At 56.3% G+C, this 505130-nt stretch overlaps 41 protein-coding genes and 7 long non-coding RNA genes across 111 annotated transcripts; 23 read left to right on the forward strand and 25 right to left on the reverse strand.

Moving 5' to 3' along the window:
• Window positions 1–212: 212 nt before the first annotated feature.
• Window positions 213–37910, forward strand: GRIN2D (glutamate ionotropic receptor NMDA type subunit 2D). Its single transcript, XM_053209909.1, has 13 exons — window positions 213–352; window positions 3553–4043; window positions 7910–8529; window positions 11855–11969; window positions 12335–12546; window positions 12803–12971; window positions 13450–13603; window positions 15979–16104; window positions 16308–16537; window positions 17887–18047; window positions 33802–33989; window positions 34193–34425; window positions 34617–37910. The coding sequence occupies exons 2-13, from the start codon at window positions 3579–3581 to the stop codon at window positions 35952–35954; spliced, it is 4011 nt and encodes a 1336-aa protein (XP_053065884.1). The 5' UTR covers window positions 213–352; window positions 3553–3578; the 3' UTR covers window positions 35955–37910.
• Window positions 37911–38064: 154 nt separating this feature from the next.
• Window positions 38065–44167, forward strand: GRWD1 (glutamate rich WD repeat containing 1). The gene is made up of 7 exons (XM_027037965.2): window positions 38065–38295; window positions 38505–38622; window positions 38776–38938; window positions 40913–41126; window positions 41270–41412; window positions 41878–42075; window positions 43194–44167. The coding sequence occupies exons 1-7, from the start codon at window positions 38109–38111 to the stop codon at window positions 43509–43511; spliced, it is 1341 nt and encodes a 446-aa protein (XP_026893766.1). The 5' UTR covers window positions 38065–38108; the 3' UTR covers window positions 43512–44167.
• Window positions 43740–52986, forward strand: KCNJ14 (potassium inwardly rectifying channel subfamily J member 14). Of its 2 annotated transcripts, none has more exons than XM_053209910.1 (3): window positions 43740–43872; window positions 49208–49961; window positions 51401–52986. In XM_053209910.1, the coding sequence occupies exons 2-3, from the start codon at window positions 49260–49262 to the stop codon at window positions 51995–51997; spliced, it is 1299 nt and encodes a 432-aa protein (XP_053065885.1). In that variant the 5' UTR covers window positions 43740–43872; window positions 49208–49259; the 3' UTR covers window positions 51998–52986. The 2 variants fall into 2 exon arrangements, with proteins under 2 accessions (XP_053065885.1, XP_026893767.1); XM_027037966.2 differs by lacking the exon at window positions 43740–43872 and adding an exon at window positions 44313–44771.
• Window positions 52987–55532: 2546 nt separating this feature from the next.
• CYTH2 (cytohesin 2) lies at window positions 55533–63217 on the forward strand. Of its 2 annotated transcripts, none has more exons than XM_027037967.2 (12): window positions 55533–55755; window positions 56572–56719; window positions 56809–56875; window positions 57333–57451; window positions 58412–58492; window positions 58983–59095; window positions 59189–59337; window positions 59816–59927; window positions 62105–62181; window positions 62497–62568; window positions 62692–62846; window positions 62942–63217. In XM_027037967.2, the coding sequence occupies exons 1-12, from the start codon at window positions 55737–55739 to the stop codon at window positions 63027–63029; spliced, it is 1200 nt and encodes a 399-aa protein (XP_026893768.1). In that variant the 5' UTR covers window positions 55533–55736; the 3' UTR covers window positions 63030–63217. The 2 variants fall into 2 exon arrangements, with proteins under 2 accessions (XP_026893768.1, XP_026893770.1); XM_027037969.2 differs by lacking the exon at window positions 55533–55755 and adding an exon at window positions 56099–56293 and having other exon boundaries at window positions 59816–59928; window positions 62103–62181.
• Window positions 63218–67706: 4489 nt separating this feature from the next.
• On the reverse strand, window positions 67707–86414 carry LMTK3 (lemur tyrosine kinase 3). Its single transcript, XM_027037970.2, has 15 exons — window positions 85080–86414; window positions 84021–84154; window positions 83615–83765; window positions 83017–83093; window positions 82427–82545; window positions 80034–80121; window positions 79544–79692; window positions 79000–79084; window positions 78792–78913; window positions 78486–78635; window positions 75424–77933; window positions 72373–72791; window positions 70964–71099; window positions 70420–70557; window positions 67707–67872 (listed from the first exon to the last, which is right to left on the reverse strand). The coding sequence occupies exons 1-15, from the start codon at window positions 86278–86280 to the stop codon at window positions 67856–67858; spliced, it is 5496 nt and encodes a 1831-aa protein (XP_026893771.2). The 5' UTR covers window positions 86281–86414; the 3' UTR covers window positions 67707–67855.
• A 27552-nt stretch (window positions 86415–113966) lies between these two features.
• SULT2B1 (sulfotransferase family 2B member 1) lies at window positions 113967–145559 on the forward strand. 2 transcript variants are annotated; one of them, XM_053211284.1, is made up of 7 exons: window positions 113967–114209; window positions 133060–133199; window positions 137675–137883; window positions 139517–139643; window positions 140145–140239; window positions 143428–143608; window positions 145352–145559. In XM_053211284.1, the coding sequence occupies exons 1-7, from the start codon at window positions 114142–114144 to the stop codon at window positions 145531–145533; spliced, it is 1002 nt and encodes a 333-aa protein (XP_053067259.1). In that variant the 5' UTR covers window positions 113967–114141; the 3' UTR covers window positions 145534–145559. The 2 variants fall into 2 exon arrangements, with proteins under 2 accessions (XP_053067259.1, XP_053067260.1); XM_053211285.1 differs by lacking the exon at window positions 113967–114209 and adding an exon at window positions 116697–116815.
• FAM83E (family with sequence similarity 83 member E) lies at window positions 137644–154132 on the reverse strand. Of its 2 annotated transcripts, XM_053211283.1 has the most exons (7): window positions 153521–154132; window positions 152174–152341; window positions 151704–151828; window positions 148004–148448; window positions 140315–140409; window positions 139264–139366; window positions 137644–138945 (listed from the first exon to the last, which is right to left on the reverse strand). In XM_053211283.1, exons 1-6 carry the CDS (start codon window positions 153992–153994, stop codon window positions 139267–139269), a joined length of 1407 nt encoding a protein of 468 aa, XP_053067258.1. In that variant the 5' UTR covers window positions 153995–154132; the 3' UTR covers window positions 137644–138945; window positions 139264–139266. The 2 variants fall into 2 exon arrangements, with proteins under 2 accessions (XP_053067258.1, XP_026893772.2); XM_027037971.2 differs by lacking the exons at window positions 137644–138945; window positions 139264–139366; window positions 140315–140409 and adding an exon at window positions 145746–146585.
• On the forward strand, window positions 149571–150158 carry SPACA4 (sperm acrosome associated 4). The gene has a single exon (XM_015087190.3). The coding sequence runs from the start codon at window positions 149671–149673 to the stop codon at window positions 150049–150051; it is 381 nt and encodes a 126-aa protein (XP_014942676.1). The 5' UTR covers window positions 149571–149670; the 3' UTR covers window positions 150052–150158.
• Window positions 154133–155848: 1716 nt separating the features above from the next.
• On the reverse strand, window positions 155849–159988 carry RPL18 (ribosomal protein L18). The gene is made up of 7 exons (XM_015087149.3): window positions 159921–159988; window positions 158437–158523; window positions 157991–158098; window positions 157422–157520; window positions 156566–156689; window positions 156413–156482; window positions 155849–155964 (listed from the first exon to the last, which is right to left on the reverse strand). The coding sequence occupies exons 1-7, from the start codon at window positions 159921–159923 to the stop codon at window positions 155889–155891; spliced, it is 567 nt and encodes a 188-aa protein (XP_014942635.1). The 5' UTR covers window positions 159924–159988; the 3' UTR covers window positions 155849–155888.
• A 136-nt stretch (window positions 159989–160124) lies between these two features.
• SPHK2 (sphingosine kinase 2) lies at window positions 160125–168772 on the forward strand. 7 transcript variants are annotated; one of them, XM_027037975.2, is made up of 7 exons: window positions 160125–160335; window positions 161228–161474; window positions 164637–165114; window positions 166018–166167; window positions 166300–166394; window positions 166481–166596; window positions 167054–168772. In XM_027037975.2, exons 2-7 carry the CDS (start codon window positions 161436–161438, stop codon window positions 168156–168158), a joined length of 1983 nt encoding a protein of 660 aa, XP_026893776.1. In that variant the 5' UTR covers window positions 160125–160335; window positions 161228–161435; the 3' UTR covers window positions 168159–168772. The 7 variants fall into 7 exon arrangements, with proteins under 7 accessions (XP_026893776.1, XP_026893775.1, XP_026893777.1 ...); XM_027037974.1 differs by lacking the exon at window positions 160125–160335 and adding an exon at window positions 160342–160662; XM_027037976.1 differs by lacking the exon at window positions 160125–160335 and adding an exon at window positions 160342–160627.
• Window positions 168773–168950: 178 nt separating this feature from the next.
• DBP (D-box binding PAR bZIP transcription factor) lies at window positions 168951–175142 on the reverse strand. 2 transcript variants are annotated; one of them, XM_027037983.2, is made up of 4 exons: window positions 174137–175142; window positions 172798–173208; window positions 170968–171179; window positions 168951–169447 (listed from the first exon to the last, which is right to left on the reverse strand). In XM_027037983.2, the coding sequence occupies exons 1-4, from the start codon at window positions 174273–174275 to the stop codon at window positions 169232–169234; spliced, it is 978 nt and encodes a 325-aa protein (XP_026893784.1). In that variant the 5' UTR covers window positions 174276–175142; the 3' UTR covers window positions 168951–169231. The 2 variants fall into 2 exon arrangements, with proteins under 2 accessions (XP_026893784.1, XP_053067261.1); XM_053211286.1 differs by lacking the exon at window positions 174137–175142 and adding an exon at window positions 173654–174061.
• Window positions 175143–175291: 149 nt separating this feature from the next.
• Window positions 175292–180382, reverse strand: CA11 (carbonic anhydrase 11). The gene is made up of 9 exons (XM_015087148.3): window positions 179996–180382; window positions 179837–179911; window positions 178968–179110; window positions 177433–177618; window positions 177119–177214; window positions 176902–176974; window positions 176644–176798; window positions 176230–176395; window positions 175292–175414 (listed from the first exon to the last, which is right to left on the reverse strand). The coding sequence occupies exons 1-9, from the start codon at window positions 180060–180062 to the stop codon at window positions 175389–175391; spliced, it is 987 nt and encodes a 328-aa protein (XP_014942634.2). The 5' UTR covers window positions 180063–180382; the 3' UTR covers window positions 175292–175388.
• Window positions 180383–181162: 780 nt separating this feature from the next.
• Window positions 181163–183295, forward strand: LOC128313324 (uncharacterized). Its single transcript, XR_008293887.1, has 2 exons — window positions 181163–181822; window positions 182226–183295. It is a non-coding gene; the product is annotated as an uncharacterized LOC128313324 (long non-coding RNA).
• Window positions 183296–188769: 5474 nt separating this feature from the next.
• NTN5 (netrin 5) lies at window positions 188770–198712 on the reverse strand. Of its 2 annotated transcripts, none has more exons than XM_053211076.1 (8): window positions 197414–198626; window positions 195216–195302; window positions 194652–195026; window positions 191732–191920; window positions 191439–191588; window positions 191046–191099; window positions 190744–190824; window positions 188770–189499 (listed from the first exon to the last, which is right to left on the reverse strand). In XM_053211076.1, exons 2-8 carry the CDS (start codon window positions 195280–195282, stop codon window positions 189135–189137), a joined length of 1281 nt encoding a protein of 426 aa, XP_053067051.1. In that variant the 5' UTR covers window positions 195283–195302; window positions 197414–198626; the 3' UTR covers window positions 188770–189134. The 2 variants fall into 2 exon arrangements, with proteins under 2 accessions (XP_053067051.1, XP_053067050.1); XM_053211075.1 differs by adding an exon at window positions 198634–198712 and having other exon boundaries at window positions 188772–189499; window positions 194652–195302; window positions 197414–198010.
• Window positions 197654–217659, forward strand: LOC106988654 (galactoside alpha-(1,2)-fucosyltransferase 2-like). Of its 4 annotated transcripts, XM_053211090.1 has the most exons (7): window positions 198725–198826; window positions 201476–201568; window positions 201697–202939; window positions 213138–213298; window positions 213838–215016; window positions 215964–216177; window positions 216899–217659. In XM_053211090.1, the coding sequence occupies exon 3, from the start codon at window positions 201870–201872 to the stop codon at window positions 202719–202721; it is 852 nt and encodes a 283-aa protein (XP_053067065.1). In that variant the 5' UTR covers window positions 198725–198826; window positions 201476–201568; window positions 201697–201869; the 3' UTR covers window positions 202722–202939; window positions 213138–213298; window positions 213838–215016; window positions 215964–216177; window positions 216899–217659. The 4 variants fall into 4 exon arrangements, with proteins under 4 accessions (XP_053067064.1, XP_053067066.1, XP_053067065.1 ...); XM_053211089.1 differs by lacking the exons at window positions 198725–198826; window positions 201476–201568 and adding an exon at window positions 197654–197755; XM_053211091.1 differs by lacking the exon at window positions 201476–201568 and having other exon boundaries at window positions 198688–198826.
• LOC113593452 (galactoside alpha-(1,2)-fucosyltransferase 2) lies at window positions 214201–224389 on the forward strand. Of its 2 annotated transcripts, none has more exons than XM_053211085.1 (2): window positions 214201–214332; window positions 221653–224389. In XM_053211085.1, the coding sequence occupies exon 2, from the start codon at window positions 221746–221748 to the stop codon at window positions 222589–222591; it is 846 nt and encodes a 281-aa protein (XP_053067060.1). In that variant the 5' UTR covers window positions 214201–214332; window positions 221653–221745; the 3' UTR covers window positions 222592–224389. The 2 variants fall into 2 exon arrangements, with proteins under 2 accessions (XP_053067060.1, XP_053067059.1); XM_053211084.1 differs by lacking the exon at window positions 214201–214332 and adding an exon at window positions 216055–216177 and having other exon boundaries at window positions 221564–224389.
• MAMSTR (MEF2 activating motif and SAP domain containing transcriptional regulator) lies at window positions 223802–237570 on the reverse strand. 8 transcript variants are annotated; one of them, XM_027037992.2, is made up of 10 exons: window positions 236774–237570; window positions 236153–236236; window positions 234722–234760; window positions 233967–234133; window positions 233594–233778; window positions 233136–233238; window positions 232736–232930; window positions 232289–232456; window positions 232156–232210; window positions 231175–231727 (listed from the first exon to the last, which is right to left on the reverse strand). In XM_027037992.2, the coding sequence occupies exons 2-10, from the start codon at window positions 236208–236210 to the stop codon at window positions 231444–231446; spliced, it is 1254 nt and encodes a 417-aa protein (XP_026893793.2). In that variant the 5' UTR covers window positions 236211–236236; window positions 236774–237570; the 3' UTR covers window positions 231175–231443. The 8 variants fall into 8 exon arrangements, with proteins under 8 accessions (XP_026893791.2, XP_026893792.2, XP_026893793.2 ...); XM_027037989.2 differs by having other exon boundaries at window positions 233967–234391; XM_027037990.2 differs by lacking the exons at window positions 231175–231727; window positions 236774–237570 and adding an exon at window positions 223802–223929 and having other exon boundaries at window positions 233967–234391; window positions 236153–236744.
• A 147-nt stretch (window positions 237571–237717) lies between these two features.
• On the reverse strand, window positions 237718–250805 carry RASIP1 (Ras interacting protein 1). 2 transcript variants are annotated; one of them, XM_027037988.2, is made up of 12 exons: window positions 250680–250805; window positions 250334–250474; window positions 248989–249674; window positions 247159–247514; window positions 243884–244537; window positions 242615–242652; window positions 242242–242393; window positions 242020–242123; window positions 240247–240490; window positions 239868–240040; window positions 238706–238853; window positions 237718–238134 (listed from the first exon to the last, which is right to left on the reverse strand). In XM_027037988.2, the coding sequence occupies exons 2-12, from the start codon at window positions 250468–250470 to the stop codon at window positions 237935–237937; spliced, it is 2892 nt and encodes a 963-aa protein (XP_026893789.1). In that variant the 5' UTR covers window positions 250471–250474; window positions 250680–250805; the 3' UTR covers window positions 237718–237934. The 2 variants fall into 2 exon arrangements, with proteins under 2 accessions (XP_026893789.1, XP_026893788.1); XM_027037987.2 differs by having other exon boundaries at window positions 242020–242135.
• A 758-nt stretch (window positions 250806–251563) lies between these two features.
• LOC128313174 (izumo sperm-egg fusion protein 1-like) lies at window positions 251564–254678 on the reverse strand. Its single transcript, XM_053210100.1, has 7 exons — window positions 254035–254678; window positions 253509–253583; window positions 253041–253127; window positions 252749–252769; window positions 252316–252396; window positions 252031–252131; window positions 251564–251779 (listed from the first exon to the last, which is right to left on the reverse strand). Exons 1-7 carry the CDS (start codon window positions 254267–254269, stop codon window positions 251564–251566), a joined length of 816 nt encoding a protein of 271 aa, XP_053066075.1. The 5' UTR covers window positions 254270–254678.
• A 733-nt stretch (window positions 254679–255411) lies between these two features.
• LOC128313300 (izumo sperm-egg fusion protein 1-like) lies at window positions 255412–258937 on the reverse strand. Its single transcript, XM_053211077.1, has 9 exons — window positions 258703–258937; window positions 258253–258327; window positions 257831–257914; window positions 257551–257577; window positions 257117–257197; window positions 256832–256932; window positions 256426–256579; window positions 255874–256141; window positions 255412–255649 (listed from the first exon to the last, which is right to left on the reverse strand). The coding sequence occupies exons 1-9, from the start codon at window positions 258935–258937 to the stop codon at window positions 255457–255459; spliced, it is 1218 nt and encodes a 405-aa protein (XP_053067052.1). The 3' UTR covers window positions 255412–255456.
• On the forward strand, window positions 257667–272123 carry LOC113597926 (uncharacterized). The gene is made up of 5 exons (XR_008293809.1): window positions 257667–257982; window positions 258876–261133; window positions 264758–265065; window positions 269259–269311; window positions 271416–272123. It is a non-coding gene; the product is annotated as an uncharacterized LOC113597926 (long non-coding RNA).
• LOC106988693 (izumo sperm-egg fusion protein 1-like) lies at window positions 260095–264078 on the reverse strand. Its single transcript, XM_053211078.1, has 9 exons — window positions 263455–264078; window positions 262923–262997; window positions 262468–262554; window positions 262193–262213; window positions 261763–261843; window positions 261487–261587; window positions 261073–261226; window positions 260508–260766; window positions 260095–260277 (listed from the first exon to the last, which is right to left on the reverse strand). The coding sequence occupies exons 1-9, from the start codon at window positions 263687–263689 to the stop codon at window positions 260115–260117; spliced, it is 1176 nt and encodes a 391-aa protein (XP_053067053.1). The 5' UTR covers window positions 263690–264078; the 3' UTR covers window positions 260095–260114.
• Window positions 272124–274948: 2825 nt separating the features above from the next.
• LOC106988696 (izumo sperm-egg fusion protein 1-like) lies at window positions 274949–278425 on the reverse strand. Of its 3 annotated transcripts, none has more exons than XM_053211083.1 (9): window positions 278191–278425; window positions 277733–277807; window positions 277306–277392; window positions 277025–277045; window positions 276593–276673; window positions 276307–276407; window positions 275902–276055; window positions 275365–275599; window positions 274949–275146 (listed from the first exon to the last, which is right to left on the reverse strand). In XM_053211083.1, the coding sequence occupies exons 1-9, from the start codon at window positions 278423–278425 to the stop codon at window positions 275068–275070; spliced, it is 1068 nt and encodes a 355-aa protein (XP_053067058.1). In that variant the 3' UTR covers window positions 274949–275067. The 3 variants fall into 3 exon arrangements, with proteins under 3 accessions (XP_053067058.1, XP_053067056.1, XP_053067057.1); XM_053211081.1 differs by having other exon boundaries at window positions 275365–275626; XM_053211082.1 differs by lacking the exon at window positions 277025–277045 and having other exon boundaries at window positions 275365–275626.
• Window positions 275739–277013, forward strand: LOC128313304 (uncharacterized). The gene is made up of 2 exons (XR_008293811.1): window positions 275739–275962; window positions 276483–277013. It is a non-coding gene; the product is annotated as an uncharacterized LOC128313304 (long non-coding RNA).
• Window positions 278426–278503: 78 nt separating the features above from the next.
• On the forward strand, window positions 278504–281680 carry LOC128313303 (uncharacterized). The gene is made up of 2 exons (XR_008293810.1): window positions 278504–279262; window positions 279468–281680. It is a non-coding gene; the product is annotated as an uncharacterized LOC128313303 (long non-coding RNA).
• LOC106988697 (izumo sperm-egg fusion protein 1-like) lies at window positions 279597–283760 on the reverse strand. Of its 2 annotated transcripts, none has more exons than XR_008293806.1 (9): window positions 282822–283760; window positions 282376–282450; window positions 281910–281996; window positions 281635–281655; window positions 281202–281282; window positions 280912–281012; window positions 280507–280660; window positions 279976–280212; window positions 279597–279813 (listed from the first exon to the last, which is right to left on the reverse strand). XR_008293806.1 is itself a non-coding variant. In XM_053211079.1 (9 exons), the coding sequence occupies exons 1-9, from the start codon at window positions 283054–283056 to the stop codon at window positions 279618–279620; spliced, it is 1125 nt and encodes a 374-aa protein (XP_053067054.1). In that variant the 5' UTR covers window positions 283057–283760; the 3' UTR covers window positions 279597–279617. The 2 variants fall into 2 exon arrangements, 1 of the variants encoding a protein (XP_053067054.1); XM_053211079.1 differs by having other exon boundaries at window positions 280038–280212.
• Window positions 283761–283763: 3 nt separating this feature from the next.
• LOC128313302 (uncharacterized) lies at window positions 283764–284230 on the forward strand. The gene is made up of 2 exons (XR_008293808.1): window positions 283764–283890; window positions 284122–284230. It is a non-coding gene; the product is annotated as an uncharacterized LOC128313302 (long non-coding RNA).
• On the reverse strand, window positions 284196–287936 carry LOC106988694 (izumo sperm-oocyte fusion 1). Of its 3 annotated transcripts, none has more exons than XM_053211086.1 (9): window positions 287285–287933; window positions 286824–286898; window positions 286401–286487; window positions 286155–286175; window positions 285721–285801; window positions 285434–285534; window positions 285020–285173; window positions 284564–284738; window positions 284196–284349 (listed from the first exon to the last, which is right to left on the reverse strand). In XM_053211086.1, exons 1-9 carry the CDS (start codon window positions 287517–287519, stop codon window positions 284217–284219), a joined length of 1062 nt encoding a protein of 353 aa, XP_053067061.1. In that variant the 5' UTR covers window positions 287520–287933; the 3' UTR covers window positions 284196–284216. The 3 variants fall into 3 exon arrangements, with proteins under 3 accessions (XP_053067061.1, XP_053067063.1, XP_053067062.1); XM_053211088.1 differs by having other exon boundaries at window positions 284617–284738; window positions 287285–287927; XM_053211087.1 differs by lacking the exon at window positions 286155–286175 and having other exon boundaries at window positions 287285–287936.
• Window positions 287937–288100: 164 nt separating this feature from the next.
• FUT1 (fucosyltransferase 1 (H blood group)) lies at window positions 288101–292819 on the reverse strand. Its single transcript, XM_027038005.2, has 2 exons — window positions 292543–292819; window positions 288101–291975 (listed from the first exon to the last, which is right to left on the reverse strand). The coding sequence occupies exons 1-2, from the start codon at window positions 292676–292678 to the stop codon at window positions 290894–290896; spliced, it is 1218 nt and encodes a 405-aa protein (XP_026893806.1). The 5' UTR covers window positions 292679–292819; the 3' UTR covers window positions 288101–290893.
• A 1675-nt stretch (window positions 292820–294494) lies between these two features.
• On the forward strand, window positions 294495–296206 carry FGF21 (fibroblast growth factor 21). Its single transcript, XM_015087189.3, has 3 exons — window positions 294495–294928; window positions 295087–295190; window positions 295799–296206. Exons 1-3 carry the CDS (start codon window positions 294691–294693, stop codon window positions 296087–296089), a joined length of 633 nt encoding a protein of 210 aa, XP_014942675.2. The 5' UTR covers window positions 294495–294690; the 3' UTR covers window positions 296090–296206.
• A 14194-nt stretch (window positions 296207–310400) lies between these two features.
• Window positions 310401–320014, reverse strand: BCAT2 (branched chain amino acid transaminase 2). Of its 2 annotated transcripts, none has more exons than XM_027038020.2 (11): window positions 319874–320014; window positions 316020–316094; window positions 315450–315653; window positions 314153–314263; window positions 313957–314076; window positions 313646–313809; window positions 312468–312610; window positions 312232–312317; window positions 311874–312014; window positions 311721–311795; window positions 310401–310845 (listed from the first exon to the last, which is right to left on the reverse strand). In XM_027038020.2, exons 1-11 carry the CDS (start codon window positions 319895–319897, stop codon window positions 310807–310809), a joined length of 1182 nt encoding a protein of 393 aa, XP_026893821.1. In that variant the 5' UTR covers window positions 319898–320014; the 3' UTR covers window positions 310401–310806. The 2 variants fall into 2 exon arrangements, with proteins under 2 accessions (XP_026893821.1, XP_026893819.1); XM_027038018.2 differs by having other exon boundaries at window positions 314153–314266.
• LOC113593453 (uncharacterized) lies at window positions 315649–329059 on the forward strand. Of its 7 annotated transcripts, none has more exons than XR_008293900.1 (5): window positions 315649–316504; window positions 317399–317521; window positions 319689–320414; window positions 320737–323075; window positions 327748–329059. It is a non-coding gene; the product is annotated as an uncharacterized LOC113593453 (long non-coding RNA). The 7 variants fall into 7 exon arrangements; XR_008293901.1 differs by lacking the exon at window positions 327748–329059 and adding an exon at window positions 325307–326737; XR_008293899.1 differs by lacking the exon at window positions 327748–329059 and adding an exon at window positions 323552–323873.
• HSD17B14 (hydroxysteroid 17-beta dehydrogenase 14) lies at window positions 321930–341226 on the reverse strand. 2 transcript variants are annotated; one of them, XM_015087146.3, is made up of 9 exons: window positions 340814–341216; window positions 340274–340312; window positions 336116–336198; window positions 335324–335390; window positions 332410–332501; window positions 322871–322975; window positions 322565–322632; window positions 322373–322469; window positions 321930–322272 (listed from the first exon to the last, which is right to left on the reverse strand). In XM_015087146.3, exons 1-9 carry the CDS (start codon window positions 340899–340901, stop codon window positions 322099–322101), a joined length of 813 nt encoding a protein of 270 aa, XP_014942632.2. In that variant the 5' UTR covers window positions 340902–341216; the 3' UTR covers window positions 321930–322098. The 2 variants fall into 2 exon arrangements, with proteins under 2 accessions (XP_014942632.2, XP_026893823.1); XM_027038022.2 differs by lacking the exon at window positions 340274–340312 and having other exon boundaries at window positions 340814–341226.
• A 15-nt stretch (window positions 341227–341241) lies between these two features.
• PLEKHA4 (pleckstrin homology domain containing A4) lies at window positions 341242–366069 on the reverse strand. 8 transcript variants are annotated; one of them, XM_053211357.1, is made up of 21 exons: window positions 365791–366069; window positions 365485–365671; window positions 363645–363734; window positions 362446–362553; window positions 359965–360037; window positions 359746–359846; window positions 359483–359592; window positions 358678–358893; window positions 357957–358248; window positions 357262–357333; window positions 355700–355747; window positions 355469–355549; window positions 355163–355312; window positions 353789–353887; window positions 351183–351323; window positions 350432–350531; window positions 350283–350359; window positions 343499–343660; window positions 342540–342598; window positions 342053–342165; window positions 341242–341706 (listed from the first exon to the last, which is right to left on the reverse strand). In XM_053211357.1, the coding sequence occupies exons 3-21, from the start codon at window positions 363726–363728 to the stop codon at window positions 341438–341440; spliced, it is 2355 nt and encodes a 784-aa protein (XP_053067332.1). In that variant the 5' UTR covers window positions 363729–363734; window positions 365485–365671; window positions 365791–366069; the 3' UTR covers window positions 341242–341437. The 8 variants fall into 8 exon arrangements, with proteins under 8 accessions (XP_053067332.1, XP_026893808.1, XP_026893807.1 ...); XM_027038007.2 differs by lacking the exons at window positions 365485–365671; window positions 365791–366069 and adding an exon at window positions 364184–364726 and having other exon boundaries at window positions 363645–363828; XM_027038006.2 differs by lacking the exons at window positions 365485–365671; window positions 365791–366069 and adding an exon at window positions 364184–364725.
• A 168-nt stretch (window positions 366070–366237) lies between these two features.
• On the forward strand, window positions 366238–369737 carry PPP1R15A (protein phosphatase 1 regulatory subunit 15A). 3 transcript variants are annotated; one of them, XM_053211359.1, is made up of 4 exons: window positions 366238–366464; window positions 367212–368400; window positions 368533–368871; window positions 369305–369737. In XM_053211359.1, the coding sequence occupies exons 2-4, from the start codon at window positions 367216–367218 to the stop codon at window positions 369650–369652; spliced, it is 1872 nt and encodes a 623-aa protein (XP_053067334.1). In that variant the 5' UTR covers window positions 366238–366464; window positions 367212–367215; the 3' UTR covers window positions 369653–369737. The 3 variants fall into 3 exon arrangements, with proteins under 3 accessions (XP_053067334.1, XP_014942669.1, XP_014942667.1); XM_015087183.3 differs by having other exon boundaries at window positions 367207–368871; XM_015087181.3 differs by having other exon boundaries at window positions 367212–368871.
• Window positions 369738–371884: 2147 nt separating this feature from the next.
• TULP2 (TUB like protein 2) lies at window positions 371885–379688 on the reverse strand. 7 transcript variants are annotated; one of them, XM_053210030.1, is made up of 13 exons: window positions 379487–379688; window positions 378694–378726; window positions 378245–378296; window positions 377754–377880; window positions 377000–377137; window positions 376636–376752; window positions 375465–375676; window positions 374555–374863; window positions 373761–373873; window positions 372926–373040; window positions 372743–372841; window positions 372331–372502; window positions 371885–372044 (listed from the first exon to the last, which is right to left on the reverse strand). In XM_053210030.1, the coding sequence occupies exons 2-13, from the start codon at window positions 378723–378725 to the stop codon at window positions 371911–371913; spliced, it is 1620 nt and encodes a 539-aa protein (XP_053066005.1). In that variant the 5' UTR covers window position 378726; window positions 379487–379688; the 3' UTR covers window positions 371885–371910. The 7 variants fall into 7 exon arrangements, with proteins under 7 accessions (XP_053066005.1, XP_053066006.1, XP_053066004.1 ...); XM_053210031.1 differs by lacking the exon at window positions 379487–379688 and adding an exon at window positions 379007–379378 and having other exon boundaries at window positions 375465–375604; XM_053210029.1 differs by lacking the exon at window positions 379487–379688 and adding an exon at window positions 379007–379378.
• Window positions 379689–379759: 71 nt separating this feature from the next.
• NUCB1 (nucleobindin 1) lies at window positions 379760–397978 on the forward strand. 4 transcript variants are annotated; one of them, XM_015087175.3, is made up of 13 exons: window positions 379760–379913; window positions 380320–380483; window positions 382809–382916; window positions 385095–385227; window positions 388720–388823; window positions 392123–392308; window positions 392584–392674; window positions 395289–395347; window positions 395608–395700; window positions 395786–395878; window positions 396218–396388; window positions 396851–396947; window positions 397052–397978. In XM_015087175.3, exons 2-13 carry the CDS (start codon window positions 380331–380333, stop codon window positions 397162–397164), a joined length of 1401 nt encoding a protein of 466 aa, XP_014942661.2. In that variant the 5' UTR covers window positions 379760–379913; window positions 380320–380330; the 3' UTR covers window positions 397165–397978. The 4 variants fall into 4 exon arrangements, with proteins under 4 accessions (XP_014942661.2, XP_014942663.2, XP_014942662.2 ...); XM_015087177.3 differs by having other exon boundaries at window positions 380320–380453; XM_015087176.3 differs by having other exon boundaries at window positions 379794–379902.
• Window positions 397979–405285: 7307 nt separating this feature from the next.
• Window positions 405286–413336, forward strand: DHDH (dihydrodiol dehydrogenase). Its single transcript, XM_015087171.3, has 7 exons — window positions 405286–405442; window positions 405837–405948; window positions 406485–406648; window positions 408744–408996; window positions 411831–411955; window positions 412784–412937; window positions 413187–413336. Exons 1-7 carry the CDS (start codon window positions 405353–405355, stop codon window positions 413294–413296), a joined length of 1008 nt encoding a protein of 335 aa, XP_014942657.3. The 5' UTR covers window positions 405286–405352; the 3' UTR covers window positions 413297–413336.
• Window positions 405345–406399, reverse strand: LOC128313308 (uncharacterized). Its single transcript, XR_008293829.1, has 2 exons — window positions 405746–406399; window positions 405345–405501 (listed from the first exon to the last, which is right to left on the reverse strand). It is a non-coding gene; the product is annotated as an uncharacterized LOC128313308 (long non-coding RNA).
• Window positions 413337–415204: 1868 nt separating the features above from the next.
• On the forward strand, window positions 415205–420449 carry BAX (BCL2 associated X, apoptosis regulator). Of its 2 annotated transcripts, XM_027038032.2 has the most exons (6): window positions 415205–416907; window positions 417485–417536; window positions 417627–417773; window positions 418174–418309; window positions 419785–419889; window positions 420337–420449. In XM_027038032.2, the coding sequence occupies exons 1-6, from the start codon at window positions 416874–416876 to the stop codon at window positions 420439–420441; spliced, it is 579 nt and encodes a 192-aa protein (XP_026893833.1). In that variant the 5' UTR covers window positions 415205–416873; the 3' UTR covers window positions 420442–420449. The 2 variants fall into 2 exon arrangements, with proteins under 2 accessions (XP_026893833.1, XP_026893834.1); XM_027038033.2 differs by lacking the exon at window positions 417485–417536 and having other exon boundaries at window positions 416777–416907.
• Window positions 420450–423222: 2773 nt separating this feature from the next.
• FTL (ferritin light chain) lies at window positions 423223–424697 on the forward strand. Its single transcript, XM_015087174.3, has 4 exons — window positions 423223–423545; window positions 423716–423862; window positions 424134–424259; window positions 424376–424697. The coding sequence occupies exons 1-4, from the start codon at window positions 423444–423446 to the stop codon at window positions 424526–424528; spliced, it is 528 nt and encodes a 175-aa protein (XP_014942660.1). The 5' UTR covers window positions 423223–423443; the 3' UTR covers window positions 424529–424697.
• GYS1 (glycogen synthase 1) lies at window positions 423232–442143 on the reverse strand. The gene is made up of 16 exons (XM_015087178.3): window positions 441820–442143; window positions 440141–440322; window positions 437910–438101; window positions 436827–437012; window positions 436429–436573; window positions 435257–435374; window positions 434817–434937; window positions 434425–434531; window positions 433054–433113; window positions 432887–432965; window positions 430444–430557; window positions 430056–430182; window positions 428141–428236; window positions 427811–427974; window positions 427314–427394; window positions 423232–427157 (listed from the first exon to the last, which is right to left on the reverse strand). The coding sequence occupies exons 1-16, from the start codon at window positions 441935–441937 to the stop codon at window positions 426834–426836; spliced, it is 2214 nt and encodes a 737-aa protein (XP_014942664.2). The 5' UTR covers window positions 441938–442143; the 3' UTR covers window positions 423232–426833.
• A 226-nt stretch (window positions 442144–442369) lies between these two features.
• On the forward strand, window positions 442370–458463 carry RUVBL2 (RuvB like AAA ATPase 2). Of its 2 annotated transcripts, none has more exons than XR_008293827.1 (15): window positions 442370–442741; window positions 446503–446557; window positions 448573–448628; window positions 449146–449287; window positions 450515–450644; window positions 450804–450870; window positions 453978–454084; window positions 454173–454266; window positions 454638–454761; window positions 454989–455083; window positions 455175–455293; window positions 457073–457192; window positions 457574–457716; window positions 458113–458227; window positions 458336–458463. XR_008293827.1 is itself a non-coding variant. In XM_053211145.1 (15 exons), the coding sequence occupies exons 1-15, from the start codon at window positions 442730–442732 to the stop codon at window positions 458359–458361; spliced, it is 1392 nt and encodes a 463-aa protein (XP_053067120.1). In that variant the 5' UTR covers window positions 442370–442729; the 3' UTR covers window positions 458362–458463. The 2 variants fall into 2 exon arrangements, 1 of the variants encoding a protein (XP_053067120.1); XM_053211145.1 differs by having other exon boundaries at window positions 457574–457703.
• A 40-nt stretch (window positions 458464–458503) lies between these two features.
• LHB (luteinizing hormone subunit beta) lies at window positions 458504–459790 on the reverse strand. The gene is made up of 3 exons (XM_053210101.1): window positions 459736–459790; window positions 459166–459413; window positions 458504–458860 (listed from the first exon to the last, which is right to left on the reverse strand). The coding sequence occupies exons 1-3, from the start codon at window positions 459788–459790 to the stop codon at window positions 458618–458620; spliced, it is 546 nt and encodes a 181-aa protein (XP_053066076.1). The 3' UTR covers window positions 458504–458617.
• Window positions 459276–463650, reverse strand: LOC113593455 (uncharacterized). Of its 2 annotated transcripts, XR_008293828.1 has the most exons (6): window positions 463139–463650; window positions 462656–462856; window positions 462379–462540; window positions 461533–461660; window positions 460236–461024; window positions 459276–459980 (listed from the first exon to the last, which is right to left on the reverse strand). XR_008293828.1 is itself a non-coding variant. In XM_027038034.2 (5 exons), the coding sequence occupies exons 1-5, from the start codon at window positions 463292–463294 to the stop codon at window positions 460661–460663; spliced, it is 1011 nt and encodes a 336-aa protein (XP_026893835.1). In that variant the 5' UTR covers window positions 463295–463650; the 3' UTR covers window positions 459276–460660. The 2 variants fall into 2 exon arrangements, 1 of the variants encoding a protein (XP_026893835.1); XM_027038034.2 differs by having other exon boundaries at window positions 459276–461024.
• A 402-nt stretch (window positions 463651–464052) lies between these two features.
• On the reverse strand, window positions 464053–468001 carry NTF4 (neurotrophin 4). 2 transcript variants are annotated; one of them, XM_027038036.2, is made up of 3 exons: window positions 467689–468001; window positions 466551–466674; window positions 464053–465906 (listed from the first exon to the last, which is right to left on the reverse strand). In XM_027038036.2, the coding sequence occupies exon 3, from the start codon at window positions 465892–465894 to the stop codon at window positions 465262–465264; it is 633 nt and encodes a 210-aa protein (XP_026893837.1). In that variant the 5' UTR covers window positions 465895–465906; window positions 466551–466674; window positions 467689–468001; the 3' UTR covers window positions 464053–465261. The 2 variants fall into 2 exon arrangements, with proteins under 2 accessions (XP_026893837.1, XP_026893836.1); XM_027038035.2 differs by lacking the exon at window positions 467689–468001 and adding an exon at window positions 467472–467621.
• A 4045-nt stretch (window positions 468002–472046) lies between these two features.
• On the reverse strand, window positions 472047–474670 carry KCNA7 (potassium voltage-gated channel subfamily A member 7). The gene is made up of 2 exons (XM_027038037.2): window positions 473863–474670; window positions 472047–472899 (listed from the first exon to the last, which is right to left on the reverse strand). The coding sequence occupies exons 1-2, from the start codon at window positions 474415–474417 to the stop codon at window positions 472084–472086; spliced, it is 1371 nt and encodes a 456-aa protein (XP_026893838.1). The 5' UTR covers window positions 474418–474670; the 3' UTR covers window positions 472047–472083.
• An 8786-nt stretch (window positions 474671–483456) lies between these two features.
• Window positions 483457–500064, forward strand: SNRNP70 (small nuclear ribonucleoprotein U1 subunit 70). Of its 5 annotated transcripts, none has more exons than XM_027038046.2 (10): window positions 483457–483674; window positions 484374–484596; window positions 486409–486471; window positions 486585–486639; window positions 491151–491215; window positions 491384–491446; window positions 492082–492163; window positions 495426–495527; window positions 499055–499142; window positions 499225–500064. In XM_027038046.2, exons 2-10 carry the CDS (start codon window positions 484450–484452, stop codon window positions 499874–499876), a joined length of 1317 nt encoding a protein of 438 aa, XP_026893847.2. In that variant the 5' UTR covers window positions 483457–483674; window positions 484374–484449; the 3' UTR covers window positions 499877–500064. The 5 variants fall into 5 exon arrangements, with proteins under 5 accessions (XP_026893847.2, XP_026893852.2, XP_026893851.2 ...); XM_027038051.2 differs by having other exon boundaries at window positions 484440–484596; window positions 486563–486639; XM_027038050.2 differs by having other exon boundaries at window positions 484440–484596; window positions 499252–500064.
• The last annotated feature ends 5066 nt before the right edge of the window (window positions 500065–505130 follow it).

Here is a 505130-nt window from a genome sequence, read left to right on the forward strand (position 1 = left end):
GGGTCGGGGCGGCGAGAGGACACCCCGACAGCCTCCGCAATGTCCGGGGCCCAACTTCCAGCGCAACATGTGTAGCGGCGCCCTCGCCTAGTTGGGGTGGCCGCAACCTTGGGGGACAGACAGGGCAGGACGGGCCCGAAGACGAGGAGAGAGAGCCAGCCAGAGCCAGGGACAGGCAGGAGGTCCCCACCACCGCCACCGCCACCGCCACCGCCGCCGCCGCCGCCGCCGCCGCCCCAGGGCCTGGGCCCCCAGCGGCTCCCTGAGCCCTCCGGGGAATCTTCGGGTCGCTGGACTCTGGGTTCCGGTCCTGCCCCCCGCAATACCCCCCACAGAACAGGGTCATGAAAAGGTAAGGCCGGGGTAGGGGATGCAGGGGTGGGGGGGTGGGGGTGGGAACGCGGACCCCCAGAGCTAGGACCGGGAAAGTTGGCCAGGGGCCTCAGGGAAGGAGGGGGACTGAATGGTGAGCAGAGGTCTTTGCCCCTCCCTCCCCAGCTCCCTTGTCTCCTGGGATCTCTCCTCCGCCCCCTCTCTGAGCCCCTTTCTCCTGGGTGCCTACACCTCAGACCTAATCCCCCATTTCTCGGACACTTTGCACCCTCTCCCCAGCCCCGCATACCTGACGCCCCGAATCCCTCTGCCTCCCATCTCTCCATCCCTCTTCCCTCTGTATCCCCCTGCCCGCATTGGTCTCCCCCCCTCCTCGCCGGCCCGTCCCTCTCCCTCTCTCCTCTCGCTCTTCCCTCCCTTCTTAGAGCTATGAGTCTGCTATTAATACCCCCGCCAAGGACCTTGAGGGCATCCAGGCCCCGAGCCCCCCGAGCCCCAGGCTGCCACCCCTTCCTCAAGGTTCTGGAATACCCTTCTAGCCTGTTCTGGGCACCAGGATTAGGGTGGGGAAGGAATGGTGTTGGAGGTGGGGGGGGGGGAACGGGATGCCGTCTGCAGCACGACGCGAGGTGGGGGGGCGGGCTGTTGATCGAAGTGGCCTCTCCTCTCTCCTGTGATGGATTTGGGGGGGAGTGATGGAGACAGGGACACCCCAGGAATCTCTGGCACCCTCCTCTTCCTCAGCTGGGGGACAGCCTGAGGTCCTGAGTGGGGTGACAGGAGGCTGGAGCTGGCTGGGGTTCAGTGGGGGGAGCTCCCAGGATGTTGGGACTGACGGGGCTTGAGACAAAAAGCGGGTCCTTAAGGGAGGAGAGGGCCAGGGGCCTGGACTCCTGGTTTCTGGACATAGAGGAGGCTGGGCACCCAGTCTGGGGGGCAGGAGGGGGCCAGGACTCCTGGGTCCTGGCAGAGGGCAAAACTGAGCACCTGGGCTCCAGAGCCAAGAGTCTTGAGTCTCTACGGGAGAAGTTAGAGCTTCTGTGTCTGAGGGAAGAGGGGGCTGGGGGCTCAGTCTCCTGAGTCTCTGACAGGGCAAGGCGGGGGGGGGGGGGAGAAGTCTGGCTCTTTGGCCCCATGGGAATGGACCTGGGGACTGAGCTTCAGGAGGTGGACCTTGGGGGCCTGGGCAATGTGATCCCTGCAGGCATAGGTCCTGGACAGGGCCTCCAGAGGCCCCCCAGCTGCTGGGGGTGCCACGTCTCAGACCCTGGAGGTGTGGGCGCCTGCCCTCCCCGAGGGCGGACTGGGCATCCAGCTTCCTGAAGGGTCGGGCTGGAGCCGTCCTCCTGGACCCCCGCAGGGAGCAGGACCCTGAGGTCCCCTAGGACCCAGGCCAAGCAGGGGAGGGTCTGAGGCAGAGGAGAGTCGGAGGGATGAGAAGCCACGGGGAAAAGAGGAAAGAGCGAGTGTTAACCCCGCGGGGGCCAGGCCACAGCTGTGGGTTATTTTGGGGTGGGGGGGGCTATTCTGAGCGCTGATTGAGCCAGCTGCTTGGGGAAGGGCAGAGGAGAGGAGGGGCCGGGGGGAGCCAGGATTTCGGGGGGCCAGGCATACTCGGAGTCCCCACCCCCATCCCTGGGGTGACAGTGGCCCAGGATCGCTGGGGAGGCAGGTGGAGGGGGGCAGAGCAAGGCCTCCAGGCAGGGGAAGGGGTGTGGGCCTCTCCCCCACCCTGGCTATCTGTGGGGTAGAGGAGGCCTGCGCTACCATGGCAACCGGATAGGAGCCTGATTGACAGCCAAGAGAGAACTCTTCCCTGTCTGGACCCCCTCACCCCTTCAGGAAGCCCCTAGTGCAGACTGTAATCTCTCTCCAGGAACCAGGAGCCCAGGCCCCCAGTGCCCTCCTCCTTCAGACCCAGGAGCCAGGAGTCTGGGCTCCCAGCCCGACCACCCCAGGCAGCTAGCATTCAACAGGGGACACAGGAAGAGATGCTGTATTTCCTCTAATTTACTAAATTGCTCTGGGCTGGGAGCCAGGGACCCCCGCCACCCTCCCCCCCACCCCAGCTCTCCACAGCTGTGCCCCCCAACCCCCCAAGCCAGCCTGGACTGGGACTCTCTCTCTAGCTCTCATTGAGAACAGTGCGGGGTTGGGGGGGAGGGAGATAGGACAGGAGTAACGGGGCAAAAACAGGTTGGGGGTTGTGGTCGAGGTGGGGGGTAAGGCCCTGGGGGCGTTTTCTCCCCTTGGGATGCCCCACTCATTTCTTTTTGTCTCTTCTTTCTCTCCCCCCACACACCTGACCCCTTTTCCCTTTCTTTTTTTTTTTTCCCCCTCACTTTTTCTTCCTTTCATTTTTGATCCCTCCTGCCACCCGCCTTCCTGGCCTTGCTTTCATGTCTGTGCCGGGCACCTCCCTGGTGGGGGTCTTGACCTTTCCCTTGGCTCGCTATTTCTGTCTTCCTATGTTTTCTGTCTGCTCTGCCTGCCTCCTCCCTCAATCCCTGTGCTGCCTGTTTCTCTCTCGCGTGTCCGGGTCTCTTGGTGGCCGTGGGGTCTGTCTTCCGCCCTCTGTCCAACTTTCTCCCCTCTCCTATTTCTCCCGGCCTCCCTGTCACTCCCCCCCCCCCCCACTTCTGTCGCTCTGGCTTATCTCTGCCACCTTCCTCTCCCCGTCTCTGTCACTCTGCGCCTCTCTACCCCCCCCCCCCGTCTCTGTTTCTCCTTTCCCTCTCCCTCCTTGTTCCCGTCCATGCCTCCCTCCAACCATCTCTCTGTGGCCGTTTTCCTCCCACTCCCTATCTCCCTGGGTCTCTCTCTCTGCTCCCATTCTGACCCCATCGCTGTGGGTTTGTTGCCCATCCGTCCTGCATCATTGTCCACCCCATTCTTGCCTCGTCTCTTGTCCCTCCCTCTGCACCTGCTCTGTCCCCGTTACCCACCTCTACTTTCCCTGGCTCTGTGGCCGTCCCTGTGCCTCGCTCTCTCCGTCTCTGGCTCTCCCCGTGCCCGTGCCTCCCTCCGCCTCTACTACCCCGACCTTTCCCTCTCCTCCCTCTCCCTGCGTCTCCCCTCCCCTGTATCTCCCCTTCTCCGTGTCTCTCTGCATCTTGTCCCCCCCGTCTCGGTCTCCCCATCTCTGTGTCTCCCCCTCCTGTGTGTCTCTCTCCGCTCCCGGGGTCTCCCCGGCTCTGCGCGCCCCCTCTCCCGTGTCAGAGGCCGCCCGGAGGGGCCCGCAGGCGATGCGCGGCGCCGGTGGCCCCCGCGGCCCTCGGGGCCCCGCTAAGATGCTGCTGCTGCTGGCGCTGGCCTGCGCCAGCCCGTTCCCGGAGGAGGCGCCGGGACCGGGCGGGGCCGGCGGGCCCGGCGGGGGCCCCGGCGGGGCGCGGCCGCTCAACGTGGCGCTCGTGTTCTCGGGGCCCGCGTACGCGACCGAGGCGGCGCGCCTGGGCCCGGCCGTGGCGGCGGCCGTGCGCAGCCCGGGCCTGGACGTGCGACCGGTGGCGCTGGTGCTCAACGGCTCGGACCCGCGCAGCCTCGTGCTGCAGCTCTGCGACCTGCTGTCGGGGCTGCGCGTGCACGGCGTCGTGTTCGAGGACGACTCGCGCGCGCCCGCCGTCGCGCCCATCCTCGACTTCCTGTCGGCGCAGACCTCGCTGCCCATCGTGGCCGTGCACGGCGGCGCCGCGCTCGTGCTCACGCCCAAGGTGCGCGCGACCCGCGGGGGGGCGGGGCCGGCCGCAGGGGGCGGGGCCCAGCCTGAGGGTCCGCATCTGGGCCGCAGTGGGGCCGGCGGGTGGAGTCAGATCTAGGTAAGGGGCGGGGTTGGCACGGAGGGGCGTGGTCTATACAGAAGGCGCGGGCCCCGCGGGGGGACTGACCTAGGAGCAGGGTCTGAGAGAGGCCCTGCGTGGCGTGGACGGTCAGAGTATGGGGAGGGCTGAGGGTCTGCGGGAGAAGCGAGTCGGGGGGGGAGTGGCACCCGGGGAAGAGGCGGGGCGGGGCGGGGCGGGCCAGCGAGGGCCGGGGACTGGTTACAAACAGGGACCCGCCCGGGATGTAAGTTCTGAGGGCGGGGTGGGATCTGGGATGGGCAAGGGGAGAGTCGGTTGGAAAGGAATGGGGTTCAGGAAGGGGTGAGGTCTCGTGAGGAGGCGGGGGCCAGGAAGGCAGGGAGAGGGCCAGGAAAGAGGGTACTGAGGTCAGGGACGGGCAGGGGCTTGGCCTGGAGGGCATGGGCTCCAGAGGTCGCGGTAGAAGGACGGAGCCATCCGGTGAAAGGAGGGGCAGGAGAAGGGGAGGAGTCGTTAGTGAGAGGTGGGCCGGGGAAGGTAGTCAGGGGAGGGGCAGAGCTAGCCGGTGAGGAGCCAGGCCAGGAAGGTGGCAGGGCCTACGCTGTGGTCTAAAGGGGCGGGGCCTAGACAAGGAGACAGTCGCGGAATGGGGGTTGGGCAGGGGCATGCCCCAGTGGTAAAGTGTGGAAAGAGAGAATCCGGAGGGTGGGCCTGCGAGGATGAAGGGCCACCAGAGAGGCAGGCCCAGCCGAAATGAAAGATCAAACCCAGGACCCTGCAGGGGAGAGGGGGCGGCGGCTGGAGCTGGCTGCGGCCCCGCAAAGAGGCCTGCACCCCGAGGGCACAGGGGGGCCAGCTGGAGCGGACTTCTGGTAGGAAAGGACAGAACTGGACCAAGTCTGGTGTGCGGACTGACAAGGAGAAGGGATCCGCTAAGAGGAGGAGCCTGAGAAGGGGCGGGGCCTGTTCAGGGGTGGAGCCAGCGGAACAGAGGTGGCATGTGCTGTGGATGGGGCCATCTGAGTGGGCGGAGCCTAAGTCCCCAGCAGGTCCCTGCTGAGAGGGCCGGTGGCCTTGTGACTAGGTCAGAATTACATCCTGGGATTCGTAGCTCTCTCCTGACCAGAGCATTGTAGGAAGGGCCTCTGTCCAACTTTCTTCTCTGAGACAGGAGTTGCCCAGAGATCTGCAGGCAGATCCCCTTCGAGGTGATTTCTTATTACGGCGTGGCTGCCACCTTTGTCCCCTACCGAGGGATGTGGTTCCTCCTGCCTCCATTGCCCCTGATAAGTGTGGGCCTCTCTGTTTACGGCCACCCGGGACCTGGGACCCTGCTCAGCGCCCTCTCGTTGCCTTCCGGGAAATGTAGTCCCTTCCGTATCTCTGGATAGAAGAAGGCGTGGTCCTCGCAGGGCCATCATGCCTCCACTGAATGCCGGGACCGTGATCCCCTCAGCACATCTCCACTTGCCAAGGATGAGGCCCTCTCGGGATTCTCGTTGCACGCTGGGGGGCCTCATCCCCTCAGGACAACCGCCCAAGTCTCCTACCCATATAACCACAGGCACACGCCTGGGAAGAAAGTCCGCTTCTTGTCACTGAGGGCTGATTCTGTGCCAGGGCTGTTTTAGCTTCTGGGGAAGACAGTTATGAAAGGAAAAAAAAAAAAAGATACGCCCCCTGCTGTCTTATGTAGTTTGCATTCTAATGGGGAGACAGAAAGCAAATAGCAGATGCCAAAATCTGTCCTGGAGGAAAGGTAATGACTGAGGATGGGGCTCCATTCAGTAGATGGCAATCAGGGGAGGCCTCCCTGAGGAGGTGATAACCGAGCTGGACCTGACGAATGAGGAGCGGTACATCCAGCGTGAAGGAGCTGGGGGAAAGTGTGCCTGAGAGAGAGAGAGAGAGAGAGAGAGAGAGAGAGAGAGAGAGAGAAGCCAGCTACGGGCCAAGCCCTCCAAGCTGGAAGGAACTTGATGTGTTTGAGGAAGAACAAAGAGGTGGGGGGTGGCGGGGAGGTGGGGGGTCAGAGAGGCAACAAGGGCCTGTTCGTGCAGGGCCTGTGGACCACAGTGAGGACTTTGGCTTTGACTAGAAGGTAGAATTATTGGAAGGTGTTCAACCCAGAAGGGATTTGATCCAACTGGTATTTTGACAAGATTGACTCTGTCTGGCTGCTGGATGGAGAATGGACTGGAAGATTGGGGGAAAAAAAAAAGTGTTAGCAGAGAGGGGTCAGGAAGCTGTTATAGTTGTCTAAGCCAGAACGTGGCCAACGAGGGTTGTGATAAGGCGGCAGACCAGAACATCTGTGGAAGAACAGATGACTGGGGTTATGTTTTGAACGGAGAGCCGAGAAGACTGGAACATGGCCTGGATCAGGCAGGAGAGAAAGAGAAGGAAAGGAGAATTTAGCTTTGGGACCTGAGCCTCTGGGTGAATAAGGATAGGAAGAGAGGGAACGAGTTTGAGGCCAGGGGGAAAGATCAAGAATTCTGGTGTTGACATGCTAATTTTGAGATGCCTCTGGGAAATCCAAGAGGAGAGGTTGAGAAGAAAGGGGGCTAGGTCCGTCTGAAGTCCACGAGAGAGGTGGTAACTGTATAGGAGCCAGCAACGTTCCGTCCCGGGTGGTAGAACTTTCTGCGGTGATGAAGATGGTCTGTATCTGCCCGGTCCAGTCTGTCGGCCACTAGCCCTGTGTGCTATTGAGAGCTTGACGTGTGGTTAGTGCAGCCAAGGCGCTAAATGTTACTTAACTTCAATTAATTTAAATGGGCAGCAGCTACCATATTGGACAGCACGGGAGGCAGTTTTTTGGTTCTTTTTTTTTTTTTTTCCAGTGTTTAGTTTTGAGAGCGCGCGCCCGCGCGCGCGCCAGAATCCAAAGCAGTCTCCAGGCTCTGAGCCTGAGGCGGGGCCTGAACTCACGAACTGTAAGATCATGACCTGAGCCAAACAACCGCCTGAGCCACCCAGGCGCCCTGTGGAGACAGTATTTAAATGCGCGGGTCTGGATGAGATCGCCAGGGAGGGAGGACGGAGAAAAAAGAGGAGACAAGGGCACTACTGCATTTAGAATACTGAGGAACTGTCCAACAAAGAAAAAAGTCATGGAGGTAGCAGGCAAAAATCAGAGAAGGCCAAATCCACCCAGCAAAGCTGCTTCCCGCTGGGAGTGCCGGTACCTTCGGCACCCTCGTTGCATGCTGGGAGATGTAGTCCCTCTCGGTGGAGGCTGGGGACTGTAGTTCCCTCCCTGGATGCTGGGCGTGTCCTAGGGTGATGTGAGCTGCTGTAACAGATAAGACCCCACGTCTCGGTGGCTCAGCCCCATAGAAGGCTGTTTCTCACGCGTATAAAACTCAAACAGGTGTTCCTGACCGCAGGGGGCTCTCCTCCAAGGGGGGTCTCAGGGACTCAGGCTCCTCCCTCTTGCGGCTCTGTAATCCCCTAGGACCTCAGAGCTCTCTGCTGGGGCCTCTGCCCCAGTGCTCAGGCAGGGAGGAGAGTCAGGTGTACTGGGAGGCGAGAGAGCTTTGACGGATAGGCCTAGAACTCAGTCGCGAGGCGACACCTACCCCAGGCCTAGCTCTGTGCTTCAGCAAGACAGGCAGAGGGGTCTGGTGAAGAGCTAGGCCACCGGGGTGCCCTTGTCAGCTGCCGGGAGATGAGATCCCTCTTGACCCCTGGGAACCGAAGGCCCCCTCAGGGACTGCTGGGAGCTGTGGCCTCCGCACGTCACGGGGCCTGACAGCCCCCTCCTCCCCGCGCAGGAGAAGGGCTCCACCTTCCTGCAGCTGGGCTCGTCCACAGAGCAGCAGCTGCAGGTAATTTTCGAGGTGCTGGAGGAGTACGACTGGACGTCCTTCGCAGCGGTGACCACGCGCGCCCCCGGCCACCGGGCCTTCCTGTCCTACATCGAGGTGCTGACGGATGGCAGCATGGTGGGCTGGGAGCACCGCGGGGCCCTGACGCTCGACCCCGGAGCAGGCGAGGCCGTGCTGGGTGCCCAGCTCCGCAGCGTCAGCGCCCAGATCCGCCTGCTCTTCTGCGCCCGCGAAGAGGCCGAGCCGGTGTTCCGGGCCGCGGAGGAGGCGGGCCTCACCGGGCCTGGCTACGTGTGGTTCATGGTGGGGCCCCAGCTGGCTGGAGGCGGCGGCTCGGGCGCCCCGGGCGAGCCCCCTCTGCTGCCAGGAGGCGCCCCACTGCCCGCCGGGCTGTTTGCAGTGCGCTCGGCCGGCTGGCAGGACGACCTGGCCCGGCGTGTGGCGGCCGGCGTGGCGGTGGTGGCCAGAGGCGCCCAGGCTCTGCTGCGTGACTACGGCTTCCTGCCCGAGCTCGGCCACGACTGCCGTGCCCAGAACCGCACCCACCGCGGGGAGAGTCTACACAGGTGAGCGGGGGTTGCCTTAGGAGGGCTGTGGGAAGCCTCTAGAGCCGGACTACCCGCTCGCCGGCCGAGCAGCCTCCGACGGGTCGCGGCCCCCCTCAGAGCCCTGGTGTTCTTTCTGTAAAGTGGACACGGTGGGGTCTCCTTCCTGGGCTTACACTAGGTAACTTGGAAAAGAAACACCCAAGACACAGTGAGTGTGTTATTACAACAGTTCGCGATTTTCAGACGATTGTTTGTTTGTTTCACAGTGTAATGTCTCTGAAATCAATATATGCCTGACGATTGGCGGCTTCTCGCGGTTTAATTGGCAGTGCGTTTTTCTTTCCGTGTGGTACATAGAAATAATGATACATCTTAAGGATTTATTTATTTTGGGGAGAGAGCGCGCGAGCGGGGAAGGGGCAGAGAGGAGGGGTGGGGACAGAAGAGCTGAAGCAGGCTCTGCACGGAGAGCAGCCAGCCCCAGGCGGGGGCTCGAACTCACGAACCGTGGCAATCGTGTGGCGACCGGCCTGGGCCGGAGTTGGACGCTCAACCGACTGAGCCACTCAGGCGCCCCGAGTTACATCTTCTACTTGCGGGCACCTCAGATGTGGTGGAATGCATCCAGAGTATAAGCTGGATTTCAGTAACAAAATGACCCCAACAATTCAGTGCCCCAAACGAGGTACAAGTTGTTCTGTCGATCCGGAAATGAGGGGCACCTGGCTGGTTCAGGCGGTAAAGAGTGCGACTCTCCATCTCTGGGTTGTAGGTTCGAGCCCCACGTGGGGAGTGGAGATCACTTAAAAAGAAAATCTTAAAGGGGCGCCTGGGTGGCGGTTAGGAGTCCGATTTCGGCTCAGGTCATGATGTCACGGTCCGTGGGTTCAAGCCCCCGCATCTGGCTCTGTGCTAACAGCTCAGAGCCTGGAGCCTGCTTCGGATTCTGTGTCTCCCTCTCCCTCTGCCCCTCCCCCGCTCAGACTCTGTGTGTGTGTGTGTGTGTGTGTGTGTGTGTGTGTGTGTGTGTTGTGTGTGTCAAAAATAAATAAACGTTTGAAGAAATTTAGTAAAATAAAATCTTAAAAAAAAAAAAAAAAATCCAGACAGGAGTGTTCCAGGCTATCGCAGGCTCTGTTGTCCCAGGTGATCATTCAGGGACCCAGGACCCTCCCCCCCTGTTGCTCTGCCCCCCTTCTTTGCGGGGTCCAAGCTGCGTCCTTGGCGTGTCTGAATTCTAGTTCCTGAGAAGGAGGAAAGAGAGGAAGTGGGGAGCGAGCGATTTCCTTTTTGGGGCAAGTGCTACAGCAGGGACAAGGCATCCTTTCCGTTGGCGAGAATGACGTCATGCGCCCGGGGCTGCCTGGTTGGTTGGCGACAGTGGCGTCCATGCAGATTGGTGAGACGGCAGTTCTGATTGGCTGGCGCCTGCGCCGTGCCAACTGTTAGAGTTCGAAGGTCCCTCCTGCGCGTGGCGGGGCGCTGGCCGCCGGGAGGCCTGGAAAGCGTGGACTCTGGCTGGACAGGCCAGAGGAGGACAGGGTTTGGTGGGAAACAGCATCTCCACCGCAGGAAGTGTCGGCAATGACGAGTCTGGTGACAGAACAGTGGAAGGAGAGCCCTCTGATCCTGAAGCGAGGGCGAGGGGAGCTTAGGAAGAGGGGGTGGGTGGAGCCTAGGAAGAGGGGGTAGGTGGGGCTTAGGAAGAGGGGGTGGGTGGGGCTTAGGAAGAGGGGTGGGTGGGGCTTAGGAAGGGGTGGGCGGAACTTAGGAAGAGGGTGGGTGGGGCTTAGGAAGAGGGGTGGATGGAGAAGAAAACCTAGGGGGAGTGACGTGAAGTTGGTGACTTGGGGAACAGGAGCCAGGGACGAGGAGGTGAGGAGAGCATCCCTCGTTCATAAATACTTACTGAGCGCCCGCTGGGAACGAGGGCTCGTGCTGGGCTCTGGGAACACAAGAGATGAATAAGCCATGGACTTCTCTTCAAAGAACACAGGGTCCTGGAGGGGTGGCAGACAGGGACGGGATAATGACAACACGGTGTGCGGCTTGCAATCCTGGGGGTGGCGCGGGCATTGTGGGAGCGCCAGCAGGAGTTACTGTCTGGGCCAAGACATTTCGGGTTGCAGGGAGCAGAGACTCCTTCAACTTTCCTGAGGGAAGAGGGGGTTTATTGGCAAGATAAACACGCACAGCACCCAGACGCCAGGAATTGAGGCCAATCTCTTTCTGATTGTGTCCCTCTTACTCTCTCGGTCCCTGCCTCTCCCTCCCACCGCCCCCCCCCCCGCCCCTTCCCGACTTGCCACGCTCCGGTTCTCTTCTTCCCACTGCTCACGCAGAATCTCCGCTCTCTGCTAACCCTCATCGGTTCATCCCATCCTGTCTACCACCCATCCCCCCGCCCCCAGTCTCGCAGCCAACGTCTTCCCAAAGAAAGAATTCCATTGGCCCCAATCAGCCTTCCAAACGAGGCTGCACAGTCACGGGTCTGCGTATGGAGTCAGGGAGGTTTCCAAGACGAGGAGCTCTCTGAGCTGAGACCTGACAGTTGAATTGCTCAACTCACTCATTCATTGAAAAGCCCTTTACTGCGTAGTCTCCTGTGTGCCAAGCACTGCCTTAGACACAAGAGTACATAGTATTATTAGAATAAGGTCCCCGCTCTCATAGAGCTTACCAGCTCATAGCAGAGGCAAAAACAGCGAACAGACAAGACAAGGAAGAAAACATACCAGCAGGTGATGGAACAGGTAGAACGTGATGAGAAATGCCCAGGATTCCAAGAGCGGCTCGGAGTTCACCAGAAAATAGTATTCCAGGCAGAAAGATCAGCATCGTACAAAGGCCCAGAAGGGAGAAAACTCAGGCAGGTGGCTGGACCCACAATAGCTCAGGGGGGGATGAAGGCGGGAGAATTAGGGGTTGGGGGTGATGAGGCTGGGGAGGTAGAGGGGGGCCAGGCCATAAGGGCCTTGAATGCCAGGTTGAGAGGCTGGACTCTGTTCTGGAGCACCGGGGAGCCATGGGGGGCTCAGGGCGGAAAGAATTTGAGGGTAGGAAGGGTTCAGAGATGCGGCTGCACAGGCAGGTGGGGCCAAAGCACACAGGGTCTCTAAGAGGACCTCAAACTCAGGTGGAGGGTCTGGGACCTTGTTCATGGGGCACTGGGCAGTGAGCAGAGAGTACCGAACAAAGAAAAAGAAGACTTGGGTGTTCGGGATCTGGGGGGAGAGACTCCAGCCAGGGGCTGAGGCTTGTCCATAGAAGGGATTTTTCTCTGCCTTCACCCGCCTAGGGCCAGTCCAGGTACCCACATGTCCCCTCCCTTCCTCCTGGGCAGGTACTTCATGAATATTACCTGGGACAACCGGGATTACTCCTTCAATGAGGATGGCTTCTTGGTGAACCCCTCTCTGGTTGTCATCTCCCTCACCAGAGATAGGACGTGGGAGGTGGTGAGTCCCAGCCCCAACCTCAGGCATGGGAGAGGGTCCGGACTCCTGGGCACTGAGGGAGAGGGCGTGGGGACCCAGACGCCTGGGTCCTGGCAGAGAGAAGGGCTGAGGTCCTGGACTCTGGCCTCTGAGGGAGGGAGGAGCCTGGACTTTTAGGTCCTGGCAGGGGGTGGGGGGGGGTGGGGGGTGGGGGTGGGGAGTGGGAGCCTAGACCTGTGGGTTCTCATGGGGCCCAGACTCCTGCATCTAAGGGAGAAGGAGCTGGGAGCCCGCGCTCTGAGGAAGGAGGGCCGTGATGGGCAGAACATTCTGGAAAGTACCCTCCACCCCCGGAAGGAAGCCTGAATCCCCTTCTCTTGGCCAAGGTGGGCAGCTGGGAGCAGCAGACTCTCCGCCTCAAGTACCCGCTGTGGTCCCGCTACGGCCGCTTCCTGCAGCCTGTGGATGACACACAGCACCTCACCGTGGCCACGCTGGAGGAGAGGCCCTTTGTCATTGTGGAGCCCGCCGACCCCATTAGTGGCACTTGCATCCGAGACTCCGTGCCCTGCCGGAGCCAGCTCAACCGCACCCACAGGTGACAGCCCGATCTCCAGGAGTTCCAGTTTCAAACTCCCTTGAAGTCCGGCAGCCCTGGACCCAGCCCCCTCCTCCCTTGGCACTCAGCCCAGTCACCTTGGACCAGTCACGGAACTCCTCCGAGCCTCAGTTTCCCCAGAAAGCGCTAGCCATAGTTTTAGCTGCTGCTTGGCTCTCCCTCCATACCCTCACCCCATGGGGGAGTCTGAAGTGGGGGGTCCCCAGCATCCCCAAGCCTGCTCGCTCCCCTGCAGCCCTCCCCCGGACGCCCCCCGCCCGGAAAAGCGGTGCTGCAAGGGCTTCTGCATCGACATCCTGAAGCGGCTGGCGCAGACCATCGGCTTCAGCTACGACCTCTACCTGGTCACCAACGGCAAGCACGGAAAGAAGATCGACGGCGTCTGGAACGGCATGATCGGCGAGGTGAGGCGGGATGCGGTCCGGGGAGGAGCCGGGCTGGGGCGGGGCCAAGGCGCCAGAGCGCTGGGGCCGGAGGGGCGTGGCCCGAAGGAGGGAAGCCGGGCTCGGAAGGGGCGGGGCCGGCCCCCCGAAGACCCGCCTCGGCCGCGGGGCGGGGCCACGGGGACGGACTCGAGACGGCGAAAGGGGCGGGGCTAGGAGGGCGGCACCCTGAAAGAAGGGGGCGGGGCCGAGGGGGTGCCGCCCAAATCCGGAGAGCGGGTTCTCGGAGCCTCACGGGGCCTGGGGCTACCTCCTCCCACTCCAGTTCCCCGCCTCTCCCCTCCGCCTTTCGTGCCCCACTCTGCGTCCCTCTCATTCACTCTCCTAACCCTCTCTGTCCCCCTGTCTCTGGTCTCCTGGGGCCGGGCTTGCCCACCATCCTCCTGTATGTGCTTGAGCCAGCCGGGTTCCTTCACCCCCTTCCTCGCCCTCACCCCAGGTGTTCTACCAGCGCGCCGACATGGCCATCGGCTCCCTCACCATCAACGAGGAGCGCTCCGAGATCGTGGACTTCTCTGTCCCCTTCGTGGAGACGGGCATCAGTGTGATGGTGGCACGCAGCAATGGCACCGTGTCCCCCTCGGCCTTCCTCGGTGAGCCCGGGGCCCTGGGACGGCAACACTGGGGCAGCTGCGTGCCCGGGTCCCATCCTGGTGTTGCCTGTCCCCGCGGTGTGACTGGCCAAGTTGGCATGGCTTCTGAGCTTCGGTTTCCCAGTCTGTAAAACGGGAGAAGCCATCTTACCACGAGGCCCAGGACCCTGGAGCTTCAGGAACCTTCTCGGGCACATTCTCTTCAAGGCCCTGCGCCTTGCATTCTTGGAGTCATAATTCTGTATGGTTTTTATCTTAAAGACACCCCTCCAAATTGTATAAGCTTCAGGCCCCACAAGCCCCAAGTCTTCCCCTGTATATGAGATGAGGAAAAGAGATTAGCTTGGTAATGGCACATAGTAAGCGCTCGATTCACTTATCGGTGTTCACCGAGTACCTATCATGTGCCGGGCTCCGGGGCTGCACGCAAATCCCTGTCCTCTAAGAGCTCTTGGCCTCGTGGGGAAGACAGACAATAATCTCTTAAATGGATCCATGGGACGAAATCACTGCAGGTGATGATGAAGAGGATGAGAAACTAAGCCAGGGGAAGAGTTGGAGAGGTACAGGGTCGGTGCCATCAGGGGAGGGCAGGAGGGCCCCTTTAGGGAGGTGACTCGGTCCTGTGGAGATCTGGCTGGAGGGCGGTTCCAGGCAGGGGGAGCAGCGGGCAAAGACCCCAAAGGTGGGAACGCGTGTGGAGTGTTTGGGAAACGGAGCGAAGCCTGTGTGGCTGGAGGTGGCCGTGAGAGGGTGGGAGGCGAGGACCGAGAGGGAACAGAGTGGATGATGCAGGGGCCTTGGTGGCTCTGGTGGGAGAGTGGGGTTTCACTCTTGCTGCGACGGCCAAGGTTTTAACTATAGGTGATGGGGGAGGGGGGCATATGATCAGATCTAGGCTTATAAAACATCCCACTGGAGGCCCTGTGGAGGCCGGAGGCCCCCGGGAAGGCAGAGGTCCGTGCAGAGCGGTGGTGGGTGTGGGATAAGAAGATGACAGTGAGGGTGAGACAAGGAAGGAACCAGTCCTGGGATGCGATTGGGAAGCTGACACCCAGCGGGTTGGTGGCCTTGAGGCGCACCGGGTCGGGATCTCACTGACCGAACTGGGAGACAACAGCAAGAAAAGTGCACATCAGGCCAAGGGCAGCAGGGCACGTCCGTTCTCTCGCTCTCTGAAGTCTGGGCAAAGCTCCTGGGAGCAGAAAGGCCGGGAGACAGCACAGCTCTTCCTTTGTGTTTCGTTTCTGTGTATTTCCCCCCGACAACATCTCCGTGGCCTTCTCTTTGCACCAAGGTCCCTGCGGGTACACCCTGAGAGGCACATGGGGCCCCTGCTTCAGCAGGGAAGTGACAAGGTCGTACTTGTGCGCCACCACGTTGCCCAGCGGAGGCAACAAGCGCGTTCCCGGATGCCGCAGTGACAGTCCGGGTGGTGACCCTGCTGTGACAGGGGCAGTGCCGGCCGCTTGCGCTTGGCCCAGGGAGGTCAGATCACCTGGTAGGAATCTCGGGGAAGTGGCGATTTGGGTTTATTGTCAGTGAAACCTCCCGGAGGCGGTGTGAGGAGGAGACACACGGATGCGAGTTTGTCTGGTAGGTAGGTCAGGGTGGTGCCCCTGTCAGGGGAGACAAGGCGGAGAGGGCGAGGCTCATTCTGGAACTGTGAGTTCTGGCTGGTTAAAGCAGTGGGTTCTTGAGAGAGTGATCATGCCGGAAAGGAGCGTGGAAGCGAGGCTGAGGGGCGGTGACTTTGTCACGGAGGCACTGGGGAGCCACAGAGGGCTATGGGCAGGGGGGAGGCCAGGTCACCTCTGGGTGCAGAAGGATCCTCTAGGGCTGCAGGGGCCGGGGAGGGGGGTGGTGGCTGGAGAGGGCAGACAGGGGAGATGGTCCAGGGGAGAGAATGAGGTCTGAGCTTGTTGGCTGAGAGAGTGGAGAGGGGGGCCGAGTTGGGGGGCAGAAGTCGGGGGGACAGGCTGTGGCTGGTGAGGGGGAGGGGGGAAGGGTGTGCAGCTGGCAAATGGCGGGGGTTGGACTGGATGGATGGCGGGGCTCCCAGGATGGGGGGCCTGGGCATTGGCCTCGGTGTGAAACCTGGTGGGTGGCCAGGTGGAGACTCGAGGCTCAGGAAACAGTTTAGGAGACCGTTTATATTTGGTGGCAGAAACTGCAGAAGAGGTTGAGGTGGCGGTCTTTGAGAGACACTGTCTCCCAGGGGTCTGGATGGGCACTGAGACGGTCCCTGAGATGAAGAGCCTGGGCAGGGGACAGAGCAGGACAGGGTCAGATCTCTGATGCACCATGTTCTCACGTCTGTGGTCCCCCAGTCCTTGGCTTGGCCAAGTCATGACCCCACACCCCCTTGCCCCCAGAGCCCTACAGCCCTGCCGTGTGGGTGATGATGTTCGTCATGTGCCTCACTGTGGTCGCGGTGACCGTTTTCATCTTCGAGTACCTCAGTCCCGTCGGCTACAACCGCAGCCTGGCCACGGGCAAGCGTGAGTCCCCTTCCTCCATCACCTCCGAGCACCCGGACCGCAGATGGAACTACATTTCCCAGCAGCCCCTGGGGGGGGGGGTAGAGTGGTGGCCTCTGGAGGTGCCAAGAGGCCTTGGGGGCCGCTGGGAATTGTAGTTCCTTCTGCTCCCTCATGGAGTAGAAGGGATTTGGGGTCCATGGTCCCTTCCTGGCCCCTTGCAGGCCCTGGAGGCTCAACCTTCACCATTGGGAAATCCATCTGGCTGCTCTGGGCCCTGGTGTTTAATAACTCGGTGCCCGTGGAGAACCCCCGGGGGACCACCAGCAAAATCATGGTGCTGGTGTGGGCCTTCTTCGCCGTCATCTTCCTCGCCAGCTACACAGCCAACCTGGCCGCCTTCATGATCCAGGAGGAGTATGTGGACACCGTGTCTGGGCTCAGTGACCGAAAGGTGTGTGGCGGGGGAAGGGGGAGGGAGGGGGCGGGGAGGGGGAGCTGGCTGGGATGGGAGGTCAGGTCAGAGTTTGGCCGCCGGGAGGTCAGGGAGGATTCCTGGGAGTCTTTTCCCGGAGAGAGTTCCAAACTGGTAGAATAGAACCTTCTGGAAGAGAAAGGTTGTGTTTCTATTTAAACGTTCCCAGGAGGAGAGAGTGTCCCTAAACGTCCTGGGGTGGGGGTGGGGGGCAGCAATGCCAAATGGGCTATTCTAGACCAGTGCTTCCCTCAAACCGTGAGGAAGGGCTAATCTGTGACCTTTTCCCGGTGCAGATCGGTGTTTTTGTAAGACACCATAGAAACGAATTGTGAGAAAAGAAACATAAAATGGAAAAACCAAGACGTGCCGCATTCAAACCCCAAGTTTTACTCAGTTTCAACAGACGTAACATCATTCTGGCCAATCGCTCTAGGGGCACGGCACCTGGCGGGCTCAGTCGGCAGAACGCGCGACTCTTGATCTCGGGGTCGTGAGTTTGAGCCCCACGTTGGGTGTAGAGTTTCCTCCAAAAATACATACATAAATAAACTCCCCTCCAAAAAATTGCTTTAAGTGCTCCCTCCCTCGAGGTCTGTACTTCACCTCATCACCGATCACGGTTTGTTTGGGGACTGGTGATATACAGAGCACGCTTGGAGACCAGAGTGGTTAGCTGACCTATTAGAACCTATCGTGACCCATTAGAAGGCTGAGAAATCAGTTCAGTGAATTGCAACAGCTTTTTTTTTTTTTTTCCGTACACGTAATATGTTTGCATCTTTGCTTTGGTCGTATACGCACTTGACGTTGGGCCAACACACACCTGTGTGGCTACGTCTGTTGTTAAAAGAGTGAACTGTTTCCGAACGGATGGGTACATAGCAACCGCCTCTAGCCCTCCCCCCCGCCCCCCCCCCCCCCCGTGCCAAGCGCCTGCCCCTGGGACCTCCCATGATCCAGCAAGTTAAGGGTTAATGCCTGGCACGTCAGGGGCCTCTGGGACCCTTCTGGAACTCTGGAGCCAGCGTCTCTTCTGATCGGACTATGATCCGGCCATGCTGGCTGTTAGAGATTCCCATAGTATTCCTGATCATGTGGACGTATACATGCGTGGACACATATGCACGCATATCTGTGGCTAGCTGCGGATGTGTCTGCTGGGTTGGAGTCGAAAAGGGTCGTGGTGAGCGCGCTTGAGAAACGCTTCTGGACCGGGGCGCCTGCCAGATGGCCCGCGTCCCCCAGAACAGAGCATCTGGGTCAAGGATGTCCTTGACCCAGATGGCCCCAGGGGGGCGCCCTAATAACTTCCCATTCTGCCCCAGTTCCAGCGGCCCCAGGAGCAGTACCCGCCCCTGAAGTTTGGGACGGTGCCCAACGGGTCCACGGAGAAGAACATTCGCAGCAACTACCCGGACATGCATAGCTACATGGTGCGCTACAACCAGCCCCGCGTAGAGGAAGCGCTCACTCAGCTCAAGGCAGGGTCAGCGCAGACTCGGGCTGGGGGGCGGGGGGCCGCCGGGGGCCCTGAGGATGCTCCGAGATAGCGAGGGGCCGGGGGGTCGTTCATCAGCCTCAGAGGTCAGCCAGGGGTGGGCCAGCTTGGAGGGCAGAGGTCGTGGACGGCGGGCGCGAGCTCCCCCTTCCAGAAGTAGCGTCCCTGTGGTGTTTTCAGAGATCTAGTAGCTACAGATTCTGGGGCCAGACTGCCAGGCTTGAAATCCTGGCTCTGGCTCTTCCCGGCTGTGTGACCTCGGGCAAGTTACTCGACCTCTCTGAGCCTCGGTTTCCTCCTCTGTAAAATGGGGATAACAGGAGAACGCGCCCATCAAGTTGTTATAAGAATGATTATGGTTCTCATTATCGGTTAGTATAATATATTATTTACTAGTACTGCTGGGCACACTGTGGGTGTTTGCTGTTATTATTATTATTATTTTCAGTATGATCATTAGACCCGAACTCGCCAGAATCCGTACTTGGATTAGTGTTTCTTTTCTTTTCTTTTTTTTTTTTTAATTTTTTTTTCAACGTTTATTTATTTTTGGGACAGAGAGAGACAGAGCATGAACGGGGGAGGGGCAGAGAGAGAGGGAGACACAGAATCGGAAACAGGCTCCAGGCTCTGAGCCATCAGCCCAGAGCCTGACGCGGGGCTCGAACTCACGGACCGTGAGATCGTGACCTGGCTGAAGTCGGACGCTTAACCAACTGCGCCACCCAGGCGCCCCTTTTATTTTTAATATATATATATTTTTTTAACTTCAGCCTCCCAAATCACAGGGATAAAGTTAAGTTCAGCCTCCAAAGTACAGACCAAGGTTATAACAAAGCTGGGCACAGTAACTGTCCTCCCTGTTCCTCCTCGATTGCACTATTCAAAGTGCATATATTTCCTAAGCCCCTAGTCTATGCCAGGCTAGTGAAGAAACAGACCATAATCCCGGCTTTGGGGGAGCTTAGAGTCCAGAGATGGGAAATGAACCAGAAACACACAAATGGAGAAATCAGTATGATTGCTCCAGAAAGTGCGGGTGAGTTAGGGCGCGTCTGAATTGGGACATATTCACCAAGGTGTTCAGGGTGGTCCTCTCGGAGGAGGTGACTGGAGCAGAGCCCCAGAGGACGTGAGGGTTAGCCGGGTGGACTTACGGAGGCAGAGGCTTGAAGGCAGAGGAAACAGGTTGTGCAAAGGGCCTGAGACAGGAGTGGTCTTGTGGCTGTAGGGCAGAGAGCTGACCGAGGGGAAGATGAGAGTGAGACACGGGTGTGGGACCTGAGGCTGAGGTCAGGGCTGGGTTTTCTTCGAAGGGCAGTGAGAAGCCACGAAGAGGGGGGAATTTAGGCAGGGAAGGGTGTGATCTGATTTCTGTTTGCAAATGCCCCTTCTGGCTGCCCTGTGGCCAATGGATGGTCGGGCATCAGCGGGACCAGGGTGGAAGCTATCGCGTCCTCTGGGTCACCGTCCCCAAGGCCCACCCTCTGCTCACCCCTCAAGTAGCCACTCCTAACTGAATCGTTTTTTACCGCTCTGTCTCGATTGAAATTTTTGAAAAGAAAGCTAACCGATCCGGTTGAAGGAAAATGTTGGGTACGCATCGCAAAGCGGCGGGGTGGGGGATGGGACTCTCAGAACCTGTTGCAGACAGGAAACCGAGGCTTTGTGAGAACGTGCAAGTCATTCGTTGCTTTTGAAATGTTTTAAGGAGCACCACCTCTGTGCCAGGCACAGTTCCTGCACTGGATAACAATAGACAACACAAGAGGTAAGTTGCATGAATCCTTAGGAGTAAACAGACAGAGGTGTCTTTTTCTCTCTCAGTAAGAAGTCCAAGGCGGGCATGACAGCTCAAAGATACCATCAATGATCCCAGCCCTTTCCACGTATTCGTTCCGCCATCCTTCCAGCCTTGACCTTCTTGCTCACTGTGATTGCCTCCTGGTCACAAGATGGCTGCTGCCGCGCTGCAGCCTTGGTTCCAGGCAAGAAGGCGGAGGAAGCGCGAAATTGTGGGGGACTTCCTCCTGGCAAGGCCTTGCCTTTTTAGTGGGGGGAGAGTATGCCTTTCTGGGGGAACTTCTGGCTGTTTCGCGGGCGTGTGCCAGATGGTCACTGCTAGCTGCAGAGGAGGCTGGGAAACTGAGTGCGTTAGCCTTCGGGCCGCCGTTGTAGACGATGGCAGAGGGAGAGGTCGCAAAGGGAGACTGTGCCAGCCAAGCCGTCCGCCGGAGTCCTGCCCTTGTGCAGTTTGTGTTTTGCCACCGAGAAGCCTCTCCCGTGTATCTTTTCCTTCTCAGGGGCTGTCCTTCCGCCGTCTGTCTTGACCCCTGGGGGGGGCGGGTCACACCGTCTCTCGTCTCCACCTCTGCCTGTGTCCGCTCGGGGCTTCCTTCCCCTGCAGACCTCTCACTTCTGATACCAAGAACGGGAGTACCTTCTCATGAGTCACCTCTTCTTTCTTTCCCTTCCTGTCTCTTCACTGCTGTTCTCTCTGCCCCACGCCCCACCCCTGCAGAGATCTGCCCCCCCCTTCTCCTTCACCTCCCCCTTGAAGCACCACGAACTCGAGGTGTGTTGGGTAACAGGCTTTTCTTTTTAAATCGAGACTTTGGGGGCGCCTGGGTGGCTCCGTCGGTTAAGCGTCCGCCTGTGGGTTTCTGCTCAGGTCATAATCTCCCGGTTCGTGGGTTCGAGCCCCATGTCGGGTTCTGTGTTGGCAGCATGGAGCCTGCTTGGGATTCTCTCTCTCTCTCTCTCTCTCTCTCTCTCTGTCCCTCCTCCACTCGGACTTTATCTCTCTCAAAATAAATAAGTAAACTTAAAAAAAAGTACAAACAGAGAGGCTAAACAAGTTCAAGGTCAGAATTCCGCCCTGGAGAGAACCTGACTCCTTGTCCCCCCACATGAATCTGTTTCCTTGCCTTCGACAAGCATCCTGCATCCCTTGGCTCCTGGCCCTGCGTCCCTGAAACTGCTCACGTTGTCATCTCTTCTCTGACAGACCCTCCTCCCTCCCTCTTGAAAGGTCCTCGTGATTACAGTAGGTCCGCCCAGATAATCCAGGATAATCTCCCCATCCCGAGATGCTTCATTTAATCACATCTGCCATATTCGCGGGTTCCAAATATTAGGGTGTGGGTATCTTGGGGGGGCATTATTCTTTCTACCCCCAGTTCTCAGAGCATAATCTCTCTCCAACCGGAAGTGTGGATTCTGCGTGGGCACAACTCCTTGGCCCCAGGGACCCCTCTGGCAATAGGGGGTGGGGCGGGGAGAGTCCTCAAAAGCTGGGGGCCCAGAACAGCACTCCCTTGCCTGAGGTCTGAGGGGTGTGTTGAGTTTGGAGAATCATGGGCAGAGGTGTTGGGACACAGAATAGCACAGGAAAAAAAAAAAGAAAAGTTTTTTAATTTTTTTTTAATGTTTATTTATTTTTGAGACAGAGACAGAGGGTGCGTAGGCGAGAGGCATAGAGAGGGAGACACAGAATCTGAAACAGGCTCCAGGCTCTGAGCTATCAGCACAGAGCCCCACGCGGGGCTCGAATTCACGGACCGTGAACTCACAAACGGTGACATCATGGCCTGAGCCCAAGTCGGGCGCTTAACCAACTGAGCCACCCAGGCGCCCCTAGGGGTGTTCAACAGCCCTGATCGTACAATCAGACGGCCCTGGCTTGGAATGGGAGCTACCCCTTACTTGCCATGGGCCCTGGGCCAGGCAATTCAGCTTCTGAGCCCTAATTTTTGCCTTCATAATATGGAGTCAACAATCCCCCCGGGGACCAAGGGGGGAACCAAGATTCCTGTCCGCCTTCTCGGTTTTGTCCTCTCAGGGGCCACTGGCTCTCATCTCAGGCTCTCTGCACAGATCTTGGCTTCGGCTGTGCCCACGGACGCTGTATGGCCCCCAGTTTCCCTGCAGGTGTTCAGCTCCAGGGTCCGGCGGGAGCCCTGGCGCGGCCTCGGTTCAATTTCACAGCTCCGCTAGTGAGAATCCCGCCGGTCCAGCGAGGAGTCGGGTGCCCTTGGCCTGGCCAACCAGCAGCGGCCAGGGTGGGACCTGGTCACGTGGTTCCTGGGCCGCCACGCCCCTGCGCCGCACAGGTTCTCAAAGATGAACCTCTGGGAACCTGCTGGCAAACAAAATCTGGTGCTCATTTCCAGAACACCGGCCTCCTGCTTTTCCAGGGGGTTTCCTGGTGGACCCCTCAGCACCCTTCCCAGGGCTCCCCCATCTGGAGGAGAGCCCCTGTCTCTGTGCCCAGCACGACCGCCTGTCGCCTTCACATTCCCCAGCTTCTTGAACAAAATTTCCCTTCCCCCCAACTGTCTTTTAACCTCTCCTTAACGGTATTCTTTGCCTGACACTTGCTTGTTGTTAAAACTAAGGTAAAGGGGTACCTGGGTGGCTCAGTCAGTTCAGGTCACAATCCCGTGGTTTGTGAGTTCCAGCCCCACTAAAGGCTCTCTGCTGTCAGCCTGGAGCCGGCTTCGGATCTTCTGTCTCCCTCTCTCTGTGCCCCTCTCCCGCTTGCGTGCACCTGCGCGCGCGCGCGCTCTCTCTCTCTCTCTCTCTCTCTCTCTCTCCCAAAAATAAATAAGCAAAAGAGTGACACCTGACTAGTGACTGCCATTCTGGACAGTGTAGATCCAGAAGTCTTTCGACCTCTTTTTTTTTTTTAAGTTTGTTTGTTTGTTTATTTATTTATTTAGTAATCTCTGCATCCAAGGTGGGGCTTGAACTCACGACCCCGAGATCAAGAGCCGCGCCCTCTTTGGAGTGAGGCAGCCAGGCGCCTGTTTTTACCTCTTTTGTTGTTCCATTTCCTTCCCTTCCTTTCCCTCCTTCGTCTCCTCCTCGGCGTCTTCTGTATTTTATTTTACTTTTATTTTTATTTTTGAGAGAGACAGAGCGTCAGCGGGGGAGGGGCAGAGAGAAAAAAAACACAGAATCCGACGCAGGCTCCAGGCTCCCAGCTGTCGGCGCAGAGCCCACGTGGGGCTCGAACTCACGAACCGTGAGATCGTGACCTGAGCCAACGGAGCCCCTCAGGGGGCCCCTCCTTTGCTGCCCTCTTGCTCCTCCTTCTCTGGAACTTGTTCCCGCTTCCTCCTCTCTTTTGCTCGCTCCACCCCCGGAGGTCATACAGGGTCTCCCCGCCCCTTAGGATCGCTGGAACGTTGGCTCCAAATTCCCTTCCCAAGAATCCTGCAAATTCCGGTGCTTCTCAGGGTCACTCTGGCTTCCAGCTCCTCTTCGCCGGATTTAACTCGCTTTCTGGAACATCTCGCCGGCCCGAGCGTATCTTCCCAGCTCCACAACCTATCGACCCAAATCGGAACCCACTCCTCCCCCGAGTCCCCAGAAAAGCCCCCACCCCCCCACCCCGTGCTGGCCTCTCAGATCCGAATGTCTAGGGCTGGGTCCCCGCTCTCCTCCGGAATTCGAGGCGCGCTGCCGCCCGCTGCTAGGAAGTGTTTCCTGGCCGCGTTAAAAGACGTAAAAAGAAACGGGTGAAATTAATTTTAACAGTGCGTCTTACTTAACCAGGTATAGTCAAAATATTGCAACGTGCGATCAGTATGGAAATGGTTGTGACCTTTTACATAATCCCCCCGCCCCGCACCCCCGCAAGAAGCCTAGGTGCGTTTCACACTCAGCGCATCTCAGATCAGACGCGCGGCGTTGAAGGGCCCAGAATAGCCACGCGGCGCGTAGCTACCGTATTGGGCCGCCGGGCCTACATCACGTAAATGCAGATTTTCCTAGTGAACCTTAGGAACAAGCTCTGGGCCCCACCCGGAGCCCCCTGGGACTTTCTCCCTTCCTTACTCACCCCCAGGGTATCCGACCCAGCCAGCCAGCTGACTCATCACGCCCTCTCCCCTCTCCTAACCATTCGTCCTCAGCCCCTCCCTCTAGGGAGACCCTGGGGGATTCGAGATCCTCTCCCTCTGTTCTGCACCGCGGGGCGGTCTCCCTGGGCTCTGCCCACCCACCCCTACTTCCGGGGAGCTTGAGGCCCCATTCCTTGGGAGTCAGAGGCATTGCCTTCCTCTTGGACTTACCCAGGTATGCCTCTTGTTGTCGGTCTCTTTCCTCGGGGAGCAAGAATGCAGTGACTCAGGGGGACCCCGTGTCCAGAGAATCCACTCGGTTCCTGAGTTTTGGAGAGCAGCCCCATCTCAAAAAAAGGACCCCAAATCTATCCCACCCCTGACTTCGGACCAGGATAGACACCTGTTTTGTTTTGTTTTGTTCACCCAAATGTCAGCCACAACCCCCGCCCCCCAACAACCCCCTCCATTGCTTGAGGCTCCAACCTGTGTCTTTTTATAATTCATCTCTGTGTTGTCGGGGCTGTTGTTGTTGAGCTGTAACATGCACAAGCTAAGCGTGAAGCTCAAGGATTTGTCTGTGTCCCACATGCAAATGCGGAAGGGCGGGCGACCACACCCAGATTAGGGTATGGCAAATTTCCAGTCCCTCTCTGGTCACCCTAGATTGTCACTGTAAATTAGCATTGCCTGGTTTGGGATATCCCATAAGCAGAAGCGCACGGGGCGTATGTGGTAGCTTTTGTGTCTGGCCTGTTTTGCCCGAGCTCTGTTCTGCTGGGGAACGTTTGGATTATTTCCAGTATTCGGCCATTAGGAAGGTTCTATGAACATTCTTTTTTTTTTTCTTTCTTAAATTTATTTATTTATTTTGAGAGAGAGAGAGAGAGAGAGAGAGAGTGTGTGTGTGTGTGTGTGTGTGTGTGTGTGCAGGAGGGGCAGAGAGAGAGGGGAGAGAATCCCAAGCAGGCTTCGCACTGTCAGCGCAGAGCCCAGGCGAGGCTCTAACTCAGAAACTGTGAGGTCATGACCTGTGCTGAAACCACTTAACTCACCGCCCCCCCCCCCCAGGCACCCCCTCTACTGGGAACATCCCTGTGGAAGTCTTTGGGGGGATATACACATGCATTTTTCTTGGGTCAACACGCATGGGCGCAAACGACAGGGTCATAGGGAGGTGTATGCTTAGCATTTAAAAGATACTTCCCTGGGGCGCCGGGGTGGCTCAGCCGGTGGAGCGTCCGGCTTCGGCTCAGGTCACGATCTCACGGTTCATGAGTTCGAACCCCGCGTCGGGCTCTGTGCTGACAGCTCGGAGCCTGCTTTGGCTTCTCTCTCTTTCTGCCCCTCCCCTGCTTGTGCTCTGTCTCTCTCTCTCTCTCTCTCTCTCTCTCTCAGAAATAATAAATGAATAAACTTTATAAATGAAGGAAGGAAGGAAGGAAGGATGGATGCTTCTAGACATCTGCCAAAGTGGTTGGGTCAACTTCCACACCGGCAGCGCATTCCTCTGGTCCCGTATCCTTGCCAAGGCCTGGATCCTTCCCATCTCGTTTTCATTTACTTTAGTGTTTGTTCTACATCAAGTTCTGCTCTAACTCATGTAATTAGGTCATTCTCAGCTTTCTGGGGCTCCCGTTAAGTCTGTGGCCTCACAGTTCTGGAGGCTCCCGGTGCTCCGGGTTCCTTCTCAGGGCCAGGGAAGGAACTCCCCATGGCTCGTAGCTGGGCATCTTCCCGCCGTGTCTTCACGTCGTCTTCCATTTCCCCGTCTCAGTGTCCAAATTCCCCCCTTTTTGTGGGGACACCCGTCTTGTTGGATCAGGGCCCGCCTTATTTTATCTTGATCACCTCTGTAAAGACCCTACCTCCAACTAAGGCAGGACTTCCATGTACAACTGTTGGGAAAGGTGACTCAATGCATAAGACTTCATTTTTTTTTAATGTTTACTATTTATTTATTTTCAAGTTTATTTATTTTGAGAGAGAGAGAGAGAGAGCATAAGTGGGGCAGAGAGACAGGGAGAGAGACTCTCAAGCCGGCTCCGTACTGTCGGAGCGGAGCCCAATGTGGGGCTCCAACTCATGAACCGTGAGATCATGACCAGAGCTGAAATCAAGGGCCGGAAGCTTAACTGACTGAACCACCTGGGCGCCCCTATTTATTTATTTGTGTTTTTTTTTTTAAAGAGAGAGAGAGAGGGACAAAGCGTCCAAAGCAGGCTTGCACTGACAGCTGCGAGCCCGATGCAGGGCTCGAACTCATGAACCATGAGCTCATGACCCGAACCAAAGATGGACGCTCAACCGATTGACCCACTCAGACGCCCCTCAACCCATGATATTTTAGAGGTGAAGATTATCATTCCCATCTTATAGATGAGGAAACTGAGGCGTAGCAAGGTCCCACAGCTGCTGGTGGCAGCGTTCGGATTTGAACCCTGGCCATTGGATTCTGAGCCCAGCCCCTCCACCACTAGACTACCTTGCCTCAGGGGGGCAGCAAAAATCCCAGAATCACCCTCTTTGTGCCCCTCCCCAGAAGCCTCTTGGACTCACAAAGAATATCTTGCGTTTCTCACTGTCACCTCTCGCTCTGACTTCCTGTTTCGGCAGAATTCTTTTTCTCCCCAGTATTCCTTTCTACTCTTTTCCCCCCTTAGTTCTATTTTTATCAGAGTTAGACATCCACATAGTTTGCAAAGCCAAATACAAGATCTCTCTGGTTTTTTAGCGAAAGCCAACAGTGTCCCATCTGCCTACCCTTCCCGTCTCGCCCGCCCCAGAGCAATCTGCATTTACCTCATTTATTGTATCATTTTGCTGTTTGTGTCCCTGTCTCGAAATACCGTGTTTGTATGGCTACCTCTTGATTTTTCAATTTCGGGTATTTTCCATTCACTTCTTACTATGGGAGACACATACTCATACTCTTATTCAAATTACTCCAGCCTCCCACACTGTGATTCTGGCTAGATGAAAATGCAGTGTTTATATGTTATGACTGTGTAAATGTTCCCACAGCTGCCAGAAGTAGTAAACCATGATTACTTTCCTCTCCTACACAATTCTTTGTTTTTCCTGGAGTTAATCATTGTCTTTCTTTTTTTTTTCCCCACTTGCTTAGTGGCTGAGTTTTCTTTGTTAATTCAAAATGCTCTTAACTATGTGAATCTCTTCTTCACATGCTCATTTGCATCAGGTACTCCGTTAATTTCACCACACTGACGAAGCTTCCCTCGTGGCCTCTGACCTGCTCCGGCATGCTGCATAGCTACTATCCCCATCCTTTCACCGGTCCCCTGGTTTGGATTCTGTCACATCCTAAACCTCACCCTTCCTGGATTTTTCTCTCTTGTTCTTTTGAGCTTCCTGACAAAAGGCACATGGCGCACACGCGTGCGTGCGTGTGTGTGTAAAATTTTAGAGACACTGCATGTCGAAAACATCTTTAGTCTTGGTAGGCCTTCTGGCTGGGTATAAAATTCTGGGCTGGAGGTCATTTTCTCTCTAATTTTTTTTAATATTTATTTTTGAGGAAGAGAGAGTGAGCGAGCTAACGAGGCAGGGGAAGAAAGCAAGAGGGAGAGAATATCCAAAGCAGGCTCTGCACGGACAGCAGACAGCCCAACGCAGGGCTCGAACTCACAAACCTCGAGATCATGACCTGAGCCGAAGTCAGACACTTAGCCGGCTGAGCCACCCAGGCGCCCTTCCTCTAGAATTTTGAAGGCGTCGCTCTGTTGTCTGCTAATTACCAGCGTTACTGGTAAAAAATCCAAAATCCTTCTGATCCGTAAGCCTGTGTGTCACCTGTTTTTCTTCTCAGTGTGTTGACATTTCTCAGTGAAGCGTCTTCGTTCATTTTCATCGCTGGACCTCTCAAGGGTGTCCTCCTGTCATTTATTCTGGGAAACTTCCTTGATTTCTTTCAGTTGTGATTTCCCCCTTCCCTCCATTTCTCTCTGGAACTCTTATTAATTTGATATCGGGCTTCCTGAACTGTCTCTTCCTTTCATTCTCTTATTTTTTCAGCTCTTTATCTTTCCGCTCTACTTCCCGAGAGCTCTTCCTAACCTTATCCTCCACTCTTTATTCAGCTTTTCACTTCTGTGAGTATATGTTCAATTTCCAAGAACTCTTTTTTTTTAACTTTACTTATGTCTCTTCATCATCTCTAGACCCCATGTGGGGCTTGAACTAACGACCTTGAGATCAAGAGTCACATGCTCCTCCAACCGAGCCAGCCAGGTGCCCCCCACCTAAGAACTCTTTTTTTTTAATCTCTGAATTTTTATACTACTTTCTCAATTTCATAGTATTACTTACAGTGTCCTATTTTATAATACGCATGGTTCGAAGTTACAGTATCTTGTCTTTTTCACATTTTCTCCTCTATGCATAATCTGTTTGCTCCAAGTCTCCCCCTTGCCGCCCCTTCCCATTTGTTGGGTTCCTTTCTATCTTTCTTCCTGAGGCTTTACTGATATCTAGTAATCCCTAGAAGTCTGGTCATACGTGTGTTTTTGTTTTGTTTTGTTTTTGTCTGTTCACATTTTGGAGGGAAGTCCAAAACTCTGGAAGCGGAGGGCTTGTGATTACACGAGTGGGGTTTTTGGCTATGAACGTCACTGTAGGTGATCTGCCTGGACCATTTTTGTTGGGGAATTCCCAATGTCAGTATTTTTTTTTTCTTAGAGTGGTCGTATATATGTATGCACGTGTATATGTATCATATACATGCAGAGAAACAAGGAAGACAAATACTGAATTATCATCTCCCTTAAAAAATAACCCCCTTGGGGCGCCTGGGTGGCTCAGTCGGTTGAGCGTCCGACTTTGGCTCAGGTCATGATCTCGCAGCTCGTGAGTTCGAGCCCCGCGTCGGGCTCTGTGCTGACAGCTCAGAGCCTGGAGCCTGTTTCGGATTCGTCTCCCTCTCTCTCTGTCCCAACCCACTCGCATTCTGTCTCTGTCTCTCTCAGAGATAAATAAACACTAAAAAAAAATTAAAAAAAAATAACCCCTAATGATATGAAAGTTAAAAGACATTCATCCATTCATCCAGTAAGGATTTTATTTATTTATTTATTTATTTATTTATTTATTTATTTACGTTTATTTATTTTTATTTTGAGAGAGGGAGACAGCAGGGGAGGGACAGAGAGAGAATCCCAAGCAGGCTCCACGCTTCCAGGACATGGGGCTCGATCTCGTGAACCCTGAGACCATGACCTGAGCTAAAAATCAAAGTCGGATGCCTCACCGATGGAGCCACCCAGGTGTCCCTCCAATAAGTATCTATTACGTGCTTTCATCATGCTCTCTTGGACCTTCCACTCTAGTCTGGGAGACAGACACATACGTGTTCCTAGAGCATCGGTCTCCAATAGCTCTCTCTGCGACGGTAGACATGTTCTACGGGGCACCTGGGGGCTCAGCAGTTGAGCATCCAACTCTTGATTTCGGCTGAGGTCGTGATCTCATAGTTCGTGAGAGCGAGCCCTGCGTGGGACTCTTCGCTGACAGCAAGGGGCCTGCTTGGGATTCTCTCTCCCTCTGTCTCCGCCCCTCCCCCCCAAAAATAAATAAATAAATAAATAAATAAATAAATAAATAGGGGCGCCTGGGTGTCTTGTCAGTTGCGCATCCGACTTCCGCTCAGGTCATGATCTCGAGGTTCATGAGTTCGGGCCCCGTGTCGGGCTCTGTGTCTCTCTCTCTCAAAAATAAACAAATATGAAATTTTTTTTTAAATAAATAGAGAGAGAGAGAGAGAGGGAAATGTTCTCGACTTTTGCAGTCCAGTGTGGTAGCCACCAATTTGCGATCGTTTGAAATGTGGTTGGTGTAACTAAGGAACTGAATTTTTCTTTTTCTTTTTCTTTCTTTCTTTATTTTAACGTTTATTTATTTTTGAGAGAGAGAGAGAGAGAGAGAGACAGAGCTTGAGTGGGGGAGGGGCAGAGAGAGAGGGAGACACAGAATCTGAAACGGGCTCCAGGCTCTGAGCTGTCAGCACAGAGCCTGACGCGGGGTTCGAACCCACAGACCGTGAGATCGTGACCTGAGCCGAAGTCGGACACTCAACCGACTAAGCTACCGGGTGCCCCGGAAACGAATTTTTAAACCTTAATTCCAATTTAAATTCAAATAGCCCTACCTGGCTAGCAGGTACCACCATGGACAGCACTAGAAAATTCCATCCCTACAGAGAGGTACAAGGGAATTGGCGGCCTCACATGGTTTTGGCTGGCTCACAAACGTGGGCTCACCCTACCACAGAGGGCACAGGGGCTCACAAGAAGAGAAAGGAAATGCACCCCTTAAAAAGAAATATAACAGGGGCACCAGGGTGGCTCGGTCATTTGGGCGTCCGACTCTTGATCTTGGCTCAAGTCATGATCTCAGGGTTCATGGGTTCGAGCCCCACCTGGCACAGAGCCTGCTTGGGATTCTCTCCCTCCCTCTCTCTGCCCCTCCCCCCTGTAAATAAATACATAAACTTAAAAAAATAAATAAAACAAGAAACACAGCTTCTCCTCCCAGCCAGTTCTGGAAGCCCATTCTGTGAAGGATGTTCAATTCCTCACCCGCATGGTGGGGGAGGGGAGGGCGAGCAAAAAAGGAAACCTCATATCCCCTTTCCCTACAGTAAGCATTATTTTTCATTCCCCTCCTATCAATTAAACTATGTGTCTATGCACACATATACATTATTAACTACCAGCCTGAATTCATTCATTCAGCCACTCTGTTAAGCACCTGTTGTATGCCGGGTGCTGTTCCAGACCCTGTGGCTACAGCAGTGAACCAGACGAACAAGATCTGTTCCTTCACGGAATTTCAAGCCCAGTGGGAAGAGGGCGAACCATAAACTTAATAACCAAGAACATATTATAGTTACAAGGGGATACGTGCTATGGACAAAAATACTGCCGGGGGCGTGAGTTTCGGAGACCTAGGGAGGAGGCTACGGGTTGCAGTATTTAAGAAGGTGCTCAGACAGGTGTCGTTTGAGCCAACGCTTGAAGGAAGTGAGGGGTGGAGCCAGGCGGCTATCTGGGAGAAGACTGTTCCAGCAGAGGGAACAGCCAGTGCAAAGATCCTGAGGCAGGAGTGTGCTGGAGTGGTCCAGGAACTTCCTGTTTGCTGCCATAGGTTCTTGTAATGCGAGGAGACCCCCGTTACTGAGTGAAGTGAGGAGACAGCGGAGGCTAGTGAGCTGAGAAGGCATGGAAGCTGTGACTCAAATGTTAAGATCCCTCTGGCGATGAGGGGCAGGAATAAACAGGAAAGCAAAGAGATGCAGGGCTCCCCAATGCCCTCTCTCAAAAATGAATACACATTAAAATAAAATTAAAAAAAGACTGAGCGGGGCACCTGGGTGGCTCAGTTGGTTGCGCGTCCGACTTCAGCTCAGGTCATGATCTCGCGGCTCATGAGTTAAGAGCCCTGCGTCGGGCTCTGTGCTGATGGCTCAGAGCCTAGAGCCTGCTGTGGATTCTGTGTCTCCCTCTCTTTCTGCTCCTCCCCCCCCCCACTTGTGCTCTGTCTGTCTCTCAAAATAAATAAGCATTTAAAAAGAAACTTTATTTTTTTTTAAATGACCGAGCAAAGGGGGCCCCTGGGTGGCTCAGTCAGTTAAGTGGCCGACTTCAGCTCAGGTCATGATCTTGCGTTTTGTGAGTTCAAGCCCTGAGTGGGGCTCCGCACTGATGTGTGGAGACTGCTTGGGATTCTCTCTCTCTCTCTGCCCCTCCCCTGCTCTCTCTATAAATAAACAAACAAACAAACAAACAAACTTAAAAAAAAAGACTAAGCAAAGGATTAAAAGTGAAGGCTCTTAGATCCTCTCTTCCTGAAAGCCTCTCACACCTCCCTGCCATTGGAAGCCTTGGTTTTTGACTCTGTCCACAATGCCCCCCAGGTCTCTCCCCCACCTCCTCCCCCACCTCCCCCTTCCTCCCCGCAAGGACCCCTGGAGACCTTCCTTACATTTTACCCTAGTCCTCAAGCCCCTCCCTCCATCCCCCCTCTTCAGCCTGACTCTGGAAACCTACAGTTCTTTCTACTTAGACAGGGAGGCGATTCACCTTTCGCCCCCAAGGGCATTTTCCTAAACAAAGAGAAACCTACAGGGAAATTACAGTTTGCCTACAAGGCAGTTGTGATATATATATATATATATCACAACATATATATATAAATATAAAGTTTCCAGATGTCAGCTGGGATCTCCCTGCCTGTTAGAATCCATATAAAACCCCATTTTCCAATCGTGGGATCTTGACTGCCCTCCCCCAGATTTCTGCTCGTCTCCAGAGCTTCAAATTCTTTGCCCCCCCCCTCCCCCAAGTGTTTGCTTTGGCTGGAATCTGTTGGGGGGGGGGGCGGGAGGGGATCTGCTGTCCGTCTCTCCACTTGGGGTCTGTGGACCAATTCTGCCCTTTTCTTTCATTTCTCTGCACATACAGAGGCAGGTACACAAGGCATTGATGTGCTCATGTGTGAGGATGTAGAGAGGGCTTTACCGGAGATTTGACTCAGTTGGTTAAGCATCAGACTCTTGGTTTCGGTTCAGGTCATGATCTTGTGGTTCAGGGGTCCAAGCCCCCGCGACGGGCTCCGTGCTGACAGCACGGAGCCTGCTTGGGATTCTCTCTCTTTCCCTTTCTCTCTGCTCCTCCCACGCTCGCTCGCTCTCTCTCTCAAAGTAAATCAACATTTCAAACATTTATTTTAAATAATAAATTAATATGGAAGGGCACCCGGGTGGCTCAGTCGGCTGAGCGTCAAGGCTCTTCATTTCAGTTCAGGTCGTGATCCCAGGGTCGTGGGATCGAGCCCCGAGGCCAGCTCAGCACGGAGCACAGAGCCTGCTTAAGATTCTCTCTCTCTCCCTCTGGCCCTCTCCCCCGCGTGCACTCTCTCTCTCTAAAATAAATTTAAAAAAATTAACATGGAGTTATGCTCTATATGGGCCTCTATGACTCTTTTCTTTCTTTTCTTTTCTTCTTCACGGATATGCCCTGGACATCTTCATGTCAGATCATAGGCCTAGATCTTGTTTCATCGAATAGTGACACAGCGTGGACTTCTTTATCCACTCATCCATGCGATCCACAAATATTTACAGCCCCTGTGGGTGTGCCAGGAACTGTGCTGAGTCACAGCTTGGAATGTGTCCCAGCTGGGGCTCGCAGTCTCCGAGGAGAGGCTGGGGTTCATCGGATAATCACAGAAGTACGCGGAGGGCTGCAGTTGCGAAGGAGGGGACGCGGGGCGCGTGCGCCATCGTGTATTCATCCGTGAGGGGGAATTCTCTCTCCCTGCTTGTCTTGTCTCAAGGTTTAGAAACTGGGGGCCTAGCGGGAGGAGGCACGCCAAGTAAGTAAGGTGCGCGTCTGGGCCTGCGGTTCCCATCTGAGTAATGGAGATAAGTTTCCACCTCGCAGGAGCGCTAAGAGCCTTGAACGTGTTATTACCGCCGATGGCACGGCGCCCGGCACGATACAAGCGATCGTTAGCGTTATTATGATTGGCAGGAGTCCCCTGTCTCAGCCTCAGCCCTCTGTAGAATGGAGGAGTATCCAGAACCTTCTCTGGAGGGCTGCGGTGAAGGCTGAACATAACGTTCTCCAGCACTTTCTTTGCACCAAGCCATCAACTTACCTTTGCGGCAACCGTGGAAGGGAGGTATTGATGTTGTCCCCACTTTGCAGCTCCAAACGGAGGCACCGAGAGGTGCGGTGGCTTGCTCTGGAGTTCACCACCAGTCAGGATGTGGGGCAGTTGGAGGCTGTTAGGGGTGAGAGGGGGTTCCGGGAGGGCCGTGAGAGCATCTGGGTGGGACTGACCCTGCCTTTCATGCCCCCTGCCCACCCCCTCCCCAGGAAGCTGGACGCCTTCATCTATGATGCGGCTGTGCTCAACTACATGGCCCGCAAGGATGAAGGCTGCAAGCTGGTCACCATCGGCTCGGGCAAGGTCTTTGCCACGACGGGCTACGGCATCGCCCTGCATAAGGGCTCCCGCTGGAAGCGCCCGATCGACCTGGCTCTGTTGCAGTTCCTGGGGGACGGTGCGGCTGCACACAGGGATGCCTCGGGGGTGGGGCGTGGGGATGGGGGTGGGGGTAGGGGTGGGGCGCAGGAGGGGATGAGGATCAGGACACCAGGGTCTAAGGGAGGAGAGGGCCGGGCGCCTAGACTCCTGTATCAGAGAAGAGGGTCCGAGGAGGGTGCCCCTGGAAGTTGACCTATGCCCCCTGCCCCCTTTCTCCAGATGAGATCGAGATGCTGGAGCGGCTGTGGCTCTCCGGGATCTGCCACAACGACAAAATCGAGGTGATGAGCAGTAAGCTGGACATCGACAACATGGCGGGGGTCTTCTACATGCTCCTGGTGGCCATGGGCCTCTCCCTGCTGGTCTTCGCCTGGGAGCACCTGGTGTACTGGCGCCTGCGGCATTGCCTGGGGCCCACCCACCGCATGGACTTCCTGCTGGCCTTCTCCAGGGTACGCGGGCACAGAGGCAGGCCGGGCTGCGGGGAGGCAGGCAGGGATGCCTCGCAGTGGGAGACACCTGGGTCGAGGTCCCGGCCGGGCGGGAGGGCTGGAGGGGAGGCGGGCGGTCCCGGGCATCTCCCCGCCGTCCCCCGCCCCCGCCCCCCACTCGCTGACCCTGCTTCTCTCACGGCCCCCCGCAGGGCATGTACAGCTGCTGCAGCGCGGAGGCCGCCCCGCCGCCGCCGGCCAAGCCCCCGCCGCCGCCGCAGCCGCTGCCCAGCCCCGCGTACCCGGCGGCGCGGCCCGCGCCCGGCCCGGCGCCTTTCGTGCCCCGCGAGCGCGCGGCGGTGGACCGCTGGCGCCGCGCCAAAGGTGCCGGGCCTCCGGGGGGCGCGGGCCTGGCCGACGGCTTCCACCGCTACTACGGCCCCATCGAGCCGCAGGGCCTGGGCGTGGGCGAGGCGCGCGCGGCGCCCCGGGGCGCGGCGGGGCGCCCGCTGTCCCCGCCGGCCGCGCAGCCCCCGCAGAAGCCGCCGCCCTCCTACTTCGCCATCGTGCGCGACAAGGAGCCGGCCGAGCCCCCCTCCGGCACCTTCCCCGGCTTCCCGTCGCCGCCCGCGCCCCCCGCCTCCGCCGCCGCCGCCGCCGCCGTCGGGCCGCCGCTGTGCCGCCTGGCCTACGAGGACGAGAGCCCGCCGGCGCCCGCGCGCTGGCCGCGCTCCGACCCCGAGAGCCAGCCCCTGCTGGGGCCCGGCGCGGGCGGCGCGGGGGGCGCGGGGGGCGCGGGCGGCGGGGCCCAGGCCGCGCCACCCCCGTGCCGCGCCGCGCCGCCCCCCTGCCCCTACCTGGACCTCGAGCCGTCGCCGTCGGACTCGGAGGACTCGGAGAGCCTGGGCGGCGCGTCGCTGGGCGGCCTGGAGCCCTGGTGGTTCGCCGACTTCCCCTACCCGTACGCCGAGCGCCTCGGGCCGCCGCCCGGCCGCTACTGGTCGGTCGACAAGCTCGGGGGCTGGCGCGCCGGCAGCTGGGACTACCTGCCCCCGCGCAGCGGTCCAGCCGCCTGGCACTGCCGTCACTGCGCCAGCCTGGAGCTGCTGCCGCCGCCGCGCCATCTGAGCTGCTCGCACGACGGCCTGGACGGCGGCTGGTGGGCGCCGCCGCCCCCGCCCTGGGCCGCCGGACCCCCGCCCCGGCGCCGGGCCCGCTGCGGGTGTCCGCGGCCGCACCCACACCGCCCGCGGGCCTCGCACCGCGCGCCCGCCGCCGCCCCGCACCACCACCGGCACCGGCGCGCCGCGGGGGGCTGGGACCTCCCGCCGCCAGCGCCCACCTCGCGCTCGCTCGAGGACCTCAGCTCGTGTCCCCGCGCCGCGCCCGCGCGCAGGCTCACCGGGCCCTCCCGCCACGCGCGCCGCTGCCCGCACGCCGCGCACTGGGGGCCGCCGCTGCCCGCCGCGCCCCACCGGAGACACCGGGGCGGGGACCTGGGTACCCGCAGGGGTTCGGCGCACTTCTCCAGCCTCGAGTCCGAGGTATGACGCGGCCCAGGGGGGCCCCGGCGCCCCCTCGGTCAGCGCAGGCCACGGCCCGAGGGGGCACGCGCAACAGACAGGACCCGCGTGGGTTGGGAAGGAAAAGTTGGACCTGGCCGGACCCCGCCTGGAGCAGCGTCCTGCGCCCCGTCGCTTTGGGGGCACCAAGAGCCGGAAGGGATTTGGCCCCTCCCTCCCCCAAATCTCACCCAGCCTGAAAGGGAGGGGGTGGGGGTCTCGGAGCCCACTGGAGGTTTGTTTTTGTTTTGTTTTGTTCTTAAACCCGACAAGGGCTTTTTAACGTCACCAGATGGGGCGGGAGGTGGGGGAGGGGGTGGGGACACGCCGCGCCCGCGCCCCACCCCCACGCCCGGGGCCGTGGCCCCCACATCACTGTGCAGCTCCCCGGCCCCGGCCACGCCTCCGGGGAAGCCCGTTTTTAACCTTTCATCCATTGGGACTCAAAACTGTGAGACGCGTTCGCCAAACTGTGACCCCAGACCTTGGCCCCGCCACACAGAAACCCCTGACCCCAGACTGTGACTTCCGACCCCTAAAAACGGTCATCCGACCCCAGACTGTGACCCCTGACCCCAAACTGTGACCCGAATCCCCGACTGTGTCCCGACCAGACTGTGACCCTTGACGTCATACCGTGACACACCCTCCTCCTTTCCCCACCCTAGGTCGCTTTTCCCAATTTTGACCTCAGACACTCCCAACGGAAGCCCCGCCTCCCCCTGTCCTAGCGTTGATCCCAACAAACATCGGGCCAAACCCTCCCACCCTGTCGCACCTCACTACCAGCCCCACGTGCCACCAACCACATCCTCTCCAACTCCAGCCCTTATCTGTGACCCTCCCAACGAAAACCCAGCAGACACCCCCTCCCCTCCCCCCCCCCCCCCCCCCAAGCCTCCTTTTCCTAGATCTCCAGCCGGGTCTGGAGCTGGGTTGTGGAGGAGACGGTCTGGGAATCCACACCCACCACCAACCTCCCCTCCCACTCTCCTGTTACACATTGCAGTGTTTGGAATAAACCATGTTTTTATGCCTCCTCAGTCCAAGTGTGAGCTCCGTGTTTGTCTCAGCCCCCCTCAAACTTCCCTGGAGGAAACAGAAACCGAGAAAAGTCCCACAGAGGAAGAGAGGGCGGAAAGAAAATTGTATTCAGAACACAGACCCTGGAAGGAGATGGGAGACAAAGACCCAGAAAGGGGCTGTGAGAATAGATCCTAAGAAGAAGACTGAGATGGTGCGAGGGAGGACAGAGACTCAGAGAGAAGGCGGGACAGAGAACTCCAGAAAGATCCAGGATCAAAACACTTTAGGATTAAGTCTAGGGTGCCATTCCTATGGCCACAGACAAGGCCTCTTGCTTGATTCTTAATATCCTGTTCTTGCAAGCGAGGAGTCTAGTATATCCCAGCCAATCCACCTATCTCGAATGCCGTGAATCTCACCAATGAGAATCTATTTCTAACATTTCATTGCCGATGAGGGATAAAGAGAGCCAAAGCGCTTGTAACGGCGGTCTCCAGAGGGCTGACTTTCTGATTAAGTGCTCGCTGACCATAGCTGCAATGTGAACGCCTGGTTAGGCAATTGACTGCCCCAAGAGGGTAGATTCAACCGACTGACTTACACATAATATCATCCTGTCTACACTAAAGCAGTTTGAAGTGAATTAAAGCCATCATAACAAAGAGGGGAGAGGAACCCGGCTTTATGGGTCCTCAGGGAGCAAAAGCCCAGTCTTCTTGCCAGTGAGAACTCTTATTTGCATACATGAATAATATAGCGGAAAGGAAGCAATGGGAGTCCAAGGTGGAAGATGGAGTCGGGGCTCAGGACTCCTCCAGTAGATGGAGAAAACTGGCTTCGTACAGAACTACAACTCCCAGGAGGCCTTGCCGCCGCTCCGCAGAAAAGCGCCGCAAAGTCACGCGAAGGGTGTACTTTCTCCGAATCCGCAAGCCTCGGTCGCTAGGCTAGGACTCCTTTGCCTTAGTTCTCCTTCACCCTCTCCCCGCCGCCCTCTCTAATTGGTGAGCTCGGAGGTTTCCAAGGCAACCGTGCAGCCGAGCGGCTCTCAGAAGAAGGAAACCGCAACCCGGAAGTGACGTCCTCCCTGCGCGCCGGCGGTGAGAGGCTTCGAAGATGGCGGCGCGCAAGGGGAGGCGGCGCACGTGTGGGACCGGGGAACCCATGGAGGCCGAGTCCAGCGACGCAAGGACCGAAGGCCCGGCCCAGGTCTACTTGCCCGGGCGGGGACCGCCGCTCCGCGAAGGAGAGGAGCTGGTCATGGACGAGGAGGCTTACGTGCTGTACCACCGAGCGCAGACTGGTAGGGCCGGGCACCGGGACTCCTGGGTCCTGAGGAGGAAGGGGACTGGAATCCTGACTCCCGAGCGGGTCTGGTCCGGAGTCTTTAACTTACGAGGCACTCTGAGAGAGAAGACTGGGCTCTAAGACGGATGAAAACTTCACACGCGAGGGGGGGGTGCTGAGATCTCTGTCCCGTTCTAATTTTGCGACCTCTCTTTTTATCCCGAGGCGCCCCTTGTCTTAGCTTCGACATAGTCCGGGATCATCTGGGAGACAGCCGGACAGAGCTTCCTCTTACACTTTACCTGTGCGCTGGGACCCAGGCGGAGAGCGCCCAGAGCAACAGGTGAGTGAAATCTGAGGTGTTCCTAGGACCAGGAGTCTGAACCCCCAGCTCCCTCTTCCCCAGGACCTAGAAATCGAGGTTTCCGGCTTGTCTCCCCCTTCTCTCTGAGTATCCTGGCATCCCGTGCCTCACTCACCCCACGCTTTCCCCCAGACTGATGATGCTTCGGATGCATAATCTGCATGGGACAAAACCCCCGCCATCGGAGGGCAGCGATGAGGAGGAGGAGGAGGAAGATGAAGAGGAGGAAGAGGAGCGGAAGCCTCAGCTGGAGCTGGCTATGGTGCCCCACTATGGCGGCATCAACCGAGTCCGGGTAGATACAGACCCAGGAGCCTGCTCTACATTGTCTGACCTCCAACCCCAACCCCCTTGTCCATGCCTTCCAGCTTTTAGGAAAGTATCTGGCACGTACCTCTATATGCATTGGCTCATGTATGTCTTAGCTGCCGTCGTTATTGTCGCTATGTGCTAGAAGCAACACAGGGCGAGTTTTTATGTTCTTTCCTCTTCTGTAAAATGGCGAAGGTTACAAAGCTGGCCTGATGGAGTTGACGTGAGGGTAAAATGGAACAGCGTACGGTTATTTCAGGTGCCCAGAGACAGCACCTGGGTGTAGTGTGACACATGTTTTGTGTTATTGCTCAGGAAACGTCCTGGGCTGTGGGGCCGCTTTCGTGCTGCTGAGTTCTGGCACCTTGCGATCGCGCTGCTGTGTGAATTACACGAGACGATATGAACGGCACTCAGGGCAGTGCTTGGCCCACAGCCCTTGCTGTGGGTCCCCATTATATCATCACCACGTTTTAGGCATTGTTCTATGCCCTGGGGATTTCACGGAGCGAAAGTTCTCTGGCTTCATGAAACGTAATGCTAGCGGGGGAAGGGAACGAGAAGAAACTAAGTAAATGTGCAGTGCGTCCTCATAGAGAAGAGGAAAAGCAAGGTAAGGGAATTAGGACGTTTCTAGAGTGGGTTTGCTGTTTTAAATAGGGCGGTCAGGGTCAGGGAAGTATTTGTGATAAGGTGCCATTTGAATAGAGACTCACAGGAAGTGAGGGAGTGAACCAAAGATCTCTGTCGGGAAAGGGTTTGTAGGCAGAGGAAACAGGTGCAAAGGCCCTGGGGCAAACGTGGCACGTTTGAGGAATTGCGAGGGAAATCGGGGAGACCAGTGCAACCGCCGGAGCGAATAGACGAGAGGGAGAGTGACAGCATGTAGGGGGTTGACACAGAGGAGGTGATGGGTTGTGGAGGGCTTGTAGGCCTTACCTGTTAGGGTAAGGACTTGGCTTCACTTGGGGAGAAATTGGGAGCCACGGGAGGGTTTAGAGCGGAGGACAGTTGGGATCTGACTTGTGTTTTAAAGAGGTCCCCCTGAGTTCTGTGTGGAGAATAGACCGCACGGAGGCAAGGGCAGAAGTGTAGTCCCACGGGGAGGCCATCACGCAGGGGGAAGGATGACAGGAGTGGCCAGGAGTGACGACAGTAGAGGTAGTGAGAAGGGCTTGGAAGTGATGTGGGTTTTGAGTGTAGCTAGCACGGGGTGGCCGTGAGGACAAGTCAGTGAGTCCTACGGTTCGGGGCCTGAGATGGGGAACCCCGGGGAGGGGGAGCTTGTAGACGGCGATTAGGAGCTTGGCTTTGGCCGTGTGAAGTTTGAACAGTCGCTGTCGATAGGAGTCTGGAGTCCAGAGAGGTCAGGGCTTGGGGCTGCTGGAAACCTTGAGGCTGGACGGGATCTCCTAGCGAGCAGACAGAGGCAAAGAGACCCAAGGACTGAGGCCTGGGACCCACCGACATTTGGCAAGTTACAAAGACTGGTAGTCTGGGGCGCCCCGGGTGGCTCAGTCGGTAGAGCATCCCGACTCTTGATTTCGGCTCAGGTCATGATCCCAGGGTCGTGGGATTCTCTCCCTCCCTCTGCCCCTCTCCCCTGCTTACGCTCTTTCTCTCTCTCAAAAAACAAAAACAAAACAAAAAAACCGGGGTACCCTGAACACCCTTTCAGGGGTTGCTGGGGCCTCTGGAAGGAGTTCGCGGCCTCACCATCACTGCTGCCCACTGTGGGCACTTGTCCCAGGTACCAGGCCGGTCCTGCAGGCTGTCGTTTTCTTCCCTGCAAAGGTTTCTGGGAGCCAGGCTCCCAGCTGTGGGAGGACGGGGGTCCTGAGGACCTGCAGGTCCGTTTCTCAGGGATGCCAGGAGCTGTGGCCACCACCACCCTGAGCCTCCCGTCCCTCCTGCCTCCCTTTCCCTTCTCCTCCCCCCCCCCCCCCGCCCCCCACAGGTGTCCTGGCTGGGCGACGAGCCGGTGGCCGCTGTGTGGTCAGAGAAGGGCCAGGCGGAGGTGTTTGCACTGCGGCGGCTGCTGCAGGTGGTACATGACCCACAGGCCCTGGCGACCTTCCTCCGGGACGAGCAGGCCCGGGTGAAGCCCATCTTTGCCTTCGCTGGCCACATGGGAGAGGGCTTTGCGCTGGACTGGTCCCCCCGTGTGTCTGGTGGGTGTCCCTGGGGTGCAGGGAATCGGCCCTGGGTGGGGCAGGGGTGGGAGGGCGGGGGGTCTGTAGGAAGGGGTGGGTGCTGAGACTGTCGGGAGAAGAGGGGGCGCGGGGCCAGCCGGTTTCCGGACTCCTGTCTCCAGGGCGCCTGCTGACTGGTGACTGTCAGAAGAACATCCACCTCTGGACGCCTGTGGACGGCGGCTCCTGGCACGTGGACCAGCGGCCATTCGTGGGCCACACGCGCTCTGTGGAGGACCTTCAGTGGTCCCCGACTGAGGACACGGTGAGGGCGGGCTGGGGGTCTGACTCCTGGGTCTTGTAAGAGGTGGGGACTGGGGCTAGATCCTAATGGGGCGGGGGCAGAACACAGAAAAAGAGGGCAGGGGCGCCTGGGAGGGGCTCAGTCGGCTGAGCGTCTGGCTTCGGCTCAGGTCCTGATCTCACGGTTCGTGGGTTCGAGCCCCGTTGTTGGGCTTGCTGCTGTCAGCGCCGAGCCTGCTTCGGATCCTTTGTCTCCCCACCCCCCCCCTCCCCCCGTGCCCCTACCCTGCTCGCTCACTCACACGCGCGTGCGCTCTGTCTCTCTCTCTGTCTCTCTGTCTCTCTCTCCCTCTCCGTCTCTCCGTCTCTCCCTCTCTCTCAAAAACAAACTTCTAAAAATAAAATAAGGGTAGCCCACCACGCGTCCCCTGGTCTCCAGAGTGGGGTGGCAGGCACACCAGGGTCACTCAGACCCCGCCCTCTCCAGGTGTTCGCCTCCTGCTCAGCTGACGCCTCCATTCGCATCTGGGACATCCGGGCCGCCCCCGGCAAGGCCTGCATGCTCACCACCGCCACCGCCCACGACGGGGACGTCAACGTCATCAGCTGGAGCCGCCGGGAGCCCTTCCTGCTTAGCGGCGGGGACGACGGGGCCCTCAAGATCTGGGACCTGCGGCAGTTCAAGGTATCTCCCCAGCTGGACGTCTGGGGCTGGAGGAGCCCCTGCTCCCGGCAGCCGCTGGGATTTGCAGGCTTCTTCCCTCGGACGGTTGTCTGCACCAGAGCCGGGAAGGCCTGTCGAGGTGGGGTGCAGATGAGGAAACAGGCCCGGGGGGGGGGGGGCGGGGGAAGGCTGTGGCTGGCGTGGGGTCGCTCGTTCCGCCGGCTGGAGAGGTGACGGGGGACAGAAGGGGCCGGGTGGCCGCAGAGGCCGCGATTCCCATCTACCTGCCTGGGGCGCAGCGCGGTGGGCCATGTGGCTCGGGACTTCAGAGCCGCGAGGAGTTGTAGACTCGTTGTTAATGGGTTCTGTGGAATCCACTGAGAATGGGAGCCCAGATCGATCGTTACGGGGGAGGAAACTGAGGTACAGAAAGGACGGGAGCGGATAGGACATTACCACCCAGCCGAGGATTGGCTTCGTAGAGCTGAGAGGGGTTGTGGGCAGGAGAAACTGTCTCCGGCTTCCCTGTGGACGGAGCCGGCACTTGGCGTGGCGCTGTGCCTGCCCGGGACCACCAGGACGGAGTCTTTGTTCCCCTCCTGTAGAGCCAGCCCTGAGGAAGCTTCTAGAAGTGGGCTCCGGCCCCCAAGGAAAGTGCGTGGCCAAGTTGATTGGCCACTGGGACTTCGGAACCACTTCTCTGATTTAGAATTCCCTTTGCTTTAGCATACCACACAAGTGCTGTTTTTCTTTTCATCGGCTGCCTCCGGAGCCTGGGAGCCATGCTTCCTCCTCCTTTAAGGCCTTTGTAGAATCATCAGGGGGCGCGCTTTGAGAACCCTCCTCTTGTATAGGAAGGGAAACTGAGGCATGCCCAGGGAGGACCGAGGCCGGGGATCTTGTGAGCCGGAGCTCGGAGGGGGTTCTTGGCAGGGGAAACCACAGCTCCCGGCAGCCCCTGAGACACTACGTCTTTATTACCGGTTCTGCTTTGCTCTCTGTCCCTTTTGGGGAATCTGGGAGTCCAGGGGAGGAGCCCGGGTGCACCCCTCCAGCGGGAGAGCGGTGAGGGCTCGGCCTGGGTCGCCCTGGGAGTCAGGCCGAGGTGCTCAGAGCCCCCGACTCCCTTCTTCCCGTAGTCTGGCTCCCCAGTGGCCACCTTCAAGCAGCACGTGGCCCCCGTGACCTCTGTCGAGTGGCACCCCCAGGACAGCGGGGTCTTTGCAGCCTCGGGCGCGGACAACCAGATCACGCAGTGGGACCTGGCCGTGGAACGGGACCCCGAGGCCGGCAACGCGGAGACGGACCCCGCGCTGGCGGACCTTCCCCAGCAGCTCCTGTTCGTGCACCAGGGCGAGACCGACCTGAAGGAGCTGCACTGGCACCCACAGTGCCCCGGGGTCCTGGTCAGCACCGCCCTGTCGGGCTTCACCGTCTTCCGCACCATCAGCGTCTGAGGAGGCCTGCCGTGCCTTCGCCTGGGGACTGGGGTCGAAGTTGGTTCCGCTGGAAGGGACGCGTTCGGATCGGTGCACCAGCCCTCCTTGGAGAGAAGGACCCAGTTGGGCCCGTTGGCTGCCATGATGGATTCCGTTTGACTCGCTGTTCTTGGAGAGGACTCGCTTTGGTCCCGTGACCCCTCTTGCCAAAGGCTGTGCTTTGACCCGTGACTCTCAAAATAACCACTTGGTTTGCTCCGGTGACCCTTGGGGCAAAAGACTCGGTTTTGACTGGTGACCCCTCCCACCGGAAGACTTGGTTTCGCCCTGTGACCCCCTCCGTCCCCCACCTGTCGGAGGACTCTGGCCTGTTGCCCAGGTGAGCCTGGTGTGGCCTCGTGTTGCTCTGGACGCTGTAAGCCGCGGACCCGGTCTCGGCCGCGGGTCTCCCCCGGGGGAGCTCGCGCACTTTACGATGGGTGGGCCACATCTGAGGGGTGGGTTCCTCTAGCAGAATCCGGTCTGGCTCTTTGTTTTCCTGCCATCAGGGTTCGGCCAGGACGTCCCAGCAGGGGACTGTGTGGGTCCTCCCTCCCTCCTGCATCCAAGGCGGGCGCTATGCAGGAAGGAAGGTCAGGGGCTCCTGAGGCAATAAAGGACCAGAATGAGACTCATCCTGCTGGCTCCTCCCTACGAAGAAGCTGGAGGAGGAGGCGGGAATCTGTCACCCAGCTGTCCGGAGGCCACCACGCTGGGAGAGGCCACTGGGAATCCCCGCTTCAGGTCTCTTAGCCCATCGGGTGCCGTTCGGACCTGCCTGCCCCCAGTCTGATTCCGTGTGGAACTTGGTCCGGGTCTCTGGGGGGCTCCCTCCCCTGCGTCCCCCAACTTCTTAAGGCTTCATCTCCAGGAGCCCCCCTTCATCTCTGTCCTGCCCCCGCTGGTCCCTCATCTGTGTCCCCATCTCCCCATGTCTCCCTGCCCCCTCCCCCTTCTGTGTCTGCCACCGCGTCTCCTCTCCAGCCTGCTTGGGCTGCGGCCCAGGCGCCCTGCCTGGCCGTCCTCCCTGGCTCCCCCTCTGCGGCTCTGAGCTGGCCCCACCCCCTGCCCCCCCTCGGCCGGGCCTCTGATCCGCCTGTAGACACAGAGGTCGGGCGCCCGGCACAAGGCCCCTGGGGCCCAGGACACACCGCTGCCCCTCAGCACCCACAGAGGCCTCCCCGCGGCCCCGGCAGAGGATCCCCCGGCGGAGGGCATGGGGGTGGGCTGCCCCACCAGGTACGTGCCTCGGTGCAGAGGCCCCGGGCTGAGACCATCCCGCCTCCCCACCCCTCCTCGCCCGGGCCCTTCCGCCCCACGTTCCCCGTCCTCACTGTTCCCCCGGGAAGGTCCTGCCTCACCCTCGGTGACCGATTCCAGCCCCGGAACGACCTCTTCCCCGCCACCCCACTCCCAGTCGGCGCCTCGCCTCCGTCTCTGACCCCATCTCCGCTTTCTGCCTTCTCCCCCTCACCCCCACCCTCTCTTGCCCTGTCCCTGTCCGCGAGCCTGGCTCCCCAGCTCCCCGTTTGCTGAGACCTCTTCCCTGCCCAGCTGCTCCTGGTCTGCCTGTCCCTCCCACCGTGTCTCTGTCCCCTCTCTCTAGGTCTCTGGCCGCCTGCTCCCCAGGTCTCTGTGCACTCCCCCACCACCACCCTGTCTCTGTCCCCTTCCCTCTGGGTGTCTGTCCCTCCCTCTCTGGGTCCCTGTACCCCCTGTGGGGCCTGTCTTCCCCTCTTTCTGGGCTCCGTCTCAGCACCCCTCCTTGTCCACTCTGAGCCTCTGCCTTGGTTCGCTCTCTGTCCCCACACACCCCGCCCCGCCCCGTCAATCTCTGCCCTCCAGCCTGCTGTCCAGACCCTGTTGGGGTGGAGGGGGTGGAGGGGGACCACCCAGGGTCTTGGGCAGAGTGTGAAAATGCTTCTCTTTTGAGGGGGGAGGGAGGTTGGGGTGGAGGGGGCGGAGCTCGTTGGCCCCAGATTAAACAGTGACTTTGACACCAAATTAACACACCTTAAGCCCTGCGTCTCCTTTATATGGAAACGTTAAGCTGCTCTGGCAGGTCAGGGGGAGGATGGGGGGAGGGGACTACAGGCTCTGGATCCTTTCCCTCCTGTCCTGCCTCTGCGGGGTGGGGGGTGGGCGGGGGGGTGGGACGTTGAGCCTTGTGTCCCATCCACCCTCTGAGCTGGGCCACGTTGGGTGCAGACAGGGCCCTCTGCAGGTGAAGGCCCCCGTCGACTTTGTCAACCAGGCACGGTCACCCCTGCCGCACGGGGCTGAGGGTGGGATTTAGGAGGCAGAGTCCCGGCTCGGAAAGGCTCCGGACCCAAACGGGCACCCCTCCTTCGGCACCGCGTGGGTCTGGCCAGGTCCCCGGGCCTAGTCCCCAAACCTGTGAAGCGGGGCAATGATTTGGACTTACCAGCTTCCAGAAGAGTCCAGGTGAGGTGAGCGGCGGGGTCAGGTGGAGTCCAGTGGGCGGGCTGCAGACATCCCCTGCTCTCCTGCAAGGCCAAGGACATAGTAAGTGCTCGGGCAATAAGCGTGCCCTTGCTGAGGTTGTCCGTGGTTCGTCGCTCAGGGTTTGGCAGCTGAGAAACCTGGATGGGAGTCCGGGGTTTCCACTCCCCAGCTGAGGGACCCGAGACAAAGGAGGGACCTCAGTGCCTCTGTTTGCTTCACTGTGAAAAGCAAAGCCTCCCATGCCCCAGGGTTGTGGTCACAGGTGGGTGGCTGGGTATGAGAGGACCCAGTCTGGGGTCCACCTTCCCTCCCCTGACTTCGGTGGCCCCTGATGGAACCAGTGCCTAGTAGGGACTTCTGGGCTGGAGAGGGCCACAAATGCAAACGTCAGAGCCTGGCTTCAAACCTGGCCCCTTGAGCGGCTAGCCTCAGTTTCCCCTCTTCAGAAGGATGACCTCCAACTCCCAGGGTTGTCGAGAGCGAGAAAGAGTCAGGGTTGGGCTACATCATGGATGCCTGACGCAGCCAGGCCCAGTCCGCTCTATCCGACCTCCGCAGAATGGGTATGATAACCACTGGACATGGCAGAGCCGTCCAGGTGGTCATGGACAGCAGGTGCAGAGCTTAGTGAGGTGTGGGAGGGTGGTGTCGAACTTAACATTGACCTTCCGAGAAGCCCATGAGGCTATCGGAGCCTGGCCCAGGGGGCACACAGTACATAGGTGCTTGGTAAATACTGCCGGTACCGATACCAAAGTGTTTAGCCCCCAGCCCAGACGGGTTCTAGAAGTCCCTCCTCCGCAGCTGCTGGGGGTGGGGTGACGAGGCCTCCAGGTCCCTGTCCCGCTCCTTCCCTCCTCTCTCCTTCACCCTACTGAGCCCCTGAGATTCCACTTCCCAGATGAGGGAGCGGAGGCTGGGGAAAGTATGCGACCTGCCCCCCAGTTCTGGAGTCAGTAAGTAGCTGAGCCGGGATTCAGCCTAGAACCGCCTGACTCGGGAGCCCAGGGTTTTTCCACAGATGAGGCTCCTGAAAGGAAGCCAGTGGTCCCAGGGCACACAGTGGGTCGGCAACTGAACCAGGATTGGGCCCTTGGTCTATGATGACTAGAAGGCCCTTCCTGACCTGGAAAAAGTCCAACTTCCCCCATGTCACAGTTGAGGAAACTGCTCAGAAGGACTTGCCCAAGATCTGAGGGTCAGGGCTGAGCGTGGGTTTGTTTTTTGGTTTTGTTTTGTTTTGTTTTGTTTGCAACAGCTTCATTGAAATGCAATCCAGATACGGGGCGCCCGGCCGGCTCAGGTGGTAGGGCGCGTGACTCTTAATCTCGAGGTCGTGAGTTCAAGCCCCACGTTGGGTGGAGAGATTACTCAAAAATAAGATTCGAGAAATAAAAATAGAATTCAGATAAAAACACAGTGCACACGTTCAATGTATAACTCAGTGTTTCTTTAGTGTTTTCATGGAGTTGTGCCACCATCACCACAGTCAAATGGAGGACAGCTTCAGCACCCCAACAGGAAAACCCGTGGCCTCTGGCCGTCATGCCCCAATCCCATCCCCATCGCTCCAGCCCTAGTTATCACTAGTCTGCAAGGTACAGATTTGTCCATCGAGACATATAAATGAAAGTATGCGACACGTGGTCTCCTGCACCCGGCTGGTTTCACTTAGCATGATGTTTTCGAGGTTCATCCGTGCCCCAGTGTGTCCGTGCTTCGGGTTTTGTTTTGTTTTTAATGTTTATTTATTTTTGAGAGACAGAGAGAGACAGAGCATGAGCGGGGGAGGGGCAGAGAGCAAGGGAGACACAGAACCCGAGGCAGGTTCCAGGCTCTGCATTGTCAGCACAGAGTCCGACGTGGGGCTCGACCCCGTGAACCGCGAGATCATGACCTGAGTCCGTGTGGGACGCTCAACTGACCCAGCCACCCAGGCACGACTGTTGAACCATTTAGGGGACCGCCAGGCTGTTTTTCACAGGAGTGACTCCATTTTCCATTCACCAGAAGGTAGGAGGGGGCCCACTTCACGTCCTTGCCAGTATCTGTCATGTTCCCAAGAAGGTGGCGACAGTGTCTCATTGCGGTTTTGGTTTGCATTTCCCTGAAGGCTAATGACCTTGAGCACTTTTTTTTGTGCTTTTTGTGCTTATCTTATTGGCTCTTTGTAGATCTTTCTTAGACAAATGTCCACTCAGATACTTTGCCTATTTTTAAATCGCGTTATCTTTTTACGATTGAATTGTAACGGGTCTTTGTATATTTCAAATACAAATTTCTTAAATACAGGATTTGCAATTATTTTCTCCCCATGGCGGTTTGTCTTTCCACTGTCCCAATAGTGTCCTTTGAAGCACAAAAGTTTTAAATTCTTTTTTTTTAAGTTTGTTTGTTTTTGTTTTTGTTTTTTTTTTAATTTTTGAGACAGAGACAGAGCATGAGCAAGGGAGGTTCAGAGAGAGGGGGAGACAGAATCCGAAGTAGGCTCCAGGCTCCAAGCTGTCAGCACAGAGCCCGACACGGGGCTCGAACCCACAGACCACGAGATCATGACCTGAGCCAAAACCAAGAGTGGGACGCTCAACCAACTGAGCCACCCAGGTGCCCCTTAATTTTGATGGAACTTCCGTTCATCCACCGTTTTTCCTTTCGCTGCCTCAGCTTTCTGAGCGTGGTTTGGAACCATCGGTGACCTCGGAGCCGGGGGCTCATCTCTCCCTGCGGACTCCACGTTGAGAAGCGGCTACCACTTTGTGGACTCTGGATTTGCTAACGCTCAAATCCTGGTTCACTCCGCTGTGGCCGTGGGCAAGTTAAACGTTCTGTGCCTCAGTTTCCTCATCTATAAAATGGGGACGGTAACGTCCACACTGGCCTAAGCCTCAAGTATGTCGATTCGTGTCAAGCGCTCACCACGGGGTCCGGTGAGCACTGTCCAGGCGTCTGCGCCAATCATCCGGGCGCTTGCTCGAACGCCGTCACGCCTGCGGTTCTGTTGCCGTGGTCGCCCCACAAGCATCTCCTATTAATATTGTCGTTGATGCTGTCCCGTTCTGGCTTTCCAGGTGAATGATGTGCCCCCCCTCCCCCCCCCCCCCCCCCCCCATCTGTCAGATGAGGCCGCCGAGGCGCAGGGAGCACGCCCGGCCGATGAGCCCACCCATTCCTGGCGCCCCTGACCTTGCCTCCCGTGTCTCTCTCCACAGGTTCGGGGCGCCCGCCCCCTACTAGGCCAAGTGGAGGGGGTGTCCCCGCCCAATGGGCCTGGCCAGGGCCCTGCGCCGCCTTAGCGGCGCCCTGGAGCCAGGAGAGGGCCGGGCCGGCGACGAGGAGGAGGCCGGGCCGGGGCTGTGCCGCAACGGGTGGGTGGCGTCGCCGGCAGGGCGGCGCCGCGGGCGCTTCGTCAAGAAGGACGGGCACTGCAACGTGCGCTTCGTGAACCTGGGCGGCCAGGGCGCGCGCTACCTGAGCGACCTGTTCACCACGTGCGTGGACGTGCGCTGGCGCTGGATGTGCCTGCTCTTCTCCTGCTCCTTCCTCGCCTCCTGGCTGCTCTTCGGCCTGGCCTTCTGGCTCATCGCCTCGCTGCACGGCGACCTGGCCGCGCCGCCGCCGCCCGCGCCCTGCTTCTCGCACGTGGCCAGCTTCCTGGCCGCCTTCCTCTTCGCGCTGGAGACGCAGACGTCCATCGGCTACGGCGTGCGCAGCGTCACCGAGGAGTGCCCGGCCGCCGTGGCCGCCGTCGTGCTGCAGTGCATCGCCGGCTGCGTGCTCGACGCCTTCGTCGTGGGCGCCGTCATGGCCAAGATGGCCAAGCCCAAGAAGCGCAACGAGACGCTCGTGTTCAGCGAGAACGCCGTCGTGGCGCTGCGCGACCGCCGCCTCTGCCTCATGTGGCGCGTCGGCAACCTGCGCCGCAGCCACCTGGTCGAGGCCCACGTGCGGGCCCAGCTGCTGCAGGTGGGAGGCCAAGGCCGGGGGCGCGGGGGCGGGGCCCTGCGCGGGGCTGGGTGGGGGGGGTGGGAGACGTAGGCTCGAGGGCGGGGCGTACGTCGGGCCCGGAGGGCGCGTGGACTACAATTCCCAGCAGTCTCACGGGCGGGGACCCTGCTTCCCCCTCTTTGTGGACTGAGGCTCCTTCCCGGACCGGTTGTAGGCGATGTAAACCCCAGAGGGAGGTCGGTGACCAGTTCTAACTGGCGACCTGGACTGGAAACAGATCTTGAGACGCGAAGAGCTCACCGTGGGTTGAGGATGGGCCCCCAGTGGGGTTGTGGGGTGTCTAGACCTGAGAGAGCCACACCTGGGCCGTAAAGGCTCTCAACTACAATTCCCAGAAGCGTCTGTGGGCAGGGGAGGTGCCCAGAAAGGACGGTCTGAGCAGGTGATGGCGTTTTGTGGGTGGCGTCAACCGTGGTTCAGGTTAACAATAACTAGTCGACACAGTGGTACCGAGAGTAGCCTCTGTTGAGACCACGCCCCCGTGGGATTGTGGCAGGTGTAGGCCCAAGGGACTGCAGAGCCACGGAACACAATACTCCGTGGTCTCTGGGCCTGGGGTCCTGCAGCATTTGTGAGAGGTTTCATTCCGTATCTCAGTGGCTCAGTCTGGCCCCCAGCCTCCTGCTCAGAGGAGTAAAGGGCTGGAAAACACCTCATCACCAAATCAACAACTACAACCCCCCTTGGCCCCTGGGGTAGCGGCCCCCTCTGGTGCCCTGAAGAAGGCGTCTTACTGTTTCTACAAGTGTGGTCAGACTGCCCAAATTCTAGGGCAGTAGTTGTCCTTGCCCGAGTAAAGACACTTAAGAAGCCTGGGGTAAGGTTGGTCTTCGGTCAGAGGGAGGACAGAATGCCGGTGGGAACTACAACTCCCAGCAGCCTCTGGGGGCTCCTTCTCCATTGTTTGAGACTACGATTCAGGATTAGGAGGGATACTCTCTCTCCCCGAAGTCTGTGGGGTGCTGACATGGGAGGTTGGGTATGGAACCAGTCAGGGTAGGTGGGGTGAAACTACCAATACCTGGTTTGGGGACTGCATTGCCCCTCCACACACACACACACACACACACACACACACACACACACTGGTATGGAGAGGCTTGTAGTTGGGTTGCGGGGACAGATAGGCCCAGATTGCTCGGGGGCTGGTCCTGTGGCTCTATGCCAATATCATTCTGTCCCTCTGTCCCCTCTCTTTTTCTCTCTCGGGTTTCCATCCCCAAACCCCTTGAGTCTCTCTCCGTCTCTCTTTATTCTCTGGGTCCATGTTCCCCCCTCCCCCCCACCCCTGCCTGTTTCTCCTCCCCTTCCTCCGTTCCTTTAATCTCGCCATCTCTGTCTCCACTCATCCCTGCGCTCCCCGCCATCTGTCTTTGGCCCCTCTCTTCTCGCTGCAGCCTCGAGTGACCCCGGAGGGTGAGTACATTCCCCTGGATCACCAGGATGTGGACGTGGGCTTTGATGGCGGCACTGATCGAATCTTCCTCGTGTCTCCCATCACCATCGTGCACGAGATCGACTCCGCCAGTCCCCTGTATGAACTAGGACGTGCCGAGCTGGCCCGGGCTGACTTTGAGCTGGTGGTCATTCTTGAGGGCATGGTTGAGGCCACGGCCATGACCACACAGTGTCGCTCCTCCTACCTCCCTGGTGAGCTGCTCTGGGGCCATCGTTTTGAGCCGGTCCTCTTCCAGCGTGGCTCCCAGTACGAGGTCGATTACCGCCATTTCCACCGCACTTACGAGGTCCCAGGGACACCAGTCTGCAGCGCCAAGGAGTTGGATGAACAGGCAGAGCGGGCTTCACACAGCCCCAAGTCCAGCTTCCCCGGCTCTCTGGCTGCATTTTGTTACGAGAATGAACTTGCACTGAGCTGCTGCCAGGAGGAAGAGGAGGAGGAGGAGGCCAAGGAGGAGGACGGAGCGGAGGCAGAAGATGGCATTGCCAGCCCCCAAGTACTCACACCGACCCTGGCACTGACCCTGCCCCCGTGATGCCAGCTGGTGTCTCCCGATTTGTACCCCCTTCCCGGAAATAGCAAGGTGGAGAGAGCAAGGGTCCTCTCCTGGGATGGGGGCAGGTGTTTCCCAAGACCGACAGGCCTGCTGGGTAAATTATTAGCTGGTGAAGGTCTCCCATGCCTAGTGGGCCCACCCCAGACATACTGGATCTTAATTCCTCTGCGTTCCATGCTCCCTCTCAAGACCCCTTTATCAGCCTGATTCCCGAGTCTCCCCAGAGCTGAGGGATCCAGAATTCTGGACCACCTAAGTGGCAAAGACCGGTGGTTCTAGATTCCTCTACATGGCTGGGTTTGGTTGGTGAGCAGGGTCAGGAATCAGTGGTATATACCTCCTCCAGGGACAGCAACAGATGAAGAGTTTGTAGGTCTGGATTGACTTAAGATTCAAGGGACTGTTGCTTCTAGACTCAGTTAACCAAGCAGCAAATCACTTTTTCCTAGACCACGTTAAGGAGGGAGAGTTACGGAATGCCCCAAGAATTCAAGACCGTCTTGATTAGCCAATGACAGAAAGTTGACTGCAAGTCAAGAGAAGACCTTGTGGTTCCAGAAGGCCCAAGAGTTAAGATTCTGTGAATCTAGATTGACTGCAGAGGCAAGCGCTGGTGGTTCTAGACTAGGTTTGACCTAGAATGCTGAGGAAACTCAAGAGTTATGTTTCTAGAAGGCACAAAACAACAGAGTGTCTGTCGGTCTGGAAGGGCTAATGTGACAGACTGGGAGTCCTTGATATTAGATAACTCCAGACCCCCTGCTGTAGAACATCAAACCAAGGAGATAATCAATGCTTCTTAATGATCCACAGGTTTGTTGTTTTTTTTTTTTTAAGTGCCATTCTAGAATGTCCAAAGGAATCAGGATTCTGTGTCTCTAGGTTGATCACAGAGTCAAGGAAGGAGCGGCGATTCTGGATGTCTGAGATTTGTTGGTTCCAGTTTGCCCAATGCAGTCGAGAATCTTGATGATTCTTTGTGGTTCTGTTAATGCCAAAGGGAATCAAAGCTCTGGGGAGCCAGAGTTGTCCATTATTAAAACCTGGAAAGTTCTAGTCAGCTCCTAGAACTTGGCCATTCTAGGAAGTGGACTCGGGATTTGATAGACAGCATTTCTGGGCTGACCGAGAAAGGGAGGACCCAGACGAGACCCTGTGGATAACAGGGCTGCTTGTTGGGCAGAGAGGAGAGGCCCAAGGCTGATGAGTCTACAGTGCTCTGGAATCGTGCACCTAGTGATGTGTGTCTATTTCTTAAAGACGTTATAAATATGTGTATTATATATATAATATAAATACAGATATCTATCTATATTTTCCCATGGTTCCTACAAGAGGGTTAGAAATTGAGCTTAAGCTAATTGGAATAGAGTCCTTTACAAGGATCCAGGAAGCTTTGCTCTAAATCCCAACTCTGCCACCATGTACCGTGTGACTTTGGGCAAATCACTCCCCGCTCCCCGCCTCAGTTTCCCCATCTGTAAAAATGGGGCATTGGAACTTGAAATTCTCAAAGGACCTTTCCACCGGATGATTCCTCACTTCACTGAAGGGGACGGCTAGGGGTGGGGGTGAGCGTCCTGTAGATTTCCCAGCTCCCCTTGCTGCTGGAACGCATGGCCTTCCAGGGGCGACTGGGAGGGGAGATGCTCTTGGAGGTCAGCTCTGAACTTGGATGTGTAAATGACAGGGCAGGCTGTGGCTGAGGGCCAGAATCTCCTCCTTCTGGTCCAGCTCGGGGCTGGGGAAGGAGAAGGTCGCTCTGAATGCCAAGAGAAAGTGTGTGTTTCGGGGGAGAATTGTACCCCAGATTAAATCACTGGGAGCCCTGGCGGCGTGTCTGTGAGTGTGCTTCTGGGGTGTGGTTCCTCGCTCCTGTCCTCCACCCCCCACCATACTGCTATCTACCTAAGTGCCCAGCAGGCTGCGAGCCAGCTGCAGAAGGATCCAGCGCCAGGGAGGAGGACACCTTCCTGCCCGTGTCCCAGGACTGAGGGCAGGCACTGCCATTGCCCATTAGCTTGCCCAAGTGCTGCACCAACCCAGGTCCCCGCTTCTGGCTTCCCCACCTCCCTTTATCCTTCAAAATCCCCACTTAAAAACCGGATGGGATTAATTAGCTAGCTGTTCTCCCAGTGCAGGGTGTCTGGGGGCAGGGACGGGGGGTAATGGGAACACAGGCACGGAGAAGGGTGTTAAATTGAGGGTGAAGGGACAGGAGGAGGGTTCTGTTTGGAAGGAAAGAGAACGGGGCTCGGCCGGCACAGCCTGGGTTTCCACTGGGTAGGACAAGGTGTGGGCCGCTCATAAAGGTCAGTGAGGGGATTAAGAGGCTCCGTGTCTAATCTGTCAGCTTAACCAGGTCCTGGCCCTGAATCTATCCCCACCTGCCTAGCCCAGGGACGGCGAATGAGGACAAGGCCCAGACACCACCTCAGCCGCAGTTAGGGATCCGCCCGTGACAGGGATGCCCAGACTATTCCATCCCGGCCAGCTGCCTGCCCTTGCTTTTTCTACAAGGAATGGAAATGAGAGGCTGAGAGGCTGGAGGGGGAGGGGGGAGGGCATCGTGTGTGTGTGTGTGTGTGTGTGTGTGTGTGTGTCTGTGTGTGTGTGTAGGGGGGGGACACTCCGAGAGGAGGGAGGAGTTTAAGAAGAGGTGGGGCCTGAAGTGAGGGGAGTCAGAGCGGGGAAGGAACCAGAGAAATGGGAGGATGTTGAGGAAAAGGGGTTGTTTGGGGCGGGGGGGGGGGGGGGGGAGAGGACGCTAAAATAAGGGGAGGAGTTTGAGGGCGAGAGGGAGGAGCCCGAGAGGCAGAAGGCGCCAGGAAGGCGGAGCCTTCACTATACTTGGCCTTCCCCTGTTGTCCCATTCTCCGTGACAGATACGCGATAGCGTTTTCGTTTGGAAGAAAGAATAAGTCTTTTGTTTCAGCACTCCGGGACTCTCAAGAGACTTAAATGGACGGGAAGGTCCTGAGAAGGGTGAAGGGTGTCCGATCTGGAGATCGGAGCGGCCAGTACCAGGAGACCGGGGGCCAAAAGATGGGCCCAAGCTGCTCCCAGTTGCCTGGCAACCGCTGCGGTCAAAAACCTGCTAAGCCAGCCAAGGAGGTGTGGCTCACGGGAACAGCCGACAGTTGTGGCCCCGCCCCCTAGCAACGAGACTAACACTGTGCCGCTCCCCAGCAACCTATTACTAGAGGCCGGCCTCCGTTGGACTAGCATCCTAGCGCCCGGAGCCCTGGCGCAGGCGCAGTTCTCTGTGCTGGCCCATAGTCCCACCTCCATGCAACTCCTTTCCGAGCCTTCTCATTGGCGGGCACACCAGCCAAGTGCCTTCTTTTGTTTCGGAGGCGGCACCCGGCTCCCTGCCCGCACTCCGATTGGTCCCACAGACCGTCTACCTCCGGCCGGACCGTGCTACGTCGTCTCCTTTTGTGCCTATTGGCCCTGGAGGACGGTCCTTCGGGGTCGGGGGCGGGGCAGACGAGAGGGCCCGCCGTGGATTGGGCGGTGTCAAAACGAGGGGCGGTCTCTATTGGCGGGGCGGTTGGGAGGCGAAGGGAGAGTCTTTTCAGCGCTGAGGACTGGCGCTGAGGAGGCGGCGGTGGCTCCCGGGGCGTTTGAGCGGGCTCACCCGAGCCCGCGGGCCAACGCGGATCCAGGCCCGACCGGCGGGACCGCCCCGGACTCCCCCCGGGCCTTCCTAGCCGCCATGGAGGACGGTGTCTATGGTAGGTCGGGGAGGGGCGGGGCCGGCCGGGAGCGGATGGAGCCTTTCGACCCGAACGTTCCGCAGCGAAAATCCCTCCCGGCGCGCGCTGCGCGGAGCCGTTCGGCCCCGTCGTCGCCTCGTTCTTGCGGGGCGCGGGACGGGCTTCCGGCGGGCCCCGAGAGCAGGGCGTTCCAGGCCATTGTTTGGGCCGAGCCTGTTTCCGGTGGCGGCGGGAGGGGGCGGGATGGAGCGGCGGAGGCGAGGCCGGGGTGGAACCATTCCTGCTGGAAGGGCCGGGCGAGCCCAGTGCCTGCTGGGAGCCGGGAGGGGGGCTTCTGGGGCGGTTGGGTGGGGAGAAATCTTGGGGGCTGCAGAGATCCCGCTAAGGCGGGGGCGGGAGCCTTCGATGCCCCGCCCCCCTGCCGCAACTCTTACAAGCTGTCAACAGCTCTCCCTGCCATAGTTACTTTTCATGGACCCAGGAGTCCGGACACCCAAGCTCCCAGTTACCTCGCCAAGAATGGAGGCAGAAAACCAAGGCCTCACCCCCCTTCCAAGTAATGGGCCCAGCAATTCGGGCTCCCAGCCCCCTTCTCCCTCAGACTCAGGAGTGCTGACCCCTACCTAGCTTCCTCCTCCCCGAGGACTTGAAAGTCTAGATCCCCCTGTCTAGACCTCCAGCCCCTTCTTCCAGCAGACAGAGGAGGCCCTACCCTCATCCTCGTCCTCTCCAACCTGGGAATCCTGCCGGCCCCAGCCCTGTCCTCCCCCAGATTGTAGGAACCCAGGCTCCCAGTCCCAGAACTGACCGCCAATCCCTGACTCTGACCCGTAGAGCCCCCAGACCTGACTCCGGAGGAGCGGATGGAGCTGGAGAACATCCGGCGGCGGAAGCAGGAGCTGCTGGTGGAGATCCAGCGCCTTCGGGAGGAGCTCAGTGAAGCCATGAGCGAGGTGGAGGGTCTGGAGGCCAATGAGGGCAGGTGAGGGCTGGGGTGGGGAACTTGGGGGTCACGAGGCCCGGCCAGGAATGCCCAGGCTTTGACCTTCCATCCCCTGCTCTCTTCTGCAGTAAGACTTTGCAACGGAACCGGAAGATGGCAATGGGCAGGAAGAAGTTCAACATGGATCCCAAGAAGGTGCTTGGGCCACAGGGCTGGGATCAGCCAGGCAGACACCCGGGCCGAAGGTTCTGGCACCTTCAGGTTCCAGAAGCGCCATAGTTAAAGGTCTGCCTGAGGCGGACAGACGTGGTCCTGATCCCCGGAATTCAGATCTGGGCCGTCCGTTTGTTCTCCGAACACTAACCAGGCGTTTGCCGCCTCCTGACCTTCGCGCGTGCTGTGCCCTCTGCCTGGGAGGCTCAAGGGGAAGCAGACCCTGCTCTTGGTGCTTGATTCACCAGGCAAAGGCGGAGGGAACAGTAGGCGCAGAGGCTCGGCTGAGGCGGGGGTATTTGAGGACCTGCGCCAAGCCTGAAAACGAAAGCTGGCCTGGTTCTGTGGAGGGCAGAGGTGGGGGTGGATGCCGGGGAGGGGGTGGGGAGTGGCTCTCCGCCGGCCCCCTGTGCTGAGACCACCCGCCCCCACCCACCAGGGGATCCAGTTTTTGGTGGAGAACGAACTTCTGCAGAATACACCCGAGGAGATCGCCCGCTTCCTGTACAAGGGCGAGGGCCTGAACAAGACAGCCATCGGGGACTACCTGGGGGAGAGGTGAGACCCCGCGGGGCTCCCATGGTCCCCCACGCCCAGCTCCTGCCCTTTCACCGCCCACTTCCTCTCCCAAGGAAGGGCCCTGATAGACCAGCCTTCTCCCTGCGCCGGGACAGAACGGACTGACACAGGGGTCTGTGGAAGCCTGGGGACCACCTGGGGGAACCTGGGGAGGGGCATGGGAATCTTCTGAATGTCTGGAATGTTGGGGACCGTGAAAAACATCTGTGGGTATCGTGGGCACGTGTAGACAGCTGGCTTGTGTGGGACCCTACAGGGACAGCCAGGGGGCATTGGGGTCATCTGTGAATATCTAGGGAGCACAGGGACCCCTGGGCATCTGGGGCATGAGGATCATCTGCGATGTTTGGGGTACCTAGGGATTTGTGGACACCTGGGGCACGTAGAGACCACCTGAACGTCTGAGGTGCATAGGGCCATCTGCGTGTCTGGTTGTCTGAGGATTGTGTGGACACCTGGGGGGGTGTGGGGCCATCTGGAGGTGTCTGGGGACCATCTGTGGGCATCTGGGGTGCATGGAGATTGTTTCACGGACATCTGGGGGGTGTGGGGACCATCCGGACATCTGGGGGACGTGGTAGCCCTCTGGGGATGTCTAGGGACCCTCTGTGGACGTCTGAGGTGCATGGGGACCATCTGTGGACGCCTGGGAGATGTGGGGACCATTTCTGGACGTCTCCAGAAGCTGGGGGATCACCTAGGTGGAGCACACTTTTGCCGTGTCTCTCTTAACTGTGCAAAGGTTCGGCTAATCCAGGGATGATCTTGCAACAGATGGTCCTCCCAAGGGCATGTTCTGAGTATTCCTGCCCTGGTGTCAGGCCTGTGATGGGGCCAGGCTAAAACTGTCACCCGCTCCAGAGGCAGCCATGGCGCAGACGAGGTGGCTCAGACTCCCCAGTCCCCTTCCTGTGCGTGACTGTGTCCCTGTCCTCCCAGGGAAGAGCTGAACCTGGCAGTGCTCCATGCCTTCGTGGATCTGCACGAGTTTACTGACCTCAACCTGGTGCAGGCCCTCAGGTGAGAGGGATGGGGTCGGAAGGGCAGGAGCGTACCTGTCAGGGCTTTCTTTACACACGACGAGCCCTGCTCAAAACGAAGACAGAAACAAAAATTGAAGCGATGGTCTCCCATAACACCGAAGTCCACAGTAGGGCCTCCTTCAGGCATAGCTGTATCCAGGGACTCCTATGCGGCCAGAAGGCCAACCTTCTCTGTCTTTTGGTTGTGCTTCCCCTGTGTTGGCATTGCTGTCTGTAGGCCCTCCTCTCACAGGGCAGCAGAAGCCTCTGGTGACCCCAAGCTTTGCGGAAAGGAAGGGTTTCTTCCATGTGAATCCACCAGAAGCCCCAGGCCAATCAATGCTCATGGGCCAGCTTGGATCCATACCTGAGACAGCTGCTGAGGCCGCAGGGCTGTTTTTGGCTGGTTCCTAACACGGACTGAGAGCAGGGCGGGGGGTTCTGCCAGTTCCCCGCCAGCATCCACACCCGGCTCCTCTCCAACCCAGGCAGTTTCTCTGGAGCTTTCGCCTCCCCGGGGAGGCCCAGAAGATTGACCGGATGATGGAAGCGTTTGCCCAGCGATACTGCCTGTGCAACCCTGGGGTCTTCCAGTCCACAGGTTGGGGCCCAGACTCCCGGGGCCTGGGAAGGAGGGGCCGGCGGGGAGGGTGGGGGCACCTACCCGTGTCGTCACCACCTGACTGTGGTGCAGACACATGCTACGTGCTGTCCTTCGCCGTGATCATGCTGAACACCAGCCTCCACAACCCCAACGTCCGGGACAAGCCAGGCCTGGAGCGCTTTGTGGCCATGAACCGGGGCATCAACGAGGGTGGGGACCTGCCTGAGGAGCTGCTCAGGGTCAGGCCCCCTCTACCCCCCCTCCCTGCAGCCCCTCTTTGCTGTCCCTTTCCCCACCACTGACCCCCCCCTCCCCCCTCGCCCCCACGGGTCCCCTGGTGCCTGAGCCGTCCAGCGGGATCACGTCAACCTGTCCGTTTCCTTTCTCTTCGTCTCTCCCTGGCTCCCTTGGTCTTTGTCTCTCTGGTTCTCTGCTGCCTCTCTCTGGCCCTCCGGCTCATTCGGGGTCTCTGTGTCTCTCGAGAACTTTGCGGGCCTTTGCAGCAGCTCAGGGTCTTTTCCCCCTCTCCAACTTCCTTTGCTCCCGGACCCCCCCCCCACCCATCTGACCCACCCGTTCCTTCTTCCCTGAGCCGCTCCGCCTGTGGTCCCCGTTTCCTCCCTAGCTGTCGGAGCCCCCCCCCCCCCCCCATGGCCAGGCAGCCCCGGGAGGGGCTCCGGGGCCTAGAGTTGCCGACTGCCCCCGTTCGCCCCTCAGAACCTCTACGACAGCATCCGAAACGAGCCCTTCAAGATTCCTGAGGATGATGGGAATGACCTGACCCACACCTTCTTCAACCCGGATCGGGAGGGCTGGCTCCTTAAGCTGGGTACGTCCCCTACTGACCCCGCTTGGCCGTCTCTGCAGGGAGAAGTTAGGGGGCCCCTGGCTCTGGACTTGACCTCCCTGTGGACCTGCTGTGTGATCTTAGGCAAACGATTTGACCTCTCTGAGCCTCAGTTTCCACATCTGAAAAATGGGGCTGAAAATAAGATTAGGCCTGTGTGCTGGGCCCAAGCACAGGGACTGGCAGAGAGGAGGGGGCCCAGAAATACTTAGGGGGCTGGGTAGGGGTTAGGGAGCACCGAATAAAATGCTGGGCTCTGTGCTCATGAACGAAAGAGTCCCCGGCTGGGACGGAACGGGCGGGGTGGGGCCAGTCCACCTGGAAACACACACACACACAGCGCCAGCAGACTCAGGGTAAGTTAGGGGTCAGCCGGGTGCCCCTCGCGTCGGGTTATCTGAGGATTGGAGTGGTTTCTCCGCCATGGCTTCACGGGAGCTTCCCCTGGGGGCTTTTAAAACCCCGCCAGCCAAGCCACAGCCTCATGAAGCCAGGATTTCCGGGGCAGGATGGGCTGTCAGTCACGTTAAAAGCTCCCCCGGGTGCTGTCAGTGCAGAGTCAAGGTTGCGAGCCGCTGGCTGGGAGCCCCGGCTGGTAACGATGGGCGCCGCGGGAGCGCTAGCTGTGGCTTTTTAGTGGCGAGACGGTGAATGGCCGCTCCAGCAGGGATAGTGGAGAAGCTGGGGCCTCTGGAGGGCCCAGCATAGGGTGGGGGTGGGGGGCACAGGAGGGCTTTCCTCCCGCTCCCCCAACCGTGGAATTGTGCTCCTAAGCCAAGACCTCGCTTCTTCAACAGCAAGCAGGTCCCTGACTGGGTGCCCAGGTGTCCTGGTCCACATAAAAAGGGCAGACCAGTCTCTCCCGCCACCAGTGGGTAGATGGATTCCGGAGTCAGCTCCAGGGGAGGCCGATGGGGTGGGGGGAGGTTAGACTCCTCAGAGGCCACCTGGTGCCCCTGGCCTTGAGAGGCCAGGAGAGAGGCAAGCCGGAGGTTCCCCAGCGACTAGCCCCCCTCCAGCCCCACCGCGGCAGCGGGGAAGCTTCCCGTTTCCCGGATGAGGACACTGAGGCTCAGCCACCATCCGACAGCCACAGGGCAGGAGTGGCCTCGGCCCCAGATCTCCTACCTGAGTGCACTTTTTCCCTTTGTGGCAGTTAGAGAGAGGCCTCTCTTCCCTCAGAAGCTAAAGCGTGTGCAGCAAAGGGGGCCTGTGGTAGTTTGTGTTCACCAAGATGCCCGATGAGAGCCATGACTGCTGTTCCTAACCCTTTGGGGACGACAAGGCACTCGGAGACAGGTCTCCGTGAAGCCGGAAGGCGTGGGCCCAAGTGGGTCTGCGGACTGCAGTCCAGAGAGGGCAGGAGGTTGTCCTAAGGTCACACAGCCAGTTGGTCCTACAGCTCACCTGAGCGCCCCCACCCGCCTCAGGCCAAGGACTGGGGGTTTTGTCTTCTCCCTTTCGCGGGGGATGACCTGCTCGGGGAGGGCCCTCCTGGCCCGGGACCTGTCTGGGGGGGAGGGGTGGGCTGGAGCCAGGCCCGATGCCAGGAGGTGCTCGCTCACGGTGGGGCTCAGGATCTTTGGCCCCCCTGGGAGGGAGCGGGTCATGTCGATGTAACTGGTTTTCTTCCCTCTCTTTCCCCCCTTCCTCCCTCCCTCCCTCCATCTCTGCGTGTTTCTCTCTGCTGTTCCTGTCTCCTACTCCCCATGCTCTCCTTCCCTCGCTCCCCCCATTTCTGTCGCCTGCGGCTTTTGGGGGCACCCCATTCTTCTGCCTTCCCTCCTCTTCGCCTGGTCCTGCCTGCTTTCTCGCTGTCTGCCCCAGGAGGTAGGTACGCAGCCCGTCCTTGCTCCCCACAGACATGACATCGGGGAGGGGGCCGCCCCGGCCTCGGGGCCCCGAAGCAGGGGACTGGGGACTTGGATTCCTGGGCCCTGGGCCGACAGACAGGCTTAGAAAGTGTGGCGCCCCACGCCGGGGGCGGGCGGGGGTCCTGGGGGCCCTAACCGCCCGTCCCTGCTCGCCTCTCTTCCCACGCAACGCTTTGCGCCAGGCCCCGCCTTCCCTGCGCTCGCTCCGCCTCAGTCCCCGCCCTGCCCTCCCAGAGGCCCCGCCCCCCGCTGAGCCCAGGCCCCCTCCCACCCCTTCCCTTTCAGGGGGCCGGGTGAAGACGTGGAAGCGGCGCTGGTTTATCCTCACAGACAACTGCCTCTACTATTTTGAGTACACTACGGTGAGGGCAGAGCCGGGCTCCGCTCCGGGGTCCTAGGAGGAGCGGCTGGGGGGGTCTGGACTCACGGGGCTGAAGGAGGAAGGGGTGGGGGGTCTGATCTCCTGAGTCTGGGTGCGGGGTGGGGCTGGGGGCCTGGATTCTTGGGTCTGAGGGAGGAGGGGGCTGGGGGGCGGGACTCCCGGTCTGAGGGGGGAGGGGCTCTATCAGCGCCCTAGGGCCGCCGTTAACAAAGTGCCACTAATGAAACTCGGTTCTGGAGGAGGGGCTGGGGCGAGGATTGGGGGTGTGAGTCCCCCCCCCGACCTGTGCCTTCAGGACAAGGAGCCCCGAGGTATCATCCCCCTGGAGAATCTGAGCATCCGCGAAGTGGATGACCCCCGGAAACCGGTAAGGTCGATCGGCCCCGCACCCCTTCCGGGCGTGGCGGGTGGGACGAGGGGGGGTGGGGGGGCTCCTCTGGGCCTGGGGCCGGCTCCTACCTGCCCTTCGTCCGCTCTCGGGTCCCCGCAGAACTGCTTCGAGCTCTACATCCCCAACAACAAGGGGCAGCTCATCAAAGCCTGCAAAACGGAGGCCGACGGCCGAGTGGTGGAGGGCAACCACGTGGTGTACCGGATCTCGGCCCCGACACAGGAGGAGAAGGAGGAGTGGATCAAGTCCATCCAGTGAGTCCGGGCTCCGGGGTCCCCGGGCAGGGAGGGCCGGGGCCGGGACCCCTCGGCCCTCACCCCAGGACCCCCTCCCCCCACGCCGTCCGCAGGGCCGCTGTGAGCGTGGACCCCTTCTACGAGATGCTGGCGGCGAGGAAGAAGCGGATTTCTGTCAAGAAGAAGCCAGAGCAGCCCTGACCCCCCGCCCCCTCCCCCACTATTTATTACGGAGCTGCCCCGCCCGGGTGGCCGGACCCCTGGGCCCCGGGGCCGCGGATCCTGGTTCTCCAATCCTGGTTCTCCGTTTGGAAAATGCACCACCTCTAGCTCCACTCTCGTTCTTTGTAATTAACACACCGTTGGTAATCTTATTAATTATTTAACCACTCGCGGCCTCGGACCCCTCATTTCTCGGAGGGGTTAACAGCCGGGGTGCTGGGGGTCGCCCACGGGTGACCGGGGCCAGGAGCCCTCCCCCCCACCCCGCGTGAGTGAGGCGGGGATACTAACGGAGGGTGGGAGGCCCCATCAGTCCCTTCCGGTTTCACTCCAAGCCTGTGGGGCTGGAGTAAGGCAGAAGTTTAACTGGTGGCAGTTAGTGCTGAGTTAGGATTGCATGGCATTTATAATTTTTTTAACGTTTTATTTATTTTTTCCGAGAGAGTGCATGCAAGCCGGGGAGGGGCAGAGAGAGGGGGACAGAGGATCCGAGAAGCGGGCTCTCATGGATAGCAGAGAGCCCAATGTGGGAGTCGAACTCATGAACCAGGAGATCGTGACCTGAGGTGAAGCCGGAAGCTCAGCTGACCGGGCCATCCGGGAGCCCCAGAACTGTACTGCATTTGGCACACGGGCCAGTGGAGGCTCTAGGGGGGGGCAAGGCCTGGCGTTCATTCATTCTGGACATTACTGGACAACCGGGAGCCAGGCAGGTGCTGGTCCTTACCTTTGCTGTCGCCAGGCTTGTGGTCCTGGAAGGGCGGCATATAGTATCTGCTGGGGCCCGGAGCTGGGCCAGTGCTTCCGGAAGGAACCCTAGAGACCTGGCCGACCTATGGGGCCCACCTACACCGGGAGCACGTGGGACGGATGAGTCCAGAAAAGAGAAGGAGGAAGACCTTGCTGATGGGCTGTCCCTGGGGCTCAGCAAGAGGCCTGGGTGAGAGTGGCGGTTGGGCTGGGGGACCCTGGGACCGAGAGGGCAAGACTGTGGCCCCACCGAGCCAGGTTCTCAGCCACTGGAGAAGCACCTGCTGGAGGACATTTTGCACCAAGCCAGGATAGTGCAGGGAATCTGCATTTTATCTCCTTCCCTGGGACTCCCAACAGCCCCTCAAGTGCAAGGTCTGTCGGCCTTGAGGGGTGGGGTGTCCCCAAAGAACAAAGGCATATAGATCCCGAGTGAGGGAGGGGGTGAGTTGGCAGGTTGGGACACTCTCCTACGCCCAGATGTGCAGTTGAGACTGATGAGCCAGAAACTACAACTTGGGCAGGCCCCAGGACCAGGTCGGGTGAGGGAAGTCTGGCCCCCAGGGGTGTCCAAGTTGCAGTTCGTCCCTCTGGTATGCCGTGTCCTTGAAGCGTCAAACCCCTAGCAGCGCTCCAGGTGACATGGGAAACACCCCGAGTCTTAGGACTTGGGCCTGGCTCTGCCCTTGGCCACAGGCATTCACCTGCTCGGAGCCCCACCCCCATAGCAGTATAACCGCTCGGCCACCCCCCCCCCCCCCCCCAGGATGGGACTTCTTTCCTTCTTACGAGACCCTCGGACTACAATTCCCAGCAAGCTGTGCGGCGGGGCCGCCCCCCCCAGCGGGAGAGCCAGTCTCGAGGTCTCCTGGGAGTTGTAGTTTCCCAAGGCTCCAATGTGGGGTTTACTTTAGCCTCGTCGCTACCCTTGTACAAGTTGGGTAAAGAGGTCCCGGCCGCTTCAGCCCCCAGGAACTGATGGGAAATGGGGTTCCCAGGTGAGGAAACGGGATTCCCAATTCCTCCCGAAGGCTCCAGGGAAATGGGAGTCAGCAGCCCAAGGAGAAGAGAAATGAGGTCTTGGGGTGAATGGAGGGTGCCACCACGACCTCCTCCAGGCAATGAACCCATAGGTACTGTCTACTAGTCGGGAAAGTAGTTGACTCGGAGGAGAGGCCCTGAAAGGGCTTTACAGGCAGAGGGAACGGCAGGAGCAGGAGCAGGAAAAGGCACGGTGTGTCGGGAGTCACCGACAGCAGGTGTCCCTGTATGACGTGACTGAGGGGGGGAGTGAATAAGAGACGCATTCAGAGGGGACCCAGGCTTGATCATTTGGTGCCCAGTCAGCCACGGTAGGGACTCTGGGTGTATTTTTAGCTAATGGAAGCCACTCGAGGGTATGAAGCAGGCAAGCCATGTGTTTGGCTTGAGGCTGGCTGCTGCAAGAGAATAATTTGGAGATAAGTAGGGGCAGCGGTGGGGAGGTAAGTTAGGAAGCTGTGCGGTTCCCCTGGGGCAAGGGGGTGTGGCTGCGGAGGCGGAGAGTTGGGAACAGGAGCCCGCAGGATTTACTGAGGGATTCTGGGTTGAGCCACGGGCGAACCCCAATGCCGTTTCCTGAGATGGTCGGAGAGGGAGTTGTGGGGGTGGGGGCTGGGGATCCGGGGTTCTGGTTTGGCCAACTTAAGCTGGAATCACCCGTGGACCATCCAAACCAGACCCATCAGCTCAAAATCGTCCGCTTTTGCCCCAAGGCCATCTCCTCCCCAAAGACAGAATTCTGGTTTCCGGCTCCCACCTCTCCCCAGACCCCAAGTTCCCAACCCCCTCGTTACAGGCTGAATTCTATTCCCCCTTGGAATCAGGATGTTGAAGTCCTAACCCCGCAGTAACGCAGAATGTGGTCTTACTTGAACATGGGGTCATTGTAGATGCAATCAGTTAGGATTAGGTCATTAACGCGGGCACGAATCCAGTATGACGAGTGTCCTTACGCAAAGAGAAATTTTGGAACTACACACCGGGGAGCACCAGAGATTGCCAGGAGAGCACCGGAAGCTAGGGGAGTCATTAACGGATTGTCCCTCACAGCCTCAGAAGGAACTGATCCTGAGGACCCCCGCGGAGCCCTTAATCTTGGATTCTAGCCTCCAGAACAGAGAGTGTCTGTGGTTTCAGCCACCCGATTTGTGGCACTTGGTTACAGCAGCCCTAGTGAGCTAATACGGCCCTCCTCCCTCAGACCCGGGAGTCCGGGCCCCCAGCCCCTCCTCCCTCAGACCCAGGAGTCCTGCCCCCAGCCCCTCCTCCCTCAGACCCTGAAGTCCTGACCCCCAGGCCCCTCCTCCCTCAGACCCAGGAATCAGGCCCCCAGCCCCTCCTCCTTAAGACCCAGGGGTCCTGCCCCCAGCCCCTCCTCCCTCAGACCCAGGAGTCCGGAGCCCCAGCCCCTCCTCCCTCAGACCCAGGAGTCCTGAGCCCCAGCCCCTCCTCCCTCAGACCCAGGAGTCCTGCCCCCAGCCCCTCCTCCCTCAGACCCAGGAGTCCTCACCCCCCAGCCCCTCCTCCCTCAGATCCTGGAGTCCTGCCCCCACGACCCTGTGAATCTTGGTGCCATCAGCCCTCGCCCTGGGCAGATGTGTCCTAAGATCAGTTTGAACATCAACGCGTCAACCCGCAGAGCCCCTGGGAAGAGGTTGGAACCCAGCCCCCTCCCCCCTCCCTTTCTCCATCCCCCAGACCTACAAGTGACCCTAACGCCTTCATCACCTTAACTCCTAGGCCAGGAGCCCACAGCCTCCCAGCTGGACCCCCACCCCTGGGCCCTTCCCTCGGGTCTCAAGTGAGTCCCTCAAATATGCCAATGGCTGCAGTAGGGAGGCGACGGGGGACAGGTTGAAGCCAGGAGATTAGAGACGCAAAGGCAGACCCTGGGGGGGGGGGGGTAGGGGGGCGGGGGGAAGGCAGAATCAGTCCAAGAGCCCAGGAGAAACGGAGGAAAAGGAATCGGGGTAAACACAAAGGCAGAGGAAGACATAATAGAGACAGGCAGGCGATGGGGAGGCACAGAGGAGGAGAAAACAGTACAGCCGGAGAAACTCCAACAGAATTAGGAAGAAGGGCCCAGGTGGAGAGACGGGAACGTCTCATGGGAGGTGGGCGGCCACACGGAGACACAGGTAAACTGAGGCAAGGCCACGGTGGGCAGGGAGGTAGTGCCTGGCCTCGGAGGCTTCTGAGATGTGCGGCCAGGGACCGTGTGGGTGCCGGCAGGTCGTTCCGGAGCACCCCCTCTCCAGCACCACCCCCCCCTCCCCCAGCCACCTTGTGTCAACGCGTCTCGTGTCACGCGGAGGTTGCCGCCCAGGTCAGTGCGGCCAGCACCAGGCAGAGCCGGGGTCCAGAGAAGCAAAGCCGCAGCCTCAGCACCGCAGGGCGCTTCCGCCTTCCTGGGCCTCGACATTCCAGTCTGTGAAGGGGGCGGGCGGAAGGCGCCTTCTCCCGGGCCCTCCCCCGCGCGCCCTGCCCCGAAAGACACACAGGCCCGCCGTTCCTCCAAAAAGTTGTTTTTGTCTTTTTTAAATAATGTGAAAATGCCACGCGAAGGTTTGAACCAGAGGCCCCTCCAGGGGCCGGGCTGGGGGGGGAGGGGGAGGGGAGACGCGAGATGGGGTGGGGGGTCCAGGTCCCCGAAGCCTGCAGCCCCTCTCTGGGGCCAGGAGTGGGTGAGGAGGGGCCTCCGCTGTGCCGAGGGGCTCCAGGCCCGAAAGAGTTCAGTTCAGGTCCAAGAAAGGCGGCTCTCCAGGGAGGGGCGAGGGGCTGCCTGCCTCATTTGGCACCGAGGGGGTCGGGGGGCTCGGGGGAGCCGTCCGGGGGGCTAGGGGGTGGGGGGCCGGGGCCTCCCGTTTGGCACATGGTGGGGGAGGGGGAGGGCCCAGCCTCAGGAGCCTCCCCGGAGGCGGCGTCTGCGGCGGTGGCAGTGGCTCCGTCGTCCACAGAGGATTCTACCCTCAGCCCCTCTTCCGGGGGTGCGGGGGGGTGGGGTCTTCGGGGAGTCAGTTCTCCACGGGGCCTGAGGACGGAGGGAGTGGAGACCAAAAGCGAATTATCGGGCAGACGGGCCCAAGGCTTCTGTCTCTCTCTGAGTGGAAAAGCAAGATCCGCACTGGGTCCCATTTCTGTCCTTACGCTGGCCTCCTGGCTCCTCGGCTCCAAGTACAATCCTACCCCAGGGCCTTTGCATGGCTGCCCCCCCCCCCAATGCCCTTTCCTTATCCCTTCCCACGTAAGGCAGACCCCCTCCTCTGAGGCCCTTCTGGGTCAAGCAGTCACCCCCCTGGTGACCCCACCCCTCCCCCCAGTCATTCTATCTGGATCCCAGTCATCCTCTGCTAGCTTCCTGTCCGTCTGTTTGCCTCCCTAGAACGTAAGCTCTCCAGACAGCCCCAGGGCCCAGCACAGGGCCTGACGCAAAGCGCCTTCCCACCTAACTGTTGCATGGCCCCTCCTGTCCCCGCAGAAGCCCCCCACCCATTCCACAGATCCGGCAAACCAAGGTGGGGGGGGGTAGTGGCTCTCACCCAGGGCCACGCAGGGTGCGCCCTCGCTCTCCACCCCGCAGTTCTTACCTGAGTGACCCGAGGGTCAAGCTATGGCCCTCACTCCTGTCCCTGAGCCTCGGTTTCCCCTCTCTTTAAAAGGGGAGCATGACCCTCGTGTCCTTTTCGAAGGAGCGGAGAGACACTGGGGCAGGTGGCATCACTCAGGGCACGCCAGTTAAGTGGGCAGAGCCACGTGGAGCACAGGGGGGTGGGGAGGGGGGTCTGCGGGCGAGGTGGGGGCGGAAAGGGGGCCAGGCCTGGACCCCACACCATGGCCTTGGGAAACAGGTTCCGCAGCTTGCCTGCCAGGCCCACCGCAGTGAAGGGACTTAGGGTTTCACACGACTGGGCCCTCCCTCCCCTCTCCCGGTGATTAAAGGTGAAGTCATCTTGGCATCCTGGCCCTGCTGGCCTCAGCCCTGACTCACCACTTGGCAGTGTCCCCATGTCTGGAACCCACCCCGCCCTGTCCCCATGAAGACTTCTGGGAGGAAGTGACATTTGAGGTGGCACCTGGAGTCTGCCCTCAGCCCCGTCCTTCCCGCCCCAAACCCTGTCTGTTCTCTCCTCTCCCGCCTGGACGCTCGCCCTGGCCTCCTGTCTAGCCTCCCAGCCTCCAGTCGCCGCCATGTGGCCCTGGGGGGGGGGGGGGTCAGTGTCTCTGGGTTGGGTAGGGCGGAGTGGGGCTCATGTATCTTGCTCAGCATGGAATCAGTGCCCCCGCCCCCACCCCGTGCCCAGCGCGGCACCTATGCTCAGCAAATGCTCCGTGAACTTCGACTCCATTAAGCGCAGGGAGAGACCCCTGCTGCTTGACCAGGCTGTGCTGTGTGTGTGTGTGTGTGTGTGTGCGCGCGCGCGTAGGGTTAAACCATTGAATCCCCTCGAGAACCCTAAGAGTTAGAGCCTGTGATCGTCCTCATTCTGCAGATGAGAAAACTGAGGCACAGAGAAGGAGAGTGACTGCCTCTAGGTTATACAGCCGAGGAGTAGCAGGGCCAACAGCTGGACTCAGGCACGATCTAGGGGAGCAGGACTGTCACCCTCTCTGAAAGGGGAAGGTTGCACCTTCTACCTTCTCGCTCTCTCCTCTGGGAACACCTGCACCTGCCCAGAGCGGTGTGAGCTCGGCATCCAGGGCTATTCTCAGGAGCGGCAGCAGGGGGCAGCAGAGAGCCGGAGTCTGATCTCTCCAGATCCAGTTCGGACGGGAGAGACATTGCTGTGCCCTCCTCTGTAAAATAGGCCTTAGCTTGGGGACCGTCAGAAACTAAGGGTGTGGTGGCCCTCTCCCAAGATGAGGGTGAGGATTAGCTCTTTGGCGTATGTGAAATACAGGAAAGGAACACTGACTCAGGGGTGTTTGGCTGGCTCAGTCGGTGGAACATAACTATGACTCTTGATCTCGGGGGTCGTGAGGTCGAGCCCCACGCTGGGTGAAGAGGTGACTTAAATAAATAAATTTTAAAATATAAAATAAATTTAAAAAAAAAGGAAACTGACTCAGGGCAGGTAGCAGGGTTTGGATCCTGGCTCCGCATTCTTCTGTGCCTCAGTTTTCTTGTTTGTAAAATGGGGGTGAGACTAGAATCTACCCCATGTTCTCTCCGCTCCGGTTCAACTAAGCAGCTCTGAAGCACACTGGTTTCCTCTCTCTCCTTGTCTGCTTCTGATCAACCCACGTCCCCAAACGGATGTGGGATCAAGATCTGACAGCTGCCAGGCAAGAGACGGGGCAAAGAGGAGCAAGTCTGTGAAGGGATCCTTACAGAAGGGGAAACTGAGGCTCAGGGAAGGGGCGCGACTACCCCAGCCCATCTGATGACCACTGCCTGGTCTGAGCTGGTACCAGAGTTGGGTGGGGTCTCAGGACCGAATAGCCAGGGTCGACTGCGAGGGGAGGAGAGAGACTGAGGGCAAAGAGGGAAATTCAGACATGGGGACGAGAAAGTGGGTAAACAGATGGGGAGAGAGGCCAGCAGAGGGAGGAGCAGGCCAGAGGGTCTGAAGCACTGTACCTGCGGGCCGGGCGTCGGGGGCCCGGGCGGGGGGCCCCGGGGTCTCCAGCGCAGGCGAGACGGAGAAGCGGGAGAAGCACAGGGGGGGGCCTGGCGGGGGGAGGAGGGGGAAATCCTCCGCCCATTCGAAACTGCCTCCTAGCAGCGGGGTGGGGGGGGGGGTTAGGGAGAAGAGGAGAGGATGCGGTCAGACCCTCGGGCGCTTTTGGAGCCCCTCAACTTCAGCTCCAGTCCTCCAACCCAGCCGGTCCTCAGGCACCTGCCTCCAGCAGTGCGTCCCTGCGGCCCAGACTCAGCTCGGCCCCGCCCCAGCTCTGCCCCACCTCCAGGACCCGCCCCAGCTCGGCCCCGCCTCCAGGCCCCGCCCCAGCTCGGCCCCCTTCCAGGCCCGCCCCAGCTCTGCCCCGCCTCCAGGCCCCGCCCCAGCTCGGCCCCCTTCCAGGCCCGCCCCAGCTCTGCCCCGCCTCCAGGCCCCGCCCCAGCTCTGCCCCCTTCCAGGCCCCGCCCCTGCTCCGCCCACTCCAGGTCCCACGCAGCCCCTCACCAAAGCCGCTGTCGTTGCTGGGAAACCCATCTCCGGGGGTGGCGGGGTGGGGAGGCGTCGGGGGCGCTGGGGGCGTTGACGGGTCCGTGTCCCCCTCGGGGGGGCCCTGGACGCTCAGCTCGTTGGTTGGCGTCTCCTGTGGAGGTAGATTAGGGGAGGCGAGAGGGGGCGAACCGTCGCATCCCACCCACTGCATTCCCAAGGAGCAACAAAGCCTGCTAACATCTCTGGGGCTTCAGGTGTCCCAATTTACAGTCGCACCCACCCTCTTTGGAGGTGGCTGGAGCCCCTACTCTGCCTTCAAAGCCTTAGGTCAGCCTTAAACTCCCCCCCTCCCCCCCGGCCGCAGGCTCCTCCCCCGCCCACAGCTAAGCACCCCACCACGGGTATTCTCTCCTTAACGCAATGATTCCCTGGGAGCCCCCTAAACCAATATTGCCTCCATAAATGCTGCCTCGTCTCCATGACCCCTAACTACTTCCGACATCTCGGCCACAGGCGTCCAAGTTCGGGACCTTGCTCCGAACCCCTACCGTATCCTGCACACCCCGACCCTCCCTCGAGCCTCTAAGTCTCGCCCCCTGAAGTGGCCCCGCTCCAGCCCTCCGAGCCCCACCCTTCTCTTCTGAGGCCCAGGCCCACGCTCCTGACTCTCATCTCAGGACCGCAGCCCGGTGTGCCCCGCTCCAGGCTCACCCAGACCCATCCAGACCCATTTAGGCCCCAGTCCATAAGCGCCATCCCGCTCTTTTTTCTTTTCTCCAATATCCTCCCAGCCTTACAATTTTCAGGCCACCAATCTAAGCCCCGCCCCGGTTCTCTAGCCCCGTCCGTCTCTGAACCCACCCCTCCTGCGCTTAGTATCTCAACACTGCAAGCCGCCTCTCCTCAGCCCTACCTGCAGCCTCGCCACGGCCCGCCCCTCGTGGGTAAGATCCGCTTCATCCTGAGCCGGCCCCTTTGCCTCGACCACTAGCGCGCGCGGGTGGACCACCCCAGACCCAAACTTCACTTGGCTCCGCCCCCGTCGTCCAGACCACGCCCCAATCCTCTCCGGGCCTTCTCCCTACAGCTTCTCCGGACCCTGCCCTGACTACCAGGCACCTCGCCCGCCTTCCTCCTAGATCCCTTCTCACTCTCCAACCCACCCCCCCCAACCCCGGCCCTCCCGCGCTCTCCCCCATCACAGGCCTCCCCGCCCCCCTCATTCCAGGCCTCAACCCCGCCCTGGGCTGGGCCCATCCTCCGGGCTCCGCCCCATTCCCAGGCCCCGCCTCCACACCCAAGGCCTTACCCCGTCCTCCGAGTCCAGCCCCGTTCCCCCGGCCACTCTTCCCCAGCCCCGCCCTCACCCCGATGGCCCCGCCCCGGCCCCACCCCCAGGCCCTGCCCTTCCCGGGGCCGCGCACCTGGTCGAAGAGGTAGACGGTCACGTCCCCGTGGAAGGAGACCATCTTGCGCTTCCTCTCCAGTTCGCTGTCCTCGGGCTCGTCGGCCCCGCGCGGAGACTTGAGCAGCCCCCGCAACGGGCGGGCCGCGTCCGCGTCGGCGCTGCTCACCACGACGGGCACCGGGGCTGCCCGCGCCCTCCCGGGGCCCCGCGGCCCCGCCGCCGCGCCCGCCGCCGCCGCCGCCTCCTCGTCCTCCTCCTCGTCCTCGTCCTCGTCCTCCCCGTCCTCCTCCGCCGGCCCCGGCGCCCCCGCCCCGCCGGCCTCCCCGCCAGCCGCCCCGGCGTCCGCGCCCTCCCACGGGGGTCGCCGCGGGCCCGGACCCGGGAACGGCGTGAGCGTGAGCGGCGGCAGCGCCAGAGAGAGCCGCGAGAGCTTGGCTGCGAGGGGAGAGACCCGGTGAGCCGCTGCTCCCGGGGAAACTGAGGCATGCCCTCCTGCCTAGCTGTGTATCCTCAGGCAATCTCGGGCCACGCTAGGAGCCTCGGTTTCCCCTCTTGTGAACCGAAAGGCTGCGGCTCTGGGGCCTTTCTCCACGCCCTCCTCCAGGGGTTAACCCTCTCCTTGACTCCCCAGTCAGTGTTCACATCACACAGCCCCAACTTCGCTGCGCCTCCCACCAGGCCCAAGTGCCCTGGCCCTGTTGCCCTCTCCGGGCTCCTCCGTCCACACCTCATTCTGACTCGGCCTCCATCCCGCCCCTTGGGCCACCCCTCCCCCCACCCCATTCCTCCCACCTCTGAGCCTTTGCATAGGCTGTTCCTTCTGCCCGGCACTTCCTTTTCTAATTCAAGTCCCATTCCTCCTCCAGCTCAGGCTGGGCTTTCAAGCCTTCAGAGCTCTCCCAGGAGGTCAGGCAAGGCTGTCCGCTCCGCACCCCATAGCACCAAGCACCGCTCCTTCCAAGCAGATTATCTCAGCATGTGACTATTTCTGCGGTGTTGTGATTCGTGTGCGCCTTGCCATAGAACAGAGACTTGAGCTGGGCTCATTCTGGCTGCATCCCCAAGCATCTAGAGGTACTCAGCCAATATCTGTGGGATCAATGAATGAATGTTCCCTGCTACGTGATGTTGACCAAGGTACTTTCCCTCTCTGGCCCTCAAGTACCAGACCAAAAAACTGGGGTGTCTAACCATCTCCATCCAGGTTTTTGCTCTGCCCTAAGACTCCCTCATCTCAGCCTGCTGGAAGGCAAGGACTTTTCAGGTCCCGGGTCACTTGCTGTGTGACAAGCAGCAAGCAGATTCACCTCTCTGGGCCTCTGCCTCCGCACTGGTAAATGAGCAGGGGCCACCCGTTCGTCCATTAGTGCAGAAGTAAATGATGTGACGGGCCCCGTGCGGGCAGCGGCGGGGATGAGAGGAGGGTCAGGGCAGAGCAGGGAGAAAGGCTGGACGTGAATCGGGTCACTCTCCACCCTCCGTGCCCTCCATTCGGCTTCACTGGCCTTTTGCTGTTCCCCGAGCATGCCAAGTCAGTGCCCATCTCAGTGCCCTCCACCCGAAGCACCCTTCCCCCAGATGTCCACCCAGCTTACTTCCTTCACATCTGCTCAAAAGTCACCTCCTTGAGGCCTTCCTTGACCATCCATCTCAGGGCGATGGGGTTGGGGGCTGTGAGGGAGCTCTCAAGGAGCTCTCAGGAAGGACAGGGTGATAGCCTTTGGAAATCAGGAAGGCTTCCCAGGGAAGGGGAAATTTGAGTGGGGTCTTGAAGGATGAGTAGGAGTTCGTGCAGTTTAAAAAAAAAAAAAAGGCAAGCTATTCCCAGCATCTTCCCACCCAGCAACACCGTCCCCCACCGATCTTCTGAGGCGTCTTAGGTGCCCAGCTCCTGACATTTTCATGCTGCCTGGGGGTGGGGGGGGGGTCTTTCCTGCCACAGCTGGTTGCAAATTGCCCACAACAATCTCAAGGAAGTCGTGTCATTCTAATACCGCGGGCTTCGAGGAAGGCAAAGTTCCGTGCCCAGCTCCTTCCCTGACCTTTCCCTCCCGATAAACAGGAAGCAGCCTCCTCTGGTAAACAGATGATAACCTTATCCCCAAGTGTGGCCGTGAGATTGCCACAGGGTCCCATCATGTATAACCTGCACAGCGCTATTTAAGGAAATCAGTCCTGCGGGTGATCCCGGTGGAACCACAGTCCCTTTGTTCACATCTAAACAGGGGCGGTTTATCTTTCTCTTAAATCAGTCCCCCTCGGTGACCAAGCATTTTCTGCGTTCCTACCCCAACTCCGTTTCCAGAAAAGGCACGTCTATTGCTTTTAGGGCACCCGTAGCATGGTGGGGTGGGGGAGACAGGGCAGGGTGTGAAGCTCCCCGGGTCCCAGCTTTGGGCAGCTCAGGGCCCGGCACCCGGGATAGATGCCTCCCCTTGGTGGAAAGTTTAAACCAGGGAATCACACGCTGGCAACCCAGCGCGAGGATGGGCTTCGCTGGAATTGGTTTCGGCCATTACAACACCCGGGGCTCTGGTTTAAAAGGGAAAAGGGGCAGATTTGGCCACACCAGGTGGGCGTTCCCGAGGGGGAGCTGAGAAGGGGCCGCCTTTCGACCCGCCCCCCGGCTCCCACCCCATCTCTCCCGGACGACTCCTTCCACTCCCCCCCCCCCCATCCTGCCTGGCCCCCGTGGGCATCTGAGCTTGAGACCCCGGGGTCTAAGTGAATCGCAATAATAAAGCAGAGGAACTTAGGACTGGCGCTGAGCTAACGTCTTCAGAAGTCCTAACAGTTAAGCCTCCTGGCCCTATCAGGTGGACGCTATCCTCGTCACGCACTTTTGCAGGGAAACTGAGGCACAGAGAAGGAAGGTGGTTTGTCCAAGGCCACGGGGCTAGAGAGGGACTGGAGCCCGGGCGGCGTGGCTCCAAGGTCTCCTCCCATTACTGCCAGCCTGACCTGTCTGCCACCCAGGAGCCTGAGGGTCTCAGCCCCATTGTACATCTTGGAAGGAGCCGGGCCTCGGCCCCCAACCTCGCTCCCCTGCTCCCAGCAGCCTCCTCACCTTTGATCTGCTCGCTGTTCCCCTGAGGAGGTCCCAAGTCCAAGAACAGTCGTGGCATCTCGGGGCCCTTCCTCTCGGGTTTGGGGGGGTCCCCGTCTGTGCTGGGTGCTGTGTCTCCGCCGGCCCTGCTGTCTGGGACCCCGGGCTCTCCCTCGGAGGCCACCTCCGGCCTGGCTCTCTGGGGCGCTGGCTCCGGCCTCCTCGGCTGTGCTTCCGGCGGTGGCGGTGGTGGCCTCGTGCTGTCTACCCATCCGGCCTTTGCGTCCGCGCCGCTTCCGAGGCCGCCGCCGGGGGCCGTCCCCATGCCCACTGGGGCTCGGCCCCCACTCCCGAGGTCCAGCCTCCCAACCCCGGGGGCTCTCGGTGCCCCCCCAGTCTCGGGGGCTCTCCTCTCGGTCCCGGGTTCCAGCACCCCGCTCCTGGGGGCTGGGCCAGTGGGGCCAGGGGCTGTCGCCCCGCCGTTCCGGGACAAGGCCACCGCGCCGGGCTCGGGGGCTCTCTCCAGCGAGGTCTCTGGGGCTGACACCCCACTCTCGGGCCCCTTCTCCCAGGGCCCTGGGGCTCTCCGAGGCCCAGTCTCCGGCAGCCTCTCCGTGTTCCTGGGCAGTCTCGGGCCCCCATTCTCTGACACCTTCTCCTCGATCTTTGGGGGTGTCAGGCCCCCATTCGCCAGCGCTTTCTCTTCTCTCTCGGGGGACCTCAGCTCCCCATTCGCCAGCACTTTCTCCTCCCTCCTTGGTGGTGTCACCTCCCCATCCTCCAGCACCTTCTCCAGCGCTTTCTCTTCTCTCTCGGGGGTCCCTGGGGCCCCGTTCTCTGCCACCTTCTCCTCGATGCCTGGGGCTCTCTGTCCCCCGTTCTCCGACACTGTCACCCCGTTCACGGGGAGGCTCGGGTCCTCGGTCGGGCTTGGGGCTTTCTTCCCGCTGCCCAGGACTGTGGGGTCCCTGCTCGGGCCCGGGGCTTTCTCTCTGTTCCCGGGACCTCTCCCCACCTTCCTGGGTCCCGTCTCGCGGGGGTTTGCCCCCTTCTCCCCCAGGAGGTTCCTTGTCACGTCCTCCCGCAGGGACATCAGCAGCTGCTCGGTGCTCACTTGAACTACGAAGGTCGGCTTCTCCCGGGTCCCCGGCAGCGGGAGGGGACCCGGGTCTGGGGGTGGCCGGGGCGCTCCCGGGTCGGGGGGCTCGGGGGGAGCCCGCGGTCGAGGGACCCCTTCCTCCTCGGCTGCCCCCCCGCCTGGGAAGGCTCCCTCGGGGGAAAAAGGGGTCTCGGTCTCGTAGCCGCTGTCCCCCGGCTTGGGGCCCGGAGACGACAGGCCTGAGCCGGGACTGGCCACGGCCGAGGGAGGGTCGGGGGACACGGCCGGGTCCGCGGGGGCCCGGGGAGGTGGCGGCGGGGGGGGGGGAGCGGGAGGTGGCCCCCGCCCGGGGTACTGGGGCGCCGCCGCCCCCATGAGGGGGTCCAGAAACTCGGGGGGGGCCGAGGCGGGGGGGGCCAGGGGCAAGTCGGCTAGGGAGCCCCGCTCTGCCCGCAGGGACGAGTCGTCCTCTGGGGGATGGGGGCAGCCAAGAGCGGGGTGGCCCCCCCAGCCCGCAACGGCATCCCCCCGCTCCAGAGGCAGGCAGGAGCAGGCCCCCTCCCGGCTGCACAGGGGACAGGGTAGGGGACCCCGGCGGCTGGGGCCACCCCCAAGGCTGCTGCTGTCCTCCCCCGGGGAGCTGCCCTCCTCCTCCTCCTCCTCCTCTTCTGCCCACGGGGCGGTACCCCGCTCCCCCAGCACCTCGGCAGGGTCTCCCGCCAGGGTCTCCCCGGCGCCTCGGCCCTCGGGGTCCCAGCCACTCAGGAGGAAGCTGCCTGATGCTGAGGACTGGGCCGGGAAGGGCCGAGCTGCAGGGAAGAGGGGGGAGGCCCAGGTCTCGGACACCAGCTGGGGGACCTCGGAAGGGGCCTGGGAGGCCTGGGGGGCAGGCACTCCTGGGTCCAGGGGGTCCCAGTCATTGGGGAAGAGGGGCTCTGGGGGGGAGCCGTGCTCCTCCAGGCGAATGTAGTATTCGCTGCTCACAGAGGGGCTGCGGGCGCTGATGACGGGCAGCACGCTGGGCGTGGACAGCGCCTCATAGAAAGGGTTGGAGGGGTTGGCATGGGGCGCTGGGGGCGCGGACGCCGGCTGCCAGGGCGGCGCCCCCCCTCCCCGGCCGGCCCCCCGCCGCGCCTTCTCCCACAGGCACTCAAGGTTGAGGCCACGGCTGCTCTCAGTTACCGTGAGCACGTCGTCGGGGTCGGCCCCAGGGAAGCCATCCAGAAGGGGGAACGGTGAGGAGAGGGTCCCCGGGCGGGGCGCGCTGTGCTGCGGGGGCCAGGGCCAAGGGAAGGGACCGTCTCGGGGTGGGGGTGGGGGGGGCGGGGGCCGTGGGGGGCGCTCAGAGAGCAGGTAAGTGAGCTGCAGTTGGAGGTCAGAGGCCGAAGGGCGCTGGGCAGGTGGCCGCCAGCAGGACTGAAGGATGTCGTACCTGGGGGAGAGGGAAGGAGGCACAGGGGAGTGGGGAGGAGTCCCGGCGAGAGGGTGGAGGGCTCCCGGTGGGCGGGGGGGGGGGGGGGCGCAGGGAGAGACTGGAGAAGAGGATTGAGATCTAGAGAGAGGGGGACAGAGACCCGGTGTGTGTGTGTGTGTGTGTGCGCGTGTGTGTGATAGAGATGGGGGTGCGACCAGGGGGGACAGAGAACCAGAAGAGGAGACAGCAGGGGATGTGAGAAAGTGATAGGCGGCCTTCCTGTTTGGGCCGTGGGTCCTGGAATCGGAGCCAAGCAAACAGGAGTGGAGAAACTAGGCTTCAAGCACCAGCTCAGCCCCTGCCCGCCTCAGTTTCACCCCCTCCAAGAAGCAGATGCCGGCAAAAGGTGTGGGGGTGTCCCCGCTCCTCGGGTGGGGGTGTATGTAGCGAGTCACGAGTGAGACCGCGGGCGGTGTGCACGGAGGTGAGGGGCTCCGGGACATCGGGGGCGGGGAGGGGGCGGGGGGGGGGGATGGGGGTCATGGGCCCGGGGTCAGGCCCTGCCCTCACCAGTAGTCCCCATAGGGCAGCTTGAGCCTGGGCCGGGCCAGCTTGACGTGCTGCTGGCGGACCACGAAGGCGAGGACCTCCTCGTCTGACAGGTGACGGTAGGGCTGGGCCCCAAACTCGAAGAGTTCCCACAGGGTCACCCCCAGGGACCTGCGGGGAGCCGAGGGCAGAGGGAGGTCAGAGCCCTGCCCAGCCCCGCCTGGCGGGGGGTTGGGGGGTTCCACAGCCCTAGCGCCCCCCCCTCCCCCCGTGACCCTACCACCCTCCTTGCCGCCCTCGGCTCCGCGCGGCCCGGGGCCCCCTCACCAGATGTTGCTCTCGCGGCTCTGGTCCACCACCATGAAGGTCCCGTGCAGCTCCCCAAGGAGCTCAGGCGCCGCCCAGCGCAGCGGGATCCACAGGCGCTCGGGGGTCAGGTAGTAGTCCTCCTGGGGGGGGCGGGCCGGAGCGGGGTCAGGCGTGGGGGAGGGGGGCGCGCCCCCCGCCCCCCGCCCCGATGGACGGCAGCCCGCACCTTGTAGTTGCTGTGGGCTAGCCCGTAGTCTCCGATGCGCACGGTGAGGTCGGAGGTCAGTAGGCAGTTGCGCAGGGCCAGGTCGCTGGGGGCGGGGCCGGGACGGGAGGTGAGAAGGGGAGAGCGCCTGGGCCAGACCGTCCGCCTCGCCCACACTCCGCCCCCTTTCCAGGCTCCGCCCCCTGCCGCTTTTCCTCCCACCTCTTCGCCTGATTCCGCCTCCTCCCCAGGCCCCCTCCCCTCCTGACTCCTCCTTCTCCTCTAGGACTCCTCCCCCTCTCCTCTATGACTCCTCCCCTCCCGATACCGCCCCCTCTCCTCCTCTCACCCCTCCCCTCCATGGCTCCTCCCCCTGGCCTCTATGGTCCCGCCCCTCTCCTGACTCCTCCCCTCCGTAGCTCCTCCCCTCCCGACCCCACCACGCTTTCTCAGGTCGTTGAGCCCCTTCGCCGTGGCCCTCCCTCCCACCCCCGTAGCCTCCCCTCCTTCCCCTAAGTAGTACCCCTGCACACTCTTCCCCCCGGCTCCCCTCCCCGGCAGCCACCTGTGCACGTAGTTGTGGGAGTGGAGATGTGCCAGCCCGCGGGCGATCTCCAGGCCCATCCTCTGCAGTGTCCGCAGGTCCCGTGGGGGCAGCTCAGGGGACAGGCCCTCAGGGGGCCGCTGGGCCCGGAGGTAACGCTTCAGGTCCCCCTGGGAGGAAGGGGTGGGTGGAGTCAGTACCACCACCACCACCCCCTTCCAGGACCCCCACACATCCAGCCGATTCGAGGCGAGGAGGGGGGCGACCTCTGCACTCAGTGGGCGGCCCCTCTGAGCCTCAGTTTCTCCCGCTACTTAAGAGGGCCTAGCCACAGAACCCAGCTCGCATGCTAGTTGGCCGCAGGCCGTCTGAGGGAGTGCTCGTCTACAGTAAGCCTTCAAGCCATGTTATTGGGAAAGATTCCTAGGACCCTAGGCTGGCTCGCAGCCCCCAGCGCCTCCAGAACCCCCCCCCCCCGCCTCCCCTCTGCCCACCCTCCGCAGACCCTCACCAGTTGACAGAACTCCATGATCAGCAGAAAGGGCAGTGTTTCCACACAGACGCCCAGGCACTGGAGGACGTTGGGGTGCTGCAGGCTCCTGGGGCCAGGGCGGGGAGGGGGCAGGGTCAGGAAATAGCCCCTTCCCGCCCACCGCCGACCTCTGTCCCACCCCAGCCTCCCCTGAACCAACACGTTGCTTCGACCTCTTTGGTCTCGGCTGCTTCACCTCGGGTCTCCGGCCACACACCCACACTCACACCCCCCTCCGCACGCACCCTCCTTCCCCAGGGGCCCATCTCAGGGCTGCCCCACTATCCCCCCCAGTTCCCAGGCCAGACCCCCAGGTGCCTCCTGGCCCTCCTTCCTCTTCACCTTACCCTCCCCCCCCACCCCCAGCCCCTTCCCCCAGCCCCTTCTCTGGTTTTTGCAGCGGGCTCGTCCCTCTGCCCGGAACATGCTTCCCCCAAGGCTTGCGGGACTGAGTCCTCCTAGACTGACTAGATCACCCCCTTTCCCGTGACCATCCATAGCCCCCCTCTCTTGTCACGCGCTGCCTTCTTTCCTGGTGGCACTTGTCAGCCTCTGACATTTTCTTCTGAAAATTTCTTTCTTCCTTTGTTAATTGCCTCTCTCCTCCACTAGGGGGTGCGCTCCACTAGGACAAGACACTTGGGGGCTTTTTGTTCACGTGGCCGTGTCCCCAGTGCCTAGACAGGGGCTGCGTAACAAGGTGCGCAGTGAAGGGTTTGACCCCGCTACTCGGCCGGGGCGGGGGCCGGGGGGGGGGGGGGGGGTGGTCCGCAGGGAGAGTAAAACATTCCGGGCTTGCAGCCCAGGGCCTGGCTCCGGGTAGGTGTGTGCTGGGTTATCTTCCCACGGGGGTCTGGCGGGGAATCGGGAGACAAACGTGTTCATAGAGGGCCCGTGCCGGGGACTTGAAAAACGGCTGGAGGCCTGAATGCGAGGTTCAGGATGGCAGATGTTGACGGACGCGCAGACCTGCTAATCCGGGACAAGGCGGGCCACTTCTGCGATCAAATCCACCCCCCACCCTCACCCCCGGAACCCTGCGGGGCAGGATAATTTTTCCCATCTAATCCAAGAGGAAATGGAGGCCCAGAGAGGGAAGCGACTCGCACAGGGTCCCACAGCTAGTAACGGTGGCTGAGCTGGGATTTGATCTCAGGACTCTGGCTCCCTCCGCCAACGTCTACAAAGGGCCGATGGACCCCGGAGCTGTCCCGTGTTGCCCTGCCCTCGCCAACTGAACCCTCCGTGAAGGCGGGAAGGTTCTAGATCCGAGCTGCCCAACAGGGGAGCCCCTGGCCACGTGCGGCTACGGAGCCCTTGGAGATGTGTGGTGAGTGTAGCTGAGGAAATGAGTTTTTAACTTGATTTCATTTTATTTAAGATAAATGTAAACAGCCATATGTGGCTAGTGGTTGCCAGCATGGGTCTGGGGAGAGGCAGCCACACAAGCAAGCAAACGGAAGAAACCAATGACAAACTAGGATACGTGTTATGAAGGAAACGCATGAATCAACGTGAGGGAGCATGGGGGGGGGGGGGGGGCTCCTGATGTGGGAGTGTGTGTGTGTGTGTGTGTGTGTGTGTGTGTGTGTGGGAAGGTCTTTCTGACCAGAGACCTGAGGACGGGAAAAGAGCCCACCATCTGGGGCTGCGGGTGGGTGAGCCAGGAATGATATTTTAGACAGAGGGAACAGCAAAAACAAAGGTCCTCAGGCAGGAAAGAGACTGATCTGGGAAAGGATCAGTAAGAGGTCGGGGCGGCTGGGGCAAGGGGGGCCAGGGGCTGGAAGGGGACAGGGGCAGGCCTTGCAAGGCCTGTGGGCTGGACAGAGGAGTGGGACTTTGTCCTGCAGGCAATAGGGAGCCATGAGAGGTTTAGAACATGAAGGTGATAAAGTCCAGTGTCTGAATCTCTCAGGGTACACCCCGCTTTTACAACTGTCTGATGAAGGGCCTCTGTATACATATCCTTTCCATGACAGGGCAACTGCTACCTCGCAAAGCATTTATATAGCAAATGTTTATCTAGTTCTTTTCTAGAAGCCCTTAGAGTGGAGGGGAGACCAAGCAAGGGCGGGTCAGACAGGGTCCTGCCTTTCCAGACCTAACCATACAGCAGGGGTGAGGGGTGGCGCAACAGAGCTCCTCAAGGCCCCCCTGAGAATGTGTGGGCTTCCTGGACTCACTTTCTGGATGAAGATACTGAGGCTCAGAGAGGGCGATCCTGTCCGCCAAGTCGCACAGCCAGGAAGAAGTACCTCCGGGATTCAAGCCAGGTTTGACCCCGAGCCATACTCCGCCCACTCCCAAACGCTACCAGACCCATATCTGTGGGCCTCCCGGGCCCACGTCCCCAGAAAAGCCCCCAATACCTGTATGGCTGTGCTTCCGAGATGAACTTGCGCTGCTCCAGGGGCCCCGCGCTGGCTCGGAGCTCCTTCACCACCACCTGGGCTGGGGTGTAGTCGGAGAAAATCTCTCCCAGGATCACCTGGTCAAGGGGGACCCGGGGGTCAGTGCCTGCAGCTTCCCCAGCCCCGTCCCCAGGGCCGCCTCCAGCCCAGTGCCTGGCTCCAAGTGTCCCCCCGCCCCCACCTCCGTTCCAGCCTCTCCCTTCAGATCCCACCACCCGTGTCCCCCATCAGACGCAGGGTGAGAGACTCACGGGCCCAGAGTCCGATGGATGAAGGGACGGATGGAAAGATGGACAGACGGACGCGTGGAGAACCAGGTGGCGAGGCAGAGTGGTCAATGGAGTGAGGAGGGAGGCGCTGACTGACAGATGTGGGGGCGATGGGGTAGGTGGGAGCAGGTGAGAGGCGGACAGAGGTGAGGGCACTGGGTGGGCTGAGGGGCAGGGGACAGATGACAAGTGGTGGGAGCAGGGGGGATGGACACAGAACAGGAGCACAGCCCTGAATTGTACGGACCCCCCCGGCCTCCCACCCCCAGCCCCACTCACCTTCCCAAACCAGCCACTCCCAATCTCTTGTAAGTAGCTGAGGTGTTGGCGGCTAAGGCCCAGGGGGGTGGTCATGTCTGGGGGGCGGGGTGCAAAAAGGGGAGCCCCCCCTTAGTCTCTCTCCCCTCCTAAGTGCCACTGACACCCCTCCCCCAACTCAGTGTGGACCGAGGTCAAAGCAGATACCAATCTCTTTTCATTGGCTGCCCCAACATTCCTTGTTGGGAGCTCAGCCTCCTCATTGGCTGCCCACGAGCTCCCAGCATCCAATCAATCCTTCCCCTTGGCCTTTCAAGATCCTATGACGTGGCTTCAGCCTGCCGTTGGCTGCCTTTGAGACTGAGATCTAGGCTGACCTCACCAGCGATGGCCCCACAAGAATCCCCACATCCGGCTTGGGGTTAATCGATGGCTTCCACCAAGATGATCTCTGACTCCCTGGAGGCTGCTTCCAAGATCCTGCGGCTCCCACCTCTGCCTTTCCCCTTGGCTGCCTGGGACCTCAGCTCCCTGGCCCCTAAGGGGAGACCCTCAGGGCTTTCCACCCTGTCCCCTGGGACCACGGGACCCTAGTCAAGGTGTGGAGAGCGGAGCGTACCTGAGTGTGAAGGCTGCGGCGCAGGCATCGGCAGGGAGACCTCAGCCAGCGGGAGAATGTAGACATCAGGCAGCGACTGTGAGGAGGAGGTCTCCTCCGCCGGGGGAGTGTACTCCCCGGAGCAGTCCTCCCCTTCAGGGTTCTCAAACTCCTGGGGCCGGGAGAGGTGAGGGGTGGGGAGAACACGGGGCTGAGACACGCCATCATCCTTCTGGTCAGGATGCCTTCCCATCTTTCTTGGAGCTGTCCCCCGATTTTCTTCCCAAGGCTCCGGTTCTTGCCGTAACTCCAGGCCAGAAGGTGCTCCCAGACTTACTGCCCCTCTCCCCCACCAACGACTGGGCCTGGGGGGACAAGGCGTCGCTGGGGTCTTCCTGCCCACGTGAATCCCCCGCATGCACCTCACCTTGAAGCCGACATCACCCCGTTTGCAACACAGACAGGTGAGGAGGAGGAAGATGAAGGCCAGCAAGCCGGAGCAGGAAATGAGGACCACGGCGTAGGGAGGAGCCAGAGGGGCCCGGCCCAGGGCGAATCCATCTGTGGGCATCAGGGCTGGGCTGGGGTCCCGGCTTCAAGCCCCAAGCTCCCAGCCTCCATGCCCCCCCCCCCCTCCAGCCTGGCCGGCATTGACTACAACTCCCATAATGCTCCGCAACCAGGGGCTCCTTGGCAGAGGAGCCGGATGGCCCAGGGCATTGTGGGAGTTGTAGTTTGAGGCCTTCTCAGGTGGTTGGGTTGGGGGTGGGGTCCCTCCTCTAGCCCCAAGCTGGGACCCCCCCCCCCGCCCCGCCGCCCCAATCACCTCACCGCAGGCTTGGATGGATTCCAGTGAGGACTGAGGGAAAGACGTCTAACAGTGGAGTCTGGAGCGCTCAGAATTTAAAATACGCTCCAGTCTCGTTACCCCCCTATTTGGGCAAGAAGACGAGCCCCCAACTGCAGGCTGGGAGAAGATTCTTGTCCCACGCTGGAACCCCCTAGTTCCGGGCGTTGAGGCCTGTCTCTTCCAGGCACTCGCGGAGCGCACACATGTCCTCTGCCCCCAGCCCAAGCCCCTGAGAAGGGAACCCCGCCAGCCCCGGGTCTCCCCCAAAGCTAGAGCCAGCCTCCTATGCCGTGTCCCCCTTAGAAATGCCTCCCCGCTGCCCCCAATTCTCCCCAGCGGCCCCGTCCTCCCCGGCTCCCGGCACACACCTGCACACACACATGCGTGTGCACACACACATGTTGCCCAAACGGACCCCCTCCCCACCCAGCCCCCAGCCTTCCTCCCACAGGCCCTGCTGACGGACGCACCGTCCCCGCGGCTCCCCAGGCCCCGGCTCGGCTGCGGGGAGACGCGCAGGCAGGTGACGGAGCCGGAGCGCCGCGGACAGACCCCCCCCCCCCCACCCCGCCGGGCAGGCCGGGGTGGGGGTGGGGGTGGGGGCCGCCGGACAGCCGGATGGCCAGACAGACTCACCGGGGTGGGCCGGGGACGCCAGGCAGCCGGAGGCGGAGACGGCCGCGAGGAGGATGAGGGCGCCGGGGGCAGGCATCTTGTCGAGGATGGAAGGGAGGTGGAGGTGGTGGCGGCTGGGGAGGAGGGGGGGGCGGGCCCTCAGCCCCCAGCCATGGGGACCCGCGCGACCCTGGCCTCCCCCCGGCCCAGGAGAGGGGCAGGAGACGCAGGACAGGGGGAGGGAGGGGCTGCTTACTGGCTCAGGTACCCCCCTCCCCCTCTTTGAAGGGACAGACAGATGAAGGGATGGAGAGGCGGACAGAGGAGAGGAGCTGGGGAGCCGGGGTTGCTGGGGTGGGGGGGGGGGGAGAGGGTAGGATGGGGGGGGGAAAAGAATGAGGGCCCCGCCCCCGAGGGCAGCCAGGATTGGGGGAGCAGAGAGCCTGTCAGAGGAAGGGTGGGAGGAGGGAGGTTGGAGGGAGGATGGAGCGTCGTCATGGCAACTGGCTCCCCAGTTGCATTGGCTGCCAGAAGGGAGGGGAGGAGGAGGGACAGACAGGGACCAGCAGACCCTTGCGGGGGGCGCAGGGCCCACAGTGCCTAGCCGGGACACCGCCGGGACCGCCACCAGCACGGACACGTGTGCTCCACGCCAAGATGCAGCTGTCAGGCAGGTACACGCAGCCCACACATGCCTGCCACTCGTCGCAGAGACCCTCCTAGACAAGCACATCCCATACAAAGGTGGACAGCCATCGGCAGACGGGGACACGTACACGTCACACACAAAGACGCAGGGACGACGGGCTGCACGGGGAAGGCACAGGCAGGCCGGCCCCCGGCACAGATGCGCCCTGCCACACGGGAACAGCAGGGCATCGCCAAGACCCGCACGCGCCACCAAGTACGCCACAGACAAAGATCCACGCGGACGCCACGGTGACATGCCGAGGCACACGGCCACAACACACAGACGTCCCACAAACGGGCAACAAAGAACACCCGTAGACACCGGCGTCACGCACACAGACACACAGCCACGCACATCTCTCACGCGCGCACACACACACACACAGACATCACTCTCCCAGAGACCCGTGGACACACAGATGCCGCACGCTAACATGGATGCACGTATCACACGCGCGAATACGCACAGACACGCAGCAGGTGCGCGGAGGGACCTGTGTGTCCCAGGCACAAAAACGCACACCACACACATCCTCACAGCTACACGAAAGGGACACACGGCTCTCACACAGACCCATGTGGCACACACCCCGAAACACGCCGACAGTCGCAACTCGGACACGGCTGGAGACACAACACATCCAAAGCATCACACAGGTATACAAAGCCACGCAAGTCCGGTCCATCATTCGCTGACGCCTCCGGGCGCGTATCATAGCCCAACGTGCTCAGTCACACACACTTTCTGCATAAACGCACGGACACACAACGTGGGCACACATCAAACACAGGGTCGCCTCCCTGAACACGCGGACTCATCACACATATACACACTGTATTTCACACAAGGTTACAAGGACACCTTACCCCGTCCTGTCCACACAGCACACACATAAACACACACACAGATGCATAACGCGTACCAAGATGCAGACATGTGCTTACATATACACAGACGCGCACCTCACAGATACCCACGTCTCCTGTGAGGTTACGCAGCCATCACGTAACCAGAGACACTTGCCTCGCACCAAGGACACATAATCAGAGTTTTGTTTTATTTATTTATTCGTCTGAGGGTTTACGCTGCGCCAGGCACTGTTCTCGGCGCTTTACACGTATGACGTTTTCATCCTCAACGCCAGCCCTCTGAGACGGGTGCTTTTATCGTCCCCATCGTACAGATGCGGAAACTGAGGCCAAGCGAGGTGCGGTCCCCTAGCCCCAAGGCGCCCAGCCGGGAAGTGGCCGAGTTGGGTACTGGAACTCGGTCCGCAGCCAAAACAGACAAGGACGCACACATCGCGTGCCAGGCCAAGGCGTCGTCGGGGGGCTCACACCCCCTCGAGCTGCAGACACCCCGGAAGCACGGACTCCCACCCCGCGCGCGGACGTCCCCGCCGTCAGGGAGCACCTGCGACGCGTCCCTCCCGCGTGAGGCCGGACGGGAGCTGCGCAGCCCAGACGCAGCCTCGCAGCGCACCGCGGAGGCGACCCAGACACCCCCTCCCCTGCGCGCTCGCCCCGTCCCCGCCGCCCCCCCTCCCAGCGGGGACCCAAGACCCCCCCCAGGGGAGCAGCAGGGACTGGCGGCTCACGAACCCCGCCGCGCACAGCCCTCCCCATCAGGGGTCCGGGATTGGGGGGGTGGGGAGTGGGGGGAGAGAGGCTGCCTCTCGGGGGGCCGGGGGCGGGGGTTGTCTCCCTGGGGAAACTGAGGCACGTTCATCGCGCGAGGAGGCGTGGGGGTTAGAGGGCCCCGGAACCACGGCTGGACGGTGAACTAATCATTACGCGGGGAGAGAGAACGACACGGGGCGCTGGGGGGGAGGGGGGTGGGGGAAGCTCTAAAAAGAGGCAATTAACTGCCCCGGTGGCTGAAGGGCACAGAACCTGGCGAGAGCAGAGGCTTATGGGAAGCGTAGTCCCAGCCCCGAGGCTTGTGGGAAGTGTAGTTCCGGTTTCATCCAGAAGGGCGGCTCGGGTTAATCGCCTCCCGGAGAGAAAGCCGTAGCGGGAGCCGGCGGTCCGCTGCCTGGGTCTTTGGGAACGACGAGGACAGGGTTCTTGAGTCCCAGGGAGCGGCACAGACGGGGCTGCCGTCCCAACCCTGTCCCTGGCTCGATATGTGTTGTTTTGTTCACCCAGCAAACATTTATTAAATGCCTACTGGGTACAGAGCCAGGCCCTACGCCAGAATTCGGGCTTGCAAGCAAGGAGCAAGTCAAACCCGTTCCCAGCCCTGCAGAGGGGGCTTGGCACAGGGGCTTCCGGAAGTTCCGCTAGAGTTTTCCAAGCTGTGAGCTGTGAGCTTTGGGGGTGGGGTGGGGGGGTGACCTCCAGAGGTCTGTGGGAACATAAAACAGAATAAGCTAGAACATAGCAGAGTGTCTGATCGCTGGGGGTTGGGGGGCGGGGGGGAACATCCATGCACGGAACTTCTATTTCTGACGGATCCCTCACCTGAAGCCCTGGGGCCAGGTGATCCTGGATTTGGAAATTTTTAGATTTTAATAAGGCCGTGGGAATCCACACACTGTCCCTCCTGAACGGTCCCGTTGTGGTCTGGGGTAGTCTGGCTGCCGTCCCTTTTTCCGTGGTGAAATCTACGGACGGTGCCATTACCAGGGAGAAGTAACTTAAGATTGTGTGTCTGTTTAGGCCGAATTCTGCCTCCAAACTGAAGATCCAAGTTTCTGCTTTGGGAGGTTTATTGATGTCAAAACCATGGACCAGCAGGCCAACGGGTCTCAAAGTGTGCTTCGGGGTCCCCGAGACCCTGTCAGGGGACCGGAGAGTTCAAAATTCTTTCCTTCCTTCCTTCCTTTCTTTTTTTAAGTTTATTTTTTTAGGTAAGCTCTACACCCAACGTGGGGCTGGAACCCATAACCCCGAGACCAAGAGGCGCGTGCTCTACCGGCTGAGCCAGCCGGCTGTCCCCCAAATTATTTTCACACTGACCCTGACACATCGCCTGCCTTTCTCGCTCAATCCTTCATGAGTGTGCGCTAGAGTTTTCCGGAAGCCACACCGTGTGCAATATCGTGACTAAACGCAAGGGACGAGTCTTCTGTTGAGCCAGACATTACAGATGTCTGCAGAATGGTCAAAACAGTGCCGCTCTTCTCACTCATGCTTTTGTTTGTGTGGAAAAGTTACTATTTTTATTAACATGGGTTTAGGTGGTAACTGCAAAGGGTTGATTATTGTTATTGTTCTTTAAAAGAATTTTTTTAATGTTCATTTATTTTTGAGAGAGAGACAGAGCATGGGGGGGGGGGCGGGGGGGAGGCAGAGAGAGAGAGAGAGAGAGAAAGGGAGACACAGAATCCGAAGGAGGCTCCAGGCTCTGAGCCGTCAGCACAGAGCCGGAAGTAGGACTTGAACTCATGAACCGCGAGATCATGACCTGAGCTGAAGTTGGATGTTTAGCTGACCGAACCACCCAGGCGCCTCTGTTATTGTTATTTTAAAATGCAATAATACTCCATTTAAATCACTTACCGGCTTTAATTTCTTTCTTTTTTTTTTAAGTTTGTTTATTTTTGAGAGAGAGAGAGAGATCAAACCGGGGCAAAGGCAGAGAGAGAGGGAGACAGAGAATCCTAAGCAAGCTCCGTGCTGACAGCAGAAAGCCCAGTGCAGGGCTCGAACTCACAAACCCTGAGATCGTGATCTGAGCCCAAGTCCACGCTCAACCGACTCCCCTATTGGCTTCAACTTCTAATATGGTAAATATTGATAGATATAGCCTGCTTCGGCTTCTCTCTCTCTTCCTCTCTCTCTCTCTCTGCCCCTCCCCCCCTTCCAAATACATAATGAAACATTCAAAGAAATAAACCTTTGAGCTAGATACTCCCTGAGAGAAAGTCACATGAAACTGAGGCCCCGTGGGAGTCAGCCAGAGAAAAGGTAGAGGGAACGGTGTGTTTGGGCAGAGGGAACCGTACATGCTGAGAGGAAGGTAGGAGGGGGGTTGTTGAGGGGGGTGAGGTGGGAACAGATAGTTTGTTCTCCTCCTGGGCCAGGCACTGATGCCCGCCCATCCTCGTGGAAACCCACCCTGGGTGGCGGTGGCCACGGGGCGAGCGGTCACTCAGATGGCCTAGCAAGTCCAAACGGTGCTGAATGCGTTGAGGGTGAGGATGACGGGGTGCGATCCAGGCTGGGAAGGAGTCAGGGGAGGCTTTTCTAGGAAGGTGACAGTGAAGTCCGGGCCGGAGAGGGAAAAGAGGTAGGAAGAGAGCAGGGCCAAGAGGGAATAGCACGGAGGGTGGCTGTGAGGCTGGAGAGTCCTCGGGGCATGGAGAAGTGAAAGGCGGCTGGGCCTGAGTGGGTAGGGAAGTGGGGACGGGAGTCATGTCAGAGGAGTGTGCACGGCGAGGAGTCTGGGTTTATCCTCAGCCAGCGAGGAGTTATGGAAGAGGTCTGAGAGAAGGAGGGACGGGATCTGACCTGGGAGGGGAGGAGGGGAGGGCTTGCGGGCTCCCCCTGCCGGTGGCGCGGGGGAAAGACAGGGTGGAAACCGGGAACCCCGGGGGGGGGGGGGGGGGGGGGAACCGGGGGACGTCAAGGGGCAGGTGCTTCGCGCGCTACCGGCGCTGGGAGTGCAGAGGGGCAAGGGGCTTGAGGACAACCACTAGCGTCCGCGACGATGCGGAGACATCGGGGCCCTCACCCCCCACCCCCCCGCCCGGCTGGGGGGAACCGTGCAGCCGCCTCCGAGGACCCTCTGACGGTTCCTCCGGAGTGAAAACAGAACCCCTTCCCGGTCCGGTCGTCCCGCTGCTAGGTAATGACCCCTGAGGACTGGCACCTGTCCACCCAAACACCTGTTCCCGAACGTTCCCAGCAGCATTATCCAGAACAGCCCAAATGTGGGAGCCACCCAAATGTCCGCCAGCCCGCGGAGGACGGGGGGGGGGGGGGGGGGGGGGGGAACAAAGTGTGACAGATCCAGACAATGGAGGATTATTCGGCCACACAAAGGGGAGTGGATTAGCGACGGGCGCTGACAACACGAATGAACATTGAAAACACGGTGCTGAGGGCAAGGGGCCAGACCCAAAGGGCCGCATATTGTGGGCCTCCCTTTACAGGAAAGGTCCTGAAGAGGCCAATCAGAGAGAAAGTAAGTGAGTGGTTGCCTTGGGATGGGCTGGGGGGGCGGGGTTGGGGGGGGAGAGATCAGGGATTTCTCACGGGGGGGGGGGGGTGATGCAAATGCGCTCAGATGGGTTCTGGTGGTGTTTACACAGCTCGGTGAATTACTCACAAAACACTGACTTGTACGATTCAAGTGGGCCAATTGTGTGGCGTCTGAGTTCTGTCTCAGTAGCGCCTTTGAACGGTGTTTGGGTCGGGGAGCGCCTGGGTGGCTCGGTGGGGTGAGCGCCCCACTCTTGATTTCGGCTCGGGTCGTGGTCCCCGGGGTCGCGAGGTCGAGCCCGTGGGGCCTGCTTGAGATTTTCTCTTTCCCTCCGCCCCTCCCCTGCTTGTGCCCTCTTTCTCTCTCTCTCTCTCTCTCTCTCTCTAGATACAAATAAAGAAACATTTAACATTGTCTGGGCAGGCAACTGTACCGATGTTGGTGATGGCTTGGGCACGGGGGCTGAGGGAGAGGGAAGCGTCTAGAATGCTCACGGCGGGCGGGGAGCGGGGTGGGGGGGCGTCGAACAGCTGGACAGACCGGTGGGTCTTCCGCCGACATCATTTGTGCAAAGCTGTTCACACGTTTCTTGGTTAATGGGAACTGCTCGACAGACGTCCATTTTTATTGCTGGGATTCTGGTGATCCTGCTGAAACTGGAATCAGATCCCGTCCCTCCTCTGCTCAGAACTCTTCCGTGACTCCCACTCACTCAGGGTCAAAGTGGCCCTCAACGCCCTGAAGGCTGTCCCAGCCCCCTCCATTCCCTCTGAACCTCCGCTCCTACTCTCTCTGCCTCCCCTACTCATGTGCTCTGGCCATACAAACTTCCAGGTTCCTTCCATGTCCTAAGCTCGGTCCTACCACAGGGCCTTTGCACTTGCCGCCCTCGCTTCCTCCGTCTCCACTTGTCTCCTCCCTCATCGCCTTTCGGTTTACGCTCCAATGTCACCTCCTCAGCGAAGCCCTCCCTGATTGCCTTATGACTAACTGCATTCCCCCCCCCCCCACGGAATCCCTCCGTTCTCTCCATCACCATGTGACACACTAGATCTTTCCCTTCTTTACTTCGGTTAGTGTCTTCTCTCCCCGTAGAGCCCCCACGAGGGCAGGGATCTGTCTCTCCTGTTCCCTGCTCTTTTCCCAGTGCCTGCCAGAGTTTCTGGCCCAGTACATATCTGCTGAAGGAAGAAAAGAATTCAAGGTCATTTCCTGTTGATGCGTTTGCTGCTGGATTAAGGCCACGGCCCCTCCCCAGTCACCTCACTCGGTGCTGAGCCAGAGTCTTAAAGAGAAGCTTCAGGAGAGGTTGGCATGGGAGCTCAGCTGTAACAGAAGCAGGGGTGAGGCTGAGGGTGGGGGTGGGGAGTGCAGAAGGGAGGGCATGCCAGGCCAGGGGGAGGGGGCACACAAAGGCCCGGGGGCGTGAGACAGCTTGGGACCTTCGTTCGGGAGACATCGACCCGTCCCACCCACTGCCTCCCCGTGTCGGTGGCTTGCACCCAAAGCCTCATAGTCCTTGTCAGGTCCTGTGTTTTCTCACACCCCCACACCTGATCTGTCAGCTGGCTCTGCTTTCAAAAGATTCCCAGAGGGGCGCCTGGGTGGCTCGGTCGGTTGGGCGGCCGACTTCGGCTCAGGTCATGACCTCGCGGTCCGTGAGTTCGAGCCCCGCGTCGGGCTCTGTGCTGACAGCTCGGAGCCTGGAACCTGCTCCGGATTCTGTGTCTCCTTCTCTCTGCCCCCTCCCTTGCTCATGCTCTCTCTCTCTCTCTTTCTCAAAGAATAAATAAACATAAAAAAAAAAAATTCCCAGAGCCTGACCACCTCTCATGGTCTCTGCCCCCACCAGCAACGGTTCGCTCGGACTATTACAGTAGCCTTCCCTCCCTCCTGCCCCCCCCCCCACACACACAAACACGCAGTCTCTTCTTGCCACGGCAGCCAGGAAAGCCTGCCAACGCCCAAGCTCACATCCCCCTCTGTTCCCAGTTCTTCTGTGGCTCCCATCCCACTCAGAGTAAAAGCCCTTTGGCTCCTTCCCATGGCCCACAAGGCCCTAAATGGCCTGCCTTTAAATATTTCTCTGCCCTCATCTCTGGCCCTCTTCCCCTCCCTCACCCACCTCCGGCCACACAGGTGTCATTCTTATTCCTTGAATCACACAGTGTAAGTAGGAGACTGCCCCAGGGCCCTTGCACGGGCTCTTTTCCTCTAGGGAATGCCCTTTCCCTAAATCTCCACCTGGCTGATCTCCTTGCTCCAATCAGGCCTCCGCCCACATGTGCCCTTCCCAGGCCTCCAAAGCTGCAGACCCAATTCTCGCCTTCCCCCGGCCCTTAGCCCATTTCTTCACTGTGTTTAGCCCTGCCTGACTTTAGGCGGCCCATTAGGGCAGGCTCTTGGCTTATCTTGTTTCCGGCTCTCTCCCTGGTGCCTGTGCACAGCGGGCACTCAGGAATCGTGTGGGTAGTGACTGCAGGGGTGAGGCTGGGGTGACAGGGGAGAAGGGCCCAAGGAGGGCCAGGGGTAAGTTTCCCAGCAAGTCTTCTCTGCTGAGCCAAGGAGCTGAGCATCTATGGGATGGGGAGGGGCCCTTGACCGGGGTGACCAGGGTCGGGGCATACAGCCTGCTCCTCCGTTTTAGCCTTGGAAGGCCGGGGGCACCTGGGTGGCTCAGTCAGTTAAGCATCCGACTATGGCTCAGGTCATGATCTCACGGTTCGTGGGTCGAAGTCGGTTAACTTAACCTACTGAGCCACCCAGGTGCCCCACGATCAAAGTCCTAAGTCCACAAGACCGTATTGTTTTGAAATTGTATGGATTTACCTTTTGAATTTATTTATTTATTTTGAGAGAGAGCGAGCACAGGGGAGGGGCGCAGAGAGAGAGAGAGAGAGAGAGAGGGAGAGCGAGAATCCCAAGCAGGCTCCGCACTGTCAGCGCGGAGCCTGACGCGGGGCTTGAACTAAGGAACCCTGAGATCACGACCTGAGTCGAAACAAAGAGTCGAACGCTTCCCCAGCTAAGCCCCCCAGGCGCCCCACAATACCGCAGTGTCGACTGTAGGCACTATGTTGTACAACAGATCTCTGGAGCCTTTACGGGAAGAAAGTATTCGTACATCAAATGGGACAGTGTGACAGGCGCCTTGGTTAGGAATTGTGTAGCTGCTGTTAGTCCAGAAGTAGCAGCGGCTTAAGTAAGATGGGTGCTTCTTTCTCACTCGTATTAAAGAAGTCTGGAAAGCAGCCGTCTGGAGGTGACACGGGGGAGTCCACAGAGCCACCAGGACCAGCTTCTTCCAACTTTCTGCACCAACCTTATGGATGAGGCTGCCATCGTCAAGGTTGCTTCGTGGTCCAAGATGGCTGCTGCAGCACCAACCTTCACGCCCATATTCCAGGCAGGAGGAAGGAGGTGGTGGTGTTGGGAGAGAGCAGGGCAAAAGGGAACATGCCAGCTGCCCGTGTCCTTCTTAAGGACTTTGCACAGAAGTTCCACCCTGCAGCTTTCGCTTATATCTCATTGACCACCGGTTGCAAGGGAGGCTGGGGAAGGCTGTCTTTTTAAGTGGGCATATTTCTGTCTCCGATAAAATTGGAGTTCTATGACTAAGGAAGGAGAGAATTGACGTTGGTAACAATATGAAGTCTCTGTATCTTAAGGGAGGCCAATCACGAGAGATCTTTTTAATTTTTTTACTGTTAATTTATTTTTGAGAGAGAGAGAGAGACCAAGTGCAAGCAGGGGAGGGACAGAGAGAGGGAGACACAGAATCTGAAGCAGGCCCCAGGCTCCGAGCTGTCAGTCAGCTCAATAAATATTTGTTGAACAAAGGAACAACCTTCTCTAGAGCTGATGTTTATAAGATCATGCCTCAACCACCCTCCTAGAAGTTGTCGGCCCGAACTCACCTAACTCTGGCTCAGGGGTTCTTAGCGTGGGGTCCGGGGACCCGTGACAGGCTTGTAGATCAAATTCACGGAGCCTCTGACCTTGGGTAAGAAAAAAGAATCACGTCCTTCTTGGCAGGGACCTCCCACTGAAATCTGGCATTTTGCCCGATTTGGGCGGTAGATCGTATTTCCCAAAGATGACCTCCCCAGCACCTCCCATTTCACATGCTTTTCCCCACGGGGAGATGAAAGCTGTGTCCTACCCCCTTGAACCTGGGTGACGACCGCAGACAATAGGGCTGGAAGGAAGCGATGTCATGTGAGTGCTGAGACTCCATGAAGGACGCCGTGTGCTTCCGCCTTGCTCTCTGGGGACGGACTCGCTTAGAATTCAGCCTCCATGCCGGGAGGAAGCCCAAGAATCCATGAGGAAGGCCCGGCACGGAGAGGACGTGAGGACCCCCAACCTCCACCCCCAGCTGAGTTGGCCAGCCAACAGCCAGCACCAACTTGCCGGCCAAGTGAGGGAGCCGTCTTCAAAGAGGGGATCCCCCCCACCCCCCACCCCCACCCCCACCCCCACCCCCAGTTCCCAGAGGACTTGCCCCAGGGTTCAAGGCTGAGCTGTCTCCACCGATGGAGCCCCACCCAAATTGCAGATTCAGGAGCAAACTCAGTGACGGCTATCGTCTCGAGCCACTGAGTTTTGCAGTGTTTTGTTACGGGGCAGATAACTCGTACAATTACGGATGTAGGGGACGGGTCACAGCAGCACTGGCGATCACCTGTGACTTTGTTGATTCGGGAATCCGTTCTTCCAGCGAGGAGAAATCACAGATGTTTCCAAATCACATCCCAGCTGCCACCGATATTTGAAACGCTGTTTACCCTCTTCACCACTTTGAAATTTAGAGTTGCTGCTGGTTCTCCTACCTCACCTGTTAGTGGAGACCGCATCTTTTAAATAGTTTGATAACCGTCTTATTGGTTGGTTTCTTTTACAATCCTGCGCATTTAGGGGCGCCTGGGTGGCTTAGTCGGTTGACTGTCCGACTTCGGCTCCAGTCATGATCTCCCGGCTTGCGCGCTCGAGCCCCACGTCGGGCTCTGTGCTGATGGCTCAGAGACTAGAGCCTGATTCTGGGTCTCCCTCTTTCTCTGCTCCTCCCCCACTGTCTCTCTCTCTGTGTCTCAAAAATAAAAACTAAAATAATAATAATTATAACAACAATAATAATAAATAGTTGAGTGGGGGTTGATGACGCTTAGGTGGGCTTGTTAAGTGCCCTAGACCTGCCACCAGTCACTTCCTTATCATTGGGGGCGTCCTTGGAGGTTGTCTGTTGCAATCTGGGACTCCTATCACAAGGGTTTCAAATAGCTGAATGTTGGGGCGCTGGGGGAGGGGGGGCTCAGTCGGTTGAGTGTCCGACTTCGGCTCAGGTCATGATGTCGCGGTTCGTGAGTTCGAGCCCCGTGTGGGGCTCTGTGCTGACGGTGCGGGGCCTGCCTGGGATTCTCTCTCTCCCTCCCTCCCTCCCTCCCAGCCCCTCCCCGACTTGCGCTTTCCTCTCTCTCAAAATAAATAAGTCAAACTAAACTAAACTAACTAAATGTCAGGGGCACCTGGCTGGCTCAGCCGGCGATCTTGGGGCCGTGAGTTCAAGCCCCACGCTGAGTGTGGAGCCGGCTTTAAAACAATTAAAATGACTGTCTGTGACACTCGACCTAGCTTTCAAAGCTGCTGCTGAAATGTTCCCCGCTGGCTGATGGCACATCTCTGACAGCCTCTGGAGGACCACATTGTTCTGTTCCCAGCGATCTTGGTGCCATTTATACATCCATCCAGGGGTCCCCAGGTCACCTTCTGGCTCTGTGCTCGTGCTCGCGCATCCGCTCAAGACAGAGCCTACAGTCTGAATGCAGGACTCGGAAGGTGAGGGTTTATTGTACATTCAGCATAAAGGAAGAAAGAAGTGTGAGTATCGATGATGTTTCACTGGTCTGATGAAGCATCTGACTTCGGCTCAGGTCCTGATCTCGCGGTCCGTGAGTTCGAGCCCCGCGTCGGGCTCTGTGCTAACAGCTCAGAGCCTGGAGCCTGTTTCAGATTCTGTGTCTCCCTCTCTCTCTGACCCTCCCCTGCTCATGCTCTGTCTCTCTCTCTCTCTCTCAAAAATAAATAAACATTAAAAAAATTAAAAAAAAATTTTTTTTAAATATATGCTTCCGTAGAGGGTTTTCACCTAAGCGTTGCACACGGTGCCGTATGAGTTGTTCCCTAACGTCTCGTCCCATTGTCAGTTTACACGCCTCCAAGGGCTGTCGCTAGAACCGGTTTGCAACTTGAGCCACAGGCAGGGCCCCCCCCCCCCCCCCGTTCGTTCGCAAAGTCTGGGCTCATTTAATTCTTTTCTTCCCGGTGGCCCCCGGGTGTGGCCAATTCCCTTGCCATGATAACAACACGGCGATGGGCATCCTTGCCAGTCCTGCCTTGGGTTCACGTTCATGGGCTTCTCTAGGGAGATCCGGGGAGGCAGAAATTCCGAAGGAAGAGGGCTGGTGTCCACCTGTCCTCCGTAGACCCTGCCACGTGGGTCCTCCATGAGGCGGGCGCTGTCTTCCTCCTTCGTCACTGACAGGTGTTCCATTTTGAGCCCGTGTTTTCATGAAAATCGAAAAAACACAGCTTGCACCCCGTTTTCCGGAAACCCCGTCGAGACACCTCTGGTCCGATGGGGGAAAAAAAATGCCTGTATCCCCCTCTGGTGAGTCCCCAGTGTGTTAAGGGTGACCTGGCCTGGTGTCCAGATTCTCACCTCCCCCCGACCCACCCCTGCTCCAGTCTGAGGAAGGGGATACAGGTCACAGATGCCCTGTTCCCCCCATCCTGCCAGTGACTTTACACAGGAAGAGGCTGTGAGCCCCTTGACCCCAGTGCAGATGACAGGGTCCCTGATGCCAGAGGCTGGGAGCATCACAATTAACCTTGGCTCCCGGGGGGGGGGGGGGGGGGGGGGCGGTGGTTCCCCATTTCTCTTTCAACCCTGAAATAGACCGTGTTAGTTTCCTACAGCTGCTACAACAAAGCACCACAGACCCCCGTGACTGAAAACGCACACTTATCCCAGGCACCTGGGTGGCCGAGCACCTGACTCTTGGTTTGGGCTCAGGGCACCATCTCTCAGTCCTTCAGTTCGAGCCCCGAGCGGGGCTCTGTGCTGAAAGCGCGGAGCCCGCCTGGGAATCTCAATCTCACTCTCGCTCTGGCTCAAAATAAATAAGTGAACACGAAACACGCACAAGCTCTGTTTTCTGGAGGCCGGGAGTCAGAAACGAGTGTTACGGGGTTAAATCAAGGCAGGCCGGTTCCTCCTGGAGACCCCAGGGAAGGGTCTACGTCTTTGTCCACGTCACTCCAGTCTCTGCCTCCCTCTTCACTACGCCACGTCCTCCTCTGTGTGTGTCAGATCGCCCTGTGCCTCCCTCTCACAGGGACCCTTGTGATCGTGTTGGGCCCACCCCTCTGGAGAATCCAGGATAATCGCCCCATCTCAAGATCCTTAATTTAATGACACCCACGAAGTCCCTTTTGCAATGCGAGCCACCACACGTACAGGCGAACTAATCGTCGAAACGTTTTCCTGTGTCTCGTGACTGGTTGACATTTTGGGGTGCCTTACAGACCAGGGGAGACTGTCCCCCATCCGAGCTAGCTGATCCTTAAAGACAACAATGTGCCTACTAGCCCGCCTTTGGGATGCGAACCAACCAATCCCGAGCCCGTAGCCCCCCAGACACCCCTATTATCCACCCCTCATACCGAACCACTGTTGCCCATGCCCCAAATCACCCGGGACCGTACCAGGGGGCTGGAGACCATCCCTGGACCCCAAAGCCCACCGGAGTTATAGGAACCAGCCCATCCTAAACAGGCCTGCCTGCAAAAACCCCCAGTAGAGAGATTGTGGTTCAGGCTTCCTGCTGCACCTGCTTCCGTCCCTTGACCAAACCTGGTGTCTCTCCACGGGTTTGCCTGGAATCCTGTACTGAAGGGTCACAGCTGTACATCCCCCGTCCCTGGGCACTGCCACCTCCCCCCCATTATATGTTTGTGTGTGTGTGTTTGAGAGAGAGAGAGAGAGAGAGAGAGAGAGAGAGCGCACAAGCAGGGGAAGGGCAGAGAGAGTCAGGGGGAAGAAGGATCCAAAGCAGCCTCTGTGCTGACAGAGAGCCCGATTCGGGGCTTGAACTCATGAACCACAGGATCGTGACCTGAGCCGAAGCCAGACGCTCAACTGACTGAGCCACCCAGACGCCCCACTCCTTCTAGAACTTTCTATAAATGGAATCACACAGTGTGTGCTCTTTGGCACCTGGCTTCTCCCAGTCAACGTGATTTATGAAATCCTGCATTATTGTAGCCTGAGTGCTGAGGTGTCTTAAAGCAAACCCCAGACGATGACGTCTCACCCCTCAATACTTCCATGTGTGACCCTAAAACACAAAGACAGCCCCACCCCCGCCCCCGGGGTACCCACAAGGCAGGATAGTAGTTCCTTAACATTGAGTTCCTGCTTCATATTCAAGTGTCCCCACTGGTCTTTCAAGCTGGTTTGTTTGAACCAGGACCCCAGGGGTGCCTGGCTTTCTTCATTTCGGTGTAGTGAGTTCCAGCCTCATGTTGGGAGTAGAGAATTTTTTTTTTAATGCTTATTTATTTATCTTTGGGGAGGGGAAGGGGCAGAGAGAGACGAAGACACAGAATCCAAAGCTGGCTCTGAGCTGTCAGCACAGAGTCCAATGTGGGGTTCAAAGCCACAAACTGTGATGTCATGTCCTGGGCAGAAATCAAGAGTCAACCCTTAACTGACTGAGCCACCCAGGCGCCTAGAGGTTTCTCTAAAAAAAAAGAGAGAGAGAGAGAGAGAGAGGTGCGCCTGGGTGGCTCAGTGGGTTAAGCGTCATACTTTGGCTCAGGTCATGATTTCACGGTTCATGGGGTCCAGCCCCACGTCGGGCTCTGTGCTGACAGCTCGGAGCCTGGAGCCTGCTTTGGATTCTGTGTCTCCCTCGCTCTCTACCCCTCCCCCACTTAAGCTCTGTCTCTGTCTTTCTCTCTCAAAAATAAATAAACATTAAAAGGAAGAAAGAAAGAAAAGAAAGAAAGAAAGAAAGAAAGAAAGAAAGAAAGAAGAAAGAAAGAGGAAAGAAAATAAATAAATGAACCAGGCGCTTAGCAAAGGTCACGTGTTATGTCTGGTTGCTCGATCTTTTCAGATTCTTCTCCCTTGGGAAGTCCCGCTGTGAGACTGAGCCATAAGAAATACGCATTTGCTCTTTGGCCCGTTTCCTGACATAAGAGCTTCTAAAGCCCATGGGATTTCCCGAGTGATGGAGGCCAGAGGAGACAACCCTGGGATCAGAAGATTGGAACTTTCAATCTCTGGGAAGAGAAACCACCTTAATTACCAGTGGCCAATGCTTTAACCAATCATGCCTCCACAGAACCCTGAGCACAGCCGGTCGAGAAGCTTCTGGGTTGATGCATGCATCCACACCCCGGGAGAGCGTGGCACATCCCAACCTCACAGCCCAGAAGCTCCCACACTCCGGACCCTCTGGACATTGCCCTGTGCTCCTCTTCGTCTGTATCCTTTATAAAATCCTTTACAATAAACTGATAAACCTAAGAAAAATGTTTCCCTGAGTTCTGTGAGCTGCCATAGCAAATTGCCCAACCTGAGGAGGAGGTCGAGGGAACCCGCTCTTTATACCTGGTGGGGCAGAAGTGCGGGTGACAGCCCGGGACCTGGGACTGGCATCTGAAGTGGGGGCCAGTCTTGTGGGACTGAGCCCTTAACCCGTGGGGTCCGCGGTGACTCTGGGTAGTGTCAGAATCGAATTGGAGTGTTGGACACCCAGCTGGTGTCCAGAGAGATGGAGAATTGGTTGGTGCAGGGGGTGGGGGAGGGGGGACGCCCAACACCTTTGGTGTCAGAGTGTTATGGGTGGAGAAACAGTTTTCCCTTCCTCCCATTTCTTACATGTTTATTTATATATTTTGAGAGAGAGCACGCCCGAGCGAGTGGGGGAGGGGCAGAGAGAGAGGGAGAGAGAGAATCCCGAGGTGTCAGCAGGGAGCCTGATCCCGCAGACCATGAGATCATGACCTGAGCAGAAATCAAGCGTCGGATATTTTAACCTACTGAGCCAGCCAGGCGTCCTCACCCCCATTTTAATATAAAGTATTTCAAACATGCAGAAAAATCAAAGGGATACTCACCCCACACCCCCCCTTCGATTCAGTATAGAATGTTTCACTCTGTTTGCTTTATGACCTATCTCTCCGTCCAGTTTTTAAGCCGAGATGCAACTGACATGTAATTTACATTACATTGTGTAAGTTTCAGGCGGACCCACGTGTTGATTTGCTACATTTTTATGTTGCAACGTGATTTCCACCATTGCGTTAGCTAATAGCTTTATCGCGTCACATTATTATCATTTCTTTTTCGCGCGCGCGCGCGTGTGTGTGTGTGTGTGTGTGTGTGTGTGTGTGATGGGAACAGTAAAGATCTAGTCTCTTAGCAACTTTGAAGTTGGTAAGACAGTAGAGTCGTCTTTCATCACTGTGCCGGGCGCACTCCACTTCCAGGACTTTTCTGTTGGCTGCAAGTTTGTGTGTTGGTCTTTTTTGTGCAAGTCAGGTTGATTCAGGCACCAGGTACCTGCAACCACACAATCCCGGACGATAAAAAAGTACATGGCTCAGCTTCTAAAGTACACAGTTCAATGAGTTGGTTTTCATTTATTGATTTACAGCTTTACTGAGGTATAATTAGCGTGCAATAAACTGTGCACACTGGAAAGCGTGCAACTTGGTCAGTTGTTTTTTTTTTTTTCTAAAGAGGCAGAGCCTCTTCTTTTTTTTTAATTTTTTTTTTAACGTTTATTTATTTTTGAGACAGAGAGAGACAGAGCATGAACGGGGGAGGGGCAGAGAGAGAGGGAGACACAGAATCGGAAACAGGCTCCAGGCTCTGAGCTGTCAGCACAGAGCCCGACATGGGGCTCGAACTCACGGACCGCGAGATCATGACCTGAGCCGAAGTCAGCCGCTCAACCGACTGAGCCACCCAGACGCCCCGCAACTTGGTCAGTTTTAACATCACATCCACCCCTGTGAAGCCATGGCCACACTCGAGACAGCGAACACATCTGTCACCCCGAGAAGTATCCTCTGCCCTTTTGTAATTCCTTCTTCCTACCCAATCTGTGTCCCCAGGCGCCCACCCACCTGCTTTCTGTCACCAGAGATCAGTCTGCATTTTCTAGACTTTTATATAAACGGAATCATACGGAATATTCTTTTTTTTTTTTTTTTTTTTTGGTCTGGCTTCTTTTGCTCAGCAGGATTATTTTGAGATTTGTCCACATTATTTCACGTATAAGTAGTTTGTTCAGTATGGAGGCATATTCTGTGGTCTGGATGGGCCAGTCGGTCTGACCCATGCACCTGTTGATGGACGTTTATGTTGTTTCCAGTGTTTGGTTATAACAAACACAATTGCCGTGCACATTTGGGTCCAAGTCTTGGTGTGGACACGTGCTTTCACTTTTCTTGGGTAAATACTGGCACTGTTGGGTCATAGAAGTGTATGTTTGCCTAGGTAAGACACCAACAAACTGTTTTCCTTTCTTTTTTAAAATCTTCTTAAGGTTTATTGATTTTTGAGAGAGAGATAGAGACAGAACGCAAGTGGGGGAGGAGCAGAGAGAGGGAGACACAGAATCCGAAGCAGGCTCCAGGCTCCGAGCTGTCAGCACAGAGCCCGACGCGGGGCTCGAACTCACAGACCGCGAGATCATGACCTGAGCCAAAGTTGGACACTTAACTAGGACACCCAGGCGCCCTGACAATCTGTTTTTCGATGTTGCTGGACCACTTTGTACCCCCTCGACGGTACAAGAGAGCTCTGATTGCCTCAGATCCTTGCCAGCATTGGTCTTTTAAATTGTAGCTATTCTAGTGGGTATGCGATCTTCTGACATCAATTCCAATTTCAATTCGGACACTATCTACCTGGACACAGTCAGAACCCTCGGGTTAAGGGCTCAGTCCTGCAAGGCCGACTGCCCCTCCCCCAACTTCAGACACTAACGGTCCAGGTCAACGTCACCTACATTTCTGACTCGCTGATCGGAGGTTCCAATGACTCCTCCTTGCGCTGGATTATTTTGGTAGAGCAGCTCACGGAACCCACAGAAGCATTTTACTCACTACGTCGCCGGTTTTTTATAAAAGGGTATAATTCAGTAACAGCAGATGGAAAAGACGCGTAGGGCCGGGCTTGGGGAAAGGGTGCGGGCCTTTCCATGATCTCTCCAAGCCAGATCCTCTCCCCAGTCTCCGTGTGTTCACCAACTTTGGGGGTTTTACGGACGCTTCATTACGTACGAATGATTGATGAACTCCTTGGTGACCCTTGGCCACTGATCCTACCTCCAGCCCCCCTCTCTCTCTCTCTTCCCCAGAGGTGAGGGGGTGGGACGAAAGTTCCTCCCATGAATCTCCCCGGCAACCATGCCCCATCCTTAGGCCCTTTCCAGAAGTCACTTCATTAGCATATGCTCAAGTGTGGTCGAAAGCCGCTTATGATGAGTATTGAAACGCCTTCATTTGGGTATTGCTTAGGGAATCCCAAGGCTTTTGGGAGCTGTGCCAGGAACAGGGACCAAATACAAATGTCTTTTTTTTTTTTTTTTAAGTTTTTAATTTTTTTTTTAATTTTTTAACGTTTATTTATTTTTGAGACAGAGAGAGACAGAGCATGAACGGGGGAGGGGCAGAGAGAGAGGGAGACACAGAATCTGAAACAGGCTCCAGGCTCTGAGCTGTCAGCACAGAGCCCGACGCGGGGCTCGAACTCACGGACTGCGAGATCATGACCTGAGCCGAAGTCGGACGCTCAACCAACTGAGCCACCCAGGTGCCCCTTAATTTTTTTTTTTTTTTTTTTAGGAATCTCTACACCCAACGTGGGGCTCGGACTCACAACTCTGAGATCAAGAGTCGCACGCCCCACCGACTGAGCCAGCGAGGCGCCCCATGAATATTTCTTATTATAAATCCCACGCTAGAGGATGGCTGGCTCAGTCAGGGGAGCGTGTGGCTCTTGATTTCAGCTCAGGTCATGATCCCAGGGTTGTGGGATCGAGCCCCAAGTCAGGGAGCGTGGAGCCTGCTGAAAATTCTCTCTCTCTCTCTCTCTCTGTCTGCCCCCCCTCCTTAAATGAATGAATCAATAGATCACAATATCACAACATGCATCTGATCTTTTGATTCATTTAAAAGTGAGTTGCAGAAATCAGTACATTTCACCCCAACCCTTCAACAAGCATAGGCTTCCCTCGAGTTCGGGGCTGGTCCACAGTTGCATCTTTTTTTTCAAACGGGGTGAAGTTTACATAGTGTGAAATGCAAAAACCTTAATTTAGAGAGTTTTGTGAAATGCATAAGCTACGTGGCCCTTCTCTTTTGCTGTTCCCCGAGCTGAAGAGCCCGAGAGCCTGGTGTATTGTCCCAAATGGGACGGACCACCTTCTGGATACATTTCTTTCTTTCTTTCTCTAATTTTTTTTAATGTTTATCTTTATTTTTGAGAGAGAGACAGAGACAGAGCGTGAGCGGGGGAGAGGCAGAGAGAGAGGGAGACGCAGAATCCGAAGCAGGTTCCAGGCTCGGAGCTGTCGGCACGGAGCCCGACGCGGGGCTCGAACCCACGAACCGCGAGATCATGACCTGAGCCAAAGTCGGATGCTTAACCGACGGAGCCCCCCAAGGCGCCCCCCTGGATCCGCCCCCTTCTCTGAAGATTCCCTTAGCTTGAACTACCCTCCCACCTCCGTGTCTCCCCTAAACTGGAAGGGGTGTCTCTAGTAGGGCTTCTCACCCAGGCCCTGCCGACATCTGGGATCACACAACGGTCGTGGGGCCATCTTGTACACTGTGGGACGTTGAGGCACATCTCAACCTCCACCCACTGCTCCCAGTAGCATCTCCCGCAGCTTCTGACCCCCTTGATCTAGGGACTGGATTTTCTTTTTTTTTTTTAGGTGAGAGAGAGAGAGAGAGAGAGAGAGGGAGACTCCCAAGCAGGCTCCTTGCTCAACATCGAGCCCAACGCAGGGCTCGATCCCACGACCCTGGTATCATGACCTGAGCCCAAATCAAGAGTCGGACGCTCAATTGACTGAGCCACCCAGGTGCCCTGGGACTGGCTTTTAACAGCCTTCCAGGGGATTCTGATGGACAGCTGGGGTGACAACTTGTGACCCCAAGGTACTGTTGACTCAGCTTTCATTGTGGGCCAGGAAGCGTGCAAAACTTTTTTCCTTGAGGGACACCCGCCAGTATAGTGGGTAGAGCCCACAACTCTTGATCTCGGGGTCGTGAGTTCGAGCCCCACATTGGGGACAGAGATTACTTTAAAAAAAATAGTAATTTTTTAAAAATTAGAAAACAGGGGCACCCGGGTGGCTCAGTCAGTTAAACAGCATCTGACTTCGGCTCAGGTCGTGATCTCAAGGTTCCTGGGTTCGAGCCCCGCGTCGGGCTCTGGGCTGACCACTCGGAGCCTGGAGCCTGCTTCGGATTCTGTGTCTCCCTCTCTCTCTGCCCCTCCCCCGCTTGCACTCTCTCTCAAAAATATAAATAAACATTAAAAATTTTTTAATAAAAAGAAAATAAAATAAGATAAAAATTAAAAAACAACTTTTTTCCCTCAAGCCAAGCTGATGTCAGGTTCAGACCCATGCTGGACAAGCAGCATTAGCTCTCTGTGCCCCAGTTGCCTTATCTGTAAAATGGGGATAATGGGAGTGCAGGCCTTATAAGGTCATCATGAGGATAGATCTCCTGGCACCGAGCTGGGCACTGAGTAAGGGCCACGTCAGTCTTTGACAAATACAACAAAACTATGAGTGTGTTTCTTGGTATGACTAACAGTGTCCCTGGTTGTGTCTTTGCATTGTGCAAGGCATGTCCCTGAGCCACGAGAGAGCCGGCCACGTCAGGGGAGGCAGCGTGCGGGGTCAGTGCCAGGTCACAGAGGAAAGCCGGGATGGCACCCAGCTCCCACCGGCCTGCTCCTGCCTCTGAGCTTCCGTTCTTGCTGAGCCTTCTGCCTTTCCTTCCTTCAGCCCCTTCAAGGGCTCGTTCAGATGCCACCGCCTAGGTTTAAAATTGCAATTCCAAAAAAAAAAAAAAATTGCAATTCAAGGGGTGCCTGGGTGGCTCTGTCGGTTGAGCGTCCGACCCTTGGTTTCCGCTCGGGTCGTGATCTCCCAGTTTCGTGAGTTCGAGCCCCGCATTGGGCTCTGTGCTGACGGCGTGGAGCCTGCTTGGGACTCTCTCTCTCTCCCCCTCTCTCTCTGCCCCTCCCCGACTTGTGCTGTCTCTGTCTCTCTCAAAAGAAGTAAATAAACTTAAAAAAAAAAAAGAAGAGGGGTGCCCGAGTGGCTCAGTCAGTTAAGCGTCCGACTTCGGCTCAGGTCATGATCTTGTGGTTCCTGAGTTCCAGTCCCGTGTTTGCAATTCAACTCAAGGCCCATTCCCGATCTCCCAGTGCTTCACCCTGCCCGTTTTCCTCCGAGGCACTGTCTTCACATGTTTATCTGGAAAGCTCCCTGCAGGGCAACCACATACCATGATGAAGGCAATTTGACGATATACACATACTTAAAAAAAATTCATTTGAGAAAGGGGTGTTGTCTTTTTCCAGTTGCCAACGAAGGCACTGTGTACATCACCAGCTCCCTCCCTCAAACCCTCTGCTCCAACCACACTGGCTTCTCCATGTTCCTTCCTCGCCCGCCCCAGGCATGCTCCCTACCACAGGGCCTTTGCACTGCTTGTTCTCTCTGCGGTGCTCTCCCTGAGCTATCCACCCAGCTCCCTCCCTCACCCCCTTCAGGCTTCTGCAAAATATCACCTCCTCTGAGAGGCTGGTCCGGACCCCCCACCTACAACAGTCCCTAGTTCATGTTCCAGCCTCTTCGCCTGCCTTGTTTTTTTCCTAGTGCTTGTCCCTCCTTTCCATTTATGTAATGTTTAGCTGTTTGCTATCCTCTTTCTCCTTCTATAGTTTCATATTTTTAATGTTTTTTATTTATTTTTGAGAGAGAGAAAGAGAGAGAGAGCAGGGGAGGGGCAGAGAGAGAGGGGGACAGAGGACACTGCGCTGACAGCAGCGAGCCTGATGTGAGACTGGAACTCACGAACCCACAAGATCGTGACCTGAGCCGAAATCAGGAGTCAGACGCTCAACCGACTGAGCCACCCAGGCGCCCGCACAGCGGTTTCCTACTGCTGCTGTAGCAAATGACCCCAGATTTCGTGGTTTAAAACGACACAAGTTTCTTATCTTGCAGTTCTGGTGATCCAAAGACCAAAGCGGTTCTTACTAAGCTAAAATCAAAGTGTCTACAGGGTGGAGGCTCCAGAGGCTAATCCGCCGCAGAGGCTGCACTCCTCGGCTCTCGGCTCCAAAGTCCGCAGCGGCCACCATCCCGAAATCTCTCTCTGACTCTGACCCTCCAGGCTCCCCCTTTCACTTTAAAACACTCAGGATCATCCCCCCATCTCAAGACCCTTCGCTCGATCCTTTGGCCGCGTGAGGTCACATGTCTGTCTGTGCCAGGACCAGGGTGCAGGGTCATTATTGGGCGGGCCCACCGCTGCGGCCTCCCCAGCGCCTGGAACAGCGCTTGGCACTGAACAGGCGCTCCGTAGGAGCTGCCGAATGAATGAATGGAACACAGGACCGGGAGGGGCAAGAGAGGTGTTTGGTGGGGCAGGTTTGGGGGGACTGAGGGCCAAAGAGGAAGTGTCATCCAGAGAAGGAAGGGGGGGCACCGCCCCTTGCCCCAGGCGGGCGGGTGATGGAAGGAGCCAGGAAGAACAGGACGAGTCTGGCAGGCTGATGATGCAGCAGTGGGGGCATCCTGTTCTCCTCGTGGAGCCCAGCCTCCCATCCACCTACTCACTGCCCTCACCCTCGGGCTGGGCTCAGGTCTTCCTGAGCCACTGCAGGGAAAGGAGGGGGGGGGGGCACAGGGATGCCCGACTGGCACAGCTGGTTTGGCTGGTCCTGGCATCTTGGCAGGGCAGAGTCCTGGGAACAGGTGAGGATGTGGCTGGGAGCACCTGGGAGGACGGAAAGACGTGGGTCCCTGGGGACCCCACACTCCCACATCCATCCAGAAGGCTCGCGGGACCCTGTGTGTCCCAGCCCCAGGGCCCAGGCACCTAACCTCCCCATGCCAACCTTCTCCCAGACCCAGAGGCGGGGGACCTTAGAGCCTCCTCCCTCGGTCCAGGCTCCCAAGCGCCTCCTCCCTCAGACCCAGGAGTCCAGGCCCCAGTCCCCTCCTCCCTCAGACTCAGGAGTCCAGGCTCCCAAGCCGTGACCTGTCACCATTGCCACCACCGGACTTGACCTCTCGGGATCCCTCCTCTCTCTACACCTGTGCCCCTTCCCACCTCCCCCCCCACCCCCCTTCTTTTGTGATGGGGCCGCTGGTAAGGACCCAGCTTCTCAGCCCCCCCCCCCCCAGCTCCTGGGTCTCTGGCTCGCCCCAGGACGCCGAGTTAGGGTCCCCAGCCGTGCCCTCCCCCGGGGGAGATGAGGTGTGGCCGCCCCCACCCCGCCCCGGCGCAGCCCCAGGAGCAGGTGGGCGGGGCGCCTGGGTGGCTGTGCGGGGTGGGGGCGGGGCCTGCAGTATCGGCCCCGGGGCGGGCTCCTCCATGGGGCAATCGGGGTGGGGAGCACCCAGGGAGGTTTCTGCAACGCCGCACACCCCGAGATGGACCCACTGATTAGCGGGGAAAGCTTGGGGGCGGGGCACGGGCTGCCTTGGAGATGTCAGCTGCCCTCCTAGCGCACCCCGTATGATGTCTTGTTTCCTTCCCAGAGGGGCCCTCCGTAGCCCTGGGGACCAGGGCATCCCTCGCCCATGGCCCATCCCTTCCCCAAGTCCAGCTGTCCCAGTTTCGTCTCTGTCTAGGTCACAGGAGTCCCGGCCGCCCCCCCACCTCCTCCCTCAGAAGGAAGAATCGGGGCCCCCAGCCCCTCGTCCCTCAGACCCAGGAGTGTGGGCCCCTAGCCCCTTGCACTGTCCCCCTCCCCACCTCATTCCGATTCTTTATTCGTGACTCCCCAGATTTGGGAGCCCTGCCCCCAGCCTCCACCTTCTCTGGGGAACCCAGCCTCTGAGCAGCCTGGTCTCCAGCTCTCCCAGAATTCCTGGCAATTACTGGCTTTTAATGGAAAGGTCAGGCTCTGGAGGTGACAATGGCCCCGATTCTGTGGCAACCTGACCTCGTGACCCAGTGACCTCCCTTTGCCCAGGTCTGAGCTCCAAGAGCAAAATGGCACAGCCTGGGGTTTTGTGGGGCCCTGGTGGGGGCTTGGGGAAGCCCCAAGGAATCGATATGGGGGGCCCAGAACAGGGGGGCACCTTTGAGACCTTCCCTGATGCCTGAAGCTGGAGACCCCCCCACCCCCCGATGGCCAGTGGCACACACAGGTGACCCGTTCATCTCCCTGGGGGCTTGTCGGGGCAGAGGGCACGTCCTGACCAACCAGCCCGGCCCACCCTCCCTGCTATCCTTTTTTTTTTTTTTTAAAGTTTATTTTTCTTTATTTTGAGAGAGAGAGAGGGAGAGAGAGAATCCCAATCAGGCTCCACCCTGTCAGCGCATATCCCGATCCCCACTGGGGCTCGAACTCCCGAATCCCTGAGATCAGTGACCTGAGCCGAAATCAAGAGTGGGATGCTTGACCGACTGAGCCGCCCAGGCACCCCCTCCCTGCCACCCTTGAGCCCCGGGGACAAGTATCAGCTCCCACTCCAGGGCCCAGACACGCCCCCCCTTATCCTCAGATGCTCCCTCTTTGGATGAAGAACATAGTTTCCCTGTCGTCGTCGTCGTCCCTCCAGCATCTAAGCCTTTGCCCCACCAGGCCCTCCACCTGGTAGTTCACGGGGAGCCGCTCCCCTGCTGTGACATCCTCGTCCCTGGGGAGCCATCCCTGACCTCCCAGAGGGGCCCACGTCTGCGAGCAGCATACCCACCAGGCTGAATTTGCCCCAGGCCAGCCGGACTCGTATGCTAGCCACACCCGTCATTTTAAACCTTCCCGTGGCCACATTCTTCTAAAAAGTGAAGAGAGGGGCACCTGGTGGCTCTGTCTGTTAAGCAGCTGACTCTTGGACTTCAGCTCCGGTCATGATCTCACCGTAGGTGAGTTCGAGCTCTGTGCTGACAGCGCAGAGCCTGCTTAGGATTTTCTCTCTCTCTCTTTCTCTGCCCCTCCCCAGCTCGTTCTCTCTAGCTCTCTCTCCAAATAAATAAATAAAATTTATTTTACAAAAGAACAGAAAAATAAAAAGCGAAGAGAAATCAACGAGATTCATTTTAGGGATAAATGTTATTGAATCCAACGTATCTAAAATACCATCACTTCAACGTGTAATCAATATAAAAATTACTTATGAGATCTTTTACAAATTTTGTCTCAATTCCGATGCTCCGTGCCCAAGGCTGAAATTGAAATGTCATCTTACCAAAGCATGAATGTTGCATTTAAGAGGAAAGTAGTTTACGTTGTTTCTGTTTTTCAGGTTACTGTGTAAGTTGATTAAAATTAAATACAACTGGAAAGGTTCACTTCCTCAGTCACACAAGCCACATTTCTAGGGCTCAATAGCCACGTGTGGACGGTGGTTCTCGTGTTGGATGGTGCAGCTCTAAGCCGTGTTTATTTACCTTTCTTGTTTGTGGATGCAAGGCCAAATCCTGCAGAGGAGGACCCCCCCCCCCCCCAGATATTAGTTGGAAGGATGGATGGTTGGATGGCTTGGGGATGATAGATGAATGGATGGAGGGATGATGGATGGATGAATGGATGGAGGGATGATGGATGGATGAATGGATGGAGGGATGATGGATGGATGGTTGGGGGTAGATAGATGAATGGATAGAGGGATGATGGATGGATGGTTGGGGATGGATAGATGAATGGATGGAGGGATGATGGACTGGTGGTTGGGGCATGGATAGATGAATGATTGGAAGGATGACAGATGGATGGTTGGGGAAGGGATAGATGAATGGATGGAGGGATGATGGATAGATGAATGGATGGAGGGATGATGGATGGATGAATGGATAGAGGGATGATGGATGGATGGTTGGCGGTGGATAGATGAATGGATGGAGGGATGATGGATGGATGAGTGGATGGAGGGATGATGGATAGATGAATGGATAGAGGGATGATGGATAGATGAATGGATGGAGGGATGATGGATGGATGAATGGATAGAGGGATGATGGATGGATGAATGGATGGAGGGATGATGGATGGATGGTTGGGGGTAGATAGATGAATGGATGGAGGGATGATGGATGGATGAATGGATGGAAGGATGATGGATGGATGGTTGGGGGTGGATAGATGAATGGATGGAGGGATGATGGATGGATGAATGGATGGAGGGATGATGGATGGATGAATGGATGGAGGGATGATGGATGGATGGTTGGGGTTGGATAGATGAATGGATGGAGGGATGATGGATAGATGAATGGATGGAGGGATGATGGATGGATGGTTGGGGTTGGATAGATGAATGGATGGAGGGATGATGGACTGGTGGTTGGGGCATGGATAGATGAATGATTGGAAGGATGACAGATGGATGGTTGGGGAAGGGATAGATGAATGAATCAAAGGATAGACGGATAATCCTTGCTTCTCCTAGGAAGACCAGCTGACACTGGATTTTCCACTTTTTTCTTCCCACCCTGACCTCCAAGACTCTTTCCTGTCGCTCACATCTCTAGGCACCCCCAGATCCATGCTGATGGGGTCCGTGATCCCGATTACTGTCCCTCCCCTCCTGTCACTGGGTAAATGTTATTCTGGCTTCTGGTTCCCCTTGCTCCCTCCTCAGGAGTCTGGGCCCCTCGCCCTCTACAACCAGGCCTTGCATTTCCCACCCCCTGTTCTGAAGAGATTCAGCCGACTTTTCCAGGCACCTCCCGTGGGATACAAGAGGGGACAAACATAGAAACTTCATGGGGTTGACAGTCTGATGAGGAGACAGACAGTAAGACCAAGAAGTAAAACATTTAGACATCAGAAGATGACGAGGACCGTAGAAAAAAGCAACACGGGGGGCGCCTGGGGGGCTCAGTCCGTTAGGCGTCCGACTTCGGCTCAGGTCCTGATCTCGCGGTTGGTGAGTTCGAGCCCCGCGTCAGGCTCTGTGCCGACAGCTCGGAGCCTGCAGCCTGTTTCGGATCCTGTGTCTCCCTCTCTCTCCGCCCCTCCCCTGCTTGTGCACTATCTCTCTCCCCCAAAAATAAACATTTAAAAAGATATAAAAACAAAAACAAAAATAAGTCAGCGACAGGACGGTGGGGCTGGACGCTGACACGCCTGCGGGAGGGAACAGCAAAGCCTGGGGTGACCGGGACCCATGTGGACATCCCCAGATGGAAACCCAGGAGGAGGCACGATTCCGGGGAGCCCCTGAGCCCCCGCCCCACGCTGCGGATGGTGTGTGTCTTAAGCCCGGGAGGGGCCCAGAGGGGATGGTAGGGGCCCCTGAGAGACACATCCTTCTGGGCCCAGGGCTTCCAGAAGCTCAGAGAAGAAAGTCCGAGGGGCTAAAGGCACTCGCTCGGGCCTACACGTGGCTCACGGGCGACGGTTCGTGACCCCCACTTTTCAGACGGGGACCCTGAGGCTCAGGAGGGCACGTGACTGGATCAAGGTCACGCACTGAGCGAGGGCTGGCCATCTGCCGGCCCTCTGGCTGTGGGGGAGCAGAGAGGAGGGAGGCTCCCAGGTGGAGGGAAGCCGGGGGCTCTCGGGGGGGGGGGGGGGGGAGACAGGGCAGAAAGCCAGAGGGCCAAGAGAAAGGGACAGGAGAATGCGGAGCAGAAAATGCCAGGCCTTGGCCCGGAGCAGGGTGGGGACAGCCCAGAGCACCTCAGCCCCGGAGGCACAGAGCCCAGAGCCCCTGGGAGCCTTGTCTACATCACACAGCTCTCAGAATTCACGTGCTGGGATCCCTGGAGCCCAGGGAAGCTCCTGGCTGAGGGCAGGGAGGGCAGGGGAGGGGAGGGCAGGGGAGGGGCCCAACACTGCAGCCTGGGGTGGCTGGAGGGGCCCAGAAGGCCAGTGGACAGACTCGCCTGGCCCGCCCGCCTGGCCTGCCGGAGAGTAAGATATCAGGGGTCGGAGATCATGTAGGCAGCGCACCTTGTGATCTCGGGCTGGCTGCCTGCCCTCTCTGAGCCTCCACTCGCTCATCTGAAGACGGGGCCACGGGCAGGGGGCGCGGGGCGGGGGGGGGCGCGGGTGTCGCCAAGGCTGTGGAGGACGGGAGGAACCGCAGACTCCGGGGGCAGACCGATGGGGTTCGGGTTTGCTTCCGGCCGCCCCATCACGGCCGTGGCACTTTCCCTCTCAGCCTCAGTTTCCCCATCCGGAAAGCGGGTACCGGTCGAGTGTCCGACTCACCCCCAGGAACAGAGGAGTCATGCTCCGGAGGTGGGGAGGGCTGTGTGCTGACCTCTGCCTGGAGGGCCGGGCCGAGGAGCCCAGGGCCCATCCTCCGGCCTCCAAGCTCCCCCCCTGGGGACCCGGGACCGGGGACAAGGGCTCTGGCTCTGGGACCCAGCTGCATCCCGGGCCCCGCCCACCCTTGCCCTCTCCCACCTTCCCCAAACAGAGCAGGTGGTTCCTCACAGCGTCCCAGCCCTTAGAACAGCGCCTGCCTCCCGCCCTGGGCGCTCAGTAAAGATTTCTTGAATGAATGCAAGTGTGGATGAATGAATGAACTCTCTGCGATGGGACTGGCCTTTTTGTCACCGCAGCGAACCGAGGCTCCAGAGAGGTATGCCCAGAACCACCAGCCCGGGAGGTTCCCTTGTGGCGCTGGACTTACGCCTCGGACTCTGCCCCCCGCCCCTCCCCCGCCCCCAGGCCCGCCACGCCACGGGCGACATTCCTCAGATGTGCCCATCACCCTCCTCCCCTCCCCACCCTCGGAGAAGGGCGGCTCTCTCCCAGCCTCTCCCCGCTGTCGGAGGCGTGGGTAGCAGCTTGGAGAACCGGCTGGGTGCTGCCCCTCCCCTTGGGCGCGGAGGTAGGCACCTGGCGGACGCCCCGGGTGGCAGGCGTCACCGCTGCACATACCCGGTCCCCGCGCGCCGCCGGCTCCCTGCGCGTCCTCCCCTCCCCGCCCTCACCCGCAGCCTGCCATGGACGGGCCCGCGGAGCCCCGGATCCCGGCCCTGTGGGACGGCCCTGAGGACATCTCGGACATCAGGTGAGGCCCAGAGCCCCGCGCGAGCCAGGAGATCCCCCCTCCACCCCGCCGCCTGGAGGAGGTGGCCTGGGGGGAGAGCCACAGGTCCGTTTCTGCCCCGGTGGCTGCCAGGCTCCTGCTGCCTCCCGCCTGGCCTGGCGGGACCCAGCTGGCCCTTCCACCCTGGGATGCAGGTCCCTTCTGGAAGGGAGTGGGGCACGGGCTGTGCCGAGTTGGCAGCTGGGACCTGTGAGGTGGCCCTGACCGCTGTGGGGCCTCAGTTTGTCTCTCTTTCCAAGGCGTCTTCCTGATGCGGGGCTGGGTGAGGGCAGGGATTTGGCTCAGAGCAAACGGTCAGGACACAGGAGGGTCTGTTGTCGCCTTTTCCTCCCGGACACCCCAAGGGACCCTCAGATGGGGGTGCTGCCCCTCACAGGGGCTCAGGATGTGGTCACTGCTCTGTTTGGGGGAGGTGGGAGACGGCAGGGGTGGGCGGGGTCTGGAATGCAGCTGGGTCCCAGAGCCAGAGCCCTTGTCCCCGGGTCCCCGGGTCCCCAGGGGGGGAGCTTGGAGGCCGGAGGATGGGCCCTGGGCTCCTCGGCCCGGCCCTCCAGGCAGAGGTCAGCACACAGCCCTCCCCACCTCCGGAGCATGACTCCTCTGTTCCTGGGGGTGAGTCGGACACTCGACCGGTACCCGCTTTCCGGATGGGGAAACTGAGGCTGAGAGGGAAAGTGCCACGGCCGTGATGGGGCGGCCGGAAGCAAACCCGAACCCCATCGGTCTGCCCCCGGAGTCTGCGGTTCCTCCCGTCCTCCACAGCCTTGGCGACACCCGCGCCCCCCCCCGCCCCGCGCCCCCTGCCCGTGGCCCCGTCTTCAGATGAGCGAGTGGAGGCTCAGAGAGGGCAGGCAGCCAGCCCGAGATCACAAGGTGCGCTGCCTACATGATCTCCGACCCCTGATATCTTACTCTCCGGCAGGCCAGGCGGGCGGGCCAGGCGAGTCTGTCCACTGGCCTTCTGGGCCCCTCCAGCCACCCCAGGCTGCAGTGTTGGGCCCCTCCCCTGCCCTCCCCTCCCCTGCCCTCCCTGCCCTCAGCCAGGAGCTTCCCTGGGCTCCAGGGATCCCAGCACGTGAATTCTGAGAGCTGTGTGATGTAGACAAGGCTCCCAGGGGCTCTGGGCTCTGTGCCTCTGGGGCTGAGGTGCTCTGGGCTGTCCCCACCCTGCTCCGGGCCAAGGCCTGGCATTTTCTGCTCCGCATTCTCCTGTCCCTTTCTCTTGGCCCTCTGGCTTTCTGCCCTGTCTCCCCCCCCCGGAGAGCCCCCGGCTTCCCTCCACCTGGGAGCCTCCCTCCTCTCTGCTCCCCCACAGCCAGAGGGCCGGCAGATGGCCAGCCCTCGCTCAGTGCGTGACCTTGATCCAGTCACGTGCCCTCCTGAGCCTCAGGGTCCCCATCTGAAAAGTGGGGGTCACGAACCGTCGCCCGTGAGCCACGTGTAGGCCCGAGCGAGTGCCTTTAGCCCCTCGGACTTTCTTCTCTGAGCTTCTGGAAGCCCTGGGCCCAGAAGGATGTGTCTCTCAGGGGCCCCTACCATCCCCTCTGGGCCCCTCCCGGGCTTAAGACACACACCATCCGCAGCGTGGGGCGGGGGCTCAGGGGCTCCCCGGAATCGTGCCTCCTCCTGGGTTTCCATCTGGGGATGTCCACATGGGTCCCGGTCACCCCAGGCTTTGCTGTTCCCTCCCCGAGGCGTGTCAGCCCCACCGTCCTGTCCCTGGACTCTCCACCCACACCCTCCTTCTGCCTGTCCCCCCCACACCTCCTCTCCCACCACCCCCAGCCTCACCCCAGCCTCCCTGTCTCCGGTCCTTCCCAGAGCTGCCCCTCCCCTCCCCCCAGTCCCAAGGTTTTCTGGGCCCTGGTGGTCAGGCCTCCTGCCTGTACCCCAGGACTTCACATTGCCTGGCCACATGCCTCACCTTCTCTGCCCCAGTGCCTTTGCATGTTCATTTCCTCTGAGGATTCCCGGGGAAGTCTTTTCTCATCTCCAAATCCACCCGTAGCCATCCCCAGCTCCAGTTCCCTCTGTGGCTCCCTAGCACCCATGCTGATGGTGTCTAAAACGTTTAAGACACAGATTTCTCTGTCCCAGAGAAATCCTACTCCGGAGCAGAAATACTTACTAGAGATCAAGACGGAGCTGGCTGTAAAATGGGGGAGTAGGGCCGGAGTCTCGCCGTTCGCCCTGCTTCTTCCGTGGGAGCTCCTCTCCGCATAGTCCCCACCTTCCTCAGTGCCTGAGCCCCACCTGGTTGCCTCCACACCCACTCTCTTGGGGCCTGGACCTCCCACCTTCAGGCCTTTGCATGTTTCCAAACATTCCTTTGCCCGGGGACGACCTCTCTCCCGCAAAGTCTTTCTCCCCCAATTTCGGATCCTTGGTCCCTGACCACACTTCCAGCTTCAAAGGCATCCCACGCAGCAAACCGTGGACAGTTCGCGGGTAGGGACAGAGCTGGGCCACCCCGGGGCCCCAGCAGGTCTCTGAGAAGGATGTCAAGGAATGAATGGAGGAAAGATGAGGCAAGCCCCGAGCAAGGATGAGGCAGGACCAGAAGGCAGGTGAGCAGGGGAGAGGAGGGGCAGACAGCAGGCAAGTCTGGATCACAGGGGAGCAAAGGGCAGCGGGACATTCCCATGGGGACTCTTGTTACGCAACCGCCACACGAGTGGCATGTCCAGCGAAAGGAACGAATCACAGGACGCCAGCTGCAGCGTGATTCCATTTTTTTTTTTACCAACCCCCCCAAACCCAAAAAGCCGATATCTCGCTGTCGGAGTACAGGCACTCAGGACAAAAGTCTCTTTAAAAAAGCGAGCCACGGGGGACGGCGGGGGCGGGGCGCAGTCCGTTGAGCAGCCGCATCCGACCTCGGCTCAGGTCATGATCTCGCGGGTTCGTGGGTTCGAGCCCCGCGTCGGGCTCTGGGCTGAGGGCTGGGAGTCTGGCCGGCTTCGGATTCCGTGTCTCTCTCTCTCTCTCTCTCTCTCTCTCTCTCTCTCTGCCCCTCCCCCCACCCCCGAATAAAATAAACATTTAAAAGAACTAAAACCAAGAAACCAAAAGCAATGGACAAGGATTTCATTGGGATAGCGGTTGAGAAGCCCAGAGACACCCGCAAGGCCACGCTGCTCAGAATGTTCTCGTTCACGGGGTTTGTTAGAAATCAAGCCTTATAAATTGTGTGGGCGTCCCGTGTACCCAAAGGGGGTCCTGAGGGCAAAGTAAGAATTTGCCAAGGGAAATGTTAAAAGCGGGAGGCAGGCAGGACGCGTGGGCAGTTTGTGTTCAGCGTACGGTCCGTGGCGCCCAAGGCGACACAGGCCCAGGGGACGTTCGTCCCTTTTCACCCTTGCTTATGCACTCACCGCACCGGGTGCCTGCCACACATTCAGCCACTTCGCCTTCACAACAAGTGAGATTAACCCGCGCAGCTCTTATCATCCCGTTTATGGTTGAGACACCGGAGGCCCAGAGAGGTTGAGCGAGCTGCCCGAGGTCACACAGCTGCCAAGTAGGGTGTAGCCAGGATTTGAACCGAGCCTGCCCGACTCGCAGGCCCTGGCTGGGATGAGCAAGACGAGGAAGGGGAAGCGGGCCCCAGCCCAGACCGGAGGCTTAGTAGGCCGCCTCCTGTGCTCCGCCACATTTCCGGGCCAGCCCCTCCTGGAGGGAGTCAAGGCCAGGGGAAGCCAAGCAGGCATTTGGACCTGTGGTTACCATCCCTCCCTCCCTCTGATCTTGGAGAGCCTCGTGCAAGGCCCTTTCTGATCTCTGCCTCTTCATGGCTGAGGTCCCCAGGCCAGGTTTTACAATCCCGCCCTCTCCTTCCCTGGGGAGGGCTGAGCCACCCCAAAGCTTTTATGGCTAGAGCCCTGCCGGTCCCCAGAGCTGCTTGGCCCAAGGAGAAGGGGCCCGCTAATAAAAAGGTCCCGAGCAATAAACAAATAATAAGACATTGGGCCTTGTCGCCTGGGTGGAATCTGGGCCCCGGATTTGGGCAGAGAGGGGAGGGGACTCCGGGCCACCTCGAGCAAAGAAGGTGCCTTGGGAGACGCTCACAGCCACCCCCCTCCCCAGACTCCCACGTGCTCTTTAGGGGCCGGAAAATGGGAGCATCCGAGGACCCACTTGGAAAGAACTGAGCAGCCCGGTTTGTGCAAGGTGGGAGGGAGAGCGGTGCCCGGCGGGCCCTTGGTAGCACTGAATGCCGAGGCAAGGAGGGAGATGCTGGTGTTGCCGGTGAGGCCTGAACCAGAGGACTTTGCTACAGCGGACAAGGATGTGCCACATGGCTCGCTGGCTGGGACCCGTGGGGCAGACGGGGGCACTTGGAGCTGCGCGTCTGCGAAGTGGGTGCAGAGGGGGTGATGCCTGGGGATGGGTCAGACCCGGGCGCTCTCTGCTGAGTCAGGGTTTCTGCGGTTTTCTCTCCTCCTTCTCCAAATCCCGTGACCCCTCCTGAGCCAGGAACTCAGCTGCCAGGAAGGGTGGGGTCTGGGTGAAGAACGGTAATAATTACAGCCTTCCAGAGCATTCCCCATGCGCCAGGCCGGTTGAGGGCTTTGTGTGGGTCCGCTCCCTCCAACCTCACAACAGCCCTGTGAGGCGGCGGATGTGAGGATTCCCATTTTACAGGTGGGCAAACTGAGGCCCAGAGAGGACTCGTACATCTGAGCTTTGCTCCCAGGGCCTTCCCCCCAAGCCCCCTAGAGGGGACCTCAGAGGGAAAGAAGAGGCTGTCACCCACACGGGACCAATGAGTCTGTGGTCTGTCCACCCTCCAGACCAACGCTGTCCCACAGATGCACAGCGTGAACCCCCAGGTAAACATTTTCTAGTAGCCACGTTTAAAAAAAAAAAAAGTGGCAAAAGGCACCGGCAAAACTAGTTTCAATTTTGTATTTTATTTAACCCGCTATATCTGAGATGTTACCATTTCAACATGTAACCGATAGAACAAACTATGGATGAAATATTTTCCATTCTTCTTTTCATACTAAGTCTCTGAGGCTGAGCGGGTTTTTTTTCTCCAAGGAGATGCCAAACTCCCATCAGAAAGACTTGATGGGCATGTAGGTCTCGCCCCGTGGGGCCCCCCCGGGTGGCTCAGTCGGTTAAGTTGCCGACTTCGGCTCAGGTCATGATCTCGCGGTCTGTGAGTTCGAGCCCCGCGTCGGGCTCTGTGCCGACGGCTCGGAGCCTGGAGCCTGCTTCGGATTCTGTGTCTCCCTCTCTCTCTGCCCCTCTCTTACTCACGTTCTGCCTCTCTCTGTCTCTCTCAAAAAAAAAAAAAAACACATTTAAAAAATTAAATAAACAATTGAATAAAAAATAAACAAATTTAATAAACATTAAAAACAAAAATAGACCTCACCCCATTACAGCTACGAAAAGTCAATTCCCAGGCCCAAGTTGTTCCAAACCTGCCTAGAAAGTTTTCTCACAACCGAGTAAAGTGTCAGGGTTGCGGTTGAAATCAATACTAATCAAATAGAACCAAAAGGGCCCCTGTTATCACGGCCGCATTTCAAGGGCTCAGTAGCCACATGCAGACAAGCAGAGGTCATACTGGCCGGCACGGGGCGAGCTGTTTCCATCATCACAGAAAGTTCCGTTGGATGTATGTTGCAAGGGAGAGAGACAAAGGAGAGAGAGAAAAGTCAAAAAGAGCCTCTGGCTAAAGGCACAGCACACACAGACATCCGAGGTGTGCTGGAGCATAGAGTATATAGGGAACAATTAGAACTCGATGGTGGGTACGGAACAACACCGGTCGTGCTGGTGTGGGGACCTAGGAGAGGTGGGGGCCGGTGGGGGCGCCATGAGTCTGCTGGCCCTTGAGGGACGAAGCCGGGGATACAGTACAAAGAGCTCTGAGAATTTGAAGGGAGTGATTCATTTCTTTAGCTAGATTTTTCTTTATAATTATTGTGAAAGTAATATATCAAAGTGATATATCTCACGTGTTTTTAAAAAACTATTTAAAAGTTGATATAAAAGTTTTTAAGTTTATTTCGTTTGAGAGAGAGAGAAAATACCTGGTTGTTTGCCCCAAGAAATGCGAACGTAGGCAAGGACATTGCAACAGCTTTAGGCAGAACAGCCTGATCTAGAAACAGCCGTGAACAGGGGGATGGATGGATAATCACGCGGGGATTGATTCATGCAGAATTCTACTCGGCTGCAAAAAAGGAAAAAATTCGAATATACACGCAGACACCAGAGAATGTTGAGGACGTTATGCTCAGCAAAGAAGGCAGGTGCCAGAGTGCATTCCATAAGATGAATGTTCTAGAACAGCCAAGACCAGACAGCTCAATTTATGAGGTAAATGCAGGACAGAGGTCACCACTCAGGCAAGGGCGGGGACAGATTAGGAAGAGACAGGAGGAAACTTTCTGGGGCCGTGGACTCTTGCATATCTTGATGGGAGTTCGGACTGTGTGAGGATGTGCGCTTGTCAAAATTCCCTTAAGATTAAGACATTTCTGGGGTGCCTGGGGGGGGGCGCTCAGTGGGTTGAGCGGTCGACTTCGGGTCAGGCCATGGTCTCGCGGTTCACGAGTTCCAGACCTGCGTCGGGCTCTGTGCTGATGGCTCGGAGGCTGGAGCCTGCTTGGATGCAGCGTCTCCCTCTTCTGCCCCTTCCCCAGTCATGTTCTGTCTCTCTCTGTCTCTCAAAAATGAATGAACGTTAAAAAAAAAAAAAAAAAAAAAAAAAGAGGGGCGCCTGGGTGGCTCGGTCGGTTGAGCGTCCGACTTCGGCTCAGGTCACGGTCTCACCGTTCGTGAGTTCGAGCCCCCCGTCGTGGGGCTCTGTGCTGACGGCTCAGAGCCTGCAGGAAATCAGTATTTTTTGGAAGGAGAGGGGGGGGGGGAGAGGAAGAGGGGAAAGAGAGAAGAAATCTGAGGAGCTCTGAGCGCTCACCCTGTGCCTATGTTTGCCTGTGCTTCTAAAATTTTTTTTTTAACGTTTTATTTATTTTTGAGACAGGGAGAGATAGAGCATGAACAGGGGAGGGGCAGAGAGAGAGGGAGACACAGAATCGGAAACAGGCTCCAGGCTCTGAGCTGTCAGCACAGAGCCCGACGCGGGGCTCGAACACACGAAGCCGTGACAGCGTGACCTGAGCTGAAACCAAGAGACTGAGCCACCCAGGTGGCCCCTCCCCACCTCCTCCACTTAGATTTTCTAAAGAGAAAGACAAATACGCCTGTGCCTCATTAAGCAAGTCTGGGGGACTTAAATGTCCCCCCCCCAAGCCCCGCCCACGTGAGGTGCTTAACCCAGTAGAAATTCAAGGAGGGTCATCCTCCAGCCCCAAGTGCTTTGGGCCATGTGGTCACATGTTTCGGGTCAGGTGCTTCCACCGGTGGTTTCCAAGTCCCCTGAGATGTCTCTGGTCCCACCAGCCAAGGGCAGGGGTGGGGGGGTGGCGAGCACACAGCAGCCACTGCCACTATGATTTAATTCAGAATTCAAGATGTACGGAAGCCAGGACGTGGAAAATTCTAGTCTCACAACTACCCCAGACCCAAACCACTATCTGTCCTTATTTGTGATGCATTTCGAAGGAAGAGGCACACATCAGAACGTTTCATTGGAACCGGTCCCATATGTGCTCGCGGGATTTTCTTTTATTTTTTTTTTATTGGGAGGGGGAGGGGCAGAGAAAGAGAGAGAGACTCTTCTCAGCCTAAAGCCCCAACACAGGGTTGGATCCCATGACCCCAGGGATCCTGACCTGAGCCGAAATCAAGAGTCCCGGATGCTTAACCAGCTGAGCCACCCAGCCGCCCTAATGGGATTTTATGTACTTATTTATTTTAAATCCTTTTTAAAGTTTTTTAATGTTCATTTATTTTTGAGAGAGGAGAGACAGAGCATGAGGGGGGGAGGGGTGGAAAGAGGGGGAGACACAGAATCGGAAGCGGGCTCCAGGCTCCGAGCTGTCAGCACAGAGCCCGATGCAGGACCCGAACCCATGTACCTGAAGATCATGACCTGAGCCGAAGTCGGATGTTTAACTGACTGAGCCACCCAGGCGCCCCAGTGTTTATTTCTGAGAGACAGAGACAGAGTGCAAGCAGGGGAGGGGCAGGGAGAGGGGGAGACACGGAATCGGAAGCAGGCTCCGGGCTCCGAGTTGTCCACACAGAGCCAGACACGGACGCGGCGCTCGAACTCACGAACCACGAGATCATGACCTGAGCCAAAGTCGGACGCTTAACCCACTGAGCCACCCAGGCACCCCAGTGGGATTTTCTTTTCATACTCGATGTTTTACATCACTGATTCTTGGAGGTGGGACACGGGAGAAGGGGAATTTCCGCTCCCTCCTCCTCCCCCTCCTAGTGGGGCCTGACTGATTTTAAGAAGTCCATAGCAGAAGAAATTAGTTACTAAGTATGAAAAAGACTGTGAAAGAAGCAAACAGGATGCTGAGCCGAATAACAATATAACAATGCGCGGGGGGGGGGGGGGGGGGGGGGGGGGGTTGTCTCCTGCTTTAGAGGGGGTGGTCTGCATAATTAAAATGTTGCCAAGTGATCTCCCAAAGAGGTGACTCTATAATCCCCCCCCCCCGCCCCCCAAACCCAAGAGCGGGCAAGTGAAAAGCGCCTGGTTTCTCTCTGGACTGCGGCCAAGGCGTGAGTCATTGCACTGAGAAGGAGGTGCCCAGAGGAGATGGGGAGGCTTGCCCAGATGGGCTCCAAGCTTCTGGAATTTCAGGAGGTGAGGAAAAGGCGCTCCCGCCACAGAGAAGGACCCAGGCAAAGGCATGGGGCTGGGCTGGAGACCGCACGGTGTGCCCTGGGAATGGGGCACGGTGAACCCAGCTCGGGCTCGGGGAGTCTGGCAGGGCTCCCCCAGAGAAAGGCAGGTTGGTCACAGGCCCCCGCCATGAGTCAGCAGGCTGGCTGTTAAAAGCATCCTGCGGCCCGATTGCATTCCTCAAGGGTGGGGTCGCTCGCAGGAAGGGGGCGGTGCCCCTGCAGCCCCCCAAATCCCAGCAGCCCCCTCTCTCTCCTCCGCTTTGCACAAACCGTTCCCCGCCCTCCTGCTCCCCCCCCCCCATACTGCTTCCCAGGCCTCTCTCTGGTCCCTTCAGAGGACCTTCCCTTGACTCCCTTGATCTTAAATCGCCACCTTGGAGGAGGGGGGTGCTGGGTGGCTCGGTCCGTCAAGCATCCGGCTCAGGTCAAGATCTCAGGGGTGAGTTCGAGCCTTGCTTCGGGCTCCCTGCTGACAGGGCAAGCCCGCTTGGGTTTCTCTCTCTCTGTCTCTCTCTCTTCTCTCTCCGCCCCTCCTCCCCTCTCAAAAATAAATAAATACACTTAAAATATATCTATACATAATCGCAGCCTTTTCCCTCACACTCCCTAACCCCCGCCTACCCCACCTGCCCCCATCACCGTCCGATACACCACATTTAAAACGTTCGGGGTTCATTTTTGTCCACTCAAACACACGCCACAATAGGGCTTTTTGTTTGTTTGTTTGTTTGTCCACCTACTCTGTGCCCCAGCCTCTGGCATACCGTAGGTGCTCAATAAATCCTCGCGGGCTGAATGGAGCAATTTGACCCCGTCTCGGGCAAGAAGGCCTAAAGCTTCCGGGGATATGGAGAGCTGTCTTTGGACATCAGACTGGAAGGCCCCTGGAAAAGAGGTCCCTGGTCCCCGCCCCCCCCCCCCCCCCCCCCGCCGCTGCTCATTCTTCAAATGAGACCAGAGAGGCACAGCTTCTGTGTACATTCCTGCATAGCCAAGAAGGACACTGGCCAAAGGGATGCTTTGCTACAAGACTGGATAGTGGACTTTAAGCATTTATATTAAAGAGGCTCGTTAGAGAAAAACATACAGGGGCACCTGGATGACTCAGTCCCTGGAGCGTGGGGCTCCTGATCTCGGGGTTGGGAGTTCAAGCCCCACATCCGGCGTAGAGAGTACTAAAAAAAAGAAAAGATGGGGTGCCTGGGTGGTTCCATCAGTTAAGCCTCCACCTTCGGCTCAGGTCATGATCTCACGGTTTGTGAGTTCGAGCCCCGCGTCAGGCTCTGTGCTGATGGCTCAGAGCCTGGAGCCTGCTTCGGATTCTGTGTCTCCCTCTCTCTGCCCCTGCTCCTCTCTCGCTCTGTCTCTGTCTCTCAAAAAATAAGTAAACATTAAGGAAAGAAAAGAAGATCATACAGTAAAGTCGATTGGTGGGGGGGGAGGGGCGTGTTTGGGTTTACGAATTTTAGCGCCTGTATAGATTTGTGTAACCGTCACCAGCCTCAGGATACAGAACGGGTCCCATCCCCCCTCGACTCCTACCCCCACGCCCACATCGCGTCTCTGTACAGCTTTGCCTTCTAGAAAACGTCCCGTTGGTTTCCCGTTGGTTTCCCGTTGTTGGTTGCGACAATTAACCACACGCCCCTGTGGCTGCGAGCGGGTCAGAAGTCTGGATTCGGTGCCACTGCGCGGAGATCCCCGTGTCGGCAGGAGCGCGTCCCTCCTGGAGGCTCTTGGGAGAGAATTCTCCTTCTGTGCCAGCCCCGACAGGCTTCCTGTGGTCTTTGGCTCTGGACTCCTTTTTCTGCCTCCAAATGCAGCCACTCGCATCTTCCAAGCTCTCTCCTCGTTCCCTTCGGCTTCCGTGATCCTGGCTTCTCTCTCAGCCCCCCTGCCTCCCTTTTAGAAGGACCCTTGTGATTACATTTAGGGTCCCCTCCCCGGCCCCCAACAATCTCCCCATCTTGAAACCCTTCCCGTAACCACAGCTGTCAGATCCCACTTTCCCTGCAAATGTAACACACTCATATAGGCTCTGGGGACTGGGATGCGGACGTCTTCGGGGGCCACTGTCACATAGATGGAATTCTACAGGCTGGGGGCCGAGTCTGGCTTCTTTCACTCGGCGCGGTGCCTTCGAGACGCATCCATGGGTGGTCGTTCTCCGTGGCTGGTTCTCGTCTTTGCCAAGTAGCGCCGCACAGTGTGGATGTCCCCGTTTGCCTGCGCACCTGCTGAAGGCCGTCTGGGGTGTTCCCACTTTGGGGCGATTGCGAACAGTGTTGCTATAAACGTGTGAGTGCGGATATTGGAGTGAACGTACGACTTCGTTGCTCTTGGGTGAAAACGCAGGAGAGGCAGAGAAGCCGTTTTAAAATGTGGGGGGTTTATTTATTTATTTATTTATTAAAAAAAATTTTTTTTTAACGTTTATTTTTGAGGCAGAGAGAGAGCATGAACAGGGGAGGGTCAGAGAGAGAGGGAGACACAGAATCCGAAGCAGGCTCCAGGCTCTGAGCTGTCAGCCCAGAGCCCAACGCGGGACTCGAACTCACGGACCGTGAGATCGTGACCTGAGGCGAAGTCAGAAGCTCAACCGACTGAGCCACCCAGGCGCCCCTATTTATTTATTTTTGAGAGAGACAGAGACAGTGTGAGCAGGGAAGGGCCAGAGACAGAAGGAGAGAGAGAGAGAGAGAGAGAGAGAATCCCAAGCAGGCTCCACACTGTTAGCACAGAGCCTGAAGTGGGGCTCGAACTCACAAAACCACAAACTCATGACCTGAGCTGAAACTTGAGAATCAGACACTTACCCGACAGAGCCCCCCCCCGCCCCCACCAGGCGCCCCGAGAGAGAATCTGCTTTAAAATCTGCTTACATAGGGGTGCCTGGGTGGCGCAATCGGTTAAGCGTCCGACTTCAGCCAGGTCACGATCTCGCGGTCCGTGAGTTCGAGCCCGGCGTCGGGCTCTGGGCTGATGGCTCAGAGCCTGGAGCCTGTTTCCGATTCTGTGTCTCCCTCTCTGTCTGCCCCTCCCCCGTTCATGCTCTGTCTCTCTCTCTGTCCCAAAAATAAATAAACGTTGAAAAAAAAATAATAAAATAAAATCTGCTTACATTAAGAGAGTTCAGGGAGGGGCCCCTGGGGGGACTCCATCAATTAAGAGTCCGACTTTGGCTCAGGTCATTATCTCAAGGTTTATGGGTTCGAGCCCTGTGTCAGGCTCTGTGCAGACAGCAAAGAGCCTGCCTGGGATTCTCTCTCTCTGCCCCTCCCCTGTTCGTGCTTTCTCTCTCTCTCAAAATAAATAATTAAACGAAAAAAGATGTATAGTTCAGTGAGATATTTTAACATACAGTATATAATGCAATACAGTATGATAATAATATTCCCCAAGGAGTTTAATACTCCCGTGACCAAGGGGAGGCAGGTGAAGACATACTCGGAGAGGTTATGTGAGGTCAAACCCATGTCTCCTTGACTACCCCCCCATCCCGAACCCCCCACAGCCCCTGCCCAGAAAAAGCACACCTGGAAAGAATCGAGTTCGGGGGCTACCTCATGGCCCTTGGTGGTAAGGGGCCACACCCGCTTGGGTACAAATCCCCGCTCTGCCCTCCGTAGCTGTGTGACATCAGCCCAGTGACTTTGCGTCTCTGTGCCTCCATTCCACATCTGTAACACGGCGATAGAAATACCACCCACCTCCTAGCTTTGTGGAGGGAATAAATGAATTCAGGCGCATCGTGTCGTGGGGATCGCTGTGCCAAGGGGGCGCTCTCAGCATTATTTAAAAAAAATTTTTTTTAAAGGTTTATTCATTTTTCAGAGACAGAGAGACAGAGTGTGAGCAGGGGAGGGCTAGAGAGAGAGGGAGACACCGAATCGGAAACAGGCTCCAGGCTCCGAGCTGTCAGCACAGAGCCCGTCTCGGGGCCTGAACTCACGGACTGCGAGATCATGACCCCAGCCAAAGTCGGCTGCCCAACCGACTGAGCCTCCCCGGGGCGCCCCAGCCTTATTTTTATTTCTTCAAGGAATGTTGACTGAAGGGCTTCCCTGTGTATTCGGGTGCTTGGGATACACTGGGAATCGAGACAGAGGGAAACAAAAGAAAACAAACGCCTAAAATCCCTGGTCTCACGGAGCTTACTCCCCAGAAGGAAGGCAATCAACAATGAAAGAAACATGTAAACCTCGAGGGAGGGAGGGAGGGAGCCTCTCAAGGGCTCCAGAAAAGGACGCAGGGGGAGGGGAAGGGGGAGGCTCAGCTATAAACAGGGAGGTGGCCGAGGCCTCAGGGACGAAGTGCAGGGGTGATCTTGGAGCACAGGCAGGAGGTGAGGGTGCTAGTCACCCAATGGAAGACAGATCAGTCAGTGCAAGGGCTGTGGGGCAGGCCTGGGCCTGAAGGGCCAGGAGGGTTTCTGACAAGGGAGAGTCAACAGCCTAGTTTGTAACCAATTCTAAGAACCAACGGGGGGGGGGGGGGGGGGGGGGGGTGGCGCTGGAAGCAGCGAGATCAGCACGGAGGTGACCCGGTGACCCTGGCTTTTAATCCTTCCTCCTTGTCCAGAAGCCCAGAGAGGTTATTCAAGGTCACAGAGCTAGCTGGTAGCCGAGCCTGAGTTCAAATCCAAGGTTACCCAACCTCAGCCTGTCTGCCTTCCCCACCTGCGCTGCCCCTGGAGATGGTGACGAGGCACCCCACCCCCGGGGGATCTGAGCTGGGGACCGATGTGCTCATGGCACGGGTCGTGTGCCAGGCACCGGGGATAAAATACTGAATGTGACGGACGCACTGTGGCCTCGCGGCAGAGGGAAGGGGCGAAGGTGCCTTGACAGGTACGGTACCGAGACCACCTAGGAAGGCGGCTGTGTGGCCCTAGGGAAACGCGTTAACCTTTCTGGACCTCCGTTCCTTCTGGCACGAGGTGATGTTCTCAATACCCGCTTCATGGGATTCTAGAAGTCTGATAGTGTGTGTGTCCTCGGCTGAGAGTTTCTTCATGAGTGGGGCCCCCCGGGTGGCTCAGTCGGTTGAGCCTCCGACTTCGGCTCAGGTCAGGATCTCGCGGTGTGTGGGTTCGAGCCCCGCATCGGGCTCTGTGCTGACCGCTCCGGAGCCTGGAGCCCGCTTCGGATTCTGTGTGTGTCTCTCTCTCTCTCTCTGCCCCTCACCTGCTCACACTCTGTCTCTCAATAATAAATAAAAAATAAATAAATGTTAAAAAAAAATTAAAAAATTAAAGAATTTCTTTATGAGTGCCCCCCACCCCACCCCCCCCGCCTCCTCCCCTGCTGGAGGCAGAGGGAAGTCAGAGGTCTGAGGAGGGCAGAGAAATGGGCACACCCAGGCTATGCAGGGCGTTGAGTTCCGGGCTGAGGGGCTACGGCCAGGTGCGGGATGGGCAGGCGGGAGGGACTGGAGGCCACGAGACTGGGGAGGCTGGGTTGAGGGCCCGGGGGGGCGAGGAGGAGAACAGAGCTGGATGGGGGCAGTGGGGACAGAGAAGGAGGGCCAGCGCCTGGCACACGGTGGGGTGGAAGGCCTCAGGGCCGATGCCTTGGGCCATTAGACTCTCGTGTCCGGGGGGGGGGGGGGGGGGTGTCTCCCGAGCAGGGCAGGCCAGGCATCTTCTGGGAGGCTCAGTGGGTCCTTGGCCAGCTGCCTGTCGTGTTGGCCGTGGAGCCCACTGTCTGTTTCTCCTGCAGGCCTCTGACCCAGCTCAATAGTTACCCCCATGCCTCTGCTCCCATCGAGCGACTGCTGTGGGCCTGGTGTGGGGCACGTGGTGTGGGGACACGGCGGGCTCGTCACCCAGCGAGTGGAAAGGTCACCCCGGGGCCAGGTTTGATTTACAAGGTTGGAAGAGAAGGCACACGGCCCCTGTTCTAGGACACCCAGTGAGGTCCGGCCACGCGGGAATCGGGTGGGGGCTCCGTGGCCTCTACACTCTAGCGCAGACGAGGACAGGGGACCAAAGTCTTGGCTGGAGGACTGGCAGATCCAAAGGACCGGAAGGGGGAATGATGCTCAGCGCGCTGGGGAGATTTGGCTGGAGGGTGGGGTGCGTGGGGAAGGGGGGATTGGAACAGAAAAACCTCTGCAGGGCTGAGGTTCAAATCCCAGCCCTGCCCGGAACTTGCTTTACGGTCTCCGCCAAACCACTTCCCCTTCCTAATCTTCCTTTTCTTATCTGTAGCCGTCATAACACGGAGGGACATCCCAACCCTACCCCGTTCATGCCTCAGTTATTTATCGGATACTGATTCATTTATTGAGCGGTTGCTTGTTCTGGGCTCAGAGGGCACGGTCGTGAGGTTTGGAAAGAGGCCTGCAAAGAGAGCAGACTTTGGGCATCTCTAAAGGCCCGACAGGGGATTTTTGAAGGGCTGGGTACCGAGAACCACTGAGGCAGGGAAAAGGTCATAACAAAAGCTCTTTGGGAACCCCCACATTCATTCAGTTAGTCAAATACTGGCTCAGCACCAACCATGTTCCCCCAGGGCCTCCTGGGGTGGGGCGATGACCCTCGATTTGCAGGTTGTAAACGCTGGGAGAGGGGGGAGGTCTGGGGGAGGGGGACACCCTCATATTTATTCATGTATGCAGTCACAGACTGTTTCAGGGACTCCTGACAGGCACAGGATCCGTTTTCCTGTCGCGTAAACTGGGGAGGAAATTTCTCCAAGTTGCTGTCAGACCAAAGACTGAAATAGCACTGCCCACTAAAGGGAGCTCGTTTCCGGAGTGGTTATCAGAAGCCAAGCGCTTAACCTAGATTATCCCTTTGAATCCTCAGGTGCGATTAAAACCATGGGGTAGAGATTACTATTATCCTCATTTGACAGATGAGGCAACCGAGGCTCAGGCGGTGAAATCCGCCGCCCAAGGCTCGGAGAGAGCCAAGGCCCAGGCACTTGGCCCCCAGTCGGCCTGATGGTAACTGACCACCTCGGAGCGCCCACGCATTGGGCGCATCTGCCTAGCAACCAGTGACATCACCAAGCCCACACCCACACTCAACCTTTGGGGGGGAAATGACATCATCACTGAGCAGTAAAGTGACTAAAAGGTGCTGAGGGCTTACTGTGTGCCCCTCCTCTGGACACACACAATGCCCAGCGTTAGCTCTATTACCGTGTCTGGCCACGATAATTGTAGGAGGGCCCGGCTGACTCGGCTGATGGAGGACTCCGGGTCTCAGGGTTGTGAGTTTGAGCCCCGTGTTGGGTGTAGAGATTACTACTTAAAAAATAAAATCTCTTTTTTTTAATTTTTAAAAAATCTGTATTTATTTTTGAGAGAGAGAGACAGCGTGTGAGCAGGGGAGGAGCAGAGAGAGAGGGAGACACAGAATCCGAAACAGGCTCCGGGCTCCGAGCCGTCAGCACGGAGCCCGACGCGGGGCTCGAACCCACGAACTGTGAGATCATGACCTGAGCCGAAGTCGGACGCTCAAGCGACCGAGCCACCCAGGCACCCCGAAAATCTTAAGAAAGCCCCCAAACAGGAATTCTCGCCCAGATTTATTGAATGCAGGGCTCCATTTTAATATTTTTGTGTCTATTGATGCATTATATTTTCCCACTGTCCTTATTTTTTAACAAAATTAGCAGGGGTTCTCTCTCTCTCTGCCGCTCCCCTGCTTGCTCCCCCCCCCAAAATAAACAAACATTTGAAAAGAAACATCAGTGGTTTTAAGGTGAATAGATAAATAAATGGTTAAAAAATAAAATGAAGACAGGTGTTTTAATGGGAAAGGTTCCCCCCCCCCCCGCCCCCGTCCCCTTTACTGCTTTGTTTATTCATTCACTGAATACTCTGTTAAAGTAAAACACGGATCTTTGGTCAACAACTCAAGGAATTTGCAAGGTAGGCATACCGCCACCAGACCCCCTTCTGCCCCCACCCTGTCAGCCCCTCCTCCCAAGGATAACTGCCACCTGCCTTCTAGCACCTTCTACCTTACTGTCTTGTACTTGAACTTCCCATAATTGAAATCATGGGGTCTGGACGCTCGTGGCTCATCTTTGGCTCAGCCCCTTGTGTTTCCGAGTTTTCGTCCATGTGGACCCCACCCCTCTTTATATAACAAGAATATCTATGTAACAGCCTCTTTACTATCCCGAAATGCAACCCACAGGCAGTGTAACCTACTTACACACATACTCCCCCCCCCCCATTTCAATGTATTGTCCTCCGTGTATTATAGCGGGACACCAACGCAAAGTAGCACGGTGTCCCGGCTCAGAACTCAGATCGAGTTCTGCGGGGGGAGGGAAGCTTACACCGCTTGGAAGGGGGTCCTCCTTAAGGCGAGGAACCAATGTGTGCGACTCCAAGCCTAGGTGGGGGGGAGGGATGTTGATTTAGGGGGAGGGAGCAAGTGACAGCAACTTGTCTCATTTTGAAAGCTGACAGACCCTCCTAACGTTCCAGAAAAATGACACAGAGTACCTTTCTGGCTTCATCCCCTTTGAACCTGTGTCTCCTCCTCCCGCACATACTTTCACGCCAGATGCCCTAGGACAGGTGAGGCGGTGATGCGACTTCTGGGAATTCTTCTGGGAATTCCTGCAGCCAGCCGGCCTGCACTAATGCGACCACGCTCCCTGACTGCGGACCTGATAAATACCCCCAGGGAAACTCGGTAAAAAGTATCCCCACCTCTGGGTTTTTTTTAATGGTTATTTATTTTTGAGAGAGAGAGAGAGCCCGTGGGCACCCAAGTGGGGCAGGGGCAGAGTCAGAGGGAGACAGAGGGTCTGAAGTAGGGGAGGGGCAGGGGAGGGGGCGGACAGAGGATCCAAAGCTGGCTCTGTGCCAGGTCCCCCAAATGCCCACCCCCTCTCCCATGCCAGGGGCAGGGGACCCCCCGGGGGGAAGCTACGGTGGAAAGACACAGTGGGGTACGTGGATTGCTTTTAAAACAGCTCACCCGGGAAAATGTTACTTCCGGGTATGGCCCTGTGGTCACTTGGTGGGGCTTTTTCGGAAAGGCAGCTCAAGTGAGGGGCTGAAGCTTAACACTGTTTCAGTTGCAGGGGTGGGGGGGGGTGCCTGGCTGGCTCACTCGGTAGGGGTGCCACGCTTGAGCCTGAGGGTTGTAAATTCAAGCCCCGCCTTGGGGTGTAGAGATTACTTAAAAATAAAATCCTGAGAAAGAAAATAAATCAATAAAAGCATGTGTTAATTTCTTCAAAAAAAATTAAAAAAAATAAAATCCTGGGAGCACCTGGGTGGCTCAGGCTGTTGGGCACCGGACTCTTGATTTCGGCTCAGGTTGCGATGTCCCGTTTCATGAGTTCAAGCCGCGCGTTGAGCTCTGGGCTGGCAGTGGGGATCCTGCTTGGGACTCTCTCTCTCTCTCTCTCTCTGTCCCTCCCGCACTTGCGCCCGTTCTTTCTCTCTCTCAAAATGAGTAAATAAACCTAAAAAAATGAAAAGGGCATCTCAGCCTCATGGTGACCCCTGGATGGGGTTTCATAAGTGGGCTTTGCCAGCCCTGTGGCCTTGCACAAAAGAGTGGGCACGACACATAATTTCTGTGGCTTCGATTTCCTCGTTGGTAACATGGCGGGGGGGAGGGGGTGACTTCGCCTCTCCCTCGAGGGTTGGGCCAAAGAATCGATATAAGGAAAGCACTTAGCCCCAGTTTGCAGATGTGAAGTGTTCCATGTTCCACCGGCTGTGTGGCTTTGGGAAAGTCACCCAACCTCTCTGTGCCTCGCTCTCTTCATTCCTTAAAGGCGGATGCTAATCACTGTCACCGCATAGGATTGTTGTGGGGTTCTGGTAAACCATTCCCAGTTGGCAGATGAAGAAATGAGGTTCAGGGAAAGTTTGTCGCCAGGATTCTCTAGCTAGCGGGGTACCCCTCCCCCATCTCCCTGCTCACCGTCCCTCCTGCCCTGACATTTCTCTGCCGCCGCCCCCCCCCCACGCCCCCGGGGGTGACCTCAGTCCTCCTCTCCTCCCCGGTCCTCACGGTGTCTCCCCCATATTCCTACAGCCAGAAGTTGTCAGGCGAATACTTCAGGTACAAGGGGATCCCCTTCCCCGTGGGCATCTACTCACCGGAGAGCATCCGCATGGTCGAGAACGCTGATGTGCAGGACAACGACATCTTCATCATCACCTACCCCAAGTCAGGTACCTGCTGGGAGGGGTTGCTGGGGGTGGGGGTGGGGAGGTGGCCATAGAGGCTGAGAAGGGAGCACCCAGGGGAAGGAGGCAGAGGAAAGAGTGGGGGGAAGGCCTGAATCTGCTCAGAACCTGGAGCTTGGGCGTTTGCACTCGCGGACCCTTCCGCTAGGTGTCGCTCTTCCTCCCCCCCACAACCAAGTGGGCTCATCGTCCTCGGGGAAGCCTTCCCCGGGGCCTCCGGGGCTGCAGCACCTGTCCCCACCCTGTCCCGCTCTATCCCCTAAACTCGCCTCTACTCTTCTCAGCCCTTGTCGCCACCGGCCACTTGGCTGTGTTTTTGGTTGTTGATTTAGCCTCCCGTCTCCCCCCACCCCCCACTAGAACAGCTCTTGGAGGACAGACAGCTTAGTGTGCCTGGGTCGCGGGTGTATTCTTGGAGCCTAAGTCGGTGCCTGGCACCCATTCAGTAAATATTTGCGGAAGGAAGTGGGGGCGGAGGGAGGGACGATCTTCATTTTCTCCCTCCCTCCCCGAAACGCTGCTTATTCTCTGCCATGGGTGCAGACGCGGCTGTGAACTGGGGCGACATTTGTCAGTTTCTCCGGCGAGACAGGCTTTATGTAAACCCGCGCTCACTCCTTTGACTATATAATTAGGGTTGGGGGGGGTAACCTCGAGGAAAGGTGCAGAGAGCGTTGAATGTAGGTAACAAGAGACCGTCTGGGGGATGAGCGCAGGCTTTGAGGGGGAGAAGATGTTCGTGCGGAGATCTGGAAGCCGCAGAGGCGTTTGAGTGGGAAAGGGTGTCCTAGACGACGGAGGAATGGCACACGCCAAGGCCCCGGGGGTCGGGGGAGGCTTGAGGGAATCGAAGGAACAAGAGGGGATCAATGAGGCTATGGTGCAGGGGGCAGTGAAAGAGGCTGGGAATTGGGGGGGGGGGGGCGCCCGGAGGATGAAACATCCCTACTTCATGTCTTTGTCAGAATGTGTTTGAAAATTTTCAAAATATGGCTCTCCGATAGAGTTCTGTGAGGGGTCCTTTTTGAGATATTCACGTACCATGTGGTTTATCCATTTTAAAGTGTACGGTTCAGGGCACGTGGGTGACTCTGTTAAGCATCTGATTTCGGCTCAGGTTATGATCTCACGGGTCGCGAGTTCGAGCACCGCACCGGGCTCTCTGCTGTCAGCCCAGAGCCCGCTTCAGATCCTCTCCCCTCTCCCTCTTCCCCTCCCTGCTTGTGTTCTCTCTCTCTCTCTCTCTCTCTCTCTCAAACAAATAAACATTAGGGGGCGCCTGGGTGGCTCAGTCGGTTAAGCGGCCGACTTCAGCTCAGGTCATGATCTCTCGGTCCGGTCCGTGAGTTTGCGCCCCGCGTCAGGCTCTGTGCTGACAGCTCAGAGCCTGGAGCCTGTTTCGGATTCTGTGTCTCCCTTTCTCTGACCCTCCCCTGTTCATGCTCTGTCTCTCCCTGTCTCAAAAATAAATAAAACGTTTAAAAAATTAAAAAAATTTTTTATTAATAAAATAAACAGATAAAATAAGCATTAAAAAATCTTTACAAAATAAAGTGTACAATTCTATGGCAGTAATGTATTCACGGATTTGTGCAACACGTCACCACAATCCATTTTAGAACGTTTAGAACAAGATACGCATCAGCCATCACTCCTCAAACCCCACCTCCCCGACCCCAAACCTTAGGCAACTCTGACTCTATGGATTTGCCTTCACGTCTGGCTTCTTTCATTTAGCATGTTTTGGGGGCTCATCCATGTGGTAGCGCGGGTCAGGGCTTTGTTCCTGTTTATGGCCAAGTACGGTGCATACTATTTTTCCTTTCTTTTTTAACGTTTATTTATTTTTGAGACAGAGAGAGACAGAGCATGAACGGGGGAGGGTCAGAGAGAGAGGGAGACACACAGAATCTGAAGCAGGCTCCAGGCTCTGAGCGGTCAGCACAGAGCCCGACGCGGGGCTTGAACTCACGGACCGTGAGATCGTGACCCAAGCCGAAGTCGGACGCTTAACCGACCGAGCCACTCAGGCGCCCCATTTTTTTTTCATTTTTTTAATGTTTAGTGACTTTTGAGAGACAGAGAGACAGAGCACGAGTGGGGGAGGGGCAGAGAGAGAGAGGAAGACGCAGAATCTGAATCAGGCTCCAGGCTCCGAGCCGTCGGCACAGAGCCCAACGCGGGGCTCGAACTCTCGGACCGTGAGATCATGACCTGAGCCGAAGTCGGACCCTTAGCCAACTGAGCCTCCCAGGCGCCCCCTGGGCCTACCGCTTTTTTGTTTATTCATTGGTCAGTTGATCAACACTTGGGTTGTCTGCGCTCTTTGACGGTCAGGAGTAATGCTTCTAGGAACATGGCCATTCATTTCCATTTCCCTCAGAGTTCTGAGTTTTGAGAGACACATACGGTCATACAACCCCCATCGCAACCAAAATACAGAACCGCTCCCTCACCCCCAAAATCCCTTCGCACCCGTTCGTGGTCTGCTCCTCCCTCACCGCCAGCCCCCGGCAACCATGGCGGCTTACGCCCCCCCCCTCCCCCGAGTTTTGCCTTTTCCAGAATGTCACACAGATGGGCTCATACTGTGTGCATCTTTGGAGACCGATTTCTTTCACTCAGCATATTCTACTTTCGATTCATCCAAACTCTTGGATTTTTTTTTTCTTTTTTTTTTACTGCCGAGAAGTATTCCATTCTATGGATGGACTGTGGTATATCCATTCATCTCTTGAAGGACATTGGGGTTGTTCCCAGATTGGGGTAGGTATGAATGAATACACCTGCTAGGAAGCTTTGTGTACAATTCCACGCATGCAGATGTGTTTTCATTTATCTTGGGTAAATCCTTAGAAATGAGACTGTTGAGGGGCACCTGCGTGGCTTAGTTGGTTAAGTGACCGACTGCGGCTCAGGTCACGATCTCTTGGTTCACGAGTGAGCCCCACGTGGGGCTCTGTGCTGACCGCTGGGAGCCTGGAGCCTGCTTCGGATTCTGTGTCTCCCTCTCTCTCTGACCCTCCCCCGTTCATGCTCTGTCTGTCTCTGTCTCAAAAACAAATAAACATTAAAAAAAAAATTTTTTTTAAACAAGTGAGGGAGGATTAAACTACCAAGAGGTGAAGAGAGCCCCAGGGGACACAGGAAGAGCCCATACAGGGATCAGCCAGTCCCCTTGGGCTGAAGCAGAGCCCCCAAGGAAATCTGCCGGGGGGGGGGGGCGGTGGCGGAGGGAGAAAGGGTCACTGGGGGTCCGCGGCACTGCTGGCCGCTGTCCGGTCACGAGAGCAGTAGGGGAAGGGCCCGGGAGAACCTGGAAGGGAACCCCGTCCTCCTGCGGGGTTCCTCCAGCGCCCTCTACTGGCCGCTGCCGGAGAACCGTTCACAGGGTCTGGCCCCAATATCCCAAAACAGGGCAACCAAGAATGAATTTGGAGGCGAGAGGCAACCCATTAAGAACCCGGGCGGGGTTATTGTTAGAATCCAGGGAACTAGAGGGGCGCCTGGCTGGCTCAGTCGGCGGAGCGTGTGATTCTTTGACCTGGGGTTCGTGGGTTCGAGCCCCACGTTGGTCACGGAGATTACTTAAAAAAAAACAAAAAAACCCCACAGAGAATCCAGGGCAATATGATACTAATGACAGGTGATTGTCAATATTATTATTATTTTTTTCTATTTCTCATCTGACCTGCCTATATCCTCGTGCAATCCGGACGTGCGAACTGGGCCATTTGATGAGATCCCTTCCTGCTACGTGACACACGGGTGTCCCCACAGAGATCAAGGGGCTCCTCCCGAGAAGGGGCAGTGAAGAGAGCTGAGATTTTAAGTCCAGATGCCTGGATTTAATTCCAGCTCCCTCTGTGTTTGGACACGATGCTTCTGTCCTCATCCGCGAGCCGCGGAATCTCAGACACGAAGGCCTGCTAGAAGCTTCTGTGTCATTTATTCAAACTCCAGTTGGTGGAGGGATGGAGGGAAGTTGGGGGAAATCCAGGCTGCCTCAGGCACTCTGGCTCCTTCCATCTCATGGCCTGCCATCCCCGGGAGCCCCAGTTTCCACTGGGTCCCCGCATCCAGCCAGCAGAGAGGGAAGAAGAGAGAGTGGCGGGGGGAGGGGGGGACACGTAGGAGGTGTTTATGGGCCAGCCCTGGAAATGGCTGCCACCTGCACTTCCTTGGCCAGAACTCGGTCACACGGCCCCACATGTAGCTGCCGGAGAGGCCGGAGAAGTGGGGTCCCCTCATCTCCCTGGTGGGGAAAGGAAATGGGGTCGGGTGGACAGCCAGCCGGTCTCTGTCACTTCCTCGCCTCGCCGCCAGCTGTGAGGCTCTGGGCCGTCAACCTCCGTAGCGAATGGCGCTGTAAAGCCCAACACGACTCTGTCTGTTTCCCCGCTCCTCTCCCCTGCACCCGTCCCCGCCCTTTGATTGATTGGCCCAATTTCTCCTGACAGGGACCAACTGGATGATTGAGATCCTCAGCTTAATCCTAAAGGACGGGGACCCATCCTGGGTCCTCTCGGTGCCCATCTGGAAGCGGGCGCCCTGGTGTGAGACCATCCTGGGTGCCTTCAGCCTCTCGGACCAGCCCAGACCCCGCCTCATGAGTTCTCACCTCCCCATCCAGCTCTTTGCCAAAGCCTTCTTCACCTCCAAGGCCAAGGTGCAGGAGGAGGGAGGCGTGTGGGGGTGGGGGAGCGCATAACCAAGGGGTGAATTCAGCACGGTATTTACGGAGCACCTACTATGTGCCTGATCTGGAACGGCAGTAAATAAACGCGCAGCAATGCCTGCCTCGCAAGCCCACGTTCTAAAGGGTGGCAGGCCGAGAGACTAGAGAAGAAAAATCTCCTCGTGGGCAAAGGTGATGACTTCACGAACAGCCCGCAGGGGTGGGCGAGGAGGGCAGAGGGCGCAGGTGGGAGGCAACGGTGGGCCCCACGGAGTGGGAAGGGGTGGCCCGCGCGGAGGTGAAGAGAAGAGGCTGAGCTGGGGTTGTATGTTGAAGGTGGAACCAGCAGTAGGATTTGTTGGCAGATGGGGCGTGGGTGTGAACCAGATGAGTCAAGGGTGACTCTAGGGCGTTTGGTTTAAGCAACCGGGAAGATGATGCTGATGTCAACTGACTTGGGGAGGCCGGGAGAGAGGCTCGGGGGAAGGCGGGAGCTCTGTCGGGGCCCGTGGACGTCCAGGTGGAGGGTTGCCAGTGGGCAGTGAGGCAACCGAATCAGGATTCGATAGGACACGCGTCTCTGGAATTGGCTGGTCGACACAGAGGTGGACGGGGCCATTAAAGGCAGGAGACTGGTCGCATCACCAAGGAAGCGAGTGTAGACAGAGGAGGCCCCCCGGGACCCCCCCACCCCAGCCCGGTCAGGCTCACGGCTTTGCTGCGAGGAGACCCAGATCTCGGCCAAGCTGCTGCACCCACGGCCGCAGAGAATCCCAGCAAAAGGACCGAGGCTAAAGTCAGTGGCGGAAGGAGGCGTGTGGGTCAGCGTCCAGGTGTCTGTCCCAGAGCAGAGCTGCCTGACCCTCCCGGCAGCGACATGGGATGACACGCGAGCCTTGGCATCCGGGGTGTTTGTCGGGGCGGACCGCCCGGGTGGCTGACCGTGGTCGGGAAGGAGACGGTGGCCAGGAAAGGAGCCATCTGGTGGGGCTGATGCAGGCTTGGTTGTGGAATAGGAAGCTGGTAATCAGCTAGGAGCCAGGGAGTCGGAGCCTTGAACGCCAGGCCCAGAGGCGAAGAGGGTCAGTCAGTGCCTCTCACCTTGATCAACCCCATCCTGAGCCCCCCATGCCTTCCTCCTCCTGTTTTATGTATTTAGAGAGGGGTAGGGAGGGGCAGAAAGAGAGGGACAGAGAGAGTCCCAAGCAGGCTCCATGCTGAGAGCACAGAGCCCAATGTGGGGTTCCATCTTGCCAACTGAGAGATCATGACCTGAGCCGAAATCAAGAGCCGGACGCCCAACCGACTGAGCCACCCGGCGCCCCCCCCCCCCCGCCCCCGTCCTCCGGTCTTAATTCCCTTGAAGCCAACCTGTCACCCCGCCTGGTCCGGGAACAGTCCCCGTGTCCTGCTGGAATGTGGCTGCAGGGAGGTCTCCCCATCCTCTGGGATGAGATGAACTTGATCTAAGCCACTGTTGGCGGGAAAGTCCCCTGAGAAGTCTACCCTGAGGCCTTCCTGCTGCAGGCCCAGAAACAGAGAAGGCTTGGGGGCATGCAGTCTTTGGGGTGGGGTCCTGCCTGTGTGCGACACCTTCTCCCCTCTCCCCAACACCCATACGCAGGCGATCTACATGGGCCGGAACCCCCGGGACGTGGTGGTCTCGCTGTATCATTACTCCAAGATCGCCGGGCAGTTGAAGGACCCCGGCACACCTGACCAGTTCCTGCAGAACTTTCTCAAAGGCGAAGGTGAGGACTGGGGCAGAGTGGGGGTCCGGAAGGGGTGCCCCTCTTGGGCCCAGACAGGAAGGGGGCAGGGGAGGGGGTAAGAAGGAGAGAGAGAGGCAGCGATACAGGGCGTGATTGACAGTGAAGGCGACAGGTGTGTAAGAGACCGAGCGACGATGCCAGACACAGCAATGGGGAGAAAGAAGCGGAGAGAGACTGAGAGGCCCAGAGTGAGCAGGAGACAGAAGGAAACGGAGACAGACAGACAGACACACAGATACAGAGAAGGGAAGAAACAAACAGAGACAGAAATGCAGAAAAGGGGCAGAAACAGAGAGAGATGGGGAGACAAAGGTTCTCTCTCCGGGGGCCAGATGTGGGGGGGGGGGCTTGGGGGAGGCATCCAGCCCCGAGGCACCATGCCCGGGGCCACGTGGGGGGCTAGTCAGGCCCCCACCCCGGTCCCCCAGCGGGGGTGGCCCTGCTGCCCGGCCCTCATCCGCCTGCCCCTCCGCCCCGCAGTGCAGTTTGGCTCCTGGTTCGACCACATTAAGGGCTGGATTCGGATGAAGGGCAAAGAGAACTTCCTGTTCATCACCTACGAGGAACTGCAGCAGGTGATCGCGCGCCCCCACCCCCACCCGGCGCCTCCCTCCCCCTCCCCGCCTCCCGCCCCCTTCCCTTCCCCCAACACACCAGGTACTGGGGGCACAGCGGTGAACAGAGCAGAGTCCTGATCCAGGGAGCAGGAGAGGGGCCATGGGCAAACAAAGAAAACAGATGGCAGCTGGAGAGCAAAGAGAAAAGGCAAGGCGGAAAGGAAGATAAGGAATGTGTGGGGGCACAATTTTAAATAGGGTGGTTGGGGAGGCCTCCGGGAGAAGATAACACTTAAGCAAAGATCTGAAGGTCAAGGACGACCCAGGGGGATAGCTGGTTGGGGGGGGGGGTCTCAGGCAGAGGGAACCCGCCAGTGCAAAGGCCCTGAGGTGACAGCACACGCTTGATGTGTTTCCAAGGGGAGCAAAGAAGGATGTGGCCAGAGCCGCCTGAGTGGGGGTAGGGGTGGGGGTGGGAGACAACAGCAAGGACCTTGGCTTTTCTCTGAGGAGGTGGGAGCCAGGGGTGGGCCCTGAGCAGGCGAGGCAGTAGGAAAAGCACGGAACCCGGAACCGTGGCGCATGGGGAGTGAGCTCCAGGGATGGCTGTGGCCTGGAAGGCAGAAGGGAGCCGCAGAAGGAAACAGCCTTTGGAGTCAGACGGGGATCCTGTCTGGACCCCACCAGACGTCCCCGGAGCAGGCACCTGGGAGAGAGATGCCTTCCGGCTGGGGCAATCACGGAGAGTTCCCTGGAAGAAATGCCGTGCCAGATTGCCCACTGCCTTGCCCCGCTGCGAGGAGGATGCCGGGCTTCTGGGGGCACAGCCCCCAGCGAACACGCCCAGCCATTCCAGGTCCTTAACAAAGATGTTTCCAGAAGCTGGGCACCCGAGAGGGTCCCCTTACATGCCCCTTCCCCAAGCTCCGCAGACATGTTTCCTTCTTGTATGTACACGTCGTGGATTTTATTTTATTTGGCGGGGGGGGGGGGGGTGGAGAGAGGGGGAGACACAGAATGGGAAGCGGGCTCCAGGCTCCGAGCTGTCAACACAGAGCCCGACGCGGGGCTCGAACTCCCGAACCGTCAGACGGGAGTCGGACGCTTAACCGACTGGGCCACCCAGGCGCTCCTCATGTATTATTATTATTTTTTTTTTGGATGCTTTCTGCCGGTACTTTTTGGAGGGGGAAGCACCTGAATGTTTGTGTCCGACAAAGCAGTTAACGTCCCCCCAAATCTCTCAGAGCCTCAGACGTCCCATCCTTAAAATGGGCGGGAAAATGCCAGCTCGTGAGGTTGCCGCAGGGAGCCCCCGGCATAGCACGACCATCTGACAAGGTACCCCAAAGTGTTAATATAGTGCGCAAAGTAAAAGCGACTAGGTCCCGAGGCAGGACCTGTGGGATCGGCAATAACGAGAATACCACGCACCAAACACCTCACTTAATCCTCAGCGTGTGGACAGGCGAGTCACAGATTAGCTAGAACCACCTACAGCTGCCCATATTGGACCCGTTTGGATCTGCAAAAAATATAATTGTATAGGGTGCACCCCAATATTGTTAGTACCCCCGTTTTATGGAGGAGGAAGCTGGGGGACAGTTGACAACCTGCCTGAGTCTTTTGCCCACCCCGGTAAACGTCTTTTGATGGAAAGATCCAGACAAGATGTTTGGCCTTAACCGCCACCCCCCCATCCCCTCCCCCACCCCCCGCTTTGTTTTATTTTGTTTTGTTTTGTTTTGTTTCATCGAGCTTTTTTCTCCAAAGCCAAAAACTGGGCCATGCAGCCTGGCAGAGCTTCTGGGCTGCCCCTGGCGTGTGAGGAACCGCACACATGTTAGAATTTCTGGGACACGCCGGTGGTTCAAGAAGATAAAGGGATGTAGGGTTGCGAAACCAGGAATGGCCTGGAAAACCGGAGCCGTGGGGCTGGCGGCGCTGACGAGAAGGCTAACTGTCCTGGGCACTAAGTATCAGGGAAGGCGGCGAGACAGAGGAGGGAAGCGTGGGCTTCGGGCACGGAAGTCTGAGTTCCTCCCTAGCTGTGTGACCCTGGACGAGTGTCTTCCCCTCTCTGGGCCTCCATTTACTGACCGGGGTAATGACACCTGTCTGCAAGGCTATTGGCGGGCTTGGCACAGATATACGAGAGAGAGAGTGAGAGAGAGAGAGAGAGAGAGAGGGTGAGGGGCAGAGAGAGAGAGAGGGAGACAGAAGTCCCGAAGTGCGCTCTGTGCTGACAGCACAGATGTGGGGCTCAAACCCGTGGATGGTGAGATCGTGACCTGAGCCGACGTCGGGCGCTCAACGGACTGAGCCCCCCAGGCGCCCCTCAATCCACGTGGCCTGAACGATCGATCGTTGCCAGGAGGAGGGTGATGTTTGAGCTGTATCTGGGTGGGGAAGTTTGCCTGGTGGAGGAGGGTGCCAGGGGGCATTCTCGGCCACCCCCCCACCCCCACCCCCCCCCCCCCCCCGCCAAGGCTGCAGGGAGGAAAATGCAGGGAATGGTTAAGTTCTGGAATTAGAGGCCAGGCCAGGCCAGACCACTTCTGTCCTTGAAAGCCAGGCCTGGGGGCCGGGACTCCTGTCCCAGGGCACTGGGGAGCCACAGGGGGGCCGGGAGCAGCTTTGGGTGTGGGCGCCTGGAGGCAGGGACGCCAGGGAGGAGGCCGAGTCGCGGGTCCACGGGGAGAGGACAAGCCAGGCCCAGTGCAAGGGCGCCGAAAACAGAGGAGGGGATGAGCAGAGGGAGACTGACAGGGGTGTGGGGGGAGGGGGAGTAAGAGAGGGGAGGCCGGGCTGGGAATCTGGTCCTGTGACCCAGTGAGTGAGGCTGCTCTTCCGGGATGGGCACCTGGGGGGGGAGGTGCAGATCTGGAGCACAGACAGGCTGACCCCCACTTCTAACCTGAGTGAGGGGTGATTGTGCACCAGCTGCCCAACTGACCTCTGCCCCGGCTCTGCCCCTTCCCTCCCACCGCGGAACCCTCCGAAACCCCCAGCCTGTGAAAACTCTCGGAAGCCATCGCCCCATCCCTCGGCTTGGTGGTGGGGAAACTGAGGCAAAGCAGCAGAGCCACCCAGACGGCTCTGGGTCGGGGACTCGGACATCCAGATCCTGGGTCTGGTGCTCCTTCCTTGCCTGGGGTCCCCTCCCTCCACCCGGCCTCCCTGACCCCCCTCCCCGGCCCCCGCAGGACCTCCACAGCTCCCTGCAGAACATATGTCAGTTTTTGGGCCGGCCGCTGGCCAAGGAGGCGCTGGACTCCGTCGTGGCACACTCGGCTTTCGGCGCCATGAAGGCCAACGCCATGTCCAACTTCACTCTGCTGCCCCCCAGCCTGCTGGACCAACGCCACGGCGCCTTCCTCCGGAAAGGTGCGGGGGTTCTGGGGTTCCAAGGCTCACCCGGCCACCGCCTGGCTGTGCACCTTGGGGCGGTCATGTCACCTCTCTGGGCCTCGGTTTTCCCAGCTGAAACGTGGGGTCGCTCCGAGCAGCACTGCCTTCCCAAGGTCACGAGGGACCATCCCCCGCCCCCCCAGGGCTTAGCACAGGGCCCGGCATCCAGAGAGCTCCAAACGGCGACAAAATGGCCCTGTCCAAGGCCACAGCCAGGACTGAACCGTCCTGAGGCTATATAGAGTCTTAGTGAATCTTTCTTAGTGTTAAGGTTCAGCCCAGAAACATTCTAGCGCTCGGATTACGGGAAGGGGGGGAGGGAGTGTCTTCGTTCCTATTCCTGCTACAAGACCACAAACTGAGCGGCTTAACACAACCCACGTTTATTCCCTTACAGCTCTGGTCAGAAGTCCCAAATCAGTGTCCCTGGGTTAAAAATCAAAAGTGTCAGGGGGACGGGTCCTTCTGGAGGCTCCAGGGGGGAGAATCTGTTCCCTGCCTTTTCCGTTTCCAGCCCCACACCGACTGCTGGGCTCCTCGCCCCTCACCGGTCTTCGGATCAGAAGGGTGGCAGTCTTCCAATCCCAGACTCTAAGCCTCCCGCCTCTTTTGCTTTTTCTTTTTCTCCCTGTGTTTGTTTTGAGAGAGACCAAGAGGGAGCAAGCGGGGGAGGGGCAGAGAGAGAGAGAGAGAGAGAGAATCCCAAGCAGGCTCCGCACCGTCCATGGGGGGGGGGGGGGGGACTCGAACTCACAAACCATGAGATCGTGCCCTGAGCCCAGAGCAAGAGCCGGACACTCAACCTGAGGGAGCCACCCTCCTCCTCCCCCTGGGCGCCCCTCCCCCTCTTCTTATAGGGACCCTTGTGGGTCTGCCTGGATAAACCTCCATCCTTAACCAATGACACCTGCAAAGCCCCTCTTGTAAGGTCACATATTCATAGGTTCCAAAGACCAAGACGTGGACATGGGGGGGGGGGGGATTATTCAGCCTATCACAGGGAGCCCCACCCCCACCCCTCACTAGGGGGCGTCATGTAATTCAAAATACTGCCATCCAACTGACATTGGCCCCAGGTGAGAAGCACGAGGCCGGCCCGGAGGGCCCCCCCCCCCCACCGGCGCCCGCCTGGGCCCGTGGAAGGGGCAGAGGCCACGCCCCTCGCCTGCTGGGTCGCCCCGAGGGTTAAGGAGGGAAACCGAGGAGGCCAGGGCCACCCTTCCGCGCGTTCCCTGGCACGGGCGTGTGGGTACTGCCCCAATGGCAGAGCCATCACGGAGGGAGCGTGGGTGTTGCGGGAGCCCCGGAGTGAGGATGCTTTTTCCAGCCAGAGAGGTTAGGGACAGGGAGCCAGGAAATGCTGGAGCGGGAGGGGGAGGTTCTGGGCAGAGCGATTTAAGGGGTCAGGGGGTAAAGCTGGAGGAGGAAGGCAACAGGTCTACTGAAAGGAGAGGCGGGGTGGGGGGGGGGAGCCAAGGGAAGGAGGGGGCACAACGGGTGCCCAGGGGTCTGGCCAGGTGACTGGAGGCCAGCGTGAGAGGCAGCCATCAGTAGGAGGTAAAAGGGCAAAAACGTGGAGATGAAAAGGGAGCGGGGAGGTGCTCCTGGCCAAGGCCCGGAGGTGGGCAAGAGGGTGCTGGGATGTGGGGCGCGGGGGATGACCCCGCCGGGCCTCACCTCGCCGCCCCTCCCCTCTCGCCGCCCCTCCCTCCCCTCCAGGGGTGTGCGGCGACTGGAAGAACCACTTTACGGTGGCACAGAGCGAAGCCTTCGACCGCGTCTACCGGGAGCAGATGCGGGGGCTGCCCACCTTCCCCTGGGACGACCCCGAGGACGCCAGCCCGGACCCCGATCCCAGCCCCACCCCAGCCCAGGCCTCCGAGCACCCCCCGGACCTGTGACCTTGAGAATAAACGCATCGCTCCTGCCCCGACTCTCGATGCGCTCTGGAGGCGGCGCGCCGGTGGACGGCCGGCAGGGGGCGCGCGAGGGGAGGAGGCCGCCGAGGTGGGGGGACCCCCACGCCGGGCGCCTGGCTCCCCCAGGGAGTCTGAGGGAGGAGGGGCCCAGGACTGGATTCCTGGGTCTGCGGCTAGGCTGTGAAAATGCAAGATTCTGGCATAAAGCAGCTTTATTGTGAGCAGAGGTAAAGGGAGCCCCAACAACTCGCCCCTTGGCACCCAGAAAACAGTCCCAGGGCCCTGACCGGTCCCCCAGCAGGGGTCCCCACCAATTTCCTGTCCCTCATTATTAAGCCCCACTCCCTGGACTGGATTCTCTCCTCTCCTCTGCTAAGCTCAGTTTACCCACAGCTCCGGAGCCTGATAGATTCAGAAGGCTCCCCACCCTGTCCCAGGGACGCCCCACCTTCGCCCCCACGCGACGCCGGCTCGGGGGCCACTCGGCCAGTCCCGTCCTCAGACAAGTTCCTGCCTGGCCGCAATTGGATATGCCCTGTCCCGGGATGCCAGCGGGTCGACACTTTCTGCCCATTTTCTGAACTGCGACACTGGCATCTAGACTGAGCACTGGGCTTGCCCGAGTTCTAGAACAAAGAGGGAAACATCCCTGCCGCTTCCCGGACACCGAGGCCAGAAGCCTTGTCCAAGGCACCACACGGACGGGGGACGGGGGGCTGGGAGGTGACCGTCGACAGGCCCGTCCCGGGTGGCTTTGGCTCCCGTCAGGGTCGCCCCCTGAGTCCTGCCTGGGCAGCCCAGTCTGGCTGCTGGGTGCCTCGGGGCTCCTGCAGTTTGGAGGTGGCATCCTCACCAAACCTCCTTCTCGTCGGGGACAGATGGCGGCGGGCAGGGAGGACGGGGAGGGGGCCGCCTGAGGGCTGGGACCGGCCCAGAGGACGGGGTTCTGTCTCACCCCAGGGGGCCCCTCCCATGCCGCGCTGCCTCATCAGGGCCTTCGCGGGGGTGTCCTTGGAACACCAGGATTTCTTGAGCTGTGGAGGGAAAGACAGGGAGGTGAGAGAAGGTGCTGGGGGCCGAGTCCAGGCAAGGGGAGGCGTGTGTGTGCAGGGAGGCCTCGGGGGGGGGGGGTGGGCCCGGGAGCTGTGATCCCCCCCTGCAACTCTAGACTTGAGGAGAAACAGGAAGCTGCCAGCAGCTGCCTGGGGGGAGTAAATATTTGCCGAGGGAGGTGATGCTGGGTGAGGGTGGCTCAGGACCGGGTGGAGGCGAGGACCTTGCCCCTGCTGTGCCCATCCCCACCTCTCCCCTGGACCGGAAACGAGGGAGGGAGGGGATTCCTGGGACATTTCTCCCTCCCCCTCCGAAAAGGTCCCCACTGGTTCCCACTTCGCGGATGGGAAAACCGAGCCTGACGGGGGCGCACAGCTCGCGGAGAAACTGTGCCCCAGTTCTGCCGGCATCCATGGCCCCCTCCCCATCCCGGCTCTGCTCTCACCCTCTCGACAGCCCCCTTTACAGCTGGGGGCACTGAGGCTCCCCACCCAGGATCCCAGAGAGTTAGTGTAGGCTGTGTTGGAACCCCGGTGTCTAAGCAGCTGGGGAGGGGGGCGCCAAGACCCCCTCAGAGCTCCCCAAATCCCCTCCCCAGCACCCCCATGACGCTTGAATCTGAGAAGCCAGGGGCAGAGCATTTAAAAGCTTCACCCGGGAGGCAACCAGGGCCGAGTTCCAATCTCTCCCTGGTGCCTCGGTTTCCTCACCTGCGAAATGGGCGGGTGCAGAGTTGTAATAACATTCCCCCACCCCACCCCCCCCCGCCAGAGGGTTGTGGCAGAGGTCCCACCTAGCCACCCCTGGGAAAGCGCCCGGCGTGTGGCAAGGTGCCCCCAAAAGATGGTTGCTTGGAACTCTGGGCAAGTTACTTGACCTCTCTGGGCCTCAGCTTACCCCTCTGTAACAATGAACGTGAGAAGACTAGTAGCTCACTGACCTGGGGTGAGGTGAGGCCACGAACTCAGTAAAAATAAATTCCACTTCGCGGATTTACCGGAATGATGATTGTTCTAGTTCATCTGCCCCTCACTGACTCCCTCCCGCCGAACTGAGCATGGGGACCACTGCTGGGCCCATTTGCTAGACGAGAACATGGAGGTTCAGGCAAATTTCTGCCCCCCCCCCCCGCCCCCGGCTCTCACAATTGGCGTGTCGTGCCCGGATTTGCACCCAGGGTGGCTCCCGGGGTCTGTGCTCCGGGCCGCCCAGCGCTCACCCCTGCCTGGCACGCAGTAGGGCCACACCCCTCTGAGGTGGGTGTTACTACAGCTCTGGACCCGCCCATTTCACAGATGAGAAAACTGAGGCGCCAGGGAGAGACTGGAACTCGGCCCTGGTTGCCTCCATCCTTTTCCAGCTATCCCTGTTCTCTCTCAGGCCACCCGCCAGGTCTCACCTCGTTGTCACCGTCGCTGGAGCCGGACAGCTGGGACAGGCGGCTCAGGTCCCACAGGGAGTGGCTGGGCCGGGCGGGGGGGCTGCTGGGGGTCCGCGCGCGCTGGACACTCCTCAGGATGTCGCTCAGCGCCGGCCCTGGGGCGGCCGGGGTCTCCTGCCTGTCCCCGTCAAAGACTCGGCAGGCAGCCAAGCGTTGGGCCAGCGGGCCATCGGGCGGTGGCGGTGACACGGGGGCCACAGAGCGGCGGCGGGCCACACGGTGGGGGTTGTGGGCCAGCTGCAGCCCCCCCACGATGCTGACGAAGGGGCCCGAGGTGGGCGCGGACGGGAGTGGCCAGGAGGCCGCATACAGTGTCCGGAACTCTCGGCTGAAGGCGGCAGCAATCTCGCCGGTCAACAGGGTCACCAGGCCTCGGTGCAGGCGGGAGTCGCTCCACGTGAAGCTGGGGGGCACGCAGGGAGGGGTCAGGCTCTCCGTGCAGCCCCACGGGCCCCGCCCGGACTCCATTACCAGTCCCCACCTGGTCCCAGGGCAGGCTGTGTGACCTCAGGCAAATCCTGCAACCTCTCTGGCCTCGACATCCCCCTCTGTAGAATGGGAACGACTCACGTACCTACCCAGAGGGCTGACGTGACCGCTACGTGAGTTAAGACACTTAACTTTATCTTAAGGGACTCTGCCCCCTCCCCAACCAAGGCTGCATCAGTGCCTCGGTTTCCCCATCCGGAAAGAGATGGGATGTGTTTTCGGACTCCACAAGTCCTGTCGTCGGGCTCGGCTGCTTCCCATATAACGACTGCCATTTGTCAAGCACTTGTGTGGCCGCTCCGTGCCTCTGTCTGCTTGTCTGTCATACGGAGCTCGAATGTAGGGAGACTGGAACGAGGGAACAGGGGGTTGAGCCCCGGGCACGGTGGCCAGCTCTAAAAGCCTGCTGGCTGTGGTCAGCGGTGTCCCCATCGCCCCTGTTGTCACGATGGTGGCGTTTAAAGCATCTGGCTAAGGCCTTGGCGCATAGCAGGTGCTCAGTAAATGCCCTCTTTGGAATCACACGAACCTGGGCTGCAATCCTGGCCCAGGGGACCTTGGACACGTCGCTTTCCCTTCCTTGGTTTGCCCATCTGGAAAATGGGCTCACTGCGGGCTGTGTCTCGTGCGCCTCAGCGGGCACAGCACCCAGTGCCCAGAGAGCGACGACTCAGCCCCCAGGATGGCGAGCGTGGGTCCGATCGTCCTTACCTTGGCAGGGTGGCAGTGTCCTCCCTCGCTCCCTGGCAGGTCAGGGGGCCGTCCTGCCCTCAGATTGTGACACCCCTCCCCCCACCTGTGACCTCACCCCTGGAGCAGCCAGTGGGAACCCTGAGGGGTCTGTGAGGTCACCCCATTCCGCTGCACAGAGACGCCCGTCGGATCGCGCCTGCTGGCTTGTCTCCGTCCCGGGGATCTTCTGAGACCCAAGCGCTCGAGAGCCGTGGTCACGACGGAGCTCCTGAGACGGACACGGAGCGTTGGGAACCGAGGACACTCCAAGTGCTGACCCCGGGAGGCCAGCCCAGGGGCGAAAGTCGTGGGGTGGGGGAGACTCGGGATCCTCATTCAGCGGTTCTGGGAGGCCCAGGAAGCCCACGGCCTGGCTTGGGCACCATCACCCCCGCCAGGCCACCATGGTCCCCGGCTGGCTGCTGCTTCTGGCGATGGCTCTGCCCCCGGGTGCCATGGGCGCCAAGGACTGTGTGTTCTGTGAGCTGACCGACTCCACGCAGTGCCCCGGGACCCACATGCGCTGTGGCGAAGACGAGGACTGTTTCACGGGTCAGGGGGTGGCCCCGGGGCTCGGCCTCATCATCAACAAAGGCTGCGTGCAGTCCACTTCCTGCGGCCACGAGGAGCCCGTCACCTACATGGGCGTCACCTACACCCTCACCACCACCTGCTGCTCCGGCCACATGTGTAACAGGGCCCCCGGTCCCGAAAGCGGCCAGCTGGAAGGGGTCACCGCCGCCGGCCTGGCGCTGGGCCTGCTGCTGTTCCCACATTTGCTGTGACCAACCTGAAGGGCAGGGCCTGGGACTGGTCTCCCGGCCTCACTGCTCCCCGAGCCTCCTGCCTCCACCCCTCCCCCTCATTAAATGCCCAGAGGCCCTGGACAACCTCTCGTGGCCCTGGCCTCATCTGTTCTAGGGCCGTCCACCCGGACCCGGGGGCTCGGCAAAGCGTCCTCAGACCTGATTTGGTGGCGGGGAGCCACGCTCGGTGGGTTTGACTTGTCCCCCTACTGTATTTCATTGGTTCTAAGACGCATCTCTTTTCGCGTTTTGATCAGGATGCTGCTTTTCATCGGTGGCACCTTAGAGTCGATGAAATAGGGTTAAAAACAAAACAAAACAAAACGAAACCAAGAAACCCCGAATAACGACAATAATAAATGACAGCTGATGTTTACGGAAGGCGGCTGATGTGACGTGCCAAGGCACTGTGATCTCGTTGAATCTCCCCAGGCCAAGCTGGGAAGGTAGATTCTTTCCGAAAGGTCCCAGTCTCCACAGTGGCGGGTCCCAGAATGGGTTCCTCGGACGGGCAGCATGGGTAATCAGCGGGAGGAGCTTGCCAGGAATGCTGCTTCTCAGGTCCCATCCCAGGCCGGCTGAATGGGGGCAGGGCCCCGAGATCCACGTTTTGATTCCGCCGCAGGCAGGCCCCAGATTGAAAACCGCTAGCCTAGGCCAATGGTCACCGACCGCGCATGTCTGCCCGTCCCCCCCCCCCCCCAGGGGGCACCCGGCAATGTCCGGAGACACTTTGGCTTGTCATAGTAGGGCAGAGTGGGTGCTATGGTCGTCTACTGGGGAGACACCAGAGATTCAGTTCAGCCTCCTCCAGGGCCCAAGAAAGTCCCCACGACACAGAATCATCCAGCTGTCCCACACGTGAGCACCGTCTCTGTCGAGAAGAAACCCTGCTCCACGGGCCCTAACCACATCATCCCGCTGTGCAGCGGGGGAAACGCAAGCACAGAGAGGTGAAGTCCGTTGCCCAAAGTCACACAGCGAGTAGCTGGTGGAGCTACAGTTTGAACCCAGGCCCTCTGACCCGAGAGTCCCTGCACCCCGCACCCTCCCCGAACTGTGACCTTCGGAGGTAGGTGCTGTGATTATTCACACCTTCCCGATGGGGAAACTGAGGTTCAGAGCAGGGGAGGCACAGAGCTCAGTGTCACCGAGCTAAGAGGTCGAGGAGCCAGGATCCAGGGTCGGGTCAGATCCCAAAGACAGGAGAGAGGAGGGTCACGGACCAGTCCGAGGGCCAGGCCCTTTGCACACCGGCTGTTTTCTTTTTTTTTTTTTTTTTAAATAGATGCTTAGAGAGGCGGAGTCAACTCACTCAGGGCGGAGCTAGGACCCCAAGCCAGGTCCTCCTGGTTTGGAAACCCACACACAAACTGTGGCCCCGCTTTCCAGTTGAGGAGACCCAGGGTTAAAGAGAGGACCCTCCCCCACTAAACCTGCCCCCTGGGGAGGCCTAGCTCCACCCCCAGCTGGTTCTGCCCACCCCCCCTCCTCTACCAGCAAGGGTGTTTCGACCCATTTCACAGACCAGGAAAGCGAGGCTAAGCTGGTCAAAGGGACGCCAGCTGCTCTCTGAGCACACTGGGAGATGGGGACAGGACACCGGGTGGCATCACGAGGGGCAGCCGTACCTGTAGGATCCGGAGATGACCCTCTCGCCGTCCAGCAGCACAAATTTCTCACGCACGTTGCCACTCACCTGCCGTCGCCAGCGGCTCTGGAAACTGCAGCCTCGCACGACCCGGATATCCAGGTTCTGGAACGGAGGGGGCACACCCCTGCTCAGGCCCACCTCGCACGCCTCCGCTCAGCGCACAGGGCCTGGGAGTCCCCTGCTTAGGACTCTGTCCCAGCTTCCCCAGAGTCACCAATATCCGGCCTTGGGGGGGTGGGTCTCTTGGAGGTACCCCTAACTCAGGGGGACTGTGTGGGAAAGCCCGCCCCTGATTCCCCCAATGCCTCGGGCATCAGGTCTCAGCAGATCTTCTCAGCTGGCATCTGCCTCGATGAGCTAGGACCCTGTGGAAGGATCTGCCCCCGCTGCCCCAGCGCCAGGAGGATGGCGACTTGGTCGCCCCCCCACCCCCCACCGGGCTCCTACCTCAGTGGCCCAGGGGTTCACCCCCAGCTGCCGGGCCAGCGTCAGGAAGGCAGGCAGCTGCTGGCGGTCCAGGAGCAGGTAGACAGGCACCCAGCGGCGTGTGGCGGCGTCTAACAGGTCCGAGAGCAGGTCTGGGTCAGTGAAGATGTCCATGACCACGGCCACTAGCTGGGGGGAGGGGTGGGGAAAAGGGCTGTGGATGGAGCCTGGAGCTCTGTGGACATTTGGGAGTGGGGGGGTGGGGCCCTGGGGGTGAGGTGCTCTGGGGGTGGGAGTTGAAGGGCCTGGCTTCCGTGGGATGTTCAGAGGACTGCGGGAGAGACCCCCCCCCCCCCCGCCCAGACCCACACTCCTGCTCATACAGTGCCTAGACGTGGATGAGGAAAAGCCTGGCTTTCCTGGAAAACTGTCATCCTAATCACAGCTGCAGTGGTGAATGATGTCCCCTGAGCTGTGACACACTGCATGGTGGCCCCCCCCCCCCCCGCGCTCCAGGGCTCAGTGGGCTGGATGCCCGGGCAGGGCACCTGTGGCCAACTGCACAGCTGGGTCCTTGGGGGTGCCCTGGATACCCAGAGCTCCCCTGGGGACTGGGGTGCTGAGCACCTGGAAATACGTAGCAATGATGACTCCTGATCACCGGCCAGGACTCCTTGGTCCAAATCCCTGCTCGGCCACTCACCGGTGAAGACACTTAACCTCCCGTGCCTCAGTTTCCCCATCTCCTCACTTGGTTAAAATGCGTCCCAACCTCACAGGACCCTCCTGAGGGTCATTAAATGTTAACCCGCGCAAAGCACTTAAATGTGGGAGCCGGCAGGCACAAAGACCAGGCTAGGGGCGCCTGGGTGGTTGAGCCTGTGACGTGGGCTCAGGTCATGACGTCACGGCTCGTGAGTTCGGGCCCCGAATTGGGCTCACTGCTGTCCGCACAGAGCCTGCTTTGGGTCCTCTGTCTCTCTCTCTTTCTCGCTCTCTGCCCCTCCCCTGCTCACTCTCTCTCTCTCTTAAAAATAAAATATATATTAAAAAAAAAAAAAAAGAGTAGGCTACCTAGGGGGGGCTGCAGGGGGGAATCTGGGGTGGAGGAGGTGACTGAGCCAGGGGGTTATAGTTAAGTCCCAAGGGTCGTGGATGCCTAGGGGTACCCAGGAGAGAGGGTGAGGAGGAGGTCTGAGGGATAGGGACACCTGAGTCATCGGGGCGGAGCCATGTGGACCCACAAGTCCCAGGAGGGCATGGCCAAGATGCCATGGGCCCTAGGGGACGTGCACTCCCAGGGGCGGGAGCTGGCGTGTGAGGACGCGCGGGCCTGGGGAGTGGACACCGGGCCCCCCGAACCCCCACCTTGCGGGCGGCCTGGATTTCCTGGCGCACCAGCTCCTTGAGGGGCGGGTGGCCCTCGTCGGGTGGCTGGGTGAACAGCTGCGCCCGGGTGATTCCCTTCCAGGCCGGGTCCTCCGGCCAGCCCAGCCGCAGCGTGGGCACCAGCTCCTCCGACCGTCCAGGCCAGTAGGTCAGGCTGCCCGAGTCCCCATCGGTGGCGGCGGCTCCCTCTGCCGCCCTGTCGGGCCGCTGCTTGGACGCTGTCCAGTCTTCGGCCGCCGCCGCCAGACTCCGCAGCTCTTCCCCGCTCAGGAAGGGCCGCAGCCCCTCTCGCTGCACGCAGGCCTCGAACGCCGCCGCGCCCTTGCTCAGCAGGGCCTCGAGCGCCAGCCGCTGGCCCTCGGAATACAGGAAGCCGGGGCTGGCCTCGGTCAAGGGCGGCCCCCCGGCCTCCGACTCCGCTCCTTCCAGCGCTGCCAGCTGGGAGGCTGACATGGGGCTGTTGGGGCGGGACGGCCGTGAGGCTGGGAGGTGGAGGGTTTGGCCGTCTCTGGGGCACTGACCATCTGGGGGTCTCCTGCCAGGCAGGTTCTACGCGGCCACGGGACCCCTCAACTCCTCCTCTATGCTCCGCCCCGCAACAACTTCCGGCCTGCTGGCCACGCGATGCCCCAAATGACCGGTCTGCTGGCTCAGTCTTGGTCAGGCTGATGGCCCACCTGTCCTGGCCAGAGAGCCGGCCGACTGCCCCACCATCTCCAGGCGACAGGCCGCCTGCCTGTCTCCTATCACCCAAATGTCCCCAACTAAAGGCAGAGCGGGCTGCCTACGTGCCCCTGACCAATAGCGCGTCGAACTGACGCTCTCCTTTGGATTATCTGGCAGGCATCGATTGCTTCCAACAATGTCCGTATCTGACCACCCGGCCGTGTCCCGCAGAATCTGCTTTTCCTGACAACTCGCGGCTGACTCAGCGGCTCTCACGGCCAGATCATTCCACGCACCTCCCCTTTGGACCTGCTCGCTCAGCTTGAGAAGAATGGGCTCCAGCCCGAAGTCTGGGCATCCCCCTTACCCAGCCAGGGAACGAGACCGGTCTCCGTGGACTGGGGACCCTGCTCCTGGGGTTTCACACCCACTCGGGCTGCCACAGTGGAGCCGCTCACCAGGAGGTTTCATCACCATGGAATCGGCCCATCTGGATGGAGGGCCTGACCAACCACCGTTCCTTGGATTGGCTGCCCCTGCCAGCCTGTCTCCCAGCCGGAGTGCTCTCGGGCTGCCCTCTGATCTCTGCTGATCCCTGGCCGAGCTGCCCTGCCGGGGTTTCTACCCAAATCCTGCTATCTCCTGCTAGCTAACCACTTATTCCTGGCCAAGGACCACTCTGTCTCCTGTCCTGTCTCCCTCTCATGCTGTTCCTTTGAGGCTCCTGACCCAACCTTTGGGCTGTGGACCCCTGATCCCTGCAAACCAGCGGCCCCTCCTTCCAATCACGGCACCCAGGCGGCTTCCCTCCTCCAGACCACAGCGACCAGGCCTACAAAGATAAAGAGGAATAAAACCAGGACTCCCTCTCGCCCATCCAGAGCTCCCCCCATGTGTCCGGACCCCCATCCCCTTTCCCTCCTTGCCTTGCCTTTTCGGAGGTCAGAACAGGGGTCTGGAGACCTCCTGCCTCTATTTCTGCCGTCCTTCCGGCTGTCTCGCCTCATTCATCAGGTTTTAGCCTGGGATCCGGGGAACCCAGCCCCTTGTGTAAACACAGAGGAGGGCCCGATGCAGGTCCCTGCGGAAGGCCGAGCGCTGGTACGGGAAGTCCCCAGCCCAGGGAACACACTCACCAGGTCACTGGCCCAGGGCCCAGGGGCCCGCCAGACCCCAGGGGCCCGCCAGACCCCAGCTGACTCAAGCTTCGGTTAAAGGGGAGCAACTCACCTGTTCCCACGTACCCCTCCCCCACCGCGATCCCGCCCCCTCAGCACTTCCGGGTCCACACCCTGCCCACCAGGCCGAGCCTGGGAGCTCAGGTTTAGAGGGGCGGGTGCGGTTAATCCGGGGGAGGGAACAGGTGCGGAAACATGTCACCCGGCTCACTGAGGGGGCGGGACTTTGGCCGTGGGGGGCCCTCAAGGATCCAACGGTGCAAGATCCAGACAAGCACGCACCGAAGCCTCCAGAGGGCGCCTGCGGGTAGAGCTAGACTCCGCCCCCGAGGGAAGGGCTCCTCCGCCATTGGTGTCCATGGAGAGGGGCGCGCATCCTACTCCCAGACTCCAATCCGATCCGATCCCCTCCCGTGTCCCGCCCCCTGTCCCTCATCCCTGGAATAACACACAAGAGAACGTCAACAGTCCAAATCTTTTTAATAACAAGGCAGGGTCTGGGGTTAGTTTTTGTAGCCTCGGCTGGCCCTGCGGCCTCTGGCGCGCTCGAACTTCCGGCCCTTGGATCGCACGTAGGGTCTGTGGGAGGGAGAAGAGGGTGAGACCGTGCCCACACAGGAGTGGCCAGCCCCAATGGGACACGGACAGCTACAGAGCAGCACCGGACACGGGATGGGGTGGGGGGGGGTGAGGGGGAAGGCCGGGAGTGCAGTTAGCATCAGGCACTCAGGAAGGATTCATCTGAGCTGCCCCAAGGGCAGGGTAAGAGGCAGGCTCCGTGAGGGAGGTGCAGACTCGGGCCCTCCATTTATATGCTGGCTCTGCAGGGCCTCAACAGGAGCAGCTTTAAGCCAAGTCTTGAGGAAGAAGCAGGAAGACCAGGTTGGGGGGGGGGGGTTCTACGGAGGCCTGACGCTGGGTTGATGTGAGAAACAGAAGGGGCTGGAAGCGGGGCAAGGCCCCCAGACCCACCAGGCGGGGTCCAGGGAAAAAGTCAGGGCCGGATGCAAAGGCTGGGTATACTCACTTGGTGTGGCTGTGTGGGGTCCCTGGGGCCTTGCCGAAATGCCTGTACACCTCTCGGCCCTTGCGCGGACCTGGGGAAGGGGAAGGGAAGGACTGGATCAGGCAGGGACCCGGCTCCCAGAAGTAGCCACGGGAGCCACTAAACCCCACTCACCAGAGAGCAAGACGGTGCCACAGCCCTTGGGGGAGTCCAGGGCCAGCTGGTCGAAGGTGAGGATCTTGCCTCCAGCTTTGAGGATGCGGCTCCGGGCACGGCTGCTCACACGCAGTGCGCACACCTGAGGGACACACAGGACAGGAGTGGTCAGACCCCTGGCACGGCCACCCACGGCCGCTGGGACTTCCTCTCCACGGCCCTGGCCCAGCAGTCACCCCACTGCTTGCGGCGCCTGCTAATACCATTAGAGTGAGCTTCCTGAGTTGACAACAGCTATTCTTACCATTTTAAAAAACATTTATTTATATTGAGAGAGAATGTTCACGTGCAGGGGAGGAGCAGAGAGAGAGAGAGAGAATATCCCAGGCAGGCTCCACCCTGCCAGCACACAGCTCAATGCGGAGCTTGATCCCATAAACCGTTAGATCACGACCTGAGCCGAAATCAAGAGTTGGGACACTTGACCTACTCAGCCACCCAGGCGCCTCTGAGGCCAATTCGTTTCTAAAATTGCCTTTAACAATGCAACACCCTCAAGTTACTACAGATAAGGAAACGGGGGTAAAAAAAGACCCCAGACGTTGTCCACAGGCCACCAACTGCCAGAGAAATCTAGATCGGAAGCCAGGCTACATGGCTTGAGAACCAGCACTGCCAACAGGGACCCAGAAGGGATGTGCCCAGGGACACCCACCATCGAGAACGCCAAGACCATCCCCCTTCAATCCTAAAAGCTGCTCAAACGGGTAGGTGTGACGCCTGCCTCACACAGAGCAGACCCGAGGCAGGTCATCCAGTCCCCGGAGTCTGCTCTCGCCCCCCCACCATGCCCGGCAGCGCCCTCCTCACCCACCTTCAGTTTGGGCACCTCCTGGACCCGCACGTCATCGGTTATCGTCCCGACAACCACGGCGGTTTTGTTTTCCCGGCCAGGCAGCTTCATCTTCCGGATCTTTGGAGGAGGAGAAATGCACGTCAAGGAAGTTCCTTCTGGTGTCTAAACCCCATCCCACTGCTCCAGGCGCCCCCAAGGGCACAAGAGACACGTGTGCCCTGACGGGGCTAAACCCACCCGCGCCCCACCTCCCAACTAGCTCCCCGCTGGTCTAGCCTGGGAAAAGCACCAGACACGATGCGCAAGCAGACCGTCCAACAGATCGCTCCTGACACTTAAGGACTGCGTCACGGGACCTGAAACCACACGAACCCACTATAACTGCCCCTGCTTTACAAGAAAACAAGGCCGAACCACTCAAGTACCCACCGCTGTTCAGCCTCAAGGGTCAGAGCTCTGTGCCCACTGCTGGGTGAAGTAAACCAGCCGATGGCCAGGCTCCAGGCCTGCCCACCCCCCCCCCCGCCGCCCGCCCACCCAGAGCCCAGCTCTAAGACAGGATGCAGTCGCTCAAGTCAGCCGCTCACCATCCGGGAAAGGGACAGAGGTGGCCGGTTGGTGCGACTCATGAACAACCTCTTTAACACAACTTGGTTAAAGGTAGAGTTGGTCCGTCTGGCCAGAAACCGGTACAGCTGGAGGAAAGAGAAAAGGAAGGATGAGAACCGAGGGCAGCCCACACCCCTCCCTCCCAACCTTCCAGCAAAAGGCAAAAGAAATGATGTTTGGGCTAGCAAGGTTTTTATGGCTTTCCCCCATCCCACTGGGCCCCAAGGAGACCCTCCAAGCCCCCTCCCCAACCCCCAGATATAGACAGCCTAGACACTGAGAACACTGAACCTTCTGGAACCCCGGGCAAAACCAGTTACGAGCTTGCCAAGCAGACCCCTGGAGGAGCCTGGGGACCAATACTAGAATGTTCTAGAAGTCACAATTCTGGGGTGGTGCTAAGGGTCTCAGGCCTCAAACTCACCTTGACCAACAGTCTCAGGTAGATGTCCTGGCTCTTGGGTTCCTTGCGCCGAACCTTTCGGTCCTTGTTGTGGCGGATGTCGACTCCCTGCAGAGTTAATAAAGCAGAGATTACGGACCCAACTCTGATCTGGCAGATTATTCGCCCGCAAAAATGAGTTGATTACTCATCTCCGAGGAAGAGCAAGGACCCCAGTCTCTGAAGAGACAACAAATCCCCGGTCCACCCCTAGGTGACATGCGGAGAGTCACTTACAATCTTCTGGGCCTCAAATGACCCCTATGAAAAGCTTTCACACAGCAGTCACCCCAACTCAAAAAAAGATTTTTTTTTTTAATTCTTTAAAATCTATTTTTTGACGACAGAAGCCAAGGGCAGACTCTACCTAACAATGTAGCGGAGAATCTTTATTTAGAACTCACTCAACGCACAACCAATACAAGAACCTTTCCCGCACTTACCTCCCCAAACCCCACAACCTTAGGAGGGAGTTTCCCCACTTTTACGGAGAAAACCAAAGAAGCCACCGTTTCCACTACACCGTACCCCAACTTCTGCCCCGAGATTTTTTTTTTTTTAACGTTTATTTATTTTTGAGACAGAGACAGAGCATGAACGGGGGAGGAGCAGAGAGAGAGGGAGACACAGAATCGGAACCAGGCTCCAGGCTCTGGGCCATCAGCCCAGAGCCCGACGCGCGGCTGGAACTCACGGACCGTGAGATCGTGACCTGAGCTGAAGTCGGACGCTTAACCGACTGAGCCACCCAGGCGCCCCGATTTTTTTTTTTTTAATAGACCAAGTTAGGAATTGCAAAGAACTACTTGGTTATCCGTAGCTCCCTTTCCTCCAACATTTAAGGTATGCAATCATCTATGATGCGTTCTTCGGACAAACTCTTCCAAACTCACATCGGTCACACGGGATTACTGTGTCCCCAACAAACAGACCGACAAATGGGGGTACGGAAAGGGAAGGCAAGATCACGGGGCGGACAAGGAGCTGAGACTTCAGCGGTTTGCCTGGCCACGAAACCCAGGCATTGGACGGTCAGAGACACCCCCCCCCCCCAAACCTCCCGCCCCAGAACCCAACGTGCCAGGCCAGGAGGGATGACAGGTCCAGGTAGAGGCAGCAGAGACAAGAGATTAAGAACGGACGTGGGACCAGCGCCTGGGTCGGAACCCTGGCTCTGCCACTTCCTGGCAGGGTGATCTCGGTCACGTCACTTAACCTCCTTGTGTTTCAATACGGCCATCTACTTAATTGTACGTATAATAACAAAAGGGCAAGGGAGGGGACCGGAGGCTGAGATGACCGACCTATCCCTGGTCTCCGAGCCTCCCCAGTAGTTCCCCCACCGCGGCGGTCGCCCCCTCCGAGCTCCCCTGGCATCCCTGCTCCCCTCCGGCATTCCCCCAGCCCCAGTCCGAGACGGATGGCGGCGGATAGTCGGGGCCCCCAGCTCTCCAAAGCACGCTCACCATGATGGCGCCTCCTGCTCAGCCAAGTCCGGAAAGAGAGAACAGCGCCGGGGTGGGCGGGGAAAGCCTTCAGCGAGTGGCGCCTACGTGACGTCACACGGGCACGACGCGGCGCGGCACTCGAGCCGAGCCCCTTCACGGCGAATCGCCTCACCGGCCGTAGGGGCGATTCCGGAATAAGTGGATGAACCACCAACGGGGAACGAGCGCTACGTCGAGGAGGAGGGGCCAAGCCCGGCGGGGGCCTCTCTGGCCCCACCAGTCCCTGTTCTCGATAGTTTTCCGGAAGAAAGGGATCTGGGAGCGAGAGCGATGTGGCGCAGAGCTGGGAGAACGCGCCGCGCGGTGACGCTCTGGCCCGACGCCGACGGCCTCTCTGTGGCTCCGGGAGGACCCGGCGGGCCGAGTACTGGAGGTGAGGAGGCGGAGCTGGCGGGGCTTGTCGGAACCTCGGGAAACTTCTGACCCCACGCTTCAGGCATTCCCTTATCTGGCTCACCTCTCTTATCTCGTGCCGCGCTTGTTTGGCGCGGCCTTAGCTCGGGAAGTCCTACCTGAGATCTAACCCGAGATCCGCTTGCTGCAGCCCAGTCTAGAGCATCCCGCATTTCCCATTTTTAGATGCCGTTTCTCCCCCTCCTCTTTCTCTGACCCCCTCCTCAGCCTCTGCCATCTGGGGGCTGCTTTTCCCAGCCGGAGAGATTCAGGTGACCCAGCGGGATCAGTGCGAGGGCTTTGCACGGTACTGGAATGCGGAGGGGGCGCACAGAAGCCCCGGGCCTGGGGGGGGGGGGTAGGGTGGAGAGGGAATCGCTGAAAGGCTCCAGAAAGAGAGGGGGAGGAGAGACTTTGAAGGAGAGGAAAAGACTCAGAGGGGAGGAGGATTGGAGACCCAGAGGGGGAGTGGACAGAGACCGAGGGTGAGGGAAATGGAGACCTAGAAAGAGAAGGGAGATGGAGATTGAGGGAGAAGCAGAGACACAGAAAAGAAGGTGAGATGGGGTCGTGTCAGCTGTAGCCAAATTCAAATCCCGGCTCTGCGAATTACTAACAGTGTGACCTTGGGCAAGTCACTTAACCTCTCTGCGCCTTACTTTGCTTGTCTACAAAAAGGGGATAATAGGCTTGGCACATATTTTCCAGAATTACATAAGTTAGTAAAAAAAACGCTTCGTACCATGCTTTACACATGAGCACTCAATACAAATTAGCTTCCATTCCTATTATCAGCCCTTATTGTGTAAGACCGGACAGACTGGCTGGGGCAGTGACAAAGCTGACCTGTCCCCTCTTTTCTCCTTCCTCAGGGAAGCCCTGCCTGTTGGGCCTCCAGCACATCCAGCCTGGCCTCCGGTCGACCTGCCCTTGATCCTCCTACTTATTCACCTGTCCTCCACGGGGCCAGAGGCCAGGCCCGCACTGTCAGGCCTGACTCCTTGCCCATACCACCCTCCCATGGCCTCCTGCCCGGGACCAGGGTCTTGCTGATGTGGTAACAAAGCAGAGGGCCAGCAGATGAATGGACACCTTGAAACAGAGGAGCAGGGGGATCAGGTAAGGAAGGGTCCACGTGAACGTGAAGATCACCATACCATGGGACACAATTTTCTTCGTGTCGCTGTGCCCTTGAGTTTGTGACTTGGTCTCTGTTGTTGAGTCCCAGCCTCTTTGTCTGGTGTGCCTGCCTTTCTCCCCAACTAAGATGTGTGTTTCCCTGTCTCTCCATCTTTCTGTCCCCTGTCGCTCTCTGGATCATTCTTTGGCGTATATTCTCTGGTGCTGTTGCTACTCTGGGTTTAAACACAAGGAACATTGTTTGACAGTAAATGAACTTCCTCCATTCATCACTTTTAGCAAGTTCTGTCCCTGTCTCCTTCTGCAGGTGTCTTTCTGTGATTCTGTTTTTTTGGTCTCTTGATACTATTCTTGTCTTTCTCTCCATTGCACAATTTCTTTGCTTCTCTATGTCTCTGTCAACATTTTTGCTTTCTTTTTTTTAAATTTATTTTTATGTTTTATTTTATATTTGAGAGAGACAGAGACAGCGAGCAGGGGAGATGCAGAGAGATAGAGACAGAATCTGAAGCAGGCTCCAGGCTCTGAGCTGTCAGCACAGAGCCCCACGCAGGGCTCGAACTCATGAGCAGTGAGATCATGACCTGAGCTGAAGCCAGATGCTTCACCCACTGAGCCACCCAGGCGCCCCAGCATTTTTGCTCTCTGACTTGTGGATTTCGGTTCCTCTGGGCCTCTGGGCCTCCAACATCGTCTTCCTCCCTCATCCCTGACCTAGAGGTCTCTCTCAGATACTGGTTCTCCCCATCTCTCTCTCTGTTTCTTTGTCTTGCCATGTTACTGGGTCATTCAGTGGGCAGATGTCCATGTCAGGCTGCCTCCATCCTGGTTTGGATCGAAGGTAAATAGATGAATTAATGAGCCTCTTCTCCCTGGCTTTCATTCCAGAACTATCTGTCTCCATCTCTGTGTCCATCATTCTCTGGGTCTTCTTTCGGCCTTAGCCTTGCATGTTCTCAATTCTATTGTCTTTGTCTCTTTGTATATATCTCTGTTTTTCTTAGTGCTTGTCTTTCTGTAACTATCTGAAAAACAGAGGGCACTCTAAGTCTCTTACTGCCTCTGACTCTGCTTTTCTGGGTCTCTTTTACTAACTTCCGTTGCATATCTCTGGGTCTTTGTTACCTGTGTTAGGGTCAGTCTCTAATCCGCAGGCGGAGATCTTCCTCACATCCCTTTTCTTTTGTAAACTCAATGGACAGGACAGGCCTACCACTTGCCCTCCACAAAGATGGCGTCCGCGGCGCTGTCAATGGAGTCGTGACGCCCCCTCTGCTGCGCGTGTGCCCTCACCTACTATGGCAGCTGATCTCGCGGAGCGCGATGCCCCGCCCAGTTCTCGAGCTGTCCCTCGGCTAGTCCCTGCGCCAGGCTCGCGAGCCGGCTGGCCCCGCCTCCCGCACGCTTTCACTGGTGCGGCTCAGGCCGGCCGCGCGGCCATTGGCTGAGACGATGCACACCCTCCCCCCACCCCTGGGTCTGATGGGGGCGGTTGGTGCTGACTTGAGGGGCCGCCCGGAGGAGGACTCGGCGTGTGAGGAGGGTGCGGGGGTAGGATCAGGGACCCGAGTCTGGGGGACCGCGGGACCAAGAGGAACGGAGACGCAGGCCGGGACTGGGATACCAGGGGTGTGGGATGGAGACGGAGGACCAGAACCGGGATTGAGGGATCCAGGAATGGAAACCCAGGTCTGGGACTGGGTTCTGGAAATGGGGTGGGAATACAGGACCTGGACCGGAGGAACCGGAGACAGGAATTCAGGCTTATGGATTGGGGGAATTTATGGGTGGAGACCCATGCCCAGGTCTGGGGGACCAGGAGGCAGGGGCTGGAGAGAATGGAGACCGGGCCTGAGACTTGAGGACCTGGGGACAGAGGCTCAGGCCCAGGACTGGGGGAGATCTCGGACTCTCTACTTAAGCCTGATTTGAGCTAACGGATAGGGGAGGGATCAGTTCAAGTTAGGGGTGGAGCCTGAGGGAGCTGCCCAGGGCAGGGGGCAGAGGTGACTCCTGAGGGTGAGTCCATAGATGGGGGTGCATCTGGGGCAGCTCTGGGCCCAGGAAGGAGAGGGCAGGACCGGCAGGTGGCTCGGTGGGTGGGGCGGTGGGGGACAAAGGTGAGCTGGAAGGAGGCAGAAGCTGGGCAGAGGGCAGGGGGAAGGTCTCTGGGGAGGGGACCTCAGGCCCGGCTCCTACCCCCTCCCTGGAGAGCAGGCGGCCAGACGCCCAGGTCAGTGCTCGGGGTCCAGCTTTTGGCCCCTGCCCCTTGCAGGTGCCTGCATGTGGCTTCTCTAACTCCCTAACTCTCTGACTCCTTAGCTCCTCCGTGTCACACTCCTTTCTTGATCTCTCCAGCTGTCTACATCCCCCCGCCCCTCCTATCTGCCCTGTCCTTTGTCTTTCTGATCCTCAGAGGACCTCCTGGAGCCCCTAAACTCGGACTCTCCTAAGTATCTTTCATCATCTGAGCTGTCTGCTCCTTGAAGCTGGTGGTCTCCTTCTCTCAGAGTTTGGCTCCTAGAACTTCTCCCTCTCTTTGGGTCCCAGTGTCTCTCCCTTGTTACTTTCTCCATCTGGAGATGACCGTGTGAGTGTGTGTGAGTGTGTGCGCGCGTGTGTGCTTTGTGTGTGTGCGTGGTGTTCTCTATCTTTGCATGTCTGTTTCTTTATATCTCCACCATCATGATCTCTCTCCTCTGCCTTATTTTTCTCCAAAGCCCTTGTTAATCCACCATACTATGTATTTTACCTCTTCGTCTCGTTTTTCGGTCTTCTGATAAGACTATAAACTCCACAAAGGCAGGGATTTTTGTCTGTTCTGTTCCCTGCTGTGTTCGCTGGGCCTGGCACTGTGACTAGAACATAGAGGGCACTGAATAATTATTTGGGGGATAAGTGAATGAGTGTTTGCATGCCTGGCTGTCCACCCTCCAGGATGCTAGCCTTCCTGTACAACTGACTTCTGTCCTGTGTCCTCCAGGTCTCCCCCCACCCTTGTCTGAGCCTGTCTGTTTCTGATGCTCCCATCTCGTCTGTCACCGCCCCCCTTGTCGCCTTGTCCACAGGCCCCGCCCCTGCTTTTCTCTATCAGCCATAGGGGTCTTGGACTCTGACTCCTGCCCTCCTCCCTCCCCACAGAGGCCAGACCAGGAGCTGACCTGGAGCTGGGGCCACAGGCCTAGAAGCGCCCTGGACAGGGCCAAGGCCATGGCCCCCCCACCGCCGCCACCATTGGCCGCCAGCACCCCGCTCCTGCATGGCGAGTTTGGCTCCTTCCCGGCCCGCAGCTCCCGCTTCGCCCTCACTCTCACACCACAGGCCCTACACATACAGCGGCTGCGCCCAAAGCCTGAAGCCCGGCCCCGGGGCGGCCTGGTCCCGCTGGCCGAGGTGTCTGGCTGCTGCACCCTGCGGAGCCGCAGCCCCTCGGACGCAGCGGCGGCCTACTTCTGCATCTACACCTATCCGCAGGGCCGGCGCGGGGGCCGGCGCAGAGCCGCCCGCACCTTTCGGGTCGACGGGGCGGCCACCTACGCGGAGAACCGTGCTGAGGCCCAGCGCTGGGCCACTGCCCTCATGTGTCTGCTCCGTGGACTGCCGCTGCCTGGGGACGGGGGTGAGGCACTACACAGCCGCTCTGTCCCTAGGGCCACCTCGGTGTCTCTGTGGGTCTCCCTCCGTGGGCATCTCTGTCTCTACTGTGTGTCTGTCTGTGCTGTGTCTCTCTCGGTGTGTATCGAACGAGTGATAGACAGGGACGGGCCCCAGAAGGAAGAAAACCACAGGCAGAGAAAACATGATTGGTGTCTGCTGCTCCCGTAGGTGGTTGTCTGTGTCCCCTCCCCCCTTCCATGGGCCCTGACCACAGATGAGTCAGAGGTTCCCAGGCTGGCGCGAGCAGCAGACTGAGACGTGATTAGTCACCACCCAGGGACAGGCACTCACAGAGGTCCCCTAGGGCAGCCCAGGAGCCCAGAGGTGGCATCTAATCTGGCCTTTGGGCGTGGGGGGTGGCCAGAGACTTTTGGGCAGAGTGCCCCACTCCCCCCAGGCTTCTCAGTTGGCACAGGAAGGTAAAAGTTCAAGGGTCCCCAGCTGGTGAGTCTGCCTTGGTCTTCCAGGATCCTGCTGGCTGGCTGGGGGCCCTGGGGGATGGGAACGGGGAGGGGGCCTTGCACGGTGGAATAACCTGATCCTGGATTCCAGGTGCTTGACGAAGAGGAAAGTGAAAACCACAGCTCCCCTTCCTCCTCCCACACATGGGTCCAAAGGGCACTGGGATTAGACACCCAAGTCCTGCCTTTGGGGGACGGGGGGTGCGGAGGGTGCACACCTGAGCCTCAGCAGCCGAAGCCTCGGAGGCAAAAAAAAAAAAAACAAAACCACCCACCTTTGACTTCCCAGCAGGCTCCTGTGCCAGCCCTCCACCAGTTCCCCTGGGGCTGTTTGCAGTTTACTGCTGCTGCGGTGAGGGGCCTGGGTCTGGGGCCCACGTAGACGCCTTCCCCTCTCTTTGCAGAAATAACCCCCGAGCTTCTGCCAAAGCCACCCCGATTGCTCCTATTGGTCAATCCCCTGGGGGGGCGGGGCCTGGCCTGGCAGTGGTGTAAGACCCACGTGCTGCCCATGATCTCGGAAGCTGGGCTGTCCTTCAACCTCATCCAGACAGGTAAGGGCTGTGTCAGGATGGAGGTAGGGGCTGGGGTGGGGGGGAGGCTAGGACTCCTGAGTCTTGAGGCCTGGGGCGTGGTGGGGGGACGGAGCCGAACAGCCTGGCTCACCTCCGACTTCCCCACGCTAGAACGACAGAACCACGCCCGGGAGCTGGTTCAGGGGCTGAGGCTGAGTGAGTGGGACGGCATCGTCACGGTCTCCGGAGACGGGCTGCTGTTTGAGGTAGGGCGGGGGCATCCTGCTTGAGCCCTGGGACGCGGGGTTGGCCTGGCCCCGGGACCCAGGTGTCTTGGTCTCCCGCCCTCCAGGTGCTGAACGGATTCCTGGACCGCCCTGACTGGGAAGAGGCTGTGAAGACGCCCGTGGGCATCCTCCCCTGTGGCTCAGGCAATGCCTTGGCCGGAGCTGTGAACCAGCATGGGGGGTAGGTGGGGTCCTGCGTCGTAGGTGAGCCTGATACCGTGAGGGGGAGGGATGAGTCCTCCTGCGGCCTGGCACTTAATGTCCCCAAGTCCCCTTTGCCCGCCAGCCCGCTGCCAATCAGTCTGACTGGGGTGCTCCCCATACACCCCCCACCCCCCCGACATTTTTGCCTGGTTGTTCCCAGCTGTGTCCCTAGTGCCCAGAAGTGTACCTGGCACACAGATGGCACTCGGGGAACGCTCATGGAATGAACTGACAGGGAGCCTGGCTCAGTAAGAAGAGTCCATCCCGAGGGGGCCCGATTGCTGCAGGCGGGCCAGGCCACCACCGGCCCCCCCTCCGCCCCCCCCCCGCTTCCCACCCCTTCTGTGCCTTTCTCCTGCTACCCTGTGCTCTGTGCCTCTCACCCAAGCCCGTCGACTCTTTCCCACTGTGTCCATCCGTCTCTGGCTGTGAAGGTTTGAACCTGCCCTGGGTGTGGACCTGCTGCTCAATTGCTCGCTGCTACTCTGCCGGGGCGGCAGCCGCCCGCTGGACCTGATGTCTGTGACGCTGGCCTCCGGCTCCCGCTGCTTGTCCTTCCTGTCTGTGGCCTGGGGCTTCGTGTCAGACGTGGATATCCAGAGCGAGCGCTTCAGGGCCCTGGGCAGTGCCCGCTTCACACTGGGCACAGTGCTGGGCCTCGCCACACTGCACACCTACCGAGGACGCCTCTCCTACCTCCCTGCCACCGTGGAGCCCACCTCACCCACCCCTGCCCGTGGCCTGCCCCGTGCCAAGTCAGAGCTGACCCTGGCCCCGGCCCCAGCCCCGGCCCCGCCTGTGGCACACTCACCCCTGCATCGTTCAGTGTCTGACCTGCCCCTGCCCCTGCCCCTGCCCAGGCCCGCCCTGACCTCCCCTGGCTCGCCTGAACCCCTGCCCATCCTGTCCCTCAATGGCGGGGGCCCAGAGTTGGCCGGGGACTGGGGTGGGGCTGGGGATGCCCCCCTGTCCCCAGACCCACCACTGCCCTCACCGCCTAGCTCCCCTAAGGCAGCTTTACTGTCACCCATCACCGAGGGGGTCCCAGAAACGTTAGCATCCTCTGGGCTTCCCCCTCCCACCCCCGGCTCTCCGGGAGCCGTCTCTACCAGGGGCCCGCATGACCACCTGCTCCCTCCTCTGGGCACCCCACTCCCCCCAGGCTGGGTGACGCTGGAAGGGGACTTTGTGCTCATGCTGGCCATCTCACCTAGCCACCTGGGGGCAGACCTGGTGGCAGCTCCCCACGCGCGCTTTGACGACGGCCTGGTGCACCTGTGCTGGGTGCGTGGTGGCATCTCCCGGGCTACGCTGCTACGCCTTTTTCTGGCCATGGAGCGAGGTAGCCACTTCAGCCTGGGCTGTCCGCAGCTGGGCTACGCCGCGGCCCGTGCCTTCCGCCTCGAGCCTCTCACGCCTCGGGGCGTGCTCACTGTGGACGGAGAGCAGGTGGAGTACGGGCCACTGCAGGCGCAGATGCATCCGGGCCTCGGCACGCTGCTCACTGGGCCTCCCGGCTGCCCGCGTCGGGAGCCTTGAACCCAACGAAGCTTGCGGCCCGCCGGGGGCGGGGCCAACATTCCAAGGAGGCGGAGCCTGACCTAAGGGCGTGGCCTAGCTGCTAGAGTTAGGGCGAGGGTCCCACACGCAGGGGCCCCAGCCCCGTCTCAGGATTGCGCCCGCCCCCAGGGGACCAGAGGTAAAGTTGGAGTGTGGCCCGAATTCCGGAGGCTCATGATGGTCACAAACGGGCTGGCCCCGAGGGTGGTGCCTGACCGATGAGGGCGGGGCTCAGCCCAAACCCTCGCTGCCGGCTCGTAGGACTCCAGGTCGACTGAGGGCGGGGACTGTCTAACGTCTTGTCCAATGACGGGACCTGGCATGTGCGGGCTGGGGAAGGCCTTAGTTCATTAGCCAGTCAGGCCCCGGGTCTCGCCCCATCCATTCCGGTGCCTCCACTTAACTGGCCAATCAGCCCACGAGGGGCAGGTTCCCCGGGGCCGACGCTCGGATTTGCACTAATGTTCCTCCTCACCCCCTTGCCGGTGGGGGGCGGGGAAACGACCGTCTCCTGTCTTCTGTGCGTCCCGACCCCAATCTTCAGAGCAATTGAAAAGGTCTATGCAATAAAGGCAGTCGTTGCATTCCTCTCAGACCGTCGTCCCTGCTGCACCACGCAACCCGTGGGAGGGATCCAACCCTAGGTGCTTCCGGTAGCTGCTGCCTTTTGTGGCTCCAAGCCCAGACCTGCCCACATACCGCGGCCAGCGTGACCCGATGGCCTTGAACTGGGGCCAGGGAGCTGCCTCCTCCCCCCACAACAGCTGGCTCTGGGGTTCTCAAGATTTATTCAGGGTGTTTTAACGGAGGCGGTGGGAAGATGGGGTCCCCGAAGTGGCAGGGGCAACACAGAGGACCCTCCCCGCCCCCGCGAGGGAGGGGGGAGGCTCGCTTTTTCTTAAAAATATAAATGTATTTATCTGCATCATCACGTCCCTGGGGCACCCAGCTGGCCGGCCTGTGGGCCACAGGGCGGGGAGGGAAAAGGGCGTCGGGGCGCAAGTCTGAGCGAGGCGGGGAAGAGCTCCGCCGGGCAAGGGTGGGGGACGGCCTCACAGGGCTCCGTGCTGGGCCTGGTAGCGCGACAGCACGGCGCGGTAGTGGGACAGCTCCTGGCGCACAGCCACCACTTCCTGCCGCAGCAGGGCGTTCTCCTTCTCCAGGAAGGCCGCCCGGACCGATATCTGGTTCTCCTTGAGCCGCCGGGCATCTCGGGACCGCTTGGCTGCCTCGTTATTCTTGTACCGCCGGCTCCAATACTTCTCGTCCTGGGGGTGGGGTTTGAGAAGGCACTGAGGGCCAGGGGTAGCAGCTTTCCTTGTGCCTTCAAGGACGGAGGGCCTCTAAGAGACCCTCTGGGGGGTTTCTTGCCCAGCAGTGGGGCTTAAAGGTTACCAGGTCTCTCCTAGGATGGGTACCCAGGGATCTGGTTGCTAAGGAGAGCAAGCCCCTAGCAACAGCTAAGGTGTGAGATCCTTCCACCCACACTCAAAGCAATTTGGTTTCATGTTTCCACTGTGCAGAGCAGACCCCACTGCTCCTCACCCAACAAAGGGCCTCCAGTTAGCCCCTGGTTGCTAAGGATGCTCGTTCCCTAGCAACGGGATGGGACCTTCAGGGTCGGAGGGCTTCTCCCCATAAAAAGCACTGCTTTATGCATCACCTGCCCAGATGCTGGTTGCTAAGGAAAGCCTAGGCTCCCTAGTGATGGGGTTCTGTGTCCCATAAATCTTTCCAGAGCTGGGGGCCTTTGGACCTGGTTGCCAAGGCAACCTCCTTGTTGTTTCCCCAGCAAACAAAGGTAATGTCTAAGTGGTCCCAATGACTGTAGCCAGTCTCTGACCTACTGGCCTTGAATAGAGGCCAGAGAGCTGCCTTCTTCCCAACGGGTCCTGGTTGTCAGAAGGGCTGTACTTTAGCAAAAGGGCCTATCCTGAGGCCTCCCCACACCATTACACTTAGGCTTCTCTGGTCCTAGAATTTGGTTGAGGAGGACCACTCCTTAGTAACAAGGGCCACCCAGAGCTCCAAAAGATGACCTCACATCCCCGTTTCCTTAAAGCCTCGTCCCTGCTCACTAGGGTAAATCCGGTCCAGGCCCCGTGACAAGAGAAACCGCCGGTCCAGGCTGGGTTTACAGGCCAATCCTCAGTGCTTCGAGCAGTCGCGTCTTACACAAGGGTGAGGTGAAGTCTGGTGAGCAGCCAGGACACCTCTTAACTAGGGGAGGCCCCAGAATTGGCCAAAGGGAGAAGACTGGAAAGAAGCGGTCGCTGCCCCAAATCAGAAGGCAGCTCTGGCTGCTGATGGGAACTTGAGGTCTCTCACCAGGGAGCAGTCCAGGCCCAGAAAACAAGGCCCAGACGGGCTGTCAAAGTCTGCATCCTAGGCGGACGCAAGCACCCTGAACGATGCCCCAAATCAGAGACCAAAGGACCAGCCCCAGCAGGGCTAGCGGCTCAGAAGAAACAGACTGATACCCTGCTGCTAAGGAATGCTGTCCTTAGTAACTGGGCCTGGTCCAAGCCCCAAGCCTGTACAACTGGGCCCAGCAAGGCTGATTGAGACTGCATCCCATAATGACACCATCTTCGCAAATCTCAAGCCCAAACCTCAGCCCCGTCACACCCCACGGCTTCGCACGACTGACTGATCCTTGGCTGTAGGTTAAGGGAACCTTGAGAGCTAACCCCAATGAGAAGCCCAGGCCTGACTGGGAGGAAAGGACCATCCCTGGCCGGAGGGCCTGTAAAGGCCATGCCTACATCCTACATCTAGCAGTGCTCACCTTCTGCTCCTCTGGCACCTGGATCTTCCGAGCCTTCTTCATGATGGGCTGGGGCTTAAGTTCCTCCTCTGAGAAGCGATGTCTCCGAGGGTCAAAGGTCTCGTGGCCAGGAATGCTCGACAGGGCTAAATCTGCTGGGTCGGGTTCAAATGTCATCAGCACCTCCACGGTGTCTGGGTCCACAGGGCTGGGTGTGTCCCGAGAGGTCAGGCCTTGGGGAAACAGAATGTGCCACCTGAGTGTGTATATATTTGGTACTCGCAGAGGCTACCCCCTGCTCAGGTATCTTTTCCACCCCGAGGAAGGCCCTTACGAGGCCTACCATAAAGCCTGCCAGAGATCAACCTCTCTAATATAAACTACGAAGGGTCCCTAAGCTACCTTGTAGCTTAGAAATCATGGAACCGACTCCACTTTCACAAACACAGAAATGAGCCCAATTATAACTGACTTACCCTAAATAACACGAGTCTGGTCTATTGCTTCTAACACCTCTGGCCCTCGGATTGGCAGCGTCAGCTTCCTTCCCATAGTCTAGCCCGAATCCTGCTTATTGAATCCCTGACCAAAGCCTAGCCCCCCCCCCCCCCCGGGGGGCTGCTCAAGAAAAAGAAATCCAATGCACTGAAAAGGCTTCAGGTAAGCTTCTTAAGAGCTGCTGGCTTCGAAGGGTTAGGGATGAAAAGCGGAAATGACAGGTTTTTGGAGGTCGGTTCAAGAGAGGGGACAGGGGCGGCCTGTGCCTTTAAGAGCGACCAAGCCGGGGCCAGCTGAGGACACAGGTTCAGGGCCAGTCACGTGCGGGCGCCTGCTTTCCCGCCCCGCCCCCCCTGCAGCCACGGGCGCCCTCTAGTTCCCCGGGCCCCGCCCCCTCCGCGTGACCGCGCGTGCGCGAAGTCAAGACTATGGAGGAGCGAGGAGAGGACTCACGTGGCGCAGGAATGTGCGGCTGGGAAGGGGAGGGCCCTGGTTCCGCCCGGAGGTCTGGCCAGGGGCAGGTGTGTCCGGGAATCCCCAACCTGCAGACCGCCCCTGGACCCCCCAGTGCCCGAGAGAGCACACTTTTCCTTCGGCTCTTTGCGGTTTCTTAGCTCGAACCTCTCAACCTCCAAAGATCCAGGCATTCCTACACTCTGGGGAACACACTGAGAAACGGCCCCCTCGACCTCCTTCTCCCTCGCCACTGGGATACACGCTAGGATTCTGGGATCCTCGGCCCCTCCTCTCCCAGGACATAGGAGACTCGGTCCAAGCCTCAATGTAAGATCTAGAATGAAGATCCCCGACCTTCTCCCCTCTAGAGGATCCGGGGTGCTAGCCCTTCTCCACTGGCGGACTCAGGAACCAGGGCAGACAGTCCCTTACGTCATGGTGGAACAGAAGTCTGTGCCCAGACCTTGCTTTCTCCCTTGTAGAGGACCTACGAGTTATGGTCCTTCCACACTCCACCGATTCTGGGCCCGGATTCTGGAGTGCAGTTCACTCCCCAGTAAATAATGCCGGTGTTCTGGGATCCCAGTCCCGGCTCCTCGAGTATCCGCACCCTCGGTCCCCACGTCCCACCGAAAAATCCACACTATCTCCCTACTGGACATACTTCCTGGAATTTGGGGTCCCAAGTCCCTTATCTCCAATGGATCCAGGAGACCCAGTGCCCTGATGCATTAAGGGACACAGAATCCGGACTTCTCTCCAAACATCTCTCGCCTAGAAGGACCCAGAATTTGGGCGCACAACCCCAGCCCCACCATCGCATCCCCGGGTCGCAGCCCCGCCCCCGAAGTCCAAGCCCCGCCCAGCCGGGGCCCTGTCCCGCCCCCGCCGTCGCACCTGCGCGGTGGCCGCCCGCGGCCCCGAGGGCAGCCCGGGTGGGGGCGTGCCCCGGCGAGGAACGAGGGGAAGCTGAGCCGCAGGAGCCGGGCCCCGGGGAGGGTGCGGGCGTGCGCACGGGCGAGGGCGCCGGTGATGGGCCGCCGGGGGGCGGCGGACTGGGCGGGAGCCCGTGCTCCAGCAAGAAGGCGTCCAGGTCCACGTACTCCACGTCGCCGAACGGCAGCGTCCGCTCCCACAGCAGCGGCGCCAACAGACCCGGGCCAGGCGCGGCCCCCGGGCGCCCCCGCGGGGATCCGCCGCCCACCACCGCCCCAGCTGGGGCATCCGCCGGGCCCGCCGTCTCCAGGCCCGGCCCGGGGACCGTGGATGCCGGCGGAGCCGCCTTGCGCTCCTTTTCCTTCAGGAGACCTGCGGGCGGGGAAAAAGACCGGGTGGGGTGGGAAGGAAGAGACGGAGGAGAGACCCCGACACAGAAAGACAGGAAGAATGGGGGGATTGAGACCCACACGGCGGAGATCCAGAGAAAGAGGGGGTAGACGGGGGAGAGGGAGAGATCAGAGAGGGAAGGCAAGGACCCAAAGAGAGAAAGCAACAGAGACTCAAGAGAGCGAAGGAGACCCAGAGAGAGAAGGCACAGACGGGGGCGGCAGAGACAGAGAGGCAGGCAGAGACCGAGAGAGGGAGAGAGACTCAGAAAGAGGGGGGAGGATAGAGACCCAGAGAGGGGTAAGATAGAGACCAGGGAAGGTACAGAGCCACGGAAGGAGGACCGAAGTTCAAAAAGAGGCAGGTGGAGGGTTGGGCAGGTGAGAGAAAAAAAAAATGACGGCTCTGTAATTTCTCTGTAACCTACCCCCCTGCTCACTGTAGCCGCTTCTCCCCACCCCCACACTCTGCAAGGGGCAGGAAGGGGCTCTATTCCTGGGGCACATTCCTCATCCCCAGACTCCATGTGACCCCAGGAGGCCCCGCCCAAGCCCGTGTCAATACCGTGTGAGCATCCGACACACCCCCTCCCTCTTTTCCTGGACCCCAGGGGTCCGGACTCTCATAACCCAGAGGAAGCGGGGGGGCTGGGGCCTAGACTCTTGGGTCCTCCGGGAAGAGGACACGGGGACTCCTGGGTCCTCCTGGTGGATGGGCCTTAAGCAGGTACTTTTGGATCCTAGGTGCCGAGGGATCTAGGGTCCTAAACACCCTAGTAACTGAGTAGATGAAGGTTGAGAATGGACTCTCGGCACGATAGGAGGTAGTCCCCCCCCCCCCCCCGCCCCAGCATTTGAATCCCTAAGGGAGTTGGGTGTCTGAGTTGGAATAGGCGGGGGCTAGAACTCACAGCTGGATGGCTCTTTGGGCTTGCTGGTCCCCTGCAGAAGGCTCCGCAGCCCAAGCAGCGCTCCCCCGCCAGGGGGGGCCCCGGCTGGGCCGCCCAGCAGCAGTGGGGCCGGGGTCCTGTCGCTCACGGGCCGCGCCATCACCGGGCACCTGCCCGTAAGCTCACGGGCTCATGGAGAGGCGAAGAGCTGGCCTGCCAGTCAGCGGCACACTCCTGTGGTTCGGGCGAGTGCCTGCCCAGGAGCGGGCGAGCGTAGCCTGCAAGCCTCCAGTATCCAGAACACTGCAAATCCTAGGAGTGACGGGGATTCGCAGTCCTCAGTGCAGAAACGTGCAACTCAAAGAGGGTCCCAGGAGACCATGCAGTCCGGGTGAGGGGGTGGTCAAATCAGGCAACCGGCTCTTTGCAACCCGGAGTTCAGGGGGACACAAGGCGCTCCAGCAAGGTGGGCGAGCTAGGCTCTTGCAAAATCTGCAGCTCTCTCAGCGGAAGGCGCTTTGCAATCTGCACCAAGAGGTGTGCGCGGAGGGGCGGGGGAGGGGGCAAGAGGAGGCGGCCGCCTTGAGGCGTGGCCAACGCAAACTTCTTTCGCGGAAAAAAAAAAAAAAGCCAAACCAAAACACCCGACGCCACAGCGCACACCCCTCCTCTCGGCCCCCGCCTGCCTCTCGGGCCAAGCACCCCAGCCGCGTGCCTCCCTCCGGCTGAACGCACGGGCCAATCGCGTCTTGACCCCTCGAGACGTGCGGCCAATGGGACCCCAGCATCCGCCAAGGCCCGGGAGGGCGCGTGAGGGGCTAAGTGCGTGAAGTTGCTGCGCCTTTAGGTGGGAGGCGGGACCCTGACCTACATTTGCCCAATGGGAGACGGCACTGGGGGCGGGACCGTGACCCAGTTCGGGCCAATGAGGCAGGCGGGAGGGGGAAGCACATGGCTCTGCGCGTGCTGCCCGACGGGGAGGGTGAGTTGGGGGGAATGAAAGAGGCGCCACTTAAAGGAGCCGCTAATCTAAATGACAGTTTGGGGAAACAGGAAGCCAAAAAACCGAGTGGTGCGGTTTAGGAAGAGGGAGATTGGTTTCTAGAAGAAGGCTGCTGTTCTCCAATACCCAAATGTTTCCCCGCCGCGCCTAGAATCAGACCACTAAGAAACAGGAAGTATTCTGTCCCTTTAATAGCTTTGTTTTGGGGGTGACTCCCCTCCCCGAGTGGGGAGACTTGGAAAGGACAGGCGCAATCCTCGATGGGGAGTCTCAGCGACCATGGGGGGCACCATCCACTGTAAGACAGACGACACCGGTGGGGGAGAGTTAGTTTAGGGCACCACAGGCTGGACCCTGCAGAGGGGCGGGGGCTGGGCCGCGTAGGGCTCTAACCACAGGGAGGCTGCGAAGGGGGAACCCGGAATGTACCAGGTCGACAAGCTGGAGAAAACGGTCAGATTCTGGACCGGCACTGGGTTGAACCAGCAGGAGGCAGCAGGAGGGTGGAATAGGGATGTCCAGTTTCAGCATCAGACTCAACTATGTGAAGGTATTCATGGGCGGGGGTGGGGGGGGGTGGGTCTGGGCCAAACCATGTGGAGAAGCCGGAGAGGTGGCCTTTAGATCGCAGGGCTGAGCCACAGGGAGGCAGCAGAAAGGGAAGGGGAGTGTACCATGTTGATTTCCAGGAAGGGGGTGTGTGTCAGATTATGGAACACGATGCGATTGTACCACGTGGAAACAGGGAAGGGATCCGGGCTGTACCATTGTGGAAAGTCATAGCAATAGGAACCACGGCCCAGTAGTTAATCGTACCACAGGGAAGCCAGGTGGCTCGGGTTCGGGTTATATACAAGTTGCAGGTTGCAAGCGGTGAAGAGGAAAAGACAAATCACGGACCAGCAACGGTCTGTGGCGTGGAGGTGGACTGTACCATGTTGACACACACGTAGAAGGGAGAAAGCGAGCGCGAGCTCAGTAGGCTGGACCAAACAGAAACGGCAGAGGGGTGGGTAGGACTGTATCACATTGGGACAACAAGGGGGGGGGGAAACACATAGGCGGGTTAGACCAAGACGTGCGGGGGAGGGGGGTGCACACTGGACCATACCATGCAGGCGGTAGTTGGGGCCTCGGCAGCGCCTCTCGGGGTGCCGGGGGTCCCTGTTGCCCCTCAAGGCCCTGTGGGCCAAGGGCTGCAGGGGCCGGCCGTTACCGCTGAGGCTCTGGAAGATCTGGGACGGAGGATTCTGGCTCAGGAGTCTTAGGGAGTGCATCTGCCGTGGGAGGGGATGGGAAACAGAGTGAATAAGGAACGGTCCGGGTGAATGGTCTCAGGGGAAGCTCCGCCCCTCGAGCGGGTGGGCGGGGCTTTGCTCAGCCCCAGCCCACCCCCAAAGGTTGTCTGACCCTCCCAACAGTCGGACAAGGAAGAAGGGAGGAGAGTAGGTGAGGCCAAGGGAGGATGTCCAGGCCAGGGAATGGGTTAGCCAGGCCAAAGGGGCTGCAGTGCACAGTGGGTCACCTGGAGGGAGGTAATATTGAGGGCCCGGTCGATGAGGATCCAGGTGACAGTCTCTGAGCAGGGCGGGGTGCTGAGAGAGCCCTGATAGGTGATGAAGCCAAAGGATTCGGGGAACAGGAGCTCCAGGCTCAGGTCTTGAAGAAAGTAGGCATCATCTGCGGGAATACCGGGCGAGAGTGAAGAGGAGTGCCCTTCTTGAGCTCCCGTCCTGTGCACACCCTGCTCCCCCAGTCCCCCACCAATGCACCAGGGACTTACTCTTGTAGGAGATGCGGGTGATGGTGTCACGGTTAAGGAGGCGGCTGAGGAAGGGGTTTGAGCTGCCGGCCACCTGTGTGGGGGTACGAGGTGAGGAAGTAGGAATCCAGAAGCCCGAGCCCCCAGTCCCTTCCTTCCCCAGAACGCGGGAGCCTGGGCCTCCCAGACTCCTTCTGGCTCAGACCCCACCTTCCCTCAGACTCTTGCCTGGGCTCACATTGACAAAGAGGCTGAGAATGGCCAGGCCATTGGGGCCTCGGGAGGCGGCGCTCAGGTTCCCATAGAGTTCTTGGTTGAAGTGGATGAGCTGCACCTGGGAGGGAAGCACAGAGTGGGGGTCCCCCAGCAGAAGGGGAGGAGAGAACGGGTACAGCTCTGGGCCCTTGGGGTCTCAAGTCAGGTTAAAGCTTAGTGCTCGGGGGGCTGTTCTATGAAAGAGGATGGGGTGAGGCCTCAAAAGAAAGGTAAGGTGGGGGAGCAATTGGGTCAACTTGGGGCGAAGGTCAAGGGTCAGAGGTCAGTGGCCACCACCTCCGCAGAGAACCCCTGGTGGTTGATCTGGTGTTCAGAGCCGGCTCCATCGCGCGCTCCAAACAGCAATCGCAGTTCACTGAGTCGATGGCTATAGAGGAGGGGCCCCCCAGACACGTTGACCACGGGCCGGGGTGCAGGCAGGAAGGAGACATGGCGGCCGGTGTTGTAGAGGGTTCCCCGGAGCTGCAGGAGAGGTGGAATGAGGTGGAAGCCGTCACAGGGACGAAGAGAGATGTTCTCGCTCCCGCATTCCACGCCTACGTTTCCTGCTTCCGACAGTCACTTAGTCATTCAGCATAGTTTCGACACCAGTGACTTCGCAGGCTCTGTTCTGGTCCGTGGCAGGTGCTCACGATCGCTGGATTTATTTCACTAACAAATATTTATTGAGCTGCTACTATGTGCCATGGATGCCAGGAGGAGAGCATAACAAGTAGAGAAAAACCCTGGGCCTCATGGAACTTGCATGCTAAGGGAGCAGACACAATAAATAAGGAATCACATAAGTAACTGCTTAATGCATTACATCTTCTGCTCATGCAGTAAAGAACTGGAAACTCTCAGAAGGTGTAATGGGAAACCCAGCCTAGATTGGGGGTGGGGTAGGGTGGGATGAGGAAAGGCCATCACAAGAAAGGGACATTTGAGTGGAGACCTAAAAGATAAGCAGGAATTAGTTGCAAAGAGCAGAGAGAAGGGCATTCCAGGAAGAGGAAACAGCAAGTGCAAAGGCCCTAAGGTAGCCTGTTTCCATGACAGCAAGGAGGCCAGTGGGACCAGAGCTTGGTGAGCAAAGGAGAGGAGATAGGAGCCAGATGGTGCAGGACCTTGTGGACAATGATGGGATGTTTTGTATTTTTATTTAAGTAATTGAAAACACACACACACACACACACACACACACACACACACACACACACACACACAGCTAGGCTCAGGTCATGATCTTTGGTTTGTGGGTTCAAGCCCCACGTTGGAGCCCGCTGCAGGTTTTCTGTCTTTCTCTCTCTCTCTGCCTCTCCCTCGCTCATGCTCGCTCGCTCTCCCTCAAAAGTGAATAAACATTAAAAAAAAAAAAAGAAACGAAATGGCACTGCAAAGTGGGCAAGAACGTGGAGGCTAGGACCACACCGCCTGGGTTTGGATCCCAGGGATGGCACTCTAGCTGTGTGACCTCAGACAAGTAACCCAATCTCTCTGTGCCTCAGTGTCTGCATCCATAAAATAGGGACAATGATAGCACCTGTTTCGTGGTGTGGTTTCTGAGGATTAGAAGACTTATTATCAAGCTTTTAAAACGGGGCCTAGCACCGAGAGCGGTTTGTTTTACAATTGCTTTTACAGATGTGGAAAAACTAGCGAGCCATGTTTGGGGCGGGGGGAACAGGTGATCCACTTTCGAGCGTAAGGAGCCTCCTTTCCACCCAGTGTGTGCCCCTCCTTACCCCAGGCTAGATTTCCACCTCAGAGACCCACCCCCACTCGTGCCCACCCCCAGGGGATTGGGTAACCCCTCCCACCAGGCCCCTTACCTTCTCTCCCCCAGTGCTGAGTCTCAGTGGGGGCAGAAAAGGGTCATAAAGGACCCTCTTCAGCTCCACGTCCACGGGGCTTTGCCGCTTCCCCACAGCACACAGACTCCAGGCGGCATTCACCAGGCCCCAGAAGGGAGGCCCTGGAAGCAGGGATGGGGCAGGGAGGAAAAGGAGTCAGAAATAGGGACTGGATCCCAATGCTGGGATCTGCCCACAAGGCTGTGGTCTGGACTCCCGGATCCCAGGAGAGGAAGGGCAGGAGACGGCGACTCCTGGGTCTGAGGGAGGAGGGGGCTGGGATCCAGAATCCTGGGTCCTAGAAGAATCTTGGAGGAGTTTCCTAAGACCATCTAGCACCCTCCTGGATGAAACCGATCTGAAGTCATTAAGCCATTGGGGGAAGGAACTACAACTCCCAGCAGGCCTGAGGGCAGCCAGCCTACCCATCCACTGCCGGCCCACCCAGGCGCCCATGGGAGTCGTAGTTCTTTCAGTCTCCTGTGTCCCGCAGCTGGATAATGAATGTATTGGGGAGAGGAGTTGCAAGACAGGGCTGGCCAAGGCAAGGGAACCGGCCGGCGACCACTGGTTCCCAGGAACAGCCGGGACCTACCTGCCTCTTTCCTTGCAAAGGGACACGCGCTCTCTTCCACCCCCACACTCTTTCCTTCCACTCACTCCCACTCACTACTTGAAATGCACATATATAATGTCCCATGGTGAGCTCCCGGGTTCAGAGGCTGGGCCCAACTCCTGAGGGAGGGAGGAAGGGGCTGGGACTCCCGGTCCTGTGAGGAGAGGGCTCCTGGGTCCGAGGGAGGAGGCACCCAGCAGCCCGGACTCCTGGGTCCCCGCCCTGGCTGCACCTGGCACGAAGTTTCCCTGGAGATTATCCTTGTAGCTCCACCAGTCTTCCGGATCAGGTGCAGGTCCGATGTGAGCTGCGGAGAGAGCAGCCTGAGCCCCTCTCCTGGGCACCCCCCCCTCAGGGGCTCCTGCCCCAACCCCCCCTCACTGGGCCTTACCTGCTGCCCCCAGTGCGGCCCAGAGTACCAGCGCTCGAGGGGCGCTCAGTCGAGCTGCAACCCCCATCCCCGGGAGGCCTCTGAACGACCCCTTCCCAATGTCCCGGCCCCCTCTCTCAGCTCCTCTGGCCCCTCTTTGTGGGACCCAGTCCCTCCAGGACTGCCAGCCTGCCTCTCCACCCCACAGGGAGACCGGTTCCCCGAACACCGAGGCGGTGGTGGGGAGGACCGAGACCCCCCAAATCCCCTCCCGCCTCCTCTCCCTGCTCTCCCTTCCTCTCCTCCTTCTCTCTCTTTTCCCCAAACCTCCAGCCTCCCTCTACCTCCTGATCTTCCTATTCCTCTCTCTGCCTCCTGCTTCTCCCCGGGGTTACCTCCTGGTTTCTAATCCACACCCCCCCTCTTTGCTCTGTCTTCTTCCAGCTCCCCCCTCCCCCCAGCCACCTAACCCCATGTCTCCATCCTGCTTCTCTTTCCTCCTCCCGGTCTCTCTCTGTCTCCAGCTTCTCTCTCTCCCTGCCTCCCCACCTCCTCCTCTCCGGCCTCTCCTGTTTCTTCTCCTTCTCTCTCTTCCCTCGTCCCCGCTCCCTCCTCCCCCTCCCTCTCTTCTCTCTCTGGGTGTTACTTAATTTTTTTGTCGTTGTTGCTGGGGGGGCGGCTGATCTCACGGCAGCGGACGCTCCTCGGCCTGGTGTAGGGGGGATGCCCAAGGGGCAGGATGGAGGGGTCGCTGGGGGCCGATCCCCAGCTTCCAACTGTGCCGGGGCCATGGGGGCGGGGCGGGGGGGGGGTTGGCCGGGACACCTAGGGCCCAGAGCTGGCAGTTCCCATCCTCCGCAGAAGGGGGAAGCGGGGGGGGAGCTTAAGGTGGCGCTGACAGTCCTCCGAAGTCTCGGTGCTATGGTCCCGCCGGCGCCGGAGGATCCGAGGTCCCCCGGCTCTCGGGGACCCGGGTTGAGCCCGCACCGGCGCCTGCAGCCCCCGCCCCCCGCCCCGCTCGGCCTCGGCTGGGGGCTGCCTTAACCGGGCTGAGGGATCCCCTGGGAGATCGGGGTGCGGTGCGGGCGGCTGACCAGGAGGGGGAGGCAGAGACCTGGAGAGGGACCGAGAGCCGGGAGGAGGAGCAGGGGAGGCGGAGGCGAGAGAGCCGGAGGTGAGGTTGGACAACTGCAGAGGCTTGGGAAGGGATGGGGAGCCCGAGATGGACGCGGGGCGCCAGGGCGGGGGGCAGACCGCCGGCTGGAGATGGGGAGGCCAGGAGGGAGGGAGAGAGAGAGAGACACACACGCTGAGAGAGAGATCCAGGTAGAAAGACGCGGAAAGTGATACAGAGAGAGAGAGAGAGAGAGAGAGAGAGAGAGAGAGAGAGATACTGATGGAGGCAGAGCAAGAAATACAGATACACACTTAGCTATAGCAACAGAGAGCCCCATCCACCCAGCAGGTCGGAGATGCCAGAACGAGACGCCAGGCAAGGCCAGAGCAGGGGGGAGACAGAAATAGAAAAGAGATCCAGAGTGACACAGCCAACACTAAAGAGAGAGACAGAGAAACACAGAGAAAGAGGCAGACACACACAGGCACCTGAGTAGAAACACTGCAGGGAAAGAGAGAGAGCCAGAAAGGACCAGATGGCAGAGACCCAGGGGCCCAGACGGAAGGAGAGAGACCCAGAAACAATCCAACGGACGTCAAGGGAGAGAGTCGAGGCAGAAAGACAGACATTCGGATAGAGAATTGGGAACAGACATTCCAAGGACCTAGAGATGGAGGGGACAGGGACGCCCAAAGGGAGTCAGAAATGAAGAGAAAACGCGAGAAAGAAAGGTATGTATGACTTATCCATTGCCACAATGGATATGGGGGGAACAAATCTCCCCCAAACTCAGTGGCTTAAAGCAGCAAACATCTGTTGTCTCACCGTTTCTGAGGGGTTAGAGTTTGGGAGTGGCTTAGCTGGGTGTTTCGGCTCAGGGCCTCTCATGAGGGTCCAGTTAGGCTATGGGCCAGGGTGCCGTCATCTGAAGGGTCGACTGGGGCTGGAGAATCACTTCCAAGCTCTCCTACACGGCGGTTGCCAGGAGGGCCTGGGCTCCTCACCAGTGGGCCTCACAACGTGACTTCTGGCTTCCCTAGAGTGAGTGATTGTGAGAGAGAGAGAGAGAGAGGTCTTCTATGACCTAATCTCCAAAACCACGCACCATCACTTCTGTTTTCTTCTGTCCCTCAGAAGTGAGTCACTAAGTCTCACTAAACCTAAGAGATTAGGCCCCTCCTCTCGAAGCATTAGAGAATCAACGAGAGAGAAGAGGGAGAAGAAGAGGGAGACAGAACAACGGGGAGAGATGGACCCTGAAAGCCCCGTGAGGCTTTGAGGTCAAGGAGACACATATTCAGAAACTCAGTGACACGTGGAGAGAGATGCTTGAGGGAACTATGGAGACAGGGAAAAGAGGCAAGACAAAGGGAACAATGGCGATAACACGGTAACAACAACAACAACAACAATAATAATAAGTTACAGTAATAATAGCCAGCACATAAAGCAGCTACGACATCCCAGGCAGAGTTCTGAGACTTCCTGTGAACTCGCTCGTGTAATCCCCAGCCGCCCAATGGGGTAGAGGCTGTGGTCCCATTCTACAGATGAGGAAACCAAGGGTCAGAAGCCATCAGTGACTTGCCCAGAGTTCTCCACTTAGGAAGTGGAGGAGCAGAGGAGGAAAACAAAGACGAGAGGGGGGGGAGGGGCGCCTCGGTGGCTCAGTTGGTTAAACATCCAACTCTGGATTTCAGCTCAGGTCACGATCTTGCGGTTGGTGGGTTCGAGTCCTGCGTCGGGCTCTGCACTGTCAGTGCGGAGCCTGCTTGGGATTCTCTTTCTCTCCTCTCTCTGCCCTCCCCCCTCTCAAAATGAATAAATAAACTTAAAAAGAAAAAAGAGGAATGGAGGAAACACGATGGAGGCATAGATGCAGAAAAGTGGGGAAAGCGTCAGGAAGAGTGGAAGAGGGACCCAAATCTGATGGAGAAAAGCCGCCCTGACTGGAGTTTTCTAGACACCAGGCCATGCCATGCACCCTGTAGGCTTTATTTCAACCCTCAAAGCTGCCCCATGAGGTGGGGTTAAAATTAGCCCCATTATAGAGCTCTTCCTGCCCTTCGGTCCTGTCCCCATGCTTTAATAATAATATAAAAAAATTAGCCCCGTTATTCAGATAGAAACACTGAGGCTGGTGAGAGAGATAAGCGACTCATCCAAGATATAGTAGGTTGGATGGTGCCCCCACACACGAAAGAGGCAAGACAAAGGAAACAATGGCGATAACACGGTAACAACAACAACAACAATAATAATAAGTTAGAAAGAAAGGAAGGAAGGAAGGAAGGAAGGAAGGAAGGAAGGAAGGAAGGAAGGAAGGAAGGAAGGTGCCTCAAACCTGTGAATGGGACCTAATTTGGCCAAAAGGTTTTTGCAGCTGTGACTAAGTTAATGACCTTGAGAGCAGATCCTCCTGCATTATCTGCCTGGACCCTAAATCCAATGACAAGTGTCCTTATGAGAGAAAGGCAGAGGGAGATCCGAGATGACAACGTGAAGACAGAGGCACAGATTGGAGTGATGTGGCCGCAAGCCAAGAAATGCCAGGAGCCACCAGAAGCTGGGAGGTGCGAGGAAGGATCCTCTCCTGGAGCCTTCAGAGGGACCATGGCCCTGCCGACACCTTGATTTGGGCCTCCGGGCCTCCGGAGCTGTGAGAGAATAAATTTCTGTTGTTTTCAGTCACACAGTGTGTGGTCATTGGTTATGGCAGCCGACCTCACGGGTGGGGAGAAATACTGAGAAAGTCTCGGAACTTTTCGGAGACAGGCAATGACGGAGCCAGAGATACATGGAGGGAGAGACGGACAAGACACTTCACTTCCTGACACGTCAGGAAGAGTAGGCTCTACCTAAGAGTTGGCTCTCCTCCTCCGGGAAGCCCTCCCTGATGCCCCAGGCTGGGTCAGTGCCTACTGAGCACATCCCTAATGCCCTGTGCTTCCTCCGTTAGAGCACAGATCCCATCAGAGGAGGGACTGTCTCCTGTGTGTCCTCTCTCAAGGGCCCAGGCCTGACCCATCTCTGGGTCCCCAGCATCGCCCCACACAGGGCACATGGGGCTGTTCCTCGGGAGAGAAATCGAACATGATTGAATGAGACCAAACTTCCCATGTCTCTCCCCTTGAGACTCTGGCTCCCTCCTATCTGCTTGGGAGACACTTGGGTTTCCTGCAAGGTCCAGCAAGGGCCTCACCTCCTCCAGGAAGCCTTCTCTGATCTAACAGGGGAAGCCCCAAGCTGTCTCCATTATCACACATCACACCGATGTGACTGTGTGTAGGTCTCTCCCCTACAACACCCTCCCCCTGCAGGGCAAGTCCTGGGTCTGACTCAGGTCTCCATCCCAGTATTTCCCAGGGAGACCTCAGGAGAGTATGTTGAATGAAGGAATAAATGAAGGAATGGAGTCAAAATAGAGACAGTGGCAGAGAAATGAGAGAAATGGTGGAGAAAACATTTTTGTGTAGGGGAGCGGGGACTAAAAGGAAGGCTTCCGTGGGCGCCTGGGTGACTCAGTCTATTGAGCACCCGACTTCGGCTCAGGTCATGATCTTGCGGTTCATGGGTTCAAGCCTGGCATCGGGCTCTGGGCTGACCGCTCGGAGCCTGGAGCCTGCTTCGGATTCTGTGTTTCCTTCTTGCCCTCTGTCCCTCCCCCACTCGAGCTCTATCTCTCTCTGTCTCTCAAAAATAAATAAATTTAAAAAAAGAGAGAGAGAGAGAGAGGAAGGCTTACAGGGCCTCCTGGCTTCTTGATTTCAGCTCAGGTCATGGTCTCACGGTTCCTGAGTTTGAGCCCCACATCGGGCTCCATGCTGACAGTGCAGAGCCACCTTGAGATTCTCTCTCTCTCTCTGTCCCTCCTGCTCTCTTTCTCTCTCTTTCAAAATAAATACATAAACTTTAAAAAAATAGAGAGAGAGGAAGTCTTCCAGGTGTAGGTGACATTTTCCCCTTTGTCTGTCCCCATAACTGAGGCCCAGGTCCAAACTCCTCCTCTCCCTGCTGGCCTCCCCCTCCTGGCTCTCCCTCTGTCTCCGGCCTACCCTTTACAGATCCCAGACCTCACCTTGCCTCTGCCCTAGTCACAGAGGTCCCACTGATGCCCAGCACCCCTGGACAGAGTGTCCGACCCTCAGCCTTTCTTGTTGTGACCAAATCCTTCATCTGTCCTTCAAGGCCTATCTCAAATATCACTTTCTCTAAGACACGTTTCCTGATCTCCGGGCTAGGTTCACAGCCCTCTCTGGGCTCTCCCAGTGAACTGAACACCTCAGTGATTAGAGGACTGGCTCTCCCCTTTCTTTAGCTCATAGACCTCCCAGGGCTCCCCAGGGCCCCACGGAAAAAACACACAGGCCCTCAGCCTGGCCTTAGAGGCTTCATATGCCTTGACTACCGCCAATCCCCAGCCTAATCTCTCTGGTCTAACCACACAAGGCCCTCTGGCTTCGAGAACTTTGCACCAACTGTGGCCTCTAACTGGGGTTCTCTTTTTCTCTTGTCTGCTGGGCAAATTCTTACTCAGTCTCTTAGATACTGAAGGAGTCTACTCTTCTAGGAAGCCATCAGCAATGGTGAGGTGGGCAGGAGGCTCCTTTGAGTTCTGGAAGCCACCTGTGTGGCCTCCACGATAGCACACAGACAGACTGGGCTCGCTGCCCGGAGGCGGAGGGAATGGCCAGGCCGGAGGTGGGTCCCAGATGTGGATTTCACGCCTATTTGTCTCGGTCGCTGGGAACAAAGTTTGGGTCATAGGGAACATATGGGGCTCACCTCGGTCCTCAGTTTCATCTCCTGCCTCCCTGACCCCTGGGTGGGAGGCGACAGGGCCAGGATTCTCCAGGCCTGGATGGTTCCCACAGCCTCTCTTCAACTCCTCGCCTTGAGAGCAGGGAGAGAGAGCTGTTTGCAGCTTCTGCTCTCTTGGGGGAGCCCAGCAAATTCTTCCAGATCTGTGTTCTCTCTGTCTTTTGGGCTCTCCTTTCCTGAGGGAGCTGTGGCCACCAGGCATTTAAATACACACACACATACACACACACATTAAAGTTTATTTCTTTTGAGAAAGAGAGAGATCATGGGATGGGCAGAGAGAGAGAGAGAGAGAGAGAATCCCAAGCAGGCTCTGTGCGGTTGGTGCATGTTCTAGATCTGCTGTCTCCAGGAGGCTAGCCACCAGCCACTTGAGCTGTGGGTAATGCAACTGAGGAACCGAAGGTTAAATTTTATTTCATTTTAATCAACTTAAACTTAAGTAGCCCACTGTGGCTAGTGGTTAGTGTATCACACAGTTCGGCTCTAAAGAACGAAGTTTGAAGGCCTTCTGCTCGTTGTGTGACAGTTGCTAAGACTCTTGGAAGAGATGGCTAGGAATGCTGGCCAAACCTTGGGGCGCCTGGGTGGCTCAGTTGGTTAGGCATCCGACTTTGGCTCAGGTCACGATCTCACTGTCCGTGAGTTCAAGCCCCGCGTCGGGTCGGGCTCTGTGCTGACTGCTCAGAGCCCAGAGCCTGTTTCAGATTCTGTGTCTCCCTCTCTCTCTGACCCTCCCCCGTTCATTCTCTGTCTCTCTCTGTCTCAAAAATAAATAAACGTTAAAAAAAATTTTTTTTAAAAATGGAATGCTGGCCAAACCTAAACACACCTGGGTTTGAATCTCTGCCCTCACCTCAACATGGAGTCTGCCCCCCACCGGCCCCAGGAGCCTCAATTTCTTCATCTGTATAAGGGGGATAATAACAGGACCAACCTATGTATTCAACAAATATTTGAGTACCTATTGTGTTCTAGGGGCTGCGGTTACAACATGGAACAAAACAGACGCAAATCCAAGGCCAGGACGGCAGGAGGTGGAATGCAATGACACCTTTGAATCTCAGCCTCTCTTTTCCTGGAATTGCCAAAAGGCTGCTCTGCCTAAAAAAAAAAAAAAAAAGGCTGTTCTGCCCAGCACTTCATGATGTCATAGCATACTCTGAGTTCTGGGTTCTGATTGGCTAAGGGTCTGGCCTAAAGTCAGGTTGGCCGATTATCCGAAACATTCTTTCTTTTTCTCCAGCACAGCATTAAAAGTTGTTTTTCCACCTTCTCTTGCAGCTAGGTGTCGTTATATCACCAGATTCTGGCCAATGAGATAAGAACAGAGGGATTGTATAGCAGTTTTTGGAAAATAACCCTTATAAGTCAGCTGTTTGGGACTTTTGGCCTTTTCTCTTTACCTTCTTCCATCCTGATGCACTCTATGGATGATGGAGAGGAAAGCCAGGAGGTTCCAGGTGGCTTGACTACATCCAGATTTTTCTTGTTTGTTTGTTTTTTGTAATTGGCTTCACCCCCCTCGTAGAGCCCGTTGTGGGGCTTGCACTCACGACCCTGACATCAAGACCTGTGCTGTCAATGCAGAGCCCAACATGAGGCTCCATCTCGATCAAGAGTCAGACGCTCAACCGTCTGAGCCACCGGGGTGCCCCTGACTTGGGTTTTAAAGCCACCATCCTGGTTCTGTCTGAAGAAAACTCTTAGTAGCGGGGGAGAGGGGAGACCAGCATGGACACTACCGTAATAACCCAGGAGAACAATGGTGGGGGCTTGGACCACGTGGTGGCAGTGGACATGGTAAAAATGGCTGAATTACGAACATATGTAGTGGATGGAGGGTACAGGATTTGCAGATGGACAGGACATGCGGGGGGAGTGGGCCATTTCCTTCCTTTTTGTTGGCTGGAGGGCCCGTCCTCTCTTCCTAGCACCCAATGACATCATGGCCCATCCTGACTCTCCATTGGCTGAGAGGACTTCTTTCTTCTCAGGGAAGGAACAGGGTTGCTCTCCAGGCCCCAGTGGACGGTAAGTCACATCCCTTCCTCTGAGACTCCTGAGGGCATTCCCTCGGTGACTCTCCTGCAAGGATCACCCAAATTTGAAATTGTTCTTGACTGTGGCTGCAGGGGGCAGAGGTGAGGTGGCGAGGAAAGTTCTAGGCTATGACAACCTTCCATTCCATGGTACTTACTGCTTCTTGCTTTTTTTTAGCTCCACCCCTGTGGCCCGTAGGGACCCAACTGTTGAGTGGGAATAGAATTCTGCTTAGCAGCGGGGCGCCTGGGTGGCTCAGTCGGTTAAGCGTCTGACTTCGGCTCAGGTCATGATCTCATGGTTTATGAGTTTGAGCCCCACGTCAGGCTCTATGCTGTCAGCTCAGAGCCTGGAACCTGCTTCGGATTCTGTGTCTCCTTCTCTCTCTGCCCCTCCCCAACTTGTGCTCTGTAATTCTATGTCTCTCAAAAAATAAATAAATGTAAAAAAAAAAATTCTGCTTAGCACCAAGTGATGCCCATACCACTCTGTGGCTCCCAATTGGCTATTCTCTCCAGAAAGGGTTTAGGCTGTACTTCAAGACCAGATGAACCTCAGTCAGAACCCTCTTTGGATATTCACTACAAGTCCCTTTGTTCCTTTCTCAGAGACTATCCTAGGGGCCATCAGGAACACAATGTTCCTAAAGGTGGAACTTTCTGGAAACCCGGCACTGCTGTCCTTTTCCTCTGGCGCATCTCCCGCCATTTCAATCCACCCTCCCTCCCACTGGCTTCTGGCCAATCGTCAAGCAACACAAATCTGACCAGCACATACATAGTGATGTCTTTCCAGCCCTTTCGCTGGGTTTGGCATTTTGTCAGGGGGCACTGCCATACTTCAGCTCCGCACGTTTTCCTCATTTTGCCCCTCCCAGGCCCTCCCAGCACATATCAGGTGTCTGTGGCCAAAATTCCCCAAGAGTTGAGACTTTATTTAGGGGACTAGCTGCCCAGATCACAGGCCAAATGTCCTCGCAAGAGGCCAAAAGCCGGGCTCCCGGCCTGCCGCCTGCGCTGAAGCGTCCCTCCAGCCTGGCGCGTGCCAGTGACGTCAGCGGCTCCACGGCGCCTGATTGGCTCGCAGAGGGACGCGCCGTCGAAGTAGAAGGTTCAGCTCGCGGTCGCTCCCAAGTTCCGTCGTCGTTGTCGTCGTCGGCTGCGGAGGCCAGGTGGGGCTCTAGGGCTCGGGTCCCGGGCTCGGGGTGGGGGGTCGCAGGCCGCGGCAGCCCCCGGCGCGCTCCTGCAGCTGCAGCCGCCGCAGAGGCCGGGCCCAGCGTGGCCTCCAGGGCAGCGCGACGCCATGGCGGTCGAGGACCAGGCGCGCGGGGTCGGGGCCGCCGGCCGCGCTGCCCAGCAGCAGGTAGTCGGTGTCGGGCCGCAGGCGCAAGCAGCCGCAGGCCAGGTCGGCGCGGGGGACCCAGGCGTCCTGGCCACCGCGACGCACGGGCCGCGCCCGCTGCTTGTACACGGCCAGCACGCGCACGGCCAGCCGCTGCCACGCCGGGCCCGCCGCCTCTGACGCCAGGACCTGGGCTCGGAGAACTGCGGGGAGGCCTGCCGTCAGGCCCGGGCTGGGGGGGGGGAGCCCCTGGGGTGGCGTGGGGTCGGTGTCGGTGGGGAGGGAGGCAGGATCCCCGGGAGGGCTCCTAGGATACCATTAGGAAGGAGAGAGACCTTGAACGTTTGAGGGTGGGCCGTCTGGGGGTCTGGCCCGGCGTGGGGGAGACGACGGTGGGGCTTAGGGAGCGCCAGGTGGGGTTCGAGGGTTGTAACTATGGAGGCCAGATTGAGAGAGGAACCCAGGAGCATGGGACATGCCAGGTGGGGCCCTTTGGGGTTCATACTGGGAGTAGCAGATGCCCAAATGGGGCGTAGGAGAGGACTAAGGGGACCCTACAGTGGGTGTGGCCGGGAGCAAGGCAGAAGAGGCAGGTCCAGGGTCTCTAATGTGGCAGCGTGAAAGATGTCAGAAGCAGAGCCCTGGGGAAAGGGTAATTTTGGGGGGGGGGTGGGGGGGGCTCTGGGACGAATTTGGGGGCCAGAAGGAGGTCAGAACCTAGACCCTGAGGTCCTACTGGTGGTGATTCAGAAACATGTAATCGCTGAAGGGCCGAGGCGAGACATGTCAGGGGAAGGACTCTGGCTGGCAAGCTAAGTCTGTAGGGCAGAAGATCTCTGTGGGAGGCGGAACGAGAAGTTTCCACCTTCCAAGTCCTAGGACACTAGTGGCTAGGACCAGAGGATGATGATCCTCAGGGAGGAGAGGCCTGGGGGGTCTTACACCATCGAGGAAAGTCATGGGCTGGGCTGAACTCCTGAGTATCTAAGAGATCTCTGAGGTCACGGGGCTGGTGTGGACTGATGGGTTATGGCACTTCGGGGTGCGTCTCTGCGAGAGTGGGGCTAGGGCGCAGAATCTAGGACCCCGATGGGAGGCGGAAAGCGTCGAAGATAGGCAAGACCATCCATTCAACCAGTTCCCCTATCTCCTTCCATCCCCAAGAGGCCAGCTGTCTCCCTCAAAGATGTCCAGCTGAAGGAGATAGCGAAAGTCTGAAGGCCGAGAAGATGGGGAAAGAGAAGACAGAGGAAGATAGGGAACGCCCCCCACTCCACTGCCCCTGCCCCCCCATTTATCTTCTGTCCCGTTAGGTCCTAGATCAGGAAGGGTCCTTTAAGAGCTCCCCCCCTTCCCACTTTAGATGAGAACTGGGAAGCCCAGAGAAAGAGGCGGGCATCAGAACACCTGGCCAGCCCCCAGCCTTTTTTTCCTCCCCAGCACTCACCGTAGTCCTGCCGGCAATACCTCCAAAGGCTCATGTGTACCCTGGTGTCCGAGACATTGCAGTAGTTTTGACACTGAGGGTCTGGGGAGGGTCAGGCCATCTGCAGTGGGCTCCCGAAGCCTGGACCACAGCATTCTACCCCCTACCCAGCCCCGCGTGCCATCTTGACGGACACCGGAGGGGGGGCGTGCCCCAACCCTGGGGACTGGGCTCGGTGGGCCACCCCTGGATCCCCCACCTGGGGGCCCAAGCAGCCCATCCCCGATCCCGTTTGCTGCCAGGGTTCTCTACACCAGCCTTACCGGAGCTGTAAGCGCCAGGGGTAGGAGCAAGGGGGGTCGTCGCCTCTGGAATTCCTGTGAGAGAGGAGAAACTTAACCTTCGGGGTCCCCCCCAACAGGAATCCAGACCCCCCCGTGTCTATTCCCTTAAGCGCCCTTCGCCCTCCTCCTCCAGGACCTGGAGTTGGTCCCTAGTCTCTTCCTCTTTCGGATCCGGGAATCTAGACTCCCAGCCCCCTCCTCCCTGGGACACAGGAGTCCGGGCTCCCGGCTTCCTCCCTCCCAAGACTGAGGGGCCTGGAGTTTGAGGCCCCACCTCCCCCCAGGGACCCAGCGTCTGTTGCCCCGCTGGAGATGTGAGAGGTCCCCTTCCCGTCCCACTTAGGACAGGCGGCTCTGCCCCTCTTGACTCACGCTGGCAGGGCATCCTGGGAGAGCGGCTCTGCTGGTAGCCAGGACCACAGCGGTTGCACGTCAGGCCGGTGACCCCTAGCTTGCAGGAGCACTGCCCGCTGGTCTGGTTGCAGATGCCACCCGTCGCCCCAATAGGGTGACACTGGCAGGCTGCGTGAGGAGAAGGGCCCGGGGATCTGGAGTGTCTGGGCCCCGGGTGCTCCTTCCCAATCGCCCAGCCCCCTCCTCCCTCAGACCCAGGAGTCAGGTCCCGCCCGCCTCTCTTCCTAGGCCCCGCTCCAGACTACACTCACCCCTGCAGGCCTTGCGGCTGGTGATAGGCTGGCCGGGGTCCCTCCAGAACCCCGGGCGGCAGTAGTGACAGTGGCGCCCAGCCGTGTGGTGGCGGCACCGCTCACAGACGCCCCCGCTCCGGCCGCCAGACAGCCTGAACAGCTCCGAGTTGAACCTGCAGCGTCGGGCATGCTGGTTGCAGGAACAGGCTAGAAAGAGGACGGAGCAGGCGCGCATCAGGCCCGGCCTTGCTGCTCTGGGCCCCGGGCTCGCTCCCCACTGCCCGCAGGAGAAGAAATAAAGCGCGAGAGCGGGTACAAAGAAGAGATGGCCGGGGGTCCCGGGGTAAGCCTGGCTCCCCGAACCTCCTCGTTCTCATCTTGGGGTGCACTGGACTGAAGTGGGTAACCCCGAGGGGCCCGATGGACCGCCCGAATGTCCCTGAGACGCTGGGGTTCAGCACGAGCGCTGCGGGCACGGGCTGTGGAGTCAGACCCCGCACGTCCGCTCCCCACTGTGTTCCTCGAGCAAATGACTTTTCTGCAGCTCAGCCTCCTTTGCCGTAAGATGACAGTTCCGATGTCTACTACTTCCGGAGGCTTAAAGGAAACCAAAAGGATGTGAAGTTCTTGACCCGGGGCCTGACCCAGAGCCTGCCCTTGCCTGTGGGGAGTTTCTGCGCGCCCGGTGCTGCACATTTCGTTCTCGGAACGGCTCTGTGAGGTTCACGGCTTACAAAGTAATACAGCTGAGGGGGTGGCAGGGGCAGGGTCGGCCCCCAGGCCTTCTGGCTCAAGTCTGTGCACCGCGCAAGCAGGGTCCAGTGTGGCCCGCGCCCCGCGCGAGGATTCTGTGCGGTGTGTGTCTTCCTGGGGGGCTCTGGTCAGGGAGGCAGTGGGCGTCGAACCTTACTGCTTCTCACAATTGCCAGGAAACAGCTTCTCGGGGCGCACCCCCAGGGATCTGTGGTTCTGGCGAGCGAGATGCTGACTCGGGTTCGCGGGTTCGCGGGGCCGTTCTTTGGAGAGATTTAAGGAGGGGCCTGGGCTGGCAAGGCCCAAGGACGCGGAGAAGCGGTAGAAAGGTCAGCAAACTGAGGCAGCCGTGCGTTCTTGGGAAAATGAGGCCCCTCTCTAAACCGTGGCTTCCTCCCATCCAGTGGGGACCTCAGTCCTTCTCCCCCAGGGCTTCCATGGGCCTGGAGGCGGCTGGTGCTCTTTAGGTTATCAGTGGGAAGAATCTGGCTTTGGATTCCTTCTGACCTGAGGGTGATCACTTCACCTCACTTGCGCCCGGAAAACTCCGGTGACGGGAAGGGGTTCAGATCACCCCCGTCGGTCAGACCCGCGGCTCTGCCACAGGACTTAGTCCCACCCTGTGCGCCCAGACCCTGCTTCCTCACGACACCGTCGGCTTCTTGCCCAGATTCAGAGTGCCGGCGCCACGCTCGGCCTGGGGCCGTGTGGTGACCCTCAGACAGAAGGCCTCCCCCGCTCCCAGGCCCTGTCCGGGCCCAGGACGACCCCCGGCCCGCCCCCAGACAACGTGAGTCTCCCCTCAGGGCTCAGATCTGGCTGGTAGAGCGGAGTGGAGCTACCTCCCGGGGCCTGGTGCGGGGCCTGGTAACAAACGCACAGCATCAGCCAGGACGGCAGAGGCCGGAGGCAGAAGAGAGGGGGCTGTCTCTGAGGAGGGGCAGCTGGCACATGGGCAGGGCAGGGCCCAGACCCTGGAATCTCCCGCCTGGAAAAACCCGAGGGAGGGTGGAGGCAGGGAAGGTGTGGAGCAGGCCTGGAGCTTGCCGGGCTAGCCGGATGGCCCGGTGGATCGCCCGTTATCTAGGAAGGTCTGGCTTCCCGAGTCCAGTCCCAGCACCGCCGCTTGCTGGCATCGAGACTTAAAAGCAAGTGGGGCGGCCCCTCGGGCCCCCACCCTCTTCATCCGGGGAGTGGTAACATTGGCGATTCCGCAGTGAGGCCTTCCTTGGCGCCAGGTACCATGTGCTAAGCTTTATTGTAAGGACTCTATGCATATCAACTCACTGGGTTTTCACCACGGCCTGTAGAAGTGCTGTTACCAGCCCCGCTTGACAGGCGGAGGAACCGGAGGCACAGAGAGGTCAGGTCACTTGCCTGTGGTCACACAGCCATGGAGCAGAGGAGCTGGGATTTGAGCCCAGGCCGGCCGGCCCGCCGCTGAGCCCGAGTGCCCATCTGCCACCCTGGGGCACCGAGTGTGACGGCACCTGACAGGAGCCAGGACCCCAGAGCGGGACTTCCCGAGCTCAGATTCTTGACCCTGCCGCTCCCTAGCTGTGTGTGCTTGGGCGGGGGCCTTCTTCCCCTCCAGCCTCAGCCTCCTCATCCGTGCAAGGGACCCGATGACAAGCCTGCCTGGTACCCAGCAGGCGATGGGTACATATGTATTCATGAATAAATCCTTCCCCCATGTGGTTGGTTTGGTGACTCGGGAAAAGTCCCGCTGCCCTGTTCCCCACGACCGTTGGGTAAATATCACCGGAGCACCTGCAGCAGCGGCATCATAATGGTGTGGGGGGCAGAGGCTGGAGAGACTGGAGCTCCCAGTGGGCGGCAGAGAGTGGCAGGCAGGTGGAGCCTGCGGGGTGGGGGGGGGGCGGGGGCGGCGGGAGGAGCCTGCGGGGGGGGGGGCGGGGGAGGCTGTGAGGGGGGGTGGGAGGAGCCTGTGGGGGGGCGGGGGCGGGGGAGGCTGTGGGGGGGGGCGGGGGGAGGAGCCTGTTGGGGGGCGGGGGGGAGGCGAACGGGGGATCCCCTCAGGAGCAGTGGGGCTGAAGCAAGGAGCAAGCCCGGCTCGCAGGGGAGTGAGCACACTGCCCGCAGGGACCAGGGACCGGCTGCTACTGCCAGAGCCTCGGGGGCCGAGTGGTGGGTGGGGGCAGGAAGAGGGGGACCCAGGACTCACGCAGGCAGGGGTGGGGGTGCTGGGGCGTGGCGGGCCGCCAGGGCCAGTCTCGATGGGACGGGCGGCAGCTCTCGCAGCCTGGGCCGGTGGTGTGGTGGCGGCAGCGGCAGCGGGGCGGCCGGGCGCGGGCAGCGCAGCGGGCAGCGTGGCCGTGGCACTGGCAGCGGCCTCGAACGCCACCTGCCGCCAGCCCCGCCCGGCCCCCGAACTCCACGCGGAGGTGACTGACCACCACGCTGGACTTAGGGCCCGGCGGGGCTCGGAAGGTCACCTTCTCGGGCCCCCCCAAGGCCCCAGGCCAGGCGGGTCTGCGCCACAGTGATCTCCAGGGGCCTCCGGTGGCCCAGGCAGCAGACAGGACCAGGGCCGGGGATCCTGGCGTGCAGAAGCGTAGGCTGACGGACGTCAGGAGGAAGGGGCCACCCAGGGCCAGGGTCAGACTCCCGTTGCAGGTGGCCGGGGGGCTGAGGTCCGCCCCCAGGGAGAGGGCACAGGCCTGGGGACAGGAGGCCGCCAGGCCGGCCAGCTGGGTCACCGGTGGGAGGCAGAAGCGGGGGCGGCCACCTGGATGGTAACACGGGTCTGCGGTGGCCTGGCTCAGGAGGAGCAAGAGGGCAAAGGTCACGGGCATGGTCCTAGCAGAGCAAGTACCTGGAGAGGAGGAGAGGAGAGGAGTGACCAGGCCGAGGGTCGTCGGTCACCCTCCACCCCCTGCTCCCCGCAGGCTCTCTGAGGAACCCTAGCATTCCATCCCCGGCCCTGCCCAAGCCCCCCTGCCCGGCTGCTTCTAAGCGAGGAAAATAGTTCCATCTGGGGAGAATTACTGTTTACATAACCCAAAGGGAAAAGAACGCAAGCAAAATTGAGAATTTTGCCTGAACTAATCCGTAGCTTAACACCCCAGAGCTATCGTCAGTGTCGAGGGGCAGGGGGCCCTGGGGAGAGGGCAGCGGTGGGGACAGAGGGGGAATCCTAGAGAGGGCACCAGGGGGAGGGGCATTGAGAGACAGATGAAACTCAGAGACAAAGGGACAGAGGCACAGACGGCCGAAGACAGACAGGAGGGGACACAAGTGTAAGGGAAGGGCCAGGTGCAGAGAAGGAGCCATGAGGAGAGAGGACCGGACACAAGGGGAGGCCAGAAGGCCCAGATGGAGAGCGGCTGGGCACCCAGATCCACAGGGAACGGAGGGGATAGAGTGCCGGGGAGCCTGGGGCCCCGGCAGACAGGCAGACAGACAGGCAGACCTTGAGGCTCGGAGATACCCAGGGAGCAGGAGGAGGAGAGCAGAGAGCAGACAGCCTGGCTTGCCTGGCCCGTGGGGAGCGGGGGGGGGGGGGGGGGGGGGGGGGGGGGGGGGTGGGGGGGGGGGGGGGGTGGGGGAGGGGGGGGGACGAGAAGAGGGGAGGGGAGGGGGCTGGGGGAGGGGCTCGGCAGGGGATCAGAAGCGGGAGGCCAGGCCCCCAGCCCACGAGGATCAGAGCAGAGGCCCTTTCCCACGTGGGGCCCTAACCTTGTTCTCCACACCCAGGGCACGGAGGGGGATTATCGCCAAACAACCCAGCGGCCTCCACTGCCACCCACCCCCAGCCTCCACCCTGCCTTAACCCTTTCCCACCCAGGTGCCAAGCCCAGAGAAGTATGCTGAGGAACCGGAGGGGGGACACCCGGGGACTAGAAGCCTAGGTCACTCTGGAGCTGAAAAGCAGGGTTAAGAAAGCTGGTGCACGAGTCCCCCTTAGAATTCACCGTGGGAGAACCCTGTACTTGGATTTCTGAGGACTTTCTTATAATCTCAGCCCTCCCCACTCCCGCCTGCCATCCTAGGCCTCAGGGTCTGGAGAGCAGAGCTCCCACATTGTCTGCCCCCCCTAAGGTCCCCAGATTAGAAATGGGAACGGATGTGGGGGGTGGCAGGTGCTGAGAAAGCGGGCAGAGAGAGAGGCAGGACAGGGCAGGGCCAGATGCCCAGGCGTCCAAGGGGGCCCGAAGTCCAGACCCTGGGATGGCAAGAGCTGGGAAGGACTGGGGTGCTGAAATGCCCCCCTGGTTTCCCGCTCCAGGGCTGGCAGCCCCTAGTGAGGAACTTCCTCAGGTTTGGGGGGGTCTTAGAGCCTTTCTGGGCCCCACTGTCCACGCCCTTAGCTTGCTCCCAGCCTGGGAGTCTGTGAGGCGTCTGGGGGTGCAGGTGGGGTCCCATCCTCCCCCAGCCTGCTTTCACAGGCCTGGCTGTCCCCACTGCAGTTGTCATGTGCAGAGACCACGTCCCCCTGCCCCAGATGACCGGCGTCACCCTCCGCCCCTCCCGAGGGGCCTGGCGCCATTTTGCTCACTGGCGGCAGCGGCATTTGCCCCATCCGTTACCGCCAGCCTTGTTAAGGGCCTGGCCCCCACCTCCTACCTCTCCTTTCTGACCTGGGTGGTTCATGGGGTACCACTTTCTGGACCCTAGCACCTTGGACGGCCAGGCCGTGAGTCCCCCGGTGTTCCTGAGGGGTCCAGAAGCCAGCCCCTGGCCATCTGGGAACCCAGATGGCCAGCCTCCTGTCCCTACCCGTCTGGGAACCGGAACATACCTCCCGCGCCCCCCCCCCCCCCCCCCCCCCCCCCCCGCCATAAGGAGAAAAGCCTAGCTGTGTTCCACCAGACCCACAGTAGGCCCCCCTGGCTGGGCAGTGTAGGGGGTCCGCCTGGAACCCAGGCTACTTTTCCCTGGCTTTTTTGCACACACCCTGCCCTTTGCCCCTGATGTTGGCCAAACCTGCACCCAAGAAGATTGTCCTCTGCGGTGCGTTCCTCCCGTGCTCTCCCGTCCCGCGGGAGCTCGGCGGCGGCGTGGGCTCTCAGGAGTGAGTGCAGAGTGGCTGTGGCCAGGCCCCAGGCTAGTGGGGGTTCTGGGCGGGAGCTCAGAGCAGAGCCCGCAGAATCCAACACCACCACCGCTCCCCCCCCCCACCCCCCGCCCCAATCCCCTTCGCCAACCGCAGCCATGCTCTCCCCACAGGGACCCCAGCCAGCCCGCCACCCAGGACTATGTGGAGCGCCAAGGACATCGCCCGAGGGGGACAGCCCTGAGCAGGCTGGCCCAGGAGGCTCAAGGCAGGTAGGATGGGACAGCCGGCCAGGTGGGCTTTCCCGGGTCTCGGGTCCCCACCGCACTCACACTTAGACCCCTGCCCCAGGACTCCCAAGGGCAGGCAGTCCGCTGGGCTGAGCCCACCACGTGGTGGTGCAATCGATGGGGAAGGGAAGGGGCTGACCGGCCAGGCGGCTTCAGGGCGGCCCCTGGCTCACACTGAAGGGGGACCCCCAGCCAGAGCCTCCTCCCCTCTGGAACCTTCTGTCAGCTGTGGGTGAACTGAGGATAAAGGTCAGTCATTTTCAAACCGCAAAAATCGGTGCTTTGGGGGGGATCTGGACAGCCACCGGGAAACCCAAAGAATTGGGCCGCTTTCTGAGATGGTGGGTGGGGAAGGAGGAGAGGGGATAAGAGTCACTCGACCTAGGACCTAGCGTTGGAGGGAGGAAGCAGGGACCCCAGCTCAAAGCGGAAAGGCCTTTCCTGCGAGGCCTCAACACTTCACTCACGGAAATTGTCATGCTGATGTGACTGACAATCCGATGGTTTTGACTAGAAAAATAAGGCTCTCCTTCACTTCCCGCTGAGAAAAGCTGGGGCGGGGGAGTCTCGAGAGGATAGGGCACAGATATTTGCTGCTGCGCCCTTGAGTGCCTTCGTTTCGGTGCCACGAGGACCCGACCCTGACAGGGATTTGGGGGTCCGCTGGCAGGACCCTGTGCTGGGGTCGGGAGAGCACAGCCAAGGGGCTGTGTGATTCTCGTTCCGGGTGGCCATCACCCGCCAGCACGAGCCGGGAGCCAGGACAAGGGCATCGGATTTGAAATTAAGCCCGGAGGAGCAGTTAACCGCGAGAGAAGGAGCTCGAGGGCAGAGACACCCCTAGATCACAGGGCGCATACCGGTTCTGGGACGGCGGTGTGAGCGACAGGGTAACATCACTGCACAAATCCATCCCGCAAGTGCGCCCCAGAGTCCCTCCTGTGTGCAGACACCCCGCTGAAGCTACCACCGCGAACTCCTACACACCTCCCCGCCCTTGTCAGTCAGGCTTACAGTCAGTCCAGAGAGAAGAGCGATCGCTTCGGACAAGTGGTAAGTAATTCTGCTCCAGAGGATGGCGGAAGGTGGCGAGGAAGGTGGCGAGCGCTGCGGAACAAAAGCGAGCAGGGAGGTGGGGGTGGGGGGCTCGGGGTCCGGAGGGGACATCCGGGCTGAGACCCGAAAGCGGTGGGGACACACCGCAAGCCACCCGAGCATCATCGTGGGGGCTGGAGCGACGCGGGCAGGGGGCAAGGCCGGTGCAAAAGGCTAGTTTGGCTGCCAGAGAAAATTCCATGAAGTTTAGGTCGCATTTTACTTTCCTCCCCATCCGGGGACAAGAAGTTTCTTAAAGTAATGTGACCTGGAGGGAGGCTTTCTTCCTCGCTTTTGGTTTTCATGGTACTTACTTACTTACTTATTTACTTATTTATTTATTTAGGAGAAGGGGTTCCTCAAGTATTGGGCACTTTCATCCCCAGAGAGGAGGAAGCAGAACCCCCCCCCACCCCCACCCCCAGGGCACAGCTCAGCCCAGCAGTGTGGGACCCACAGCTCTGGGCTTGCGGAGATCTTTTGCCCCTACCTGGGCGGCCCAGACACGGCAAGAGGCCCCACAAGGCAAGGCAGGTCACATTCCACGTCTAGCTGGACTGAGAGTGTGTGGCTGAGGGCTCTCCCTGAGGAATTCTCGAAAAATCCAGGACAGTAACTGACAGCACAGATTCCTGAGCCACACGGCCTGGGTTCAGATTCACGCTCTGCCTCTCTCCTAGCTGCGTGACCTAAAGCAGGTTTCTTTTTCTTTTCTTTTCTTTTCTTTTTTTTTAATATTTATTTATTTATTTAGAGAGAGTGAGTGTGTGTGTGGGGGGGGGGGGGGGGGGGAGGGACAGAGAGAGAGAGAGAGACAGAGAATCCCGTGCAGGCTCCCCACTGCCAGCTCGGAACCCGATGCGGGGCTCAAACCCACGAACCGTGAGATCCCGACCTGAGCCGAAACCAAGAGTCCGAGCCGCCCAGGCGCCCCTAAAGCAGGTTTCTCAACCTCCCTGTGCCCGGGTGCTCTCGTCTGTTAAATGAGCATAACAGTGTGCCTTCCTCGCAGGAGATCAAGAGGATTAAATGAGCGAAGACAGGCTTTCGGTTTCCTCTCTGAAACTCTGAAACTCTTTAGACCAGACACGTTTCAGAACCTGTGTGTTGGCACCGTAATGGGGTCCCTAGACTGTATGTTAGGTAGCTCCCCTGCGGGATCTGGGCAGCATCCCATAATCCAACTCTTTCTTTCTTTCTTTCTTTCTTTCTTTCTTTCTTTCTTTCTTTCTTTCTTTCTTTCTTTCAATGTGTATTGATTTTTGAGACAGAGACAGTGAAAGCGGAGGAGGGGAAGAGAGAGGGAGACACAGAATCCGAAGCAGGCTTCGGGCTCTGAGCTGTCAGTCAGCGCAGAGCCCGACGCGGGGCTCGAACTCACAAACCTGGAGATCGTGACCTGAGCCGAGGTCAGACGCTTAACCGACTGAGCCAACCAGCCACTCCTAACGTTACTGTTTCTGTGGCAAAACACACAGACATCACATTGAGCAAAGTCTACAAATAGCCGCGGGTCAGTTCAGGCCATGTTTTGTCCCCGGATGAGTTCAATTCGGGTGGGGGGTTGGCCACCCAACTGGAGGAAAGTGGCCAACAAGGAAATGGACTGAGATGGTAAGTCTGGGGCCAGTGCCTGGTGTGTGGCAGGAACCACAGAAGCAGTAGCCTTAATTCGCTGTTTTTCTGTGGCTTTCTAGTTGTGCAGGCTGAGAGAAAGCCAGGAGAGGGAGCTCTTGAGATTCCTGGAAGCGGGTGGCTGCAGGGCCGGCTGCCTGATTTGCAGAGCCCAGTGGAACAGGGAAACGGGGGCCTTGTTCACATTTATTGATAATTTGTAGCTGGTGAGACCAGAGCACTAAACCAAGTGCAGCACCCCCCCCCCGTTTGTTTTTTTTTAAACAAGTAAACTCTGCACCCAACACGGGGCTCACACTCACAACCCCGCGATCAGGAGTTGCACGCTGTACCAACTGAGCCAGCCAGGTGAAGCGCGGGGTCCTTTGGAGTGCAGGCCGTGGGCCGTTGCACGGGTCACACGCCTGGGTGGTGCGTACCTTTGTCCTGAGTGGCTCCCTCTTCCCCGGTAGCCCAGGTTCTAGTCCCGGCTCCACTCACCCCCTCTGCCTTTGGGACCTGGCCAGCCCCACAAGCTGGCTAGAGCCTGAGACCTGAGTCCTCCATGTAGGACCCCCCAGGCAGGCCCCGAGCTGGCAGCTGGTGTGATAAGGATTGGGACAGGGTTGTCAGGAGGCACGTGAGCAGAAGGGCTCCCCCTTTGGAAACCAGAGCAGTGGGCAGGGCACTTCTCGTACACCCCGGCGGAATGTGAGGTCACACTTAGCCTTGCTGTGGAAGAGCCAGCTGACCTTGCTGGGGACCCACGCTGAACAAGCGACATTTGAGGAGGGCCCAGGAGTGCTCAGATTTCCCACAGGGGTCAGATTAATAAAGTGAGGCGCCCCGGAATGTGGGAGGAGGAGGAGAGCTGAGGCAAGGCCCACAGCACCCTGACGTTTGAGGGGAAGCTGGCGGGGAGAGAGATGGGATGCCTGGAGCAGGGGAGGACAAAAGCCAGATGATGAAGAGTGTCCCCCCGCCGCAATCCAGGGCTTCCTCCCACACGGGCCCATGAGACTCCTGAGCTGTGGCCGCTGGAATGGCCACAGGGAAACCGCAGATACAGAAGAGAACAGAAAGCGGGTCAGGACGCGCAGGACGCGGCTAGACAGGCTGGGATGACTTGTGTGAGGAATGAACCATTGGAGGGTGAGTGACACTCACGTGCGCCTGCCCACCCATCCTGACCGGGTCCTCCCTCCTCCCCGCAGCCATCGCGAGATCCTGGGCCACTTGCCCTTCCTTCTCCACCGTCTACTTCCTCTTCATCATCTTCGTGGCGTCTACCGACTTCCACTGCCACTGGCGCCTGGCCGTGGTGCCCGGCCCCTGGGCCTACTCGGGCCGTGTCGTCCTGCTCCCCAGATCTCTGCCCCGGGGCGGCATGTTCACCATCAACGCCCAAGGGCGCCTGGGGAACCAGATGGGGGAGTACGCCACCCTGTACGCCCTGGCCAAGATGAACGGGCGGCCCGCCTTCATCCCGGCCGAGATGCACAGCGCGCTGGCGCCCATCTTCCGGATCAGCCTCCCCGTCCTCCACCACACGGCGGCCGGCAGGATCCCCTGGCGGAACTACCCCCTGAACGACTGGATGGAGGACCGCTACCGCCACATCCCGGGCGAGTACGTGCGCCTCACCGGCTACCCCTGCTCCTGGACCTTCTACCACCACGTGCGCGACGAGATCCGGCGCGAGTTCACCCTGCACGACCACGTGCGGGAGGAGGCCCAGGCGTTTCTGCGGCGGCTCCGGGTGGGCGGGCGGCGGCCGGGCACCTTCGTGGGCGTCCACGTGCGCCGCGGCGACTACGTGCACGTCATGCCCCGCGTGTGGAAGGGCGTGGTCGCCGACCGCGGGTACCTGGAGCGGGCCCTGGGCTGGTTCCGGGCCCGCCACCGCGCCCCGGTCTTCGTGGTCACCAGCAACGGCATGGCCTGGTGCCGCGAGAACATCGACGCCTCCCGCGGCGACGTCGTGTTCGCCGGCGACGGCGTGGAGACCTCGCCGGCCAAGGACTTCGCGCTGCTCACGCAGTGCAACCACACGGTCATGACCATCGGCACGTTCGGGATCTGGGCCGCCTACCTGGCGGGCGGGGACACCATCCACCTGGCCAATTTCACCCTCTGGCACTCCCCCTTCCGCTGGATCTTTAAGCCCCAAGCAGCCTTCCCGCCGGAGTGGATGGGCATCGCTGCTGACCTTGGCCAGGCCAGAGAGAACAGCCCCTAGCCCCGCACGCGCCTCCCCGGCCCTCGGGTCGGCAGGCGGGCCCAGAATCAGGCACCCACGGCCTGCCTCCCGGCTGCTCTGCTTCTGAGCTGGGCGGCGAACAAGTGACTTAACCTCTCTGTGCCTTTGCGGGCCACGTGCAGAACATAATACAGGACTTCCCTCAGCGGCTCCTCGCAAGAACCCAGCAAGTCCATTCGGTGTTTTGAAAACACGCGGTGAGTATTGGCCACTAACGGGCGCGTGCGTGGCGTCCCCTGAACCGTTGTGCTGCTTTAAGAGGGAAACATATTTTGAGCGTAAGCCCAAATTTTTTTGCCCCTGCCTCCTGAGAGGGTTTGGTTTGGTGAAGCCATTCCTGCCCTCAAGTCAAGGGCAGCTAAGAATTCGGGCTTTGGGTTTCCTGAGGCCTTATCGTGCAAGGATGTGAGGGAAGCCAGGATCTGAGAGGGTAAATCTCAGGGAGACGCCCTCGGTGGAGCAGAGAAGTCCCCGGAAATGGGGGTGGGTGTGGGGTGGGGGCCTCACAACCTCCCGGGACCCAAAGCCACTCTGAGAAACCCCTGTGTGGACAAAAGTTGGATGAAATGATCGTAATACGGGTTTTCTGGTATTCAGTGTGTTTAGAAGTATGGAGATCCCAGTATCTTTTTTCGGTGTATCACTCCTTTGTGGATAGTAAAAAAAAATAATAATAATTAATTTTAAAAAATCTTTTTTTTTTCAAAGTTTATTGATTTGTTAAAACAAAAATATTTAATGCTTATTTATTTTTGAAAGAGAGAGGGAGACGGGGCACGAGCAGGGGAGGGGCAGAGAGAGAGGGAGACACAGAATCCGAAGCAGGCTCCAGGCTCCGAGCTGTCAGCACAGAGCCCGACGTGGGGCTCGAACCCACAAACCATGAGACCATGACCTGAGCCAAAGTCGGACGCCCAACTGACAGGGCCACCCAGGCGCCCCTGAATCCCCATTTCTTGGCACGCTTCTGAGGTTGAACAAATTTGTTTTCACATATTAATCACATTGTATCTCCCCAGAGCCATTTTGACCCCAATTTACTTCCTTCAGTCCAGATGGAGGCATCATGGTCTGGGGCTGAGGGTCGGGGATACTAAAGAAAAGCCGAAGAAGGTTCCAGAGGAAGGGGAGGGGAGCCGGGAGGGAGGTTCTATGTGAGCCGTCTACTGCTGCTTAGCAAATTTACTCCAAAACATAGTGGCTTAAAATAACTACAGTAATTTATCACCTCGTACAGTGTGTGTGGGTCAGGAATTCGGGAGCCGTGTAGCTGGATGGTTCTCCCTGCCAGGTGTCGGCAAAGGCCAGTCATCTGAAGGTCCTCCTGGGACCGGGGGGATCGGCTTCCATGGCTAGAAGTTTCCTGGGCTCTTGGCTCTTGGTCATATCCTCGAGATGTGGGCCTCTGTGGGGCTGTGTGAGCCTCAAGGCCGCTGGATTCCTCCCTAGAGAGAAACCAAGAGACCAAGGTGGAAACTGCCCTGCCTTCACGGCCCAGCCAGCCCGAGCCACACACGGCCACTTCTGCCATATTCCATCGATCACACAGCGCAGCCCTGGTGCACTGTGGGAGGGGACCGCAGCAGGTTAGGATCCCCCGGAGCAGGGGGATCACTGCAGGCAGCCAGTGCCGGGGGGGGGGGGGGGTGACACTAGTTTTCTAGAGTCGTCATAACAAAGTACCACAAACGTCGTGGCTTAAACCACAGACACGGATTGTCCGATGGCTCTGGAGGCTGGAAGTCCGATCCACAAGGTCAGCTGGTTGGTTCCTTTTCTTTCTTTCTTTCTTTTTTTTTAATGTTTATTTATTATTGAGAGACAGAGACAGACTGTGAGCAGGGGAGGGGCAGAGAGAGAGGGAGACACAGAATCCGAAGCAGGCTCCGGGCTCTGAGCTGTCAGGGACCCCGAGATCATGACCTGAGTCGAAGTCGGACACTCAACCCACTGAGCCCCGCCAGCCGCCCCCTGGTTGGTTCCTTCTAAGGCCGTGAGGGAGGATGTGTTCCTGACTTGTACATGACCGTCTTCTCCCTGCCTTTTTGTCTCCCCTCTGTACAGGTCTGTGTCCAAATTTCCTCCTCTTCGTTAGGACACCAGTCATAAGGGATGATGCCCTCATTTTTGTAAATGTTTTTATTTACTTATTTATTTTTGAGAGAGGGAGCAGGGGGAGGGGCAGAGAGAGGGGGACAATGGATCCAAAGTGAGTTACTCTGAGCCGACAGCAGCGAGCCCAACGTGGGGTTCGAACTCACAAACAGAGAGATCGAGACCTCAGCCAAAGCCTGACACTTAGGCCACGGCGCCATCCAGGCACCTCCCATTCCATGTGTTTCTTCCGTTCTCTCAAGGCCAGTCCCTCCTCCTCAGGATCATTTACCGGAGTCTGGATCTTTTCCCAAATTGTCCCCTTTGGAGAGACTCAAGCCAGAAGGGTAGAGGCATCTCAGCCGTGACCTGTGGCCCGTTACCAACTGCGACAATTGCAAAGTACAGGAGTGAACGGAGGCCGTGTGTCCCCCTTCACTAGAATACGGCCGTGCCAGGGTCCTTCCTACTGCTCCTCCAAATCTCCTCTCCAACCTCCTCTGCCCTGCTGGCATCTGCTGAGGAGGGAATGTTTGGGTCCCTCCCCAGTTCCTGTGTTGAAGCCCTAACCCCCTACCGTGCTCGTGTCAGGAGGCAGGGCCTGGGGGGGGCGGGGGGGGGGGAGACAATTCATTCATGAGCAAGGAGCCCTGGTGTAACAGGATCGATGCCCCTGTTGTTGTTGTTTTAACGTTTATTTACTTTTGAGAGAGAGCACGCGGGGGACGGGCGGAGAGAGCGAGAGAGGGAGACCGCAGACTTGAAGCTGGCTCTGCCCTGAGAGAGCCCCATGCGGGGCTGGAACTCATGACCTGAGCTGAAGTCGGACGCCTAACCGACCGAACCCCCCGGGCGCGCCCCGGGATCGGTGCCCTGGTAAGAAAGAGACGCGAGAAAGATGATCTTGCTCGGCTCTCGGACTGCAGATCGGGAGGTGCGCTCTCGCCAGGCACGGGGGCGGCAGGCGCCCTGACCTTCAGCCTTCAGGCGGCATGCGTTGTTTCAGCCCCCAGTCCGGGGTTCTTTGCTGCCGCAGTCCCCACTGACTAATAAAGACCGTTTCCAGGGGCTCCCTCGCCCTGTGGCTCCGGTTGGCTTAGGCCAGTGGGATCACAGTCCAGAAATCAGGGGAGGAAGGAGAGCGAAGCCCGGGTATTTATCCTCCAGGCCCGTCCCTGCCGACCTGGGGTGGTGACTGCGCCCCATGTCGATGCCCCCGCCCCGGGAGCTGTAACATCTCTTTGTCGGTTTCCCTACATCCTCCCCACACCTTTGTAAACCGTCCTTGGAAACCCCTCTCCCGTTGCCCCCACGACTGTTCCCTCTGCGTTGGGACCCTGCGCGATGCCTCCAGAATTTTGCTAGCGCACAAAAGCACTCCCCACACCCACGCGGCTGTGACACCGAAGTCACTCAGCTTAGTGGCACGATGACCTGTCAGTCAGAATCAAGTTGGTTCTGAAGAAAATAATGAAAACAATGAAGTGATATTTCCCCGCCGGCTTCGGCTTCACTTCGGGGACCCAGAGGAAAGCCACAGGCGGCCGGGCGCCCGCTTCCCGCCTATCTCTTCTCTCGAACACCCTGGGGACGCTGTTGGCACTGGGGGCAGATTCGGAGGGTCCATCCTCCCAGCCACCCTCCGGCATTATCTCCCGGGTGGGGTCGTCTCTGCTGGGAAGGAGCCCTGCTGGGAGGCAGAACGGACGCAGCTCGCTTCCGCTTCTGCTTCCGCTTCCGCTTCCGCTTCCGGGGAGCCTGGTGGAGAAGCACAGCAAGCCTCCAAGTTGCATCTGTTTCACCCAAATGCTAAGGGGACCCAGCTCTGTTCCCTCGTCTGGAAAAGGAAATAAATGACTTTTAGTTGGTAAGGGCCAAAGCAGAAACTGGCGAGCTGTCAACCATAAGTGGCCCAAATTCAATCAGCAAATATTTGCTGAGCTCCGCCCTGAGCTCAAAGACCTCCCACCTTGTCCCCACCACAGGGGATGGGGGGAAGCCCAGGGCAGGGGCCAGCAAGCCCAGTAACCCCAAACAGCACGGAGCACGCAGCATGTGCTTGCTACGGGTCGAATTGTGTCCCCCAGAAGGGTGGGCGGAAAGCCTTCCGCCCAGGATCTCCGGATGTGCCCTTCTTTGGACATTAGGATCTTTGCAGATAAATTAGTTAAGATGAGGTCACGCCGGGGTAGGGTGGGGGCCCTGCCTCCGACGTGGCAGGTGACACCGACACAGGAGGGGACAGCGCCATGTGATGACGGAGGCAGAGATCAGCTTCTAGCCCCTGACTGGGAGGGAATGATTTTCCATTGTTGAAAGGCACACAGTGTGTGGTTAACAGCACCCTTGGGAAACGGATACGGTGCTTCCGGTTTATTTATTGAATGGCTTGGACAAGCACGAGCTGGTGCCAGGCCCCTCACTGCGTGCACCAGCAGATTAGAGACACAGGCTGCCGTGGCCCAGGACCGGTGTTCCCGGTCAGATCACGGAACCCAGTGGCCATAAGGGGAGAGCACTGGGGGGTGAGTCAGGCAGGGTGTGATCTGGTTGAATGTGGGAAGCGGGTAGAGGCTATACAGGCACACCACAGGGGGCGACCTAGCACCAACATCCCTGCTTGTCGTCTACTGTCCCCGAAACCCTCAGAGCCCAGAAAGCTGTCTTTCCAGAAGGAGCTCAGGCTTATCAACCAGACGCCTATACCTGAGTTGAGCCAACCCAGCTGCGGGTCTGGGCGCCTTGGGTCACAGGGCCAGGGGTTGAGCCCAACCAGAAATGGACTCCCGGGTGTCACCTTCCCCTCTGGCAGCCTGGGACTCAAATGCAAGGACCAGGGTGGGGGTGGGGGGTTGCAGACTAAGGTTCACTTCACAGCTCAGCTAATGCCCCTGAGATTCCCAGCCTTATGGCCCACAGGCTGGAGATAAGACCACTTTCTCACGCCATCGAAAATAAAGCCTCTGTTCCCAACTTGGAATGTGTTACACGTAGTGACTCAGAGGGGACACATAGCTCAGTGGTTAAGTGCACACGCTCTGGCCGCAGGCTGAGGATGTCAGGCTCCCACACCCGCTGGCTGTGTGACCCTTGGCAAAGGACTTCACCTCTCTGAGGATTGAAACAGTACCTGGCCGGAGCACGGGTGGGGGTGGGGGTGGGGGTGCCTGGAAGGCTCAGTCAGTTAAGTGTCTGACTCTTGATTTCGGCTCAGGTCATGATCTCATAGTTCGTGGGTTCGAACCCCGCATCGGGCTCTGTGCTGACAGCATAGAGCCTGCTTGGGATTCTCTCTCCTCCCCCATGCTCCTCTCTCCCTGCCTCCACTCTCACAATAAATAAATAAACTTGAAATATATATATTTATATATACTATATATATATTTGTAAAAAATATATATGATATATATTATATGTATATTACATTTTATAAAATATTAAATAAATCAATAAAACCGTAGCGGGCCAATCAACCGCATACTGTATGAAATGTCCAGAAAAGGCAACTCCACAGAGACAGAAAGCAGACTGGCGGTTGTCTGGGGCTGGGGGTTGAGAGGCAATGGCTAGTGAGCGCTAATGGGAGCAGGCTTCCTTTTGGGGGGGATGAATACGTTCTAGAATGATAGTGGGGACGTGTGCACGACTCTACAGCCACTCTGGTTTACAAGCCACTGATCCGTAAGGCCACCGAATACAAGCCACCGAATACAAGCCACCGAAGTGCATACATCAAGTGATTTGTCTGCTTTACCTTTTATAGTTTGAGAATTAGAGCTCAACCAAACTATGATTAAAAGATCAACCATGCCTGGCCCAGCGACATGCGCAGTGACTGTTAGCTGTTACCACACGCAGGGGAAAGGGTGCCATCCCGGGGCGGGGGGGGGGGGGGCTCCAGGCAGGGACCCATGGATTTCCACTTTTGCATGAGGGTGTATTTGTGGTGGTTAAAAGGAAGACGAAGAAAGGGGCGCCTGGGTGGCTCAGGGGGTTAAGCGTCTGACATCCGCTCAGCTCATGATCTCACAGATCATGAGTTCGAGCCCCACGTCGGGCTCTGCTGACAGCTCAGAGCCTGGAGCCTGTTTCAGATTCTGCGTCTCCCTCTCTCTCTGCCCCTCCCCTGCTCGTGCTCTTTCTCTGTCTCTCTCTCAAGAGTAAGTAAACATTAATCCAGGTGCCCCCTCCAATAAAAAAAAAAAAGAATAAGAAAACATTAAAAAAATAAAAAAATAAAAGGAGGAGGAGGAGGAAGAAGAAGAAGAGGAAAGAAAAAAGACAGCTTTGAGACCATCGGGGAAATTATAATTTGGATATTATGATATTCAGAAATGACTTAATTGTAGGGCTGGTAACAGCATGGTGTTTGTTCTACACTTAAATTTTTATTTAATTAATTAATTTAAAAAATTTTTAATGTTTATTTATTTTTGAGAGAGAGAGAGCGTGAGTGGGTTAGGGGCAGAGAGAGAGGGAGACACAGAATCCGAAGCAGGCTCCAGGCTCTGGGCCGTTAGCACAGAGCCCGAGGCGGGGCTCGAACTCAAGAACCGCGAGATCATGACCTGACCCGAAGTCGGACGCTTAACTGACTGAGCCACCCAGGCGCCCCTCATTTTTAAGTATTCTTACCAGTCAGAGGAACACCCTGAAATGTTCAGGGATGGAATGAGAAGGCCCAGTTGAGCTACAGACCAAGGGAGGCTGGCAACACAAGTTGAAAACTGACTGCTGGGTGCTTGGGGCTTTGTTGTACTGGCCTGTCTGCTTTTGTGCATGTTGTTGAATTTCAATTCCGTAACACGTTTTGAAGAAATCCCACCAATGCCCCCTTTTATTTATTTATTTTTTTAAGTAGGCTCCCCACCGACACGGGGCTTGAACTCAACGACCCTGAGATCAGAGTCGGACGCTTAACTGACTGAGCCACCCAGGTACCCCTACCAACACCTCTTTTTGTGCCCCGGGGAAAAGCTTAGGGGTGGCCTGGCCCTGGTTTCCACCCAACAGAGCTCCCAGTCTGATGCAGAGGCCACAGGTAACCTTAATGGTGGGAGCCGCTCAGAGCCCTCACGGGGAGGCTGGAAGAAGGTTTGAAATCGCCCTTTAGCTTACACTGAGTGTCTCATGACTGATGCAGAGCCCATGGATGGTGGGAGGTGGGAAGCTCCAGCGTTTCACCCTCCCCTCTGCAATCCCCATGCCCCTTTGTGTGTGGTCACCACAAGCGCCCCGTCCACAAATCCCACATGCAGCCCGGGGCCCCTCTAACCCCGCGGTTAATAACCACAACACATCCCGGACTCAGATACTCATCAGCAAGCTGTTTACCTACATAGAGGTCTGGCAAAATGTTCCAAAGTCACGGGAACATTCTTGGCCAGGTAACGAAGATTCCTCCTCATTCTGGCATCCCCGGTCCTGGTCATGGAATGAGGTAGACGTACCCCCACCAACACTTTATCATACGCATAGAGGCTGGTGGGCAGTCGTCAGCTGCACCTACATCTCATAGACATCATCCCAGGAGATGGAGGTCTGAAAACCCCTTCCTCCCTCCCTCCCTTCCTCCCTTCCTTCCTTCCTTCCTTCCTTCCTTCCTTCCTTCCTTCCCTCCACAAATATGTATACAGCACCTACTATCTTCCAGGAGACGTTCTAGACAGTGGGGACCCACGAGGGAGCAAAACGGACATGGTTCCTGCTCTCAGGGAACTGTCACCTTAACGGGAGGTGTTTCAGTCAGCTAATGCTGCGTAACAAGCCGTCCCCCAAATGTAATGGCGTTAAGTGCCGAATTTATTATTTGTCACGATTGCGTGGATCGACTGGGTGTTTCGGCGCTCCGTGTGACGTCTGAGGTCTCTCATAAGGCTGCGCTCAGCAGGGAACTTGGTTGGGACTGTCGGCCATCCTCTGTGTGGCCTCTCTCCCACAGGACAGGCTGGGCTTCCTCAGGGCATGTTGGCTGGATGCCAAGAGGACGTGTATCAGTGTTTGCGGAAATGTGGCAGGTATTTGTGCAGGATCTTGTCTACAATTGGTACCCACGACAGAGAGGGTTAGAGTCACTGTCACTGGTCATTGCCTGCCTGCCAAAACAAACAGACAAAAAGGCTTCGGGTTCAGGATTTAAATCCCAGTTCCGCCACTTCCAGGCTGGGTGGCTTTGGGCAAGTGATTGCACCTCTCTGGGCCTCAGCTGCTAGGGATCACCTCACACAGTTGGAAGGACTAAGTAGGTTATGGTTGTAGAGCAATAATGAACATCGATAGAGTTCCTGCCCTGAGGGGACCTACAGCCATTACAGATATTTTTAGTCTCATTACTATTCAAGGTGCAAAATGAACATAAAAGTATGTCCTGGGGAGGGACCAGGAACAGAGGATTATGGGGGTTCCTGGTGGCTCAGGAAGTGTCAGCCTGAACTTGGCCCCCAGCTTGCAAAGGATTTGGCTGGGGAAGGGTGCCCCAGGGGTTTGGGAGCCAGTGACTTGATTACAAACTGTGTCTGTGTCACCTTCTGTGTGTGACCTTGGGTTTTTCTCTTTGGCTTTCTTTATTATTATTATTATGATTATTATTATTACCACTATTTTAATGTGTATTTATTCTTGAGAGAGAGGGAGAGGCAGAGCATGAGCGGGGGGGGGGGGGGGTGGGGGGTGGGTAGGGGGAGAGAGAGAGGGAGACACAGAATCCCAAGCAGGCTCCAGGCTCCGAGCTGTCAGCACAGAGCCCGACGCGGGGCTCGAACCCACAAACTGTGAGATCGTGACCTGAGCCGACGTCGGACGCTCAACCGCCTGAGTCACCCGGGCGCCCCTCTCTTTGGCTTTCTGAGCCTTGGGGTCTGAGGTCACAGCAAGACACAGGGGATGCTGGGACCTGGGCCTAGGGGCAGTGTGGGAGGAACATAAACGGAGGCTCCTGGGACAGGCCAGGCTCAGGCATGTGTGAGAGGCAGACCATCCCATCACATAACATTTCCACTCCTCAGAAAGAGGCCGGTACCCGTCAGAAATCACTATTTCCCCCTCCCCAACCCCCCGGCAACGAATCTGCTTGTGGATTTGCCTACTCTGGAAATTTCGTAGAACTAATCACACAAGGGGTCCCCGGGTGCCTCAGGGTTCGAGGCTCGTGGGCTTGAGCCCCGCATCGGGCTCTGTGCTGACAGTGTGGAGCCTGCTTGGGATCCTCTCTCTCTCCCTCTCTCTGCACCTGCTCACTCGTTCGCTCTCTCTCAAAAGAAACATTAAAAAAAAGTGTTCTCTCTCTAAAAACAAAAAAAAAAAATAGACTAAAATAGAGTGTACACATAACTTTTTTAAAAAATTTTGTTTTTAATGTTTATTTATGTTAGAGAGAGAGAGAGAGAGAGAGAGAGCAAGTGGGGGAAGAGGCGGGGGGAAGCAGGGGAGAGGACCTGAAGCAGGCTCTTCCCTGACAGCTCAGAGCCTGGAGCCTGCTTCGAATTCTCTGTCTCCCTCTCTCTCCGCCCCTCCCCTGCTCACGCTCTCTCTCTCCTTCAAAATAAATAAACATCCCCCCCCCAAAAAATTTTTTTATGTTTGAATTTTTTTGGTTAAGTTGGTTCTCAGTCGAAACAAAACAAAACAAAACAAATACACTTTTGAACATGTATCACAATCGAATACGTTTTGTCAAACCAAAGCTCGAAATTCCTCCTGCCCGGATTATTTTCGTAGGTTTTCCTATCGTCTGTCTCTTGGGGTTATTTACATGTATTGTGTCTGTACGCGGGGTATCAGAGAACAATGTTCTCTGCAAGTCTGTGTTCTAAGATACGATGTTGGTTGCTTGACATTGGCCATGGGGTGGGGGAGGGGGGTGGTATTTATACCATCAAAATTTTTACCATTCACACCACATGCTACCAACCAGGGATTATTTTTGCCCCAGGGAGCCGGCTGTTAAGCATTTCCCAGCCCACCCCTGGTCCTGAAACAGGAGACCTGAGGGGGTAGAAGGGGTAGAACGTAGAACAGCCGTCCTCAATTTGCGAGTATTGTCTGGGGGGGGGGGGGTGGACATTCTGGGCATCCCTGGGGCAGGTTTAGTTGTCACAAGGGTTGTCCGATGTGGCCACGGCACTTAGTGACTAAGGATAAATGCTGATAAATGTTACATAGAGATGTGTCCCACATCCCCGTGACTTTTAAACATCCTGTCGGAGATGCACATAGGTGAAAAATCCGTTTCTATGTTTCGGAGCCCAGAAGCTGCTTTGCATATCTTACAAGCCTCCTCTTTGCTTGTTCCTTTTCTTCCAGTGTTGGGGAAGCCGGGTCATATGTCCTGTGGACCGTCCCACGTTCCGGACTTGGCTAAATGCACCCTCGCGGTGTCCACTCACTGGCGACTTTATCCTCCTGTTTTTCTGAAAACCGGTGATCACACTGAGAGGCTTGATCCGATTCAGATTTTTTTAAAGGTTTGTTTTATTTATTTTGAGAGAGAGAAGGCATGAAGCAGGGAGGGGCAGAGAGGTGGGGTGGGGGGGGAGAGGGAGAGAATCCCAAGCAGGCTCCCCCCTGTCAGTGACGAACCTGGCTCCAAACTGCAAACCTCGAGATCAGGAGCTGAAGTCCAAGTTGGTCGCTCAACCGACTGAGCCACCCAGGCGCCCCCAGATGGTTTTCGTTTTTTGCAGGGAAGGAGCGGAGGGTGAGATCCATGGATGGTGGGGCCTCCCGTCCACTCACTCAGGAGCCCGGAGGAGCTGTTGCCTTTCAGTGTTAGGACTGTTGGGGGCTCCTCCCTCCCCTGGAAAATTCCTCCTCGATCTTGCACTTGATTTTGGCGGCCGCAGACAAGCATAGCCTGGCCCTGTCATGTACGGTTAGGGGATTTTCATTTCCGAAGAGAATCTTTCTTTGAAAGCAGGGAGAGTGAGAAGAGTCAGTGCTCGCCAGGGTGTATCCGAGATTCTGGCCAGCCCGGTTTCGAAACCTAGCTCCTCTCACTTCCTAGCTGTGTGACCTTGAGCGAGTTACTTCACCTCTCGGGGCCTTGGAATCTCCGCCTGCACCACAGGGCCGCTGAGCGCACCGACCTCACCCGGTGGCGAAGATAGAAGGAGGTTAGCAGACCACGTAAATGCTGCGGTTGGGGCCCAAATAAAGAAACCCAGGAGGACCCTGGCAGGGCTGAGTCCGGACGAGCCAGGCCGGGCTGGACTCAGCCGGCCTCCTCCCGAGGGGCCTCCCGGGCCAGCGTCCCAGCAGTCACGTGGGGTGGGAGGTGGGGCGCCGGGCACACCTGGCTCCCTAAACCCCGCCACCCCCCCCCCACCCACCCCCCCCTGCGGCTCGGGGAGGCCAGGTAGAGCCTGGGCGGGGTTTTCCGGACCCGGGTGCTGGAAGGTTCAGACTTCTGAGTGAAGGGTCGATCTCCGACGAGGGAGCACCCGATCTGCTCGCGGAGCAGCCCCGTCGTCGGCCCCCGGATTCCTGCGGCCGGAACCAGGTGAGAGATGGCGAGGTGGGGCGGGGGTGTAGGGGGAGAGGCTCTCCCCGACCCGCGGCGCGCTGGCGAGAGCGCGCGCACGGGGCCGAGTGCTGGGACGCACTTGAACTCAGGGATCCCCTCTGGGATGCCCCGCCCCCGCCCCGGGGTCTCCCCCAGCAGAGGGTCCACCCCTCGCCGCCCAGGAGCCCACCTCCTCTGCACCCAGCACCCCAGTCGTCTCATCTCCCCGTGAGCCCCAGCCGCCGCCCCGCTCCGCTCCCCTCCCCTCCCCTTCCTTCCCTGCCGATCGACCACCTGAGCCCGCACCTCCCTCATCACCTCCACTCTCCCCTCCCCAGCCCCAGGCCACCAGCTCCCTCCCTCCCGTCACCAGTTTCCTGGAGCTTACCTAAGAATCTCCGTGCGGGGCAGGGCCTGCTGTGCGAGAGTTTCCTGTTCGCCTCTCCCCGCCACCCCCCACCTCCACCTCCTGCGACCTCGGGGTCGCAGGACCCACCCACAGGACCCAGGGGTCCTCAGGGTCCCCGAGGCTGCTGCCACCCGCACCTCCAGGCCCACCGTGGCCCCAGGGATCCCTGGCTCCCGAACCCCCCCCCCCCCCCTTCCATTCCATTCCTGGGAATCAAGTCGAGGACTTCCAGGTGGTGGCCTCACATTTGTGCCCCAAGCTCTTCCCCAAAGGTGTGCTTACAGTGCGAATTTCGGGGGTGGGGTGGGGGTGGGGGGAGACGGGGTTATTTCTTGGTGGCGAAGCCTGGCTGGGTGGAGGTGGAAAGCCCTGGGAGGGCGGTGAGCTGGGGAGGTGCAAGGCCAGCTCTGGGTGTGGGGACAGATGGGGGGAGGCTTGGCACCAGGGGCCAGGCTCCAGAGGGGAGAGGACGCAGTGGGCCAGGCTTAGCCTGGGGTGAGAGAGCCAGAGAGAGCGCTTAAAAGGCCTTCTGGACAGATAGCAGTGGCCCCATTTCCCCGAGGGACCCGCAGGCTGGGCTCCTCCTTCGAAGTTGGGGCTCCTTCTGTTCTCCAATCCCCCTGCCTCCAAACGGATGAAGGAAGGACTCTTGACCTTTCCTCTTGCCCCTCCCTCCTTGGATGATGGCCTGAAGGGCCTGATGCCGTACAGGGACTGAGGACAGACCCAGAGACGGACTTCCGATCCCCCTGGGATCCCACTTTCCAGAAGCTGGCTGCTGGCATTCCCCAAACTCTCCCCACAGATGTCAGAGGGGCCAGCTGCTCTCCCTGTCTCCCTGTGCCCAGCTCCCCGTCCCAGCCCTGGCCCGGGCTTGTCCCCCAGGCCCTTCTCTGGCTAGTTTCTGAGCCTCTTTTTTTTTTTTTTTTTTTTGAGAGAGCCAGAGTGGCAGAGAGGGGCAGAGGGAGGGAGAGAGAACCTTAAGCAGGCTCCAGCACGGAGCGGGAGGTGGGGCTCCATCCCCCGTCCCGAGTGAGGAAGAAGGGAACCACCAAGGAAGCTGAGAGACGGCAGCCACCGTTCTAGAACATTCTGCCTTCCTTTTCACCCAAACAAAGCTGGCCTTATTGTCTTTCTGTCTGAGGGAAACAAATTTCGAGGGCACATTCAGGGCCAGCCCAGAGACGAAGAGGTGTGATCCTCACGGTCATTCTCCCAGTATCCTTGACAGGTGGAGGCCCACGTTCCTTCTACACACATTTCCCGAGCACCTACTGTGTGTCCAGCCCTGTTTCCGAGGGCTGCGGGGGACAGAGAGGGAATCAGAGCGACCCTGTCCCTTCCTTCCTTCATGGAGCTGTGTCTGAGACCAAGAGACCGGGTCTGAATGATCCCGAGAGTGACTCGCTTGGAGGCACAGAATTGGGACAGAGGTCAGAGCTGGACTGAGTGCTGCAGATCCTTTTCTCTCTCTCCTGTCTCTCCCTCTCTCCGTCGCTCCTGTGGTTTTCTATTCCTGTCTGTCTCTTTCTCCCTGCCTCCGTCTTTCTCTCTGTGTCTCCGTGTCTCCTTGTCTGTCTGTCCTCCTGCTCTCTCTGGCTCTGTCCCTGTATTTCTCTCCAGTTCTTTCTGTCCCTGTCTTTTTCTTTTCCGGTCTCTTTCTACATCTGTCTCTTCCCTCCTCCCTTCCTTCCTCCCTTCCATCCTCCCTTCCTTCCTTCCTTTCTTCCCTCCTTCTTTCCTTCTCTCTTCCCTCCCTCCTTCCATCCTGCCTCCCCACAAGCATTTCCCTGGGCCCGCGTTTTTCCCATGTCCCGTGCTTGGCAAATTTGCAACCAGACAGAGGAGCTCTTCAAAGGCTCACAAGCTACTTGGAGGAAGGAAGAGAGAAGCACCCAGAAGAAGTGGGAAGAAGGCACTGAGGCCACTGTCCCTCCTCCTACCTTGGGTGTCCCCTCTGTCCCCAGCTTCCTCCTGCTTCCCAGTCCCCAGAGAGTTCCTTCTACCCCCAGAGTCAGGGCCGGGTCTCGAGGAATCTGGTTGGGATCTGGACAGGAATGTAAGGGCCAGTGGCCTTGATGAAACCGGAGCCAGGGAGCCATCAGGGGGGCACAGTGATGCTTTCCATCTCTCCCTCAACCTTTTTCATCTCAGGGTCCAGTTCACTGTGCTCATGGGTTTCTCTGGTCCCTCTTGGATATGGCTCAACATGGCTGCACGCAGGCTCTCACACACAGGCCCTTCAGCCGTGGGGCCCACAACCAACCAGCCACCCTCCCTGTGTTTCTAACTTCAAATTCCCAAGGGAGAGACTCTGCTGGATACAGACGCGTCTCTTGAGCCCGCGCCCATGCCCACACAAGGGCCGCCTTGGACCAAAGTCAGATGATGCCCTACTGGCTGTGTTTTTCTTTTTTTTCTTTTTTTTTTTTAAATAAAGACACCATTGCTATTGGATTACGGCCCACCTTAGGATGACCTCATTGTAACTCGGTCACTTCTCTAAAGACCCTGTGTCCACGTAAGGTCCATATTCTGCAGTATCAGGAGTTAGGATTCCAATACGCCTTTTGGAGACAGACACAACCCAACGCATGGCACATAAGATCTATGGGTGGAGTGGGCAAAAATGTACTACCTTCATACAGTCTACCCCTTGACTGCCATCACACGTATGCTTCATCTCATACCCCCAACTCCATTAAAAAAAAAAAAAATCAGGGGTGCCTGGGTGGCTCAACTGACTAAGCGTGGGACTCTTGATTTTGGCTCAGGTCATGATCTCACGGGTTCGAGCCCCGTGTCAGGCGCTGCCCTCACAGTGTGGAGCCTGCTTGGGATTCTCTCTCACCCTCTCTCTCTCTGCCCCTCTCCTGCTCGCTCTCATTCTCTCTCTGTCTCTTAAAATAAATAAACACTAAAAAAAAAAAAAACCCACAGAAATGGGGCGCCTGGGTGGCTCAGTTGGTTGAGCATCCGACTTCGGCTCAGGTCATGATCTCACAGTCCGCAAGTTTGAGCCCCGTGTCGGGCTCTGTGCTGACGGCTCAGAGCCTGGAGCCTGCTTCGGATTCTGTGTCTCCCTCTCTCTCTGCTCCTCCCCTGCTCATGCTCTGTCTCTCTCTGTCTCAAAAACAAATAAACATTAAAAAAAATTTTTTTTAGCCCAGAAATAAAAAAAAAAAAAATCAAACATTAACCAGGGCAAGTAGAATCACACACACTCACCCACTCCTCAGAGGGACAGCCCCCATGGTCAGCTCAAGCCACCGTATCTACATCTGATGGTATGAGGTCACCCTAGCTCATCCCAGAATTCACAACCTCAGGACGAAATTCATTCCTCTTGTAGGTCTGTTCCCATCTCAGCCACACGGAGCAGGGCTCTTTGCTTTGAATGTGATCATCTTTCAATAACTGTTTAAATAAGTTTACATATTTATTTTGAGAGAGGTGGAAACAGCACGAGCAGGGGGGAGGGGCAGAGAGAGAATCCCAAGCAGGCTCTGCACCGTCCGCACAGAGCCTGACGTGGGGCTTGAACTCTCAAAAACCGTGAGATCGTGACCTGAGCTGAAATTAAGAGTTGGATGCTTAACCGACTGAGCCACCCAGGCGCCCCCTGTATGTGATAAGATCAAAAGGTACTGTTTTAATGGTCAGAAAGGTGAAGTTGCTTCCCAGAGTCACACAGCTGATGAGCGTGGGAGCCTGCCGTCAACAGCCTGTGATCAGAGTGTGTCCACTGAGTCATGCGTCCTCTCTGTCACTGTGTGAAGCCCAGTCCGTGTTGGGCTTAAGGAACAGAGGCTTTATTTACACTCGGTGGCAATGAGGAAGGGGCCTGATCCGGAACTTTTGAGCAGTAAGACTGAGCATCTGCGGAGCTGTGCAATGAACCTTAGTCAGTAAACCCAGCCTCCCTGGCTCCTTGCCTTTCGAGTTGAAGGGGGCCAGAGGAGATTGTATCATCCAGGAGTCCATTTCTGGCTAGGCTCAACATCCGGTGACCCAAGGGGCCCAGACAGACCCCCACCTGAGTTGGTTCAACCCAAATCCAGGCATCTAGTTGGCAAGCCTGACTTTCTTCTAGAAAGATAATGCGTATGGGGCGCCTGGGTGGCTCAGTCGGTTAAGCATCCGACTTCAGCAAAGGTCATGATCTCACAGTCCGTGAGTTCGAGCTCCGCGTTGGGCTCCGTGCTGACAGCTCAGAGCCTGGAGTCTGCTTTGGATTCTGTGTCTCCCCCTCTCTCTGCCCCTCCCCTGCTCATGCTCTGTCTCTGTCTCTCTCTCTCAAAAATAAATAAAAACATTAAAAAAAAAAGAGAAAGATAATGCATATCATCTTAATGGGCTATGAGGGTAGTAGCGATTAAGAAACAGGGATATTGTTGGGACACCTGGGTGGCTTGGTTGGTTAAGCGTCTGACTTCGGCTCAGGTCATGATCTCACGGCCCGTGAGTTCGAGCCCCGCGTCGGGTTCTCTGATGACTGCTCAGAGCCTGCAGCCTGTTTCAGATTCTGTGTCTCCCTCTCTCTCTGCCCCTCCCCTGTTCATGCTCTGTCTCTCTCTGTCTCAAAAATAAATAAATGTTGAAAAAAAAATAAAAAAAAAAAAGAAACAGGGATATTGCTACATTAGGTCCAGTGCCAACTTTTATCAGCTATATATAATTAACCATAAAGGAGCATATCTACATAGCTTCTGGCACCTTCCCAGTTTCAACCAGGTCACACCCTGCTTGATTTCCCCGCAGTGTTCTCTTCTTAATGGCCACTTGCTTCAGTACTTTGACCAAGGAACACAAACTGTGGACCCAATCAACCAGAAACCTTTCGTATCTAATCTACCTTCGCAGACAGTCTCCAGGATATGCTCTGATGAAAGCCTGCTCATGAGGAAGAGTTTTAAAAAGAGTGGGTGGGAACCTCATATTCACAGGGGAGGGAGAGGGAAGTCTCTGGGAGAGCTGGGGGACCAGAAGGCGCTTCATTCCTTTGACTCCTCCCATATATCCCCATTCCCGTGATTCCAAGCCCAAAGTTGATCAGTGACCAAACCTGGACTTCCACTGTGGCCAACAGGCTGCAGGTGTGGTTCCAGCTAGACTGCAGAATGGCAAAGCCCATCAATCACTTCTAGGGGCAATCTTCCAACAATAAAGCGTTAACTGTGATAATCCGGAGCAAGGCTTGTTCTGCTTTTCCTTCCTGGCGTCCAGTCATAATGGGGAGTCAGAACCAGTTCACTCCCTGCTTTCCTTTCCTTTCAGCTGTTTTGCTAACGCTCCATAACTGTATCTCCAAACCCCTGTCCCGTCTGGGCCTTATTTTAGTTCTCGGGGGTCCCAGGCCAAGAGCCTGATTAACCACTTCCCTCTTCGAACCATTGCATGCCTCCATAGTGAAACTTCCATAAAACCCCTAACCAATGGGTTTCGGAGAGGCTCTGAGTTTGGCAGGCCCACCCAAGAGCCAAGAAGGCGGCCCACCTCACCTCCATGGGGACGGCAGAAGGCCCTTCCGGATCTTACCTTATGTACTTCTTCTCTGGTTATGCGTTCGTATCCTTTATAATCAGATGAGTTCTGAGTTCTGTGAGCCATTTTGGCACATTATCAAACCTGAGGAGGGAGTCGTGGGCACCCCCAGTTCAAAACTGATCAGTCAGAGATACGAATGGCTCAGGACTTGGCATCAGTATATGAAGTGAGACGGAACTCTTAAACCCATTGGATTGGATCCCAAGTCCAGGAAGGCAACGTCAAAATGGAATTGAATTGTTGAACACCCAGTTGGTGTGAGGGGAGAAAAAACAAACACTCACCTGCCAACTGCCTTCTGACCTTCAGGTAAAAATATTCAAGAGAGAGAATTGGCCAACTTATCTTTTTATTTATTTATTTATTTTGGGAGGGGGGGAGAGTTTATGAGCAGGGGAGGGGCAGAGAAAAAATCCCAAGTAGGCTCCACACTGTAGCCCAGAGCCCAATGAGGGGGCTTGAACTCATGAACCGTGAGATCATGACCTGAGCTGGGATCAAGAGTCAGACGCTTAACCCACTGAGGCACCCAGGGGCCCCTGGCCAACGTGTCTTTCAGAGCCAGCCTTACAAGTTGCAATTTTGCCAACAGATGGCAAAGCCACCGTGGAACCAGGTGTTTATCTTCCGTTCAGTTGGCGGTGGCGACGAGGGCAGGCAGGTCAGGTGGTGGAGTTTGTGATGGGTTGGGCAATTTCCTTTCAAAGGGACTATGGATAGGCAGGGCATGTAAGAATGGACATCTCTAGAAACCGGATCCCGGTCAGTAGAAGGTCTATACACTTGTCCTGCCCATATATACACACCCATGGAAGTATATTCAGTCTATAAACACATTGAAACATACAACGTGTATTTACATTATGTGTGTGTGTGTGTGTGTGTGTGTATGCTCACTGTATACATATTACACACCCTATATGTACATAGCATATACACACTCACACAACACAACGCACACCTGTCCCTTGTATGCACACAAATTCACACACACCCGTATGTGTGCACAACGTATAGATACCCGTACGCATACTCGGGTGAATGCACACGCCTTACTCCTTTCGACCCGGATAAGCAGGAACGAATGAACCCGATGGAAACACACTCCCGAGACCTGCCCCCATACACGTAACTGAGCACTCACGCTCATCTACGCACAGAGTGACCCCCCCCCCTGCACGCACCCTCCCGCCACCCCCCGCGTGTCTGCGCGCACCCCTCCGGGGCCGTCACCCCCTGGCCTAACATCCCTGGCTCTCCCTTCCCCGACAGCCATGTTCAGCGTCCAGGCGCCCTTCTTCTTCTCCATGGGCCATATCCTCCTCTTCGTCTTCACGGCCTCTACCATATTTCACCTTCAGCAGCGGCTCGCGAAGATTCGCCCCAGCTGGCAGTTTGAGACGCTGGTGTGGGCGCCCGCGGAAAACTCGACGACGCCCCGGCCCCGGGGCGGCATGTTCACCATCAACGCCCAAGGGCGCCTGGGGAACCAGATGGGGGAGTACGCCACCCTGTACGCCCTGGCCAAGATGAACGGGCGGCCCGCCTTCATCCCGGCCGAGATGCACAGCGCGCTGGCGCCCATCTTCCGGATCAGCCTCCCCGTCCTCCACCACACGGCGGCCGGCAGGATCCCCTGGCGGAACTACCCCCTGAACGACTGGATGGAGGACCGCTACCGCCACATCCCGGGCGAGTACGTGCGCCTCACCGGCTACCCCTGCTCCTGGACCTTCTACCACCACGTGCGCGACGAGATCCGGCGCGAGTTCACCCTGCACGACCACGTGCGGGAGGAGGCCCAGGCGTTTCTGCGGCGGCTCCGGGTGGGCGGGCGGCGGCCGGGCACCTTCGTGGGCGTCCACGTGCGCCGCGGCGACTACGTGCACGTCATGCCCCGCGTGTGGAAGGGCGTGGTCGCCGACCGCGGGTACCTGGAGCGGGCCCTGGGCTGGTTCCGGGCCCGCCACCGCGCCCCGGTCTTCGTGGTCACCAGCAACGGCATGGCCTGGTGCCGCGAGAACATCGACGCCTCCCGCGGCGACGTCGTGTTCGCCGGCGACGGCGTGGAGACCTCGCCGGCCAAGGACTTCGCGCTGCTCACGCAGTGCAACCACACGGTCATGACCATCGGCACGTTCGGGATCTGGGCCGCCTACCTGGCGGGCGGGGACACCATCTACCTGGCCAATTACACCCTCCCGGACTCCCCGTTCCTCAAACTCTTTAAGCCCGAGGCGGCCTTCCTGCCGGAGTGGATTGGGATCTCGGCAGACCTGTCCCCGCTGCTCCACCACTGATGGTGGCCGGCCTTCGGCACCCCCCCTCCTTCGCTGGCTCCCCCGAGACCAGCTGCCCGAGGCCCCAGGGGCGTCTTGTTCCGTGGGCCAGGACCCTTCCCTCTCGCACCAGGACGCTCGAGAGGCCGCAAGAAACCCAAGTCGCCACCGACTTGAAATAGCACGTTTCTGTGTCCCACGCAACAAGAGCGGTGGCGGCACATCTCTGGGGTTCGTCGAGGCAGCGGCTCGGCGATGTCACCGGGAACCCCAGTTCCGTCCATCTTGTTCAACTGCCATCAACTCCTCTCAGACCGCTCCCCACCCGTACCCCCCACCCCCATGGTCCCAAAACGGCTGCCACATAACCGGCTGTCACATGCGGGCAACCTCTTCAGGAGGCAGCCAAAAAGAGGTCCGTTCTTCGGTCCCTTTTGAAGAGTGAGGGACGCATTCCAAAGCCCTCCTGCAACTGCCCACCCCCCCCACCCCCCCCCACCCCCATAGCTCACTGGCCGGAAGTGTATCACATGCCCGCCTGACCCAACACAAGGCCAGGCGAATAAGACGCTGGGATTGGCTTAGCTGCAAATCAATAAATCTTTGCCCCCTTCAGCCGGGGTGTTGATCAGCCTCCTCTGAAGGATGTGGCGGCGGACAGGAGGAAAAGCGGGGCGCTCTTACCGAGGAGGAAGGACGCAATGTACGCACGGAAAACAGGGAAGCCTTGAACTCGGTTGTCTGCTCGCTCCACAAAGCCGCCTGGCCAAGGAGGCAAGCGCGCCTCAAATAGCGCGGACAACCACCTCTCCAAGCCCTGTGTCCTTGGCCTGGCTCATTTTTTTCTAGTTTGCCCGGAACGGGGTGGGGGTGGGGGTGGGGGTGGGGGGACCTTTCCCCCGGTTTCCGAAAGAGCGCCGCCCTGTTGGCCAGTCGCCGGCGTGCGTCCCAACACCCCCGGGGCCCCACTTCTGCAACCCTGGCTTCCCAGGGCCTGGGACGATTACTGTTGAGAACTCCGAGCGCAACATGGCTCAGTGGACTTGAAGCGGGTCCATCTGTTCCCTCCATAAACACTCGTGGCGGTGGAACCTCGCTCGGATCCCCGCCAGTGAAGGCGGGGTTGACAGAACCTAGCGGCCGACGTCCGGATCGCCTGCGTGTGTGGCCGGTCCCCCAGGACAGCTTGGACTTCCGCCTGGAACATTCCCTCATCCGGCCGCCATCTGGGTGTCGGAAGCCACCATGCTGTGAGGGGGCCCAGGCTCGCTCCGAGGCCACGCGTAGGTGCTAACAATGAGCGGTCTTAGCTGAGGTCAACTTCAAGTCCTTCGGCGTAGGCATCCCCCAGGATTCCACCTGTGACCAAAGAGGTAATGGGGGAAATAGAGAGGTCTATACTCCAAGGGCTCAGGAGAGACTCCTCGGGCCTGGAGTTCACAGGTTCACAGCCCGGAAAGAGACAATCCGATGCCTCAATCAGAGTGATGTTTGAGCCCAGCACTCACCGCGGGCCAATTGCAGAGAGGTCACACAATACAGACAAGGCCACCGTATTTGTAAGGGAGTCGGTCTGAAAAGGAAGTAATAAAGGAATATAAGGACTGGGAGGCACCTGGGTGGCTCAGTCAGTTGAGCATCTGACTCTTGATTTTGGCTCAGGTCATGATCCCAGCGTCGTGGGATGGAGCCCCACGTTGGGCTCCGCCCTAAGCATGGAACCTGCTTGGGATTCTCTCTCTCTCTCCCTCTCTCTCTCTCTCCCCCTCTACCCCTCCCCTGCTTGTGCATCACCCTCTCTCTGTCTCTCTGTCTCTCTCTCTCTGAAAAAAAGAAAAGAATATATATAGAGAGAGAGGAAGATGCTCCAAAAATCAGTACATAGGGAAAAAACGTTTACCACTATTTCAGTGGCTGAAGCCAATCAAGTGGCCACACCCAATTTCAAGAACAATCCACCCATGTACCCCAGAATATTTGTGGTCTAATAGATACCTCACATCCTGCAGGCCTTCAAGGTCTCTCTAGGGGGTTCTCTTGGAACCCTTTTCTTTTGACTTGGGACTCATGCGATGGGGTGCCACGATTCTTAGTATGCTAATAGCTCTCTGCCTCAATAACTCTATGAACTCATTCAAATTCCCAGTCTGATTGTTAAATTTTTATTTGTTATTTTTCGGTAGTTTATTTTATTTTACTTTACTTTATTTATTTTCAAGTAGGCTCAGGGCGCCCGGGTGGCTCAGTCGGTTAAGCGTCTGACTTCGGCTCAGGTCATGATCTCGCGGTCTGGGAGTTCGAGCCCCGTGTCGGGCTCTGTGCTGACAGCTCAGAGCCTGGAGCCTGCTTTGGACTCTGTGTCTCCCTCTCTCTCTCTGCCCCTCCCCCGCTTACGTACACACTCTCTCTCTCTCTCTCTCTCTCTCTCTCTCTCAAAAGTAAGCATTAAAAAATACAAATAAAAAATAAAAAAATAAAAATAAGGTAGGCGCCACACCCAGCATGGGGCTCAAACTCATGACCCCGAGAGCAAATGAGCCAGCCAGACCCCCCGTCCCCCCGGTCTGATTTTACACAGCTTGAATGGGTGATGGTTTTTGGATTGGGTTTCGGTCTTTATTTTTTATTTTTTATAATATTAAAAAAATTTTAATGTTTATTTATTTTTGAGAGTGAGACAGAAAGAGACAGAGTGCAAGTGGAGGGGCAGAGAGAGAGGGAGACACAGAATCTGAAGCAGGCTCCAGGTGGCTCAGTTGCTTAGGCATCCAACTGTTGATCTCGGCTCAGGCCATGATCTCATGGCTCGTGGGATCGAGACTCACATCAGGCGCTACACTGATAGTGTGGAGCCTGCTTGGGATTCTCTCTCTCTCTCCCTCCTTTTCTCTGCCCCTCGCTCACTCGCGCACGCTCTCGCTCTCTCAAAATAAATAAGCAAACTGAAAACAATCCTAAATGAATTTGTTTATAAATTTGGCATTCTCCCTTTTAATGCACATTTTAAATGCATGGGGGTGGTGTGTGTTTCACATGCTGCTAAATTAAAACAACATCATGGTTAGGTGTCATTTCCAACGATGGCCATGAGGACATCTCCCCTCCATTTCAACCACCCAAACCTTCTCCGGCCCATCCCTGATCTCAGTAAATGGCACTGTCCATTTACTTGAACCCAAACTTAACTTCTTCTTGATTCCTCCTTTCACACCCCATCCACCTGCAAGTTCTGTCAGCTTTACCTTCAAAATATACCCTGAATCTGACCTTCTGTCCCCCCTCCACCGTCGCTACTCTGTCCAGGTCACCATCACCTCTGCCTGGACATCTGCAAAAGTCTCTTAAAAACTACGGGTGCCTGGGGGGCTCAGGTTATAATCTCACGGTTCCTGGGATTAAGCCCCTCATAGAGCTCTGTGCTGATTGTGGAGACTGCTTAACACTCTTCCTCTCTCGGGGCTCCTGTGTGGTTCAGTCAGTTAAGCGCCGACTGAGGTTGTGATCTCGCAGTTCATGGGTTCGAGCCCCGCTTCAGGCTCTGTGCTGACAGCTCGGAGCCTAGAGCCTGCTTCGGACCCTGTGTCTCCCTCCCTCTCTCTCTCTCTCTCTCTGCCCCTCCCCATTCATGCTCTGTCTCTCGAAAATAAACATTAAAAATAATAATAATAAATCTTAAAAAAAAAAAACATTCTCTCTCTCTCTCTCTCTCCTTCCGCCCCTCTCCCGCTCTCTTGCTCTCAAAAATAAATGAATTAATTAAAAAAAAAACCCTAACTAAACAGGGGCGCCTGGTTGATTCAGTCGGGAGAGCAGAGGACTCTTGCTCTCAGCGTTGTGAGTTCAAGCCCCACGCTGGGCATAGAGCCTACTTGAAAAAAAAAAAAAAGCGTAGGTGTGTAATTCTACACCACAGCCATAAGAAAGGTACGCTATAAAATGTCTATTAAAATATGCCTTGAAGAATGAATTTGACAGTGGACCCGTGAAATGATGGCAGAAGTGAGGCAAAGAGACCAGTGAGATTACCAGATTTCAAGATTGACCATAAAGCTAAAGTTACCATGACAAACTTGTGCTGGCATAAAAGCCGGACAAATGGGAGCCAACAAAGAGCCCAGAAATAGACCACATATATACAGTCACTTCATCGATTGATTGATTTTTTTTTTTTTTTTTTTTACGGTCACTTGATTTATGACGAAGATGTCAACACAGTTCAGTGGGAGGATAGAAGAGCTTTTCAGGGCGCCTCGGTGGCTCAGTCAGTTGAGCATCTGACTCTTGATTTTGGCTCAGGTCGTCCCAGGGTCCTGGGCTCTAGCCCCACATCAGGCTCTGCACGGAACGGGGAGCCTGCCTCTCTTCCTCCCTCCCTCCCTCTCTCTCGCCTCCTCTGCCCCCTCCCCTTCTCCCACATTTGAGCACGCACTCTGTCTCTAAAAAGAGAGCTTTTCAAGAAATGGAAGCAATCCAGTATCCTTATAGAAAAAGTGAACCTTGATCCCTTCCTCACACCATTCACAAACATTAACTCAAGATAGATCACAAAATGTGAAAGCTAACAGCACAAAGCTTCTAGAATAAATGACCTTGAGGTGGGCAAAGGTTTCTTTTTATTATTATTTTTTAAATTTTAATGTTTATTTATTGGTGAGAGAAAGAGAGACGGAGCACGAGTGGGGAAGGGGCCGAGAGAGAGGGAGAGACAGAATCCGAAGCAGGCTCCAGGCTCCGAGCTGTCAGCTCGAACTCACCAACTGTGAGATCATGACCTGAGCCGAAGTCAGACGCTTAACCGACTGAGCCACCCCGGCGCCCCTTATGTTACTTTTCTAAAAGTAATCTCTACACCCAATATGGGACTCAAACTCACAACCCCCTAGATCAAGAGTCACATGCTCTACCAGCTGAACCAGCCAGGCGCCCTGGTTTCTTAATGAATACACACACACGCACAAAACCCCAGTAAACTGATAAACTGGGCAAACTAATAAACAGAAAAACTAGTAACCTGTACATCTTCCTAGAGAGCCCACACTGATTCCCAGTTCTTAACTGCAGTAGGCTCATAACATAGCTGATGGATAGTCTAGTATAGAATTTGGGGGGGGTGGTTGTTGAGCACACACATCGGTCTCAGTTTCCTCCTATCCTGTATCTTACACCGTCGATGACGTCATACCACCCTCATTCTCCAGATTTTTTTTTTTTTTTTTAAACGTGAAATCACAGAGGTGCCTGGGTGGCTCAGTCGTTTAAGCGACCGACTCTGGATTTCAGCACAGGTCATGATCTCACAGTTCGTGGGTTCGAGCCCCCAGTCGGGCTCTCTGCTGTCATCGCAGAGCCCGTGTCTGATCCCCTGCCTCCCTTTCTTTGCCCCTTCCTCCTCCGCTCATGTGCACTCTCTCTCTCTCAAAAACAAACAAACAAACATTTTTTAAGATAAATTGATAATTTTGGCAATCTGTTGACTATATCCTTGGTCTTTCTCCCATGCCTACTGAGATGGTATAGGAGGATAACGTGGTTCAGGGGCTCCCCTGGGGCAGCTCAGGCTCCCCACCTTCCTGTGCCCCACTTTGGTCCAGCCCTCTCTCGCTGGGGGCAGGAGAGAGCAACAGAATTGTCTGGAAAACGGCTGAGTGACGGGCGGTGGGGAGCGTGGGGCCCACGCCTCTCTCTCCGGCTCTGGGGTAAACATGCACACTCTACCCAAGCCTGTGCAGACAGATGAGAGAAGCCCCGCCGCACCCCTTCTGGATCTTTCCAGGACTGAAGGCACCCCTTTCCCACCAGTGTTCGGCCGGACACAAAGGCTCCTGCAGCCCCCGGCTGCCACCCACCTTTTGTTCCAGAAGCCCTGACCTCGCAAGGTTCCCCCCACCCCCACCGCCCCGTGGCCACGCCCTTCACACCTTCTCCGCAAGGACCGAAGTCCTCCACACCGGTCCTCTGGCCACCCTACCCATTCCCCTTGGCTCCTGGTACTTTCTAGGAGTCACGGCCCCTCTGCCATGAACATACCCATCACCCTGCACTGAAACTCTCTCTTTGCAAATGTCTGAACCTCCCCAGAGCAGACAGCGAGGCTCTTTTTTGTTTCAACGCAGGCACAGGCTGTGGACTCATGAATCACGTTTAAAGCCCCTCTCTGACACCTCCCCGTCTGTGTGACACGGCGGGCCGCACCCCCCTCCTCTGGTCTTCCGCGATCTCATCTGCAAAGTGAGGAGGACAGATCCTCCCGGATTGCTCGGAAGACACCAGAGATCGCCTTCCCGTCACGGTCGCGAGCGCCAGTCCCCTCGCCTGTCCTGTCGTGACTCTTGAACGCCCACCAGGGTTTCCAACACTGGCGAACTAGAATTGTTGACCAGCAGCTAATAACGGCGGGGGACACTTATCAGCGTGGCTCCCACGCCACGTCCAGCTCGTGGGAACTCTCAGGGCACCTCTCATCCGCACTGGGCTGGAGTGCCACAGGAGCACACTGACAGCAAGGCAAGGGGAAGTCGCCGGCTCCGGGTCCCGTCGCACGTAACTGATCTCACGGTCCTTTTCCACCCGCAGTGGACACAGCAGGTGGCGGCCCAGGCGCCCTCAGACAGATCCCTCTTCCCGGTCCTGGGCACCCAGCCCCCAGCTTCTGCGTGCTTTATGCATCCATTCTGCCTTTTTATTTCCTGTTTTTCTGGTGCTCTGGCCTCTTCGGCTTTGTGGACAGTGCGGGGGAGGGGGGGGGGACACTGCCCTTCCCAGGGCTAGCCACTTCCTGGAGATAGTAAAAGACTCACCCAGGAGTGTGCTTTTCATATGCAAACTAACCAACCCCGAGCCCAGACTCACAACCGCTTCCTTTATGAGCGCCTGTACTCCAGGCCACTGTTCCCCAGCCTAAACACCCCAGGATCAGGTTCCAGACAACCAGGGAAGGGGGGGGGCACACCTCGGAGCCAGCTGAAATTTATCCAAACTAGACAACCCTGAGGCTGCTTACCCTGCCTCTCCGGTTCCTTCCCTGGGAAACCACAGTAAAGACTTTTGCCCAGGGTTTCCCTCCCCCTCCCCCACTCGGCCTCCTGACTGACCCTGGCCCTTGCCCACGTGGCCTGGTGTGGCTTGGCACGCCCCCTTCTCTCGGGATCCGAGAGAAAAACAGACGGTCTTTTCAAGGAGGACAACAAAGGATCAGATCGTCCTGATCTGCCCTGCTCCGCCACACCTGAATAATACGAAAACCTACGCTGGAAAAGATGTTGCTTAAAGACAAACATTAGAAAAGAGAAATGTAAGGGGCGCCTGGGTGGCTCAGCCGGTTGGGCCTCCGATTTCGGCTCAGGTCATGATCTCATGGTTTGTGGGTTTTCTGTGCTGACGGCTCGGAGCCTGGAGCCTGCTTTGAGTTCTGTGTCACCCTCTCCCTCTGCCCCTCCCCTGCTCCCACTCTGTCTCTCTTTCTCTCTCAAAAATAAATAAAAAAACATTTTTTTAAATTAAAAATAAATAGGGGCGCCTGGGTGGCTCCGTCGGTTGAGCTTCTGACTTCGGCTCGGGTCATGATCTCAGGGTTCATGAGTTCAAGGCCCCATCGGGCTCTCTGCTGTCCGTGCAGAGAGACCACTTAGGATCCTCCGTCCCCCTCTCTCTCTGCCCCTCTCCTGCTCGCGCTCTCCCTCTCTCTCAAAAATAGTGAAAAAAAAAATGAAAAGAAAAAAATGAATAAAAAATGAAAATGAAAAAAAAAGATTGTCTCTCTCTTGGGACACCTAGGTGACTCAGTCGGTTAAGCATCCGACTTTGGCTCAGGTCATGATGTGGGTTGGAGCCCAGCAACGGGCCCTGAGCTGATAGCGCGGAGCCTGCTTGCGATCCGCTGTCTCCTTCTCTCTCTCTCTCTCTCTCTCTCTCCCCCTCCCTGACTCGCACATGCATTCTCTCTCTCTCTCAAAAATAAATAAACGTTAGAAAAAATTCTCTCTCCCCCGCTGCCACTCTCTCTTAAAAAAAAAAAAAAAATGACTGCAACCCCAACGAATCGCCTTGCTGAGCCACTCAGTGGAATTGTGAGTGATCATAGTTATTATTTTGAGACTCTAACTTTGGGGATGGCTTGTTATTCAGCAATAAAAAGGGGGGGCGGATCTCCCTCAGCTTCAAAAGCCTAACTCCCTTGGCCTCAGGATAGGACAGACTGAAGCTTAATTTATCCTCCAGAGCTCCCCACGGGGCCCAGTTGAGGTTGGGACTTCACCTGACGTCACACTCTTGCGAATCTTTCCCCTTCTCTGTCCAGTGTCCTCTGCTCCCTTTTGGTTTCTCCTCAGAGCATTTATCTCATGAATCAGGGGGCACATGAGTCTTGTCTCGGGCTCTTCTTCCAAGGGAATCTGACCTCAGACAGGACACGTTGATATTCTCACTTCCAACCGGAAGCCAAGGGTCTGGCTCCGCATTCTCCCTCCTGACTCTTCCTTGCCCCTCTCCTTACATCCCGCAAGCACAGACCACCTTCCAGACTCCCCAGCCCCAGGGAACCATCTAGTAGGTGGCACAGAGGGTGGGGGGGGGGGAAGAAGGTGGGAACAAAGACATCATGAGGTCTCTGAAGGAAGGAGCAAGCAGTTTGTTGGCCCTGGCCAGCAGCAAAGGACACGGACCACACAGCCATGGAGGAGATCATATCAGGTAGACAAGAGTCTGGCCGACGGCATGTCAGCAGCCGTTCAGGGGCCACGTGGGGATGAGAGTGTTCTCTGATTCTGTGTCCATGGTGGGAGGGGCTCTGCAGTTGTCCCCCGCCTTCCTTGGGAGTATGCCTCTGTGACTTTCCCATCCCCACCAGTGCCCCCTCCTTGGAAGCCCAGAATCCATCACCACGGATCGTCCAGCAGGTCCCACAGCCGGGTGCCACTGGGGTCAGATAAGTCAGCAGAGAAGACGCTGGGGGCTGGGGGACCACAGCCTAGCAGAGGACCCCCACTCAGAGCCTCCAGCCAGTCCAAGGAATCCGTGGGGCCCCTGGGAGAGGGCGACGGGGAGTTTGTGGGGGACGGGAGCGAGGAGGAGAAGACAGATGAGAGGCCTTCAGAGTCTGGGGAGGGGGACAGCACGTCGAAGGAGCCGGGGAAGTCCAGGGGGATGGGGGGCAGCTGGTCTGCAGAAGGAATGGAGTGTGAACTTAGGCAGGCAGAGATCCAGACGCCACTCTGTTAATCCTCGTTTCCAGACGTCTAAGTCCCCAACCTCTAGGACCCAGGACTCCAGACCCCAACCCCTTCCTCCTTGGACTAGGAGTCCAGAACCTCAGTCTCCTCTTCCCCCACATCAAGAAGTTTGACTCGGGGCGCCTGGGCGGCTCAGTCCGTTGAGCGTCCGACTTCAGCTCAGGTCATGATCTCACAGTCCGTGAGTGCGAGTCCTGCGTCGGGCTCTGTGCTGAGCGCTCGCAGCCTGGGGCCTGCTTCGGATTCTGCGTCTCCCTCTCTCTCTACCCCTCCCCTGCTCGTGCTCTGTCTCTCTCTCTCTCTCTCTCAAAAATAAATAAACATTAAAAAAGATTAAAAAAAAAAGTTCGACTCTTACCATCGGGCTCCATCTGATCCTCCAGGATGTCATCAATGCCCCGGTTCGGAAGCAACTGCGGGACGGGCAGAAGCGGCGTGAGCCTGGGACCCGTCCCGATCCTGATCGAGACCCCTAACCAGCTCCCTCTCACCTGCGCCCTGCGGATGGCTTCCTGCAGCTCCTCCTCCAGACTCGGGGCCGCCGTGGATGGTGCCGAGGCAGGGGTCAGCGCCGGAGCCCGCGCGGGAGCCGGCGCAGTCGGCTGGGTTTCCGCGGCACGTGGAAGAAGCGGAGGGTGACAGCCCCGGCCTGACTTGAGCTAGAACCGCGGGGAAGAGTTCCCATAAGCCACGCCCACTGGACGCAACCCCACCCCCCCTCGCAAGCTGTGGCTCCACCCCCCCCACCCCCCGCCGGTCGCATCCCGGCCCTGCGCTCACTCATCGACCACCCTATTGGTTTCTCTTCCCTTAAGATCCGCCCACTACGCTCTTAACCACGCCCCCACACTTCATTGGCTATTCTTCTTTCGACCGCCCGCCCCCGTCCCGCTCCGTCTTCTCCTCACTGGTCCATACGCGCGCGGCCCCGCCCTCACCGAGCCCGGCCGCCGGACTGCTCCCAGAGCCTTGGGCCTGAGGCGCGGCCAGGGAGCGCTCGCGGGACTGTCCTCGCGTCGCGGCTTCGGCCGCTCGCGGGGCAGGGCGCCGCCGCGCATGCGCTCCAGGAGCATCGACTTAGTCCCCGACACCGGGAGGCCCCGCAGGCGCAGCTGCTGCCGGAGCTCTGAGACCTGGGGTGGGGGAGCGGGGAGAGGCCTTGCTGGGAGGGCTGCAGGGCGAGGCGGGAGCTGGGGCCGGATATTTGCAAAACCGCGAGAAGAGGGACGAGAAGAGGGACGGGGTCCCCAATGGGGCAGAGACTGGGGGCTCAGACTTATGGGCACCCCCCCACCCCCGAAGGAGAGGGCCAGCCTGGGAAGTACTCCCCATACTCACCGTCAGCTCCTCCAGTTTAAGGGTCTGAAGTTCCAACTTGTGTGGAGAGGGCGAGGCGCTGGGGACTCCAGGCGGGGAGGGAGTGAGGGGGATGGGCTTCATCCTGGTGGTAGTCGTGGGGGTGGGGGAACAGAGGTTAGACGGGGCGGAGAGAGAAAGGGCATCCGGGGGTCCTCAAAGACCTGGGGCGGGGGGGGGGGGGGACGGTGTGAAGAGGAAGGAGAGGGCCCAAAGTTCTGGGTCTCCGACGAGGCTAGTCCCTGTGCATGGGGAGCAGGAACCGGAGGCTCAGTGTCTTGGGTCTGGAGCCAGGACTCCCGGAAACTGACGGGAGAGGGACCAGGAAACTGGGAGAGGAAGGGGCTGGGGGCTAGACTCCCCTGCTCTTGGACTCTGGGTTTGAGGCCAAGATGCTGCGGGCCTGACTTTCCGTCAGAGAACGAAAACGGGATGCATACCTGGGAGGTGGCCGCTGGGAGTTTGTCCCTTCCCACAGAGGTGGTCCAGGGGGACCCAGAGCCAACATTTTGGCCTGGGGGTCGACCCTGGACCCTTGTCTCGGCCCCAGGGGCATGTACTGGTGGTATGTCAAGTTCCCCTTTGGCTTGGGCTCTCTCCAATGTTGGGAGATCTTAGGAGACTCCTGTAAAAGCAGGTGTGATGTCACATGCTTCAGCTCTGTGCCCCCTCTCCTGCCCCAGAGCCTCATGCAAAGCAGGGCGAGCATCAGTCAGCTCAGCCCCGCCAGAAAGGAGCCAAAAAGGGCAGCAGCAAAGAGGACCAATGCTGTAGACTCTCAGGGGTACTTCCCTTCACTCGGTGGAGACTCACCTTCAGGGACCTCCAAGGGCCATATTCAGATTCAGGGAGCAGGTCCCCAGGACTGAAGAGGAAAGGAGTGGGACCCGAGGGCGAGGCTGGGGCCAGGGCAGGGCCCGTGGCTGAGACCCATGGATCTGGATCCAAGACTGAAGAGGTGGTGAGGGACCCCGAGACGCCTGCAGATAGCAAGCCAGGCAGGGAGGAACAAGGCTGTGTGGGAAGGAGGGCCCTGCAGGCCACAGCCCCCCACCGCGGGCGTGAGAGGGCGGGGCCAAGGAGTGAAACCCCAGGAGCCTGCAAGGCAGAGGTTCTAGGGACCCAGACTTTTATATTCTCAAGGAAGGCAGGAATCGCGTCCTTAGTCACCAAGGGGTGTGATGGCTGCGAATCGCAGCTTTCTGGGGTTCTGCTGGGACAGCCAGCACTCCTGGTTTCTTGAGGAGAGAGAGAGAAGCTGAAAGCCACATCCTGAGATGCATAATGTGTGCCAAATGCGGGGTCTGGGATGCCTGTCTTCTCCAAAGAAACGGGATCTGGATTCACGCGTTTCATTGGGGCGGGAAAAGCCAGAAAGCGGGAAGCGGAGCTTTTGGGGGTAGGGTGGCCAGGGACCTGTGTTCTTGGGTCCTCGGGAAAGGACGGGATCGGATTTCAGTGTATCCCTGGCAGAGGGACTGAGGCTCGGGAACCAGTGCAGGAGATCTGGCCGCTGGGCCCCAGGGGAGTCTGGCCACCATCCCCTCCCTTGCAGGGCCCACACTTACTTGGGTCCTGATACCGTCTGTGGATCCGAAGCTGGAGGACTGCGGAGGAAAGAGGGAGGTGGGAGGGGAAAGGCGGGAAGGGAGTGTCCAGGAGCCTGGCCTGGCGGGGCGCCGCGCCCAGCCCCCTTACACTCCCCGGGGCAGGCGGGTGGGTGGGCTGTCAGCCCGGTCCCTTTCCCGGGCCTCCCGCCTGCTCCTCGCTCCCAGCCGCAGCCCTTCTGCGACCAGGAGCCAGCCAGCGTGCAGGCAGGAGGCGGCCCTGCCCCCCAGCTCCACCGGCCCCCCTTCAGGAGCACGTACCCACCCAACTCAAGGCACCATCGCCATCTTGGCCAGCCGGACCCGTTTGCACCCTCGCCGCCTCCGGTCCATGTGCTCGAATCTGCGCAAGCCCACTCCCTCCTGCGTGCCCCTGGGCCTCCCCACAGTCGCCCCCTCTGTACACGCCTCTCCCCGGGCCCTGGTTTGGCACGCACGCCACTTCTGTGCACTCGTACCCTGTGGCACTCTCCATCTTGGCTCACCCAGTCCTGGCACCCACCCAGCCACACTGACACACTTCCCCGCACACTCAGGATCTGGCTTCCAGCTTGGGAGCAAGGATCCCGCTCCGTCACGTTCCACGTGCACTCCCCGGCACCCCCTTGGCTCTTCGGTCACTGGCGTCTTCGCACCCACCCAGCCACGGAAGCACACTCGTTCACACGCGCATTTCACCCTCCGCGCGCCGCGCGCGCGCAGGAACTGACATCCAGCGCCACTCACTTGCCCGCTTTCTGTCTGCACTGGGACCTAAAACACAACCCGTGACGCTTTCGCCGCTTGACAGCTCGCTTGTCCCCTCACCCACGCTGCTCACGCCAAAGTCCCCAGTCTGTGTACCCCGTCCACTTTGCACACCTGTCAATTTCAGCTCCTGTTCCTTCGCAGTACCCGACTCTCCACACCCACCCCTACCCGCCCACCTGCTCCTCAGTGTTTACGTGAACATTGTATTGGCCGTTTGCACGCTCGTTGAGCCACCAAAAACTCACGCCCTTTGCTGGGGCCTCCTTTCTGCACAAGTGACCTTTTGTACAGAGGACATGTGCCTTGTGGGTCCCATGGCCTCCTTCCCACCTGACCCCCCCCCCCCCCCATACACACTCCCAGAGTTAAGAGTTCTCAATCCCAGGGGGCGCCTGGGTGGCTCCCTCGGTTAAGTTCAGGTCATGATCTCACGGGTTCGTGAGTTTGAGGCCTGTGTCTGGCTCCGCGCTGACAGCACGCCTGGGATTCTGTCTCTCTCTCTTCCCCCCCCGCCTTCCCCCACTTGCTCTCTCTCTCAAGAATAAATAAATGAACGTTAAAAAAAAAAAAAGAAGAAGAAGAGTACTCAATCCCGGGGCCCAGAAGACTCCTTCCCTACATGCACAGAGAGAATCCTCTCACCAGATCTGAACTTGGAGCGAATGATTTGGGAGCGCTGGGAGGAAGCCGCGAGGGTCATTGCCAAGGCTGTGATGGTGACCTGGACTGAGGCGAGGGCAGGGCCCCCACAGGAGGCAGGGTCAGAGTGGAGGTCAGGAGGCTGTCCCCGCATGCGAACGCAGCAGGGAAACAGCTTAGGGATAGGAGAGGACTTGAACCATAAGTTCTGGATCCTGGGGGGTGGGAGGGATCCAGGGGCTGGGAGCCCAGACTCCTGGGTCTGAGGGAGAAGGGGGTTGAGGGCCCCAACTCCTGGAGCCTGGAGGAGGAACGGACGGGATCTCTGAAAGGAGACCCCCCCTCGCCCCCGCCCCCCCCCCGGGTCTGTGAACGGAGAGGGAAGAAAAGGGGGTGAAGAGACAGAGCTCAATACTCTGAAGGAACTGGAATCCAACACCCTTGATCTAGAGGGGAAAGAGACCTGCTAGGCTCCTGGGGAAGGGAAGGGTCTCTGCCACCTGCATTTAAGCAGGGAGTGGGTGGGTGTCAGCCACTATGGTCTGTGAGGAAGGGACTGGGACCAGAGAGGTGGCAGAAGGGTTAAGGCGGGTTCCCCCCAGCCCCACCCCAGGGGCTTCTCACCAGGTGGGCTCCGGCCAGTAGTGCTCCGGGGCGGGTTGAGTCCCCAGGTCAAGGCTGGAGGCCGCAGGCTCCGCCCCACCAGCCCGGGACCGCCCAGGACACCCCTTTGTAGGGCGAGCAGGAGCCTGTGAAATGGGGCGGGGCAGACAGAAGCTCCGCCCGTGACCCTGAGAAGGGGCGGGAGCACGGTCTGGGTGGCCCTGGGGGAGGGGCGAACGTCGGGGTTCCCCGAGTCTCTCCCTCCTCCGAGGCCTGGGGCTGTGGGGCTCAGGCGGGGCAGCGGCAGGCGGACTGACAGAAGCAGGTGCCTGGAGAGGGGCGCCGGGTGAGCAGCGGGAGCAGGTGGTCGCGACCCGGCCCTGCGGGCAGGTGCCACCTGTCGCTTATTTTTTCCCTGACGCAGCAGCGGGAGTCGGATTTAGGGGAGTGGAAAGTTCAAACCGGAGCTCCGGACTCCTGGATCTGAGGGAGGAGGGGGCTGGGGATCTGTACGCCTGGGTCCGAGGGAGGAGGGGTTTGGGGCCTGGACTTCTGGATGTGAGGAAGGAGGGAGGCCAGAACCAGGACAAGGGGTGTTGGGATTCGGCAGTGTGACCGACGGGCAGAAATGTCCAGATGATGGCCGGGGGACCCAGACTCCCGGGTCTGAGGGAGAAGAGGGCTGGAGTATGGCCTTTGGGGTCCGAGGGAGAGATGGCTGGTTCCCGCTGGCAGGACCGAGGGCCTGATACCTGGCCGACCCAGCTTAGGGTTCTGTCCTGAAATGCGTTGCGAGGCCCCAGGGCTCCCGGTTTGGATTACAAGCCCCAGGGCAAGCTGAGGCCGTGGCTATAAATACCCCCGGGGCCTCGGCAAGAACTCAACGCTCCAGTCGAGGAACCTGGTGCTCTAATCCGCAGAAAATCATCATCGCCAGCGTTCCCAAGTCTTAACAAGCGAGGCGGTGCCAACACCACAGATACCTTTATTGCTTGCTCCTCGCCCTCACCTCCCAAGCCCGTCTTCCCACTGTCCCAGCCTCTACTACCCGAAAACTCAAACTCCCGGCATGCCACGCGGGGGAAAGAACTACAACTCCCAGAGAGCCCTGAGCTCAGGCGGGCTCCAGGGAGCAGAAGCCGAAGAATTTTCAAGGGTCGCGCGCTCGTTGGTTATTGGTCCTCAAGGAGGCGTGGCCACGGGAGGTCCGTGGCGGTGATTGGCCGGCAGTTCCTGCTGCTCAAGATCCCAGAGGAGGCGGCGGAGCCTGCGCAGTTCGCGGTGCAGGGCGTCGTCCGTCACGGGACCCGTGAGGCGCAGGCGCGAGCTGCCCAAGGGCAGGATGAGGGGCGGATGGGAGGAGAAGCTCTCGAAGATGTCCCCTAGGAGACAGAAGAAGACGGCGTCAAATTCTGAAAATGGGCGTGAGGCAGCAGTGTTAGGGAGAGGCTGCGTCACGCCCGAGGGAAGGACAGACTTCAACCAGCAATTCCCGGAGCGAGACCCGCTCAAACACGAGTCTTGGGAGTCCCCAAGCATCATGGGAGTTGTAGTTCAGACAAAGAAAGAGAGGCCACCGCTGCCTGGGAAACGGGCGAGGTAGTTGGGTTCTTGGGTCTGAGGAAGGAAGGTCTGGGAACTTAGTTTTACGGATTCCTTCGTGGAGGGGCCTGGAACCCGAGCCCCTGGGTGAGAAGGGTAGGTTGTCGGGGGAAGGGGCTGGGGGCCTGAACCCTGGCGGGGGGGGGGGGGGGGGGAGGAGGAGCTGGGGCTTGAAATCCGGTATCCTGGCGGAGGAGGGAGTTGGGGCCCATCACTTATTGGGTCTCGAGGGAGGAAAGGGTTAAGGGTCCAGAATCCTGGGTCAGAAGGAGGAAGGGGCTATGGATTCCTAGGTCCTGAGGCCAGAAAACAGCTGACAGCCCCCGTGCCTCTGTCCCCACCGTGCCTCACCTGTGTCCACAGCGTCTCGCTCTGCAGGGGGAGGGTCCCAGGCAGGTGGTGGCCCACGGCCAGGACCCAGCTGGTAGTGGCTGAGCAGATGGTGAAGCTGAGCAGGGGTCAGCGTGGGGTGGTCAGTTCGTAGGCTGCTCCAAGAAGCCTGGTGGGAAGATGAGTTGAGAAGTCGGTGGTCGTTATGGGACAGCTGAGAAAGCCTGAATGGAAGGCCCCCCCCCCCAGAGGGTACCGATGTAGGGGGTTGGCCGTGGTGTCTGTGCAGCCAGATTGTGACTGCAAAGCCAGGCTGTCACTAAAGTGATGGTGAGAAAGGGGGTGCTCTCGGCTTTAAAAAAAAAAGTGATTTGTGGAGCGTCTGGGTGGCTCAGTCGGTTAAGCTTCCGACTTCGGCTCAGGTCATGATCTCACAGTTTGTGAGTTCGAGCCCCGCGTCGGGCTCTGTGCAGACATAAATGTAAAAATTTTTAAATAATAAAATTTAAAATAAAGTTTGGATCTACTGAACTGAGATGACAACCAAGTCATCATTGCGGTGGACCCAGATTGCCTGGGTTCAAAAATGCCGGCTTGACTACTCATTACCTCTGGCAAGTCCCTGTGCCTCAGGTTCTTCATCTGTAAATTGGGGGTGGAGGGATTAGGCACCACCTAATAGGGTTGTTCTGAGGTTTCAATATGGCAAGATCGTAAAATACTTAGAACACGGCCTGGTGCTCATTAAGTGCTCTGTAAAAGTCTGAGAAATATCAACAAAAGAAATCAAGGAACTTATCCTGCCCGAATCTCAGTTTCCTTGTCTGTAACAAACGGTCAATGAATAACCTTATTTCATGAGGCTTAATCAGCACTCAATGAGCAGTGCTTGACAGTGTTTGGTATCTAGTTTACGTTCAATGAATGTTTTGACTGTCGCATTCCTTGGAACCAGCATGACTGAGGGAGGGGGCCTTGGAAACTATTATTCGGAAGTCCCACTGGGATTCAGGTGCACTTTGGACGCTTGGGGCTGGCTTCTAACTGCCAGTGCATCACCCACAGTGTCTGCGCTGGGACTGGGGATAACGTGAGGGCCAAGGGGATGTCAAGGGTGGGCTGAATACAGAGGATGGATGGGGTGGGGGGGTTGGGGAGTCAGAGGTCAGGGATCGGGAATCACCTTGAGCAGGGAGGTGCGGGGCACACAGAGCAGGTTCACAGCTATGGAGAGTTTCCGGAAGAATTCAGTGGCAATGTCGCCCAGCCCGGCCCCCTGCAGCCAGTCCAAGACGAGGTCCAAGTTGGTCCGGATTTGGACAGCTCGGGACCATTGATAGAAAGGTCGGCCTTGACCTGTGGGGAAGGTTAGGAAGGGGAATGGGTGCGTGGACTCTGCCCTCCCGCCTCCCGGACCCTTCTTATTTTTCAGCTTGGGATCTGGAGCTTGCTCTCCAGACTCTCTAAAGATGAGGCCTGATCCTGTGGTATGTTCTGAACTGACTTGGGTCCCGATGGCTCCCGCCCCTTCGTCCCTGCCCCTTCCCCGATCTGACCCGCACCTCGTTCCATCAGCGAGTTGAGGAGGGACGCATTGGAGAAGAAGAACAAGTAACCGAAAGTCTGAGACACGAGGTCCGGATGCAGCTCACACTGGCTGGTCAGTTCCAGGGCTGCTTGGAACACTCCCAGGGTGGGTCTCAGCCCCGGAGGCATGGCCGCCAGCTCGGCGCCGGGCCCGGGAAGCTCTGCCCCAGCGGTAAAAGGGTTACTATCCAGGAGAGCAGGCAGCGTTGAATACAGAGTCTAAGAAGATACAGAGATGGAAACAAATGATTGGACTACACCTTCCTGGAAGCTTCCGGGCGGTAGAGCTTCTGGGAATTAGAGCCCATTCTACCTTCAACACCCTAAAGGCCTCTGAGCAACTCCTTACTTTCCAGGTGGCTTTCCGGCATTCATCAAGGCCTGGGACACCTCAAGCCTTGAAATTTTTTCAGTGTTTATTTCTTTTTGAGAGAGAGAAAGAGACGGAGCTCAAGTGGGGGAAGGGCAGAGAGAGAGGGGCCGACACGGAATCCGAAGCAGGCTCCAGGCTCCGAGCTGTCGGCACAGAGCCCGACGCGGGCCTCGAACTCAAGAACCATGAGATCGGGACCTGAGCTGAAGTCCGACGCTCAGCTGACTGAGCCACCCAGGCGCCCCAGGACTTGTATTTCTCAACACGGACAGCTCGCGGAGGACAAAGGACGCTGAACAAAGAGGCCCCCTTCAGTCAGAGAGTGATTTATCCAGAATTCCCAAAGGAAAGAAAAAGAATAGAGAGTCAGGAAGTGGGAGTAAAGTGGCAGTGAGCCAGTGGAAAGTGAGATCGGGCCAAGGACAGGAAATGAGGTCAGAGCCGAAGAAGAAACAAAGCCACACGTGGCAGGAATGTACAGGGAGCGAAGCCTTGGAGGAAAGGGCTTCGCAAATCAAGGCTGCTTAAGGAACATCTTTACGTTGATCAGTCCCCAAAGATCCCCGTTCCGTTTACAGACAGGGACTCAGACCCACGGTAAGCCTGAAACCCTGAGAATTCCAAGGAGCAATATCAAGGTCAAGGGTGGTTGGGGGCCTGGGGGAGAAAGCGGGTCCTCAGGACTAGCACTCCAGGGAGAAGGTCTGTGGCTTGGAAAAGGGAGTGAATTCGGAGCTATAGGAAATGAAGTCAGCAAACAGGAAGCGAAGCCTGATTACAGAGGACTTTTAGTTTAAATGACAGTGCCTGACACTATTTGATATCTATCTATCATCTCTCTATTTTACCAGTCACTGAAGAGTGGACTCAGAAAACAGGAGCTTGAGGGGCACCTGGGGGGCTCAGTCAGTTGAGCGTCCAACTTCGGCTCAGGTCATGATTTCACGGTTTGTGGGTTCGAGCCCCGTACTGGGCTTTGTGCTGACAGCCTGCTTCGGATTCTGTGTCTCCCTCTCTCTCTCGCCATCCCCCACTGGCGCTCTGTGTCTCTCTGTCTCTCAAAAATAAAAACATTTAAAAAAAGAAAAAGAAAACAGGAGCTTGAGAAAGTGATAAGAGTGATACGACCAGGTAGTAAAGTTCACTTGTCAAGAGGGGACAGATGCAGAGACAGGAGAAGCCAGAAAGGCGGGAAGTGATGTAGGCTCCAACAGGAAGGGGTATCAGAACAGCAAAGCCCTGGGGTGGACGGGAAGTGATGTCAGAGAAGCGGGAAATCCCACAAGGTCAACTAGGAAGTGACGTCACAGCAACACGATGTAATGCAAACAGGAAGCGATGTTATGTCAAACGGGCAGCAGGGGACAAGACCAACCTTGGTGAGGTAGTAGACAGACTGCTGGAAGGTACACATGATGACCTCATCCAGGAGGGCCATGGCCTCATCACATAATTCCAAGTCATTGCAGAGCTGTGGGTCTGAGGACAGACCTGGGGGTAAGAGAGAGAACCAGAGGCTGACAGGCAGGAGCCCAAGTCCCCAAGTAGAGGGAATGACAGGGATCCCGGACAGGCCTGAGCTTGGGTCAGAGCTCACCCTCCTGGTCGGCCTCCTTCTCCATTTCCAGCACCTTCTCCTGTACAAAACTCAGCAGCTCCGTGGTGTTGGCCATCCACAGCATGAGTGGCCGCAGCTCTACGGACACAGCCTCGGGAGTCAAGGGCACCTCGGGGACTCCCTCAGGGTGGCTGGAGAAGCAGAAAGGGACCCATTAGCGGGACAGTCCATTACAGCCATGGGGGTGGGGTGACCTCTGCCCAACCCCCACCATAGTGTCCAAACCCCGAGCTCTGGATCTAATTGCGGACAGAGGCCAATCCCCATTTCACAGCTGGAAAAGTTGGGGGCCTGCCTGCAGAGCCCCACCCCTGCATCCCTCTATAACCCTTCCTCCCAGAATTTCTCTTACTTCTCCGGCTGGCGGTCTCCGATTTCCTTGATCTTTTCCTGTGGAACAGTAAGCTCAGAATCAAGGCACGTGGAATTGAGGGAGAGAGACGTATGAGTTAATACCCTGGTATTTCTGGAAGCACCTTTTTGACACAGCCTCTCCACGCTCACAATGGACCCTAACCCCCAGGTTTCAGAACGGTTTCACCTCTCTGTACGTTTTTTTTTTTTTTTTTCTTTTTTAATGTTTATTTATTTTTGAGAGAGAGAGAGAGTGTGTACGTGTGAGCGGGGGAGGGGAAGGGAGAGAGGAAGACACAGAATCTGAATCAGGCTCCGGGCTCCCAGCTGTCAGCACAGAGCTGGATGTGGGGCTTGAACTCAGGAACCGTGAGTCAGTTCCTTAACGGGACTCAGTCACTTGACCGACTGAGCCACCCCGGCGTCCGTCCCTCACCTCTCCATACCTTTTAAAACACAAAACCCTAGGGGCGCCTGGGTGATTCAGTCGGCTGAGCGTCCGACTTCAGCTCAGGTCGCGATCTCACAGTTCCCGAGTTCAAGCCCCACATCCAGCTCTGCGCCGGCAGTGCAGAGCCTGCTTGGGATTCTCTCTCTCTCCCCCTTCCCCACTGTTGCGCCCGTGCGCGCGCGCTCTCTCAAAAGAAATAGAATAAACTTACAAAAAGAAAATAAAATACAAAGCCCTATAATTGCCGGCGGTCTACCTCCCTCAGGCCCACTTCTGCTCGAATAGAAGTTTCTTCTTACCACCCAGGCCCTTCCTCAACCTTCGCTCTGAGAAGCCCTAGCTCCATTGGATGGTGACTTTAACCTCCCCCCAAAAATCCAGAAATCTGGATGATTTCTCCCAGGTACTTCCATCTGTAGGTCCGATGGATTTGACCTCCCTCGCCTCCAAGCACGGTCTTGCCCACTACTGTTCAAAGCTTCGGGCCCAACGGGCTGCCCGCCTCACCTCCCACAACGGTCTCTCCTGACCTCTCATCCCAGGAGCTCTCTTCCCCCGGCTCCCAGAATCGTTTCTCCCATTATCCCAGAGCCGCAAAGGTGGTTCTTCGCTGCCTTCTCTTCCGGCACCGCGGATGAATCCACCACTCCCAGCACCCCGCGAGATCCCTTACTGGAGGGCCCAGCCCCCTCCCAAGCATCAGGGGAGAGGTGGCTTCATCCTGCTCGACTTCCAAACCGGCGGCGGGGGGCGACGAGAGGCTGGGGGAAGCCCACGGGGAGCACACGGGGTTGGACGGAGGTTGGAGGCACTCACCCAGACAGCCTCCTTGATGAGCCGGGCCAGACGGCCCAGCAGGCGCGGCAGGTGGCCCAGCTCCAGTTCCCGGGCTGAATGCTGGACGCACAGCGCCAGCAGCGTGGCCGGCCCCAGCGGTGGTAGGTCCCCGGCGCCAGCCGCTGCTGCGCGCACGATCTCACCCAGCAGCGCCTCTTCCTCGCGGGGTCGGAAGCGCAGCACCGGCTCGCGGCCATCCAGGTAGGCCGCCAGCGCCTCCCCGCGCTCCTGCAGGCCCCGGCCGCACAGGCGGCAGGAGAAGGCCCAGCCGGGGCCTGGCGGGGAGGCCCCCGGACGGGCGGGCAGCCACGGCGGCCGCGCTGGCCCCGAGCTCCCAGCGCGGGGGTCCTTGTACATGAAGAGGAAGTGCTCGCCCAGCCCCAGCAGGTCGCCAGGGTGCAGCTCGGCCTCCCGCAGCAGGAGGCACCCGTTGTGCGTGACCGGGGCACCCCGGGCCGGGCGCACCATGGCCGGGGGCTCAGGGCCGGCACGCACCGTACAGTGCCGCGGCAGGATGTCGGGGGCATTGAGAAAGGTGTCCACATACGGGGCCGGGGACCCACCACGGGCCGAGGAGTTCCCGCCCCGGCCGAAGACATGCTGCTCCCGCGTCATCACATACACCACGAAGTCCTGGAGGGAAGGTGAAGATACAGGAGAGACACAGCTCCGTGAGGAACGGATGTTTCCAAAGGGGACCCTTGGCCACAAAGGACTCTCCCATCCACCACCTCGCTTAGAATGAACGCTTTCAAGGAGATCTCCTGGGATCCCCAAAGCCTCAGCAATTGCTTCCCCTAACCATGAGTGGACTCTTCAACGGCACTTCCTGTGATGGACTGGTCCAGAACACCCATCTGGAAGACTGGCTGCGTATAAGGAAACCCCTTTCTTGACATGACTTCTGTAATTGCCCTCCCTGAAATTATTGATGTTTCCAGGAGACATTTCTCCAGGAGACGCCCCCCTCTTCTCACCTCTTCTGAATGGACCCTTTCAAGGAAATCCATTCCCACAATGCACTCTCCCATGATATAGAGCCCAAAGAAGGGGTGCTTCCAAGAGCACCACACCCCCACGACTACAGTGGACTGCCCATTAACTTGCCCCTCAAAGAATGGAACTTTCCAAGGACATCTTTCTCCTCTGAACCCTCCCATTTCTCTACCCCTGGCCCCATTTGCCAGTCCTTCCACCACCATAATGGGGACTTCCAAAGACATTTCCCCTTCTAATAAGAGCTTCTCTGAATATTTCCAAGACATGGGACGGATATCTTTAAGGAGACTGCCCCTTTGAACAAAGGTTTCTTCCATTATCTCCACCCCATGAACATACACTTCCAGGGAGACCCCCTTTCTACAAAGGACCCTTATTTTCCCCCACCCCATGCTGAACTCACTTCCAAGGAGAAATAGTACTACAATGGACTCACCGACTACCCCCACTCCCATGATAGAGGATTCCAAAGATACTCTCCTTTCCATCAATGGATGCTTTCAGTATTCTCATCCCAACAAAGAACATCTCCATGGAGCTCTCCATATAGTGGCTCTTCTAGTAACCCCACCTTATTAATAGATGTTTTCAAGGAGACCCTCTTCTTATAATGGAGTGTCCCATTTCATCCACCAAATGAAGAGGTGCATTCCAGAAGACCCCTTCCTAAATGACTCTCCCATCTCCATCCTATAAAAATGGAAGAGCTCAGTCTGGCCCCCTTCCTAAAATAGACTCTCTGTTCTCTATTCACGTTGGGAGAATAGTCATCCTGATATCCATAAATCCTACCCTGAACTCACGCATTACCTTTACCTCATGGATGGACATTTCCAAAGAGACCCCTTCCTACAATGGACTTGTTCATCTGTCTCTAGGAAATGGACCTTTCCAGTATGACCACCTTCCGAAGGTAAAATCTCCTGTTATCCATCCCTGTTTGAAGGAATGGAATGGTCCAAAATACATGAAACCCTTTTCTAAAATTACTTAACCCCAGAAGGGATTCCACAGTGCCCACAATGAACTCCCAGGTTATAGCCACTCATGAATAGATGAGTGCAAATAAATTCCTCCCTAAGAGATTCACCTCTGATTCCTCTTCCCCAGGAAGGAATACTTCCATAGAAGCCTCTTTCTTAGAAAGGAATTTCTCATGAACCCCATTCAAAAGAATGGATGCTCCCAATGGTCCCCCTCTTCCCAAAACAGGCTCTCCTATTCTCCAACCTTGTCTGCAAACCCCTCCCTGTAAGGAACTTGCCCCAGTCAGGAGGAATGAATTCTTCCACGCAAGCCCTTCTCTCAATAGTCTTAACCTCTCACTCATACACACCCACACACAGGCCACCGAACCCAACTGGATCACTCTCTGACAGCACAAATGGGACTATTTGCTGAGCTCCACTACCTTCTAGAGTGGGCTTTCCCAATGATTCCCAGCAGTACCTGTGGAACTTGGCTGTACTGCTGTTACTCAAAGTTGGGCAACACCACAAACATGGCTCCCCCAATCATCGCGCGCGCGCGCACACACACACACACACACACACACAAATGAGTCTTTCCAAGAGTACATTACGTTTCTATTAATGAAACAATTTCCCACTAACCCACGAATCATTTTCTACTATCTGCTAATCCTTTCTCCCTCTCTGCTGCCTAACACTCAAGCAGGTTCTACTGTCACCCAAATATAGAAAACAGAAGCATCCGTACCACCTACGCCCCCTAACAAGAGTCAAATCATTCCAGTGTAAACCATCACCTTTAAAAAGCGGGTTAGTCCGCTCCTTCCAAGAAAATATACGCTTACCCAGAACAAGATCCCATACATCAATGAAATTATCTTCCTCCCAAACAAGATAGACACTTCAATTACTCCTCATCAAGAAATAGACGCTTACAAGGAGATCCCTTTTCTACGATAGGCTCTCACATCCCCCCTTGACAGACAAAGGCAGTGTTTTCCCCCAACATTGCGTGAAATGAACCATTCCCCACTTGTTCTTCCAGCAAAATCTTTTTCAGCCATCAACCTCCACGACTTTCACCTCTTCCCCCCATCCCCTGTCTCCCACAATGACCTCTCCTACCCTGGAACCCTACCTTGCTGGGCCCACGCCTTCCCGCAAACCTGAGACTACCGCGACCCAGGGGATTCTGGGAGTTGTAATTTTGTCGCCCTGCAGACGAAGGAAGGTCGAAGGAAGGCCGGAGCATAGTTCTCTCCGGGGTAGGAGGGGCTGCCTTACCTGAGCGTCCTGGTAGCCCTGGAGCAGCAGGAAGTAGGGACGGTTGCTGGGAGCCTGAATGAGGCACTGGGTCAACTGATCGAAGTCGCCAGGGTCAGCAGGTCCGATTTGGGTGTCGGCTGCCCCTGGGGCCATGCTAAGTGCCTGCTGCCTGCGCTCCTGCTGCCGCCGCCGGCGACCCTGCAGGCTGAGCTCCGACACGCTGCGCCGCAGGGACAGGTTTTCCGAGCGCTCTTTGCCCCCGGACCCAGCGGGGGGCCCTGACCCGGACCCCGGGCCCGGACTGGCCAGGGCCGCCCCTCCGGACGCCGCCCGGGAGCGATTCTTCTGCGGCCGCCACGAGGGGGCACCCGTGCCTGCGGAGAGACCGAGAGGGATGAGGCAGAGACTCCAGAGAGCGAGACAGGCTCGCAGAGCCGAGATGATAAAGAGACAAAAATTGACCACAGAGAGGTGAGGCTGCTTCCCACATTTAGTTTTCTGTATATGCTGTTCCCTGTGCCCGGCACATAGTGGGTGATGGTGAACGGAAGGAACGAACTAGTGATTTGTTTCTCACTAGGCCGCGAAATCTAGGAGGGTGGGAACCTCATCTGTCATGTGCTCACTGTATCCCCCCAGGGCCCTAAATAATGTGTGGCCCACAGTAGGCGCTCAACCAATGCTTTTTTTGGGGGAAAAAAAAAGACAGTGATGGTTGTAATTGCCTTTCTTTATTAGGCGACCACTATGTGCCAAGCCCTGTGCTAAAACCCTTCTATACATTTTCCGATTTCATCTTCCCCTAGGGTTTTGCAGAGCGGAACCGACAAAGAACGGATCGGAATCCAAGCCAGAGTTCAGAGCTCAGGAGGTTGACCGCTACCCCACTCTGTCTCCCCGATGGGAGGCTCAGAAACAGAAAAGCGTTAGAAGGTTCTGTGAGCAGCCCCTTAGAGCCAGGCTCCATCCCTGCCGGGCCCTGCTCTGCACTTACTGTTTCACCAAGGGGACCACCTCCTGTTCCAGGAACGTTTCCTCAAAGGCCAGGCCAGCATGTAAGCCCTTGATGGTGTTACGACTTCATTTCGCATGCGCCACCCTCAACTCTCCCACCCACAGTCTGCGGCCAACCCAGCCTAGATCTACCTGCTCCAAGGTCAGATCCTCTGAAGCTTCGATCTTTTTTTTTAATTATTCTTAAAAGAGGGAGAGCATGAGCATGAGCAGGGGAAGGGCAGAGAGAAGGAGACAGAGAATCTATAGCAGGTTCCAGGCTCCCAGCTGTTAGGACAGAGCCCGACGCCGGGCTCGAGCTCATGGACCGAGCGATCATGATCCGATCCGAAGTCGGAGGCTTAACCCACTGATCCACTCAGGCGCTCCTAAAGCTTGGATCATTTTCGGCCCCGAACAAGCCCACAATTTCTTCACTCTCCAGGCTCCTCCCCCTTAAGAGGCTTAATCTACGTCGGCCCTGCCTCTCCCGAGAGGCCTTCTAGCCACGCGGACGACCACCACCACTCAACACTTCTGGCTCTGGGTTACCCTCTTCAGCAGGGACCCCCCCGCCCCATCACAAGCCCCGCCCATCCACTCTGGCAATAACTCCGGTCTAGCCCCAGCCCCGCCCCCAACCTGACCCGGGGCTTTAGGCTCCTCCCATTCACACACCCCCCGCCCCTTTCTCCCGTGGGCCCCGCCTCCAGCCTACCCTAGGTCTCTCCAGCCCCCTTAGCCAGATCCCGGCCCCCTTAGCCCCCGGCCCCAAGCCCCGCCCAGGCTCCCCGCTGGCCCCGCCTCCAGGACAGGCCCCGCCCCGCCCCCGCAGTCGGGCCCCCGCCGGCTCACCGTCGCTGTCCGCCGCCCCGAAGGCCTCCTGCTCCAGGCGGCGCGCCTCCTCGCGGCCGCGCAGCTCGAAACGGCGCGCCCAGCCGGGCCGCGCTCGCCACAGCTCCTGCACCAGCAGCGGACGCTCCGAGTCGCCCAGCACGCGCAGGTGCTCCGCCCGCCACTCGCAGCTGCCCACGCCGCCCGCCGCGGGCCGGCCCAGCGCGTCGCACAGCGCGAAGGCGTCCACGCAGCTGCTCTCGCCTGGGCTGCCGCCGGGGCTCCCCGCCAGCCCGTAGCGCTCCAGCGCCTCGGCCACCAGCTCGCGTGCCGTGGAGCGCGCAGTGGCGAGCACGCTCTTGTAGTTGGCGCCCGACGCCAGCCCGGCGCCGAAGATCTTGAGGACCCCCGGGGGTGCCGTGGCGCGGGCGGCCAGCGGGGGCTCGGGGGCCACGCCCGCGGCCAGCTCAGGCAGCTTCTTCTCGCTGGCCCAGCGCTGAGCGCCCCCCGGAGTCCCGGCGCCTCCCGCGCCGCCGGACCCCGTGGCCCCGGTCCCCGAGCCCCGAAAGAGCTGGGAGATGCGCTTGGCGCGACTCCCGGAGGCTCCCCCGGCCGCCTTGACCGCGCCCACTCGCCGCAGCTCCACGTGCGGCGGCGGCGGGGGCAGCGGCTCGCTGCTGCGGCTCCCCGTGTCCGAGGAAGAAGACCTGGGAACCCGCCAGGGGAGCGGAGAGGCGGCAAAGAGACCGAGAGAGACAGGCCAGGATGGAGGCCGATGGTAGAAGACGAAGGAAGGAGGTGGGCAAAGACCCAGACGGAGGGATCAGAGACCCGGAGAGTGACAGAGAGACCCATTGAGAGGGGAGACAGATCCAGACCGAAAGAGCAAAAGAAACCCAGGGAAAGAGAGGGACAGAGACACAGATAAAGAGGGAGACAGAGACCCACAGAAGGGGGAGAGACGCGAGTGTACAGACATGGAGTTGGGCAGAGGCCAGAGTCAGAGAGAGAGAGAGAGAGAGAGAGAGAAATAAATGAAGGCGAGTGGCACCTAAGGAAGTTGCAAGAGGTAAGCAGGGAGGGGAGGAAGGAAGGGGAATCAAACCCTTGCCCCTGTATCCCCATCGCCTTGTCCATCCAGCGAGGGCCCCTATCCAGGCCCGGCTCTTCCCCGACCGGACTCTGAGAGCACTGTGGCCCACGGTCTGTCCCTCCGGCCCGCCACCTCACTTGCCCATTCTGGAAAGGAACCGCAGTCAACGCTCGGGACCCCTGGCCTTACCCGGTGCAGAGACTGGATCAGAAACGAGGACAATTGGGAGGTAGGTGGAGGAGGGACAGGGGCCTGGAGGAGGTGGGCACTCACTTAACCGAGGCGGCGCTAGGCCAGCGGCGTCCCAGCTTGGCCAGCTGCTTCCTGGGAGAGTTGATCCACAAGCCCACGGGGAGGTGGAGCTTCCCGAAGCGGGGGCTTCCGCCCTCTTTCCGTTCACCAGATAGCATGGCCCTGAGGAAGGATGGGTAAGACCCCAACTCCTGAGGCCCCGCGTAGTGGGGTTTGGGATGGAGGGGCCTGGGGCTCAAACTCCTGAGTCTGGGTGGAGGAGAAGGATGGGAGCTAAGCTCCTGGGTGCTGGGATGGGAGATGGGTGGGGACTGGCCCCTGGGTCTGAGGGAGGAGGGGTCTGGACTCCTGGCTCCCCGGTTCTTACCCTGCTTCAGGTCCCAACAGCACCCCGGGGCCCTGGCTCCGTTGGCCCTGGTTGGTTCCTGACCCCGCTGTTCCCGTTCAGCCTTTGCCTCTGCCCCGGCTCCCAGCACTGGGTGGGGGACAGGAAAAGGCGAGAGGAAACCCGGCAGGAAGAGCTGGGAGGGGGCGTCCTGTGAGGGGACCGGGCCTGGGGGAGGAGATCTGCGGAGGGCAGGCCCTTCTCTACTCCTTGATTCTGGAATTACATGTCAGCTAGTTGGGCACTGCCTTGACACAGGGAACTGACTTCCCAGTCTCTCCCGAGGACAGGAGACCCGCCCCAGAGCTCTCCTCTCGGGAAGCCAAAACTGAGAATCTGACCGGAGAAAATGAATCCGATATTTAGGCAACCAGATAAATCTTTATTTAAGCCTTGGTGCTGTGGCCTTTTCTTCGCTCGGTACCTTGGGAAGCTGGGTCTGTGACACCTGGCTCTGTGATAGCTGGGTCTGTGACAGCCCACTTTGTGGACCCTGGTCCTCTGGGGCTGCTGCCTTGTCGGTACGGACCCAGGACTTGACCGAATGGATCAGGGTCCCAGACCTAAAGCAAAGTACGCTGGGGAAGGGTGGGGTGCGATCGTGTAAGCAGATTAGGTCCTGAGTGAGGGACAGCCCTCCCAGCCTCCCTATATCTGATCCTTTTCTATGACCCAAGCTTCGCCGCCCTAGTAAGCACGCCCCTCTTTTCTAAGCCCCTCCCCCTAACCCCTCCTCCTACGTCAGGACGGTGGAGACCCCGCCCCTCGCCCCAAGCCCTGCCTTCTCCGGGAGGCGGCTCACGAGGTGGCAAAGCCGAGGATCAGAAACACAAAGCCCCAGATCAGCATCTCGAACAGAAAGCCTCTCAGCACCCCCCCAAACCCAGGACCCTGAGTCCCATACGTCTGTCGACTCCCCAGCTCTGACCTGTGACTTCAAAATGGATGACCGTGGCTGGGCTGGATCCCTCAGTGCCCAACTCGCAGCGGTAGTTACCCGCATCCTCTGGCCTCACCAGTCGCTTGATCAGGGTGGGCCGTTTCCCCTTGTACACCAAAGTCTCAGAATTGCTCCCCCAAACCTAGACCCAAGCTCAAGGGGTCACAGAGGCCTGGGGAATTCAGGGTTTGGGGCAGTACAGGTGTGAGAGCATCACGGGCTCTCAGTGGGGATGATGGGAGTCCAGGGTCACTGGTAAGGGCATGGGGTCCCCGGGGATCCCTAGAAGTCACACCTGGTGGGTCATGGGTCATGGGGATTGTGGCAACAAGCTTGTGGATGAGGGGGTCGGCGCTCACACAAGCCTTATGGACTTGGGGTGAAAGGGCCCACCCTGTAAAAGCTGTAATAGGTCAGGCCTTGAGATAATTTATGCCAGTCGAGCTCACAGTCCAGGATCAGGTCTTCCGTTTCATGGACATTGATTTGGAGCACTGGTGAGAGGGGTTGTGCTCCTTTGCCTCTTCAAGGTTCCTGGTCCTCCCTCAACTGCCACCACTTGGTGGCGGTCCCACCTTCTCTGGTGGGCGGGCTACAGTCTCCGCCCCTTCTGGTCCCGTCACAAGTCTGGCTCCGCCCCTCTTGCGCCAACCCCTGCGGCTGCCCCAGCTCTCTCACCCCCACAATCTCTGGATTTTCGACAAGCGTGAAGCTGCTTTTTACAGTTACTACACCAGATCAGAAGCTGCAACATTGTACCTGAAGGGACAGGATCCAGCCTGTATTCGCCCTGAGAGGCGAGGCTAAAAGGAGAGGGCAGGGCCAAGTTCTGGGGCGGAGTCAGGCGCCTAATCCCTAGAGGTCAGCCCAAGGGGCGGGGCTAGAAGGCAGACCTCCCTGAAGAGGGGTGTAACCAGTCTCAGGAAAGAGCGCCCAGAGAATAGGACCCGCTATCCAGGAAGTCCGCTGTGCAGAAGGACTACTGGGGACCAGGAACCTCTCAGACGTGGGGAAGGAAGAACCACCGAGACCCAAAGCCGGAGGAAAAAGGCTGGGTATTTACGGGGCAAGGATGAAGGATAGAAAGCCAGTTCCCGTAATCCGGACTCACCACATTTGTTGGGATAGAAATCTGCCTCAGAAGGAAGAAAAAACAAAACAACAACAAAAAAGGATTATCAGATTCCTGTTAAAGGAGATGAGAGGGGTGAGAAGGAATAGGTTGCGTTTGGGCTCTGGGGATGGAGGGAAGAAGGACACGGATGTCTGGATCTCTGGGTCCCAGGGAGGACGCGGTGGGGAGAAGTGAGAGGCTGGACATAGAAAGCAGGGGCTGGGGACTTAGACCCTGGACCTGTTGGGGGAAAGGGCTGTGGTCCCTGACGGAACCCATCTTCCCCCACCCTTTCTTTGGAACCGAGCGACATAGCCCTGAAAGGCTGCCTTTTCCAGAGTCAACATCCAGGAGAACTCGTTCACGAAAGTGTCATCTGGGAAGGAGCAGGGTGACATAGAGTGCTTCCCCTCCTCCCACCCACCCCAGGAGGAGATGCAGGAAGTTTGCCTCCATCTGAAGAGGCTGGCGTTCCACCCTGGGGCCATCTCAGGGAGGGACAGTGACATTGAATGACCACTTAACAATGCGGGCCACTGAGCTAAGCGGCGCCTGGCGTGCAGACACTGTTAGGACCCACTTTAGAGGTGACAAACCAGGGAAATTCCTCTCTCAAGGCCACACAGCCAAGGGGTGGCCAGGCCTGAAGCTGAACCAAGGCAGGTGGGCTCCAGAGCCACCACCAGACCCGTCCTCACCAAAAATCATTTTTATACAAGATTCTGGAGCCCCTCCCATGGCCCCTGTGTGGATTTACCTGCTAAACCACTGTTTCTGATAAGTCTCACACTCCTCAGAAAACTTAAGACTGACGTTTCCATTGTGGCCTCATCTGGAGGGACACAGAGGATGCGGGGAGAGGAGCTAGACCTCAGATTCCAAGCCTTAAGGTCTCATTGGCTCAGCTAATGTCAAAAACTACACTACCCATGAGGCTACTGGGCAAGGCCAGGGCTGTAAAAGGATTGCACGCCCGTTGACTTCTGGGAGATGTAGTTTTTTGTTTTTTTGTTTTGTGGGTTTGTTGTTTTTTGGTTTTTGTTTGTTTCTTGTGTGTTTTTTTTTTTTTTTTTAACAAAATTGCAGGGTAAGGACTAGGGAAATAGCGTATTCCTTTGCCCAGGGGAAGGCCTGGAATCTGCATCTCAGTCTTCTCCATTCAAGAACCCAGCTGACTCTGCCTCCAGCCGTTGCGTCCCGTCCCTCCCCCGCCCCCAGCAATCCTAGCACCAGACCCCTGCTTTCCCTCCACCCTGGATTCCCACTCTCTACCCTGCCCTCACCGATAACCCCCATAAAGGTATCCTCTAAATATGGCAGGTCCCGGAAATTCCTCACGGTTTCTCTTACCCTTTCCATCACTTGTCTGTGACGCCCGGGGGCGAGGTGGGTAGGCAGGTATTCCTTTTCCAAGGCGTCCAGCGCGGCCACGACCCTTGGATCACAAATGACACAGCTCCGGGCCCCAAGCAGGCAGCCGGCCAGCGCCGCCACCAGGAGGGCTACTTGGGGTCCCATTGAGGCCAGAGGGCTCAGCCCGCACAGAACCCCGGGGAGGGTCCTCCCACCCCACTCGGAGGAGGTGATCGCTAAGGGGAAAGAAGCTATCCCTGAGACGAAGAGCCCCAGTTTGCAGGGCTCCCACTTCTCCGTTAGGAAACCGAGGTGTCCGGAGTCCCGAGGCACCCTAGACAGCTGCTGCCCGACCTTGACCTTGAATGTTGTAGCGGAACAGCCGAAACCAGGCTGAGGGCTTTTGGAAGGGACGAGCAGGCCACCGTCTTCCACTCGATTTCCCAAGACTGAAAATAAGGATGTTGTTGGGGAGAGGGTGACGTTGGTCACGTGATGTGGAGGGCTTTATGACCGGAGCCAGGGTCACCTTTCACCCCGATCTACAAGGAATTCCCACACCCTCCCCCTTCTACGTTACTACCTGGCCCGCCCCCCCCCCCCCCCCCCCCGCCGGACTTCCCTAGAGACGACGCTCCCCGGGAGTTTTCCTGGCCCCGCCCACAAACCCAACTCTGAGTCTGATTGGACGGCAACAAAGGGAGGCTCCGCCTATGGTTCCAGGACAAAGCAGACAGCCCCCTCTCAGACTAGGCAGTTCATCTGGTCCCCCCAGACTAGGCCCTCAGGGGTGGGGTTGCCGTGCTGGGGGCTGGGGTGAACTCGTAAGTCTGGGTGGAGGAGAAGGATGGGAGCCCAGCTCATGGGTGCTGGGATGGAAGACTGCTGGAGACGGGCTGTTGGGTGTGGACTTCCGGATGCCTGGGTCTTCCCCTGCCTCAGGTCCCAACAGCACCCCGGAACCCTGGCTCCCTTGGCCCTGGTGGCTTCCTGACCCCACTGTTCCTGTCAGGCGTTACCCCAGCTCCCAGCACTGGCTGCAGGACAGGAAAAGGCAAGAGGAAACCCATGGTAAGTGTGGGGACAGGGTTCCTTGGAGAGGACCGGACCTGGGTGGGGTGGGGAGAATTGGGTAGGACTGGTCCTTCCCCACTTCTTAATTCTGGAACTACCTCTCAGCCAGTGAGGCCCTGCCACGACGAAGGGACACGGTTCCCGGTCTCTCTTTCTAGGACAGGAGACCAGCCCAGACCTCTCCTCTGGGGAAACCAAAACTGAGGATCAGACCTGAGGAAATGAACTTGATGTAGAGACAACCAGATAAATCTTTATTTGCACCTTGGTACTGTGGCCTATTCCTTCGGAAGTTTCTCAGCTTTCAGAACCTGGGTTTCTGAAAGCGGGCTCTGTGACAGCTGGTCATGTGACAGCCGGTTCTGTGGCAGCCAACTCTGTGGAAGCTGGTCCTGTGGAGCAGCTGCCTTGTCGGTGCGGAATCTGGACTTTATGGGATCGATCACCATCCCAGACCGAAAGTAAAGTACGCTGGGGGACAGTAGGGTGCAAAATGGGGTAACAGATTAGGTCCTGACTGAGGGACACCCCTCCCACCCTCCCTATATTTGATCCTTTTCTAGCAATGACCCAAGCTTCGCCCATGTAGGTGAGCCCCTCCCAGTTTTCTAAACCCCACAAGACCCCTCCCACATTAGGAAGGTGGGGACCCCGCCCCTCACCCCAAGCCCTGCCTTCTTCAGTGGTTGGCTCACCCAGTGAAAAATCCTATGATCAGCAGGAAAAAGCACCAGAGAAGCAGCCCTATCAGACGGCCGGTCTGCACATTTTCGGGCTTTGAACACTCTGAGGGCTCGAGGGTTGGGGAAAGGTCATCCCAGATTTCCTCCTCGGCCTCGGTTCTAATGGCTGGTGACTGCGTTCCAATGGTTGGTGACTGGGTTCCAATGGTTGATGGCTGGGTTACAAAGGTTGCAGACTTGGGAGATGTCGCCATCACCGAAATGATTTTCCGAGGCAACACTGATAGAGAAGAGGAAATGAACGGACCTGAGAGGATCCCAAGGGCCCGTCCTGACCCAGGCAAGCTCTCGCCACGTCAACCGTCCCCAACACCCAGGCCTTCCAGGAGATACTCCCAACCCTAACTGCAGAAAGCAGGTCAAGGTGGCTGGGGGCCACCCCCAGGCCAGGAAGCCACACCCCCGTGGCCTGAAACCACACTCTGACAGGAAGTTTTAATCCAACTGAATCCCCCACTTCGTTTTAAGGAAACTGAATCCCACACTTCTGTCAACAGCACTGACCTGTGACTTCAAAACGAATGGCCGAGAATAGGCTCACTCCCGGAGTGCCCAACGCGCAGCGGTAGGTACCTGCATCCGCGGGCCTCACCAGTTGCTTGGTCAGGGTGGGCCATTTCCCCGTGTACAACAAGCTGTCAGCTTTGCTCCCCCAAACCTAGACCCAAAGCTCAAGGGGTCACAGAGGCCTGGGGAATTCAGGGTTTGGGGGAAGTACAGGGGCGAGAGCATCACGAGACCTCAGGGGAGAGATGGGGGTCCAGGGTATACCCGTAAGGGCGTGGGGTCGCCGGGGATCCGTAGAAGGCAAACCGGGTAGGTCACGGGTCACAGGGATTGTGGGAACAAGCCTGTGGCTACAGGAGTCGGGGGCTCACAACCCTAACGGACTTGGGGTTGAAGGGCCCACCCTGTAAAAGCTGTAACCGGTCGCGCCTGAAGCAATTTTGTGCCAGTCGAGCTCACAGTCCAGGACCAGGTCTTCCTTTTCATGGACGTTGATTTGGCGCACTGGGGACGAGGGTAATGGTGGGGTGCTTCCTCGTGCTTCCAGGCTCTGCATCAACTCCCTCCAACCGGGTCTAAGCCCTTCTTTGCTAACAGGCCAGGTTCAGTCTCCGCCCTGTCAAGACTCCCTCTCTCCTGGCTCCGCCCCTCCTGGGCCAACCCCTCCCGCTGGCGCCAGCCCTCTCACCTCCACAATCTGTGGACTTTCGACAAGGGTACGTGTGCAGCAGGCAAGAATCGCACCACCTCAGAAGCCGCAACAATACACCTGAAGGGGCATGAATAAGGCTGTAACTCGCCCCGAAAAAAGGGGCTCCACGGAGACGGCAGGGCCAAGGTCGGGGGCGGAGTCAGGCCCCTAATCCCTAGAGGGCAGCCCAAGGGGCGGGGCTAGAAGGCAGTCCTCCCTGGAGAGGGGTGTAACCAGTCTCAGGAAAGAGCGCCCAGAGAAGGGGACCCGTTGCCCAGGAAGTCCGCTGTGCAGAAGGACTACTGGGGACCAGGAACCTCTCAGACGTGGGGAAGGAAGAACCATCGAGACCCAAAGCCACAGGAGAAAGGCTGGGTATTTACGGGGCAAGGATGAAGGTTAGAAACCCAGTTCCCATGATCTGGACTCACCACATTTGTTGGGACAAGAATCCTCACCTGGAGAAAATGATGAAATGACAATCAGATTTCAAAGGTAAAGGACACCAGAGAGGGGGCCAGGGAATAGGTGGGGTTGGGCTCTTGGGTTGGAGGGAGGAAGGAGCCGGGTGCCTGGAGCTCCGGGTCCAAGGGAGAGCGCGGTCCGTAGCGGTGAGGGGCTGGACGTAGAGAAGCAGGGGGCTGGGGACAGAGACCCTGGGGCTGGTGGAGGAAGGGGCTGTGGTCCCTGACGGAGCCCATCTTCCCTCACCTCCGTGAAACCGAGCGACATTGCGCCGAAACGTTTCCTTTTCCCGAGTCAACATCGCGGAGAACTCCTTCACGAAAGTGTCATCTGGGAAGAAGCAGGGTGACAGGGAGTGCGACCCCTCCGCTCCCCACCCCAGGAGTGAGGTGCAGAAAGTTTGCCTCTGTCTGAAGGGCATGCCAATTCCCGTTGGGGACTTCTCAGGGAGCCACAATGAAATTGAATGACCACTTAACCATGCCGGCCACTGAGCTAAGCGAGGGCTGGTGTCCAGGCACCGTTATGATCCATTTTAGAGGCGGAAAACCTCCTCCAAGGCCACGCAGCTAGGGGATGACCGGGGGTGAGGGGATTTGAACCTAGGCAGGTTGACTCCAGAGCCAAAAGATTCTGGAGCCTCTCCCTTGGCCCGTGTGTGCATTTACCTCTTAAACCACGGTTTGTGATAAGTTTCACACTCCTCAGAAAACTCGACGCTGCCATTTTCATTGTGGCCTCATCTGGAGGGGAACAGGGGATGCGGGGAGGGGAGCTCTAACCTCAGATTCCAAGCCTTAAGGTCTCCTTGGCTCAGCTAGTGTTACAAACTACAATACCCATGTGGCTCCTGGGCAAGGATGGGGCTGTAAAGCGATTGCCCGCCCGTTGCCTGCTGGGAGTTGTAGTTTTTATCCAAAATGGCAAGGTAAGGCGTAGGGAAAGTGAACTCCTAGCCCTGGCAAGCCTGGATTCTGCATCCCAGCCTTCTCCACGCCCGAACCCAGTAGACTCTGCCTTCAGCTTTTCCCTCCCGTCGCCCCCTGCCCCTAGCAATTCTAACACTAGACCCCTCCTTTCCCAGCACCCAGGGTTCCCACGCTCTGCCGTGCCCTCACCGACAGCCCCATTTAAGGTAGACTGTATATCTGGCAGGTCCTTGAAATTGTCGACGGTCTCTCTTATCTTTTCCATGACTTCTCTGTGCCGCCCGGGGACAAGGTGGGTTCGCAGGTATTCTTTTTCCAAGGCGTCCAACTGCTTCCCAACCCTCTCATCACACGTGATACAGCTCCGGGCAGGAAGCAGGCAGCCGGCTAGCGCCGCCACCAGGAGGGCAACTTGGGGACCCATTTCCCCAGGGCGCTCAGCCCCAGCAGAACCCCGGGGAGGGTCCGCCCACCCCACACGGAGGAGGAAGTGATCGCTAAGGGGAAAGAACCCTTTCCCGGAGACAAGACCCCCAATTTGTTGGGCTCCCACTTCTCGGTTAGGAAACCGAGGAGTCCGGAGTCCCGATGCACCCTGAACAGCCGCTCTCCGACCTTGAGCTTGAAGGGTGTACCCTCGAATACACGTAGGGTTCACTGAATAGCGGAATCCAGGCTGAGGGCATTTAGAGGGACGAGCCGGCCACCTCCCTCCAGTCTATTTTGCCATGAATCCTATTAAGGATGTTGTTGGAGCGAGGGTGAGGTTGGTCACGTGACGTGGAGAACTTTGTGACTGGAGTCAGGCTCGAGCATCGCCTCAATGTACAATGGAATCCCACAGCCGCCGCCTTCTACCTGCCTACACTGGGCCCCCGACTTCCCTAGAGACACTCCCAGGAAGCTCCATTGGCCCCGCCCAGAAATCCAACTCTGAGTCTGATTGGACGGCAACAAAGGGAGGCTCCGCCTATGGTTCCAGGATGATGCGGACCGCCCCCTCTCACGCTAGACCTTTTCATGTTTTCCTTCCAGATGAGGCCCTTGAGCGGTCGGGTTGGGGTAGAGGGGTGGCTCAGACTAATGAGTGCGGGTGGAGGAGAAGGATGGGAGCCTAACTCCTGGGTGCTCTCATGGGAGATGCCTGGGGACTGGCTCTTGGGTCTGAAGTAGGAGGCGTGAGGATCCCCGGGTCCCCGATTCTTACCCTGCGTCAAGTCCCAACAGCACCCCGGAGCACAACCGTGCTCCCTGGTGGGTTCCCAAACCCGCTGTTCATGTTCAGCCTTTGCCTCTGCCCCCGCTCGCAGCAGTGGCTGGGGGACAGGAAAACCCCAGAGGAAAGCCGGCTGGAAGAGTGAGGAGGGGGCGTCCTGTCAAGAGATGGGCCTGGGGGAGGAGATCTGGGTAGGGCTGGCTCTTCCCCACTCCTCGGTGCTGGAATTACATCTGAGCCGGGTGGCCCTGCCATGACGAAGGGACCCCGCTTCCGGGTCTCTCCTAGGACAGGAGACCAGCCCCAGAGCTCTCCTCTCAGGAAACCAAAACTGAGGATCAGACCCGAGGAAATGAATCTGACAGTTCAGCAACCGGATAAATCTTTATTTGTCACTTGGTCCTGAGTCCTTGTCCTTCGGTACTTTGAGAACGTGGCTCTGTGACAGCTGACTCTGTGGAGCCTGGTCCCGCGGAGCAGCTGCCATTTCGGTGTGGTGTCTGGACTTTATGGAATCGATCACCACCCCAGACCGAAAGCAGAGTATGCTGGGGGAGGGTGGGGCACAAAACGTGGTAAAGGATCAGGTCCCCAGTGAGGGACACCTTCCCCAGCCTCCTAATATCTGATCGTTTTCTAGCAGTGGCCTAAGCTTTGCCCACCTGGGTAAGCCCCACCCAGTTTTCTAAGCCCCATCCCCCACAGGACCTCTCCTGCAGTAGGAAGGTGGAGACCCCGCCCCTCTCTCCGCGTCCGGCCTCTTCAGTGGCTGGCTCACCCGGTGACAAAGCCCAGGATCAGCAGCAAAAAGGACCAGAGCAGCAGCCCTACCAGAAGGCCTGTCTGCACGTTCTTCGGGTTTGAACACTCGGAGGGCCGGAGGGTTGGGGAAAGGTCACCCCAGATTTCCTCAGCCTCGGTTCCAATGGCTGGGGACTGTGTTCTAATGGTTGGTGACTGGGTTTCAGTGGTTGATGGCTGGGTTACAAAGGTTGAAGACTTGGACTTTATCTCCCCAAAGATTCTTTGAGGCAACACTGACAGAGGAGAGGGAAAGAGCCGACCTCAGCAGGCCCCAAGGGTCCGCCCTGGCCCAGGCATGCTCTCTCCACACCAACCTCCCCCAAGACCCAGGCCTTCAAGGAGATAATTATGACCTTCACTGCTGGAAGGCCGGTCAATGAGAGCGGTGGCCACAGCTAGAACGGGGAGCCCCACCCCCGTGGCCTGAATCCACACCCCGAAGGGAAGTTTTAACCCGAAGACCACGCCCCCACGCTGCCTGCCATCCCCCAAACCCAGGACCCTGACTCCCACACCTCCGTGGACTCCCCAGCTCTGACCTGTGACTTCAAAATGGATGACCGTGGCTGGGCCGGATCGCTCAATGCCCAACTCGCAGCGGTAGTCACCTGCATCCTCTGGCCTCACGAGGGGCTTGGTCAGGGTGGGCCATTTCCCCTTGTACAACAAGGTCTCAGAATTGCTCCCCCAAACCTAGGCCCAAAGCTCAAGGGGTCACAGAGGCCTGGGGGAATTCAGGGGTTGGGGAATTACAGGGGTGAGAACATCACGGGATCTCAGTGGGGGAGATGGGAGTCCAGGGTATACTGCTAAGGGTATGGGGTCCCCGGGGATCCGAGGTCAAACTTGGTAGGTCATGGGTCATAGGGATCGTGAGACCAAGGCTGTGGATATAGAGGTGGGGGCTCACAGAAGTCTAATGGATTTGGGGTTGATGGGGTTGAAGGGCCCACCCTGTAAAAGCTGTAATAGGTCAGGCCTTGAGATAACTTATGCCAGTTGAGCTCACAGTCCAGGATCATGTCTTCCTTTTCACGGACGTTGATGTGGCGAACTGGGGACAGGGGATTAAGGTCGGGTGTTTCTTCAAGGTTGCTGGCCCTCTCTCAACTCCCTCCACTTGGGCTCCGCCCTGCTTTTTCTCCAGTCTCCGCCCTCTCTAGACTCACGCTGCCCTCTGGCTCCGCCCCTCTCTTGCCAACCCCTGCAGCTGGCCCCAGCTCTCTCACCCCCGCAATCTCTGGACTTTCGACAAATGTAATTGTCCTGGACGCAATTACTGCACCACATCAGACGCTGCAACATCGTACCTGAAGGGGCATGAACGAAGCGGTATTGGCCCCCAGAGGTCAGGCTACACGGAGAGGGCGGGGCCAAGGTCTGGGGAGGACTCAGGCGCCTAATCCCTGGAGGTCAGCCCAAGGGGTGGGGCTAGAAGGCAGTACTTGGGAAGACTGATGGAACCAGGCTCAGTAAAGAGCACAGGTGGAATATGACCCGCTGCCCAGTAAGACCGCTGTGCAGAAGGGCTTGGAGACCAGGAACTTCTCTGACGTGGAGAATGAAGAACCATCGAGACCCAACGCGGGAGGAGACAGGCTGGGTATTAACCCAGCGAGGATAAGGAATAGAAGACCAGCTCCCATAATCCGGACTCACCACATTTGTTGGGACATAAATCTGCCTCGATAGAAAAAAAAAAAAATCAGATCAAAGATGAAGTACTTGAGAGAAAGGACGAAGAACTACGTTTTGGGTTGGGCTCTTGGGTTGGAGGGCGGAAAGACCCGGATGTCTGGATCTCTGGGTCCCCGGGAGGACCGGATCGGCAGACGTGAGGAAGTGAACATAGAGAAGCAGGGGGCTGGGGGCAAAGACCCTGGGATTGTTGGAGGAAGGGGCTGTGGTCGCGTACAGAACCCATCATCCCTCACCCTCTCGTTGGAACCGAAGGATGTAGCTCTGAAAGGTTGCCTTTTCCCGAGTCAATATCTTGGAGACCTCCTTCTCGAAAGAGGCATCTGGGAAGGAGCACGGTGACAGAGTGCCTTCCCCTCCCCACCCACCCCAGGAGGAAGTTCCTTCTGTGTGAAGAGATTGGCATTCCACGTTGGGGCCATCTCAGGGAGGGACAGTGAAAATTGAATGACCACTTAACAATGCCGCCGCTGAGCAAAGTGACGCCTGCATGCAGACGCTGTTAGGACCCATTTTGGAGGGGACAAACCTGGGAAATTCCTCCCGCAAGGCCACACAGCAAGGGGTGACTGGGCGGGAAGCTGAACCCAGTCAGGTAGGGCTCCAGAGCCACCACCAGACCCATCCTCACCAAAAAACATTTCTCTAAAAGTTTCTGGAGCCCCAGCCCCTGGCCCCTGTGTGGATTTACCTGCTGCACCACTGTTTCTGATAAGTCTCACACTCCTCAGAAAACTTAAGACTGACGTTTCCATTGTGGCCTCATCTGGAGGGACACAGAGGATGCGGGGAGAGGAGCTAGACCTCAGATTCCAAGCCTTAAGGTCTCATTGGCTCAGCTAGTGTCAAAAACTACACTACCCATGAGGCTACTGGGCAAGGCCAGGGCTGTAAGAGGATTGCACGCCCGTTGACTTCTGGGAGATGTAGTTTTTTGTTTTTTTGTTTTGTGGGTTTGTTGTTTTTTGGTTTTTGTTTTTTGTTTGTTTCTTGTGTGTTTTTTTTTTTTTTTAAACAAAATTGCAGGGTAAGGACTAGGGAAATAGCGTATTCCTTTGCCCAGGGGAAGGCCTGGAATCTGCATCTCAGTCTTCTCCATTCAAGAACCCAGCTGACTCTGCCTCCAGCCGTTGCGTCCCGTCCCTCCCCCGCCCCCAGCAATCCTAGCACCAGACCCCTGCTTTCCCTCCACCCTGGATTCCCACTCTCTACCCTGCCCTCACCGATAACCCCCATAAAGGTATCCTCTAAATATGGCAGGTCCCGGAAATTCCTCACGGTTTCTCTTATCCTTTCCATCACTTGTCTGTGACGCCCGGGGGCGAGGTGGGTAGGCAGGTATTCCTTTTCCAAGGCGTCCAGCGCGGCCACGACCCTTGGATCACAAATGACACAGCTCCGGGCCCCAAGCAGGCAGCCGGCCAGCGCCGCCACCAGGAGGGCTACTTGGGGACCCATTGAGGCCAGAGGGCTCAGCCCGCACAGAACCCCGGGGAGGGTCCTCCCACCCCACTCGGAGGAGGTGATCGCTAAGGGGAAAGAAGCTATCCCTGAGACGAAGAGCCCCAGTTTGCAGGGCTCCCACTTCTCCGTTAGGAAACCGAGGTGTCCGGAGTCCCGAGGCACCCTAGACAGCTGCTGCCCGACCTTGACCTTGAATGTTGTAGCGGAACAGCCGAAACCAGGCTGAGGGCTTTTGGAAGGGACGAGCAGGCCACCGTCTTCCACTCGATTTCCCAAGACTGAAAATAAGGATGTTGTTGGGGAGAGGGTGACGTTGGTCACGTGATGTGGAGGGCTTTATGACCGGAGCCAGGGTCACCTTTCACCCCGATCTACAAGGAATTCCCACACCCTCCCCCTTCTACGTTACTACCTGGCCCGCCCCCCCCCCCCCCCCCCCCCGCCGGACTTCCCTAGAGACGACGCTCCCCGGGAGTTTTCCTGGCCCCGCCCACAACCCCAACTCTGAGTCTGATTGGACGGCAACAAAGGGAGGCTCCGCCTATGGTTCCAGGACAAAGCAGACAGCCCCCTCTCAGACTAGACAGTTCATCTGGTCCCCCCAGACTAGGCCCTCAGGGGTGGGGTTGCCGTGCTGGGGGCTGGGGTGAACTCGTAAGTCTGGGTGGAGGAGAAGGATGGGAGCCCAGCTCATGGGTGCTGGGATGGAAGACTGCTGGAGACGGGCTGTTGGGTGTGGACCCCCGGATGCCTGGGTCTTCCCCTGCCTCAGGTCCCAACAGCACCCCGGAACCCTGGCTCCCTTGGCCCTGGTGGCTTCCTGACCCCACTGTTCCTGTCAGGCTTTGCCCCAGCTCCCAGCACTGGCTGCAGGACAGGAAAAGGCAAGAAGAAACCCATGGTAAATGTGGGGACAGGGTTCCTTGGAGAGGACCGGACCTGGGTGGGGTGCGGAGAATTCGGTAGGACTGGTCCTTCCCCACTTCTTAATTCTGGAACTACCTCTCAGCCAGTGAGGCCCTGCCACGACGAAGGGACACGGTTCCCGGTCTCTCTTTCTAGGACAGGAGACCAGCCCAGACCTCTCCTCTGGGGAAACCAAAACCGAGGATCAGACCTGAGGAAATGAACTTGATGTAGAGACAACCAGATAAATCTTTATTTGCGCCTTGGCACTGTGGCCTTTTCCTTTGGAACTTTCCAAACCTTCGGAACCTGGGTTTCTGAAAGCCAACTGTGTGAGCGCTGGTCATGTGACAGCTGGCTCTGTGACAGCCAACTCTGTGGAAGCTGGTCCTGTGGAGCAGCTGCCTTGTCGGTGCGGAATCTGGACTTTATGGGATCGATCACCATCCCAGACCGAAAGCAAAGTACGCTGGGGGACGGTAGGGTGCAAAATGGGGTAACAGATTAGGTCCTGACTGAGGGACACCCCTCCCACCCTCCCTATATTTGATCCTTTTCTAGCAGTGACCCAAGCTTCGCCCATGTAGGTGAGCCCCTCCCAGTTTTCTAAACCCCACAAGACCCCTCCCACATTAGGAAGGTGGGGACCCCGCCCCTCACCCCAAGCCCTGCCTTCTTCAGTGGTTGGCTCACCCAGTGAAAAATCCTATGATCAGCAGGAAAAAGCACCAGAGAAGCAGCCCCTATCAGAAGGCATGTCTGCACATCCTCTGGGTTTGAACACTCTGAGGGCACGAGGGTTGGGGAAAGGTCATCCCAGATTTCCTCTGCAGCCTCGGTTCCAATGGCTGGTGACTGGTTCCAATGGTTGATGGCTGGGTCACAAAGGTTGATGACTTGGAAGTTGTCTCCGCAATGATTCTTTGAGTCAACACTGGTAGAGGACAGGGGAATAGCATACCTGACTGGGTCCCAAAGGCCAGTCATGGCCCAGGCAAGCTATCTCCGTGCCAACCTTCCCCAGCACCCAGGACTTCCAGGGGATAATCAAGACCCTAAGTGCAGAAAGCCTGGTCAAGGTGGCTGGGGGCCACACCCAGGGCAGGAAGCCACATCCCAGTGGCTTGAAGCCATGCCCTGAAGCTGACTGTCCCCCCAACACACAACCCTAATCCCACACTTCAGTCAACTCTCCAGCACTGACCTGTGACTTGAAAACGGATGACCTAGAGTGTGCTCACTCCCGGGGTGCCCAACTCACAGCAGTAGTTACCTTCGTCCTCTGGCCTCACGAGGGGCTTGGTCAGGGTGAGCCAGTTCCCCTTGTACACCAAGGTCTCCGAATTTCTCCCCGAAATCTAGACCCAAGATCAAGGGCTCACAGAGGTGTGGGGAATTCAGGCCTGGTGTAGTACAGGGGTGAGATCCTCAGGAGACCTCAGTGGGGGGTGATGGGAATTCAGGTATACTGCTAAGGGCATGGGGTCCCCCAGGGATCAATAGAAGTCAAACCCGGGAGGTCATGGGTCACAGGGATTGTGGGAACAAGCCTGTGGATACAGGGGTCGGGGGCTCAGACAAACCTAATGGACTTGGGGTTGAAGGGCCCACCCTGTAAAAGCTGTAATGGAACCCGCCTGTAGAAATTTTATGCCAGTGGAGCCCACAGTTCAGGATCAAGGCTTCCTTTTCATGGACGTTGATTTGGCGCACTGGGGACAGGGGGTGACCGTGGGGTGCTTCCTCATGGTTTCCGGTCCTACCTCAACTCCCTCCCACTGGGTCTGGGCCCCCCTGTGTTTGCTAGGGTGCCAGCTTGAGTCTCCGCCCTGTCAAGACTCCCTCTCTCCTCTGGCTCCACCCCTCTCGCGCCAACCCCTCCCGCTGGCCCCAGCTCTCTCACCTCCGCAATCTGTGGACTTTCGACAAGGGTACGTGTGCAGCAGGCAAGAATCGCACCACCTCAGAAGCTGCAACAATACACCTGAAGGGGCATGAACAAGGTTGTAATTCGGCACCCCGAGAGAAGGGGTTACACGAAGAGGGCAGGGCCAAGGTCTGGGGCAAGGTCAGGTGCCTAATCCCTAGAGCTCAGCCCAAGGGGTGGGGCTAGAAGGCAGTCTTCCCTGAAGAGGGGTGTAACCAGTCTCAGGAAAGAGCTCCCAGAGAATGGGACCCGCGGTCCAGGAAGTCCGCTGTGCGGAAGGACTACTGGGGACCAGGAACCTCTCAGACGTGGGGAAGGAAGAACCACTGAGACCCAAAGCCAGAGGAGAAAGGCTGGGTATTCACGGGGCAAGGATGAAGGATTGAAAACCAGTTCCCATAATCTGACTCACCACATTTGTTGGGACAAGAATCATCTGAAGAAAGGGAAGAAATTATTATCAGGTTTCAAAGGTAGAGGACACCAGAGAGGGGGGCCAGGGAATAGGTGGGGTTGGGCTCTTGGGTTGGAGGGAGGAAGGACCCGGGTGCCTGGAGCTCCGGGTCCAAGGGAGAGCGCGGTCCGTAGCGGTGAGGGGCTGGACGTAGAGAAGCAGGGGGCTGGGGACAGAGACCCTGAGGCTGGTGGAGGAAGGGGCTGTGGTCCCTGACGGAGCCCATCTTCCCTCACCTCCGTGAAACCGAGCGACATTGCGCTGAAACGTTTCCTTTTCCCGAGTCAACATCGCGGAGAACTCCTTCATGAAAGTGTCATCTGGAAAAGAACAGCGTGACAAGGAGAGCGTCCCCTCCTCTCCCCACCCCAGGAGTGAGGTACAGGAAGTTTCCTCTGTCTGAAGGGCATGCCAATTCCCGTTGGGGACTTCTCAGGGAGCGACAATGAAATTGAATGACCACTTAACCACGCCGGCCACTGAGCTAAGCGAGGCCTGGTGTCCAGGCACCGTTATGATCCATTTTAGACGTGGAAAACTTCCCGCAAAGCCACACAGCTAGGGGATGACTGGGAAGGTATTTGAAGCTAGGCAGGTTGACCCCAGAGCCAAAGATTCTGGAGCTTCTCCCCCCGCCCATCTGTGTGCATTTACCTCTTAAACCACGGTTTGTGATAAGTTTCACACTCCTCAGAAAACTCGACGCTGCCATTTTCATTGTGGCCTCATCTGGAGGGGAACAGGGGATGCGGGGAGGGGAGCTCTAACCTCAGATTCCAAGCCTTAAGGTCTCCTTGGCTCAGCTAGTGTTACAAACTACAATACCCATGTGGCTCCTGGGCAAGGATGGGGCTGTAAAGCGATTGCCCGCCCGTTGCCTGCTGGGAGTTGTAGTTTTTATCCAAAATGGCAAGATAAGGCCTATAGGGGAAGTTGTTTTCCTAGCCCTGGCAAGGCCTGGATTCTGCATCCCAGCCTTCTCCATTTCCGAACCCGGTAGACTTTGCCTCCAGCGCTTCCCGTTTCTCCACGCCTGCCCCCTCCTGCAGCAATCCTAGCCCCCAGACCCTTCCTTTTGCAGGACCCAGGGTTCCTTTCTAAGCTCCCCTCACCAACAGCCCCCATATAATGGAGGCTTTAAATCTGGCAGGTCCTTGAAATTCCTCACGGTTTCTCTTATTGTTTTCATCTCTTGTCTGTGCCGTTTGGGCGCCGTGTGGGTAAGGAGGTATTCTTTATCCAAGGAGTCCGGTGCCGCCACGACCCTCTCATCACACATGATACAGCTCCGGGCAGGAAGCAGGCAGTAGGAGGGTAGAGCCTGAAGGAGGAGACAAGGAAGGGCAACCGGCTATGGGCACATAGTCCTGACTTTCCTCAGGACTCCGTAACATAGACCGCCCAATCAGGCTGTATGTCCGTATGTTGCCATGTATGGAAAGCAAAGAATTAGAAATTGTATAAAAGGCCATACCCCGCCGCACTCACGGGTCAGTTTGTTGGGGTACCAACCCATTGAGGCCGTGCTGGCACGATGAATCAAGTTGCTTCCTGGAAAGAAACGCCTAGGTATCACGACTCTCTGCGCGGACCTTGGTGCCATTACACTATGGGTCAATATCGATCAGTTGAGGGCCTATGAGGGTAGTTACCAAAATGGAGGCAGCTGAATCCGAGGTGGACAACATACAGGAACCTCCTCCTGTAGAAAGGATTGTCTGTTGGCTTGAAGTTAATGCAGTGATGGAGTCTTGGGACCAGGATGAGATACAGCAGGACAATTTGAATAACAAGAAAGAAACTCCAATAAAAGTCCTTTGGTAGTTGCCAAAAATGGTCTAGTGCAAGAATTTAACCAATCGCTAAAGGAAAGGGAGTCATTGGTTTTTTTTTGTTTGTTTGTTTGTTTTAATTATTTTTTAGAGCAAGAGAGAGAGAGAGAAAGAGAGTGAGTGGGGGAGGGGCACCGAGAGAGGGAGACCTAGAATCCGAAGCAGGCTCCAGGCTCTGAGCTGTCAGCACAGAGCCCGATGTGGGGCTCAAACCCACAAACCATGAGATCATGACCCAAGCCGAAGTCGAATGCTCAATCGACTGAGCCACCTAGGTGCCCCAAGAAAGTGATTGTTTAAAGCACCCATTTGAGTACTCATGTTAGGTAGAAACCCAGAAATACATTTGTGGTAATCTGGAATAATACACAGCATTGTTTTTATGAGAGCACAACTTCCACCTTGTGCAGCAGCGAAAACATCTAATGCCCTTCTATTTTACAGAGCTGTGCTGCGCGTCTGCGCGACTTCAGTGTTGAGTAACCAGATGCTGTTTTGTGAGTTATTGAATGCCCCTACGGTCTAGTTATCGAGGGCTTCCACATGCCAAATGACACTTTTTAACCCTACACATGGGACAAAAATGGATGCCAAGTGATCATGACAGCGGAAACAGGTCCTGCCCACTTTTGTTTTAAATCTGGAAGGTCAGCTGGGGCAGCGATGGTTTTAATAATGCGCCCATGAATCCAGGCAAATTCTAAGGTGCAGTGATCTATCTATCCATCTTGGAGAAAGCCAGGGCCATAGGTAAGTACTACGTATCATATGTATCATTTCTTTGTTCCCTGCATAAAATTGCCCTTTGTGACTGAGCGATCCCATGGTGAGCGTGAGCCATAAATATGCATCCCAAATTTGACAGATGCCATCCACAGTAGGCTGATAAGTGGGGATTTGTAACTTAAGCCCTCGTTGGTGGATATTACCTTGTGGGTTTGTAAAATCAGCTACTACCTTCACAGGTTGAGGATATGAAAAAGTCCAGTTATGTCCTGGTAAATTCCAAGACATCGCTCCTGGACCAGAAAGGAACATTTTGATTAGTGATAGACTTCTTTTGAAACATCGTATCTTTCTATGCTATTTTTGAAATCCAAGTACATACAGAGTGCCAACCAATACCTTGTAAAGGGGAGACCCACCATGGTAACCCAGATGTGCTCGACATGGGCAAAACTCTACGTATCCAGCAAGCTATCTGACTTTGGAGTTCAGCACTAATGCTGTGCCCATTGTACAAAGGAATTGTTAGTATAAATTGGGGAAAGGAGAACGAGAAAGGAAAGGCTCAACCATCATAAGGCAGGTTTGAGGTCTTGCACAGGTTCACAGGAAGATGAAGGCACATTAGTTTGTTCATTGACTTCCTGTAAAGGGGGTACGGGTTTTATTTAGATACAGAGGCTCATGAAGAGTTCCCCTCTAACTGTACTGCAGTGGGAGTATATAATAGGACTCATTGGGGGCACTTTTATTTTGGAGTTAAATCCCCTGCTGTATTAGACTTTTAATCCTCTAAATAAACAAGGCCTCCTGGGTTTATATGGTGTGAGTTTCTAGTAATCACCGGGTCAGGTTTAGGAAGGATACGTTAGATTCAGGTGAATAATTTCATAAAGCTCTATAGTCTTTATCTACTGATAGGTTTACAGCGAGAAAAGTCTTTTTTATGTATGATTGTTAGGGGAGTCCATCCCATTTTCCCATTGTTCAAATAATCCTATGCCCATTGAGTCCTATTATTATCCCCACAGAATAAGAAGCAAAAAGATTGTCCAATACCTGTGCTATTGTGACAATATCTCTGAAGTGCCTCAAGTTGTCCAGTTTACGCAAACATTTAAAGAAAATCAGAGCTAGAATTTAGTATCCACTAAGGTCTATTATTGAAACCTAATTTTTCTCCCTAGTAACCCTCATTTCCAGAGATGGCCAAATCCAGCCTAATTCGCTTGTAAAACAACATCTAGTTTGATAAACTTGGCCTAATTATTCAGATAAGCTCAGCAAGAATAGCGATCGAGTATAAGGATCTTTTAAAGTTTGCTTTGCTGGAACCTTTTATAGGGAATCTCTAGATTGAACTTTTAGTAGCCTCTACAGGCCAGAAGCCAAGCCAAGCACTTGCCATCAGACATGGCTGCAATACCTGTGGAATTGGGTGAATTTCTCTTCACGAGGTCCCCAAGCTATCCTGAGGTTCCTACACCTGCCAGGAAGTGACATGTTTTACGCAACTGGTAAGGCTGCTGGGAACTCTGTGAGCAAGGTTTCAGGCCAACATTTCCAAAGGGCTTTATGGCTCCCTGTTTCATAAAGTCAACCTTAGTTTCTTAGAGCTGTATGGTCATGTCTGAGTCTACTCATGTCTCTCAAACAGGACATTCCGGTCAAAGCCTTGGTAAAATAACCGTATTTCCAATGGCATCCTGTTGCAAGCAGAACAGATCCTTACTGAACTTATGCAAATGATTCTAATTGTTGTGAACAGATACTCACTGAGAGTCTTTGAATTGTAGAGGGTTTAGGTAGAGAGAAAAGTTAAATGCTCCAGTGTGTACACAAATGAATACTCTATCACATTTCCCTTTGTCATAGATACCTTAAGAGAAAGTTCCCTTCATCTGGAAGAGCAAACCTTAAAGGACCGGCAATATTTCCAACAAGAGTCACAAAACTCGAACCTGTTCCTCACTTCATTTAGTCCACTGTTCCTAATTCTTGTCCAGTTTGAAGGCAGCTTCTCACCCATTTAAGTATTCATCTTGGAAATGTCAAATATCTCTCTTTGTCCTAAAAATCCTTTTGATTAATCTCCTTGAAGATGAGTATCAGAACCACAACTATAAATGACAAAATGTCAGAAATGGACATGATATGAGAGTTCATTATGATGCAGTTAGCAAGGTCATCCAGTGTTCAAAGACACATAATACTTTGATAGTCGGAGTACCAAAGGAAGACCCTATACCAAAACATTAAAAGTTTAGGAATCACATATATATTTGAACAGTTCTAGCATTTACCCATGCAATACCATTATTTGTTGGAAAGTGGTTCCAGAGTAACTTAATATGCCAGAAAATGCCTAATTGGTAAAAAAAAAAAAGACATCATTTATGATTTAAATGCGGGAAAGTTTGCTAAAACCTCAGTAAGCTACAAAGCACATCCTAAATAGGATTACAGATCATTACAAATCGTCAAACTTTACATTATTTATTTAACCAGGATGGCAACAAGAGATCCCAAAGGCAAACATGTAAGGTTATACAGTTGTTAGCAAAACTTAGCTCCTTTAACACTGAGAAGTTTTAACTAAGTAATTAAAGACTTGATGAAAGAGGAACCCTAAAGCTTTGGGTTTTTTCCCAAAGAGAAAAAACTCTTTGTTTGCATTTTCTTATCAAGGGCAGACCGACAATCCAAGAAAACTTTGACTTTGAACAGAGAGAAAAGCAGAATTTCAACCTTATACCAGTGTACTTTTTTTATAATGTTCATTTATTTTGAGACAGAGAAAGAGAGACAGAGCATGAACAGGGGAGGAGCAGAGAGAGAGGGACACAGAAGCTCCAGGCTCCAAGCTGTCAGCACAGAGCCCCACATGGGGCTCGAACCCACGAACCATGAGATCATGACGTGAGCCAAAGTTGGACACTCAACTGAGTGAAGCATTCAGACGCCCCCAACATGAGCTTATTTGACCTTTAATAAACCTAGATAGAATAAGTTTCATATTTAATGCTGATAACCCTAAAGACATGTATATCTTAATCAAATTAAATCAACAAACTTAAATTAGTTTAAACACCAAATAAGTTCCACCGGTATCCACTTACAAGATAATATGTTCCCCGTTGTCAATCTTTCAAACTTGGGACACTGGTGGGGAAACCTGAAGTGGGTGGTCCAAGGGGGTGCTCTTTGCTCCTTGACCTTGAGGGAGGAGCCGATGGTGCCTGAGGCACTGAGGGTGGTATAGAAGACAGTTGTGTAGGTCTCACCCAAGGTGGTGCAGAAACAGGAGGAGGGGGATAAGACTGAAGGGGTGAGGTTTGGCCAAGAAGCCTAAAGGTAGATAAAAGCCCAGAGAGCGGAGAGAGGGGGGTCTCCTGGTACTAAAGCCTGTCAACTTGAACAGATGAGCAGATGGCATGTTTTTTCCACCAAAGAAGAATTAGGCGGTCCGTGTCAGGCTGGAGAAGATAGGGAATTTCCCTAAAATGAATGGAGTTTCGGCAGCTGCTTGGGAATATTCCGTAAAGTCCCAGACCCGAGGGAGACTAATCACAATTACCTCCAATTGTAGCCGTTAACCCAGGAAATGCATGAGGGAGAAGCCCTCACACCAGTTAGGAGGAACAGAGAGAAAGAGTCAGCCTCCCCTTGGCTGGAAATGGCCTGTGTTTCCTCCAACAGCCTGGATTCACTTAGAGGAGGCCTATCTAGACATCCAATATGTCAGGGGGGAGTTTACCAGCCAAATACACTTTGGCAAACACATTCTGCAAGAGGCCTTTGGGTCTGGGTCGTGATTTAGAGCTGTGAAGGCCTGGACCTAGGGTACCTCTGTCCATTTGCCCTGTTTACTGCAGAAGAGATCTAACTGCTAGATCCTACGGACGCCACGCAGTATTACAGGAGATCAATCCTTTCCTAAATTTTGCAATCCAAATTGTTTCCAGTGGGTTAAAAGACATCCCAGGGGAGACTCCTTGGAGACAGAGGAGGAGCTCCCATGCTTCTCCTAGAGAGAAAGCGTCTATTATCCTGACAACCGCCCCACCCCCCGGCTCCCTGGTGGTGTCCCAGGCACAGGAAACGTCAGAGGTTCCCGGTGCCAAAGCGACCCGACACAACCCTCAAACGAAATCGCTATGACCACCGACTAGCCGATTAAGGGCTCCTAAAAGAGGGATGTTAGCATCCCTTCGCTTCCCCCAGACTACAGATGGGTGTCTGACGTATGGACGAAATTTGCCTTGCTGAGAAGGACAGTCAACTGTCATTCAGAGCCCGTGGAAAACACTGGAAAAGTTTTGTAAGGGGGAATGACCCAATTTGGTAATTTAAGTAGCAGGTAGTAGAGGACACTGATTGAAAACAGTAAAGGCAGAAATCCACCATGATCTAAGTGACATTCCAACACGTAAGGTCTTCACAGCCAACTTCCCTAAGAAACGGTCCCCGGTTCAATGTTCTTTCAATCGAGTAGTGGTTCCACCAGCTCTCCGTGGGAGGTTCCGAGGCTGGAAGCAGCTAGACCAGAAATGTGGAGGGGATCACCTTAGACCAATGAGGAAGATACCTCACACGGGAATCATAAGATTGGCAGCCGTGTTAGTCCACTTGGCTACTTGGACAGGTGGCTGTCCCATGCACAAGACAGACAACGTTGCCTGAGGACAGGAATAAAGAGAGGGCACCAAGTTTCTGGGTCTCATTACCACCCCACCCAGGGTAGTAACATCCAGCCAAAAGACAGGCTTTCTCCTCCCCATAGAGTAGACACGGGCTAGAGGATTGCAGCCTGAGCAATCCACATGAAAAGGGTTCCAGTAAGACCATACTTCGCGAAAAGCCCCTAAAATGAGAGTAAAGGAAGAAAAGACAAAGTACCTCAGGAGTGCCTGAGGAATGTCACCTATATCCCACCAGGGGGTGGGGAGTGCTAACTTCTATTTTGCTCTCAGCCTGCCTTATGCTCCCTCAACACTAGGTCTGAGGGAGGAGGGGTCTGGACTTCAGGGTCCCTGGTTCTTACCCTGCTTCAGGTCCCAACAGCACCCCAGGGCCCTGGCTCCGTTGGTCCTGGTTGCTTCCTGACCCCGCTGTTCCCCTTCAGCCTTTGCCTCTGCCCAGGCTCCCAGTACTGGCTGGGGATCCAGAAAAGACAAGAGCAAACCTGGCAGGAAGAGCTGGGAGGGGGCATCCTGTGAGAGGACGGGCCTGAGGGAAGAGATCTGGGTAGGGCTGGTCCTTCCCCACTCCTTGATTCCGGAATTACATCTCAGCCAGGTGGCTCTGTCGTGATGAAGGGACGCATGTTCCCAGGCTCTCCTTCTAGGACAGGAGAGCAGCCCCAGAGTTCTCCTCTCGGAAACCAAGAGTGAGGATCAGAGCAGAGGAAATGAGTCCGGTATTTAGACAACCAGATAAATCTTTATTTGTGCCACGGTACTGTGGCCTTTTCCTTCGGTACCTTCGGAACCTGCTCCTGTGAAGGCTGACTCTTTGGGACCTAGCCCTATGGAAGACCCGCCCTGTCAGCGGAGAACCAGGTATTCATGGAATCGATCACCTTCCCAGGCCGAAAGCAAAGGACGCTGGGGGAGGGTGGGGTGCAAATAGCAGAACCAGATTAGGTCCTGAGTGAGGGACACTCCTCCCAGCCTCCCTATATTGGATCTTATTCTCGCAATGACCCCAACTTAGTCAGCAGAGGTAAGCCCCACCCCATCCCCAAGAGAACAACCTCCTCCATTTGGAGGGTGGACATCCCGCCCCTCGCTCCAAGCCCTGACTTCTTCAGTGGGCGACTCACACGGTGAGAATGCCGATGATCAGCACCACAAAGCCCCAGATCAGCAGCCCTATCAAACGGCCTCTCAGCCTATTCTCCAACTTCAGGTACTCTGCCCTCCCGACAGTTAGGGACAGGTCATGCCAGATCTCAGCCAGGGTTCCACTGGTTGATGACCGGGTTACAAACATTGAAGTCTGGGTTACAAAGGTTGAAGACTTGGACGTTGTCTCCACAATGATTCTTTGAGGCAACACTGACGGAAGAAAGGGAAAGAGCAGACCTGAGAGGGTCCCAAGAGCCCTTCGTGGCCCAGGCAAGCTATCTCCACGCCAACCTTCCCCAAACCTAGGCCTTCCAGGAGATAATCAGGACCCTAACTGCAGGAAGCATGGTCCAGGTGAGCAGTGGCCACGCCCAGGACAGGAAGCCACACCCCCATGGCCTGAATCCACATCCCACAGGGAAGTTTTAACCCGCAGGCCACGCCCTGAAGATGGCTGTACCCAAAACCCACGAAACTGAACCCCACACTTCTGTCGACTCCCCAGCACTGACCTGTGACTTCAAAATGGATGATCGTGGATGGGCCATGTCGCTCAGTGCCCAACTCGCACCGGTAGGTACCTGCATCCTCTGGCCCCACGAGGGGCTTGGTCAGGGTGGGTCGTTTCCCCTTGTACACCAAGGTCTCAGAATTGCTCCCCCAAACCTAGACCCAAGTTCAAGAGATCACAGAGGCCTGGGGAATTCAGGCCTTAGGGAGAACAGAGGTGAGATCATCACGGGATCTCAGTGGGGAAGATGGGAATCCAGGGTGTACTGGTAAGGGCATGGGGTCCCCGGGGATCCGTGGAAGGCAAATCTGGTAGGTCATGGGTCATGGGGATTGTGGGAACAAGCTTGTGGATACCGGGGTGGGCGCTCACACAAGCCTAATGGACTTGGGGTTGAAAGTCCCACCCTGTAAAAGCTGTAGTTGGTCAGGCCTTCAGATAATTTATGCCAGTTGAGCTCACAGTCCAGGACCAAGTCTTCCTTTTCGTGGACGTTGATTTGGCGCACTGGGGACGAGGGTTATGGTGGGGTGCTTCCTCATGGTTCCAGGCCCTCCATCCACTCCCTCCCACTGGGTCCAGGCCCTTCTTTGCTAACAGGCAGGCTTCAGTCTCCGCCCTGTCAAGACTCCATCTCTCCTCTGGCTCCGCCTCTCCTGCGCCAACCCCTCCCGTTGGCCCCAGCCTCTCACCTCCGCAATCTGTGGACTTTCGACAAAGGTAAAGGTGCTTTCTGCATATGTGACACCAGAGCAGAAGCTGCAACATCGTACCTGAGGGGAGAGATCAAGGCTCTATTTATCCTAACAGAGGAGGCTACAAGTAGAGGGCAGGGTCAAGGGCTGGGGAGGGATCAGGCGCCTAATCCCTAGAGGTCAGCCCAAGGGGCGGGGCTAGAAGGCAGTCCTCCCTGAAGAGGGGTGTAACCAGTCTCAGGAAAGAGCCCCCAGAGAAGGGGACCCGTTGCCCAGGAAGTCCGCTGTGCAGAAGGACTACTGGGGACCAGGAACCTCTCAGACGTGGGGAAGGAAGAACCGTTGAGATCCAAAGCAGGAGGAGAAAGGCTGGGTATTCACGGGGCAAGGATGAGGGATAAAAAACCATCTTCCATAATCTGGACTCACCACATTTGTTGGGACAGAAATCTGCCTCAGAAGGAAGAAAAAAATAACGGTATCAGGTTTCTAAGCTAAAGGACATGAGAGAGGGGGAGAAGGAATAGGTGGGGGTTTGGGCTCTTGGGTTGGAGGGAGGAAGGGCCCGGGTGCCTGGAGGTCTGGGTCCAAGGGAGGGCGCGGTCGGGAGAGGTAAGGGGATGGACATAGAAAGCAGGGGCTGGGGACATAGACCCTGGGACTGGTGGAGGAAGGGGCTGTGGTCCCGTACAGAACCCATATTCCCTCACCCTCTCTTTGGAACCGAACGACGTAGCTCTGAAAGCTTTCTTTTTCCCGAGTCAACATCTCAGAGAACTCCTTCTCTAAAGAGTCATCTGGAAAAGCAGCAGGGTGACGTAAAGTGCTTCCCCTCCGCTCCCCACCCCAGGAGTGAGGTACAGGAAGTTTGTCTCTGTCTGAAGGGCATGCCAATTCCCGCTGGGGACTTCTCAGGGAGCGACAATGAAATTGAATGACCACTTAACCACGCCGGCCACTGAGCTAAGCGAGGGCTGGTGTCCAGGCACCGTTATGATCCATTTTAGACGTGGAAAACTTCCTTCCCGCAAAGCCACACAGCTAGGGGATGACTGGGCAGGTATTTGAAGCTAGGCAGGTTGACTCCAGAGCCAAAGATTCTGGAGCTTCTCCCCCCGCCCATCTGTGTGCATTTACCTCTTAAACCACGGTTTGTGATATATTTCACGCTCCTCAGAAAACTCAAGACTGACGTTTCCATTGTGGCTTCATCTGGAGGGACACAGGGGATGCGGGGAGGGGAGACAGAACCTCAGATTCCAAACCTTGAGCTCTCTTGGCTCAGCTAGCGTTACAAACTACAATACCCATGTGGCCGCTGGGCAAGGATGGGGCTGTAAAGCGATTGTCCGCCCGTTGCCTGCTGGGAGTTGTAGTTTTTATCCAAAATGGCAAGGTAAGGCGTAGGGGAAGTGTATTCCTAGCCTTGGCAAGGCCTGGATTCTGCATCCCAGCCTTCTCCACGCCCGAACCCAGTAGACTCTGCCTTCAGCTCTTCCCTCCCGTCCCCCTCCCCCCCCCCGCCCCTAGCAATCCTAGGACTAGACCCCTCGTTTCCCATGACCCAGGGTTCCCACGCTCTACCCTGCCCTCACCGATAACCCCGATAAAGGAACGCTGTAAATTTGGCAGTTTGGTGAAATTCCCCACGGTTGCTTTTATCGTTCTCATCATTTCTCTGTGACGCTCGGGCGCCAGGTGGGTAGGCAGGTATTCCTTATCGAAGGAGTCCAGCGCAGCCACGACACTTCGATCACACGTGACACAGCTCCGGGCAGGAAGCAGGCAGCCGGCTAGCGCCGCCACCAGGAGGGCAACTTGGGGACCCATTTCCCCAGGGCGCTCAGCCCCAGCAGAACCCACCAGGACTATCTGGACTTTATGGGGAGGGTCCGCCCACCCCACACGGAGGAGGAAGTGATCGCTAAGGGGAAAGAACCCCTTCCCGGAGACTAAGACCCCCAAGTTGTAGGTCTCCCACTTCTCGGTTAGGAAACCGAGGAGTCCGGAGTCCCGATGCACACTGAGCAGCCGCTGCCCGACCTTGAACTTGTCCGTTGACCCTCGAATACAACTAGGGTTTGCTGAAGAGCGGAATCCAGGCTGAGGGCATTCAGGGGGACGAGCCGGCCACGTCCTTCCGGCTCTGTTACGCCACGACTGAAATTAAGGATGTTGTTGGAGCGAAGGTGAGGTGGCTCACGTGATGCAGAGAGCTTTATGACTGGAGTCAGACCTGAAGATCGCCTCAATGTGCAAGGAAATCCCACAGCGTTTCCCTTCTAGCTTTCCACAGGCCCCCGACTTACCTAGAGACAATCCAGGAGTGTCCTTGGCCCCGCCCACAAACCCAACTCTGAGTCTGATTGGACGGCAACAAAGGGAGGCTCCGCCTATAGTTCCAGGATAACGCCCTCCGCCCCCTCTCTAACAGAACTTTTTTCTGGTTCCTCCCAGATGAGGCCCCCGTGTGGTCGCGTTGGGGTGGAGGGGGTGGGGTCAGACTAAAGAGTCTCGGTGGAGGAGAAAGATGGGAGCTTAGCTCCTGGGAACTGGCGTGGAAGATGGCTGGGGACTTGCTCTTGGGTCTGATGGAGGAGGCGTGTGGACCCCTGGGTCCCTGCTTCAGGCCTCAACAGCACCCGGCGCCCTGGCTCCGTCGGCCTGGTTAGTTCAGACCCCACTGTTCCTATTCAGCCTTCGCCTCTGCCCCGGCTCCCAGCACTGGGTGGGGGACAGGAAAAGGCAGTGGAAACCCACTGGAAGAGTGTGGACGGGTTGTCATGTGAGGGGTCGGGCCTGGGGGAGGAGATCTGGGTAGGGCTGGCCCTTGATTCGGGAATCACTCCTTGATTCTGGAAGTGCATCTCAGCCAGGTGGCCCTGCCACGCCGAAGGGACCCGGGTTCCCAGTCTATCCTTCTAGGACAGGAGACCCGCCCCAGAACTCTCCTCTCGGGAAGCCAAAACTGAGAATCTGACCGGAGAAAATGAATCCGATATTTAGGCAACCAGATAAATCTTTATTTAAGCCTTGGTGCTGTGGCCTTTTCTTCGTTCGGTACCTTGGGAAGCTGGGTCTGTGACACCTGGCTCTGTGATAGCTGGGTCTGTGACAGCCCACTTTGTGGACCCTGGTCCTCTGGGGCTGCTGCCTTGTCGGTACGGACCCAGGACATGACCGAATGGATCAGGGTCCCAGACCTAAAGCAAAGTACGCTGGGGAAGGGTGGGGTGCGATCGTGTAAGCAGATTAGGTCCTGAGTGAGGGACAGCCCTCCCAGCCTCCCTATATCTGATCCTTTTCTATGACCCAAGCTTCGCCGCCCTAGTAAGCACGCCCCTCTTTTCTAAGCCCCTCCCCCTAACCCCTCCTCCTACGTCAGGACGTTGGAGACCCCGCCCCTCGCCCCAAGCCCTGCCTTCTCCGGGAGGCGGCTCACGAGGTGGCAAAGCCGAGGATCAGAAACACAAAGCCCCAGATCAGCATCTCGAACAGAAAGCCTCTCAGCACGTCCTTGGGATTCAGACACTCTGACGGCTTGAGGGATCGGAACCACTGATACTGGGTCCCGGGCTTTGATTTCGGGATCTCCTCAATGACTCTTTTGGGCAACACTGACAGAGGAGAGAGAAGGAGCAGTCCTGGGAGGGCCGGTCGTGGCCCAGGCAAGCTCTGTCCACGCCACCCTTCCCCAGGACCCAGGCCTCCCAGGAGATAAGCACACCCCTCACTGCCTGAAGCCAGGCCACTGTGAGAGGTGGCCGCACCCTGGGCAGCAAGCCACCCCCCCTTGGCCTGAAACCACACGCCGACAGAAAGTTAGGCCCCCCAGGGCGCTCGCTGAAGCTGGCTGCCCCCCAAAGCCAGGACCCTGAGTCCCATACGTCTGTCGACTCCCCAGCTCTGACCTGTGACTTCAAAATGGATGACCGTGGCTGGGCCGGATCGCTCAGTGCCCAACTCGCAGCGGTAGTTACCCGCATCCTCTGGCCTCACCAGTCGCTTGATCAGGGTGGGCCGTTTCCCCTCGGACACCAAGGTCTCAGAATTGCTCCCCCAAACCTAGACCCAAGCTCAAGGGGTCACAGAGGCCTGGGGAATTCAGGGTTTGGGGCAGTACAGGTGTGAGAGCATCACGGGCTCTCAGTGGGGAAGATGGGAGTCCAGGGTCACTGGTAAGGGCATGGGGTCCCCGGGGATCCCTAGAAGTCACACCTGGTGGGTCATGGGTCATGGGGATTGTGGCAACAAGCTTGTGGATGAGGGGGTCGGCGCTCACACAAGCCTTATGGACTTGGGGTGAAAGGGCCCACCCTGTAAAAGCTGTAATAGGTCAGGCCTTGAGATAATTTATGCCAGTCGAGCTCACAGTCCAGGATCAGGTCTTCCGTTTCATGGACGTTGATTTGGCGCACTGGGGACAGGATTTACGGTGGGACACTCCTTTGAGGTTTCCTGCCCTCCCGCCAGTGCCACCCACTTTGTCTAAGCCCCCCTTTCTGTCTCCACCCTCCGCTCCAGTCCCCGCCCTCTCTAGGCCACGTCTCTCCTCTGGCTCCGCCCCTCTTGGGCCAACCCCTGCGGTTGGCCCCAGCTCTCTCACCCCCACAATCTCTGGATTTTCGACAAACGTGAAGCTGCTTTTTACAGTTACTGCACCAGATCAGAAGCTGCAACATTGTACCTGAAGGGACAGGATCCAGGCTGTATTCGCCCTGAGAGGCGAGGCTAAAAGGAGAGGGCAGGGCCAAGTTCTGGGGCGGAGTCAGGCGCCTAATCCCTAGAGGGCAGCCCAAGGGGCGGGGCTAGAAGGCAGTCCTCCCTGAAGAGGGGTGTAACCAGTCTCAGGAAAGAGCGCCCAGAGAAGGGGACCCGCTATCCAGGAAGTCCGCTGTGCAGAAGGACTACTGGGGACCTGGAACCTCTCAGACGTGGGGAAGGAAGAACCACCGAGACCCAAAGCCGGAGGAAAAAGGCTGGGTATTCACGGGGCAAGGATGAAGGATAGAAAACCAGTTCCCATAATCCGGACTCACCACATTTGTTGGGACAGAAATCTGCCTCAGAAGGAAGAAAAGAGAATTATCAGATTCCTGTTAAAGGGGATGGGGGCGGGAGGAAGGAATAGGCTGGGGGTTGGGCTCTTGGGTTGGAGGGAAGAAGGAGCCGGGTGTCTGAATCTCTGGGTCCAAGGGAGGACCGGGTCGGGAGAGGTGAGTGTTGGACATAGAAAGCAGGGGGCTGGGGACAGAGTCCCTGGGCCTGTTGAGGGAAGGGGGCGTGGTCCCTGACGGAAGCCATCTTCCCTCACCCTCTCTTTGGAATCGAGTGACGTAGCCACGAAAGGCTGCCTTTTCCAGAGTCAACATCCAGGAGAACTCCTTCACGAAAGTGTCATCTGGGAAGGAGCAGGGTGACATAGAGTGGTAGCCCTCCCCCGCCCACCGCAGGAGGAGATACAGGAAGTTCCTTCTGTGTGAAGAGATTGGCATTCCGCGTTGGGGCCACCTCAGGGAGGGACAATGAAATTGAATGACCACTTAACAATGCTGGTCACTGAGCTAAGCGGCCCCTGGCCTGCAGGCACTGTTAGGACCCATTTGAGAGGTGACAAAGTTGCAAAGTCCCTCCCTAAAGGCCACACAGCAAGGGGTGACTGGGCGGGAAGCTGAACCGAGGCAGGTGGGCTCCAGAGCCACTACCAGACCCGTCCTCACCAACAATCATTTCTCGAAAAGTTTCTGGAGCCCCATCCCCTGGCCCCTGTGTGGATTTACCTGCTACACCACTGTTTCTGATAAGTCTCACACTCCTCAGAAAACTCAAGACTGACGTTTCCATTGTGGCCTCATCTGGAGGGACACAGGGGATGCGGGGAGGGGAGCTAGAACCTCAGATCCCAAGCCTTGAGGTCTCTTGGCTCAGCAGGTGTTAAAAACTACAATACCCATGAGGCTACTGGACCAGCCCAGGGCTGTAAATGGCTGGCACGCCCATTGCCTTCTGGGAGTTGTATTTTTTTTCCCCACATAAAATTGCCACGTAAGGACTAGGGGAAAGTGTATTGGGAATCTGCATCCCAGCCTTCTCCATTCACGAACCCAGTACAGTCTCCCTCCAGTCTTTCGCTTCCTTCCCTCCTGCCCGCTCCCGCAACAATCCTAGAACGCAGACCCCTCTTTTCCCTCGACCCCTGGATTCGCACTCTCTACCCTGCCCTCACCGATAACCCCCAGAAAGGTATCCTCTAAATCTGGCAGGTCCCGGAAATTCCTCACGGTTTGTCTTATCTTTTCCATCACTTCTCTGTGACGCCCGGGGGCGAGGTGGGTAGGCAGGTATTCCTTTTCCAAGGCGTCCAGCGCGGCCACGACCCTTGGATCACAAGTGACACAGCTCCGGGCAGGAAGCAGGCAGCCGGCCAGCGCCGCCACCAGGAGGGCTACTTGGGGACCCATTGAGGCCAGGGGGCTCAGCCCCGCACAGAACCCCGGGGAGGGTCCTCCCACCCCACTCGGAGGAGGTGATCGCTGACCGGAAAGAACCCCTTCCCCGAGATTAAGACCCCCCAATTTGCAGGGCTCCCCCTTCTCGGTTAGGAAACCGAGGAGTCCGGAGTCCCGATGCACCCTAGACAGCCGCTGCCCGACCTTGACCTTGAATGTTGCACCCTGGAATACTCGGGTTCGCTGAAGGGCCGAATCCAGGCTGGGGGCCTTTAGAGGGGACGAGCAGGCCACGTCCTTCCACTCTATTTGCCACGGCTAAAATTGAGGATGTTGTGGATCGAGGGTGAGGTTGGTCACGTGACGTGGAGAGCTTTATGACTGGAGTCAGACTCGAAGGTCGCCTCAATCCCACAGAGTCCCTCTTCCTTTCTCCTTGGGGCGCCGACTTCTCTAGCGACAGTCTGGGCGAGTTTCCTTGGCCCCGCCCACAAACCCAACTCTGAGTCTGATTGGACGGCAACAAAGGGAGGCCCCGCCTATTGTTCCAGGATCTCGCAGACCGACCCCTCTCTGACTAGAACTTTCATCTCATCCTCCCAGATGAGGCCCTTGTGTGGTCGCGGTGGGGTGGAGGGGGCTGGGGTCAGACTAAGGAGTCTGGGTGGAGGAGAAGGATGGGAGCTTAACTCCTGGGAACTGGCGTGGAAGATGGCTGGGGAAGATGGCTGGGGACTGGGATGGCTCTTGGGTCTGATGCAGGAGGGGTGTGGACCCCTGGTCCCGCGGTTCCTACTCTGCTTCGGGTCCCAACAGCACCTCGGCGCCCTGTCTTCGTTGACCCGGGTTGGTTCTTGACCCCTCTGCCCTGGCTCCCAGCACTGGCTGGGGAACAGGAAAAGGCCAGAGGAAACTCTGGCTGGAAGAGCGGGGAGGGGGCGTCCTGTGAGGGGGCGAGGCTGGGGGAGGAGATCTGGGTAGGGCTGGCCCTTCCCCACTCCTCGATTCGGGAATTACATCTCAGCCAGGGGGCCCTGCCATGACCAAGGGACCCGGGTTCCCGGGCTCTCCTTCTAGGACAGGAGGCGAACCCCAGACCTCTCCTCTCGAAAGCCAAAATGAGGATCAGACCCGAGGAAATGAATCCGGTATTTAGGCAACCAGATGAATCTTTATTTGTGACTTGGTGCTGTGTCGTTTTCTTTCGGTGCCTTCGGAACCTGGCTCTGCAGGGCGGCTACTTTGTTAGTGAGGAACCAGGACTTTATGGAATCCATCACGTTCCCAGGCAGAAAGCAAAGTACGCTGGGGGAGGGCGGGGGGCAGATAGTGGAACCAGGTTAGGTCTTGAGGGATAGCCCTCCTCGCCTCCCTATATTTGGTCTTATTCCAGCAATGACCCAGGCTGGATCATCACTACCATTTTCTAAGGCCTCTCCCTTAAAGGACCCCCTCCCGCATTGGGATTTGGAGACCCCGTCCCTCTGTTCGTGCCCCGCCTTCATCAGGGTTGGCTCACGCGGTGACAAAGCTGATGATCAGCACCACAAAGCCCCAGATCAGCAGCCCTACCAGAACGCTTCTCAGCACCTTCTCGGGCTTAGGGTACTCTGAAGGCTGGAGGGTTGGGGACAGCTGCTCCTCGGTTTCAAAGTTTGATGTCGGTGTCTCCTCAATGATTCTTTGAGGCAACACTGATAGAGGAGAGAGAAAGAGCAGCGTTGGGAGGCCACCAAGGTCCCCCGTGGCCCAGGCAAGCTCCCTCCCCTCCACTTCCCCCAAGACCCGGGCCTTGGAGGAGACAATCGCGACCCTATCTGCCTGGACCCCGGCCACCGTGGCGGGTGGCCACACCCCCGTGGCCTGAAATGACACCCCGACAGGAAGTTTTGCCCCATAGGCCATGCCCCAAGCTGACTGTCCCCTAACCCCAGGACCCTGATTCCCACACTTCCGTCGACTCCCCAGCTCTGACCTGTGACTTTAAAATGGATGACCGTGGCTGGGAGGGATCTCACAGTGCCCAACTCACAGCGGTAGTCACCTGCATCCTCTGGCCCCACCAGGGGCTTGGTCAGGGTGGGCTGTTTCCCCTTGTACACCAAGGTCTCAGAATTGCTCCCCCAAACCTAGACCCAAGCTCAAGGGGTCACAGAGGCCTGGGGAGTTCAGGGTTTGGGGAAGTACAGGTGTGAGAGCATCACGGGTTCTCAGTGGGGGAGATGGGAGTCTAGGGTCACTGGTAAGGGCATGGGGTCCCCGGGGACCCGTAGAAGTCAAACCTGGTAGGTTATGGGTCATGGGGATTGTGGCAACAAGCTTGTGGATACCGGGGTGGGCGCTCAACCAAGCCTAATGGACATGGGGTTGATGGGGTTGAAGGGCCTACCCTGTAAAAGCTGTAATAGGTCAGGCCTTGAGATAATTTATGCCAGTTGAGCTCACAGTCCAGGACCAAGTCTTCCTTTTCGTGGACGTTGATTTGGCGCACTGGGGACAGGCGGTTACGGTGGGATGCATCTTGGTTCTCCCTCAACTCCCTCGCACTTGGTCTTGGCCCCCACTTTTCTGGTGGGCCGGCTCCTTTCTTTGGCCTCTCTAGACCCCGGCTCTCCTCTGGCTCCGCCCCTCTTGCGCCAACCCCCCACCCCCTCCAGCTGGCCCCAGCTCTCTCACCACCGCAATCTGTGGACTTTCGACAAACGTGAAGCTGCTTTTTACAATTACTGCACCAGATCAGAGGCTGCAACATCATACCTGAAGGGGCAGGATCAAGGTTGCATTTATCCTGATAGAAGAGACTAAAAAGAGAGAGCAGGGTCAAGGGCTGGGGCGGGGCCCAGCGCCTAATCCCGAGAGGTCAGCCCAAGGGGCGGGGCTAGAAGGCAGACCTGCCGGAAGAGGGATCTAACCGGGCTCAGCGAGGAGCCCACATGGAATAGGACCCGCTGTCCAGGAAATCCGCTGTGCAGAAGGACCACTGGGGACCAGGAACCTCTCAGACGTGGGGAAGGAAGAACCATCGAGACCCAAAGCAGGAGGAGAAAGGCTGGGTATTAACCGGGGCCAGAATGGGGGATAGAAAACCAGCTTCCCTAATCTGGACTCACCACATTTGTTGGGACAGAAATCTGCCTCAGAAGGAAGAAAAAAAAAAAAGTTATGAGATTTCTAAGTTAAAGGACACGAGAGAGGGGGAGAAGGAATAGGTTGGGGTTTGGGCTCTTGGGTTGGAGGGAGGACGCTGTTGGGAGTGGTGAGGGGCTGGACATAGAGAAGCAGAGGACTGGGGACAGGGACCCCGGGACTGGTGGAGGAAGGGGCTGTGGTCCCTGAGGGAACGCATCTTCCCTCACCCTCTCTTTGGAACCGAGCAACATTGCGCTGAAAGGCTGCCTTTTCCAGAGTCAACATCCAGGAGAACTCCTTCACGAAAGTGTCATCTGGGAAAGAGCAGGGTGACAGAGTGCGACCCCTCCTCCCACCCACCCCAGGAGGAGGTACAGGTACCCGTCTGAAGAGGCTGGCGTTCCAGGTTGGGGCCATCTCCGAGAGGGGCAGTGAAATTGAATGACCACTTAACCATGCTGGCCACTGGGCTAAGTCACTGGCCTGGGTGCAGGCACCGTTATGACCCAGTTTGGAGGTGACAAAGCTGTGATATCCCTCCCTAAAGGCCACACAGCCAGGGGATGACAGGGCCGGTGTTTGAACCTAGGCAGTTTGGCTCCAGAGCCAAAGGATTCCGAAGCCCCTCCCCTGGCCACTCTGCCATTTACCTGCTATGTCACTGTTTGTGATAAGTGTCATACTCCTCAGAAAACCCAACACTGACGTTTCCATTGTGGCCTCATCTGGAGGGACACGGGGGATGCGGGGAGGGGAGATAGAACCTCAGATTCGAAGCCTTGTGGTCCCATTGGCTCAGCTAGTGTTAAAAACTACAATGCCCATGTGGCTATTGGGCAAGGCTAGGGCTGTAAAGGATTGCCTGTCTGTTGCCTTCTGGGAGTTGTAGTTTTTTACATAAAATTGCAGGGTAAGGGTAGGAGAACACAGTATTTCCTAGTGCTCGGAAAGCCCTGGAATCTGCATCTCAGCCCTCTCCATCACGAACCCAGTAGACTCTGGCTCCGGCCCTTCCCTCCCTCCCCGCACCCCGTCCCTGCTCCCAGGAATCCTAGCACCAGACTCCTCTTTTTCCACGACCCGGGGTTCCCACGCTCTACCCTGCCCTCACCTATAACCCCCATAAAGGCATCCTCTAAATATGGCAGGTCCCAGAAATTTCTCACGGTTTGTCTTATCGTTTCCATCACTTGTCTCTGACGCTCGCGCGCCATGTGGGTAGGCAGGTATTCCTTTTCCAAGGCGTCCAGCGCGGCCACGACCCTCTGATCACATATGACACAGCCCCCGGCAGGAAGCAGGCAGCCGGCTAGCGCCGCCACCAGGAGGGCTACTTGGGGACCCATTGCGGCCACAGCGCTCAGCCCGCACAGAACCCGGGGAGGGTCCTCCCACCCCACACGGAATGGGTGATCAGTAACGGGAAAGAACCCCTTCCCCGAGAGTAAGACCCCCCAATTTGCAGGGCTCCCCCTTCTCGGTTAGGAAACCGAGGAGTCCGGAGTCCCGATGCACCCTAGACAGCCGCTGCCCGACCTTGACCTTGAATGTTGCACCCTGGAATACTCGGGTTCGCTGAAGGGCCGAATCCAGGCTGAGGGCCTTTAGAGGGGACGAGCCGGTCACGTCCTTCCACTTTATTTGCCACGGCTAAAATTGAGGACGTTTGTGGAGCGAAGGTGAGGTTGGTCACGTGATGTGGAGAGCTTTGTGACTGGAGTCCGAGTCACCGTTTCCCCCGATCTACAAGGAATTCCCACAGCCTCCCCCTTCTAGCTTCGGACGTGGGGGCGCGACTTCCCTGGAGACACGCCCAGGAGCTTCCTTGGCCCCGCCCACAAACCCAACTCTGAGTCCGATTGGACGGCCACAAAGGAGGGCTCCGCCTATGGTTCCAGGAAATCGCAGAGGCCTCCTTCTCAGACTAGAAGTTTCATCTGGTCAGCTCAGGCGAGGGCATCTGGCCTTCAGCCTCCTTTCGTCCCTGAGTTTCTGAGCCCAGGCTTCGGCTAGATGCCTGGGATCTTTTGGAATATTTGGCGTCAAGCCACGGAATTGGGAAGTGGCCCTTTCTAGCCGCAGGACTACGACTCCCAGGAGGCCCTGGGGTGTCTCCCTGGCCAGAGTTCCACACTTTACTCACTCCCTCCTCCTTCTCTCCGTAGCTGAGGGGCTGGATGCCAGGGTTCCAGAAGAAAGAGGCCTAGAGCCAATACTAAGAACCTGGGGCTCAGACCTATGGGGGTCCTGGAAGGTCTCTCTCTCCTTTTCTACATCAAGAATCAAACCACCATAAAAACTGGAACCGCGGGGCGCCTGGGTGGCTCAGTGGGTTGAGCGTCCGGCTTCGGCTCAGGTCATGATCTCACCGTTCATGAGTTCAAGCCCCGCGTTGGGCTCTGTGCTGACAGCTCCGAGACTGGAGCCTCCTTCGGATTCTGTGTCCCCCTCTCTCTCCGCCCCACCCCTGCTTATGCTCTGCCTCTCTCTGTCTTTCAAAAATGAATAAACATTAAAACAAAACAGGAACCGCGACTCACACAAGCCTGAGAACAGGAGGCTGCCAGATCTCAGCAGGGACAATACCCCTAGACGTGAGCAGTTCTGGATTTCCCCTCTTACACACACACACACACACACACACACACACACAGTGGACTCCAAAACACCTGCAGAGACAGGATTTGGTGGTGTGGACTTTTAATTCATACCTCCCTCTCTCCCACCTGTGGCAGCTGAATAGTGAATGATCCCTCAAAACTCCCTGAGAAGACTAAAAAAAAGGGGGCTTGGATTCTTCTGGGTACGTAGGAGACGCGATCAGAGTTGTCTGTAATAACGCTAGGTACCTTCATCCCCTACAAAAAAGCACCAAGGGGGTCCTGGAATCTGAGTCAAGAATCCCATCCTCCTTGGCCAGACCTTGTGCTCTGGCCTGGGTTTCAGGCCAGCCCGGGTCCCGTATACTTTCAGACCTTCAGATCCTTTAATTCTTTTTTTAATGTTTATTTATTTTTGAGAGAGAGAAAGAGAGGTCGAGCGGGGGTGGAGGGGTGGGGACAGCGAGAGAGGGAGACGCAGAATCCGAAGCAGGCTCCAGGCTCTGAGCCGTGAGCACAGAACCCCACTGGGGCCCAAACTCACAAACCGCGAGATCATGACCTCAGTCAAAGTCGAAGGCTGAACTGACTAAGCCACCCAGGCGCCTACAGAGCCTTTGAAGCCCGAAACCGGGTTTAGTGGTTCTGTGAAATCAGAGGAAGCCCAGGTTGGCAAGGGTCCCCATACCTGTAGCTTTCTGCAAGCCCAAAAGAAACATTCATGACGTTTATTTATGCTGGCTGAATTCCAGAAAATCGATCCCGTTACATCCAACAGCCCAGCTGCAGAGAAGGAAACTTTCTTAATTGAGAAGAAAGGTAACCTTAACTCAGAGCCAACTTGTAAAGTGCCTGTCTTTGGCAGTTTTTGACAAAAAAAAAAAAAAAGTCTCTAGGTTTCTGGAAGGCTTTCCTCCAGGAGCCGCTGTATTTCAGCATCCATACCTCTCCCCCACCTGTGGAGGAACAATCCCACGTTTTAGTCTATCTGCTCAAAATAGACTCTCTGGGGCGCCTGGGTGGCTCAGTCAGTTAAGTGTCTGACTTCGGCTCAGGTCATGATCTCGCAGTTCGTGAGTTCGAGCCCCACCTCAGGCTCTGGAGCCTGCTTTGGATTCTGTGTCTCCCTCTCCCTCTCTCTGCCCCTCCCCTGCTTGCTCTCTGCCTCTGTCTCAAAAATAAACATATAAAAAAAAAAATTCAAGGGGCACCTGGGTGGCTCAGTCAGTTAAGCCCCCGGCTTCAGGTCAGGTCATGATCTCTAGATCTGCGAGTTCGAGCCCGAGTCGGGCTCTGTGCTGACAGCTCGGAGCCTGGAGCCCGCTTCCGATTCTGTGTCTCCCTCTCTCTCTGCCCCTCCCCTGCTCACGCTCTGTCTCTGTCTCTCTCTCAAAAATAAACATTAAAAAACATTTTTTTCTTTTTAAATTTCAAAAACGGGCCTTTGTCTTTCTTTTTCTCAGAGGCTGAGAGGTTGGACAGATTTCCCACCTCACAGGACAGATACTTTGTGTTCTGCCAGTCTTTCTGGCAGTGGCTGAGGTGTTGAACTTCTGAGTGTCCCTTCATGAGATCCTCCTAGAATTCCAGAACCTCATCCCCTCTGGGGAAGCCCTGCAGGATTCTCCACAGGCCTGAGACCTGGCCTTCTCTAGAACCACTCCAGAAACACAACAGGGGAGTGGATGAGTGCTTGCTGTGGACTACCCCTAAGTTCTTTCAGTCCTGAGGATTGTCCTTCTCTTCTAGAAAAGACCAGAGGCAACATCAGAAGGGGGGGGGAGTTCTCCGTTTTTGGGGTGAAGCCATCCAGAAGTACCCTGGATCCGTGCTGGGAACAGTGGGTAAGGCATTGCCTTCCAGAACTGACGTGAGCCTCTCTGGACATTGCCAGGCCTCAGGAAAAGATCCCCTGCTGGTTCTAGAACGTCCAGGCAGTTACAGAAAGCCCCTAGGTTTCTCTTTCTCCAAGTCCTCTTTCTCCAAGTCTAGCCAACTAGGATTACTCTAGAAATGGGTGCCCGCCTGCTACGGGGCTACCACAAGCTTCTCCAGAAGCCGCTAGGCCTCCGGAGACCCAGAACGCTGGCCCGAGCTATTCCAGAAAGTCTCCCCGCTGCTCAAGGCCCAGCCAACGAGCGGAGGGGAGACAAGTCTGCATTAATGCCCACCCACTCGGGCAAGAAGGCAGCCTCGGGCTTAAAGATCTTCAGGAAGTTGGAGTCGGGCAGGGTGAAGTTGGCCAGGTAGACGGTGTCCCCACCGGTCAGGTAGGCGGCCCAGAAGCCAAAAGTGCCAATGGTCATGATGGTGTGGTTGCACTGTGTGAGCAGCGCGAAGTCCCTCCCCGGCGAGCCCTCCTGCCCGTCGCCGGCAAAGATCACATCCCCACGGGACGTGTCCATGTTCTCGCGGCACCAGGCCATGCCGTTGCTGGTGACCACAAAGACGGGGTCTTCGTGCCGTGCCCGGAACCAGTCCATAGCCTGCCGGAGGTAAGCGCGGTCGCCTACCACCCCCTTCCAGCGGTGGGGCATGACCCGCAGGTAGTCCCCGCGGCGCACGTGGACGCCCACGAAGGTGCGAGGGCGGTCCCCGGTGGGGCCCAGGCGGAGCCGGCTCAGCAGACCCTGGGCCTCTCGCCGAAGGTGGTCGTGCAGCGTGAATTCCCTGCGGATCTGCTCCCGGAGGTGGTGGAAGAAGGTCCAGGAGCAGGGAAAGCCGGTGAGCTTCAGCAAGGGGTCCCTCAGGCGGGCGTACTCCCGGGACATCCAGTCGTGGAGCTCCAGCTCCCGCCAGGGCGTGCGGCTGTCCACCTCGGGCGCCAGCACCGGCAGGGTGATGCGGAACACGGGGGCCAGGGCGGCGTGCATGGCGGGCAGGATGAAGGCCCGGCGACTGTTGAGCTGGGCCAGGGCCAGGAGCGTGGCATACTGCCCCATCTGGTTACCGAACCGGCCGTCTGGGTGGATGGTCCAGGTTCCCGAGAGGGAGGCGGGGGGCTTGAGGCAGGCGGAGGTGTTGGGGGACAGGCAGAGGATGGCCACAGGGGATGGCACCGGGCGGCGGCCTGGACACAGGGCCGTCAGGGCCAGGCCGTTGGGAAAGAGGTCTTGGTGGACGTAGAGGAACAAGGTGGCTGAAAGGACACACACTAGCAGGAAAGCCACACAGAGCTGCCGTTGGCTGGGGGCCCACATGGCTGCACGGGAGGAAAGGTGAATTAGCGGGGCCCCGGAGCCCCAGGAGGAAGTGTCCGTGGGCAGGGGCCTGGGGGAACGAGGAAACCAAGGCTTGAGACTCCTGGGTCCCAGGGAAAGGGGATCAGGGGCCTGGATCTGAGGGAGGGGAGGGAGGTGGGCGCTTGGATCTGCAGGGATGGGGACGGCGAATGTCGAAAACTGGTGTTTCCAAGATAGCAACGGGTCTCGGAGCCGGCCTGCCACATCCGCACCTTGGAATCTGGCTCTCCGGGCCGGGAAGTCCCACTTTAGTTGGGTGATGTGCCACCCACTCCTCTCTGGGGTGGGCCTGGTGGAGGGAGGGTGAGGACTCCGCCATGGGGGTGACGGGAAGAGACAGGCCAGGTGGAACATGAGAGGCTGGAGGTCGGGGACTGGATGAGGGATCTCGGCCTCTGGACGAGCAGGAGTTGGGGGGGGGTGGGGTGGAGACTCCTGGGGTCCTACGGGGCTAGCGGTTGGGGCTGCGCCTCCTGGGACCGAAGGCCCCGATTCCTGGGTCCCAGGCATCCTCCGGTCCCACTCACCTGAGCTCCTGGCGGGTGACAGAGCCACGGCGGGCTTAGAGAGGCTGGAGCGCGCCGACCGCAGGTGCAGCCCACATCCGGCCGCCCCCGGAACCCGGGACTCCGGGATCCTAGGCTCGGCAGCCCTCCCCTCCATGCCGCCTCCCCCGACTGGCTCCTAGGGCTCGGGGGAGGGAGGAAGGAGATGGGCGCGGTTCCGAGACTCCCAGCCTCCGCCCCTCCCGACCTGGGCAGGTAGGTCGGAGGCGGAGCCCCGCCCCCGCCCCGGCGCCCCAGGCTAAGCTGGTAACCCCCGCCCCCCCCCCTGCCCTCCCCAGACCCGGGGACCCGCGCCCGGCCCCCTCCTCCTCGCCCCGGCCCGCGGGCGGGCTCTCCAGGGCCAGCCTCCACAGCATGGAGACCCGGCGCCCAGCCGCAATGCCGGACCCAGGTATTCGGGTCCATCGACTTCTCCCCCTTCTCCCGAGCCTGGGCTGAAGGGCCGCCCAGAGTATCTGGATGCTCCGAGCCCGGCCACGCCCCAGCCGCTGGGGAGGGCGCAGACACCAGGCCCGGGCGGGGGCGAAGATCCTCCGCCCTCTACCGGGTCCTCCCGGTGGGGAGGCAGAACCTGTTTGCCAGGCCTGCTCCAGGAGCCGATGGAAACCTCCTCCAGCTCTCAGGGTCCCGAACGTGGGCGCCTCCGGCCCGAAGGGTGTCCCCGCGCACACCGGGGGCCGCTGATTCCCCGTCTCCGCACGGTGCACCTGCGAACTGCTGAGCCTCTCCTTTTGAGGAATCGTACGATCCGGGGTCCGACGGCTCCTCTCCAGACGGGCGCGTCCCGGGGGCAGCGTCTCCCCGCGGGCGAGGAGGAGAAAGCAGGAGGGGAAGCGGGCCTGTCAAGCCCAGCCTCACCGGGAGGCTGGGGCCCCAGGTTGGGGATCCAGGGTCTCGGCTCCGCGGTGTATACCTGGAGCCGCTTCCATTGTCCGGGCGGTTCCGCCACCCCCTTCCCCCCCCCCCCCCCCCCGCCCCACTTCCCTGGGCTGGAGCCGTGTGATCATTGTCATTCAATAAATCAAAGCTAAAGACCCAGGAATTTGACTCCCCTCTCGTCTCCAGACCCAAGCCCCTCCTTCCACAGACCCAGGATTTCCAGCCCCAGCCCCCTCCTCTGCTGGAGACGTTCAGACCTCCGCACTGGAGGGTGTCCGGTCTCTGTACCTACAGTTTCCAGGAACCCCCCCCCCCCACATTCCCTTTGGGCTCTGGTCTCTCACTTCCCCCCTCCAGAGCCTGGCTCTGCCCCCCCCCCACCCCCACCCCAGAGGCGCTGAGTCAGACTTTCACCCTCCACCCGCCCTCCCCACCCCAGGCTATTTTGAGAACACCTTTCTGGGCCTGGGGTAGCTACTCTGGTGAAAGAGGTCCCGGGATTGCATCAGGGAGGAGAGGCTCATTAGGTGCCCGAGGAACCTCTGGGCTGGGGTTGGTGAGGTTGAGGCGGGAGGCTTTTGGTCACGTGGCTTTTGCTGCTCTCCTGATGATCGAGGAACGTCCGTGTGTGTGTGTGTGTGTGTGTGTGTGTGTGTGTATGTGAGACACCCTCCCTGCCCGCACCCCCCCCCCAGAAACCCACAGAAATTTGGGCAGGATGCCGCAATCCCGGTTATGGGGCACGGTGTCCGTCGATCAGCCAGGGAGGCAGTTTTCCAGGCCCCCAGCCCTCTCCTCCCCCAGCCCCTTTCAGCCAAGTCCCAGTCAGCAGGTCCCGGTCCCCCTGATTCCTCAGACCTGGGAGTCCAGGGCCCCAGCGGGAAGGACCCCCCCCCCCCCCACACCGGTTGCATCATTCGGCTCAGGCTGATCTGGCCACGGTGGAATCCTAGCTCTTGCCAAGTGGGTCAAATATCATGGGTCAGGTGTGGGGAAGGTGATTGGGCAGGTCTGTCTGGATATAAATTTTGGAGTGCCTGCATCCATTTTAAGAGACCGGGGTATTCTGTCAGCTGGGAATCCGCGGACACGAAGACCCAGGCGTTGAGGCTCACTAAGGTGCAATCCGTGAATCTCCTGTCCCAGACAACCGGGATCTGAGACAGAATCTAGACCATTCGGCTCCTCAAGCCCCAGACCCCGGATCTCACCTGAGGACGTGAGCCAGTGATGGGCTGGGACCAGGCCGGGTCCCAGCACCTGGGACTGTGGGTCCTGATGATGCTGGGGGTCCTTTTCCCGGAGGCCTGCCAGGCACACCCTATCCCTGACTCCAGCCCCCTCCTCCAATTCGGGGGCCAAGTTCGACAGCGGTTCCTCTACACGGACGACACCCAGGAGACAGAGGTCCACCTCGAGATCAAGGCTGATGGCACAGTGGTGGGGACCGCTCGCCGGAGCCCTGAGAGTGAGTGCATAGACAGAGCCTGGTCTGAGGGAGCAGGGGCTGGGGGGCCCAGACCCCTGGGTCTGAGGGAGGAGGGGCTGGGAGCCTAGACCCCTGGTTCTAAGAGAGACGGGCCTGGGCAGAGGTCCTCTGAGCCCCTGACCACTCTCTCCTCTCAGGTCTCTTGGAGCTAAAAGCCCTGAAGCCGGGAGTAATTCAAATCTTGGGGGTCAAAACGTCCAGGTTCCTGTGCCAGGGCCCAGATGGGACACTGTATGGATCGGTGAGTTTCTGGGATCGCCCCCCTCCTCGTGCTCCCCCCCCCCCCCGTATCACCTTCACCACCCAGGGTTCCACCTCTCGCACCTTGGGCCTGAGCCGGGCTTGGTTCTGTGCTCCTTGTGTGGCTCCCCGCCTCGCCACCTCCCCTGCACCCGGGAGCTGACCTCATCATTTGTGCATAAAGGGAAACTGAGGCTCAGGCAGGGACACACCAGCTCCGAGTCACGAGGCCCGTGAATGACGGAGCGCCTGAGTCCTGTGACCTGTGACCCCTGCTGGGCCGCATGGGCTCCTAGCTGCCTGCTTCACGCTGGGCACAGGGCTGCTCAGGGGACCCATGGCCTGTAAAGTGACCATGACCCCTTGGGTGGAAGCCAGACGCCTCTGTCTGGACTCAGAGAGCCTTGACTGGTCCCTGGGCTGGAATATTGGTCTCTGTGAAGTGAAGCCAGGGAGGTAGGCCTTGCAGGACTGCCCAGGGGTAAAGGGGGAGCCTGCTTCTGTTGCCTGTGTCCCGGAGGAGGGGCTGGGGGCCGGGGACTCCTGGGTCCTGCAGCAGGAAGGTGCAGAAGAATCCCGTATCTCCGATGTCCGCTCTTGTCCCCTCAGCTCCGCTTTGACCCCACAGCCTGCAGCTTCCGGGAGCTGCTTCTGGAGGATGGATACAACATCTACCACTCGGAGACCCTCGGGCTCCCACTCCGCCTGCCCCCCCACAACTCCCCATACCGGGACTCGGCCCCCCGGGCACCTGCCCGCTTCCTGCCGCTGCCAGGCCTGCTTCCGGCACCCCCGGAGCCTCCAGGGATCCTGGCCCCCAGGCCCCCGGACGTGGGCTCCTCGGACCCTCTGAGCATGGTGGGGCCTTCCCAGGGCCAAAGTCCCAGCTACGCTTCCTGAAGCCACGGGCTGTTTGCTGTGGGGCCTCCTCTTTATTTATTGGGTTATTTGGTATTTATCTTATTTATTTTTTTATTTTGCCTACTTGGGATAATAAAGAATCTGAGAGGAGGGTCAGGGTGCGCGTGTGTGAGTGTTTGAGGGAGGAACTGGGAACCCTGTGCTGAGGGAGGGCCTGGAGGGGCTGAAGGCTGGGAGTCCTGGTTCTCTAGAAGAGGGCTTGAGGATCTAAATTCATCCGTCCAGGTGCTTATGGACTTGGAGTGCAATGACTGTCACAGAATGCAGTCCCAGTGAGCGGGTTGCCTGTTCTCTCTCCCCGCCCGCAGCGTAGATTTCCACGTTGTTCTTTGAGCGATTCCCTGGGTGGGACAGAAGGGAGGACAGAAATGTAGACAACAGCCCAGATTCACAGACAGCGCTGATGTCCAGGAGTCTGACCCACTCCCACGGCGTCTTGGGCCCTTCATTTTTTTTTTTTTTTTTAATGTTTATTCATTTTTGAGAGACGGAGACAGAGCATGAGTGGGGGAGGGGCAGAGAGAGAGGGAGTCACAGAATCCGAAGCCGCTCCAGGCTCCGAGCTCTCAGCACAGAGCCCAGCACACAGCCCTACACGGGGCTCAAACTGTACGATCATGACCTGAGCCAAAGTGGAAGTCTTAACCCACTGCGCCGCCCAGGCGCCCCAGGGCCCTTCATTTTTAATTCCAAGGTTCAAATGAGAGGAACATCTCAGTGGAAAGGGGATATAACTGCAGGTCCCAGCAGGTCCCAGGAGGGACTCAGTGACTGGAGGAAATGAAGCTCTCTGCATCTCGTGGCAAGTGTGGCTGTCCGCTCTGGTGGCACTGGGCTGGCTCCGGCAGGGAAAGAGTTGTCACCGGAAGCAGAATCCGAAACGCCACAAAAGTCGCCGGAAAGAGCAGCTTCGTGGCTGGGGGGGGAGCTTCACGTGGGATGTATGTTCCTGGGTCAGAGGAGTCCACCTGACTCTGGAAAGTCTCCCTTCTGCGAGGGAGCAGGAAGCACCTTGGGGCATCTGCCCTGATCACTTTCCCGCCCACCCCACCCCTGCAAGCCTCCGCAGTCTTGGAGAACGCGGACCTGGCCAGCCTGGCGGGGAGGGAAGAGGTAGCGGAATGGTGGGGGGTGGGTCCTAAGATAGACACCCAGAGAGAGGAAGTCAAGGACCCAGGACGAGGAGGAGGAGAAGAGGGACAAACGTGGGGCTCGGTGGGGAGACGGGGGGGGGGGGGTGTCAGAGATACCCAGAGAGGGGCGGGACCCTGGAAGAGGGAAGCCAGACAGGAAACCTACAGAACTGCAAAATGTGTTAAACAAGCAAACACCTCTCCCCCCACCTGGGGATGTTAACTCCCAATCGCATTGTCTCTCCTTTCCATTAGAAGCAGGTTAGTGTCAAAATTAAAAAAAGAAAGGGGTGGGGGGAGGGGGAGGGCCTGGGTGGCTCAGAATCCGCAGCAGGCCCCAGGCTCTGAGCTGTCAGCACAGAGCCCCACGCGGGGCTCGAACCCATGAACCGTAAGATCATGGCCTGGGCTGAAGTTGGACGCTCAACCGACGGAGCCACCCAGGTGTCCCTAAATTACCCTCTTCTTATGAGGGCACCGGTCACGTCAGGTTTAGGACCTGGTCTGGTCCAGCGTGACCTCATCTTGATTGGATTCCACGGACAAAGGCCCTATTTCCAAATAAGGCCACATTCACAGGTTCCAGGTGAACTTGAATTTCCAGGGGATGCTCTTGAACTTGGTGCACACCTGTGCAGTCTGTTACATTCGTCTGGTCTTGCTCACCTGTCAGGACGTTTAGGAGGGGTGTGGACCGGGATCGCTGTCCCGGGCTCAGAGTTCTTAAAGTTCAACTCTTTGTTCTTTCCATACGGTGTTTAAGAACATAACCATCTCGGGGACTCCTGGCGGGCTCAGTTGGAGGAGGGTGAGACTCTTGATCGTGGGGTTATGGGTTCGAGCCCCACGTTGGGTATATAGAGATAGCTTGAAAATAAAATCTTTCGGGTGCCTGGGTGGCTCAGTCGGTGGAGCGTCTGAATTGGGCTTCGGTCATGACCTCACGGCTCTCGGGAGTTCGAGCCCCTAATCGGCCGCCCTGCTCTCAGTGCAGAGGCCACTTCGGATCCTCTGTCTCCCTCTCTCTCTCTGCCCCTACCCCGTTTGCACTCTCGCTTTCTGTCAAAAATAAACATTAAAAAAGTAATAAAATATTTTTAAAAAATAATAAATAAATAAGCAAATAGAAATTACCTGTTAGTATATCCACTTCTCCAAAGTTTTGTAGAGAGATCTACCTCTGTTTCCCCTCCTACCAGTACCCAAGCCTTTTCTCTCCTTTACCCCCAGAGCTCCTGCCAAAATCAACCTGGGGTTTCCTTACGCTAGTTTTTACAAGAATAGACCTTTAGTCCAACCCCTAAAAAGAAAGGATAATGATGAAACCTCATAGAGGTGTTCATAATTACTACAATGGCAATCACATTATGCTATGTAAATGTATCAGATTAACATGTTTATGCACCTTAAATTTTTACAATGTTGTATGTCAAATACGAGCAGGAGAGGGGCAGAGAGAGAGAGGGGGGGAGAGAGAATCCCAAGCAGGCCCCTCACGGTTAGCGATTCAAGGCTCGAACCCACGAACCGTGGGATCATGACCTGAGCCGAAACCAAGAGTTGGACGCTTAACCGACTGAGCCACCCAGGCGCCCCATGAGTTTATTTTATTTTTGAGAGACAGTGTGCACGCACACGCAGGGGAGGGGCGGAGAGAGAGGGAGAGAGAATTCTAAGAGGCTCCGCGCTCAGCCCGGAGCCCAACACGGGGCTCCATTCCAGGACCCTGGGATCGTGACCGGAGTTCAGAGATCAAGAGTTGGATGGAGTGCCCCCTGCAGGGAAAGTTCCAGTCTGGCTAGCTTCCTTTTTGGTCCCAGTCACTTGTATGTCAGGGGTTTGTGCAAAATGTTTGTTGGTGAATTTCTGCTATCGTAGTTGCTCTACGTGGATCTGTTTCTGTTGTTGTTTTGGGGGGGGGGTACGGGGGTGGGGGTGGGGGTGGAGGTGGGGGGTGCAGGAGGTGGGAGGTGGGAAGATCCAGCCAGCCTTGTGCTGCCTAACCTGAATCGAATCGTGAGGGAGGAAACATTTTCCTATCAGGAGACCTTCTGCAAAACAACCGGCCTTGACTCTCTTGGAAGAAGTCAAGGTTAAGGACAAGGCCAGGAGGAAATGCTCGTGTTAATGGACACCAGAGGCAGCTCTCTGAGCAATCAGGTGACATCCCGGTGGTGAGGAAGACGCTTGATGAAATTTGAATGAGTTCAGTGCATTAGATAGTGGTAATTGATCCACGGGAATTTTTCTGATTTTGATGATTGCCTTGCGGTTATTAAAAAGAACGTCCTTGTTCTTAGCAAATGCAAATACACGCTGAAGTACTTAGGGACAAAGGGGCATGGTATCTCCAGTGTTTTCTCAAATGTTTCTGGAAATGTAAATATATAATAACCTAGAGAGATAGCGAGCGGATGATAAAGCAAAACGCGGGGGGTTGCGGGGGCGGGGGGGGGGGGAACGGGAACAGCGAGAACTGAAGAACCTAGCAACGGATAGATACATGGGGCTCTTTGCACAAGTCTCAAAACGTTTCCATTAGTTCAAAATTATATCCGCTAAAAGCTGCGCCCGTGAGAAAAAATTCCATGCTGTGGCCCTTGTCGTTACCTGGCGTCTTTCCAAACATCCTTCTAAGTGTGTGGACAGGCTTCTAAGAAGAGGGACGCCTGGGCGGCTCAGTTGGTTGGTTAGGCATCCGACTTGGGCTCCGGTCATGATCTCATGGTTCATGGGATGGAGCCCCACATCAGGTTCTCGGCTAACAGCATGGAGCCTGCTTGGGATTCTCTCTCTCTCTCTCTCTCTCTCTCTCTCTCTCTCTCAAAATAAATAAGTAAACTTAAAGAAAAAAAAAAGGAAGAAAGAAAGCTTTGAGGAGATTTTCCTATTTCTGCTGGGGCCCTGAGTGGAAGAAAGTGATTCCATATTGGAAATTATAGAACCACTCCAACCAATCTCATGTGGCATGGGCTTGAGGTCGAATTGGGTGGTTGAAGCACTGGGACACTGAGAAATTAATGCGATGACGGGTGGACTAGTGATGTCCCTGGGTCCTCTGCCAAAGGAAAGGCAATGCTTCTCTAGAGAGGCGTCACTCAACTCCGATCGCACGGAGGAAGGCTTGAGTGAGTTCCTAGTCCAAAGTCACGAAATACGGGAGGGATCCAGGCACATGGTGTGTATATTGGCAGGCACACTGAACACGACTAGACAGCCTTGCCTCGCCCTACCCCACCCTGCAAAAACTTTATTTACTTTTTTAGATTTTATTTTTAAGTGTGTTTCTTTCTTTATTTAAGTAATCACTGCACCCAACGTGGGGCTCACGCTCATGACCCTGAGATCAAGAGTCACATGCTCTTCCGACTGAGCCAGCCAAGCGCCCCTTTCTATTCCTACTCTTGTCTGTGTTTTTTGCTGTCATATCTGAGAAACCATTGCAAAACCCAACGTCATGAAGCTTTCCCTATTCTATGTTTTCTTCTTTGATCTTTATAGTTTGGGTCGTTAGGTTTAGGTCCCTGATTGAATTACAGTTAATTTTTGTATATGGCGTCCAACTTCCTTCTTTTGCAGGGGGATATCCAGGGATGCCAGCTTCCTCGTTGGTTCAAAAGATCGTGGTGGGGTCTTTTAATGTCAGAAGAGCTTTTAAGGATGGACACAAATATTCACAACTATTTGGGTTTCTTTGGTAATGATTAATGAATTTTTAAGCAATCCCCTTTCCTCTAAACATTCACTGACTACGTCCACAGCTAAAAATAGCTGTGCGTTTCACAATTTTAGATTTCTCCAAACATCTGAACACTGCAGATGTGATCAATGGGCTTCCACAAGTCTGGCATCTCAGATTCCCCTAAATGAGTTAAGTGCCTTGAAGAGAAGACAAACATTAATGCAATCTTGATCGGACGTTTTGAAAGTCGAATATACCAGATCCTTCCAAATGCCTTTAGTATCTCAAGGACAGATCAGAGTACAGTGATCAGCAAATCAATCAGTTTCTTTACATGAAACTGACACAAAAGTGTCAGTGTCACGGGGCACCTGGCTGGCTCAGTCGGTTAAGCGTCCGACTTGGGCTCAGGTCATGATCTCGCGGTTCATGAGTTTGAGCCCCGCGGCGGGCTCTGTAGCTGACAGCTCGGGAGCCGGGAGCCTGCTTTGTGTTCTGTGTCCCCCTCTCCCTCTGCCCCTCCCCCGCTCATGCTCTGTCCCTCCGTGTCTCTCAAAAATAAATAAACATTGAAAAAATATTTCTAAAGTGTCAGTGTCATGGATATAAAGGTGTTTGTTTCTTCAGTACCTCTCTTCTGATCAAGATTTTGATTTTGATTTAGAGGTCCTGATACTTCCTCTTCCTTGTGATTTTTCTTACCTGTCAGACAGGTAGGCTTGGGGCGCCTGGGTGGCTCGGTCTGTTAAGCGTCCCACTCGTGATCTTGTCTCAGGTCATGATCTCATAGTTGGTGAGTTTGAACCCCCATCGGGCTAGTGTGGAGCCTGCTTGGAATTTGGTCTCTTCTCTCTGCCCATCCCATGCTTCTGCGCTCTCTCTCTCTCTCAAAATAAATGAATAAACCATAAAAAAAACAAGAAGAAGAAAGAAAGGGAGGCTTCACTCGTCCATAAGCCAACAATTTGGGGGTTGAAGGTTCAGTCCTAGGACACGAGCCCTGCTACCTTCCAAGTTAATTCCCACCAAGCCCAGATTCCGGGACAGGTACACTTTGTCACTGTCACACAGATTAGGAAACTGATTTGGGTGATCCTGATTTACTTCCCACAGCTGTTCGCTCAGAGCGGCAAATCTTCGTTAGCACAGCCCGAAAAACATTCTCTAAGAGTCGTCCTATCATCATAGGCAGATGTGATTTAGCCGCTGTTTGTTCTGGAGCCTTCTCTGTGAAAGGAGCACTTTCTCTTGCTCACGCACTCTTCCCTCTGCCAGTTCCCTGGAGGCCAAGAGCTGCTGTTTATCCAGAAGCTCACCCTCCATCTCTGTGACCCCTGGCAGGAGACTAGGGGGCGGGAGGTGGTTGCCGAGGAACTTCTTTCCCAGCCGCTACAGTTCCAGGCTGCATCCAGCGTCCAGCCATGGTTTCTTTCTGCACTCTCCCTGCACTCACATAACCAATTCCCTTTAACACATTCCCTGTATTTGAGGGGCACCTGGTGGCTCAGTCGGTTCAGCGTCTGACTCTCCATCTCGGCTCCGGTCGTGATCTCAGGGCTCGTGAGTTCGAGCTGACAGCTTGGAGACTGCTTGGGATTCTCTCCCTCTGCCCCTCCCCTGCTCTCGCTCCAAAGAAACAGATAAACAAAGAAACAGACAAATTCCCTGTATTTGAAATACCTAGGGTGGTTTCTGTATTCCTGAGCAGACCCAGGGACCTGGTCTGTTTCAGGTCAACTGAAAGCCTTTGGTCAATTTTGAAATCACAATGTTATCTTCCTTCCTTCCTTCCTTCCTTCCTCCCTCCCTTAATGTTTATTTATTTTGGGAGAGTGGGAGAGAGAGCCAGAGAGTGAGGAGGGACTGAGAGAGAGAGAGGGGGAGAGAGAGAGAATCCCAAGAGGGCTCCAGCCCAGAGCCCGATGCAAAGGCTCCATCTCACAAACCGCGAGATGGTGACCTGAGCTGAAGTTGGATAGCTTAACCAGCTGAGCCACCCAGGCGCCCCCAAATCACAACATATCTTTCTGAAAAAGCTTAGGGTCTGTAATACTGGCAACTAGAAGATGAGCACATTCAGGGACGCCTGGGGGGGCTCCGTCGGTGAAGCGTCAGCCTCTTGATTTCCGCTCAGGTCGCGATCTCATGGTTTGCGAGATCGAGCCCCACGTAGGGCTCGGTATGTTCCTCCAAGAGACAAGTGGATGGAAAATTGAAGGAGACAAGGAAGGTAGAACACAAGGTTCCAATAAACTTCTAGAGGAACATATAGAGCTGAGAGATGAGTTTCAAGAAGAGAATAGCTGAGCACTTCCAGAAGTGATTAAAGACCTGGGCTCTTGGATGTAGGAAGCACATGTCTTCTGTGGGGCTAAGAGGTGATACCGCCCCCCCCTTCAGATTGGAGGTTCCAATCCAGATTGGATGCTTTTAATTTGCTACGGTGGCTCACAGAAGTCAGGGAAACATTTTTGTTCACCGGTTTTTTTTTTTTAATTTTTAAATGTCTATTTATTTTATTTTTGAGAGAGAGAGAGCACGAGCAGGGGAGGGGCAGAGAAAAGAGGGAGACACCGAATCCCAGAATCCGAAACGGGTTGCGGGCTCCGAGCTGTCAGCACAGAGCCTCATGTAGGGCTTGAACCCATGAACCGTGAGATCATGACCTGAGGTGAAGTCAGACACTCAACTGACTGAGCCACCCAGGCACCCCTGTTCATCAGTTTATTAAAAGATGATAAGAATATGAGATGATAAATTTATTAAAAGATGATAAAGGATATGAGTCAGCTGCCAGTTGGAGAGATACATAGGGTGAGATCTGGGGGGGAAAGTCTGGAGCCTCCGTACATGTTCCAGGTATGCCACTGGCTCCCAGACTTCCACATGTTCACCAGCCTGGAACTTTCCAAACCCAGTCCTTTTGGGTTCTTATAGAGGCTCCATTGCAAAGCCATGATTGACTAAGCCATTGGCCATTGGCTGATTCAATCTCCCCTCCCCAAAGGTTGGGCAAGTGGGGTAGGAATGAGAGTTCCACCCTTTCTTTCCCAAGGTGGGTCCTCTTGGCAACCAGCCCCACCTTTGGGTGGGGTCCGAAAGTCACCTTCATTAATAACAAGACAACCATGTCACCTGCAGGGCTCCGAGGCATTTTCAAGAACTGGATGAAGACTAACTACATCTGAGAAATAGACATTTTGGTTATCTGACAAAATATGTATTTCTCATAATCATTATCATAATGATATCTGCCCCCCCCCACCACTCCCGCATCTACCTTGGGCTTCTGCTCACCCAGCCAGTCCAGCACCCCCTCTCAGCACACACACCTTGCATGATCCCCACTGTGCTGAGCCCTCCCCACCCCACTAAGGTCGGGATACTCCATTCGGGGCCACTGATCCTCCCCAAACTGGCCTCGCCTGCTCCACCCAAGGGCCTGAGGGCTGTTTGTTCAAAAAGAAACAAAAAAGAAAGAAGAATGTCGGATCCTATTTTCCCCCCATTTGAATGCATCGGTGTTTTCTTTTCTCGCTTCTGGATTATGAGTCACAGTTTAAACGCTTTCTCCACACCCAGGTTATAAAGGAACTTTCCAATGTTGACTCCTCTTTCTTTCATGGTTTTGTATTTCACATTGAAATCTTTGAGCTATTTGGAGCCTATTCAGCGTATGATTTTTTTTCCCACTCCTTCCTTCTATTGGATTGATGGGGTTTGCTTTACTCCCTTATTTTTTCACATTTACTTTTAAATCAAAGTTTTGTATGCGCACAGTAAAGTCACCAAGTGCTACTGGTCAGTTTAAAGTTCCACCTCCGGGGTGCCTGGCTGGCTCAGTTGGTCAAGCGTCTGTCCGACTTCAGCTCAGGTCATGATCTCGTGGTTTGTGGGTTCGAGCCCCACGTCAGGCTGTGTGCTGACAGCTCAGGGTCTGGAGCCTGCTTCAGATTCTGTGTCTCGCTCTCTCTCTGCCCCTCCCCTGCTCACATTCTGTCTCTGTCTCAAAAATAAATAAAAATTTTTAAAAAAAACCATTAAAACAATTTAAAAAAATAAAAATGTATGTACTTGTTTTGAGAGAGAGCGCAGGAGGGAGGAGGGGGGCAGAGAGAGAGGAGGAAGAGAATCCCAAGCAGGCTCCACACTGTCAGCACAGAGCCTGTCGCAGGGCTTGAACTCATGAACCTTGAGATCATGACCTAAGCCGAAATCAGGTTGGACATTTAACAGATGGAACCACCCAGGCGCCCCTAAACATTGTATTTTTGCCATTTCTACACCCAGAGTGAGGCTTGAACCCACATCCCAAGATCAAGGGTCACATGCTCCACCAACTGAGCCAGCCAGGCGCCCTTGGGGATGTGAATTAATTCAACCAGTGGAGAACGGCTGATCAGTATATGCTAAACCTGGACGTATTCATAAGCTCTATTCATAAAAGCCCCAAATTGGGACGCACCCTGAAATATTGGGACTTATAAAAAGAAATATATATTTGATCTCCATTCTGTTTCTGGCAGAGTTCCTAAACCTTTACAATTTCCGACGTGCTGTAGAGTGTTCAAGGTGCCTTGATATTCTTAACAAACCCCTTTCAACCACATTTGCCTTTGCATGGTGACTTTGGAAAGCACCTAAGAGCGGGGGCTGGTTGCCAGGGGAACGAACCAAGTGGTTAGAGGGCTAGAACTCTCAGCCCCACCCTCTGACCACACGGGGGAAGGGGAGAGCGACTGGAGGTTGAATCCATCACCAATGGTCAGGTGATTGAATCAGCCCTGCCTGTGTAAGGAAGACGCCATAAAACCCAAAAGGACGGGATTCAGAGAGCCCCCAGGGGGATGAGCTCCTGGAAATTTGGGGAAAGTTGTCCCTGGAGAGAGCACTGAGGCTCCATACCCTTCCCCCATGCCTTATCTGACTGTTCCTGGGTTATATCCTTTTTTTTTTTTTTTTTTAATTGGGGTGGGGGTGTGTATCCTTTTATAATGAAGCAGTAATCTCGTAAGTAACATGTTTCTTTGAGTTCTATGAACCACTCCAGCTAATTAATCCAACCCAAGGAAGGGATTGTGCTAACCTCTGCTCTGTAGTTTACGGGTCAGAAGCACAGGTGACAACCTGGATTGGGAACGAGTATCTCAAGTTGGGGGGAGGGGGGCAGTGTTATGCCCAAAATTCGTGATCCCCAAAGACCACTAGGGAGCCGAGTCCGATGCAAAAGCAAAGAGCCTTTATTCGAGCTAGCTCGAGCTCAATCCCCTACCTGCACCGACGCAGCGGTGAGATACCAGGGAAAGAGAGCGAGTTTCAAAAGGACAAAGGTTTTATTGGGGCCTGGGGGCAGTTGGTGAGGTAATGGCTATGGCCTCAGCCGATTGGCTGGGGAAGGGTCCTGGGGAAGGGTCGAGTCCTGTTAGGCAGGTGAGGGGGGGGTTACTCCAGGGGAGGAGGTGTGGTCAAGGTGAAGGACACAGAACAAGATGGAGTCGGCTGGCGTAGGCCCGCCCTTTCAGCAGGGCTTCTGGTACCGAACCCTTAACTTGCAGGATCTGCGACTCTCCAGATAAATAGCGTCAGGAATTGAGTTAAACTGTAGGACGCCCAGCTGGTGTTGGCGAATGGCTGGTGTTGGCGAATGGGTTGGAAAACCCATCGGAACTGGTGTCGGGATCACGGACGCAGAAGTTCATTACCAGTGGAACGGGTAGTAAATTGAGGTACATTCAATGAGCAAACTATAACCACGCAAAACGTCTCACAGAAGGGCGTTAAGGGAAAGCAGTCCTGTTTTCTCTTTCTCCTCTCATACCTGATCTCTCACATCCCGTCTGACCCGTTGGTCTGACCTTCAAAATGCACCAGAACCCGATCACTCTTTGCTGCCCCCGCCCTGGTCCTGCGCCCTTGCCCGCCCACCTGGACTGCTCAGTGCCCGCAGCGCTGAAAGGTCCCCGCGTCCAACCTCTCCTCCCTCGACCTGTTCCCCACATGGCCGCCAGAGGGCGCCTGTTCCCCACGGATGGGTGATTGAGCTCCTTTTCTGCTAGACACTCGTCCCTGGCTCCGGGCTCATTCCTAGAAAAGCCTAAGTGCCCGCAAGGCTTTGAAGTGTCTGGCCCCTTCCTTCTCTGCCTTCACACCCCCCTCTCTCCCCAGGGCTCGCTCACTCCGTTCTGGTCACGCCTGGCTTACAGTTAGTTCCTGCAACACTTGGCGCTTCCTCTTAGCCTCAGGGCCATTGTACTGGCTGTTCTCTCGGCTAGGAACGCCCTTCCCCCAGATACCCACTTGGCTCATCCCTCACCCGCTTCAGGTGGCTGCTCCAATTACACCTTCTACCGGGAATTAAATGATATTAAGGGAATTAAATGATATTAGGGAGTCGTTAATTTCATTATGCCGTGGGAAAGTGATTTATAGTAGGGAAAATGTCTTCACTGTTGGAAGACACAGGCTGAAGGGTGGAGTGGGGAAGATGGCTCGAATGGGTCCTAAAATGGTTCAGCAAATACAGAAACATTAAACAAAAGAGGCAAATGAGGCAAAATGTGGCAGATTGCTGAACACCAATATAGAGGGCAACCTTATGATTCTTCCTATTTTTCTGTACATTCCAAATTTTCATAATCAAAAGGTTTTCTAAGTGCCACTTAGAAAGCTTCGGTGAGGCTTTTCTGGTCCACAATATATATATATATATATATTTTAACGTTTACTTACTATTGAGAGACAGAGAGAGACAGCATGAGCAGGGGAGGGGCCGAGAGAGAGAGGGAGACACGGAATCCGAAGCAGGCTCCAGGCTCGGAGCCATCTGCACAGAGCCCAATGCGGGGCTCGAACCCACAAACCGTGAGATCATGAATGACCTGAGCCGAAGTCAGACGCTTAACCGACTGAGCCACCCAGGCGCCCCACCGGGCCACAATATTTAAAATTATCCTTCGGAGAGCCTGGGTGGCTCAGTCCGTTAAGCAATGGACTCTCGATTTCAGCTCAGGTCATGGTCTCACAGTCCTGGGATTGAGCCCCACATGGGCTCCGTGCTGACAGTGCGGAGCCTGCTTGGGATTTTTCTCTCTCCCTCTCTCTCTGCCCCTCCTCTGCTCGTGCTCTCTCTCTCTCTCAAAATAAATGAACATGAAAAAAAAAATAAAATAAAAATTATACACCCTTCCCTGCTTTGTTTTGTTCCATAACACTTGTTTGTATTCACCACACATGGAAGTTTTCTATGTTTTATAATAAATAAATATATACATTTAAAGGTATATAGTATTCCTCCTGATATATAGATATCAGAAGACACATAAATATACTTCATACTATACAGTATGTAAACATACTTCATAATATACAAGTATGTAAACATGCCTAATAATATATAATATATATACTTTCTACTATACAAACATACTTTGCACTAAATAAATACATAGCATATATTTATAAAATATTTTGTGTTAATATATTTATATAAAAATATTACATATAGGGACGCTTGACCGGCTCTGTCAGTAGAGCATGAGACTCTTGATCTCGGGGTCATGAGTTCGAGCCCCAAGTTGGGGTTAGAGTTTACTTACTAAATTTTTTTAAATTATATATATATATATATATATATATATATATATATATATATACTATACAATAGAAATTATATAATTTATAATATTGATTTTACCAGGGTGTTGTGTTTACTTTGTCACCCACCCCTACCCCACTGGAATATGACTGGCAAGAGGACAGTCTTGTCCTCATCTAGACTCTGCTGGGTCTCCCGTCCCAGCCCAGGGCCTAACACACAGTGGGAAAGTTTGTGGCATTGATTAATTCCCTTCCCCCGGTTCCTGAGTGGGCCTAAAGATCCTTCTGACAAGAAAAAAAAAAAGTCCTTCAGGGCCCTTCCCCCCCCCCCCCCCCCACCCCGGGCCTCCCAAGCCCTGCCTGGTTCCAGTGTGCCAGGCACAACTATCCTATTTAATCCCCCCCCCCCAACAAACTTATGAGTAAGGTACTCTCCTCACCCGCATTTTATAGATGGGGAAACTAAGACCCAGAGAGGCTGTCCCTTTGCCGAAATTCACACCGCTAAAAAACGAATAGCTAAGATTTTATTTTTTTGAGAGAAGCGTTGTGTTCCTTTCTTTTTTTTTAAGGTCTATTTTTGAGAGAGCACAAGCAGGGGACGGGCAGAGAGAGAGAGGGCCAGAGGATCCAAAGCGGGCTTAGTGAGGACAGCAGAGACCCTGAGGCGGGGCTCGAACTCACGAACCATGAGAATTTCCCCTTGCATCCTGGACCTTCTCCCGAGCAATCATTGACAAAAGGGGGTGAGAGGGTTTGCCAGTGGTTATCAACAAATCAGAATTTTTTTTTAATTTTTTTTAATGTTTATTTATTTTTGAGACTGAGAGAGACAGAGCATGAATGGGGGAGGGGCAGAGAGAGAGGGAGACGCAGAATCGGAAGCAGGCTCCAGGCTCCGAGCCATCAGTCCAGCGCCCGACGCGGGGCTCGAACGGACCGTGAGATTGTGACCTGAGCTGAAGTCAGACGCTCAACCGACTGAGCCACCCAGGCGCCCCAACAAATCAGAAGTTTATTCCAAAGCGGTTGGTTGCTGGGTAGGCCACAGACCTTGTCTGCTCAATAGTCCCCCGTGGGTCTCCCTCTAACAAAGGGTGTCAGAGATAAAGCGACAGGCTCAAGGCCACACACCCGGCAGATGACACATCTGTGACCAGCTGGATATGCCTGGTCCTAACGTCTGGCTCTCTCTACACCTACACACATAAATAATTAAAGTATGTATGTGAAAGAGCCAAGATCTGGCTACGAGGCACGACACAGGGAGGTAATGGTGACTATGTTTTATAGACAGACTTCTGACGTTGACCCCATCCAAGGGTATTGTACCTTGCCTCACTCCACACTCACCAGGGCCCACTATCTGCGGTACTGGCCATGGGTGCTGGGAAGCCCTTGGAAGAGAGCAAGCAGGGGAGGGGCAGCTCTTGATGCACAAAGACCCTCCAGGGGCCAAAGTGGATGCCAGGGCGCAGGCTAGGGCCAGGGTCCAGGCAGAAGAGAACTGTGTTGAAGCGGGGCCGAGGGGGCCCAGAGGAGACCCACAGGGCCGATTTGGGGACAGGAGGACAGGGCTTGAGTCTGATGGGCTTTGGCAGGGGAAGAGGGGCAGGGCCGAGGCATCTGGCCTAGCGACTAGATGTACAGTGGGGCTGTCCCAAAGATGGGGAAGTAGATAGAGGAAGCGCGAATTCTTGGGCCAAGAGGCCAAACTCAGTTTATGAGGAGGCGGAAAAAGCTTCCACGTCAGGGAAACGGCCAGAGCACTGGGAGCTCCCATCGCTGGGTCTTTGAAAATGAAAAGGGCCCAGGGCAGGGATTCCTGGTTGAAACCCTGGAGTCCCTGAGGTGCATCATCGGGGATGACAAGCTGATGTTTTGTTCTTTGGCATTTTATTTCAAAATAAAAGAGGGAAAAAAAAAAATCAACAGCAGCACCGGGAGATCCGGCCTGAGAACGGAGAGATGCGGAGCTAGGGGGCCAAAGTGCATCCTCGACCCCAGGAAACGGAGCAGCGGGGAGTCCAGATCCCCCCCCCCCACCCCACCCCCCGCAAAGGCCTGAGAGGCGGGGCTGGGGCCCAGACGCCTGGGTAGGGCCCTTATGGCTTTGGGAGTGTAGAGACCACGCGGGGGCGCCAGAGACCCAGGCGTCCCGGCTCCCCCTGGCCTTTTATTTCATATTGCACTTGAGGTGAGTCAAGGGTAGGGAGGCGAGGTTCAGGCGAGGACTAGACGCTACGGGTCAGTGGGTCCGAGGGGAGGTAGGTCAGTCTTTAGCGTCACACCGGGAGCATCCACTCGTGGGTTCCCGTTCCGTACTGCGGGACGACAGAGGTGGGACGTGAGAGGAAAGCCACACTGCAACTCCCAGCAAGCCCTGGGGCGTCCCACGCTAAAGGGTTGTGGAGTTGCGCCCCCACGACTCCATGGGAAATGTAGTCCACTTCCCGGGAGACTGCCTACCGCTATAAGGAAAGGGGAATCGGGGCCGAGATGGCGCGGAGGCTCGAGGGCGATGTAGTTCCGCCAAGGGTCACTATCAGGCCCCCGAAGGCTCTAGGGGGAAAAAATCCTCTCCGGCCGGGAAGGCCCAGAAAGTCCAGAGACGTGTAGTTCTAGGTCCCGAGGCACAGGACTTTACCGAAGCTCCCGGGAAATGTAGTTCTAGGTCGGGTGCCATGGAAAGGGGCCCGGAGCTTCTCAGGAAAGCTCTCTCGGCTGGGATGAAATGGAAACACCTCCAGGGGCTTAGGAGAGGAGATATTCCTGGGCCACAGTGGGGGCTGAGGTCCAGAGGCTGGCAGGAGAGTCCTCAGGCCAAAAGGAGAGCCCAGGGCTCCAGGGCCACCACGCGGGACGGGCTTCTGGGCCAAATACCCACCGGAAGTCCCAGAGGTTCATGGGAAGGGAGTGCCCCCACCGGAAGTGCCCCCCTTGGAGGCACAAGGGCAGGGAAGGCGAGTTCTCAAGCCAGGGTTCTAGAGGCTCCCAGGAAAGGGTCGTTTCCCGCCAAAGAGTGTTCTAGGCCACAGAGGCTCCCGGAAAAGGAGACCGTCTGGGGCCCAGAGGCCGATGGCAGGGGCCATTATTGGCTCTTCGGCCTGCGGCGGGGGGTGGGGGGAAGGAGGCTCATGGAACGTGACCTTCCCTGGGGAGCACCCATCCAGCCCATTTCCCGGCGGGTGCACCTCACCTGGATGGCCCTCAGCTCCTTCAGGAAGCGGTGGATAAGCTCAGGCCCATTTTCCATGGTGGGAATGTGTAAGTGCTGGAGGAGAAAGCGCCGTGAGGCCCGGGCCGCGCGCCGCCTTCTTCCCTCCCGTCCCCAACGGCAGCCCCACCTCACCTTGCCTTGGTACACGATCCGGTGGACAGGGCAGACCTGGCAAGCGGTGCCCGAGCCAAAGACTTCCCGGACCCGTCCCTCGTCCAGCGCCCGCAACAGCTCCTTCATGGTGATCTTCCGCTCTACGACCCGGAACTCACCCTGCGGGGCGATACACAGGCGCCCGGGGGGCTGCGCTGCCGCGGAGCCCGGCCTCCCCCGCCTCCCCAAGAAGGGTGAGAAAGAGACCCGAGGAGACACAGCCGGAGAGAAGGGGCGGGTGCCAGTGCGCCACGGCGTCCCCCGCCCATTTCCCCCTGAAGGTTCTGGCCCGCAGCCCCGCAGGATCCCAGCATTCCCGCAGACGCTGCGCCCTCACCCAGGTCCTGGCCAGGTCCAGCAGACTCTGTCTGACTACTCCAGGCAGGATGATGCCGTCCAGCGAGGGGGTCACCAGTTCGAGCACTGGGGCAAGTATAAGGATGGGGGTGTTCCCTCACACCCTGCCATCCCCTTAGGAGCCATCCGAACCCCCCACCCCCAGATCTGCAATCTGCTAGGAGTGACGATAGCCCACTCCCGCCACGGCCTGTGTTGGGTCAGGGGAGGGCTCACCCCCATCCTCGTAGGTCCAGTAGATAAAGATGTTCATGGTGCCCACCTCGGTGAGCTGGTGGTCAGGCCCATACAGCCAGAGGACCTGTTCGCAGCCCCTCTTTTTCGCCTCCTCCTGCACCAACACTGTGGGCCCGTAATTCCTGGGAGAGGGCAACGGGGTTGACCGGGAAGCCGTCTTCTTCCTCAGACTCCGCTGAGGGGCAACCACCTCCTCTGTGAACTCTTACGACGCCCCCAGCCGGTTCCATCACAGCACATGCAGGGGCTCCCACCAGCCTGGGAGGCCCTGGAGGGCAGGGCCCGGACCGGATTCATCCGTGTCCCCAGCTTCACCCAGCACAGGGCCTGGCCCTCGGGAGACCTCACAAGGTTGAAAGGACCTGAATGAAACTCCCAGCTGGGGCCACATTCGCTCTCCCAACACGCCTGTACCCCACCTTCTGTCAGGATCACCACGTGGGAGACCCTCCCCGCCAAGGCCAAGGCCCCTGGCAGGACAGATTTACACAGAAAGCCCACACAGAGGGGGGGATGATCACTGGAGGCCCCAGGGGACTGGGAGAGCTGAGCATGGGGGTCGGGAGGTGGGGTGCTGGCTGAGCTTGGGTGTTCAGGGGAGCCTGCGTGGGGGAGACACCAATGAGCTAAGTATAAACTTCATTTCTGGAGGCTTCCCAGGGGGCCGATCCTGGTTTCCCTACTGCCTTTCACCCAACCCCTTCCTAATACTTTTTTTTTTTATGTTAACAATTATCTATTTTTGAGAGAGAGAGAGCATGAGCAGGGGAGGGGCAGAGAGAGAAGGAGACAGAATCTGAAGCAAGGCTCCAGGCTCTGAGCTGTCAGCACAGAGCCTGATGTGGGGCCCGAGCTCACAAACCATGAGATCATGACCTGAGCAGCAGTTGGACATTTAACCAACTGAGCCACCCAGGCACCCCACCCCTTCCTAATTCTGAGCCGACTTGTCCACAATGCTTAGCACAGACCCTCTCCCCTAGAGCCCCCTCCCCCCCCCCCCAGTGCCAACATCACAGCCCATGGGCAAGCAGAGCTGTCCCAGGTATGTGAAGTAAGAGGGGAAGGACAGTGGACATCCAAAGACGCAAATCGACACCCAGTGCCTCTGAAATCCAGGGCACACGACATGTGGGGTCGGGGGAGGGACTACTTACCCCCCGACCTTGTAGTCACCGACCCCACCCACCCAGGCCCGGATGAATGTCGGGTCGGCTAGGAGGGAGACAGGGTCCACGGCATCTCCAGGGAAGTACGGGCCCACAGGGCAGAGAATGACAAACAGGAGAGCTTGCGAGGAACGGGCAACACCCAGTGAGGGCTGCAGTGGGCAGAAGGGGGCATCAGGGACCCAGGAGTCCAGGCCCCCAGCCCAGCCCCTCCCTCTCCCCTGCAGTTCCCACCGCTGCCCCTCAGCAGACCCCCCGCCTTCCGCCCCACATCCATCCTGCGCCGGAGTCAGGCCCACCTCATTTCCAATGATCACAGGTCGCACATAGAGGCTCGCGTTGGTGTCATCAGGGACCCAGTCTTTGTCCACTTCCACCAGCCGGCGGATACACTCCAGCAGCTCGGCCTTGTCAAAACTCTGGGCAGGATTCCCATGAGTCAGGGGGACCCCCTGCGCCTCCCCCCCCCCCCGGGGGCCAGCCACGGCCCCTCACCGGCAGGCAGAGGCGCAGGGCCGAGCGCAGCATCCGGTCCATGTTGAGCCAGGGTCTGAAGAGGCGCACCTGCTGGTCGCTGCCTTTGAACGCCTTCATGCCCTCAAAGAGCTGCTGGGACAGGGGCGTAGGTGACTCAGCTCAGAGACCACCTCAGAGAGCCATGAGAGACACCAAATCAGAGCCTGATACACAAGGATACGGACACGGATGCAGAGACGGGGCTGGGGAGAGACTAACAACAGAGCACACAGAGGAAGGAAAGAGAAGAGACAGAGACACCAGTAACAGCCAGAGAGACCCAGAGACAGGGGTGCACAGACAACACCCTACTTAAACCCCTTCCATGTTACATGGTACGATTTCTCGGGAACAACAATGGTGTGGAAGCTCTGGTTTTAAAGAATCCTTGTGTTTGAGAAGCACTGGAACAGCTATGGATGTAATGATACAACTTCCAGGATTTGCTTCAAAAATCTTACAGAAAGGGGGACAAAGAATGGAGTCCTGATGAAATGAGACCGTGATCGACACGTGTGCTAGCCGATGAAGTGGGGAAGGGGGGGCAGTTATCGCATTCTTTTTTCTTCCAAAGTGAATTTATTTAATTAAAATTTAATGCCTTGGGGCGCCTGGGTGGCTCAGTCGGTTAAGCGTCCGACTTCGGCTCAGGTCGTGAGCTCGCGGTTCGTGGGTTCGAGCCCCGCGTCGGGCTCTGTGCTGGCAGCTCAGAGTCCGGACCCTGCTTCAGATTCTGTCGCCGTGTCTCTCTGACCCTCCCCTGCTTGCACTCGAGCCCTCCATGGCTCCCAGGGCCCTCAACAAGGTGCCGGCCCCACAGCTCCTCTGTGGCCCTGAGGGTATCCTTAGCCTCCTCTGCCTCACTCCAGTCCCCAAATTCCCCCAGTACGCCGGGCTCTCCTTTGTCCTGAGTCTTTGTACTAGCTGCTCTGTCTCCTGCTAACACCCTCTAAGCTTCCCTCCGCCAGAAGAGACCCTACTTTCTTTCAAGTTACAGGTAGGATCGGTGCCTCCTCTGGCTTCCACGATGCCTCAGGTGCCTCCCCACCCCCACCCGCCATCACGATCATGCTGGGCTGTAACCAAAACACGGGGGTTTCAAAGGAGAGAACTGGGTCTGTTCATCTCGGGGAACCCAGCATCACCCAGCTCGGGGCTCGGCCTGGAATACAAGGCACCTGAGAAGCAAGGGACACACGGAAAACAAACCCAGGGCGGTGCACCCGGCAAGAGGGAACAGATGCAGAAAGACGGGGACAGAGGTCGGGCGCCATGCCTGTAGCGAGTAGTGGAGGCCGGAGCAGGCTGGGTGCAGCATGAGGTTCTGGAAGGGCTGGATACGGGGCTGGCCCCAGCCCTTCTTCTCGGTCCATTCCACCATCAGCATGTGGTCAGTGAAATTCTTCCCAAACACCAGGGGCTTGCTGGGGTCAGGCTTCTCATGAGGCTCCTGTGTTATTTCCAGCTGCAGGTCTGCAGCCTGAGAAGAGACGGGGGACCTGGGTATCCTGAACTCTGGGCCCAACCTCAAACTGAAAAACTACAACCCCCATGAACCTCTGGGGCTAAGACCTAGAGAGAAGAGACCCCCTGTGGCCCCAGAGGCTTCTGGGACATGCAGTATCCAATCTCTCCCACAGCCTTATGGCAGATTATGAGGCCACCCCGTTGCCAACCACCTTCACCTTTGGACCCTGGACCCTTTTGGAGATGCCCAAATCCAGCTGCCGGCCCCTCCCTCAAACCTAAGGGTCCTCACCCTCAGTCCCCTCCTCCCTCAGACCCAGTAAGTCGTCCAGGCCCCAGCCCCTCCTTGAGATCCAAAAGTATATTCCCGTCCATTCACCTTGAAGTTGGATGAGGCGTATCTTCTGGGGCCACACAGAAGCCAAGAGACAGGGAGGAGTTTGCGGGCCCAAATCTGGAGGGGGGGGGGACAGAAGTAAGAAAGGTAGTGAGGCCAGGAGAGAGAGAGAGAGAGAGAGAAAGAGAGAGAGAGCAGGGGACCCTGGCGCTCGCTTTGCCACTTCCTGAACTTGGGAGGTCCCTCTGGCCTGCTCTATCCCAGGCCCGGTGCATTCTAGATGGGGCATGTAGCCCTGGCCAAGTCTGCCCCCCTCTCAGATCAGCGTATAGCGGGAGGGAATCCCAAAGGAGGCCAAGTCCCCTCCCTGCCCTCGCAAGAGAAATCCCTAGAAAAAGCTGAATCAGCTCCTGTTCCCTCCTTACCAGGGCAAAGTTAAACACAGGCACCTCCCACCCCGGGGAACTTTGTCCCCAGCCCTGAAATCAGCTCAGACAGAAGACAACTGACTGAGGGAAAGTGCACAGGTAAGTGAAGGCCTCCCTGGGGGACCCAAATCCTGATAAGAGTTAGAAAACTGAGGAACCTATAGGCCATAACTCCCCAGAACCCAGAAGCTGGGCCCTCCGCCCCCTCCTCCCTCAGACCCAGAACTCTGGACTCCTCAGACCCAGGAGACCCAGTCCCCAGCCCCTCCTCCCTCAGGCCCAGGAGTCCAGACCCCCAGCCCCCTCCTACCCCAAACCCAGGCCTGTATCCCCTCCTCCCTCAGACCCAGGAGTCCTGACCTCCAGCTTCCCCTTACCCCAGACCCAGGAGTCCAGGCCCACAGCCTGCTCCTGCCTCAGACTCAGGAATCCGGGCTCCCAGCCCCCTCCTCCCTCAGATCCAAGAGTCTAGGACCCCAGGCCCCTCCTCCCCCAGACCAAAGAGTCCAGGCCCCAGGCTCCTTCTCCTTCAGACCCAGGACTCCAAGGCCTTATTCTCAGGCCTCAGATTACCTGAGGCTCCCAACCCCATACCTCAGACACCAATGATTCTAATTCCCTACGGATCCCAGGGCTGAGGTGACCACATGGGCCTGGGGGGGGCGTCCCCTAGTCATTGACAGAGACCCTGCTCAGATCAACACTTGTGGTCCTGCCTGAGGCAAACAAGGGAGAGCAGGTCTGTCTGTGCCCATCAGGGTGGCCTCTCCCCAGTATTCTTTTTTTTTTTTTTTTCAACGTTTTTATTTATTTTTGGGACAGAGAGAGACAGAGCATGAACGGGGGAGGGGCAGAGAGAGAGGGAGACACAGAATCCGAAACAGGCTCCAGGCTCCAAGCCATCAGCCCAGAGCCCGACGCGGGGCTCGAACTCACGGACTGTGAGATCGTGACTCCCCAGTATTCTTTGACCTCACAGTGCCTCCTTCCCAGCCTGGCAGGAAAGCAGCTGGGTCATGAGGTTCGGGCCACCACAACAGCGGACGTAGCCTGCTCCTGCCCTGTGCGCTGGGTGAGCGGACGTGAGTATGAATGGCAGCAGTCACTGGTCAGTAGGTGAGTCCTGGGGAAATGGGGGGTGCTGGGCTGCCAGGTCCTAAAGTCTGGGCCCTGAAGTCAGAGGAGTGGGGCTGGAGAGCGTGGGCCCAAGAGCGGCCGGCCGAGCAGGGTGTGGGTCTGCATCGTGGCCTCTAGGTGGCGCTGCGTTGCCCACACAAGTCTGTGGCCACGCTTCTGTCCCGGAGGGAACCGGGCTGCACAGCATGGAGACAGCATGGCCACCCAGGGTAGAGACAGAGGTATCCGGGCAGGAGAGTGGCCCTCAGAAGGAGCCACATGGAGAAGAACAAAAAAAAGAGAGGGAAGAGCAAGAATGAGAAAGAGACAGATGGAAACAGAAAACAAAACTCAGGGGCCGCCTGGCTGGCTCAGCCGGAGGAACGTGGGACTCTTGATCTCGGGTTGGTGAGCTGGAGGGTTGAGCCTCGCGCTGGGTGGAGAGATTACTTACACATAAAGCCTTTAAAAAGACACACTGAAGACAAAACTGAGAAGAACAAGAAATCAGGAACAAGAGATGCCAAAAGAGATTCGATCATAAAGACAGACCGATACGAGAGACAGATAGGGAGACAAACTCACGTCAAGTCAAGTCTGGAGAAATCCAGAAAAATTCTGAGGGTGAGATATAGAGAAGCTGAGGGAAGGAGGAAGAAGTGGACAGAGACCAGGCTTCAGGTGACAGACAGCACAAAGTGAAAGAAGACCAGGGGAAACGAGCAAAGCCGACACCAGGAAACAAGCTGTCTCGGTGATATTTACAGACAGAGATACCCAGGAGATAGAGATATCTCTACCTCTCCCACAGGGCACAGAGAAGGGGCCGGACAGTGTCCAGATTATAAATCTGCACTGGCCATCAAGACCCTGTTGTCCTGAGAGAAGCTGTCTTCGTCTTCCCAGGACATTTCTGCAGGCACAGGGGTCTCAGCTCAGCTCAGGGAAGGTGCTCCACCTTCTGACACCCCACGCCACGGGGATCGGACCCAAGGGATACCCTCAGAGGGTAGATGGGCTGTTGGGACAAAGGGTGTAAAAGGGTGGGGGCTGAATTAAGAAACAAGGAGGGGGGGAGCGGAGGGGCACAGGGCAGGGCTCTGCAACGCGATGGAGCCTCCCCTGTGTCCCCATTACAGCCTAGGACTGTCCCCATGCGGGACTGTCCTCCCAGCAAGGCCCAGGACTGTCTTTTGTCACAGTTCAGCCCTGTCTTTCACACTTCAGACGGCCCCCCACATCTCAGCCCAGGAAGAGTCCCCCTCATAATGCAGTGCTGTTCTTGTCTCAGCCAGAGACTGTCCCTACCCCAGCCCCAAACTCTCCCAGTCAAAGCCCCCAAATTGTCCTTGTCATGGCCCAGGACTGATCCCATCACATGGAGAACCGTCCCATTGTAGCCTGGGACTGTCACATCACAGACCAGGTCTGTCCCATGATAGCTCAAGACTCTCCCAAACTGTCCCCTTCACCGCCCCGGACTTTCCCACCACAGCCCAGGAATGTCCCCATCAAAGCCCCAGTTGTCCCTGTCACAGCCCAGCATCCGTCACCAAAGACTCCGAAACATAAAAATCTGCCCTATCTATCCACCACGCTGGCATAAGGGTCCCAGACAGACTCAGGTGCAGACTTATCGTGAAAAACACTTTCCCCAAGGTTAAGCAGCAGCTGTCCCGGGTTCTAAAGATCCCTTCTTTGAGTTGTTACTATTTCTTTCCTCGCCGAGAAACTTGATTCTCTAAAATCATACTCTCCAAAACTCTGCTCACTGGCATCTTATCAGGAAGAACAGCCCCTCCCATTCTTGCCAGGACGATCTGTCACTTTGACAGTGAGAAGCTGCCTCGACTTCCAACCCGGACGCAGACTTTCAGATAAGAGGTTTCTGGGACACAACATTCCACATAGATCTTAACCTTTTAATTCCAAGAAAATCGGGCCTTGGGCCCAATTCCCAGTCCAGACCTGAGATCTGTGCCTTCATCCTACCCCAGCCCTCGGGGGGGGGGGGGTGTCTTTTCCCGACGCCCCCACGCGCTATTCCCTCCTTAGTCCCCCCCACCCGCCCCAGTCCAGAGCCTGTCCCATTACTCTGCCCTCCTCCGTGTTTCCCCCCACATACCTCCGGTCGGCGTCCCGGTCCCACCACCCTGTCCTTTTACAGCCTCGTGCTCCCTGCCACGGGACCTCCTCCTCGGGGCCCCGCAGCGGAACCCGAGCACCGAGGGAGCGGCGCAAAGCCGGACGAGCCGGGAGCTGGTGGGCCTCCCGGAAGTGGGCCTCCCGGAGGGGTTTCCCCCAGCCTCTCTCCCCACCCAACCCTGCCCCGGCCCGGGGCCGCGAACCCACCTGCCCCAGCGCGGCTGCGGCCATGGTCGGTGCGACGGGCAAACTGTACCCGCCCGGGGCGCCGCCCAGAAGAAAGACGTTCCGGCCCCGCCCCGCTCACGCCCCCCGACGCGGGAGGGCCCCTCCTCTGACACCCCAGGCCGGCCGGGCCTCCCCGATTATAGGGCGCCCATGGGGAGGTGGGCCCTGCTGGAGAGCGCATGCGCTGGAATCCGCGAGGCGAAGGGGAGTCCATTGACATACGCCCTCCTCCCCACCCCCACCCAGCTTCTGTTCCAGCCCCGCAACTGCTGTACCAGAACGTACATGGAAGTTTTGTTTCTGTTCGTTCTTTTGCTTTCATGCATTTTACTAGGTACTGTCACGGAACGCTAACGAGGATAAGCAGTTCGAGGTGAGAGAGGAAAGGCCAGGAACAGAAAGAAACCTCCGCATATCTCGATCCCTGGGTGATAAGGAAAAGCTCTCGCTGTAAACGTCTGTAAATAGATCACGTAAATGAGAAAGGACTTGGGAAAAAGGCCTCGGAAGAGGGTAGCAGGTAGGGATGAATGAGGGGGTTGCAATCAACCCCTATATTTTTTTTTCAAGAAAATTTTAACGTTTATTTATTTTTGAGAGAAAGAGAACGTGAGCAGGGGAGGAGCAGAGAGAGAGAGAGAGAATCCGAAGCAGGTTCCAGGCTCCGAGCTGTCAGCACAGAGCCCGATGCGGGGCTCGAACTGGTGACTCGCGAGATCATGACCCGAGCCCAAGTCGGTCGCCCAACCTAATGAGCTACCCAGGCGCCCCACAATCAACCCGTATTTGAATATACTTTTTTTCTTTCCAAGGGAAAATGTGTCTTCTTTGTAACTTTTTAGGAGATACAACGCACGTGGTTCATCATGCCTCCTTCCGGTCCCTGTCATCAGCGAGGCCCGGAAAATTTTAATCCCCCACCGCATCAGTGAGCCTCTAAGAACAGCCCCTCAGGCAGGGTTCCCTGGTTATGCCCCTTCATGAGTGTCTCCCCACCCACAGGACCCCGAAGGACAGAGTTAGCTAATTACAGCGCACCAGGATCCACCTAATCCCTAGCGATTCAAACCTGCATCAGTGCCCCCTATACCGAACTCCTCGGCCACTGTGGCCCCAAAACCATCCGTGGTCAGAGTTTCCCCCAACTCCTGCATCCGGGTTACTGTGACACCGAAATGTTCGCGCTGTGTCCTCAGACTCCGATTCCTGGGCCGCTGTGCCTCCGTAATCCCACCCTGGGATATTTTGCCCCCAAATTCTGTCCCCCGGCCCTAAGAGCCACAGGTCTCGGCAAATCCCCAAGCCTCCTCCTCCTCCTCCTCGGAGTCCCGTTTCGCTTCCCTCCGCCCCGGTCCTCCTCGGCCACCACCTGGCCCGGGGCCCGGGGGCCGCGACCGCGCCCTGCTCGCCTCGGCCAATCAGCGACTGCCGCACACCCCCGCCGCGGCCAATCCGCAGCAGCTATGCAGCCCCACCCCCTGGCCGGGGAGGCTAACCCCCTACCGCGCCCCGCGCCCCATCGGGAACCCAGGGCCCGTTCTTCCTTAGCTAGGGAGTCCACGCCCTCTAAGTTTCCCCTTCCCCCAAACCCAGGAGTTCGGGCCCCAGCCCCTCCTCCCTCTGACTCAGAGGAGTCTGAACCCCAGCTGCCTCTTCCCTCAGAACTTGTGGAGCCCACCACCCTCCAATTCCTCAGCCGGCGAGGTCAAAATTCCTTTCCCCTAAGGACCAAGAATAACCATGAGGAGGCCCTTTCGTTTCGCCTCCTCTACCATTATCTCCTAATAGAGCTTAATTTACTCTCCCCTGCGGGCCTTTTTATTAGCAGGGGTGAAGCCGACCGGCAGTACTTTTCTCAGGAGCCCTCCGGGACGGGCTCCTGCTGCAAGGCCTGCCGGGAGTCGTAGTCCCTGGGGTCAAGACCACTCGTGGGAACGCGTGGGGCTGCAAGGGGCGGGGCGGGGGGCGGGGGTTGGCGGGACGCGCTCCCGGCGTGGCAGAACTCAAAAGAGCAGAAGATCAATGACATGAAGGCTTCTTCCTTCTGGCTGCAAACTACTTTTATGGGAACCTGCGGGGGGTGGTTTGGCACGTTGGTTAGTGGACTTAATGTCTAGAGTTGGGGTGTGCATCTAAGAAGCAGGTGGGTCGAAGCTGAAATTTGGGAGTCCTAGTTAGGAAGGCCCAAGTGGAAACGTGAGAAATCAGGATGGGTTGGTGGGGGGCTCCAAGGGGGTGCCGGGAATGGCCTTGCACCCGTACCCCAGCTCTGCACCCCCGGTCACAAACAGCTCAGTCCCAGTGCAGAAGTTGGCTTCAGAGGCCAGGAACACGGCTGCCGCTCCCACGTCAGCTGGCTGGCCCATGCGACCCAGGGGCTGGGGAGAGACAAGGGAAAAAGGAGATCAAGGGAAGCCCCCGCCTGACTGCTACACCCTAAGCCTCCCATACCACATGGCTCTGGCCCCCCACTCCTACCTGGGCCAGTATGCCTTCTCGGATTGTGGCTGTGGGGTCAGGCGTGGCGGCGGCCAGCTCCTCCCACAGTGGGGTCCAGATGTTTCCTGGGGAGATACTGTGGGGAGGGAGAAGAGGGGATCAGGGAAGTGTGCCACAAACACGGCCTCGTGGGCTCACTTCCTGCCTTCTCCGCCCATTGGAGCTGCTCACCAGTTGACCCGGACGCCATATTGACTCTCATCCAGGGCCAAGGCTTTGGTCATGGCTGTTACCGCCCCCTGCGGAAGGTGATGTGGGGGAGAGTTCAGTCCAGGGAAGTTGAGGTTCCTCCTGTTCTCTCCTCCAACCAGGGGGTGTCAAGCTGGGACCTCAGAATGGGGTAGCCATGCCTTCCCTGAGGGCTTCTATGGGATGCCCCAGGCTCTGTTTCTTGGGAGGCACTGGCTGCAGGTTGTCATGCCTCAGGGCTGAAGTCCTTGGAGGCCCTGGTGGGGAGTGAAGGAAGGGGCAGGGTACCTTGGTGGCCACATAGGGAACTGCCTGGACCTGGCCAATGGCCCCGACCAGACTGGAGATGTTGATGATGTTCCCCTGACTCTTCCGCAGGTGGGGGAGGGCAAGCTGGGGAGACAGAAGGCCAAGTAAGTCACCTGAGCCCCTAGAGCTGCCCCCAGCCACACTGAAACACGCCCTGATGTCTGGGACAATGGCCATTGCTCTGGTATGTTCACTGCTTGGGTCTCTGTGCCTTGTAGGGACAGCATTCCAGAACCCCAGAGAGCACCTTCACTGGTTTGCTCTAGCGTCTCAGTGCTTAAGGAGTCTCTCCATGCCTGGAAGGCATTTTTCTCTGCCTCACCTCTATTACCCCTCTCCCTCTCTCTCTCCCCCATCCTTTGTGTCTTTGTCCTCCTTCCCATCCCTGTCCCCCCTTCTCTAGGTCTCTGTCTCCCCACTCTGGGTCTTTGTGTGTTACTCAGACTCCTGTCCAGATTGAGACAGGAAAATGCAAGATGGCCGCATATTTTGCAAAAATGAGAGGAGACTCTTTTATCCATGAGGGGAAGCCCTGTGGTCCGAATGTGATGGGGGGGGGGCGGTTTGTGACATGCACCCCACTTCATGAAGCTCCCTACCTCCTTGGAGGCCCCTAAACTAATTCTCTCTCCCTCTCCTCCCTCCCTCTCTGTCTCTCAGCTCTTGGACTACACATGACCTTGAATAAACTCAAATTCTATCCTTCCCGTCTCTTTCCTTTGACGGCTGAGCTGGCCGGAGGCAAGACCTGTTCCTGCCACGTAATATTAAAGGGGCCCCTGGGTGACTCAGTCTCTTGAACCACCGACTTCACCTCAGGTCATGATCTCACGGTTCGTGAGTTCGAGCCCCGCGGCGGGCTCCGTGCTGACGGCTCACAGCCTGGAGCCTGCTTTGGAGTCTGTGTCTCCCTCGTTCTCTGCCCCTCCCCCGCTCATGCTCTGTCTCTGTCTCAAAAATAAATAAACTTTATTTTTTTTAATGCTTATTTATTTTTGAGAGAGAGAGAGAGAGAGAGAGAGAGCATGAGCGGGGGAGAAGTAGAGACAGAGGGAGACACAGAATCCGAAGCAGACTCCAGGCTCTGAGCTGTCAGCACGGAGCCCGACGCGGGGCTCGAACTCACAAACCGTGAGATCATGACCTGAGCCGAAGCCAGACACTCAACCGACTGAGCCACCCAGGCGCCCCTAAAAATAAATAACCTTAAAAAAATTTTTTAAATGAATATTTTGAGAGTGAGAGAGTGGGTGAGTGGGAGGGACAGAAAGAGAGAGATGGGGGAGGGAGAAAGAATTCCAAGCAGATTCCACACTGTCAGCACAGAGCCCGATGCAGGGCTCGATCTCATGAACTGAGATCATGACCTGAGCTGAAACCAAGAGTCGGCCTTCAACCGACTGAGCCCCCCAGATGCCCCACCCGACCAGCCCTTTCAAACCTTCTCCACTCCCTCAAAAACAGCCTCCACCTATTCTGAGGACTGTAGCTTCAAACACACCCTGAGCCTTCCAACCTCAGGGCCTTTGCGTTTGCTGTTCCCTCTGCCTGGAATACTTTTCCTGACATAGCCAGGGGACTCACCCCTAGGGTGACCAGCCATTCCAGTGTGCTCAGAACTGAAGTGCTAAGGTGTCTGTCACATAACAGTTGCTCAACAAATATCTTTTGCATGAAATGAATGCATTTATTGAGGCTCTATTACGTGCCCCGCCCTGTTGTCAGCTCTTCACGCATATTGACTCATTTAATCCTGAGGACAACCCTAGAAGGAGGGACTATCCATAGCTCCTTTTTCCAGGTGAGGAGACTGACCAGGGGACAGAGGGGACTGTCACTGTGATGATGTCAGGGCCAGCACTTGTGGCCCAGCAGTGAGCAGTCAGGGACCAAAACCCGTAACCAAGAAAAAGAATTTCTGAGTGGTAAGAACTTTAAGAGAAGGGGCACCTGGGGGGCTCAGTCGGTTGAGCGCCCGACTTCGGCTCAAGTCGTGATCTCGCGGTTCGTGAGTTCGAGCCCCGCGTCGGGCTCACTGCTGTCGGTGCAGAGACTTCTTTGGATCTTCTGTCCCCCGCCCTCTCTGCCCCTCCCCTCCTCATGTTCTCTCTCTCAAAAATAAAATACACATTAAAAAAAAAGAGAGAGTGAGAAACAAAAGGAAACTAACTTGGAGATAATACGAGCATAAGTGCCAGGAGTATGTGGGCCCTGGGCAGGGGAGGGCGGGGGTGGAATTCTGATCCTCCCAATTTCTCAGGCACCACCCACACTTCTATCCTTTCCTTCTCCACGCTCTCTCATCAGCCTCAGAACCTTCCTCCCTCAGCCCTGAGGCTTGCCCAACCCCTACCCCAGGCCCCGTCCCTGCCTATTTTTTTTTCCAATTTTTTTTTAAAGTTTATTTATTTTCAGCCAGAGACAGAGAGGGCGCAAGCAGGGGAGGGGCCGACAGAGAGGGAGAGAGAGAGAGAAGAGAGAGAATCCCAAGCAGGCTCCACACTGTCAGTGAAGAGCCGGACACAGGGCTTGAACTCCTGAACCCTGAGATCATGACTTGAGGCTAAATCAAGAGTCAACGCTTTAACCAGCCAACCAACCAACCAAACAAGGGACTGACCCACCCAGGCGCCCCTGCCTCTTTCTTTCTTTCTTTTTTTTTTTCTTTCCCATTTCTTTTGTAAACCTTATTACTCTCCACGTAGGTATTGAACTTCCTCCCCACCCCTACCTGGCAAATGTGAGGTCCCTGAGGGCTGTGGCACTGGGCACACAGCTAACGCTCAACAAATATTTGTGGCACATTCCCTGTGACCCCTGCTCAACCCTCCCACACATTCCTTGGCCCATATCCCCCACCCCCACCCCGCTCCCAACCAAGGTCACCTAGCACGCATCAGCGTAGCCGTATCAAGGACCAGCTGGAACCTTATTGGCCTCCCTTTGGACACCTGCCCAGGAGAGCCTGGCTGTGCAGCTACGCTCTGGCCTGACTCCCATTTCCCCTAAATGTTGGGGCTCCTGGGTCTGCTCTCCGAGCTCTGCCAGGGGAGCCCCCACTTTGCTGGTTTCCCGTTTACATTGGAACTGCCTTCTGGAGCTCCTGACCTGCCCCCTTTGGGCATCTCCGTCTGTCTGTCTCCAGTGCAAAACCCCCTCCATCGTCGCCAAGAATCTGCCTCTCTTCCTCATTTCCAGCCTCAGACATGGGGTCCCCTCCTACCCAGCTTCTCAAGCCAGAGACCTGAGGGCCTTCCAGAGCCTCCTCCCTCTCCCAAAGTTCCTCATCCGATCTGTCACTAAGCCTGGCCATTGCGCTTTCTAAGGACCTCTTTAATCCATACGATTCTCTCCACCTCATTCATTCGCTCAACAAACATTCACTGGGCCCCTGGTATGTGCCAGGTCCTGTGGTAGGTGCCGGGGATACCACAGGAAACGCGATGGGGAGAGATTTGTGCCCTCGTGGAGCCCAAATTCTGGGGGGAGGTAACAGTAAACACATAAAAGTGCCTAATGGAATGTGCTAGAATGTGATCAGGGATAAGGAACAAGAAGTAAAGCAAGATGAGGAGAATGAGACTATTGGGGTGGGTGCGGTTGCAAAAAGGGTGTTCAGGCAGGAGTTGTGGGGAGGTCTTGGAGAAGTCTGGGCCAGGCAGAAGGAACAGCATATGCAAATGCCCCGAGGCAGGACAGACCTGCCTGTTCCACTCAACAAGGCCACTGTGGCCGGAAGTGAGGTCAGAGGAGGAAGAGGGGCCAGACCATGTTAGGGGCCTTGAAGGCCACCTCTTTTTACTTGCACAAATGTTGCTGTCTCCTTTTTTTTTTCTTAATTTTTTAAAATGTTTATTTATTTTTGAGAGAGAGAGAGAGACAGAGTACGAGCAAGGGAGGGGCACAGAGAGACAGAGATGCAGAATCCGAAGCAGGCTCCAGGCTCTGAGCTGTCAGCACAGAGCCTAAGCTCAAACACATGAACCGTGAGATCATGACCTGAGCCACAGTTAGACGCATAACCGACTGAGCCACCCGGGTATCTTGCCACTGTCTCCTAATTCCTGTTTTCCTACCCGCCACACTTTGTTTTCTGACTTGATCTGCATGCAAGAGCCAGAGTGATCTTTAAAAAACAATTTTTACGGGTGCCTGGGTGGCTCAGTCAGTTAAGCATCTGACTTCGGCTCAGCTCACGATCCCACGGTCTGTGAGTCCAAACCCTGCACCAGGCTCTGTGCTGTGAGCACAGAGCCTGTTTCAGATTCTCTGTCACCCTCTCTCTCTGACCCTTCCCTGGTGGTTTCTCTCCAGATAAGTACATAAACTTAAAAAGATAATAAAAATAAAAACTAAAATAGTAAAAGTAATCTCAACACCCAATGTGGGACTCAAATTGACGACCCTGGGGTCAAGTTGGAAGCTCTACCGACTGAGCCGGCCAGGTGCCCCCAGAGTGATCTCTGAACCTGAACGATCTGTTAGTATTAACGCCATCACATCACTTTCTTGCTCAAATACCTCCCATGGCTCCCTACTGATCCTGAGATAAAGACCAGACATCTCAGCATGGCCCTCAGGCCCCCTGTGATCTGCTCCCCGACAACCCCTTCCTCCACTCAGCCCCTCGACGGCACCAGGCTCTCTCCCTGTCCGGCCTCTCCCTGCCCGCTGCTCCCAACCTGGAGGGCCAACCCCCCCACCCCCCATTTAACACTGCTTGTCTTTCACTTCCTCCAGGAAGCCCACCCTGACCCAGAAGGAGCCAGGCTCCCTGTCACACACCTCCCAGAACCCAGACGTGTCTCCTTCCTAGCACGAAACACTCACCCATAGAAACTCATCTGTGCATTTAGGCACGGACGCCGGACTACTCGGGACTGTAAACTCCACAAGGGCAAAGACCACGTGGTGCGTCCCCAGCACCCACAACGCTGCCCGACACCTCCCGAATGCTCAGGATTTGGTGAATAAATAGATGAATGAGCGGAAGTCAGATGCTTAACCAGCTGAGCCACCCGGGAGCCCCTATACTACTCTATTTTTTTTTTTTTTTAATTTGAGAGAGAGAGAGAGAGAGTGAGCGGGTAGAGGGAGGGAGAGAGAAAGACAGAGAGAGAATCTTAAGCAGGATCCGTGCTCAGCACAGAGCTCAACGCAAGGCTCGACCCCACGACCCTGGGCTCATGACCTGAGCCGAAATCAAGAGTCGGATGCTCGACCGACTGAGCCGCCCAGGCGCCTGGAGAATGTTCTTGTTTTTAGGAAATACACCCCAAAATACTGAGGGGTAAATGGACATCATGCTTGCAATTTACCCTCAAGGAGAGGTAGGAAAATAAAGCAAACAGGATAAAATATTGACAATCGGGAGTCTGGGTGTACTGACAATATTTTGTAAGTCTTAAATTATGTCAACAAAAATCAGTAAACATTCTAATCCGTTGGTAGAGTTTATGAAGTTCCCACTGATGAAATTATATGATGTCTGGGTAGGGGACGGCAGGGGCAATGGATAGAACAGTTTAATAAAATGTTTCTAATTGCCAAGCTGGCAGTGGAGATGGAGAGGACTGTCTTTCGTTCTTGAAACACATCCCAGTGGTTTCTGCCCCAGGGCCTTTGCACACTCTTTCCTTTGTGAATAAAACACCCTGTGCCCTACTTCTCCGCTTCCTTCCCTCCCACTCAGGGCTTAGCTCAACCCTCGCCTTTTCCCTTCTGCCAGGCTTCATTTGCCCAACATGTTTCTCAGTGACCTCAACCTGAGTGAGATACAGTGGCCACAGGAAACAGAACGGGGTGATGTTCGCGATAAGCAATAAAAATGTGCAGGCGGTAAACTCGGTGCCAGGCATGTTCTAAGGGCTCCGGGTTATTCAATTTACTCTCGCTTGGTTCGCAGAACAGCCCCGCGAATCGTGTACCACGATGAGCCTCATTTTGCAGGTGAGAAACCTGGGGCACAGAGAGACGCTACAGGTAGGAAGTGTCGGGGAACTTCGGCAGGCGGGCCTCAGATCTGGGCCGCTGACTCCCCCATGAGGATTCTGTACCAGCCGCTCACGGGTAACAGAGTCAGAGCGCTCAGGAGGGGGAGGTGGGGACTGGGGTACCACGGAGAGCCGCGCCCCATGTAGCACACTGTCGCTCTTCCCCCCGGGGGTCCCGTGTGCCACCTTGGGCCGCGGGCCTAGTTCGTTCCAGAAACAGGCTTGTGATCCAAGGCACCTGAATACTAAAGGGGGGTTTCGAGCACCAGCGGCTCAGTCGTCATCACGTGATCGTGCTCCGCGTCACGTGCGACCCCGTAATGCAAGACGTCGTTCGTTTATCAAGTTAAAATTTATTGGAAACGTTTGCTCGTCTTCCAAACAAACAAACAAATAAACACTCGCGGGACGAGTCACTTGCAACCCAAGGTTTCGCTGTATATACACGATGCCCTTTACGGGCTGATGTTTATGTGTGTCTAATTGTCCGGGGGTGGCAATCTCAGTGGCAAACAGAAGTTAGGCACAGGAACGAGGGTTCACGGGTGAAGCAAGGACGCCCAGCAGCCTGGAACCACTTCGCCTGGATCTCAAGTGAGACCTGGAGGTCGGCGCCCGAGTTTCCCCACACCCGTGACCCCTGGCCCACTCCTGGGCTTCCTCCCCTCTCTGTCTACACTGGCTTTTCCGACCTACTCCAGCCTCCAGGCCTCCACTCTCACCCCAGGCCCGAGAATCCCACTCAGACATCGGGTGGGCACCCCCCCGCCCCACGCAAAAGGTCCCCCCCCCACCCGCTCCTCCCCAGGCTTCCAGGTCACAGTGGATGACAGCTCAGTCCTACCAATTGGTGGGGGCAGGGGTGGGGGAAAAAAACCCAAACCCCACGCCTTTCGGTCTGAAGCTCTCCCGCACATCTGGTCTGCGAGGAAATCCTGACATTCCAGCTTCGAAAGGGATCCAGAAGCAGACCAGTTCTCATCAAATCCACGGCCACAAGCCTGGTGGGATTCGAATCACCGGCCTGGACCATCCGGTCAACCCCTTGGCTGGGCCCAAGGCCTCCGCCCTCGCCCCTGCCTGTTCCTCATGCGGCCACCAGAGGGCGCCGGTTCCGCTTACGGAGCTCACTTCGTTGCCTTCTGGCTCAAGTGTCAAAGTCAAGTCCTCACCCAGCCTGACAAGGTTCGATATGATCTAGGCCCTTTTGCCCGCGTTCTGCCCTCACCTCCCGCCCTCTCCCCCTTGCTCACCCTGTTTCAGTCACACTGGCCTCCACACTGCTCTTCCTATACCCTGATCAGCGCCACCCCAGGGCCTTGGCACTGGCTTTTCCTCTGCTGGATTGCTCTGCCCCGCACACATTCTTGAAGTCTGGCTTAAATGTCACTTCTCAAAGAAGTCTTCTGACCACTCCACCCTGTCTAAAAGAGTACACACATACCCGAAAAAACAAAACAAGGGGCACCTGCATGGCTCAGTCGGTTAAGCGTCCGACGTCGGCTCAGCTCATGATCTCACGGCTTGGGAGTTCGAGCCCCGCGGAGGGCTCTGTGCCGACAGCCTGGAACCTGCTTCGGATTCTGTGTCTCCCCCTCTCTCTGCCCCTCCCACGCTCATGTTCTGTCTCTCTCTGTCTCTCAATAATAAATAAAATTTATTTTATTATTTATATTATTTATATTTATATTATTTATTTATATATAAATTTATATTATTTAATTTAATTTAATTTAATTTAAATATAAATTTAAATTATTTATATTTATTATTATAATATTAAAATTTTTTTTAATATTAAAAAAAAAAAAAACCCAAGAACAGCAACAACAACAACAACACCTCATCTGGTAAATATACAGACTAAATTACTTACAGGTGAAACATGTCTGAGATTTGCTTTACAATACTCCGGCAATAAACAAACAAACAAACATACAAATAAATAAATAAATAAAAGAGGGAAAAAAAGTGAGGGGTCCACAAGAACGACAGAATGGTGATGACTGGTGCTGGGTGACGGGCACATGGAATTCGGTGCACAATCTCTCTGCTTTTGTGCATGGTTGCAAAGCGGCATAATACAAAGTTATATAAAACAGCATTTACACTTGCCAATCATCTCTCTTGCACAGCACGTATCCCTCCCTGACATTATATTCTATTTACCCGCTTACGGCCTGTCTCCCCCCTACAGTGTCAGCTCCCCAGGCGCAGGGATGTTTGTCCCCTGCTGCATGCACAACTGTTAGTACACCTATTGGTGCTAAATAAATGTTCATTGAATGAACCAAAAAGGGTTACGGGGCGGGGGGGGGGGGGGAACACCTGGGTGGCTCAGTCGATTCAGAAAAGAGTCTGACCCTTGATTTCAGCTCAGGTCATGATCTCACGGTTTGTGAGATCCGAGCCTCGCCTTGGGCTCTGTGCTGGGCAAGGAGCCTGCTTGGGATTCTGTCTCTCTCTCAATCTCTCTCTCTCTCTCTCTCTCTCTCTCTGCCCCTCCCCCGCTCATGCTTTCTCTCTTCCTCAAAATAAATAAGTAAACTTAAAAAAATAAGTTGTTGGGGCACCTGGGTGGCTCAGTCGGTTAAGCGTCCGACTTCAGCTCAGGTCACGATCTCGCGGTCCGTGAGTTCGAGCCCCGCGTCGGGCTCTGGGCTGATGGCTCAGAGCCTGGAGCCTGCTTCCGATTCTGTGTCTCCCTCTCTCTCTGCCCCTCCCCCATTCATGCTCTGTCTCTCTGTGTCTCAAAAATAAATAAAACATTAAAAAAAATTTTTTTTTTAAATAAGCTGTTGCCCAGGATGAATACGTACATGTGGGTGCCATGTAAGTCAGGGTGGCCGGGAAGGACAGGAGGTTCTGAAGAGGTGGGGTTTGAACTGAGATGGAAAGCAGGAGGCCACTATGGGAAGATTCAGAAGGCAGGACGGTAGACAGAAAAGCTCTTTGTGACCCATTGCTCTCCATAGGGTGACAGAGCTCTAACCGCCTATCACAGACTCCCCGTCTCAACCCCTTCCCCCATGTTCCTAACATCCCTCAAGGCTATCCGCACACCACTTTGGAAGGTTCTGGAAGGTCCTTGGGGCGCCTGGCTGGCTCAGTCAGTTAAACGTCCGACTCTTGGTTTCGGCTCAGGTCACGATCTCACGGTTCGTGAGTTCGAGCCCCGCATCGGGCTCTGTGCCGACAGTGCGGAGCCTGCTTCGGATTCTCTCCCTCCCTCTCTCTCTGTCCCTCCCCTACTTGCTCTCTTTCTCTCGCTCTCAAAATAAATAAATTAAAAATAAATAAATAAAAATGAAAATTTAAAAGGAAGGTTCTGGAAGGTCCTCAAGGACACCGGGCTGCGTAGCCACGCGGTCAGTTCTAACAGGGGTTTGCACCCACCTATTTTCTACAAAGAACCGAGTCCTTTTGGAGTCAGATCAAACCGAGGCAGAGGAAACGCTCTGCTCTGAGGGAAAGTGGGTCTGACAATCTCATCGTCAGGAAGCCACCCGGGCCTGCAGCCCTCACCTTGGTCAGGGTGTACATCCCCAGCAGGTTCACCTCTAGCAGCTGCCGGAAGCCCTGGGCAGAGGTCTCCTCGGGCCACTGTGGAGGCGGATCTAAGGGTGGGGGTGGGAGACAGAGAGACAGAGAGAATGAGGGAGTGACACAGAAACCAGGGAAGGGAAATAGGGGTATGGGAGGGAGGGGTCACAGGGTGGCAGCGTGGCAGACAAGAGGGTCAGGGATCTTGAAAAGGAACGAAGGTTGCATAACAATTCATCAAAAAGCAGTCTCAGGCCAGCAGACGCAGGCTCCAATATGAGCCCTGCCACTTCCTGGCTGTGTGACTTTCGGCCAGTCACTCTGCCTCTCTGTGCCTCGGTCTCGTCACCTACAGAACAAGGATAACATGTAGCTCTTGGGCTTAGAAATTTCACGAGTTTGGGGGCGCCTGGGTGGCTCAGTTGGTTAAGCGACCAACTCTCGATTTCGGCTCAGGTCACGATCCCACGGTTCATGAGTTCAAGCCCCTTGTTGGGCTCTGTGCTGCCAGCACGGAGCCCGCTTGAGATTCTCTCTCTCTCCCTCTCTCTTCCCCTCCCCCGCTGGTTCTCACTTTCAAAATAAATAAAATCTTAAATTAAAACGTGTCCTGAGTCAGTATTTGTGCCCGACGCTTCGCACCAAAATGTAGTTGTTAAATAAATAGGAGGAATTGGTGGGGGGAGGGGTAGTGGTTAGAGGGACAGAAAAATCAATGTTCAGAAGACAAGGAGTTAGAGAGATAGGGGAGTGGGAACAGGGGGGCAAGACAGGCAGTGGGAGGAACGCGCCCTGAATGCTCCAAAGGCTTTAGGAGACAGGGGGATGAAGGCACAGAGGGGAAGAAAACCCAGGATGGCGGGTAGAAAACTCAATATGGCGGGTGGAAAGCCGAAGGACTCTTGGGTTGTCTTCCCCAGGGGCCTAGGGCTTGTGGCTTTGCTTCCTTCAGGGATCTGCTCAAACATCTTCAGAGAATCCACACGGGATCCTGTTTAACACAGCCCCTGCCATTCTCTAGGCCCTTGATTGGTTTTGTTTTGTTTTGTTTTGTTTTGTTTTTTTTGCTTTGCTTTGCTTTGTTTTTAAAGTAAGCTCTACTCCGAACATGGGGCTTGAGCTCACGACCCAGAGATCACGTGCTCTACCTACTGAGCCGTCCAGGCGCCCCAATTGCTTCATAGCCTGTATCACCACTAACCGTGCTAGCATAGACAGTCGGTTCTCATTATGGGAGGCAGTCGCGGTCTATAAAATTCCAGCGAATACCCAATCAGCGAATACCGATCCATTGCTCTTAAGGGAAAGAGTCACGTGCTATATAATACTATGTAAACGTTATGGACTAAATGTATCCCCCGCCCCAAATTCGTGTGTTGAAACCCTAACCTACGGTGTGGTGGCATTTGGAGGTGAAGTCTAGGGGAGGTGATTTTAAGCCTTGAGGATGGACCCCTCATGAAGGGGATTCGCGCTCTTAGAAAAGAGAGCCCAGGGGCGCCTGGGTGGCTCAGTCCGTTGAGTGGCTGACTTCGGCTCAGGTCACGATCTCACAGCTCCTGAGTTCGAGCCCCGCATCAGGCTCTGTGCTGACAGCTTGGAGCCTGGAGCCTGCTTCGGATTCCGTGTCTCCCTCCCTCTGTCCCTCGCCTGCCCCCCTGCTCACACTCTGTCTCTCTCTCTCTCTCAAAAGTAAATAAATATTAGGGAGAAAAAAAAAAAGCGCTAAGTGATTGACCTGAGGCTGCCTGGCACACAGGGGCCAAAACTGGGGTTCTAAGCCAGCCAGCTCTGTGCGCTGCACCCGTGTCTGTCCCCTGGGCATCTCTCTGTTTGAGATGGGAAACCAGAGGGCACAGGTCTTCCTTGTTTGGCTTCAACTGGGTACACGCACTACAGGCAATTTGAGTTTTTGCCATTTCCACGAACACCTAGAAGGTTCCTGGGGTGGCACAGAAGCTCTTCTTGTGGCTTGGTGAGTTCACAGACACGAAGTCCACAAACAAGGAGGATTCACCGTGTCTTTTCTGGTCGGTTTTCTTACTTTAGAAGGTAAACCCCACGAGGGCTAGAATGTTTTGTCTCTTTTGTTCACTGCTAACTCCCCAGTCCCTAGGAAAGAACCTGGGACATAGGAGGCACTCGGTAAGTATCTCTTGACTGCACAAAGGGCACAGAGAGAGAGGATGAACTGGTTATCTGACATCTTGATCCTTATAATATAGGGCGGAAAATGTGGCCCAGAGAGGGTAAACCACTTGCTTAAAGTTGTTCAGCCAGGCAAGGCATGGGGGGAGGGAGGGGGAGGAAGGGGCCAGGGGGGGAGGCGTCTCTCTTATCATGGCCTTGCTGTGTGCCCTCAGTGTCATCAGTTTACCTCTCTGAGCCTTGGTTTGCCAACATGAGGGATCCTTATGAAAGGTAGTTATTAAGCCCATGGCATTTTACCTTAAAAGCCACCACACTGAGACCTAAAAACGACACGCATGAGTGTGTCTTTACAGTCATCAGCGGAGGGAAGGGCTGACGATGACGTCAGGCTACAAGACGGAAGCTGTTTGCCCCAGATGGTTCTGGTAATTACGAGGCTGGGTGGTTTACCTGACTCCCAACAGCGCTACGATGGTGATGATCATTATCGGCATTCCCATTCTAGAAATCTAGGAACTGAGGCTTGAAGAGGTGAGGGCACAGGGCTGGGGGCACACGGCAGGGAGAGAACGGAGCCGGGATGACAACTCCAGGCATCGAGGATTCCAGAGCGACACCACCCCATCCAAGTGGACGGAGAGGGGATGGGGAAGACAAAGGGGAAACTGAGGCACGGGAGGAAGGGACGGGAAGCCAGGGAGCGGGCTGACACCAGCGGAGAATGGCCTTGGGCCTCACAACTCACGGTAGCCAGCGTTGTTGACCACACAATCCAGGCGGCCAAATCGGCGGATGGTCTCAGAAATGAGGACCTGAGGACAAAGACGTCTTGTGAGGGAGCAGCACTGGCACCCAGGCTTGACAAGCCCGGACTCCCAAAGGCAAGGTGGGGAGGGGGAAGCTGGAGTCACAGCCGAGGGGACAGGAAGTGGGGGACTCCCCCACGTCACTAAAGATGACAGGAGAAGAGGAGACAGGAAGCCAGGGATGCCAGGGAGCAGAGGGCTGGGTCTATTCACACTGTCGTCCATGACTCCAGAGACCCGGGGGAGGGGTGTTGGGACGGGGGTGGGGGTTGGCGGTGGGGACATCCGAGAGACACTGACTAAAGGGAAGGGATAGAGGGGCTCCTGGGCGGCTCAGGCGGTTACGCGTCTGACTCTCATGGCTCAGGTCACGATCTCTCCGTTCTCGGGTTCGAGCCCCACGTCAGTGCAGAGCCTGCTTGGGATCCTCCCTCCTTCTCTCTCTGCCCCTCCCGTGCCCGTGCTCTCGCCCTCTCTCAAAATAAGTAAGTCGACTTAAAAACCGCAGAGGCAGAAGGGAAAAACTCTCACAGCTGGAGATCCACCGGGAGGGATGTTTTTGTTCTGATCAGGATGTTTTGTTCTGACTGGTGTGACGGGAGCCTTGAAGAAGGAAGATACAAAGGAGAACCTTCCCAGGAGACCCAGAACATGGCCAGCAGAATCAGGGAAAGCCTTGATAGGAGGCTGAGCCAAACCTTTGTGACCAGGCAGGGACAAGAACAGCTCACCCTCATATCTTCCTCCTGAGTCACATCACATCGAAGAAAGAGAGTTCCAGCAAGCTCTTGCTCCAGGGCCCGGCCCCCAGACTCTGCAGGGAGAGAAAGGCTGGGGTCCTGACTCCTGGGTCTGAGGGAGGAGGGGCCGGGGGACAGGACTCCTGGGTCTGAGGGAGGAGGGGCTGGGGGCCTGGACTCCTGGGTCTGAGGGAGGAGGGGCCGGGGGTCAGGACTTCAGGGTCTGAGGGAGGAGGAGGCTGGGGGCAGGACTCCTGGGTCTGCGGGAGGAGGGGCTGGGGGGTGAGGACTCCTGGGTCTGAGGGAGGAGGGGCTGGGGGCTGGACTTCTGGGTCTGAGGGAGGAGGGGCTGGGGGTCAGGACTCCTGGGTCTGAGGGAGGAGGAGGCTGGGGGCTGGACTCCTGGGTCTGAGGGAGGAGGGGCTGGGGGCCTGGACTCCTGGGTCTGAGGGAGGAGGGGCTGGGGGTCAGGACTTCAGGGTCTGAGGGAGGAGGGGGCTGGGGACAGGACTCCTGGGTCTGCGGGAGGAGGGGCTGGGGGTCAGGACTCCTGGGTCTGAGGGAGGAGGGGCTGGGGGCCTGGACTCCTGGGTCTGAGGGAGGAGGGTCTGGGGGCAGGACTCCTGGGTCTGAGGGAGGAGGGGCCGGGGGTCAGGACTCCTGGGTCTGAGGGAGGAGGGGCCGGGGGTCAGGACTCCTGGGTCTGAGGGAGGAGGGGGCTGGGAGCAGGACTCCTGAGTCTGAGGGAGGAGGGGCTGGGGCTGGACTCCTGGGTCTGAGGGAGGAGGAGGCTGGGGGCTGGACTCCTGGGTCTGCGGGAGGAGGGGCTGGGGGGTGAGGACTCCTGGGTCTGAGGGAGGAGGGGCTGGGGGCTGGACTTCTGGGTCTGAGGGAGGAGGGGCTGGGGGTCAGGACTCCTGGGTCTGAGGGAGGAGGGGCCGGGGGACAGGACTCCTGGGTCTGAGGGAGGAGGGGCTGGGGGCCTGGACTCCTGGGTCTGAGGGAGGAGGGGCTGGGGGCAGGACTTCAGGGTCTGAGGGAGGAGGGGGCTGGGGCAGGACTCCTGGGTCTGAGGGAGGAGGGGCTGGGGGGTGAGGACTCCTGGGTCTGAGGGAGGAGGGGCCGGGGGTCAGGACTCCTGGGTCTGAGGGAGGAGGGGCTGGGGGCTGGACTCCTGGGTCTGAGGGAGGAGGGGCTGGGGCCTGGACTCTGGGTCTGAGGGAGGAGGGGCTGGGGTCAGGACTCCTGGGTCTGAGGGAGGAGGGGCTGGGGGTCTGGACGCCTGGGTCTGAGGGAGGAGGGGCTGGGGGCCTGGACTCCTGGGTCTGAGGGAGGAGGGGCTGGGGGTCAGGACTCCTGGGTCTGAGGGAGGAGGGGCTGGGGGCTGGACTCTGGGTCTGAGGGAGGAGGGGCTGGGGGTCAGGACTCCTGGGTCTGAGGGAGGAGGGGCTGGGGGCTGGACTCCTGGGTCTGAGGGAGGAGGGGCTGGGGGCAGGACTCCTGGGTCTGAGGGAGGAGGGGCCGGGGGTCAGGACTCTCGGTCTGAGGGAGGAGGGGCTGGGGGTCAGGACTCCTGGGTCTGAGGGAGGAGGGGCTGGGGTCAGGACTTCAGGGTCTGAGGGAGGAGGGGCTGGGGGTCAGGACTCCTGGGTCTGAGGGAGGAGGGGCTGGGGGTCAGGACTCCTGGGTCTGAGGGAGGAGGGGCTGGGGGCCTGGACTCTTGGGTCTGAGGGAGGAGGGGCTGGGGTCAGGACTTCAGGGTCTGAGGGAGGAGGGGCTGGGGGCCTGGACTCCTGGGTCTGAGGGAGGAGGGTCTGGGGGCAGGACTCCTGGGTCTGAGGGAGGAGGGGCCGGGGGTGAGGACTTCAGGGTCTGAGGGAGGAGGGGCCGGGGGTGAGGACTCCTGGGTCTGAGGGAGGAGGGGCTGGGGGTGAGGACTCCTGGGTCTGAGGGAGGAGGGGCTGGGGGCTGGACTTCTGGGTCTGAGGGAGGAGGGGCTGGGGGTCAGGACTCCTGGGTCTGAGGGAGGAGGGGCTGGGGGCCTGGACTCCTGGGTCTGAGGGAGGAGGGGCCGGGGGTCAGGACTTCAGGGTCTGAGGGAGGAGGGGCTGGGGGCCTGGACTCCTGGGTCTGAGGGAGGAGGGGTTGGGGGCAGGACTCCTGGGTCTGAGGGAGGAGGGGGCTGGGGCAGGACTCCTGGGTCTGAGGGAGGAGGGGCTGGGGGGTGAGGACTCCTGGGTCTGAGGGAGGAGGGGCCGGGGGTCAGGACTCCTGGGTCTGAGGGAGGAGGGGCTGGGGGCCTGGACTCCTGGGTCTGAGGGTGGAGGGGCTGGGGCCTGGACTCTGGGTCTGAGGGAGGAGGGGCTGGGGCTGGACTCCTGGGTCTGAGGGAGGAGGGGCTGGGGGTCAAGACTCCTGGGTCTGAGGGAGGAGGGGCTGGGGGCCTGGACTCCTGGGTCTGAGGGAGGAGGGGCTGGGGGTCAAGACTCCTGGGTCTGAGGGAGGAGGGGCTGGGGCCTGGACTCTGGGTCTGAGGGAGGAGGGGCTGGGGGTCAGGACTCCTGGGTCTGAGGGAGGAGGGGCTGGGGCCTGGACTCCTGGGTCTGAGGGAGGAGGGTCTGGGGGCAGGACTCCTGGGTCTGAGGGAGGAGGGGCCGGGGGTCAGGACTTCAGTCTGAGGGAGGAGGGGCCGGGGGTCAGGACTCCTGGGTCTGAGGGAGGAGGGGCCAGGGGTCAGGACTTCAGGGTCTGAGGGAGGAGGGGCCGGGGAACAGGACTCCTGGGTCTGAGGGAGGAGGGGCTGGGGGTCAAGACTCCTGGGTCGGAGGGAGGAGGGGCTGGGGGCCTGGACTCTTGGGTCTGAGGGAGGAGGGGCTGGGGGTCAGGACTTCAGGGTCTGAGGGAGGAGGGGCTGGGGGCCTGGACTCCTGGGTCTGAGGGAGGAGGGTCTGGGGGCAGGACTCCTGGGTCTGAGGGAGGAGGGGCCGGGGGTGAGGACTTCAGGGTCTGAGGGAGGAGGGGCCGGGGGTGAGGACTCCTGGGTCTGAGGGAGGAGGGGCTGGGGGGTGAGGACTCCTGGGTCTGAGGGAGGAGGGGCTGGGGGCTGGACTTCTGGGTCTGAGGGAGGAGGGGCTGGGGTCAGGACTCCTGGGTCTGAGGGAGGAGGGGCCGGGGGACAGGACTCCTGGGTCTGAGGGAGGAGGGGCTGGGGGCCTGGACTCCTGGGTCTGAGGGAGGAGGGGCCGGGGGTCAGGACTTCAGGGTCTGAGGGAGGAGGAGGCTGGGGCTGGACTCCTGGGTCTGCGGGAGGAGGGGCTGGGGGTGAGGACTCCTGGGTCTGAGGGAGGAGGGGCTGGGGGCTGGACTTCTGGGTCTGAGGGAGGAGGGGCTGGGGGTCAGGACTCCTGGGTCTGAGGGAGGAGGGGCCGGGGGACAGGACTCCTGGGTCTGAGGGAGGAGGGGCTGGGGGCCTGGACTCCTGGGTCTGAGGGAGGAGGGGCTGGGGGTCAGGACTTCAGGGTCTGAGGGAGGAGGGGCTGGGGGCCTGGACTCCTGGGTCTGAGGGAGGAGGGTCTGGGGGCAGGACTCCTGGGTCTGAGGGAGGAGGGGCCGGGGGTCAGGACTTCAGGGTCTGAGGGAGGAGGGGCCGGGGGTCAGGACTCCTGGGTCTGAGGGAGGAGGGGGCTGGGAGCAGGACTCCTGAGTCTGAGGGAGGAGGGGCTGGGGCTGGACTCCTGGGTCTGAGGGAGGAGGAGGCTGGGGGCTGGACTCCTGGGTCTGCGGGAGGAGGGGCTGGAGGGTGAGGACTCCTGGGTCTGAGGGAGGAGGGGCTGGGGGCTGGACTTCTGGGTCTGAGGGAGGAGGGGCTGGGGGTCAGGACTCCTGGGTCTGAGGGAGGAGGGGCCGGGGGACAGGACTCCTCGGTCTGAGGGAGGAGGGGCTGGGGGCCTGGACTCCTGGGTCTGAGGGAGGAGGGGCTGGGGGTCAGGACTTCAGGGTCTGAGGGAGGAGGGGGCTGGGGGTCAGGACTCCTGGGTCTGCGGGAGGAGGAGCTGGGGGTCTGGACTCCTGGGTCTTAGGGAGGAGGGGCTGGGGGCCTAGACTCCTGGGTCTGAGGGAGGAGGTGAGGACTGAGGGAAGCTCACTCACCATCTTTGTCACAGATGACCACTTGAGCCCCGCTTTGCACTGAGAATAGGAGAACAGGTTACTCCAGCACGGACCTGGCAAAGGACTCTGCTGCCCCCTGGTGGCCACTTGGAGTGGGGGGCCTATCCTATCTTCCCAACGGTTCCCCCTCGTGACCCCAAAGTCTCATGACGATCCTCTAGAGCAAAGGGCAGAAGACTTGACCCATATTCTCCCTGGCCACTCCAGGTGCCTGCTGGGGTTCCTGAGCCCCCAACCCTGGGTTCCAGAATAAACCCCAAACCTGCAAGCGACCTTCCCCACCCACCGACTTCGTAGTTACAGTCATTGAGACCCAGAGAAGGGGACTAACCAGTTTTGGAGACCTTCCAAAAGCTCAGGCCCCAGGCTAACACTGCCTACTCCTTCATTAGCATTGCAAAATGAGTTTTTATAGGATCCAAATCTCCACTCCAGTACTGAAGGTCCCCACCCCCACTCGTTCCCAGGGTCTCTCCTCTCCCAGATTCCAGTGTTCCCGCAGTCAGACCCCCTACTCACCGAAGGCTCTCACGATCCCGGCTCCGATGCCGCGCCCGCCCCCTGTCACGACCACCACCTTCCCGGCATAGCGCGTTCCCGTGGCCATTCTGCTTCTGTCCCTCTCTCCCTGTCACTCGCTAGGTGCCTCTTTCCACCTCCAGAGTCAGGGTTGAGGCCGTGGAGTCAGCCCATAAATAGGGGTTGGATCCTGGAAGCCCGGCCCTGGGGGGGCGTTGCCAGGAAGGGCAGAAGCCTGGAAGTTTGGCCCCAGACCCCTCCTCCCTCAGACCCAGAAAGTCAGGCTGCAGCTGCCTCCTTTTCTAGACCAACAGGTTCGAGGCCCCTGCTCTCTTCACTCCTCGGGACGCTGGAGTCCACGACTCCAGCTCTGCCTCTAAGAGACCCCAGTGTCACAACCCCAAACAGACAGAGAGAAAGCTATTGACTAAAAGTTCAAAGTTTTAATCCGCATTTGGACAAGTATTGGGAAAAATCAAACTTTGGCGATATACACTCCTCCTCTGGCCACCAAGGAGACCAGACCACGCCCCCACTGCGCCCTGAGTGGCTCCAGATCTCCGGGCGGTACCTCGAGGCCACGCCCTCACGTTCCGATTGGCTGCGGCGCTCGCGTGGGGCAGGTCAGAAGCTGGACTGCAGCAGAGTGACCCGCAGAGGCCACGCCCCCTCTTCTTGGGTCAGGGCGGGAGGGGCGGTCCCCGATTCCCACGTGGGCTCCCAAGAGGCGGGGCCTGCGCCACGCCCACTACCCCGGTGGGAGCACCCAGCCGAGCTGGAATTACTGGAATTAGCCACTGGAGACCTCGGGGGTGAGGTCACCTGGGGGGTGGGATCTGACAGAGGCGGTGGCGCGGGGGGAAGAGGGTCTCCTCGAGAGTCCAAATGTCCACCTGCACAGCACGATTGGGGGGATGAGAATGGCAAACTTTGGGACACAGGAGTCCAGACCACCAGGCCTTTCCTCTCAGACCCAGGAGTCCAGTCCCCACCCTCTCCTCCCTCAGACCCACAGGTCTGGCCCCAACCCCCTCCTCCCCCAGACCCAGGAGTCCTGAAACCCTGTCCCCTCCTTCCTGGGATCTGGAACTTCGGAGCCCTCAAGGGCACTTTCCTCATCAAGACAAAGGATTTCCAGCAGCTCTCAGACCCCTCCCGACCTGCACCAAGGATTCCAGGCTCTGTCTGGCTCCCTCTTCCCTAAAACCCAGGAGTCCAAGATCCCCAGCCCCTCCTCACCTGTCATCATTCTGTGCCACTGCGACGCCTCAGTGGCCAGAGCTTGAGAGAGGCTGAGGACTCTCTCCCGGTGACCTTCGGATGTTGGCAAATAAGGGGTGGTGGTCCTCGGACTAGAAAAAAAGAGATATGGGGGGGGCGTCTACAATTAGCCAGTACCACAGGGCCATGCATGTCCTCCCAGGAGTTGTAGTCCCTAGCACATGTCTCTAAAGGACTTTAAACAGAGCTTGCATTATGGGATTCATAGTCTATTCCTTGTTAAATTTCACCCGCTTTCCTAACAAAGAAAAGGAGTTTCATATCAATCCAGTTCTGCAGTTTGGGAAACTCCAGTTCTCACTGCGGATCCTGGCCTTTCTGGTGGCCCAGGAATTCAAGCATCTCTAGAAGCTTCTGCAGTCTGTATGTCTTAGTACTCAAGAGACAGCAAGCAGCCTTTGGCAAATTGATTTTCTGCTTCCTGCCTCACTTTCCACTTCCTTACCTGCTCCAGGATCCAGAGCTTCTGAGCCATTTGGGGGCTCCTGAGTGTCCCTGGACAGGCTGCAAAGGAATCGGGGCATTAAAATTCCTCACCTGGAAGTCCTCATGGTCTGATTTTGAGGGTGAAATGAAGGGGGCTCAGAGAGGGAATGAAATTGCCCCGGAGACACTGACAATGTTTAACTTTACATGCATTCCTGGAAAACAGCAAGGGTTAAGAAAGTACCCCCCCCCCCGCCCCCAGCCATTTGCATTCGGGGAAATGGCTTACTGCAAAGCACCCTTCTCCATATGACCTACATAAGACTGACAAATGACCACCCTCTTGTTCACCTATGACAAGACAAGGCCAGAAACAGACCCTCCAAATTCACAATTTACGCCTCATAATGGAGTAGCTGAGCTGTTGGTCCCCTCTAACCCCCTCTAACACCCCTGAGCTGTTGGTGTCTGGCTGAGACACCTTCTGATTACAAAAACAATCCCAGCTGCAAAATGACCCACCTAGGACTTGTCTAATTCCTCCTAGAAAAGTCTCACACACATCGTGCTGATCGTATCTTCAGCGCTGGAATGCTCTCCCCATTGCAACAGTATGAATATAATCATCTCCTTACTTGCTCACTTCCCTCCCCAACCCCCGCCTCCCCCCCCCACCCCGGCTTTGATCACGCAGAGGAACTAAAAAAGAAAAGCTGGGCCCACAGTCCAGACCTGTGACCCCCATTCTGAAGGAAGAACAACACTGGTGAAGCGACACTGTCTCTGCCTCCCCTGCCGCACCACCACCCCACTAGGGGAGCCATCACATGGGCACACAGATCAGGGGTGAGTCTGAAAACCCAGTTCTGGGTAAAGCGGGAGAGAAATCCCCATTTTACAGAGAAGGAAACTGAGCCTGAAACTTGAAGGAGAGGATCCGTTACCACCCCACCGTGCGCCCTCTGTTCTTCCCCTCACCCTTTGTTCTCTGTCAGGCTGGCGTCTGGCTGGGGACAGTGTTCTCCCCAGAGTGAGGTGCCGGGGGGAAGCAGGGCGAGGGAGAGGCCGTCCAAACTCCTGGTTTCTGCGTATTCTCTCCATCTGCTCTTGGGCACTCATCCGAGGCCGGGCGAGGGGGGCCTGGGGAGACGAGGAACGCTTGAGGCCCCAACCTTGGTGCTCCCCTTAATCTCTTCCCTGAACCTCTCTCGGCCTCCAGTCTTGCCCTCTCCCGTTAAGGTCCCCACCAGATTCAGGGCGATCTTTCTGCGCCGAGAGCAGACTTTGTCCTCCCGTGGCTCCGAGCACCCTCAGGATGTTTAAGGCCCAACTGGCCTCTCTGGCCTCAGTTCCATCAGCTGCCCTGTTTGAATCCAAACCCCCAGCCCAACAAGCACCCACACTTCCTGGACATATCCAGCTTCTCTGCATGAGTAGTCAAGATTCTGGGCTTTTTTGTTTTTACTCTTTGTTTGTTTGTTTATTTATCTATTTATTATTTTTTTTAGTGTTTATTTATTTTTGAGAGAGAGAGTGACAGAGTCCAAGCTGGGGAGGGGCAGAGAGAGAGGGAGACACAGAATCCGAAGCAGGCTCCAGGCTCTGAGCTGTCAGCACAGAGCCTGACGTGGGGCTCGAACTCACGAACTGCAAGTTTACGACCTGAGCTGAAGTCAGACGCTTAACCAGCTGAGCCACCCAGGCGCCCCAGGAAACAACTCTTGAGTCAACTTAGACACAACAAAAGGAAGAATGAGATGTATTTTTTAAAAAATAATTTTTTTTAATGCTTATTTACTTTGAGAGAGAGAGTGAACAAGTTGGGAGAGGGCCAGAGAGAGGAGAAAGAGAATCCCAAGTGGGTTCTGTGCTGTCAGTGCAGAGCCCAATGTGGGGCTCGATCCCATGAACCATGAGATCATGACCTGAGCCGAAACCTAGAGTCAGACGCTCAACCGACTGAACCACCCAGGCGCCCCAAGAAGGAGATGCATTAACTAAATTGTCAAGAGGATCGACTTGGGTTGGCCTTTGAAAGGATTTGGGGAGCTCTCTCTGGCCGTCAAAACCAGATGAACAACACACACAGGGAAAATGCCGCGTATAACTGGAGTCGGCCCCCACAAGCCAAGGAACCAGCAGAAGCTAGGACAGGGGCCTCAAACAGATCCTGGCACCTTCAGAGGGAACACAGCCCTGTTCACACCTTGATCATGGGCTTCTAGCCTGAAGAGCTTAAAACGCAAGAGGACAGGGGCGCCTGGGTGGCTCAGCCGGTTAAGCGTCCGACTTCGGCTCAGGTCGTGATCCCGCGGTCTGTGAGTTCGAGCCCCGCGTCGGGCTCTGTGCTGACAGTTCAGAGCCTGGAGCCTGCTTCGGATTCTGTGTCTCCCTCTCTCTCTCTGCCCCTCCCCCACTCATGCGCTGTCTCAAAAATAAATAAAATCATTAAAAAATAATTAAAAAAAAAAAACGCAAGAGGACAGAGCTAAATCAAAGCCGGGGGGGGGGGGGGGGAGAAAAGTGTGCTAAAAAGAAACCAGAAGTCTGGAGAGAACCCCAAGGGTGTGGCCAGACAACCCGTTTGCTAAGAGATTAGGCATGTGACATGGGGATCCAGGAAATCATCTCAGCAGGAACACTGCCAGCTTGAACCGGAGGGGACAGAGAGGGACTGAGATGCAGGAAGGCTGTCGGGACTTGTCAGCTGCTCCGGGCAGGAGACAGGCAGACGGGGCTCTCCAGCCGCAGACATGTGTCCTTAAGGAAAGGGGGCCGTGTGGACACAGACACATACAGGGAGCCAGCCACAGATAAGACACAACAAAGCTGCAGCTATAAGACCCCAAGCAGAGCTCTCTGACCCGGAGACATACCATCCGAGCTTCTGGGCCATGACCTCCAGGCAGTGACCTCTGGAGTGTCCCACGCTGTGAGGGACTTCTCCCACAGGAGATGTTCGTAGCTCTGAATTGGACCACCCTGCAGTTGGCGGATGGGGTTCTGGAGGCCAGAGTTCTGGGCTCCTGAGCGGCCCTGTACAGATGTATGTGTTGCTCACTGCCCAAGGGCTGAGCCCTCCACCTACCAAGTCATGCTCTGCCCTCCCAGAGGGGGTGCCTGCCTGTCTCCGAACTCACAAAAAGGCTTCCTGTAGGCTAGCAGAGATGCTGGCTTTAGAAACATTTGCACCAGCTGTTTCCCTAGTAAATTCCCCTTTGGTAAATTCTAACCTATTCTTGAAGGTCTCTCTACCTCCAGGAAACTGTCCCACAACACGCCTAGGCTGAGTCTGGGAGCTGCCCGCTGGTGTCCCCCAGAGCCCCTGAGCTATTGCCATTGCACCACGCACACGCCTCCCTCTCTTCTCATCGTGATCCCGTCTGAGGCTCCCCAAAGCCTGAGATGTGGCCTGATTCAGCTCAGCAATCACAGCGTCCAGCGAAACCCAGTACACACGAGCCCAGGGCCTACAACAGCCCCGGTGACTTGAACAATCTCAAACTTGAAGTTCGGAATTAATCAGCATATTCAAACCTGGATTCCTCACCTTCCCTCCACTATCCCCTGCATGGTAACTGCACTGCCCCAGAGGCCCAGGCCAAGGACCCAATCGTCACTCCCCGACTCCTCATACCCTACCTGTAATGTGCCAAGAAATCTTACTGGCTCCACCTTCCAGATCAGTTCCAAAAATCTCCTATACGCAATTCTACATCCCCTCTCCCTCCCCTGTCACTGCAAACACACAAACAAACAAACAAAACCTAAAAACGGACACGTTTTCTTAAACTTGGTGCCGATATCCACCTGGTATTATGACGTACAGCATCGTCACCTGAGTCTCAGCACATCCTCTGTCATGCGGGCCCCTGCCATCCGTGGCTACTTTCTTGCTTTTTGTTATTTATGACTTTTGGTTTAAACTGATCTCCAAGATAAACGAAGGAGCCCAAGACGGCCCCGTGGGTTACGGTGAAAAGAAGCAACAGGAATATTGGTAACGGGCACCTGGGTGGCTCAGTCGGTCGAGCGACCGACGATTTTGGCTCAGATCATGACCTCACAGTTAGTGAGATTGAGCCCCGTGTCAGACTCTGTCCTGGGTGTGGAGCCTGCTTGGGATTCTCTCTCTCTCTCCCTCTCTCTGTCCCTCCCCCGCTCGCGCTCCTGCTCTCTCTCTCTCTCTCTCAAAATAAATGGATAAACTTACGAAGAAAAGAAAAGTAAAGAAAAAAAGAAATATCTGTGACTTCTAAGAGCTCTGAAGAAAAATCCAAGCACAGATTTAGGGCTCCGAGAATGTTTCAAATGGCCCTGCAGGGGGCGCCCTGGCTGGTGAATTCAGTCCAAAGACCGGGCAACTCTGATCTCAAGATGGTGAGTTCGAGCCCCAAGTTGGGGGTGGAGAAAAAGACGAAATACATGGTCAGTTCTCAGGGGCAAGAATCCCCAGCCCCTTCAAGCGTCCGTCCAGCCGGACCAAGAATCAAATTCACACAAGACAGATTAAGCGGAGAAATCCAAATGTAACAGCGGACGCACGGGGAGTCCGCACGGACGTGGAGATTCCAGAGGCTGTCAGGCAAAATGAGGTATGCATATCATTCCGAACCAAGGACAAGGGGGTAGGGGCCTGGGACTCTAGAGGAAGGGACGCACTTCACAGAGAGACGAGAAGAGGAGGAGATATTTGGTAATGAGATGGCTGTCCTGCCATACAGATGGGCCACTCAGATAAAATTTATCTCAGCCAATAACCCTATTCTGGGAAAGAGCTCCGATTTCGATTTTTCTATGTAGTTAAGGGAGGCACCAATGTTTCTCTTGGGCCCCCAGGGTCTTGATTGCCTTTAGCTCAGAATAATCTTCATGCTAAAGTGGCCCATCTTGGGGAGGCCTGCCCTCAGCCCTTACACAGTTCATTGCTGACCTTCAACAGTGTGGATTTATTAAGTGACCAAGAGATCCCAACCGATTTGCTCAATTAAAATGAGACACCCCAGGGGCGCCTGGGAGGCTCAGTCGGTTAAGTGGCCAACTTCGGCTCAGGTCATGATCTTGTGGTTTGTAGGTTCAAGCCCCGCGTCGGGCTCAGTGCTGACAGCTCAGAGCCTGAAGCCTGCTTTGGATTTTGTGTCTCCCTCTCTCTCTGCTCCTCCCCCACTCATAGTCTGTCTCTCTCTCTCTCTCAAAAATAAATAAACGTTTGGGGCCCCTAGGCGGCTTAGTCGGTTAAGCGACAGACTTTGGCTCAGGTCATGATCTCACGGTTTGTGAGTTCGAGCCCCATGTCGGGCTCTGCGCTGACGGCTCAGAGCCTGGAGCCTGCTTCGGAGTCTGTGTCTCCCTCTCTCTCTGCCCCTCCCCCGCTCATGCTCTGTCTCTCTGTCCCTCTCTGTCAAAAATAAATAAAACATTAAAAAAATTTTTTAAAAAGTGCCTGGTATTTATAATCAATTTTTAAAAATTTTTTCAATGTTTATTCATTTTTGAGAGAGAGAGAGACAGAACGGGAGCCCGGGAGGGGCAGAGAGAGAGGGAGCCACGGAATGTGAAGCAGGCTCCAGGCTCCGAGCTGTCGGCACAGAGCCCGACGCGGGGCTCGAACCACAGACTGTGAGATCAGGACCTGAGCCGAAGCCGGATGCTCAACCGACTGAGCCACCCAGGGGCCCCTATAATCAATTTTTATTCCACGGAACTCAATCGATCATTTGGTTGTTTGTTGCTATATTTTTAAAAACTTGACATTTAAATTCAGACGTTATTTATAAACCAAATCCCGTTTAAGTATGAACATTCATACATTTTGCTAGAGAAATGTAACGTGTTTGATTAAGGGTGGCGCTGTGGGGGGGGAGATTATAGAATACACAGTATACGCATATTACCAGCCTGGAGTCTGCAAATGTTTGCGTTTTGAATTACATCTGGTCCCGAGAGTGTTGGATAAAGTTTGCAGACCGGCGTAACAAGAATCTGCCTCCCTCTCAACATCTCCACTCCTTCTAACCTAGTGGAAATGACCGTTATCTCCTGCCTGGACTGTCCTCACTGGGTCCCGGCCTCAGCGCTCGCCCTGCGGCTTGTTCCCCGCACGGCCCTCAGAGGGCGCCGGTTCCCGCTTCGGGCAGCTCAGAACGCTCCAGGGCTCCAGGCTCACCTAGGGCCACAGGACCACGCATGCGCGATCCACGCCCTTGACCCATGTCTCCTGCCCTCTACCCCTCTCCCCCTCGCTGGCTTACTCGGTCCCAGACACACTGACTTTCTACCTGCTTCCGCAACACCGCAGGCCCAGTCCTGCCCCAGAGCCTCTGCAAAGGCTGTTCCCCTTGCCTGTAACGCTTTTCCACCAGATATCCCCAAGGCTCGCTCCCTCACCTCCTTCAGGTAGCTGCACAAGTGTCACCTTTGCATGAGGCTTACCCTAGACCAAGCCATTTACAATTGTACCCCTTCTTCCGGCATTCCAGACCTTCTGCTTTTACCTCTTCAGCACTTATCACGTATAAAATAATGTACAGTAAATTATAATCTGCCTCTTCCCACTAGAATGTCAGACTCCTGAGGGAAGGATTTTTTTTTTCCTCGTTCTGTTCACGTTTGTGCCCTCAGCGCCTGAACAGCTCTGTGCAATAGAACTTTCTGTGATGGTGGCAATGTTTTGTATCTGCCCTGTCCAACAGGGTAGCCTCTGGCCAAGTGTGGCTCCTAAGAATTTGAAATGCAGTGAGTGCAAGTGAATTTTTTCATTTTACTTCATTTTAGTGCATTTTTTTAAAGATTTTATTTTTAAGTAATCTCTACACCCACCATGGGGCTCGACCTCACAACCCCGAGATCAAGAGTCACACGCTCTACTGCCTAAGCCAGCTGAGCCAGCCCCTCGTTTTAATTCATTGATTTCTTTTTTTTTTTTTAAGTTTTATTTTTGAGACAGAGAGTGACAGAGCATGAATGGGGGAGGGGCAGACAGAGAGGGAGACACAGAACCGGAAGCAGGCTCCAGGCTCTGAACCATCAGCCCAGAGCCCGACGCGGGGCTTGAACTCACGGTCTGTGAGACTGTGACCTGAGCTGAAGTCGGACGTTTAACCGACTGAGCCACCCAGGCGCCCCAATTCATTGATTTCTTTTTAAGTGTTTACTTATTTACTTTTGAGAGACAGAGGAGGAGGAGGGGCAGAGAGAGAAGGAGAGAGAATCCCAAGCAGGCTCCGTGCGGTCAATGCAAAGCCTGATGCAGGGCTGGAACTCACGCACCGTGAGATCATGACCTGGGCCGAAATCAAGAGTCGGATGCTTAACAGAGTTCAGCCACCCAGGTGCCCCAAATTATAATTCATTTAGGCTTAAATAATCACGTGTGGCGACTGGCTACCTTATTGGACAGCCAAAGGGATATTTAATAAATATTTGTTGAATGAATGAATGAGATGCTACATCTAGGCACTATTTTCAACCTAGTGGGCATTCACTTAGTTTGAATACTCACATCAGCTCTAGGCTGTAGGTACTCCTGTTAGCTCCGTTTTGCAGATGAGAACATAGAGGCAGAGAGGTTTAATAACTGACCCAAAGTCACACAGCTTAGAAGCAGCAGAGACAGAATTCAATCCCAACACTCAACCAGTCTCTCTCTCTGCTCTGGGGTGTGGCCCTAGAACTCCTTTCTCGCAGCTGTCTCCCCAGAGTGGGGGGTGCTCAGATTAAAGGGTTACAAGATGGACCCGAGGAGGCTGGGTGGGCTGCCTACCTTGGTTCCTGGCGGTGGGGAAACAGGACGACGACTCTCAGGGCTGGAGGCCCGGGAGACCCTCGGAGATCCAAGACCTGGGAGGACAGAACGGGACTTGGTGAGGACAGGAAATGCCAAGCAAGTCCCACCCGGGCCAGGACACTCACCTGAGCGAGGGCTGGGGAGGTCTCTGTCACCCCCGGGCGGCCGCCCCCAGTCAGCCTCAGGGGACCGGGATGAGCTCAGCTCCAAGGACTCAGGCAGGCTCTGGCACGGTCGGGAAAGGAGAATAATGCTTATCATTGTCATTTTTCGGGCACTCGGCCATCAAGACACAGCATGAGTAGGAGTTAAGACTGAAAACCAGGAGCCAGACATCCTAGTTTCACATCTCAGCTCTGCCACCTAGGGGCTGTGCAACCTTCTTCAAGTTACTTTCCCTCTCTGGGCCATATTTCACCTTTGAATCCATGTCTGAAGATTGAATCCATGCACGTAAGGCACTTAGAACAGTGCCTGGCACATAGCAAGGCATTTTAAGTGCAAGGTTTTATACTGATTATGCATCTGGCGCCGTGATAAGCACTTTATTCGCATTATCTCATTGAATCCCCTCCTGCAAGGTGGCAATTATTATCCCTATTCAACATAAGGGGAGGGGTGCTTGGGTGGCTCAGTAGGTTAAGGGTCTGACTTGGGCTCAGGTCATGATCTCACGGTTCATGAGTTCGAGCCCCATGTAGGGCTCTCTGCTGATCAGCACAGTATCCTAGATACTTCCAGAGCCTAGGATACTTGCCTGGGGTTGCTTAGCTGAGAGAAAGAAAGGGAGAGAGAAAAAGGGGAGTGGGTGATGAGTTGGGCCAGGGCAGATGGGACAGGGAGCTGGGGGTGGGGAAAGAGGCTTGTGCGTCTCACCTCCCTCTCTGAGGACTCCTCGCCTTGGAGTGCAGGGGATGGGGAGTCGGGTTCAGCGTTGGGGGGTGGTTTCTGGGGGCCCCCCAGACCTGCCAGCGTGTCTTCCACCATCCATAGTTGCTGCTGAGCAGATGCTCTGTCCTGGGGGGGAGGAGAGAAATCCGCTACTCAAAAGGTGGGAAAATGCCAGGAGGGTTAAAGATGGGTCTGAAATCAGCGAGGCTGTATTTATGGAGTCATAAACGCATGATGTGTACATGTGGAGGCTCTATTTGTGGATATCCATTTCCATACAGATATCCCTTTGACCCATCACAATTTATCACAAACACTGGCTTTTCTTTTCTTTTCTTTTTTTTTAACTTTTTTATGTTTATTTATTTTTGAGAGAGTGGGAGAGAACGGGGCAATGGGTGGGGACACAGATTTCTGCACAGAGTGAGGTTACGCGGATAATTTTATCCTACTCTTTTAAAAAAAATTTTTTTTAATGTTTATTTTTGAGAAAGAGAGAAAGAGGGCAACCAGGGGAGGGGAAGAGAGAGAAAGAGGCAGAATCTGAAGCAGGCGCCAGGCTCTGAAATGTCAGCACAGAGCCCGATGCAGGGCTTGCATTCATGAACTGTGCATTCGTGACCTGAGCCGAAGTCAGATGCTTAAGCAACTCAGCCATCCAGGCGCGCCAACACTGTCTTTTCTATACTGCTCTGCAGTTATCTCCATTATAAGTTTGAGAGCATATAAATATATGTGAATCTGCTCTTGAATATCCTATTCTATCCCTTTTGTCTATTTGTCTAAACTTGTGACATTAGTACACTGTCTTATTAACTGTAGCTTTGCAGACAGACATGACATTCACTTGCCTTAGTCCTCCAGCTTTGTTTTTGGAGGTTGCCTTGGCTACTTTTAGTCTTTTGCCCTGATGGATACAATTTAGAGTCATTTTGTCAATCTCTACACAGAAACCTCCCAGATTTGTACTGGGATTGTAAATCCCCACTGGGGAAATCAATCTGGAGAGACTACATCTTTATATTATGGTATCTTTCCTATCCATGAACATGGTATATCTCTCCATTTATAAAAGTCTTCTTTAATTTCTCTCAGTGATGTTTTATGGAGTGCCGAATAGATGCCTTGCATATCTTTCATTAGATTTCATCCTGGATATTTTGCTTGTTTATGTCAATTACAAACACTATTGTTTATAAATATTCTCTATTCATTTGGTACTAACATACAGGAAGACCATTGATTTATGCGTATTATCCTCGCATTCAGTGACCTTGATGAATTTGTTTATTCTACTAGCTTATCCAGAGATTATTTTGGATTTTCTACATATATACAATCATGTCATCTATAAATGAAAATAAGTTTACTTCTTTTTCTCTGCTCCTCATACCTTTATTTGCTAGACTTGAGATGAAGCCTTTTCTCCTTTTTACAAAAATACATGGACTGATTTTCAAGTGTTAAAGTAACCTTGAATTCCTGTAATAAACCTAATTTGGTTCTTTGCATATACTGCTGGTGCCAAGTGATTTTTAACACCAGTGGGGAGGGGGGTTAGCAGTGAGAGTGGATTTTAGGAAGAAGGGGGAGGGATTTAACATGCAGAGAGCAGCGCTTAAATCTGAGTATGCATTTAATACTAGAAGTCAACGTTTTCAACTAAAGATATATGATCTAGAAACTTGATTATTAGGTTTAGAATGAAGAAGTAGGGTAGGGGGTGAGCCTGTCTGGCTCAGTTGGAGGAGCATGTGACTCTTGATCTCAGGGTTGTGAGTTCAAGCCCCATGTTGGATGTAGCGATTACTTAAAAATAAAATCTTTAGGGGCACCTGGGTGGCTCAGTTAAGCATCTGACTCTTAATTTCAGCTCAGGTCGTGATCTTGTGGTTCGTGAGATCCAGCCCCAAGTGGGGCTTTGCACTAACAGTTCGGAGCCTGCTTGGGATTCTCTCCCTCCCTCTCTCTGTCCTTCCCCTGCTTGTGCTCTCTGTCTCTCTCAAAATAAATAAACATTTAAGAAAATAGGGCACCTGGGGGGCTCAGTCGGGTGAGCCTCCGACTTCAGCTCAGGTCATGATCTCATGATTCGTGGGTTCAAGCTCCACATCATGCTCTGTGCTGGCAGCTCAGAGTCTGGAGCCTGCTTCCGGATTCTGTGTCTCCCTCTCTCTCTGCCCGTTCCCCCCCCCGCCCCTTCAAAAATAAATAAATATTAAAAAAAAAAAAAAGTAGTGAAACTTGAACCAAGTGATTGGATTTGGAACTAGAAATTCCAGAGGATAAATGAAACAGCAAAAGTCAGGACACAGGATGTGGCAGGGCTGAGGGGTGAAATTTTGAACCAGAGGACAGGGCTTCAAAATTAGAGGAGAGATTTAGAACCAGAAGAGAGAGTGATTCCAAACAGGTGTGTCTTAAAACGAAGGGCAAGGTCTTAACTACAATAAAGGGTTCAAAATGTAAGGAAAGGATGTAAGGGGAGGAGTTTGAAACGAAGTGGGAGGGGCTTAAATGCCAAAAGGGTTTCAATGGCGGACAAGGAGCCGAGGGTGGAGTGTGGGGTCTTGGGGCAGGGGTATGTATACCTGGGGGGAACCAAGGTGCAGCAGGTACTCCAGAGTCTCTCTCAGGCTGCCCAGTTCCTGTTCCAGGCTGTTGTATGTGTCCCAAACCCGCTCTCGCTCCTCAGGTGCCCAAAACAGGGAAACACAGGGTTAGTACGCCCACCCACCAGATCTTTCCCCACTCCATTTTTTCCCAGCCCGAGGAGGAGGAAGGAAGGCCTGGTTCCCAGTGCCCGGATTGGGGGGGTGGGGGTGGGGGTGGGGGTGGGGAGAGGACACATATGGACTACAATTCCCAAGAGCCCCTTTGCTCAGACTACTAGGATTCCCCAGAGTCTATAAGGAACCTGCCATTCCAATGAGCTGCTAGTGTAGACAAATACCTCTGATTACCTCTGAACTCCGCTAGGGTGGAAGAGTCTACAGATCTAATAAATTCTTGGGACAGTCAAGACAGAGAGAGAGAGACCCCCAGGGTCTCTAAGCACCCCCAAGGAAGAATCATTATCATCACAGCTAATACTTATTAGGTGCTTACCGTGTACTAGGCACCACACTTAGCTCTCATTTATTTAATTCTTGTGAGGTAGGTATTATCAATGTCCCCATTTTACAGATAACAATAATTACAGCGAACATTTAAATATTTCTTACCATCTACCAGGTACCTAACTTTTACATATTCACAAATATATGATATATACATGATATATATAGAAAATATATTACATAATATATAAGTGTTAAATAATCACTCATTTATATATGTATATTATAGATTATATATGTTTAAATATGTATGTATTTAAGAAATTTTTACAATGACTGTATGTACTAAATACTATTTTTATCATTTCAAGTTCATAGAAGAGGCATCTGAGGGGGCAACTGGGTGGCTCAGCCGGTTGAGCGTCTGACTCTTGATTTAGGTTCGGGTCATGATCTCACTGTTTGTGAAATGAAGCCCCGGGTCAGGCTGTGCACTGGCTGTCGAACCTGCTTAAGATTCTCTCTCTCCTTCTCTGTCTACTCGTCTTCTCTCTCTCTCTCAAAAAAAAAAAAAAAAAAAAGAGAGAGAGAGAGAAAGAGAGAGAGAGGCATCTAAGGCCCAGAGCGGTCAAGTAACTTTTCTAAGGTCACACAGCAGGAGCTGAGATTCAAAACCAGGAAGCCCATGTCAAATTCACCCTCTCAAACCACTAAATTAAGTCTGCTGTTTGTTGGCTGTTTGCCCCTCACTCTCTAAGACCGTCAAGATGACTGGTTTAAAACCTGGAAAGAGGGGAATGCTCAAGAACCACCTTCCCATAAGCCTCTGCTGGCAGGTCCCCTTCACTGACAACTTGTAGCGTCCTCAGGCCTCCTGGGAGGGCATGCTCCTTCCTAGACGCTCACCTGAGTCAGGTGACAGAGAGTGGCCCTCACACTGACCAGTCGGTCCTGCAGGAGGCGCTGGCGCCCCCAGGCCCTCCCTGGAGCCGCGGCCTCCCTGGTTGTTTGGCTCAGCTGCTGCCTGGTCAACTCCAAGGCTGCTTCTAGCTGCTCCTGCACCGAGACGGAAGGTGGTTCAACTTCTGAATCCACGTACAGCCCCAGAGAGAGAGAGACGGTGTCCTCCCAAATCCTGGGGCACGCTGGGGCTCAGGAAGGGAGAGATGGGTGGAGAGGCCAAGAGTCCTCCCCCGTTTCAGAGCCTCATACCTTCTCCTCTTGTCTCTGGTCTATCTCCTCCTGTAGCCTCCTCAGGAGCCGGTCCTGCCCACACAACTTGGTCAACAGAGTCTGGAAAGAGGAGGACAGGAGCTATTTATGGACCAGATCTGGCTCTTCCCCTGTCCTCTCTGCGGCCACGGCCACCACCACCGCCACCATCTAAAGTGTTCTCTTCCCGCCTCTGAGAACTCGGCAGGGGTTGGGCCAGGGAGGACTTACATCTGTCTCCAAGCTTTGGTGAAAAGCTGAGTCTAGGGGGGGACCCGGCTGAGGAGAAAGAGAAAAGCCAGGGGTCACATGGACAGACAGGTCTTTGTTGTAGCTCAGTGCTGAATCAAGCCCTGTTTCTAATGACAGACACCTTTCTCCTTATTAGCTTTGTTCCAAGCTTTAGCAAACCTCAGTAGACCAACCGCCAGATTCTTGGCTTTAGGGAGATCCAATGGGCTCTGTTACCAAACAGCTATAGCCATGTTATGACTCGGGGAGAAAATTCAGACATTCCTTTTTTATTTATTTTTTTTTATTTAAAAACTTTTTTTTTAAAACGTTTATTTACTTTTGAGAGAGAGAGAGACAGAGCACGAGCAGGGAAGGGGCAGAGAGACAGAGGGAGACACAGAATCCAAGGCAGGCTCCAGGCTCCAAGCCATCAGCACAGAGCCCGATGCGGGGCTGGAACTCACAGACCGTGAGATCATGACCTGAGCCGAAGTCGGACGTTCAACCGACGGAGCCACCCAGGCACCACACAGACATTTCTTTTACAAGAGAAAATAAAATAAGGATGCTCACTACTACTGTTACAGTTTCACACAGTAGTAGAGATCTTGACCGATGCTATTGGAAAAGAAAAAGAAAACAAAACGAAGTGTAAGGATAGGAAAGGGAAAAGTAAAACCACTATTATTTACAGATGATATGCTCACCTACCCAGAGAAACCAACAAAATCAAAGAGTGATCAGAATAAGAGAATTCAGGAGCACCTGGCTGGCTCAATCAGTGGAGAGCATGTGACTCTTGGTCTTGGGGTTTGTGAGTTCAAGCCCCACGATGGGTGTAGACATTACTTAAAAATATATAAAATAAAAAATAAAAAATTAAATAAATAAATAAATAAATAAAAAATAAGAGAATTCAGAAAGGATCCCAGAGGAAAGATGACATTCCAAACATCAATCATATATCTCTATACCATCCATAGCTAGAAAACAATTAAAAAAAAAAAAAAAAAAAAAGGCGGCGGGGGGCACCTGGGTGGCTCAGTTGGTTAAGCGTCCAACTTCAGCTCAGGTCATGATCTCACGGTCCGTGAGTTTGAGTCCCACGTTGGGCTCTGTGCTGCCAGTTCAGAGCCTGGAGCCCGCTTTGCATTCTGTGTCTCCCTTTCTCTCTGCCCCTCCCCCCCTCATGCTCTGTCTCTCTATCAAAAAATGAATAAATGTTAAAAAAAAAAAAAAAGAAAAAGATACCATTCAAATAGCTATAAAAACTATCAGGAATTTAGGAATTACCTTAACTAAGAGCACACAAGATCCCTGCGGAAAAAAACTTAAAACTCAAATATATACCCGGAAGATGATATGAATGAATGGAGAGATATTCTATATGCATGCCACCCAGTTTGCAACAGTCTTGGGAAACTAACAGAAGAGTCTGCCAAGGGACCTGGAAATACCCAGTCTTCTCTAGGCACACAAGTCCCGGAGATGACATTCTCCATAGCAAAGAAAGCAAGGAAGGGGGCTCTGGCAGATTCAAGGCGCTCCAGGACACCTACCAATAAAACCATGGAAGCCCGGGTCCCGGGAGCTCTCGGGGGGAGCTGGAGATACGTGGAGCCAGAGGGGGCCTGGGAGGAATATCGAAACAGAGATGGTTAGAAATTGGCATGTTTTAGTAACAAATATTAGAGTGGATGTGTCCAGAATTGATGTGACTCAGGAGACTCACTGAGGTTCAGAACTGAGCCCCACAACTTTCTCAACTACCTGTCCTCCAGCTATGTGCCACCGTGGGGACACATAGGATGATACTAATGGGACAAGCCTGGCAAAACAGCCCCAGGGACCAAAGGAAGTTGTAATCTACTCTCACTCTCACATCTTTGGTGAACTGTAGATATTCTGGGCTACAATCCCATGATGCTCAGAGAAAAACAGCAAGTGAACATCTTGGAAACAAACTGGAGACACAAGACAGATGTAATCCACACTGCTTCTCCCAGCATGGTCTTGCAGGACAGTATTTTGGACTACAATCCCCATAATACTTAAGGGGTAATGGCCAGAGACCAGCCCGAAAAGACAGCCCTGAGGACTGATGGGAAATGAAGTTCACTTTCCCTCACATCTGAACCCAGCAGTGATTATGCTGAACCACAATCCCCATGATGCTCAAGGGGCCATGGCCCGCAGACCAGCCTGGAAAGACAGCCCGTAGCCATATGGGAAATGTAGTCCCCCTCCCCATTACCTCTCTGCTGACCTGTGTTCTGGCCTCCTGACTCCAGTGCTGGGGACTCCTGGGGGGTCTTCCTCCCCCAGCCTCAGAGGAAGGTCCTCTCCGGGGAGTGGGGGGCCTAGAGAGTGTCTGGCGCTGGGGGCCCCAATCCAGGGCAGGCCGGACATCGATGCGACTCAGAGGGGTATGGGGTCTGGCAAGAGGTGCTATGTCACCCGAGGTCGGAGGGGGTCTGCGCGCAGGAGCAGAACGGGGCCGGGGGAGGCTCAGAGGGGATGGAGGGCGAGAGAGGGGTGTGAACAGGCTGTTGGGAAGAGAGAATAGGGGAACTAGGTCAACTCGAGCCCCTTCACCCCACTACCCACCCAGTCATCATGTGTGCGTCTCCTTCCAATGTGTCTGACGGTCCCTCTGGAGTAGAACTCCCCTCTATTAGCCAGAGCATGAATATTTTCCCCCTTTGTGGCATCTCCTCCTTAGGACTTGTCCCCTATGGGTTCTGACCCCATAAGAACTCCAGCAACTCCCACCTACTCAAGAAAGAAAGCTCTAAGCCTTACGGGAAGCAGTCCCAGTCCCTGCCCTCCTCTTAGGCCACGCCCCCAACTTTTTTCTTTTTCTTTTTTTCCCTTTTCTTTCCCCCCCCCCCCACCCCCCACCCCCTTCTTCTTCCCCTCCGATGCTCGATGCTCGGCCCTGTAAAACCTTCTTGTCCCAGACTCCGTCAACTCACTCGGGGCTCCTAGTCCTCCGGATCCGAGGTCCAGACTGGAGGTCGGCTGTGGGGCTGGGAGTGAGCAGCCCAGGTCGTCCGCGACCTCTGGACAGCCGAGCCACCTCCGGTGATTCTAAGCTGTGCCTCTCTTCCCCTCTGCTCACCTCCGGGGGGCCACCGGGGCCGCCAGGGCCCTCTCCCGGCTGGGGAAGTGCAGGTGACCTGGGTCGCCCGCTAACAAGTGGGTACAGAAAAAGACAACACTCCTTTGTGCCTCATAACAACCCTTATTCCCACTTCACGGATGAGCACACACGGGAACATACACAGAATAAAGCGAAGGTGGTGCAGTATAAATCATTGTTCCCATTTTGCAGATGGGAAAAATGAGGCCCAGAGTGTGGCAGTGACTAGTGGGGGGGAGGGGGGAGTGTAACAAGATCCATCCGGGTCTCTGGACCCAATGTCCCAGACTATGAGTCTCCAGCCTGAAACGTGGGTCAGGCTCGGGCAGTGACGGTCTTTCTATATTTGACATTCTTTAAGTGGCATCCTTAGGGATGGAGACTTCCGAGGGAGCCAACCAGGGAGGGTGGAATATTGATGGGCGGGGGCTGGACAAAGTGGTGGGTGGAGGCTAGAAGAGAAAGACTTTGCTGATTGGAGGAGATGAATTTCCCTGGGGGTGGGACTTGAAGGGCGGAGTCTCCTGAGCTACAAGACAAGTGATTGGACATTGACGAGGCAGCGCCTAAAGGGGAGGGGCTGGGGATTAGGTGGACCCAGATTGGACGTCAGGGCCACCGCCAGGACCTATACTCACCAATCGTCCCCCTCTGCGCGAGAGGCCTGGCCCAGCGCCCTCAGCCAGCCCCGCAGGTCCTCCAGCGTGTCAGCGGCCAGAACATAGGTCCTCATGCCTGGGTGCTCAGCCTGCGGGGAAAGACAGTTGGGGACGCGGACGCCCGCGACCTCTAGAAAGGAGGATGCCACGGACCCTGGTCAAGACTTTTTATCTCCAATAATGGATGCCCCAATGACTGCCCCCATTGCCTAGTGCCTTAGTGACCCCAGGGACGGACTCACGGTGAAGGTGAAGCGCCGCCCTCGGGGGGCTCCTGGCCCATCTGGCCTGATACTGTAGCTTGGCAGCAGGACGCTGCCCAGGACGCTCTCCTCGCGGCTGTCTGCAAAAGAGGGGCTGGGCTCAGGGATCACACAGGGATCTGGAGGCCAAGAGGCCAGAGGAAACGGAGGCGGTGGAGGGGGGGGACCCATCCACCCCACACAGGTCAGGGCACTGACCCTTGTAATAGAAGAGGCAATGGCCGGAGAGGACGAACCAGCGGCGTTTCCAGAGGCGCAGCCCGGAGCTGTCCTGGGGAAACAGAGCAGGAGGGGAGGCCTGAGGAGACGGGAAGTAGGGAGAGGAAATGTGGGAACGGAGACAGTGACACCTGGGGACGGGGACCCATAGAGAGAGCGCAACAGAAACGCGTTTGATGCAATGGATGGAATTGGAGAGCTGGAAGCCAGAGCGTCGTGGTCGAGCGACCATAGATTCTGGACAGTCAGACCTGCGTTTGGTTCCCAGCTCCACCCCTCTCAAACTATGCCATCAGACTAGTCATTTCCTGGCTAGGCCACTTGTGTCTTCTCATCTGTCAACTGGGGATTGAGAAGTTCCTGGAAGGCTGGAACAAGATACTATACAACACGTGGGCAGGCACGTTACATACCTCAACTCGGTCTGATTACGCTGGAGTCTGAGGCACAGAGAGGCCAGGAAGGTGGCTTGAGCCACAACCCTAATCCTGTATTTCCCCATCTCCTCTGCCAGAACTACTCTCTCCAACCTCCTGCCCCTCTTCTCTTCTTCAATCTCTTCCCGCAGAAGCCAGCATGATCCTTTGAAATTAGAAGCCAGATTGGGGGAGTCCCCTGCTCAAAACAGAGCTTACAGTCACACCTAGAATAAATCTCAAATTATTTACCCTCTCTCTCTCTCTCTCTCTCTTTTTAATGTAGGCTTCACACCCAGTGCACAGCCCGACTTGGTGCTTGAACTCACAACCCTGAGATCAAGACTTGAGCTGAGATCAAAAGCTGGACGCTTGGGGCGCCTGGGTGCCTCAGTCGGTTAAGCGTCCGGCTCCTGGTTTCGGCTCAGGTCACGATCTCACAGTTCGTGAGTTCGAGCCCTGCATCGGGCTCTGCGCTGACAGTGCAGAGCCTGCTTGGGATTCTCTCTCTCCCTCTCTCTCTCTGCCCTTCCCCCGCTCACACACTCTCCCTCTCTAAATAAGTAAGTAAATAAATAAATAAAATTACCTAAAAAATACATTTAAATAAAAGAGTCGCTTAACTGACTGAACCACCTAAGCGCCCCTCCTTACTCTCTTTTACAGGCTGGCAGGGAATCTCTCACACTTGGTCCTGCATCAGAATCACCAGGAGGGCTTGTTACATTACAGCTTCCTGGGTCCCATGCCCACAGTTCCTGAGTCAGTAGATCTAGGGTGGGTGGGAGCTGACCGTGCCATTTCCAGCAAGTTCCCTGATGATGCTGAGGATACTGGCCAGGGACCACTTTGAGAACCACTGCTCTGCCACTCCTGTCTCAACCCTTGGCTGGCTCCAAACACCAATCTTTGGCCTGCTGCAGGGCCTTTGGCTTTCGGATTCCCTTGGCCCCCAGATCTTAACACGATCGGCCTCATTCATGTCACGATATGATGAAGTGATTCATGCCACTTAGGCCTCAACTCAAATGTCATCTCAGAGATGCCTTCCCTGACCAAGAGTCAAATGGTACTCTGCCACTTTTATTTATTTTTAAGTTTTTAAATGTTTATTTTTTGAGAGAGAGAGAGAGAGAGAGAGAGAGAGAGGCAGAGCACAAGTCGGGGAGGAACAGAGAGGGAGACAGAATCTGAAGCAGGCTCCAGGCTCTGAGCTGTCAGCACAGAGCCGGACGTGGGGCTCGAACTCACACACTGCGAGATCATGACCCAAGATGAAGTCAGTGCTTAACCGACTGAGCCACCCAGGGCCCTGGTTTTTATTTATTTTAGAGAGAGAGAGAGAGAGGGACCAAGACTTGGGGAGGGGCAGAGAGAGGGGGGGACAGAGGATCCACAGCAGGCTCTGTACTGACACCAGAGAGCCCGATGCAGGGCTCCAACTCACCAACTGTGAGATCAGGACCTAAGCCTAAGCTGAAGGCTTAACAGACTGAGCCACCCAGGCGCCCCCCTCTGTCACTTTTCAGTACATCCTCCTGTGTTACTTCTTCAAAGCAATTCCTACAGTCTGAAACAAGCTAACGTATTATCCGTCTCTGCCCTGCCCCATCCTGAATATACTATACTTGTTTGTCTTATCTGGGCTTGGCACCTTGTAAATATTCAGGAAGCGGTTGCTGAATGAACGGGTGCATAGAACAATGACAGAAAAAGGGGGGAAGGATTGTTAGAAAAAAACGAGGGGTGGGGTGCCTGGGTGGCTCAGTCTTCAGCTCAGGTCATGATTCCACAGTTCATGAGTTCGAGCCCCTCATCGGGCTCGCTGCGGTCAGTACAGAGCCCGCTTTGGATCCTCTGTCCCCCTCTCCCTCTGCCTCTCCCCCACTTGTGCTCTCTCTCTCAAAACTAAATAAATATCTATTTTTTTAATAAAAGAAAAACAAAACACATTTGGAGACTTGGAAGAAGAGAAACAGGGGACAGCCAGGGGGACAGCCTCTAGCATCACTCGGTGTCCTTTCCCTTCACCCGCTCACCCCACCTGCTTATGAAGCCAGCCTCGGATGTGCACCGGGAGGTTGGGGTCCCTTCTGAGTGCATTGCCTCTCTTCCCGAAGGCGTGCACCTTGCTTACTGCCCGGGTAGGCTTCTGAGGAGAGAAGGAGGACAGATGTGAATGGGGCCTTGGATGGGCTTGGGGGAGGCAGTGCATTGGGAGTCAGGCAACCCAAGACCCAACCTCAGCCGCCCTCAGAAACCACCCAAGGAGGGGACTGAATTCTGAGATCAGAATTGGATGTGTGCGTTACAGAGCTAACGGACACTTTTAATGGGCGGACGGAGCTGTTTGGGGGAAAGGAAGAGACTACTGGCTGACGAGGAAGGAATTTGGGGATCAAGGGTCTAACTGAGCCAGAGATGTAGTGCAGTCTTTGGGATCTGAATTGGAGATCTTGCCTGGGAGGTCCCCATAATCAAGAAAGATCTCCATGCAGAGTCCCTGGTGATGGGTCAGCTGAATGGAAGGATGTTTCAGTGCCAGGGAGTGACATCCCTGAGCAACCACGACCAGAGACAGATGGTTCCAAATCCTTCCCTCCCAATAGGAGAGGAGCCCCTTCTCCTGTCCACCCAGGCATCTCCAGCATCCATAGCTAGGGTCCCCCAGGATGCCCTGCCCTGGGGATGGCACTGAGTTGGGATTGAATCTCTAGATTCTGAGCTTGGTAAAGTCTAAATGAGTGAAGAGAATGGCAGAGGACAAGGAAATGAGTGTCACTGAACTTGGGGCTGGGGCAATGACTTGGGAGGCAACTATCTCAGCCCTCTTGAGAAAGGTCTTTTCCTTCTCGGGTTTCAGAACTGGGTAGATTGGATGCCTGGAGCTGGGACAGGGAGTTTTCAGTCCCAGTCAAGGGTAGTCACCGCCTGTGAATTCCTGGGGAGAGCCTCATGGCTGGGGAGTAGCCTTAACTTAGCAACCAAGTCAAGCGAGATTGTGACTCTGGCTTTGAATTGGGAAAACAGGAGGGGTGGAGACAGCTGGGAGCGTCTCTAAATTCCTAGCTGGGGCTAGTGGGCAACTGGGGACCTTACTAGGTGTGGCAGATCCCATCGCTAAGGATCCTGGCTCCTAACAACAGAATCCCTTGAGCTGGCACGGAACCAGGACTGGGAAAAAAGAGGATGGGGCAGCCCAGAGCCCCGCCTACCTCCCCGGCCCTTCCAAGAAGCTCAAACCTTGGTGCTCAGGCTGCCCAGGGAGGAGATGGTGGAGACGCTGCTGGCCAGGCTGAGGCTGCTCCGGGGTCTGCCCTCCTCCATCAAGGGCTTGGGGAGAGAAAGAAAGGGGCTGTGTGCGTGTCTCTGCAGCTGACCCGGCTGGGGACAGAGACGGGGTCAGGGGCTCGCAGGTCGGAGGAGGCTGAGGAGAAAGAGCCTGTTGTCTGGGGACTGGGGGGCTGGGGGAGGCCCTGGCCCGGGACTGCATACCAAGAGCGATGCCAAGAGAGGTGGGCGGCATTGGCAGCTGCGGGGAGGGGGGCAGCTGTCTGCCGCCCAAGACAGGGAATAGGGGCTCCTTTATTCTTGCCCCCTGCACTCTCGCCAGGAATTTGACCCTCTCTGTGCTTAGGGAGCCCCATTCCCTGCCTCTTCGCGGCTGCCCCCAGCTACCTGTCTCCAGCCCTCCCACACGCACCCCTAGGCCATCCCTGCCAAGCCCGGACGCCAGGAATGCACACCCAGGCAGTCCCTCCCAGGCCAGCCAGGGAACTTACCAGCTCTGGGGTCCCAAGGATGGGGGTAAGAGGGCCGTGCGGGCGCTGGGGCACCCAGCTGCAGTCTCCCTCCTTTTCTGGCTCTTGGGTGCTGCCTCTCAGACCTGTCTGCCTTCTCACCTGCTCACTCGCACACTTCTTGCTTTGTGTCACTTCTGGTCCCTCTTGCCTTTAGGCTCCTAACACCTTGTCTCTGGCCCCAGCTTGTCTATTTGTCTCTAATCTGTCTCTTCCAGTCTCTCTCTGGCTCATTCTCTCCCCTGCCCGCACCCCCTCTCCCCCCCCCCCACCAGCACTTTCTCTTCCAGTCTTTCTGTTTCTCTTCCAGATCTTTTCTTCTCTGACTCACAGAGTCTCTTTTCCTTAGATCTCCATCTCGTTCTCTCCCCCTCTCTCTCCCTCACACTCAAGCTCTTCCTCTTTCTCTTTCTCCGTCCCCACCGCCGCTGTTTCCTTCTCTCCCTCAGATTCCCCTTCTTTCTTCCTCCCTCTCCGTTTCTCTTTCCTCTCTGCTGGTCCGCCAGCCGCCCACGCTGCTGTCTCCCCTTCCAATCCCGGCTGACCCCGCCCCTTTTCCACCCCCCCCCACCCCCCCACCCCCGCCAGCCTGACCCCTGGCTCAGCTGCCCCCACCGCGAAGGGGAGGGGCTGCCCCCACCCCACCCCGCCCCTGACTCCTGGGTCCCTGCTGGGCCGGATTCCTAACAGTTTGGAGAGGAGGAGCTGTGGCCTGGACTCCAGGGCCCGGGTCATTCATTGGCACCCTGAAGGGAGCTGGGATCCTGGAACTAGAGGGGGCTCAGACTTCTGGGTACCTGAAAAGGTGTGAGCCTGGAGTCAGGACTCCTGAGTTGTTCATGGAGCCGGGGATCCCGGAAGTGTGTTTTTGAGTGGACGGGTCCAGGTTTTCCAGGGAGGAGGGAGTGACCCTGGATTCTTGGGTAGTGGCTAGGGCAGGGTCAAGCGGCCACGGTCAAACATCTACCCCAGATCCAGGTGAGAATTGTGTTCTAGACTGAGGATGCCCCCCTCGGGAGGGAGACGTGGTTCCTGGGCAGATTTGGAGGAGCAAAATTCTGGGACCAGGTAGGGGGGAGGGGCCAAGGAACTGGGACGGCGTCCCTGGGCCTGGAACTTGTGGCAGGAGACCCCATTCCCATGAGGTCCAGTTGATGGTACCCAGCCGGAATTCCAGTCTGTGTATGAGTTTTGTATGAGTTTTAAGTGGGTGAAATCCAGGTGTGGAGCCTTGTGCTTGAGACCAGGAAGGAGTCTGAATTTGGGGGTTAGAATCTACTCACCAGGGGCGCTTGGGTGGCTCAGTCGGCTAAGCCTCGGACTCTTGATTTCAGCCCAGGTCCGTGATCTCATGGTTCGTGGGTTCGAGCCCTGCTTGGGGCACCTCGATATTGGAATTCTCTCCTCTCATGCCACTCCCTCTGCTCCCAGGTGCACACTCTCTCTCGAAGTAAATAAACTTTTAAAAAACTAAAAAAAAAAAAAAAAAGAATCCACTCACTAGATATTTGTTGAGTACCTACTCTGTGCCAGGCACTGAGGAAAAAAAGCAGTGAGCAAAGTCAAATGCCTGACTTCAGGGTGCTTACATGCTTGTTTTCATTCACAATCAAGTCTAGGCTCTGCCATGACCGTTTTGGGCAAGCGACTTCGTTCCCCAGCCTCAGTTTCTCATTTGTGAAATGGAACCGATGCTCTCCCTCACCGGGAAGGAAACGGACCGGCTGCGAAGGTGGAAGACTCTAGACTGGGGCCTGCTGGTTAAATTGGGAAGGGGTAGGAAGGCGTCTTGCCACCCCGACAGGAGTTGGGAGAGCGGCCCGGCTGCTTACACCGTCGCCGCGTTTGATTGACAGCTCGCCTGTTTCGGGGCGTGGTCACGCTGGGAAACGTCCCCGTGTCGTCACAGAACCCGGAATCTCCGCGAGAATTCCAACTTTCCTTTACCCACCCCTTACGTCTAGATTTCGAAACCCCGCCTCTCCGTGACGTCTGCACGCCCGGTCGCGTCGGACTATAAAAGCCTTGCGGGCTGCGTCAGTTCTCAGAAGCTTAGCTGTGGATCACACTCATGTACCTGCCGGACGCCAGATCTCCTTTGCAGCGACAGCGATTGCAGTAGCCGGTGACAACGTGAGTCCCAGAGCCCGACACCGGAGGGCGAGATGAACGCGCTGGCTTCCCGAGCCATCCAGATCCACGATCGCTTGTGGCAGCCCGAGCCGGCCCTCCTGCCCCCAGGGTGACGCGCAGCCCGGAGTCGGTGAGTGAGGGGTCGGAACGCCAGGGCCCTGAGGGGTTGAGGGCTGGGAATCAGACTCCGGGTCAGTAATGAAGAGGGAGTTTGGACTTCTACGTACGTAGACGGGAGGGTTCGAGGCCGGGACTCGTGAGTTCCGAGGAAGGGTGGCCTGGGAGCCTGAACGCTTGCGTCTGGGAACAGGTGCGGCCAGGACGGACTCCAGGGCTCGGACTTAGGAAGGAGAAAGGATTGGGAGCCTGGAGCCTTGAGCCTGGCGGGAGGAGGGCTCTGGAAGCCAGACTCCTGGATCCCCAGTGATGGAACCATGCAGGGGGTCGGAACGTTTTGAGTCTCAGAGGGAGGAAGGTCTTGAGGGCCCGATATGTCAGTCCTCAGGATGGATAAGAGAAGCAGGGGCTAGGACCTTGTCCCCAAGGGAAGCAAGTAGAGACCCTGTATTCTCAGTTCTGGAAACTGAGCCTTCTTAGTCTGAGAGAAGAGGCTGGGGGGGCTTGGACTCTTGGGCCTAAGAAAGATGAGAGAAGTGGGGACTCAGACTCCTGCGTATTGAGAGAACGGAGGTGGGGAGGAGGTGGGAACCATCTACCTCTGCTGGAGAAGGGAGTGGCAGGGCTCAGAAAGGAATGTGGGGGAGGGACTCTCACGTTGCTGTTTGTGTCACTATTTCCATGGCCGTGACTCACAGTCATCCCATGATGCTCTCCCCTAAATGGCTTCTGAGCTTTGTTTCCTTTTGTCCCAGCACAGACCGATGGCCCCAGGCCAAGCGCCCCATCAGTCTGCCCCCTGGAGGGGTACCCACCCCTTTTTCCTCCTGTCCCCGCTGATGGGCCTTCTCAGCAGGGCCTGGAGCCACCTGAGGGGCCCAGGACCTCCAGAACCCTGGCTGTTGGAACCAGTAGCCAGAGCCGATCAAGGAGAAGCTGGTCTGGAGGGAGCGGCTCAGACTTTTGTGGGCATCCACTGTGCCCCGGAGGGCAGGCACTTTCCAGGGGAGACTGGAGACGGTGGAGCAGTTGAGGACGATGGAGACGCATTCCGGGGGGCCTGCCACGATCTAAAAGCCAGTAGTTCTCTCCTTGAAGCCTGGGGACTTTCAGATGATGGTGATGAAGAGGATGGTGGGGAGCAAACAACCAGTGTCCCTCAAGAGCAAGCAAGTGACTTTGTAGGTGGCCAGCCTGCTCCCCTCTCCCCTACCCTTCCAGTAAGAGCCCTGCAGGACCCTCCTGGAGAAGAGAAGTCTGAGGAAGGAGGAGCTGCTGAAACTGAAATGGTCACGTTTTTCTCTTTTCCTCCATCACCCTGGGAGTGTTGTCCAGGGGAGGAGGAAGAGGAAGGAGGAGCTATAAAGAAAGAAGCTGCCAGAGCACCTGCTTTTCCTTTGTCTCCAGGATCCAAGCCTAAAGCTCGGGGGTATCGTGCTGGGGAGGAAGAGGGTCAAGCGACAGAGGAAAGAAGAACAGAAAATAAAGAAGCCACAAAGAGCTCCATTTTCCCCTCATCTTCAGGCTTTCACGCTAGGGCCTGGGAGCGTGGTTCAGGAGAGGAGTCTGAGGAGGAAGAAGATGAATTCAGTGACTCAGGAGCAGCTGAGGAGGAGGGAGAGGCTGAGGGTCCCTCTTCCATCCCATCCACAAATGCCTTCGTCAGGGCCTGGGTGTACCGGCCAGGAGAGGACACGGAGGACGAGGAGGAGGAGGAAGATGAATTCAGTGACTTGGGAGCAGCTGAGGAGGGGGGAGAAGCTGAGGGTCCCTCTTCCATCCCATCCACAAATACTTTCTTCAGGGGTTGGGTGTACCGGCCAGGAGAGGACACGGAGGAGGAGGAGGAGGAAGATGAATCCAGTGACTCGGGAGCAGCTGAGGAGGAGGGAGAAGCTGAGGGTCCCTCTTCTATCCCATCCACAAATCCTTTCATCAGGGGTTGGGTGTATCGGCCAGGAGAGGACACGGAGGATGAGGAGGAAGAGGAGTTCAGTGACTCAGGAGCAGCTGAGGAGGAGGGAGAAGCTGAGGCTTCTTCTTCTGTCCCCCCAACAGGTACCTTCTTAAGGGCCTGGGTTTATCGGCCAGGAGAGGACACAGAAGAGGAAGATGAGAATGAGGAGGATGATGACTCAGAAGCCACTGACTCGGCGCTGAGTCCCTCCCTTCAGGCTCAGAGCGCCCTCCTCAGGGGCTGGATGTATCAGCCGGGAGAGGACACAGAAGGAAGGGAAGTTGCTAAGCAGCAGGGAGAAGCTGAGCCCCACCCCTTCCGAGTGGCCATCTATTTACCTGGAGAAAGGCCACCACCTCCCTGGGCTCCCCCTCGGCTACCCGTCCGACTGCAGAGGCGACTTAAGTCCACGGAAACCCCCACCCGGCATCCTGACCCTGAGCCTCCCGTGAAGGCCAGAAAGGTGGGTGCTGAGGGCTCAAGTTCTCCAGTCTTAGGGAGGAGCTGGAACTCTTATCTTCCTTCCTGGAGCTCCTGGGCTGGAGCGGGGGAGGGGCTGAACGCCCCAACTTCTGGGTCCCCTGTGTGTTGCAGAGGGTTGCATGTGAACTCCACTGGGAGGGCTGTGTTCACGGTAACGCAATCCTTTGCAAGAGGCTGGGCCCCTGTGAGGAGAGGGGGCAGCTGTGGTTCATTGTCAGCATCAGGGAACCAATTGCCTCCATCTGCAGGGGGCCGGATCTGGTGGGTGAATGGCTAGCAGGTGACTAACCAGATCACAAGCATTCTTGTGTAACTAATTTTTGTTTGGTTCTCTCTCTCTTTTCCCGGTCCCTTCCCCCCGCCCCTCTCCCTGTGGACATGTGCGTCTTGTGTCTGTGCTGGTCCCCCTTCAGGTACGCTTCTCTGAGAAGGTCTCTGTCCATCTCTTGGCTGTCTGGGCAGGACCAGCCCGGGCCGCCCGCCGGGGACCCTGGGAGCAGCTAGCCCGAGATCGAAGTCGCTTCGCCCGTCGCATTGCTCAGGCCCAGGAGCAGCTGGGCCCCTGTCTCACTCCTGCTGCCCGGGCCAGGGCCTGGGCACGCTTTGGGAACCCTACGCCTCCTCTGGCCGCCACCCCTGCTCCTACCCAGATCTTACCATTGTCCTCCGTCCAGGCCACAGCCTTGAGCCCTGTTACGGCATCTCCCTTCGCCCCTCTGTCCCTGTCTCCCGGCTTGGACCTCAGTGGGAGGCGTGGCTAAGATCATGTAGTTTCATGTTTATATTAATTATTTATTTTTTGTATATTGTTTTATATAAGAAATAAAACTTTGTGATTTGTGGCAAGCAATGTCCCTGCCACTGTGTTTGTCTGAACTGACAATCTCCACTACCCTCGGGATAAAGGGGAGTACTCAATAGAGAATAAACTGTATTTCCCATCATCACTCAAATTTGCTTCTTGTCCTGAGGCTTTTGAACTAAGGGCTGGTGGGTCTTGTTAATTTTTCTTTGGCCTCTGCCTAAATTTTATTAAACTTGGGACAGGGGCGCCTGGGTGGCTCAGCAAGGTAAGTCTGATTTCAGCTCAGGTCATGATCTCCCTGTTGGTGAGTTCAAGCCCCGCATCGGGCTCTCTGGTGTTGGCATGGAGCCTGCTTCGGATCTTCTGTCCCCTCTCTCTGCCTTTACCCCATCCGTTCTCTCTCTCTCTCAAATAAACTTGGGACAGTTATCTCCCCAAGGGGGGCTAGGAGCTGGACTCAGTAATCTCAAAAAAACAAGGGTTCAGGGGCACCTGGGTGGCTCAGTGGGTAAAGCATCTGACTTTGGCTCAGGTCACGATCTCACGGTTTGTGAGTTCAAGCCCCGTGTCAGGCTCTGTACTGATGGCTCGGAGCCAGGAGCCTGTTTTGGATTCTGTCTCCCTCTCTCTCTGCCTCTCTCCCGTTCACGCTCTCTCTCAAAAATAAACAAACGTTCAAAAAAATGGGGGGGGGGGTTCATTTCTAGTCCTCCATGCCTCCCTGGAATATACCCATCCTCCTATTGGCCATTTAAATGGTGAATTGCTTGAGGCTCCCAGCTGTCCAATTTCATATTTATAAGCCCTGTTCCAGAGATTGTGACTAACAGTAGCACATATGTTACAGGATTGTAAGGCCCCAAAGGAGTTCCTGAGTGATTTTAAGTAATTCCTGCACCCAATGTGTGCCTTGAACTCAACCTTGAGATCAAGAGTCATACCCTCTCATGACTGAGCCAGCCAGACACCCCAAGACATTCATATGTAAAACAATCCTTGCCAGGGGTGCCTGGCTGACTCGGTTAAGCAAATGACTCAGCTCAGGTCATGATCTCATGGTTCAGAAGACTGAGCCCCATGTTGGGCTCTGTGCTGGCAATGGAGCCTGCTTGGGATTCTCTCCCTCCCACTCTGCCCCTCCTCTGCTTGTGCTCTCTCTCAAAACAATAGATAAACTTAAAACATAAGTAAATAAAAATTGGGGCGCCTGGGTGGCTCAGCTGCTTAAGCATCTGACCTCGCTCGTCATGATCTCACGTTTTGTGGTTCGAGCCCCGCATCGGGCTGTTTCCTTTGGGTGCAGGGTCGGCTTTGGATCCTTTTTCTCCCTCTCTCTGCCCCTCCCCTGCTCACACGTGTTCTCTCTCAAATAAACATTAAAAAAGTAAAAAATAAATTGAAAAAAAAACTGGCAAAAATAATCCTTGCCAAATAAATTTTTTTTTTGAGCTTTATTTATTTATTTTTTAACGTTTATTTATTTTTGAGACAGAGATAGAGCACGAACGGGGGAGGGTCAGAGAGAGAGAGGGACACACAGAATCTGATACAGGCTCCAAGGCTCTGAGCTGTCAGCACAGAGCCCGACGCGGGGCTTGAACCCACAAACCATGAGATCATGACCTGAGCTGAAGTCGGAGGCTTAACCGACTGAGCCACCCAGGCGCCCCCAAATAACAAATGTTATACAGGTGTTAGCCAGTATTGTAATTACTCTCTCACCCATGCATGTCTTGAATTCAAGTTTGCCTCCAACTCAGAAGTCTTTTCTGACCTCAGATCTGTTCAGCAGTTCAAAGAAGAATGGCCCAAACATCCTGTCCTTTGTCCAGCCTCGGGCCCTGGCCCCTCTCCATTGCTTCCCCAGGCTTTCATATTCCCAAGCCAATCAAGTCTCTTTCCACTTTAAGACCTTTGTATAAGCTATGCCTACCCGCCTGATGTTCCACCCCCGACCCCCTCTGGCGATTCCAGAATCGGTCCTCGCGATTCTTAAGATGCGTTTTGATTTTTTGTTGTTTAAGACCCATCTCCCACGACTCTGAGTCCCGGGAAAGCAGGTGCTGCTGAAAAGCCCACTCCCTGAATCACACGACTGGGCACCCAGGCAGCGTACGAGGTGTTAATAGTAAGGTGGTGAAAAGAAGGCGCACTGGGGCCTTTCCCCCAATGAGCAGGCAACAGAAGCTGACGAGGGTATGGTATTTCATTGGATTACTCACACGCCAGCTTTCCATCGAAACTGGACAAGCAGATGGCAAAGGCTTGGAGGGGGCAAAGCGGGAAGCAGAAGTCCATGGTGAACGTGTCTGGGGCCACGCGGCCGAACTGGAGCACGAGGGCATCGGCTGAGGAGGAAGTCAGGATCTAAGCCCAGCCCCACCCCTCAATTCCCTTCCGAGGTCCTCTGAGCTTCCAGAACTACACCAAGGCTGGGCGGCGCACCTGCTAAGCCCAGAAACCGAGGGCCGTTTAAAAAACTACATTTCCCAACAGGCTTTGCAACAGCATGGACTCGGCCCAGCCTAGACAAACGCTCAAATGCTGATGGGAGACGTAGTTCTTGTCGGCTCATGCCACCCTCCAACCTCCCCTTACCCCCCCGCCCAGGTAAAACGGTTCTTAGGAGCTCACTGTCATCCGGATGCACGATCTGGAAGTTCTTGACCGAGGCCCGAGTGACTCGACCGTGAAAATTGAGTACGTAGGCGCCGCTCCTGTAGCTCCACCAAGGGGCTTTGTTTTGTAGCAGGACCAGTCCCTGGCTAGCTCCCCGTTGGAGGCGACACAGTAGTGACTCCTGCTCCTAGAAGATAAAGTAGGGGGGGTGTTTAACCTACCACCAATGGGCCTTTTTCCTCCGGATGCAGATTTTTGAGTCTCTAGTCTCTCTTCTCTGGGAAACATAGAAGTCTAACAAAGTCCTTCTGGCTTCACATATGACCTTCTGCAAGCCATGGGCCCCCTTCTCCCTTAGGACCTATGGCCAGTCACCCAGACCTTCCTCTCCCACTGACCCAGACAGTCTCAGCCTTAGCCAACTCACATTTTGTGGCTGGACGCGGAGTCTCTGGTTCTGGTCATCGATTCCCGGAATGATCACAGTCATTTTCCGGGGCCCTCGGAATCCCAAGATGTTGGTCTCCTGTGGGAATTATGCTCCAGTTGGCCTGGCTCTTTCTCCTCCCCACCGCCCTGCTTCATTCTCTCTTGTCTCCAGGAAACTCACATAGCACACAGCCCCCAGCTCCTCTCTGATCCGAGTGGTCTCCGGGACAAAATTCTTCCTTTCAGGGTTCACTCCATTGTCAAAGATGGTGAACTTGGTGCCCAGGACATTAGATCTGCTCCAGGAGGGGGGTGGTCAGAGCAAAAATAATAATTACTGTTTTGCTGTACTTTGAATGCTTTCCCAGGTCATGAACTCTTCCCGTTAACCCTCTGCTTGAGATTTAAGTTTTGTGTTCCATGTATCCACAGCCCCAGCCCCTTTGTTTCTTTGATAAGCCATGACTTTTAGCCTCCTGCCTTGGCCTTCTGGAGCCTTCTTCCCCCAAAGATTCAAGAATGCACGCATTACATTACATCCATACATTACAGCCCTCTCCCACAGGAACTTAGGAGTCCCACCCCCCCTTGCCTCTCCAGAAGTCAAAAAAAAATTTTTTTTTAAGTTTACTTATTTATTTTGAGAGAGAGAATCCCAAGCAGGCTTCACACTGTCAGCACAGAGCCTGACTCAGCGCTAGATCTCACCAACCACGGGATCATGACCTGAGCCGAAATCAAGAGTCCAGGGCCTAACAGACTGAGCCACCCAGGCAGCCCCAGAACTTGTCCTAAATGTCAACCTCTGCTCCAAAGCCCTTAGTTCTCCTATTCCCAACCACCCTGGGGCTACCACGTGAAGAAATAACAGAAGCCATCAGTCGAAGACAAAAGGTCCTTGAACAGGTGGAGCTTGTGCTCTGTGGCCTTCTGGGAAATGTAGTTCACTTGCCCTTCTCCCCTGACGCCGCCCCTCCCCCGCCCCCGTTTTTCACACATATCAGGGCTCTGCCCACCTGACTTTGCCCACAAAGTTGTCCCCATCCCGAGACAGGTCTGTGGGGTCCAGGGAAATGAGGTAGTTAGAGGTTTTGCTCCTTTTTCTCTTGCGTCCAGCCAGGAGGAAGTGCTGTGGATAGGAAAAACAGCCCATCGGGATTGATTTCTGGTATCCGGCTAGGGGCAGGGGTCTAAGACAAGAGAATAGGGAAGAGCCTCAAGTGGAACACTGCAGGACTTTGGTAGGCATTTCACCGGGGAAGAGCAAGTCTGGCACTACCGAGAAGGGAAATAGCCTCTTTTGGGGAGAGTACTTTGAAGAGAGACCACCACGCTGAGGGGGACCTGGCCAGCTTGAGAGGGACATGGTCTGGCTCTGGGGGAGGGGCTTGGTTCCTGAGGGGCCGGGTTTATCCCAGGCATGGGTGGGGCCTGATAGATAAGAAGGCTCTTTGAGGGGCCAAACACAATGGGGCCAATACCTTGAGAGGGTATGTAAGGGGTGGAGTTTTGGAGGCTGAGACTTTGAGACTCAAAGAGACTTTGAGACTTTGAGACCAAGGCTGAGACTTTGAGAAAGGCAGGCTTATCTCAAGAGGGGACGAAGCCTAGTAATGAGCTTGGTTAAGGCCACTGAGAAAGGAGCCTTTCACAGAAAGTTCTGTGAAGGGCGGGGCTTGGCGTTGGAGTTCACAAGTCCTAGCTCAAAGACAAGCAAGGCCTGGAATCGTTTAAGTCTCGACAAGGCTCAGAAAGGGGCGGGGCTTGTCCCTGGCAGGTGGAGCTCGTTCCAGAGGCTGTCAGACCGCACCTTCCGCCCGTCGGCCGCCTCCAGGTAGAGATGGTAGAAAGGGAACATGCCCTTGTCTACGCCGCGCTTGTCGCGGCTGATGCGGCACTGCACTATGCGGCCGCGCAGCGCTGGCCGCAGGACATACGCTTCCATGTCTTCTCCCAGTCGAGGGCCTAGGGCGCGGGGTGGCGAGCAGGACAAGCTTCCTACATCACTGCTGTCTGCGTCTTTCTCGCCTTCCGGGTCCTCCGACACCTCCTCTTCGGCAGCTCCTGGGGAGTTCACTGTAGACTCCGACTCCTCTTTCTTCTCTTCCGGGTGCTTGCCCTAGCCCACACGCCAAATTCAAGTTAGGGGACAGAGCTGAGACCCGCCCCCACCCCAGGCTTGTCAACTACTGATTGGCCACGCCAGCTCAGGGTTACGCCCTCCCTTAACCATGTCTTCTGCCTATTGGCCAAACATCCCGGTCACCTGCTGATTGGCCAGTACCTCCAAGGGGCCCACCCAGCCAAGTCCTCATTGGTTACCACTAACCACTAATAACGTCCCGCTGAAGCCACGCCCACTCCACCTACCGCTTGGAGAATCCCTTTGAAAGCACCGTCCCTTCAACTAAAACCAGTGTTGATTCGGTCTAGATAACATAATATGGCCCAGAGCGACCCACTTGAAACTATTTAACTTACTTTCATCAATACCAGAGCGAGTGCCAACTAGTTTTTCCCTATCACTGTTTCACCCTTTCTCTCCAAAGCTCGCTACTTTTTGGTGGGCTGGATTTTAATGTATGTGCTTACATAAATTTAAATCCTCTAGATTGATTTCATAAATGGTACACACAGACAGAAACTACTAGACCAATCATAACAGGTTCCGCCCACCAGTAAAAAGGGCCTCTGGGCTGCAGAGTTTTACACCCACCCACTCTAGAGTCCCAGGTTAGCCCTCCTGCTAACAAGTCTCCATGTCCCCCGTCACCATTCATTCCAGGGTTTGGTCCTGGACTGGGTACCTCATATTCGTCTCCAACATCCTGGAATTTGCTCTCTTCCTGTGCATTGGCCCCTAAGGGGTGGAAGAAGCCAGAAGAAGGCTGGCTCAGGACACCCGGGTCCCAGGAACTTGGGACAAGGTCACCTGGAAAAGGCCAGATATCCTGGGTTTCTGGCCTCTTTGTATGACTCCTCACACTTGCCAGATCTTCCTTCTCCTCCATGTACATGGGTACCTACACTGACTGAGAAGTCTCTAGATCCCTGGATCTAAGAATAGAGAGGGGTTAAAGTCCTCCATTTCCCTTCTCCCAAAGACACCAGAGAGACTAGGAGCTAAAATGGAGCGGAGGAATGAAGTTTGGGACGATAATTAAAAGTTCTGTTATTGGGGCGCCTGGGTGGCTCAGTCAGTGAAGCCTCCGACTTCGGCTCAGGTCATGATCTCGAGGTTCATGGGTTGGAGCCCTGCGTTGGACTCTGCTGACAGCTCAGAGCCTGGAGACTGCTTCAGATTCTGTGCCTCCCTCTTTCTCTGCCCCTTCCCTGCTCTCTCTGTCTCTCTCAAAATAAGTAAACAAACATTAAAATTTTTTTCAAAAGGAGTCCTGTTGTTGAATCATTGGTCATACGAATCAATTGGTCATATTGAATCATTGGTCTATAAGAATAGAAGGAATTGTCATACGATATCATCAAGAAATAAAAAGTAATGACGTACTGATAATGCTACAACAAAAGTGAACATTAAAAACATGCTAAGTAAAAGAAGCCACAGTTCATATACTATATTATTCTATTTAAATGAAACGTCCAGAATAGGAAGATCTAAAGAGATAGCAGATTAGTGTTTGCCTAGGGCTGGAGAAATGAGGTGTGTGTGTTGGGGAGGAGGGTGTCACTGCTAAAAGGTACAGGGTTTCTTTTGGGACAATGATAATGTTCTACAATTGAATGTGGTGATGGCTGCTCATCTCTGTAAATATACTAAAAACCATGGAATGGTAAACTTTAAATGCATGAATTGTATGGTATGTGAAATGTATTTCAATAATGCTGTTACAAAAAAGGGAAGAGGATTTCACCCAGTGTCCCTGAAATTACCAGGTCGTTGGAGGGCTGGCCAACCCCTGCGTCGAATCCCGGGAGGCTCTTTGTAAGGAGGTGGAGAAACAGGAATATCCTCCATGGACACTTCCTCCAACTCCAGATCAGAACTATCTGGAAGCCAGGAGAAGGAGAAGGACTAGAGGCAAGGATGGCTGGGCTGGGCAGGGGAGGGGGCCTGTAGATTCAGATTCCTGAGTGTTGGAGAAGGAGTTTCAGGACTTAGACTCCTTGCTGTGAGGAATGACAGAGCCCAGAGTGGACTGGACTCCTGGCTCCTTTGGAGAGAAAGGCTCCAGAGTCCTGAATTCTGAGGGAGTGTAGTTCTAGGATATAGGCAGGTCCAAGGACTCGAGATTACCTGCTTTTGTCGGCGAAACCAGTGGGTCACACTCGCCGCTGCCATCTCCACTGCAGATCGTGAAGCCCAGGGCACTGTGGAGGCCAGAGCACAGATGTGCCTCTGGCATGTTCTCCTGGAGGAAAGGGTTCCCAAGGCCTGGGAGAAGGTGCAGCGGATCCCATTGACACGATGTACAAACTTCCGTCCTCTGCGCAGGGCTGCTTCCTCACAGACTCCCAGGCACTGTCTCTGATTGACCACCCAAACCCCTGAGACCCATTCAGAACGCTAACTCCGTCCTAAGGCTCAAGCAAGCACAGCTCTACGGCTAAATTGTTGCGGACTCAGCGCGGGCACACAATCCCACAGGGGGCTCTCAGTCTCTCCAGGACGTGTGTCTAAATTATCCAGGCCCCGCCCCCCAGGCTCTGTTAATTCCAGCCTTCAGGCGCTCCCGAATCAAGTCCCTAGGGCTTTTCCAGGGCCCGCCCCCGCAGCTCCCTCAAGCCCCGCCCCAGAGCTCCAAGAAGCCCAATCAAAGGATTCTCTCCGGCCCCACCCTCCAGTTGTACCCGGCCCTGCCCCGCGCTCTGGCTAACCCGCCGCTGAGCTCACACGGGTCCTGCTCCTGGGCCCCCAAGGGGCCTGCACTGGGCTCTTCTGGACTCCATTCCGCCCCTCCACCCTGAGCTCTTTAGGCCCCGTCCCAAATTCCCGCAGACCCCTCCCTCTAGGCCTAGGCTCCTGCCCGACACTGGGAACTTTTCCTCACCGCGGTCCCCTGCGAGGCGCTCCTTCCGCCTCCATGGTCGCCGGGGTCGCAGGGAAGCGTCGGGATTGGCCTGAACCATGAGGGGCTCTTGGCGCTTCCGCCGCTGCTTCTTCTCAAAAAGCCGCCGCTGCAGGAGTGGGAAAAGGGGGTGAGGGGGTGGCGACCAGGCACCAGACCGGAAGACGGGGTGAAAGAGGGCCCGGGGCAAGGGGAGGCATGCAAGGGAGGGAGAGTCCAGGCTCTCAGTCCCTCCTTCCTCAGATCCAGCAGTCATGCCCTCCAGAACCTTAGTTCTTTAGAAATTTTGGACCCTCATCACCAAGGTTTGCTTCTTTAGAAGCCCAACTTCCTATTTTCTCATTTCCCGATTGCAGACTTGAGGCTTGGAGGGAGACAAAGGGGGCCAGGAGTCCCAGAGCAAGTCCTGGGGGTGGTGTTCCTGGAAGCTGTGGAAGACGAAGAGGGGCTGGCAGGACTCCCGCGCATAGTACCTGCTGTTCCAGCTTCTGCAGCCTCATGGCGGTCAGCTCATCCCCCAGCAACCTGAGAGAGGTGCAGGCTCATGGTGACAACATGCAGGGCAACACCTCCCCCCACTTTTCCCCTCCCCGCCCCCCAACTGCCCAAGAGCCTCTCCTTCCCTTCCGTCTCCAGGCCCAACTTAGGGTGCTGAGCACTCTGTGAGGTCACAGAAGAGTTCTGAAACTCTTTTTTCCCAGCACTGGCCTGTCTGGAATCCAGGAGTCAGAGACCCCGAGCCCTTCCTTGTCAGGACTCAGGAGTCCAGGCCCCCTGCCCCTTACTGCTAGGCTGATGGTGCCGGACCCACCAACAAGGTTAAGAAGCCAGAGTTAAATGGGTGTGGGCATTATCAAACTCTGAGTTCCTCCTGAGCCCCCATTTCCATCCCTGCTCTCCCCATCCTGTTCTCCCCACTCACTCTTTCGTCCATGTGTCATTCTCCTGAGACATCCTGGAGAAGCAAGAGTGAGGCGTCAGGACACAGATCCAACATCCCAGTGGATGTTCTGCCCTCCAACACCTGATCTTATGCTTTAAATTTTCTCCTGGACCCAGACAGCCGGAATTCCAGGGACCCAGCAGCCTGTTTCCAGCTTTCGTTACTTTCAGGGGCACAGGAATCTGGTTTTCTCTCCCCCAAATAGCTAACTCTTCTATACCCAGGCATGGGAACTTAGGACCCTGGACCCCCAACACTCGACCCTCAGTGACCCCAGGCCTCCGGCACCCACCTGCCTGGAATCCTGGAAATTCCTCTCTTCCTGCCTGCAGAGAAGCTTTTCACATTCACGCCTCCATACCTTGCCTCTCCGGCCAATTTCTAAACATACCTGACCCTCTTTTTAGCTGGGGACCTACTCTCTGGGTCTCTGGGAAGTAAGCAGGCAAAGAAAGAGGGCTCAGAGTGAGGGACGGGGATTCCCACTGGGACCTGTCCTAATCCCCTCCCTCCTGGCCCACCACACTCCACTTCCAACAAAGCAATGAACCCTGGCCTCCAGCTGCAGCCGGGCAACCCTGCTCCAGGGGTTCTGAATTGGAAGGGCATGCAGGTGCTCCTTAAAGGGACCCTAGACAGCATCGCAGGGTCCCTCCCTCTCTCTCTCTCTCTCTCTCTCTCTCTCTCTCTCTCTCTCTCTCTCTCTCTCTCTCTCTCTCTCTCGGCTTATATGCTAAAACTTAGAATATGACCTGTGCCAACAGCTACCGACCTATCTGTAACTCGCAGCCACTTCCTGGGGGAAAAATAAATGGGAAAACTACAACAGCCATGAGGCGAAGGGGCCGAGAGGCCCGCGGAAGTGGCCTCATTTTCCTCCTGCCTGCAGGGAATTGTAGTTCTCTTTGAAATGTAGTTCTCTTTGAAATCCTCCGCTTTCCTTTCGCCTAAAAGGCAGGAAATGCGGGGTCAAGAGGTAAGAGCTTCCGAGAAAGGAGGAGAGCTTTTCGAGAACAGGCTAGCGACTTCCACAAGGGGCGGGCCCCTAGACAGGGACCAAGGGGACTGAAGCCAGCGCGGACCAATCAGGCCGCCGAGGGCGGGTCCTCTGCGGGAAAGTGGGCGTGGTCTAGGGGGGAAATCACCCGAACGCACCGGAGGTCCGAGCCCGGGAAAACGCCCTCTGCGGTGAGGGAAAGGTGAGGGGCTGGGGCGTCCCAGATGGGGTCCTGGGAGGAGCGGTAGGAAGGGGCCCAGAGGGCTGGAAAACTGGGTTTCGGGAAGGATGGACTGGGCACCAGTATTTGTAGATCCTGGCAGAAGAGGAGGCTTCGGGGGGGGGCGGGGGTTGGTTCTGAACCTTCGGTTCTGGCGAAGGGGACTGAGATCCCGGATTCCTGAGTCTGAGCGAAGAGGCTGGGTGCTGGGAGCCAGGACTCCTGGGTCTAAGGAAGGAGGAACTGGAGGTTCGGAATCCTGTGTCTCGGGAAACGAGACGCTTTGAGTCTTGACTCTTAGATGGCGGGGGGATGCTGGGGGCCCAGACTCCTGGGTCCAGGGGAGTAGGCGACTTGGGACAGACATCCACCCCTCTGCCCCCCACAGGCCACGTCGTCATGCCTTCCTCCGGGCCCCGCGCAGTCCTTCTCCTGCTACCGCTGCTGCTGCTGCGCGCTGTTCTGGCGGTGCCCCTGGAGCGGGGGACGCCCCAGCAGGAGAGCCCTGCGACCGAGAGCCCCGTGAGTGGCCCTGCCCTCCTCTCCAGCCAGGTGTTTGCAAGTGGTACTACAATTCCCGCGGATCCCCGTCGCCCCTGGGTGGATACTTCCCCCAGGGACGCAGCTTGAAGTTTGCCTGACATTCTTTGCAGTCGCCTGGGCTTTGACGTGGTGAAAAACTTGGGGGGGGGGGGGGCGGGACTGCATATTTCTAAGTCCCTGGCCCTGAGGTGTGGGAAATCAGGTCAGATTTTAAGTGGCAAATCTGCATTACCCCCTACCTACACCTCTGTTGTTTTAAGCTCCCCTGCTCTCAAGCAGGAATGGAGGGAAAAAAAGAACTACATTTCCCAGTAGCACCTGGGGCAGGTGATGTTAGCCCACTGAGGTGTTCTCAGTTCATGGAGCTCCTGGGAAGGGACCGGTAAACCGCCCATGTGTTAATTCCAACATGTGTTTGTCAAATGCTAGGAAACCTTCTCTCTTAGGGAATTTGGAACTTTAAAGATCCTCAAGGCCAGTGCCCTGATTTGTGGCCTGAATCCTCACATAGCACCTATCAGTAAAGAGCACGTTACTGTCTCTGGGACATATCATCCCGTGCTCCTGTGTGGCAGTCCAGACCTTGTGAGTTAGGCTTCTGCTTGGTGAAATCTTTGCAGGCCCAGAAGGGCACCTTTGACTTCCCTTTCCCTTCATTCATTGCACACGTTTCTTGAGCACCTCTTGTGGGCCAGACACAGTGCTAACACAAGCCCTGGGCCATCACAGACCAGGAAGACATTGGGCCTCCCTGAGAATGGACATCAGTGTGATAGTCAAGGAGGAAGGGTCACGAGCTGAAATCTGAAGTGCAGGGAACAACATTCCAGGCAGAGGGAACAGCCTGAGCAAAGGCTGTGTGGTGGGGAGAGCAGAGCAAGTAGAAGGGCATGGAGGTGGCCAGTGTGACCCGAGCAGAGCGAGCCTGGGGGTAGATTATTCAGAGCCTCGGTTCATTTTATTTATTATTCTTAATGTTTATTTATTTTTGAGAGCGAGACAGAGCGCCAGTAGGGGAGGGGCAGAGAGAGAGGGAGACAGAATCCCAAGCAGGCTCCAGGCTCTGAGCTATCAGCACAGAGCCAGATGTGGGGCTCAAACCCGTGAACGGCAACACCATGACCTGAGCCGAAGTCAGAGGCTTAACCGAGTGAGCCACCCAGGCACCCCAATGTTTACGTATTTTCAAGAGAGAAAGAGAGCGTACGTGTGAGTAGGGGAGTGGTCGTGGGGGGGAGACGATCTGAAATGGGCTCTGCGCTGACAGCAGAGAGCCTGGTGTGGGGCTTGATCTCGCAAACGGTGAGATCATGACCTGAGCCGAAATCAAGTGTCAGGGGGCTCAACCGACTGAGTCACTCAGATGCCCCAATTTATTGCCTGTTTTTAAAAAATGTTTATTCATTTATTTTGAGATGGGGGAGGGAGGGGCAGAGAGAGAGAATCCCAAGCAGGCTCCATGGTGTTAGCACAGAGCCCAACCTGGGATCGATCCCACAAACTGTGGGATCATGACCTGAGCCGAAATCAAAAACCGGATGCTTAACCAACTGAGCCACCCAGTCACCCCGCCTAATTTTTTTTAATGTTTATTTATTTTTGAGAGAGCGAGAGCATGCAAGCGGGAGAGAGGCAGAGAGAGAGGGGGACAGAGGATCTGAAGCAGGCTCTGTGCTCGCATCAGAGAGCCCCATGCCAGGCTCAGATTTACAAACCACGAGATCATGACCTGAGCCAAAGACAGAAGCTTAACCGACTGAGCCACCCAGGTGCCCCTTATTGCCTATTTTAAAACGGAAGAGTGAGGCCCAGGGAGAAGAGCGTGCTGGCCATCTACACGGGGCAGGTCTGGGTCCAGGAGCCTAGCGGTTTTTGTCTGTGTTGTTCAGTTGTTCAGTTATATCCCCTGTACCAGTGCCTGGCACGCGGTAGGGGCTCGGTGAGCGCTTGATGAATGATGAATGAGAGTATATTTCACTTGCGAACAAATACTGGTGTGTCCACTCTAAGTACCCACTCCGTGCTCGGTGTTGGGGCTGGGTATCTACCCACGTGATTTTCACTTCGTCTCCACTGCAGGCCTGGGAAGAGAGGAGAGCTGTGGCCCCGAAGATCGGGCCGATTGCCTGGGGTTACAGAGCAGATGGGGATTGGAACTGGGGTCGGCTGGCCCCAGAGCCTCTGTGCCACGGCGCAGGCCTGCCCCTTGCTCCAAGCAGGGTGTCTCTGGGTCCTTCAGCAGGTGCCCAGGGGAGCGGGGCCTGGGTCCTACCTGCAGGGAGGAGCCGGAGAAGGGTGAAGGCTGGGCTGCTATGTTCGTCCTTGTTGCCTTAGGACACAGGCCTCTACTACCATCGGTATCTCCAGGAAGTCATCAATGTGCTGGAGACAGATGGGCATTTCCGCGAGAAGCTGCAGGCTGCCAACGCCGAGGATATCAAGGTGCGGCTCGGCGTGAGCCAGGTTGGGCGGGGAAGAGGAGGAAGGGTGCACGCTCGGAGGACCGAGTCCAGGAACGGACTGGATTCTCTCAAGGGGCCACAGAACGTGTGGTTAAGCATAGTTGCAGAGGGCGCAGGCTCCGTTACACGCTGTGTGACCGCCCCTCGCGGTGCCTCGGTTTTCCCATCTGTAAAACCGAGGGTTATAACTAGAACCTGCATGACAGGGCTTGGGTTAGGATCATCCAAGGGTAAGACGCACAAAGCGCTGAGGCATGAGGGGTAGCGGTCCTCGGACCTGCCGTGTGAGTGCTGGTTCCCCGGAATGTTCAGTGTCGTGCGTTCTGCTCGGGAAGAATTCAAACCCTGGACATGTTGGGGGCACTAGCTAGCACCACCTCTAGCTCGCGGAAGGCCTCCCGAGGAACTGAGGTAATCCTCATTTTTTTTTTTTTAAGTTTATTTATTTTAAGAGAGTCAGAGAGTGCACGAGCTGGGGAGGGGCAGAGAGAGAGAGGGAGACGGAATCCCAGGCAGGCTCCATGGGGTCCGCGCAGAGCCGAACGTGGGGCGCAAATTCACGAAACCGTGAGATCATGACCTGAGTCGACGCCAAGAGTCGGACGCGTGACCCGACTGAGCCACCCAGGCACCTCTCCGTTCCAGTGTTGAGGTCCAGAGCAGGAAAAGGATGTGGGGAGACATGATCTGGTACCAGTCGCTGTTTGAGGGCCCTGGGACAAGTGGTGTCTCCGCCCGGGCCTCAGTTTACCCAGCTGTAAAATGAGGTTGTAGGCAGGATTAGGGGACAGACTCAGGGAGTCCAGCACAGGGCTTGACCCATAGTAGATGCTTCACTGGCTGAGGTTAATATGACTGTCACTGCTGCCTCTCGAGGGCCACGCCCCAGGAGGGCTGGAGAGACCGTGTGAGTCTCGAGTGACTGAGAAAGCGGGCTGAGCAATGACAGATCGTAGAGGGTGCTGGGGAGGCCTCAGGGAGGGCCAAGGCCAGTCTGACAAGTGAGAGAGGGTTTCTAGAAAATGGATGCCCCCAAGTGAGGTATAAAGTCTCAGTGGGAAGGTCTGTGGTGTAGAGTTGCGGTGGGGGGGGTGGGGCGGTGGCATTTCAGACAGTGGGAACTGTGTGTACAAATGAAGTAGTCGGGGACGCCCGGGTGGCTCAGTCGGTGAAGCGTCCGACGTCAGCTCAAGTCACGATCTCAGGATTTGTGGGTCCGTACCTCGCGTCGAGCTCTGTGCTGACAGCTCGGAGCCTGCGTGGGATTCTGGGTCTCCCTCCCTCTCTGCCAGTTGCACTCTGTCTCTCTCAATAAATTGAGATTTTATTGAGACAGGGATTCTGTCTTGTGGGCACTGGGGAGGCTTGGGGGCCTTGAGCGGAGAGGGGTGGGGTTGACTCTGGGAAACAGACTTAATCTGCAGTGACAGTCAAGGGGGCTCAGGGAAGGCACCCTATTCAGGGGTGTGTGTGTTGGGGGACAGGGAGTTAGTGGGGGGGGTTCTTTCCAAGGGAGGTGCCATCTGTTTTGAGGGTTTTTGTTTGTTTGTTTTTAAGTTTATTTATTTATTTATTTGAGAGAGACAGAGACAGCATGCGTGGGGGAGGGGCAGAGAGAGAGGGCATAGAATCCGAAGCAGGCTCCAGGCCCTGAGCTGTCAGCACAGAGCCCGACGGGGGGCTCGAACTCACGAGTCATGAGTTCATAACCTGAGCTGAAGTCGGACGCTTCACCGACTGAGCCACCCAGGCGCCCCCCGCCCTTTGAATTGTGAAGAGCAGTGAGGATCTGCTTAGACTTGAAAAGTGGTGGCAGAAGAGAATCCTAGGCAGAGGGACCAACCAGCGTGTGCAAAGGCCAAGAGGTGGGAAGGAGCCTTGAGTGTAGGTGCCGATGCCCCGTTAGTGTTGCCGGAAGCAAGTGCGATTTGATGGATGACGGGAGATGGGGCTACAGAGGTGGGCATGGCCTCAAATGCCAGGCTGAGGGGTTGGGATTTTATGTCGGAGGCTCTGGGGGCAGGTATGGGTCTATAAGCTTTCCAGGCATCCAAAAGCTGGTAGAAGGTTCCAGAGAAGGCAGAGAAAGGATGAGGCCGCACAGTGTGCCCCCTCCCAGGCTCCCAGCCTGACCAGTGTCTCGTCCCTGTTCGGGCAGAGTGGAAAGCTGAGCCGGGAGCTGGACTTTGTCAGCCATCATGTCCGCACCAAGCTGGACGAGCTGAAGCGGCAAGAGGTGTCCCGGCTGCGGATGCTCCTCAAGGCCAAGATGGACGCCGAGCAGGAGCCCAGTAAGCAGGGGCAGGTAGGGTGGGATGGCCTCCCTGCCCCATAATACACATAGAAAAGGGATCGAGTTTTCTTTCTAGAACATTCTACCGCTAACATAACTGCTTGGTGGGTTTATTTAGTTTTTTGTTTTTTTAATTTTTTTTTTTTTTTTAATGTTTTGTTTTTGGAGAGACAGAGAGACACAGAGCATGAGCAGGGGAGTGGCAGAGAGAGAGGGAGACACAGAATCCAAAGCAGGCTCCTGGCTCTGAGCTGTCGATGCGGGGCTCAAACCCATGCATGCGCGATCATGACCTGAGGCGAAGTCGGACACTCAACCGACTGAGCCACCCGGGTTTTTTGGTTTTTTGTTTTCAGTCTTTTGGGTTTTTTTTAAATTTTTATTTTAAAAAACCATGGTCATTCAAAATTTTGATGTAACTTCAAACTTCCAGAAAAAAAGTTGCAAGCATAGTGCGCAAAGTCCCTGAATACCCTTGACCTGGATTCTCCAGTTATTAGCTTTTGTTCTATTTGCCTTTCAGTGACATTCACCAGTTCCTTGCAGACTGTATCTCTTTCTCCCCCCTTTTTCAGTGTGGTTTTCCTCTGAACGGCCACATGGTCCTGCATAACCACAATGCAGTGATCAAAGTCGGGAAGTTTCAAAGGGTGCACTGTATTTTTCCTTGCTCTGTTATTCTCTATCTCCCCAGCTGGCGTGATTCTAATTTGTAGGGATTTGTATCTGAGACTATATTTTATAGTCTAATGATTTGGTTGGAAAAAAGAAAGAAAAAAAAAACGTACCTGGAGGAGAGAGGCAGTTTTAGATTCCAAGATCCCACCCAATTTCTTTTTTTTTTTTTAATGTTTATTTATTTATTTTTGAGAGAGAGTAAGTGCACAAGCAGGGTGGAGCAGAGAGAGAGAGGGACACACAGAATCTGAAGCAGGCTCCAGGCTCTAAGCTGTCAGCACAGAACCTGACGTGGGGCTCGAACTCACAAACCCTGAGATCGTGACCTAAGCCAAAATCAGATGCTTAACCAACAGCCACCCAGGCACCCCCCCCACACACACTGTTTCTTTTAATAGCTTTATTGAAATATAACTCATATGTCGTATAGTTTACCCAGTTAATAGATACAATTCATGGGCTTTTAGTATATTCACAGGTATATACAACCATCACCCAAGTCAATTTTGGGACGTTGTAATCGCCCCCAAGAAGAAACCCCGAACTCCTCAGCTATCACCCCCCACCCAGCCCCTGCAACCAGTAACCTACTTCCTGTCTCTCTGGATTCGCCTATTCCTGGACATTTCATATAAATGGAATCATGCCATCTGTGACCTTTTGTGCCTGGCTTCTTTCACTTAGCATAATGTTTTCAAGTTCAGCCGAAACGTAGCATGTATCGGCCCTTTGTTCCTTTTTAGGGCCAAGTAATATTCCACGGTGTGCATAGACCACACCGGGGTTTCTCCATTCATCAGTTGATGGGCTCCTTGGTGGTTGCCTGCTTTGGCCATGACGGGCCGTGGTGTTATACTTCCCGTAGCTTTGTGGTGTTCTGGTGCCGCTCGGACAGCTTCCCGCCTGTCGCTAAGTGTAAGAACGTGGCCCTTTTACTGAGATTCACCCACGCCCCTCCTTTCGTTTCCTGACACCCCCTGAGGCTCCCATGTTACGGACGGGGATGGCGGGCATTGGCGGATGGTGTGGATGGCGTTGAGGGTCAACGGGACAACTGAACTTTGTTTTCATTTCTGTCTGCCTCCATTTATCCATCCTCCAAACATGCCTTGAGTCCTACCGTGTGCTGGGTACCAGGCGGGTCCCAGATCTCGAAGGTGACCCGACAGCCTCCTCCACACTATGCACCCACGCCTTCTCCGTCCTTCGGTTTTATTTGTGTATTTTATTTGCTACTTAATGTAATTAATTTCTTTATTTTGAGAGGCAGAGAGAGAGAGGGAGAGGGAGGGAAAGAGAGAGAATCTCAAGCAGGCCCTGTCGGCACAGAGCCCAACGCAGGGCTGAAACTCATGAACCGTGCAATCATGGCCTGAGTCGAAGTCAGATGTTTAACAACTGAGCCACCCAGGCGCCCCTGTCGTGCTGTTTTAATTAGTATAGTTTCAGAGTCCGATTTGCTCTCCAGGAAACCAGACGTCCCCTCGTCACTAATGGGAAAAAATCCCGCCTGTGAATTGGTGGCTTGTTGTGTCCCTCGCACTACGCCACGCGCTTCGACTCTTGTCCCTTCACCAGCTCAGGGCATCTCCAGAATCTGACCGCTTCTCACGTTCGTTGCCGCCCCTCGGGCCCTGCCTGGAGCCCCGTGGTCGCCTCCTCCCTGGGCCCCCTGCCGCCGCGCTGGCTTTTTGTTCTGTTTCCCGCACGGCAGCCAGTGGGGTGCTGCTAACACCCGTGTTGGTCTCCCGTGGCCACCGTAGCAGATTAGCACAACGAGTGGCTTCAAACGACACACACGGGTTTGGAGATCAGACTAAAATCAGTGTCACGGGGCGAAAATCGAGGCATCTGCAGGGCTGCGCTGCTTCCAGAGGCTCTAGGGGAGGGCCTGCTGCCTTGCTTTGTCCAGCTTCTCCCGCGGCCTTCCTTGGCGGGTGGCCTCCTCTTCTGTCTTCAGAGCCAGCCAGCCGTGTCGCATTTGTGTTCAGTCTCGCGGTCTTCTCCTGTGGTCGGGTCTGCCTCTGCCTCCCACGTATACGGACCCTTATGATGCCATTGGGTCCCCTGGGCAGTTAGGGGTGGTCTCCCCATCCCAAGATCCTTGATTTAATCCCGGCTGCAAAGTCCCTTTTGCCATGTGATGTGCTCACAGGTTCTGGGATTAGGGCGTGGGCATTGTGGGGGCTGTTACCCAGCCCACCACAGCACCTAACCCAAGTCCTGTCCCTCCTGCTTAGAACCCACTATGGCTCCCCAGTGCTTGTAGGACCAAGCCCACAGCCATCCCTGCTCCTCTGCCCCTCCCTTCACAGGCGCCCTCTCCCCCATCCTCTCATGTCAGTGTTTTTTAGTTTTAACAACACACCCCAGGCACCTCTGGACCTTGGCTCCATGCATTTCCCTGTGCCGGAACATTGTTTCTCCGGGCTCTTTTTTTTTTTTTTTTTTTATGTTTATTTTTGAGAGAGAGAAAGAGAGAAAACATGGGAGGGGCAGAGAGCGAGGGAGAGAGAGAATCTCAAGCAGGCAGAGCACAGTCAGCGCAGAGCCTGATGCAGGGCTTGAACTCGCAAACCGTGAGATCGTGACCTGAGCCGAAATCAAGGGTCAGGACGCCCAACCGACTGAGCCACCCAGGCGCCCCGATATGTGTTAGTTATTATTATGGTTATTGTTATTTTAAGCTGACTTCCTTTAGAGCACATCTAGCCCAGGGTAGGGATTTTAAAAGCCAGAACGTTCCATGAGGTGTTCTTTTTGAGTTTTTGTCGTTGTTGTTTTGTTTTTTTAATACCTCTCCCTCATCCAGATGTACAGTTGGATCACTTGAGCCTCCTGAAGCAGTTTGAACACCTGGACCCTCAGAATCAGCACACATTCGAGGCTCGGGACCTAGAGCTGCTGATCCAGACGGTAGCCGTGAAGGGGCCGGCAGGCAGAGGACTGAAGGAGGCTTTGTGGAAGGGGAGCAGGGAAGGGAGCCTGGGACGTGAGCCCGCTCACCCCTGCTTGGTGTTCTGTGAGGCCGGTGGCTGCAGAGGGCCGGGTGGTGCCCAAAAGGCCTCCCCAGATTCTCTCTGGGAAAACAGATGCAGGCAGGTGGGCTTGGCTCCATTCAGACCCGGATTCAAATCCCTCCTTGGCTCGTCCTTCCCCTATGACTTGTGAGGGTGGGGGGCGTGGGGCTGTCTCCTCTGTGTCCTTGTGGGAGGCAGAACAATGCCCCCCCCCCCCCCCGCACCAAAGACGTCACACCCTACACATCCTTTTTCTTTTTTTTCTTTTTTCTTTTTTTTAATGTTTCTTTATTTTTGAAAGAGAGAGAGAGCGTGAACAGGGGAGGGACAGAGAGTGAAGGAGACACACAATCCAAAGCAGGCTCCAGGCTCCGAGCTGTCAGCACAGAGCCTGACATGGGGCTCGAACCCACAAACTGTGGGGTCATGACCCGAGCTGAAGTCACCCCACTGAGTCACCAGGTGCCCCTATTGTTCTTTCTTCCTTCCTTTCTTTCTTCTCCACACCCAGTGTGGGGCTTGAACTCACAGCCTTGAAATCAAAAGTCCTCCACTTTACCGGCGGAGCCAGCCAGGTACCCCTAAATGTGTATTGTTTTAAGGCTCCAAATTTATGATAATTTGCTACAGCAGGCACAGAAGTAATAGAGACCTTATCTGAGAAATGGGATCTCGAGCCCAGCCTCATGAGGAAGGCCAAGGGCCACGGGGTTGGGGAGTGGAAGGGGATGCCCAGACCTGCCCCTGCCTCTCCCCTCCTCCTCTTTCTTCTGCAAGTCCCCAACATCCCCAGCGCAAAGCCCCCACCCTCCTCCTGGCCTGAGCCCCGTTTTTCTGGCCTACTGGAGCTCCATCTAGTGGCCGTGAAGATAATAGCAGCAGCCGTTTGAGTCCATGCAGCATTGGACTCCGTCCCTGAGGGATGTTTTTGCCACATATTTCTAGAACATTCCAGAAACTGTCCATTTTCTCCAGGCCCCCAGTCATCTCCTAGTTTTAATTCCCATCATTTCTCATCGCCAGTTCCTCACTGGGCTCCTTGCTTCTGCCTTCCAAGTTCACCAGCCAGACTTTTCAACCTAGCACTCTTGACATTTGGGGCTGGATAATTTTTGTTGTGGGAGAAGTCTTGTGCATTGTATGATGTTAACAAAAAAATTTTTTAATGCTTATATTTATTTTTGAGACAGAGAGAGAGAGAGAGAGAGAGAGAGACAGAGTGCAAGCAGGGGAGGGGCAGAGAGAGAGGGAGACACAGAATCTGAAGCAGGCTCCAGGCTCCAAGCTGTCAGCACTGAGCCCGATGCAGGGCTCAGACCCATGAACTGCGAGATCATGACCTGAGCCAAACTTGGACCCTCAACTGACTGAGCCACCTAGGCGCCCCCGTTGTATGATGTTTGGCTGCATCCCTGTTCTCTACCTACTAGGCACCTCTAGACCTACCCCTGTTGTGGCATCCAAAAATGCCCTCAGCCTTTGCAGTGGTGTCCTGTGGGCCAGTCTCCCCGGGTTGAGAACCCTGCAGTGCTCTGTTCCCCCACATAACAGCTGTGTTAGTTTCCTGTGCTGCCCACGAATAAATTACCGCAAACTTAGTAGCTGAAAACAACTTGAAATTATCATCTTATAGTATAGATCAGAAGCCAGGAAGGACCTTATCGGGTGTGTTAGTTTGCTGTGGCTGTCATAACAAATTGCCACAGACTCTGTGGCTTAAAGCAGCAGAAATGTAGGGCACCTGGCTGGCTCAGTCCTTAGAACATGCGACTCTTGATCTGGGAGTTGTGAGTTCTCGAGTCCTATGTTGGGTGTAGAGATGACTTAAAATTTTTTTTTAAATTAAAAAACAACAAAGATGTATCCTCTCTCAGTTCTGGAGGTCAGAAGTCCAAAATCAGTATCCCTGAGCTAAAACCTTGTTTTTGGCGGAGCTATTCTCTTTAAAGGCTCTAGGGGGAAACCTATTCCTTGCCTCTTCCAGCTGTTGGAAGCTACCAGCACTCTTCAGCTTGTAGACAAATCATTCCAGCCTCTGTCTCCATTGTCACATGGCATTCTCCCTGTGTCTCTGCATCTTCTCTGTGCCCTTCTTATAAAGACACCAATAATTTGGATTTAGAGCCGACACCTGTCTGGTAGGACCTCATTGTAACTAATTACATCTACAAAGTCCTATTTCCAAATAAGTTCACATTCCGACATTCTGGGTAGACATGAATTTGGGGGGTGGGGGGATACTATTCAACCCAGTGTGGTATCGCTATCTCCATCTTACAGAGGAGGAAACAGGCGCAGAGAGGCTAAGTAACTTGCCCAAGATCACACAGCCTAGTGGAATTTGTTCACACACCAGAGCCTGGATTTGAACCCTGGGCAAAACAATTGGAGACCCAGGGTTCTTTACCATTTAGCTGTGCTGCTCTCCATAGTCTGCCTCGTATGTTGTTCCTTATTGCTTATTCCTCCAAGATCTTTCTTTTCTTTTCCTTTTTTAATGTCTATTTATTTTTGAGAGGGAAGGGCAGAGAGAGAGAGGGAGACCCAGAATCCGAAGCAGGCTCCAGGCTCCGAGCTGTCAACACAGAGCCCAATGCGGGGCTTGAACCCATGACCCGTGAGATCGATCATGACCTGAGCCGAAGTCAGACACTCAACTGACTGAGCTACCCAGGCGCCCCTTTCTTTATTTTATTTTTAAGTGCTCTCTATACCCAATATGGGGCTTGAACTCACAACCCCCAGGTCAAGAGTCACGCGCTCCACCTATGGAGCCAGCCAGGTGCCCTGTTCCTCCGAGATCTTGAGATTGTGGAGGACTTGAAAGAGGTGGGTTAAAGTTATTATTGTGTAGGAGTGCTTGGCTGTCTCAATCAGAAGAGTGTGTGACTCTTGATCTTGGGGTCGTGAGTTCGAGCCCTGTGCTGGGTGTAGAGATTACTTAAATAAACTTAAAAAAACAATCATTCTTGTGTAACCATCCTAATCTCTTTTGCACAAATAGAGGTGGCTATGTTATGAGGCAAGAGTGGGTCATAGAGATCAAGAACTGAGCTCAGGACATGGAACTCAGGACTGGATGGAGGTTGGGGCGGCCCTTGCCCAGGTTCAAGGCTGAGGGCTTGGAATTTGGAGGTTGAAATTTAGGGCCTGTGTACGGCAGTGAGATGAGAATGACCGTCTGCCTTTCCCCAGGCTACCCGAGACCTTGCCCAGTATGATGCAGCCCATCACGAAGAGTTCAAACGCTACGAGATGCTCAAGGAACATGAGAGACGCCGTTATCTGGAGTCACTGGGAGAGGAACAGCGAAAGGAGGCAGAGAGGAAGCTGGAAGAGCAACAGCGCCGGCACCGAGAGCATCCCAAAGTCAATGTACCTGTAAGGACCCCCTTTTGTGCCCACCCCACAGCCGAGTTCAACTCTCCAAGCACCATAAGATGAACAAGTAGCTAAAGAACTACAACTCCCAGCAGGCCCCGAGGCCAAAAGCCCGTTTAAATATGCCCAGTCACTCCAGGGGCTGCTGGGCGTTGTAGTTGTAGGGAGTTTTTTTTTTTTTTTTTGGCTTGCTTGCTTGAAGAAAATTACATTTGAGGGATGGGGGGGGGGACCCAGACTTCTTGCTCATGAGCCCCTGGCTCTCCCTTCCACAGGGCAGCCAAGCCCAGTTGAAGGAGGTGTGGGAGGAGCTGGATGGATTGGACCCCAACAGGTTTAACCCCAAGACCTTCTTCATATTGCATGGTAAGGTGGGGAGGGAGCCCCAAGACCCAGGCTGAACCCTGAGCCTCTGGCCTTTCTGGGGTCTGAATACTAAGGAGGCAGCTCCGACACTGGGGCTTAGGCAGGCCAAAGAGACCTGAGCCCATCTCTCCTGCTGGTCTAGAAGGCTGCACCCCTCCCCATTGCTAGGATCTTCCATAGAAGAGCTAGGCCTCTTTTCTGGGATACACCAGACTTCTCCGTCCTCAGGACTGGCTGATGTCCACCAAGTAAGCAATTCAGGCTTGGCTAGGCCTGGGTCCCCCCTTCCCACAGCAGCCCAGAAGCCCCAGTCCCCGCCAGGAGCCCTATTGCCAACAGTGGGCCGTTCCCTAATTAAACAGGCCTCCGGGGACCTGGGAAGCACCTTCCCCATGGTGGTTTAGAGGCACTTTCCCCTTCATTCTCTTCCCATCTAGAAACATAGCTTGGGGTTGCCAGGCCATCTCAGATGTGCCTAGGACCCTGTCCCAGAGGCTGCAGGTGGTCAGCAGGGCTTAACAGGGCACGGCTGATTCATTCGGCAGACGTTTACTAAGCTCCCTCTAAAGACCCAGCTTCACAGAGACCCCATGGATACTACTGCGAACAAAACAAAGGTCCCCCCTCTCACAGAGCCGGTGATCAGGCAAATAGATCACGCCGTATTCCAGTGAATCTGAGAAACCAGGGAGTGTGAGATACTCTAGAATTTGTACATAAGCTGCCCATTAAAGGGCCTGGAGCGTGTAGTGCCCCATCTGGCTACCGAGCTGTTGCAGTGACCGAGGCTGAATTTCTCATTGTATGTGATTGTTATTCATTTAAATTTCACGTGTCCCAGTGGCTACTCTATTGGGCGGTGCAGCTCCAGAGAGTTGACGTTTGAACTTAGACTTCAGTGAAGTGAGGTTGAGCCTTGCAGACATTTGGGGGGGGAGAGTGTTCTAGGTGGCGGGAACAGCAGACACCCAGGGAAGAGTGAACGTGGGTCTCCAAGGTAACAGCCAGCTTGCTCCAAGCCTTCCAGCTGGGTTAAGGAATCTGGAGTTTATCCTCTCTGAGATCGGACACCGCAAAAGGGTGTTGAGCAGAGGACTGACACCATCTGCCTTAAGGGTTGACAGAGTCCAGCTGCCGGGGTCAGGGCCAAAGCCAGGAGAAGGCTGGAGATGCTGGTGGCTGCATCATGGGGAGTAGGGAAGAATGGTTGGAGTCTGGATTTATCTGGAAGGTCAAGCTGGTGGGATTCACAGATGGACTGGTTGAGGAGTATGAGTGAGCAAAAGAGTCAAGGGTGACTCCAAGGTATTTGGCCCTAGCAACTGGAAGGATAGGTGGGGAAGAGCAAGCATATTTGGCAGGGGAAGTTGGGAACCGTGTCCGTTCAGGTCAAATTGGAGATGTCGGTTGGACAGTCACGTGGAGATGAGAGTTGGGAGTCAGATATTCAGGTGTGGAAGCAGCTCGTGGATGGCACTGGAAGCCCAGGGATTGGAGGAACCCATCTAAAGAAGCGCTGGCCAATCAAACTATTTTTGTAACGATGGAGAATGTCCCGTCCCATCCAATATGGCAGCCACCAGCTACGTGTGGCTACTGAATGCTTGACATGTAACAAGTGGGACTGATAAACTGAAATTTTTTTATCTCAATTTAAATTCACGGGCGCCTTGGGTGGCTCAGTCGGTTGAGCGTCTGACTCTTGATCTCAGCTCAGGTCTTGATCTCAGGGTCGTGAGTTCAAGCCCTGCATTGGACTCCATGCTGGGCATGAAGCCTACTTTTGGACTTGAAGCTTAGTTAGACAAGAGGTCCCAGGACTGAGCCCTGGGGTGCACCAATATGTAGCATTCAGGAGGAGGACGGAGCCAATGAAGGAGAACGAGGGGCATCTGGAGAAAAGCGTTTGATGTTCTAGAGGCCAAGGGCAGAAAGTCCAGTAAAATGTGAGTTAAAAATTGACCATTGGCGAGGCACCTGGCTGGCTCAGTCGGTGGAGCGTGCAACTCTTGATCTCAGGGTTTAAGCTTGAGCCCCACGTTGGGTGTAAAGATTGCTTAAAAATAAAATCTTTTAAAAAAATTAAGCGCTGGATTTGCAAGGTCAGGGTTCTTGGCCATCTCTGAAGGACCAGGGTGGGTGCTGATCTGAGTAAGCAGAGGAGGGGAGACAGTGAACATGGCCCACGTGGCTGAGAAGCCGGGAGCCCTGTAGCTGTACACGCGGAGAGGCAGGTAGGGGTTCCTCTGGCCTGGTTCTCTGGGAGGCAGAGGCCTCTGACACCCTGGATCCTGGGCAAGGGGGTTGATCCTGTGCCCAGATCACCAGGCGTTAGGGATCAAGTTGTCTTGTGTGACAACTGCCCCGAGAACAGTCCTGGTGAAGCCCACATTCATTTACTCCATTCCTGGGACCCTGGTTGGTAGGGAACTGGCTGACCAAGCAATGATCCAATGGGGTGCTGAAGCTGGAAGGATATCACTCTGTCGTTGGGGACCCAGGGACACCTGACCTCTGAACACAGAGCCCACACCAACCCCAAATTCCTTCTCTAGCCCCACCTGTACCCACCCTGTACGCAGTCCCCCAAGATACTTTGTTGTCTCCCCCTCAGATATCAACAGTGATGGTGTCCTGGATGAGCAGGAGCTGGAGGCCCTCTTCACCAAGGAGGTGAGCATCTTGGAAGCCATGGGTGCAGAAGATGCCCAGTCAGCCTTGCGTCCCCTTGGGTCCCCCTGGAGGTGAATTCAGGGGAAACGACAACTCCCAGCAGCCCCCACGGCAAAAAGAGGCTGCCGCGCGTGGCCAGGTGCCCCGAGGGCTGCTGGAAGTTGAAGTTGCCTGTCTGTGTGAGTGAGGAGGTGGAGTAGCCAAGGGAAGAGGTTGTCCTGGACCCCTCAGTATGTCCTGCCTGTCACTTGACCCTGCAGCTGGAGAAGGTGTATGACCCAAAGAATGAAGAAGATGACATGAGGGAAATGGAGGAGGAGCGGCTTCGCATGAGGGAGCACGTGATGAAGAACGTGAGAGGAGGGGGCCGGGGCCATGGATGGAGCGGGAGGGGGCAGGGCCGGAGGGAGGCCCAGCTCTGTCACCCTGGTTCCGTAGGTGGACACCAACCAGGACCGCCTCGTGACCCTGGAGGAGTTCCTCGCATCCACCCAGAGGAAGGAATTCGGGGACACTGGGGAAGGCTGGGAGGTGAGGACCTGAGGAACTCTCTGGGTCCTGAATACCTCTGGCCCCCTGCCCTGACCCTTCTCTGGCCACTTCTCTTACTGTCTGGGCCTCTGCTCGCCTACCATGGGTCTCTGCCTCCTTCTGCCTCTGGGTTGTCTCAGTGCCCTCTCTAGGTCTCTGTTCCCCCAACTTCTCTGGGTCTTTATCCCCCTCTCTGGCTTGCACTCAGTCTCCTCCATCCACACGCGTGGCCCAGGCCTCCCAGCCTTGCCCAAACCTCCTGTTAGTGGCGCCGTCTCGAACGTGAGTGGGCCAAGGCCGGCATGGCCCTGCTGATGGCCCCTGTCCCCTCTCCGGCAGACAGTGGAGATGCACCCTGCCTACACAGAGGAGGAACTAAGGCGTTTTGAGGAGGAGCTGGCCGCCCGGGAGGCAGAGCTAAATGCCAAGGCTCAGCGCCTCAGCCAGGAGACAGAGGCTCTAGGGCGCTCCCAGGGCCGCCTGGAGGCCCAGAAGAGAGAGCTGCAGCAGGTGACCGGCCAGGGAGGCTGGGCCATCCTCTGAGTCTGGTGGCCTTTATCCGTATGTGTTCAGAGGCTGGGAAGGCCTGTGGCTCCCGTGTTGATCACTGGTAGAGCCTCAGGTGGTGACCGCCATCTTGAGTAAGGGCAGACGTTGTCCCCATCCCTGACAGCTCTGTGGCTGCCATATTGGATAAGGGCAGTGGGGCTGTAAGCAGGAAGGGAGGAGGAAGAGGCCAAGAACAGAGGAGGAGGTTAGACTCAGCCAGGGTTCAGGGAAGGCTTCCCTGTCCCAGCGTCTGACCCGAGCCCTGCCAGAGGAGGGAGAACTGGGTCTTTTTAACTGTTATGAAGCTCAACTCTCAGTGAGAGGAAAAAAAAAAAAAGATGCCCATAGAGAAGGGGCTGGTTCACCACTTAGCAAGCTGCCGCCTTACCCTCTAGCCTGTGCGATCTCCCCCACCCCTTGCAGGCCGTTCTGCAAATGGAACAAAGGAAACAGCAGCAGCAAAGCCAGAACGGCCCAGCCCCTGGCCCTGAGGGACAGCTCAAGTTCAGCCAGGACACAGGTGCTCTGGTGGGCCCTGGGGCGCATGGGGCGGGAGCCAGTCCGTGTCCGCGGGAGAAAGACACTGGGATGTCTATCACCACCATTTCGTCCCTCCATTTCCAGATGATGCGCCTGTCCCAGCGCCGGCCGGTGACCAGAAGGATGTAGACCCTTCAGAAAAGAAGGTTCCCGATCAGCCCCCCGAGCTGCCCCGGTTGGATACCCAGCACCTGTGATCCTCCTGGGACTCCTCCCCACCCCCCCACCCCACCCCGCAAGACACTCTGGGTTCCTACTGAGGCAGCTGATGCGAGGGAGATGAGGAGTCTCAGTCCACCCCCTCTGGGGGCCAGCAATATGCCGGTGGCCTACTGGGGTAGGGGAGGGGAGGGTGGCATGTGACACGATGCTTCCTGAGCCCGCGTCTCGCAGCGTGTTTCACTTCCTCCTTCACAGCCTCCCAGTCTGCGGCCCCTTCTTGCCCATCCCCTCCAAGGACCTACCTTCTCAGCTCTGCCCGGGGCCCTCACTGGGTCACCCCAACTTAGAGAAGCCCCCTCCCTCCCGGGAAGGGTCTGCTTCATGCCTGCCTCCCTAGATGGTAAGGCCCAGGTTGTGGCCACTCTGGCTGGCACCCTGCATCCCCACAGCTGCTGGAATTCTGCCTGCCGCCCAGTTTGGGTGGTCCCTCGAGAGATTTCCCTCCTTTCTGTGGGACCACCAATGCCTCAAAGGCGGGGTCTTCCCCTGGGCTGGGTGTGAAGGCCAGCAGAGTCCTAAGCAGGGCTGATTAGCTCTGATAACTAGCAACCCTGGCTTCCAGCCACCTCCACCTCCACCCTGACTGCTTGGCTCCTCGCCCCTTCCCCCCACAGCCCCAGAAGGGCCCTGGAGCCAACTCTGCCCCAGGATCAGGTTCCAGCCCCTCCCCTCGGCCTCATGTGGGAGGCCTCGCCCCCCCCCCCCCCCCTTTTCTGGCCTTATCTCCTACAGCTCCCAGTTCTGCTCTATCCTCCGGTTCCATCCAAATACACTTTCTGGAACAATGTATGCCTCTGTGTCTTTGCATATACTGTTCCCTCTGAAGCCCCATCCCCAATTCACCTGCTAAAGTCCTCCTCATTCTTTTTTTTTAAGTCGTTTTATTTTACTTTTTAACTTTTTTTTTAAACGTTTATTTATTATTGAGAGGTAGAGACAGAGCACGAGCAGGGGAGGGGCAGAGAAAGAGGGAGACACAGAATCCGAAGCGGGCTCCAGGCTCCGAGCTGTCGGCACAGAGTCCGACACAGGGCTCAAACTCGCAAACCGCGAGGTCATGACCTGAGCCGAAGTCGGACGCTTAACCGACTAAGCCACCCGGACGCCCCTGTTTTATTTTATTTTTAAAGTTCATTTATTTTTAAGAGACAGCACAAGGCAGGGAGGGGCAGAGAGAGAGGAGGCAGAGAATCCCAAGCAGGCTCCCTGCGGTCAGTGCAGAGCCCGATGTGGGGCTCGAACTCCCAAACCGTGACATCATGACCCGAGCGGAAACCGAGAGTCAGATGCTTAACCCGCTAAGCCACGCAGGCGCCTCAAGTCTTCCTCATTCTTTAAAATTCAATTCAAGCATAATATCTGAGCGGCCACATCCTGGCATCTTTTTGTCCTCTCCTGATGTGTCCAGTGTGAACACACACACACACACACACACACACACACACACCTTTCAGCAGGATCTCAGCCACAAGGACTGCAAAGCTTAGAAAAGGGGCGCCTGGATGGCACAGTCCGTTAAGCGTCTGACTCTTGGTCTTGGTTCAGGTCATGATCTCACCATTTGTGAGTTCGAGCCCCACATCGGGCTCTGCACTGAGCCTAGGGAAAGTATTATCTCCCAACACAAGACGTCCCAAGGTAGGGTGGCTCCGGGGCCTGCAGGGAACCACGTTCTCCCAATGTCCTAGTTCCGCTGTAGTAGATGTGGGGCTCCACTCCTCTTGCGCAGAATCCGAAGACGCAGAATCCAAAGGAGGCTCTGGGCTGCGGCCTCCGAGCTGCCAGGGCAGCGCCTCAGGCCGGGCTCGAACCCACAAGCGGTGAGCTCATGACCTGAGCCAAAACCAAGAGTCAGACGCTTAACCATCCGAGCCCCCCGGGAGCCCCCGTTATAAATAGCAGTTCATTTCCTCTTCGTAAAAACCCTGCGAGGTAATTACCCTCATCAACCCGATTCTACAGATGAAGCTAATAAGAGAAAGCCAAGTGGCTTGCCTGGGATCCCACAGGCTGGTCAGTGGCAGGGCTGGGATTGGAACGCTGGCAGGTTGGATCCAAAGTTCATGTTCTGAAGTGTCATGTTAAGTTCTCTTGGGCACTGAATCTGTGCTTAAAAAAAAAAAAAATCTGGTGAATAAGTGAGTTAATGAGGGGTGTCTGGCTGGCTCAATCAGAGCATGGAACTCTTGATCTCAGGATCGTGAGTTCAAGCCCCATGTTGGGCACAGAGATTACTTTAAAAAAAATTTTTTTTTTTAATGAGTTAATGAATAGGGGCGCCTGGGTGGCTCAGTTGGTTAAGCGTCTGACTTTGGCTCAGGTGATGATCTCACGGTTCATGGGTTTGAGCCCAACGTCGGGCTCTGGACTGACAGCTCGGAGCCTGGAGCCTGCTTCGGATTCTGTGACTCCCTCTCTCTCTGCCCCTACCCTGCTCACGCTCTGTCTCTCTCTCTCAAAAAATAAATAAATAAATAAATAAATAAAATATTAAAAAAATTTTTGGGGCGCCTGGGTGGCTCAGTGGGTTGAGCGGCCGACTTCAGCTCAGGTCATGATCTCACGTCCGTGAGTTCGAGCCCCGCATCGGGCTCTGGGCTGACAGCTCGGAGCCTGGAGCCTGCTTCGGATTCTGTGACTCCCTCTCTCTCTGCCCCTACCCTGCTCACGCTCTGTCTCTCTCTCTCAAAAAATAAATAAATAAATAAAATATTTAAAAATTTTTTTAAATAAATGAGTTAATGAATAAATGCTCTGCTCTCTGCCTGGCATGGTGTCCACCCGTCTGTTATGTGGTTGACAGTTTCTGTGTGACCTTTGATTTCATCGGTGTTTTTTTTTTTAACACTTAAGTAAGACCCTATTCCTCACCTCCTTTGCTCTCACCTTCACACTCCATCGCCTGCGAGCTCCTGACCCTTCCCAAATGGCCCAGGTGACCCCTCCAGGTTTATCTTTCACTCATTTTACCCACTCCCATCCTGGGTTCCAGACTCTCACTTACTTTATTTTTTTTAAGTAAGCTCTGCTTAAAAGAGCTTCAGCTCAATGACCCCAAGATCAAGAGTCGTCGCGGGCTCTACCTAATGTGCCGGCCAGGCGCCCCCAGGCTCTCACTTCTGAATGATCCAGCTTTCTCTTGCCGGCAAGAGTTGTTTCTTCTGGAATGCCATCTCTCCTATTCCTTCTAAACCTCCACCAAAATCTTTCAAAATGCAGGGACACCCGGGTGGCTCAGTTAAGTGTCTCTTGATCTCAGGGTCATGGGTTCAAGCCCGGTGTTGGGCTCTCCATGCTGCGCATGAATACTACTTAAAAAAAAAAAAATCAGTTTGGGGGACGCCTAGGTGGCTCGGTTGATTAAGTGTCTGACTTCAGCTCAGGTCATGATCTCACGGCTCGTGAGTTCGAGCTCTGCACCAGGCGAGGTGCTAACAGCATGGAGCCTGGAGCCTGCTTCAGATTCTGGGGGTCTGGGGGGGTCTCTCTGCCCCCTCCCCTGCTCGCTCTCTGTCTCTGTCTCCGTCTTTTTCTCAAATATAAAATAAAACATAAAAAAATCATAATAAAAAAATTAAAAATCAGTTTGGGCATCAATCTGCCCAGCCTTCCCTGGTCCCCAGCTTGAGCTAAGGGTAGCCCCACTCCCCCCACCCGCCTCTACACTGCCTAGTGTTTCCACCATATGGCAGGTGTCCAGGATTGTGTATTCGTTACAAGGTCTGGAGCTGTGTATTAGTTTCCTATTGCCGCTACAACAAAGTAACACAAACTTCATGGCTTAAAGCAGGAATGTATCATCTCGCAGTTCTGGAGGTCAGAAGTATAAAATGCGTCTTCCTTAGTTAAGATCAAGATGTCTGCCGGGCTACATTCCTTCTGGAAGTTCTAGGGGAGAATCTGTTTCCTTGTTTTTCCAGCTTCTGGAGGCGCCTGCATTCCTTGGCTGATGGCCGCTTCCTCCAGCTTCAAAGCCAGCAGCACAGCTTTTTCAAAGATTTTAAAAATATTTATTTATATTTGAGAGAGAGAGAGAGAGAGAGAGAGAGAGAGAGAGAGAGATCATGAGCGGGGGAAGGGCAGAGAGAGAGGGAAACAGCATCCCAAGCAGCCTCACAAACCGAGAGATCATGACCTCAACCGACATCAAAAGTCCCTCAACCGACATCAAAAGTCGGACGCTTAACACCGACTCCCCGCGCCCCCCCCCCCCCCCCCGCCCCCAGCCACCCAGGTGCCCCATCAAATCCCTTACTCTCTTTTGTTGTCACATCTTCCCTGATTGAGTTCCCTGCCAGGACCTTTGTGATTACAGTGAGCCCACCACAAAAGCCGGGATAATCTCCCCATCCCCAGAGCCTTAACGGTCACAACTGCCAAATCTCTTTTACCACCTAAGGTCACGTTATTCACAAGTTCTGGTGATCAGAGCGTGAACATCTTTGTGCGGGGGCTTAGGGGGTGGGCGTTACTGTGCCCAGCACAGGTTGTGTCTCTTTCCCCGACTGGAGGGCAGCAGGAAGTGGAGTGAGGCTCATCCCTGGGTACCCACCATCAACCAGCACAGGGCCAAGTCAAAAGTAAAAAATGTTTGCTGAATGAATATGGGAGTCAGGCCAGTGGTACGTGCTGAAACAAGAAAGCTGCCCACATTAGATCTTTGCCCCTGCTCCTGCTGAAAGCCCTCTCGTGTCCTCTCCAAGCCCTTCGTGACTCCGCCCCTGCCTGCGTCCCTAGTCCTGTTTTCCATCCCACTTGCCCACCGTCTTTTTTCTTCAACCACACTGGCCCATTTTCAGTTCTTGGAACACAACCGGCTCTTTTCCACCTTAGAGCTCTTGGTCATGCTGTTCCCCACACTATCAATTCCACCGGACTGAGAGCTGAGTGAAGACCGAGAGTGTCTCATTTCTGATGTGTCCTCAGGACCCAGAACAAATTAGATGCTCAACAAATATTTGTGTTCTGTCGGGAGGACTGTCTGTGGAACGATCCTGGAGGCTGTCTCTGGAATTCCTGGCTATGAGCTGACTGGGACAGGATCACGACTTCAACTTCCTCCAAGGTCTATACGTGATGTTTCCAGCAAGTCCTGGAAAGTGCTGGTGCCCAAGCTTGGACTGCATTTGCCACACTTCCAACACCACTGTTTCTCTTGACTCTATAAAGAGAGTAAGAGAGCTAGGAGGTGGGTGTCTTTCTAAGATTACAGCCCCCACAGTGTGGCAGCCTGAGCCCAGCCAAGCAGCCCTTGTCAGTAGACATCAAGAGAATGGGCTCGTGGTGCCAGGACAGCTCAGTAGGTCAAGCCTCCTACTCTTGGTTTCAGCTTAGGTAGTGATCTCATGGTTCATGAGATCGAGCCCAGCATTGGGTTCTGCTCTGACAGTGGAGAGCCTGCTTAGGATTCTCTCTCTCTCTCTCTCTCTCTGTTCCTCCCACTCTCTCTCCCTCAAAATAAAGAAATAAACATAAAAAAAAGGGAGAGAGAATGAACTTCTTTTTATTTACTGATGCTCTGCCTCTATTTCGTTTGTTTATTTATTTTAATGTTCTGCTTTAAATCTCACTTTGTCTTACGCCCTTTGTTAATCTCCTGGCTCTCGCTCTGGGTCCCAGAAATGCAGTCATGTGCTTAACACTCATGGCCTGCCTCCCAGGAATAGAAGGTGCCTGACCTGCTGAGCACCAGGTTCCCGTCCCAGGTTGGTGATTTTTCCAAACTCAATTATGAATTAAGTTAAACACAGCCGACACGGTTCAGTGCGTGTGCTATATCTCTGTGATGTCCCTTGATTTTTTTTTTTCAGTGAAGTTTAAGTTCTTGAGATTTCTTGCGATGAGATTTCTTTCTGTTGTTAAATTTCCCACCATTTATTCATACGTTTTTCTACTGATGGCCGTTCCCGGTTTTGAGCTGTCACACTCGATGTTGCAGTAAATGTGCTTACATCTCAAGCGCAAGTTTGACAGTTTCTCGCGGGTATGTATCTTCCACCCACAATAGAGATCACTGGACCATGAAGATACCCTTATTTTTTTCTTGACCAGGTGTCGCAAAAATGATTCCTCTGGGCACGCGAACTCACTGCCAACAATTTTAAGTCATAACATCTTATTCTGAAACTGTTTAAGAACTTACAGAAATAGTACAGAGAGTCCCTTCGTACCCTACACCTAGCTTGCCCTCAAACCCCACCATGTGGATGATATCTTAGGTAAATACAGTGCATTGTGGAAGCCAGAAATTGACATGGCTACATTGTTTAATCAGGTACAGATCTGATTTGGATTTTTCCAGCATTTCTTTGGGTTTACATGCACTTTAAAAATGTCTGGTATACAGTTCTATGAGACTTTATCAAATGTGAATATTCCAGTATCCATTCCTACAATCAGGATACAGAAATGTTTCATCCCTACAAGGGACACTCCCTCCTGTTACCCGCTACTAACAGCACGCTTCCCCAAACTTTAACCCCTTGACACCGCTGGTCTGTTCTCTCTCACCATTGTTACCAGATAGAGAATAGGTTCCAAACTCAGGTTCGGCCGCTCGCTGCTGCAAAACCAATACTCGATACACAAGTGATGGTGGGAAAGGGAAGTTTTTTATTCAGGAAGCAGGCAACCTGGGGAGCTGGTGGACTAATGTCTCAAAGACCATCTTCCCCGTATTTTTTTCTTTTTCATCACAGCAGTGATCTCGCGTACTCAGTGCAATCCATTAATATTTTTATTCAGCAGTTTGTGTGTACTTGGAACCTCTGAGTCTGTGGAAGTCAGATTTTAATTGAATGTCTACAAGGCAAGAGAAGTGGACGGATTTGCTGTGGGTAAAGTTGGCCAGTCTCTGCCAGTTGGCTTGAAGAATATAATTTACTACAGTTTGCAGCAGGTAGATGCCATTGAGGCTCCAAGAGGGAAAGCAATTGTACAAAGCAATACAGTCAGGCAGTGGCAAGAAGGGGCTGGGAACCCATCAGCCTGGCTCCAGGGTTCCTAAGAAGCAGTATATCCTGGTTTCTAAAACTATAGTCTTGGGGCGCCTGGGTGGCTCAGTTGGTTGGGCGTCCAATTTTGGCTCAGGTCATGATCTTGCGGTTCGTGAGTTCGAGCCCCACATTGGGCTCTCTGCTGTCAGCTTGGAGCTCACTTCGGGTTCTCTTTCTCTCTGCCCCTCTCCCATGCGTTCTCTCTCTCTCTCTCTCTCAAAAATAAGCTATGATCTTTGGAAGCAGCCAATTTGCAAGCCCTCATATCCCATGGCTCTCTGGGGCTTCTTCTCCCTCTGTAAACAGGGAGCAGTAGAATGTAGTTTGCAGACCTGTTGAGAAATTAGAAATGAAGTAAGGGGCACCTGGGTGGCTCAGTCGGTTGAGCATCTGACTCTTGATTTGGGCTCAGGTCTTAATTTCCGACTTTGTGAAATCCAAACCTGCTTCCGGCTCTGCACTGACAGCGTGGAGCCTGCTTGGGATTCTCTCTCTCCCTCTCTGCTCCTACCCAGCTCGCTTACCCTATCTCTCTCTAAATAAATAAATTAACTTTTTTTTTTTTTTTTTTTTATGACGAAAGTAAAGCGTGGAGCTGGGGGCCTGGACCACGACATGTGTTCTAGAAACATTAGTGGTTCTTATCTTTTCTATTACTATCTTGTCCGTCCCTCTGAACAATTCCTAAGGGTGGGCAGCTTTCTGAGCAAAAGAGTTGGGAGAAGGAGGAATAGGGACAGCCCCTAAGGGTGGAAGGTTGACAAGAAAAAAAGCCCTCCTTGGGGCTCTTGGCTGTCCCAGTCCATAGATCATGAGATTCTTGATCCCTGGGCCCTATATCTGGTATAGAGTTTACACAAGCAAAAAGAAAAAAAGCACTTTCCGTTATGTCAGGTGGTGAGAAGTCGCCCTCCGCGAGGTATGAAGCATTTCTGATCCCACCCCCTGCAAGGCGGAGCCAACGGTGCGCTCTTCCAATGGGGATGCTACATTTAAAAGACCTCCTCCTTTGCATTGGGACTGGAGGGGCGCGTAGGCCTAGTGGCCAATGAGAAGTGGCGTAGGGGCAACGGGGGAGGAGAAATGACCACGCCCCCCTGTGGGCGGGGTGTCAGGCTTTCAATTTGCAACAAGAGGCGGCTGGACTTTGGGACTCAGCATTTTTGCGATGGCGCTGCGCTGGGGCATCGTGTCAGTCGGCCTTATCTCCAGCGACTTCACGACGGCGCTGCGGACGCTGCCTCGCTCCGAGCACCAGGTCCACACTCCCTCCGGAATCCTGTGGAAGAGCAGGCCGGGGAGCCGAGGCTCCTGGGTCTGAGGGAGGAGGGAGTTAGGGTTCCCTAGTCTTTTCTCCACTTCTGTCCGAAACTGGAGTTTCGTCCAGTTTGGGAGGGTTTTGTTCTGAGCTACTGTGAAGAGAAGAAATTTAGGTACTAAGGGGTCAAATAGTCGCTTGTCCCAGATCTCTCTTTCCCAGGACCCGTGTCCAGCCCCCCTCACCTCCTTCCCCAGGACCGTACCTCCCCGCCTCCGCCCTGGGGGATATAGTTTTTCTTACCCGGGGCCTTCTCCATCACCTCTCTCCCAGCCACCTGTCCCACGCCTGCGCCTTCCCCAGTCCCACTAGTCTGACCCTAGCGCCCCTCCAGGTGGTGGCGGTAGCAGCCCGCGACCTGAGCCGGGCGAAGGAATTTGCGCGGAAACATGACATCCCCAAGGCCTATGGGTCCTATGAGGAGCTGGCCAAAGACCCGAATGTGGGTGAGTGACAAGGGCCTCCGAGGACCCCGCGGCGCTGCCTCTAGCTAGGCTGCTCCGTAGGATAAGCAAGGCTCTGCGGGATGGGCCAATCCCTGTGTGCTTCTGGAAGGATCTGGGGCTGGCAGGCAGAACTGTAAGAACGGGCTTGGTCTGGGATTAGCGGTCTGGTATGAAATTGCATTTAGGGACCAGTCCAGGAGGGGCTTGAGTTTCTAAGAGAGCCCTTTCAGGCTTTAAGTAAGCTCTGGGGCCAGGGCTGCTGTGTTCTGGAATGGCCTGGATGGAAAGGCAAGACAGTGTAGTTGCACAGCAGCCTGACCGGAGTTAAGCTGCCTCAGCTGGCATTGTCCTCTCCTGCTTGCCCTTCTCAGTTTCCTCATCTGTAAAACGGGCAAAATAATGGTATCTACCTCTTGGCGTAGAACTTTGCCCAAGGTCTTAGGATGTTAGGGGCAGGAGCACTACGTTGGGGGCGGGTCCCGGAAGTCCGGGGTGGGCAGGGCTTCTGATCTCTTGACTTTCTCCCTTCCAACTAGAGGTGGCCTACATTGGCACTCAGCATCCCCAGCACAAGGCCGCGGTGTTACTATGCCTGGCAGCGGGCAAGGCCGTCCTGTGTGAGAAGCCCATGGGCGTGAACGCTGCGGAAGTTCGAGAAATGGTTGCCGAAGCCCGGTCCCGAGGTCTCTTCCTTATGGAGGTGAGGGTGCGACCTTCCAACCTCCAATGTAGCGCTTGTCGCCATTACTAAACATGGTTGCCAGTGGACGTTTTTGGAAGAACACAAAGGCAGGGTTTGTCAAGAATTAAGTTGTCCACAAAGTGCACTGGGGTTGGTGTGTTTTCCCGGACGTGGCTGAGCGATGCCATGAAACCTACTAGCAACATCTATGAGGAGTGAGAGCCATTGCTTTTGGCCGTTAGCAAACATGGCAGCCTGAAAGATCTTTGCTCAGCTTTTCAAAGAGAGATGCCAGCCGTGAAAATGGCACAGAAGAGCAATGGGCTTACTTTCGGTGGATTTCCAAGGATAGCGGGCAGAAGGCCGAGGGCACACCTACCAACTCTCAAGGTCAAACTTTGCCTTTGTTTTCGCCCTTATCAGACACGGCTAGTTACAGGGGCCATTTGACAGCTTGCAGAATGCCAGTAACTAAGATGGCTGCCAAATGGCAATGGATAGCGCCAGCAGTTAAGATGGCCGCCAAATGACCTCTAGAAGCTATTTTCATGTTAAGGAGTCTCTTGGTTCTTAAAGGCTACCTCGCTGTAGGTTCTGCCAGTAGTAGCAACGGCTGCCTCTTACCTCCCCAGGTTCTATCTAGCTGCCCTGTCCCCAATATTGCTCCTAGTCTGCGAAGTTCCCTATGCCTCAGAAATAGACGGTCAAGATTTGATAGGGTTACTCAGTGCTTCTGGTTCTCACTGTGCCTGGACAGTGCTAAGGTTCTGAATTTATTGCTTCCTCATTTTTATTAGCACCTAATACATTTCAGATTCAACCCTAGGAGCCGGGGTTCATTAGGTGTGAGATACAGGCTCAGAATTCCACGAGCTGCAGATCTGCTACGGTCACAGAAGTGGGCTCTCCCAATGCCCAGTTGCACGGACTTTCGTGGATACAGCACCGGGCGGTTGACACAGCACGGGGGCACCAGCCCAGTGTAGGGGATAGTCAAGGAAGTTTCGTGCAGGTAGGGGCTGACCTGAGCCTTAAAGGAAAAGTAAATTGCACAGGGAAATGGGCCAGAGAGGAAAAGCAGAGTTAAGACTTAAAGAGGACAAGAATGGGCAGATTTCACCTATTTAGTGTGAACTTGACCTTGGACAGACTTTGGAGTCAGAGGACTCTAGACTTCTCACCAGTTCCTAGCTCTGTGATCTTGGGCAAGTAATTTGACCCAACCGGGCCTCAGTTTTCTTGCTATAAAAGGGACATATGATAGCTACCTGGCAGGGAGATTGGGAGGAATCATTATGCAAAGTATGTGTCTTGCCCCTAATACATACTCTGTAAATGGGAATTGATATTAGGCATTGGGGAGCCATGGGCAGGGGTGGGACAGGGGCAACTCTAGTAGAAGGAAAGATGCCTCTGGGGCCAGGTCGGGGGTGGTCCGAACCAGGGGGGAGTCTGTATGTTATCAGTTTGCCATTACAATGTACCACCACAGACTGGGTGGCTTAAACAACAGAGATTTATTTCCTCCTACTTCTGGAGGCTAGAAGTCTAGAAGAAGTCAGAGGCTAGAAGATATCAGCACAGTTGGTTTTTCCTGAAGCCTCTCTCCTTGGCTCGTTGATGGCCGTCTTCTCCTTGTGTCTAAATGTGGCCTTCCCCATGTGTGTCGCCGTCCTAACCTCTTCCTGTTGGATTAGGGCCCACCGTGATGACCTCATTCCAACTTAATTACTTCTTTAAAACCTGGTCTCTGGATACATTCACCTTGGGAGGTCCTGGGGGGTTAGGACCTCAACATGAATTGGGCGGGGGGCACAGTTGAGTCTATAACATTGGGGGACTGGAGTAATGGTCCAGATGAGAAAAGATAAGGCTAGAGCTGCTCCTATGGGAATGGAGAGGCGAGGTGGAGCCAGGGAGAGTTAGGGGCACAACCTGGGGACTGATGGGTTGTGCAAGGAAGGGGGAGGGGTCTTGTTTGGATAGTGGGGAGGAGCGGGGACCCTCTCAAGATTGGGCTGCAGAAGGGAGAGGAACTGGTTGGTTAATTCCTGGGTCCTGACGCCCTTCCTTTCTTTTCAGTGCTCTTGCTCTCTCCCTCTGTGGTGTGTAGGCCATCTGGACCCGCTTCTTTCCTGCTACCGAAGCTCTGAGGTCCACTCTGTCTCAGGGAACTCTGGGGGAACTCCGGGTGGCTCGGGCAGAATTCGGGAAGGACCTCACCCACATCACCCGGGCTTTAGACTGGGCCCAGGCTGGCGGTGGCCTACTGGACATTGGCATCTACTGTATCCAGTTCATCTCTATGGTCTTTGGTGGGCAGAAGCCAGAGAAGATTGTAGCCATGGGAAGGCGCCATGAAACAGGTACCGTCTATCCCGAACTATACAATGGTGGTAAGAGTCATCCTCTCTCGCTGGGAGCCCTGAGCCGGGAATAAGTCTCCTGGCCCATGAAAATCAGGTTAGACAGCTGGAGGAACTTTCTTCCTGACGTCAAAGAGGATCAGAGTTGAGAGTGTGGGCAGGCTCTGCACTGGTAATTGCTGTGCGATCTTAGCCAAGGGACTCAATGGCTCTGAGTCCTGGTTACTGGTCAAATGTCGACAATAGGGTGGTTGTAGGGGCGCCCGGCTGGCTCAGTCGGTAGAGCATGCAACTCTTGATCTCGAGGTCTTGGGCTTGAGACTCGTGTTGGGAGTGGAGAAGGAAGGAAGGGAGGAAGGAAGATAATACTAGGGTTGTCATAAAGAGTTCATTAACGAAGTCTTTTCAGCTAGCTGGTTCGGCCTCGTGCACGCTGTCGGTGCAACAAACAGAAGGCAGGGCGCAGCATGCAAGCATTTTTCAAACTTTCGTTTTGTCCCTTGTTTGCTACTGTTCCATGGCCCAACGTCACCTGATTTCAGAGGTGAGCCAGTAGACTATACCTCCTGATGGAAGGAGCTACAAAGTCCTACTGCAGAGGGGCCCTCACAGGGTAAGGAGAGGAATTCTGTGGCCATCTTTGCAAACAGTACCCCAGGAGGCAATGACTACCCAGGAAAATATATATGGGTGAAGGTCACACCCTAGAAAACCTTCTCAGGCTAGTATCTGGCCAACTTTTAGACTAACTAGTAGCTCTAAAAACAGATTCTATTTATCAGGGCGCCTGGGTGGCTCAGTCAGTTAAGCGTCCAACTCTTGGTTTTGGCTCGGGTCACGATCTCACCGTTCGCGCGTTCAAACCCCATGTGGGGCTCTGTGCTGACAGTGTGAAGCTGCTTGGGATTCTCTCTCTCCCTTTCTCTCCACCCCTCCCCTGCTCAGGCTCTCTGTCTCTCTCAAAATAAATAAATAAAGTTAAACACAATAATTTAAAAATAAGGGTGCTTGGGTGGCTCCGTTGGTGAAGCATCCGACTTCAGCTCAGGTCATGATCTCACAGTCTGTGAGTTCGAGCCCCACGTCAGGCTCTGTGCTGACAGCTCAGAGCCTGGAGCCTGCTTCGGATTCTGCCTCTGTCTCTCTCTCTGCCCCTCCCATGCTCGAGCACTCTCTCTCTCTCTCTTTCAAATATAAACATTAAAAAAATTTTTTTATAGAATTTATAAATAAATAAATGACAGATTCCATTTATCAAGTGCGTCTTCTGCATTAGGGTTATTATAAGGATGATCCCCCTGAGATAGATATATTATAGTTGCCCCCATTTTACAGATGAGGACACTTGAGTTGCAGACAGGGACAGTGACTTATCCAGGCTCACAGAGTCGATCCAGCATAAGGACTTGGGCTTATCTGGAACCAAAGAGAATTAGGTCAGTAGGTTCTTCCGTCTATGGCGTGCATGATGTGTTCCCGAACCAGGCTGCTACTCCACAAGCTGTATTTAATTCTCAACTAATGCTTTTGTAGCACTTACTGTAATCTAAATAGCATTCTAAGTGCTTTGTGCATTTTACGTCATTTAATGTAATAGTTGTAATAACTTGGATGGGACAGTTTCAATTATCCCCATTTTATTTAAAAAAATTTTGGGGTGCCTGGATGGCTCAGTTAAGCATCCGACTTCAGCTCAGGTCATGATCTCACAGTCTGTGAGTTCGAGCCCCACGTCAGGCTCTGTGCTGACAGCTCGGAGCCTGGAGCCTGCTTCAGATTCTGTGTCTCCCTCTCTCTCTGCCCCTCCCCTGCTCATGCTCTGTTTCTCTCTGTCTCAAAAATAAATAAAAACTTTAAAAAATAAATTTTTTTATTTTTTTAAAGTTTATTTATTTATTTTGAGACAGCGAGTAAGTGGGGGAGGGGCAGAGAGAGAGGGAGAGAGAGAGAGTCCCCAGCAGGCTCCACGCTGACGGTGTGGAGGCTCAAACTCACAATCCGTGAGATCATGACCTGAGCCAAAATCAAGAGTTGGACGCTTAACCAACTGAGCTACCCAGGTGCCCCCTCTATTATCCCCATTTTATTTTATTTTTAAATATTTTTAAGTGTTTATTTTTGAGAGAGAGAGCACGCATGCACATTGGTCGGGGAGGGGCAGAGAAAGAGAGAGTCAGAGAATCCAGACTCCACGCTGTCAGTGCAAAGCCCTATGTGGGGCTTGAACCCACGAACTGTGACGTCATGACCTGAGCCGAAGTCCCACGCTCAACCAGCTGAGCCCCCCATGCGCCCCAATTATCCCCATTTTAGAGCCGAAGAAACGGATTCTCCCAAACCTATACAACGGGTATTTGCAGAGGATGATGTCGAGGCTCTGATACATTAAGTCTCCGTCCCTCTCTTTTTCTTTTATTTTGGTAACAGCTTTCCTGAGATAGAATTCGCACACCGTATAATTTATCCATTCCAAATGTAGAATTCCATGGCGTTAGCATATCCACAGAGTTGTGCAGTTAACAGGATCCATTTTAGAATATTCTCATCACTCCAAAAAAAAAAAAAAAAAAAACACACCCAAAAACCTATCCCCACAGCCAGTCCTCCCATGGCCCTGAGCCCTAAGCGGGCACTGATCTCCTCCCTGTCTCGGGGTCCGCCCAATCTTGCACACTTCACACAAGTGGAGCCCGACAGTAGGCCGACTTTTATGTCTGGCTTCTGTCACTTCGCCTGGTGCTTTTTCACGGCTGCGTTAGAGATGAGACCTCTTGCCCAGGGCGCCCTAGGCAGGCTCTGAGGCCAGGCCTTCTCCCGTGCTGTGCCTTCCGCAGGTGTGGACGACACTGTCACTGTGCTCCTCCAGTACCCAGGAGGGGTCCACAGCAGCTTTACCTGCAGCATCACTGCTGAGCTCTCCAATGTGAACTCTGTGAGCGGTACCAAGGGCATGGCCCAGGTGAGGCGGGACTGGCCAAGCCAGTGGGACTGGTCCCAAGTGCTGGGAACTGGGAACCGGGAACCGTGGCCCCTGGCAACAGGAGTGGGCCCGCTCTGGTTGCTGGAGCTGGCTGTGGGCCTTTTCCCCCAGCACTGCTGAGGAATCCATCCCTGACCACTAGGCTTGGGGATGGGTTTGGCTCTCCGGGCTCCTTCCTGACCGTGAGCTTAGTATGTCAGAAACCCTTAGGCCTGAGGAGAAACCGTTATCGACCGTGCTTAGAGGGCAGCTGTGGCCTTTGGGATTGCTTCCAGGACGGGATCTGCGCCTGACCAAAGAGCGGCTTCATTGGGCTTCGTGGGGCCCTGTCGTTAGAAAGAAATCCTGTTCTTAGCAGAAGAGTTTGGGCCTTGCCCCAGACTTGAACTGCAAAATTTGGACCTTGCCCTGGCCACATCTCTATTTCCAGTTTGGCCTAGACTTGGGTATGGAAATAATGGAGGCTTCCCAGGGCTCTGGGGCCAAAAACTCAAGTCACCTAGGAGATAAGAAGATGATGGATTATCTAAGTCTCCTCCTCGAAAAGGGGATTCACACACAGATAAGCTGTCTTCACTGGGCCTAAGCATCAGGTGAGAGAGGGGTTTGCCCCGGTGGGGGGGATGAACAGACAGGCTTCTAGTGGGACAGTCATGCTGTTGAACAAATCCCCCAGTGAGGGGGTAGGGGGGCAGGCCCTCCTGAGGTTGGAGGGTAACCAACCTCTAGCCGCCAGGTGTGAGAGGGAGGCCCCTAAGCATCATTAGGCTGGAGCCCCCCAGGCAGCCACCTCTTATCTGTCCCCAGATCCTCAGCCCCTGCTGGTGCCCAACAGAGCTGGTGGTGAAGGGAGAGCATAAGGAGTTTGCGCTGCCCCCAGCCCCAGGCAAGGAGTTCAACTTTACACATGGAGTGGGCATGACTTATGAGGCCAAGCATGTCCGGGAGTGCCTACGAAAGGGTAAGGATGTGGAGGAGGGGTGAGAGGGTGGCAGGGCGGAGAGAGGCAAGCCTGGTAGGGGAGTGGGCCACTCCTCACCCCTTGGCCACTCTCAATAGCGGTCTGGAACTACAACTCCCAGGATCCCCTGGGGGCATCCATCTGCACAACCCATGTATTACTTTTGTGCCTCATGGGATTCTGGGGATGGTAGTTCTTTCGATCTTTGAAGCGTGCATAGGAGGGGTCCCTAACTGTACTCTCCCCCAGGCCTGAAGGAGAGTCCTGTGATTCCCCTGGCGGAAAGTGAACTCCTGGCTGACATCCTTGAGGAAGCGAGGAAGGCCATTGGGGTCACCTTCCCCCAAGACAAATGCTGATGCATGCCCTGAATAAATAAAGGCATGGTTGCCACAGAAATCTTAGCAATGGTGGTTTGGTGGGAGCTGGAGCAAGCCGACCCATCAAAGGGGTCACTAGTGAGTACACTTGGTAGAAGGATGTGGGGAAGGGGAGGAAGGCAGAGTCAGGACCACATTTCTCACAAGTTTTTGGAGCAGACACCTGTGGGCAGATCCTTGGTTTGCCTAGCATAGACTCTGTGACCTTGGGCAAGGAAGAGTGGGTGGGTAGGAGGTGTCCCCAACTGCACTCTGCCGCAGCTCCTCCCTGCCCCCGTCTTCTCATCATCGGTAAAGAAGAGACATACTACCAACCACACTCTGGGGAGGAATAAATGCGATAGTATATGAACAGCCTCCAGCATCCAGTAGGTTCTCAAAAAATGTTAACTGATGGGGGCGCCCGAGTGGCTCAAGCAGTTGGGCGTCTGACTTCGGCTCAGGTCATGATCTCACAGCTGGTGGGTTCGAGCCCCGCGTCGGGCCCTGTGCTGACAGCTCAGAGCCTGGAGCCTGTTTCGGATTCTGTGTCTCCCTCTTTCTCTGCCCCTCCCCCGCTCATGCTTTGTCTCTCTCTCTCTCTCTCTCTCAATAATGAATAAACGTTAAAAAAAAAAAAAAAGCCCTAACACATAAACAACATACATAACCTCGTGAAATTCATTGGCAACAACTAGTCACGTGACCTTGGTGAGTCACAGAGAGTCCAGGAAGTTCAATTCTGCCAGGTTCTAGAAGACTGAGATGGATACGTTGGGTTTGCACGAATAATTCTCACTGTGGGCAAACGAGAGGGACTAGATGTCAATCAAATGCGTTTTCTATTCCAAGTCTCTTTACACATCATTCAGGTATCACTACATTGGCTTCAGCCCTCTGTTTGCTTGGTTTCAGTCTTTTGTGTGGCAAACACTGCTAGATGTCCCTTCAATCATGTACGATAGGAAAGTTTTCACTGGACATATGGCTGCCCAGCTAAAGACCACATTTCCCAGGCTCCCTTGCAACTAGGTCTTACCACGTGAATGGGTTCTGGCCAACGGGATGTGTGCAGCATCTGAGTTATGGCCTTTTTTAGGCAAAGAGGATGGCCTCCCTTTCAACCTCTCCCTTCTTGGGACTGGAGTAGAGCTGTGTCGGGCATTGGCGTGTCCTCTTCCCCCACGAGATGGAAACCACGTGTTGCAGATGGTGGACCCACAAGCTAGAAGGCTAGAAGAAAAACACAATTATGGAGGTAGGCAGGCCTTGAGATCCGCAGGGCAAGTTGGTGAACTGGAGACCCAGGAAGGCCGATGTTTCGTTCCAGTCCGAGTCCAAAGGCCTGAGTACCAGGACAGTTGATGGTGTAGGTCTCATCAGAAGGCGGGCAGCTGGAAATGCAGGAAGGGCTGATGTTTCAGTGTGAGTCTGGATGCAAGAAAAAAAGCCCATGTCCCAGGTCGAAGGCAATCAGGCAGAAAGAATTCTTTCTCCCTCTGAGGAGGATGGGCCTTTCATCTCATTGGATGGGCTCGCTCACAGCAGGGAGCCTAGTCTGCTTTACCAAGTCACCAATTTAAATGTTAATCGCACCCGAAACACCCGGAGAATGTTCGACCAGACATCTGGGCGCCCTGTGGCCCAGTCAAGTTGACAAAGAAAATTAAGCAGGCAGTCCCTGACACCGGAAATTCACTCCCTGTTAATGTCACCGGGGATTGCATACTCTCTCGGACTGTTACACAAGAGGTCAATCAACTTCACTGTTATTTAAGCCACTTTTACATTAGCCATTGCTAGAGCAGCTGAATTGGTGTGCCACTTCCCAGTTTCCAAAGATATGTCCTGTCCCTGCTTACTTCCCCCGTTAATTTCCACAATACCCTACTGGCCACACTGGTTAGCCCTATTCAGTGTGGGAGGGCCCTACACAGGGGCATGAATATACCTGGGGACTAAAGTCATTGGGAACCATCTTGGAAGAGGGTTTCACAGTTCCAAAGTAGCATCCTTGTTATTATAAACAGTTTTGACTTCAGAACTAGCGAAAAAGTTTTCCGGGCCCCTGGGTGGCTCAGTTAGTTAAGCATCCCAACTCTTGATTTTGGCTCCGGTCAGGATTGCCAAGTCGTGGGATCAAGCCCTTCATGGAGCCTGCTTGAGATTCTCTCCCTCTCCCTCTGCCCCTCCGCCACTCGTGCTCTCACCTTCTTAAAAAAATAAAATAAAAAGTTTTCTCCCTCCTGCTCAAAGGCTGCTCTGTTGCGAGGTGGGCATCAAAAAGCCCTTTCTTCTTTTCTCTGTAATTAAGGCAAAGGGAGGGCTCATTCATTGGGCGGAAATAACAGGCAAAGATAAAGCTCCCTTCAAAGTTAACAGGAAACACTTTCCCCCAAGGACATGCTTTCTTACAGAGAAACTTTGTTCCCTAGAATCCCTTCCCTCAGTAAAAATGAAACATCCCACTCTTGCCTGTAGGCAGTTGAAACAGAGTAGCAGCCTCAATTTCCAATCCTGGTGCAGAGCCTCACACAACGGGTTTGGGACCACTCCATATCTAGATTCACCTTGTAGTTTCCAAGGACACGAGCACCCGGTTCCTCTTCACAGTCTGCACCTGGTGTTTCCCTGCCCTTCCTGCAGATCCTGTGAGAACTCGACCTTTTCCTTCGTCAAAATGCTCCATGGTTTCTCTCTTGTGTGGTCTCCATCATCTCAATGGGTCAATAAACTTGACTTTGTCACACTATGTTCCTGGTGGTGTTGGGCTGATGTACTAGGGCTCCTATAATCTTCTATTCCTATGGCTCCCAGCCACCCTTGGGACAGAGGTCCCTTCTCTTGTATGCTCCCCCGACTTCATTATCTGACCCCGACCTATTTTCTAATCCGAATTCTCTTGTCCTCTTCTTTTAAGAGGAAATATCATTTCTACGCAGTAAAGTGCACATTGCATACGCACAGTTCCATGAATTTTTCAACATGTGTATCCCCGAGTAATCATCATCTCGATCAAGATACAGCATCTTCCAGGCACCCCGGGTGCCTGTCTTGGGGCCCCTCCCTGCTCATACCCTGCCAATCTGCTACCACAGGTTAGTTTTGCCATTTTTTGAACTTCATATTCCTTGTCACAAAAACAGCTCACAGACTCTAATCGTCTAAAACGCCCTGCCTCAGTGAGTGAGATTTTTGGCCTCCGATGTTGCTTCTGCCCTGGGAAGGTCTTAAAGTCACCTGAAACTTCCAAAAATACTGCATGAATGAATGAATGAATGAATGAATGAAAGTTACAGCTGCCATTGAATGAGTGGCGGGTGGAAGGGCGCCACGATGGGTTCTTACCTGTAGGTGCAGATTAGATAGTCACGTGATAGGGGCCCGGCCTCCCCAAGCAGGTGCGGCAGGTGCCGTCACGTGACCCAACAGCCCTGCGGGGCGACAGCCTGCGGGCCGCCATTTTGCGGGGCGGTCACGTGAGAGCACGCACGTTCAGCGGGGCGCTCACGTGACCAGGGGCGTGCTGCGGCCGCCCGGGCGGACCCGGCGAGAGGCGGCGGCGGGAGCGGCGGTGATGGACGGGTCCGGGGAGCAGCCCAGAGGCGGGGGTGAGGCGGGAGGCAGACGGGCGGGAGGAGGGCGAGCCCCCTCGCCGGCCGGCCCCACGATCCCTCCTGCCGGTCTTGGGGCCGTGCGATCTCCAAGCACTCCGAGGCAGAAACTCCCGGATCGGGCGCTGCCTGCTTCCAGCCCCCTCCCTCCCCGGGGGTTCCCGGCTCTCTGGCCTCCGCGTCCCGATGCCTTTCTGCCTGGTGCTCTCGGACCCCCGAGAAGCTGGAGACCCCAGAATCCCAAGCCCCGGGGCAGGCCCGGGCTTGTCGCCGGCACCACTTCCTGGTGGGAGGGGCGGGTCTCTCCTCTGCCCCCTCAGGCCAGGGGTCTGGATGCATGAAGTGTTCCCTCAGCCTCCTCCGCCGGAAGAACGCAGGATACTGGCCGAGGCTCCCTGCCTTTATCTCCACCAGGGACTCAGCTGCCCGGGCCCCTAGGCACTGTATCTACCAGGGACCTAGAAATGCAGGACCCCCTAGTGTTGTCCTCCCTCAGAGATCATGAGACACCCTAGTTCCCTGAATCCCCTAGGACCCAAGAGTCCAGGCACGTCTTCCCTCCTTTCTCCTCTAGGGCCCACCAGCTCTGAGCAGATCATGAAGACAGGGGCCCTTTTGCTTCAGGGGTGAGTCTGAGGTGTGATTATTGCCGAGCGGATCGGAGGAGTGATGCCCCATTCTGATTCTGCACCCTCCACACTCCATTCCCACTCTAGTTTCATCCAAGATCGAGCAGGGCGAATGGGGGGAGAGACACCCGAGCTGGCCCTGGAGCAGGTACCCCAGGATGCGTCCACCAAGAAGCTGAGCGAGTGTCTCAAGCGCATCGGAGATGAACTGGACAGTAACATGGAATTGCAGAGGTGTGGCCCCTGGGCCCCAGGAATCCAGCCACTGGCCCCCTTCTCCCTCACATCCCCAGAGCCCCGGCTCTCAGGCCCCTCTTCCCCTGGGCCTGGAGTTCGGACCCACAGTCTGCTACTCCCTCAGACCCAGGCGTCCAGGGCCCCACCACTCTACCCAGCTCCCTGGCTGAGAAGCCCGCCCTTCCTCTAGGATACTGAAACCCTCCCTCAGGGAGTCATTTTCCCCACTTTCCTGAATGTCCATCTCGTCCCTTTCCCCCATGTTGGCCCGTTCTTTTTCATGACAGCCTAACTTGGGCCTCGGCATCCTTGTCTTTGGTGTGAGGTGAATCCCAGAGTCTCCCCCACGCCCTGCCTGGTCTTCCCTCGGCAGCACTGGCTTTCCTCTTTCCTGCAGGATGATCGCAGCTGTGGACACAGACTCCCCCCGCGAGGTCTTTTTCCGAGTGGCAGCGGAGATGTTTTCCGATGGCAACTTCAACTGGGGCCGGGTCGTGGCCCTCTTCTACTTTGCCAGCAAACTGGTGCTCAAGGTGGGCGGCTGCCGGGCAGTGAGCCCCCAGGGATGCTCCGCTCAGACCTAGGAGGACCTGGGAGTCGTGAGGTCAACCCCTGTGGCAGCCCACTAAGCGCAAAGGGAATGGAGAGGGCTACGGGCTGGTTCGTTGGCTCCTTCAGTTACTTGTGCAGCAGACATTTATTGGGCCTACTGTGTGCCCGACCCAAGAAGCGGCACCCAACAAAGCAGGCTAAGTCCCTGCTCTCGTGGAGCCCACGATGTCTGATGAGTTTGGTGATGTAATTGTGCAAAGTGGTCGGGAAAGACTTCTGAGAGGGGATGACCTCAAAGCCAAAGTTGCAGCGATCTGTGAAGACTGGGGAAAAGGCATCTGTTAACGGCCCCGGCAAGTGCAAAGGCCCTGAGGCAGGACCAAGGCTGATGCATTGAGGGCAGGGAGGAGGGGGAATGGGTGGGAAATGAGGGCAGATTGTGAGGGGTCCGCTGGGCCACTGCAAGGATGTTAGCTTTGCTCTGAGTGAGATGCGAGTGACTGGGTGGTTAGAAACAGGAGAGTGGGGTGACCTGACTTCTAAATCTAAAGGACTGTTCTAGCAAGCAAAATGTTAATTGTACAATCTAGGCTCCAGGTATGTGGCTATGCACTGTAAAATTCTTTTAACTTTTCTATCACAAGTTTGTCACGATAAAATATGGGGGAAGCAGAAGCCCGACAATTTTTTTCTGGCCATTGTGGGTAGAAAAGAAAGATTATGGGGCAAAACCTGGGAAATGTGGGAAGGGGGCACCTATAATAGTCCTGCTGAATGATGACTAACCCGGACTCTGGTGGTCGCAGTGGAGGTGGGGGGGCGGGTGGGGAGCAGATTTCTTAATGTGTTTGCCAGATTAATGATGGGGCTTGAATGTTGGATATGAGGTGGACAACAGGGAAGAGATAGCCAGATAGAGGGTGGGAAAGGGAAGTTCAGATTGTTGGAGAGTCATGGGCGGGGGGGATGGCTAGTCCTACCTAGTGTGAAGGTCAGAAAACCCCTCTCTGGAGAATTACATCAGACCTGACATTAGAGCTTTGAGGGAGGAGTAAAAATTTGCTTGGTTAAAGCCTGTTTAGGTAGAAGAATCAGCATGTGCAAAGGTCCTGAGGCAGGGAAGAGTTGGTGGGAATGAAGATGTGGAAGAAGGTAAATGAGACACAGAAAAGAAGTGGAAAAATGGAATGCGATCAAGTCAGAGCCTTCATACAGGGCCTTGTGGGCTGAGCTATGCCTTTTGGTCTTTACCACCTGGGGAGCCATGGAAGGTATGTGAGCAGGGCAGTTGACAGTAAAAAGACCCAGTTAACAATTTACGAAGCTTGTTCTGATTATGAGTGGAAAAGAGACTGCAGTGGGGCAGGAGGGGAGGCAGAGTTGAGAAAGGCGTCGGGCCACTGTCCCGACAGTGAGGACAAGGCTCAATCCCTAAGGCCTATTCCACTCCCTGCAGGCCCTGTGTACCAAGGTGCCCGAGCTGATCCGGACCATCATGGGCTGGACACTGGACTTCCTTCGAGAGCGGCTGCTGGGCTGGATCCAGGACCAGGGTGGTTGGGTGAGGCCCCTAACCTCCCCCCACCCCTACTACTCTGAGACCCCTGAGTCCTCCTGAGCCCAACACAGTGTTGTCCTCCCTGACTCTGGATCATCAGATGGGGTCTATAATGCATTTCCTCACACGTCTGATCAATTCCTGACTCACCTGGTCGCCCCTGACCTCTCGGTGACCCCATGACCTCTCGGTGACCCCTGACCTCTCGGTGACCCCTGACCTAACTAGTATCTCCTCTTCTCCCTGGTGCCTCCACTTCCCCTGGAATCCATCAAGTTTTTTGATAACCCTACGACCCCAACTCTTTAGTATCCATTAATCTTAGGCTTTTACCCCCACTCATGCCCTTTGACCTCTCCCAGGCCCCTCTCCCTCCCTGATTCCTCACATGCTGGCGCAGGGGCTCCCCCTTGGCCCAGCTGCTGAAGTGACTCATGTACCTGTCTGCAGGACGGCCTCCTCTCCTACTTTGGGACACCCACGTGGCAGACAGTGACCATCTTTGTGGCCGGAGTGCTGACTGCGTCACTCACCATCTGGAAAAAGATGGGTTGAGGCCACCAGCTGCCTTGGACTGTGTCTTTTCTGCATAAATTATGGCATTTTTCCGGGAGGGGTGGGAATTGGGGGCCATGGGCATTTTTCTTACTTTTGTAATTATTGGGGGGGGGATGTAGGGGAGGAGAGGTCTGGTGGGGGGCAATAAACCTCTTTCAGGCCACACTTCGGAGTCTGAGTCACTGAGCCCTCTCCCTGGCTGTCACAGGAGACCAGACTTCATGTGCCGGCAAATCTTTTGAGGGAGCCCAGTGCCCTCTGGGTTAGTGAGGGATTAGGTCCCCGCTCTGCCCTCCAAAAGCCCACAATTGGGAGGGGACCGAAGATCACTTGCGTTGAGGTCTGTGGTGGTGCTGTGTTCCAGGCAGCAGTGGGCAAGACCTCAGACAGGCAGGGGAGTCCAGGCTGTAGGGCAGGGCAGCAGGCCCTGGGGAACTAGGCCTCGGAAGCTTCCACCATATGGGACCAGAGGAAGTCGCACACTTAGGTGGAGAATGGGGCGGGGCGGGGGGGAGGTGGCAGGACTCAGTGGACCAGGAGAGGGCTCTAGAGCCCTGTGGGGAAGCTACCCGAGGTCAGAAGGCTGGGCCCAGAAGATCCAAGGGAGAGGTCAAGGCCTGAGCTTGTGCTGAGTGGCCGGAGAGGAGGGGACAAGGCTGGATGGGCTGGGGGGAGGGCCCGCAGAACAGGCCCGGGTGCAGATACTGCAACATGGCCTAGTAGATTGGACACAGAAGAGGAAATCAGAGACTGAAATCACTTAGTCACAGCGTCTGTTGTCCCTTCTCTCTGGGTCTTTCTGTCCTCTTGTCTCTGGGCCTCTTCCCCCATCCCCTGTCTGCCCCTCACCCCCAAGATCTGGGTCCTTCTTCAGATCATCTTTGCCTCCCCCCTTCCTCTCCCTCTACCTGTGAGCATTTCCAAAGTCACCCCTCTCTGCAGGTGGGGCCTGGTGGAGGCTAAAGGTCTTTAGGCTGAGGTTTGAAATTTGGTGAATGAGTAACTCAGGCCCCATTGTGACTGTGTGCCTGGAGCACCTGCCCCTCCCCCATAGACTCTCCCCAGAGACATCAAGTCAGGGGAGAGCTGTCAGACAAGATAGTGAAGGGAGACTGAGTCACCGCCCAGAGAGGAGACAATATGGCCACAGGCCGGAGGAACTCGAAAAGACCGTAAGATGCAGAGACAAAGCACACTCAAGGTGGCACCCTGGGGGGAGGGGGCCAGACTTGGATCCCAGCCAGGCCTAGCTCCCGGGGTCCCCGCCAGTCAGCAGTCTGGCAGGACGTGAGGTCAGTCAGTGGCCCCACCCCGCCTCTCTGCCTGAGACCCTTACCGCTGAGTTCAGCATGACTCAGCACCGCTGCTCTCCTGGCCGCTGGCCCAGGGGCCCCTTGAGGACCCCAGATACCAGCCTGGTCCAGCGTCCCCTTGGTCAGAGGACACCTTGCCTGGGCTGCTTGGAGCGGGCCCCCTCTGCAAAGCAGGCCTCAGTAGCTTTAGCTCCCCTGCTCAGCCTACCTGCTACCTCCATTAGGGCGCTGCAATAGGTTCAAGTTCCTGTCTTTGTTCCCGTTTCCCCCCCCCCCCCCCCCCCCCCCCCGCCAATCAACTAGGACGGGGAGCTCCTTGAGGGCAGGTCCTGGTTGAGCCAATCTGCTTCCAGACACCAGCCTGGAACTGACACACTTAAAAAAACGTCCATTGGTCAAAGACACATCCCATCCACAGGTCCCCAGACCCTCCTTGGGTCCCTAGGATGCAGGGCTTCTCTTTGTGACTTTGAAGAAGTGCGTGTGAGGCAAGACAGGGACAAGAGAGACTGCTTCAGAGCCAAAGGGAATTTCAAGTCTGGCTGCCCTCAGAATAGTCTCCAGGAAATGCAGCCTCAGAGAGACCCAAAGTTTGAGTGTCATTTCCCCAAGATATTCCAAGTGGCCCAATCTTTCAAAGGCTCCAAAGGGCTCTCCCAAGTCCTCCTACCTCTTAGAAAAGCCCCTACTAGGCTTCCAGAAATATCCCTCTCCCCTGTTACAGGGGGGATTAAAGGGGGAGGATCCCAAGAACAACTGTCCTTTTCATCTTGAAGATCACTTCATGAGCCTAAAGACCCCCAACTCTCTTAGGGGAAGATTCCAGAAAATATGAACTTCCATTGTCAGCTCTAGGGCTACAGAAATTCCCAATCTTTTAGTGAACTCCAGGACTCCAGGTCCCTCTCTCAACCCATCTATCAGAGAGATACCCCAAGATTCCAGAAGCATCTCACCGCACCGACTTCCAAACTTCGTAATGATCCAGAGACCTCTTATCTTCCAGAGCAACCCCCAGTCATCTGGAGGTATCCACACCTCTGAGGAACCTCCAGGGCGCCAGAAAGATCCATGCTCTAAGACAACCCCAGAATCCAATCTACTTTCCTGAGACACTCCCAAGACCCCAGAATCATAATTTTCCAGGGCTCCCAGTGTCCCCATTAATCTTCCACCCACCAGAGAGACCCCCGCCCACACACACACACAATCCCCTGACTGTCCAGAACCAGCCCCAGGACCCTTGCACCCCGTAACCTCCCCACCCCCACTTCCCCATTTCACAACAGCCTCGCGCACTGGCTCGTGACTTCCCCACCTCTGGGCGGGGGTCTGGGACTCCTATCAACTCGGATTGGTCAAGGGCGGGCTTCAAGCCCCGCCTCCCGACACCGCAGATTGGCCGACCGCTGTCCCTGAGCGCCCCACCTCCGCGGCCCCGCGCGCTATAAAAGAAGCCGCCCTGGCCACGGCCTTTAGCAGTGCGCCCGGCGGTCCTGCGGCTCTGTGTCTTGCTTCAACAGTGTTTGGACGGAACAGACCCAGGGACGCCCCTTCTACCTGCCTCCGACTACCCTCCAACCTTTTTTCCAGTCGCCACCTTCGGAGCCATCTTCTTGCCCATCCTCTGCCTCCGGGACCAGCCAACACCCGATTTTGAACTTAGCTCCTCGTTACCAACCAACCATGAGCTCCCAGATTCGTCAGAATTATTCCACCGAGGTGGAGGCCGCCGTCAACCGCCTGGTCAACATGCATCTGCGGGCCTCCTACACCTACCTCTCTCTGGTGAGGGTCCCCAGGACGCCCCCAGCCCAAGTTTCCCCCAAGTGCGCACCTCTGGCCCTCTGCGCACGCGCTGGCTTTCTTTGTCCCGTTGGGTAGTCGGGGGGCGGAGTCGGGGCGCCTGGCCGGCCTTTCTGCCCTGTAACCCGTGTTCGCGCCATCTCTTCCCGCAGGGCTTCTATTTCGACCGTGACGATGTGGCTCTGGAGGGCGTGGGCCACTTCTTCCGCGAGTTGGCTGAGGAGAAGCGGGAGGGCGCCGAGCGCCTCTTGAAGATGCAAAACCAGCGCGGCGGCCGCGCCCTCTTCCTGGACGTGCAGGTAAATAGTGCGCGGGCGGCGGACTACATATCCCAGCAGCCCGCGCGCGCGCGGAGCGGTTTAGGCACCGCGTGGGCTTCTGGGCGATTGTGTTCGCTTTTGTGCTGCTCGAAATGGAGGCGCCCCCGGGTTCCCAAAGCCGTAGCTGTCCACGCCGCAACGTGGTGTCGTCGCATGGGTGGTTGTAGGAGACTGGGGGTGATAAGATGCGAGATCTTAGACGGCTTTGCCACGTATGTAGCGAGTCCTGAGCCCTCTGTCATCTGTACAGAAGCCGTCCCAAGATGAGTGGGGTAAAACCCTGGACGCCATGGAAGCCGCCCTGCTTCTGGAGAAGAACTTGAACCAGGGCCTTTTGGATCTGCATGCCCTGGGTTCTGCCCGCGCAGACCCCCATGTGAGTACCCCCTTCATCCACACGTAATTAGGCAAATTTCCTTTTGAGCCTCGTTTCCCCCTCCGTCGCACCGTTAATGTGTAACTGACCATATTTTCTCCTGTCCTGTCCCTCAGCTCTGTGACTTCCTGGAGAATCACTTTCTAGATGAGGAGGTGAAACTCATTAAGAAGATGGGCGACCATCTGACTAATCTCCGCAGGCTGTCCGGCCCCCAGGCCGAGCTGGGCGAGTATCTCTTCGAAAGACTCACCCTCAAGCACGACTAGAAGTCTCTGGAGCCCAGCAGCCTTCCAGAGGGTCCCTCTGGCATTCCCCCCAGATGTCAGGGCTTGTGCCTGAGTCTCTCCTTGCAGCCACTAGGCAGCTTTTTAACCAGCCTGGAGCCTTCGCCCAAGCCGTGGACCAAATGAAAACAATAAAGCTTTTTTGCAGCAACTACTGGTGGTTTTGGGTGTGTGTGATATGAGGTGGTACCGATTTTCGCAAGGCTTCTAGCTGTTCCGCCCCCGCAGGGAGTGCTGTTGGCCCCCCAGATCTTCCCCAGGGGGTGGGGTGGGGTAGCAGGTTCTCTGCTTTGCTGGGCTGTCAACTGCCCCTCCTACAGGGGAGAGCCCAGACTCCCAAGGAATCTAGCAAGACCTACTGTTAGTAGTTGGAAGGAGGCATTTAGAGACGATAAACAGTAACCAGAAACGGGCTCTGATGACTAATGTCCAGCAGCGGGAGCACAGAGTGTGCAAGAGGTGCTGAGCTGGGGGTGTGGGGCTCAGCACAGAAATGGGATGTGAAACTTAGGGCTAAATTCTCCAAACGGGGACTGAACAAGCTTGAGGAGGATTAGCAGGTTAGCTACTGGGTCCAAGCTACAACACTATGACCCCCTTGACCCTTCCGTTTCTGGTAGAATCTTAACAGGAAGTGGCTCCTGGACTTCTGTTCTGACACCACACCTGTTGTCTCCCAACTTCGGTGGCCACTCGTGATTCTGGCAGGGGAAAGGGGTTTCTGCGTCCATCACAAACACCGTGGCTAACGGGAAGGATGGTCACACATGCGAATCTAGTTTTCTACTCCCCCAAAATGTGATTAGCTTGGAGATGCACTGTAGTGAAGACGAGAAGTGAAAAAAACCGTTTTCCCGGAAATAGAGCCATCCAGGGGGGCAGTTGGACTAAAGTCCAGAGGCCAGTGCCCTGGGAACACGCTCTAAGCTAGTTCTGTCCAACAGAACTTTTCGCAGTGATGGAAATATTTTATCTGCAGTGAAGTGAGGGTATCAGAGACCCAGTAGTGCGGCAGCGGGAGGGGAAGAGGAGGGAAAGAAGCCAAGAGGAGGGAGGGGCCGGCAGCCAGGCCCAGCAAGCCCTCAGAGTGGACCAAACCTCAGATTCTTAAATATAGATGTATTTTTTTCATCTCTGGACACACATCAATCACACCTCTTCTGCTCTCCCAGCTTGCAAAGCAAGTGCGTCAGACACAGCACAGCACGCGTGAAGGGCCCCTCCCTTTCACCAAAGCTGGGGGGCAGGACACAGCTTAAGGATGGAAGAGCCTCGAGGTAAATATGAAAGTTCTAGAACCAAGTGGGTTCCATTCTAGACCGGGGAAAGGGACCAGGAAGCAGCACAGTGGTGAGGTTCCAGATTCGGCAGCCGGGACCTAGCACCCAGTGGTTTTACGGTGGGCCTAGGGGTCTGAGGTTGTGGCAGGGGAAGACGGCCCCTTCAGTCCTCAGCAAGGGGATTCCCTGGAGGGCACGGGAATCTCAAGATAGGGGGGAGAGCTCAGACTCTCCGGGAAGGAGGTACAGGGTCTGGTTCAAAAAAGGCCAGAAAGGCATCTAGACCAAGACTGCATGTTCTCCAATAGGAATGAGAAGTCAAGTGGTTCTGTACCACCCCCCACCTCCCATTGGCCAAAATATGGAGAAAAAGGAGAGCAGTAGTGGGGGGGCCCTCCAGGCAGAGCCAGACACCCCAACAAGGGCTAAGATCAGAGTAAGGACGCGAATGCCCTGGTCTGGAGCCCGAGTTTTGGAGTTGAAATGGAGGACCTTCTGGATTCAGTTAAGTCCCTGAAAGTGCCCCAGCTGTGGACTTGATTGCCCCATTAACAGGGACACCACATGGTTTCCAGAGCTTGGTGGCCCCCAGGCCACAGCCGAGCATGGCATCTTCGGCGTGCTGGAAAATCAGCAAGCCACAAGGGCTCCAGGAGCCTCCTGCCTGTATGACAACAGACCAGGTTTCCTAAAACCCCTGGCACCATGGCAGGGTAACGGCAGGTGCCCGGCCCTCCCGGGGAGGGAGGAGGCCCAGGCCAGGCCCGAAGGGCTCCGGGGCACAGTGTATGCATTCTGGAACCCAGGAAAGGCACGGCGTTGTGATTCCGGAGTGTCGGGGATTCCCAGAGAGGAGCTAGAAGGGCTGGAGTGTACGGCGGAGGGGACGGGGCTGTGGACCCCAAGGCGGGTTCGGGATGTGGAGTGGGGTTTCGGAACAGTGCCATTCTGCGTCCGCCCTCTGGACGAGGGAGGCAGGATGGGCGGGGAGTGTGGGGCGGCGGGACTTAGTTGCGCTCCTCGCCCAGGGAGCTGGCGGGGCTGAGGGGCTCGCTGGGAGTGCTGATTGAGCTGGAGGGCGCTGTGTCCACGGAGCCGCGCTTGCTCCCGCTGGTGGAAGAGGCACAGGAGGCGCGGCGCGGCCACTCGGGGGCGCGGATGTTGCGCCGGTCCTTGGCGGCCTCCTCTTCCTCATCGTAGCGCTCCCCGTCTACGTCGGGCGGCCCGTCCCGTGGCTCCTCCTCGTCCTCGCTCTGGTGAGGGCTTGAGTGTCGCGACAGCGAGGGCGATGGCGGCACGGAGGCCGGCCGAGGGTAGCGGTAGCCCTGGGTCTGCGTTACAGGGGTGTGGGCACAAACCCGGAGTGAGCAGGTGGGGTGTGGGAGGGCCCGACAGCTTGCCCCGGGGCCTTCCCACTCCTGGAAGGACACGCACCCACCCCAGCCCTCTTAGCTCCGGACCCATCAGAGAGATCGGGGTCCACTCACCGCGTCAGCCTCGTGGGGCTCATAGGTGAAGTGTTCTGGAAAGGCCTTGGCCAGCGCCATGTGGCGCGCGGACATATAGTACTTGGGGAAAAGAAAGGGGGGGAGCGTCAGCAGAAGGGAACCAGACACCGCCCCCAGCAGAGGTAGAAGGTGGCGAACCCTAGCCCACACTCTTTAGGCAGAGGAGCACCTTCTGGCACCTTCCAGTCGGCCCCTATACCAATTATCTTTCTGGCTCCACCCCTGAAGCAGATAAGCAGAGCTGTGAATGGACAGTCTCTGAGCCACGCCCCCATTCACAGGGGCAGAGGTCTTAGGTCAGGTACCTCTTTGGCCACGCACTTCATGCAAGTAAGGTAACGCTGGCCAATGCGGTCTACCAGCAAAAGATGGTTAATTTCTTAAAGGGAGCGCAACTGTTTCGCGTAGGGGACCCCTGGCCCCCTGCGCCAGCCTTGGAAGCTGAGAAATCGGAGACCGGAAGAAGGCAGTTATACCCGGCCTAGGTATTTCCAGTCTAGAAGGTCTGAGAGGCGCTCCGTGCGGTTTCTCTGGATGATGCGCTGCCGCCGGCTCTGCTGGCAGAAGCTGTAGAGGAAGGAGGTGAGCTGCGAGCAGGAATCATCCAGGCTGCGGAACCGCCGGTCCAGAATGTAGATGCCTGTGGGGGCCAGGACGGGGCAGGGCTCAGAAATCAGACTAAGGAAACCTTCATTCTCCCGGGGACTCTGTGGCACCAGGACCCCTCTCCCCATCCCGGGGCCCAGGAGCCCTTCCCTTCCCCCACCCGGGATCCAAGAGTCTCGGCTCTCGGTCTGGGCGCTGACCGTAAGCTGAGGGGTCTGCAATGTGTTCCTCCATGAAGCAGCCGAAGCCGGAGAGGTTGGTGGAGATACTGGGGATGCCCATAACCGTGCACTCAGCTGCGGGAAGGAGTGAGAAAGGTCTACTTAAGCGTTCCCCTTTTGCGCTTTGAAATCGCAATAGAAGCCCCAACAGCGCCATCTACTGACAACTTGAGCAAATCACTGAGCCCACAAAACCAGAACGTGAGTGCCTTTGATCATAGTCTGTTTCTCAGAGGGGAAGCGAAGAGGCTCAGAAAAGGGAATTCACTCGTCCCAGGGCTTCAGAATGAGGACAAATCTAGAGCTAGGTGATAGGATGTAAATTACTAACTAAGTATGTACTCGTTGCCAATGTGTACCATTTTACTCCATCCTCACAACCTGTAAGATACTTTCTTGTGCCAGACGTAGTTTTGACAGGAAACAAGAAAAATTCTCATCACTGCCTCACTGAATACCTTAAACAAGCCTGAAAAATGGTTCACGTAGTTTATTACAATTCTCAGGTAGGGGCGCCTGGGTGGCTCAGTCCGCTGAGCGTCCGACTTCGGCTCAGGTCATAATCTGGCGTTCGTGGGTTCGAGCCCTGTGACGGGCTCTGTGCTGACAGCTCAGAGCCTGCAGCCTGCTTTCGATTCTGTATCTTTCTCTCTCTGCCCCTCCTCCACTTGCACTCTGCCTCTCTCTCTCTCTCTCAAAAATAAACATGAAAAAATTAAAAAAAAATAATTCTCACGTGTTTCGAAAAACCTCCATAACCTGCAAACACAGGCACCAAATCTAACAGGGCTTCATGAGAAAAAGAGGGTTGGGGCCAAGCACACAAAACCTATGCATCACTGTAACCATGGCCGAAATGAAACTGGCAAAATCATTACCCCAATTATTATGCAAGCACAGTTTAAAAGGTTTGTTAAATTGCTCATAAATTAAGAAATACTATGGGGGTGCCTGGGTGGCTGAGTCGGTTAAGCATCCGACTCTTGAGTTCGGCTCAGGTCACGATCTCATCGTTCCTGGGATTGAGCCCTGTGTCAGGCTCTGCTCTGACAGCATGGAGCCTGCTTGGGATTCTCTCCCTCCCTCTCTCTGCCCCTCCCCTGCTCACACTCTCTCTCTCTTCCTCAAAATAAATAAACTTAAAAAAAAATAAGAAAGAAATACTACAGCAACTGTGATATTTACTTAGCCTCAAAACCAATCTTGATTGAAGAGTGTGAGGAAGGGTTGAGTTTGGGGCCACGGCAAAATGTCCCCAAATGAGGGACAAGTGCAAATAAGCCCCAACCCGGAGCCTGTGTCTAAAGGGAGTCAACGCCAGGGTACGTGGGTGGCTCAGTTGGTTAAGCATCCAACTCTTGGTTTCAGCTCAGGTCATGATCTCACAGTTTTGTGAGTTTGAGTCCCGTATCGAATCCCCGCTCAGGACTTTCTCTCTCTCTCTCTCTCTCTCTCTCTCTCTCTCTCCCTCCCTCCCTCCCACACTCATGCTGTCTCTGTCTCTCTCAAAATAAATAAATGTAAAAAATATAATAATAATAAAGGGAGCCAACGCCTTCGTAAAAGAGGACGGCAGAGCGAATGGGCGCTGGGGACACCTCTGAGAGACTTGGCCCCATTCAGTCGTGTTGGTGAACTACGTATTCAGCTGTTGATATCGGGGAGGGGGGGCAATCAGCAGCAAACTGGGGGAAATCACGTGTGACCTGTGACCTCAGCCCTCTAGTTACACATCACACGAGCGACCGTGTCACAAAAACACATGCTGAAGGCCAACAGACTGTGGCCATCGTCCCGGTTTTGCAAAGGAGAGCCTGGGGCACAGAGTGGGCAAGTGCCATGCCCGGGGTTGGTGCCCTATCTGACCAGGAGCCGACCACCATGCTGCACTCACCCGGCGTGTAGCCCCAAGGCTCATAGTAGGAGGGGAAGACCCCCAGGTGGCAGCCACGGACAAATTCCTCATAATCCACGGGGAGCAGGGGGCTCGTGGAGGAGAGGAACTCTGGGTGGAAAATCACCTAGCAGTGAAAAAGAAGAGCTCAGCCCAAACTCCCTGGGATCCCAGAGGGGCCCAGAGAGGGCGAGAAGCCTGTCTAAAGTCACGCAAGTCAGCGGTAGGACAAAGCATTGAATCCAAGTCTGTCCGCTTAAAGTGCTAAGGTCCTTTCTAAACATAGCGATCCCTTAATAAGCCAGGGGAGACGGGGGACATGAGGCCCAGCTCCCCCTACCTCCACCCCACCCCTCCATGCTTGACCCAGCCTGGCCATTGCCCTCACCTTGACCCTGTCAGCACTACTATTGAAGAGTCCGATTCGACGGATGGTGGTCAGGATAGGATCCGAGGAGTCGTCCAGCATATTGTGGGTGCACACAGGGGGGAAAGACTGTCGCTGCAGGGGCCACAAGAGGGATGGGGGTCAGAGAAGGGACAGAGGGCTCCCTCATTCCCTGTGAGCCACGCTGACCCGGGAGGAGGTCACAATTCCCACCAGGTTGTGGGGACACAAGCCCAAGAGAGTAGAAGCTGTAGATATCTGGGGCACCTGGGGGGCTCAGTAGGTGGAATGGCCGACTCTTGATTTCGGCTCCGGTCATGATCTCACAGTTGGTTCGTGAGTTTGAGCCCCGAGTTGGGTCTCCACTGTCAGTGCAGAGCCTGCTTGGGATTCTCTCTCTCTGGCCCTCCCTTGCTTGCGCTCTCACTCTCTCTCTCAAAATAAATAAATAAACTTAAAAAAAAAAAAAAAAAAGAGGAGTCATAGATATCCTCCTTGGCTCTCTCTGTAAAGGCTCACTTTTCTCTTTGAACACCATGAGGTGAGGGGCACCTGGGTGACTCAGTCGGTTAGGTGTCCGACTTTGGCTCAGGTCATGATCTCACGGTTCATGGGTTCGAGCCCCATATCGGGTTCTGGGCTGACAGCCAGACAGCCCTCCCTCTCTCTCAAAAATAAATAAACATAAAAAATAACCAACTAAACAAAAAAACACCATGAGCTGAAAAGAAACTACAATTCCCATTTGTCTTTGAGGCAAAGCCAGCATTAACCTGCCTCCCCTGACTACTGGGAGTTGTAGTTATTGGGTTCTGTACTCTGGGCTCCATCATCAAAGAAACCCAAAGGAACTAAAATTCCCCCAAGTCAATGGGGGGCAGAGACTTTGTCAATATGGCAACAAGCTTCAGGGGCTGCTGGAAGTTGTAGTTTTCTTATGAAAAGCCTGTCTTGCCTTCTTTCCAAGTTCCCTTTACTCTCCATCCTGTAATTCCCTCCACTTCTGCTCCCACCCAAGGCCCAGAGAAACCACAATTCCCAAGAGTGACTGGAGGGGCGAGAGTTAGGAAATCCCATGGGCTGCTGGGATATGTAGTTATTTGTAACTCTTCCATCTCATTAAAAGTTCTACTCGCCTTCAGTCAGCTCCAGGGGCTCAAGAAACTACAACTCCCAGCAGCCCCGTGGCAATGCACACACATCCTCAGTGAGGCTGACTGCCTTAGGGACTATTAGAAATTGTAATCTGGGGTCACAGCATGGCTCAGTCAGTTAAGCATCTCTTTATTTTGGCTCTTTATTATGATCTCACGGCTTCTGGGTTCGAGCCCCGTGTCAGGCCCCGCGCAAGAAGCGCGGGGCCTGCTTGGGATCCCCTCTCTCCCTCTCTCTCTGCCCCTCCCCTACACTCTCTCTCTCTCTCAAAATGAATACATAAACTTAAAAAAAGAAAAAAAGGAAATTGTAGTTTGGCCCAAAGCACATCACACCTCATTTGTGCAGCGTGGGTACCTAGGTTTCCATTCGCCGGGAAGTGGCTCACCCACCCTGACCACAGGTACCAAAGATTCCTGACCCCAGAGAATCAAAGAACTCTCCCTCCCAGGAGCCTCTGGGGCAAGGGAAGCATGCCTGAAGCAGGGGCTGCTGGGACTTGTAGTCCTCATTTTGTTATTGCCACATTCTTCTAAGGTTTCCCATCCACCGAATTCCATTGACCTCCGGAATCTAAAGAAGCTACAACTCCCAGGAATGTTTGGGGACTAAGACACACAGCCTGTGGGATAAGAAAAACAGCGGTTGCTGAGAGTTTTCAATGCTCTTCAGGTAACGGCTAGTGTTTTAGCTAAAACCTTCTGGCTCTAATGAGTATGAAACTAGTCAGCAGCAAGACCCAGGGACAGCGGGGACTTGTAATACTCCTTCTGTGGGCTTTGTTGACTTCCTAAAGTTCTCTTTCATCTTTTGACCCCGGTGGCTCAACGAAATTACAAATTAAAAAAAAAAAAAGTACAACTCCTAGCAGCCCCTGTAGCAGAATAAGCCACTGGGGGGCGCCTCGGTGGCGGGGGGGGGGGGGGGCTCAGTCCGTTAAGCATCCAACTTCAGCTCAGGTCACGATCTTACAGCTGGTGGGTTCGAGCCCAGTGTAGTCGGGCTCTGGGCTGACAGCTCAGAGCCTGGAGCCTGCTTTGGATTCTGTCTCCCTCTCTCTCTGCCCCTCCCCCTCCCCCGCTCTGTCTCTCTCTCTCTCTCTCTCTCTCTCTCTCTCTCCCTCCCTCAAAAATAAATAAGCCTTAAAAAAAATCAACTGATTCCCTGATAAGGGTGCCGGTAACGCAGAGCCCCCAGCAATCTCTGGGGTCAGAGCTAACACGGCAAGCTGCCCCCGGGGCGGGTGCTGGGCATCGCCATGTCTCTGTTTCGGGGGCCCAGACCATACCTGCGTGGCAAAGATAGCTCTCTTCATCATAGTGAAGTCCTCCTTGTCCAGCATCTTGTTCATGTCCGGGAGGCTCCCCCTGCAAGGTGACAGGGTATGCATCTGGGAATGGGTGATCAGTGGAGTCAGGGCCCAGGAGGATGCGGGGCTGGGGGTGGGACACTCACACCAGCAAGGACTCGTAAAGCTTCCTTCCGAACTTCTCTTTCACGGTGTTGGCTGTATCCCTAGAAGGGGCAGAGACACAGCATCACATATATGCCACCTGCCATTTATTGTCAGCTGCTACACCGAGGTCTGAGCGGAGAGGCCCTGGGGATTTGGAGCTGGAGGACGGGGACCTGGGAAACAGGCCCTGAAAGGCTCAAATCCCCTGTGCCCCTCATCAGCTGTGTGGCGGGGGACAGGTGGCCTTCCCTCTCTGACTTTGGTGACTCATCTCTCAGACGGGGATAAAAATAGAACCAACCTCAGAGGTCTGCAGGGAAAACTTGATGAAGTCACGACAAACAACGCACAGTGCCTGGCACACAGCAAACCTTCCAGAAATGTCAGCTATTATTAGGACGTGCACTAGTCCTGGTGGTGGCCATGCTAAGCCCCATGTTATAAAAAGGGAAAACGATGTTCCGAGAGAGGAAATTTTATGTGCACAAGTGAAGCTAGCAACTAGTGACACCCTGCAGCCTCGATGACATTCCTCTAATCCTAACCTTCTCATAGCTCTGGCCTCATTTTCTACCCCATCTCCCTTAAGCGCCCTGCTCCAGCCGCACTGGTCTCCCTGTGGTTTCTCAGACATACCTCAGGGCCTTTGCATCTGTGTTCCTCTGCCTGAAATGCTATTCCTCAGATACACACAGGGCTCCCTCCCTCATTTCTTCTACTGGTCTCTACCCAATGGCAACTTTCTCAGTGTGGCCTGTCCTGACCATTCCATGTCCTGTCTCGCATTCCAGTCCTGCTTTATTTTCTTGTCAGAGCACTTTCTTTTTGTTGTTGTTGTTGTTTTAAAGAGTCTATTTTTAAGTGGTCATCTCTACACCCAACACGGGGCTCGAACTTACAACCCCAAGACCAAGAGCCACATGCTGTACCAACTGAGCCAACCAGGCACCCCAGAGCACTTTCTATAGAACTCTCTAGAATGTGAGCTCGGTGAGGGCAGGGATTTTATCGTCCTCATTTACAGCTGTGTCCCCAGGGCCTAGAACGGCACCTGGTCCACGGTAGGTGCTCAGTGACTATCTGATGGCTAATGAGTGGCTCTTGCAGATGAGGAAATTATCACAAAGCCACCAAGGGTCAGTGGCCCAAGTGGGACCTCGCCAGTTTGATGTCAGGGCCCTGGTTGTTCGGTCACACTTGTCCTGTGTGCAACTCCTTACTGCCCCTGAGCTAGAGACGTCTTAAGCGAGTGACTTCACTACGAGTTTTTGGGGGGCAAACTGCTCATGTTCCAGATAACAAAACTGAGCCTCCCAAAGCACATGGCTGGGAGTGGGAATGGCAGGGATCCTGGGCCGAGGGCTGCTGACCAAAGCTGCTTGCGCACAGCCTGGCCTTTGAGGGTTTCCACGTTGAAATTGTTGGTCCGAGCCGGCATGATGAAGAAGGCGACCACTGTCTGCTCACTGCCGTTCACCTGGGCAGAGGAAAAGGCATGGGGTGGGGGGAGGGGGTCAGGATCACCCGAGAGAAGGCTGAAGCCACCTACCCTTTTCCACCCATCAAGACCACTATGGCCCTGCCATGCTCCTTCCCGTCAAGGAGAATTAGAGTTATCATCCCCACTGGGACTCTGGTCTTCTTTCTGGGTCTCTACACTTTCCCTTCACACACGGGGTTTCCCTACTTCCCGCCCCCACCCTCCCCAGTTATGTGCTGATTTCCTTTTCCTCTTTTTGTCTTCTCAAAGCCCAGGCCTTACTCTGAGTAGATAGTTGAGCCGGGCCAAGGCCTCTAGGAAGACATCGGCCCCCTTGTTAGAGAACTCGTAGCGGCCGGCGATAAAGAAATACAAGGTCTTGTCCAAGTTGAAGTCCAGGTGCCTAAAAAAGCCATAAGGCATGGTGGTGAAGCCACCTTGGTGAAGCCAAGGGTGGGGACCCGCTAGCCCTGGCCTTGAAACTACAAACCCCAGAAGCTACAGGGGCAAAGAGCATCTTAGGCAGTACAGAGGCATCATGGGAGCTCCTGGGAGTTGAAGTTCTTTTCTCCCTAGATGGGGATCAATACTTGAATACTCCACCATTGTTCTGGCGCTCAGGAATGGAAGAGGCTGAGCCCCCAGCTATCCCATCTCTTACACTCATGAGATGGGTTCCCAACCCCTTCCTCTCCCAAGACCTAGGTACCTGGTCCACGTACCCATAAAAATGGCCCCGCACAAACTCCTGGATTCGAGCCTTGCTCTGAGCATGGAGGTTCTGGAACTCATGCATGGCAGAGAACTTCTTCACATTCAGTCCATTGGGGGTCACGATATCTGGGATTTGTGGGGAGAAGGTCCATGTTTCATACCTTCATCTATTCATACCCGCCAGTGTGGTTGAATGAATAAACAAAGGAAAGACTCCTTTCCTTTCACAATCTCTTGGTTTTAGAAGCTCCTTTGGTGGCCCCGCTACCCTGCCACTCAGACGCCTTCTTGCGCAAAGTCACTTGCTTACGTTCACAAGCACGACCACAACTCCCAGCAGCCCCTGCAAATGGCTAACCACACAGGGAAATGAACTACCTTGGGGCTTCTGGGAGTTGTAGTTATTTTGTTTCCCCTATCCCACCCTATACTGGGGATGATTTAAACATCCCCATCCTGCTTCTCCCAGAATATACCCTCAACCTTCAAGCCTCTTTTAGGGTCCCGATCATTTCCTATCCTCCTTGAAATTAAAATACATCAATGAAAAAGTATAACCACCATCAGCTCCAGGAGTAGAAGGAGCTGGCTAGCCAAAGGCCTCCTGGGAATTGTAGTTCTCACAATACACCCATTGAGAATGGGTGCTCTAACCCGAAAAGAATAACTGATTCCAGGGGTGCCTAAGTGGCTCAGTCGGTTGAGCATCCAACTTGGTTTGGGCTCATGTCATGATCTCACGGTTCATGGGATCGAGCCCCGTGTCCAGCTCTGCTTGGGATTCTCTCTCTCTCTCTGTCCCTCCCCCTGTTCATGCTCCCTCACTCTCTTTCTCTCTCAAAATAAATAAGTAAACTTAAAAAAAAAAAAAAAAGAATAGCGGATTCCAACACCACTCTTCTCAAAATCAAAACCCAGTGAAACTCCATTCCCTTTCAGAAGACCAATAACTACATTAGCCGATAAGGTAACTTTACCATTTTGAAATGAATGTCAAAGGAACTACACCTCCCATTAGCCTCTAGGGCGTATAACCAGGCAGCTCCCTATTCAGGTCATCAACTTAGGGCCGGCTGGGGGGTGTAGTTCTTTGCTCTCTACAGTTAAAAAAAACCAGCTAAGTATCGGCCTGAGCACAGACTGCCTCATTCATGTCTAGGGACCCCAGCCTATTCCCTACCTGGTTTCCTCTTGAGCAGGTGCTGAGCCTCGATGGCAGTAATCTGGGACACAGTAGTAAAGATATGAGCGCAGTGGGCCGCTGCCCGCTCCATGCAGTAGCGGTGATAGATTTGCCTCTCCCCTGCTTCCTTGTCCACATTGAACTGGGTGGGAAGGGAGGGCAGTCAGGTTAGAAGAACTGGGGAGAAGACTTTGGCAGTCCAGACTCCAGGGTCCCGGAGGTGGTTGGGGTTGGAAGCTGAACTCCTTTGTCAGAGGGAGGAGGGGGTGGAGGACTTGGACCCCTGGGTCACGGGAGAAGAGGAAGCTTGATTCCCCCGCCCCTGGGCTTCCCGGACAGCTTTGGGCTGTCCGGAACCACTCACAGCCCCCATCTGCCACACGTTCCCGGCTCACATTCTCCAGGTTGTTATAGAAGTCCACGGCACCGGCACACAGGTAGCGTCCCAGCAGTGTGGCGTGGGTGGTGAAGATTGTGGCCACGGGCAGCCGCCGGGCCCGGCACAGGCAGAGGCCAATGCCCGCCAACCACTCGTGGAAGTGTGCAACCACGTGTGGCTTCTCCTCGTTCTGGGCCAGGAACTATGGGGCAACAGGAAGAGGGCCACTGTGTCTCCACGTGTGTTGTGCAGACAACCAACAATCCCCAAGGTGGACAGGGAAGCAGGGGAGAGGTAAATCTATCGTCATTCTTGCACAGAGTGGATGGTAGCCCACTGCAATTCCCCTAGAACAAGGAACTGTAAATCTCTGGGACGCCAGGCCAGCTGACCCCATCCTTCAAGGCTGATGGGAGCCGGGGGCGGTGGAGAGGTTGGCCCCACCTTCTAAGTGCCAGCAGGGCTGAAGTGGATGGTCTGAAGTTGTAGTGTCTCCAAGTCCTGGACGCAATTCCTGGAGAGCCTTTTGTCTCAATCAAGAGTGGAGCTGCATCCAATACTGACTAAAGGACTACAACTCCCAGAATGCCCTAGGACTGGCCCATTCATAAACTGGTTTCCCTGGGGCAGGAGATGTGAAGTTTCTTCAGCCTTTTAAAACCTAAAACGGGGTCAGAACCAGGATCCCTGGTTCTCATATAGGCTGGAGACCCCCAACCGTCCAGGGCCCCCTCTGAGAGCTAAGTCCAGCCACTATCAGACTACAGAACTACAACTCCCAGAATGTCCTGGTGCAAGCCCTCTAGCCCGGCCAGCACCCCCCAAAGCTAACAGTTCAAAATTTCTATCCTGAGAAAATTAGAATGAATGAAGCTGCAGTTGGGAGTTTGAGCCTCTGGGCCCCTGGGTGTCTGTGTTCCCAAAGGTCAGAGCTAGGGCTTGGAAAAGGACTTACAATCCCAGAATGCCTTGGGAGAAGCCAGCTACCCCAAGGCCCCCCCCCCCCCCTTCCTACCCCACCCCCTCTGGCAGGGACTAATGGCCATAGTAGGTTGGGGCCCAGGTCAGGAGTGACATGGCGACCAGCAATGGGGCCTACCTCACCCAGGAACCAGGTGGTGAGGAAGCCAAAAAGGACGGCGTCGTTGGCCTCACGGTCGTACCAAGGCACCCCGATGTTGCAGGTGTCCCAGAGCTCCCCCTTCCAGCGCTCCAGGGCCCAGGCTGAGGCCCCCACGTCCAGGAGCACCACCAGGGGGCCCCCCTCGATCAGCCAGCGTCCGAAATACACCTGGGGGGCCCACAGGAAGACTCAGGCTTTTGGCCACACCTCCCTGGGCTCAGCCTCGGTGGCTCGCCCACCCGCAGGCAGCAGTCGGGGCTTAAAGCCTCAGTTCTTCCACCCTGTTTCGGTACCTGCGGCTAATTTCTCCCCCGCTGCCTTATTTCTCTACGTGCTGCTAGTTATTCCCACCACACTCTTTGTCCATCGCTGTTACATTTTCCCTGTGCCTCGCTTCCTTTCGAGCTTTGCGCAGTGGCGGTATCGTAGCCAATGAGGTTTATTAGAGGAGCGATTACTGCTAACTGAAAACCTTGTTTCCTTTCTATAACCGCTACCCTGGTTCCCAGCCCACTGCCTCCTTTCTCTTGCCTATAACCATGAATGTCACACGGTCCTGTCTCTGTGCCCCCCACTGCCTTGCTTTTCCGCCCTTAGCATTTCTCCAACGTGCTGCCTTGTTTCTGTGTTTCCTGCCACTTCCGTCCTGCCAACCCGCCTGTTGCCTTCTCCCGTTATTTCTTCCTTCTGCTGCTAATTCCTCCCACTGGATGCTTCTTTTACTGTTCCCATTGCCACATTCTTCCGCGCCCGCTGCCTTGCTTCCGACGCTTTCACTATAAATTTGTCACCTGCTGTCTCCTTCCTCTACCCTTAGGCCCATCTTTGGACTCTGCAGCTACCTTTCTGACACCAGCTGCTGTCTGCCCCACTGCCATGTTTCTAAACCTTGCTGCCACATTTCTCCGGGTGGCTGCTTTCCTCCTGAGATGATGGCCTAGGTTCTGGGCCAGCTGCCACAGCCCTGTGCGGGCGGCAAGCAGTCCTGCGCCTCCCGGACCTGGTTTTGCCCAGCCTGGGGAGCCTGACTCTGATACCCCTCCCCCTCCCAGCTGTCGTCTGCCCTTTTGCTGGGGGGGGTGGGGTGCTATTCTTAGGCCCCCAGCACGTGGGGAGCAGCTGCCATGGGGGAGGGCTGGGCTGTCCTAGGGTTCCTTAGGGACATGGTCCCCGGCCTCTCTGGACTCCAGACCCCACCCCAGACTAGAGGCTGTGAATGAATGAAGGAACCACTGTATTTCTTCCTCCCAGACCTGTCTGTCCTTCCACCCTGCTACATCATGGCCTTTTCTGCCAGAGGCAGCCGCCTCTCAGTGCTCATCCGTCAGTCCTCAGCAGGGGCTCTGGGACTCTCCCTTCCTATCTTTAAGTCCCGGGTCTGCTCCTCTGAAACTCTGCCCCCTGTCTCTCTTCTCTCCATCGGTACTCTATCTTCCTCTCCCTTCTAGTTCCTTCTCCTGGAAATGTCAGGCTGCCTCTCTCGCTATTGCTGTAGCCCCTGGGGCGATCGCCACCTTTTGGAACATTCAATCTCTCTCCATCCATCTCTCTCCCTTGGTCGGCCTGTCCACCTCACTGCCGGCTTGGCTGTTTATGATAACGATGATGATGATGGCCGTGGTCACAAGAGCTCATACACAGTACTAATTGAGGCCAGGAACCGGGCTGAGGACTTTATTAACTAACAATTAATTAATCCTTTCCCCCAAAACGAACAAGGTAGATGCTATTAGTAGGTTTATTAGCCAAGGTCACACAGGCAGGAAGTGGAGAAGGTGATTTTGAACTTCAGGCTCCAGAACCCCCACGCTGGCACTCCTGCCTCACCCCAAGCCCATCTCCCCCCGGGTTCCACCTGGCTGTCTGTCTTTCCGTCTCGCTCTTTTTCTCTCTGTGGGTCTGAGGATCTTGGCCTCTGGGAGCCATCTCTCAGTCTGTCTTATGCACCTGCTGTCGGTCTGTCCGTTCACCAATGTCTTCAGCTTGGGGTTCACCCACCCACTTCATGGGGTCCTGCGTCTGTCTGTCTGTCAATCTTACCTCCTCTGTGTCTATCTGGGAAAGTTCTGGCTCATCCCATGTTTCTGTCCATGCCTCCCTCTCCCCGTGGGGCTACCCACCCTCTCCCCGCTGTCCCTTCTCCAGTGCCGCTCCCACCCTGACTCTGGGCACCCACCTCCCCTCCCCTCGGCCAGGCCATGTCCCACCTTGCAGCCCTTGCTGTTCATGGAGTCCAACGTCCTCTTCAGGGCTGGGGTTGGGGGCTCGAGCAGTTCCACCTGGGTCCTCACGCCCTGCTCCGTGTACGGTCCCACCAGGTAGTAGTTGTCACCCCATTCATCCCCTGTCACTTTCGCCTTCGTCTGTAGCACCGTGTAGATGCCGCCCACTGTGGGCCCAAGTGCGTGAGGGCAGGCCCCAGCCGAGGTCCGCGGGTCTGGGACCTGGGGCAGGGTAGGGGGCCATGGGAGGTACTGGGGCCCCACACCTCTGGCTTAGAAGGAGGAGGGGGCTGAGAGCCCACCCTTCTGAGTCAGAGAGATGATGGGATAGGAGTTCAAGGGCAGTACTCCTGGGTCTAAGGGAGAATGGGGCTGGGGTTGGGACTCAGGGGGAGAAAGGGGCTCAGGCTAAACTTCGGAGTCTGAGACATGAAAGGGCTAGGGACTCGGGCTCCTGGGTCTGAGGGAATTAGGGGCCGGGGTCCCAAGGATGACAGAAGCTGGCAAGGATCAGCAGGACTCAGGTCCCTGAGTTCCCAGCTTCTGGGAGCTGGGTTTATAATCTCAGTCAGGCTCTAGGTCACGGTAGGGGAGAATCTCTCTCCATGGCCCGATTCAGCTTCCCACAGCTGCCCAAGAGAAGCCTGAATTGTCATTCCTTGCCCCCAGGGACTCTGCTGACCTGTCCCCCAGTGTCCTCTCCCCAACTGAGAACACACGTGCAGGGCCCCGCTCTGCCCATAACTCCACTCCAGACCCAGAAGTCTGGGCTCTCAGCCTCCTCACCTACTGGAGCCTGGGCCCTGGGGGTACATGGCTCCCAGTTCGAGGGCTGCTTGCCATGGGGTGAGACTCAGCCCCATTCTCTCCCAAGACTCAGCAAAGCAAAACCCCAGCTGGTTTTCCAAACCCAGAACTTTAGGACCTTCAGAGCCTGGGACGCAGAAATCTCGGTCCCCAGCCACTCCCATCCTAGGGCCCAGCCCCTGACCAACTTAGGACTTCCCAGCCTTCCCTCATTCCAGTACGCATGTGTCTGAGGCCGCAGGCTTCTGTACTCCTAGAAACAGAGCTCACACCCTCGGCTCCTTCAGAGTCTAGGCATTCAGACCAACTCTCTCCCACCCTAAGATCTAAGAATTAGAGGCTGCGGCCCTTCCCATCTTTACTCGCAAGTGGCCAGCCCCCAAATTCTGCCACCACGACTCATGCATCCTATCTCCCTGTTGGCTCTCTCCCAGATCCAGAGTTTATATCCCCAGACTCTTCCCTGAGGGCCACAGGTCTGAAACCCAGCCACTTCCCTAGTTTTGCACTAGAAAGTGCCAACCCCCATCTCCTTCCCGGTTCAGGACCCAGGTCTCTGGTCTCTGGGAAGCCTCCCTCCGGGACCTAGGAATCATTCATTTTGGCCCCCTCTTCCCTAGGACCCAGCAATTGGACTTCCAGCTTCCTTTCATCTTCACAGTCAGGCGACCCATCCCCACCCCGCCAGGGTACAGGAGACTTACCCCGGCCCTCCCCAAGGACACAGGAGTCATAGGTTCCTTGCCCAGAATCCAAGAGTATCATGCCAAGTAACTCCGTCCTCTAGGACTCGAGAGTATCGCGCCCCCATCCCCGACTGCCCTCCTGGTCCAGGACCCATCGCCTGGCGTGCTCACCCTTGTTGGCCACCTCCCAGGCCACCTCGAAGAGCACTGTATTCTCCAGGTCGAATTCATCCTCCCAATCCTCCAGTCCTGGCAGTGAGGACATGGACAAAGTGCGGCTTAGAGGCATGGCCGACGCGTGAAGGGGGCTCCAGGGTCCACAGGTGGGGGCTCCCGAGGTGTCTGGGGAATGCAAAGGGCAGGGCGCGGGGCCAGGTAGCTGGTGCCCGACGGGAAGCTTGCAACGCCCTCGGCTTCCTATTGCACGACCGCACCCCCGCCCCAGAGCTCTGGGCCGTAGGCTGGAGGCGGCCGCAGCGTCACTGAGGCCGGCGGGGCCCCTGCAGTGAAATCTTGCGGCCGCCAGGCGGCGGGGCCCGCCCCCCGGCCAGAGCCATTGGTCCGTGCCCGGGGGAGGGAGCGCCCGCGTCTTCTCATTGGTGGACAAGGTAGGGTTTGCTCTGCTCCGCCCCCCCCCAGCGGCCAATGAGAGCCTCAGGGGGCGCGGCTTGTCGCTGTGCTAGCGGATTGGCCCTCAGCTCTGTCAATCCTAAACTTGAGGCTCCAGCGTTAGCGGAGAGAGGAGAGGGTGGAATAAGGAGGAAAGGGAGCGTGGGGGACGTGTGGTTGCCCAAAGAAGTCTTAAGAATTTTGCAATCAGTCTCGGCAAGGAGGCCTGGGTAAAGGGAGGGGTCAGGAGGCGTTGGGAACCGACCCAGGAGTTCCGGGCACCCATTTACCAGCTCAGCCTCGGCGGAAGAGCGGGTCCTGAAACGTGACGCCACGCCCACACAAGGAGAGTTTGCATATTTATGAGGGAACGCCGAGATCTTTGGAGGACCTTAGCCGTCTAGAGGGACCAGAACGCCTCGTTTCTAGCGCTTTTCCGTTTCCGCTAGGATATTGGCGGTTGGTGAGCATCATGGCAACCGTGGTAAGTGCGGCGTGCGGAGAGCGGAGGGGAAAACCCACACTCCCGAGTCGGAGCGGGAAGGGGACTGAGGACCTGGATCCTTGGATCTAAGGGAGGAGGGGCCTGGGGGTCCGGACCCCTAGATCTGAGGGAGGAAGGTGCTAGGGGCCCGGACTTCTGAGTCTAAGGGAGGAGGGGGCTGGAGACTGGACTCCTGGATCTAAGGGAGGAGGGTGTTGGGTGCCCGGACCCCTGGATCTGAGGGAAAAAGGTGCTGGGGGCCCGGACTCCTGAGGCTGAGGGAGGAGGGGCTGGGGACTGGACTCTTATTATCCTGGATTCAAGTGGACATTCAAGGGCTCAGTGATCAGATCTGACTACATCGTGTTATGGGAACTCCACCTTCCCATCTTCTGAGTGCAGTCAGCAGCCAGTTCTCCAGTCTTTTGCCCTGAAGTCTAATGAGGGTTGTATAAATGGCACCTGACTATAGGAGAAAGCCCAGGTGGGGACCTGTCTGTGTGCTTGAGAGCGTGAAGTTGCTTAGCCTTGAGCCACAAGAGTGTTGAGAACCTGGAGGGTGTCCGTGGGGATGGGGTTCCAGAGCTGTGGGATCTCGTCATGGAATTGTTTTGGCCATTTTCCTGTTGCAGCACCTCCTACTCCGTGTGGATGCTCAGTAAGTTATCACTTGAATGTTTGAATGAATGAGTGCATGTGAGCTCTGTAAAGGAGAGGCCAGCGGCACTGGCCCAGGCACCAAGTGCCCGCCCAAGAAACATCTGGAAGAAGAAAGGATGTGGCCTTAGCTTGGGGGTTGAACTGGGTTTCCAGCTACTTGGGTTCCCATAGCGACCCGGAGGGATGGGGGCGGGACTTGAGTCTGTGGCTGCTGCCATGGCAAAAGGGGGTGGGTAGGGAAGAAGAGGAAAGATAATGGCCACACTCCTGAGACCCAGTTCCCAGGAACATGGATGAACTGTTGGAAGTTTGAAAGGGATGGTGGGTGCTGAGTTTTAAAATGACCTCTGCTTAGGGCGCCGGGTGGCTCAGTCCGTTAAGCGTCAGACTCTTGGTCTCCGCTCAGGTCATGATCTCACGATTGGTGAGTTTGAGTTCAAGCCCTGCATTGGGCTCTCTGCTGACGGTGCTGACAGTGTGGAGCTTGCTTGGGATTTTCCCTCTTTCTCTGCCCCTCCCCCACTCACTCTCTCTGTTTCTCTCGAAATGAATAAATAAACCCAAAAAGCTTTTTAAATGATCTCTACTTCCATGGGGTCAGTGGACAGCGCAGCGTAGGAGAGGCTTCTCGTGAAACGGAAGGCCTTGTAGGACGCAAGTCTATTTGTGGTTGGGATCGTTAAGGGTTGGGATTTCTGGGGGCGCCTGGGTGGCTCAGTCGGTTGAGCGTCTGACTTCAGTTCAGGTCATGATCTCACAGCTTGTGAGTTCGAACCCCGCCTCGGGCTCTGTGCTGACAGCTCGGAGCCTGGAGCCTGCTTCGGATTCTGTGTCTCCCTCTTCTCTGCCCCTCCCTGGCTTGTGCTCTGTTTCTATCAAAAATAAATAAGCATTAATAATAATAAGAAGAAGAAATGCTAAAAAAAAGAAGGGGGGGGTTGGGATTTCTGAATCCACGTCCATTTATTGCCTCAAGTGGGGTCTGATGGGCTGTGTGGAGATGTGTGGGGGTCTAAACTCAGTTCCGGAGACTGAAGGCTCCACTAGGTTGGATGCCTCAGTCTCCTCTCCTGGTGGAAGAAGAGAGACCTGTAGGAGGGAAGAGGTGTTGGAGGCAGGTGACCGAGGCACTGGATCAACAGGTTGGCTTCTTAGGCTTTTCTTTCCTTATTAGAAATTGTGAGGGGCGTGTGCCTGGCGCAGTCAACGGAGCGGCAACGCTTGATCTCGGGGTCTTGAGTTCGAGCCCCACGTTGAGTGTAGAGATTACTTAAATAAGGTTTAAAAAAAAAAAGAAAGGAAAGAAGTTGTGAGACACTCCACTGTCTGCAAATAATACAGCCTAAGACCCGCCGCCCAGATTTTTTTTTAACAGCCTTATTGCAATATCATCCCCCTCCTGTACAAGTTGCCCGTTTTTTTTTTTTAACGTTTATTTATTTTTGAGACAGAGAGAGACAGAGCATGAACGGGGGAGGGGCAGAGAGAGAGGGAGACACAGAACTGGAAGCAGGCTCCAGGCTCTGAGCCATCAGCCCAGAGCCTGACGCGGGGCTCGAACTCACGGACCGCGAGATCGTGACCTGGCTGAAGTCGGACGCTTAACCGACTGCGCCACCCAGGCGCCCCAAGTTGCCCTTTTTAAAGGTATAGGTCAGTGTCTCTGGTGCGTTCACAGTTGTGCAATCATCACCTCCATCAGTTTCAGGACATTTTTCATCCTCCCCAGAAGGAAACCCTGTACCTCTTGGCCACGATCCCCCAGCCCTCCCGTACCCTCTGGCCCTAGGCCTCTAGGCCACCACTAATGTGCTTCCTGCCTCTGTGGGTTTGCTCATCCTGGACATTTCAGGCCAAGGATGGCACACCATCTGTGACCTTTTGTGTCTAGCTTCTTTCACTTAGCATGATGTTTTCATTTTTTTTAAGATTATTCATTTTGAGAGAGAGAGAGAGAAAGAGCAGGGGAGGGACACAGAGCGAGAGAGTCCCAAGCAGGCTCCATGCTGCCAGCACAGAGCCCGACGTGGGGCTTGAAATCACGAACCGTGAGATCATGACCTAGGCCAACATCAAGAGTCAGAGGCTCCACTGACTGATCCACCCAGGCACCCCAGAACTTTCTTTTTATGGCTGAATGCTATTCCAAGCGTGGACGTACCACGTTTTGTTTATCCATGCATCTGTTGACGGACATTTTGGGTTTTCCCAAGTAAATAAGTAAGCTTTACAAAAGCGTATGTGGCTCTTGTGGATAAGGCTGCCGTGGACACTTGTGTGAATCTTCTGGGCGTTCTCGAATTGTCCCGGAGAGGTATCTACACCTCTCTCTCCGCTATAGGACAAGAGATGGTGGCCGGCTCCTCTTTTCGGAGAGATGGCGATCCCAGAGGACTTGGTACTTGCTTGTTCAATGAGCTCAGCATTTCCGTACAGCACATCATTCACCCACCCCGCAAACACTGCACCCCAAGTGAACAAGCTAGATGTGGGCTGTACCCTTCGTGGGAGTCCCATCTATTGGAGCCGAGAACATTGATCTGACAGTCTCCCTCCTATGTGTGAGATCGCACAGGGAGATAGCAGGCTCCCAGAGGAGACCTTTTGTTCTGTCCGGACATCCGGAGACCCCAGAACTAGTCGGGCCTGGGCAAAGGACTCTGGGATGTGCACGTGCAAAGGCCTAGTGACACGATCCAGGCAGCGTAGCACAGGGGGCTGGGCAGTCGGGGGCCAGGCCACGTCCAGCTTGCTATTCCGCGTTCGTGTCTGTTATCAGGGTTGTGGGAGAGCGAGGGGGGCTTTCTTAACCACATAGTTCCTGGGCACCCAACAATGGGCTGAGGCCCCGGGGACAGAGGTGTGAACGAGACAGACACGGTCCTTGTCTTTCTGGAACTCGGTGTACTGTGGTCAGTCAACCAGCATTTAGTTGGTGACCAACGAGAAGGATGAGAGTGACAGGTGTGTGGGCTCTTGGCCTGCCCACGGGGAAGAGGCACGAAAAGGACTTCCTCCCAGGCGGTGGGCGGGAGGGACAGAGGAGCTGGCGAAAACGGGGACCGCGAGCACGCTTCTGATGTGTCTTCCTCCGCTCCCAGACAGCCACAACCAAGGTCCCAGAGATCCGAGACGTGACGAGGATTGAACGTATCGGTGAGTGAGCGTGGGTCACGAACAGGGACCTAGACCCTGCCTGCCTTCAACAGAGCCCTGCCCAGGAACCCTGAGAGGGGGGTGGCCTGCCTCCCACCCTGTCCCCCTGTCTGATGATGCAGAGAATCCCGAGTTGCAGAGTGGGCTCAGCAAGGCACGTGGGGGCCTAGCCCGGTTAGGCTCCTGGGCGTACCAACGTTTTGCTAGGAAATCGTAAAAGCGGGTGTTTGCTGAGCGCTTGCTGGGGTCGGCCCGTGCACCCCTCCCACGCTGTGCCATTAGTTCCGCGAGGGCAGGGACCAGCTCTGGCTCGTTTCTGGCTGTGTCCCCAGCAGCGGCCTCGGCAGAGTGGGCGCTCCACAGCTAACCAGCGCACGCGTGAGTTCCTGCCGAATTCTCTCGCTATCCCCGGAGAGGGTGTGTGGCGACCCTTATCCCATTTTTAGCTGAGGAAACCGAGACTCAGAGCAGCCAAGCCACTGGTCCTGGCTCGCGCACCGAGGAAGCTGTGAAGGCAGGAGCACGAAGCTGGGGTGCGGTGGGGCCCGCAGGGTGCAGCCACCAAAAAGTGCTTTACCTGCACGGAGGAGGCTGTACTCATTCTTTTAACTTGTATTTATTTTGGCGGGGGGAGGGGCAGAGAGAGAGGGAGACGCAGAATCCGAAGCAGGCTCCAGGCTCTGAGCTGTCAGTACAGAGCTGGATGCGGGGCTCGAACTCATGAACTGTGAGATCACGACCTGAGCCGAAGCTGGATGCTTAACCGACTGAGCCACCCAGGCGCCCCAAGACTATTCTCATTCTTTCATGTCCATTCACTCAGTGCCTACAAGAGAGGCCCTAGAAGCAAAGGCCCTCGTGGCCATGAACGTGGGTTCTGGAGGCCCGCTGCTGGGACCACTTCCGTTGCAAGAGGCTAGTTGCTCTTTGCCTCAGTGTCCTTATCTGCAAAATGGAGCAAAGGTAGTTAACCTCATCACTCAATAAAAGATTCCACGAGCACATGCATGTAACGTGCAGGTGCTGACACTGTGTTCAGCGTCCAAGTCCCAGGCGCTATTAGAGCTGAGGACCCAGTCGACACAAGCTGCCCTCAAGGTGCTTACGGTCTAGTGCTGGGGTCAACAAATCTTTTCTTAAAGGGCCAGACAGTAAATCTCTTCCCTGGGGAAAATATTCAGTTCTTCTGTTGCGAAGCAGTCACAGGCAGTATGTAAGTGAATGGGCGTGGCCATGTTCCAATGAAACTTTTTTTTTTTTTAATTTTTTTGAGACAGAGAGAGCATGAACAGGGGAGGGGCAGAGAGAGAGGGAGACACAGAATCCGAAACAGGCTCCAGGCTCTGAGCGGTCAGCACAGAGCCCAATGCAGGGCTCAAACTCATGGACAGTGAGATCATGACCTGAGCTGAAGTCGGACGCTCAACCGACTGAGCCACCCAGGCGCCCCCAATGAAACTTGATTTACAAAAACAAGTGACTGACCTCCAGGCTGTAGTTTCCCAGCCGGGGTCTGGTGTGCACCATTGAAATCCCACGTCTTTACCTCTTACTGGCCGTGTGATCTCGGGCAAGGAGTTTAATGTCTCTGGGTTCCCTCAAGTTCATGTTGAGGGCCTGAGGCGGTGACTGAACCCCAGAGGCACTCCGGGGTGATAATCACTGGGACTCACTGTTTCTCAGGGTTACACGGAACGAAATAAGAACCCTGTGAGGCCATTAGGCTATAAACACAAAATAATTGTGACCGCTTGCTGTCACGGGTAGTTCCTGATCTGATGATGTAGTTAGCCAGGTCTCGGTGATTCTGGTCCTGCTGTGCCGTATCCTAAGGGCAGCTCCAGTTTATTGAGCATTTACCACCACCAGCCATCCTCCCAGTGAGGGGGGAGACTCGGGCCCCCCATTTGACCAAGGAGGAAATCAGGGCTGAGGGAAGGAGCCCTTTTCCTCAGGCCACATGTCACCACGAGCCGGCTGGTAACCGTGTCTTCTGGTTCTTTCCCCCAACGCAGGCGCGCACTCCCACATCCGGGGGCTGGGGCTGGACGACGCCTTGGAGCCACGGCAGGTAGGGTTGGGGGCAGTGGGATGGGAAAGCTGATCCGTGGAGGCCTCAGGCGGGGAGGGCCACCTAGGCCCCTGGGGTGACTTAGGAGCTCCCGGAACTTTGGCTACTTACTGATAAAATTCAGCCACACGTAGAGATTTTTTTTTATTTATTTATTTTTTATCTTAATGTTTATTTATTTGTGGTGGGAGGGGCAGAGGGCAGAGACAGTGGGAGACAGAGAATCCCAAGCAGGCTCCATGCTGTCAACACAGAGCCGGGCACAGGGCTTGAACTCAAGAACCGTGAGATCATAACCTGAGCCGAAACCAAGAGTCAGACGCTTAACCGACGGAGCCACGCAGGTGCCCCTAGCGTCTGAATTGTCTGAAGATATTGGGGCGGAAAAGGCTTTCTTCCCTTTTCCCCAAGTCCTAGCTAACACCGTGCCCTTTCATGTCACTAGGCAGGAGGGGCCGGAAAAGGGGTTGCAGCCAATAGGAGGTAACCTGGTGTATTCTCGCCTCCCCCCCTGCAGGCTTCCCAGGGCATGGTGGGGCAGCTCGCAGCCCGGCGGGCAGCTGGGGTTGTGCTGGAGATGATCCGGGAAGGGAAGATCGCCGGGCGGGCGGTCCTCATCGCTGGCCAGCCGGGCACGGGGAAGACAGCCATCGCCATGGGTGAGAGGCCTCTCGGGGCAGGAGCTTTTCTGGTCTCTTACACAGGAAGATAATCCTTCCTGTGTAAATCAAGCTTGGGTTCAGCCACATTTAACCGACAACCCAAAATGGCGGGGTCTTAAACTCTCTGGTTCGTTCTCTCACATAGAAGAGTCTGAATGTAGGCCATTTAGGCACTCGCTGCCATGTCAGGGTCACCTCATGTTCCAAGAGGGTTGCCTAAGCTCCAGCCTTCGTGCCCATGCTCCCATGTAGGAGAAAGGGGACCTGCAGTGAGGGTGTACTTCCCTCCCTTTAAACGTCACTCCCTTTAAGCGGCTGCCTTTGGGCTCCCACACACTTTTGCTTCTGTCTTATTGACTAGAGCTTAATCGTCTGGTCACAACACGTCTCCACTGCAACACGCTGAGACATTAAAACATTTCTTGTGTTTGAATGTGAGCCATTGCTTCCTTAATAAAATGGGGGTCCAGGCCCTGGGCCAGACACTGAGGACACTTAGATGAGTAAGACCGAAGCCTTGACTTTTCGGGAGTTTCCATTCTGGGGACACAGTGTGCTGTGATGGACAGAAGAGACTCCTGGCCCTAAGGAGGGAGCAGGGGAGACTTTCCAGATGAATCAGGAGCACAGCTAAGACTTGCAGGATGCCGCGGAGTCCCTGGGACAGACAATAGGGAACAGGCTGTCCAGGCACCAAGCGTGGCCCACGAAAAAGGGACCAAGAAGGGTTCCCGCCTCCCATTGGTCAGAAAGGTTCAGTGACTTCCTGTCTGTGAGACGTGGCTCGGTGCTTGAAGTGGCTGTAAGAACAGCCCCACTGTCCTCCAGCCGGAGAGGAGACCCATCCTCGTGGTGGTTCCCGTGCCTCATGGTGGAGCCAGGACTCGAACCCGGGTCTGGCTTGAGCCCCCACCCTTAACTACCCTTTCAGCCCTCTTTTGGCCTCTACTCTTGCTCATTACCCCTGAGCCTGGAGGCTAAACAGATCCTGGAGATTGGGAGAGGGGCTTGGCCAGATTATAGGGTCAGGAGGTTGGCCCCCTGGGCAGCGCGACGGCTCTAAGTCGTCACTGGCTTCCTCTGCGTCTCCCTGACCACCCCCAGCGCCGAGCCCACCTCAACTACGCTCCTTCCCGAGGAGCGAGAAGAGCTGGGTTGACCCGAGTAGGTTTTGGGGACCTGGTGCCAGGCTGCCCCCACCTAACCAGGCCACCTCTTCCCCAGGCATGGCACAAGCCCTGGGCCCTGACACCCCATTCACAGCCATCGCGGGCAGCGAGATCTTCTCCCTGGAGATGAGCAAGACAGAGGCACTGACGCAGGCCTTCCGGCGGTCTATCGGGGTTCGCATCAAGTAAGCCTAGGACCCGGTGCAGGGCAAGAAGCCAGCTCCCGGTGGCCTCGGATGACCCTTGCCTTCTTCGGCTTGTCCTGTGCCCAAGGGCTCATGGGAGTTAGCGATTCCTGAGGGCCCGAGCGTTGGGCTCTCTTGATCACGCCCTTTCTCTGCCAGGGAGGAGACCGAGATCATTGAAGGCGAGGTGGTGGAGATCCAGATCGATCGGCCAGCGACAGGGACGGTGAGTCCGCTGAAGGGTCGGGTGGCGGCCGGTCCTGGCTGAGGTCAGCATCCATGGAATGTTCTTGAGCTGCGGGTTGGACCCCTCTGCGTGCCTACGGTAGGGGGTCAGTTGAGTTGACGGTTTATCCCATCTGTGAGCGACACCGTGAGCAGTTAAACCAAGTGGTGTCATGACAGAATCTCTGGAAGTTTCTCACCATGAATCCTTAATGGTTCAACCTAAGAACCTGTTCTGTGGCATCTGTACAGCTTAGAGCAAAAAGTTTTCCTATCCAGCTTACGTAGTTGTGATTCGCTGCCTTTTTTTTTCTTAAATTTTTTTTTTTTTTTTTTGAGAGAGAGAGAGAGAGAGCACACAAGCGTGTGTGCACAAGTGGCGGAGGGGGAGCCAGAGAGAGAAAGACAGAGGATCCGAAGCAGGTTCTGAGCTGACCGTACAGAGCCTGATGCGGGGGCTCGAACCCACCAAACCAAGAGATCATGACGTGAGTCAAAGTCGGACACTTAGCCAACTGAGCCCCCCGGGTGCCCCGTCATCCGTAGTCGCTCCCTTTTTATGAAGCTAAGAATTTTAACACTTTTGTCGTAAAAGAAAACGGATATAAAGAACCACGTAAAATAAGTGTGTAGTCTGGTAAGTTCTTCTAAGGCAAATACCCTTAAAACCACCATGAAGGGGCTCCTGGGTGGCTCAGTTGGTGAAGCATCGGACTCGTGATTTCGGCTCAGGATATGATCTCAAGGTTTGTGGGATCAAGCCCCACATCGGGCTCTGCTGATGGCACAGGACCTGCTTGGGATTTTCTCTGTCCCTCCCCCCCCCCCCCCTCTCTCTCTCTCTTTTTATCAAAAGTAAAATTTTTTTTTTATAAGTGGAGTCCTGCAGCATAAGTGACTTTTCGTGGCTGGCTTCTTTCACATGGCACAGTGTTTTTGAGTTTGTCGTTTTCTCTGGTTTGTCGTTCTCTTTTACGCGTTTAAGTGACAGTTTCTAGAAACATGCTAAACAAAAGGATACTTAGACATGCCTCAAGCCTGTTGACCTCACACAGAGTCACCTTCTGTCTCTGTGTCTTATACTGTGGACACTGTCTCTTGGTTGCTCATCGTTTTCAGGGGAAATAGATTTAAGATGTATAATTACATTGACTTGCACTTTTTAATTTTTTTTTTAATCTTAATTTTTTTTTGAGAGAGAGAGAGAGAGACAGGGTGCAAGCAGGGGAGGAACAGAATGAGAGGGAGACACAGAATCCGAAGCAGGCTCCAGGCTCTGCGCTGTCAGCACAGGGCCCGACGCGGGGCTCGAACTCACGAACCGCAAGACCATGACCTGAGCCGAAGTCCGACGTTTAACCGAGCCGCCCGGGAGCCCCAGTTGACTTGCACTTTTAACACCTGTCTGCAGTCTTCTAAATTAGTCCCATCCATTGGCAATTACATTTTGAATTTAAGAAATATGGTAGGAGGGTATGTGAATATAGAGAAAACTAGTCCCAAGATAGTTCTTTTTGTTTTGTTTTGTTTTAAAGTAAATTCTACCCCCAACATGGGACTGAAATGCACAACCCTAAGATTAGTCTCCATCGACTGAGCCAGCCAGGGGTCCTGCCCCCAAGATGGTTCTTTATAATTCAGTTTTTATTGGGTGGCTCAGTTGGTTAAGCATCCGACCCCGGCTCAGGTCATGATCTCACAGTTCACGTCGGGCTCTGTGCTGACAGCTCAGGGCCTGGAACCTGCTTCGAATTCTGTGTCTCCTCTCTCTCTCTCTCTCTGCCCCTCCCCTGCTTGTGCTCGCTCTCTGTCTCTCTCAAAAATAAACAAACATTAAAAGAAAAATGAAAAAAAATTCAATTTTTATTACAGAAGAAATACATGAATACATCCTCTCCTTAAACGTTTACAACAGTGGGGGGGGGGGGGCGCCTGGGTGGCTCAGTCGGTTAAGCACCTCTTTTTTGGTTTCAACTCAGGTCATGATCTCATGGTTTGTGGGTTCGAGCCCTGCATCGGCCTCTGCACTGGTAGCACTGAGCCTGCTCAGAGAGTAAGTGGGGGAGGGGCAGAGAGAGAGAGAGGGAGGCACAGAATCCAAGGCGGGCTCCAGGCTCCAGGCTGTCAGCACAGAGCCTGACACGGGGCTTGAACTCACGTACCGTGAGACCATGACCTGAGCCAAAGTCAGATGCTCAACCGACTGAAACCACTGAGGCGCCCCAATAAATAAATCTTTAAAAATAAAAATAAAGGCATAAAACCGAAATCACCTTTATCTCCCTCCTTAATCCCAACTCTTTTATCCTGCCACCTGTCCCTGCAGAAAGAACAAACTGGAAAGAAGAGACAGGTGGATCTGCTGGAAAAGCCTTAAAGACGTTGACTGTGTTATCTTGTGGGGAGGGAGTGTGGCGTTTTTGTTACCTTAGCTGTGTTTAGCTTAGCTCTGTTTTCTGGGTTTGTGATCAATAAAAAAAAAAAAACAAAAAAACAAAAACACCTGTTATTTGGATATGAAACAAAGAATGGGAGAGTGTGACCCCCATGTCGTGGGACCCCTAGTCCGTGTTGTTTTTATGGATTTGATCTTTTAGGTAGGTTGTTGGGTGTTTGCTTCCTGGGATTTTAGTCATCGGTTTCCTGAGGTGCAATTGACTTACAAAAGCTGCACACATCGAAAGTTTGCAGGGTGTTAGGACGGGGCGCCTGGGTGGCTCAGTTGGTTACGCGTCCGACTTCGGCTCAGGTCACGATCTCACGGTGCATGAGTTCGAGCCCCGCATTGGCCTCTGTGCTGACAGCTGGGAGCCTGGAACTTGCTTTGGATTCTGTGTCTCCCTCTCTCTCTGCCCCTCCCCTGCTCACGCTCTGTCTCTGTCTCTCAAAAATAAATAAATGTTAAAAGCAAATAAAAAATAATAATAAAGTTTGCAGGGTATTAAGTTTTGGCATACGTGTGTACTCACGAGGCCATCACCACGGTCATGACCGTGACTATATCCACCACCCCCAGAAGCATCCCTGCGTCGTGCCCATTTTGAGGCTGTGTTGGGGAGACATTGGGCCCCCTCTGAAACTCCTTGCCTGGCATGTCCCCCCTCTCAGGGCTCTAAGGTAGGGAAGCTGACCCTTAAGACCACGGAGATGGAGACCATATACGACCTGGGCACCAAGATGATCGAGTCCCTGACCAAGGACAAGGTCCAGGCCGGGTGAGCGGCGGGGGCTACGCTGGGTGGCTGGGGTAGGGGAGCTTGGGCCCTTTCCTGTCCTCACTCCTGCCCTTCCACCCCTCCACAGGGATGTGATCACCATCGACAAGGCCACGGGCAAGATCTCCAAGCTGGGCCGCTCCTTCACACGCGCTCGCGACTATGACGCCATGGGTTCCCAGGTAGGCCAGGGCTCTGGGGATCCCCTCGCTCCAGGCTCTGGGATGTTTGCATCTCCTCCCTCACCCCCGTGGCCCAGTACCACATGTCCCCGGCACTCCTGGTTCTTCCCTGTACCCTCTGGGACAGCCAGGGCCCTTCAGCGTAGCAGTTTGCTCGTGAAGGCCGAGGTCCTCCACATACCCCGGTCCTTCAGTGCTCTCGGATGCCCTAGCCGCGACTACCTCTTGGACCTGGGGTTTCTGGATCCTCAGCTCCATTTCAGGGATCCGGTCTCCCCGCCCCCCACCACCCCACCCCCAGACAGCCCCTCCGGGTCCCCCTTTCATGCTCTTCTCTGCCCTTGTCTCTCCCACCCCTCCCGGCCCCACAGACCAAGTTTGTGCAGTGTCCAGACGGGGAGCTCCAGAAACGCAAGGAGGTGGTGCACACGGTGTCCCTGCATGAGATCGACGTCATCAACTCCCGCACCCAGGGCTTCCTGGCTCTCTTCTCAGGTGGGGCCCCTTAGGGTTGCCCAATGGGGGGCACGCGTGTCCTGCCTTCACTTCTCCCTGGGGTCTCTGTCTCTGGTTCTCCTCCCCTCTGGGACGTTTCCCGGCCCTCCTGCCGCTTTGCCACTCCGGTCTTGGTCTCTCTTCCCTCTGTCCCTGGCGTCCCGTCTTTATCTTTGGCCGCCCTCCGGCCCTGGATCCCTGTCCCCTGACACTCCCGCTTCCCACAGGCGACACCGGGGAGATCAAGTCAGAAGTCCGAGAGCAGATCAACGCCAAGGTGGCTGAGTGGCGTGAGGAGGGCAAGGCGGAGATCATCCCTGGAGTGAGCACTGGGGGAGGGCAGGTGGCTTGCGGGCGGGGGAGGCGGGAGCAGAGAGGCCTGGGCGGTGGGTTTGACCCTCAGTGGCTCCCAGGTGCTGTTCATCGACGAGGTGCACATGCTGGACATTGAGAGCTTCTCCTTCCTCAATCGGGCCCTGGAAAGTGACATGGCGCCGGTCCTCATCATGGCCACCAACCGAGGCATCACCCGGTGAGCCCTCTCAAAGGCCCCCGGGGAAGCGGGATGCCCCGGGCGGTGGGTGTAGCCACAGGGCAAACAGGACCTGTTTGTTGAGCTCCCTGCCGGGACCTTGAACAAGGTAGGCAGGCAACTCCTGTTCCACGAGGAAGTCGAGGGACCCTGTTCTTTCTGTCTTTCTGTTTCTGTACCCTTTGCGGCTACGGTTCCCAAGCTGTGTGCCGGGGCATCCCCAGGACGCTGCAGAAAACGCACAAGTGCTGCGGGATGTTTTAAGTTTTTGAGGGAAGCACGGTGACCCGTGTTGGACACTGCATAAATCACTCCAGTTAGGTCACTTAGACCAAACTGCGTAATAGAACTTAATATTTCTTTGGGCCCTAAGGACACCACGGAAAAATTCTGGACGCACAAAGTGCCCCAGGTTCTGGTAAAGCTTGGAATGTCTGCCCTCGGGTGTTGCCACTACCCCTGGCCCTGGTGCTCTCTTGTCTGCCTTGTCTGCACGGGACGCCTTCTGAGACAGGCAGCAAACCCACTTGCTCCTCGTTATTTGCACGTGACCTATTTGGGAGCCTGCGTACTCTCCCTGAAATTTACTTGTAACTCCCGAGTCAGGATTCGTGGCACTGTTGTGCTCCTGTGCAGACGCGCGCAGGGTGGCAAAAAATTTGAGTCCCCTGATGTGGACGCCCCAGACTCAGGTCCGACAAGGTGACATTCTGCCTTCTAGTCTCAGCTCTCATGCTGCAAACGCGTGTTCTTTTTGTGATCTATTTATTGCCACGTTGTCACACTATATGCTCTTTGTTGGTGATGGCGTGTTTGTTTAAGTTTATTTTAGAGAGCGAGAGTGAGCAGGGCAGGGGCAGAGAGAGACAGAGAGAGGGAGACAGAGAGAATCCCAAGCAGGGTTTTCACCGTCAGCACACAGCCAGACGCCAGGCTTGAACTCATGAACCATGAGATCGTGACCCAAGAGGAAGTCAAGCGTTGGATGCTTAACCGACTGAGCCACCCAGGTTCCCCAAATAAGATGTCTTTAAACAGGAATTCGGCGGTGCCTGGGTGGCTCAGTTGATTAAACATCTGACTCCGGCTCAGGTCACGATGGCACAGTTTGTGGGTTCGAGCCCCACATCGGGCTCTGTGCTGACAGCTCAGACCCTGGAGCCCGCTTCGGATGCTGTGTCTCCTCTCTCTGCCCCTCCCCGCTTTGTGCTCTGTCCCTTGTCTTTTAAAAATAAATAAACATTAAAAAAAATGCGGGAACACATAGAACCAGGTTATATGTTGGTCGACAAAAGTATCGTGACCACATAGGCCCACAAGAACCTGACTGGATTTCCCCTAGAAGCAGGAGTTCATCGTTTGCTAATGAGCGTTTGCCCCACTATTCAGAACGTAACTGTCACGAATAACGAGGCCCCGCTCAGTTCCCTGGCACCTGCCATGTACCGGGCTTGTGCTGGGCCAGGTACAGCAGGGAACAGGACCGGTGCAGTCCCTCCCCCTGTGGAGCTGGGCGTCCCGCAGGGGAGTAGGACCTTGATCCAGTAATCCTGGACATAGACACGTAGCTAAAGCCACCCCAGCTCTACAGGGGCGGTGACGCAGTCGAGGGACGGCTGCCTGGTGGGTGGTGCAGCCGTGAGCTGAAGGTTAAGTGGTATTTGCCCAGTGAGTGGGCTGTGGTGGAGGGGAGGGGGTGGGGTATTCCAAGTAGAGGGCACAGAGCGCTGGGTTCTGGGTGCATCGTCCTGACAGCCCTCCCTTCCCCCTCCTCCCCAGGATCCGGGGTACCAGCTACCAGAGCCCCCACGGCATCCCCATCGACCTCCTGGACCGACTGCTCATCGTCTCCACCTCGCCCTACAGTGAGAAGGACACGAAACAGATCCTCCGCATCCGGTATGCACAGGGCCGCCTGGCGTCCTGGGGCGGGACTGGGCCGTGGGCCTGGGCGGCAGGGCCGACGTCCACCCTGTCTGGCAAGTGGGGGCAGCGAGGTCTGAGGAGGGGAGGCCTCTGGGCCTGCAAGCGGCTAGGCTGGGCTGGGCATCCAAGCAGTGGCCTCTGATCTGGGGGCTGGAGGGGGGGCCACAGTAGAGAAGGGAGGGCACGAGCCAGTGGCTGACCCTGCGGGGTAGGACCCTGGACGGGGAGGGTCTGGAGGCCAAGGACCTAGATTCCACGTGACCCCAGGACGCCCAGCAGAGCCCAGGGCGGGGGCAGGGGGAGCGGGGGGGGGCAGCCCCGGCTCACCCCTGCTCCCGCCCCGCCTGCCGGCAGGTGCGAGGAGGAAGACGTAGAGATGAGTGAGGACGCCTACACGGTGCTGACCCGCATCGGGCTGGAGACGTCGCTGCGCTACGCCATCCAGCTCATCACGGCCGCCAGCCTGGTGTGCCGGAAGCGCAAGGTCAGCCCGCCGAGTAAGCACGCGGGGGCCAGCCTGAGCGAGTGAACGGCGCGCTCACTGCTCCAAGGGCTGAGAGTGGGTCGTTGCCTTTAGTCCTAGAACATGCATTTGCAAAGGCGGGGCGGGGGGGGGGGGGGGGGGACTGTCGTCTGTCGAGTTTATACCTGTATCTCCCGGCCTGACACGTGGCAGGTGCCTAGTAAATGTCTGGCAGCTAGAAGTTAATGCCGTTCAGTCCATTTTACAGATGAAGAGACTGAGGACCGGAGGGGTTGGGCCCACAGCGGGGAGGTGGCCGAGGAGGGATGCGTGCTAACCCCATCCCCCCCGTTCCCACCGTGACCTACCAATCCGGTGGGGGGGGGGGGGGTGGGCGGGGGGGCACTGAGGTCTTGTCATCCCCTCTCAGGGCACGGAAGTCCAGGTAGATGACATCAAGCGGGTCTACTCGCTCTTTCTGGACGAGTCGCGCTCTACACAGTACATGAAGGAGTACCAGGATGCCTTTCTCTTCAATGAGCTCAGTGAGTGTCCCCTGCTGCCCCTGCCCCTGCCTGCCCCCCCCCCCCGCCCCCAGTCCCAGAGGGCTCAGTCCCAGCCCCCTGACCGCATGGCCTTCCTTCTCCTCACAGAAGGCGAAACCATGGACACCTCCTGAGCTGATGTGACCCTCGCCCTCCCTGCCCCCCCCCCCCCCCCGCTCTGTTTTCTATTGGAGTTCTGACACTGTGACTTTGTATAAAATGGTTCTGATATCGGACCCATACTGAGCCTGTGTGTGTGTGTGTGTGTGTACATACTCATACGCGTACCCTAAGCCTGACAAAAGACCATCAGAGTGCAGTTTGAGAAGCTTTTATTGGGAGGGGTAGAAAAGAGCGGCTGCTGGCTCCAGGCATTGGGGTGAGGGGTCCTTAGAGGAACAGGAGGCCCGGGAGTGGGGGGCGGTCACAGGCCAAGGGTTGGGCCCTGGGACCCCCACAGTCGGAGCTGCTGAGGCGGCAGGGCCCGCAGCGACAGCTGAGGGCCACGGGGAAGGAGACCACGGGGTCCACACCAGGCGGGCATCCGGGGAGCCGGACGGAGGCAAAGCGCAGTTCACGGTAGGTGCACACGGGCTGGGGCACAGGGGGCAGGGCCGCGGGCAGCACTCGCATCTGGAGGCCAGGGCCCAGATGCGCGGATGAGGGGGGCGTGGTCAGGCCCTCCCCCGAGCTCCGCCCGCTGTGCCCACCCCCCCCCCACCCCCGCCCCCCACAGATCCGGCATTGCAGCCGACCCTCCGCGCTCCTCCTCCCTCCCACGTGCCCAGCCCCTGCGGGAGGTGGGGGCAGGCCACCCTTCTGTCCAGGCTGCCATTTCCCATTTTCTGTGGGCCTGGTCCTCAGTGATCCACTCTGGAGCCGAGGTGGCAGCACCCATTCCAGGCCCCCAGCCGTCCATCCCCACCCCCGCAGCTCACCATGCTGGGGCAGTAGCCGGCACAGATGGTGGTGGTGAAGGTGACACAGACGGGGCAGGCCTCGTTCTCAGCAGCCAGGGTGGCGTTGATGGGCCGGCACAGCGGCCGCAGCGGCCCCCTGGATGTCCACACCCCACCCACATTCAGCAGCAGCCACAGCAGCAGCAGCCCCTGGGACAAGGCCAGCGTCTCAGGGCCTGCCAGACACCAATACCCTGGGCCCTTACCCTCCCATCCCTCACACGAACCCGTTCAGGGGCCCAGCTCCCCTGCCTGACGTCATCCATTCAGGGCCCATTCATCCCACTTGGATCCCCTGCCCCGATACTCAGGAGCCCCAGATCGTCCCAACCCCGCAGATTCCCACCCTCAGGCCCTGTTCCACCTGCTTCCTCCTGGCCGGAAGCCTGCTGGCTGTCCACACCCTTCCAGAAAGAAGCCGCCTCCATCAAGTCACAGGACTCTCCCTCTGTGCCAGCTGTGACCTGGATGGAGTTGCAAAGGGCCTCGGGGACCCCACAGCCTTACCTGGAGCATCTCCATTCTGGGTGCCTCCCCTATGATGTTTACCTGGTCTTATACTTGCAGGCTGTGGGGGCGGCAAGGCCACTGGGGGTGGCGGCATGATGGGGTAACCTGGACACTAATCCTTCCGGGGGCGAGAAACGGAAAAGGTCAGGGAAGTGTGCGGGAGTGGCTCAGTGGAGTGGCCCCTGCCCCCACGCCCCGAGAGGCTCCTGCTTCTCGGTGCGCCCAAGGTGAAGCTGACTTCACTGACTCAGTCGTCAGATGCTATGTCAGGTGCCAGCGAAGTCCTGTTGGGGTCATAGGAAGTAGGCTATGGGGAGACCCTGGCCTTGCCCCCGATGGCGTAGCCCCGCCTCCGCCCCTCAGAGTGGGAGCCAGGGGAAGGCTGGAGCTGTCCCTCCAAGGACCCTCGAATGGTGATCGGCTCAGACCTCAACCCCACTCCATCTGCCACACACTGAAAGCCATTCCTGTGCCACAGTCTAACCCCGGAGGGGGCGTGGCTTCAATACTGGATTCTGTGCTCAGGGGCGGAGTCCCACGTGTACGTAGACGTGCCTTCCCTCCACGAGGGGTAGAGCGGGAGCCCCATCTCCCGCACACTCGGGCCCCCGGAGCCGAACCCAGCAATGAGCACGGTTAAGGCTATTTTAACTCTGTCGTTGACTAAGGTAAACTCGCCCGCTGTGTCGTAGAGGGCGTGTCCCGCCCGCGAGCCCACAGCCCCAAAGTATATTCTCCAGGCTCAGCATCCATCCTCGTCCCCGACCCGGTCACCCTAGTCAGTCTCCGGTGGGATTCGTCCGGCTCACGTCTAGTGGGCGGGTCCTGGCCCCTGTCTCCCTCCCACGTGATGGGCGGGCTTCCCGACCATGGCCCCGCCCAGTGTGCCCTCCAGCCGGGGTCTTCCAGACTCGGCTCCGCCCCCGCCCGGGGGCGTGTTCTGGGCGGGGCCGGCGCTGCCGGCTCAGATCCCGGTCAGCTTCAAGCTGCCGTAGCTGGAGTTCTCAGTGCGGTAGGCTTGTGGCACGCTGTAGATGCCCGACACCGGCTTCCAGTGGGGGCCGCCCCAGGGCAGCTCCAGAGGGCAGACACGATCGAGCCGGAGGAGCGGGTGCAGCGGGGGTCTGTAGGACTCCTGAGCCAGAGACAACGCCCCACGGTGCGGCACGGCTAGCGTCGCCGGGCGGACGTGGGGCACGCGGATCCCTGGCGGCCGAGAGGAGCGCGGACGGGGCGGCCGCTGTGGGTCCCGTCCCCAGACCTGAGGCGTCTTCTGAAAGCTCCAGCAGGTCAGCGAGTCCTTGCGGGGATATCCAGACAACTCCTTCCTGTTGGTGGGGAAGGCAGGAGAGGGAAGGCACCGTTGGATCCTGGGGACAAGGCTGAGGTTCAGACCTCGGCTCCTGAGGAGCCTGTAGACGCGAACTCTGCGTTCCGAGGCGAGGACACCCTTGCAGGACTCGGGGACCCCTTATGAAGGATGGGAGTCGGGGATGCCTAGCCTCGATTCCTGGGCCCTCGAGGTCCTTAAGGGCCGGGAATCTAGAATTTTCGAATCCTTGGGAAAAAGTATCTGGGAACCAAAGCAGGTCCCGCCCGAGACCCTTGGAGCCCCGCCCCCGGTCCAGAACCGCATGTAGGACGAGCCGCAGGTCTCATATTCCTGAGAGCTGACACTAGGAATACCTGGGCGCTGAAAGAGGTAGGGGCTGGGGTCTGCACCTCTGGTTCTCGAGCGTGCTGGAACTGAAGACTGAGGTTACTGAGTCGGACAGGGGGAGCCGACGCCGGGGTTAGGTGTGCTGGCGGCGGTGCCGAGAGAGGACCCAGACTCACTTCGGATAGGCCCGGAAGTCCTTGGCCGAGGTGGTCAGATAGAGCTGATGGCGGTCCAGGACGCCCTGGTCAGATACCGTGAAAGGCTGGCCGGACAGCTCGGGGTTCTTTGTCCAAGGGATTAAAGCCTGCGGAGGGAGGATCGGGGGGAGGAGGGATGAAGCAAGGTTTCATACCCATCCCAAGCCCGGGGTCCCAGGCTCAGGATCCCTCTTCCTTGGATGAATCCGAATCCTTCCTGACCAGTCGCAAGCCAGAACGCTTTATCTTCGCTCCCCCAAATCAGAGCCCTTATGAGGGTTACTCCAAAATCCAAACACTTGAGGGTCGTCGAACATAAGGCCCAGCCCCCCCCCCCACCGCCCCCCAAAACTTTCCCAGCTCCGCCCCCAGACTCAGCTTCCACGTCCCGCCCCTGGAATTCAGTCGCAGGTAGGACAAACGTACCTCTTCGCTTCATCCTCTCTCTAAGGAAGCCTAGCGCCGCCTCCCGACCCGATCTGGTCTCAGAATATTCAAGGCCCGCCCCCACGCACCTTCCGCTCCGACCCCCGCCTCAGAACGCCCCTCCCTGCCCCGCCCCGGGATTTACTGGTCGCGGCCCCGGCTTCCGAGCTGAGATTTCGGTCTCAGTCCCCTCCTCCTTCTGGCCCCACCTCAAGACGTCCAAGCTCCACCCCCAGGCTCTGTAACCTGATTCCATTCCAGACCATTTAACCCCGACCCCAGACTCAGAATTCCCCGCCCCAGGCTCTCCTAGTCTGGTCCCAAGCCTCAAAGCCCCTCCGGCCCCTCCTCAGGCGCTACAGGCTCTGCCCCAAGGTGGCAGCGGGTCTTCTCCGCTACCTGGGAAGGGCCTCCGCGGTGGTGGTCCGCAAGCTCCAGGGGCTGGGGCCCGACGTAGAAGGTGGGGCTCCGGTCCGGGCCCGGCCGGCCGGTGTACTGAGCCCTCGTCTCACTGCACTGGTGCTCTGTGACCAGCGGGAGGCGCCAGCCGCGGCGTCTGAGCTGCGGGAAGGCGACGCGGGGACCCAACGTGAGGGTGCCTCGTGCTCCAGCGCGATACCCCCCCCGCCCTCCCCTCCCCCCACCCCCCGCGGACCTCTGCATCCCTGCACCTCACCTTTTCTCCTAAATCCTTGATCCCCACAGTCCGCGTGGGGTCCGAAGGCTCTGGGGCCCTGGGCTGTGCGTAGGGCCCGCCGTGGGTCTTGGGCACGGAAACCGAGCCATAGGTGGTCTCCCATCTGCTGATGACCTCGTCAAAATCCCAGATGTGTAAATCCTGCTTTGCGGCCGGGGGCAGGGGCTCCGCGACCGTGGACTGGGGACAAGGACGTCGGCTAAAAGGATTCAAGTCTGGCCCGCGAGCCCTGATCTCTCCCCGGCAGTCCTCAACCCTTTCCTCCCAGGCGTCCACGTTCGCTGGCCCCTCCTCTCTCAGACCCAGGACTCTGGGACCCTCCCTCCTCCTTCAGTCAGAGAGGAGCCCGAGCGCCCTATCCGCTTTTCTCTCAGCAGGTGTCTGGATCCCCAGGCCTCTCCTTCAGACACAGGAGTCTGGGCTCCCAGTCTCCTCCTGGCCAGGAACCTAGGGTCCTCTTACCTGCACAGTGGGCGGGGGAAAGGGAACAGATGGGATACTGTGGTGGGCGACACCACTGCTGGTGAGATGCCAGCTGGGCCAGGATCCAGGCACCTCGGTCCCAGAGATTGGGGACCATGGCAGACCATAGCGCACAGCCAGGGTCGGACCAGCCATGGTCCCACCCCTGTGGGGTAGCCCAGCAGGAGCAGGCTTGTTGTCGCTGTTGCCCCAGGTGACAGGACCCGCCCACCCTGAACCCAGCCAATGGAGGGCCTGCAGGTGTGTGGATGGTTGGATAGAATGAGAAAGAGACCCAGGCAACAAGTGACAGGGACTTGGAGAGAGGGGGCACAGAAACGCAAGAGAAGTGGAGGACAAGAGTCCCAGAGAGAGAAGGATGGCCAGAAAAGGGGGCGGAGGGGAAGGGGAAATAGATCAGAGTTTTAGGGAATCTTAGAGACACAGAGACCCTAGGTTGGAGGAGACAGAGGCCACCCACTGCCTCAGGGAACCCAGGAGAAACACCCCCCCCTCCCTTTCCTACAGGGTCCCAGCTCACTCAGCCCCCTCCTCCCTCTGCCAGGCCTGCCTACCTCAGGGGTAACGATTTCCAGACTTCCCCAGGGCTCTCCCTCCCTCCCCGCGTCTGCTGAAGGACTCAGCCTGGGCTTTGGCTTCGTGCGTCCTGCCTGCCTTTGATTTGGTTGAAAACTTCCACCTGGATATGGGGGTGGGTGAAGAGGGAGAGACCCACAGGCAAATACACAGGGAAATACTTAGCAAAAAAGGGAAGGGAGGCGATGTGGAGAGAGCTTTGAGGAGAAAGAAAAATGCACTCAAGAATGGGTGAGAGGCACTGAATGAGAAACAGAGGTAGAGAGCTACTGACCCAGAGACGAGAGACAGGAAGAGAGAGGTGGCAAAAAAAAAAAAAAAAAAAAAAAAGAGGGTGGGGAACCACAGATCTAGAAACACGGAGATGTAGAAACAGAGGCAGCCAGTCCCTGCCTGGCCCTGCCACCCCTACCCTTCCCAGGGGCCCAGTCTGGGTTGGTGGGGGATGGGAAAATTGATTCTAAAAGAATGTGTGTGTGTGTGTGTGTGTGTGTGTGTGTGTGTGTGTGTGTGTTAAGTCTTAAGATATGGACTGGTGATATATGAAGGGTTACCCCTGACTTCCCTTGGTACTTCCTCACTTTACAGGCCATTTCGTCAAGGCCTCTGCCTCCTCGGTCCCATTCTTTCAACCCCACTGACCCATTGTTCAGATGGGGAAAAGTGAGGCTACCTTCTGCAGCCTGGCACAGGGTCCCACTGACCCCCTCATTCAGGCTTCTGGGGCCACTTCTCCTTTTGGATTTTCCTGGCCCATTCACTGTCCACATGACCCCTGATTCCAGCCAGGAGTCAGGTCAATTGGTCAGAACCTCATGCCACACTCAAGCTGGACACTTCTAAGGTCTATTTCTTTCCCGATATGGGTACAAGTTGGGACAGAAAAGGGAGTAGAAACCTGACTCCAGCTTCCCAGTAGGGCCAAATTCTCCAGTCTCCTGACCTCCGGTCAGTCAACCCTGCTTTTGCTCCTTCTGTGACGGGTGGCTCACTACCTCAAAAGAGAACGTTCGAAGCCAACACTTGCCCCATGTGACCAAGTAAGATTTCTCATTCAAACCCGACCTCCCAGCTACTTGCCTATGTGTTCCAGTTTTTATGCTCCCCCACCCACTTCTTGACAGATCACTTCCTCGTCACTCTCTCCAGGGTGAGCAAGATGTCTTCTGAGATCAAGTGGTTAGCAACTGAGAAGCCAAGGGCCTCTGATGGTCGAATCCACTAGAGTTGATCTGACAAATTGTGTATTAGCGCTGATAAACAGTAGACACTCGGCAAAATTGGGCTATTATTATCATCATCATTACCCTCAAGTTCATCCAGGAGAACTCCTACTCATCCTTCAAAACCCCATTTGGTTCCACCACCTGTCTGGCATGGATTGAGCTCTCAGAGTCAGAAAGCTGTGATTGTGTGACCATTTCACAAGTTCCCAAACTGAGGCCCGGAGCGGTCAGGCCACCCCTGAGGTCCCTCGGGATCCAGCCGTCTTCTTCCTCTGCCTGCCCAGTTCCTGGGCATGGGACTCAGGCCCGACCAGTCCGGCTGAGGAGCGTGCAGACGCAGGCAGTGTCAATTCGAATCCATCGCCAGCCTACACGGCCCTGGGCATCAGCGGTCAGTGCCCGCACGTAGGACTGCTTGGCTTTGCACTCAGATACCCAGTGCCTCCGGTCCACACCCCGGCAGCCCCCTCCTCCCCCACCGGGGCCACCTTCCTCGGTGCTGTCAGCCTTGCAGCGGGTCTCGAAGAAGTACTGGCGGAGGGGACTGCCACCAGCCGCGGGAACCTCGCCCAGCACCTCCACCTCACGCCCACGCAGGTCCACGGCCGTCCGGCGGTCTGTCACCCAGCCGCTGACCGCATCGCACACAGCCAGCTCTCCCCGGCGATTTGCGGGTGCTGTCTCGCTCGCCCCTCGCCGGCTGCGGTTGGCAGGGCGGCCTGCTGGCTCCCCAAAAGCCCCGGCCTCCAGCAGGAAGAGCAGAGGGGGCCCGGCGGGGGTGCCCCTGGACAGGACTACTCGGGGGGACAGGAGGTCCCACTCAGGGGCTAGAAAGGGGGGCAGTGGTAAGGGTGGGGGGTGGGGCTCCATTGGAACGCTGGGGAGGAGGAAAAGGAGGAGGATGGGGAGGGAGCAGGAAGGGCTGAGGAGCATCTCGCTGAGCACCTGAGGACGGAGGGGAGAGCCAGCATTAGAGATGGGGTAAAAACTGAGTAGGGGACGGGGGACAGCAGTTGGGAGCTCCAGGCGGACCTGGATGCCAGAACGAGGGGGAGGCCCTTGTTCTAGAACCTTAGGAGGGGGACCTTATACTCTAGGACTTAGATACTGCCCAGCTTCTAGATTAATCATAATTGTTCTACTACTATTGCTAATAATAGCCAACAAATCAACGAACGGAGAAACACAGGCTGAGAAGTGAGTGACTTATACCAGGCCACACAGCCAGCAAATACCAGAGGTAGGACTTGGGCCCCGTCGGAACAACTCCATTCTGCCTCTTACCTCTACACCCCCGAAGAACCCTAAGTCCGGCAGCCTAGAGGAGGTTGGAGGTCTCAAAATGCTGAGACAGGCCATGTTCTGGAATCCTAGCAAGACCCAAGTTCAGCTCAAAACTGCCACTGAGAAGGCGAGACATTTCCTCTGCTACGCGGGGCCTCAGTTTCCCTGTCCCAGAAATCGGCCAGGGGCTGGGAGATAGCGGTGAGGGCGTGGATGCTTCAGTTTTTCTGCAATATTCTGGAAGTCTCTGGTTCTGGGAAAGAGTGGTGTGGAGGGGACTGGGAAGCAGCAGGTGGTTACCAGACCTGTCAGCACCTCCTCCACCTCCAGGCTCCAGGGCTGGGGGCCCCCAGGCTCTGGGGGGCCCCGGTGGGGGACACAGGTGGTCCCCTCCTTCCTGACATCTCAGGAGAGGGTAGGGGCAGCCACCTAGGGGAAGAAGGGAACAGGCAAGTTATATGGGCAAGTGGGGGGAGGGGACGCGAACACTCCCCTTCTCTGTGTTCCTCTTAAAGTGTAGGGTACCCAGGAGTCAAGGCCGCGCCCCCTTCCCTGGGGCCCCTTCCCTGACCAGGTGATGGCTCCTGGCTGGGATGGGAAGCAGATGGGGGAGGTGTGGGGAGGGGCGAGGAGGGCGGTGGGGGAGGGGTGGGAGGGGTAGGGGAGGCTGGAAAAGATTACATCCTCCACGGCCCATTCATCTCCCAGACAGGGCGGGGGCGGTGCTCGTCTGGACACCCGGGTCCCTGAGGGCCCACGCTCAAGAAGCCCTGGGTCCCTGAGGCTGCTTCCTGGAATGTTCTATCCTCACAGGACAGGCCAGGGCCCGTCCGACACTTCTATTGCACATACCTGGAGTGGCTGCCTGCTTTGGCTCGGAGATGGGGAAATGGAAAAAGGGGTGTGAAGGGACCCGACCACGCTGATCCAACCTGGACCCGGAGTGTAGATCCCCAGCTACCTCCTCCCTCAGACCAGAAAGTCCTAGCTCCCAGCTCCCACCTCCCCTGATCAGACCCTAGAGCTCTGGTTCCCAGCTGCCTCCCCTTTTTCACGAGTCCATGATCCCCAGCTCCCTCTCTCACATGCAGGGGTCCGGGAGCCCCGCGCCCTCCTCCCTCGGACCAAGGAGTCCAGACCCCCCCCGCCCCCCAGCGCCCTCCTCCCTCGGACCCGGGAGTTCTGGAGTTTAGGACCCTCCTCCCCAGGGACCCCCGAATACGTACTCCCAGGCCCCTCCTCCCAAAGAAGATTTAGGCCGGGGGGTCTGGTCTCCCGAGACCCTGACGGGGGCGAGCGGCTGCATGGCTGGAGCACTTCGCTCCTGCCTCAGTTTCCTCCGCCAAGCCCCGCCCCCGCAGGCCCCGCCCCCGTCCCTCCCTACCCGGGGGCAGGGCGACCCGGACGCCGGAATCCCGGGGGAGGAGGCGCCGAGGCTCTCACCTGGGGCGCCCTCTTCGGCTCCTCGGCTGCCCCTGGCGCGGCGCGGCTCCTCCTCCCGCTCGCTGGCTGCGGGGACGCCCGCTCGCCCGCCGGCTCCTCGCTGCACACGCTCCGGAGGGCCCGGGCGGGGGCGGGGGCGGGGCGGCGCCCGACGGCGGAGGAGGGGCCGGGGGATCCCGCCTTCCACACGCGTGCCGAGACCTCGGGAGCCCGGCCTGGCTCGCTCAGCTCTTGGCCCGCCTCAGCCCCGGGAGGCCAGGCGCCAGCCCCCTTCTCCCTCAGCCCCGGCAGCCGGGACCTCCCCCCCCCCCAGCCCCCTCCTCCCTCAGACCCAGGAGTCCCGGCCCCCAGCCCCCTCCTCCCGCAGAGCCAGGAGCCCTGACCCCCAGCCGCCTCTCCGTCAGACCGGGGATTCAGGTCCCCAGCCCCTCCTCCCTCAGGCCCAGGAGTCGGGACGCCCAAGGCGGTCCTCCCTCAGACCCAGGAGTCCTCACCCCCAGCCCCCTCCCTCCGCAGACCCAAGGCTCCTGACCAGCAGCTCCCTCCTTCCTTAGAGCCAGGAGTCTGGGCCTGAGATTCCCTTGCCTTGTGCTGCCAATTAAGTGTCAATCCCTGGGCAGATTCCCCCCCTCTGCTCTCATCCCCACTTTCCCAGGAGCTCCAGGCTAGACATTAACCAGCTGGACTTGGGCAGCGATAAGGCCCGAGGCCCAGGGAGACAGTGGATATGGGGGAGCTCTCCCACAGAGTCCTGTCTGCTGGAATTTCCTGGGTGGGGACTGGGGAGAGGGTCTGTCCTGAGCTCAGATAAGAGAAATTCAAGGTATTCTAGGGCACAGAGACAGCCAAGGGTATGACTTGGGAACACGATGACCTCTGCCCAGAGAAAGAAAATGAATAGTGAGGGACAAAGGGAGACATGGGAAGGGCACATAAACAGAGAGAAAGGAGGGACAGAAACCCAGAGAGAGAAGACCCAGAGAGAGAAGGGGACAGAATCCCAGAAGGGGGACGGAGACCCGTTGAAAAGAGAGAGACCCTAAGACAGACTGAGGTCAGACAGAGTCCTGGGACCAGCAGAGCCCTTCACCCCTCCCCGGGAGCTATTTCAGGAGGAAAGCTGATGCCCATCTGGGGGGGGGGGGTCATCCCATACCCCTCCCTCGGCCTAAATATAACATGGCAAGGTGGCAGGAAGGGTGTCCCCGGATTAGGGTGTTCCCTCCTTTTCCCCAGCCTAGCCAAGGCAACATAGAAGGCGCCTACAGTTGTTTATTGGGGGGGGGGGGAGGGGCACTTTCCAGCCTTCGAGTGTCCCCTCGGGTCACCTCCATGACCTCTCCTGGCTTCTCCACCTCTTCCTTAAGCACCCAACACATCCCACCCCCTACCAGAGAGACTCTAAGTAACTTCCAGCCTCTGATGGAGTAATACAGGTGAGTTTTCAAAGAAAAGTAAAACACTCTCTGTGCCCCTCCCTCTGGATATCTGGCCCTTCCTCCGTGGTTGCCTTCCAGCTTCTGTGGATCCCTTCCCTCCACCCCCCCCCCCACCGACACACACACACACACACACACACACACACACACACACACACACACACCGGCCTCTGACCCCCTCCCAGGTCACTGCCCTCCTTCCACCTGCTCTCCCTCCTTCCCCTGGGTGTCCTCTCTCCAAGTCTTGGCTCCTCTCTGCATGGGCTTTCTCCTCTTTGGGTCTCTGTCCTGGGTCCTGGACTCTGCCCTGCGTCTGTCACTGTGAGGAGGTCTGTTCTCCAGTTCTGTCTCCAAACGTGTCTTTCTCTCCATCTCAGAGAGAAGTGACTAAACATTCTATTATTTTCTATCTTTATCAAACCCTGCCCACAATAATCTGTACTTTCTTCCATCGCTCTGTATAAAAAGGTGGTTGGGTTAAATCGGGGGTTTCCAAACTGATTTTTTTTTCTCCCTCTCTCAGAGAGGGAGAGTGTGCACACAGGTGCAGGGGAGGGGGGGGCAGAGGGAGGAAAAGAGAGTGAGAGCATCTTAAGCAGGCTCCACACTGAGTGTGGGGCTCAATCCCACAACCCTGGGATCACGACCTGAGCTGAAATCAAAAGTTGGATGCTCAATAGACTGAGCCACCCAGGTGGCCCTCCCCCCGACCCACGCTGAATTTCTTAGCTGCATTCTGAGTTGCCAAGAGGGACCCCATAGAGGTGTGTGTCCCTCAGACCAGATCCCCTCGGATGCCTCACATTGAATCTAGGTAATTTGCAAGTTGGGGGGGGGTGGCAATAGCTAAAAATAACAACAACAACAACATTCTGTAAACCACTGGTTTTAATAAATTAATACAAGTAAAGTACTTTGAATGATGCTTGGCACATAGGAAGCCCTATATGTGTTAGCGATTGAAGCATCCTGCGTCCTCCTCCTCCAAATGCCCTTTGAGTACCGAAAGTCCTCTGAAAATGTTTGACTTCGTGACCTAGGGTAACACCTTCCCCTCTGAGCCTCAGTTACTTTGTGAGAAACGAGGCTGTAGGATCCAAGGAGGACCCGTGCCTTCCAGCAGGCTGATGTGGCCGTGGGGTCAGGCAGCCTGCCCCCAGTCCTGGACCCTGGGGATGTGCCACGAGACCTTGGGAAGCCACCCCCATGATCTAAGACTCTGGTTTCTCCCCTGGAAAATAGAGTGTCAGTTTGTCTGACAGCCTTCCTCAGCTGTGGGAGGATGGGGTGGTGCGCCCTGATTTGAGATCTTTGTGATTCTGTGGAAGACAGACTGTGTATATCTCTTGGGTTCAGAGGCGCTGACTTTTTCTGCCTTTTTCTTTCTTGGTTACCTTTCTCTTGGGGGCACTCCGGTCTGTTTCTAAGTCTGATGTCTGTCCCTCTCTGGGTGCCTGACACTCCCCCCCCCCATCTCTGTCTCCCACTCTTGATCTCTGTCTCCCTCTCCCTTTGGATTTTCTGCCCCCCCCCCCTCCTCTGAGTCTCTGTCGTTCCCTCTCTCTGGGTCTTTGTCTCCTTCTCCCTAAATCTCTCTTCCTCTCTCTTCGGGTCTTTGTTCCCTCTTCTCTGGATTTCTATCTCTTTCTTTCTCTGAGTCTCCATTACCTCCCAGGTCTCTGTCCCCTCATTTGTGTTTCTGTCCCCCTAACATGTCTATACACAGTACATACAGTTTGTCCCCTTCCCCTTTTCTCTCCCCTTGTGGCTCTGATCTCCGTGTTTGGAAGCAAAGCTATAGGAGAGGACAGACAGATGGAGAGGGTTTGAATGGCAAAACGATGCAGGTGTAGGGTAAATGGAAGGAGCATCTGCATCTCCCTAGCTCCCCCAGAGGCCCTCTGCGTGAACAACTGAGTCCATTGCTCCAGAACCCAGCCCTGCCCCTTATGGTAAGTGACACCAGGCATGTCAGTTCAGTTCGTCTCTCAGACTCCATAACCCCACACTTGCTCCCTGATACATGATTCCCCCCCGCCAAGTGCTCTTATTCTTGGGTCCTGGTGCTACCAGTAAATGCAGAACAAACCAACATGGCCCTATGGAGCCCATACACACAGTCCAGCTCAACCTAACATTCCTACAGGACTCACAATGACACAGCTTGGTGTAACTCAACTCAGCACGGCCCTACAAGACTCACGTGGTTATACAATTCAATACGGTTCACCTCAGTGTAGCCCCCTAAATTTCCAGCTATGTAACTTTACACAATTCAACCCAACAGAACCCTGAAAGATTCCCACAGTCATACATTACAACCCAACTTAACGTGACCTGGAAAGCTCACATTCGACCACTTGACTCTTTGGATTTCTACATGACTCACAAGTTCACAGAATCTAAAATAACATAGCCCTACAAGAGTCACAAAGCCACACAACTTCCAACGTGTCTCAACTCAACTCCACAACACCATGCATGAACATGCAGTCAGTCCCAACGATGCCGTGGATGACCACCTCAGTTGACCCAAAATGGCCCCAGGGGACTCATAAAACAACAGAATCCTGCACAATGCAGTTGGACAAGATTCACCTAGACTCAACAACACAGCCCAACCCAGTGAGGACCTAAAAAACACAACCATGGGATCAAATCTATGTCAACACTTACCACAAAAGGCTCCGTAAGTCTTGCACAACCCAAAGCAATTTAAACCAATGGAGTCTCTCCATCAACTCAGTATAACTCGTTGCCATTCACGGTCACTTAAGGAAGTACCCATAGGAGCTACCAAACCACAACTCAAGACCCAACAAGACTCAGTGTTCCCCAACTCGTTACCACTTAACCTAGTTCTTCCTCTACCCAACCCCCTCCCCCTAACCTTCCCTTCTCCCCCTCCCTCCCTCCCTCCAAGGAAACATGAGGTCCTGCTGACCTCCACAGTCCCTCACACTTCGGTGACCATGTGTTTCCCAGGGGGGGCCCAGAGTGGAGGTGGTAGCTCAGGCATCTCTCCGTCCACCAACCCCCCATTGACCTTGCCCTCCAGTGGGCCACAGGGCTGCGTGTCCACATGGCTGTACATTCCGGCCTCTTCGCCCTCTGTCTCCCGGTGGTAAAAGTAGCTGAAGTTGGAGACAATGACCGGCACAGGCAGGGAAATGGTCAGCACACCAGCGATGGCGCACAGAGAGCCCACTATCTTGCCACCCACAGTGACGGGTGCCATGTCTCCATAGCCGACTGTGGTCATGGTGACCACCGCCCACCAAAAGGACTCAGGGATGCTGGTGAAATGGGAATCTTCCCGGTCGGCCTCCGCAAAGTAGACCGCGCTGGAGAAGAGAACCACACCGATGAAGAGGAAGAAGATGAGGAGACCCAGCTCACGCATGGAGGCCCGTAGTGTCTGGCCCAAGATCTGCAGGCCCTTTGAGTGCCGGGACAGCTTGAAGATTCGGAAGACGCGCACCAGTCGGATAACTCGTAGTATGGCCAGTGACATGGCCGGCTGGCCCACGCCCCGTTGCCTGGCTAGCTCGGTGCCTAGCGCCACAAAGTAGGGGAGGATGGCCACAAAATCGATGAGGTTCATCACGTTCTTGAAAAAGGCCGCCTTGCTTGGGCAGGTCGCCAGGCGCACCAGTAGCTCAAAGGAGAACCAACAGATGCACAACGTCTCCACCATAAAGAACGGGTCATCGAAGGGCATGCGAGACAGGGTTCCAGGCACTGGGCTGGAGCCATTCAGCCGAGCAGGGAACTGCAGGGAGGAAGGGGGTCAGAGAGGACCACACCAAGACTGGAACACACTAGAACGGCCACATTTATGGCTTAAATGTCCAACTGCTTCTGTGCAAACTGGTCAGTGGTCACTGCTCCCAGGCCTCCAGTGCCCCAGCTGTCCTAGACTCCTTTCCAGAACCCTGGGGATCATCCCTGCGTGGCTGACTGTATGGTCCCTGATCCTTCACTGGTGGGGCCTCCTAGAATGGTGCCTGAGTGAGACTCAGTCTCTTCCTTCCCAAAGTCCCATCGCAGCACTGATTTTCCAGATGGGGAGTGTCGCCACCCTGGTCCCACTTCCTCGTGCTCTGCCCTCCCTACCCCCAGCCCAGACTCTAATGGTTAAAGGCCTTCTCTGAACACCAAACCCTGCCCTCATGGCCCTCAGCCTGACTTTTTTTTGTGCTGGGTTGCTCCTACCTCAGCCTTCAGGCCTCACTCTTCTGTCTCCAGCTCCCTCCAGCCCATCCTTCTCTTGCTTACAGCCAGCCGCACGGACCCCTGATTCTTCAGTCTCTCCTCCCTTGCTTCATTTCTTAACGTACCTGTCTTCCCGCCCTCCCGCCCTCGGCCAGCCCGTTTCTCACCTGCCTCAACCCCACCCAGTGATAGGAAGGTCCTCCTATTCATATCCTCAGGCCCCGCCTCCTTTAAGCTATCCCTTCCCGGCCCCCAGCCCAGCTTTTAAAGGTAAATTCCCCTGGTCAGGCCCGGTCCCTGGGTTGCCCACCTCGCAAGCCTCTTGCCCCACCTGTGATTGGCCACTCCCCCAACAAGCCCCCCCCCAATGCCCCGCCCGCCCGTAGCCAGGCCCCACCTTCCCGAGAGGCCCCGCCTCCCAGTGCCCCTCACCCCCGCCTTGTAATTGGCCAGATCCCTGTGGACCCCGCTCAGCTCCTCCCAAGCCCCGCCCCTCTCCACCCAGGACACGCCCCCTCACCGGGCCCGCAGCCGCCACCGCAGCGAGCCCCGGGTTGTCGCGGTCGTTGCGGAAGTCGGGCAGCGTCTCGAGGCAGAAGACGACGATGGAGACGAGGATGACGAGCACGGAGACGACGGCGAGCACGCGCGCGGCCTGCGAACTCTCGGGGAACTCGAAGAGCAGCCAGAGCTGCCGCGCGAAGGCGCTGCGGGGCAGGGGGCGCTCGGGCGGCAAGGGGCAGCCCTCGTCCTCGCGCAGGCGCGCCAGCGCCGCCGCGCCCAGCCCGTAAAAGGCCACCTCCTCCAGGAAGACGTCGAGCGGCACGTGCGCCGGCCGCCGCAGCCGCCCGCCGGACTGGTAGTAGTAGAGCACGGCGTCGAAGCTGGGCCGGTGCCGGTCAAAGAAGTACTCGCGGCGCGCGCAGTCGTAGAAGCGGCCCCGGCGCGCCGGGTCGCCTAGCAGCGTGTCCGGGAAGCGGCCCAGCGTCCGCGCCCGCGTCTCGAAGCGCAGCCCGGCCACGTTGAGCACCAGCCGCTCGCAGCAGCCGCACGGCGGCGGGCACCGCGGCTCCATGGCGCGCGCAGCCCCGGCGACCCGCGGACGGACGTGTGGCCCCGACGCCCGACCCGGCCCGGCCCCGCCTCGGCCGCCGCCGCCGCCGCCGCCGCCCCAGGCTGGTGTCCGGTGTCCACGCGTAAAAATAGCCCGGCCGTCCGGCCAGGGCGCGGGGGAGGGGGTGCCTGACCCTGGAGGGGCAGAGGGCGGCCGCGCGCCCTCTGCCGGGGCGCCCGCCCTCCCCCCGCAGCCGCCGCCGCGCTGAGCTTGCGTTCTCAGCGCGCATCCGCTTTCGGGTCCCCGTTCCCTGGGTTTCGCTCTCGCCCGGGACCTCTATCCCTCGTCTCTCCGGGTTTCCGTGTGTGTCTCTCGTCTCTTTTTGTGAATTGCCCAGCCCCTGTGCTGGGGTCACAAACCTCCACGTCTTTTTTTCTGTTACCTTCTACATCTCTGCGTCTGGCTATGTCTTCATTTTGGGTGTCTGTCGAGGGGTGTATCTCTGAGTATCTCAGTGGGTCAGTTATCTCTGAGTTTTGCAATTCTAGAAGACTCAGTGCTTGGGGGTCTCTGTCAGTAATCTGTATCTTGGTCTGTCTGGATCTCCGTCTTTGACGCTTGTATCTTAGGGGTGTGTCTGTCTATCGCTGTCTCCCTTGCTATCTGTCTCCCCCCTCCGTCGGAGTCTCTTCTCATGATCTCTTAGGACTCTGTGTCTCTCTGTCCCTGGGTTTCCGGGGGGGGGGGCTCCCCTTTGGGTCTGTTTCCCTGTGTTTCGGAGTTATGGCGAGTTTCTGTCTCAGGGCCTCTGGAGGACTCCGAGTCTCTGGAGTCCTCTCTCTGAATCTCTTTCTGACTAAAACTGTAGATCGGCTCTGCCACCGGCCTGGTGGTTGCCCCGTCCTGGAGACGCTCCAGCAACTGCAAACCGTGAGCCTGTGCGCCCCACACTCGGTTCCCTCGCCGAGGTCTCCCCCTGTCTTCTGGGTCAGACACCCCGAGACCCAGGGAAGCCTGAGCTGTAACCCTGGATAGTGGAAACAGAGGCCGAGCCTGCCAGGAACAGGTGGGGGGTGGGCTGGGGAGATGCCGCAGGGTCACTCGAAGGGACCAAAGGACAGACAGACGATGGCCTTCCAGCCACCGGTATCCTATGACACCGCGTAAAAATAGGCTTGGGGGGAAGTGGTGGGGATAGGTTACCCGGACTCCAGGGAATGGGGTCCCGCGCGCCCTCTGCTGGGCAAGTGCAGAGAAGCACTAAGGTTACTCCCTCCGAATGTAGGCCCTCTTCCGTGTGTAATTTCTGGGAAGCTATGTCACCATCCTTCTGGATTTCTGTGTCCCTCTTTCTGGGTCTCTGTCTTACCTCTCTCTGCGTCTATGTCTCTGTCATTCTCAGAGACCCACAAGGAGACTCCTTTCTGTGGGTCTCTGAACTCTGTGAACTGAACCCTTCTCCCTGCAGCCATGCCTTACACCCTCATACCTTACACCCTCCTTAACGCACAGGTGCTCCGCCTTGCCGTTTCTAGACCGTTCTTCCTCCCTCTGACTTTTAATTTTTTTTTTTTTTGAGTAAGCTCTACGCCCACCATGGGGTTTGAACTCACAACCCCAAGATCAAGGGGCTCGTGCTCTACCCGGCCAGCCAGCCACCCCGTCCCTCAGCTCTTTTGAAGCTTAAGCTATCCACGGACACTTCCCATCCTTCCCTACTGAACTCACCCCTTCCCTTCTGGCCACTCCTACTCTTTCATGGAAGATTTGAGAACCTGGCTTCCTATCCCTCCTAAAACTATCATAGGGGCGCCTGGGTGGCTCAGTCGGTTAAGCCTCCGACTTCAGCTCAGCTCATGATCTCGTGGTTCTGAGTTCGAGCCCCGCATCTGGCTCTGTGCTGACAGCTCAGAGCCTAGAGCCTGCTTCGGATTCAATGTCTCCCTCTCTCTCTGCCCCTCCCCTGCTTGCACTCTGTCTGTCTGTCTCTCTCTCAAAAGTAAATCAACATTAAAAAAAAAAAAAAGGCAACTTTTAGCCCCACTCTTTTCCTTGGGACACCTGCCCAGGCCAGGCCAGATGGTGAGGTCCACGTGGAGAGGACCCTGGGTTCCTGGCTCCCGGCCGAGGCTAAACTCACAGTTGATAATAAATCAGGCTTGTGAGTGAGCCATCTGAAGGGCCACGTTCTCCTGCCCCGCTGATGCTCCGGGAGCAGAGGTAAGACCTCCCTCAGCCCCCCGCCCTCCCCACCCCCCTCCAAACCCTGCCCTGATCGCAGACCTGGGACTGTAATAAATGATCTTTGTTGTTTTCAACCACACAGGCTTTGGGTGGTTTGTCAGACACGCTGTAGCAATAGATAACAGAATCATGGCCTCTCGGTACACAGAGCCCATCATGTCACCCATCGTGCTCTCTCGCCTACCCCAAGCCATCTACGCTCTTTTTTTTTTTTTCTGGAAGTTTTATGAAGCCGCAATTCACATACCATAAAATTCACCCATTTCACCTGTGTGACGCTGGGTTTTTTGCGTATTCCTAAGAGTTGCACATCCCTCCAATCCACTTGAGAACATTTTTGGTAACCCGCAAAGAAACTCTGCATCCCTTATCTGTCACCCTCTAAACGTGCCACCCGCGTTCATGGTCATATGCTCGTCCTTGTCATTGCCGGTAACGACATACCCTCCAAACAAACTGTTTTTATCATCCCGTGCTCTCTTTTTTCCCGTCAACTGAATTGAGAAACTTTTGAGCCTGCCAGCACATCACAGTACATTGACCCTGTTATCTTTTCTTTTCCTTTTTTCAATTTTTTTTTTTAACGCTTATTCATTTTTGAAAGAGACAGAGCGTGAGTGGGGGAGGGCAGAGAGAGGGAGACACAGAATCCGAAGCAGGCTCCAGGCTCTGAACTGTCAGCACAGAGCCCGACTTGGGGCTCGAACCGATGAACTGTGAGATCATGACCTGAGCTGAAGTCGGACACTCAACCGACTGAGCCACCCAGGCGCCCCGACCCTGTTGCCTTTTCATTATCTCTAGCTCCCCCACCTTGTCCTCACTTCCCTCTTTCTCCTGCTTCCACTGTTCATGGGCCACCGATAAAATCCCTCACTTTCCTATGTCTTAAACTCCCTTGCCCTATGACCCCCTCCAAGGCACTGTTGTAGCCGAACCCCAAATCCTTCTGGTAAATCCTTCTCTCATCTACTCTGTGCCTGGCCCTGGGGGGCCTTGACGGGGGCTGGACCTTACATCCCAAGCCCTGCCTGCGACCCTGGTACGTTTCCCTCATCAGTATACCCTCTGCCTCCCCAGGATGGCTGTTACCCATCTGTGTTCTTAAATCCCCCATAGCACCCTGGCCCTCCTCACCCTCAGTAAGCTGATCACCTCACTCATTCTACTGAAAACACAGAAGTTACCAGAACCCCTAAAGATGTCTACCTCCTAATCCCAGGGACCTTTGAATCTGTGACCTTATATGGCAAAAGTGGGACTTTGTGGATGCGATTAAATCAAGGCTCTTGAGTTGGGGAGATTCCCCGGATGATCTGGATGGGCCCAATTAAATCAAGGGTTTTTATAAGAGGAGGGTGGGAAGGTCAGATTCATAGAAGATGTGAGGATAGGAGTCAAGGTCAGATGGAAAGGATGCTACAATGCCAGCTTTAAAGAGGGAGGAAAGGGGGCACTTGGGTGGCTCAGCCGGTTAAGCATCCAACTCTTGATTTCCAGCTCAGGTCATGATCTCATGGCTCATGAGTTCATTCGTGAGTTGGAGCCCTTCTTTGGGCTCCATGCGGACAGCATGAAACCTACTTCGAATTCTCTCTCTCCCTCTCTCTCTGCCCCTCCCCTGCTCTCTCTCTCTCTCTCTCTCTCTCTCTCTCTCTCTCTCAAATAAAAATAAATATTCTTAAAAAAAAAAAGAGGAGGGGAAAGGCATCTGACTCGCTCAGTCAGTGGAACGTGTGACTCTTGATCTCAGGGTTGTGAGTTCGAGCCCTAAACTGGGTGTGGAGATTATTTAAAAATAAAATATTTTTTTAATGTTCTTTAACATTTATTTTTGAGAGAGAGAGAGAGAGAGAGAGGGCATGAGCAGGGGAGGGGCAGAGAGAGAGGGAGACACATAATCCGAAGCAGGCTCCAGGCTCTGAGCTGTCAGCACAGAGGCTGACATGGGGCTTGAACTCACAAACCGTGAGGTCATGACCTGAGCCGAAGTCGGAGGCTTAGCCGACTGGGCCACCCAGGCACCCCTAAAAATAAAATCTTTGAGGGGCGCCTGGGTGGCTCAGTTGGTTGGGTGTCCGTCCAGCTTCGGCTCAGGTTATGATCTCACAGTTTGTGGGTTCACGCCCCGCATTGGGCTCTGTGCTGACAGCTCAGAGCCTGGACCCTGCTTCGGATTCTGTGTCTCCCTCTCTCTCTCTGTCCCTCCTCCACTCTACCCTGACTGTATGTGTGTCTCTCTCTCAAAAAATAAACATTTAAAAAAAATTTTAAAAATAAATTTTGAAATATTTTTAGACTTACAGAAGAGTTGTAAAGATAGCACAAGAGTTCGTAAATACCCTTCACCCAGTTTCGTCTAATATTGGCATCTTACTATCTTTCCTAATGACCTCAACATTTTTTTTGTTAATATTTATTTATTTATTTTGAGGGAGGGCGACAGAGAGAGCATCCCAGGCAGGCTCTGGCTGTCAGCCCTGAGCCCTACCTCACCAACTGTGAGATCATGACCCGAGCGGAAATCAAGAGACGGATGCTTAACTGACTGAACCACCCAGGTGCCCCACGAACTCAACATTTTTTAAAGAATACTGGTCATTTAGGGGCGCCTGGGTGGCTCAGTCGGTTAAGCGTCCAACTTCAGCTCAGGTCATGATCTTGCGGTCCGTGGGTTCGAGCCCCGCGTCGGGCTCTGTGCTGACAGCTCGGAGCCCGGAGCCTGCTTCGGATTCTGTGCCTCCCTCTCTGCCCTCTCCAGCTCATGCTCTGTCTCCGTCTCTCTCTCTCTCTCTCAAAAGTAAATGAACATTAAAAACAAAAAGTGTGAGAATACTCGTCATTGACACCGTAGATTGTTCCTCAATTTGTTTACCTGGTGGTTTATCTTGACTAGATAATGATTATGGAGGGTTTTTCTCGACGGGGACAGAGGTGCAATTCCCTTCTCCTCATATGGTGTAGACACAGGCTACGTCTTACTGCAGGTGACATGAATTTGGATCACTTGGTTACGGTAGTATCTGCTGGGTTTCTCCACTATCATTATTTTTTTCCATCTGTAATTAATGAATGGGGGAGCCTTTTTGTTGTTGTTGTTGTTGTTGTTGTTGTTCAGTCAGGCTTAGTGAGGTGGACTTGACATACAATAAAAATTACCCTTCAGAGTGTATGCTTGTGAGTTCCGGCCAACGTATACAGTCGTGTCATTGCCAGTACAAAGCAAAATATAGAATCGTTCTCTCACTCCTCGAAGGCTGTGCTTTGCCCTTCCTAGTCAACCGGTCCCCAACGTCCGGCTCCTGGAAACCACTGCGCTGTTTTCCCTCCCTCCGTCCCTGCAGCACTGTCTTTTCTAGAATGTCAAATACGACGTGTAGCCTTGTGAATCAGGCTTCCTTCGCTTGGCAAAATGCATTGAAGACCCATTCCTCTTGTGTCTGTGACTGTAGTGTTCCAAGACACGGACGGATGCTCATTTGTCTACTTAGCCACAGTATAGACATTTGAGTTCCATTTCGGTTTTTGGTGATTATGAATAAAGCCGCAACAGAAATCCATGTATAGGGGCGCCTGGGTGACTCGGTTGAGCATCCAACTGCGGCTCAGGTCGTGATCTCACAGTCCATGAGTTCCAGCCCCGCATCGGGCTCTGTGTTGACAGCTCAGAGCCTGGAGCCTGCTTCACATTCTGTGTCTCCCTCTCTCTCTGTCCCTCCCCTACTTGCACTCTGTCTCTCTCCGTCAAAAATAAATAAATATTAAAAAAAAAAAAACTAGAAAAAAAAAAGGATAGGCTTGCTGGGGTTGTATGATGAGTGGACGCTTAACTTTTTTTTTTTTTTTTTTTGCCATCAGGAGACAATCGCATCATAAGACTTTTATTTTTTGCATCGCAAGTCTTTCTTTTTTTTTTAATTTTTTTCAACGTTTTTTATTTATTTTTGGGACAGAGAGAGACAGAGCATGAACGGGGAAGGGGCAGAGAGAGAGGGAGAACAGAATCGGAAACAGGCTCCAGGCTCCGAGCCACCAGCCCAGAGCCGACGCGGGGCTCGAACTCACGAACCGCGAGATCGTGACCTGGCTGAAGTCGGACGCTTAACCGACTGCGCCACCCAGGCGCCCCCGCAAGTCTTTCTTAATGTCTTTTTTTTTTTTTTTTTTGTAGGCTCCACACCCAACGTAGGGCTTGAACTCATGACCCTGAGATTAAGGGTCATGTGCTCTGTGGACTGAGCCAGCCAGGCACCCCTCTTTTCTATTTTTTTTTAAAAACAAAATCTTCCTTGACTTCACCTCCCTCCTCTGGTATTACTGTCTCTCTCTGCTCCTGTTGCCACAAAACCTCTCTAAAGACTTTTCCCCCACCAAAGGTCTTCTTTGGATTTCCCACTGCCTTGTTAAGGTCTCCCACAGTTGCCAAACTTCAGCCGGGATCTTTTGCATTTCCCAGCAGCACTGGACTCGAACCCTGCCTCCTTGAAGCCCTTGCCCTCTTGGCTTCCTGGACACCTGAGTCTCCCAGTTTTTTTCTTACATGAGAATTTTTTATTTTTTATTTATTTTTTATTTTTTTTAAACGTTTATTTATTTTTGAGAGAGAGAGACAGAGCATGAACGGGGGAGGGGCAGAGAGAGAGGGAGACACAGAAGCTGAAACAGGCTCCAGGCTCTGAGCTGTCAGCACAGAGCCCGACGCGGGGCTCGAACTCACGGACCGTGAGATCATGACCTGAGCTGAAGTCGGATGCTTAACCGACCAAGCCACCCAGGCGCCCCAAGAATTTTTTATTTTTTAACAAAAAATTTTTTAAATTAAATAAATTGGTTTAAGTTTATTTACTTTGAGAGAGACAGAGAGAGTGAGCAGGGGAGGGGCCGAGAGAGAGAGGGAGAGAGAGAATCCCAAGCAGGTTCTGCACTGTCAGTGCCAAGCCCCTGTGGGGCTCGAACTCAGGAACTGTGAGATCATGACCTGAGCTGAAACCAAGAATCAGACGCTTAACCGACTAAGCTACCCAGGGGCCCTTCTTACTTTTTTTTTTTTAATCAGTTTTTTTTTAAGTTTATTCATTTTGAGAGAGTGCGAATGGGGGAGGGGCAAAGAGGGAGAGGGAGAGAGAGAATCCCCTGCAGGCTCCGCACTGTGAGCCCCGACGTGGAGCTCAGATCCATCAACTGTGAGACCATGACCTGAGCTGAAGTCAGATGATTAACTGACTGAGGCCACCCAGGCAACATTTTCTTCCTACACTTGCAATCACTCCTGCTTGGGCCCCTTTGCTGGGTCTTCCCCATATTAGCTTCCCTTGTCTCCCAGGTGAGTTCATTCAGCCTCATGGCTCCAGATACCATCTCTAACCCAAAGATTCCCAGATCTAGGGTTCCAGCCCCAGACTTCTCCGTGACTGCCATATATTCCAATGCCACAACGGCACCTGAGTGTCAGACATCTTTGCAATGTCCAAACCCAGAGCCATGTGATCAACAAGTGAGTCTTCCTCAATAACCCCCTCCACCCACATCTCCCCTCTCTAAAGCAACAGCACCGGGGCCCCTGGGTGGCTCGGTTGGTTAAGCGTCAGACTTCGGCTCAGGTCATGATCTCATGGTCTGTGGGTTCAAGCCCAGCATTGGGCTCTGTGCTGACAGCTCAGAGCCTGGAACCTGCTTCCAATTCTGTGTCTTCCTCTCTGTCTGCCCCTCCCCTGCTTGTGCTCTGTCTCTCTCTCAAAAATAAAATAAAAACATAAAAGTAAATAAATAGCACCATCAATCACCCACTTGCTCAGTCTACAGATCGAGGAATAAAGGTTATTACTATTTTTAAAAAATATTTATTTTGGGGAGAGTACGAGGGGAGGAGGGGCGGGTGGGGGGGTGGGCAGAGGATCCGAAGTGGGCTCTGCACTGACAGGCTGACAAGCAGAGAGCCTGATGTGGGGCTCGATCTCTCAAAACTGTGAGATCTTGACCTTAGCGGAAGTCAGAAGCTCAACAGACTGAGCCGCCCAGGTGCCCTAGGATTATTACTATTTTTTTTTTTAATTTTCATGTTTATTTTTGAGACAGACACACACATACACAGAGTGGGGGCGGGGGGGGGTAGCTGAAAGAGAGGGAAACACAGAATCTGAATCAGCCTCCGGGCTCTGTGCTGTTAGCACAGCCATATGCGGGGCGAACTCACAAATCCGAGATCATGACCTGAGCGGATGCTTAATGGACTGAGCCACCCAGGCACCCCTGCCCTATTTTTCTTTATTGTGTTGGCCACAACCCCCAATTTATTCTTTTTAAATGCCTTTATCATCTCCCCAGTACAACGTAAGCTCCAAGAAGAAAAAGACTTTCTCTTAGTCACGTGCTATATATCTTCAGAGCCCAAGCAACGCCTAGCATTACACTAGGCGCTGAATGAACAGTTATGATTTAACAGGTTAGACATCAACGTAACACCATTCACGTACGGACTCTTTGCCTCTTTGCCAGGCGGCGGAGGGGTATTTAGTTGTACACACAACATTCGCATGCGTACAAGATCCGGGAAGTGTGTTAGGGAAAGGGGCGGAGCATCGAGGAGTCTCGCGCATGGAGGCGGTTGGAGCCGAAAGCGAAAGGTGGTGGGGGCTGGGGTTTGGTGCGGTACCCGCGTGCGCACTACGGCCTGCAGCCAGCCGCGGCAAAGGAGTTTAAGGTGCCCGTGGGCGGGGAAGTGACCTTGCGCGTGCGCAGTCCCCGCGGCGCCGCCAGGTCCCTGTGTGTGGGTCGTTCTGGATCGCGCCGCGCGTGCGCAGCGCGGCCGGCGGAGGGATTTGAGGCTGGCTCCACCCCTTGCCCCTGTCGCGAGCCGAGGCCGCGCGGGCTCGTGAGCAGCGGCCTGGTGCGCGCGCTGGGCGGGCGACTGAGGGAGACCGACGCGGGCGCCGCCGTAGTCGAAGCGAGAGCGGGAGTCCCTGCTGCTGAGGGGCCGCCACAACCGCCGCGAGCCCCCGGACCGTCTCCAGGCCGAGGAGGGCGCCGCGCGGCGGGTGAGTGAGACTGAGTGGCCTTACCGGGTGCGGAGCCGCTACCCACAAACCCCTGCGGTGGGCCCTAGCCTTTTCCCCGCGGCCGGGCCCCCTTCCCGCGCCACCGCCGCAGGACCTTTCTGGACCCCTTACCCAGACTCCTCTGGGCACCGAGGCCCTCTTCCCACAGCTCTCCCGCGGCCCCTTACCCACAGGCCCTTGCGGTGTGTTGCTTTTTTTTCTTCCTCGTCTCCGCGGCGCCCTGGACCCTTACCCATAATTCCTTTCGCCTTTGGGGGCCTGCATTTATTACCCACAAGCCCCCAGCTCGAGGGGCTTGTTGCTTACCAGATTCTTCCCTTGATCGGAGACTTCCTGTGATTCTCGCCCCCATAACCTGTTCTCCAAGGTGTGGGACCACCAGCCGCCATTGGTTTGGACCTCCCTCGTAAGGATCGTTGAGCCCCCCCACACGCTCGCAGGGAACCTCCCAGCCCCACGGCTCCTTGCTCGGGACCCTGAGACTTTAAGTCCTCGTAAACTCTTTTTCAGTCATTGCTGCCCTTACCAGCCTTGCCTCGCCCTCTCACAGCCTTCCCCCGTGAACTTTATATTTCTCATTCAGATTTAGTTCTTTGCCGTGAGCCATACGATCATTCCGTGTTCTTCCAGGACCTGCTTTAATACTGAGATCTTACTCCTTCTTTTTCTTCTTGGGAGTCCCGGGATTATAGGGGCTTCGACTCTCCCGGTCACCCTAACCTAAGGCCGTCCTTCCTCCCTCAGACTTGGCAAGATGACCCAGTTCCTGCCACCCAACCTTTTGGCCCTCTTTGCTCCCCGTGACCCTATCCCATACCTGCCACCCTTGGAGAAACTGCCACATGAGAAACACCACAATCGACCTTACTGTGGCATTGCGCCCTACATCCGAGAGTTTGAGGTGAGTTCGCTGAGCAGACTCTTAGTGGTTTGGGTTCTGAGGCCGGGGAGCTGGATTTGAGGGTCCAGCTTCTGGACACTTTCTGTGTGATTTAGGCGGGGGACTTAACTCTTTCTGATTCTCAGTTTCTCTGTCTTAAATGGGGTTGATAATGCTTCCTTGTAGGGTTTTTGTGAAAATTCAGTAAGTAGCAGCTGAGGATTCAGGTTCTGGGGTCAGGCAGTCCTTGGCACACCATTTATCAGCCATGTGACCTTGGGCAAATGGTGTGTTCTCTTACTTGATTTCTGCATTTTTTGCCAGGGGATAGTAGTATTTTCCTTATAGTGTTGGTGGGGAATTAACTGCAACACTTGTTACAGGGCTGGGCACCAACCAGTCAGCAAAACGTCGGTGTTACTGCGTTGACCAGTTTTGTTGTTAATAGGATGCTGTTCATGTGGGCTTGAGGATGTCGGCTATGCAACTGCAGGGAAAACACAAATACGTAACTTGGGCCTCTGTTTTTGTCGTTGGTAAAACTGGCCTGACAACATCCACCTTCTAAGGTGCATCAGAACACACCTGAGAAATGCTGGCACACAGCCAGAAGTCAGAAGCGGGAAGTTCTGGCCTCAAGTAAGAAAGGGCCGTGAAGGTGGAGGAAGCTGCAGGGCAGAAGTTAGTGGAGAGATAACAGGAGGTTGGCTCTTTAGTAGGATTTGCCACCCTCGGTGAACCGGTACTGGGAAGTGTTATTAGCTAATTAAACTAATTTAATGGCTACAGGCCAGTGGCGTCCTTGATGATGTGGTCATGTGGCAGTTACCGTTTAATGAGTGGCTGGGGAGATCTTCAGGAACTGCCCTGGCCCTCAGGAGGGGTCCAGTCATTGCTTCTGAACTGCACCGTCCTCTTCTTGGGCATCAGCCCTGGTCCCGATCTCTGTCTATGGTAACGGACAAATCTTTTGCAGATTGGGGTTTTTGGTAAACATGAAGGGATCGTTCTGATTTTTCTCGTATCTTTAAAGAAAGACCACAGAATAAAAGATCAAGTTTTTATTTGTTTATCTTTTAAATGTATTTATTTTTGAGAGGAGAGAGCACGCACACACAAGCAGGGAAGGGACAGAGAGACAGGGAGACACAAAGTCTGAAGCAGACTCCATGCTCTGAGGTGTCAGCACAGAGCCCAGTGTGGGGCTAGAACTCATGAACCATGAGATCATGACCTAAGCCGAAGTCGGATGCTCAACCGACTGAGCCATCCAGACGCCCCAAGATCGAGTTGTTTGTTTTTGTTTTTGTTTTCAGGTTTTTTTTTTTTTAATGTCTATTTATTTTTGACAGAGAGAGAGAGAGAGAGAGAGAGAGAGAGAGACAGAGCATGAGCGGGGGAGGGGCAGAGAGAGAGTCCCAGGCAGGCTCTACACTGTCAGGCGCAGAGCCCGACACAGGGCTCGAACTCACAGACTGTGAGATCATGACCTGAGCCGAAGTCAGGTGCTCAACCGACTGAGCCACCCAGGCGCCCCAAGATCGAGTTTTTGTTAATTTCAGCAGGCATAAAACTGCTCTATCAGGTTGCTATAGAAGTTTCTGAATTCTTCTGATTTGTCTACTTTTCTGGTCACAGACTGGGAACAGTTTGTGGGTAGCACTGGTCTGTGGACCAGGTTTTGATGCCACTCCCCACCTCCACTGGCCTGGGAACTGTCTGTGTTTGCTTGTTTGTGTGTGAGTGGCTGAGGCACGTGTTGTTTTCTGGATGGGTGTCCCTTGCAATTTCCCCCTGTCCCTCCCACCCTGTCACCTGTCTTCTTATTTCCAGGACCCTCGAGATGCCCCTCCCCCAACTCGAGCAGAAACCCGGGAGGAACGCATGGAAAGGAAGGTATGTAATTTTCATCTCTTAGCCACATGTCGTTTTGCCATTTTCTCTCCAGGATGTTCCCTGACATCAGGGCACTTCTTTCCTCATTCAGTTGTCCACCTTTTTCCCGACAGAGACGGGAAAAAATTGAGCGGCGACAGCAGGAAGTGGAGACAGAGCTAAAAATGTGTAAGTCTCTCTTCTCTTCCCATCTCTTTTTCTTCAAACCTTCTTGCATTTCTCTCCGGCTAATCCAACCCAGGACTCTAATTTGGGAAGGTGGGGGTTTTAGGCCACAAAGTTGGCCAAGCACTGTGTTTGGTTGAGGATTTAGAAGTACAGCGTGGGGTCAGGGTTGGTGGGAAGGGAGGCCTGGTACCTCGGGCTGCACACTGTACGGGGGAGTGCACTCAGGGAGACTCCCACAACCAGCTGGGTGACCTGGGCTGCAGGACAGATCCGTTATAGTCGTAGTCATTAACCAGACTCACAGAGGGTCACGTCGGTCTCAAGTGGCCCTTTCTTGTTGGAGTAAGGATGTTGTAGTTGGAAGACTCGGTCTTTCTTTCAGCTCTTGTGAGGCTGGTGAATCGTGTCATTTTGGACCTTATTCCCTGGAGCGGCATGTTTCCTCAGGGCTCTTATGCAGATGCCAAGCATCTAAAGGCCTGATACCAGCCGAGAGCTCTCTGAGCAATGACTCACCAGAGCTGCCTTCCTGTCCTTTCTCAGACCTTGTGTTCAAACCGCATTCAGAATTTCCTCTTCCCACCTGGTCTCCTTGGATGTTTTCTTCCCTGGAACATGGCCATGTAGCCTTGCTAGTCATGCTCTCTGTTGTTGCCACCCAGTTTGTTTTTAACACTTTCTTTACTCCTTTCTCCGGTTCGTCACCACCACCTGTCCTGTTACTCTCTGAATGTCCCAGATCTGACCCTTCGCTCCATATGTGTCACCACTCAGGTTTTCTCTTGCTTGGACACACAGTAACCGTCTGATTACCTGCGTGCCTGTCTCCACCAAGTTCTTTGGGTCTTTTTAAAGTACAACTTTGTATCATTTTCTGCTAACAGCTTCCTTTTGCTCTCAAAGATGAAAGTCTCTTTCCTGCCGCTGTTTCAAACTTGTTGTGCACTGTGCTTCCTTCCCTCTCGAGCTACAGCAGCCTCTTCTCATGCCTCGTTCTTGTTGGAACGTCCCTTGGCATTGGGCTTTTGCCCAGGCTGTTCCCCCAGTCTCTGATGACACCTTGGTTTATGTGTAACAGCTCTTTGTATCCCTGTTCAGCTGTCACTTCTCAAGGAAGCCTTTCGTGACTTCCTTGCTCGGGTCAAGTCACCTTGTGCGCTGAAAGCCCCGAGTCCTGCTACAGGTTGGTCGCTTTGGTCTGCAGGGGAGATTTGAAGATCATCTCCATCTCTACGCTGTGGGTTCATAGCTGCTCTAAGAGAGCAGTGTTTGGATGCGATTTGCTCACCACCATGGCCCCAGCTGCTATAGGGCTCGGCACACAGAATTGTCGGCAGTTAATTTGGGGAGTCTTGGTTGCATTGTAGGGCACAGGCCTTGCAGTCTGACCCTTGTGCGTTGTAACCCCGATCCTGCTGCTAAACTGCCAGGTGGCCTTGGATAAATCTTTTCTCCCCTTAGAAGTTATTTTCCACACTTTTAAGAATGGGATCTTGGTAGGTTAAACGACATCATAAAGATGTAGTTGGTCGAATTCAGGATGTGGGAAAGGGTATAAAACAAAGTTGTAACTCAGTTTCTTTAACAAATAAACGACAAGGAGAAAAAGGGCAGGGAGTGGACCAAAAACGATTAAAGAATCAAAAGATCGGTCAAGCAAGTGATGTGTATGCTTGTTTGGATCCTGATTTAAATGAGGTAACTGCATTGGGGCGCCTGGATGGCTCAGTCAGTTAAATGTGCAACTTTGGCTCAGGTCTTGATATCATGGTTTGTGGGTACAGAGTCCTGCATCAGGCTCTGTTCCGTCAGCTTCAGATCTATGTCCCCCCTGCCCCGTTCTTTTTAAATAAGCGTTAAAAAAAAAAAAAAAAAAAAAAAACTAACTTTAAAAGTCCAGTTTGGAAATAGCGGAGTACATTTGAACCCTGGGTTTCGGGTTAAGGAGCTGACCTTAACCTTTTAAGGTCTAGTAAGAGTACAGTGGTGATGATTTCTTTAAAACTCTTTGTTAGAGGCTGCAATGCTATGTCTGGTGTTTGATTTAAAATACTTTGGTGGGATGGGGGTACAGATGAAGCAAACATGGCCATGTGCTGATAATTGAAGCTGGTTCATAGGGCTTCATTATATTCTTCTCTGCTTCCCTTAGTGTTTGAACTTCTGCATAACTGGAAAGATAAAAAAAAAAAACGGGTCAAGTACGTTAGGGTTTTCATGGCCCTAAGAGCCTCCATCTCCAACTACAGAAGTTGGCTCTGCCTTGTCACCCGTAGCAGCTACCATTCGAGGGGACCTTGTCCCTTGTTAAGCAATTGGTGTACTTCATACCATTGACTTCTCCCAGCTTCCAAGTGTGGCGGCGGGTTATTACTCCCATTTTTAAGATCAGGAAACCCGGGGCTCGTTGAGGGCAGTATACTTCCCAAGAGCCGAGAGTTTCAAAATACTTTTCCTACCATCTGAAAGCCTAAACAGGCTTCCCGGCTCCATAGGGCGTTTCTTCAGGCTCCTGCTCGGGGTTGCTACCTAGATAATCCCTTTAACCAGGGGTTTTGCAAGGGCAGAGGTGCCAGCACGGGAGTTCCCTGAGTTTGTGCGCACAAGTGCACCAACTGATGAGCTGCTGACTGGCTTCAGTTCTCTGCTGCCCTCTTCCTGCTGACGTCTTCTTTTTGCAGACACATGGGTGTTCTCGGCTCGGCTGCACTAGTTTTTGCCTTTGGCCACACTCAAGGGCAACTCCTCGAGTAAGCAAGAACCGCAGAGAGTTCTGCGGTGTCCCTTGGATGCTGCCGGGCACCTCCACGGCACGTCAGGAAGTTTCAGGTCTCTGCTGTTTGGCCTTGGTCCTCTCCCCCATCCCCTGCAACCATTGTAGCCTTAGCATTCCTACCCCGCCTGTTAGGCCACCTGCTGCCTAGGGTTGGCAGATGCGTTTCCTGTTGCAGCTGTGATGGTTTCAGGTCTTCAGTCAGATGTTCTCATCCTGGTGAGGCCTTTCCTGACCTGCCCATTACAACTCTTCACCCTGGGTCTGTCACTGTGTGATGGAACCAGATGACTTCCTCACCGAGTTTGCTGTCGGCCTCCCCGCATGAGTATCTGAGCTTCGAGAGGACGGGGCTGTGGTTTGTCTTGTGCGCCACTGAATCCCTGGCTCCGTACGACGGTTCCGGGAACTCGCCAGCACTGCACAGATACCTGTTGGACGAACGGACGAGAGCGGTCGGTGTAGATCGAGATACCGGGGCACAGAAAACTACGACACAGAAGGATGAGGGATGGTGAGGAACTGAAGGGGGTAGGCGCAAAGATGGCGTTGTCTTCAAAGGCCACCGTCACTTTCCAGGTAGTTAGGCTCAGTTCTCTGGTTTGTAATACATTCCCTGAAGTCATCTTGAGTTTCGCTTGTGTTTGCAGCCTAGCCTCCTCAGATCTGCAGCTTTATTTCTCTGGCTTCTTGCAGCACCCAGGCTGTCATCCTGAGAAGCTGGTGTGTAGGTGTTCAGTATGGAGCTTGGTAGTTAGAACACCGGGGCTGTGAGGTTGGGCGGGACGTAAAGCCGGGCTTGGCCTCTTTGCTGCTCTGACACTTTTCCTCTTCCATGCTTCGGGCGTTGACTTAGTTTCCGTTTGCAGAATGAGGATTCATTTTCAGCATGCGGCAGTGTCTGGGCCTAATTATGTGTTCAATAAGTTATTAACGTTCATTTTTTTACATTCTCCTGGGATACGGCGTGTCATTCTACGGGTTGTGCTGTGTCGTGTCACATGGAAGAACCGCCTTTGCTCTGAAGTGGTCGGGGTGCCTTTGGGACCCTGGCAGGAGTCGAGGACCGCTGTGTGTGCTTGGGCCTCTATGGTTGGTGAAAAGGACTTCTTCCCAGGCCTGACCCACCAGAATCCCCCCTGGAATTGGTTTTGTAATAGGTTTTGGCTCCTTTCTGTGGAGATGGTTGTTCCTCAGTGGCCTCGTGGTAGGAGGGTTGGGAGTAAGCGCCTGTTGAGCATTTCGTGCGCTCCAGCACCAGGCCTGGGTTTCTCCCTGGGGCACAGAGGTCATGGGGCAGAAAGTAGGTGGACACTGCTAGGCTCTCTCCCAGCCTTTGAGCTCCGGTTTTCCTGAGGGCTGTAGGTGCAAGCCGTGTCGTTGGGTGGCAGCGTGGCCCCGCAGCTGAGGGAGGGAGCCTGGCACCTGGAGTGGTCAGGCTGCCTCTGGATGCCCAGCCTTCACCTGGAAGGGGCTGGGGCTTTAACATATGTAGGTCTGAAATGGTGGTCAGACCCCCATCCAGTGTCAGCTTGAGGTCAGCCTGTCCCCTTCCCCCATCAGCCTAAACTGGTTACTGAGATAAAGGCTGCTGTGCCCCAGGGAAACTGGAAAACGGAGCGTGTCCGAGGTCTCCAGGTCACCAGCAATTTTATTTAACGGGTCTCTGTCCGTCCGTCTTTCTTGCTGAGTGTGACTGTTGATATTTTCTACGTACACATTCTTTTCTTCTGCACAGGGGACCCTCACAATGATCCCAATGCTCAGGGTGATGCCTTCAAGACTCTCTTTGTGGCTAGAGTGGTGAGTCCCCAGCTCCTCAGCCCTGGAGCCCCAGAGAAGCCAAAACCCTGGGCTGCTGAGAGCTTGGGTGTGGGACAAAGGACAGTAGGCTAGGTCCTGGAATGTTCTGAGGGCTTGGGGATGGTTAATTTCTCCCACTTAACTTTGTGTCTGTCTGTCTCCTGGTAGAACTATGACACAACAGAATCCAAGCTCCGGAGAGAGTTTGAGGTGTACGGACCCATCAAAAGAGTGAGTGGACTGGGACGGGGGGTTATTTGAATTGGAAAGGGATTTGGTGGCGGGGTGTGGAGGGAGAAGGCTGGTTCCTGGCCCCAAGGATGCATCCCATCATTTCAGGGCTTCAGAGTCCATGGGCTGCCTTTCCCTTCTGACTGTACTTCCTCGCAGGGGATTTTGGGTAGCAGGAGTAAAATTAAGAAGTGGTAACTAGCCAAGCCCGTTTGTTTACCGTTGTCTGCGGCTCCCGTTGCTGTGAGGCAGAGGCGGGTAGTCGGGACAGAGACTGTCAGGTCCGTGGAACCGGAAGTATCTGCCGTCTGGCCCTTTAGGGAAGATGTAGAAGCGTGTGCCAATTGCTGTTGTGGAGCAAGGCTCTGTGTTTAACTGGCGGGCCTCGATTTCATCGAAAAGTCCCCTGAGCGCTCTGAGCAGTAGTGAGGGCTTGAGATCAGTGTGCGCGTCCACTGCTGAGCCCGGTGCTGGGAGGGCATTAGTCACCTAGGGCTCTCAGGGACAGGGACAGGGACGGGGACAGGGTGTGAGGCATCTGTCGCTGGCGTAGGCCGCCTCTGTGGTTGAAAGGGTGGGATTTCCTTGTCTGAGAACTAATCTCTGCGCCGCCCCCCGCCGGCTGCCTCCCTCAGATACACATGGTCTACAGCAAGCGGTCAGGAAAGCCCCGTGGCTATGCCTTCATCGAGTACGAACATGAGCGAGACATGCACTGTGAGTACCTCTGGCCTGAGCCCTGCCCTCTGACCCTCTCTCTTCTCTGCTGCCCAGCCCCTTCCTGTCGTCTGTCCCCGACCCCTGCCCTGCCAAACCTGACATTAGCGATGTCTCTTCTCCTCCTCCCTCTGTTTCTGATATATCTTTTTTTTTTTTATATACGTGTTTTTTAAAAAACAAAAACCAAAATCCCCCACAACGTGTGTGTGTGTGTGAACCCGGGGAGGTAAGTGTCACACGTTGAACCTCAGGGGTAAGGAGGGAACTGGGTGGGAGCTGGGGCCAGCTGGACGTGGGGGGGAGGGGTCGGGTGTTCGGGGAGCCTCTCCCCATTCCCCCCACCAGAAGTGGGGGTGGCTAGGTCAGAATGAGGACTGGCCTTTGAACCTGCCCTCTCTTCCCCCCAGCAGAACTGGGGCTGGGCCACCCGACCCTCCGCCTCCCCACCCCTGGCCCCCCACCCTGTTCCTCAGCGGGCAGTGGGCCTGTAGGCGTGTTCGGCGCCTGCCCCCACATCTCCAAAGCCCCCTTTGAGGCCGCGGCGGCGTCCACATGGGCAGGGATGGGTGGGCGGGGGCGGGCAGGGCTGCGGCGTGTCCAGGGGCCGCCGTATTAATTGACTGTTCTTATTGTCACTGCAGCCACCACGCAGCTGGCTTGCAGCTGATGCTTACGCTCCCCTTACAACACCTCAGTGTATGGTTGGTATAAGGGTTTGTATCATGGGTAAGATCACTCAGCACCGCACACTAGCCCAGCTTAGCCAGGCAGTGCAGGAGCAGTGAGGCCTCCCTCCTCCCATCCCCAGTCGCCCCCTCAGCCTCCCCGCACCTGGAACCCTTTCCTTGTTTGGGTGCCCTTTGTCCTTCCTGCCACCCCTGCCCCCAGTCCACAGGCTCTCTGGTAATCTTGTCGGTCCCAGGAAGGGAAGGACGGACCCTGATTGGAAAGGCGTCTGGCCTCTCCAGTTGGGCTCCACCCAGCCCCTGACTTAACCTGGCTTCATGGCGTCAGTGGGAAGGTTACAGGAATGCCGAAGACAGGACGCACTGGGGGGAGGGCTCCGCATGGAACCCTTCAATCCTTTGCTCCCTGCCCCCGTGCTTCTGTGGGGCTGTCACTGTGGTGGCCCTGGAGAATCTTTCTGGTTGCTAGATTCAGGGTGCTGTGCCCCTTTGCTGTCTGCCTTCTCCTGGTCGAGGCCTACCTAAGGGCCGTGGTGCCCAGCGGCTCTGCAGAGTGCACGGAATTGGGGATTGGAGTGTGGGAGGGACCAAGTGACAGGCTGCCAGGGGCTGAAGGTGTCGTAGATTCTACTTAAAACCCTTCCGCTGTCTATAGAGACCTAAGAGAGGGAGAGAAAGACGAGCCTAGAAGCACACATGTCACGTGGTTTCTTTGCTGGTACTCCTGGGTTGGGCTTCTTCCGGGGTTTGGGACACTGAACCAGAGCAGGGTTCCTTTGCCTGACTGTGTTCCCGGTCCTTCACTCCCGTCCCCCCACTACCCTCCTCTGGGTTCGGGGGCCGAGCGGCCCCTCCTCCTCAGATCCTGGGCTGCACGCCATCTCCTGGACCCCTTGAGGCTGCCCCTTTGGGTGCCAGCCTTTGACCTGCAGGTGGCGGGAGGGAGTGTGGAACTCGAGTTGGAAAAGTCCTTCTATGTGCTGCGAGGGGGCGGGGCGTGTGCCTAGTTTAGCGTGGAATTTACCGGGAAAGGTGAGGGCGCACAGGTTCTCTGAGGCCTCCCCAGCCGCCTTCTTAAATGCAATAAGATAGTCCCGGGACTTTACCAGCTCCTAGACTTGATGTTAATCCTTGTCTCCCCCTCTTTCAAGGCCTCCATGAGGTTTCTTTGGGGTCCGCCACTTCCTCTGCCTGCCTCCAGGTGGTGCAGGAGACGTGGTTCCTCTCCCTCTCCACTGGCTCCCTAGAACCCCCCCACTTCCCTCCCTGTAGCTTTAGCTGACCCCATGGTGGTGGGTGTGGGGTCTGTGCGCGTGCTCAGGTAAGCTTGGGGGCTCCAGGTAAGCGGTCCCGTGTCCCCCCCCGGGAAGCCCGCCTCCTCGCCAGGCCCCCAGGAGTTGCCGAGCCCCCCCCATCCCGCTCGGTTTGGACACCCGCAAGGCCGGCATCGGTAAATGGCACCTTTTTCTCTTCCTCTGGTTGTTATTTGGGGGGGAGCGGGCTGGGGCGGGGCAGGGTATTGTGGTTGGTTGAGGACAACTCCCTAGGCCAGGGCTGGGGGTGGGAAACGGACTTTTTTGGCCTTCCCGACGCCCGTGTGAGACAGGCCCTGGGTTGGGCCTGCCCATTGCTGTGCCCTGCCCAAGAGCAGGAATATGCCTCACCCCGAATCTCCCCCTCTACTCCTCGCTCTGCCCGGCAGGCTCAGGCTGGGGTTGGCCTCCCAGCGTGTGTTGAGCAGGGGCTGTGGAGGGAGAGATGGGACGGGGGCTGGGATTGGGTGGCAGTCAGTCGGCTCAGGTAAGGCAGGAGTTGTGAGGAGCACCGCACGCCTCCCATGCCTCCCTCCACTTTCCCTCTCCCCCACCTGCTGTAGGGGGCCCCTCCAGGCCCCCTGGGAGCACCGTAACCCCACCCTTCTGCTCCCTGCCATCTCCTGAAGATTTCTCCCACCCTTTTCTGGTTCATTTTCTGTTCTGACGTCTGTTCCCCCCACACTCACCTCCGTCCCCCAAAACACAAAAAAATAAAAAAACGGTGTGAACTGGGGTGCAGCGCGGCCCAGCTGGGCCTCCTCCCCCAGCATGATGTTTTAGGGTGCATGCCTGGGGTTGTGGAGGAGCCCTCCCCCACAGCAGAGTCCAACCTTAAGTTAACCTTCAGTTTCTTTGCAGCGACTTTGGCCGCCTGGACAGGAGGGGGCTGCTCTGTCGGGTGGGAGTAGGCAGGGCTTGGCAGCCCAGGTGGGTGGGTGGTGGTTGGGGTGGTCCTGCTCCCCCCAGTAGCAATTGGGGGGTGATGAAAAGTTCCGAGATGGAGCAGGCCCCTCCTGGTTTGGGAGAGGGTCAGTCTGGCTGTCAGTTGCCTGGCTGTCTGGTGGGCGTGTGCTTGCGTGCGTGTGTGCGCGCGCGCGCGCGCGCGCGTGTGTGTGTGTGTGCGTGCGTGCGCCTGCGCACAGAGTGCCTTGAAGGGGACATGGGGGTGGGGATGCCACAGAGCCGGGCCCTGTCCTGACTAGAGGACCCTCTGGGGACTCTTTCCCCCTCCCCCCCCCCCCCCCACGTCTGTTGCAGCCGCTTACAAGCACGCAGATGGCAAGAAGATTGACGGCAGGAGGGTCCTTGTGGACGTGGAGAGGGGCCGAACCGTGAAGGGCTGGCGGCCCCGGCGGCTAGGTGAGCGCTCCCTGTGTGGGCTGGGCCCCGGCAGGCCTGCATCCCTTCTGCATTCCCTGCCACTTTCTGCCTGCCTGGCTGCTCACGTCTTTCCTTCCTCTCTCCAGCTTGTCTCTCGTCACCGTCATCATTCCTGAGGGCTGTCTTCCTGTTCTGGGTTACTCTCTAGTTGGTGGACTTCCTCTCTTTGTGCCTCATTCTCCTTATCCTGGAAAGTGGGGGTCACCTCAGAGTTCACCAAGCTCAGCATACCAGATGCCCAGCTTGGCAAGGAGCCCCTGGTAGGGTTGTAAATGTCACCCTCTCATCCACTGACTCTTTGCTCTTGCTTGTCTGTTGATACGTTGGTTCAGCAAATGCCTGTTTACCATATTTTTCCTTTTTTTAAAATCTTTTTATTTTTGACAGAGAGAGAGGGAGGGAGAGAGAGAGAATACCAGCAGGGGAGGGACAGAGAGAGAGGGAGACACAGAATCCAAAGCATCTCTGGGCTCTGAGCTGTCAGCACAGAGCCCGACATGGGGCTCAAACTCAAGAACTATGAGATCATAACCTGAGCCAAAGTCAGATGCTTAACCGACTGAGCCACCCAGGCGCCCCCCATGTTTTTACTCTAATTTTTTTTAATGTTTATTTCTTTTGAGAGGGAGAGAGAGCCATGTGCATGGGGCGGGGGGTGGGGGGGCTGAGGGAAGGAGAGAATCCCAAGCAGGCTGCATGTTGTCAGCACCCAGCCAGACACGGGGCTCAGTCCCACGAACCATAAGATCGTGACCTGAACTGAGATCAGGAGTTGGATGTTTAACTGACTGAGCCACCCAGGCGCCTTTACCATGTGTTTTAGTCAAGAGCAAGGCATACATATATGACGGTCTTTGTCTGTTTCTAATTGTCATTCACAGTGTCAGTCAAGGTCAGTTTGGTTGCAGGTATCAGAAATACATTTGAGGATCTTAAAGCACAAAGGAGCCTTGTTGATTGAGAATCCCACGGATCCTTTGGAGCCCAAAGATGTGTGATGCCAGTTGGCCTGAAGGGGACCTGGTAGCCAGACCTTAAAGTTGCCAGGAGCCACCTCTGGTGTCACTGCAGCTTGCTTCTGTCTTGCCTGCTATCTGTGCAGACTGATCTCTTCTGTGTTTCCCTACACTGGCCCAGTGTGTGTCCTGCTTTATACCCAGTCTTGACTGAGTCTCTGCGTTTTGGGGTGGGTGGATCTCAGTGGCTCAGCCTTGGGCCTGGACCTGGGTCTGAGGTCTTGCCATCCAAACATGCCTGTTAAGGACCTACTTCTTTGAGGGTGAGTGACAGTTGTCCAAGAAGATGGTCCTCTTTGGGTAGACCTGTCAGATGGATCAGTACTCTGCTCTTAATCCTGCCTTCCCGCCCACTCTTCTCACCCTGAACTTGCCTGTGTGACAGAGACCACACATTCAACTGCTGGGTCTCTGAACAACAGATCGGTTTTTATCTTGCCCTCATTTCTCTGGGGTGGAGTGAGTTCTTCAGAGTGCTGTTTCCTGTTCTGGTAGAATCCCGGAATCCCAGAATCTTCTAGGTCAGTTGGCATTCAAATTTTGCAATTGCAGTACCTAGTACTTCCTGACCCAGCATGTATACATGCAAAATTATAACCCAAACAAAAGTTTTATGAACAGAAATTGCTTTTTTTTTTAATGTTTATTTTTGAGAGAGCGAGTATGGAGGAGGGACAGAGAGTCACAGGCAGACTCCACACTATCTGCGCAGAGCCGGATGTGGGGCCCGAATTCACGAACCACAAGACTGTGACCTGAGCTGAAATCAAAAGCTGGATGCTTAACTAAGGCACCCAGGCTCCCCCAGAAATACCTTTTTTACAGACAGTCTATACTAGTATTTTATATTCTGTTGCTTTACTTTGTTTTTTGTTTATTATTATTATTACTATTACTATTATTTTTTTAACGTTTATTTCTGAGACAGAGCATGAGTGGGGGAGGGGCAGAGAGAGAGGGAGACACAAAATCCGAAGCAGGCTCCAGGCTCTGAGCTGTCAGCACAGAGCCCGACGTGGGGCTTGAACTCACAAACTGTGAGATCATGACCTGAGCCGAAGTCGGTCGCTCGACCGACTGAGCCACCCAGGCGCCCCTGTTTTTTGTTTATTAAAAAAATTTTTTTATAATGTTTATTTTTGACCAGGAGAGAGTAAGTGGGGGAGGGGCAGAGAGAGGGAGACACAGGATCTGAAGCAGACTCCGGGCTCTGAGTTGTCAGCACAGAGCCCAACGAGGGGCTCCAACCCACAGAATGCAACCCACAGAATACCTGAGCTCAAGTCGGATGCTTTACCGACTAAGCCATCCAGGCGCCTTTTATTTTTTTTAATGTGTTTCGGTTGCAACCCATCTAATTGGTGATGTGATCCATTGCTGGGTTGTGACCTGACAGTTGAAGACACAAGTCTGTTCTGCATCATACCTGTGACGTTCCAGATGCCCGGTCAGTTGCCTGTGCCTGTTAGAATGTTTGCTCTCCGAGCATCCTTTGCCTGTTTTCACCCGGCACTGCTGGAAGTCCTTTCCTTTCGTGGAACTCCGGCCCGCCTCACTGAAGCTTGCTTCCGGTCGGTGTGGTGTGGAACGGTGCACGAGAGGGCAGCTTCTGGAGTCGGCCAGGAGTCCTGTCCCAGTTCTGCACCTTCGTGGCCAAGTCCCCGTGTGGGCAAGTGACTCTCTGGGTTTGTTTTGCCATCCGAAGAAGGCGCCGTTGCTCCTTAGTTGTCCTTTGACTACTGTGCGTAGACACTTATGTTACATGCTGGTGACAGCAAATCCAGAACTTAGTCCTGACTTTCACGGTGCGTAACAGTCTGGAGAGGCAGGAGTTCCCTGCTCACAGGGGCGTGTGCACTGTGAAGCGCCACCTGAAGTTTTAGGAAAGAAATGTATTCAGTCCGTGAGTAAATGGTGGGGAACCGGGCAGTGGGGTAGGTTCGGGAAGGCTTGCGGTGGAAATGGTGTTCAGGAGGACCCGTAAAGGGGGAGTAAGTTAACCGGACAGGGAAGAGCAGACCCCAAGGAGAGCAGTGAATGATCCCCCGAAGTGGGGCAGAAAGGAGACGGAGACAGAGAGTGTGAGGGGGTTGAAAAGCGCCCCGAAAATGAAGAACCAGCGGCCAGCTTCTGGAGGCCGCTTGATGGAGATTTTGGAGTAAAGGCAGTGGGAAACTGTTGGAGGATTTGAGGCCGACCACGTTTTTTAGTTAGGTTTCTAGCTTGGCGTCGTGTCAGGAGGCAGCTGAGCAGAAGGGGTTTGGGAGGCTGTGTGGACTTGGAGGTTAAGGGTGTGCTTTGGAGTCTGAGTACAGGTGTTGACCAGCTGGCGCTTGGGGAAAGGCCTCAAGTGTGTGAACACAGCTGTCTTGTTAAAGCGCACCCGCCACTGGCGGTTGCAGGCCTGCCTTTTGCTCTTTGATGCGCCTCGTCTCCCTTCCCTGAGTGCCCTGTTTGGACTGACCCTTTCTCCGCCCGCCCCCGCCCCAGGAGGTGGCCTCGGTGGTACCAGAAGAGGCGGGGCCGACGTGAACATCCGGCATTCGGGCCGGGATGATACTTCCCGCTACGATGAGAGGTAAGATTGGGCAGCTGGTTTCCTGGGATGCGGGCGGTCACGTGGGGGAGCCCCGCCACAAACCTCTGCCCACCTCATCCAGGCCCGGCCCCTCCCCGCTTCCCCACAGGGACCGGGACCGGGACCGTGAGCGGGAGCGCAGGGAACGAAGCCGCGAGAGAGACAAGGAGCGAGAACGGCGACGCTCCCGCTCTCGGGACCGGCGGCGGCGCTCACGGAGTCGCGACAAGGAGGAGCGGAGGCGATCCAGGGAGCGTAGCAAGGACAAGGACCGGGAACGGAAGCGGCGAAGTAGCCGGAGCCGGGAGCGCGCACGACGCGAGCGGGAGCGCAAGGAGGAGCTACGTGGTGGCGGAGGCGGTGGCGACATGGCGGAGCCCTCTGAGGCTGGTGATGCGCCGCCTGATGACGGGCCTCCTGGGGAGCTGGGTCCTGACGGCCCTGACGGTCCAGAGGAGAAGGGCCGGGATCGAGACCGGGAACGACGTCGGAGCCACCGGAGCGAACGGGAGCGGCGCCGGGACCGCGACCGAGACCGGGATCGCGAGCACAAGCGGGGGGAGCGGGGTGGTGAACGGGGCAGGGATGAGGCCCGAGGTGGGGGTGGTGGCGGCCAGGACAACGGGCTGGAGGGTCTGGGCAACGAAAGCCGAGACATGTACATGGAGCCTGAAGGAGGTGATGGGTATCTTGCTCCAGAGAACGGGTATTTGATGGAGGCTGCGCCAGAGTGAAGAGGGCTTCTTCCTCTCCCCACCCCCCCCTCCCATTTTGTTTGGACGCGTTCCTACCCGTCCCTTTGCTGTCGTCCTCTTCCCAACCTTCTTGGCCACCACCTAAGTTTGCCAGCCAAGGGTAGGAGTCTCCTTATTTGTTGTGGCCCCTTGGATTTAAAATAAAATTAATTTCCTGTTGATAACAAGCACCTTGGTTTCTTCGCTGCTTTTAATGTCTTCCCAGAAGGTTGTGCTCTTTCCAGCAGCCCTACTCTGGTCTGTGTCCCAGGGCATGCCAAAAACTTGGGCTTTTTTGACCTGGGGCTGGGGCTACCCCCACTACCCCAGAGCCATTTAAACTGGGATAAGGAGGTGCTCTGAAAGGGTTCCCTCTGTTAGGGTCTTAGATGTCTTTGTGGTTTCCTTTCCTTTTCTTTTTTTCTTTTTTTTTTTTTCTTTTTCCTTTCTCTTCATTTAACATCTTTCTCAGGGCTCTTATGGGGCCGTCTCTCTGTAACCCTTGTCTTGGTGAAGGTGGGGCTCTAAGATGAGGTTACTCTGTGGAAGCTGTGATTTTGGAAGGGGAGCTGTTGTTGAGGCTGGAGAGCTGGGAAGGGTGGGGAGATGAAATGGGAGCACAAGCTGGGGGAGGAGGAGCTGAGCCACCCAGGTCCCCCTCTTCTTTTAAATGTTTATTTTTGAGAATGCACATGTGAGAGTGGGGGAGAGGCAGGGAGAAGGACAGATCTGAGGCCGGCTCTGTGCCGACAGCAGAGAGCCTGATGTAGGGCTTGAATTCAGGAACCATGAGATCATGACCTGAGTTGAAGTTGGATGCTTCACAGAGCAAGCCTCCCAGCCACCCGCACCATGAGTATTTTTACTTCACACACGGCTCTGACAGTGGAGGATTAACAGGAAAGGGGAGGTCCCATCAGCAGTTGAGATTCCAGCTGTTTCTGGACAGAGAAGATCACATCAGGTGACGGTGAGGACACTTCAGTCTGGTGACCGCTTGAGAAGGAAGCCAGTTAGCCTTGCAGAACCTTGGAGCGGCTCCAGACCACAGCTACAAGTGCAGCGAGGGTAGCGGACTCCAGAATCTGTACGCGGAACAGTCGCCCTCCATTTCAGCACTCGATGCTAGGGAGCTGGGTGGGCGTTTCCTGCCCAGGCAAATACAGGAGCTACTTTGGTGTTTGAAAAGTTTCTCTGTCTAAAGGCAAACTTGGCTTGATAACCCAGAGGCAGCCTATTAAATCTGTCTGACACACATGGATTATGCTATTTTTTTTTTTAGAGTTTATTTTTGAGAGTGCACATGGGGGAGGAGCAGAGAGAGAGGATCTGAAGCAGGTTCTGCACGGACAGCACAGAGCCCAATGTGGAGCTCAAACTCACCAATCATGAGATCAAGACCTGAGCCAAAGTCAGATGCTTGATCGACTGAGCCACCCAGGCGCCCCTCTAGAAAGAATAGCACTTGCATTGCTGAAAACCAAGCACATGGATTATGCTTCTAACTGCTTCAGTCGTCCTAAGCATCCAAGGGTGACAGGCGTTTGAGAAAATCCTGCAACAGGAGACCACGAGGTTAAGTGGAAAAACTGGCCCTGGAAGGAAGACTTCAGAGAATAAAAGAGAGCTCAGTGTTTCTAATTAGCATATTCTCAAAGATCTCCCAGATGCTGCAACTACACTTCTGGAATTGGCTACAAAGAACAGTGTTCTGGACTAGCGTGGCACATGCCGGTTATGTTACATAAAGACCAGTCACGGTTTGTAAAAGAACTTGTGAAAGGCACTGGGGACCTGGGCTCGAGGGAGTCTGATGCCTAAGAGAAGGAAAGCCAACACCCTCCCTTTTTCTTTGAGGACATTTGCCAATTTGGTTTGGGGGAACAGATTCAAAGTGGCAGTCCACTGGGCTGAGTTCACAGAGGTCACACCATGCAGGTGGGGCTTGAGGGCAAAATTACGCTGAGCCAGATGGGGCACTGAGCCCCCAGATCTACACGCAGTCCCCACTCAAGGCGTTTGCCAACTGCTAAGCTGCTTGCTGTCAGTGCAAGAAACTCCCCACCCCCACCCCCAAAAGGGCTCATGGGAAAGAACTAGCTGGAGGCTACAGGGCTGAGCAGAAGTGGCAGCGGCCTTGCGGGTCTGGGGGAGACAGGTTGGGGGTCCCACCCTGCAGGGAGCAATGGCCATGCTGGAGATCCCCAGAGCGGCCACCATATTGGAGGAAGCCACAAGTGAAACAGCAGACATGAAGAAACCCGAAAGTGAACCTCATCAGGATTTAGGTGATCTGCCTGCCAGGAGAGAACTTAGCCCTTTGGAGGAAGGTCTCATTCAGAGCCTCTGTGATTTTTAGTACACAATACTCAGCATCTACTCAAACATCCTTAGGCACTTTAGAAAGACAAGGACTTGCATTGCTGAAAACCAAGGAAAGAACAGCCAACAGACCCAGGCATTCTGACCTGGGCATTCTAATGTTGTTCTATATGTTGACAAAACAAGGAAAGGGAGATGGAGGGAGAGGGAGAGAAGGAATCCAAAGCAGGGCCCGTGAGGTCAGTGCAGAGCCTGACCTCAAACCATGAGATCATGACCTGAGCTGAAATCAAGAGCCAGATGCTTAACCTCCTGAGCCACCCAGGCGCCCCCAGGATGGAGAACTTTAACTGAGAGCTGCAGTCTTTAAAAGAAAAAAGTCAAATGGAAACTTTAGAGCTGAAAACATTAACAAGTTAAGAGTTGAGATGCATTCTGTAATCAGATACTTCGTGACCTGAAATGTTCTGTTACAAACATTACAAGTACTAGGGGAGAAAAAGAATTAGACAAACGTTCTTGAAAGTAAAAGAAATCTCACGACCTTTTAAGGAAGTTAACAGGATATACATCACCAAAACAAGGGATTTGAAAGAGGAAACTATGGGGCGCCTGAGTGGCTTGGTCGGTTAAGTGTCCAACTTCGGCTCAGGTCATGATTTCACGGTTCGTGGGTTTGAGCCCCGCATCGGGCTCTGTGCTGACCTCTTGCTCAGAGCCTGGAGCCTGCTTCAGATTCTGTGTCTCCTTCTCTCTCTGCCCCTCCTCCACTTGCACTCTGTCTCAGTCTGTCTTTCAAAAATAAATAAATGTAAAAATAAAAATAAATGAGAGGAAACTAGATCTGATTCAGAGCAATGGAGGAAAGTCCCAGTTTGGCAGTTTCTAGAGAGCACTTCCAACCCTTTTGGGGTCAGAGGATTCAAGTTTCCAAGGAGTTTTCAGGTTAAAAAGAAGGTTCAGTAGCTGAACCAATGGCACTAATCATTTCACAATATACATAAATCAAACCATCATGCTGTTTGTCTGCCTTAAACTTCTACAGTGCTGCATTGTCAATTATTTTTCAGTGAACCTGACTAAAAAAGAATCCGTAAAATTCCTTGTGATGGAAAGCTTGAAAAATTGAGAAGGTGATGGAAGAAAAGCACATAGAAATCCCAGGAAAGCAAAAACAAAACCAGAAGCTGTCCAGGAAAGGAAATGGAAGCACAGAACACTACTTGGGCTCGGCAGGAAATAGTAAGTACTCAGACATACCATGAGCACTTGATGGATGGCCCGAAAATCTGGTAGGAGGAAACTACCATGGGAAGAGAGCAGAAAGGTTGTAAGAGCAGCAAATCAATACGTAATCTATTACTAACATCTAACATTGCTACATTGAGACATAGCATGTTACTTAGATACAGAAGCAACTAGAAGATTGAACAGCCATAAGCTGCCTCTTGCAGTGGGGAGAGTTAGGGCGGGGGTAGGGGCAGGTTCTTTTCAGTATCAGCCTTTCTGTATTCTTGGATTTTGCTTTCAACTGTAAACATGTTTTGTACTCTGAGGGAGAGAGGGAGAGACAAACTTGATCTAGCTCTCTCCCTTTGCCAAAGCCCTTTTCTGGCTTCCTCATCCCCATCCAGCTAATGGTGCGGGCAGGCAACAATCAGTCTTCTCCACAGTCTTGTCTACATTTCCTATATTCCTTTGGCCTCTTTAGAATATCCGATACCACTGCCCGCTTCTCCTTTTAAAAGCACCCTTTTGGGGTGCCTGGGTGGTTCAGTCGGTTAAGCGTCTGACTAAAGCTCAGATCATGATTTCACCGTTTGTGGGCTCAAGTGCATCGGGCTCTGTGCTGACAGCTCAGAGCCTGGAGCCTGCTTCAGATTCTGTGTCTCCCTCTCAATCAATCAGTCTCTCTCTCTCAAAAATAAATAAATGTTAAAAAAATAAATAAAAGCACTTTCTTAACAGTTTCTCCCACCTGGTTTCCCTACTACTTTCCTGCCCCCCCCCTTTTTTTTTTGGAAAATAAAATTTTAATGTTTGTTTATTTTTGAGAGAGAGAGAGAGACAGAGAGACAGAATCCGAAGCAGGCTCCAGGCTCTGAGCTGTCAGCACAGAACCTGATGCGGGGCTCGAACCCACGGACCATGAGATCGCGACCTGAGTCCAAGTCCCACACTTAACCAACTGAGCCACCCAGGCACCCCCCCCCCTTTTTAAATCTTCTTTCTAACTTTGAAATGTTAGCAGTCCTAGGTCCTCTTCGTCCTATATTACCCTGTACCCAGCGTTCTTGTCCACTCCTATGGTCTTATCCACCCTTTGCCCAAATGTTCAGTACTGCTTTCAGACTTGGGTGCTGCACGGGCTCCTCAGATTGAAAATATATCCGATAATCCTTCTCCAGCATAGACCATCTTAACAAGAGGCCCCACCAGCACCTTAGTATCATACGCAGCAAATTACCAGGACACGTCCCGACGTTTCAAAATCTGTCCACCTATCCTCCCTGCCTCTGTCCTGGTCCAAGCCATCATGGGATTGCTGGGAGAGCCTCCTGCTTCCACTGTGGCTACCATCCAATCCAGTCCGCACACGGTGGCTGCACGGATCTTAAAATACACATTGGAATATCACGGTACTCTTAGGAGTTACCATGAAGTCCAAAATCCTCATCATGTGTATGCCAACACACAAGGCCATGCATAACCTGTATGCTGCCTACCTTTTCACCGTCATGAACCACTCTTAATGTTTACCCCGTGGGCTCCTTTCTGCCTGGAAAATGATCCATGCCCCACCTCCTGATGAACTTCCCTCCAAGGACTCTACGTCAGTGTCCCTCCTAGATCATCACCTCCTTACTTGCAATTTGTCACAGTCGCAGCTGGTTGCCTACTTCCCTTCCCCCATAGACTAAGTTCCTTGAGG

This window comes from Acinonyx jubatus, chromosome E2 (genome assembly GCF_027475565.1).
Source record: "Acinonyx jubatus isolate Ajub_Pintada_27869175 chromosome E2, VMU_Ajub_asm_v1.0, whole genome shotgun sequence".
NCBI lineage: Eukaryota > Metazoa > Chordata > Mammalia > Carnivora > Felidae > Acinonyx > Acinonyx jubatus.

What these genes read in the sequence shown, in the direction of transcription:
- GRIN2D (XM_053209909.1), top strand. Translation starts at nt 3,579, where the DNA reads ATGCGCGGCGCCGGTGGCCCCCGCGGCCCTCGGGGCCCCGCTAAGATG. An exon ending in CGCGGGGAGAGTCTACACAG is followed by an intron (nt 8,530 to 11,854) that starts GTGAGCGGGGGT and finishes CCTCCTGGGCAG; the next exon opens with GTACTTCATGAATATTACCT. An exon ending in CAGCTCAACCGCACCCACAG is followed by an intron (nt 12,547 to 12,802) that starts GTGACAGCCCGA and finishes GCTCCCCTGCAG; the next exon opens with CCCTCCCCCGGACGCCCCCC.
- GRWD1 (XM_027037965.2), top strand. Translation starts at nt 38,109, where the DNA reads ATGGCGGCGCGCAAGGGGAGGCGGCGCACGTGTGGGACCGGGGAACCC. An exon ending in GAGAGCGCCCAGAGCAACAG is followed by an intron (nt 38,623 to 38,775) that starts GTGAGTGAAATC and finishes GCTTTCCCCCAG; the next exon opens with ACTGATGATGCTTCGGATGC. An exon ending in GCGGCATCAACCGAGTCCGG is followed by an intron (nt 38,939 to 40,912) that starts GTAGATACAGAC and finishes CGCCCCCCACAG; the next exon opens with GTGTCCTGGCTGGGCGACGA.
- KCNJ14 (XM_053209910.1), top strand. Translation starts at nt 49,260, where the DNA reads ATGGGCCTGGCCAGGGCCCTGCGCCGCCTTAGCGGCGCCCTGGAGCCA. An exon ending in TGCGGGCCCAGCTGCTGCAG is followed by an intron (nt 49,962 to 51,400) that starts GTGGGAGGCCAA and finishes TTCTCGCTGCAG; the next exon opens with CCTCGAGTGACCCCGGAGGG.
- CYTH2 (XM_027037969.2), top strand. Translation starts at nt 56,209, where the DNA reads ATGGACCCAGGAGTCCGGACACCCAAGCTCCCAGTTACCTCGCCAAGA. An exon ending in TGGGGTCTTCCAGTCCACAG is followed by an intron (nt 59,096 to 59,188) that starts GTTGGGGCCCAG and finishes ACTGTGGTGCAG; the next exon opens with ACACATGCTACGTGCTGTCC. An exon ending in TGCCTGAGGAGCTGCTCAGG is followed by an intron (nt 59,338 to 59,815) that starts GTCAGGCCCCCT and finishes TTCGCCCCTCAG; the next exon opens with AACCTCTACGACAGCATCCG.
- LMTK3 (XM_027037970.2), bottom strand. Translation starts at nt 86,280, where the DNA reads ATGTGTGTGGTGTGCGTTTTTGTGCCTGGGACACACAGGTCCCTCCGC. An exon ending in GCCGCAGCCTTCACACTCAG is followed by an intron (nt 83,094 to 83,614) that starts GTACGCTCCGCT and finishes CCCGCCCCCCAG; the next exon opens with ACATGACCACCCCCCTGGGC. An exon ending in TCGGAAGCACAGCCATACAG is followed by an intron (nt 80,122 to 82,426) that starts GTATTGGGGGCT and finishes CCCTGGCCCCAG; the next exon opens with GAGCCTGCAGCACCCCAACG.
- SULT2B1 (XM_053211284.1), top strand. Translation starts at nt 114,142, where the DNA reads ATGGACGGGCCCGCGGAGCCCCGGATCCCGGCCCTGTGGGACGGCCCT. An exon ending in GAACTTTCTCAAAGGCGAAG is followed by an intron (nt 139,644 to 140,144) that starts GTGAGGACTGGG and finishes TCCGCCCCGCAG; the next exon opens with TGCAGTTTGGCTCCTGGTTC. An exon ending in CGGCGCCTTCCTCCGGAAAG is followed by an intron (nt 143,609 to 145,351) that starts GTGCGGGGGTTC and finishes CCTCCCCTCCAG; the next exon opens with GGGTGTGCGGCGACTGGAAG.
- SPACA4 (XM_015087190.3), top strand. Translation starts at nt 149,671, where the DNA reads ATGGTCCCCGGCTGGCTGCTGCTTCTGGCGATGGCTCTGCCCCCGGGT.
- FAM83E (XM_027037971.2), bottom strand. Translation starts at nt 153,994, where the DNA reads ATGTCAGCCTCCCAGCTGGCAGCGCTGGAAGGAGCGGAGTCGGAGGCC. An exon ending in TGAACCCCTGGGCCACTGAG is followed by an intron (nt 151,829 to 152,173) that starts GTAGGAGCCCGG and finishes CCTCCGTTCCAG; the next exon opens with AACCTGGATATCCGGGTCGT. An exon ending in CCAGCGACGGTGACAACGAG is followed by an intron (nt 146,586 to 148,003) that starts GTGAGACCTGGC and finishes TTCCCTCCACAG; the next exon opens with CTCAAGAAATCCTGGTGTTC.
- RPL18 (XM_015087149.3), bottom strand. An exon ending in CTCTGTCCCTTTCCCGGATG is followed by an intron (nt 157,521 to 157,990) that starts GTGAGCGGCTGA and finishes CCTCCTCCAAAG; the next exon opens with ATCCGGAAGATGAAGCTGCC. An exon ending in TGGCACCGTCTTGCTCTCTG is followed by an intron (nt 156,483 to 156,565) that starts GTGAGTGGGGTT and finishes CCCCTTCCCCAG; the next exon opens with GTCCGCGCAAGGGCCGAGAG.
- SPHK2 (XM_027037973.2), top strand. Translation starts at nt 162,948, where the DNA reads ATGCACACCCTCCCCCCACCCCTGGGTCTGATGGGGGCGGTTGGTGCT. An exon ending in CTTCAACCTCATCCAGACAG is followed by an intron (nt 166,168 to 166,299) that starts GTAAGGGCTGTG and finishes TCCCCACGCTAG; the next exon opens with AACGACAGAACCACGCCCGG. An exon ending in GAGACGGGCTGCTGTTTGAG is followed by an intron (nt 166,395 to 166,480) that starts GTAGGGCGGGGG and finishes CCCGCCCTCCAG; the next exon opens with GTGCTGAACGGATTCCTGGA.
- DBP (XM_027037983.2), bottom strand. Translation starts at nt 174,275, where the DNA reads ATGGCGCGGCCCGTGAGCGACAGGACCCCGGCCCCACTGCTGCTGGGC. An exon ending in GCCCAAAGAGCCATCCAGCT is followed by an intron (nt 173,209 to 174,136) that starts GTGAGTTCTAGC and finishes CCCCGCCCGCAG; the next exon opens with GTCTCCTGAAGGAAAAGGAG. An exon ending in AGGTGCCAGAGGAGCAGAAG is followed by an intron (nt 169,448 to 170,967) that starts GTGAGCACTGCT and finishes CCCCACCCCCAG; the next exon opens with GACGAGAAGTATTGGAGCCG.
- CA11 (XM_015087148.3), bottom strand. Translation starts at nt 180,062, where the DNA reads ATGGGGGTTGCAGCTCGACTGAGCGCCCCTCGAGCGCTGGTACTCTGG. An exon ending in ACCAGGGGTTCTCTGCGGAG is followed by an intron (nt 177,215 to 177,432) that starts GTGGTGGCCACT and finishes CTTCCCTCCCAG; the next exon opens with GTGCAGCTCATCCACTTCAA. An exon ending in CCCCAACTACCGCCTGCATG is followed by an intron (nt 175,415 to 176,229) that starts GTATGGTCCAGT and finishes TCTGTCTTACAG; the next exon opens with TGGATGGTGCCCCCCATGGT.
- NTN5 (XM_053211075.1), bottom strand. Translation starts at nt 195,282, where the DNA reads ATGCCCGTGACCTTTGCCCTCTTGCTCCTCCTGAGCCAGGCCACCGCA. An exon ending in CAGCCGCAAGGCCTGCAGGG is followed by an intron (nt 191,589 to 191,731) that starts GTGAGTGTAGTC and finishes CTCCTCACGCAG; the next exon opens with CCTGCCAGTGTCACCCTATT. An exon ending in CCCTGGCGCTTACAGCTCCG is followed by an intron (nt 190,825 to 191,045) that starts GTAAGGCTGGTG and finishes GACCCTCCCCAG; the next exon opens with ACCCTCAGTGTCAAAACTAC.
- LOC106988654 (XM_053211089.1), top strand. Translation starts at nt 201,870, where the DNA reads ATGTTCACCATCAACGCCCAAGGGCGCCTGGGGAACCAGATGGGGGAG.
- LOC113593452 (XM_053211084.1), top strand. Translation starts at nt 216,132, where the DNA reads ATGATCCCGAGAGTGACTCGCTTGGAGGCACAGAATTGGGACAGAG. An exon ending in GGCACAGAATTGGGACAGAG is followed by an intron (nt 216,178 to 221,563) that starts GTCAGAGCTGGA and finishes CTTCCCCGACAG; the next exon opens with CCATGTTCAGCGTCCAGGCG.
- MAMSTR (XM_053211071.1), bottom strand. Translation starts at nt 236,303, where the DNA reads ATGCGGGGACAGCCTCCTGACCTCCACTCTGACCCTGCCTCCTGTGGG. An exon ending in CAGACGGTATCAGGACCCAA is followed by an intron (nt 234,392 to 234,721) that starts GTAAGTGTGGGC and finishes TCTCTCCTCAAG; the next exon opens with AAACCAGGAGTGCTGGCTGT. An exon ending in TTAAACTGGAGGAGCTGACG is followed by an intron (nt 232,931 to 233,135) that starts GTGAGTATGGGG and finishes CCCCCACCCCAG; the next exon opens with GTCTCAGAGCTCCGGCAGCA.
- RASIP1 (XM_027037987.2), bottom strand. Translation starts at nt 250,470, where the DNA reads ATGCTATCTGGTGAACGGAAAGAGGGCGGAAGCCCCCGCTTCGGGAAG. An exon ending in CGGGGCGGCGGACAGCGACG is followed by an intron (nt 247,515 to 248,988) that starts GTGAGCCGGCGG and finishes GTCTCTCCGCAG; the next exon opens with GCACGGGTGCCCCCTCGTGG. An exon ending in CCCGCACCTCCCTGCTCAAG is followed by an intron (nt 238,854 to 239,867) that starts GTGATTCCCGAT and finishes TCTTCCCACCAG; the next exon opens with GCTTCTTGGAGCAGCCTACG.
- LOC128313174 (XM_053210100.1), bottom strand. Translation starts at nt 254,269, where the DNA reads ATGGGACCCCAAGTAGCCCTCCTGGTGGCGGCGCTGGCCGGCTGCCTG. An exon ending in TACCTTTATGGGGGTTATCG is followed by an intron (nt 253,584 to 254,034) that starts GTGAGGGCAGGG and finishes GTGTCCCTCCAG; the next exon opens with ATGAGGCCACAATGGAAACG. An exon ending in CCTATTACAGCTTTTACAGG is followed by an intron (nt 251,780 to 252,030) that starts GTGGGCCCTTTC and finishes GCTTGGGTCTAG; the next exon opens with GTTTGGGGGAGCAATTCTGA.
- LOC128313300 (XM_053211077.1), bottom strand. Translation starts at nt 258,937, where the DNA reads ATGGGTCCCCAAGTTGCCCTCCTGGTGGCGGCGCTAGCCGGCTGCCTG. An exon ending in TGTCGCTCGGTTTCACGGAG is followed by an intron (nt 257,578 to 257,830) that starts GTGAGGGAAGAT and finishes CATTTTCTCCAG; the next exon opens with GTGAGGATTCTTGTCCCAAC. An exon ending in CATTCGTTTTGAAGTCACAG is followed by an intron (nt 256,142 to 256,425) that starts GTCAGTGCTGTT and finishes CTTCTCTATCAG; the next exon opens with TGTTGCCTCGGAAAATCATT.
- LOC106988693 (XM_053211078.1), bottom strand. Translation starts at nt 263,689, where the DNA reads ATGGGTCCCCAAGTAGCCCTCCTGGTGGCGGCGCTGGCCGGCTGCCTG. An exon ending in TTTATGTCCCAACAAATGTG is followed by an intron (nt 261,844 to 262,192) that starts GTGAGTCCGGAT and finishes ATGCCCCTTCAG; the next exon opens with GTACGATGTTGCAGCGTCTG. An exon ending in AAAGTCCAGAGATTGCGGGG is followed by an intron (nt 261,588 to 261,762) that starts GTGAGAGAGCTG and finishes CCCTGTCCCCAG; the next exon opens with TTCGCCACATCAACGTCCGT.
- LOC106988696 (XM_053211081.1), bottom strand. Translation starts at nt 278,425, where the DNA reads ATGGGTCCCCAAGTTGCCCTCCTGGTGGCGGCGCTAGCCGGCTGCCTG. An exon ending in CGTTCGGTTCCAAAGAGAGG is followed by an intron (nt 277,046 to 277,305) that starts GTGAGGGAATAT and finishes CTTCTGAGGCAG; the next exon opens with ATTTCTGTCCCAACAAATGT. An exon ending in AAAGTCCACAGATTGCGGAG is followed by an intron (nt 276,408 to 276,592) that starts GTGAGAGGCTGG and finishes CCTCGTCCCCAG; the next exon opens with TGCGCCAAATCAACGTCCAC.
- LOC106988697 (XM_053211079.1), bottom strand. Translation starts at nt 283,056, where the DNA reads ATGGGTCCCCAAGTAGCCCTCCTGGTGGCGGCGCTGGCCGGCTGCCTG. An exon ending in TACCTTTCTGGGGGTTATCG is followed by an intron (nt 282,451 to 282,821) that starts GTGAGGGCAGGG and finishes GTGTCCCTCCAG; the next exon opens with ATGAGGCCACAATGGAAACG. An exon ending in CCTATTACAGCTTTTACAGG is followed by an intron (nt 280,661 to 280,911) that starts GTGGGCCCTTTC and finishes GCTTGGGTCTAG; the next exon opens with GTTTGGGGGAGCAATTCTGA.
- LOC106988694 (XM_053211086.1), bottom strand. Translation starts at nt 287,519, where the DNA reads ATGGGTCCCCAAGTAGCCCTCCTGGTGGCGGCGCTAGCCGGCTGCCTG. An exon ending in CCTATTACAGCTTTTACAGG is followed by an intron (nt 285,174 to 285,433) that starts GTAGGCCCTTCA and finishes GCTTGGGTCTAG; the next exon opens with GTTTGGGGGAGCAATTCTGA. An exon ending in CATCCATTTTAAAGTCACAG is followed by an intron (nt 284,739 to 285,019) that starts GTCAGAGCTGGG and finishes CTCCTCTATCAG; the next exon opens with TGTTGCCTCAAAGAATCATT.
- FUT1 (XM_027038005.2), bottom strand. Translation starts at nt 292,678, where the DNA reads ATGGAGGGGAGGGCTGCCGAGCCTAGGATCCCGGAGTCCCGGGTTCCG. An exon ending in GTCACCCGCCAGGAGCTCAG is followed by an intron (nt 291,976 to 292,542) that starts GTGAGTGGGACC and finishes CCTCCCGTGCAG; the next exon opens with CCATGTGGGCCCCCAGCCAA.
- FGF21 (XM_015087189.3), top strand. Translation starts at nt 294,691, where the DNA reads ATGGGCTGGGACCAGGCCGGGTCCCAGCACCTGGGACTGTGGGTCCTG. An exon ending in CGCTCGCCGGAGCCCTGAGA is followed by an intron (nt 294,929 to 295,086) that starts GTGAGTGCATAG and finishes CTCTCCTCTCAG; the next exon opens with GTCTCTTGGAGCTAAAAGCC. An exon ending in ATGGGACACTGTATGGATCG is followed by an intron (nt 295,191 to 295,798) that starts GTGAGTTTCTGG and finishes TTGTCCCCTCAG; the next exon opens with CTCCGCTTTGACCCCACAGC.
- BCAT2 (XM_027038018.2), bottom strand. Translation starts at nt 319,897, where the DNA reads ATGGCCGCAGCCGCGCTGGGGCAG. An exon ending in ACGCCTCATCCAACTTCAAG is followed by an intron (nt 315,654 to 316,019) that starts GTGAATGGACGG and finishes GTCTCTTCTCAG; the next exon opens with GCTGCAGACCTGCAGCTGGA. An exon ending in CTGTGATCATTGGAAATGAG is followed by an intron (nt 313,810 to 313,956) that starts GTGGGCCTGACT and finishes TGCCCACTGCAG; the next exon opens with CCCTCACTGGGTGTTGCCCG.
- HSD17B14 (XM_015087146.3), bottom strand. Translation starts at nt 340,901, where the DNA reads ATGGCCACGGGAACGCGCTATGCCGGGAAGGTGGTGGTCGTGACAGGG. An exon ending in GGTCAACAACGCTGGCTACC is followed by an intron (nt 332,502 to 335,323) that starts GTGAGTTGTGAG and finishes CCCCACCCTTAG; the next exon opens with ATCCGCCTCCACAGTGGCCC. An exon ending in TTCCCTATGTGGCCACCAAG is followed by an intron (nt 322,633 to 322,870) that starts GTACCCTGCCCC and finishes CACCTTCCGCAG; the next exon opens with GGGGCGGTAACAGCCATGAC.
- PLEKHA4 (XM_053211357.1), bottom strand. Translation starts at nt 363,728, where the DNA reads ATGGAGGAGGGCAGACCCCGGAGCAGCCTCAGCCTGGCCAGCAGCGTC. An exon ending in CGCGCAGAGGGGGACGATTG is followed by an intron (nt 358,894 to 359,482) that starts GTGAGTATAGGT and finishes CCCACTTGTTAG; the next exon opens with CGGGCGACCCAGGTCACCTG. An exon ending in GTGGCACAGAATGATGACAG is followed by an intron (nt 341,707 to 342,052) that starts GTGAGGAGGGGC and finishes CGTGCTGTGCAG; the next exon opens with GTGGACATTTGGACTCTCGA.
- PPP1R15A (XM_015087183.3), top strand. Translation starts at nt 367,216, where the DNA reads ATGGCCCCAGGCCAAGCGCCCCATCAGTCTGCCCCCTGGAGGGGTACC. An exon ending in CTCCCGTGAAGGCCAGAAAG is followed by an intron (nt 368,872 to 369,304) that starts GTGGGTGCTGAG and finishes GTCCCCCTTCAG; the next exon opens with GTACGCTTCTCTGAGAAGGT.
- TULP2 (XM_053210030.1), bottom strand. Translation starts at nt 378,725, where the DNA reads ATGTCTCAGGAGAATGACACATGGACGAAAGA. An exon ending in TGCAGAAGCTGGAACAGCAG is followed by an intron (nt 377,881 to 378,244) that starts GTACTATGCGCG and finishes CCACTCCTGCAG; the next exon opens with CGGCGGCTTTTTGAGAAGAA. An exon ending in TCCGCGTCCAGCCACAAAAT is followed by an intron (nt 372,503 to 372,742) that starts GTGAGTTGGCTA and finishes TTTATCTTCTAG; the next exon opens with GAGCAGGAGTCACTACTGTG.
- NUCB1 (XM_015087175.3), top strand. Translation starts at nt 380,331, where the DNA reads ATGCCTTCCTCCGGGCCCCGCGCAGTCCTTCTCCTGCTACCGCTGCTG. An exon ending in GGACGCCGAGCAGGAGCCCA is followed by an intron (nt 385,228 to 388,719) that starts GTAAGCAGGGGC and finishes TCCCTCATCCAG; the next exon opens with ATGTACAGTTGGATCACTTG. An exon ending in TAGAGCTGCTGATCCAGACG is followed by an intron (nt 388,824 to 392,122) that starts GTAGCCGTGAAG and finishes GCCTTTCCCCAG; the next exon opens with GCTACCCGAGACCTTGCCCA.
- DHDH (XM_015087171.3), top strand. Translation starts at nt 405,353, where the DNA reads ATGGCGCTGCGCTGGGGCATCGTGTCAGTCGGCCTTATCTCCAGCGAC. An exon ending in GTACCAAGGGCATGGCCCAG is followed by an intron (nt 411,956 to 412,783) that starts GTGAGGCGGGAC and finishes ATCTGTCCCCAG; the next exon opens with ATCCTCAGCCCCTGCTGGTG. An exon ending in CCGGGAGTGCCTACGAAAGG is followed by an intron (nt 412,938 to 413,186) that starts GTAAGGATGTGG and finishes ACTCTCCCCCAG; the next exon opens with GCCTGAAGGAGAGTCCTGTG.
- BAX (XM_027038032.2), top strand. Translation starts at nt 416,874, where the DNA reads ATGGACGGGTCCGGGGAGCAGCCCAGAGGCGGGG. An exon ending in GGAGCAGCCCAGAGGCGGGG is followed by an intron (nt 416,908 to 417,484) that starts GTGAGGCGGGAG and finishes TTTCTCCTCTAG; the next exon opens with GGCCCACCAGCTCTGAGCAG. An exon ending in TCCAGGACCAGGGTGGTTGG is followed by an intron (nt 419,890 to 420,336) that starts GTGAGGCCCCTA and finishes ACCTGTCTGCAG; the next exon opens with GACGGCCTCCTCTCCTACTT.
- FTL (XM_015087174.3), top strand. Translation starts at nt 423,444, where the DNA reads ATGAGCTCCCAGATTCGTCAGAATTATTCCACCGAGGTGGAGGCCGCC. An exon ending in CCTACACCTACCTCTCTCTG is followed by an intron (nt 423,546 to 423,715) that starts GTGAGGGTCCCC and finishes CTCTTCCCGCAG; the next exon opens with GGCTTCTATTTCGACCGTGA. An exon ending in CTGCCCGCGCAGACCCCCAT is followed by an intron (nt 424,260 to 424,375) that starts GTGAGTACCCCC and finishes CCTGTCCCTCAG; the next exon opens with CTCTGTGACTTCCTGGAGAA.
- GYS1 (XM_015087178.3), bottom strand. Translation starts at nt 441,937, where the DNA reads ATGCCTCTAAGCCGCACTTTGTCCATGTCCTCACTGCCAGGACTGGAG. An exon ending in GCTGTGCGCAAGCAGCTTTG is followed by an intron (nt 433,114 to 434,424) that starts GTCAGCAGCCCT and finishes TGCCCCTTCTAG; the next exon opens with GGATACAGCCAACACCGTGA. An exon ending in AGCCCCACGAGGCTGACGCG is followed by an intron (nt 427,158 to 427,313) that starts GTGAGTGGACCC and finishes CCTGTAACGCAG; the next exon opens with ACCCAGGGCTACCGCTACCC.
- RUVBL2 (XM_053211145.1), top strand. An exon ending in GACGAGGATTGAACGTATCG is followed by an intron (nt 446,558 to 448,572) that starts GTGAGTGAGCGT and finishes CCCCCAACGCAG; the next exon opens with GCGCGCACTCCCACATCCGG. An exon ending in TCTATCGGGGTTCGCATCAA is followed by an intron (nt 450,645 to 450,803) that starts GTAAGCCTAGGA and finishes TTTCTCTGCCAG; the next exon opens with GGAGGAGACCGAGATCATTG.
- LHB (XM_053210101.1), bottom strand. Translation starts at nt 459,790, where the DNA reads ATGCCGCCACCCCCAGTGGCCTTGCCGCCCCCACAGCCTGCAAGTATA. An exon ending in GCCTGCAAGTATAAGACCAG is followed by an intron (nt 459,414 to 459,735) that starts GTAAACATCATA and finishes GCCCCTGAACGG; the next exon opens with GTTCGTGTGAGGGATGGGAG. An exon ending in CCGGCTACTGCCCCAGCATG is followed by an intron (nt 458,861 to 459,165) that starts GTGAGCTGCGGG and finishes CCTGGCCTCCAG; the next exon opens with ATGCGAGTGCTGCCCGCGGC.
- LOC113593455 (XM_027038034.2), bottom strand. Translation starts at nt 463,294, where the DNA reads ATGGCTGGTCCGACCCTGGCTGTGCGCTATGGTCTGCCATGGTCCCCA. An exon ending in TTCCCCCGCCCACTGTGCAG is followed by an intron (nt 462,857 to 463,138) that starts GTAAGAGGACCC and finishes CCTTGTCCCCAG; the next exon opens with TCCACGGTCGCGGAGCCCCT. An exon ending in GACTTCCGGGCCTATCCGAA is followed by an intron (nt 461,025 to 461,532) that starts GTGAGTCTGGGT and finishes CCCCACCAACAG; the next exon opens with GAAGGAGTTGTCTGGATATC.
- NTF4 (XM_027038036.2), bottom strand. Translation starts at nt 465,894, where the DNA reads ATGCTCCTCAGCCCTTCCTGCTCCCTCCCCATCCTCCTCCTTTTCCTC.
- KCNA7 (XM_027038037.2), bottom strand. Translation starts at nt 474,417, where the DNA reads ATGGAGCCGCGGTGCCCGCCGCCGTGCGGCTGCTGCGAGCGGCTGGTG. An exon ending in CGGTGGCGGCTGCGGGCCCG is followed by an intron (nt 472,900 to 473,862) that starts GTGAGGGGGCGT and finishes TCCTCCCTGCAG; the next exon opens with TTCCCTGCTCGGCTGAATGG.
- SNRNP70 (XM_027038046.2), top strand. Translation starts at nt 484,450, where the DNA reads ATGACCCAGTTCCTGCCACCCAACCTTTTGGCCCTCTTTGCTCCCCGT. An exon ending in CCTACATCCGAGAGTTTGAG is followed by an intron (nt 484,597 to 486,408) that starts GTGAGTTCGCTG and finishes TCTTATTTCCAG; the next exon opens with GACCCTCGAGATGCCCCTCC. An exon ending in AGGAACGCATGGAAAGGAAG is followed by an intron (nt 486,472 to 486,584) that starts GTATGTAATTTT and finishes TTTTCCCGACAG; the next exon opens with AGACGGGAAAAAATTGAGCG.